At 37.0% G+C, this 556108-nt stretch overlaps 22 protein-coding genes across 40 annotated transcripts; 11 read left to right on the forward strand and 11 right to left on the reverse strand.

Annotated features, from left to right (window-relative positions):
• The first annotated feature begins 16257 nt into the window (after positions 1-16257).
• On the forward strand, positions 16258-77294 carry LOC102233715 (FERM, ARHGEF and pleckstrin domain-containing protein 1-like). 2 transcript variants are annotated; one of them, XM_023337186.1, is made up of 27 exons: positions 16258-16508; positions 19168-19374; positions 53183-53287; positions 53382-53424; positions 53546-53624; positions 55902-55999; positions 56369-56483; positions 58060-58207; positions 58323-58418; positions 58492-58655; positions 58763-58831; positions 58920-59013; positions 60707-60923; positions 65117-65295; positions 66066-66155; positions 67633-67766; positions 69504-69585; positions 69669-69906; positions 69993-70123; positions 70212-70280; positions 70525-70614; positions 70832-70914; positions 72117-72229; positions 72462-72625; positions 75709-75816; positions 76326-76477; positions 76564-77294. In XM_023337186.1, exons 2-27 carry the CDS (start codon positions 19195-19197, stop codon positions 76643-76645), a joined length of 3123 nt encoding a protein of 1040 aa, XP_023192954.1. In that variant the 5' UTR covers positions 16258-16508; positions 19168-19194; the 3' UTR covers positions 76646-77294. The 2 variants fall into 2 exon arrangements, with proteins under 2 accessions (XP_023192954.1, XP_023192955.1); XM_023337187.1 differs by lacking the exon at positions 72462-72625 and adding an exon at positions 74445-74566.
• A 1345-nt stretch (positions 77295-78639) lies between these two features.
• Positions 78640-82165, reverse strand: LOC102233456 (retinol dehydrogenase 7-like). Its single transcript, XM_005815534.2, has 6 exons — positions 82074-82165; positions 80747-80782; positions 80316-80646; positions 79693-79951; positions 78979-79142; positions 78640-78895 (listed from the first exon to the last, which is right to left on the reverse strand). The coding sequence occupies exons 1-6, from the start codon at positions 82074-82076 to the stop codon at positions 78669-78671; spliced, it is 1020 nt and encodes a 339-aa protein (XP_005815591.1). The 5' UTR covers positions 82077-82165; the 3' UTR covers positions 78640-78668.
• LOC102233970 (retinol dehydrogenase 7-like) lies at positions 81452-90016 on the reverse strand. The gene is made up of 5 exons (XM_023337189.1): positions 89909-90016; positions 84627-84950; positions 83726-83984; positions 83476-83639; positions 81452-82766 (listed from the first exon to the last, which is right to left on the reverse strand). The coding sequence occupies exons 2-5, from the start codon at positions 84937-84939 to the stop codon at positions 82543-82545; spliced, it is 960 nt and encodes a 319-aa protein (XP_023192957.1). The 5' UTR covers positions 84940-84950; positions 89909-90016; the 3' UTR covers positions 81452-82542.
• Positions 90017-91891: 1875 nt separating this feature from the next.
• Positions 91892-104051, forward strand: abcb11 (ATP binding cassette subfamily B member 11). Its single transcript, XM_023337185.1, has 28 exons — positions 91892-91958; positions 92261-92369; positions 92459-92474; positions 92590-92638; positions 93969-94210; positions 94279-94363; positions 94466-94599; positions 94691-94862; positions 94947-95071; positions 95308-95482; positions 96193-96306; positions 96392-96502; positions 96582-96707; positions 96789-96992; positions 97094-97264; positions 97343-97532; positions 99604-99685; positions 99755-99869; positions 99944-100108; positions 100245-100349; positions 100931-101092; positions 101186-101389; positions 101489-101730; positions 101815-101971; positions 102052-102249; positions 102338-102544; positions 103295-103441; positions 103595-104051. Exons 2-28 carry the CDS (start codon positions 92297-92299, stop codon positions 103793-103795), a joined length of 3972 nt encoding a protein of 1323 aa, XP_023192953.1. The 5' UTR covers positions 91892-91958; positions 92261-92296; the 3' UTR covers positions 103796-104051.
• A 1047-nt stretch (positions 104052-105098) lies between these two features.
• Positions 105099-107379, reverse strand: g6pc2 (glucose-6-phosphatase catalytic subunit 2). The gene is made up of 5 exons (XM_023337188.1): positions 107134-107379; positions 106947-107056; positions 106766-106877; positions 106565-106686; positions 105099-106474 (listed from the first exon to the last, which is right to left on the reverse strand). Exons 1-5 carry the CDS (start codon positions 107349-107351, stop codon positions 105963-105965), a joined length of 1074 nt encoding a protein of 357 aa, XP_023192956.1. The 5' UTR covers positions 107352-107379; the 3' UTR covers positions 105099-105962.
• A 1577-nt stretch (positions 107380-108956) lies between these two features.
• Positions 108957-113872, forward strand: spc25 (SPC25, NDC80 kinetochore complex component). 2 transcript variants are annotated; one of them, XM_014471129.2, is made up of 7 exons: positions 108957-109044; positions 110128-110303; positions 110756-110821; positions 111033-111179; positions 111278-111403; positions 113027-113125; positions 113231-113872. In XM_014471129.2, exons 2-7 carry the CDS (start codon positions 110153-110155, stop codon positions 113353-113355), a joined length of 714 nt encoding a protein of 237 aa, XP_014326615.1. In that variant the 5' UTR covers positions 108957-109044; positions 110128-110152; the 3' UTR covers positions 113356-113872. The 2 variants fall into 2 exon arrangements, with proteins under 2 accessions (XP_014326615.1, XP_023193410.1); XM_023337642.1 differs by lacking the exon at positions 108957-109044 and adding an exon at positions 109057-109151.
• On the reverse strand, positions 113865-121390 carry nostrin (nitric oxide synthase trafficking). Of its 2 annotated transcripts, none has more exons than XM_023337641.1 (16): positions 121279-121390; positions 121049-121134; positions 120865-120948; positions 120578-120640; positions 120405-120486; positions 120248-120310; positions 118166-118264; positions 117926-118051; positions 116595-116693; positions 116377-116502; positions 115670-115778; positions 115493-115581; positions 115262-115387; positions 114309-114561; positions 114127-114219; positions 113865-114053 (listed from the first exon to the last, which is right to left on the reverse strand). In XM_023337641.1, the coding sequence occupies exons 1-16, from the start codon at positions 121372-121374 to the stop codon at positions 113917-113919; spliced, it is 1731 nt and encodes a 576-aa protein (XP_023193409.1). In that variant the 5' UTR covers positions 121375-121390; the 3' UTR covers positions 113865-113916. The 2 variants fall into 2 exon arrangements, with proteins under 2 accessions (XP_023193409.1, XP_023193408.1); XM_023337640.1 differs by having other exon boundaries at positions 117926-118054.
• A 492-nt stretch (positions 121391-121882) lies between these two features.
• cers6 (ceramide synthase 6) lies at positions 121883-141578 on the reverse strand. Its single transcript, XM_005805329.2, has 11 exons — positions 140845-141578; positions 138806-138911; positions 138566-138696; positions 133281-133338; positions 131171-131221; positions 130986-131078; positions 127201-127329; positions 126263-126369; positions 124143-124299; positions 123812-123835; positions 121883-122852 (listed from the first exon to the last, which is right to left on the reverse strand). The coding sequence occupies exons 1-11, from the start codon at positions 141012-141014 to the stop codon at positions 122697-122699; spliced, it is 1182 nt and encodes a 393-aa protein (XP_005805386.1). The 5' UTR covers positions 141015-141578; the 3' UTR covers positions 121883-122696.
• Positions 141579-141764: 186 nt separating this feature from the next.
• stk39 (serine/threonine kinase 39) lies at positions 141765-173874 on the forward strand. The gene is made up of 18 exons (XM_023337175.1): positions 141765-144004; positions 146469-146581; positions 146780-146888; positions 147923-148064; positions 148449-148504; positions 149797-149906; positions 150473-150574; positions 150930-151063; positions 151361-151409; positions 152592-152657; positions 158851-158973; positions 159543-159572; positions 159912-159968; positions 160639-160700; positions 166753-166805; positions 167003-167071; positions 168245-168309; positions 172472-173874. Exons 1-18 carry the CDS (start codon positions 143905-143907, stop codon positions 172544-172546), a joined length of 1515 nt encoding a protein of 504 aa, XP_023192943.1. The 5' UTR covers positions 141765-143904; the 3' UTR covers positions 172547-173874.
• Positions 173875-176749: 2875 nt separating this feature from the next.
• On the reverse strand, positions 176750-226164 carry b3galt1 (beta-1,3-galactosyltransferase 1). The gene is made up of 2 exons (XM_023337235.1): positions 226086-226164; positions 176750-179440 (listed from the first exon to the last, which is right to left on the reverse strand). Exon 2 carries the CDS (start codon positions 179205-179207, stop codon positions 178218-178220), a length of 990 nt encoding a protein of 329 aa, XP_023193003.1. The 5' UTR covers positions 179208-179440; positions 226086-226164; the 3' UTR covers positions 176750-178217.
• On the forward strand, positions 192275-193608 carry LOC102231301 (histone H2A.V-like). Its single transcript, XM_023337236.1, has one exon. It carries the CDS (start codon positions 192623-192625, stop codon positions 193226-193228), a length of 606 nt encoding a protein of 201 aa, XP_023193004.1. The 5' UTR covers positions 192275-192622; the 3' UTR covers positions 193229-193608.
• LOC111609331 (histone H2A.V-like) lies at positions 195384-196757 on the forward strand. The gene has a single exon (XM_023337237.1). The coding sequence runs from the start codon at positions 195732-195734 to the stop codon at positions 196335-196337; it is 606 nt and encodes a 201-aa protein (XP_023193005.1). The 5' UTR covers positions 195384-195731; the 3' UTR covers positions 196338-196757.
• LOC111609330 lies at positions 205849-208321 on the reverse strand. The gene is made up of 7 exons (XM_023337233.1): positions 208160-208321; positions 207804-207888; positions 207476-207620; positions 207162-207355; positions 206819-206963; positions 206593-206720; positions 205849-206244 (listed from the first exon to the last, which is right to left on the reverse strand). Exons 1-7 carry the CDS (start codon positions 208204-208206, stop codon positions 205939-205941), a joined length of 1050 nt encoding a protein of 349 aa, XP_023193001.1. The 5' UTR covers positions 208207-208321; the 3' UTR covers positions 205849-205938.
• Positions 226165-229058: 2894 nt separating the features above from the next.
• Positions 229059-245966, reverse strand: xirp2 (xin actin binding repeat containing 2). The gene is made up of 9 exons (XM_014471125.2): positions 245753-245966; positions 243811-243973; positions 243245-243373; positions 242371-242457; positions 242037-242094; positions 241846-241934; positions 232152-241425; positions 230070-230200; positions 229059-229865 (listed from the first exon to the last, which is right to left on the reverse strand). The coding sequence occupies exons 2-8, from the start codon at positions 243859-243861 to the stop codon at positions 230109-230111; spliced, it is 9780 nt and encodes a 3259-aa protein (XP_014326611.1). The 5' UTR covers positions 243862-243973; positions 245753-245966; the 3' UTR covers positions 229059-229865; positions 230070-230108.
• An 18850-nt stretch (positions 245967-264816) lies between these two features.
• Positions 264817-293001, forward strand: csrnp3 (cysteine and serine rich nuclear protein 3). Of its 5 annotated transcripts, XM_023336467.1 has the most exons (8): positions 264817-265053; positions 266535-266575; positions 273820-273899; positions 279842-280259; positions 283263-283431; positions 286272-286531; positions 288480-288776; positions 289573-293001. In XM_023336467.1, exons 5-8 carry the CDS (start codon positions 283269-283271, stop codon positions 290722-290724), a joined length of 1872 nt encoding a protein of 623 aa, XP_023192235.1. In that variant the 5' UTR covers positions 264817-265053; positions 266535-266575; positions 273820-273899; positions 279842-280259; positions 283263-283268; the 3' UTR covers positions 290725-293001. The 5 variants fall into 5 exon arrangements, with proteins under 5 accessions (XP_023192235.1, XP_023192238.1, XP_023192236.1 ...); XM_023336470.1 differs by lacking the exon at positions 279842-280259 and having other exon boundaries at positions 283236-283431; XM_023336468.1 differs by lacking the exon at positions 279842-280259.
• Positions 293002-293106: 105 nt separating this feature from the next.
• galnt3 (polypeptide N-acetylgalactosaminyltransferase 3) lies at positions 293107-301957 on the reverse strand. Its single transcript, XM_005805348.2, has 12 exons — positions 301781-301957; positions 301397-301677; positions 299698-300235; positions 299085-299257; positions 297724-297873; positions 297337-297571; positions 297135-297252; positions 296789-296989; positions 294966-295097; positions 294622-294723; positions 294346-294498; positions 293107-294251 (listed from the first exon to the last, which is right to left on the reverse strand). Exons 3-12 carry the CDS (start codon positions 300192-300194, stop codon positions 294138-294140), a joined length of 1875 nt encoding a protein of 624 aa, XP_005805405.1. The 5' UTR covers positions 300195-300235; positions 301397-301677; positions 301781-301957; the 3' UTR covers positions 293107-294137.
• Positions 301958-302061: 104 nt separating this feature from the next.
• On the reverse strand, positions 302062-316683 carry ttc21b (tetratricopeptide repeat domain 21B). Its single transcript, XM_005805327.3, has 29 exons — positions 316319-316683; positions 315848-315974; positions 315668-315778; positions 314679-314845; positions 314457-314579; positions 313888-314045; positions 313347-313431; positions 313120-313218; positions 312528-312723; positions 312329-312426; positions 311896-312096; positions 311669-311798; positions 310520-310677; positions 310186-310410; positions 309841-310079; positions 309471-309543; positions 308657-308767; positions 308441-308579; positions 307831-307937; positions 307328-307516; positions 306985-307095; positions 306819-306900; positions 306592-306742; positions 306359-306520; positions 304919-305114; positions 304458-304682; positions 304219-304339; positions 304061-304128; positions 302062-303976 (listed from the first exon to the last, which is right to left on the reverse strand). Exons 1-29 carry the CDS (start codon positions 316340-316342, stop codon positions 303899-303901), a joined length of 3954 nt encoding a protein of 1317 aa, XP_005805384.1. The 5' UTR covers positions 316343-316683; the 3' UTR covers positions 302062-303898.
• A 4110-nt stretch (positions 316684-320793) lies between these two features.
• On the reverse strand, positions 320794-358899 carry LOC102216851 (sodium channel protein type 2 subunit alpha-like). The gene is made up of 27 exons (XM_023337192.1): positions 358692-358899; positions 354004-354317; positions 352856-352974; positions 351694-351783; positions 351466-351594; positions 351037-351128; positions 348828-349022; positions 348220-348283; positions 347923-348064; positions 347050-347256; positions 346105-346368; positions 344808-345182; positions 343823-343946; positions 342830-343068; positions 342556-342729; positions 341713-342069; positions 341076-341528; positions 336962-337100; positions 336730-336884; positions 336439-336612; positions 336108-336230; positions 332935-333210; positions 332793-332849; positions 329929-330066; positions 329748-329852; positions 323493-323763; positions 320794-323390 (listed from the first exon to the last, which is right to left on the reverse strand). Exons 2-27 carry the CDS (start codon positions 354262-354264, stop codon positions 322207-322209), a joined length of 5907 nt encoding a protein of 1968 aa, XP_023192960.1. The 5' UTR covers positions 354265-354317; positions 358692-358899; the 3' UTR covers positions 320794-322206.
• Positions 358900-360096: 1197 nt separating this feature from the next.
• slc38a11 (solute carrier family 38 member 11) lies at positions 360097-365640 on the forward strand. 3 transcript variants are annotated; one of them, XM_023336546.1, is made up of 12 exons: positions 360097-360353; positions 360436-360550; positions 362362-362436; positions 362547-362681; positions 362844-362909; positions 363037-363143; positions 363220-363299; positions 363414-363484; positions 363902-364063; positions 364167-364279; positions 364469-364600; positions 364704-365640. In XM_023336546.1, the coding sequence occupies exons 1-12, from the start codon at positions 360342-360344 to the stop codon at positions 364941-364943; spliced, it is 1308 nt and encodes a 435-aa protein (XP_023192314.1). In that variant the 5' UTR covers positions 360097-360341; the 3' UTR covers positions 364944-365640. The 3 variants fall into 3 exon arrangements, with proteins under 3 accessions (XP_023192314.1, XP_023192315.1, XP_023192316.1); XM_023336547.1 differs by having other exon boundaries at positions 364034-364063; XM_023336548.1 differs by lacking the exon at positions 360097-360353 and having other exon boundaries at positions 360489-360569.
• An 837-nt stretch (positions 365641-366477) lies between these two features.
• On the forward strand, positions 366478-391726 carry cobll1 (cordon-bleu WH2 repeat protein like 1). 5 transcript variants are annotated; one of them, XM_023337203.1, is made up of 14 exons: positions 366478-366742; positions 366942-367015; positions 382755-382943; positions 384922-385126; positions 385338-385563; positions 385719-385763; positions 385856-385950; positions 386149-386382; positions 386468-386597; positions 387469-387685; positions 387797-387879; positions 388529-389991; positions 391110-391191; positions 391297-391726. In XM_023337203.1, exons 1-13 carry the CDS (start codon positions 366740-366742, stop codon positions 391149-391151), a joined length of 3006 nt encoding a protein of 1001 aa, XP_023192971.1. In that variant the 5' UTR covers positions 366478-366739; the 3' UTR covers positions 391152-391191; positions 391297-391726. The 5 variants fall into 5 exon arrangements, with proteins under 5 accessions (XP_023192971.1, XP_023192970.1, XP_014326602.1 ...); XM_023337202.1 differs by having other exon boundaries at positions 366479-366742; positions 391107-391191; XM_014471116.2 differs by lacking the exon at positions 366478-366742 and having other exon boundaries at positions 366888-367015; positions 391107-391191.
• A 132-nt stretch (positions 391727-391858) lies between these two features.
• Positions 391859-428387, forward strand: grb14 (growth factor receptor bound protein 14). Of its 5 annotated transcripts, XM_023337280.1 has the most exons (15): positions 391859-391929; positions 394831-395045; positions 397563-397692; positions 416714-416870; positions 417985-418106; positions 418529-418603; positions 418682-418819; positions 420192-420302; positions 420433-420528; positions 420883-420945; positions 423010-423126; positions 424312-424381; positions 424461-424548; positions 425002-425095; positions 426563-427548. In XM_023337280.1, exons 2-15 carry the CDS (start codon positions 394867-394869, stop codon positions 426707-426709), a joined length of 1587 nt encoding a protein of 528 aa, XP_023193048.1. In that variant the 5' UTR covers positions 391859-391929; positions 394831-394866; the 3' UTR covers positions 426710-427548. The 5 variants fall into 5 exon arrangements, with proteins under 5 accessions (XP_023193048.1, XP_023193049.1, XP_014326617.1 ...); XM_023337281.1 differs by lacking the exon at positions 391859-391929 and having other exon boundaries at positions 394652-395045; positions 427455-428387; XM_014471131.2 differs by lacking the exon at positions 391859-391929 and having other exon boundaries at positions 394652-395045.
• Positions 428388-471578: 43191 nt separating this feature from the next.
• On the forward strand, positions 471579-510482 carry fign (fidgetin, microtubule severing factor). Of its 2 annotated transcripts, XM_023336240.1 has the most exons (3): positions 471579-471846; positions 472677-472711; positions 502348-510482. In XM_023336240.1, the coding sequence occupies exons 2-3, from the start codon at positions 472687-472689 to the stop codon at positions 504579-504581; spliced, it is 2259 nt and encodes a 752-aa protein (XP_023192008.1). In that variant the 5' UTR covers positions 471579-471846; positions 472677-472686; the 3' UTR covers positions 504582-510482. The 2 variants fall into 2 exon arrangements, with proteins under 2 accessions (XP_023192008.1, XP_023192009.1); XM_023336241.1 differs by lacking the exon at positions 472677-472711.
• The last annotated feature ends 45626 nt before the right edge of the window (positions 510483-556108 follow it).

Here is a 556108-nt window from a genome sequence, read left to right on the forward strand (position 1 = left end):
GATCCTTTCCACGGCGTCACGAGGGAGGTTTCTGAAACCAGGAAAACTGCCAGGATCTAATCAGCGGGTCCAGAGTGTCAAAGGGATCACCTGAAGGAAACAGAGAAACACAAAGAGAATCACTGGAAGGCTCAAGGCAACAAGGAACACAGAGACAGGGCTCAAGGGGGCTCAGAGGTACTGTGACTGGCAAACACTCAGGCGACGCTGGACTGGCGGTCAACTCTTAAGGTATGCTTCGCTGATGAGGGTAATCGATGACAGCTGAGGATGATGATGACACCACCGCACTCCAACCGGAACATGTCTCCATCTGGTGGTAAGAGGTGGAAAAGGCGCACAGGAAAACCCGACCAAGAGAACCAGAGAACACCGGAACATAACATTCGTGAAAATGTGTGGTGATTGAAAAAAACCTAAACCAGGCATCAGGCATCTTCAGCAGGATTGTTCCTATCTGCATGTCTTCATTAAAAAAATCCTAAACTAGGAAGGAGAGGTTACCAGCACATCACTTCCATCAGGCATCTTCAGCATGCCTGTCCCTATCTGTATCCTTGTAAATGTCCATGATCAGTATCTCTGGCTTTGATCTACTGATCACTGCCAAGAAGATAAAATCCCTTCGCCAAATGTGTGGTCATTGAAAAAATCCTAAACCAGGCATCAGGCATCTTCAGCAGGATTGTCCCTATCTGCATGTCTTCATTAAAAAAAAATCTAAACTAGGAAGGAGAGGTTACCAGCACATCACTTCCATCAGGCATCTTCAGCATGCCTGTCCCTATCTGTATCCTTGTAAATGTCAATGATCAGTATCTCAAACTTTGATCTACTGATCACTGCCAGGAAGATAAAATCCCTTCGCCAAATGTGTGGTCATTGAAGAAATCCTAAACCAGGCATCAGGCATCTTCAGCATGATATTCCCTATCTGCATGTCTTCATTAAAAAAAATCCTAAACTAGGAAGGAGAGGTTACCAGCACATCACTTCCATCAGGCATCTTCAGCATGCCTGTCCCTATCTGTATCCATGTAAATGTCCATGATCAGTATCTCAAACTTTGATCTACTGATCATTGCCAGGAAGATAAAAGCCCTTTGTCAAATGTGTGGTCATTGAAAAAATCCTAAACCAGGCAGCAGGCATCTTCAGCAGGATAGTCCCTATCTGAAGGTCTTCATTAAGAAAATCTTAAACTAGGAAGGAGAGGTTACCAGCACATCACTTCCATCAGGCATCTTCAGCATGCCTGTCCCTATCTGTATCCTTGTAAATGTCCATGATCAGTATCTCTGGCTTTGATCTACTGATCACTGCCAAGAAGATAAAATCCCTTCGCCAAATGTGTGGTCATTGAAAAAATCCTAAACCAGGCATCAGGCATCTTCAGCAGGATTGTCCCTATCTGCATGTCTTCATTAAAAAAATCTAAACTAGGAAGGAGAGGTTACCAGCACATCACTTCCATCAGGCATCTTCAGCATGCCTGTCCCTATCTGTATCCTTGTAAATGTCCATGATCAGTATCTCAAACTTTGATCTACTGATCACTGCCAGGAAGATAAAATCCCTTCGCCAAATGTGTGGTCATTGAAGAAATCCTAAACCAGGCATCAGGCATCTTCAGCATGATATTCCCTATCTGCATGTCTTCATTAAAAAAAATCCTAAACTAGGAAGGAGAGGTTACCAGCACATCACTTCCATCAGGCATCTTCAGCATGCCTGTCCCTATCTGTATCCATGTAAATGTCCATGATCAGTATCTCAAACTTTGATCTACTGATCATTGCCAGGAAGATAAAATCCCTTCGCCAAATGTGTGGTCATTGAAAAAATCCTAAACCAGGCATCAGGCATCTTCAGCAGGATTGTTCCTATCTGCATGTCTTCATTAAAAAAATCTAAACTAGGAAGGAGAGGTTACCAGCACATCACTTCCATCAGGCATCTTCAGCATGCCTGTCCCTATCTGTATCCTTGTAAATGTCCATGATCAGTATCTCAAACTTTGATCTACTGATCATTGCCAGGAAGATAAAAGCCCTTTGTCAAATGTGTGGTCATTGAAAAAATCCTAAACCAGGCAGCAGGCATCTTCAGCAGGATAGTCCCTATCTGAAGGTCTTCATTAAGAAAATCTTAAACTAGGAAGGAGAGGTTACCAGCACATCACTTCCATCAGGCATCTTCAGCATGCCTGTCCCTATCTGTATCCTTGTAAATGTCCATGATCAGTATCTCAAACTTTGATCTACTGATCATTGCCAGGAAGATAAAATCCCTTCGCCAAATGTGTGGTCATTGAAAAAATCCTAAACCAGGCATCAGGGATCTTCAGCATGATTGTCCCTATCTGCACGTCTTCATTGAAAAAAATCTAAACTAGGAAGGAGAGGTTTCCAGCACATCACTTCCATCAGGCATCTTCAGCATGCCTGTCCCTATCTGTATCCTTGTAAATGTCCATGATCAGTATCTCTGGCTTTGATCTACTGATCACTGCCAAGAAGATAAAATCCCTTCGCCAAATGTGTGGTCATTGAAAAAATCCTAAACCAGGCATCAGGCATCTTCAGCAGGATTGTCCCTATCTGCATGTCTTCATTAAAAAAATCTAAACTAGGAAGGAGAGGTTACCAGCACATCACTTCCATCAGGCATCTTCAGCATGCCTGTCCCTATCTGTATCCTTGTAAATGTCCATGATCAGTATCTCAAACTTTGATCTACTGATCACTGCCAGGAAGATAAAATCCCTTCGCCAAATGTGTGGTCATTGAAGAAATCCTAAACCAGGCATCAGGCATCTTCAGCAGGATTGTTCCTATCTGCATGTCTTCATTTAAAAAATCCTAAACTGGGAAGGAGAGGTTACCAGCACATCACTTCCATCAGGCATCTTCAGCATGCCTGTCCCTATCTGTATCCATGTAAATGTCCATGATCAGTATCTCAAACTTTGATCTACTGATCATTGCCAGGAAGATAAAATCCCTTCGCCAAATGTGTGGTCATTGAAAAAATCCTAAACCAGGCATCAGGCATCTTCAGCATGATTGTCCCTATCTGCACGTCTTCATTGAAAAAAAATCTAAACTAGGAAGGAGAGGTTTCCAGCACATCACTTCCATCAGGCATCTTCAGCATGCCTGTCCCTATCTGTATCCTTGTAAATGTCCATGATCAGTATCTCTGGCTTTGATCTACTGATCACTGCCAAGAAGATAAAATCCCTTCGCCAAATGTGTGGTCATTGAAAAAATCCTAAACCAGGCATCAGGCATCTTCAGCAGGATTGTCCCTATCTGCATGTCTTCATTAAAAAAATCTAAACTAGGAAGGAGAGGTTACCAGCACATCACTTCCATCAGGCATCTTCAGCATGCCTGTCCCTATCTGTATCCTTGTAAATGTCCATGATCAGTATCTCAAACTTTGATCTACTGATCACTGCCAGGAAGATAAAATCCCTTCGCCAAATGTGTGGTCATTGAAGAAATCCTAAACCAGGCATCAGGCATCTTCAGCAGGATTGTTCCTATCTGCATGTCTTCATTTAAAAAATCCTAAACTGGGAAGGAGAGGTTACCAGCACATCACTTCCATCAGGCATCTTCAGCATGCCTGTCCCTATCTGTATCCATGTAAATGTCCATGATCAGTATCTCAAACTTTGATCTACTGATCATTGCCAGGAAGATAAAATCCCTTCGCCAAATGTGTGGTCATTGAAAAAATCCTAAACCAGGCATCAGGCATCTTCAGCATGATTGTCCCTATCTGCACGTCTTCATTGAAAAAAAATCTAAACTAGGAAGGAGAGGTTTCCAGCACATCACTTCCATCAGGCATCTTCAGCATGCCTGTCCCTATCTGTATCCTTGTAAATGTCCATGATCAGTATCTCTGGCTTTGATCTACTGATCACTGCCAAGAAGATAAAATCCCTTCGCCAAATGTGTGGTCATTGAAAAAATCCTAAACCAGGCATCAGGCATCTTCAGCAGGATTGTCCCTATCTGCATGTCTTCATTAAAAAAATCTAAACTAGGAAGGAGAGGTTACCAGCACATCACTTCCATCAGGCATCTTCAGCATGCCTGTCCCTATCTGTATCCTTGTAAATGTCCATGATCAGTATCTCAAACTTTGATCTACTGATCATTGCCAGGAAGATAAAAGCCCTTTGTCAAATGTGTGGTCATTGAAAAAATCCTAAACCAGGCAGCAGGCATCTTCAGCAGGATAGTCCCTATCTGAAGGTCTTCATTAAGAAAATCTTAAACTAGGAAGGAGAGGTTACCAGCACATCACTTCCATCAGGCATCTTCAGCATGCCTGTCCCTATCTGTATCCTTGTAAATGTCCATGATCAGTATCTCAAACTTTGATCTACTGATCATTGCCAGGAAGATAAAATCCCTTCGCCAAATGTGTGGTCATTGAAAAAATCCTAAACCAGGCATCAGGCATCTTCAGCATGATTGTCCCTATCTGCACGTCTTCATTGAAAAAAAATCTAAACTAGGAAGGAGAGGTTTCCAGCACATCACTTCCATCAGGCATCTTCAGCATGCCTGTCCCTATCTGTATCCTTGTAAATGTCCATGATCAGTATCTCTGGCTTTGATCTACTGATCACTGCCAAGAAGATAAAATCCCTTCGCCAAATGTGTGGTCATTGAAAAAATCCTAAACCAGGCATCAGGCATCTTCAGCAGGATTGTCCCTATCTGCATGTCTTCATTAAAAAAATCTAAACTAGGAAGGAGAGGTTACCAGCACATCACTTCCATCAGGCATCTTCAGCATGCCTGTCCCTATCTGTATCCTTGTAAATGTCCATGATCAGTATCTCAAACTTTGATCTACTGATCACTGCCAGGAAGATAAAATCCCTTCGCCAAATGTGTGGTCATTGAAGAAATCCTAAACCAGGCATCAGGCATCTTCAGCAGGATTGTTCCTATCTGCATGTCTTCATTTAAAAAATCCTAAACTGGGAAGGAGAGGTTACCAGCACATCACTTCCATCAGGCATCTTCAGCATGCCTGTCCCTATCTGTATCCATGTAAATGTCCATGATCAGTATCTCAAACTTTGATCTACTGATCATTGCCAGGAAGATAAAATCCCTTCGCCAAATGTGTGGTCATTGAAAAAATCCTAAACCAGGCATCAGGCATCTTCAGCATGATTGTCCCTATCTGCACGTCTTCATTGAAAAAAAATCTAAACTAGGAAGGAGAGGTTTCCAGCACATCACTTCCATCAGGCATCTTCAGCATGCCTGTCCCTATCTGTATCCTTGTAAATGTCCATGATCAGTATCTCTGGCTTTGATCTACTGATCACTGCCAAGAAGATAAAATCCCTTCGCCAAATGTGTGGTCATTGAAAAAATCCTAAACCAGGCATCAGGCATCTTCAGCAGGATTGTCCCTATCTGCATGTCTTCATTAAAAAAATCTAAACTAGGAAGGAGAGGTTACCAGCACATCACTTCCATCAGGCATCTTCAGCATGCCTGTCCCTATCTGTATCCTTGTAAATGTCCATGATCAGTATCTCAAACTTTGATCTACTGATCATTGCCAGGAAGATAAAAGCCCTTTGTCAAATGTGTGGTCATTGAAAAAATCCTAAACCAGGCAGCAGGCATCTTCAGCAGGATAGTCCCTATCTGAAGGTCTTCATTAAGAAAATCTTAAACTAGGAAGGAGAGGTTACCAGCACATCACTTCCATCAGGCATCTTCAGCATGCCTGTCCCTATCTGTATCCTTGTAAATGTCCATGATCAGTATCTCAAACTTTGATCTACTGATCATTGCCAGGAAGATAAAATCCCTTCGCCAAATGTGTGGTCATTGAAAAAATCCTAAACCAGGCATCAGGCATCTTCAGCATGATTGTCCCTATCTGCACGTCTTCATTGAAAAAAAATCTAAACTAGGAAGGAGAGGTTTCCAGCACATCACTTCCATCAGGCATCTTCAGCATGCCTGTCCCTATCTGTATCCTTGTAAATGTCCATGATCAGTATCTCTGGCTTTGATCTACTGATCACTGCCAAGAAGATAAAATCCCTTCGCCAAATGTGTGGTCATTGAAGAAATCCTAAACCAGGCATCAGGCATCTTCAGCATGATATTCCCTATCTGCATGTCTTCATTAAAAAAAATCCTAAACTAGGAAGGAGAGGTTACCAGCACATCACTTCCATCAGGCATCTTCAGCATGCCTGTCCCTATCTGTATCCATGTAAATGTCCATGATCAGTATCTCAAACTTTGATCTACTGATCATTGCCAGGAAGATAAAATCCCTTCGCCAAATGTGTGGTCATTGAAAAAATCCTAAACCAGGCATCAGGCATCTTCAGCAGGATTGTTCCTATCTGCATGTCTTCATTAAAAAAATCTAAACTAGGAAGGAGAGGTTACCAGCACATCACTTCCATCAGGCATCTTCAGCATGCCTGTCCCTATCTGTATCCATGTAAATGTCCATGATCAGTATCTCAAACTTTGATCTACTGATCATTGCCAGGAAGATAAAAGCCCTTTGTCAAATGTGTGGTCATTGAAAAAATCCTAAACCAGGCAGCAGGCATCTTCAGCAGGATAGTCCCTATCTGAAGGTCTTCATTAAGAAAATCTTAAACTAGGAAGGAGAGGTTACCAGCACATCACTTCCATCAGGCATCTTCAGCATGCCTTTCCCTATCTGTATCCTTGTAAATGTCCATGATCAGTATCTCAAACTTTGATCTACTGATCATTGCCAGGAAGATAAAATCCCTTCGCCAAATGTGTGGTCATTGAAAAAATCCTAAACCAGGCATCAGGCATCTTCAGCATGATTGTCCCTATCTGCACGTCTTCATTGAAAAAAAATCTAAACTAGGAAGGAGAGGTTTCCAGCACATCACTTCCATCAGGCATCTTCAGCATGCCTGTCCCTATCTGTATCCTTGTAAATGTCCATGATCAGTATCTCAAACTTTGATCTACTGATCACTGCCAGGAAGATAAAATCCCTTTGCCAAATGTGTAGTCATTGAAAAAATCCTAAACCAGGCAGCAGGCATCTTCAGCATGATATTCCCTATCTGCATGTCTTCATTAAAAAAATCTAAACTAGGAAGGAGAGGTTACCAGCACATCACTTCCATCAGGCATCTTCAGCATGCCTGTCCCTATCTGTATCCTTGTAAATGTCCATGATCAGTATCTCAAACTTTGATCTACTGATCACTGCCAGGAAGATAAAATCCCTTCGCCAAATGTGTGGTCATTGAAGAAATCCTAAACCAGGCATCAGGCATCTTCAGCATGATATTCCCTATCTGCATGTCTTCATTAAAAAAAATCCTAAACTAGGAAGGAGAGGTTACCAGCACATCACTTCCATCAGGCATCTTCAGCATGCCTGTCCCTATCTGTATCCATGTAAATGTCCATGATCAGTATCTCAAACTTTGATCTACTGATCATTGCCAGGAAGATAAAATCCCTTCGCCAAATGTGTGGTCATTGAAAAAATCCTAAACCAGGCATCAGGCATCTTCAGCAGGATTGTTCCTATCTGCATGTCTTCATTAAAAAAATCTAAACTAGGAAGGAGAGGTTACCAGCACATCACTTCCATCAGGCATCTTCAGCATGCCTGTCCCTATCTGTATCCTTGTAAATGTCCATGATCAGTATCTCAAACTTTGATCTACTGATCATTGCCAGGAAGATAAAAGCCCTTTGTCAAATGTGTGGTCATTGAAAAAATCCTAAACCAGGCAGCAGGCATCTTCAGCAGGATAGTCCCTATCTGAAGGTCTTCATTAAGAAAATCTTAAACTAGGAAGGAGAGGTTACCAGCACATCACTTCCATCAGGCATCTTCAGCATGCCTGTCCCTATCTGTATCCTTGTAAATGTCCATGATCAGTATCTCAAACTTTGATCTACTGATCATTGCCAGGAAGGTAAAATCCCTTCGCCAAATGTGTGGTCATTGAAAAAATCCTAAACCAGGCATCAGGCATCTTCAGCATGATTGTCCCTATCTGCACGTCTTCATTGAAAAAAAATCTAAACTAGGAAGGAGAGGTTTCCAGCACATCACTTCCATCAGGCATCTTCAGCATGCCTGTCCCTATCTGTATCCATGTAAATGTCCATGATCAGTATCTCAAACTTTGATCTACTGATCATTGCCAGGAAGTTAAAATCCCTTCGTCAAATGTGTGGTCATTGAAGAAATCCTAAACCAGGCATCAGGCATCTTCAGCAGGATTGTCCCTATCTGCATGTCTTCATTAAAAAAATCCTAAACTAGGAAGGAGAGGTTACCAGCACATCACTTCCATCAGGCATCTTCAGCATGCCTGTCCCTATCTGTATCCTTGTAAATGTCCATGATCAGTATCTCAAACTTTGATCTACTGATCATGGCCAGGAAGATAAAATCCCTTCGCCAAATGTGTGGTCATTGAAAAAATCCTAAATCAGGCATCAGGCATCTTCAGCATGATATTCCCTATCTGCATGTCTTCATTAAAAAAATCCTAAACTAGGAAGGAGAGGTTACCAGCACATCACTTCCATCAGGCATGTTCAGCATGCCTGTCCCTATCTGTATCCTTGTAAATGTCCATGATCAGTATCTCAAACTTTGATCTACTGATCATTGCCAGGAAGATAAAATCCCTTCGCCAAATGTGTGGTCATTGAAAAAATCCTAAACCAGGTATCAGGCATCTTCAGCATAATATTCCCTATCTGCATGTCTTCATTAAAAAAATCCTAAACTAGGAAGGAGAGGTTACTAGCACATCACTTCCATCAGGCATCTTCAGCATGCCTGTCCCTATCTGTATCCTTGTAATTGTCCATCATCAGTTCCTCAAACTTTGATCTAATGATTGTTGCCTGCAAGATGATAGATAGATAGATAGATAGATAGATAGATAGATAGATAGATAGATAGATAGATAGATAGATAGATAGATAGATAGATAGATAGATAGATAGAAACTATGTATATACATCTATACTGTTATAGATGTAAATATATAGATCAGATATATAAATGTATATATAGATACATGTGTAGATTGTGACAATTTGTGTTCAAATAACAAAACTCACTTTTTAAAGTAAACTGTAGGTAAGTGTTTATTTCTCATTAAGGTTTGGTTAAAAAAATACAAATTTTTGTGCGCGTGCGTGTTCTTTATGTGTAAAGGGGGATCCCGGAGCACCCGGAGAAAACCCACGAATTTGTAGAATGAAATTTTAACCAACTACAATGTCCATGATTTTGCAGGTGCTGTTTTGAACTAGATAAATTTGGAATGGTTGCAGTTAAGTTCTTATGTACTATGTCCATTAATTCCATAATGTTCTGGATTTGGTAGAGTTCTTCAGACTCAAGAGGTGCGTTTTGACACAGGATACCACATTGTCATGATAAAGACTTGGTTCTCTGTCTAAGTACAAATAGTCCAACAGATTGCACGAGCGTCTTTTGAACATTTTACAGAGGTCTTTATAAATAGCTGTATCACAGTTTTCAATTCTTTCTGGGTCAATGTCAGAAAGTTTTCCTTGAACTTCTGACCAAATTTTTTTAAACAGCTGCTCTTCAATCAAGTTGGAAACATTTCGCCTGCACATGTATCCTGATTTATTTATGGTGTGAGAAATTATTTTTCGAATGAGCACTTTCACAGCCATTTTAGATTTTTCTGCCTTTTTGTCTCCAACTGGACACTCAAAAGATACCGTCGGTATCTTCTGAGGCAGCAATGCCTCTGGGACAAACTGTCTTGGAAATGTGTCTACTGATGACCTAGCAGGTGAAACCCTTGATGTTCTTTTACCGAACATTTCAGGCAAAGAAGTCATTTGCCACATTGTTTTTGATGGAAATACCTCTTCGCCCATAAAGATGTCAAGAATATCTGTGTCCTCAGAATCTTCATCTTCATCTGTGGTGACATTCAGGTTACTTCTTGAGTAAATGTAACGAAGAAAGGATTCAGAAAATAAACCTTCATGCTCTTCCTCTTCATAGTCTTCTTTGTATTCATCCTGGGAATCAATCTCTTCAGTGAAATGAGGTTTCCATGGTTCCTCAGACTGCACATAAGGAGGAGCGTATTCTGCTGATTTGATCTTGGTGTCTAATACTTCTGGGACATCTGATGTAGATAGTGGAACTTTTCCACAAGTTAAACCAAAATTCTTTTGAAAGTACTTCTTTAGTTTTGCACACTTTGATGGAGGTCCTGCATGAATCATTTCTTTCTCCATTGCCTCGTCCTCCTGAAAGCTGTAGATGCTTGCGATCTCAATGTCTCCTTCTTTGGTGACAATCACGCGACTTCTGTGATGATGGACATCTCTACAGGTGTCCTCTTCAGTTTCCTGTTGGGAATCCAATTCTTTACAAGAACTAGTTTCTTCTTCCTCAGAAGACTTCATGCCAAGGGGGATGAATATTTCTGACCATTTCCTATGCTCATGTATTTCTTGGACAACCACTGGTTCTGGTTGTGCCACTCCAAAACACCGTGCTAGAAACCCCCTAATTCTTTCAGCAAAGCCCTTTTCCTTTACCTTTTCAGCAATTTGTGGATTTGTGGCCATAGAATGTAGTATATTTTTGGATACCTCATCGTACATAAACTGGTTGACAACATCAGGGCTTACTGGTGTCCGGCTGTCTTTCTGTGCCAATTTTTTTAAAATGTGGTCAATTACAGGTGTAACATATCCTTGCACCAACTCCATAATTCTGTGTTTTGTTTGCTCATGGAGACTCCCTGAACTCAAACACACCATCTCATCATTGGTTAGCTCTTGAAGAAAATTAAGCATGCTGGCTCTAAACTCCTCGCGGTTAAAAACTTCATTTTCAAGGTAAAATTCTCTATTTTCTGCCATGGTGACTCTGAAAGTTTTTTTTCCAATGAACTCTGGTCAGAAAACTTCACTTTACTCTCTTAAAATCGCTGCAAGTTTTTTTTTCCAATGAACTCTGGTCAGAAAACTTCACTTTTCTCTCTTAAAATCACTGCACTTCTCTCCACTCACTAAACTCACCTCCAACTAGATGTTCACTTAGTGGAATTTTGCACATACAGAGAAGCTATTGCATCATCACCATCAAAGGCACAGAATGGACACAAAGAACTGATGTGTTCTGCTGCCAGTGATGCGCGTGCTACCTAGCAACCAAAAAGAGAAAAAGCTAAAAAACTGTTCTTGTGCAAATCCTTAAATACACATTTCTCCACAGAAGAGTTTTTTTTTCTTTCATTCAACTTTGCTAACAGTGGAGAACAGCAGACATTCAAGAGTAGACCTGAAAACTTGACCTATTTGCAAGATTTATTTAGTTATTTAGTTTTAAGAAAGACTGTAGGGCCTATATAATTAACTAGACATACAAATAGAAGCAGGGCCGGCCCAAGGCTTAAGCAAACTAAGCCGCCGCTTAGGGGCCCAGGGTTGATACATATATATATATATATATATATATATATATATATATATACAGTACAGACCAAAAGTTTGGACACACCTTTTAATTCAATGAGTTTCCTTTATTTTCATGTCTATTGACATTGCAGATCCACACTGAAGGCATCAAAACTATGAATAACACATGTGGAAATATGCACTAAACAAAAAAGTGTAAAACAACTGAAAATACCCCTTTTGTTCTAGTTTCTTCAAAGTAGCAACCTTTTGCTGTGATTACTGCTTTGCACACACTCTGCATTTTCTTGATGGGCTTCAAGAGGTCGTCACCTGAAATGGTTTTCACTTCATAGGTGTTGCCCTGTCAGGTTAATAAGTGGGATTTCTTGCCTTATAAATAGTCATGAAAATAAAGAAAACCCATTGAATTAGAAGGTGTGTCCAAACTTGTGGTCTGTACTGTACATATATATATATATATATATATATATATATATATATATATATATATATATATATATATATATATATATATATATATATATATATATAACCAGAATCAGTATATATCCAAGAATATACTACATTCTATAGCCACAAATTGCTGAAAAAGTAAAGGAAAAGGGCTTTGCTGAAAGAATTAGGGGGTTTCTAGCACGGTGTTTTGGAGTGGCACAACCAGAATCAGTGGTTGTCCAGTGGTTGTCCAGTTCAGACCAAATGTTTGGACACACCTTCTCATTGAATTTAATGAGAAAGTGTGTCCAAACTTTTGGTCTGTATTGCGTACAGACCAAAAGTTTGGACACACAGTTGTGTCCAAACTTTTGGTCTGTACTGTATATACATATATGTGTAATAATTTCTATGTCATTATAATATCAAAAACACACAATTTCACTATGAAGTGATTTGTTTTTACAATAATATTATATAATATTTTATAATGTATGTAGAAATCATTACTTTATGGATAAAAAGAAAAACAAAATAAGCTCTTGGGGGCCTCTGGTGGCCGCGGTGGGTACCGCACGCTTCGCCGGTAACATGAGCTGCAGTGCAATGTGCAGTGCGCATCCAAACGTCCAATGCTCCGGTCAGAAGTTAAGTAAGCAAAACAATGTCTCAAGAAAGGACTTATACTAAAGGGAGGGAGAAAATAAAGAGTTAGAATAGAGGTACTTTTGGCTTCAAAACGCCGTGTTTGATAACGTTAGATGACAATAATTAAAACTTCTCAATGTTTGACATTGTCTAACAAAAATGTTTTTACATCAGGCTACATAGCTGCTACATTGATGAGCTACTTTATGCTGTGGTTAGGGATATGTTGTTTGCTGCTGAGCATAATCACTTTGTGGCTAAAACAAACATTATTTTTACATCAACTTCTAAGTTATGTTAAACTTCTGTTAAAATAATTTGAATCAGTCCAGTACCAATCCACATTCTCAAGGGAGGAAGACTCCCTTGAGAATTTTTAGCTATTGGAGTAACGCCAAAGAGAAATTAATTTAATCAAAGAATGTCATGAATATGTGTGTAGGGCTGCACCGATTGCAGTTTTCTGGCCGATCCCTGGTTACCAATCTTTAAAAAGCTTGACCTGCCGATTTTGATTTTGGCTGATATGAATTTGTTTTTGTCTGCAATGTTGCTAAATATAGCAAGAAAGTCACTGAGTTGGTAACAGTGGGGTGAATATTCTTAACTGTAAACGTACAGACCTGACCTGGTGGGGCAGAAGAGGACAGAGACTGATTTTTAAACCTTTGCTGACAAAGATAAGATCAGGGGATAATATCAGCTTCATATAAGTATCGGCCAATCACGGTCCCCCAAAATTAAGGAAATCGACGCCCAGAAATCAACTGGTCGATAAATCAGTTGGCCAATAAATGTATCCTATATTATACATGTATATAATGTAAACAGAACTGCCAACAGAGATGCAATAAGTTTATAGTAGGTGTGTGAATGATCTAATGATCGGACTGCTGATTGCAACCAGTCCACATTGTTAGTAGAACTAGAGGGCCCCAAAACTAAATTTCGCTTAGGGCCCCATGGAGGCTTGGGCCACTCCTGAATAGAAATGACTTATTTTTGAAACAGCTGGCCCTACTGTTTGCTAGTCATGACTTCAGACAGGTGCCCTTCCTTGTTTTAATAAATGAGACCACAATGGCATACTTGTTAGCTACTTCATGTAAAATTATAACAGCAAAAATGCCCCCTTCAAACATCCACTGGAAGTGCAAGACCTTTGGCTGTTTATGTCAAATGCAAGACATTTATGGTGGTACTAGTTTAGAAATGTAATATATTCAGACCATTTACAGTACAGCGTGTTGAGATAGGGACAGCTTCATTAAAAAAAAAAAAAAAAAAAAATATATATATATATATATATATATATATATATATATATATATATATATATATATATATATATATATATATATATATATATATATATTTAACCTTAACATGTTAAATATGTTGACCCAGACATTCATCTACACAATGACACCTTTCAGTTGTCGCCATAGAATGTAGTATTCTACATTTTATGACCAGAATACTACATTCTGCTGTGTGGCCTGAGATTTTGGTAACCTCAAAATATCAGGTCACAGATTTTGAGGTATCTCAATGCATTTCCAGGCTGCATGGGTAGTCCGTCTAGCGACTCTTGGATCTTCCCCAGTGTCTCCTCCTGGTGGGACTCACCTAGAATATCTGTGAGGAGAGGCATCCAGAAAGCATCTTGAGGAGGTGGCTGAACCACATCCACTGATCTCTTCGATGACAAGAAACAGCAGCTCTATTTTGAGGTCCCCCACAGATGGAGCCCCTCACATCTAAAACTGAGACTGGCCACCCTGTGGAGGAAGCTGAGTTCAGCCAATTGTAATCATGATCTTCTTTTGGTCATGGTTCATATTACATGACAATAGTGGTGGGTCAAACACAGGTAAATTAGGTCAACTAAGAGCCTTGATTTTTGTCTGAGCACTTTCTTCACCACAACAGACAATAGCAACTAGTGAAGACACCAAGATGCTTAAACTTCTCAAAAAATTGAAGCGGTGTTAATACTTCTGGAAATCATTTTAATACAGTCCTGTGGGGAATTTTCACAGAAATTCATCATGGCAACCACAGAAAACAAATGTTCTCCAAGTAAATACTTGTTCCTTTCCTTCTTGATCAGTGGTTTATGAAATAGATTTTTTTTTACTATATAAGTGTCAAAAAAACACTTATTTCTGACACTTGGTAAAAAATTAGCAATACCAAAATACCAATACCTTGTTCGCGAGGTTACCCCGTTTGTAAACATCTGCCTGGTATTGTACACTGAGTGACTTGTGTTTTAGTTCCAGCTGCACAATTGGTGCCTGTTCTGTGTTTTTGTTTGGACCTGAGTTAGGCACTCAGATTGAACACGCAAAACTGATGACCAGTTGATTCATGATACTGGGGCCATGTTCTCACTGATCATGGCCAGATCTCACTGGCCATGATCAGTGAACATGGCCCCAGATCTTGACTGCTTACATAAGTAATCCAAGCCAGCATCATCTCTGTTTTCCTCACCCCATTCATTTTCACACTTTTATGTTCATCATTGCTTCACTTCCAAGAAAGAACCTCCAGAGGGCCTGTGAAGCTGCCAAGACACCAACTGAGATTTCTCCTCCTTCTGTCCCACACAACTGAATGTGTAGGTGACACTTTTTCTGCCAGTGAGAAGGCGGGTGACGAACATAAAAAAAAAACAGAGTTTACCATTCCTTGTCCCTGAGCACAGTTATGAAATATGAGCCACAAAGACCTCCCACTCTCCATAAAAAATGAAAGCAGCGGTAAACACTGAGCAATAATTACATAATACAGTCACAGGCACTATGAAATCAGTATCACCCCACTTACTGGCTTACTATCAGAATCAGAGAGAAGTTGCGGTAATGGGTGGATCTAGTCACGGAAGACTTTTAAAAATCCTCCTATGACACCATTGGCTGCAAGCCTGGGACAACAGGACCTGACCCACTGATTGAAATGTTGATAAAGAAAAGTAAACTACAGCAAAACGAGGCACTGTAATTACAAAAACAGGAAAAACGAGAGATTCTGCAAGAAGATGCAAAACAAGGAACAACTGAAAATCTCCTCAAACAAAAAATAACAAAAGACACAAACTTCCTTAGAGATTATTTAAAAAAAAAAACATCAGACAGGAAAACAAGCTCTAAAAGAGCAGCCAACAAAAAGGTAGGACCTGCACAAAGTTATGCAAATGGTCCCTTGATGTTTTGCCCTTACATGTCTGTGTTTCTACTTTCTCAAAAAGCAAGATCCATGGGTGCAGGGTTTACACTGGGATACATTTACATGGACACTGACAAGTTTATTTAGTGTTCAATTTCTACAACATCTAATTCTCACAATTTGTAGCTCACCATTCTAAAAGTGACATTTACCATTTCTTTCTTTATTTCTCATGAAAAATATGTATGTTTAATTTATTTCGCTTACACTACATTACTTTTATATTAACTCCACATTTTGTGCCCCATCTTATTCATGTATATAGTGTAAAAATGAACGCATTTTAACATGAGCACCAAACACGTTTGCAAAAGGTGTGTTGCTGCTGCACAGGCCACTAGATGGTGCTGTTGTTCCTCCCCAGAGTTCCTGGTTCGTGTCAGAAGGTGGAGGTGCAGCACCTCCTTCATTGTCTGAGTAAGAACCAACGGGAGAAGATCCTGCTCGCCACTCGGTTTGGTGAAATCCCGTCTCTCTCCGCGGCTCACTCGCTCAGACGGCCGTCATGGCGACCGCAGAGAGCCTCTGCTGCGGGGCAAACCGCATTTAAAAACTCCCTTGGGATTCACATTTTCTCTCCGTGCGCCCGGACGTGGATGTAATATCTTCATTTCAGCTGCGGGAAATAGTTTGGCTTGGTCAAGCCCGCATTACCAGAAAAGAGAAGAAGGGGTAAGAATCGTGCAGCGCAAGTCCTTCAGTGTTGCTCTGTTTTAGGGAAGTGATTGAACTTGTTTGATGAGATTCGGGTTAAGTCTTGGGAGTATCTTTCCCGTGTCTTTTCGTGATCCAGTGGATTTTGGGTCCTGTCCTCTCTGTCTTGCAGTGTGGATTGCATTGCACGAATTTTCCTCATCAGACGCAGCAGCAATCGGTCAGGTTTCCTCTCCGTAATTTGATTCGTGGATCACCGTGACATTTAAATGATCAATACCTCACCAGGAAGTGTGCAAATGTGATCTGCCAGCTTAGTTTCCACAGTGCGTGTCCAGGTGAGTCCGGGCAGTGTATTAATGTCACATGTTCTGTAGCTGCTGGTGATAATGCCATGAGGATTACTGCAGCCTCTGCTCTGTTAACCCACATTACTGTCAGGGTGTCAAGACTGTGAGAGATGAGTCAGGAGAGGCAGTCGTTTTCACAAGAAGTGCATCATGCATGTTTCCAGTCGGCTTTCAATCCTTCCACTTAATCACCATACACTACCCCCTAACATTTGAAACTTCGGCAAATCCAGCCACACCCACATATTAGGATCTGTTGCAGAGCACAAGAGGAAATTGACCCTTTTTTGGTTGTTTTGTTATGCAGCTTCTTTCAGGTGGACAACTGGCTGTATCAGGCTGCAGCCTCTGGCCATTCAGCTGTCACTAAAGGTTTCCAGCTGTGCACTGGAGGGGCCCCTTGCACACAGAGGAGCCACTGTTATAAAACCCAGCTCCACATTGCACATATGTGGGGAATTTCAAGCAAACTTGTTCAAAGGCAGCGAGGTCACCCCGTCTGTAAACGTCCGCCTGGTATTGTACACTGAGTGACTTGTGTTTTAGTGCCAGCTGCACAACTGGTGCCTGTTCTGTGTTTTTGTTTGGACTTGAGTTAGGCACTCAGATTGAACACGCAGAACTCCTGACCAGTTGATTCATAATACTGTCTGCGAGGGAGGGCATGTGTTGGCTGAAATAATCACTGTCTACTCTTTTCCTCGCCTCTGTTTCACTACTGCTTTGTGTGAAGGGTCTCTGGTTTCAAGCCATGTGCAGGTCACACAAGTCGGAAATTTAGAGGCAAAATTCAAGTCAATTGCCAGAAATCAAGGCAAGAGCTGTAGAGTGATGGTCGGTTAAGGGTCAGACATAATAAATTAGCAGATTTGAATTAAAGTTTCTTTTCACAAATTACATCCACATTGATAGTGTTAGATATAGCTCCCTGCAGAGTGTAGATGGAGTATGTTGTCTGTAAGACAACACATCATGGTCAGGGATATGTTTGTTTATTCTAGATAAGATCTACCCATCCATTAAGAATGCACTGCTTTGGCGACAACACATAAGACATACAATGAGAACATATGAAAACATTTTGTTTTTGTCTTTTTTTTCTATCTTTGGTTTAAATTGAGTCCCTCTTTCAAAGTTTCTTTTTTTTTTACCTTCATATGTGTCTCAAAAGAGAAGAAGTTATGGTCTGCTTGACAGCAAATCCGCTATACATTATAGTGAAGCTATCCATACCTGGACAGAATTTATTATCTATCCAACAATATTCTCAAGGCTTGATTTGTCCACATACTCTTATTACATAATCTTCTCCATTTGAAATGCCTGATTCAGCTTTTAGTCGTTACTTGGCAGCGGTCACTCACCTCTGTGGTGCCTGAACAGCTGCCCACTATCTGTGGCGCTTCATTATTTCCACTTGGTAAGGTCTCAGAATGATCTCAGTTTATTGGAATGCCAGATCTTTGAATGGTTATGGGCCTTGTGTGGATCTGCCTGTGGCTATACAGTTGGATAGTTTGATGTCATGTGTCAACCCATTTCCAAAGTCAATTCATAATCATTTGGTGATGAGGCTAATGTCCTTCTCACTTGAAATTGGAAGAGAAGCCATTTGCTTAATCCCATTTTATGTGGCGGACATTCGCAGAAAACCTCGAAAAGCTATTTTTAAACATTTTATCTTCTCTGGAATTGGTCTATATATTGATATATTTTAATAATTTAAAAACTGTTTTATTCTATTTCTAAACAAGAGAATATTTGTTCATTTTGCATGGTTGCCTTTGAATTTTCTCAAGCAGGGTGTTTCTCATTCACAGTTTCGTTCTCTGCTCTCAGATTACTCTTCATTCACCACACTCTCAGTTCGCATCACCAGCTGCATATTTACATCTGACATGTTGCCCTTGAGACCTGATAAAACTCATGTGACTGTTTTTTGCCGTGCCTTGCTTGTATGATTTTTCTGAATATCTATTCAGAAAATCAAATCGATATTCGATCACAAAGTCATGGTAAAATCACTGACTCTGTGATTTTACCCTCTAGCTCTGTGGTTCATTTGTCAGATTAAATTACGAGTGATCTATTCCTTGAAATTAAGAACATCCTAGAATCTTTTTTTTTTTTCTCATGCTGTAGATGAGACTCCCACAGGCAACAATTATGAGCCATTAGTGCTGAGTGCAAATATAGCATATACCAGGACGCCTTTTCTCAGGACGGTAATGATTCCTTATTTTAATTAGAACCCACACTATCAATGCTGTGAACAACACATGGTTTAAATGCCAGCTGATTGCCTCTGTATCTTTGCTTTGATGCAGTTTTTGCAGTGAACATCCCAGAGCACCATGGCAGAGCCAGACCCAGAGAACCTGTCTTCTGGAGCAGGTCAGCGTCTTGGAGCCCCTGAGACTCTTGGCATCAGTACATTGGACCCAGGCCACAAGCCCCCGGCCATGCCCCCTGGACGACATGTCACTGTCACGGTCCGTATGTTGGATGACACGGAAGAGGTTTTTGACGTCTCGGTGAGTCGCTGTTCTACTAATTTGGCCAGTTTTTTTATTTTTATTTTTTTGTATTTTTTTATGGCAGCATTAATACAGGAATCAGACTTTCCATTACTGCAATGTTTCCATTTTCATCTTGGCTGCAGCAGACTGGTAACAGGTTGGCATGGCAACTGAAAGTTGCATGGATGAAGGGATCCTTTTAGAGTAATGTCAGTTTTCCTGTCCGTTTGGTGCTTTCTAATCTTCCTGTCGGTCTTGATTTTGAGCTGTGTTGTCCTGGCACTCTTTGGGAAACTTTAAATAGCACGATGACTTAGTTTTTACTACGCAGTTGTGTGAGACATCAACTATAAAATGTTTTGTTTTCTTAGGCATCAGATGAAAAGAGACAGGTGCAGAAGAGAAAAAGATTGTTTATTTTATAGTTAGAAGAAGCAAATATTTTCATTCACTGTTTCAGGACTTAAAGGGATTTACCGTCTTCTCACTGTGATCCAAATTTAGACACAATGGTTTAAGCTAGTTGCATGGATTAAGGAAAGTCAAATCCAAATTAGATTCTAAATGCAAATGAGTACTTTCTTTAGACTGGTAATACTTTAAATGAAAAAAAAAAAGTAAATTATTTTACCTGAATGGATAAACATAAAACAAGCAGGGTGGATAATTTGCTTCTGCTTTGAGATAAATTGTTGCATTGCAATTTATTTTAAGTAGTTGTCCTGATTACTCCGACCAACAAAGTAATCCACTGCTGAAAATAGCTCCTGATAAATGTATTTTTACTTCTCTTTGTGTAACATTTTCTTAATGCTACGGCTTGTAGTGCAGAGATGTTCGATTTTTTTTTCTGAAAGGTCACATTAACAGCCATAATTGTTGTTAAAGACAGAATCATTAGTTCATCTCATCTATTCTAAAAATGTTTTTGAGATTAAAATCAACATAATTTTCTTAGCTGCTGGCTACAGTAATGATTATAACTGACTAATGAAACATAGTGGCATCTAAAATGATCATGCTGTAAATGGAAGTGACGTCTAGGAATAAAATTATAAAAGTTAAAATAGTGCTGGTTCTTCTTTTACATTTCATGCTAAGTCTGATAATCTTAATTCAAGATGTAATCAGTTAGAACATAATAATAAATAAAAACAATTAATACATTAGCTATATCATGCTCAGAAATTGAATTGTATTAGTATTACTTTTAATACTAAACTTGACGCTGGTATTTAGCATCAAGGGGACTACTATATGTGTCAGGTGTGGCTATTTACTGCAGTGAGCCTTGATCCATCTGTCTGAATATCTTCAGCATGCAGTGTCTGGTTTCATAACATGAACCAACAAGTGTTAAACCACTGCAGTAGCTTTCAAAAATAAAAGCATCACACATAGATTTGTGTGCAAAGTTAAAATTATACTTTATGCATGTGTAATTTTGGATTTTCTATTGACAACAGTGGGACATGTAAAGGGTGGGTTGGGACTTAAAAAGGCAAATTTTTGTATGCTAGAAACTACAGAGATTTTTACTGTAAAAATGAAGTAATCCGATAACACAATTTGGCTGCTTTTTAAAGATTTGTGTATTCAGTTATTCAAAAAAAGCTTGGAATGGAGGTTTTGGTGTCTGGATTTGATGGTGAAGTGAGAAAAAACACATATGTGCACCAGTCTCATCCCTGGAAATGATTAACAGGTGGCTCAGTTTCACCCAACATTCCTGTGGTGAATATGGAAGGGTGCTCTCAGATCGTAATGAGAAAACTGTTCTGTGTCCAGCAGTGCTGCTGATCAGGTCTCAGGAGCTTGACTATGAAGCTGGCAATCTATACTACTGGGACTGTTAAGAATGAACAAGTCCTTCTAAGCCATTTGCAGCATAGCTGGGTGCAGAAAGGTACTTCTCCTTGTCCATGGTGAATGGTCTTTCCCGTGGTATGCTGTTAAATCCCATTTAAAGGTTGCCATTTGCAATATATAATGTAGTTTGGATCAGAACACTAATATGTTTTTGTTCTTGTTCGGAAACATATTTGTAATCTTTCAACCCTCCGGACTTCAAACAGGTTCTGTCACATCTCCTTTTATAAGCAGTTCACTGACACCAGGCTTTGAAAGTACCATGTCATTCTGCAATGAGGCAAATCAGGTTTATGAAACATTTAAGTCCACCTTCAAGAACCTGCTGTCAAAATGTTTTCTTGTTCACTTTTAAAGGTTGAAAGGTTGAAATCAGTTTAGTTGATTATGTTGAGAAAAGATTAAATTTCTATTGAGAAAAAATCCATGTTTACTTTTGTCACGGTAGGACAAAAGTAAACATGGTTTATAAGCTGCTACTATTTAATGTTCACTAAATTATGAGAACTTGGTGAACTCTTGATGCAATCCCCTGCAGCAGTTCTTTAACAGAGCTTAGAAGATTTCTGACCTCTTTTACATCATGCTCACTGTGAGTGATGGCAAGATAGACACAGGTCCACCAAGAGTCACTGAAGGAAACGACACAAAAACCTCTAAAGAAGACACTGAGCACAACTTCCTTCTTCACAAAATGTAAACAAAAATGGAGTAGCATCAGGCTTGGATTTCTCTTTGGTCTTTGACCAATTTCTCCCGCTCAGGCATTTGTTTTGGTTGTATTTACCCAGAATGCCTTGGGCTATAGCTTGCTTCCTGTTTTTGAACTGGTCTCCTTTCCACTTACATTCACATAAATATTCAAACTGCACCAGAGTTCACTTCAACCAAACCGAGACCTGGGCTATTAGGCGGTTTATTTATTTATTTTGTTTTTGTTTTGGTCTGCATCAGAGTTTGGTGGTGCATTTGCAACTCTCTAAAAGAACTGGACTTTCAAGGCAAACAACCTAGAGTTTAATGACAGCAGACCAAACAGGGCTGGTGTGAATACATTATAAATCAGTCAAAAAAGTGAGTTATTTACTAAGCAACTGCTTGAAGTTAATTTATTTTACATGGATGCATTCCTATAACTGTGCCAAAATTTGTTTAGTAAAAAACTGTTATTTCTTAGCAAGTTGCATTTTTCTACCACTGAACTGAGATTATGTGACTGCAACAAGCAATTTATTTTAAGGCCTTTTACAGAGGATTCTTTACTATGGATGTGACTAAGTGTGGCTGATACCATGTAATGCAGAACAAACAATCTCTTCCAAAAGAAGATAGATTTTTATGCAGCCCCAAAATTAGTTTAACTGTGAAATGTTTTCATGTGAATCAGTGCCAATAATTCAGAGCAAGAGCAAGGCATGCATATTTTTACTCTTCCAGTAAGTCGGCTTTAAAAGGACACAGAGGGGCTGTTATGATGCAGATGAGTTATGGTGATGGTGAATTTAAAAACTCAGGGAGGTTGGATCGAAACAAGCTGAATGTGTTGCCCAGGAGAGGGTCGCAAAAGAACACTGCTAACAGAATGCTTTATTCATGCTCAATTTAACACACATTATGCCCTCTATCTCAAGATGACAATCTCAGTGGGGTTTTCCACAGGAGGAGTCAGTGGAGCATATTTTCTACAGACCCTAGTTTGATTCAAGGTAGAAAGATTTAAAACAGTTGTTTTCTAAGGAGTTTTCTTACACTCAAACAAAAAATCTTAATAGAATTCAATGTAACAGGTTTACTTGTCATACATACCTGCTGTAAAATGTCAACACCATCTCAAAAGAGTTTTGTTTGAACTTATTACTTAAGTTTTTAAAGATACAAAAGACATAAGATTAGTTCCTTATTTTAATCTCTTCTGCTGTGGTTAGCAAAAATTGCTGCATGGTTCACAAAACAGGCAATTATCAAGTCTGACATATTATATTCTATATGTTTTTTTGTATCGGATGCATCTTTTCTTGAAGCAAACAAAAAGCTCCACCTTGTTACTGATACCACAGGCTTTAGTTCTCTCCGTTTGAGTCGGGTAGGTTTCCACCTCAGTGGGCTGAGTATCAGATGGTTGGGGAACAAAAATGGGCCATTGAACCATCTTGTGGGTCACATACCATGCTGTGGCCTACTTAGCACTCTGGCTGTGAACATGAATTTGTTTTGATGCTGACTTCTGGCACAAAATAGCTGGTCTTTAAGTTTAAAGAAGTCTGATTTCTAAATAAACAGTAGTAAACCAGATTTCATTTGAGTTATGTTAGGTTTTTAAGGGAATGTAATTTACTCAAAATGGGTTTTCCTGCTTTTTTGCTGATGCAGAGTTTGGTATATTAGACCTCAGTTCACGTTCTGTTCCTGAGGCTAATATACCCCAATTCCATCTGGGCTGATGTTAAGATACTCACACTTGATGATGGCTGTTGAAAGAAGTTGTCTGTGAAATATTGGAGAAATGATTTTGGGGTTAGGATGTGGGGGATGGGTTGATGAAGGCTGAGTGGAGAAAACATACTCCTTTTTATGAATAAAAGGGACATACTCTATGTTGGCCAAACCTTTCTGCTAAAGTGAATTTAATTTTTTTCAGTTTATTTATACATATTCACAACAAATACAGCTTAGTTCAAATCAATCCAATTTAATCTAATACAATCATATCATGCATGGCACACAGTCTAGCTAATTGCATGGAGTGGCATGTGGCGACCATGAAAAAAAAAAACTCCCTTTAAAAAAATAAATAAAGAAAGAAAGTGACCTTCAGCAAAAGTATTCTGTAGGAAGAGGCACATGAACTTTGCATAGAAAGGAAAATAAGGTACACATACTGTAGTTGCTTCCTAAAGACTGTGAAACAGAAGTACTGGGCAAGGAGTATCTTCTATGGAAAGAAGTACTAAGCAGAATATTAATGACAACAATGCCTTGGTCAGTGACTTCATTCAGAAAGTAGCAGAGCTACCCACAAACAGAAAGTATAGGTGGTCAAGGTTTGCAATAGTTATATCAGTGGGTTAATTTAAGAAAGACGAACAGATAAACATATAATTATTCGGCTAAGAGTAACTTTTATTAAGAGAGAAATAAAGAGTATATAGAGAATGACAGCTACAGCTCTTTAGTGCTTATGTCCAAGAAAAAGACATTGCTCATCACATAATCACTAGACAAGGACAATTTTTTTTTCATTGACAGAAACACAGAGAACAGAAAGCTAATGGCACCAAAAGCTCTGTTAATGGCTTCATCCAGAAAAAAAACAAAAAAACCTCTGCTGAACACAAAATCACTGGGAGTACTTTTCATGGAAAGAAAAAAGTACACAAAGTTAATCACACCATGAGCTCTTTTGTTAGTTTCCATTAAAGACAGAAGTAGTGTTACTGGGGTTGGAGTACTTTCTACAGAAAAAGAGTGCATACATTAATGGCATAAATTACTGTCAGTGACTTCATCCAGGAAAGATTAACAGCTGGACAGAATCATTGGGCAAGAGATACTTTCCATGGAAATAAAAACAGAGTACACTAAGCGATTGGCAGCAATATGTTGTCAATAATTAAATCTGGGACAGCCAAACACCAAAGCATCTGGCAAAGGATACCTTCTATCGAAAGAGATGAGCAAGAAAACACATAGTGGTAATCATTATAATACATTACACTTGCTTGTAATACTGTAATGAAAAACCGATTTTAGCAATATAGTCTTTAGCCGTTATAGATTCAGGCAGTGTTCCCTCTGATGTTACTCTGCTACTGCTGCTGGTTTTCTCTAATGAGCTACTAAAGATAGAGTCCACTACAATCACACTCCTGACAACTTCTTGCCACCCATCGCTTTACTCATTACACTAACTGTGCTTCACTCTTATAAGACTATTATGCTGAAAAATATCTGACTTAATGGCAAAATTATCTCCGGGCATTTTTCTGTGCCTTCCATATTATGGAAATTCTACCAGACATACTCCTATTATGCTACAAAATAATAGTTTCGCTTTCTAAATCATTGAGACTGTAAAGCCAGGAACACATTTATATGTTGGCTTAAATAAACATGCTGAAGTAACTATTACTATTACTACTATTACTAATTTAATGGAAATTAAAATCACATCACATATCACACTTTCGTCAACCATTAATAATATCCAGATGAGGAATTCTAAAAGAGTGAAAAAGGTGAAGTGCATACAGTAGGGTGGTAGCAGGTTTTGCAGTGTTGTGTTCATTTGTGGTAAAACATGAAGTCAAGAGCTAAAGATGGAGAAATCTCTAAAGAGAACAGTTCACAACTGACAGAAAAAAGTTTAAAATGTCTCAAGGTATAATGTGTGAATTTGTCAGTCATTTTCTGACCTTTTATCAACAAGGTAATGTTGAGGAGAAGAGAACAGGATTATGCATAAACAAAAATAAATAAATAAAAAAGACATAAATAAATGTTAACTTAATAAATAAAGGAAAATAAAGAAACACAACAAATACAAATAAACATATTGTCAAAATTTGCTAAAACATATGTTTAGGAAAGAAAATAAAAATCCTAAGTGACAAGCATGCATTATTTTGAAAAGAAAAAAAATCAATTCAAATTAGCATTGAATTAAAAATAAATGCCAATTTAAGTTGACTAAGAGCATAAAATAGCGTGGTAACAAAATTGCAGAAAAACATTTAAATGAAGAGAGATGCCTTCAATTTCTAAACCCTCCTTGGATAAACTTCAGGAAATTACTTCTGAAAGAGAGAAACTTGGGTTTTTTGTGGGCGTGTGTGTGTATGTGTTACTGGAGGCTTGAATTTGAAACTAGATTTACCTCAAAGCTTCAAACTTTTATGCTTTATCATCAACAGTGATATAATTGAGGCAACTGTTTTCTTTATGCACAAAACGTAGCAGATTGTCCCCTTGGAGACCTAAGCTAGGGATCGCTCCCAGGATCAGCTTTTGATTAGTCTGTACAGATCAGTGGATTAATGTAAACATGTCATTGTTTGCTCACTTCTGATCTTAATAAACACTATGAACATATGGAGTTTAACTTTTTGCAAGAGGTTTAAAAGGGAATACCTTTCTGATGCCTCCTTTCTACCTAATCTATTCCAGTTCTTATTTTCTTAGAAACAGTTATTTCTGTTTTGACTTCTGAAACCTTGGTTTTGATCAGGAAAGGAACTGGTTGCTAGGTAATGGTTAAGAAACTCCTCCCTGCTGTAGATCTTACAGTGAAATTTTAGGGTTTTTTTTAAACTATTTTTTTAATCTTGTTGTTAGATTTTAATGTTAACATGTTTGAATGGCCAGATTTGACATACACAGTCAGTTGTTTTAAATGGGAATAAGATTATCTTAATTATCGACCAAAAACTGTATCTTTTAAAAATGTATATTGAATTAAAGTTAAAAGATCTTGTCTTTAGTTTTGATTGTTTTGCTATTTTTGTTAATACAGCATGCACATATACTGTGTTCATCAGGATCCTTTTATGTACCATATTTTCCGCACTATAAGGCGCACCTGAAAACCTTCAATTTTCTCAAAAGCCGAGAGTGCGCCTTATAATGCGGTGCGCCTTATATATGAAAAAAGTTTTAAAATAGGCCATTCATTGAAGGTGCGCCTTATAGTGCGGAAAATACGGTAATCCATCCGATCCAAAAGAGAATAACTAATAAACTCGACCTCAATGTGATGTGAACCCAAAGCAGCAGTGGAAGAACACAAGGTCTTTTCTCTACAAGTTATACATGTTAATATTCCCAATTGGGTTTGTAAACACGGGCCAAAGAAGATATGAATTTTAATGACAAGCGTTTCCAATTGGGGGAGAAGCTTTAACATCCCATCTCTAATATTAACATGGTGCCTTGACTTACTCTATGGTTCATTGCCACTATTTCCAGTGTTTATCACAGCTGAGCAAACTGGTTTTAATAGGTTTGGAGATTAAATCACAAATAATGTGGGACTGATTATAGAGTTTCTCTCCTTTTTTGGCAATATGACAAGCCATATTTAAACCAATTTGGAGATCCAGACAAGACATCTGATTCTTCAGCGGATTTTTCTTCCTATAGATTTCCATAAATCTCGAGGGTTTACATTCTGAAACCGCATAGAGAAACCAGGGAAGTAGCCACCACTAAGCCAAAAACTAGCCACAAAAGAAAATAGCTGGGCTCACTCCAGTTAAGAAGGCTCATCATCACCCCATCACTCCCAACTCTTGTCCCCCATATTCTGTCACCATTCACTGAAATAAGAAGCAATTAGAGCACATCTAGAGGGTCTCATTGTCAGCTGAATGACAGTGAGGTCTGGACTGGATGAGCAAAAAAGGGCTTATTTCAGCACTATCTTCAGCAGCTTCTCTATAGTTGTTGGACCACTTATTGATCAACGTAGGTATGACAAGATTCAGGTATTGCAGGTGATTAAAAAACATTTTGTTTTTACTGCTGTTTACTACTGTTATCAGACTATTTGGTAAATTCAAAAGTAAATAAATAACCCCCCCTGGGTTGTACATATTTGCTTGGAAGCTTGTGTTTCAAGGACAAATTATTAACCCTGTCATAAAGTGCATAACTACCTACTGGCAGCACCACAGTCAGTATAACACTTAAAATCAAATCTCCTTTTATGTGGAAAAATCCTGAATTTCACCCTTTACTGTCGTGGGTCTGCAGGGTAAAGCAGCTTTGCATTGATGAAATTCAGCATGTTTTTTATTTGTGCACATCACATACCACTGAGGGGTTCTCAAGAGCTCATGTTTCGCCAGTGTATATATTCTATATCCGCATGAAAGGAAGACAGGACAGAGTAGGAGGAAGACGGTCTGGTCTCGAAGCAGTCTGTTAAATCCCGTTTAACTCGGAGCTGTGGCATGGACATGCTTCAGCTTCTCTCACATTGCTTCCGAGAGGAAACAGACAGAGGTGGTAGATGAATGGTTTTGTAATTTCTTTTTCTTCGGGAACTGTTATTAAAGGTGTTGAATACAAATTGGATTTTATAGCTGTGTAGCAAATTTAGATGAATAAGCAAGGTCCTCCTACCTTTTTTACACCGTGTCAATGAGTTTCTAAACCCATTACCATCACTCGCCTTGCAGAAATGAGTCATGCATGAGTAATAGTTGCTTTAGTTAAGATTAACTGTATTTTGACTTCAGCCCTATGCTTTTATGCTTGGTGCTTTTGGGTGTAAGAAATGCACCATTGCATTTGTAAGATGAAGGAAAGTGGTGAAAATCTGTAGAGTTATAAAGGACCTCCTTTTTCACACGAACTCTTTTTGTTTCTGTTCTATACTACTCTACATTTGAGTTCTGCTTTCAACACTACTGGCAACGACATCTCTTAGAAATACTTGAACGTGGTGTTGGTACAGAGGACCTGTTTAAACTAGTTGATGTGATATTTATATAATAGATTTTATTTTGTAGATGTATGGTGTTTCACAGATTTCTAGAGTTGGACCTGTTCTGTTCAGTGATTCATAAATGTCTTGGCAAATGTTTTTGTAAATCCTGATATGCAGTTTTCTTGTTATGCTGAATGTATTTTTCTCTATACAACTAAAAAAATAAATGTGCTGCTACAATTACAGCCTTATCTTGATGACATTAATCTTGAATATCCATTGAAAAGGACGTTTTTAATCCTGGTAAAATATTTGTTAAATAAATAAATAAGCCAGGGACTCATTAATGTTACTTTTGCACTTTTACTTTGAATTACTTTTGCCCCTAATAGCTGATGTAAGAAGCATTGATATTCTTTTAGGAGGATCTTACAAGTCTTGTATTTTTAAAGGTTCAAGTACAAGTCTTTCTTAGGGAACCTTATCAGAATCGGAAAAACATTCTTTCCCAGATTTATGCAATTGTTGTTTTTTTGCAACACCCATTTTTCTAGGCTGTGCAATTCTAACTAGATGTCAAAATAATTGCATAAAATGACCACTTAGTCTAAAATACTGAAGCCAAGTTTTTGAAAGGCAACTTCTGGAAAGTTCCCATGACACCAGCAGCAGTCCTTCATCAGTCATTTCTGATGTGTAAACTCTCTGATGCACTTTGTGTGGTTAAAAAGTACTTTTGTGCATGGATAGTGATATTCATGTTATTCTTTCATTTGTATGAGGGGTGAAAGTTACTTCTTGTACCAAAGAACCTATAGCACTGTTAAACATTATAATCTAGAATACAGATGTCAAACTCCAGTCCTCAAGGGCCGCTGTCCTGCAGTGTTTAGATGTGCCACAGGTACAAAACACTGGAATGAAATGGCTTAGTTACCTCCTCCTTGTGTAGATCAGTTCTCCAGCAATAATTCAGTTTTTCACACCTGAATTATTCTATTCAGGTGTGGTGCAGCAGAGGCACATCTAAAATCTGCAGGACACCAGCCCTTGAGGACTGGAGTTTGACACCCCTGCTCTAGAACAAAAATTTAAAATTGTGGGTCAAATCTAAAAAAAAACTTGAAATCAGCCTCAGGCAGAAAAAGCATGATGTTTACGTTGCTTGTTTTGAACTGCAGTTATGAATCTTTTCCATATTATACCTATTGTTTCTTGTTGTAAATTTATATAGCAGGTTGTGTTGTTGTATGTTTGTGTTTTTATTAATAATTGCCTGCATTGCTTGTTTTTGTCTCGTAAAGGACTTTAAAATGCGTAAAAGCTTTAAAGGGGCTGTATAAATAAAACTTAGTTGAATTAAAGTAATGCAGTTATATGGTGAACATTATTATGTCACTTTTATTCCAAATTTCCAAGTTGTAAGGAACTGTAAGAGATACTCTGGAGTCTAAATGGTATATCTATGATTTTTATCACCAGAGCAAACCTTTGCTACCTGGTGGGAGAGACAATGAGGGAGAAGCCTCGATCCATTGAGGAGACCAGGAATTACCAGCATCCAGACAACTGATATTTGTCACTGCTGTCGCTTCTGCTATCTTTTTACATTTGTTCACTTTTGGGAGCCTGAAAATAGAAACCTTTCTTCTATCTCCTCCTAAATTCTGCTGTTCCCCACGGGGTTGTCTCCGCCGACTTTAATCTGTTGTTATTCAGTCTGAGGAAGCGCGTGCAGCTGCCTTTTGTGGCCTACAGCCATGGTGAGGAATTATTTGTCGTTTATCATCCCCCTTTTTGCTGCCTTGCTGCCACTGGTACTATGACCCCTGAGCCGCAGGACGGAACCCTCCGAGGTCACGGTTTGGATTATGTTTCTGTGAACATGCATCAGTAGGAGTTTCATCTCTATATGCGCTTCTGTTTGAAAGGGCACATAAAACGCATGCTTGGTGAGATGTGGGGGGTTGTCGTGCTGCAGACTTCTGTCTTCTGCTGATATCTGCCGATGAAGAGTGCAGGGGGGAGGAGGTGTTCAGGAGATTATTCATGTGAGGGTGCTGCACCGGCTTGGGGTTTACACTGCAGCACGTCCCTTATAACAAACATATTTTTTAGGTGGCACACCTCTCTTTGCAGTAAAAGTTTGTTTTTTGTGGTTCACTCCCCCGATGCGTAGCATAGCAATAACTTTACAGCTTGTTATTGTTTCACCTAGTTTCACCTGATTGACCTAGTTTCTCTACAAGATGCCATTGTGACTGCTGTGCAGGAATTTAGGGTGCAAGTCAGGAGAGTGTCAAAGTATCAACGCCTTGATAAACATAAAGTGGGAATATGTCTGTGCTACTGTGAAGGTAGTGATGTGCAGTAAAAATTAAACCCGCTACTGGATTTTATCTTGGTGCATGAGACGGTAAAAGACCAGACAGTTTACATATCTTCAAACATTCCCGTGCTCCTCTGTCCTCTTCTTAAAATTTTCTCAAACGTTCCTCACATGAACTCTGAACTCTCAGTGGGTTGTCTCTCAAGAGATGAAATTGAAATTCCACAGTGGGATGTGGTGTGGATGAGGGGCTTATTTTCCCATGTACATCCCATCTTTCCTTTAAAACCCCTAAAATCTTACAGAACCATGCAGAATCAGTCCTTTTAAAGAAAAGCTAATAATGTATCAAACTGTAAAATATTTAATTTCACAAAGTTGGGCATAAATTCTATACTTTTAATCTGTTCAGTTTAAAGGCTATTTAGGTTAGCTCTTTTTGCAGAAAACTCTGACCACAAAACAGAGGCAAATAGAAATTCTGTAAAAACCAGTTGTTGTTTTTTTAAACTTTATTAATTTATATTAGTAGGAGATAAATCAGCAAATTGAAAATCATAGATGTATCAGATCTTCTAAAATCTTTTCTTAGCTCTACGTTTTGCACATTCAGGCAAGGTGAATGGAATTGAATATAATTATAGGAGGATGGTAAAGTTCTGGCTTTTCACCTTTCAGAAAAAGATTTGTTTTACCAGCAGCACACTTATAGTTATTAGCTCAACTTTCACAATAAGTTACATATATATGAACCTTTTCTTTGCCATTTTGTTCTTTTAATTTTGAACTATTTACTAGGCTTTTATACTCCAAGCTCAAGCTTACTTTCATAGACTTGTGCTGCATGTAAAGCCTGCAGCTGATTAAGTTTTTACTGGCCAGGATGCTAAAGTCCCCAGAGGGCCGTGGGAAGATGGAAAAGAATGAGACCAGTGAGGTGAATTAATTAATCACAACCAATTTCATTATTACTATGTTCAGCTACAATATCATAATCAGTTTTTAGTTTACCTAAAATTATACAGTCTTAGTAATTTTTATAATTTTTTGTGAATATCTGTTGCCAATTTAATGTCTAGACAAATGTAAACTGTTTAGTTTATGTTAATTGCTCCCAAAATTAACAAAAAGTAGTAAAAAACACTGATATACAGTATTTCTCCTTTAAAAGTGTCTTATCAAAGGATCTTAAGCCATTCATCTGTATTATTCCAATGTGTTAGGAATATTTTCTTCTTCCCTCATGCCAGTGACTGTTGCAGGTAAAATAGCCATTTAATGATACATCTGGACACAGTGATGTCATATTTGTCTACATACAAGAAATCAGTAATAATGATCGATATCCCTTCTGAGGGAATATTTGCTTTTTAGCCCTGTGAAGGCGTTATCTGCGATGTTATTTTTAGGGTTTTTCCATCAAAGCAGTTTCAGTGCTTAATCAGGGTTGGTACTCGTTTGGGTCTCAACTCGTTTGGTCTCACCCATTTTGTTGACCATCACTATAAATATGTCTAGAGTAAATGTTTGACCTCTCGTAATAATCTGAATTCCTTAAGAGCCATTGCGCTGCCACTTTTAAATGCATCTTTTGTCCGACACACCTGCATCTAATGGCTAAATTACATCCCACAGCGGAGCCAGGTTTTAGAGTCCTGCTAATGACCTAATTATTTCATTCAGGTGTGTTGAAGCAGAAACCTATCAGGGACACCAGACTGGCGTTTGAGACCCCTGCTGTAAAGGGAGACAGTTAACCAAAGAAATCGTGTTATTTGTCTCCATATCACTGCAAACAGATATCCTGATATGGGAAGCCAATTTATCAATGTTTTTTTTAAACAGCAATATGTCTTTATTGATGCTCATGCAGTTCAGACCAGCTGCTCTAAGAGCAGTATTTACCATTAGGGCTTTAAATGGGAATTACAGTGTTTCAAATGGGATGTAATAGTTTTGACTCTAAATTATTTCCTTCCTTTCCTCCCTATTTTCCCTTTCTACTTTCATTTCCTTTTTCCTATGTTGCCTTTGTCTTTTAATTTTTCCAAGTAGGGGTGGAAAAAAGTAGGAATATGGTGATTGGAGCAATTTTTAGTTTTTATTAAAATTTTCTCCATATTTTTACTCATTGTTTTTATGACCCCACTTCCTGTGTCTGATGAAAGCATTTATTGTCCTCTGGTAACACTTAAGAGCTGCTGGTGAGATTGAACCGGTCTTTATTGGCCGGAGCGAAAGCATGCGGTGTTGGTGCTAAGGAAGCAGTCTCACCAGTTTAGCACTGGAAAATCTGCTGTATGCTTTTTTTAAAGTATGCATGTCGTCATTCCTTTACATTGCTGTAGTTTCATTGGCTTCACCACAGCCATCTCTCAGAGTAGCATCTTGATTATAGATTTTTGTCTATATACCGCTTATAGTCATCTTCATTGTAATGGCAGATTTACATCAGATACCAAAGCTTCACTTTCTTCTTAGCAGAACCAGACAGACAGCTGCTGTAACACAGCTATGTTGTTATAATTCATTTCCCCCTGCATTATTTACTATATGTCAAGGCTGAACCAGCACAAGGAAGCTGTCGTCCTATGTCTGGCATTATATGCTGTCCTGCCTTCTATACTGCGCACAGGTGCTTTGGGAAAACTGGTGCCTCTATAATAAGTGTTGTTTCTATGGTAACCAAGATGAATGTGTTTTTTTGTGGCGAACATACATGTTTGTTTGGTTCAGATGTGGATGCACACAATTACCTGCTGAATCGCCACGTACTATCTCATTTTACAAAAGAGGGGAAAGACAAATTTCTGCTGTCTTTTTTTGTAATCTGGTGACAGACTGATGAAGTCCATCCACAGACACCTTTTGGCCTGTAATGACATCTTTTTGATCCTTGAATTAAGCTCTTGACTTGGTAATTGAGCCTCAGACATCGCTGCACATTAAAGGCGAAGCCTGCACGTTTTCTCTGATCTTCTGGTTGCATATGAATGGTGAAACCTTCTTTGGAGTATGTTTGCCTCAGCTGCTTCGCTGCAGCGCTTCTGCTCTTCAATGAATTATGAATTTCTCATTCAGATTCAGGGGGCTAATTAACATGTCAGGGCCGACCTGCGGTGTGGTATCTTGGGATTATCCTTATCCTGCAGTGGCTCATTTTATTGCATTGCTCTGGGTTCACCTTTGCTGCTCTCCTCTCCTGAAGAGTCCTGATGAGTTAAGGACTTATTTCCTGCCACGTTTGAGGGGTAATTAAAAGGAGAAATCGGTGCCTCTTATTGTGCCTGTATCTCTTCTTTGCTTTAACTCTACCTGTAGACAGAACTCAGTCCCATGGTGCATTATCTCAACGTGTTGAATTCCTTTCAGCTGCACTTGTGCAGCCTGCCTCTCTCTGGCTGTAATTGAATCTGGGACTCTGTGGGCATATAATAGGCAAATGTGTGAAACAAACTTTGTGTGAATGAAGCAAAGATTGAGGAAAGGATATAGCAGTGTGCAGAAGAGGACAGGAGATAGAAAAATGGATCCAATTTTCAAAATAAACCTGCATATTCACATTATCTTGCAAACATACAACAACAAAAAAACACATCACTGACATTGCTTCCCTGCTTCAGGTAAACACCCCCAGTCCTGTGCTGCATCTCTATTACTGCTGTGTTGTATAATAAGGAATGATGCTGGTATTTAAATTTTACTTTAATGGGTTCCAAAGATGTTTTATTTTCAAGCCCAGCCAAACATTCCTCTACGTCTCCATATACTGTGCTTAGTATAACACAATCTTTTCAACGTTTTAAAATGAAATGTGTTTTATCTTGCTGGACATGTGTGGCACATTGGAATTGTTGGTGACCACACTCAGTCACCAACAAACATTTTTAACACCGACAGACCAATATGACAACCCCCCCCCCCAAAAAAAAACAAACAAGTGATCTCGTGATGAAAGAGGTCCACTATCGTCTGCTTCTGCTTTTAGACGCTAAAAACTAATTCTGCATGTATGGGGGGTTTGTCCAACCAGAATGTCTGTTCATAACAGGACCGGCTCAGTGAGATTAAAGGACAAGTTAGTAGTAAAATTACCTCAAACTACAACATTTATACCCTAAATGTGCCCTGTAGTTTCCCTTAAGGTTGCACTCCCAGTTTTCTAAATTCAACACACCACATACATTTTTGTCTTAAAGACATAATAAAAAGTTTTATTTCCTTTTCACATCACAATTACAGCACAATTACATCACAATTGTGTGAAACTCCACTAAATTGCATCAAACTTTGTGGTTGTAATAAGTCAAAAAGGTTCAGGAGGAATGAATTCTTGATCATGGGTGATTTTATTTGCAGGACGTTGTTAGTCTGGAAACTATTGCATGTCTAACATATCTAACCATCCAAGGAGAAGATTCCATCTGCTAATCCACATGTCTTTACTTAAGTTAAATTTTTTCTTTCATTCCATTAAGAGTAATGCAATTGTTTCTTTGACCTCCAGTGCTTGAATCCCATGACTCTACTTTTCTTTAGGTCCATGTTGAAAGAATCCTAGCTTTGTTAGTTGTGGGCAATGAGAAAATGCCTTCTTATTCAGTCGGTACCAAATTAATAGTACATGAGAATGCTTGCTCTTATACGACCATACGTATGTGTCGATTGTCATTTGTATTGTAGCTCTTAACTTTAAAGAAGTGTTAGGTGTACACACAATTGTTACTTCTTTCAGGTTTTTTCTCACTCTTCCTGTTTATGTCCTTGTCAGGAGCAGACGATGAATAAAGGGGGTCGGTGATGTTCAGTGCTGACACAGTCTGGATTTATTCACACTAAGCAGTTCATCTCAGCTTAAGAGATCAAATGACCTCACTTGATTCAAGCACACAGGGCAGTTGTAGATTTGTGCTTTTAACAAAAGAGCACACTCTATCCTGGAGAAATGTGAACGATATAGGATGATCTATATGATGTAGGTCTCATGGTTTTAATAGTACTACTTCATTATTTAATTTCATGGTTTTACTCAGGGGGCTGCACAGTGTTGTTAGCACTGTTGCAGTTGGTAGCACTGTTGCCTTGCAGCAAGAAGGTCCTGGGTTCGATTCCCGGCCCGGGGTCTTTCTGCATGGAGTTTGCATGTTCTCCCTGTGCATGCGTGGGTTCTCTCCGGGTACTCCGGCTTCCTCCCACAGTCCAAAAACATGACCGTTAGGTTAATTGGTCTATCTAAATTCTCCTAGAGGTGAGTGTGTGTGTGTGAATGGTTGTTTGTCCTGTATGTCTTTGTGTTGCCCTGCGACAGACTGGCGACCTGTCCAGGGTGTACCCCACCTCTCGCCCGGAACGTAGCTGGAGATAGGCACCAGCAACCCTCCCGACCCCATTAGGGACAAGGGTGAACAGAAAATGGATGGATGGGTTTTACTTGGTAATCTAGTCTGGATTCTCACAGTGTGGTTCCATTTAGCTAAATGTAGATATACTGTATGTAGTGAGGGAAAAAAAACTCTTTATGGCTGCGTATGAGTGCATGATCACACTGTACAGTTAAATGTGAAACATGGGGTTTAAATTAGACACTAATGGATGGTGTTAAGGAGAAAAGTTATTATGTTAGCTTAAATTTTGGAAAAAGCATGGCTCTCCTTTTCCTCCTGTTAGCCGGGTCGCGAGCGGATGTCATCACGGCTGCAAAAGTACGGCGAAACAGAATGACGTCACAGATCACAGAGTTTAATTCATACCGAGCAATCGACAACAAAGCTGCAGAGATACAGAGATATGCATTTTCTCATGAAAATAAAAACACACAAGGGAAGACAAACGAACACAGAGACAGACAAAGGCGCCCACGTGGAGAAAAGATGAAAAAACTCTCAACTCTCCGGTGCTGACCTGAAACTATAAACCAAAAGGGTGTTTCCCTATTTAATATATGCAAAGAAGGCGTTCCGTTCTTTGACCAATTAGAGACCTTGTTCGGCCCCCCAAAGAACCCCGGAAACTCCCCTGATTACAACTCCGATGTCTGGTTTTTATCTAAGTAAAGGCGGACCACTTCGTGCCCATCTCCATCCGACCCGGGCCGAGAGGCGCCAAGAAGTCTCTGACCCCTTTCGGACTGTAAATTTTATTGCTCTGTGTGTCAGCGGGGGAGGAAAAGGGCCCTGCTTTGTTTGAATGTCTGCTATTGTGAGCTCCCCCATGCTCCACAGAAAACTGTTCCAAATAAAGTGTTGGCTATCCCTTTACACATGTCGTAAGATTAAGTGTATTTTTAGCATTAAATAATCATTTTCCTTAGCAATGGCAATTTCAATTTAAAGGATTATACATAGAGAATCTTCCATCTTCTCTATGGAAGATGAAGATACACCAAAAAGAAAAAAGATTTTTTTCTTTTTGGTGTAGTACCAGAAGACTTGTCATGGTCCTAAAATTTCTTTCACAATAATTTATATTAACGGGGTGGTATTTTGTAGTTTCCTGGAACATAGTGCTGTTGTGTAGCACATTCAAGTAACTAATGCTACCTTCAGATATTATAAAACGCTGCATATATCAAACATGACTTAAAAGAAATTTGTCTGAATCCTTGAAATTGGGCCTCTGTTCTTTTAAGAAACTCTTTCCGACAGTCCAGCTTCAGCCCGTCATCACAACATCTCTTCTGATTAATGCCACTGTCACCCATTCTGTGGAGCATTGAACTGAGAAGTAGTTTGTATGATAAGTTCAACAGACACACAGATCCTCCAGGTGTTTGCCAAGCTTTAGGTTGGTATTTGTGTAGCATTGCCTGAAAAGTTGAAGTGGTTAAGAACCTCCCAGTACTGATCATCTTTCTCCAGTGTCAGCAGATTATTATTTTGGGGTTGGTTGCATTTTTTTATTTATGAGCTGAAGAATTTGAGAGGTAGTAGTGTTTTCTGAGGTCTATTATTTATTAGGAAAATTCTCACAGACTGTTCTCTGTGCTGCTCTCCAAACTTAAGGCTCATCGGGAATTTAGTAAATGGCAAAATTGATATTGGAGAAAATGTATTTATATTAATATATTTTAATAAACTTTTCTTTAAAGTGAAAGTTAAAAATGGTTACAAAATAGATATGTTTTCCTTTCTTTAACTTTTTTTTTTTGCTTTCTGTACAAAAACTGTTTTGACTCTCTGAGTTGTCTGTAACCCAAAGTGTGGACTCATGAAGCACACAGGCATATGGAGGATTAACTGCTAGTATCAATTTGTAAAACATCAGTTCTTGGGGAAAAAGCTGTCTTCCTGCATGCCTGATGTCTGTTTCCCTAGAAGAATAAATAAGGTGGTTGCTGATGGATTCATACTTGGCAGCTTCAGAGTAGAGCAGCCATGCTGCATATAGGAGGTTGCCATGGAGATCTTTCCTAGTTAAAAAAAAAAATCCATCACGCTCACTCAGCCAGCACTGCGAGACTCTAAGCCCTGTTTGCACCCACAGTAGGCTTCCCCAAGCTTTCAACCCCACACACCTAACACACCTCTTACTCTCTGAAACCTGTATGTTGGTCTCCTTCACTGCTTATGAATTGTTAAATCAGTCAGAGTGGGTGATTTCAGTCTCTGAGACCACTTAAACTCCAGCACTCTGACCCAGTATGTGTATTTCCAGGTTAAATGTGCATTTAGCCAAAGCACTGGTCTTTTTACTAACCAAAGAGCTAGGGTATGCTTTAGAAACGGATTCAGGGTGTGGCGTTTTGTGCAATTTAGCTTCCAAGCATGCTGGTATTGGTTTGACTAATTCTAAGATTGTTACATGAAAAATCAAACTTAGCTGCACCTCTGAAATTTAAGCACATGTTAAACCAGGGATTAGTTGAAATAAGCTATTATATGAAGATAATTGCATAATAAAATCTTAACTGGTTGCTTCCTTTTAGTTCAGGTTCTTGTATTCTTCCCAATCATGACAGATACTGGTCAGGCTTGACTTCCAGTAGAAGGGAACAGGTCCAGTGACTAAAATTCTTGTTTAACTCGGTTTGTTTGCAGGCTCTTGGCTTGTTCCCAAGATTCTCTACCGTCAAGCTTAAATGCGAGATTTCAGCTCAGGACAGCGAACACTGTTGTCACGCTCTGGAGGTGGCGGGGGGGAATTCAGTGGCCTGGAGGTTTAATATGTGAAACGCAGAAGGGAATGGCAGTGGTCAAAAATATTCCAGCTGTTGTGCTGCAGAAGGTGTGTGAATGGAGTTTTGGAACGCAAATGTTGCACATATTCTTATTACTGTTTCAACCACTCAGTGTGTAACTAACACAAAGTTGCTGTGTTACTTATATAAGGTGGAAAAAAAGTAATATGAACGTTCTGCCCACAGGAAATTAGGCATAATGCCATGTCCTTCTATTCATTCTGCATGAAATGAAACAGATTAGATTTTTCACTCCTGATTGTTTCATAACACAGTGCATTTGACTTTTCCACAAATACTTAAGAAAATGTTCACACCAGATTTCTTGGAGATTGTTTTTGATATTGTTCTATCCTCGTTTTGCACTAAAGTTCATGCCCTTTCAAAATAATTTGTACATATGGCATCCTTGATGTTTCTGTAAACGAGCCATCAAGAGATAGTGGATTGCGTTTACACAAAATTTGAATGTTTCTGTGGGCCATTATTTAATGACTAAAGAAGTTTAAAGAAGCTGATGGGCCTACTAAACTATCACCTCAAGGAGTAAACGGATCTTTTTTTTTTTTAAAGATGCATTTTACAGTAATATAGTCAGCCTTCCTGTTGCCTGCTGAAAGTCTCACTCTCTCCTTATTTAGCAGCCTGAAAAAATCTCCGACATGCTGTATGCATGTATTTGTCTTGTGTCTGTGAAATTCAAATCACAGAGGAAAATCCTATAGTTTGCAATTGCATTTTGTTCCAGTCATTCATAAATACAAAATGTTGACACCTCTACAAATACAAGTACACAAGTTGTATTCTCTGAGTCACACTTAAAAAAATCTTAAATTTAACAGTTTTACCCCAATTGATGTAAAACAAATCCACATAACTGTATGAAAAATAATAACTTTTTTACTGTTACACCTCCACAAATTCTCAGTGCAGGTACACAAATTCACCTGTCACAAAACATAAAATTTCTACTGTAATATTTTTGTTCCACTCAGCCCAGTGCATTTGAAGTGAAAACTATTTAAAACATTTGTATTAACATCTTTTTTATATATATTTTTCCCCCAGAAGATAGACTGAAAAAAAAAAAACTATAGGATTTTCTCTCTGATTTCATCTTCAGTTACAAGGCACATGTTTACAGTAAACATACCTCCATATTCTCTCTGTAACAGAGTCTCATGAAAAATCTCATCATGGCAAACTGTTTGCTTGTTATTATGGTTGATTCAGCATTCTGAAAAAAATGAGCCATTTTTTATTCCCAGCCTGCCGATCCCAGAATGAGGTCCAGTTTGGAAGCAACTTGTCTGTTTCCCATCAGTTTCAGTGCATCTCTAAATAACATATTGATTGGTAGTTATAAAAGGCAATGTGTATGGTTTTTCCCTTACTTTAATAGTTTTGCTCAGGCTGTGTATGACTTTGTACTTAACAGTTTTTAAATTTAGTAGTTTCCAAATGTTTAACATAACATCTAGCTATTTAAAAGACAACTGAAGTACAATAAACTGATTTTTGCTGGGTAATTAATCAGGTAGGAATCTTCTATCTTACTGTATGTTGCGTCTCTTTCAGTTCAATAAAAGCTGTATAAACCCACAGGAGTGGTAGGGTGGGGCATTTTAGCGCATTGGAAACAGTAACTTTTTATTACCCTGGTATACCTTGATACATATGCCTACTTTTTACAAAACAGACAGATTGATTAATTTAAGGATCACAGTGAAGGGGCTCATCTTTGTCATGATACTTAGCTGAAAAGGAGCTGTAAAAGTTTTCATGTTTGATTCAGGACCCTTTTCAAAGCTCAAAACAATGCAATGCTGCATCACCTTTGTTCAGGCAGTTCCAACTACAAAAAGGGAACATCAGTCGTACAATGAGGATGTTTTTCTTGGTCAGTATAGCACAACCACAGTAATGCCTTGGATCAAATTTCAGATGTATCTAAACACCATGCCAACATGCGTGAACACATTTTACTTTTAAGAATAGGTCTTAAAATGTATTCTTAAAGAAAAAATAAAATGTTTTGTAATTCTTTCAAAATCTAAATTCTCCTACTTGCTTAGAAACAGAAGTCCCTCTTGTCTTTATATTAAGTAGAGAACTTGTTGAACACTCAGCGGCTACAACAGAAGTGCTTATTTAAAGTGAGGGTGATTCTCTGGAAGCTGACCTTAATCTTCCTTTCCTTGAAGTGACGGATTGGTTCGAAGGCTTTTGTCTTTACACCTGTATGTTCTTAGCTCAGGTATATTCTGACAAGGAAATCCCAGTTGACTGACCAATTGCAAATGTAAAAATATACATACAGTATAGTTTCTGTCCTATATGTTCTTTGTTTTTTTGAATAGATGCACAGAAATTGTAAGTTGATAGATAATAGTTTGTTTTTTGTATGTGCGGTTTACTTATTTTTTATTGCAATGAATGCAGGAGTTTATTTAGCTACTTCCAGCATTGAGTGAAATGCATAGATTCATTGCAAATTCACAAATCTTGCTGATAAAGTTTTGCAAGGTATTTTTTTCTCTTTGAAGCAGTTTACCTTGTTTACATAGTTTTGTATGTTCCCTCCCAGCAACCATCCTTTATGCACTTTCCTGACATCACAGGACTACGGGCCTCTGGATTTACTACTCTGTGGGATAAGTAGTTTAAGGCTAATCTCACGAAGCCCAATTGATTGGCCTCACCAGCAGAGCAGCATGCACAGCTGTCATTATTTATTACTGAAGGAGATTATAGCTAAAGGAACGAACAGCACCAACAAATCCCCCCCCCCCCCCCCGAGACCTGCCTGCTCTTAAACACCACACAAGCTCCAAGCTCTTATCTTTCTTTGCAGCTAGTATCTCTCCAGAAATAACTGTGGTGGTCTGCAATGAGGTGGCTTTATAGTGTTGATGGAACACCCCAGGACAAGGTAGTGTCCTGGGCTTGTCAGCATGGTGAAATCTGGTACTGTAGCAGACTTGTACAACAGGTGTTGTTAAATATCAGCAATTCTATTAAATCTTAATCAGCTTTGATTGGACAAATCATTATGGGTGCACCAGTTGCAGTTTTCTGGCCAATCGCCAGTTACCGATCTTTAAAAAGCCTGACCTACCGATTCCGATTTTGGTTGATACCATTTTTAAATTTATTTATTTTTGTCTGAAATGTCATCAAATATAGTAAAAAAGTTGCTGAGTTGGCAACAGTGGGGTCAAAGTTACAGGTGCCCACATTCCTGCTAAATTTTTCCACATTTCCTCTGAAATTTTGACCTAGGTAAATATTTCACACTTGGTGCATATGCAATTAATCCATGGGTGTACTTATGCCATCTCTTGGTTAAAGAAGCATAAAACTGGAAAATAGTGCAGCATTGTCCTACATAAGAGAATGTCGGAACTAGTTTTTTGCAGTTGCTTATTATGCAGAGACCTGTGAGGGTTTATTGCCATTAAAAATTATTTCAGTTCGTCTCTTGATCTGTTCGAAATTAACTCACATAATGTATAAGGTTTGGTTGAGTTTATTCCCCTTGGAACACTACTTATTTTTCTGAAGCAGGCCGTAGTCTTGCACAATACTTCAGAATAACTGCTCTGATCTGATTATACATTTCAGATACTTGATTAAAATGACATATCATAGAAACAAGTGTAAATTCCAGGATAATCCTGACGCACAGCTTTAACAAAAAATAAAAGTTTAAGTGATAAGTCAACTTAGATTAAGAGTAAACCGTTCCAAGGTTCATCAATATTCTAACAGTGTTTCCCAACCCTGGTCCTCAAGGCACACTGTCCTACATGTTTTAGAGGTTTCCCTGCTTTTATATGCCTGATTCAACTGATTGCAGTTCAACAAATGCCTGTTAATCAGTCATCAATTGAAATCAGCTGGATTAAAGAAAGGAAATACCTACAACATGCAGGGCAGTGTGCCTTGAGGACCAGGGTTGGGAAACACTGCTCTAAAGCACAAGACCATGACATGAGAAGTAATTCATGACTTTTCCAAATCAGAGAGAGTTCATATTTGGCATGTTTATTTAAATGAGACTAACTATGAAAGTCTCTTTCCTGGCCTCACCTTGTGGGAGCTGTGTGTCACAGCTACACCTAATTAAACTCCTAATTAAACTATCGATTGTCTGCACACACAGAGCTTTGTAAGATTCACTGCTATGAGAGAAAGAGGTCTGTCACTGGATCCTATTTCATGAGGCGATTATAACGTTTGAACAAAGAGGCACACCGATGATAACAGGAGTTAGTTGAAGTAAGTCCTTCATACTTAAAACTGATCTGTTACTCAGATCAGCTTAGGCACAGATAATTATAACATTGTATGTTGATGCCACACTTAGCTTAACTCAACAATAGAAAATAATCACACCTTTTCTCTGAACTTGCACCAAACACTCAACTTGTGCAACCTGAATACCTACTGAAATGTGTTCAGAATATAATTTTAAAGAGACAAATATTCACAAATGCATCACATGTTAACTTTCACAGCTCATTTTGGTTTGGTTAAAGTATGAAAGTGCCCATTCAGACATATTAATTGGGTTCCAAAAATGGATTTCTATTAAACCAATGGCTGAGAGAGGGAAAAAAAACACATTTACAATTAATATATTAATACTTTCCCCCTTTTCCACATGCTCAGTTGAATTTGTGCTAGTAAAAAAAAGAAAGAAAGAAAGCTGTCTCGTTTATGCTTTCTCTGACTGGTCAAAGCTCTACTTTTGGCCTGCAAACCTGTTATCGTCTTCTGCTTTATGGTCCTTCGTCTAACAGTTGGTGGTCTTTCAACAAATGTGCTCAGCTTTGTGCTGTTGCATATTCAGCAGCACAACAGGACACCTAATTATCCTTTATGCAAAATCAATATGTTTCCAGCAGTCCAGAGTCTTGGGAACGTAAGGAAGGCAGACTAATGTGGGGTGAGCAAAGAGAGGAAGAACAGGAGGCGAAGACGGGGGCTTTTGTGAATCTTAGAAGATATAATTTTCATGGTTGTCCTCTCAGGCCCTATAGGGTGGCTTACTGTGACCGAATGACTCTGACAGCTGTGGCAACCCAATCATTACTTTTCTTTTCGGTTCTGTTGAGGTTTTTCCTTTTGAACATCAGAGTTTAGACCATTTAAAAACACACACACACACATTTCCATTTATTTCTCACACAAACCACATAAAAACATAGACATTTCTTAACTTTCAGGGTTTTTTTTTTAATAAAAGTCTTTATGAGTCACAAACACACTGCTTTGCACACTGGCATTGCATCTGTATGTCAGGTTCACAGGGTTATCCGGAGGATTGTCTCCCTCCGCCCATCTCTCTGTCAGCTTCACGCAGCAGCAGAGTCACCCTGGGAACCTCTGCAGTGCATGGCCTGAATCTCAATGAGCTTTAGCTGCAGCTGACCTCCCTGCCCTGTCCTTCCCTTACAGTACACATACCTGCGCTTATACAAACATCACGTGGAAACATTTTCACAGGACTTTCATGAATAGATGTTTGCTCCGAACTCAGTTGGGTCCTTGCATATGTTTTTCATAAGAGTTAAAGGATGATGCAGTGTGGGAATATTACAGGCGACTACTGTAAACAGCTCTGTAATCTCAGCCCTTCCCTCAGCGGTGGTATCAGGAAAGCCATGGTTCACTTAAAACTCCAAGATTGTTCCTGGGGTTTTCCGCTGCCACGTCACTGTAATGAGAGCTGAACGTTTGACCTCTTTACTCATGTTTTAGTCCTCAAGAGGGAATCAGTAAAGAATACCAGGAGATTTTATAATATTCCAAGTCTGGATAAATATAAATAATGGAAATTTTAAGTGTAGAAAATGTAGATTTTTTCCATAGTCTAAAAGATAACTAAGAGAGTTCTGAGAAACAAATAGCTTTTTACATGGATTTAAGAATATGGAGACAACATCCTTTACCTTTGTTTTGCCACATCAGAACTGATATTTTAATTCGACTCATTGGTTGTTATTATTTTTGTTTGTTTCTGAGTCACTGACAGAACCCAAAGAAAAATACACACTCTTTTTAAAATCACAAGTGACCATTTTTAACAGTTTGGACTTCTGGAACCCCGTAGATAAGTATTTTAAACTGAAATGGGAATAAACTATTTTGAAAAATTTTAGATTCTTTTCCTGGACAAAGATTGGCCCATTAAAAATACAAAAATATTCTAACTTTTTTGCTTATGAATGGACTATACTAGAATACTACTGGGCTACGGGTTGACAGCGATGCTCTTCTTTTTTTTTGTGGTGTTACAGAACAAAGACGACTAAAAACGTTTTAGTCTCGTTGAGGAGTTTAAACATGAAGTCATTTGAAGTACAAAACCTGTAAAAGAGGTTCATAACATATTGTGGTTCTATTGGATGTTGAGAGTGCAAGAGAGAGAAAACCTTTTGTCAGCTAACAAAAAGAGTGAACAAATAGTCGCTCTTTTAAACCTTTAAGTTGTCAATCTCTTGTATGCACTATAGTGAATTCAGAAATCTTGGCAGCTTTGTGGAAATATCAGTGAAGATAAGAATCCACATTATCCAGGAAATCAACACAGAGACTTAGCTAGCACTAGCCACACTTGGAAAACACTGGAAAAAATTATGTAATTTTATTGTATTTCTTAAAGAAAAAATCACTAGCTAAATGTCTTATGCTGAAATGTTCATAATTTTACATCATCTGCTATGAAAATCTTTGAGTATGGAAATGTATCGAAGTTTGAAGTCTGTTTCTGATTAGATTTTTACTCATCATTTTTATTTGACTCTAAATATCTTGAGTGTCAACTTTAACAAAGGTTTTTTTCCCTCTGTTCTCCTCTTTATTCCTTCCTTTGACTCAAACCGTCTGATCTAAAGCGCAGCTGAAAGCCGCCTGCTGGGATGTGACAAATTCTTGATCTTTTACACTATAACTGCACCAGCGGGTGTTACAGGGGCAGCATAGCTAGAATATTGGAAAAGAACAATCAGTCTGTAAAAGTGAGTTATTTGATTTAGGTTTTTTCTGCCTTTCCATGACAAAATACGTCCATCCATATGTCTCACCATTCATCCATCTAATTATATATTCATTCATTAGTTATGTGATTTTCCATCCGTTCAACGTTCTTTTTTTCATGTTCCATCTTTAATGCTTGACCACCACATCTGCCATAAAAAGACTTGTTGAACTTGGTTTTATTTTTGCTTTAAAAATGGAGGTTAGGAAGAATGAGAACTCTGGGAGTCTGAGTTATAAAATTGAAAATTGGGTTGGTACTCTGAATGAACCCCACCCCCCATTTGCTCTCACTGTCAACTTCAGCTGGTCCACTGCACCACAACCAAAATATTAAAGGGGACTTAACTCCCTTTGTTCTTTCATTTTATCTGAAGCCTAAAGGCATTGGCAGTCTCTTTGCCACCCATGGTACCTTCCCCCAACCCAAAATGCAAAACCTGCAGTTGAAGTTTTGGATAGAACTGCCAGTTGTTGGGTTATTCTGGGTGAAGTGGAGCATGCTAACAATTCCTGGAGGGCAGCAGTTTAGGGAGAGCACAGCTACTTTACACCTGACCTTTATAGTCACATTTTTGTCTTGACTGGAGCTTACTAACAAGCATTGGGATGTAGAGGGGGAGATCTTTTTGGGGGGGCAGGGGTTTACCCCGAAGTAGAAAGCAGGCGTGCGCAGACATTGCTGTCATCTTTATTTAGCCATCTTCTGTCAGCCTGAGCATGCAGAGGTCAGTGTAGCGATGCAGACACATGTAAACAGTAGTACAGTCTGGGTTCAAACATAATTGGGCCAGACAGACGCTTCCCTCATGCCTGCTGACTCGAACTGCGTCATCTGTCCTGGATCTTACTGATTCAATGAAAGCATGTGACTATTATGCTTTTACAGATAACAGTAATAAAAATGGAGATTGCTGACATTTTGCTGCCATTCCAGAGACGGTATGAAATGTCAGCTGCAGGGCACAGTGTTTTCTTAAAAATGTAACCTTTCTGCTGAAACGAAGGCTCCAAGACATGCATGCTTTTGGTCACAAATCTTTTTCATGTTGATTGAACTACTGTATATCCCTACGGTTCCAGTTGGCAATACATTCATCTCAAACATTACATTAATTTTGGGCTATTGAAATTGCATTTGAACTGGATGTTTTCCAGGGTAAAATTATTAAATTTAAACAACAAAAAACTTGAATTTGTTGTGGATTTCATCTAATCCTGATAGATTAAAAGTTTACATATACGTTTAAATACATCACCATTGTTAAATGGTTATGTGGACTTTTGAAAAGTGCCGAGTTTGGCATTATTTTCTTGTTGTAACACCAATTGTCATCTGAACCACACTGAAATTAGTTTGGATGATAAAAAAGCCACTCAGAAACCACAAAGTCAGTGTTACGGACAAAAGATTTGTATTACTGTGTCTACATTTTTTTTCAGATTGGGGCAGAAAAAAAAAACAAATGAGAAGAACCAATTTCCCCATAAAATTAACAGTAATATTTTGTAATTTCCTGTGTATGTAGACAGTAATGTAAAGAACTGTAACAGGAATAAAATTGCGATAATTTCACAAAAAATGTATTGGTTTTAGAACTTATATAGTGACAAAGAAAAGATAAGAACTATTAATACATTTTTAAAAGTAACTTCCTTTGACAATTTTTCCATAGCTGTCAGCAAAAGAGATTTTGTTTAGTGAGTTTCCAATGATGAACAACTGCAAACTTTTAATCTTCTGTGTTATCATTATTTGAGCTGTTTCTGAGTCTAAATTCTTTCATTTATTGGATTAGTTTGTTTCATAATTTACATAGAGACTTCTACTGGTGGAGAGTTTAAAATAACTAAACATGAATGGTTCTAGTCAGATTAAATTAAATTACCTTTGTTTTTTTCTTTTGTATCTCCAGTGACCTAAATTAACTGGAATTGCTGCTCAGCTGTACAAGCGCCAGGCCTCCTGGGGATGCCAGCAGTGCTCAGTCCAAAAACAGAATGCCCCTTTAATTTAAAATATGTGGAAATGCCAAAGCAGAGGAGTGAAAACTACATTTTCACACTGAAGGTTAAGTACTAAATGAACCAAAGTAAAACTGAAGCCATGCTTAGTAATTAAACTTTCTACTATAAAACTTTATCATAAAAAGAAATGTGAGCAAATTATCTTTAAAAGCCATCTAATCATTTATTGTCAAACTGGTGAAGAATAAAAGCTGGAAGACATTAACCCTTTGCAGATGTTACATCTGAAATGTAACATCACAGGTACATTTATGAAAATGTACCTGTTTTCATAAAACAGGTACATACATACAGATACATCTGAAAAAAATTGACGTTGTGAGAAAGTTCAATATTTTTGTCACTAATTTCAGAAAGTGAAACTCGTACATAGATTCATTGCACATAGTGAAATATGTCAAGCCTTTTTCTATATTTGATGATTATGACCTGCAGATAATAAATACCCAAAATTCAGAGTACTGTGAAAAAGTTAAGTATCGGAAACTCATGGTGTCACACCCTAATCAGCAAAGCAACTCAAAAGCCTGCAGAGGTTTCCTGAGCATCTAAATGGTCATATTCTGGGTCAGGAGGCTACATAATCATGGGGAAGGCTGCTGACTTGACAGATGCCCAGAGGACAATTATTGACATCATGGGTAAAATTATAGAGCACTTCATGTTTCCCTCTGCTGACAATGTACAGTCATGGCCAAATGTTTTGAGAATGATTCAAATGTTAATATTTACAAAGTCTATTGCTTCAGTTTTTATAACGGCAATTTGCATATACTCCAGAATGTTATAAAGAGTGATCAGCGTAACAGCAATTAATTGCAAAGTCAATATTTGCAATTAATTGCAAGAAAATGAACTTTGTCCCCAAAACACATTTCAACTTCATTGCAGCCCTGCCTTAAAAGGACCAGCTAACATCATTTCAGTGATTGCTCCATTAACACAGGTGTGGGTGGTGATGAGGACAGGGTTGGAGATCAATCTGTCATGATTAAGTAAGAATGACACCACTGGACACTTTAAAAAGAGGCTGGTGCTTGGCATCATTGTTTCTCTTCTGTGAACCATGGTTATCTCGAAAGAAACACATGTAGTCATCATTGCACTGCAAAAAATGGCCCAACAGGTAAGAGAATCGCAGCTAGAAAGATTGCACCTCAGTCAACAATCTATCGCATCATCAAGAACTTCAAGGAGAGAGGTTCCATTGTTGCCAAAAAGGCTCCAGGGCGCCCAAGAAAGACCAGCAAGTGCCAGGACCGTCTCTTAATCTTTAGGTTCTTGATATATGAGGTTGAAGAGTCACTGAGTTGAATTTATGTATAGCATTTATTAAGACTAAAATGCAGTGCTGGTCAATTTTTCTTGCTATCCTTATGGGGTAACAGCAAAATGGCACCTAACAATAGTTTCTAATTCCTTTTGTTGGCCTCTATCTAACTAAGCAACGCTCTAAAGAGGGCGTTCCCTAGTGTGCCAATTCCTTAAACTTTAGCTTTGCATGCATATGCTCTGTGTGTGCGTGTGCCTTCCCAACTTAGCTCCTTGAGAATAGTAGCAATTAGCAACACCTGGTGGAACAACGCAGCTGTTGATCTTAAGATATGAACTACTATTCAGCGCTCCTAAGTACGGTTGTAAATGGCATCGTGGAGCAGCTGTGAAGATGTTGTGAAGATGTGCCTAAGAGTGAGTGTTGGAAAGAGCAGGAGCTTCTTAAAGAGACAGAGTCCAATTTAAAGGCAAAGTCAAATCTCTTTTAAGTTATGTTTGATATATACAGCAGCTTCATGACAACTGAAGGTAACAGAGTTGCTGAATTGAGCCATAAAACGGCACTACGTAGCTGGAAAATATGCAACACCGCCCCCTTAAGATGTATTGACAGTGCGTTTATTCTTGCTGGATAAGTAACAACGCACACATCACTCTTATGGACTGGTGTGTCATTAACAATGTTTTTGTGTTGCCCTTTGCGGTGACACGACTCCTGCATGCAAAAGCTGCATTTAATCAAGTGCTGGTCAGCTTTAATCAGCCTCTGCCCAACCTGTCTCTGCATAGAGTGTGGCCTCTTTACCAACAATGGCACAATTACATGGCTGGACACAAGAGCCTCAATGAGAGGCTGATAGCTTGTCTACGTTTGGTTTAACTGCATGGAATGAAAGAAACATTGAATTTATTCTGGCTATGTTTTGCCTTTTACACACAGCATTCTCTCAGTACATTACATAATGTGTGTATCTATGTATGTTTGGACTGGTGACCTTTTTCTCTGCAGTCACCCTCACTGGTTCTGTCGCCATATGCAAACAGCTGGCTCTCAGTAATAGAAAACTCTCTGTGCAAGCTAGGAAAAAGTGGTAGATCGTCTTGTTTGGGGGGGAAGGTTTTCCATTTACATGAGGATGTGTAATCACTTTGACTAAGCTGACAGAGCTTAAGTTTTTATTCTTTAAGCATTTAGAGGAACACAGGCAAGGTCATTTAAATTTAAAATTTGACAACTCCCTTTAGTTGCACCAGAGAAATTCGTGTCCTAGCATGCACCTCAGCATGTCCCTGTCCTTTCATGTAAGAACTTCTTTCTTGAAACGTATTAAGGCACCGCTCTGAATCGGTATCAAGCCAGGAGGGATTCCTACTGCAAACACTCACATTCTGAAGCTGAGATATGCTGTGCGCTGGTGCAGACCAGTCACAAGGAAGCAGCCAGGCAGACGTGTTCCTGTTGTGTGTGTGCCTGTGAGTCAAACTGTGTCTGAGTGTCTGTAACAGAAATATGTTGGGAAAAATCCCTGACACCAATGTGACCCCATGTGGGAATGTTTCTCAGTTTGATTGAGGTAGATTTTTTGAGGTTTGTGTTTCTCGCAGTGCCCAAAAGTGTGCAGTTAAGTTCGTGTGGTGCTTGAGGGAAGACTGAGGTGGTCAGGGGAACTTTTTATCCCACCCTGATATGATTTCCACCTCAAAGGCTGCTGGGACTGTCAGCAGCAGCAGCGACACTGAAAATCCAGATCAAAGACGAGGTTCAACCCACCCCCTTTGGCTGCAACATGCATGATGGAAACTTATTCTTGGCAGGCTCTTTGAACACTAGCATGGAAGCAGAAAGGCCAAAAGAGACATTTGTGACACAGAAAGTGATACATTATTAACATTAAATTGGTTTATAATGTATAACTAGTAGGGCATTTTAAGTTTTTCACACCCATTTTGTGTTTCTAAATTGGCGTCTTACAGCCACAAACATTTTAAGGATTTTATGTAGTAGAACAAGGATAGACAAGATTATGCATAAAAGGTACTGAAATTATAAGTGGTTCTGAAAAGTTTATTGTGCATTCTTCTTCAACACAACTGCATTGAAAACCATTTGTCAATGCAGTTTATTCTGCAGCTCTTTTGCAGCATGTTTCTACCAGCTTCACACTTTTAGACTATACTATTTCTGCCCATTCAAAAAAAGTGAGACTCATTAAGTCTCACCACATATTCTGTGTTGGATTTAAATCTGAGATTTTACTAGGCCAGTTTAACACATTATGCTGATTTAATCTAAATCATACCATCATGTCTCTAGCTGGACTTTGACTAGAAGATGAGCTTCAACCCCAGTCTCAAGTCTTTAGCAACCTTCATCTAGCCAACTATCATTCCGACCAGTCCCCCCCCGCCCCCCGCCCCGAAGAGAAGCATGCCCACAGCATGGTACTGCACCCACCATGTTTCACAAAGCTTTTCCACCGATGCGGTTTGGAGCCCATTCCAGTTCCCGAGCATGATTTTGAACCAGTGTCATGTGTTTGCTCTAGACGAACGAGATTCTCCAGTGCCCTGTTTGCTTCTAGTTGGTCATTATGGAATACCTGGTATTTCAGTGCAAACCTGAGACATCACATTGTGCGCCAGTCAAACTGCACACAAAGAAATAACAAGCACAGCAGCAAATACAAAGAAACTTTTTCTGCTTCAGCTGGAGTGTTTGAATTCTCTTTTGCTGCACATAAAGGAACCTCTGTAAACAGGGAAATAATGCATCTATGGCATCAAGGTCTGTTTTGCTATTAAGCTCTTCTACTTTTCTTCGGAGTTGTCTGACGCCACCTGTTGATTATGCATGTTTGGTTACCAAAACATATGGAAAAGGCAGTTGGTTCTCACGGGAACTAAACAAAAATCAGCTTTCAGAGGGATATGAACTGAACCAGTCGTAGAACAAGAGTTCTTTCTGTGAAAACCCACTAAATGGTAATGAGGATACATTGTGCAATTCTGCCATCACATATAGCATTTTGCAAGTAGACCAACTTTTTCAGTTTTGTTTTCATTTGGTCTGAACGCCTTACTATATACAGTATATATACCTTAAATGGCTTATGTTGAAGTGCCAACAGGGCTTCTTATGGAGTTATTAAAAAAAATTAAAGTAATTTTTTCTTGTCATTCTTCCATAAAGGCTACATTTGTAGAGTGCATACCTAAAATTCTCCTGTACTGTGAATCTCTGTAGCTTCTCCAGATTTACCGTTGGCCTTTTGGCTGCTGCTCATGGCTGTCCTTGCTTGCCCTGTCAGCTTAGGGGTACAACCATGTCTTAATGGATGTGTTGTTATTTTGCAATGTGTTTTGCTTCAAATATTGGGTTAAACACTGCTTGGAATATTGTTTCATAACACAATAACTGCTTTAGCTTTTTCAAATGTTTGTACCTTATCTTCTGTAGTTTTTCTTGGTCTTCCTGATGCTACTAATGTCCTCTAACAAAACTTTGTGGCTGTTTAGCATCAAGGCATATTGACTTTTTCTGTCGTCAAGAAATAATATGATGTATTTAAGCTCATAAAATGCTTTAAATGTGTTTAGGTGGAATACTGAAAGTGGAAAAAAATTCTTGCCTTTTCTGCTTTGTGTTAAGTGTCGTCCTACATGATTTTGTTCACAGCAAAAAGCGTCGGGCAAGGTGCTATTTGACCTGGTGTGCTCCCACATGAATCTGATTGAGGGTGACTACTTTGGCCTGGAGTTTCAAAACCACAAAAGCATGATGGTAAATAAACAACAAATAAAACCTCATCTCAAAATTGCTCACATTATTTGTTCAAAAACTCATACTTGAACAAGCCTCTTCTGTTCTTTCACAGGTTTGGTTGGACCACATCAAACCGATTATTAAGCAGCTTCGACGTAAGTATTTCAGTATGCTGTTTAGTCTTGTTCTTCCTGGAGCTTATAAGAGAGTAACTGCTCTGTATAATCTCCTTTTAAAATGCAAATGTTCTTTTATTAATGAACCTGTTCCACACAGGACCGAAAAACACAACCCTGAGGTTCAGTGTGAAGTTTTTCCCTCCTGACCATGCGCAGCTGCTGGAGGAGCTGACGAGGTGAGCAGATCCTCTTTACTCCCGTTATCTGGGGGATGCGTTTGTCTTCTTCTTGGCACAGAGGCATATGTTTGTATACATGTCAGTGTGAAAAGTCTCTGCTGTAACTGAGGCACACATGAAACATGGTCCCTGACTCCATGATGATTTATTCCCCTTCAGGTTATGGGATTCAAATGTCATGGTTGCCATTTCACTGGTTTAGCCCTATGGAGATTAGCAATGTAGAGCTAATGATTTTCTGGTTTCTGTTCTGTAGGTATTTATGTGCTGCATGTTTTTAGGAGAGCCCAGAGAAAAAAATTGGCATTCAACTGATGAAGCTTAGACAATTGCTTGACTGTTCATATAAGAAAGATATTAGAAAGCTGTTTCTATTTACAATTTTTTTCATTAATATATACAATATGTTACTGTTATTTAGAGCATTTAGTGTCTTGTTTGTTTCAAACATAAACATTCAGTAGTTTTAATCTTAGACTTTTTTTGTTGCTTGATTTGTTATGCTGTTTCAGAATTAACTGAGTATTGCAGTTCAATAATCTTATCTTAAAAATTGTTTTAACCCTTTGTGATATTAAAACAACATATTTCAACACATCCAACGAACAGCTAAAATCTGCAAATACTTGAGACCCCCACTAAAAATGCTTGTAATGGCCTATTTTAGTTGTACTATTAGTTGTTTTGCAAACACTTGCCAATAACATGTCAAGTAGCATTGTGCCTAGATATTTTAGCTTTCTAAATTTAATTTAATTTTTAATATTTTAGTCATGCTCTACAAAAAAATCCACAAATAGTCTAATTTTTAGTAAATCATTTGGAGTGAAGTTTCACAGAAAAATTTGTAATGAGGCCAATCTGCTAATTCTATACAGCGACTAGGCAGGAGTCCACTGTGTTTCCAGAGTAAACCTGCTCATTTCCATGAATATTGCCTCCTTTGCTACTTCAATAAGATCTCAATATTTGGGATCTTATTGAGATTAAATCCATTTTCAAAAGATCAGTGGTGAACATGCTGATTAGTTTGTCAAGTTTTAACTACCTTGGTTGCTAGCCTGCTTTTTATTTTCTGACAGAAATGGTAACAATGAGGTTTTTGCTGATGTTTGTTTCAATACATTGCTACTTTAAACCATTATCTGTGGTTCCCCTTCCCAGTCATTAATCTTGAAAGCCCTCTTGTTGCACCAACAAATTAGCCACAACTGTATTAATCCTTTAATCTTGTGGCTTCCGCTTTTATAAGATTGGGCGGGAAGGATACCAAAGACATCCCTCTTCCCAGCAGAACTTTTACCAGAACTGAAATCTAGTCTCTCCAGAAAATTCTGCTTGTGTTCAAGTACATTTTTTTTCTGTCATAAGTCATGTCTCATGACCACAGAAGATCAATGGAAGACCGACCAGTAAGCAAGAGTTTTAGTTTTTCACCTAGCAAACAGATTTTGAGCACAATACAGTTGTCAGTTTAAAATATCCAGTTGCCTTTACAGTACTGTAATAATGGACCAGAATTGATTGTGCAGAAACTTGTGTTATAGCTCAGTTTCAGAGCCCTATTTAACGTCAGCATCAATAAAATAGATTGTAAATTTTGTTACTATGATTAATAGTGTTTATTTGCATTATATCTCTAAAAATATTTATTATATATGCTCTTTTCAGATGTCAATGTCTACTTAATTTAGCATCTACATGATGGCAAAAACAGTTATTTTTTTAATTTTTAATTTTACTTTAAGAAGTGACAGACGAACTCAGGCGACAAGGGGTTAAAATGTATCCAGTACAGTTCATATGAGGTATTTTTAATTATTAGTTCATTTGTAATCCCATTAGAAGACATGGAGCAGACATTTATATATGTTAAGCCAGTATTTGGCGATTCTTTTTTTTATTTACTGATTATTATATAGTCTGTGGTTGTTTTTAGTTTTACTACTTTTACATTTGTGCATCAATTCAAAACTACAACCCAACAAACAACTGAATTTACTTAGACATCACAAACAGAATTCACCTTTGTATGTTTTTGTAACAATGAAAAAGTTTCAGTACATTTTTTTCTTTGCCTATAATACAAAGCAACAAATGAGTGGGAGTGCAACTCGATGATCCATGTGACCTGAGAAAACTCTTTGTCTCTTTAAACAGTTTTTTTCTACTGATAAATTCATAAAGTCCCAAATTCAATCTTGTGTTCATGTTGACCCTCAATCACTTTGCAGGCTTGTTAAAGTGATATCTATTTTTGTGTTTTGTGCCTAGGTACCTGTTTGCCCTCCAGGTCAAGCAGGATCTCTCCAGTGGACGTATGATGTGCAACGACACCAGCGCGGCTCTGATGGTCTCCCACATCATCCAGTGTGAGGCTCGCAGGGCAGTTTTATGCGCTTGGCTCAAGCCACCAAAGCAGTGATAGATCTGACAACTGTCTTTTATACATACACTGCTGCTCTTTTCATGCGCAGCTTATCAGCAAACATTGTCATGCAGCACACGGCGCAGCATTTCAAATTGATTAACTTTGTGTTGCTATGGAGACCTCGGTCTAATGTCTGAATGTAATCTTGCAGAGCTGCAGCAGAGCAACGACTCATTTCCATTGCTGGTCATATCTGGACCTCTTTCTTTATCCTGTTGCGATTGAAGCGTGTTTGCGCTTTTCTCCCCGTGCAGCATCAACTCTAAAGCTGACTTCTTTATTTTTTATCCTTTTTTTTCTTCGGTTTCAGCTGAGATTGGGGACTTTGATGAGAGCCACTGCCGCTCACACCTGCTAAACAACAACTACATTCCAGATCAGATGCCCCTGATCGACAAAATCATGGAGTTTCACTCAAAGCATATGTGAGTGTGTGATTTTTACACCACAGTTAAAATAATAACACAAGGTCAGTGGGTGAACAGACATTATTCTCCTCAGCCGTGAACAGGAAATGTTGTTACAGACTTTGTTATTGTCCCACTGGGCTGTTTTATTACTCAAGTGACACATTCAGGAAAGCAGCCCACTGAATGAATGGGTTATTTCTCAGCATGCTACACACAGCACTTTAACATACAGTATATAATCTTGCATTGGCCAGGTTTTTATAACTTGTTTTACAGCTTAATGTAAGTCTTTGGGGCTTTATGTCTTCCAGCTTTGCACATCTAGAGACTTTGTTGGCCTTTTTCTGTGCAAAACAGCTCAGGCGCAGTCAGATTTGAGCATATGTGAATGATTTTCAAGTTTTGTCTCTAATGCATGGATATACAGTACCTTGATCTATACCAGCTCATTGCAGATTTGGCAGTCTTTAAACTACAGAAGATTTTATCAGGTTTTCCTCTTCACAACTTTAACCAGCTTCTCTTTCCCTGATGAAGAAAAACATGAAGCAAAAGGCTACGGTGTCCCAAAAGGAGATTATAAGCTTCTTTTAGATCACCAAGTGACACGCATGCACACACACACGCACACGCCCACACACAGACAGCTGTCTTTAGTTGGGTTAGTGGGATGAAACCCAGTTTTTTACTCTATTTAGAGATGACTGATGCAAAAGTTTGAGAGAAGTGAATTTGAACTTGGCTTTTTTTGTCCGACTACTTTTTCATTCTATCTAGTTTAATGCCATTGGGAGTATATTACTGGAATGGAACCCTTCCAGATCTCCTCGCACTATCCAGCCACTCCATCAAGTATTTCTCATAACTTATTTAAGAAGAAGCTTTGCCAACACTTCAGTGGCCTCTGCGTCACAGTGGGCCATGAGCACTCAGTGGTCTGCCGCTGCAGCTTCAGACAAGCTTCACTGCTGGTGAAGCTGGTTTTTACCACAGCTGATAACGATATCTGTGGCTCCTCTGGCCGGGTGCCATGTTGAGTTGAATCCTTTGTTAAGTGGCACACAGGAAACAGGAAGGCTTATCTACGAGTGAGAATTAGGAAAGTTAGTTAAGGTTTGCTGCTCCTTCCCCCAGCCACTATTTGTTCTTCAAAAACTCAACCCTTGTATGACCTGTATGAAATATAAAGTGTAATGTACACACACTTTTAAACCTAAAGTTAGTCACACCCCTGATAGAGTGGCATTTAAAATTCTTTTTTATTTAACTAAGACAATTTTTCCTTTATGGAAAAGTTTAAATGATTTTTTTTTTATTCGATAACAAAACAATGTAGAAGGAGTATTACTTAAAAAAGTAATTTATTTACAAAAAACTTTATTGGCATTACAGCAACCAAACCGGTCTTATTGATGGAGTCCTAAATTATCTGATTCTGGTCACCTGCCTGTTTCTGTTTGCATCTTCATCTACAGTGTTTTTCAATACCTTTGTGATTGAAGAATCATGCTTTTGAATGTACTCACCCTCCTTAGAAATACAGATGAAACATTGGCAGCTGTAAATATTTACATTTATCTGTGTGTTGTAGAGGTCAGTCACCAGCAGAGTCAGACTTTCAGTTGTTGGAGGTTGCTCGCAAGCTGGATTTTTACGGGACTCGGCTGCACCCTGCCAAGGATCGGGAAGGTTCGAAGTTAAGTCTGGCTGTGGCGCACACGGGTGTTTTGGTCTTCCAGGTAGCTTCACACAGACATTAATGTGAACATCAATTTGCTTGTTGCGTTTCTTAGTCATTCTCACTTTGTCAAAAAAAAAAGGCTTTAAAAGGTGTTCAATTTTTCTCCATCTTAGACACACACAAGGATCAACGCCTTCAACTGGTCCAAAATACGCAAGTTGAGCTTCAAGCGAAAACGTTTTCTCATCAAGCTAAGGCCAGATCTAAACGTATGTTGTTTTATTATACTTGGAGAACACAAATTGCTTCAGGGTTGTAAATTATTTCTCCATGTTATTTCAGAGCTCCTGTCAGGACACTCTGGAGTTTTTGATGGCCAGCAGGGATTGCTGTAAAGTCTTCTGGAAGATCTGTGTGGAATATCACGCCTTCTTCCGCCTCTTTGAAGAACCTAAACCCAAACCCAAGCCTATGCTCTTCACCCGAGGATCTTCCTTCAGATTTAGGTGGAGTTTCTTTCTTCAACAGGACTGCAAGCACTTAACTTTCCCAGTAGTCTACTACCGCCCTTGTAGAAACACTCATTATTATTTCTCTTGTGCTAATGCTGCAGCGGTCGCACACAGAAGCAGGTGATTGATTATGTGAGGGAATCAGAGTTCAAGAAGATCCCGTTTGAAAGGTAGAGTCTAGACACATGCTGGGCATTCTGAGTTCAAGTAAAGACTTTCACGATGTAAAACACTGACCTACATCATCCCATCTGCCAGGAAACACAGCCGGATCAGATACAGCAGTAGAGTTCAACACAACAGTCGCCTGTCGCCGCTGCCTTCTCCTCGCCACCATGAAGTGCCATCAGAAGTTAGTCTTTCTATGCATAATAAATCTACCCAATAGATTATTTGTTGCTTTATATATATGTTTGTGTTATTTCTATTTAGTTATTCATGAACGTTGTCTATAAATTTATAAACTTACCTTTTTGCTTGTTTTGAAGTAAATATTAACCCCAAAATCCCCAGTGATCCATAGTTGGGTTGGATGAAATCATTGTTCTCTGCCTGACAGCCTGTTGTTTAATATAAATAAATGGAAGTGGAAACTGCCGAAGACTATTTTGCAACACTTTTCACACACTTTTTGACATTTTGTCACGTCACAACCAAAAACTTTTGTAAATTTTAAAGGGGCTTTATGTGATGGTTCAACACAAAGCAGTGCGTAACTGTGAAGCAGAATGAAATGGTGCATAATTTTGGGAATATTAAATGAATAAAAAGGGAGGCTTCCCTATTTTCCTCTAATATGCCTAAATCAAATCTAGTTGAACCCTGAATCCACCGATACATAATCTAAAGTTATTATGAAATAAATAAGAGAATAAAATAAGCAGTTATTTTTTTCCTCCTTGGAGTGATTTCTATGAAATGTTTATCTTGTAATTATCAAACTGGTTGATTGCCGTGAGTTTTTTTTTCCCCAAATATTTGTCGGGGTCAGGCAGGGTAGACAGAATCAGGACCCTGTCTGTTTTGTTTTATCTCGACGCATACAATTGTTAGCTTGTTAAATTAACATTGTTTATTAACATCAAAATGTGGAAGATGTTTTACTTTTTTTCCCAAATATGAAGCTTAACCTTACACATTTATCCAGCCCCTCAGTACAGTTCTACTGAATAGAAAAGCAATGGTGCAATTAGTACTTTAATAATGTAGCATAACATGTGCTCTCCACCATGTTCAAACTTTTGCAGTTGTGGGAGTAGAAGTGTTATTGACATTTTTAAATGCCACATAAACATCTGAGTGTTCAGGTGGGCTTTGTGGACACCTGCCTGTTGCACAGCTTACATACCGACTTATCGATATCCTTTCCTGTTCATCTGTTGCACAAGAAAAATACCTCCTTACAATAACTTTACTTTCATCTTTTTAACAAAAAAGGTTGCTAAGGCTCTTATGGGTGCACTCACTATATCAAGGTAGTTTTACTTTGACTCTGAAGGGAACAGAGAATTGAGCATCTGTGAGTCTGTTTTGGAAAATTGTGCTTGTGTTTGGGGAAATGAGAACAACTCAGTAAATGTCAACAAACTAATTACTATCATAAATATTGCTTTTTGTATAAAGGTCCAGTTGACAATCTGCCAAGACTCAAAAAAGTGACAGTTTGCACCACGTTGTGCTGGTCTATCACATTAAACCGTAATAAAATACATTAAGATTTGGGGTAGATGTCATTGCACCAGTCTGCTTGTTACCATAAATGTTTACTGGTCTTTTTGCCATTTATGTTTATTTTTGCTTCTTTATTTCTTCTCAATATCACAAAATATCATTGTGACTAATGCTAAATTAGCAACATCAATTTTATTTTGGTGTTTGGTGTTTCAGTCCTGTACATTTGATCACTTAAACGTACCTGCAATGTATTTAGTCAAGCACAAGGAACTAACAGAATATTTTCAGGCGAGGAGGAATTGACTAAAAATCCTCAGTTGTTATTAATTACATAATTTCTGAAACTCTTTTCCTTTTTCCAACTCTGTCAGAGTGGTGTTCCTGAGGACTTCTCCTCTTCTTCTCCTCCTCGGCGTCACTGGAAGGAGTCGGTGCTTGTCAGTGCCGAAGACCCAGCAGCTTCACGAACTTCAAAGATGAGCCCAAATCATCAAAGAAACGGCCACGAAGACAGAAAGGAGTCAGTTTCCAAGCCTGAGGAATCAAGAGGGTCAACACGACAGATGTCCCCAGAACATCCGAGCAAAGGTCCAGCATCTTGGTTTGCCAAAGGCAGCAGCTCAGCCATCAGTTGTGTAGGTAGTGAGTTGAATATGGGAAGGGAGCAGGTCAGCAGAACAAATCAGAGTTATGGTGAGGACTTCAATTTGCATCGGGGTTCAGGTTCCCAGCAGGAGCATTTACTGGGTAAGATGCAGTGCAGAGAATCTCCTTTGCTCAACATGAACCATGAGCCATATCGGTCTCTCACGCAGTCACGTCCAAAGTTTGACCTTAGTCCTGGTTACAGCACAGTGGGGAAAATCAGAGGCCATAACAGAGAGAGGCAGAGCAGCAGCCCCCTCCCAAGTCAACATACGTTTGGCTCAAGGAGTGTTGTCTCCAATCCTGCCAATAAACCCACCCACCGAGCACCTTCTCTCACTCACACTGAGCAGAATGGCTATACGCCGCCCCTGTTTAATGACACAAGATGCTCCCCCCACCCGAGCCGATCGCTTGGCTTACACAGTCTCCAAAAAGTACATCACACCTCATGTGCAGACCCACATCAGGGTGCATCCCCTCCAGGGCCAGATTCACGCCCGGTTATGTCTCGGGCCGAGCGCATGGCAGCTCTCGAGCGCCGCATGACGGCCAACGGCCTCACGGCACCGGGGAGGTTCCGGGCCGGAAAGAAACGGTTAGGACAGGTTGGAGTCAAACACTTGGAGGCCGTGCAAATGTGTGAGGGCTCCACCACCAGTGGGTCAGAGTCAAGCGAGTCTGAGGGAGAGGACAGAGAAAACTGCAGCAACAGTACGGTGGAGGCTAGCTCTCCTATACCAAGAAACAAATTCTCCTTTGGGAGCCTCCAGCTGGACGAGGAGGCAGAGGATGAGGATGGATGCCATAATTTTAGTGATGAGGAAGGTGAACAGATTTTCAGCTGTTGACACATTAACAAACCTGAGAAGGGAGTCTGAAGCTTGTATCCGGGAATCCTTGTTGTGTAGGAAAGTTTTCTTTTGTATTACATAGATTCACTTGTTTCTGAATTATTTTTTGATATCAAAACAGACACTCACAGCTGCCTTGTTAGGTTGCCACACTGAATAGTTACCTATTGAGCACCGCAGAAAATGTGGTACTGATTATATCAAAATGAAAGGCATAAATGGCGAAAATGTTGACTTTTAAGAAAGTTGCAAAAAACTGCCTTTTTCGTGCCTTTTAACCTCTGTCAGTAAGATATGTGTCTATAATCACATGTAATGTCTCCTTACGGTTTTCTATCTAGTACTGGCTACCATGACTTTTTTTAGTGCCTTGCAAAAGGACTCATAACCGGTGAACTTTTCACATTAATGTCAAAATCGTCTGAGATTTCATGCTGTAAACCATCATGACGTAGTGCAAAACTGTGAAGCGGAAGTCAAACAATGCAGAGTTCTCAATATTTTTTCACAGATACTATCTGAAAAAAAGTGTGCATGCATTTGTATTCAGCCCCCTGTCCTCTGATACAATCTATTCTAACTGCTTGTCAAAGTCACTAAATGATAAATTAATTGGTTCAATAAGAAGAAAAGTGAAAAGTACGGCAGATGTCTGTTTTCAAATTTGATGCAAACTCACGTATTCCTTCACAAGTCAACTAAATTCTAAATATTCCTGATATATTTGTAAAAATATTGGGAACCAGATGTCCTTTTCCTTCCACTTCTAAATTATGTGCAGCTTTTTGTTGGTCCATCATCTAAAATTTAAATAAAATTAAGTTTGTGGTTTTGTCATTACAAAATATACAGATTTAATAGGTTTAAACACTTTCGCAAGGCACTGTATTGTTCTGTTTTTAGGACTTAAAATTTCCTCTGATATGTTATCAGTTAAGACTGAATTGGGATTTATCTGTAGCTATCTAACAGGTTATCTTTCTGATTAGGGTGCAGAATCCAATGACATCCTGCTAAAAATATCTACGACTGATTTGTATTTAGCATTTGTTTACAGAGTCAGTTGTTCTTTACTAATCTGGAGCAAACTTTAAATAGTTTGAGTCCTGTCTTGTATTGACACGTCAGCAATATGCTAAACATACCTCATAGCAACAAGTAAAATAGATGTAATGTGCAAGTGACGAGCAGCTTCTTGATCAGGTTTTGGTGAATGTAAATGTGTGCTATAAGATAATTTCTCATTGTCTTGCATGTTTTTTTTTTGTTTTGTTTTTTTTTGCAATAGTCACTACGCAGAGTTTGCAAAAATGGCACTGCACTTTTTTGCACTTGTGTCTTTTTTCTCGTGGTTTAATTTGCAATAATCTCCATGTTACTCATGTGTTGTTTTCCTTTTTTGTGTCCAATGTTCACTGTCTGCATGAAGCTAGTTTTTTTCCTCATCCGCGCATTTCTGTGCTGTGTGGAGGGGGAAGCATGGTTTTCATTCTGTGGGTTCCCTTTTCTGCAGTGATCTGATCACCTGACTCACCATTAGATTATTTCAAAGCAAGGAAACAAGAGCTTGGCAGCACCTATGTTTGTGTGAAAGACACTTTAAGGGCAACATTACCTCAAAGTATAAAGCCTCTGGGTTCATCCATCATAACAGGCTGCTTTTTGTGGTGCTCCTTGATATTTTTAGCTCTGGCATAGGCACAGATGGTGATTTTATGAGATACACAAGTATGCAAAGTAGTGCGTAATGAAATGGAAGGAAAAGGGATACACGGTTTTACATTTTCTTACAAAGAAAATCAAGAATCAGTTGCATACATTTGTACTTCTCTTACTCTGGTACCCTCAAACGAATACTGTCATTTTTCTTCCACTTCACAACTATGCACACAATCAGTTGACTACGTATTGGTCTGTTACATAAAATCTATTGATATATGTTAAGGTTTGTGGTTTTAACTTGACAAAATCTGGGAAATGTCAAGGAATATTAAAACCTTTGCAAAGCACTGCAGGCTTGATTCAATTAGCTTCCTGCTTTTATACCCGTTACTGATGCAGCATGAGTAAACAACCAGATCACTGCAGAACCGGGAACCTTATGAGGAGCACTAACCCATGTAACATTCATCTTTGCATGTCCCAGCTTTATGGGGAAGACTCTGTTTGTGTGTAGGCGTGTGCAGGGGTGTGTGGGGGGTGTGTATGTATGTGTTTTCAACCACTGGTGTCCTTCAGGGTGTGTTCAAAGTCCAGGACGGTGGCTTGATGCACATAATCCTGTTCTGTCCTACCTGCATGTCCTCTGCTGTATGTACTGTAATATACATGTTGCTCTATCTTTCACTCTGCTGTAATTTATCTGTTCATTTTCTGTGTGCGCAGCGTGTGATCGGAGGATGTGGCTGTAAATCTAGGCTATTTGAAAGCAACCTAATAAAAAATATATAAAACATTTTTATAGCTCTCTGTCACATGGTGAAATTAGTCTTTAGACTGATTTGCATCCCCTTATACAAACAAGATCAGTTTGTATTTTTTTATGATGTTTTTTTCATTTTTTTTTTTGTGCTTGATTGCCGTTGGTATATATAGTCTGGTGTCAATAGTACATATTAGATCCTTTTCATCCTCTAGTTTCTGTGAAATTGTTATTTCACACTCGTTTGTAGCATCGGTGCAGATGTTTATGTGACTCATATTATCAAGGTGGTAGTTCTTAAACTAGTTTGCATTCTGTTTTATTCCTGCTGATGACACAGAGAGGGAGATGGGCGTGTTGCAGCCACAACATAGTAAGTAAGCTGAGTGAACGTTGTCGGAGCTGATGACAGTAGTTAAGTGGTTCTTCTCGATCAGCCTGCTGTATGTGTCAGCTTGTCCCTTTATTGACGTGGTGTAAAACGGCTGCTGTGAATTCAAAGTGAGTCATGACTGATTTTTTTTTTCATTTCTTTGCTCTCTCTAAACAAAACCCCCCTAACCAGTTCCACCTCACTGCATTTATGATTTAGCATTAGTGGATTGTTAAATAGCTTGGATCTCATTAGCACTCCGTCATCTGGTTTGGTTTAAATGTTATCCTCAAATGGTAAAAATACATTAAAATGTCAAATTCAGTTATCTTCCTACAATGTGGCAAATTGCACCCGTCTGGGCTAAAATTATTTAAATTGAGAATCTTTTCCTCAGCTCAATTATATCCCTGTATTTCTAGTTTAACACAAACTGATACTTTTCTTCCTCCCTGTGGATTTTATTTCTTCTGTGGCTTCACGTCAGGTGTGGCTCCCCACAGCCCTCCGCCATCCGGACACCCCCATGGGATGGTGAACGGTCAGAAGTCCCTGGAGTTGTGCAGCAACAGTCTCGACGGCCGTCAGCCTTCGCCTCTGACCAGCCCGCTACTCAACGACGCCTGCAGCATTCGCACTGATGATGAAGATGAGGTCCGGAGAAAGGTTTGTAAACTAAGCTCTCAAACCTTTAAAGCCTCAAAAAACTTTATACCAGGATTGCTCTGTATTTTTGCTCTGTCCATCTTCCCATGTACTTTAAAACAGTATCCCTAAAAAAAGCATTCCCACCACCTGACGCTTTGCCATTGGGATGGTGTTTTCAGGGTATTTGGCAGTGTGACCGGTTTTGGCTTTCATTTTGCCAGTCTTCCAAAATTTTGCACTCCTCGACCTATAGTGGCCCTGTCAATAGTCTTCCACCTAAATTGTGCAGCTCCTCCAGAGTCACTGTGAGCCTCTGGGCTCCTCCTCTAATGAATGGTATTAAAACCCTTGTCTTGTTAGGTTTGCGACTCTGGGTGTACTCTTGCCACTTTGGTTGAACAGTTCTTCATGAAATGTTCAAAACTAAAGAATATATTTCACAGGCTACCACTGTTTACAACTTCTTTGCATATTTAACTCTGACCTTCACAGTTATATATTGGACTTGGAGGTATCAAAGTAAAAAAGACTGAATTTAAAATGTATTTATCTTTTTTAGATTTTTATTTAAAACAAATATAAGACCCAGGCATTATTTCTTCTCATGTCATAATCGGGCTCTAGGTTGCGTTGGTCAATTGCATAAAATCTGAATTTAGCACATGTTAGTTTATGTTTATAACACAAACCACAAGGTACTTTATATGTCTACTTACATGTCGTGATGAATGTAACTAAAAACAGGTGCTGCTACCTTTTCAGTATCTTATCTGATGTTTACTATCCAGAGATTTCCCACTGATCGAGCCTATTTCATCGCCAAAGAGCTGCTGACCACAGAGAGGACATATCTGAAGGACCTGGAGGTGGTGACTGTGGTAAGATGAGCAAACATCAGCATGCCTCTCTGCTGTTTGGTCTCTCCCATATGCTCGTCTGCTTGGGGAGAAGCACTCTCATTGTTCTGGTTTAGCAGCTTCGTTGCAACACGACCGCCAAATCACATAGATGGGCAGTGACACACAAACACTCTGGCAGAAGCGATTTCATTTTTTATTCATTCCCCACTCCCGAGCTCTGAAATGTATTTATCCATGTCACACGAGGTGGTGAATACTAAACCGTGTTTGTGTTTAAAGAGGAGGTTGGATTTAGCAGTGCGTTCCCTCTGTGTGCTTATTTATTCAATTCTCTCGGATTTTATTGGCTGGATGCAAGCGTGCACACCCAGCTTCGTTTGATACCGTCTCAAAGTAAACCTGGCAGATAAACAGGATATTAAACGTGTGTATTGCTTCTTCAACTGTAATTGAGGACGGTCTTTTGTTGCCTGATTTATCACATGAGGAAAATGGTAGCTTTTGTCATTTTGGAGGTTTTACTCACATTTAGCTTGAATTCTTTTAATCATTTAACTGTATATGTTCGTGTGTTTGTTCATGTGTTATCTCCTTCCCACATGCTGATTGGTGTTGCTTCGGTGTTGAGGGTGAAGTCATCTGAATAACAGCTGAAGCTTTGTTTTTAACCCTTATAAAGAGACACTTACTTTTCCAACAGCCCATTTCCCTTCCCCATTAGAGCTTCTGAATGAAGCTGCTCTCAGTCCGTTCTGCTACACAAAACATGCTTCTTTTGCCACCAACCTGTTTTAATGAAACAAGTGAGTAAGAATGACTATTGATTCTTCTTTTCAACCTCAGTCAAGTGAAGGATTTAGAAGTTGCCACAAAGCTAAAGTTCGTCAACAGGAACACAGATAAAGTGATTCTGGAAGCAAGTTTCTGTAATCTAACTTTATTTATAGAGCATTTGTTGTTCAGTCAAGTGTAACACGAAGGTCTTTGCAGAAGTGAAAATCGGGAGGATGGACAAAAAAGCACTACAGAAATATATTAAATAAATTATTAGCTGAAGTAATTAAACAGAATAAACAAATGATTATATTGGTGAAAACATTATCATTAAAACTGAGAGAATTATAGAGAATGAGGCTGTGTGGAAACTTAATCAGATTAGTGAAGAAAGACTAGAGATATACATGTATGTTTTTATTCGTAGAAAAAGTTTGACTTGCTACCCTGCTTGAGCTTAAAGAGCATAACACTAGAATGCTGACGGTAAAGTAAACATATTAAAATCAACGTTAGTATGCTAATACATGAACGTTGGTATTAACAATTTGCAGAGGCCCAACTAGAGTCCTCACTTGAATCTGATAGAGAAACTTTGAAGAGAGTCAACCTTTGTTATGAAATACCTGAGACTTAATTATTCAAGATACACTTAATCTAATAATGAGACTGTAAAGTCTATTCCCATGTGTTAATCTGCTTTGCAATATGTGTTTTCCAGTCTTTCCAGAGTGTTGTGGAACAAGACGAGGCGACCCCTGACTCCCTGAAGAACACCATTCTCTCCACCTTTGAGCCGCTCCACAAGTTTCACACTGGTTTCCTCAGGGAGGTGGAGCAGAGGCTGGCCATGTGGTGAGCCCCATTTCACTTTTAAACTACACCCAAGATCTTATTTGAAGGCTTCAGAATGCAGTTTGGATTTGGTCCAATTTATCTGAATTTTTAATTTTTATTTCTTTTTTGAAAAGGTAGCAACCCAAGCAGCTACCATCTCCGTTGCTCCAAAAATACTGGCCTGTGCTTTCCTGTGGGTTTGTGCTGTCTGATGTGCTTTAATGATGCTGTGCTTTATTGGGCACACAAACAGCCCCACATGGAGACTGTGATGCATAAACACAGTCAAGCTGTTACAATTTGCAGGCGTTTACTGGCGATTGTCAGATGCTAGAACTTCACACGAAAGCTTAAAGTGATAGCGCACTATACTCCACTGATAAGAACTACAGTCAGATGTGAATGCAAATCTCCTTGGCCTACATATGTCTTTTGCTTTTGGCTTTGCATATTCAAATGTAAAGGTGAAACTGTTGTGAACATCATTGGAAATCTATCTGGTATAGATGAATCAGGATGACTTTTAAACACAATTGTATTTATTAAAATAATGAATAACCTTACTAAGTACAGTATTTAGATCACCAATAGCCCACAATCCTGTGTGGGTGATTTCATGCTCAAGGGAGACACCTGCTGGTGGAACACCAAATTTTATTGGTTTTCTCTTTTATAGCTATTCTGGGAATCTTTTTTGAATAAATTAAGTTGAGTTAAAATCTGAATTATTTTGATGTGAAGAGTAAATGGCAGATGGTTTTACTTATTACTATTATTATTATTATTATTATTATTATTATTATTATTATTATTTCTTTTACATATAAAATCAGTAACATGTGGAGTTTTTTTTCATTCATCCTCATTTTATTCTGACAACTGTAAAGCAAATCCACATCAACCAATTCAGAAGTGTCCTGTGAAAGGTTCAGAAGTTTTGTAGACGGCATCAGTAAAGACCAAGAAACACAAAAGGCAGGTTAGAAGGGTCAGGTTAAAGAGTCAACTTTGTTGTCAATCATTTAAGAAACAGAAAACACAGAGAAGAATATATTTTGGTCAGATGAGATTAAAATCGATCTTTTACGTTTGCATGCAAAATGCTACATGTGCTAATATCTAAACCAGCACATTACTCTGAACATGCCATCTCTGTACTGAAACATGGTGACGGCAGAATCATCCTCTGGGAATGCTTTTGTTAATCAGTAACATGGCAGCTAGTCAGAGTTGATAGGAAGGCAGAGAATCCTTGAAGAGACAAAACACTTAAGATTGTGTTTGAGGTCTACCTTCCAGCAGGACCTTTAACATACATTCAATGGAGAAATTTAGACCAAGGTTTGCTCGTGTTTACTTTATGCCATTAAAGTTCAGACCTAAGTTAATTTGTAAATATTGCTGAATGTGAAAAACTGGTGGATAATATCCAAAAAAGGTTTAGTTTTAAATTAGGTAAATGGTAGCTCTATGAGCATAGACTCAGGGGAGTTGGATAGAAATGCATGTCACACTTGTCAGACTTTTATTTGTTAAATTTGAAAACCATACATCATTTTTCCCCCATTTTGAAATTTGTGGTTGCAACATGGCAAAAATGTGAAAATGTTCAATCTCTACATCAAAGGAAAAGTTAGTCACAAAAAACAAACAAAAAAAATAATAATAATGAAATATTTGTTTTTTTAGCTTTAAATCTTGCATGACGTTCTTGTGTATTTGTAAAACTGCAATACTATTTTTTTCCTTGTGTAGGGAAGGACGTTCCAATGCACACATTAAAGGAGACTACCAGCGCATTGGAGATGTGATGCTGAACAACCTTCAAGCTTTGAAGGTGACTCCTGACCTAATGTTAACATCGATGCTTTTGAAAACCAGCAGTGTATCATCCTCATGTATTACACTTCATGCTTGCAGCCTCTGACCACAAACATGCACAAGCACTCTGACATCCTCCTTGAGCTGGAGAAGGCGTGCAAAGCGTCCCGTAGGATGGAAAATTTATGCAGAGACTTTGAGCTGCAAAAAGTGTGCTACATCCCCCTGAATGTCTTCGTCCTGCGACCTCTCCACCGCCTCATTCACTACAAGCAGATCCTGGAGCGCCTGTGCAAACACTACCCAGCCACTCATGAGGACTTCAGGGACTGCAGAGGTGACCAGAGCTTTTAGAAACTCAATCAGCATTTTTTCCTGGTTTAATCTAGCAGTAGTTATGTGATATGCGTTGTTGTTCTCCAGCTGCTCTGGCAGATGTTTCTGAGGTGGTGGACCAGCTCCAGGGGAGTCTACTCAAGATGGAGAACCTCCAGAAGCTCCTGGAGCTACAGAAGGATTTGCTCGGTGTTGACAATCTTGTGGTTTCTGGTCGTGTGAGTCTGAATTATAACAGGAAAAATATTTGCCCAGCTTTTAAGACATGCACACACCAAGTATTTCATTACTTTTTTGCCTTTTCAGGAGTTCATCAGGTTAGGCTGCCTTAGCAAACTGTCCGGAAAAGGCCTTCAGCAGCGAATGTTTTTTCTGGTAACGTTCATCTTTCTTCAGCTCCTAACACTAATCCAATTATTTAGTTGAGTGATCTCAGCAGAATGAAATGATGCTCTCATCTGTTCCTGCTTTGCGTTATCCAGGTGGTGTTGGCAGCTTCAGTGCTTCAAGCATGCAACACATTTCTAGTTTAACGCCTTAAAAACATACGCAGATTATTTATTTGATACTATAATGGTTTTTATTTCTCTGTCCCGCTCTCTTGTTTCCTTGGCGACAGTTTAATGACGTCATTTTGTACACGAGTCGAGGGATGACACCGACCAATCAGTTCAAAGTGCACGGGCAGCTGCCTCTCCGTGACATGACAGTAAGTGCTGACTGGCTGTCACCAGTTTGTCATTACTGCAAAACGAGCTGCGCCCATTTCCCTCTGAAAATACACACACTGTCAGGACAACCAGAACGTACATTTTCTTTTTATCCTCTCTCCTTCCTCCTCTCCCACTCTGTCTATTTTTGTTGCCTGCTGTCCCAGATTTTTGGAGCTCTTTAATGTCTTGTTCTGCTTCTTTGTGTTCTTCCAGATCAGAGAGAGCGAGGAAGAGTGGGGTGTGCCTCACGCCTTCACCCTGGTTGGACAGGGACAGTCGGTGGTGGTAGCAGCAAGGTAAATAAGAAAATAGCTACCCCGTTGTTTAATTTACTAGTTTTGCAAGTAATAGGAATAGTAAAACAATAGTGACAGGGGAATGTGGAAAATTGGTGTGGTGTGTTGAGCTGATTCAAAAAAGCAGATCTTTCACATATTCATGAGAAAAAGACCAAAAAGCAAAGATCCTGGATGCAAGCAGCTAAAAGTGAGCTTCTTCCATAGAGGTGCTTAGCTCACCCATCAAGGGTGAGGAGCTCAGTGAACTGGAGTTTGGAGTACAGACACAGCCACTTTGTACCAAAAGGAGTGCAGATAAGGGAGCACTGGCATGTAATCAGGATGCCTCCCCAATGCCTTCTCTTGGACATGTTCCACTGGGAATGTAGTCCTGAACATCCCTAGAACTTCCTGGAAGGATTATTTATCCTTTCTGGATTTGTAACAAATTACGATCCCAAAGGAATGAGCAGTGAGGTGCTACCAGGGAGAAGGATATTTGTATTTGCTTCCTTCATAAATCCTGCATTTACTAAGGGTTTACAAATTGTTTCATAATTGATTATTGCGTTATGCTTTTATTATGTGAAGCACTTTGAACTGCCTTGTTGCTGAAATGTGTTCTTAAAATAAACTTTAACATAACTTTCCATGTATTTGTTTTGTGTGTTTCTTCAGCTTCTCCGAAGCCAGATTTATATTTCTGTTATAAATCTGTGCTGTGATTACACATATTTCACGCAGATCAAACATTTAGTTTCAGTGTCCATGTAGTCTTTTTGATCAGAAGATAAATCCAAGTGTAAATCCAGCTGCATTTATACATCCCTACTATGCAGTAGTTTTGAACCAGTTTGACTGTGTGTCCACTTCTCTTTCAAGTTATTTATTTTAACAGTTAATTTCTTTGCCATCTTACAGTAGTTTGAGCTTCTCAACCCCTCCTTCAGCAGCTATCTTGTCTAATCTGCTGACTGGTGAAAGGTAGTCTGAAAGGTACATATCAATTTATTTAAAATCATTTTTACTTCAATTAATTAATTGGATCTGTCCAGTTTCCATCCTGTGCTGATGACACAATGGGGTAGTTTAAAGTGAATATTTTCCAGAAAGGCTGAATGAAGAACACACATCGTCCCTGTGCTGTTGTTGGTAGCAGAACTGTTTATAACTTCGAGGCAGAGTGACATGTTCCTGCTTTCCCTCCATTTGTTACCTAGTTCGCTGACAGAGATGGAGAAGTGGATGCAGGACATCAAGATGGCGATAGAGGTGGCAAAAACCAGCAATGGTCCCACATCGGATGCGCTGACCTGCACGCTGACTGATAACAGTAAGTTAGAGGATAAACAAAGAAAAAGTATTGAACTATTACAAAATTTGTGCTCGGACATCAATATTTGTGAATGTTTACTGTGAGAAAGAAACAGTAAGTGAACACAGCGGAGACCCCGGATCCATGTTGATTTCAGGATGATCTGACGCTGTCTGTGTTTAAGCTCCTCTCTCCCCTCACCAACCCTCCCGCTCCTTGTCTAGCTCTAACCACCTCCCGACTTTCCCAGAATGCCCGGAGGACTCCACGGCGGAGGCAGAGTCCGAGGATGACACAACAGCTTTGCATACGTCGCTGGAGAAGCCCACACCTCACCGTGGCAACACCATGGTGCACGTGTGCTGGCACAGGAACACCAGTGTGTCCATGGTGGACTTTAGCGTAGCTGTGGAGGTATCGGCCAAACCTCAGACTTGCCCTTTCTCCTCCTCCTCTTCCTGCTGTCCTGCTGTTTTCTTCCTCTGTTTCCCAGTCTGTGCTGTATCTGGATTGACTTTGGTCTCTCACTTGGAACAGTGTCCTTCTGTGCTCCCCTGGAATTAACCTACTTCCTTGGATTAAACAATTAGCTATCAAGAACAGGAAGTTTCACTTCAGTAATTTTTTGAAAACAAAAAATTCTTTTGTAGAAAAAAAGGTGGGAAATTCAACGTAGAATGTCAGCAGCTACAAATAAACTTTAAAAACACACAAACAAATGTATTTATTTTTTTTCTAAAATATGACACACTGTACCTTACAGAGCAAACATTTTCATATTTGGTTACAATCAAAAACCCAACTGCCTTGTTTTGTGATTTTAATTTATACACCAACACAAAGTGCAGCATAGTTTTGAGATGGAAAGGAAATGGATCTTTGTTTTCAATTTTAAGATACTGGTGTCTTTTTTTCGATTTACTTTCAATTTACTTTTACAGAAACACTCTATCCAATTTCACTGACATACTTTTATCAGTCAGATTGGATAAAGAGCTTCTGTAAAAGTGTCTTTCAAGTCTTACCAAAGATTCCCAAATGGATTTGGGTTCTAGGTCTGAACTTCTCCATTGCAGCTCTGGTTGTTCACCTTTCACCACTGCTGAAAGGTGAACATCTACATCAGTTTGAATTTTTTGCAGGCCTGCAGGCTTTAGCAGGTTTTCTTTCGTTATTTCCCAGTATTTAGATTTCCTCTCCCAGATTAAGAAATCACCCCCCACAGCATTCTTTTGCCTCCACCATGTTTTGCCATGGGAGTGCTGTGCTCAATGTGATCTGCTGGATTAGTTTTTGATCACACAAAACCTTTTGGATGGAGGTCAAAAAGTTCAAGTGGACAGACATGCCTTAGTACCTTTTCAGGTATGCCACAGTATTTCTATTTTTGGATAAAGGATAGCACTCGGTTTTATTTAGGAGTATCAGAGTGGTGGGTTTTGAATTTAAATGCACCCCACACTTTCCAGATTTTTTTTTTGTAAAAATATAAAAATAAAAAAAATACCAACAATTTTGCCTTTTCCTTCCCTTCACTTTTATCCTCTTTGTGTTGGTGCATCACATAAGTGACAAAAGTCAGAGGCATACATACTCCCATACAAGAACCATTTAAAAATATATATTTTAAGGAAAACAATCATTTTCACTTTATGGATTCTAAACATTTGCTATTTGTGTACCCAAACAACTGCAGATGCCAAGTTTTCCACTTTTTTTTGTTTACAACCCAGTTATCTGAAATATTTTCTCTGGTGAAAAATTTGCATTTAGAAGCACACACTAAGCTATTTTTAAATGACTTTAATGTTGATCTTCATGTACAGTCAGCAAGGTTGCTGTTTCAACTTTTCCGTCATGTGGCCGAGAGCGCTCAGTGTGATGTCCGGATCGAAACTCGGAGCTGCTGCTCTACTTGCTTCCTTGCTCCTTCTTGAACATAATATCTCTGACTATCTCTAACTAAAAACATTGTGTTGGTTTGTTGAATGTTCTTGTCCTACATTAACAGAAAGGATCTTGATTTGTGAGGTAGCGTCCTGCACCAGTTCTGCTGTCCCTCTGTTGTCGTAACAATGTCCTCTTCACAGCTTTGCCTGGATACACTGTCTGCCTTGGTGTTAACCCCTGCCACTGCATGCTTGTGTGTAACCTACTCAGTTTCTGTGTTTCTGTTCCTCCCGCCCTTTCTGTCTGTTTCTCTCTCTCACATCTGTGCATTCCTCCGTGATAGAGGAGCCTAGTCCAGTCAGGGACAAAAAGGCCCCGAATGGCCAGGGACCAGTGCCTCTGTCTGTTATCTGCTGGTACCGAGTTCAGAGCCTCTCCTTTAGTGAATCCTGCAGGAGTCTAGAGGTAAAAGAGCCAGGCAGACAGGAAAGGCACCTGTTTGTGTGCTTGAGGTGCCGGCAAAATGTTTTTCAAGTTTTACACATTTGCTTTTTTTTCAGAATCATCACACAGTTGAGTCAATCTTTTTTTTTCCAACCCTAAAATAACAGATCAGGCTTTGAAGTGTGACATGGGGTGTAATAGATTTAAAAGTGAAAAATATTAAATTTCAGGACTAATATGGGAAGTGTTCGCCTGAATTCAGAGGAATACATTAGATAACCATTGCCAGGAAAAGGTTTTTACCTTACACTTAAAAGATTCAAATAATTTCAGATTCATTTCTAATGATTATTTTATTTATTAAGGAAAACAGCTGTCTACAATATGAAAAATAAATAGCTTGTTTGACTAATGAATTAACTGATTAAAAAAATTGAAGTTAGCTAAAATATCTCAAGATGCAACATATCCTGCCCCAGTTTAAAGAAAACACTCACTCAATAGACTAGTGGAGAAAACGTCTTTTTTTTTTTTTTTTCAACTTCAGTTCTTGTTTTCTACCAGCCATGTTATGTCTAATAAAATATATTAGAGTTCCAGTTTATTACAGGACATGCAGTTCTTGGGCTCTTTTAAATATGAAGTATTTCACAAAAAGACTGCTATTTCTGTGCCTCAATTATTATTTTTTTAAAACAAACAATGTAAAATGTTTTTATTCCTTTCGAGAAAAGTAGGAGTTTAACTAAACAAGTAGGTTACCTATGTAGTAAATAAGGTAAAATCTGAAAAGAGTGATTTACAGAACCATGACATTTTTATCTAGGTGATTTACAGTGTATCTTTAAAGTAACCAGAGCTTCCATTTTTTTCTACATTTTGTTGTGTTACAGCCTTATTATTAAAATAGTTCAGTTATTTAAATTAAGACCAAATACACTGTAAAAATCTGCTCTGGCAAAAACAAAAAGTAAGAAGCTACCTTATGTGTTAGGACTGTTTTGATTTTTATTTGGTTTTGGCAGAAATGATTGAGAAAGGATTAAATAGAATATCAGGAAGCAGCACTATTTAACCAACAGTAGGTTTATTGTTTGTAGACATGTTTCAAATTAGCTTATGTCACTTCCTAATTAAATGTGTTCCTGTCCTGTTTTGACCAGAATCAGCTATCGGGAAACCTGCTGAGAAAATTCAAGAATAGCAACGGGTGGCAGAAGCTCTGGGTGGTCTTCACCAACTTCAGTCTGTTTTTCTACAAATCTCACCAGGTGACTAACAAACACAGATCATACTGTTTGCACTGTGAACCCTTCTACCTCTCTCTCGTGCTGTTTTCCCCTCCTCCAGCATCACATCTTGGTGTAGAATATCAGATAGAAGTGCCATGTTAGCTGTGAACACATGCTCCTGTGCAGGCTTTTCATTCTTCTTCCTACCACAAAAAGTGTTTGGGAACAACATTTTACCTGAGTTTAGTCAGGGTCACTTTGCAGACCAGAAAACTACAGAGAACGTGAAATTTAATTTAATTTCCAGGTCTGAAAAAGGTATTGGTATTTCCAAAATGTATTCCCTTTTTTATCCACCTTACAGTCTCTACGTTTTTCAGCCTCCATATAATCTGGCCACTGTAGAAGTATTTGCAATGGGTTTATTGCAAACGTATTTATATTTTTAAAACAAAGGGTTTTTTTTGTTTGTTTGTTTTGTTTTAGGTTGGTTTTTAATCAACCTGAAAAGTACATTTTTAAATTCTTTCTACCAAATCTTCCCACAGGATGATTATCCTTTGGCCAGCCTCCCTCTGCTGGGATACTCAGTCACTGTTCCCACTGAAAATGAAAACATTCACAAGGACTACGTCTTCAAGCTACATTTTAAGTCTCATGTGTACTACTTCAGATCGGAAAGTGAATACACTTTTGAGAGGTAACCTGTACTCTTTGTTATTTTTTTTTATAAATTCATCTATAGTGTTTGATTCATTTCTCTAATAAGTCCTAATTCACTGGCAGGTGGATGGAGGTCATTCGCAGCGCTACAGTCTCCTCCAGCCAGGCCCGCCTCCTGAACAGCAAATATCCCCACCCTCACTGATTCAATCGGAGTTGTTTTTCCCCGTATCACATATGGGTGGCATCTGCCCGTCTCGTCCTGCCCTGCCCCTCAGCGACACATTGCTTTCCTTCTCTACACATCTGGGACATTTATACATGTGTACATGCACACTTTGTGCTCTTTATTTTTGAATGCTTTAAATGGTGACACGTCCGCTGGTTTAGACTGCATCAGAGACTGCGTTTTTATTCTCCAACTCTAAAACCTCTTTTTATGGATGTCGTTTTATACAGCTTTTCTAACAGTCTGAATCACTTTCCAGACTCTGGTTTTACATTTTGTCATTTTTGCAGCAGGAACACATGATGTAGACTCTTTCTTAGGCGGTAAAACTTCTTTAAGCGTTGTGTCAGTTTTGTTTTGAGCTTGAAAGTTTTGAGCTGCATTGTCGGTGCCAAATTGGTTTATAGCAAAGTCAGGGACTTTTTAAGGAGTAGGATGGTCCCCCTGTCTGCTCATAAGAAACAGACCACCCTTTAACTGTGTAAGCTCTGCTCCCAGCTGGCCCAGCAAAACATTGTTGCTGAAGAAACAGATGAAAGCATAAAATTATTTTACTACCAGTGGTAGCTGCCATCATCACAAATGCTGTCTTAAATAAAGTAATTCTTCTACTTGCTGATCTTCATTCTATGGAAACTGAGTATTTTTTAAACCCTGAAATTATTCAACTGGATGGGACATAACGATATCTGTTCATAATTGCTACATTTTGAGGGAATGTGGAACTGAAGGCTTTAAGGATTGTGTGGGGGTGTGCGTGTAGGCGTGTGCGTATGCGTGTGAAAGAGAAACAAATTAAAAACTTTCAGATCAAAACCATTCGTCATCCTGACTCCTACATACAGGTCTTTTTATGGTCCTGAATGAGTGCAGATATGCAACTAAGTGTTATGAAATGGAAAAATTATGATTCTGCTTGGAAGTTTCTTTTTTTGTTTTTTTGTGTATGCTTTTGGTTTTTGAGACGAGAAGGTTTTTGGAAATTAAAGCAATAAAAACTTAACCATTTTTTTTTTTTTACTTTTATTTTGGAAGCAGGCAGAAGGGTTTATCTGGACAGTACAGTGACAAATTTTGACGATATTTTAAATATGACCTGCAGATGGCGATATTTATCAAAAATGATGCTTCACTGCAGTCAAAACTACAGGAATACACTCTGAGGATTAAAATGGTACAAAATGTGTTTTATTTGCAGCTTTCTTGCAAAACTATGAGCTTTCTTCTTTAAATATTTGCATTAAGTTTAAGGTAACAGCTCCATATTGATAATAACTAATCGTAACATGACATTTACACAATTCAATTGAAAAACAAATATCTGTCCAGAGGAAATTTGATTTAGAATTTGAATGAAATTGGCTCAATATTGTTACTATCCACAGATCTAAAACCCTGCAGGTCAAATGTAGACACCAGTCCATTGTCTCAGGTCATAAGAATATCAGTAGTGTGGTTTTATTGCACTGAACCAGGCGAAATTTTTTTTTTACAAAATCCCAAGTTATGCAGTCAAGACTTGCGTTTGAGTTTATTAAAGTTATGCATCTGGTAATTTTTTTTCAATGTTGTTGTTCCTACAACTGTCCAGGAGAGGGCAGTATTCGTCTCAACGATCTTGATTAGATGTTAAGGAGCCCGGGTTTTTGAGATACTACTATATTAAGGATTTCTTCGTTGGGAAGCATAAAATGACATGGACAGTCATTTCTTTGTCATTGCTTAAAATTGAGAAGAAGAGCAGATTCAGATGCAGCTTGTAGTCAAATGGCTGTGAGAAAATAGCTCTGCTAAACTTGCCTTTATCTACAAAGAAATAATGAAAAAGGTTTAAATCCAAGACTATAACTCAGGTGGGAAAATCCTCCAAAATCCACAAAATTGCAGTGCATTGCTCATAATTAAAAAAAATAATCATTTCCAGGATATTTTCATCCTTCCAAGGAATGCCAATAAACAGTGAGGGCATGTTTTTACACTGTGTATAACCATCTTTTATTCAACTGCTTGTTTTGTCTTTAGGTGAGGGGAGGAGCATATGTACAATAAAGTCAGAGACAAATGAAGGTAGATAGGACAGAGGGATCCAGAAAAACTTAGCATCCCAGCCAGCTCCATAACGTGTCCGTGGATGCTGGGCAGTGAGAGCATGTTCCATGCACCAGGTAACCTTGGAGATATCTGGGGAGCACAGGATGTTCATAGAGAAGCCCTGCATTCTCATATCTGTAAAAAAAAAAAAAAAAGATTTGGTTAATTAAAAGTTATTTACTTCTTTGAGAATTTAAACAAGCTGCTTTTCTACCCACAGTCATCTAAGTATGTGGCACCATATGAGTCCTTAACGTCTTGAGGAAGGTATGCCCACAGCCTTTTCAAGTCAGCATTGATGAGATCTACACTGGTCACACCGGTCTTGAAGAAACCTGGCTCAATGATGCTCACTTTTATACCGAAGTGCTGCATGTCCCTCCTGAGAAGAAAAAGACAACATCTTTAGTCCCATGTGGACTATTGTCTCAAATTCATCTCAAACCACCACAAGATCAATGACATCCTCAATGGTATGAGTATATAATTAGTTGACTAAAATACTTATACTCACAATAGATTTTTTCCCTCATAAAATACCCAAAATATCAGCCAGAAGCATCAAGGGGATGGAACTGGGGGAGCTGTCAATGCCAGTATTATCTGCTCATCTAACTACTTCATGTTTTTAGAAGCATGAGAAATGATCATCACCTCTTGGTTGAAACACATTAAACAAGACTCCTTTTCTACATGTCAGTTTTACTTTTTCCACCCTTAGAGACAGTTTGTGACACACGTTTCCTTTTCTTCAAGTATTTTGTTTACAGCAGACATTTACTCTCTTCTAACCTTAGTGGAATCATTTTTAAAACAATAACTGCGTCTTTCAATCTGTGGAAAAATCTGGCAATACTATTCAAGTTAGTGAGGCACATCTCTCACCTCTAATTTAAAAACCTCAAATGCAGGAAATGTTTTCATTTCTCTACCTGAGACTGTCAGAGAAAGCTTCCACACCCCATTTGGACAGACAGTATCCTCCACCGGTGAGAGACAGCCTCCCCAAAATGCTGGCCACGTTCACCACTCTGCCCTTGGCTTTCTTCAGGAGAGGCAGAAACTGCAGGGTTACATCAATAACCCCGATCAGATTTACATCCAACACCTTTGTAAAGTCCTCCAGATGCATCCATTCTGGTGGTCCGATGGGAACCGACCTGCCAGCGTTATTCACCAGCCCCCAGAGGCCTGCGGGGGAAAACAGAGGACAATCAGCTAATAGCACTAAGAACCCAGAAAACAAAGCTCTCCTGCAAAAGATGGCCTTAAAATTTTCTTCGATTCCTTACAGTTTGACACTGTTTCAACCTTTAGCTACTTTTCTTCCAGTATTACGCTGTATTTAGCTTTTCATGTATTTTACCATCACCTACTTCCATGCTCATGCTGAGAAAAAGCATTCCCACAGCATGATACTGCTACCACCTCTTTTCACACTTAGCATAGCATTTACTCTATTTTTGGTGATCAATGTGCATACACAAAGTTCTCTGTCACTTTCACTAGTAGTTTACTACAACTGAAACCCCTACAGTGATCCATCCCCGCTCACCTCGCTCTCCCACCTCTCTCTTCACAAACTCCACGGCACTCCGGATGCTCGCGCTGTCTGTAACATCCACAAGGAGGGTCTTCAGTCTGGGGCTTGTCGCTGCTGCTAAATCTGCAGCACCTTTCTCCGTGAGGCATCCAGCTGTGACCCTGAAGCCTTTCTGGTCCAGCTGTCTGGCCAGGAGGTTCCCAAAGCCACTGTCACAGCCGGTGATGAACACATGCTTCTGACTGAAACCACCAATCCTGTAGGAATCTCTGATGTACCAGTGGACAGCAGCGTACCAGGCCAGAAGTAACACACAGGTTAAAACCAAATTTGACAGAAGAACCTGAAAGGCAAAAAAATATTGAGATGCCAGTTAATATACATATATCAGAGAAGGAGCAAAGAGAAGATGTAGTGTGAGGATAAAATAAAAATAAACCTACCTCAACAAAACCGCTCACTGCTTCATCAACTTGCACCTAAGAGGATGAAACTTTAAATGACTCAGTCATTGAATCAATTCAGTTTTATCTTACAGCGTGACAATTTTGTCATGTTGGTCAAAATCATGTCAAAAATACTTACTAAATTATAATAATAAAAAAAATCATAATCCAATTTAAGGAATGCAATATTTTTGTAGCTCAAGAATAAGCTAAACATGCAATATTTTTCATTAAAGGGGCAGTATTATGTGTTTTCCAGGCACATGGTGCCATTTTACCTTCAGCTTTTAAACAGTTTTCTCAAGCTCCATTCCTTGAGGACCAGAATCCTGCATATTTTAGATTTGTCCCTTATACCAGTGGTCCCCAAACCCCGGGGGCCCGGAAACAAGAACCGATCCGTGGGCCAATTGGTACCGGGCCGCGCAAGAAATAACTAAATATTTCTGTTTTATGTATTATTTGAGTCTGGAGGATCTTTTATTTTGAAAATCCTTTAACCGGTTACACCTTGCGCGCCAACATTGAGCCCACAAGCAGCAAAATGAGTAAGAAACAGATCAGATGTCTTTGGAAAGTTTCTTTGCGAAGGGGAAAAGACCCAGACCCACTAAGAAGAGTTTATCAAAATACTGAACTGGGTCTATATGAGACATGATAAGCATGTATTTAATAATTAGTGGACACCTGGTGACAAAAAAGTGGAATTTTATAGATTTTTATTATTACATCATAGCAAAGCAGTCATATTTTGACATTTAGAAACACAGAATTAGTCTATATTCCTTTTTATGCAATACATAGAAAATCATCTTTTTCTTTATTACGACAAAGCCAAAAAGAAACTGAAGAAGCTAAATGTGCTTTCATTGAATTTTTTTCAACTTCTATGCATGAAAAGTCAAACTGTAAAATACAATTATTCAGAATAAACTGATTGGAGGTGTCACAAATTATACTCGAGCTACAGATCGAGTATAATTTGGTTTTACACAGAGGTGTAATACTTATTAATCTGTGCTTTATCAGCATGTAGAAAACAGTCAGCCTGGTCCAAGTGTAAAAGAAACAAAGGGAATAACGTAAAAAATATTCTTGTTTGTGCACCACCACACCATCATTCTCTTGTAAAGCCAAAACCAAGAATCCTCGATGCAATTGCTTTCATCTTCCACCAGTGGGCAGTAAATTTCAGTAAAAATATATTTCTTTAAAAGTAAAAATTCCTACATTTACCTCTGAACGAGTTTTTGATGATCATCACAATTGATCATTTCCAGCACTAGCACCAACACATATAAAAATAAGAATAATGTAAACATACCATGATTACAGCTCTCCACAAGTAGCCGCTTCTCACCTTCAACTGTACAAATTAACCGAGAAAAGCTTAAACTTGCCGGTGAAGTTTTACGCTTTATCTGTAGAGTCAAGGTCCATAGCGAATATAAGAGAAGGAGTAAATGGTTGACCAGCATGGACTTGTGAAAGAGACCAAACAAGATTACATAACTTTCAGTTTTGATAAACATGTTCCCTTTACCTTCAAAACAACTGGCTTTGTCCAAGAGCAAAGGTTACACAGCACATTATTGTTTCTGTTTACTCTTTGTAACTAACACAGAAACTGTTATTCAAAATACATATGTCATATAGAAAACTTCATTTTCAAGTAAGGGGTTAGTTACGTACAGATTATTACAGAACTTGAGACGTAAAGGATGTTGACAAAGTTTGGCAGACGTGTAAAGCTAACATTTACTGTTGTGAAAATAACACGCACAGGATGCTTCTCAAATCATAGATACTTTGGGTTTGGGACTGTATCGAAGGAAAAATCGATCTGAAATCCAAGTTGGCATGTATGATATGGGTAACCAGAGGAACTTAGCATCCCATCCTGGGGAGTAGCGGTAGCGAGGGTAGATGGAGGCGATGGCGTGCTCCATACAGTGGACTACCTTCATCAGGTCGCTGTCTCGAAGCTGATTGAATCTTTCATCCAGCTGTTCGAGACCTGAAAGAGAGTCAATGTTCTGCAGTGGGTGATCTGGACATGATTTAACTTGTAACTTAGGAAAAAAAAAAATAATCATAAAACTGTGTGAATGACTGACTGAATGCAAAGCACTTTGGCTGATGCATGAAATGGCTGATGCATAAAAAAAAGGTTTAAAATGCAAGACCCTGCTCTACTTGGTCAAGGCAGTGTAGTGAAGTTTCAAAGATTCCTTTTTCACAAGCATTTGGGAATCTAAACAAAACTGGTTTCTGTTCAGTGAAATATGTACTGAAGATGTGCATTTATCTACTTACTTTCTGTCTCTGAACCTTCATCTAATCTAAAGTTAAATGCCTATAAGCAGGGAAGATAAATGTATTTTTGCTTATTGCACAAACTGTAAGAGGTCAAGAAGTCCAAGCTAGTTTCACGTTCAGCCTTCTGTTAGTTCATGAAAAAAAAACACCTTACATATGCTCTACCATTAATCTTATCTATCTGCTAAAGACGTGATTTAAAATAAATATTTGCAAACGCTTATGAAGCCTTTTTTTGAAGATATCCTGTGCAACATTGTTTAAAACTAAATCTATATCTATATCTATGGATACAAAGGACATTTTAATCACATGCCATTGGGAGTGTGGGCATTTGGGCCTGGTTGTTTCTATAATGAAAAAATAAGAAAAAAAGGGTAAAGATAAGAGGCAATACTAAAACTCACTTGTCTCCAAGAAAGTTTGCCCGTAGTCATCCTTCATATCCTGAGGTAATCTGTCCCAAAGGCCCTTAAATTGGTTTTTCAGCATCACAGTGTCAGTCACGCTTGTTTTGAAGAAGCCTGGCTCAATGCACAAAACTTTGACTCCAAACGGCGCCATGTTTAAACTAAAACACAGAAATACACATTAAAAAAGGAGACAATCTCAATCAAGAACAAGAAAAAAACAAAACAAAACTCTGGTCCTTCTTACCGCAGGCTGTCATTAAAGGACTCCACTCCATACTTGGACACACAGTAAGGCCCCCCAAATGGACTGATTCGCCCGAACACACTGGCTACATTTACTACTCTGCCCCTGGCCTTCTTGATGAGAGGGAGCACGCTCAGAGTGACGTCGATCACTCCATTGAGGTTGACGGCTAGCATGGATTTGTAATCGTCAATGGTGAGCCAGTCTACGGGACCGGACGGCGTGGCAACTCCAGCATTGTTTACAACAGCCCACAGACCTGAAACAACATAAGTGCAAGATGAACCCTGGGATGGGACTGATAAAACCCACATCAGCGAGTTACATCAAAATAACCAGACTATCTCTGCTAACTATTTCTTCCTAACTTAACCCTCCTGTTATGTTGCGGGTCAAATTGATCCGTTTTAAAGTTTAAAATGTTTTTTTAAATACTTGGAAGTATTTTTTCTGCATGAAACCTTTTCTATTTGTCTTAATAGGTACACTATTACAAACATATAATAGTGCATATAAATTGAAAATGTACATATAAATTGAAAATTTTACACATTCATAGATACATAGATTCTATGTATCTGAACACAGTATCTATGTTCTACATATTACATAGATACTGTTGTCCAAAAGAGTAAATGAGTAAGTTGTCGTCATTGATCCTTTATTAGGGAGAAATAAAAAAAAACATCATTGCACAAATATTGATTGAAATGGTTAGTATTGGAGTTAATAATCAGATACAAAAATGTTTTGGAGGATTTTTTTGATTTCTGACACTATTGCCTGATTAATTGATCCATGGGTAAAATTGACCCAGCAACATTATTGCTGCACCTCAGAAACAAACATAACAAGAGGGTTAATCAACTGATAAAATAAAACGGGGGAGGAAACCACTCACCTTTCTCTCCAACAAGAGTCTTAATGAAAGCCGCCACCTTTTTCACACTTTCAGACTTGGCGACGTCCAGGGAAATGGCCGTGAGCCTTTCGGAGGAGACCTTCTTCAGCTCAGTTTCACCCTTCTCTGTGTAACAGCCAGCAATCACACAAAAGCCCAGCTTGTCCAGATGTTTGGCCAGGTTGTTCCCAAACCCAGAGTCACAACCAGTGATGTACACATATTTGCTCCCCTTGTTGGGAACTCTTTTGCTTTCTTTGTACCAGCGATATAGGTACCAAACAGTCACCAGCCCGAGGATGTACAAGAACATTGTTTTTATTTCTGGAAACAAAGGAAACAAAAATAAAATCATAATTGTGTTTCAATGAACAAATGTTGTCATTAGCTCTGCACTGTGCATCTCAAAACTTTGAGACAAAACATTTATAATATCATCAAAAAGGCAATTAACTTCAGAAATTTAATTCAAACAGTAAACTCATAGATTTATTAACTATTTATTTTACATGTTCTGCATTAATCTGAATAATGTCAGCTGATATGTATATATATATATATATATATATATATATATATATATATATATATATATAAATTTTTTTTCAGAAATTTTAAGTATTGATGTTAATGGAAAGTTCAGTGGAAGAAAAACATGAAATAATGTCCATTCAGAAATTCTGGTGAGGGTCCACAGTCATCTGGCAGAAAGTTTTAGAGAACTTTATGATTTCCTCTGGTGACAAGCTTTGTGAAGAAGATGTTTTCATTTTCCAGCAGGAGGTAGAGTCTGCCTACACTGCCCAAAGTAGAAATACTAAAGCCTCAGTAAGGTTGATTATCTTGGAAACTGGCCTGACCTACATCCCACAGAAAGTCTGTGGAGAATTGTTAAAAGAATAATGGCAGACACCAGAACCAACAATTCAGATGATTTAATGCTGGGCTTCCCAAACACCTCAACAGAGTGAAGCCATGATCACCTCCATGCCAAACTGCACAGATGCAGTGGGAGTGTAGCGCAGCGGGTCTGCAGGGAGTGATGGCAGCATGAATGATATCCTGGCAAATAATTAGGCAGTACGCAGGGAAACCATGAGCTACATGACATGTTTTTGTTGTTGATTCTGTTTTTCACATTGTCTGTGGTTAAAGTGCGTCTGCTGGAGATTATGTGTCTTAAGTCAGTAGTCCCCAGCCCCCGGCCGCGGACCGGTACCAGTCCGTATCGGCCGCGCAAGAAATAATTAAATATTCGTAGTTAACATTTTTAACTGAATAAACATAACCACATATAATAAACATATATAAAAATGACCTTTACATATAGTAATAAACATTTCCACATATCACCTCCGATGTCCACTGGACTCTCAGTTGCGCCATGTCAACTGTTTGGGATTCCCCTCCGTTCTTACGTCACCGCGCTTTCTGATTGGCTACCTGTCACATTCAACAGGCTGCGTTCTCGCTCCCAGTCAGGGAACATCCCACAGGCTACGACAATGTCCCCCCCCTCTCTCCTCAAAAGGTTGGGGACCACTGTCTTATGTGATTATTTCTTCTTTTGTGTACAAGTTGAGGTAAATATCCAGTATCACAAGCAAAATGGCAAAGTGGCCCTGTTGGGGCAATCACATTTCTATTCTATTTATAAAAAAATAACCAGAGGCAAGTATTGAATGCATATTGCATTGTAAAGATACACGTTTCCCTTCTGCTCAATTTTCCAACAATATGCTTTGAAGCAGTACTCAAAACTCACTACGAGGTTAACATTTCTGTACCAAAAATAATGTCTTGTTGGTCTTGTTGAATATTATTAAAAACGGAAGCTTGGATTTTTATTAGCACTAAGAAATAATATTCAAAATGAATGTAAATAAAGAATTAAAATATATCAATGTGTTAGGAATTGATACATAATTTTTACATTTTCATAAAAATTGAAAAGAAGAGCAGGATAAATAATTCTTGTGCTTAAATATAACTCTAGTCTTGCAAAAGAGAAATCTGAAGCATGTTTCCTGCTTGTGTGCATCACTAAAGACCTGTCAGAACAGAGGAAACCATGTCAGAGGGAAGTCTGGCTGTAGGTAGAGTTTGTGCAACAGGACAAAAAATGTTGTGCAATAGAAATAACAAAGGCAAATGAGAAGACAGAGTACCTTGTAAGCCACCACTCTGTGTAATTATAAATAGTAAGTTTAGTTTTTGTGTGTTTAAAAGCAATGTAAACATATGCTTGAACTAGGTAACATTTTTTAAAGTGAAGGTCAAACGTATTTTCTTACAATGAAAATGTTCTGCACCTTTTTCATTAGCATGGGTGTGTTGAAAAAGATTCTCTGCTCGAACAGGCCTGCAGGGCAGGCCTTACATCCAGCAACATTTGGGACATTATGGGGAAAAAAGCAAGTCAAAGGAAGGTCCCAACTTCCACTAATATCATGTATAGTAAAACAGATTTAATTTAAGAATTCAGGGCAAATTGTTTTCTTGGTTAAAAAAAAAGTGTTGCTAAGAGAAGTTGCAAGAGCGTAGCAATTACAGAACTGGTAAAACATTTCAGAACATGTTGGTGCTAGTATCAAACTCTAAGTGCAACTATGTTTAGTCAGATCTACACATCCAGTGGTTTGCAGGTTACTATGTCCTATTTGTATGCAACTGTCACAACTTTTATCTTTAAACTAAAAACTGTTGAATAACTAATTAATTACATTAAATGTCTGAAGTTACGGCAGTGTTTCCTCCAACTGAATTAGTATAGGTTATTTTTTGCCTTTAAAAAAGTCAAATCAACAATTTAAATGTAAATATATTAAAGTGAGAAATTTTTTCCACCTATATCACCTAAAAGTGAAGCGTTATCGTACTGTGAAGAGATTTGTGGCTGATTTAGAGCAAAGATGGGTTTGTACAGATAAAGGCATAATGAGGAAGGTTTCTGTTAGACAAATTCATCAGATTAAGAGAGCAGCTGTTAAAATGCCCTTACAAAGCAGTAAACAGTTATTTGAAGCTGCTGGTGCCAACCATTGATGACTGCAAGATAAATTTAAGATTTTTCATTTGAATGAAAACCTGTTTGAACACTTTGGCCTCACCAGTCATTAAGAAAACTAGCAGGGGTAGAATATTGTAAAAGGGCATCTGCAATATGACAGGAATTTTGACTATTCCTGTAATCAGCAGTGACCAGTGTGACAATACTCTTTCCCTGTGGTCATTAACAAAGCAGAGATGAATCAAGCCTCACAAGCTGTGGGTAAAGCACAAAAGATTACAATCCGAGCTTTCCACATGTGCAACTTGAAACCAGGTAATATAAAGGCAAATTAACATTTATGTGAAACTTTTGATTTTTGTATTGTGTTTCATAAAAAGCAATAGAACAAATCTGAACTCTGCAATAAAATGTGTGATAAACATTAAGGGCAAAGATTTCTGGAGCAGAAAGATCAGGTTTCCGCATCATGAAGAGAGACTTTGTTAACAGGGTACTGTGTTCGGTTCTTGACATTCCGTAACAGCCAAAAATTCAGCACCAAGATCTTTAAAGTGTTGATAGTGAGATCTTAATTTGGATATAAAAATCAAGCCCCCACTGTATGATCATGTTTCTATTGTGTCTTTTTATCCACATTACAATGGGTGAAACACGTCAGTGTTTTTGCTACCCAGTTCACTTTAAAACATGAGATTCCTGCAGTAAGATGACACCAAGGAAGAAACGTTGATGTAACGCAGCATTAAACAGCCTATAAAAATAAAAAAAACAAGATATAACTTTTATTAAAAACAGTATTTATTCTTACAGCACTTAAAATACCATTTGTTGTAATAATAATGTAAGTAAAATGATGATGATTTATCAACTTATGGAATAAACTGTCACTAACTTTAGTAGCATTCTTTCAATCAGAAGCAGATAATCTGGTAGTACAGCAACAGGTCAGGGAGGGGCCTTCTGTGTTATCTTTGCTCCATACAGCTGAAGAGACCCCTGGCAACTCTGGCCCTTTGTATTAAAAGGCCTATAAACTGTAAGAATGACATGTGTATCATTGTTTGCTGTTTTGAAAGTATAACTATGTAAAACCTTGATATAGTACAGCGGTGTAACCAAAACTGTGAAATGTGTTCCAAAACAGCAGCTATATTAATAAATAATATATAAACACAGAAAACAGACCTGATAGATTTGAAGATAGAAAATTATAAAAGTTAAGCACTGAAGCTGAGTTAAACATTAATCCTGTAATCCTAAGACTTCTTACATGAGCTGTGCTTGTCGGAACTTGTGAAGCAGCACTTCATCAACTCCACCTTCATATATTTCATAAAGGCTTATATAGATAGATAGATAGATAGATAGATAGATAGATAGATAGATAGATAGATAGATAGATAGATAGATAGATAGATAGATAGATAGATAGATAGATAGATAGATAGATAGATAGATAGATAGATAGATAGATAGATAGATAGATATCAAAATAAAAATTATCAGAACCAATATGTCATTAAAACAAAATAAAGATAAGAAAAAAAAAATATGGTCCTGCAGTTTGTGGGAAAACCCCCCAGCAGTCCTAATGCTTCCTGTACGCTGCAGAGCTATCGGGCTGGGTAACTGGCTGAACAAGACTCGGGAGTCACGCAAAAGGGACAGGATGAAAGGAGGCTCATCCAGCATGTTTCCCGTCAGATTTGATGAGAGACGGCTGCGTTTGTTATGCGGTATGATAGTTTCTGCCCAACGGATACATGTGCAGCGCAAGCTGGATAAACAGGTTGTGCGTCACTCTTTCGTAATAATGCGTGAGGGAACGAACACATACTGTAGTAAAAGTAACATTTACTTTAGCAATGCACAAATAGTCAGCAGTCAGGGTTTAGACAGGTTAACGCAAGCAAATTTGATTATTAACAGTGTAACTAACATCTCATCCCAGTATTAAATGTTTGTTTGATTTAGCCATATTATGACAGAGGCGAATTAAATTTTACTGACCATAAAAAATATTATGCCTCAAAAAAAGTAAAACTTAGACACAAGTAGCCTTCATTTATTTTTAGATTTTTATGCACGTTGTGTGCTTTTTTTATTTTTATTTTTTTAAATAAAGATTTTCAGAAACACACATCAGAACTGTACAAAAACCCTATTTCTAACTGTATTCAGACTAACGTCCTCAACGATATTTCTTCCTCTGGTCTTCTAGCCGAAAACGTCTAATTTACAGAATCATAAAAAATATCTTTGTACTTACCAACGTTTTCTACTGCATGAATTGGAGCTGCAGTCCCAAGAGGAACAGGGAATAAACTGGAAATTGCCACAAAGTTTGTTTTCACCCGACTTGATTTGGTGGTTTTCCACCCTAACTTCCGGCGATGTCAGCAGGTTTAGTAGACGAGCCCCACCTACTGGTTGAGATTGTCATTACAGTCTTCAAGTGCCCTGTGGCTTTAATTTCTCCTCCCATTGAACATTTCGCACTTAATGTTGGTAAAATATTTGTATGTGAAATGTAGCACTATACAGGGAAGCAAATTAATGATCAGCGCTCCTGGACAAAAAAGATAAAATAAGCACGAATGTTTAATCTTTTTATTAATCTAGCAGCGCAATAAGCACATTACTACGTTTATGTGCTCTCTACATAAATGTAGTAGCTACCTATGTGTTTACGGAAAAACGTATGTGCACATAAACGTGCTTACTACTTTTATGTTTCACTTTTGTAATGCATCCGCATTTAGCTAGAGATTACAGTTCTCGTTTGGCAAGTCATTTTAAACTGACAAACAATGCTTTTTTTTTTCTTGTTGAAAAGATATAAAAGGATATCATTAACAGTGATAGCTAATGTACTACATTGAAAATCTTCAAATTGAACATCATTGCATTATTTGTGTCCTTGACAATTTATCAAATGATAAAATGCTGCTTATGTGAGTGTATTTGGAAAAACAGCTTAAACCCTTCATCTTATACAAACATTGTTGCTATATTTGAAACAGATTATATTAAATCATATATTTTATCAAATCTAAATGTTTTTATTTTATGTCATGTATGAAGATCATAGCTCAGATGCAGTCATATCTGATTTGTTGGTGAGATCAAGCTCTTAGCTCTGTGATATAAATCCTTTTTTTTATCAAGACATGACTACAGGCCCCACCTTCTCTCTAAATTATCAAACACCAGCATTGTCAATAATAGTTGGCTGTAAGGAAGAAGCAAACTCCAAAAGCTCTGCACTGCTTGTACTAGTGGGCATTTATCTCCTATGCAACAACATAGTGATTTTTTTTTTTTAATTCCCACATAATGCAAAATTACAACAACTCAGTGATCATTTAATTTTTTTATTGTAAAAGAACTATTAAAATTCTCATGTGACCATATTTTTGGATTTCGAAATGAAGCATCATTTGTTGGTAAAACCTGGAGATAAATAAAAGCAACTTGGGGTGACTGCAGTACTTAACATGCAATAGAGTTAGTGTTTTGTTTTTTTTAAAGCAACATACAAATTAAGGAGAACTGAAGCTGCAGAACGTGAGGAGAGTTTGTTGTAAGCCCCAAACTTTGAATCTGTTGAAATGTTTGAATGTGAGAAGCACAACCATGGGCGAGATTTAACAAAAGGATTTCAGTAAGAGGAGACATATGGATTTGTTGTGTAACATTACAACAATTCAGACAGATGACAGCATCAATATTTATTTTACTGATCTAAATTAACTGGAAAGGCACATTTGTTTTTGCAGCACTATCCATTATGCAAATACATTTTAACAGTATAAATGGGGATGGTTATAATTGTTGTTAATAAGCCTTAAATTACTTTCCTCTTTAAAACAGTTCGCCAATAAAAGTCTCAAGAAGGCATTCTATACTCCGGAAGGAGCCAAAATGTCACCACAATGTACTAATGTACTATTAGAAATTCACTCATGATCATAATCAATGGCCTCCCGGTCAATACTCCCATTTTACAGTCCTCATTGATAAGGAGGAACATATGGTTATCGAGAAGATATTTTTTGTTATCAAAACAGGTTAGCAAAAATGTATGCTTTGATCAAACTTTAGTCAAATAAATTGCAAATGTATTAGACTAAACCTTGTGTTTTTGACCAATTTTTGCTTTACATTTCAGCCTGGTTGATATAATTGTTAACATGACCTTTATCAGTCTAATTGAAGTGAAGATAATGGGAAAATGGAGGCATAGGTCAACCTGGCAATACGATACAAATTCTTTGCAAGAGCCTCATTGTTGCTGGTGGATTGAGGAAGACGTCCAGGTAAGGTACATTTTTACTTTTCAACTGCATAATCATCTCATTTGCTTTGCTTATTAAGGAAAAAAATATTAAATTGGTTTTCTTTTAATAGAGATAACAAATAATAGTGCTGTTAAACCACATAGAATAGTGACTTACTAAAGTACAAAATCTGTACAATGTTTCATCCATCCAACTGAAATAAGTGAAACACTATTTTTCCAGTAAAAACATTAACAATCTGAGTTTTATCTCTACATTCCTTTTTAAATGAATAAATCATGTTTCTCCGTTGATTTTTTATGTTTTTATTACTATTTCAGGTTAATACTGTCCTGAATAAGACTGTGTTGGCTAAAATGAAGAAATCTAAGCAACATGAATTATTTGATGCTGATAACACAGGCAAGAGTGCTACATGGGACAAAGATGGTAACTTCAAACTAGATTTTAATTTCCTAATTTTACCTTTCTTTTAAATCTGATAACTTTTTTTTAACTTAACACTGTCTCCTTTTCAGCAGGTACTCAGATCAGGTAAGTTTACGATAAGACACTTTTGTCATCTTTAAGATAACAAGTTTAAAGTAAATACTTATATTATTTCAAGATTTAAGTAGATTGAGAAAGACATTTGTGTTTTATTTTTCAGAGATGACAAGGAAAAGGAAAAAACACCAAGCATTGGATACTTTCAGCTGGTAGTTATTTGCTTTTGTTAAATAATTTCCTATATCTCCTGGCTTTTGATATCAGTTTCTTTGTCATAAAATTAAATAATTAAGTGTTTTAAGACACTGTAACTGTTTTTTTTCTTTTGTGTCTTGCGGTCATTGGATCCCTCTGGATACTCCGGCTTCCACTTACAGTCCAAAAATGTGACTTTTAGGTTAATTGATTACTCTAAATTGCCATTGTGTGTGAGTGTGTGCATGCATGGTTGTTTACCCTGTGTGTTTCTGTCTTACCTTGCGATGAACTGGTGACCTGTCCAGGGTGTACCCTGCCCTGAACCTAATCATTGCTTAAGATAGGTACCCGCCTCCTACACTTCTGCAAGGACTGTCAGGCATAGATAATGGACAGGGAATGTCTTTATCCCTAAACCTGGTATTAGTGTATAGTCTGTTAAATGCTTTGTCATCCTGAGCTAGGTTGGATTATGGTTCAGCGCTTTGATCAAATTGATTAGTAACAGTGCACCAGTCCCATCATGCCCCAGTTTGTCCTAGCAAAGCTTCATGAGCTTTGGTGGATTCTGGATTGTTCCTGAACTCTGTAATCACATTTGTTTCATCTGAGGGGAACAGTGTGGGTCAGATGGTTGAGGTTTTTACAGCTGGGGGTTCCAGCAGGACAATGCTCCTTAACACATAAAAGCTTGTGCACCCAATACTTGTTTGTAAAATGATTGAAATATTTTTTATAGAATTATTTCAACAAAAGGGTTGTTTAATGGCATAATTAAAATGCCAGATTGATACATATATTTGCATAATGAGTGTATGGAATGACTTGACCCCAAATCTCTTTGTCTTGCTTAACACACTACAAAAACTCTCCTAACTCAGGATGACAAAGCATTTAATGGATGCTGCTTTTATTTTGAAACATAACATCAATATGATGACACTGTGAAATGTCTGCTTAAACATATATCAGTGTATGGTACAGAATGTGCACTCAGTACTAGTCTGGGGTCTGTTTAAGTTTTCAGGTCCTGAAAGAACCCAGGTTGCTTTCAGCTCATCTACATTGTTGGCTCTGATGTCCTTCATCTTTGCTTTAAAATTTTAATTGACTATATTTGAGGTTCAGGTCAGTTTTCTGGCCAGTCAAGCACAATGGTCATTTAACCTGATATTGGTAGTTTTTGCCATGGGAAGGTGCCAAGTTATACTGGAAAGTAATATTAGCATGTCCATTAAATATATGTTTTATTCCCATTATTGTATAAAGAAAGGCACTTGTATATATATTTCTTAAAGACAACCATTTATGACAGAAACTCAGCATTTTCTCTACTTAAAGTTCCGATTTGCCACCTGGAGAGACACGCTGATGATGGTGGTGGGCAGCCTGTGTGCCTTGATCCATGGGTCAGCTTCGCCTCTCATGCTCCTGGTGTACAGCATGATGACCAACACTTTTGTGACTTATGAGCTGGAGGTCCAAGAGCTCAAAGATCCAAACAAGGAGTGCATAAACAACACCATTCATTGGACCAATGGCTCCATTTATGAAACAACTGATAATACCACGGTTTCTTGTGGGTAAGTCAGGAGTGTACTGCTGAGGTGATTAATTGTTGATTGTTGCTTTCACTTCTTTGTCTTCACAGGGTGGATATTGAAGCACAGATGACCATGTTTGCATATTATTACATTGGCATCGGGTTAGGTGTTCTGATTGTTAGCTATTTTCAGGTTTGTTTAAACATTTGCCTTTAATTTGAAATTCTTCTGAGCAGAAATGCATTATAGATGAAAAAATAAAAATAAATAAACAACTTTGTCTTTGTGCTTTAGATTGTCTTCTGGGTGTCAGCAGCTGCAAGACAAACTCAGAAAATCAGAAAAACTTATTTCAGGAAAGTTATGCAAATGGAAATTGGATGGTTTGACTGCAACTCTGTTGGGGAACTGAACACAAGGATTTCTGAGTAAGTCTTCAGGTAAAAAAAACTGTCACTGTTGCAAAAAGAATTACATCTGATACATTGCTTTTTCTTCTATCCTCTCTCCCCCTCATAGTGATATCAACAAGATCAACAATGCTATTGCCGATCAGGTGTCCATTTTCATCGAAAGGATCTCAACGTTTGTGTTTGGCTTCATGGTTGGATTCATTGGCGGGTGGAAGCTGACTTTGGTTGTCATAGCAGTCAGCCCTCTGATTGGCATAGCTGCTGGACTCATGGCCATGGTAGTAAAATGACTATGCTTTACAACCAGGAAGTAGATGACAGTTTTTAATTTTTCTGAGAGTTTGTGTCCTCTACAACTTAAGGCTGTGGCCAGACTAACCGGAAGAGAGCTGACAGCCTACGCAAAGGCAGGAGCAGTGGCAGACGAGGTCCTGTCATCCATCAGGACAGTTGCAGCTTTTGGAGGGGAGGAAAGGGAAGCTGAAAGGTAATTTTGTTAAACTGTATGAATGATAAAACATATTTTTTCCTACTGCATTTAGATACGTATTTTGTTCATCTATACTTGTACTTTAATGATTTGTTGTATTTAACAAAAATAATACATTTATCCTTTTTTGTAGGTGTCATTGGGTAAACGGTTGATTTTAATCTGTGAAGCACTTTTTTGTTGATGTTAGTGCAACATAAATGCAGTTTGATTGATTAATTGATGTGTGACAGGTATGACAGAAACCTAATTGAAGCTCAGAACTGGGGTGTAAAAAAAGGCTCAATTATAGGAGTGTTTCAAGGATACCTGTGGTGCATCATCTTTCTGTGTTATGCCTTGGCCTTTTGGTACGGGTCTAAACTAGTCATTGACACCAAGGAACTGACTCCAGGGAGCCTAATTCAGGTAAACGAAGCTAAGCACGACATATATTTTATGTTGAGTAGTTTTTTTATGTACAAAAATATTACATTTAAAATCTAATATTAAGGTTTTGTCATAAATGAGACACTGTGCATCTTTAAAAGCATTTAGGATGCTGATGTTCACATAATATTTAATCTATAAATAGAATGTACAACTACAATGAATAATAGGTGTTTTTGAAAAAACAGTACAATTTCTGGTAAAGTCACTAATTAATTCACTCATTGTTTTTTAATTGATTATTAATGTGTTTATTTTCTTATTTCACATGAAACAGCAAGTTAAATTGAACTCTTAATAAAAATTACTATAGCCACATTGCTTTTGGTTCTCCTGTTTATTTCCTTTTTATTATGAAATTAGAAACATAAAGACTGAATATATATAATTTAAAAAAGTAATTCACACAGATTGGTTTTCAAATAATTAATTTATTACACATGTCTATGCATAAATTTAATAAAACATATTTTTACATTTTCTAATGAAACACCTGGAACAATATGAAGTATTCTTGAGAGATAGAATTAGCATATTCTTTAAAAAATAATTGATTGATCTTTCACAAATATCAGAGTGAAATATGAGCTACACTAAAACATGAATGTGTCTGACAAGAACACATATTTCAGCTTCTTGTTTACCACTGTACTTCTGCTTCAATGTTTGGTTGCCCTGTTAAACGTCAGGTTTTCTTTGGAGTGCTGATGGCAGCTATGAACCTTGGCCAGGCCTCACCATGTCTGGAGGCCTTTGCTTCTGGTCGGGCAGCAGCAAAAACTATTTTTGAAACAATTGATCGGGTAATGTAACATGTTCTCAGAGGAAATAAAGTTTGGGCAGAGCTGAAACACAATGGCATAAAAGAATATGTTTCCACTTTCACAGGAACCAGAAATTAATTGTTTCTCAGATGATGGACATAAATTAGATAAAGTCAAGGGAGACTTGGAGTTCCACAACATCACCTTCTTTTATCCATCTCGACCTGACGTTAAGGTAACTCAACTCACCCGATATCTATCTTGCTCTCGCTTTGGTCTTAGCAAAACTTGTGAAATTCCAACTGCTTACTCAGATTTTAGACAACCTGAATATGCAGATCAAGGCGGGAGAAACGACTGCTTTTGTTGGTCCGAGTGGATCTGGAAAAAGCACCACAATTCAACTCATTCAAAGATTTTATGATGCAGAGGAAGGAACGGTAACAATCTACCTGCATAGCTAAAACACATATAAAACTAAAGGCTTCATAATGATCTTTTACTGTAACTCCCATTTCCAGGTGTATTTGGATGGCCATGATATTCGCACATTAAACATCCAGTGGCTTCGTTCTCTCATTGGTATTGTGGAGCAGGAGCCAGTGCTGTTTGCCACAACTATTGCTGAAAATATACGATATGGCCGGCCTGGAGTAACCACGGAAGAAATCATCCAAGCAGCAAAAGAGGCCAATGCTTATAACTTTGTTATGACTCTCCCACAGGTACAGCTCTGGGTAACAATGGAGTGTACGTGCTGGTTCTGGATTTTGCATAATTAAAAAAAACAAAACAACTAAAATGCAATTTTGGATTGATTACACAGGAGTTTGACACACTAGTGGGTGAAGGTGGAGGCCAGATGAGTGGAGGACAGAAGCAGAGGATTGCAATAGCTCGAGCTCTCATCAGAAACCCTAAGATCCTGCTGCTGGACATGGCCACATCAGCCCTAGATAATGAGAGTGAAGCTGTAGTCCAAGAAGCTCTGGATAATGTTAGTTCGCTCACAAGTACACACAAAATTCCAACATTTCAACTAGCTCTGGGGTATTACAAACACATTTTCCTGCAGGTACGTGCAGGAAGGACAACCATCTCCATAGCCCACCGTCTCTCCACAATCAGAAATGCAGATGTGATTGTCGGATTTGAACATGGACGTGCTGTGGAGAGAGGAACGCACAGCGAGTTACTAGAAAAGCAAGGTGTCTACTTCACTCTTGTGACCCTGCAGAACCAAGGTTCATCCAACACACCAAATGGTAAGACATTTGAGGGATATGACTGCAAATAAGATTAGAAAGTATCTATTTGTAAAAGTTTGTGAGGTTGTTGATCATTAAAAAGCCCCAAATTAGTATTAAAGTCTAGAACAGATTAAAAGTTTTATATAAAAAGTGCAGGTTTAAAGATTTGTTAAATTAAGGATTAGCATACTTTGGTTCATTTAAATGATTTTGTTACTATTTAATAATCCAATAAATAAATAAATATATAATAAAATATATGTAATAAAATATGATGTTTCACTTTGGCAGAGGTCTAAGACAATAATTACTGACTTGCTGTGTGTTGGGAAAAGCTGTTGAGTCTTTCAACTATTACTTAAAAAAGACTGGAATAATATAATAACAAACCATTTGAGAGTTGACACAGATGGATGCGTGTTTTGTATTTGTGTCATATTTTGTTGTGTTTTGTTTTGTTTTCAAATGCAGTAGCTGAAGGATACTGCATTTGAAAACTGTACATTAATTAATGTACAGTTAAATAATGTCATGATAGAATCTATTCAAGAACACAATTATTAAGTAATTTTTTTATGCCAACCCTAATCTAGGTTGCCTTTATGTCTAGTGTTAGCAAAACTGCAGATAACGAGAAAATATGAGAAAAATATTGTCTAATGTCTGTGAGAAAAAGGTCCAGTGAAGCTCCAGGATGGATGGACTGATGGACTGTTGGACACCAATGTTGTGAACCACAATGAACAACTGGATAATTCATTATGAAAACAGGGAGTGGGCAGGTTGCGAAAACCAAACGCAGAAAAGCAACTCTTTGGAGGTCAGGACATACAAATATGATTAAAAAAGAAGGATTGCTACAAAGTCTGTGGGTCAAAGCAGTTTTACCTTTAATTAGCACTATAATTAGTACACTGGACTGTATGTAATTGGATCTGTCTGCATGATTTGGATTGTATTGAAATACATTTGACTGATGTGAACTGATTTGAGACCAAAGAATTGAACATGAATTCAACCTCATTGTCTGTTCAGTGCCTTGAGATGACAGTAAATGTATGTAATTAGAGCTACACTAGGAAATTTGAACTGAACTGAACTGAATTTATTTCAGTTGAATAAATGGTACTATGCATACACATTGGGAGTAAATGGCAGCAGGTACAGGGCAGTGTAATGATGATAAATCCTTTCAGTGTAGGCAAGAAGTGAAACCAGCAAAACAAAACAATCAAAGCTGAAACAAAACAGACAAAGATTGCCATTGTGAATCAGCAGACTGCATAATGACTGAGCAGCAGGACTTGTCTTATCACCTTCATCATACATGTTGTCTTCCTTTTCTTTTGATGAGCCCATAAATAACCACTGATCCAGTTTTAAAGCGGGATGTAAAATATGCATTTTTGCATAGACAATGGTGAAAACATTACTCAAAAATTTTCTTTATTGCATTGTGTCCACTGTAAATGGAATTGTAAAATGCAAACACAGCATTACACACACTCATGATAAAACAAGCAGCTCTTATAGCAGACAAAGAAGCCGAAACACACCCCAGAGCCCTACCTTATGCTGAGCAGGCTGTTGGTTTTTCTGTCTTAACTTTCCCAACCTAAAACCTTCAGAGAACTGTGGATGGACCCAGACGTAGGTACACATGTGAGAGCCAAAGAATCTCACAGAACTAGATGCGCTCTTCATAAAGAGTAAACAAACCACAATGGAAAAACTCAGCTGGCACGACAGACTGTGTTGACTAATGGGAGTTGTTACATTACTTTTGTTTTAAGATCATTTTCTTTGTTTGCTTTGTGAACATGTATAGCAGGAAGTTACAAATCATGTCATCGGTAGCTATGAAAAAGAGGTAATCCGATACTCTGGGAGACTAGATATTTTGAACAGCAACTCAGGATAGTTAGCTTCCACAAACGTTATCACTGTGCTCCATCATTTTTTCAACACAAGATTAGGGGTAACAGGCAAAAATCTTCCATTAAGTACACATGCCATTCTTGTTTTTGGTTTAGGTGGCTGGAAACTTTCATAGTTGTTACAAAACTTCTTTGATTATTTGCTGCAGAAGTCATCACTGAGCCAAATGAGGATGAATTTGATCTAAAAGTGGAGAGTTTTAGACATGGAAGTTGTAGATCTACCAAAAGGTAAAACAGATTGTACACTTGAGATTAGCACTAGATTATCAACAAATAATTGATCTTCTCAATCTCAAGCAGCAGGAGCTCTGTACGTCTGCGATCTCAAAGCCAACTGTCAAATGACTTTGTCCCAGATGCATTGTCCGGAAGCTTCATGATCCCTTCAGATCTCCAGATAACACCTAAAAATGTAACCCATCCATTTGTGATTAAGAACTTGCTAAATCTATAGCTAGACTCGGTTTCATACAGATCTGTCAACAGGTGACTGAGGAAGGCCCTGAAGAGCATGAAGAGCCAGCTCCAGTTGCACGCATCCTGAAGTACAACCGACCAGAGTGGCCGTACATGCTGTTGGGATCACTGGGAGCTGCAGTCAATGGCTCTGTCAACCCCATCTATGCAGTCCTGTTCAGCCAGATTCTCGGGGTAAGAACTCCTTCCGTGATGACTGTACAATCATGGTCTTTGTTACAAGTTGAGCTGTTTGGATTGGTTATTGTAAACAGATTGTTTAGTAAAGCAGTTGTTTTATAGATTTTCTAATTCTGTGGTTGTTTTTCAGACTTTTGCCGTTCAGGATTTAAATCAGCAACGGGAAGAGATCAACGGGATCTGCATTCTGTTTTGCATTGTGGCTGTGATCAGTTTCTTTTCACAATTTCTCCAGGTTATTTCTCTTTTTCTTAAAAATTATGCAAATTGTCATAATGTGTTTAGAAAAATGTGCACACATATAGACTCTGAGCTGATGCTAGTTGTTAGAAAATTAAAATTTTGTGGATTTAATAAATTTAAATTTATAGAGTTGCAAACTCTATAAATTTAAATACAAACCCAAAAAACATAATGAAAGAGCACATGTATGCTCATTGTACAACAAATATTGCCAATAATGTTTAGGTTGGAAAATTTGAAAGTAAAAATGTGAGAAGAAATAAAATTATTCATTTTAATATTTAAGGCTCATCTAATTGCATAAAATTGGCCTTTTAATAGATACATGTTCCCTTTTGAGAGAAACTGTCCTCAAAGCAATCCATCCATCGATCCATCGATCCATCGATCCATCCATCCATCCATCCATCCATCCATCCATCCATCCATCCATCCATCCATCCAGCCATTAAACAATCTACATATATCACAAGATAAAGACATTCTTGAAACAATTCCTTAAAGTCTGCATTGAAACAGAGTAGATACAAAAAACATCAGCTTTCAAACACTGGCTCACATTTGTTTATTTAGGGTTATGCTTTTGCTAAATCTGGAGAGCTGCTGACCCGCCGCCTGAGAAAAGTGGGCTTCCAGGCCATGCTGAGACAGGAAATTGGCTGGTTTGATGATCCCAGGAACAGTCCTGGGGCTTTGACTACCAGACTGGCCACAGATGCATCCATGGTGCAAGGAGTAAGTTTTTATTTTCAGGGTTGTATTTATCTTACTTATTGGTGTGTTCTTTTGGGATGGTGATTATAGTCATTACTAAAATTATTTCTGCAGGCAACAGGTTCCCAGATTGGCATGATCGTGAACTCACTGACCAACATTGGAGCCTCTTTCATCATTGCCTTCTACTTCAGTTGGAAGTTAACATTAGTTATCATGTGCTTCCTGCCTCTTATTGGACTGTCTGGTGTGTTCCAAGCCAAAATGCTGACAGGATTTGCAAACGAAGATAAAAAATCTATGGAAGCAGCAGGTCAGGTAAGCTGCTGTTCCTTCCCAGTACCAAACCAGATCATTCATTACTGAGCTGATATTTTGCTGTGAGATTGAGAGCTACAAATAGTGTCTGTCCTACAGGTATCCAGTGAGGCTCTTGGCAACATCAGAACTATTGCAGGTTTAGCCAAAGAGCGCTCATTTGTGGAATCGTATGAGCAAAAACTGGAGCTGCCTTTTAAATCTGCCAAGAAGAGAGCCAACATCTATGGCCTATGTTTCGGTTTTGCACAGTGTGTCATCTTTATGGCATATGCTGCTTCTTTTAGATATGGAGGTTACCTGGTCAGAGTTGAAGGATTACCCTACATGCTGGTGTTTAGGTTGGTTAGACCCACGGTAATTAAAAAATATATATTTTAATATCATCCTTATGTTGATTCTGCACTCTTGCAATGTGTCCCTAGAGTGATTTCAGCCATTGTGATCAGTGGAATGGCACTGGGCAGAGCGTCCTCCTTCACTCCAGATTACGCCAAAGCCAAAATTGCTGCTGCTCAATTCTTTCAACTGTTGGACAGGGTTCCTAAAATCAGCATCAACCACACAGATGGACAGAAATGGGTCAGTGGGTTTCAAATTTGTAAATACAATTTTTGCATTTTGTGAGTGTGTATTTTAAGAAGAATCTTACCCATTTATAGGAGATATTCAAAGGAGAAATTGAGTTTCTTAATTGCAAGTTTACATATCCGACAAGACCAGACATTCAAGTGCTGAGTGGCCTGGTTGTTTCGGTGAAGCCTGGGCAGACTTTGGCTTTTGTTGGGAGCAGTGGCTGTGGGAAAAGCACCAGCGTCCAGTTACTGGAACGGTTTTATGACCCAGATGAGGGACAAGTGGTGCGTGTTGGTCAATTCACATGTAAACAGCACAAAGTACTTAAAAAAAATCTTCTGTTTGGTTAAACTGTGCTATTATTACTTACAGTTAATTGATGGTCACCCATGCCATACCGTCAATGTTCCCTTCCTGAGGTCTCAGATTGGCATAGTGTCACAGGAACCAGTTTTATTTGACTGCAGCATAGCAGAGAACATACAATACGGAGATAACACTCGAACTGTTGCCATGGAGGAGGTTGTGGAAGCTGCCAAGAAGGCCCATCTTCATGACTTTGTGATGGGTCTACCAAATGTGAGTGGAAGTGCCTCATTTTAATAATGACATTTTAAAATAACTACTGTAGTTATCATATTATTATGTTCATTTAGTGAATAAACTGAACAAAAAACTTTAGTCATGTCCTGGTTAGTTTGGTATGATGAAGACTGTAATGGTAAATCTTAATTTGAAGGTTAAAATGTTTTTTGTTTTTTTTGTCTTTTTAAGTCAGTCAGCAACTGGAAAGAGTAGTCATCTGTCAGGTGGAAAGTTAAGGGTTTGTTGACTCCAGCTTTTTGCCCTTCCACATGTTGATGTGATCCTAGGCTAAACATTTAACCCCAACTTGCCCATCAATCTGTTTATGAGGGCATGCATGTGTGCATCTTCATTAGTGAAACTTGGTGATTGGGTGTCTAGTACCAAGCAGTATGATTAGAAACATTCTGCATAAATTCATCCCATAATATTCTAATAAACTTTTTATTTGATTTAGACCTACACAATGCTTTTGGTTATATGAAAACAAATAATCCTTTCTTAAAAAAGCGAGTTGCCTATAAATTTGATTATATCATGCATAATGTTTTCTTAGGTGGCTTTATCATCTTTATTGTGATACAACATTCCTTTTAGCTTAACTTTATACTATTTTGCCTGGAGCTAAAATGTCACAAAATGTAAGAGAGTTGAAAGGGTATTTGTACCTAATGATGCATTATGGAGAACAAACGATAATCATGTTCATGTTTCATTCTCTTTACCACTTGAACACACTGGTAGAAATATGAGACTCAGGTTGGTGCCCAGGGCTCACAGCTGTCAAGGGGACAGAAGCAACGCATTGCTATCGCTAGAGCCATTGTCCGAAACCCCAAGATCCTGCTGCTAGATGAGGCGACTTCTGCTCTGGACACAGAGAGTGAACAGGTGAAATAAATAATAATAATAAACAAAACAGACATAACTACATTAACAAAAGAGATTCAACTGAACAAAGTACATTTTCTTACGTGCATTAAAAATACCTTTGCATGAAACCCCAACAGTGTTTTGTCTTGATAGAGCTTTGTTTATCTGCAGACTGTTCAGTCTGCACTGGATGAAGCAAGAAAAGGACGGACCTGCATTGTCATTGCTCACCGGCTCTCCACCATCCAGAATGCAGACATTATAGCAGTAATGTCCCAAGGAGTAGTCATCGAACAAGGCACACATGGTAAACTCATGGCTAAGAAGGGAGCATATTACAAACTGGTCACAACAGGAGCTCCGATCAGCTAATCACTTGGAGCAACAAACAGTATTAAGAATCTTTGATAAAATAAATCAGTACATCACTATGAATTCAATGATGCTGTGGTGAGTGCATATTTAAAATCAGAAGGTAATAATTTGAAATTGAGTTTTTCTGTGTGTCTAAAAAATGTGTCTAAAAAATTAATTTTTATACACTTTCATATCATTGAAAGATACAAAATAACAGCAATGCAGGACGATGTTTAGCAGGTCTAAACATACTTGCAACAAATGCTTCCGATGTGCTCCCTGCTCCAATTTCAGATATGGTGTTATTTGTCTCCTAGAGCGAAAAGCTAGTTGCAGTTTCTGTTAAAACAAAGTTAATAATTATATTGATCATTTTAGCTTTTTGAGATTAAGACTCTATTGCATACAATATTTATATGTTTATTGTTATACTATATATACATTGAGGGATTAAAAAACTACATCTCGCTATGTGTGTCTTGTTTAGCTGTAGTTGAGGTTTTAAAATAGTCTTTATATAGTAAAATCTAAACTAAAGAAAATAACACATTTAATTTTGAACTTTGAAAATCTGCAAACCACATAATAATCCAAACTTGGAAGATGTGCCTTTTTAAAAATGTTTTTTATTCCTTCTCTTTTCTTTTTCTTTAATTTAATTCCTACATACCTTTCATTACCTTTTGACCAAATCATCTTTTGGTTGTAATGCCTATACATCAATGTTTACTTCATTTTCATCAATACTATTTTAACTTTCATTGTAGTTAAGCTGTGACCACAGCTGACCTCATCTTTGTGACTGTTTTGGGCCCCCTGCTAGCCTGGATACCCTGAGACAACTTTAATTAGCACAGAGTTACAAATCACATAAAATCATTGCTATGAAGCTCAACCTTGAGCTTCATAGCAATGAAGCAGTGTTAGCAAAGTCATTCCTTAATAAGAGCTTCATGGCATCTTGTCTGGAGTTTGCCAAAAAAGAACGTGAAGAACTCTCAGACAATGAGAAACAAAATTCTCTGGTCTCATGACCCAAAAGTTTAACACTTTGGTGTGAAAGTCAGGCTCACCTTTTCACCAGGCCAATAGCATACATACAGTGAAGCATAGTGGTGACAGCGTCATGCTAGGGGAATGTTTTGCTGCAGCAGAAACTGGCAAACTAGTCAGGGTAGAGGGTAGATGAATGCAGCAATGTACACTACAGTGACATCCTGGATCCAGAAAGCTGAAGTTTTGTTTAAGCTTTGGCAAAGAGCCTTCTCTCTCAAAGTAGTTACATCATTCAGCAGTGGGCCTCAGGGGCATCCGATGCTAAGCAACCAGAGACTGTGAGAAAAGATGAAATGGGTCTCTACTCAGGAGTTTAATTAATCCATATAATCTGGTTACATCAGAGACTCTGTTCTGCATCATTACTTTTAAATTCATTAATATCTGAATTTTCCCAGAGAAACTGCTAAGAGACAAACAAGAGATTATGTAATGCACCCTGAGCAGGATGTGCACATTGACAACACAAACAGAGAGAATCATGTGAGGGATTCTGTAAATTTAACAAAGTCAAGGACTTAAAGAAGCATAAATGTTTGGTAATATGTTAAAAAGAAAAACTTTATAGTGTATTCACTTTTTAAAATTGTATTTGTATTTTTATAACCCACAGAACAAAATATTATGCTAATTATCACCAATCTGCATCTCATGTAAGAAGTGTTCATAAGAAATTTTGATTAATGAAGAGAAGGTTTTTCTTTTCATAGTTAGAAAGTTGTTTTTCAACAATTAACCAATTATTTATTTGATTCATGTTTCGAGCTAAACACAGAGACTCATAAATTGACAAACTCTCTGCTTCAAAAGTGTTTAAGTCATCATGTTGTAAGGTTGTACATACATCATTTTAATTATTGTAAATTAGATTAGCCTTCCTTTCCAAATACTGTAGATATAATACCAAGAACAAAGACATAACATAAACTTGAGAAATCTTCTCATTGTGACTGGGATCAAATGATACAAATGTATTATTTAAACTAAAAAATATAACTTTTTTTCCACATAAATTGCAGTTTCAGTGCTTCTATGTGTGCAATAACAATCAATCATCATTTTCTACAAATTATAACAAAATGCACTGAGGACAAATGTTGCAAAAAGAAAACAGTCCTTTTATTTTCTAACAGAGTTTTCTCTCATCGTCTCTGATTAACAAACAAACACAATAAGGTATTACAGCAACAACGCCAAATGGAACTGAAGCACTTTTGCAAAATGACAGTAAGTAAAACAGAGCCTCACTGTGATTTGGCATCTTGAAGAGGTCATACAGCTGCAGGATGGTGAGATTTGCAGTCATGCATAAGAGTTTAAATGCAGCATTGCAGCTGTTTTTTCCCTTACAGCTCTGAATGAACATCTCAGAGTTCACCGCAAGTCCTAGACCAAACAAGGCTCCCAGGTTCCTGCATAGTCCGGCAAAGGGTGTGGTGTCCAGATGAATCCAGTCTGGGTTTGCACACCACATTTTGGCTTTGGCGACCGACCATAAAGGATCAAAGTCCAGAAGCTTTAGGAGCAAGTAAAAACAAATAGCAAACGAGAGAAGAAAAATATTGACCAGGAGGTACCGTTTCAAGCTTGCATTATAGATCCAGGTAATGTAGTCAAAGGCTTCAGCAACAAGCATACCTAAACATTATAGAGATTAGAAAAAGATTGTCATCTCAAATGTAAAGCACATCTGATACTGTTAACATGTGACAACTGAGCAGAACGTACCAATGACGAGACCGAGAACAACTTGATGAGGGAAGTGAGTTGCAATGAAAACTCTGGAAATGCAAACACTTATCTGAATGACCCAGAAAGCTGTCCACAGAATGGACTTCAAGAGATGAAACCTGCAGAAACAAAATAATGTTAGACATTCTGATATAAAACCTGCTTCTGACTTTGTGAAAGCATCACGTAAATGTCCACCTTTGAAAGATCCAGACAGAGGAGATGCAAGAGGACCTGGTGAAGGCTAGAGCAGAAGTGACCATCACATACCACACACATGATGAGCCCATAGCGTGACCAGATGGACTGCCTGTAAAAACATAAATCATTGAAAGTGTTTTTTGAACAACATTCTGAAACTCAATACAAACCTACTTACCAGGTCCTGTTTCACATGTAATGTGAAACTGATCCAGATGTGGCTTTGAGCTGTTCTGGAACAAGTGGGTTTCGTGAACCCACCAATAAGGTCTCTGTCCATACAGAATCCTGAGTAAGAAGATGTTTGATTTTAATTTCTAAGATCACACTTTAAAGATAAAATGCCATTATCTGGGAAGACTTACCACTTGAAAATAAGATTGAACCAGTCTCCAACAACAGCCACCCATATCATCTTGGTGCCAACATTATGGCTGAGATGAAACCAGAGAGGGAAATAGACATAGAAAATATTACGAGGGTCACCCACTATTGACATGAAGCTGAGGAAGCTGTTGTATTCTCGGTAGTTGTTCTGCAGATGCTGTATTATTAGGACACCTGATGTATGAATAAAATCCATGTTTCCTTTCTTAGAGCAGCTGGTTTCTTTCCAGCACCAGTCAAAGCAGCATCATGATGCCCTACCTCTCTTTGCAACTCTTTTATATTGCAAACTGGGCATCACAAATCATTCATCAAAGCCATGGAAACAAGAAGTAAGTACAAATTGTCTGAGCTCATATGGAATATAATAATGTGTTCCCAAGTCATGAGAGGTCAGCATTTTAAGACATGTTTAAAAGACTGTGTACAAGAAGACAGTGTCATTAGGATATTTCCCAGAACATAGCTTGTACAGACGTTAAATATTAGCCACTGCAAACACCAGGAGAGAGAGAGCGCACTTCCCGTTACCTTCTGCACCACTTCAGCCTGATTAATACAGTCATTTTCAGTGACCATAGCAACAAAATGGGCTTCCCTTTAAAAACAGAGCCCATCTGGCCTCCTCTGCTGAGGTTACTGCATGGGTACAATGATTCTCAGAGGGTTTCTGCACATCAGATTATAAAGTTAGATTTTTTTAAAATCCCAGTTAAATTTGGCACTGAGTTGGAAACTTAGTATCATAAGTCAACTATATTGTAAGGACATATTTTTTCCCAATCTATTAGCCCCATGTATTGGACCTCTCAAAAAGCAATAGAATATCCATTGTTACCCCACAACCCCCTCCGTCTCCACCCCAAAATGCTTGTGTTGCCCCCAGATAAAATGACATCCTGGGTCATGAGCCATGATAAAAATAATAAAAACGCCTCACTGCTCATAGAGACAGAAAATAACTGATTTTAGTTTCTTAGAACTCCCTTCTAGACCTCAAGCAGCTTCGATAATGGCGCTCGTTACTCCTCATGGGATCTTGATGTCCACAACGAAATTCTAAATTTACTTTAATTTCAAAGAGTACTTTGAGACTCTGCCGCTTTATCCTGGAACTCTATTAATCAAACTCTCTCCAACCGACATATTCAATACATATTAAATACTTTTAAAAGATACTTGGAAATGATGGATGCTGTTAACATTATTACAAACATGTTCTCCCTGAAAACTATAGTTTTTCCTCCCACACAGCTAATTATATCAGGACACATGACTAAATCTGAACAGCTAACTTCTCCAGCAGTGACTTTTTGTGGATTATGCTCCTTGAAATAGGTGTCAAAGATGATCTGCTGGGCAACCGCCTGCCAGTTCTTCACTATCATTGGTTAGGCTGTGACACTTCAAATTTTTGCAGTAAAAATGCTTTTTTCCTTGTTGGTGCTACGTAATATTCTAATGTTATGAGAAACTGAATTTTGGGCTTTAATAGCCGGCTTTTATAATTAACAGATGTAAGTCCTTGAAATACACTCCGAGTGTAATGAATCTGGGTGAAGGTTCTCATCTCCACCACCAGGAGGAGTATGAGATCGTTGGGTTGCATGGCTTCACACTGATTTTCAACAAAAAAATTCGATAAAAATAATAATAGTTTGAATAATAGTTTGGTAAGTAAAAACATGAATGAAGCACATCACCTTGTGAAATTTCAGACGTTATGAACCTGAGTTAAACGTAATTTTTAAAAGGGCGTCAAATTGAAAATGCGTCATTTCCGGCGTACAGCAACCGCCCTCTGTGTACGAACCGCGGATTTTTGAACGTTACCATTGTTATTGCGATAATTAGTCAGACGGACAGTCTTTTGTTACACTCTTAAACAGGTGAGTAATAAATCCATGTCCAGACAAACTGACACCGTTTGAACAAATAGCCGAATTTGTGCCACGGTGATGCTGAATGGAGTTAAACTACGTTATGGCCAAAAAAGGTGATGATTTTACCCAGTTAGCATAGCTGCTAACATGCTAACATTGCCAAGTAAACGGCTTTGAAAGAAGTCACTATGGAACTACAGGTGTTGGCTATTACTGTTGCTGTTTAAATAAAATGCATTATGAGAAACCGTAAGATGTTACGTAGATATGTTAAAAATTCAAACTGCTGTTTGTGTTTTCATAACTAGCTGCAATCTAATTTCACATGCTAACATATTGTACTAAGCTCATGAGACGAAACAGGTTTTCACGAATAAAATAACGTTTATTGTCTGTTTTCGTGTCCGGAAGATTAACCCTCCAGTTATCTTTTTATTTACTTCCAATAAATCGGTCTTTCTGTTTTCAAATGGTTAAATATTTTTGAGGCATTTTCTTTTAATCAATGACTTTTTATTTGTCTACCATATTATCTGAGACTTGTCCTTCATTACGATGGGTGCATTTCCCCCGATCTCTTGCATCTTCCTCGTTTACCATGAGCAAAATGATTGTGTTTACAACAAAGCAAAAACGGGCCATTTTGTTGCTAGAGATTTTTTTTATTACAGAAGAGATTTGATCGAGCATCTAGTTATTCTGATTTTGTTACATAGAAGTGAGCCCTGATGTATTGAGACTTTTACCTAACCTGTTCAATGTGACGAATATTAGGGCTGCACAGTATTATAAAAGAATGCAACAAGCAATAAAATTGCTCAAATTTGCAATCAAAATATGACTTGGTCATTCCCAATGTGCATATTGCAAAAACAATAAGTTTGGGCTATGTTATGCAGCTCTAACAAACATTTTCTGATTTAGTTTGTATTTTTCCCCCTCTCTTTCAGCCTTAATCGTATAAATGTCTGGTAAATTAACCCTCATTACCATAATATCCAACTGGTTAAAACATGCAGGGTTTGTAGTTCATAAATCCATGTTGATTCTGGTTTTGCAATGATTAATATGCTGCTTTTTGTTTTTCAGAAATTACAGATTGTGTCAGAACATCATGACGTCTATTACAGACCCAAGCATGAGGGACAGGTTCACCAGTTCATTGGAGGAGATCCGCAATAATCACCTTAAAGCATATGCAGAGATAATTGACACAATTTCAGAGTTATCTCACAATCACAGACAGTTTGTAAACTCTGCTGTTGGTAAGTTTCAGTGTATTAATCATGTTTTTGTGGAATAAGCAATTACAATATCTCAAATGCCCAATTTAATCAAACATATAACTAATAAAATATGATAAAAATATAAATAAATTGATCAAAGCAAAAAGTTTTTATAATAATGCATCAAAATTTTAAAGCGCTTTTTTTGGACACTCAAAGATGGTTTTGTTAAGGTACATAAATTATATTTGAGCTTCCCAGATATAGTACACTCCTGTGACTTGTGTTTCATAAAGTTGCTTCTGTTCCTTCAAACTACATATTTTCCAGGATTAAGAAATGGACAGCTCTCTGTAAATCTAAGAGAGAAACTGTGGAAATCAATAGAATTGACAAAGACTAATCTTGGTGTTCCCTAGTTAGTTACTGAAATGAATCTTAATTTAACTGTTAATTTTTCCCCTATTTCTAAAAAATTTTTCTCGGCACAGACACACATTTGAAGAAATGCAAGGACGACAAGAAGCTGTTTGAGACGATACAGGAATTTAAAACGGGTAAGTTTGTCTCCCAAGCGGCTGTCACTCGTGGATTAAAATGGTCCTGCAAATGCATCTAACATCACACAGATGTTGTGCAATTCTAGAGTGAGCATTCCCCCCTGATTTCGTGTTCCAGCAGTTTAAGGGAAAAGGACAGTATTTGAAGTGCATCCTCAAAACATTCAGTTTGCTTGCATCTTGTTGTTTTGACACACTGTCTCTGCAGACCTGGAGAAAAAAAAAATAGCACTGAAGGAGAAACGGCGCGCCATATCAGAGGTGATGTCTGAGATTGAGGAAAAAGAGATGCAGAAAGAGGACATCATCCTAAAAATTCAGAAACATAAAGAAGAGCAAATGAAGAGAAAAGACTGTAAGATGTGACTTTTTTCATTTACGGAAATAATAATAATTATAATTAATAAGTTAACATGTAGCTTACAATGATCTTACTTATATTCCCTATTTTAGTAATCGAGTCTCAGAATAGAGCAAACAAAGACAGACTGAGAAACCTCCAGAAAGCCAGGCTTGTTTTCCAGGATCATTTGGGGCTGGAGATTCGAACGATTATCGACAAGACGCAGATGGTCAAAGGTAAGCCAAGCAGACTAAAAACAGCACTTTCTAATACTGTTCCACAGAGTTGGAGAAAACTGTTGTCCCCCTCTATTTTCTCTGGTGACTTATTTAAAGGACTTTACACCAAAGGAACAGTATGATGAAAAATTTGAGTGCTTTTTAAGCCATAACCATGCCAACCCTCGCATTGATTTCTACAGTTGAATAGGCAGGACATCTACATACCTACAATGTCAGCAAGTTGCACAGTGTGACAAGCCAGCCTCATGTGATCGTGCAAAGAATTCATATTTCTCCTTTTTTATGTGCTGGTACTATTTCAGGGGTGTTCAAACATTGTGTGGCCCGGCGGCCATTAGCTGTCCTCAGAACAATTTTTATGCATCCCTACCACACCCCCACAAGTGGTTTTAACTTGACATTATTGGACACTGTTGTCCATAGACTGCTCTAACGCGTCTATGAGACATTGCCGGTGTCTGATCTTCGCTTTTGACTGTCAGCCACGTTCAAAGAAATTGCAGTCATGTATGAAGTCTTGGTGAAAAAACTGCATTATGTCAATTCTGTTTTAATTTATTTATGATCTGTATGTTATCTGGTTCAAGATTTTCTTGTTTAACTTTAACAAAGCCACACAGCACAGGTTCAGCTGTCAGTATTTATTGAACCAAGTTGGAAGACTATTTTGGCAAGCTTGTAAAAAAAAACAACAACTTTGCACCCTAAATACCGAGTGGTCAGACCTCAAACATTTGGGATGGGGGAGTCTATTCACATAAATATATTTGTATAACTTTGATCAAAAAATGCCAATTTAACTTAAGTTAATTTTTTAAAACCTGAAAATCAGCTGAAATTGTCTGGTTAGTGGCATCAAGGTCTACCAAGATGTTAAAATAGTCGCATCTTCAAAATTGATAGAAATTTTCATTATACTGTTCCTGCTTTTAAAATTAAGATACTGAAGGACGTGATGAAAGGACTGAGGTTGTCTGTGGCTGTATGGAGCATAGAGTAAAGTGGTGCTCCCTCCCCTCCTGTTGCTACACAACGCTAATGGCTACTAAACGTTTTACTTATGCACCTAGTAGCACTTTGTTGTACTTCGAGAAGTTTCATTTCTGCACAGTAACCATTTGAAAACTACTAATAATTGTAACATATTTTTGCTCAAGTTTTAAGTCAAACTCAAATAGCAAAAAAATAAATGTAATATGATATTATCAGTGGGTTCCAAATATACATCTCGTCAGCTTGATTTCATTTTCTGTGAAATCGCACAATCACTTTGCAGCACATGAGCTTAAACACTTTCTTCGCTTTTCTTCTTTCCGCTCTTTGTTATTGAAGAAAGCCTAATGAAGGATGAAAGGTTATGCAAGACCTGATCATGCTGCATAAAATCTATTGAATTAAAACAAAGGCCATGGCTCTGTATTTGCGTGTTGCCATGGTGATGTGATAAATTAGTTGAGTTAATTGCCTCTTTTCTCCCACCTCCTCTAACACACAATCAAGACTGAATCTCTTCATACAATTCTTGGATTACTTTATTAGGCGAACTTTCTGATCCACAACTTTCTAAAATAAATATTACATAAGTTGTTTAGTTTTGGTGTTTGCTTTTTTTAATAGGTGAAAAGTTGCAGTTTATTTTCCGAAACATCAGTCTCTCTGACCAGGACAGTGCTTATGTCATTACAATGGGGATTAAAGAAAATGGATCTTACCAGAGTAAGTCGCACAAATTTTCTGTGAAGTTTTGCTAATTTTATATATATAAAAAAACACATAATTGATTCTTCTAATATCTAATAACAAAGTATTGAATATTTACAGTTGTGTCCAGCGATCCAGCGCTCGAGTGCTTGCCAATCTTGGAAAGCCGACTCCAGGAGACCAATAATTTACCAGCATTCCTGGCTAATGTCAGAAAGGAGTTCATCTCTAAGGCTCGCTCCTGAGATTTTCAGTTTCTACTGCAATACAGACTGAAGGAAAGGATGGTTACATGGAATATCATCAAAGGGGGGCACCTGATCTGTAACTAAATTGTCAACTTTGTTAAGATGATGAATCTGCTTTTAAATTTCTGTGATGTTTTTTTTACTCAAGTTCTTCCTCACAAAATGTACATATTAGATCTTCAACATGCCATGTCAAATAACTAATCATTTAAACGCAAGCAGTTTTAATTTATTTTTGTTTTAAAATCAGTGCTCATTTTACAAACATCAGGATCATCAATGTTTTTCCCCTTGTGTATATTATTTTCTATCTGTTGTAATAAACTACATGTTTTTAAAAGGATTCTCACTCTAAGTTTTGTCTGCACATGTAAAAACATTTTGTCATAAAAGTCCATGAACAGCATTAATGCTAAACATACAAAGAAATCATAAATGAAGATGGTCAGAAGATCAATTTCAAAGTATAATTTTTTTTTCAATGTAAAAGACTTGAATAAAATATCACACAGGCTTTAAATGTTAAGGGGCTTTTTTTTCCATTTACAGTCCAGTCATTCAGGCATCAGATGATTTGCTGGTGTTCATTATAGGTAGCTCCTCAACATAGGTTGATGGGAAATGACCTTTTTGTTCATGAAGCGCTCCAATCCACCAACCATTTTCTTCCTTTTTATAAATGTCCAGAACATCACCTGAGAAACATGGGTTTTTTTTTCAGTTAAGAGTTCAGTTCTTTACATGATCAACTTTAAGGGAACAGCTTACCTTCTTTGAAAGTCAGTTCGTCTTTGTGTTCAGGTGTGAAATTATACAGGGCTTTGCATTTTCCAATGCTGCACAGCATGGCTGCTGTTTGATCTGTTAAATATATATTTTATACATTTAACTTGACATGTAATCTGACAAATTAAATTGAAAACTGTTCTGTGATGTGCTGAATGAACGACCTTCTGCTTTGTTATCATCTCCGGTAGGCTGAGCTTCATTTCCAGTGCTTTCACTGCATTCTGCTGTCTCCTGAGTTGGTGTTGTGGAAGTGATCTGGTCAGCAGTGTTTGGTTCTGGCTTTACGGCTGGTTCTGTTGGAACCTGAATTGGTCCTTTATAAATGATGGAAGCCCTTAGTGATTGTTGGCTCCTTAACGGCGTCTTTCGGAGTTTTACTGGACGGGTCAACTGAACAATGCTATGCTCACAGTCCTTAGAGAAAAAAAAAAGGGCATGCCTCCATTATTTAACTTTTTAAAAGGAAGGCCAAAGAAATGTGGACTAACTGTATGCTAATGATCTCAAATAGTGATGCTGGCCTTAAGAAGTAATTGATACTCTGGTCTGTAACCGAAAATCAATCAGCTAGAATTTTGTGTAAAAGTTTCAAGACATTTTTTTACTTGCTACCAACATTCCAGACTTTCTTCTATCTTTTTTATTTTAATTCTTTTGAGTTCTCAAAATTACTGGAAATAATACAGAATTTTAGGGATGTTATTTGTGTTCTCAATCTTATTCTTCAAGCGTTGATAGTTTACTCCACTATCTAGTAGTTAGTGGTGGTGGCTAACATTTTGCTGATCAGGTGAAAATGTCAAAATGAGATACATTTTTAAATGGAGAAACAATTTGTCAGTTAATTTAATTTTCACCAGATTTAATTTAACTCGGTATTATATAATGGGAAGCAAGGTTGCCTGAGTATTGTTAAAAAAGGGGTGCGGTTTAAAGTAGTTTTTGTATATGTTTTGCATTTATTGTTTACAGTTTTCTTAACATCAAACCTTCTCTGTATAGCAAGGATGTGGGTCAATCCTTTTTTGAACATGTTTACTTTATCTAGCCGGCTTTAACAAAGTCAAATTTGTTTGTATTTCATACAAATGCTTTTATTTTACAACAATCTTACCTTATCTTTCCATTTAGAAATGCTGCTACCAAATCGTTCAGATGTCTTGGGTGTCGCTTCAAATTCAGAGAGGCATAAGGAGAGTTTGTAATGAGTGGCCTCCAGGAGGTCCAGTTTGAGAGTATTCTGCAGGAAACAAATGGCATTAGTGAGTACTTGAGAGTCTATTTTTTCCCCCCCGCATAAAGCACATGTCTTTGGGAGCATTTTTGCACACTTTCCCTCAATTACCTCATCACGGAGCTCCTCAGTTTCCTCAAGGTTCTTCTGATTTGAAAAAGATGAACCTTCAGTGTAGGTCTTGATCAGTTTTTCAATTCCTGTATAATAATATTCAGGCATTAGAATGATACCACATAACCACTTTATGAGTCATCTATAAATTATTACATATAGTTATTGAGTAACCTTCACATTCTTTCTTGGTCTTAGTAATGTTTTCTTCGAGACGCTGGAGTTTCAGTTTGATCGCATCTCTTCTTCTGTCTCTGGTCATCAGTGATTTGCTCTCCTCCTCCTGAACAAACAGGGAAATTAATATATAATTTCACAAGTTATAAGCTTTAGGTGGCAATTACTGTTTCACATAGTTGATTTAGATTTGTTTCCCCCATCATTAAACACTATAGCAATTTAAAAACTGCATCTTATATGTGTTGATATATCTTTGTCTGATAACATGCTCGATTTAAAATATTGAAGTGTGGAAAAACAGAAGAAACTCTTTGTAAATAACCAAAAATTAAGCTCCTTACTTGTATCATCTTTTTAGCGCTTATTGCCTTTACTTCATTTTATTTGTAAAATTTATGGTAAACTTCCGGATTTTGATTTGATGCTTTTATTTTATTCCGCTGTACATATAGAACAGCGGAAGAACGGCAGCTTAACAACAACAAAGAACGGAACAAGTTGCAACAGTATTGATAAAATGTTTTTTGTTATTACTATTGAAAATAAAATGTTCAAAGTGTGTAGAGGATTGTCATTTTGATTGTACTGACTGTATTTTTTGGGGAAGTTATGAAAATCAGATGGAAATTATTATTTTCTATCTATTAAGGTACTTTTCATTCAAACAAGCAATAAATACAAAACAAAACAAAAATACTTACAAAATAATCAGCCATCAAAAACTCTATTTTGTTGTCTTCATTTGTGTTGCCACTTTCTTCCATCAGGGTTTGTATGTCTTTATCCACGTCCACCCTTTGGGCAGTCTGGTCTATCTGCTTTTGACCCTGGAGTGAGCAGTAGTAGCTGCAGGTTAACGCCTGTTCTTTCAGAGATTGTTTTTGTATTTGTGATCAGAATGCATTGAAGAGTTTCTTACATGCTTAAGTGTTTGACTGAAAGTAGAAATGTGGAGGTTATATTTGCTCAAAAGGTTGCACAGAACTTCAATTCGATTTTTCTCCAGCTCTTGTGTGACCTAAGCAAAGTAGAAAGAAATGATACATTCATTAACAAGCTCATTATTAGCATCGCTCTTGGATAAAACCACCCCTTGCACAAAGCTGTGACAGAACTGCAGAACACATCTGAATGTGTTCTTAATGCAAGGCAGCATTAAGACTTTGATTTTCTCCTGTACTGATAATCCTTACAGCATACAGGTCAACCATCAGACTACATTCAATGAGTTGACTGTTTGAATTCAATGTTCAAACATTTGAGATTTTATTGGCGTTTGATCATCTACGACGGCTTCGAGGCGATTCTGGTCCACCATCCGGCATCTCAGGAGGGAGAAGCAGTGCAGCACCAACACTGTTTATAGTGAAGATGGTGTGCTGCTGACCTCGACTCGGGATGTTGTGGGCCGGTGGGCAGAAGACCTCCTCAATCCCACCAACATGCCTTCCATTGAGGAAGCTGAGTCTGGGGACTCTGGGTTGGGTTCTCCAATCTCTGGGGACGAGGTCGCTGAGGTGGTTAAAAAGCTCCTCGGTGGCAGGGTCCCGGGGGTGGATGAGATCCGCCCGGAGTTCCTTAAAGCTCTGGATGTTGTAGGGTTGTGTTGGCTGACGCGGCTCTGCAATATTGCATGGACATCGGGGGCAGTTCCCCTGGATTGGCAGACTGGGGTGGTGGTTCCCCTGTTCAAAAAGGGGGACCAGAAGGTATGCTCCAATTATAGGGGGGTCACACTCTTAAGCCTCCCTGGCAAGGTCTATTCAGGGGTCCTGGAGAGGAGGGTCCGTCGGATAGTCGAACCTCAGATTCAGAAAGAGCAGTGTGGTTTTCGTCCTGGTCGTGGAACACTGGACCAGCTCTACACCCTCTGCAGGGTCCTGGAGGGTGCATGGGAGTTCACCCAACCGGTCTACATGTGTTTTGTGGACTTGGAGAAGGCGTTCGACCATGTCTCTCGGGGAGCCCTGTGGGGGGTCTTCCGGGAGTATGGGGTACCGGGCCCTTTGATACGGGCTGTCAGGTCCCTGTATGACCGGTGTCGAAGTCTGGTCCGCATTGTCGGCAGTAAGTCGGGCTCGTTTCCGGTGACAGTTGGACTCCACCAGGGCTGCCCTTTGTCACCGATTCTGTTCATTATTTTTATGGACAGAATTTCTAGGTGCAGCCAAGGTGTTGAGGTGCTGATTCAAGTAATTCTACACAAATTAGGACCTAGATAAAATACAACATTTAGTAGTGTTTTCCCACCTGACAGCAGTTTTTCAGAGTGTTTTGCAACTTCAGTCTCATCTGATGACCCTCCATGTTAACGCTATAGTAATGTTCATCCACTATGGACTGCTGCTCTGCTGACTTAGTTAGTCTGTTACACATCTGCTGAGAAAACACATGCAATTTCAATTTTCAACATTGATAGCTTTTCAAATTTTTTTTATTTTTTTTAGATCCTAGGTGATATAAAAGCAGTTTACAAACAGTATTCTGTACCTTCTGTTTTTCTTTCTCTGTGCTGATGTGCTTGTTGTTTTCTAGATAGTTGAAGAGTGCTTCGTGTTCTTTTGTCAGCCCATGCAATCTTTTTTTCAGCTGTTTTAGTGCATAGGAAACCAGGAGAAACATAACATTTGATCAGTTAGACTTATTGTTAGCAGAGCATTGAGGATCTGTTGTTAAATTATTGGAAGAAACGTGACCGACAAAAGATGAGTACTTTTTTAAAGCATCTGTAAGCTGCTCCAAAAGAGAGAATGGCATAAAAAAAATCCAACAGGGGGAGCAAAATGTCTGTTTACTTAATAAGCACTTCTTAAATCAAATAAAACTTTAATTATTGTAACTAGACAAAGGTTATGTATTATTACATTTGTAAAGAGTGCTGTATGAATAATTGTAGGGGTTATGGTTATAGCAGCGCATGTTGCATTCTTTCAGTTTCTAAGGAATGTGACAATGTGTTTTTTGTGTCTTTTTAATGCTGACATCTGTGATGAATCCACCATTTTTTCCTGAAAGGTAACATGGGACTGTCAGCATGAAGACTGAGGTTATAAAGATTGTACAAATGGCCACACCTGAGACAAGTCATAGGTAAACAAAGGAGGGATTAATCTTTGAACTGTGCTGTTATTCTTTTCCAAGGTTACTTTCCATTGAAACAGAACATGATGCATTACCAAAGATTGCTGTTTGTTTTTAGTTGAAGCTCACAAAATGACTTAAGTAGTAGTTTCAACTTTAAATTACTTTTCTCAAGTTTAAAAAGTTTACATACACTACTTCAGTATTTGAAATTCTTCTTAAGCTACATGACTTCTGTCAAACATTTAGAATTCCTTCCACAAACTTCTCACTATAGTGAGAATTTGCTGGAGCTTTGGCCCATTTCTCCTGGCAAAACTGATGATTCACAGTTAGGTATGTTGGTCGTGTTGCTCCCACACACCCTTTCAGCTTTGCCAACAGTTGTATAAGGTATCAAGGCTCATGAAGGACACCCCAAAACATTATCTTTAATTTCTATGTACATCCTTGCAGTTAGGTGCTGTCGGTAAGATGCATTTTATTTATTTGTCATCAGCAGATTTGATCACCTGTACAAAATTATTGGTTTTAAATAATTTGCTGGTCTGTAATGCTAATTATCAAGTAATTAGCATTACTAATTACTTGATAATTAGTAATGCTAATTATCAAGCATTACTTTACAAGTTAAATCTTACGTTTCATGACTGGACAATGAAGAAAAAACCTTTTGGAAGGACTGCAGGGAGAAAGAATTTTCTGGAAAAACTGGTCATTGGACATTGAAATCAAAGTAGAGCTATGTCGAGCTAATGTGCTCAGTGCACTGTTTGGTAATAAAAACCAACACAAACTAAAACAAGTATCTCACAACCTGACTGGTAAACAAGATAAGATAAGATAAGAGATAAGACTTATTTGTCATTGTCATCAACAGATTACAACGAGATTGAGATTTCTCGATGGTGAAGATATCAAAGATGGTGGAGATGTGATGATTTGATTTTGTTTTGCAGCCATACAAGGCCTGGTCAAACATTGCAGGCAATGAGTCTATTCTAAAGCTAAATGTGTCACTATCTGTCTGACAAATGAAGCTTGGGCCAAATTGGTTCATGAAACAGACAATTATCCCAAACACACTACAAGATCTAAAGCATATGACAGTACAAGGAAAGAAGGCGTTGCAACAGCCCAGTCAAACTTCAGACCTCAACTAGATGAAAAGACATCTGGATAAAGATTGGACTAATTGTCCTCAAATTTTAAAAATTAGTTTGTACAGAAAATGAAAACATCAAGTAATTGATGCTGACCTTGGTTGTGAGATACTGTATAATGGGGTGTGCTTAGTTCTTCACATAACTCTGTTGGCAGTCATAGAAACTTTCTTCACTGCCATTGCCTCTGAGATTTCTAAAAAAGTAACACATAAGGTGTGGTTTTATGGCTTTAATTATCTACATTTACAGCACAGACTATATTATCTCTGCAAGGACATTTACCTCTTCATTGATCCTTGTTTTCAATAAGAAAAAATATTCCTACCTTGAGTTGCTCATTCCAGTTTGCTGTAAAAAGTTTTCCAGTCCTTTCAATGGCAGTGTCAAGCTATCAAAACACAGGGAGGCTCTGATGAATATTAGAATTAACTGGAAGTAACGATTAAACATTTTAGCACAGAGAGAAACAATAGATTACACACAGGCCTTTTTCTTTTGGCGTGTTCATCTAAGACTTGACGAATTTCCTCAGTGGCCTCTTGTTGAAATGCATTTCCTAATGTTCTGAAAATAAAACATCAGACAGTATATACCAGCAAAATCTATTCAGAATGGGTCAGCCCATGTTACAAGGTTAATCCAGGGTCAAATCTACCTGTGTGCGTCTGCTCTCGAGTACATCTCGTTTGACACTTGACACCAGGCGGTGTAGGTGGAACTGAGAGGGGAGCCAGCATGAAAAGGTTAGTGCTGTGGGCTAATTAAACTGACACCTGCTCATGTTTTGATCACATCTACATGCAGGGTGCAAGCTATTTCTCATGATCCTATTATTACTGTACACCATGTTGCAGCCTGTCTCCTGGGAGTGGACATGTTTGACACCAAGCAGAGAAAAAGGCAGAGCTAACTGAAAACTGACAACAACACAATGTCTCTTACTTTTTTGGCATTCCCTGGCATGCTTTGATCAGTTTCCCTCCCAGCTTTGCAAGTCCCTTGGAGTACGTAAGTTCCAGCTCAGCTCTAAAAGCGGGAAACGTTGCAACAAAGGACAATAATTGTCAAACATAAGTGCAGTACCTATTTAAATGTGCTTTAGCTGCAAAATATTTATTAAGCCTACCTCTGCTGAAAAACCGTTTGAAGTTCTTTCAAATAGTTGTCTCCATTTTTTGAATACTGCTTCAGATTTTGGTACAGGTGGTTATACTGAAAGAAGACATGTTCTATGAGTTTAAGTCCAGGGGAGAAAAACCGTGTGATCTGTCTAACTTTAGTTTGCATTTCCAACCCTTTGCCTCAGTGAATCCTAAAACCAAACATTACCCTTATTTCTAAGTTAGAAATACTTACAGAGCATGAGTCGATAGGGTCCTTCATCTTAGGACCTCGGCAGTTTATTAACTTTGAACCTGGAACTTTGACCATTCTCCTCACAAAGCTACTCATGCGGAAATGCCCTGAGCTCTTGCTGGCGCGCAATAAACAGGAAAATTCCAGGAGGAGGGCCAAAGGACCTATAATGGTAAACTAAAGCTAGATGGCTAGTTAGTTTACTATAGATACAGTGGGAGGGAACAAAATCATGAAAACCATTTTTCTTTTGTAGTACATTAATTAAGTTTATTGATGTTTTATGATGTTTCTTTGGTATGATATTTGAAGTATTAGCTTGTATAAAATTGTGGGTTATTTGAAATAGATATATAAAAGGAAAAACTTTATTATTTATTATAACAACTGTTGTATATTTTTGTTATTGACAAGATCATTACTAGAAAAAAGCCATTTAGCCCTTGAAGATTTAGAGTACGAAGTTTTCCACAGTAATTACACTACAGTTAATGCTTGTTAAAAAAAAAGTCTGGTTTTTAAATTTCTTTAATAAAAATGCTATTAATATCTTGCTTCCTCTTGCATATACACACCAAGACACATTTGATATAATTGCATTTTTTTTATTATTGAATTATTCAAACAACTCATATGTACCTCATGAGAGGACAAATTGCCTTTAATTTAATGATAACCAGAAATGTACGAGAATATCTAACAAAATGATTGGGTAAAGAATACAGCATCTAGCCATACCTGATGCACACACAGATACTACCGTTATTGACATCTCATATACATATTGAGTGAAGAATGTATTTCCAAATGTGCATAAACTTCACATTATCATTCATTTGTAAGTGATAAAAAAAACTCACGGTTTTGGCAAGTCTTTGGGGGTGTAGCAATAAAACTGAATCCGGCTAATACTCTGATGTTTAGGTGAAAAACACAGCTGTTTCTGTTTTAAGATTATGTCAACACTGACATCATAAAGAGAAGAAGAAAATATGTCTGACTAAAAACTTGTAAACATGTTCATCCAAATCAAATAACAAAAAAGACAAACTTAAGGGGAAAAACACCCCGTGCAGTGTGTCAAACTGCTGTAAATTAATGTAGCATGCTTCGACCATAAAGTGAAATGCTGTCATTCATTGGCTAAATGAGTGTGTTGTACCGATTCCCTAAATTTGCCAGTGACTGTAGTTTGATGCAAATATATAGCTGAAGAGAAATAAATTGCACAACAAAATTAATAAAGAACCAATGACAAAACAGCATTCACATAAATCTATCAATAACTTACAAAGATGAGATGCTCATGTCTCCACCATATGTCTAAAGTCACTCTCCCACACACGCATACATATGCTGACACACAGATAAGTGGGTAGTGTCTGTAGCATGGCTCCATTCGCATGATATCGGCTCAGTTAGTGTTCGTCTGGGTACGGGACTCCTGTCAGGTAGCCATTGGTCCCGTTTTTGTTGGTCCCATTGGTGGTGCTGCTGTGGTGCTTCTGACTGGGAGGAGGGCTGTCATCCTCATCAGAGCTGGACTCGATGTCACTGCGGTCATCTTTAGAAACCTGCAAAAATGAAATGATCATTTATAGCTTTAATTTATCTACACTTTTTATTTGATCCTTTAAATGTGGTTGACATATTATGTGACTGTTAAAAAATATTTTTTGACAGATTAAAACAGGTGCTGGTTGAAATGATCTCACTCACTCTATTGTGTTTATTGGAATAAGAACTTGACGACTTGAGCCCTACTGGTGTTTCACTGCACTCATAATAACATTCTGATTATGTATAAATAAAAACAGGCATTTTGCACTTAAAAACCTAAATCTGAAAACATTGTTGAACTCGAAATCACAACATTTTAACTGTGCCATTTCATTTTATCTGAAAGAAACAGACAAAGGCTTTTGTTTACTTTTTTATCATGACGATTAGTATTATATTAGTATTAAATGTCCAACATAGAACAACAGTTTACTGTTGTAGCATGTTTGCTGGTAATTTATAAGTGAGATCTGGTTTAAAACTCATTTTTACTTTTTAATACCTTTGTTGCACGTTATTATTGTTAGGAAAACCTTTCTTAACCATTAGCCTTAGTTAGTATGTGTTAGCATTGATAAAGTAAATGTTAGCATGCTAATGTCACTGTTAGCACAATAATTTGAGCTTTTGTGGGCTAATATAAGATTCGCAATCATATGTGTGAATACTACAAATGGGGTGCCAGCATGCAAAAATGAGTGTTAGCATGCTATTGTAAGTGTTATTAGAATATGTATGTTGATTTTAGCGTTGCTAATGCTTGAACTCATAATATGAAATAATTATATTTAGAGAACTTTCAAACAAATTCCATACACAGCAATTTAAAGACATGGAGCAATAGCATATAACTAATCAAAAGAATCTGATGGTTAAATACAGTACAAGTCTGAAATAGATATTAAGTATAAATAAAAATACTGAATGTACTGAGCCATGGTAGCTATGCATTTAGTTGTGTGGAACTACTTACATGTAAAGGATTCCACTTTCCCACCTTGAAGATTGCAAAGTAGTATGAACATAGAATAGATATATTATTTGATAGGAAAAAGTACAACAGTTCTTCTCTTTATTTATTAGATACAATAAAACAACACATTCAGATGCTAAACATTATGAATGTAATAATGTAATTGTTGGGGTGACATTTTTTGCATTTTTTTAAAATAGAAAGTTATTCTGTGAAAAACAGGAAAAACAGCACAAGAATACTAACCTTAATAGAAAACTTTTTTACAGCATGATAAAACAAGAAGCATAAATCTAGGAATGATGCAGAGGAGAAGAATCTGGTGACTCACCTTTCCTTTGGAGATGGCTCTGCATGCTGTCTTCACTATGAGGTAGGACCAGAATGAGTGAAGAAGCTGCAGTAAGACCAGAAGGAGGTTGAAGACCCACCAGGATGGGTACGGGCCTACAATCTCCCAACTCTCAAACATAGTGGTGTTTAAAATCCTTCAGCAGCAGGGAGAGAATGACATGTTAAAGTTTTACGTTTTGAAAGGAAAATTTAAAAAGGTCAATTCTTTTTCTTACATAAAAAAACATAAGATGTTGGATACAAAGAATTCAGACAATAATCCTGTCATCAACTTGGATTCTCTTAATTTCTATTCTTCCTTCTAATCTCTGGGGCTTTCATTTCTCATTCAAATGCAAATTCCTTAAGTTGAAAATAGGACTGAGCAACTCTTTAGTCATTTTTTTATTACAGAAAACATGCCTTTGACATTGACTCAATTTCAGGAGAGTCTATATGTGGTGACTTTTGAAACTGATGTCACAATCTCCCCCAAACTATTGCATATGCTTGGCGTCACAATTGTTTTGATGCTTTATCTCTTTTGCGTGGTCATGCCTTTTCCTTCTAGTCAACTTTCCAGAAAATATGGCTGAATATAGCATGCTGATTGGACAGTTTCTTTTGGAATAATCTTTTGTGGTCTAACCTTTCTCTGGAGTGTTTTAGTGACTGTCTGCTGGGCAGCTGTCAAGGCAGGAAGTTTTTTCAAGATTGTGTACACTACAGTGCAACCTTGAAATCAGTATAAAAAAATGATTTTGTAATTTTATTTAAAAAAAAGAAGAATTTGGGGGTCTCATTAGCTGTAAGACATAATCATAAAAATATAAGATATACATGTTTGAAATGTATATATCTAACATGTAAATTTCTGATTTTGAAAGGAATTATTGATTTAGTTCTATATATTTTGTTTATTAGTGCATTTTAATATAATGAGATTTACAAGCAACACAAAATTAATCAAAACAACTAATGAATACAAAGAGATCATCTGCAGTCTCTATTTACAGCAACTAAATGTTATGTTGAGGATCTGAGTTCAATTCATCCCTGGTTTGTTCCTTGCAAACAGCAGCCTGTGAGCCGTCCTCCAGATACTGAAGTCATGGCAACAACTTTAAAAATGGTGCAATGGAGGAACTGACTAAAATATAGTGCAGAATCATTACATGACAGTTTGAAATCAAAAACAGGTAACTAAGTGATTCAGACAGGTTTAAATAGCTTAAAACTGATTTACATGCCACAAAGGCTTTCTTATATAAAATAAGTCATTCAAATGCTGTCTTTAGATTGAATTTTAAACATGCATCAAAATAGCATAAATAGCATTTGGAGAAAGATTAAGAGATTCTATTAGAAGCAAAAGTGGAAAAAATTTAGTTGCCTGACCCAGAATGTAAATCATGCCTACATTCATTTAATGAAGTCCTGATCGCACAGCTGCTGCTGCTGACTGAAAGATGACTTTTGTGTATTCAAGGGCTGAAATTAGATTTCTGATCTCCTAATATCTTGAGCCAGTTTTAATCAGCATTTTCAGGGGAATGCAATTAGACAATTGTTTGGGTGGAAATAAAAAAAAAATTAATTAAAATTGCTTTTTTCTCCAAAACAAAAATGAAGTTGGATTAGCCACATGTTAGACTATATTAAAAAAATCCCCAGACATAGAAATAAGTTTCCATAAATAAATACTTATTTGATGTTTCGATAATCACATAAATTCATTGGTTCTGTCTCCAGTGGTAGAGTAGAACCACAATGATTTGCTTTTCATGAGCTGGTTTGTCTTTCTTTGAAAGGTTAAAGCTGTAGTATCCATAGTAACTATTACTTAGCAACAACATTCACACAAATCTGTCCAAATCACAAACCATTGTGGAGAACGGAGTTTAAAAAAAAGGACTGAGATCTTGATGGCTCTGATGTGCATTTTTGAATATGAGCTACTAAAACATGTTGAGTTGAGGCTGCTCGGGATTTGAAGCTCTGGCTGCCTGTAAGATTACTGAACTGTGTGCAAATGCAGGCACCTAACACCGCTGTACTTAAGTCTCTCATCAACGGAGATGCCAGTTTTGGATCACAGAGAAAATAAATAATTCTTACCAGATGGGGTAAACTCCCAGCCTGGAAGTTATGAAAAGAATTGCAAACATTGCAAACAGGAGGTTGCACAGTATCTGACATTTGGCATAGTTGGCCATCTTGGCAGCCTGCAATAGAATAAAAACAAAAACCAGAAAGACAAAAACCACAAATATTACCGACAATGCAACAGATAGAAGGTTCTTTTCCTAAAGCATGAGTCAAAAATAAATCTCATTCCGTATAGATACATAAAACAAAACAGCTAGAAAAAAAATAAACCCCCAAAAATATTGAAGTTAGCTAAACAGATAAAGCTGAAGATGAATGTGGAACATGGATACAGCTTGTGTGTATCACTCACCCACATTGTTTGAACTTCTTTCTCTGACTGTGAATATGGTCAAGTTTATACATTTGTTTTTGTAGCTATGTCCTGTTGTAGGACGATCAGCACACATTTGCCTTACTTGAAGGGCAGGTCCTCCTGTCTTTCAAATTACTAACAGTTATAAGAAACTGATCTTTGCAGGAAGAAACAAAGTCATGAATAACTAATTCCTCCTAGAAACTCCAATTAGCATAAACAATCAAGTGTGAATAACATAATGCTTCACTTACATGCATTTTTAAGAAATGCTGTTAAAGATACAAACAATATATCTGCAATCATCCTATTGCTTCCTAGAGCAATACAACCAGTACATATTAATCTGGAAGCACTAAGCTAGATCACATAATTGACATAAAAGGAGATCCACCTTGTTTGACAGATGAAGGGACATGCTTAGTGTTGTACGTTTTGCCTTTTAACTGCGAGCCACAAAGCAGGGTCAGGATTTACACATGGATTGCAGTCTATTGTAATGAACATATCTCTGAACACCCTGCTGTTGACATAAGCTCATTTCTCAGATGCTCATCCATCTACAACATTTAATCTTCTGGCAGGGTCTCACCTCTATCAGCACGTCGGCTGCATCGTGTAGACACATAACCAGAGTTCCCACTCGTGCCATGTTGTTCACATAAGAAAATACGATGAGAGAGATCGCTGCCACGTGATGCAGGAACATGATCAGAAAATCCTGCAGAGACAGTTGCCAAGGAAATATCAGGCATCTACAGAAAGTATTTTTAAACATCACTGCATATGGCCTTTAAATAGAACTAGCTAATGCACTTTTGATATCTTCAGATTTATGAACATTTTGTGCTGCAAGTTGTTGTACTTGAGTTTGGCAGAGCATGCAAATTTATTCACAGTCCTTGAAGTTTGCTAAATCCACAAACATATGTATTTTATTGGATCTGAAGTATACACAGGCAGGACATAATTGTGAAGTGTGTATAAGAAAATGGCATGTGCTTTATAAAATGTTTAATAAAGCAACCTGAAAATTGGTGTGCATTAGTATTTAGCTTAGTTTTTTTTTTATGTTGTCCTTTCTTCTTTGCAAAATAGCCAAACAATGTTAGGTTAGTGCAATTATAGAAAATATCTTCTCCTTCTTTGTTTGTAAAAAACAAAAATGTATTTACTTTGCGTCTTCTAGCTGTAGCCACATTAATGTGAGGCTCATTGTGTTTTCACCCTAATGGAACTTAGGAAGGGTTTAGATAAGAATGGAAAGCTCCTGCATTTTCAAGGTTTCAAAGATCTTTGTTAACGTCCTAATGATGAGCCAGAAATGTCAGTTCCCAGACTCCTTGTGAGAAACTCTGTGATAACCCACGTATCAGTAGGTAGTGACTCAAAGTCTAGATAGAACAGACCAGTCTTAACAGACACTGGACATGCTTGCTGTTCTCATTCTTGCAAGAATTAATAAAGTACTGTTTAAGTGAAAATCACCGATCTCTGCTTGGTAACTACGTAAGTGTGACAGTTCGTCAGGGGAAACTCCTCTTTCTTCATTTATATTTTTTTACGTTTAGAGTTTGACTAGACCATTTTAGCTTTTAGTCATTGTAGCTTTGAGTCTGACTATATGTTTGTGGTCATGAGCCCACTGGAAGGTGAGTCTCCATCTTAAACTTCACCATTTTTATTCTGGGATTGCCTGTTTTAGCTCCATCTATCTTGTCACCAGCCTTGACCAGCTTCCCTGTCCCCGCTGAAGAGATGAACCCCCACAGCATCATGCTGCTACCACGTTTTTTTTGACATGATGTATGTTGGGTGATGTGCATCATTAGCCACATGTAGCATTTTGCTAGTAGCCCAGATGGTTAAAGTTAAAGTGTTGTCATGTTTAAAGCTTTAAACAGCTTCACAACTTCATTGGTGGCCTGTCTGTTGTGTTCCCTGCTCTTCATAATGCTGGTTGTCCACCAGTGTTGTCAACAAACCTCTGATGCCTTCACAGAAGGTTAAATCACGCACAAACTGTTCTGTTTACCAATTATTGTAGGTAATTTCTGAAGGTAAATGGAAAGATTATTTCCATTTACTATTTATTTAGAATACAACTCAGTAAAAGGGGCCATGAAACAAAAACCTATCACATTTTTCTTCACACATTTGACATGTTTTTTTTTCACAATAAAATTTGCAGCTTTATGTTCATCTGTTACAATAAATTCCAATAAGTGACATCAAAGTTGCATTTGCAACGTGACTAGTTTCAATGACGTTTTGCAATGTTTATGACTTCACACTCAAGATTATTTGTAACATTACTACCACAAAATACCCTAAAATAAAAAAAATAAATAAATAAATAAAATGAAATTAGAAACCAAATAGGACTTGAGCTGAACATTACTGTAACATAATAATAAAATCAGCCTGTAGTACCACCTTAGTATCACCCCTTAAATTTGGGATAGCTTTAAATGGAGCTCCATGTGAATGAAAATGCACGTAGAGACATGGGCATATGTGCCCTTGCAATTCTTTAGCTACCGGAAGGTTTTAGCTGTAAGCAATTAGAACCAGTATAGAAGGTTAAGTAAATTAGGAGGGAGGATGAAAAGGAACAGGATGGACACAAGATGCAGACTGAAAACGAAGGCAAGAGTGTGCAGGGAGAAACATACTGGAACTGGCAGGAGATGCAGAGGACCCTCCTCAGTCTAGTGCTGTGCATGAAATAAACTGAAAGGAGAAACAAAAACAGAAACACATGCCAACAGTCAACAGAGAGATGACAGAGTGGAGGCAAACAGCATGGCATCATGGAGTCTGCTCTGAGCGCAGAGAGTTTGATGGAAGAGCTGAGGGCAGAGCTGTGGATGAACCAGAGGAGGGAGTAACAATCATGACTGTGATACATGCAAACAACAAATGAACCAAAAGTGTTGCCAGTTTCACAAAAAATACAATAAAATAATAATTTTTAAAAAATGGATGTGAGAGGCTATGAGTTGGTGAACTGACCAAGTTGAACTTAAAAAAAATAACAAACTACAATATTGTCTAGCTACCAGAGTGGCAGAACACATTGCAAATATTGCATCATCACAGTTTAATTTGTAAAATCTCAATGAATGGTTTGTAAATTTACAAGCCAATAAAATATTGTGCGTCTTTGATGATGCCTGTAGAAACCCAAACATGAGCCAGCTTGTGATGAAAATACTAGCTGGCAAAGTCAGAAGCACCGTAATAGCATATGAGAAAGAGAGGAGTCAGAAAATGTTTTATTTATCACAAATGATCACATTGTTTTGTGATATATATTAATTCAAGCCCTGATATCTAACAAAGTAAAACTTTAGGTGATATTATTAATGATAAAAGTTAATTACTTCAATTAAAAATGGGGTAATATAAACTTACAGCATGCTACTGTGCACCTTTTTGGGTATTATTTCTTAACAATAAATAATTTTCTTAATTTTAGTAGAGATCAGTTGATTCTCAACTTCATTGGCCCTAAATTAGAAATCCTATTTTTCCCCATACAGTCAATGCACCATATTTAGCGCTAAGAGGTCCTGTGAACAACAACACTATCCAGTATAGGAAGAAGTACTAAGTGAAGTTATTTTGAGTATAAGCAGGATGTTCAAACACGATGCCTGAGAAACCACAGCAATGTAACTAGGTTTTTCTATTTGGTTTCGGCTGCTAGGACATACTAACAATACTGTAATCATTCTGTCTGTTCCAAAATATTATAGAAGCCTAAGTTATTTTTTTTCTTTTCATGAGTACTCCATCACACTGTGTAACATCGCCTTGCCTCTGGTTCTTTCATAAATAATCCATTATAGGACATGGCAAAAAGGCAAAAGTTAATGAAGGCAGTACAAGACCATTCACGTTTATGAACCAAAACCTTTGTGCCTAATTTTGATCATATTTTTAATGACTCAAAACAAAATTACACCTAAAAACAGGTGGTTTGTTCACGTATTTCTAGACTTGAAAAGTGTGGAACTCTTACAGTTGTAAAGGATTTTATAAAAAATGGAAGGATGCTAAATATATATTAGGCAAACAGCTGCAAAATAAAAACGATGTCAGTGGTATCAGTTAGGAAATGCTTGCAGAACCTTTTGGGCATCACAAGATTTTTGGATTTTTGATATTTTGCTGTTTCCCACATGAGTAAGGCAGGAAACCAACTTCAGGCCAGACAGGCTATATATAATTGTTTCTATGTAAGAACAGTGAGTCAGAAGAGGTTGGTATTTATGACGACAATGGTATTTTCTATAGTGATTCATTTTAAAGTGAATTATAGGTGTGATTTTAGAAGGAATGTTTTCTGAGTGATGCTGTAGTCATCCTTACCTTCCTCCTGATGTCTGTGAAGCGGGAAAAGAGTAAAGACAGGTAGAAGGACAGCTCCAGTATGTAGTAATAATGGATGTCCACAGTCAGAGGCTGCATACATATAAGGAGAATGTCTCAGAACATTTTAACCAGAAGGAGATACGTTTTTGTAAAGTTGTTGGAAGGTTTTTCTTAACTTTTACCTGGTAAGGGTAGTTGTACCAGCACTCTTTAGTGTTCCACAACCATGGAGTCTGAAGGAAAGAATCAAATAAAAAATTTTGACCTTAATTAAAATGTCCCTATTACTAGAGGTAAGAGTGGCTGTAATCCAGGACTAAAAAATAAAACTACAGTGAATGAGACAAAGAGATTACACTGCATGTTCTAATGGGAAAAAAAGCTGAACTAAAGAGCCATTGGAGTCTACACTTAAATTCTGAGTAAATGTGTTACAAGCAAACTGTGGCCCATCACTGTGTTTGAGTTTAGTTCTCCTGCACTGCTTTCCAGACCTGCTCTATTAATAAATCCCACGGAGGTTGGAGGCTGGCGCCTGCAGCACCAACTGCCGGGGAGTGAGCTATTTTTCACAAAGTGCTTCGTCATGCAACTTGTGTCTCAGAGACTTTTTTTCCAACTCTCTCTTAGCTCCTGTCGTGATTGCTATTATGTATGCACTTTCATGAATATATGCATGAAATATGTGAAACCTCCTGAGCTCTATTTTTCAGTAATAATCAGTCAGCTGACTCATTCTCAGATTTATCTCCCGTGGCTTTTTGTTCTTAGCGTTCAGCAGAATCAGTACCTGGCAGATTTTTAACTAGGAGTACTGGGAGGCTCTGATAAATATTGTTGCAGCTTTTTAAAGGTGAGAATGCACCTATTTAAAGAAGACGCTTTGGTGCAACAATGCAACAAGAAAGAACAAGGAATTGTCAGCCCAAATACTAAACATAAAGAACTTTTAAAAAGCTAAAGTTTGTAGCAAAAATCAACATTTTAAATGACCAAATGTGAGTAATAATGCTTTTAAAATATTTAATGCAGTCAGAGAAGTTGAACTGGCAACAGAACATTACTGGAAGAATCATTTATTATCATTGCTATTTTACTGAACAAAATAAAAATTGTTAGAAAATTTTAACTTTTGCACAACACCGTTTAATAGGCATTATGCATTATTGAGGACATTTTTAGAAGCCTATCACACTTAAAACTTCAGATACAAAGACTCTTTGTATCAATTGTCATATAAAAAGTCACAATATATTTACTTATTACAGCTGCAAGCTGTTTGGGGTATGTTTCTAACAGACTTGCACATTCAGCTTTTGCAAAATATCTCAAACTTAATCAGATTGGCTGTAGAAGTTCTGTAAATAGTATCTGGTAATTTATGTTTATCCACAGATTCTCAATTTGACTTAGCTGTGACAGGGTCACTCTAAAGCTTAAATAATATTTGATCTAAACCAGTTTTTTGTAGCTCTAGCTGTATGCTTATTGTCGTTGTCCTGCAGGAAGATTAATCTCTAACATTTTTTGTCTGAGGTCTTCTGGAGCCTCTAACAAATTGTCTAACATCACTGTTCTGTGTTTAGCTCCAACCATCTTTCCATCAAGTCACACCAGCTTCCATGTCCTTGCTGAAGTAAAATTTTCCCACAGCAAGGTGCTGTATGCTGAAAGAAGGTCCTGGATTCGATTCCTGGCCCGGGGTCTTTCTGCATAGAGTTTTCATGTTCTCCTTGTGCATGCGTGGGTTCTCTCCAGGTACTCCGGCTTCCTCCCAGAGTCCAAAAACATGACTGTCAAGTTAATTGATCTCTCTAAATTCTCCCTAGGTGTGAAGGGGTGTGTGCATGGTTGTATGTCCTGTCTGTCTCTGTGTTGCCCTGCGACAGACTGGCGACTTTCCCAATGCGTACTCCGCCTCTCACCTGAAACGTTCGCTGGAGATAGGGACCAGCACCCCTCATGACCCCACTAGGGACAAGGGTGTACAGAAAATGGATGGATCAATGAATGTTTTATAACCTAACCCTATTTTATACTTTTCCCTGACCTGTCTGCTGCAGTCTTTGGTCTTCATAGTTCTGCTTGTTCACTAATGTTCACTAGCAAAACTCTGAGGGCCTTAAAAACATGTATATAGAGATTAAATGACACACTGGTTACATTGAATTTTAAGGAATGATCCCCAAAATTATGAAAATGTTCAAGGGGTGGGATTACTTTTGCAAGACACTGTATGTACTTCTAGCTGTGCCATTTACATTAAAAGACTGGGGGTTAAAAGAAGCTTACCTTTTTAAGAAACCTCACTCCGTAGGTGAAAATATACAGATAGAATGTAAATCTCCACCTGGAGTAAATAAGAAGAAAACATATTCAGTGTTATACATTTTTTTCTTCACTTGTTGTCAATTAATCACTCAATCTCCCAGTAAATTGTAGCTACATTATGATTAGACTGTCAAGACCATCATAACCGTGACACTACAATAATTGTAACAAGTTCTTTTGAGCCTTTGAATGTTTACCTGCAAATCCATGTTAGTTGCAGGTGAAATATTTCACTTCTCTTAGCTTCTTTTTTAATTAGAAATTTACAAAGGGATATTTTCAATCTTTTTGTTGAGAAATCTATGTTGAATCAAAAAGAAGGTTCATTTTCACAAGTAAAGACTAAAAATGTGGAAATATTAAGATTTCAAGGAATCTTGTACCATAAGTTGTGCTGTGCAACATTAATTTATTTCTATCACAAGATAATTGTCCTGTGCAGACAATCGGTGACGTGTTCCTCTTAGGTCTGCTTCCAACCCTCCCCGCTCTGTGCTTTAAATAATCCTGCATATACTTTAGTTTCTGCACAGTGATGTGATTAGGAGTCCTGCCTCTGAGGTTTACAAAGAAGATATTGCTGGAGCTGACACGGCTGTGATCAAAGACTTGCTGACAAGGAAGACGTGCCTACTTTATGAAAACGGCTCTTAACAGTCAGCAAGGGAGAATGAGAATTTAAAACTATCCAACAAGCAAAGGCAAATCTTCAGCTAAAACCATGCAGGCTATATTCAAATCAATCAAATTCAGTTGAAAAATATTTTATTAATCCCGCTGGGAAACGAGGACACAGGATTTTCTGCCAAAAAACAAAACAAAACAAAACAAAACAAAAAAAAAAAAAAAAAAAAAAAAAAAAAAAAATATATATATATATATATATATATATATATATATATATATATATATATATATATATATATATATATATAGGTGGATGAGAGAGTAGAAACATAGCTTTCCTTTTTATTTTTTCAAACACAGATGCTCCAGCTGACTTCAGTTAGACCTGAAACCCTCAATAACTCAATGAAGAGGAGCATGAATCTATATTATTATCAGAATGTATCCATATCAGCAAAATCTAGTCCTTTTCTGTGGTTGTTTGAAATATCCAGTATATCCAGTTGTAACAAACAGCAGAAAAATAATTACAAAGACAACATACATCCTATGGGAAAGCATCATTAGTTGCTTGATGTACATGATCAAAAGTATTGTAAAAACAAATTAACGAGCATACCTGGCACATAGTAAAAGACTGTTGCATGGCAACTGGTTGATCGAGCCTGCGAGAGTCTTAAGTGTGGCTGAAATGCTGCCATGCACAAAAAAATATCCCAATGACTCACAACAACATTCTTTGAATATAGTTTCTGAAGTCAAACACAGATGTTTTTGGGTTTTTTTGTCGAAATTGCTGACACTTTTTCAGACAGCACAACCTGCTGTTGAGATAAATGATGATTTATCAATTAATTATCAAGCATTAGCACCCAACAGAGGGATGCTTGTTAAGTGTAAACAGTGACAATTTTGTGCTATGATGAACTCCCCTTATGGTATAAATAAATTGCAAAATATTGTTTAAATACCGTTTTATTAACAGAAAATAAACAAGGCCTATTGAAATGCTATGAGACAAATACTGTCCCTTCAAAATAACCACATATCCAAACAATAAATTGTTCCTGGTAGTAGGCCGAACTGTTTTATTCCAAGAGCTAAAACAGGGGCAAAGACAATTACACACTTATTCTGGTTAATGATAGGAACAAAATAATAAAAGTTGATGCTGCTTCATTTACTTTACCTTCTCCACGAAGGATTTAAGAGTATTGATTGGCAGTTAATGGTTTGTTTTCACATGACTCAGCTTTTTATCTTTTGTTTAATTTATTAGGGAATTGATTTGCACAAGTAAAAAAATGGTAATGGCCTTTTATTCTAAACAGCAGACAGTGTCTTTGGTTTCACAAATATGTCTCAAACTATTTCAAAGAATCTATAAATCTTGAAAAACTTACTACAGCTTCGACCAATCAATATCTTGTAGTTGTTTTGTTTTTGTCTCAACTGAAAGGGGTCTAGGGCAAAAAACAAGAAAACTTCAATTGCTCCTTAATTGTACTTTCATAAATAGAAACAGTTTTGGAAAATTCAAACTGTGCTTTAAAGAATTTCTGTTTAGTGCCGAATAATCCAGTTCCGATTTGGCCAGTCTAAGGATTAAAAAAAAAATCTCATACTATTTTTTAAAAATTTTATGTCAAGAACTATTAAGTGGTTCTTTAAGTTTACCCAGTCAGAAATAATGATTTTAGATATTAACTGTTTTTATTTTGTTTACATTGTTTACAACACAGGGGCGCCAAATCCCCCTTAAGTGGATATTTAAATATGCAACAGAAAACACACAACAAAACCCCCCCACTGCCTATATTGATTAAAGCCCATGTTGAGGTGATGACATTTCTTTACTCCTTGTAAAAGCAAAGATGATAGTGATAGAGAAAGAGAAGTTCAGCAACTGGAGCCGGTGAGGACACCCAGCCTACACTCATCTTGTCGTAATAAAGAAAATCTGAAGAGAAGATGAACTGTAAAACCTCACTATAAAAACGTCACTTTCATCATCTAATTTTATTTATTTTAATTCAGCTGAAATTTTTATTCTAGGAGTTATCCCACTATAGGTTTCTTTCTAAAAATAGAAGTGTGATCTTAGTTACTCTTTTTGCTGTATATTTGGGGTAAGAAAAGACAAAAGCTTCCAAACAAAAGCTCTATGCAGTCATCATTATTTCTCAGTAAACATGCTTTCTACACACTGTGTGTTTGCATAATGAAAAGAATACAAAACAGATCAGCGGTCCACACAACGGAGAGACAAAGAATCCTATCAGTCTGGGACAGCTGGGCACGAGAGCTTAATTACAGCACAACTGCTGCAGAAGGGACTGAAGCCAGCCTCGTCTGGAGACCCGCAACAACCGAGGCAGACAACCTGGACAAACTATTGCAAAGCCCAGAGGTCTGCAACGCTAATTACGCTGCAGATAACAGCGTCCGCGCAGTTGTTTCTTTAACCGCCAGAAAGCATGGTTGAAAAGCTGAGAGGGGCAAAATTCCAGTTTCTTCTTGAGCAAGAGAACGCATGTTTTTGTCTTCTGAGAATCCTCTGTGATGTTGTAACACGAGTCCAGTGGTCTAATCAGTCAAATGTGTTCTCCGGAGAGAACAGCAGCCTCAGGCGGATCAGGGGATGCGAGGCTCCCTGTGTCTCAGACTGTCAGATTTGCTCCGATGGTGTCAGACATGACTCGGCTCTGACAACAAAACTGGCTCTTTGGCCTTCAACATCACGCTGCTAAGTAACTACAATCTCCCTGATGGCAAACGCATTACTGCAGATTAGCCAGCTCTTTGTTCGCATCTTGAGTGGGTTTCTTATCAAATGGCTTTAACTATTAACCCACAGCATGAAAGTGGTTAACTGGAACTGAAGCATCATTTGATTCTCACTTAAAAGGCCAAAGTAGCATTTCAACTTCTGTTTGCCAAAAGGGAAAAAAAAAAGAGATTATTAGATATCCACTGGATATGTTCTGAAGAGCAATCAAATAAAATCTAAAGATTATTAAACATGAAAAAATTTAAATTGTATTTTTAGTTCTAAAATTTTTGAAAACTTTCCAGTTTTTTGGTGCCTTTGCTTATTTTTCTCATTATGGTGCTAGTGGCAAAGTGCAAAATAGAATTAGAGTTTTCTATTTACAAAGTTTACGGATGCATCCCTTGAGTTAAGTTAATGATTTTAGAAGTTGCAAAGAGTTTTCTGTTTGCTTATTCTATGTTATTTTATTGTTTTAAATGGGACTGCCTTTCCCTAACCATTTCTTAAAAACTGTATTTTGCCTGTAAACAATACAGAGGGACACAGTGGCATAGTTGTTAGCACTGTTACCTTGCAGCATGATTGTCCTGGATTCAAATCCTAATCAGGAACTTTCTACGTGGTTTCCATGTTCTTTCCATGCATGCTACGGTTCAACTTTTGTTGAAGTGTAATCTATTTTGGGTAATTTGGCTGCTCTAAACTGTCCACAGGTTTCAATGTGTATGTGTGTATACATGGTTGTCTTTCCTTTGTGACAACCAGTCTATCAATGGCTTTTTGGTAGAACAGAGACCAGTTCATTGAGCACTGCAGATAGGCACCAACTGACCTCTGACCCTATACTGAATAAACCTCGTGGAGCATGGATGAAAAAACAAGGTTTTACTTCTTTCTGAATTGCTGCATTGTCTTGTTTTGTGGGTCATGTAATGGTACCAAGGCAAACCATAGGCTCCAGGTCAGTTTCACCCTTTACCAACTTATCCCTCCATGATGACATTTCACCCCATTTTACTTCCACTATCTACCAGTAAACAATCAGTTTCTTACTCATGGACTAAACTCACTGCATGTCTGTTTATTTCCATTAATAGTAAAGTATTTTTAGGATATTATGGGAATTCAATAAACCAATAAATACATACAAACAGCTTATGACGGATTGTGGTTCTGATCATGCCAGTCAACTCATGAAAATGACAAATGAACCAGCAATTAGTCCCATGACTAAATTTTCCTGCAGAAAAGTAATTTAAATCCTTGCTAGTCAAATCAGGTGTGAAAGAGAGACAGCTCTATTTTTACACCTGAAAAATATAAACTGTACCCAACATTCTTGGATGTTGCCTGATATTGTACTTTGCAGACAAACTGCAAGGATGTAGACTTCACTCTAAAATTTCCAAAACTCAAACTGACATTTTAAGCTCTCCCCATTACCATCTCTAATTTGTCTAAGTGATTCATTTTTCTTGTTTCCTTTCAGGCAGACACAAAACTGAGCTCTACCTGCACAAGGCATGAGAGGGAACTTTAGTAAGCATGAAAACCTGCTCTGATAAGGTTATCAATCGTCCCTGCTTTTACTACTGTCACTGCCTTTCTTATTGATGCATGGCAAAGCAGCACAGCCTATTCAAATCAGCCCTCACTTATACATCAGCTTTGTCAGTGAGCCAAGGCGAAGCACTGATGCAGCAATCGACATTAGGCAGATACACAGGCCACTGTGATAAGATTTCTTTGGCAGGTTACGAATCTGTCATTTGTTTTTAGTCAAACTTGGGTGTTGTTCAATGCAATATAGTTGACATGTGGCTAATTTAGGAGTGATATGTCTTACATGCTTTCACAAAATCTGGCGAGGGTGCTCGGCTTCTCCTGGTTGCGCCGTTGTCGAAACCAGCGCTGGATGGTGCGCACATCCCAGTCAAGCTGCTTGGACAGGCCCTCCAGCCTCTTCTCATCGGGATGCTAGCAAAAAAAAAAAAATTAAAGCACCCCATGTGTTGGGTCAATATTTTTGATGTAGAACAAATGTATTAAACATATTACAATCAAACATAAAAGCACATATCCTCACCTTGGTTATAGCAGTGAAAACCTTCTCTAAGATAGCATTGGGCTGTGCCTTTTGTGGCCCATTGGCCTGGATCTTCAGGCCCATTGCACATGGTCTTGCAATAAACCTGCAAGAAAACACAGATCATAAGAGTTCAAAACAATGCTTCATGTATGAAAGAGCAACAAAGACTGAAGGTACTTTAAACCATTTAATAGTCTTTTATCCAAAGGCTATTAATCCTATATAAACTTCAGCATCATTTAGAGTGCCAGAGCCACCCACAGACAGAATGGTACCCTTGGCAGAACGCCATAACTCCCACATTAAAATTCTCTGCTGTGTTTGGTTAAAATATACAATATACCTATGTATTTGTTAAACTGAAACACAGAAATGAGCAAATGTGTTATCTTAACTAATATTTATTCTTTTACACAGTTTACAGAGTTTATTTCTATGACCACTATCACTACAAAAATATCTAAATAGGTTATATATATATATATATCCACAATTTATTTACCCTATTTATTTTACTGTGGAAAGAGCTGAAATATGTATGATTTTGAAGAAAAATATATAGAATATTCTAAAATAATTAAGAAAACAGTGGAAATGACTTCTAATTCTACTACATCCGCCATGTTATTTTTTTTTAACAGAAGTTACGCTTTGCACAACACAAGGAAAGCACACTACACATTAACTGGACATGGTGATAAGCAACAGAAAACGTAATCTTGGTTCACTTGACAGAAAATAAAATATTTTTTGTTTTTAATGTGCTAATACCCTGACAGCTGAGCCATATACCCCATATCAAATATAACATACCTTTTGATTATAACATACACAAGCATTTAGTAAAATAAAAAAGAAAGTAAGTAATAAAGTAAGTAATAATTAATCATTAATAAATAATTGACAACTGTCTGTGGTTGCTTGTATGCACAGCTCATGCTGGCCGTGACCTTCCTGAGAGTGTTTTTGCTGGAAAATCTGCAAAAATACAGTATATGAATCCATAGTTTTTTCCTCTTCTAATTATTTCATGATTAATGTAGACTACATATTGAGCTTGTCTTTGCAAGAGATGTATGGAAAACAAATCCCAGACTGGGCTGTCCATAATAGTCCCACTAACTACCTATATGAGGTTAAAATTTGGACCCTTATGGGTCTTGATGCACTGTATAACTTAAAAGAATTTTCTTAATATCCATTTGAATTTTAGCTGATTTGGTCAACCGCCATAACAACTGCCTCTTATCTAATGACTGCTGGAGAAAGATACCAGCCCCCTGTGACACTGCAAGGAGTAGGAATAAAAAATGGATGGATGAATGAATAGATGGATGGATTTATGGATACAACCCAATTGGGATGTATAGACAGTATTTTATGCGCTATGACTTACTACCCATTTGAGTGGGACACATTTTAGCTGCCCATTAAGCAACATAACAATATTATATGTCAAACAGTGTTAGTGATTCTGTGATGGGTGTGGATAATGGGCTTAACTGGAAGAGGGGCACCTGACAAAATTCTGCTTTGGGCCCCGTGTAATCTTGGTTCGGCTCTGCGTTTTACTGAGATCTGTGAGGCCTCGGTGACTTTCAATGATTGTAACTGCTGTGATCGTCACAATATGAGACATTCTTATTATTCTACAATAAAACTCAAACACAGGCAAAATTCATTTAAAGTACAACTCGACTGAAATAAGAAGAAACACACGTCAATAGTTAGGAGCCTATTTCTTGTTTCGTGGAAAAAACAGGTTTGGTGTGCAGGGACAGGTTAGGTCCGGTCAGTCGGCTCTGACAGAGGCATCAAAGGCAAACAACGCTGCAGGCCTGCAGAAGAAGGATGATGAACCGTGGTGATTTGTGAGCTAGCCAGATAAGATGGCATTGTTTAGGGGGTTGGGGGGGGGGGGGGGGGGGGGGGGGGGGGGGAACAGACAGCGGACAGCGGCGCGACGTCTCATCGACACAACAAAAGCGCATCCCCATCACCACCTGCTTCATTCGCCCCGTCAGCTCAGAACCCACCTCTCAAAAACCAGCCGTATCATAAAGATGCAGAAAGCCAGAGGACAAGCCAGATAGAGATCCTCGGCTTGCGGGAACGTCGCCTCATCTGTGTTTTTTAAGTCAGCCCAGGTCACATTATGGGGGAGCCAGAAGCGCTCGTTCCAGAACCACGCTAGAATCCCGGCCATCTCCCTGCAGCAAGACGCGATGGAGGAACGGAGGGCTCGCTGCGTCTCGGAGGTCTCTGTCGGGGAGATCCGACTCGCCTGATGAAGAGATATCCGTGTGCGACCGCCGTCCGTCCGCTTCCCTTCAACTATCCCAGTGTAGGGAAGTAGACTCAATCAGCTCCTCAGCAACTGATTGGTGCGTTCAAATGTCATGTAATAGTCCTGTCAGTGAGCGTAATAAAAATATCATACTACGGGTCTATCAATCTAAACCAATTGAGAAATAGAAAATGTCACAATGACACTCAGTATGGGTTATTGTGTAGATGATGCGTACATTACTTCTTTTATAATGCTTATTTCATGTGTAAGTCTACAATCTGCGATCACGTGCCTTTTGGGTCAAGACCTTAATGCAAAACATTCTCACAGACAAACTCAACTGATTCTTCATCAAATTAAGCTAAATGCTGGATATGCGACCACAAAATGCAACACCATTGTTTAAATACAAAGAGTAACTTGTCAAACTCTGACATCTTCTGACCAATTTGAGGTAATACCGCGGATATGTGTCAATTTTTAAAATATTTGACATCAAGCTCTTCTGCTTGGCTCTTTCTGCTTGTTTCTTTTTGCTGTACTACTACTACTACTACTACTACTACTACTACTACTACTACTACTACTAATAATAATAATAATAATAATAATAATAGTAATAATAATAATAATCTTTCAATCATGTTATAACAGACTGATAATTTTTGCTCAGTTAAAGTTTGTAATTTTTGTAATTTCTTAAAAGTCACAATAATGTGAAATGCATATTTTGGTACTGATCCAATACTAAGTAAATACAGGGCAAGTATCACTGATATTGACACTGATACCAATCCCAATACCAATCCCTATACCAATATCAACGTCAATACCTATACCTATACCTATGCTTATTATTTAAGTATGATATATCACCAAACTGAAAATACTAATTTTGTGGAGTTATGTGCTGAGGAGTATCTCTGATTGATAACATTATTGGCACATAATATTGGCATATTGGCACATAATAATCTGTGCCCAATGATTGATTGCGTTGATGGGTTAAGAAAACAAGCAGAAGAAGATCTAATTAAATTCTTTATTAGCAAAGCCGTGGTTATGGATAAATGTGTAAGTGCTTTTTTTTATTTTTTCATATTTTTATATTTTGCTACAGGTTTCAGCTGGCAATTAGTAAATCGTGATGTCCCTTTTTTAACATAGTTAAAAACTTGTTTGAAAACATTGTATTTGGATTGAAGAATCAATTCCTTAAAAGAGTTTTATTGTCAAAAGAATAGTAATATAAATATTTAATACTAGATTTTGTACAAGAAAATGCAACTGCAAATAAAGGAAAGATGTGAAGGAAAAAAAAAACTAGTGCTTTTTATACTTTGTATTAAAATTGACAAAACTTTACCCTTTTGTACTTGAGGCTAATATGAGGTACCAGACAGTTGTCCATTGCAGAATGTAAAAATGATCTGTCAAGTCTTTGGGACGATCGCGCCATCTTCTGGCCAACATTAGAATCAGGGATGGGAATTTCGGCACTGTGCCGGGATCCGCACCATTTATCTCCATTCACTGACCAAGTCTGTTCTAAATAAATAAAAAGAAGTCTTAAATAATATAAAGCATAAAATAATCATGAGCAATTAAAACTGTAGACACTTGGCACACAAACAGTCTAAAACGATTTGTCGTTGATTTTTTCTTCCTACACCCTGTTGCATTCTTTCTGTTTTAATCAAATTAAAAGTTTGACTAAACTTTCAACTTAGCACTCAGGCATTTAGGTAAATGTTTTTAAAAACTAATTGTAACATCAACATTTAACTGAAATAAAAGTGAACACAAAAACACAGCAAACCAGCAACTTACAGTATATAGAGTATACAATTTGAACATCATATTGATGACTCTATAACTCATATTTACTCTTCTATCATACGTTTATTTGTTTTTAATGATGATGTCAAAACTCTCATTTTGAAAGTCCAAATTTTAAATCTCATAATTATAATTTTGAATCGCTTTGATTGATTTTAAATATCACAATTATGACTTTAAAAACCAATAACGGAAATGTCAAAAAATAGAATTATGACTTTGTATCTCATATCTCACCTCGAAAGTCAAAACTGGACTTTATATTTTACAATTATGTATTTGAATGCCACAATTAAGATTTTAGCTAATCATCATGACCTTAACTGTGACATTTCTGTCTCTCAAATGACTGAAAACCTCAATCATAGAACAGACAATCATTGTCAAATAAAAAAATAATTAACAAAATGAAACTAGACTGGTGTCTGATCTCTTCGTTCAGTCCGCTAAATGAACCGGCACACTGAGTCGGATCAGTCGCACCGGACGCATTTCCACCCAATGTGACTATATTAACTCGTCACACATACGTGTCAGTGTCACTAATTCTGAAAGCTGCCAAGCCACTTTACGTGATAATTATAAAATCTAATTAGGGATCATTTGTTTTTAATATATTACTTAATAACAATTGAGTTCGTATTTATCAAAACTTAACTCGTCCAAACAGATCATGGTTTCGTATATTGTCTTCCTCTCTAGTGGCACATCGTGTTGTGAACTGACAGTGCGCGCGCGTGCTTGTGCGGTTTGTGCCAGTGAGCGCGCGCGTGTCCCTCTGTGTGTGTGTGTGTGTGTGTGTTCCGTTATTTTCCGGGTTGTGCTCAGTCAGTCAGGCAGGGTCTGTGGCGGTTGTAGCGCGACAGCTGCCAGCTGACACTTCCACCGAGGAGAAGCTGAGGTCAAACTTGGCTGTCTCTGTTTCTCTGTCTGTGACCGAGGCTGCATCATCACCACCATCATCATCATGGCGGATCAAGGCGAATCTCCGGTTCCCGTCCACCATCCACAACCTACCATCAGCTGGCCAATTACCAGGGAGTCCTACGAGCTGCAGGAAGTCATAGGTTAGTACCCGGAGAAGCGGTGTTGTTGTGGTGGGGAGGCAGCCCGTGGTGGGTTATGTCTTATGTGTCGTGAGCGAAGGAGAGGGGCCTACCGGCTTTTTTTTTTTTTTTTTAAATATATGCAGCAGCCTCATCTGCTTTGCAATGCGGATGTTAACAGAGGCTGTCGGAGTCTACCGGTCTACAGTAGATCTGCGCAGAAAAGGCGGAATCAGTGTTTCTGCATGGGGGTGTAAATGTCACATTGAATAAGTCCTCTTTCAGCGCTCACGGATTAGACGCTAAACTCTCCAGCGACAAACTACAAGTTTATTAGTTATTGCTGAAATCACGGCTGCTGTGCCCTTCCTGAGCTGGCACGCGAGTGGAAATATAAAACAGATTGAAACCATCCCAAAATCAGTAATGCTCACGATGTACATTTCAAAATGAACAACTTAGTCAGAATTATCCAAAATTAATAGGGACTTTCTTACTCTTAATTAAAAAAAGGGAAAAACATTTGAATTTGCTCTGCAACTACCTGTTTCTTACCGTCAGTCTTTTTAAGGAAACTCAAGTCATCTTTTGAAGAACAGAAAATCCCAAAATATACAATTTTATATTTGAACATTTGCAAATATTCAAAGCAATATGTAAACTGCAGTAAGTTTTTTATATCACTAGAATAATTGGTAAAAGTACTACATCTGCCCCCCCCCCCCACCCACGCAAAAAGTTTGGCTAAAATGTACAGCAGTGCAAATGAAATAGCTCATTCCATGTTTTTAAAGTTCAGGTCATTTAGTTCTCAGTGTTTCATTATATCTTGTGTTACAACTCTTTTGTTTATACATTCATCGCAACAACCATTATTTGTGTGACAAGTCATCTGCTCTATTATGTAATTCCCGAAGCATGTCATAACATAATTATGCTATTGAACTTGCTATTTAGATACACACACAGCTCCCTTTTCCCACTACAACTCTTCACTATTTTACAATCAGACTAAATGTTTCATGTTTTAGGTCAATGACGATTACACAGTGTATGCATACCTGTATAAATATTTTCTTTTGACTTTTGCGGGAGATGAAAGGTAGAATTGTTGTTTATACAGTATGACTTGAGGAAACATTTTGGTTTCTGTTTACTTTTGCAGCTAATTCAGGAATATGTTTACATCATTGTCCATTTGAAAGACCCACTTGCACACAACCTTTAACATTTTGGTCGCTTTCTGGAGACATGCAGAGCTTCACACTTCTGTGCCAGATGTCAGTGTATATCCGTTGACGTAAGACAAGGAAACAGTGTATTTGATGTATTGCCTTAAAATAGATCCACAGGTGTACCTATAGTTAACTCAAATGCTGCCAATGAACCATAAGAAGTTTACAAAGCCACGACCACATAATCTGTATAGAAGTTACAGAAATGGGAGAAAGCAAAATAATTCTCCATATTTTTTTCCTCATTGTTCTGGTATACAGTATAGCAAATTGAAATAATTTTGGAAATCCTACTTTACAGGAAAAGATTATCAGTTGAGATAAAGTCACAGTTTCTTCTCTCTTTTGTTTTCACATTTTTATTCTCATAGCTGTGACCTTTAATGTCTTGACCCTATTTTATGTGTCATATGTCAATGTCAAAACTCTAGTATAAAGGGACTCCATCTGACAGGTCAAAGTATTTATGGACATTAAACGTTAGAATTTCTGACATTTGCAATGTGTCAATACATTCCAAACAGTCCTTTGCTATATCTATACTTCACACTCTGATATTGCTGTGACCATATCTTCAGGTGGATGTTTTTTTTGTGTGTTTCTTGAGCTTCACCTACCTTCTCCAACAAACCTCTGAGGCCTTTACTGAACAACTAGATTTATACTGAAATTAGATTACACATATGTGAACTACAGTAGCTATTTATTTGTTGACTTCTGAAAGGAACTGATTGGATCAGATTTATTTGGAGTATTGCATTAAAATGGGATGAATTCATATTTATGCTACACTGTTCAGATTTATTTTAAGAAAAGAAATTGAAAAATGTGTATCCTGTACACAATTCTGCACTACTTTTCATTGGTTTATTTTGTGAAATCCAGATAAAATATATGAAAGTCTGTGGTAATATCTGTTAAAATGTGGGGGGTTGTTTAAGAGTTAGTTGTTCTCACAATCAGCAGTCCCATCTCTCATGACATAAAGCATGCCTTATCTCCCAGTAACAGTTGGCAGTGTGCCGTACGTCCCAGCAATTTGATGTCGTTGTGTGATGGTGTTTGAAAAGAGTGATGCACTCTGCTTGCATTTGCTCCAGTTGTCACAGACGAAGCACGAAAGCTGTTACCTAAACACAAAGGCCTCAGAGGGACGTTGAAATGTAAAGTCCTCCAGCTGTGCATGTGACGCTAGTCCCTCTTGGCTCATATCCCCCTGTGCTGATGCTGATGTGTGGCTGTGATTCCAGGCAGCGGGGCCACAGCTGTGGTGCAGGCAGCCCTCTGTACCCCCAGACAGGAACGCGTGGCCATAAAGAGGATCAACCTGGAAAAATGCCAGACCAGCATGGATGAGCTGTTGGTGAGCACATTTAATATGGGCTATTTTCTCAGCCTTGTGCTTTTACACCACTCTCTAATGATTTGCTGCTACATTACCTCTGATAGCTACACCTTTAAAGTTACACACATTTCTACGGTTAACATGAATCCTTAGGGATAAAATGTTTTGATTTTCTTTTTAAATGTAAAGTGTCATGCAAATGTTCTTTACCTACAGAAAGAAATTCAAGCCATGAGTCAGTGCAACCACCCAAACATTGTCACCTACTACACTTCCTTTGTTGTGAAGGATGAACTTTGGTTGGTGATGAAGCTCCTGAGTGGAGGTGAGTTTATTATGATGCAAAGTTAATAGTACTAGAGATGCAATGAAAAGCTGATATTCAGCTTTTCATTGTATGTCATTAATATTTGTATCTTCTTTCTTTGCTTTTCTCATATCAGTGATCGGCAGGTAGAATACTAAAAAATAAATCCGATTTTTTTTCTCTCCTGTTCATTAAATATATCACAATAAGGGTCTTCATTACAGACCCATTTTTGGCATTTTGTTGATTGTAACTTACTGAAAAAAAATCCAAAGTGAAATTTCTAATAAAATGTAAATATTACATGAGACAAATAAAAAAGTAAATGATTAATACTGAATTCTTATGTATGTTATGTATGGCTATGTTCATGTACAATCATGAGGAAGAGTTAGAGTTAAGATTATAAAGTGGCTTCACCTTTCCATTTTTCAGGAGTCTGGAGCATAAGACACAAAGGGATATTGCTAAAGAAGTTAGTTGTTCACAAAGTGCTTTGTTCAAATATATTAAAGGAAAGTGTAGTGGAAGGAAAAACTATGGTAGTTAATGGTGTAGGAGCAGTAGGGATAATGCAACCTTAAGAGGGCTGTGAAGCAGAGTCTATTGAAGAGCTTGGGTAATATTCACCAGACTTCAGTTCTTCAGAATCCACTATGCTTACGGTTACACATCTGTCTAAAGACATAACATAACATTTCTATATCAAAAAACCCTAGTTTCAAATTTTCTGAGAAGGTGTTTTGGATTTTCATTGTTTGTATGCCATAATCATCAATATCAACAGTAATACATGCTTTATATGTATAACCTTGTCTATAAGTAATTTATATAACATGAGTTTCACTTTTGTGAAATTAAACCTTTGTAGGAAATTCTGATTTGTTGAGATGCACCAGAATTTGCTATAATACCACAGGCTCATCAGGCTCAATTGTAAATTAATTCCAGCAAGTTCTACTGTAATATACTGTACTGTTGTTCTTTTGTCTGTTTAATATATATGTTTGAAAATCAGAGGAATACCTTTTCTTGTGCCTGATGTTATTTAGGCTCCATGCTGGATATAATTAAACATGCGAGCAAAGAAGAAGATAAAAATCTTCGAGTGTTAGATGAGCCAATTATTGCCACAATATTAAAAGAAGTTCTAGAGGGCCTGGACTATCTCCACAGAAACGGACAGATTCACAGGTAACACTTTTGGTTTCTGTCTATTATTTCTAAAATGAAGATATTTTATTGTGAAAAACTATCATTAAAAAAATATGTTAGTGAAACAAGTACTTGTTTTGCGAGAGCACACATTCCCATGTGAAACCCTGAAATAATGACTTGGGATGAAGCAAATGAACAAGCGAAAAAGTAAAATCCTAAAGTGAAATACAAAGTTCTTTGTGTTCTGTACACGTCCTTGATTTCAAGGTCAGTGAGAATATGGGGCGTAAACCTCTACGAGCCCCTCGGGCACAGTTCTAGATAGTGATAGTCAGTGGGATCTGTTAACATGAATGGAAGAATCGATGTTGTCCCACGTGACTTTGATGTTTTACTCCATTATTGTTTTGCTGACCTCAGGGATGTGAAAGCTGGGAACATCCTACTGGGAGAAGATGGATCTGTTCTGATTGCAGGTTTGTTACATTATCATACTCTCTTCTGCTTTTTTTTCTTTTTAAAGAACCAATGTTGTCCTAATTTACAGGTTACAGCATTACTTTCTGGGCTCTACTGTAACACATTGGCCTGGCAGGGACATATTTTTGTAATGTTCTTTTACATTTTCTATTTGCATAACCTTGACTGAATTCATGTAAAGAAAAAAAATTGTCCAAATTGTGTATTATTGGGTAAGTTTTAGTGATTTATTTATTTATTTATTTGTCTTTTATTGAAAATACCTGAGGCTGACTGATTGGAAGATTTGTTTGAACCATACAGAAACAAAGAAAGTCTGTTGGAAGTATTTAAGACTGATGCGTTTTAATTACTGGTACTATTTTAAGCAAAAATATTTTAAGTGCGGAGAAATTTTTGAATGTGACCCTCAAATTTGCATTTAAAAATTATCCCAAATTGTGGATACTAAAGAACTAGCTAAAATTACAATATTTTGATAATAATATAACTATTGGATATACCTAAAGAGCATTTGATAGTCCTTGAAAAACTAAAAATTATTTTAAAAAGAGTAATATTCTTTGCAGAAGTATAATTATGTAGATGACATTTAGAAAACAAAATGTAAGAGCATAAAGCTAAAACAAATAAAATTCAGCATATCCCCTGTACGAGGTCAGTTTTAGGTTTAGGTTTAAATACAAACATTATGCTTTTTCACTATTTGGGACATCACATCCTGGACCTGTCACCATCAGTAATGTAGGATCAGTTTCAAAATCTAAGTGGAAAAATTTTGACCCAGTTGAAGTGGAATTGCAGTGATTCATCCTGAAGGTGGGAAAAGTGAAGGCAGGTTTTTCAGCATTTCTTTGGAACAGGATGTTCCTGTTTCGGGTAATATTCCATACATGAAGGAACAATGTTCTCTGTACTTGGTTTGTGAAAAACAATTCCAGGGTCTCTCAGTGTAGCACTGAAGGCTAAACAAGTGTCACAAAGAGCAAATTTGGATCGACAGTGAACAATTAACACCTAATTGACTATGTGACAGTCTAAAACAATCAAAAATTGGGATTTTCTTTGTCTTCATGCAGTTCTCTTTTAACGGAAGATGTTTGAACTTAGACAAATTTTACTGAGATGAATATATAAGTCCATTGAGAGTATTTAGGACTACTTCCTTTGCTAGAATGTACACCTTAACACTGTCAAAGTCCAGCAAACATGCAAAGTAAAGACATTATTCTGAACAGTCTCACATTTTTATGATGGTAACCACTATGATTATGTTTTGTTACTACAGATTTTGGTGTAAGCGCATTTTTAGCTGCGGGTGGCGACATGACGAGGCACAAAGTTCGAAAGACTTTTGTTGGGACGCCGTGCTGGATGGCTCCAGAGGTGATGGAACAAGTAAGTCTTTTGTACTTTTCAATTATTCCTCTGTTTGCAGATACAGATTTATACAAGCATCATCCTTATTATAGCCATTTTCTAACTTGTTAAACATACATTTAGAGATCTCAGAGACCATAGACATACGTATTAAGTCAATGTTTAAGTTTTTCTGTGAAATAAAAGTAAATTTAATAAAAAAGTATTAGTTATTACTGAAAATACAAATGAAAAAAAAGTGAAAATCTAAATAATTAAATAGCAGATGCGAAGTGTGTGATCAGCATAAAAATGTTTTTATAAATGAAAATGTTTTAGTTACATTTATGTTTTAATAGAAATTGTTACTGGTTCAGATGAACATGCTGATGTAGTTAAGAATCTTTTTAGTGTAAGATTATGCAACAATATTCACTTAAAGCCATTTTACATCATTTTACTTGGGATCCCAGTGAATATAGAGAATGTTGTAAGCTCCAGATGTTTTCATTGTGTTCCATATTAGTTGTGCTTATCACTAAACATAAATCCTCTGAGCCTTGCATAAATAAGTCTTATTGTCTTTTATAACTCCATGTCTGCAGGTTCGAGGCTATGATTTCAAAGCAGATATATGGAGTTTTGGAATTACAGCGATAGAGTTAGCAAGAGGTTCTGCACCCTATCACCGATACCCTCCAATGAAGGTAAGTGTTAAGGACAAAAGAAATTAATTAAATAAATTATTTGTTAGATAGAAATGCCATCACAAGGAACTTTGCAATACCTTTTGGTCTAATTTACGTCTAAATCAGTCCAATGACACCCAGTCCCATGCTCACATTTATATTCAGTAACATATAATCCAAGTCAATCCTAGTTGTATTGAGAAAGCTCAGGCAATTGAAATAAGTCACTGACATTGCAACAAGCCATTTTCCTTTTTAAAATCCAAACTTCTAAAAAGACATAATGTGTTTGCCTCCTTTACATTCTCCCCTTTTCCTCCATCCCCATTGTGCTGCTTGGATGTTGTTTGACTGTTTTTGTTTGTGCTTTCAGGTTTTAATGCTTACCCTACAGAATGATCCACCCACTCTGGAGACAGGTGTTGAGGACAAGGAAATGCTCAAAAAATATGGAAAATCATTTCGAAAGCTTATAACTACGTGCCTTCAGAAAGACCCTGCAAAAAGGTTGGTACCACAACATATGGATGAGTATAGAGCTGAAGCAGTTTGTACTAAATAACGAGCACTTGATCTTATTTAACTTTTAGACAGTACTCCAGTTTTGGACAGGCATAATCATGACTCTTGTTTTTCCCCTTTGTTAACCTATCAGAGTTTCTTAAGTTTTTGCTTAATGTGTGTGTTTTTTACTGTAGCATTTGTATCCCATATCTAGAGAACCTTTTCTGCACATGTTTGATTATTTGAGCTTGACTCTTGTTATATTTTTCCAATGGCATTTTCACTTTGTTTTGTCTGCAGGCCTACAGCATCTGAGCTTTTGAAGTGTAAATTCATCCAAAAGGCAAAGGTATTTCTTTAATCTCAAATATTTGCTGCACTGTTTTTGTTTGGTTTTAATAACATTTGATGGTTTGAAGCCACATTAGATTCTATAGGTTATTTTCATACACACACAACACACTATTAAGATTTATGAGTCATAAACTCAGACATTGAGGTGTAGCTGACTTTTCATAGATTCAATCATGTCACTGATTGTGCTTTGGCAAATAATAAAAAAGGAGAGGTAATACAAGTGCATCTCAACAAAAGTAGAAAATCATCAGAATTTATTTCAATTCCAAATCTGAAATTTGTATAGATTATTTGCTCACAGGGTTTTGTATTTTAATAAATCATTTGTCATATTTTTTTTTAATGATTACAGCATACAGGAAATGAAAGCCCCAAATTCTGTATCTCAGAAAATTCCAAGATTGAAAATTCAAATATTACTATGTGGGTAATAAATCTGTTTAATATAAGAGTTTCAGTTTTTTGTACTGAACTAACAAAATACGTGCACTTTGGGTAGATATAACATTTTTTGGGGATTCTCCTGTTTTTAAATTACTATCTTATGTTTTTAATTAAGCATTTTTTAATTGACAACATTTGTATGCAAACTAAACTTGTGCAAAACCAATAAATAAGACACATGATTTTAAGGATGCTTGCCACCACTCAAAGGCCTGCCATTGTTAAGTTTCATTTACATTTTTTAAACTGTGAGCTACATCCCATGCCATCTTTGAAGAGTCGTGTGGCCAGCTCTGTTCCACAGAAGCTGATTAATATCAGCACTGTAGATAATTTGCAGAGTTGGCAGCATGATAGGGCAGTGATTATCAGCGTTGTCTCACAGATAGAATCTCGGCAGGATCTTTCTTTTCCTTTTGCTGCAGCCGTTTGGGTATTTTTCAGTTCTACAGCATGAAAAATGTGTTTCTAGTCATTGCTAAATATTTTCCTCTTTGGCACCTACAGTACTTTTCAGATTGATTGAATTAGGCTTTTAAAAATATGCTTTCAAAGTATTTGTCTTTAAGTCTTGCTGATTTACTTGTCATGTATACTTTTTCATGGCTCCTCCAATGTTTGTGAGTATGGGAAGGACCCTGTTTAAATTACAGGCCATTTGTGGTTTGCATAGCATTATTCAACTTTGATGGTTTAAATTTTTCTTTACTTTGTTCATTTTCTCCTGCAGAACAGAGAATATCTTGTTGAAAGGCTTTTGAGTCGTGCACCAAAGATATCTCAAAGAGCAAAGAAGGTATGTTTATGTAATTTTTTGCCCTCTGCAATAACAGTTATTTGAATGGATGGACTGCTTTCAATCCAGGATGTTGAATTTACAGTCAACAACACTACGTATGCACTCTGTCTTCCTTTAGTACCTCCAACAACTTTTACCCCTATGTATAGACTATATAAAAAAGTGGGCCACAGTTGCATAAGAGTTATGCTGTGCAGATCCACTGACCCATGTGTTAGTATGACTTTAAGAGCAGCTTCCTGTGTATGTCAAGACAAACCTGGATAAATGGATTGTTAACACAAGTTAGCAAAACTGTTATGGAGAACAGGGAGGAAGTGCAGTTTTTCAGGCACAGCTGATGTTAGCTTTACATAATAATCCTCTGATGCCCAGGTCTGAGGCAGGATCAGAGGGAAGGGTGGCTGAGTGGAGGGGTGGAAATTCACTGACATGGTTCAGTCTAAATAGAGGGCATAGTAGACAGGACAAGCATTAATGTTGATGACGTTATAATTACGCACAAACTGTGCAGCCTGTACACTTTCCCAATAACAGAGGGAAAGGGTACAGGCTGCTCTTTCATTCAGGAGTTCTTTAACAAACCCAGACAACATGCTTTACTAATTTGCTGTCTTGCAGTTATGTAAAATCAGAAGTAAAACGAGCTTCAGCATTGTGAATGTGGAGAGCATTACTGTACTACAACATTATAGCAAAAATGCTTTTTTCAGAATAGATAATTGGGAAAACTAAAAACTTATTTTAGCAAGTCCCTTAATGTCTACATTACTTTTCAGATGTCTTAAAGGAATAATTCTGGAATTTCGGACTGAGGCTCTATTAAAAGGGGTCGGAATATTATTAACACTAAAGATCTTTCTTTATGCAACATACAGGAAGATATAACTAAAGTGAAAACTAAACATTGAAAGTTTTTGATGGTAGTAGTAGCTGTCTGATAGAAAAATATATCTGTGTAAAAATCTAGAAAGTAGAGTTCACTTTAACACCTATAAATAAAGGAAGATTCCAAGTTGCACCACACCATCTCCTATCTCCATTTCCTGGTAACCAATTATTGGCTTACCACTGACAAGTGGTAAACCACTCAATTCTAAAGTAACAAAGACATGTAAAACAGCACTTGCATAAATCTCTATAAGGTTTTTGCGACTGGACTTGGTTTAGGATTGAAAGTCTTCTTTGGTCCGTCTTGAACTAGGTATAAAATTCAGCCCCTGGGGCCAACTAATTTGGATTTATTCTAAATGAAGATAAAATTAGAACCATTTATTGTATGTAAAATATTGGCTCTTCATGACTTTTTAGCACAATTGTACTTCTGAAACATTTTAAACTATCCCTTTACTATTGATAATATGGGTTTCTTAAGGCCTTTTTAAGTTTTCTTTTGGATTTGGCAGCTTTGGTTTCACATTTTTTGACCTATCCATAATATGTTTGTCATACGAGTCATTTCAGTCCGGTCTATGAATAATATAAGCATAAAATATTTTGAACTCATGTGATAAACTGCTGGTTTGTCTAAATGTAAAACACAACATTGCAAAACCAAATTTTAAATTAGCTCTTTAAGCCAGGCATGTCCAAAGTCCGGCCCGGGGGCCAATCACGGCCCGCGGTCATATTTCATATGGCCCGCAGCTTCGGTTTTATAATGTATTATTTATGGCCCGCCTCCACTGTGAAACAGAATAAATAAATCATAAAACTTGAAACTGTAATTCCTCCTTTCACCAAATGGTGGCAGCACCACTTTAATACTATCAGTCTTCCTCCGTGCAGCGAACCGCTCTCCACTCATTTCTGCCATGGCCACTGCAAAGAAAACAAGTTGACAGTGAGGGCCGCCGCTTTCAAGAGAGATGGGAATTATAATACTTCTTTTCTGAAAATCAGGGCAATTGTGCTTGTCTAATTTGTGAGACGGTTGCCTTGTTTAAGGATTTCAACGTATAGAGACACTACCAGACTAAACATGCTAACACATACAACAAGCTAACAGGAAGTGACCGTGCTGAAAAACTGAAGCAGCTCCAAGCTGGACTGGCATCACAACAGCGATTCTTCACGCGGGCCTGTGAGTCAAAAGAAAATACCACCAAAGCAAGCTACGAAGTGGCCATGTTAATAGCTAAACATGGCAAACCTTTTACTGAAGGTACATTTATCAAAGACTGTGTTATGAAAATGGTGGAGAACATTTTGCCCTGAGAAGAAGCAAGAATTTGAGAAAAATGTTTGCCTGGCAGTAACAGTGTGGCACTGAGAGTTGAGGACATGAAACTGAGTGTTTTGAACGGCAACGTCTGTCACTATCAGCAGTGAAGAGCCAAAAGAACATTTATGCACCTGGATTTATGGCACTTATTTTTATTAAACTCTTGAGTAAGATTTGGCTATGAACCTGTAGATATTGTAAATGACGAGCAAAATTCACTTGTTTTAAGATTTAATAATAGCAGACAACTTTGCATTACTTATAATGTAAAAAACTTATAATGTTTAAATTTTATATTTGGAGGCCTTGAGTCCTCGACGCGGCCGTCGCGGGTTCGATTCCTGGACCCGATGACATTTGCCGCATGTCTTCCCCCCTCTCCTTCCCTGTTTCCTGTCAGCCTGCTGTCACATAAGGGACACTAGAGCCCACAAAAGACCCCCTGGAGGGGTAAAAAAAAAAATCAAAAAATGTCCGAACAAACTATTGGCCCCCGGGCATCTTCACTTGATCAAATCTGGCCCTCTTTGCAAAAAGTTTGGACACCCCTGCTTTAAGCACTTTCTTTTTCGCAACTTGTTGAAAACTCAGGCTTAGTTCCCCTTTCTTAAGTTGAGTATGAAACCTGCCAAAGATGCAGTACACATTTAGCTTGGATCTTTGGTGTCAATATGTGGCTCTCAGGACCCACTTTCCTGCGTGTTTTAGATGTGCCCTCTCTCCAGCTAACTTGACTGAAACGACTGCATTACTTCTTCTGAATTCAATCAAGTTCTGCAGGAACAAGGTTAAGGACCTCTGCACTAGACTGATAAACTGAAGCATGATGCATGTCCTGTGTCAGGCTTTCTGTGAAACATGTTCCTATTTTCTAAAAACATGACTTTAATTTACTGTTCATCTGCTGTGAATTTTATTTTCGGCCTGCTACTTCTTCTTTTGTTTTTGAGTTGTTCTCATTGTTTAAGTATACACTGCATGATAATACACACAATCAGTTCCATGGACTGGATAAATTGTGAGTAAAAAGAGAAAGATGTTAAGACCCAGAACAGTCCGGAGAATAATTGTTAAATACTATGGTGAAGATTTACAAAAAATGACTTATAAAAAATTAGGTTAAAAAGGATGTAATTTAAAACCTTTCCTCAATGTTGTAAAATGAAATACACAGTTGAAGTAAGGTCTGACTCAATGATTACTTTGGCTGTAGAAAATTTGCAGCAGAGCTGATGCCCTTGCTATTTTGCACGGATTTGACCTACAGAGTCTACTACATTATAAACTCAGCAACATTATCCAAAGCCTGCAGACACAAGCAGTACTGCAGAAACACAACCACCTCAGGTTATTGTGACCTTAGCTGCTCCCAAACCTCACTGTTCAGCTCCTCAAGAGCCTCCTTAAGTCTCTTGACCTTCTTGATCTGCAGCATTTTCCCACTGACCTATTGCAACCCTTGTTGCTTGGCATTCAGTTTTTCTTTTCTTTTTTTTATGCTTTGTGTGAAATGTGGTAGTCATGGTAAAAATATTGACATATCTAAGAAACAAATATGATAGAGTTTAAAATAAAAGGGCTGAAAATGCATATCAGGTACACCTTTTCATTTTACAAGGGAATGAGACGGAGATGGCAGATTCTTTCATCAGGAAAGTAATCACAGATGGTATCTAACAGATGGAATGAAAAGTATAAAAATAAAAAAACTTACATTTGTGGAAATATTGGATAATGTAGCAACAAAGCAAGCATTTGTTGAATATTAAATTTGATTGTTAATAAAAGAAAGATTATGTTCACTAAGGTAGGTAGTTTTGAGTTGAAGAACCAGTATTACCAGCAGATGGCGCTCTAATACACACATGAAATACTTCAAAATGCCTTAGTGGCTCTGTTGTCAATGTATTGCAACCAATGTGGGTTTGAATTATTGATTTAGCACATGCAAAAAAAAAAGCTGAACAAACAGAAAACAGATTTATATTGAGTTTAATTTTATGGTCCAGTGGACACATGATGATCAAAAAGTTATTAAACTCTGTAATGATGTTTTCTAAATGGTAATTTTCAGAAGAGCTATTAGTAAAGAACGTGGAGAAGTTGTGGCCTCTGAAAACATCCAAATCTGCCTGTTGCTTTAGCGGGTTTGGCTTCTAGTTGAATCAATCTGTCTGTTTTGCTAAAGGACCCTGCGCAGAACTGGGAAAGCCTTTGTTCTCAGTCAGATTTAGAAGGTAAACCTGACACCAGCTGGAAGGGTAGTGCTGCTTTAACTCTGACCTCGACTAAAGCCGAGGGGAATTTATGGTGCTGGCTGCTCACAGATCTGTGTCAGATCTGTGTCGTTTCCTCTGTAATACCTTGGAGCTGAGCTCATCTCAGACTTACAAACCGTCCCAATTTGGGGGGCATTTAGTGTGGCTCTGAATAGCTAATTGTCATGTGAAGCTCTGTAATGTTTGATTAAACAGCTTTACATAGAGTGACTTTGCAAAGCTATTCATACCCCATGAACATTTTTGTTAAAGTCAAAAACAGCAACCTATTTAATTCCAAGATTTTTTTTGTCATAGATCAATAATAATAATAATAAACATAAACTTTATAAGTAAATTGCTATAAATAGTGTGTGGTTTTCAAATCTGAACAGAATGGTGGGCATTTTTTTCTAACCTGCTTTAAAAGGTTACTCCTAGAAAAATTCAGTGCAACCAACTTCCTGCAGAACTTATCTAATAAGGTGATAACGGTACTCCTGACTACCATTTCAACTCAGTTAAAATTCAGCATTTCCATTCAGGGCTCAGGGGCTTGTTAGAGAACAGTAGTGAACAAACAGCTTCATGAAACCCGAGCAACACATCAGATAGGTCAGAAATGGTTGTGAAAGCCTTTAAAGTAATGTTAGTCATTTTTACAGAAATTTTACAGAGCTCAACTGTTATCCAAAATTAGAAAAATATGGTGCAACTGCAAACCTACTAATACAATAAATTAAACTAACAGACCGGGCTAGTGAGCATTATTATATTTCTGGAACAGCTGCAGAGATCCACAGCTCAGGCAGGAAAAACTGTTGATAGGACAAACTATCACTTGTGCACTCCACAAATCTGACCTTTATGGAAGAGTGGTACAAAAACAACAACAAAGTGACACCTAAATTATTTTTTAGACTTCCATGCAAAATGCTATGTAATGGTAGTGAATGCTGTGTACTATTATGAATGATAAACATACAGATTTTGAACAAAGCATATTCATTCATGTGTTACACTGGTCTATTCAAAGTTGATGCCTAAATCCAGTTAAAATTTCTGACTTAAAAAATGATGTTCATATGCATGTTATCTATTTTAGAAAGTAGAATTGACGTAAATGTTCAATCACTAATTGTGCAAAGCTGATACAGATATACAGTTAATCTGGAAAGTATTCACAGCTATTCACTTGTTCTACATTTGTTAAATTGCAAAGTCATTTAAAAACCGTATTAAATTAATCCTTATATGTGTAATTTATGTGTATTTACACATAAATACCTCATTAAGACAATGTAAAAAAGTTTTAGAGTTTTACAAATTTATTAAAAACAGAAAACCAAGAACAAAATTGAGAAAAAAGTGAAGTTCTATGAATACTTTCCAGATGTGCTGTTACCCAAAGGCTTGCAGCTGTAAACAAGGAGAAATGTGTTTAATTCTTTTTATTTGTAAATCATTCACCACTCTCAATCTGCTTCACATGCTCTTCTTGTTAATTTAACATATAAAATCCCCGTAACATATACGTTTGTGATAAAGGTTAACGAGGCATAAATACTTTCGCAGACATACAAGTTTAAGTAAAATACATTATAAATAAATAAATAAATCAAAGTGTGCTTGTGGACTCAAATAAAAAACAAAACAAAACAAAAAAAATACGACACATGTAACATTAATGTTTGTCATCCTGGTGAAGGTGAGGAGAGTCCCAGGCTCCAGTGGCCACCTGCACAAGACAGTAGACGGGGACTGGGAGTGGAGCGACGACGAACTGGATGAGGGCAGTGAGGAGGGTAAAGCAGCGGTGAATCAGGGCAGGGTAAGTGAGGCATTACAAATACATTGTATTTTTTCATAAACAAGACGGATTTACTGCTTTAACACAGCTGTTTTAAAATATTCAGGGTTACTCAGGTGTTTTATGTGAAGCATAAACCAGCATGAATCCTCCCCCTCTGCTTTTGACAGTGCTCATTCCTCCCCTCCTTGATCAGTTTGTTTTGCAGACATTACAGGGTTGTATAAAGTTCATTGTAGTGAGCTGGAAGATCATTGTAAGAAGTGGAGGAAGGAGAAAGCGAAGTGTATTGATCAAAGAACTCTTTAATAAATATGATATGGTAAAGAGATATTATGTATTATACAATAAATAACACTTGCAGGGATTTAAAAAATAAATTACTGCTGATAGAATATCATTTAAGTTTTCTTTTAGTTGTCTCTGGTAGATTGCTTTTAAAGAGTTGAGAAGCAGATTTGAACATGTGAATGAAATGTAAAAATATATTAAAAAATGAATGAAGTGTCTGAAATTGATTATTTTATCACTCTGTTAAGATTGTAATTATTAGTTACACAGATGAATGTGTAAATATGTTTTTTTTCCAGTCACGAAGGGTCAAATATGAGGCCAAAGACGTAAGTTAGATTCTCATCTTATTTATTATTTAAGGAAGAGTATTAACATTTATAATATTTATACACTTTTTTGATAAAGAAGCAATTCGGTAAATAATTTAATGTACAGGTTTGGCTGCATAATTAGAAAATCAGATAAAATACAATTATTTCAAAATGTTTTGTAAAAATCACAAGTTTAGCACTATTTTACACAAATTTAGTGCATATTATATTTTTTGTGACAATGTATTAAAGTCAGCCAATGTTTTTTTTTATCCGCTCTTTTCTGTTTTTCTTCCAAGATGATTTTAAAATTCATAATTTGCGCAATCATGCCTCTCAATTTCTTCCTCCTAGAATGAGGAAGATGCCAACAATGTCCCTATTGAAGGCTTGTCTGTACAGCATCCCCAGGTGAGGGATTCTGCAGAAGCAGCACTAATTTGTCATGATTCAATGACCTTGATGCTGCAATGATTGTCTGTGTGTGCATAATGTACATGTGCAGCTGGCGCTATATGTGTGTGTGTGGGTGTACGTGTAAATGTGAGAGTGTCTGTCTCCAGGATGGATGCTCTCAGCAGTAATAACTCACAGTAAATGGCTGCCTGCCTGACAGTGTCTTCTCAGTGGATAGGTGTATCTTCTCTCAAGATTTACTGCTATTGTAACTCATTTTCAAAAATCTATTGTCATTGTGAAAGTGAACCAGAGCATTTTTGGGGTTGTCTTATGTCCCACTTAGAAATTATCTGAATAGACATTTTTTACTCAAATTATCCATTCTTTCTCACATAAAAGACCTATAATATAGCAATATAATAATTGTAATTATATAGACAAATAATATATAACACCTTTATTTATTGTTCCTTTGCTTTTCCTCTTGCTTTCCCAACTTTCCCTACAGATTAGATAAAGGGATTCAATCATGCGTTGCATTATAGATTCAGCTCTGGACACACTTTGGATTTATTCTGATTACATGCTCCTTTTTCACTGCAGGGCATGATTTTTTTTTTGTCTGTGTTGAAACTGCATGAAATAGGGTAAACTGACTCATTCCCAGGTATTTTCGATGCAGGTGGAACCATATGAGAATACACCATTCATTCAAGGTGCTGTGAACATGGTACTGCGGCTACGGTAAGGCTGGACATAGTTTCCTACATTACTCACATAGCAAACAACATTCAGTATCTTCCAAAAGTATTCACTCCTCTTATCTTTTTTAAATTTTGTAATTTTTACATAAAAGCTTTAATATATTTTATAGGGGATTTAAGTGATTGGCTAACCCAAAGTGGTGTTAAATTATGAAGTGGAAGGAAAATAATTGCTTTTGAATTGCAAAATATGAAGAGTTTTGGGATGTAATTTTTCAAGGTGATTTAGATAAAGTCACTATTATTTCTTTATTTCAACTGGAGCAAGAAGGCTACAGATAAATCTGTTATTCTTTGCTTGAAGGAATCTGTACAGATCACTTGGTTTTACCTGCAGAGGTGATGGTGATGTCTTCTGCTACAATCTTTTTTCAAAGACTTTATTGTTAAGAAACACAGTGACATGAAGAAATGAAGTCTTGTTGTTCAGCTACAAATATCAATCTAGATACTCGACTATTGTCAAATGACAAAATTTATTAGCTGAATTTGAAAGAGAGAGCAATGAAAGTCAAAATGAGATTGAGCTTTTCATCATATTAGTGTGCTTTCTATTACTCTGTTGATGATTCGAAAATGTTAGAGATATAAAATAGAACTGGACTTAAGATGTGCAGAAATGGATAACCATTTATAGGTTTTTTGATAATTCAGAGTTTGTGGCTCCCCAGTGAGGTGGTTGCCGAGTGCTGATTTGCTCATGCAGACATCTGAAAGCCCCCCTCAGGCGTCAAGAACAAAACATAGGTCCAAAAACAACAGGTGGTAGTTAATTGTTTACTGCAGAGTAGTCAGCACTTCAAAAAGAAGGGCTTTGATGTGTTTGGCTCTCTGTCCTTTACCTCTGTAACGTACAGAGATTTTGCCCTATAGTACTCATATATACATATAGATAATCAACACAACAGAAAGAATCAATGCGAAATGCGTTTAATCTCTTCAGAGTATTTGTCGAGCTATATTAATTTAATATAGCTAGTGTCTGCTATAAATATTTCTGTAATGTGTGCGCAACCACTTATACTGCAAATGGAAATGGGAAAGTCTAATAATATAACATAATTTCCATTATGTGATTGGCAACCTTTTAGGATAATATTCTTCTGTTTTACATTAATAACACCAGAGAAATACACATTTGTCTAGATCAGGGGTGGGCAACTCTAGGCCTCGAGGGCTGGTCTCCTGCAACTTTTAGATGTGTCTCTACTTCAACACACCTGAGTCAATAATGAGGTCATTAGCAGGACTCTGGAGAACTTGATTGCACTTAGGAGGCGATTCAGCTGTTGGATTCAAGTGTGTTGGACCAGGGAGACATCTAAGAGTTGCAGGACACCGGCCCTCGAGGACCTGGATTGCCCACCCCTGGTCTAGACTGTGGAGCAAGTATAATCCTTTCTGTGACTGGATCCCACAGGGCTTCCCCATGACAGAAAAAAGGTGGTGATTCATAATTTTGATAAAGTCTGATAATAAAAATTTTATTTGAAGAACATATATTTTCAAAAACTGGATCCCAAACGGTTTTTAAAAAATATCTTGAGGATTTTATAAAAGGATTAAACGCATTAAATGACCGAATTCATGAGATAAGAATAAACATCAAATTGGTTCTCATTCTCAGGCAAGAAAACTTGAAAGCTGATTAGCATGGGGTTATAGTAATGAGATTCCCTCTGAAGCAAATAGTTAGCAATTGGACCAGTTTGATTATTTTTAGTCATGATTTTTAGAAAAAGTATGGAGAAATCTAGAAAATAGAACTACTAGCAGTTTAGAGTCTGAATGAATGTATGCTCATGCATATGTCGAAATGCGCATATTAATAAATATTAATAAAAGTAAACTGAAGTCTACTTATAATATTCAAAACACGACAGGAGCAACTGAGATAGAGGTGACATCTCCATGTTTCTTTATAAGCCTCTTACAGGAAATCCAGAATCGCATAAATGTCAGCTGTTCTGAAACATGGTGCTAATATTGAATTTTGGAGAAACGTTGATATTTAGTCTCAGTGAGTTTGTCTGCTGTTGTTTCTGTAAAAATTATATTCATAAACTTTAATCTTCTGCACAACCATCCCAAGCTGCACACAAATCGACAAGAAATTAATTGCTTTCCAGTTATTTACTTAAAGGATAATTTTATGAGCTCCATTTACCCTTTTACCAGGATAAAGTTGAATCGATAAGATGGAGGAAGAAATCTAAAAAATTAATTTGGGGCTCTGTAAAACTGGGGCAAGACTATTTACAATTTTATGAGAGATGTAGATATTAAATAATAAATCTGTTGATTGTAACTTTAAGAGTGATGAATTGTAGGTAGTTCCTTCAAATATTTAAAACATTGGACTGTCTTAAAGATTTGATTAGCTGAACTACTTACTTTTTCTGCTCGTCTTGGGTTTGTCTGTGTGTGTTGCCCTCTTCTCATCGTGCTCAATCTTGTTTGTATAATTAGAACATAAAAATTGCTAGTTTATTGAACAGAATCTCAAAGATCTGATATTTTTCTGGTCAGATAATGCAGTATACCTAGGCACAAGTAGGCGCCCACTAAAATGCAACTCCTCAATTTAAATGAAGAAAACTCAAAGCTAAATGACTTTCACCGCTGTTCAAACATGAACTCAGAGGGGAGAAAAGAAAGTGGAAATTGCATGTTTATGGAGACTGTTAGCTGTTCGTGTTGCGTTCAGTTTCTCTTCGAAATCAGAAATCCGATCTGGAAATGACATCATTACCTATTTCAGTATGTTTTAACAGCAACTTGGAATATCAGCGGCATGTACTCAATTTTGTGTAACAAACTATAAGTTGCAATTTCAAACCAGTAATGTATTTTTCTCTATTTGATGCTTTCAAACACTTAAGCAACATGCTCATAAATGGAAATTATACACTTGTACATGTTCTACCGGTCTAAAGAAATATAAACTTGTGTTAAGAATAATGTAATTCCTATATTACTTGTATTACATTTTGCAGTGAGTGAAGCCTCTACAGATAATGGAAAGACTCACATTATTATATTAAAGTTGCTCTGATTTATCCATTCGTGCTGCTTTTCTTGGAAAACACATAGTTTGGAAATGTTGGCAGCTGTTTGGAAACTATAGTCTCCAAAGGTCTGCATTGTCTACCTACAGTGTCACACAGACTGAGAAAAATCAGCCACAAAACTCTAATCAGTGAATCTCTATCAGTTGGTTCATCTGTTTGCATGTGACAGGAAACAGTGCTGGCCTATACAGATTAACTCTGGGTTCATTCTAAGTGGGTTTTTTATTGAAGACAAAGAGGTTTTTTATATTAATGTCATGTCAATTTTCATTCAGAGGTTATATGCACTTCCTACACACCAGACTAAAATAAAATAGTGTTGGTGGATGAACTGTTGTTTTCCTTTGACTTGTGCAGAATCTATTTTATTTTTTACATCGCTTCTAAATATTTTAAATGTAGGCTGCAGAGTTTCTGAACATTTATTGTAGCAGCTTTGATCACCATGACATGCTGCCTCATCAGCCAGCATTGGACAGTTTCCTGAAAATGAAAGTAGCCACGTTCAGTCATAATAAATTGAAAGTAAATCAGAGCTAAGACTGTTTCTAAAGTCCTGTGTGTAATAAACTCATTAGAGATTTGTCTTCATTTGTGTGTGTCTTGAGTTATGGTTTAAAGTTCCTCACAAATGTGACATATGGGTTTGTAGAGTGATTTACATAACTGGACTGGAAACCAAATTAATCTTTGGTTTTCAACGATGATTTCAACAAATTTTTGGTTTTCCTGCCTGCCCCATAAAACAGAGGCTCCCAGAACATAAAAACATTTTCTCAGATTCGTACAGCAGTATTACTTGAACTGCACAGAGAAAAGTATAAAATATTTTAGTTTGTTCTTCTATTGGAATATAGTATAAAGGCTTGACATTCTTTTGCAACATCAGACCACACATGCATCAATGACACATGGTTAATGGAGATAATAGGCAATTAGACAGCTGCTACTTTAGTATTTGTATCACTATGTCGAAATTAAATTAATGAGATATGTCCCCTGCTTTACACAGTTTGCTTGTTGACAACAACATCCCATTTTTCCTCTGAAGTTGTGCCTTTATGGTAAATTTAATTATTTCTCTAATGAAGCTTGTTTATAATCATTGTGCCAGATAGTCTTCCTTTTGCACCTACATTCATTACACCTTTCAGTGTGAAAATTGTCATCAAAAGGTCAGATTGTGATGTTATTGGTAATGACAAAACTTCACAGAATTATCACTCATCTTTATTGTCATCCTCCCAACGGAGTGTTTGAACACCTGTGTGATGTTTTGATTTCAGAGCCCTCCTCTTTGTTATAAATAAGAGAGAAAACTTGTCTCTCTTTTGGAGAGAGATGTTGTTTTCTCTCCCAACGTTGAGAGAAAACAAGATTAGCAACTGGAATGTGAATATTGTGGTACACTGAGTAATGACAGAGACATAAAGTCCTCCAAAGGTTTGGAGGCCGAATCAACATAAAAAAGAAAGTTACTGCATTTTTTTAGGATATCACAAACAATATTTTAACACCGACAAGTATAAGACTGGATAAAAATATATTTACCTACACAACAATGAACTTAAGATGCAACATTGTTGTTCAGATATCAACAAGGATGAAATTAGTCTGAGATGCATTTTTGTGGTAATCGCTTTCATTACTGCAACAGTGTCTTCAAGGTACAAACTCTTGATTACCTTAATTGGATGGTTTATAGATGCAGTAATGAGGCAGAAATAACCTCTGACATTTTGCTGACAGTTTTGAGCATCTTTTATCTTTTGTTGGTGTTCAAAGGGATGCATGAGTAAACAAGGGGACCATTCAGATTTACAGGACATTTTACTATATTAGTTTGGTCTACAAAACAACAAAAATGATTAAAATAACAAATAACAATAAGGAGTTTCTCAAGTATTCATACAGGACGCCAATATTTCCAGATCCTGTATAGTCCATAGATTTTGAAAACCAAATACATCAACATAAAATAACTTTCTGTTTTCTTATTAGCTTCACTGATGGTTGTTGCTACAATGTTACATTCGCCACAGTTTTTAATCACTGAAACAATCCAGCATGACTTTTACTGCTCTGAATGTTTGCACAAGACACATAAACATCTATTTTGTTTCTTACTCTTCTCAACTAAAATGTATCTCAAGCACAGTGCACAGCAAAATATTATCTGTACCAGAAAGCAATCTCACAAATCAATAAAATAAATCTACTGATATATCTTCTGCATAAGTTTCTATGCACTGTATAAACTTACTTTGTATATTGTATTAATTAAATGTTCAACAAGTCAGCCGAAAAGTCAGCTGCAGGAGCAGAGGACGATGGGATTTAGATTAATATGGTCAGGTCAATATCTGACCAAAGAATAATGTAACTAGTTTGACTACTTACCTAATGTGGGTAGAAATATACCAGATCATCTCTGAAGGTGGGAAAAGTGTCTTCAACAATGCTTTCACACCTGTATTTAGCACTATTAGAACATGATCATCTTGCTCAGGATGAGTTTTAGTGCCAAGTGTGATGGGGTCAGAGAAAACCATCTAACACTTTCTTCTGCTGTCTTATTAAAGAAGGTGGCAAACTGTAGGAACATAGTAATGAACAATAGAAGCAGTTTAGAAATTGTAACCTTGTAAAAGCTTGATATATGTTAATACTGAAAACCAGCCTGTGTTGACTTACTCTGAAGCCTGATTAGTAGGTAAAAGAAGATTTGCCAGACCAATCTGGTTACATTTTTCTGTCTCTGCTCTGAACATAATATGACTGAATCATCTGATTCAAGAATGTGGCTTTGTGTTTCCAAACCCTTTTCTCCTGTAGTTTATAATCCTATTATCTGTGCACCCAGACATGATCTCCTGTTTGTTCCCTAACCTTCAGCTGCCCAGTCATGTTTCATTCCAGGTGGAACCCAGTGGCTCATACTCCCCCTGTCTTCCCTTTCAGGAACTCCAAAAAGGAGCTAAATGACATTCGGTTTGAGTTCACCCCTGGGCGAGGTAAGAGCTCAGTCTAAATTAATTTTTCTAAATTGCACGTTTCTTTGTAATAATATTCTCTCTCTCTCCTTATCGATACATGTATGTAATAGGCAATATCATTGTGCTGTGGGCAGCATCTAATTTTGTGTGTAACACAATTACCTGCTATGTGGAATGATGCAAGCCAAATATTTGTCATGTTATTCCCTCACAAGACACTGCTGATGGCGTCTCCCAGGAGCTTTACTCAGCCGGTCTGGTCAATGGGCTCGATGTCTTAATTGGTAATGTCACACCTCTTTGTCTTCATTGAATTGTGTTTTCTGCAGTTCGTGAAGCCAGTCCACTGTGAAACATCTGTAAAAACTATTTCTGTTTTTACAGATGTTATTAACATAGCATTATTAACAAAGAGACTAAAACAATTAAAGGGAGTAATATTTTAAAAATTTCCTTTCCACAGTTTGCTTTTTTCCACATACGTTCATGTAGCTTCACCATGATAAAGTATCGATTTAAACGTTATCTTGAGCATACAGTCTGTCACAGCACTGAAACCCTGTAAGTTAGACTTCACTTCTCTCATACCAGCAAGATGTTTTCCTCAAAAAAAAAATTCAAGGTAATACTACACATATCAAGATTGGGAAGGAAGTTAAAATGCTCAGATGAAATTTGTAGTTAAATTTGTAGTTAAATCTCCCTTTTATTTTCCTCAGACAGTGAAAAAACAAGATGCTAAAAGAAAATATTTTCTTACCTGTTTAACTTGCTCATAAACAACTAACTATACTAATAAACAATAATTGTGATCACCTTGATAATCTGGTAGTTGACTCTGCTTGAGCTATTGATATTAGTTGTGAGAAAAACGGTGTTGTCTTTCTCCGTTAGCTTTGGATTATTGCTCTTTCTCAAATTTGAGTTTCCAAATGTGTCCAATGGAGGGGCTGCTTTTGATTGGCGAGGAGAAATATGTCCTCCTCAACTGCAGTTACTTTCACAAACTCTCCCACATTTCTTGCACAGACAGTGCAAGAAATGCACTATGTCTTTGCAAGCACTTTTTTACAATCTTTGTAAAAAAGTGCTTTTCCATTAAACATATTTCAGTTAAAATGTCTTCGTAATATCTATTCATATATATTAAAATAATTTAATATGGATACTTTTAGATATATTATGGACATATTGTGTCTTGCTGTTGTAGAGGGTATGACTCAAATGGCTCCATTTACTTCTGAAAAGTGCATAAAATACTCTACTAAAAACCAACAGAATGGCAGATTATGTTTTATTTAGCCTTTATGCTTTTAAAGTTTTTAGGTCTTCTGTTTCAAAATGTGATATTTGCCCTTTAAACTTCTGAGAATCAGAAAGGATTGGTGATTATATTAACATTTGACTCTCCATGTGTTTTCATTTGGACAGTGATATTCTCTCTTTCCCTGTTACAGTTGCTGCTAACCTTCAAAAGATTGTAGATGACCCAATTACCTATAAAGTGTTGACCTTTAAGCTGGTGAGTTTCCAGATGACTGATGGCTGATGACAGCCTTAGTGGGTGTTGTCATGCCTGACAGTGTCCTCCTGTTAACAGCCTGTTGATGCATGGTGTGATGACGGATTCAATTGCTGGAGTTACTGCTGTCTAGCAAAACAAATGACTTCAGGGTGAACCAGCATCTGTTGCTTGGGGTTTTTCTGTTCACGACACAGAGGAAAATATTTTATTTGTCAAAATCTTTCAAAAATGTTTTACTTCTCCTGTATGCACTGCTTTATGTTGCTCTGTCACATAAAATCAAATAATTGAAGTTTGTGATTGTAAAGTGACAACATTTGAAAAAAGTTTAACTTTTGCAGCTATTTAAACCTGTTTATTAACCAGTGAAGCCAAGATTATAGCATATATTGGAACATCATCCTCACAAATGCAACTAATGTGTAGATAGATTCATAATTAACAGTAACTTGGTTTACTATGTCTGCGCTCATAAACCTGTCACTGTGCTGTGGTAAAGACCCTAGCATAAATTGCTATCTTTTGTTTTGTCAACAAACACAATGCTGAACCAGCTCAAGTCACATAATCCAATTCAATATTGATTTTTTTTCCTGATACAGTGTAGTACTTGACTCATAAATCTCTCACAGTAAACAACATTATCTACACTTCTTTGCACAATGAGAATAAACCTGTCCTTTGTTGCATTTTGAACAACCCAAAACATAACATTGTGTGCTGTTGAATGAAGTTGTGTGCTTTCCTCAAAAAAGATATCCAAGTGAATTTACTGCAGGAGAAACGCAAGATCTAGGGAATACCAGTGATATTTTATTTCGCTGTGTTTCTTCTGGTTAAACCTTTGTGGACACTAGTAGGAGGTCTGTGTTTGAGATTTTCACAGACTGACTAGATTGTTTCATGCTTTTGTTAAAGTAAGAACCTTTTATGAAGAAAACTGATTTAACGAGTAATACTTTTTTTTTGATTAGACTATTTATGTTACAGGTCAAAGCATATTACAGTCTAAATTTTTAACCATGTTTTCTAAGTTTCCCCTATTATATTTTCCAGAGCATATTTTATTTACTAAGGCTGCATCACTGTGGATACTGATAAATCCCTGCTCAACTCTTCTATTGTAAGCTAAGAGTTACGAGGGCAATACCATAAAAGCCAGGGAGTGACAATAATTACACACCCAAGGGAAACAGTTCATAACACTTTATGTACATAATTTATAGAGTGGGTGTCTCTGTGACAGCTTTATGGTTGAAGTGACCAAGAGATCCAGTGGTCTCTAAGCTCAAAACTGACCTCTTCTGACATCACTGCCCCAATGTTGCCTAGACAATCAGAGGTCTCAGACCCCTGCGGTGGTCAGGTGAATCTCTCTGAAATGTGACTGGTTGAAACAATTATATAGTCTCAACTTTTCTTTAGGGAACCTAAATGAAAACCAACTTTTCATTTTGATTTACAGAGAAATCAAAATGAGGATTAAATGGGCTATTGGCAGTAGACACATATAAATGGTAATGACACCAATGCAAATGGCTAATGGAAAGAAAAAAAAAAAAGTTAGTGTCTACCTGGAATGAGCTGTGTTGTTTAAGGAGGAAGCTCATTTTGGCAGCTTCAATCTGGAATTTAGTTTTTTTTGGTCATGATCCATATGCCATGATTAATGGTGAAGGTTATGGTGTAACATTCACCACCATAACCTTCACCATCCTTAAGGGGATGAGATAAAGTGTCTTGTTCTTCAGTGATGGTAGGATGGGCTGGGAAATGGATACTTGGACACATCGGCCAATATCTGCAGTAATAAAGGCGATCTTGTGGTCTGTAGGGGTGAAGAACAAGCTGAACCAAAAAAGTGAAGCTCTTCATTTTACCATTTTATCCACTCTTATAGATGCCCTTCATAAATTCTACTAGATACACATTAGCATATTTTACCATTTTTATAAAGGACTACAAAGTCTCAGTAAAGAACCACAAAAGTTGAATGTTGAAAGTCTTGGGGCCTAGTATACATGAAATCTACTGGCCTCTAGTCATTAGATCTCTTTTAAATGAGCTAACTGATGAGGAAATAATCCAGTTTGAGCATGGACAAATTATAGTTTTCTTTTCTAGTTGGAGAGCTTCTTGGACTCCAGAAGATATTCTGTCTGGCAGATAGTTAATTGCTTTTCAAAATTAATTATTGCAGCTTGCATAGAGGTGTAATTTTTGTGAGGGTGGCACTCTCAAGAGAAAACAAATTAATAGGCACATTTTACACCCTGTATTTCCCTGCTTCAAATGATAAACACATCATTTCAAACTATGTCATATTAATTGTTTTATACCACCATAAAGAACGCTCTTTTATTATTAGACAGTTACATGCCTTTAATGCATCATGTTGACTTTGATATATGCTTTCAAATAACTTGTTAGCTGTGCAGAGTCAGAGGAATGACAAAAGCTTTGTTGTTTTGTAGCATGTTTGACATTTCTGGTTCTTACAACTACAATGATATTGTAGAGGATTGACCTTTGCTTACAGCTCTGGGTTTAACATCTTCACCTCACACAGTTTGACTCTGTAGTTTAAAAAAAACACAGATAGACAAGAAAGACATTATCACTAAAAGTAAGCAGTGCAAAAATGGTTAGTTGCTTAACTCCTGTAAGTTGTCAAGGTTTCCAGACAAAATACTTCCACTGTAAACCAACATTGCTGTGTCTAATGTCTGGTTTTAGTATATATAGTATGTCACTCTTGTCTTGAAGTCTTGTTTTGGCTTTACCCAGAGTGCTATAATGCTAGAAATCAAAACACATTGCGAACAGTTTCGCCACACATTCATTTATTGTTTTCGGGTTGCAGAGGTTCTGGGTACACAAGGGAAATCCACACATCTTTCTTCCCAGCATCTGTAATATCATTCTGGTTGATCCCAAGGAATTCTCAGAACACAATAGCTGTATAGTCAGCTTGGCTAGTTCTGGGTCTTTTCCTTGGTCTTCTTTTAGATGGACATGCTTAGAAAAGCTCCAAGAAGAGGCACCTAAGAGGCAGACCAGTCCCAAACCCCTCACTTGATTTTTTTATAAACCAGAGAAAGAAGCTATTCCTCCTGGACAATGGAGCTCCTGCACTCAATTTCTAAGGATTAGTCCAGCCTCCCAAAGGTGGAAGCTCATTTTATCTGCTTCTATCCGGGATCTTGTTCTTGTAGTAGACCGGTAAATTGAGAACTTTTTCTTCATGTATTCCTGTGGACAAGATCCTAGTGTGTGTATGCATTTATTCATCCGTCCAACAATCACTCACGGCAAAGACCGATGCATGACCTAGAGGATAAAGCCCAGCCTTTACTATTTGAGAAGTATGCCCTCAGACCTAGAGAAGCTAAAGGTCAAGGTGTAAAGATGCCCGTAGAACCACATCATCTGCACAATGAAGGGACCCTGAGGCTTCCAAACAGGACATCCCCGTCTTCATGACCAAGCTTTCAGATTCCATCCAGGAACACCATCAATAGGATTGTGAAAAGGGACAGAATCTAATCTGTGAACACAGCTCTTGCTTTGGTCATGCAAAGACCAAATGAACTTTAATAGCAACTCTGGCTCTAAGCTCTGACGAGTCTTACCACAAAGTCCGTCAAGAGACACGGCTATGTAAGCCTTCTCCAGATAACCAGTTGTTTCCAAGAGAAATATAAAAAATTGTAGACAGCAGTTCTCTTTTTTCTTGTCCTGGTACTTGACAGGAAAATGCTTTCATTCCTGGCACTTCACACAAAGATTGAAACAGCCTCAGGGCATGCTGAAGGCCATTGCTTGAAGATGCACACATAACCAGAACTTTAGGTGTCCAAAACAGACCCTTCTGTCTACGACTACGCCTTGAGATCCCACTGACACTGACACTCCAAATTCCCACAAAAGGCTTGAGGACCAGATAGTTTCAAGCAAAATAAAGAAAATTATGCTACAGTTACTCTTGAAAGTGCTCACATGCCTCTTAAGTGTTTACATTTACGCAACTAGGTCACTGTAGCTGTGTATGGTAATATATCTTTATACAAGCAATCGGTCTAATTTTTAAAATGATTTTAAGTTGTATTATTTGCTTGTTGATGCTTCACATATTTTTCTTTTTGTCCTCTCTTTCCAGGCTTCAGGATGTGATGACACAGAGATCCCAGATGAGGTGAAGTTGATCGGCTTTGCTCAGTTAAGTGTTAGCTGATGTTCTCTTCATCGTTGAAGCAGATGAGGCAGGGAAGACAGTTCAGGGCAGACAGACTGAGGAACACACCCCAACCACCACCACTTTCTGCTATATCTTTCTCAACTCCCTCCCAGAAAAGCCCTTCTTCGTCTTCCGTCCTTCACTCTTTTTGACTTTCCCAAAGCTCCGTCGTCGCTTTACCACCGCCTCTGTAGCGTCGACTTCCCTGCTCGCTGTCCGTCGACATTCCAGCACCCAGCGCACAGTACAGTACTAGGATATAGCCCAGGAACCAAAAGATGTACTCAGGTGGTGAAAGAAGGTGATAAATATGTAGCTTTGAATGTTTTATTTATTTTCTCACCTCCTTTCTTTAATTTACACTGCATTACTGTTATTTACAGCAAAAATCAAATTATTTATTGAAATAAGAAGATATTTTAAATTTTATTTTTCTGTCACATTGTTTTGTTCCCACTGTGAAAATAAATGTCCTCCCACACTTAATGATTTATGAAAACTCTTTGGGGTTCGTGTCAGAATGTAAGAATTATGTAAACATGTAGATATAAGCACATTTTTATAATAACATGATGAATGTTTTAAAATAAAACGCCCTGAATGAATTGTTTTATGTGTTCAGACCTGTCTAACTAAAAATGGAAGCGTTTGGTTGAGTGCGCCAAAATAAATGAGACCTGGATGTTACTGTGTACACTTTGCTGCTCTCAACTGTGTTAACGCTTCAGAAAATGCTTGAGGTGCCTTGTTCATTTTTCCGTGCCTAAGAAAGTTGTCGGTGAGTGAGACGACACTGAGAGCAGAACGTGCTGATTGTCACTTCATTAACGCATTCCCTGCAATGGATCAGTTCACATGTGCAGTCTTAGCCCAAAGAGGGAAAATGAAATGCACTTTTGAGTTGGGATGCACAGCCAACAAACTGACTCTTAATTTATGTGCTTTCAGACAAATAAAACCCGGTGGAACCTGCAGTTGTGTACTCTTGCTCCTATTGGTGTCTATCAGATGCCACAATTCAACACTGGGTTTTTTTGTTTTTGTTTTTGTTTCAATAAGTAAAGTAGCTACCTAATTGTACTGTATGACATCAAAAAATGGAACCAAACAGCGTATAAAGAGCCATTTGTTTGTCCAAGCAAATCCAGTAGCACTAAATCATTTTAGGTATAATAACTCCTCAAAAAGCTTTTACTTTTTGAAGTAAATTGTTGTTTTTTTATGTACACTGTGCATCATTTCAGCATATTATCCATTTCCCTTCTCTGTAATCAGCTAATGATGACTACAGATGTCAAATGTCAAATTTCTGATGAGAAGCAACAAATAAAGAATATTTAAGAAATGTGTGATTTCTTGATTTCATTGCTACAAATTTGCCATCATCAAAGGAAACTTTGATTGTTATATTGGTAATGCTATCAATCTCTAACATCCAGGATTACAGGTAAGTTTTTAAATTAGGTTACTGAGTTTTGGCCATAATTTACTGCTTTACCAATATTCTAAACATTAAAATCACACAGTTGGTATTTACATGGCATAATGATGACTGGACACGCAAATCTTGTTTTGGATCGGTAACATGGATCGTTTATAACATCCTTCATTAATTCCTGACTTTAACCATGCTGATTTTTTTTTTTGAAAATGAGATCTACCAAATCTGCAAAGAATAGAGGTCAAATAATCACTATTTGTTATGCCAGCAGCTTCACTGGGCTTTCTTTACAATTCTTTCGATGCTGCAGACTTCTCTGATGGCTGTGCAGTTTTTTTCTGCTACACTTTTTCCTTTCACTTAGTTTACTATTCAAGGTTACATCAGTCTATGAACAACATTTTTTCTTTAGCAGCTGCCTTTGTAACTCTCCTAGTGTAGGGCGTCTGCGAGAGATTGTTGGACAACTATCAAGTCAGCCTTTCTTTAGTATTGCATAGCTCTAACATTAAGGCATGCAATACGATTGGTATATTGTAATACTGCAATTTTTTCAAAGATACCACATTTTTATTTTTCATTAGCTAGACAAGCCATTATCCTTAAAATTAACAGAAATTAACTTGAAATGTATCATTGTGTGACGATATATGAGTTTTGCTTTTTGGATTTAATTACAGAAATAAATTAACATTTTGATCATGTTGTAATTTATTGAAATTTACCTATTAAATAAAAGTCACTGAATAATTTTATTATTGTATCAAATAGTTATCTATGACTTCTTGTTTTACTGGGGTACAAATATAACAAGATACAGAGACTATTTTCTCTTTGGCATGCTTCAAAATGGGAAAGAAATGACCACAAGCAGAAATGTGTTTTTCCTCAAAATTGCTCCAAGAATTTATCAACTTACTCAATATATTTTCAAAGCAGTAATGAAAAAGTCTAATAATACTGGAAGTGGGAATAGACAAGCTGGACGAGAAACAACAATGTGTTGTACAGGCACTACAATGAGTAGAAGGGTAAAGACTGGAGGGGAAAAAACCTCAAAAACTCACTGATAGGGAAACAAAGCAGACATTTTAGTGAGATATTATATGGAAGAATATGGGCACATTTTGAAGCTGTTTACATATCTTGTGTTGCAAATAAATGTAGAGGGCACTATAAAAGTAGGGCTTTATTAGACACTGAGTTTCTAGTTGGAAGTGTATAAAATCCATCATTATACAATTAAACTGTTGCTTAAGCAGCTGATGAGAAAAACACATTTAATACAGTCCTGGACTACGAGGAACATTGCTACAGAAGAAGCTAAAGGAAGAAGTGAAAAAATATGGAAGATAGAGATCAAATTAAAGCCTATCACAGTGAAAATAGGCAGTACAACACAGTCACAGGGTTTGTATTAAATATGCAAAATATTTTAAATAAGTTATGTTTGGCAACAACTTAAGAATAAAAAAACACAATCCTTGGGAGCCTGTGGCCCCTGTATATCCGTGTAACAGAGAAACTGGAAGAAGACAAGCAAGTGAAAGTACTGATTTAATTGTAATTATTCAAGTATTTCTTTTTTTGTATAAAAACATACAATATATAACAACAGTCCCCTTATGGGATAAAAGCTTTCACAGTAAATGTCACATTAGCTTATAAGACTACAAAACCTCAGTGAAAATAAAAAGGAAAAGAATAATTGGCCACCGGAGCCACATTTTCTCTGAGAGAGCTAGATTTTCCCATGTTGTTTATACAGTGACAGTGATTCTGCAGCCACTGATATGCCAGATACATATTACAATACATCCAGTCTGTAATGATCCCAGCTCGACATAACAAGAGTCTTGCACGGCACGATGCAGTGCTTTTCTTGGTGGGCGTAGCAGCTGATGAGCTGAAACAGCTGCTGATATACAACACACATAACCAAGAGCAGCAGCTACAGTAATGAGAGGCTGGTAGCCGAGACACATAATTACTCTTACTCTGGCATTGAAATGCCAAAGTAAGAAAACAAGAAAATGTGTCTACTATCCAAAACATACACGCTGCTTATTTTGGAAGAAAAAAGGCAATGTGATGATGATTGTATGTAAACAAAAACATCAGGCGTATTCATCATGAAAAAGTTGCAACTTTTCCACACTCTTAATATAAACTCTGTTGTGTTAGACTATCATTTCACCCTACTTGAATTTTGACACTAATAATAGACTGTATTTTTATATTTAACCTCATTAAAAAGATGGAGAAAGGGAGTAAAGAGCATGAGAGCACATGTCAGAAGCATGGTCATCAGGGTTGCACTTGCAATCTCATGCTTCCGAAGGTCTCCTAAACTATAATTTTTTAGAGATCATTATTTAGACCTCTAATATACAAGTAATGCAATATTTATTTATTTTCTTCACATTCTTTTGGATTGCACTCTAGGAGGGTCAGCAGCTGGGGAGCCAGGAGAGATTGTTGCTCAAGGACACTTGCAGTAAAGGGGAGAATAGGTTTAAAATGCATGGGAAATGTCTGAATATCTGCACTGTCTCTACAGGGCAAGCCACAGCAGTTAGTGCTTTCTTCAGATTGGCATATGCCTTACAAAGTAGCAAAAACCTACTAGTAACAACCCAGCATTTAAAGAGCTATTTTAGGACTTCTGAAGTGGGGCTCTGTCAAAACATTATACACAGTTAATGTGAGGACATAAAAAAATAAAATAAAACAATATATATATATATATATATATATATAAAGCAATTTTTTTTAATGTAACTAAATCTACTAAATCTTATATTTGTTAAGTACATGTAAGAAAAGGTTAAAAGAAAAAAGAAATGGTGCCACTTAAACTATGCCAAAAGGCACTAGATATGTTTAAAAAATAAACCTCAATACAATAAAAAAAGATCCTTGTCTAATTTTAAAGGTAACTTTAAAATTGCAAAGTTTGGGAGCTACCACTTTACAAACCCAGATTTCCGTAGGATACGGCAAAACAGCACTTTGAGCAAGCTAGTGGTGTGAAAAAGGCTGTGGTTGACCTCAACCTAAAGTGCACTGTAGTAACCAAGGTGAGTTGTAACTTGTGTATTACTCTCTCTAGTTGTTGTCTTTATAGCTTTTGCTGTCATATCTATTTATAAACGTCTTTTCTGCAAAGTGAGGCTTATCTGTTTATTAATTTTCCAAAACCATAATTATGCCCAATTTATTAGCAATATGTTCATAAATACTGATATGGCAGAATATAACACCCTATGTTTTACTTTCATTGTACGTTGGAAAATTCCAAGCTTACAATGACTTGATGCCAAACGGAGTAAGTACAGACAAGAAAAGAAAAGAGGAAAAGACAGAATCCAAGGAACTCCACATAAAAGAGGTGCTGGAGCAGACAGAAACTTATTGATATTAAGATCAGCAATTTCTTTTTTTATGCCAGTCCTAGGCTGTAACTGAAATGCTCCAGACACCAGATACAAACTGTGGAATCAACAGTATCAATTGTTCCCATTAAACTTTATAGTACAAAGATTACAAAGCTTCCATCATCTGCTAAAATTATATATTTAACAGTGCTATTTAGATGCTTAAAACTAGTCTGGAAATCCTCCAAGATTGTGCAATTGTTCAAAAATGGCACCATGTTCAAAAATCTTTAGGTCTCTCTAGAGTAGGGGTCTTTAACTACAGTCCTCGAGGGACCATTTTTAGACATGTCTGCTTCAACACATCTGAGTCTAATAAATGAGGTCATTAGCAAGACTCTGGAGAACTTGGCTGCATACTGTAGAGGTAAGTCAGCAATTTCAGGTGTGTTAGACAATTGTGATATTGTTTTCACTGGAGTGGTATAAGACATTCTGCTTTTATCCTGCTTTAGAATATAGGTTTCAGCCTCTGGAAGAAACCAAACTAGATTTATACTTAATGAACATGCTTAAGAGTTGTATTCTCCAGGAAAGATATTAAACGCTTTAACAGAACCCAACTTTAAAACTCCTTAACAACTGCTTTAAGAGTGAGTGACTATACAAACTGGTAATGCTAATGCTAATTAATCCATGTGTCATAAAACATGGACTTGCAGAAGCAACTGCAGGTTCTTACATGATTAAATGTGACAATTTGTAATAAGATATAAAGGCCAAAGTAAATGAGGTTGGTAAGGGGTCAGCTGGATAAATTGGAGTTGTTCTTTGTTGATCCTCATGTCTCCTAACATCTGAGGTGCTTCTTGCTGGACATATCATTCCAGATGCGATGCATCTCCTCCGGGGGGATCTGATGGACTGTGATGACACGCCTGTACCTGCAAAGACTGTAAGCCATTTTCCAGTGGTTGAACCCACTGTTCTGATAAGGGTGGATGCCTAGTTTACGCAAACACATCCCCACATACACGTCCTCCAGGTGCAACAGTCTGGTGTGCAGCGAAGTCTTGTAGATTAGCTCGGCTACATCTGCGGAGAACACGTAGCCAGTGCCTGAGCAAAACGGCGGGTATTTGTTTTCAGGGTATAGGTCTCTGGGCATGTACCACTTGCTGCGCATATCTCTGATAGGACCACCGTTTATCACATAGCCTGTGAAGTATCTCCTTCTGGGCTTGGTACTGGGCTTTAGAAGCTTGTAAATAAGATTGTCCATGTTGACAAAGATGTCACTGTCTGTCTTCATGACATATTGAGCCTTTGGGCAGAATGTCGCTACCCAGCGCATGCCCATTAGAGTCTTGAGGGTGAGATTGTGATATGAATCAATAAAGTTCTCCACTACAATATCATGAAAGATCTGACTCTCCTGCTCCACCATCTGGTTGAGCACGTCGTCTGTGTTCCTCCCCAGAAGAAAGATGGTGAGAATGTGGATGTCGCTATAAGTGCCCTCATCGCCCCAGGTCTCTCGGATGGCCTGCCGTGCGTCAAACTCCTTGTGTGTGGTGCTGATGAGAATAACCAGGAAGGGCGTGATGCTTTCACACTTTTTCGGCTCATTTATTACAAATTCGAAGGCATGTGGGTTGAGGGGGCGCGTGCGGATGTTGGTGAATGTGATGTTTTTGGGAGGAGGTTTCACAATCCTACGTTTAGGCATAGCCATGTGACCAACATATGTGGACGTCGGCCGCGAAATGCTCAAGTACCACAATGCGCTGGCCCAGCAAACCACTGTCAGGATGTATAAACATGATACTTTCGAAGGCATTATGCTAGTCTTAGGTGTATTTTGATGAGCTGGCTCTTATAAGGTTTTCCTTCCATTAGTGAGGTTTCACCCAGTGAGGCAGCATTAAGCTGCTCAAGCATGTGTTTTGACATCAATTGTCAATAATGGATTGCTTTAGAGAGAAGAGATGCTTTTTGCAATTCAATGTGAAGCACTTTAAAACTGAATGAATGTCCAGATTCTTGGCGAAAGCATGGCATCTCCATTTACATCTGAAAAAGAAAGAGACAGAAACATCAGTATAAAATATATATGTGTGGTTTTAAAAATGTACATATATATTAATTATTCATAAGCTTTTATTTTAAATGCATTAATCTTTGTAGAGGATGTTCATCAACGATGTAGGGAAGCAATCACTGAGTGCTACATAAAAAAAATCCCAATAAATTAGCCCAAGAAGTCAAAATGATCTACATAAATCATGTTTAAAATTATTATTTTTTAATCTTTGGAATACGTTTAGCCAGGGAATGAAAGAAAAAGTTTCAAAGGAAATCAACATATAAGCACAGTAGGTCAAAGTTTTGGATAAAACTACACATCACATACTGACATGTACATATGAAGGATTCATGTTGAAAATCTAAAAGGTATATAAACATGTAGGTCATATCCTCAGGCTTTGATGTTTTCTGTGGATTTTTTGTCTTTTACCTAGAGGAGATCACATGCACTTCTCAGGGGAATAGCTATAAATTTCAATGCATTTTTCTTCAAAGACTGGAGGAATACAGAGACCAATCTGACCAGACACATAAAGGCATAATGTGATCATTTGAATTACATTTACCTGCAGTATGTTGTCATACACAAACCTATCAGACTGAGAAAAAAAAACAATGAAAAAAAACAACAAAAAACACTAATGTAATTAGTTACATTAGGGTGAGAATGTGGATGTCGCTATAAGTGCCCTCATCGCCCCAGGTCTCTCGGATGGCCTGCCGTGCATCAAACTCCTTGTGTGTGGTGATGAGGATAGCACCACACACATTATTGCGGTGCTATTATTACATTAATATAAAGTATGAATTAGCATATTTTGTATTTTGTCTCTATAATGACAGATGTTTGTATTATGTCTGTACCACACAGGTAGTTGCTCAGGATGGCATTATAAAAGAGGGTCAGGGTTTAGTCATTTGCAAACTATGGACAAGCAAATGCTGAGAATGGAAAGACTTGGAATGAAAAGAGAATGGGTTACCTACTTTGTGTGGAAGTGCATTACATTTAACTTCACCCCAGAATATCAAATGAATTCCAGCATTGTGACTAATTGGGGTTGGCAAAATAAAGGGCCTGCCCAGGTCTCATGCAAAAATCAACAGCAGCCTTAACATTTTGAAGTGGTGCTGTTGAATGGTAGGTCTAGTTCCTTCTTAGTTTTTCTTATGACTGTTTCAGCAAACACTGAAACAGTTGTTTGTTGTTGGTATTATTTCTCTCATAATATGAGCTTCTGTGAGATCTCACAAGATTGAAAGGAGCAAACAACTGCTTCCAACTCATAACTGTTTATTCAAGAACAAGAAGTGCAAACATATCAGAGTTTTCTTTTACTGCAGTGTCAAAAAGGTTTTAGTTATCTTTTATTTATTTATACACTATTTTTGTGGAGACAGACTTTTGTAATCTTTTATATTAGTCTTATTTAATCTTTTCTTCTGGCTTTTTGAAGCTTGAACTGATTACTTGGAAACTCGATGCTTTTTTCATTCATTTCAGAGTTTAAATGAGATTTAAGGCAGTCGGATTTGGTTTTCAGAATAGCATAGTAGACTTATACAATACATACTGTACATATGCAGTACTTTCAGATGACAAAACTATAGATCCAAAAGATTTATACATTTTTTTACAGTTTCATTCAACTTGTAAGAGTCAGAATGAGAGAACTAGATAAGCAGATTATTTTGTGAAGATAACAAATTAATAGAATATTAATGCAAATGGTGGAAAGTTTGCTCATGAGTTTGCCCTATAGTGTCCAAATATGCAGTGCTACCTCTCTGAAAACTTATTAAATAGAAATCATATGAAAACATATTCTGTCAATTGGGTCTTAAGTATACAGTCAATTAAATTTGGCCTGGCAGGAATTCTTGCTGGTCTGTAGCTACTGTTCAATAATCCTTCAACAGGTGAGAAAGTAAATAAAGGTTTACTGCCATTTTTGGTGATTTTTAGCATGAACACTAGTGGTTTAAATAAAAGAATAGCCCTTGAAAAAGCACAGATAATATAAAAATAGTAGAATAGGCCTCTTTGCCATGTCAGGAGGTAAAGTGTCTCACTTTTAAAGCTTGCTTAGATGTAGAGAAAGCCTAAAGTGGATTCTGCTAAGAGACGCTCCAGCTGAAAAGAGTCTAAACTTAAATTCAACGAAGCTAAGAATAATTACATGCTTTCTGCTCTGCTGCACCTCCACTGAAAAATGCTTTCTAAATCAATATTTGACTTTGGGCATGAAAGGTCGTAATTAGAATCAACACAAAAGCTGCCATTCACTGTAACTGTGAACTTAATAAAGAAATCACTATTAGGTGAAATATGCTTGAAATGCACAGCAAACAGAAAAATATGTTGTGAAGGAATTAAGAAAATCACTTCAATTAAACTGTCAGTCGTGCCTCTAATAATAAGCAGTAACTGTTCTGTTACAGACTTTTGCCAAGAAATTTTAAAATCAGACATAACATAACAAGAGTAAATACAAAAAGGCAGTTAAAAATACTTTTAATTAATAAGAGTAAATCAATCCAGACCAACATGGCTTAATCAGTTTTTTGAAATAGTAATCATTCCTTTGGTTAAATTAGTAATTAACCAATTAACTAAGACATTGTGCTCAAGCTCAGTTTAATTTCACCTAGCGTACTAAGTCCTGGTGAATGCCAGACTTGCAGAATCAAGTTATCCCTTAAATACAACCACCCACAACATGCTGTAGCCTAAACAAAAAGTATCTTGTGTTTCCATGATCTGAGATGTGAAACCTTGACATTTGTGAGTCTGGAAAGGTTTACAAAGTCATTTATAAAGTTTTTCTACTTCAGTGAACCACAGTTATCCACAAATTAGTAAAATATAGTAAAGTGCTGAACCTTCTTAGGAATGTCTGACCAACCACAATTACTCTAAAAGTACATTGACGGCTCTCCCAAGAGGTTAAAACATAAACATCTCGAGTCAAACTCATCCAGATCTCATATTTCGTTTCAAGTGATGATGTCAAAGTAACAACAAGAACACTGAGTTTCAACCCGACTGCGCCTTTACCTCCCCTTCCCTCTTGTCCTCTCACTTAAGGCAAGAAAAAAATGGACATCTGCATTGGTAAAATGCTGTAAAACTTTGCCAGAGTCACACCTTGCCATAAAGTCTGTAGTGGATATGTCAAAGGCATAAAGTATAGTCACTGTGATTGAATAATCCTTTGTAGTTCCGTTGTTGTAAATCACACCTTTTATTTTGGAGACCAGTCCCACTGCCACACTCATTTGCTGAGTGAGATGCTGGCCAACCCTGCTACAGTGGGAGGAGTGACCCATTCAGCCCTCTGAACTCCAGAGTGGAAACACTTCCAAAAAAGATAAATGAAAGTTCAGGGGAAAAAAAGAGGTTCCTCATTTATTGAACTACATCCTAAAGCACTGAATGCTTGTCTAAAATAAGTAAATTTTTAATGATTCAACAATAAAAATTAGACTGGTAATAAATTTAGTGGAGAGTTTGAAGACAAAAACCATTTGCTTGATAACATATTTATGATCCCAAAGACTAAGGGAAATATTCTGTGGATTAGATGCACAAAAGTGAACATTTTTGTGCATGCTCCATGATATTCTGTGTTAAATGAATACAGAAGTTCGAAAAAGAACATCACGCTGATAATAAAACATGGTGGTGGTAGTGTGATGGTCTGGAGCTGCTCAGATGTAACCGTAAATTCTGTTTATTGCCAAATAGTTTTCAAGGAAAACATCAGATTATCAGTTTGTGACTTTGAACTTGAGCTTAATACTGTGCTTATGACAGTATTAAAATAGTCATAAGCACAAGATTTGAAAGAAATGTGTAGCAGTCTAGTCAAAGTCCATACATAAATCAGAATAAGATGCTGTGGCATGACCTTAAATACACTATTCATGCTTAAAGACCTTCCACTATGACTGAATTAACACAATTCTATGAAGTAGATTGGCCCAAAATTCTTCCACAGAGATGGAAAATTATGATTGCCAGTTATCAAAAAATCTTGATGGCATCTGTTACTGCCAAGACCAAAAAGGAAAATAAAAAATAAAAAAAATGATGAAATATGTAAGACCTGATTTTTTTTTCTCTTTTACATAGAACAGTAGCTGAGTCTATTCATCACCATTATGAATTATGATTAAGTTGGACTCCCTTCTTCTTCCTCCTTTTCCTCACTGTCTCAATAATTCACTGTATCTATTGGATGCTGGACAAAGAGAGTTTAAGGTGAAGCACATTCAGGAACACTGAATATTTAGGCTATGATTCTTCATAAGAATTACAATTTTGAAGCCTTGCTTTTAAATCACTACAGAACTGAACAGGGCCTATATGCAGTCACCTTCATAACATGTTTAACATTATCATTTTTGCATATTATAATATCTCACATTTATCGTCGGGCATAAAATCTCCCACTCCCTGTGAGAACAGCGGCATAGAATTTGTCAGGAAAAATGTTTAGCTATTAAACAGCCTGTAAAGGGTGGGACAGGTGTGCATGTTACACTTAGTGACTAAACCCGCGGGACATGAAAGTCAATAGAGAACCGCGTCAGAGAGGCGAATAAAAGTGGGGAATAATTAGCCTATACTTCCAACAGAGACCTAATTTATCATGATTTATTATATGGCAAGAGGTAAACTTGTGTTGGGAGTAGGACACAAAGACAGCCATTCATCAACACTTGACGTTTCTTTCTCTGCACTCCTGCGCTGAATTTTTGGTGGACTTTTTTTTTTTTTTTGCTCTTTAGAAAAGGTCTATTATGTACTCCTCTATACACAAACATAAATGTTGTGATTCATGACTCCAAGTCTGTATGCAGACAGGTTTCTAAAGTGTTTTCCAATAACATTGTATCAGAGCTAATAGATTGCCTGCCTGAATTATATAGAGATTGGGTATTAGGTAGGACTTCTGCCAAAAACATCTAAATTGATTATCTTGCTTTTATTTCACACAACCTCTTCTGCATATTGCTGACTACACTTTTAATGATGACTCACTACAGTGGCAAAGCTTCAAAGATGGTACTATAATTTTAACAATAATTACCTTCACAAAAATTACACACTTAAAATTAATATTGTAAAACCTCACTGATGAGGCAACATTGGTAAGATTTACTTTTGTCAGTGGGAAAATTTCCTAAAACATTTAGAAGTGTTAATGCATTTAGTTCTCCATGGATAAATCATTTTCAATTCTTGCTTAAGAATATAAATAAGTCACTTCTCAATTGCTTGGTGCAAAAACAAAACAATGCTTGTGTCACTTTGTTGTAGGATTGATTTAAGTGTTGTTGCTTGTTTATAAAGTCAGTCTCTTTTACTCCATGCTTCATCTGAAACCCAAGGCAATTTAACAAGATGTTGATTTATCTTTACTGTACATTTAATCTTAAATTAGAAATAATTGCTGTTCTAAATTGTTGAAGAATTAACCAAATAGTTGCTCGAAGTTTGGAAAACTTATGTAAGGAGGACTAAAATTAAATCTCCAAATATTGATAGGGTGAAACAATTCATCAAAACATTCCAGGGAGCCAATTCTTTGCTCTAAAACTTAAATTATTTGTGTTTAGTGTTTTTCTCAACAAATGCCAAAGTGACTGCCTTAGCCAGCTACTAAAATATTGCTGAAGAACCAAAAACAACTCTACTGTCTGGTTGTTTATTAGTGGTTATGCAAGATGAAGCCTTTTTTTCTTTTGGTTTATGAAGAAATGCTTGAAGACTTTATGGAAGTAAATGATCTGCAACCATGCCAGTGTGAATCTGACCCGACAGCTCCAGCTCCAGAATTGAGAGAAAACTTTTCAGATCAGGATTCTGATAATCAGGACCGTCATGGCCAATAAGATGACATGCATAATGACTGACTTGGGAACGTGGAATGCTGAAAACTACAGTTTGTAATGTACAATTTATGGATTTAGTGCATTAATAGGCATTTCTATTCTGGTAATTATGTGCAGCACACAGGTCAACCTGTATGACACAAGAGCTTTCTCACTCTTTGTTGATTTATTTATATGTAATGTATAATTTTTAAAGGTATTTCCTTGCATCTGTACAACAACTGGATGAACTTGTTAAATAATGTAGCCCTACATATAAACCTGTCTTGACTTGCTTTATCCTTCTGATTTCATCCTTTTTTTGCTACTGCTGTCTCCTTAATATATTGTTTCATTGCTGAACTTCACTTTGGGGTAACTTGTGTCTATTTGTGAACTGCTTTACGAGTGAAATTGACAGTGACATTGACAAATCTCCTTAATCAGCACTGAGTTGCTGGAAGCCATATTTCTGCAATTTCACAACACTGCACCAACCTTGGGGATGAAAAATGAGTGAACCAGCACTTATTGCTGGAATGTTAAATGATTTTTTCCCTCCAGTACATTGTTATACAACATAGATCAAACTAGAGCAAAACTGATATATATTTTTTTTAAATTAAAAGTAAACTCTATGTATAATCCTACCTCCACCAGTCATCTTATATAGAAAATACAAATTTGTTATGTTGAGAATATTTCATCACATTTTAACAAACCCTCCCAAAAAACATCAAAACTTTTCAATACTAAACTGGAAGAGCGACTCTAGCTTAAAGCTGAAAATGTTATTATTTTGTGACCAAAAAAAGACATTTCTTACAGGAATAATGGTATGCTGAAGGGATACAATTGGGCACTCAGAAAAGAGTAAGCTGTTTACTTTTCTCAAACATCTACGCAAAAAGAGGTTTTCTTCACCAAGCAAAAACGAAGATATCCTTTCACCAGATTTAGTCAGCTGTTTTTACCAATCTTTGGCATATCATTTTAGAAATATGTCATATGTGAAATTTCTATTACATGATATTCTGCTGCCACAGCAAACCAAATCTATAGGTAAATCTATCTAGGCACATAAGAATTTGGTTTCATGACCCAAATACTGTGTAAAAAAATAAACCAGAGCTAAGTTTATTTTACCACTACATTTGCTCAGCTGCCATCGTAAGTGCATGTAAAACAGTTTTACTCTGAGACAAGACTGTTATTTCTTGATGTCTTATAAGAAAACCTTCATAAGAATATGGCAACTTCACGAGCCAGCAGAGTAAAAATCAGAATGTGTTTTGTGAGTTTCACAAACTCCTGTAAGACTGTGTTGTTACCTCCCACACACTGTGTTAAACTCATGGGCATTGAAAAAAGCATGCACAATATTTGAGGTTAGAGCTTTTTCTTGCAATGCACCTCAGTCGCAGTAAAACAGAAAGCATCACTTTTTGATGAAGGATGAAATGTTCATCAAACAAATGTTTGTTAAAGTACATTTAGTTTCAGGGAAAGACTCAACATTGGTGCAGTTTAAGTGTTGTTCACGTTTTAATTTTGTGAGTGTAAAAGCATGTGGTACTTTGCAAGTCTGGAAAATGATCTAAAAATTGTTTCTAAAAGAAAAAAAAGATTTCAGGAATGTAAGGTTCTATTTGTTTTTTCTACAACCACATATCCTTTAAAATGGTAGGGCAAGCAGCGGGACAAGTAAATGGGCTTTTTTATTTAAGATCAATTCATCATCTGGTGGTGTTTTTAATGAATGAGTCACAGATAAAAAGAAAAAGAAAGTAAGTATATTTTTGCAACACTGATTAACCGAGATTAGTTGCAATTTTTGGAGAAATTTCCTTAATGTAACAATCTGTTTGACTACATACAATATGTACTCACTATTTATCAATATATATATAAATTGTATTTAAATGATTTTGATTTGGATAAAGCACAACCGGTAGTATACCTTTGAAGAGTGTTCATATAAGTAGTAATAGCATCTAAACATATTAGAGTGAATCTAAGCAGAGGAAGCTGTGTACTTAATTTTAAAAGTTGGAGAATAAAAATGCAATTGATGTTCAGAGACATAAAAATATTAACTGAAGTGAGGGTGTTCAGATGTTAATATGCAGGAGATTAACTGGACAAAATTCCAGCTGTACAAGAAGCAGTCCTCCTATGCCAACCAAACACAGCTCTGGGTAGTGTGTTAAGTGTTGCAAAGATTTCCCTTAAATGTTGGCATCCGTACACAGAATAAATTGGGCCAGGGCTGTCCAGGCATTGGCTCTGGCACACAAAATCTCACACATAATCAGGCCCAGATTAAACCTGATGTATATCCTCATCAGCACCAAAACATTTCACTCCTTTTTCTCTTCTGTAGAAACGCAGCCATATTCATGTGGTAGTCGTTAAAAAATGTGTTATACATGTGATATTTCCCTGCTTCAGCAGTCACTACAAGTCCACCTGCCTGCTGTCAACACACTTGGTGCTCTAGAGGCTGCTGCAACCCTGGGTAACTGTAAACTTCTCATTTAATTTCGCAATCAGTCTATCCCAGTTATTTTTATTGAAGCAAATAGAATAAAAACTAAGTCTTAAAATATTTACAGTGCTCTATTCCATTGTAATATAGAAGTAAGTGAAATAGAAATTACAAGTTATTTGTTCAAACAAATAACTCTTCAATAGAAGAGTGTTTCTAAATATAGTACAATACAGTCTACACTAGACCACCACTAAATCCTCCTCAGTGTTTTCCAAGAAGATAAATTTTAAAATACTCTGTTATCAAAAGTTAAGATCTTTGTTTGTCTCAGGGGGAAGATTGCTCCTGGGATGTGCCGTGCTCTTGTCTTATTTACTCAAATGCAGTTTGTTCTCTCCTTCTTTCCCAGACATCATATCCTGCACACAAAATTCTGCTTGAAAAGGAATTCACAAGTATTGAGTGTTATTTCTGGGTGAAAAATCTCTCATTTTTGAGATACAACAATAGTCAAAGTGCTACACAAGAGAAGATTGATGTGATAAATAATAACATAACATATAAACATAAATAAACCAGGAGAAGAGCATTATCACATAAAATAAACATTCAATAATCCCGGAGGAACCCAACATTTCAAACAAACAAAAGCAGATACAAGAAAATAAGGCAAAAATAAGCTCAATACATCCCACCTATGAACTAAAGCACCAGGTTAATTTGCTTAAATAATGAAACGTGGTGTGTTTTATTACTTAATCACAAGGTTAATTAGACAAAAATTAACCGTCTTTAGTTTTCATGCTATTCCAATGCAAATTTCTTTAGAAGCTTCAGCTTCAGTCTGAATGAAAATGCAGGTTTCTTTATATCTGTGAGGATTTATGTTTTTCTGCGTATTTATTTTAGGTTTCTGTGTTTCTTGAGTCTCTGTGTTGTCCTGTCTTCCCCTTGATTGGACCCAGGTGTGTCTCGTTCCCTGATTACCCTCTGTGTATTTAATCCCACCTGTGTTCCTTGTTCCTCATCGGGTCCTTGTCTTATCTGTCGCGCTGGTCTGTCTAGCTTTCCATTCGTTTACCAGATGCTACCAGTGTTGAGCCTTAGCCTTCCGCTCAGCTGTGCTGCCTGGTTTTTTGGATTTTGCATTTTGGACTTCATTAAAAACATCATTTTTCCTCACACCAACCTGGGTTCTCAGCGTCTGCCTCACCACCTCATACCGCACTTCATGACAATATCCACTTCACAAAACTCCACTTGAGGTATTTCACTCTTTTCTTTGCAATAAGCTCAACAACTTACACTTCTTCAGCTTTTGACCAAATCTTTGAAAAGCAGAAATGTTTGAAAAGGCCTTAGAATGTAAAGATTATCCAGGGTCTTTGAGTTTAACAAAAAAGAAAAAATTACTCAGCCACAGAACAGATATTTAATACTCTGTTAGAGTGAATCAATGCTCCCTACCAAAAATATTTACAGTCAATATTTTCAGTCAGATGCCTTTTGAGTATTTTACAGAACCAAAATAATAACTCAAATCCTTTTTTACTCTAATTTTTTTATTCTCTGATGAAGCAAGACATGTGAAAGAGCCACAGCTGCATTTATCTCTTTTAAAAAGAGAAAAGCATCATGAGGTGTCATCAACAGCACAGAGATAGGCAGAAAGTAGAGATTTAATGAGTGAATGTTTGCAGTGGAACCTCTCCAGCCAACCGTGCCACATCACAGAGCACCAGGTAGTCATTAGAGGGACAGATGGTGCTATGGCTGATTGGACTCTCTGCTAGCCTATTTCACAGTGTTTCTTCTTATATTGCCCTCTGCAGAGGTAGACAGCAGTGTCTGAAATATTACAGGTAAATCAAAACTAAAAGAAAAACAATAATACAGTAAATAAAGGTCATTTTATAAGAAATCCAAGCATTACTGATTATTCTTGGACCAAACGCAAAAAAAATAAATAGGATTTTATGTGGGCGTTAGCTCACAGGAAAAAAAAAAAAAAGGTTGAAAATATCTGCTTCACAACTTGATTTCACCACATGAAATAAAATATCAAGCCTCCTGTATGTTGACAGACATGGAAAGACATACAGCAGAGTCATGTTTTACAGCATCTATTTAGTTTTATTTTAAAACATCTTCAAAACATACCAAATGAGACGGAACGGACGTCGCAGGAACTATGTGAGCTTGATGGGGGAAAGATGACTTATAGGAGGTTGTCACTGCACATTTGGAAGCAAAACAGAGGGAAATATAATGTAGCCCAATTATACCGCTCTAACGTGGGTAAGGGCCCCTGAGTTCCTTAAACTCATTAAGTTACAAATAATAACTATTACACTCTCGTGTTTAAACCTATGTTGAGTTTCACTCACCTTAGAGTAATGATATACTAGTACTTTTCTTTCCTTCTCACCAAATAATATAGATTTGAATAGGAATAATACACTCAAAATACAGTTCTGAATAGATCAAACACACACCTGTATGAGAGTTGAACATATATTAAACACAATAACAAATGCACAAAATGCAAAATGTTTCACTCTTTTGATTTTAGAACCTATATTAATCAATGTGGGCCCACACTTTAATGTTCAGCTAAGCCGGCAATAACTAAGTAAAATATAGTCCCAAAAAAAAAAACCCTTGCAGGCCTGATGTGTCGACGAAACGTGGAACTCCACTCCAAGTGAAGACCCGAACCCTCTCGGCACCTCACCCGTCCTCAGGTCCCCAACCAGTCCGGTAGTCCTGAGGATCCAGGAACACCAGAGAAGTCCAACGCAGATCCAGTTCTCCAGCCCCGCCACAAACTCAGCATAAGCGCAGCTCGCTGGTCCAAGCTCAACTCGTAAAGCTTCCACGACGGAAACCTTAGTTGAATTGTCTGTTAGCTGAGTTAGCTACAATACTCAAAGTCCATTCATTGTGTTAATGAACGTCAATGCGTCAGCGAGCGGTACACCTACGGTACAGTGAGCTCCGGTCTGGAACCGTCACAGCAGTGGCAAAACAGTGTGCAGTGTTGACACACATCAACAAAACTGTCGAGTTGAAAGTCAAATTATGTGCAAAACACTCGTTCTCTAAAACTCTGCCACGTTTCTATTCTTTTGGCGCGGTTCATCCCTCTCCTTTCTGTCTCTTTTTTTTCCCCCTCTCCTCTCCTTCCTGACCCTCAGCCAACCACGGACCAGTCAAGTTCCTTTGCTCTACCCCACTTCCTCTTACAAACATGAGCCCTTTCAAAATAAAATATGGTTAACACTTAATAACAATTTTAACATATTTAAGCAAACATGCTTGATACATTCTAAATTATCACTCCTTCTATGAACTGAACTCATTACAAACACCTTTAGTTTGGACTGGGTTACACCCTCCCCCTTCTAATTGTAGTGTCCTCAACAGACTTGGTTAACACCTGACTAACTGAACAATGGGAAGGGCAGTTTAAACTACATTTTAGCTCTGTATTTTAATGACAACACCCCTGTGAACAATAGTGAGGGGTTGATCACTAGATTTGCCAGGTTCATCATAAGTAAGTCTCACTACTGGTTTAATGGTACGTTTTGGTCTGGAATGTGCATGACTCATCCATCTGTTAGAACTACTTGGACATGGCCTGTCATCTTCACTAGAGACGGGTTCAGGTTCCGACTCAGATGCTGCATCATCACAGGTTAACCTCTCTACAATATGGTCGGCTTTTTGTGAGGGTTCCTCGTCCATTGCAATATGAACCTTAGGCCCTTTTGGTTCACATCTATTGTTGTGTTTTTGGAGTATTCCCTCCAGATAAGTCCGGTATGGTCGGTGTGGTAACTCCCACTCAAAGTCAGATGACTCAGTTGACTCCCCAGATGCCACCTGTACTGAATGATCATTGTTCTATCTCTTAGACTTAGTTCCTCTTTGTGCTCTTGTTGGTAACTTTGGGTGAACGTCTGGAAGATTATCCACTATGGGCATATGCACATAGTCTCCTATAGGCAAAAGGTTGTCTCTGTGCATAGTTTTGATCTTCCCTTTTCCATTCCGTGGCTTCACTTTATACACAGGCAGATTTGGCATCTCCTCCACAACAACACAGGGAATATCACACCAGCGGTTCTCAAGCTTATGTTTCCCTTTAAATCCAAGATTCTTCATCAGAACTTTGTCACCAGGTTCCAGATGATGAAACCCAAGTCTCCTGTCATATGCTTTTTTGTTACGCAGATGTAGTTTGTTGGCTGCTTCAGTTGCCATCTCATAAGCCAGGGGTGTCAAACTCCAGTCCTCGAGGGCCACTGTCCTGCAACTTTTAGATGTGCCTCTGCCGCACCACACCTGAATAGAATAATTAGGTCGTTAGCAAGGCTGGGAGAACTGATCTACACAAGGAGGAGGTAATTAAGACATTTCATTTCAGTGTTTTGTAGCTGTGGCACATCTAAAAACTGCAGGACTGCGGCCCTCGAGGCCTGGAGTTTGACACCTGTGTCATAAGCCCTTTGCAGGTTATCTTTTAACTTTGCAACATAAGAGGAATGCTGATGGTCCCCATCTTCATCCAGAGATGTCCCAAAGCACACATCCACTGGGAGTTTTGCTTCTCGCCCGAACATTAGAAAATATGGAGAAAATCCAGTAGCATCACATTTGGTGCTATTATAAGCGTGCACCAAGTGAACAACATGCTGGCTCCATTGTCTTTTCTTTTCTTGATTCAACGTTCCCAGCATGGATAGCAAAGTCCTATTAAATAGCCCAACGCCGGCGGCACTCTGAGCGCCATGTCGAGCCAAGGAGGAAAGAAAAAGACAACCAAGACGTCCCGGTCCACCAAGGCCGGCGTCATCTTCCCTGTGGGGTGCATGCTGCGCTACTTCAAGAGGGGGCTGCCGAAATATCGCATTGGCGTGGGAGCGCCGGTCTACCTGGCTGCCGTCCTCGAGTACCTGACCGCTGAGATCTTGGAGCTGGCTGGCAATGCAACGAGAGACAGCAAAAAGGGCCGAGTGACGCCGCGACACATCCTGCTGGCCATCGCCAACGACAAGGACAAAGACGGGAACCTGAAAGGCGATGGCCTCTGCTGCTACCTTAAGAAAGAGTCGGTGGCTCTGGCTGTGCGTCTGATTGATGAGTCAGAGGTCAGAGGTTATAAACTCCCTGTGGAAGCAGCTCGCTTTGAGCTAAAGGGTCAGTATGACGCCAGCAAGAAGAAGAAGAAAAGCAAAGATTACAAAAAGAAGATGCACCAGCAACAGAAACAGCTGGACTGGAGGCCCGAGAAGCAAGGAGAACTCAGGAAGAGGCATGAAAAAGTTGTCATCATCAGAAACATGTTTCATTCCAGCGGTGCCTCCATTTTATGTAGCCCAATTATACCGCTCTAACGTGGGTAAGGGCCCCTGAGTTCCTTAAACTCATTAAGTTACAAATAATAACTATTACACTCTCGTGTTTAAACCTATGTTGAGTTTCACTCACCTTAGAGTAATGATATACTAGTACTTTTCTTTCCTTCTCACCAAATAATATAGATTTGAATAGGAATAATACACTCAAAATACAGTTCTGAATAGATCAAACACACACCTGTATGAGAGTTGAACATATATTAAACACAATAACAAATGCACAAAATGCAAAATGTTTCACTCTTTTGATTTTAGAACCTATATTAATCAATGTGGGCCCACACTTTAATGTTCAGCTAAGCCGGCAATAACTAAGTAAAATATAGTCCCAAAAAAAAAAACCCTTGCAGGCCTGATGTGTCGACGAAACGTGGAACTCCACTCCAAGTGAAGACCCGAACCCTCTCGGCACCTCACCCGTCCTCAGGTCCCCAACCAGTCCGGTAGTCCTGAGGATCCAGGAACACCAGAGAAGTCCAACGCAGATCCAGTTCTCCAGCCCCGCCACAAACTCAGCATAAGCGCAGCTCGCTGGTCCAAGCTCAACTCGTAAAGCTTCCACGACGGAAACCTTAGTTGAATTGTCTGTTAGCTGAGTTAGCTACAATACTCAAAGTCCATTCATTGTGTTAATGAACGTCAATGCGTCAGCGAGCGGTACACCTACGGTACAGTGAGCTCCGGTCTGGAACCGTCACAGCAGTGGCAAAACAGTGTGCAGTGTTGACACACATCAACAAAACTGTCGAGTTGAAAGTCAAATTATGTGCAAAACACTCGTTCTCTAAAACTCTGCCACGTTTCTATTCTTTTGGCGCGGTTCATCCCTCTCCTTTCTGTCTCTTTTTTTTCCCCCTCTCCTCTCCTTCCTGACCCTCAGCCAACCACGGACCAGTCAAGTTCCTTTGCTCTACCCCACTTCCTCTTACAAACATGAGCCCTTTCAAAATAAAATATGGTTAACACTTAATAACAATTTTAACATATTTAAGCAAACATGCTTGATACATTCTAAATTATCACTCCTTCTATGAACTGAACTCATTACAAACACCTTTAGTTTGGACTGGGTTACACCCTCCCCCTTCTAATTGTAGTGTCCTCAACAGACTTGGTTAACACCTGACTAACTGAACAATGGGAAGGGCAGTTTAAACTACATTTTAGCTCTGTATTTTAATGACAACACCCCTGTGAACAATAGTGAGGGGTTGATCACTAGATTTGCCAGGTTCATCATAAGTAAGTCTCACTACTGGTTTAATGGTACGTTTTGGTCTGGAATGTGCATGACTCATCCATCTGTTAGAACTACTTGGACATGGCCTGTCATCTTCACTAGAGACGGGTTCAGGTTCCGACTCAGATGCTGCATCATCACAGGTTAACCTCTCTACAATATGGTCGGCTTTTTGTGAGGGTTCCTCGTCCATTGCAATATGAACCTTAGGCCCTTTTGGTTCACATCTATTGTTGTGTTTTTGGAGTATTCCCTCCAGATAAGTCCGGTATGGTCGGTGTGGTAACTCCCACTCAAAGTCAGATGACTCAGTTGACTCCCCAGATGCCACCTGTACTGAATGATCATTGTTCTATCTCTTAGACTTAGTTCCTCTTTGTGCTCTTGTTGGTAACTTTGGGTGAACGTCTGGAAGATTATCCACTATGGGCATATGCACATAGTCTCCTATAGGCAAAAGGTTGTCTCTGTGCATAGTTTTGATCTTCCCTTTTCCATTCCGTGGCTTCACTTTATACACAGGCAGATTTGGCATCTCCTCCACAACAACACAGGGAATATCACACCAGCGGTTCTCAAGCTTATGTTTCCCTTTAAATCCAAGATTCTTCATCAGAACTTTGTCACCAGGTTCCAGATGATGAAACCCAAGTCTCCTGTCATATGCTTTTTTGTTACGCAGATGTAGTTTGTTGGCTGCTTCAGTTGCCATCTCATAAGCCAGGGGTGTCAAACTCCAGTCCTCGAGGGCCACTGTCCTGCAACTTTTAGATGTGCCTCTGCCGCACCACACCTGAATAGAATAATTAGGTCGTTAGCAAGGCTGGGAGAACTGATCTACACAAGGAGGAGGTAATTAAGACATTTCATTTCAGTGTTTTGTAGCTGTGGCACATCTAAAAACTGCAGGACTGCGGCCCTCGAGGCCTGGAGTTTGACACCTGTGTCATAAGCCCTTTGCAGGTTATCTTTTAACTTTGCAACATAAGAGGAATGCTGATGGTCCCCATCTTCATCCAGAGATGTCCCAAAGCACACATCCACTGGGAGTTTTGCTTCTCGCCCGAACATTAGAAAATATGGAGAAAATCCAGTAGCATCACATTTGGTGCTATTATAAGCGTGCACCAAGTGAACAACATGCTGGCTCCATTGTCTTTTCTTTTCTTGATTCAACGTTCCCAGCATGGATAGCAAAGTCCTATTAAATAGCCCAACGCCGGCGGCACTCTGAGCGCCATGTCGAGCCAAGGAGGAAAGAAAAAGACAACCAAGACGTCCCGGTCCACCAAGGCCGGCGTCATCTTCCCTGTGGGGTGCATGCTGCGCTACTTCAAGAGGGGGCTGCCGAAATATCGCATTGGCGTGGGAGCGCCGGTCTACCTGGCTGCCGTCCTCGAGTACCTGACCGCTGAGATCTTGGAGCTGGCTGGCAATGCAACGAGAGACAGCAAAAAGGGCCGAGTGACGCCGCGACACATCCTGCTGGCCATCGCCAACGACAAGGACAAAGACGGGAACCTGAAAGGCGATGGCCTCTGCTGCTACCTTAAGAAAGAGTCGGTGGCTCTGGCTGTGCGTCTGATTGATGAGTCAGAGGTCAGAGGTTATAAACTCCCTGTGGAAGCAGCTCGCTTTGAGCTAAAGGGTCAGTATGACGCCAGCAAGAAGAAGAAGAAAAGCAAAGATTACAAAAAGAAGATGCACCAGCAACAGAAACAGCTGGACTGGAGGCCCGAGAAGCAAGGAGAACTCAGGAAGAGGCATGAAAAAGTTGTCATCATCAGAAACATGTTTCATTCCAGCGGTGCCTCCATTTTATGTAGCCCAATTATACCGCTCTAACGTGGGTAAGGGCCCCTGAGTTCCTTAAACTCATTAAGTTACAAATAATAACTATTACACTCTCGTGTTTAAACCTATGTTGAGTTTCACTCACCTTAGAGTAATGATATACTAGTACTTTTCTTTCCTTCTCACCAAATAATATAGATTTGAATAGGAATAATACACTCAAAATACAGTTCTGAATAGATCAAACACACACCTGTATGAGAGTTGAACATATATTAAACACAATAACAAATGCACAAAATGCAAAATGTTTCACTCTTTTGATTTTAGAACCTATATTAATCAATGTGGGCCCACACTTTAATGTTCAGCTAAGCCGGCAATAACTAAGTAAAATATAGTCCCAAAAAAAAAAAACCCTTGCAGGCCTGATGTGTTGACGAAACGTGGAACTCCACTCCAAGTGAAGACCCGAACCCTCTCGGCACCACCAACTGAACTCATTACAAACACCTTTAGTTTGGACTGGGTTACAATAATAATAATAAAAAGTCTTTCTATCCAAGGCATGGCCTTCCAAGTTACTGCATCTTAATCGAGCCATCTTCTTATTAAAGCTAAAAAAACAAAACAACTTCCTGGACTTTAACACAAGCAGAGTGAAATGAATCTATATATCCGAGCTAATTTCTAAGGACCTCTCTGAGTGTTTTAAAAGAAATTTGCGAGAATGTGAGGCAAATAAAGCAGGACATTTCCTCATCTTTTTGTGTTTCCTTGTTATGAATCAACTTTTCAATAATGTAGTAAGCAGAGTGAGTCATTCATGCCAGACGCTCCATGTTTTTGAGAATCTTATGATGATTCACAGCAGGTTGTTTTTATGGGTGAAACAGCAGTGAATCTTTATGGTGGGCTTCCTGCTGCCAGTATTTAGTGATGCCCTTTCTGTAATATTAGCTGCTGGCCCATCAGCCCTTGAAGCACAGCAAAATTTTCCTGCTAGCAGTTTGTGACTCACACAGTTTGACACAAGTGAAGGGCTACTGGCTGTAAAAGTTCGATGTTCACTTTATCCACAATCTCAAAGGTCTGTAATATTACTGTCTGTTCTGTTCTGCAGAGGCCAACCTCTCTCTGTTTTCTTCTCCATCATGTTTTCTGCTACTCCTACCATACAGACATCGTTTGATTAATTAATCCTTACAACAGAAATGTCTTTTCTCCTTTTAATTAGCACAGAATTTTAATCCATTTACGGGATTAATTTGTACTGTAGATACAAATAATACTAAAAATGTTTTTATTACCTTGACTTATTCCTTTTTTCTTTCATCAAGAAATTGATATGCATGCCATCACTTACGCACGATAAACTTCAAAGTTCTCTGACTTTTAGGCAAGCAAAAAACTTCTAAATCCATTCTTTGAACATCTACATTGGTTGCAATTACTGTTGCAAGACACTGAGCTGTTTGTCCATTCTCCCTTACAAGATAGAGCAGGCTCATTCTTATTGAACACAAATGTCAATTTTTAACTCTTGGCAATGATTCTTAATTGCATTTAGGACTGAATAGCTAACCTGTAGAGACGTGACAAAGTCCTGCTGAAACTGAATCTTCACCCTGTATTATAGCTTTTGCAACCTCCTAACAGGTTTTCCTTCAGGATTCACTCACAATTTAGTTAAACAAATTATTACTGTCTAAACAACCTTAAACATTTTTTTTTCTTGCTATAATCCATATTATAAATTCTGCACATAGTCACAAGACAACAGTAGCCTGTCATCTTACTAGTAACTTAAGCTAATCTGAATATTTACAAGCCACCTGTTGATAGACCAACATGAGTTCCCTACTGTCTTTCAACCACTTTGAAAGGCTTTTTTATTCCTATTACATCTTTGTCCTTCTCCCTCTTCCGTTTTGTGCCCCTGAGAGCTTTCTTTTCTGCCTCCCCATATTTAGCTCCTTGTCATCAGATGACAACATGATTCGAATGAAAAATAATACTAATAAAAAAACAGGCCCAGCACGTCCTCGAAGGGGCATGCACTGGAGCAACTTTAATGTGTGTGTGGGAGAGTGATAGGAGTGGAGGTAAAGGAGCGGAGGGCTGCCTAATCAGTGGTGTGCCTCTTTGTTATTGATCACATTATGTAGAGACATAAACAGACATGTTTGTGTGTGTTATTTCTAGATGACAGGAAATGTCATCTAGAAATAAGTTTTCCACCATCGCTTTAGCGCCCACTTTAGTGCTAAGCCCTTATGCATCGCACAAAGCGCATACCACTTTTAACATGACAGTGTTAGTTTTCAGCCTCACATAGGGTCTTGAATGAATGCCAGAAGGCTTAGTTAGGGTCTCATTGGACCAAAGCACTGCCTTTCACACGTTTGCTGAGCTCCCTGTATTAACTGTGGCTAAATGCTAATAGGACTTTGGAGTTTTGCTGTGTTTAAGCAAAACCTTGGGATATTGTCAGAGAGCTTGAAGCCGAACTGTCCACATTGGTGCCATGGCAAAACTGCAGATCATGGAGATCTGGCATGCCCAGCTCATGTGAAACCCCTTGTGATTTTTATCTGGGAAAGGTGCTATATTCATACTATTTATTTACTTATTTAGTTACTACATCAGGCAGGCAGCATAATAGTGATTGTCTAACTGCTCTTTCTGACTGAAGAAGCTGCTAGTTGCGCCCTTGCTCTGGTTGATGGCAAAACAATCTTAGAAGGCAGCTGGAAAAAAAAAATCCTTGACCTCCACATCAGTGAATACAGAATTATCACAGAATCAACAGGCTTATTTGCTGTGCTTCCAGTGAAATAAGTGTGTGTATTTCTTTCAAATGGTCTGGTAGAGGCAGAAACCATAAAGCAGTTTTTATCTGGAGTGAAAGGGGATTTAACTGAATAATGTGAGGAGGTCAGAGAATTTTTTTTCACCTCTCATTTACTGATAGAATGACATCGTTTCAGGTCTACCACATCAAGAGTCCTACTTTCCTACAGAGACATATAGCAGAATAGTTTACAGTTAATGAAATATGTTGCTAGAACTGCAGAATTTATCGTGCTGTCTGTTCCCACAAATTTAAAAAAAAATAGTAGACTGTGTGCTTGTCTCAAATTAAACATGTTATTGTTGCAGAAAATATTAGAACGTAAGGACACATTTGATGCAAACACTATCTTGACCAAGCAACTTGGCTCAATAATAACAACTACCAAGATTATGTACCAGGGGAAGTAAATGTATATTTTAGTTGGAGGTGGCGTAGGAAGTGTCAAAGTGCAGCTTGAACCTCTGGAGTGCTCAGAATAAATAAATATCAAATAAGCTTATTTGGACTATCTTGTTGTATATGGGTTGAGGTCACATATCATTACATGAAATATGGAGCTGCTGGGTCTCCCTGAACTACCACTGCCAAGTTCACTACAGCTACAGGTAATAAGAGCAAAAAATATGACCAAACTAAAGAAGTGACAAGAATGTTTAAGTAAAACTTTGCTTCAGAAAACCACTGAACAGCCATTTCTGCATTTCACATATACCTGAATAAAACTATGAACATGAACTGTGGTGCTGTACTGCAGTTGTGTCAATAAATGTGCAAACCATAACAATGTCTCTAGTATTTTGGCAGTCTTTCAGAAAATATTACTGACAGTAGCAAAGCTTTCTTTGTCTTTCATGGTTTGTGGTTGGGTGAATTGGTTTGTTATCAATCACTTCTATTTGCTCTTTTTCAATCTTAATGACAACATAAACTATTTGAATAAAACTAATAAAAAAATTTACATAATCTACCTGATATTGCGCTTGCGTAGAATGGCAATAATAAATCTTCGTACAAAAAGCCAGAGACTTTCTGAGCCCCTGGCAGACTCTGTCTGTTTCATTCAGTGTTGTACTGACATCGCTGAATTTTGAGCCATGAGAAAAGCAAAAATAATTGGTGAAGAATCTGCAGGAGAAGGTAGTTTAACTTTATAAACATAAAGCATTTACTAGTTTGTTTTTTGAAGCACACAAAAGGGTCTAATAACCTCACAGCACAGTAACAAAGCAGCAGCACAATTGCAGAATTTAAATGTGTAGTTACTTTTTAATGTGAATGTACTTTATCCTTATGCTAAACACACATTTGAATGTGCAATTGCAATTAGATTTTAGCAAAAAATTCATGTGTTTGGTGTCAAAGTTGTAACTGAATCCCTATTGCACACGAGGTGCCTCGAGCTGTTCCCTTAAAAACATCTAGAGAAACTGGCTTTCCTCATCACATTGTTATGACCTGATCATTAAGACGCTGCTGCATGCAAGCCTTAAATGGCTCAGCGCTGTGTGCCAGACGTCATGAATGAACAACTAATTGTAACAGCAGCAGACTGTTTTACAGAGGACAAATTGGCTTGTCATAGCAACACCACACAAATTGCTCTGTGTGCTGGTTGAGTAGATACGTGATAAAAAATGACAAAATCTGCCTCAAAAGCAGTCGACTGTATGCATGACTTCTTTCAACAGAAGTGTGGCATTAAATCTGAAGTTTGTTCTGGCTTTTAAGAAAAGGTCAAGCGATTTTAGCTTTCTGAAGCTGAAGGCTGAATGCACAATGCTGCATTCACACAAATACTCCCACACAGAATTGCTTTCAAAGTTCGTGGGTCAATCGTCCAGATGGGCACTGAACTGGAAATGACCTGGATCATTTTAAGTCCAGCAGCAAAATGAACCACAAGCTTCCCAGCTCGATACGAAATGGTAGCCAAGCCACAGCAGCTGCCTTATTGGCCAATCATTAACAGATGAGTTCTCTAAAAAATAGCGTCCTACAAAAAAGCACTTTTATGAAGCACATGTTTTTGCTATGAATTTACTGATTTAAATAAAAATTTCACTCAGTAAGAAGGGAAGACAATGTGACAAACTAAATGTAATCTTGTTGGCACCAAGGGAAAGTCTGCTTCATCCAGTCAAAATTCAGAGCAGTTGTCCAGAGACAATTTTAGAGCACCTGAACTTCACTTATAACATTTCATTTTCCACTCAGACTTCCCAATTTCCTATAATGTCTTAAATACTAATATCTGGTAGAATAACTTTTGTGTCACTGTACTAGAGTGACCTGAAATCCAATGGAATCTATGGCATTGTGAGTTTATAGTCCATGGATAATTATCACAATGCCAACACTTTTGCCGTAAACATTTTATTTATTGGTCTTTTGTTAAATTTCATTTATCAAGTAACTAAATTGTGGGTTCTCCATATAAAAATAAACAAAATAATATACTTTCAGAGTTTGTGGGTCAAAATAATTATTACAAATCTCACTTTGTAATAAATGTATAAAACATGAGTTTAAAATATGAGTTTGAATTCTGGTAATAAAATGAGTTGTCAATCAAATTCTAATACACTGAGATGTTCCCACATAGAGAAATTACTTAACTGTGCAAATTGGCAAACAAAATCTGTTTTTCTTAACCTTAACAGATACCTTTCAATATAACCCTAATATAGCCAGATACCAAGAAGCTTTAGGATATATGTACACATTTGACACAGGAAGTAATTATGCTTCCATTATATACAGTTGCTCATTTTTGCTCATCACTAATGCACTCCAAAGATTTGTCTGCTTCAGAAACATATGGTCACAGTTAATGTAAATAGCCCAAGCATGGCCCTGCTCCCCCTACAGTCTTCACCCCCAAAGCAAAATCAGCATTAATGAGGAATCATTATGCAGAAGAGTCTTGCACTTGTCTCATTATCTAACAGGCAGCAGCAGCCCTGTCGACCCCAAAGACACCTACATCCCAGTCTTAATATAATCTTCCACTTCTTCAGACATGAACCTACAAGCCTTTAAGTAGGCCACTTCAGTCTCATGTGTCCTGTTGACCACAGTTACATCTGTGACATCCTGCACTCCAAGTACACAACTGCATAAAGAGAGGCACTGTGCATACAGATCGTGATGTCCTTCTGCACACCTGCACAAACACACACTGACCACCCTGCAATGTTTTTGTTCTTTTTTTCCATATGCACCCACTCGCTACACAGAACACCACGGACACAAGTTTCTTTGGCGGTAGCACTTTTGCTGCTCTAAAAGCACAGGTTCTCTTCGATTTACTGACCTCTTTCCTCTTCCTTCCAACAGTCTGTCATGAAATATACATTTGCATTCAATAAGTTGGGGCTCTGAGTCAACACAAAGAGTAGAAGGAACAGTCTGCCTCTGCTGCCATTTCCAGATGTCAAAACTGGCTTGATCTTGCTTCGAGCCTTTCTACAGCCTTTGTATATCAAGCAAATTTAGGTAGTAGGGTGGGGATGAAATACTCCCCCAGTTTTACTGGTTCACACATATATATATATCTATATCTATATATATATATATATATAGATATAGATATATATATGTAGATGCGCTAACTGCTAAAACTAGATGCTAGTTTGTCAATAATCTTTTAAAAGAGTAAAATTCTATTTTGCAGTGACTCATCTCTTCCTTACGCAATATGAAAAAGCAATAAATACTCAATGTAGGACAGATAACATAAGATACTTTCCGTGCTGTCTTCTTAGATTGTAGCTGATGAATAGAAATTAGCATTAGATAAAATATGTATCAGAATTAAATAATTAAAAAAATGGCTGCAAAACTCTGATTGGTGTGTGTGTATCAACAGCAGCCATGATTTCCACAGTTTTCAATCACACAAAAGTTGATATTTTGCAAAAAGACTAATTGCTAACTAGTTGTTTTCAGATTGATGTGAAGCAGACACAACTATAATGTAATGGCAACACCCAATAGCAGTCAACACTAGTTTGTTAATTTCTGCAACTTTCTACTCAAGCCTGGATCTGTAAACCTTTTCAATGAAATGATTTACAAAAATCAGCTGAGGTTTTCAGTGCAAAATCAAAATTAGTCACCCAAAACTTGTGGCCTGAGCCAGCCCTTAACTTGAAGTAACAATAATACTGAAGAAAACAGTTAGCCTATTAACGTTAAACAGTTGAACACGTTTAGCAGCACTTGATATACAGTTGGTCCATCCATAATTTCTTTTTATATAGGCAATCCCTTTCACTTTCAGTTTTTACTTCTGTGAATATAACCTCTTCTTTCATTGACATAACTGACACCAAAAAGAAATGCATTACATTTTTATATATGAGAGGTTCAAAAAAATTGTTTAACTAACTCTGACTCAACAAAGTAAATTTAGAGTACATCCATCATATGATTGGATTACTGCCAAGAGGGATAACATAGAGAAGCTAACTACTTCCCATTAATCGGATGCCAGTACTTCAAGTTAAGAGAAATGTGGATTTATGTTGGGAATGAAAAATGATGCTGCTGGCTTGTGTGCCTAAGACAAAGCACAGATCCACCTCAGGACTCGTGTGCTGCAGAAATAAATACTTGCAATCCAAATTAAAATACAATTACATGAGACAATGTGCATATGTATTTACATTGCAGTTTTCATACACATTACTTTCTTCTATCCATGGCTTTATGTTGTTTTGGGAAAGGAAAACTAAACATTCTTTTTACCTGAAGAAACGGGCAGATATTTCTTTTAATATGCCAATTTAGAAGAGCATCCCATCAGAAATAGCTAACTAATTTATCTGTACAGATGAATTAGAATTTCATTAGTTTCTTAAAGCTGCATTAAACTATTCAACACTGCTTTGTGCTCTTTCATTTCCATCCACATTTTAGTTTGATTAAAACTAATTTAAGATACCTAACTTTTAATATTGAAAGTTTTAATGTTGCTAAAAAACTCAATAAGATAAAACATGAAAAACCAAATGTAGTTGAAACAGAATAATTATAGCATACTTGAACTGTTCAAAAAACATTTATGTGTGAAGTAGTTAAAATACAAAAGCACCATCCCCAAAGAATAACAAGCCCACACAAGATATTTATATGTAGTTAAATAAAGAAAGGTAAAGTGCATTCAGGCAGTGAATAATAATGAAGTAAGATGTAAAAAGCAAATCTTAAATCTTTTCTGAAATATTGCAAACCTGAAGGTAAATATGATGTTTCTGTAGAATATGTCAGAATGATAAATGGTGTTTCTTTTCATGCTATCTCAACAGAAATGATGTAGAGTGTTATTATCCAAATTGAAACTACTTAAGGACAAGAAGCAAAATGTGCTTCTGAAGTCATATGGGATTTTCTCTCATTTTAAGTTCATAATTAAATGTGCTAGTGAAATTAATTATTCAAAACTATTAACCCTAGGTACATCTCTAAAAAAGAGAAAACTGGATTGTTTGGTGCAAAATATTTTTGAATGTTCCATTAACCACAAAAAGGCTTTAATAAGGTAAAAAGTGTAATATGCAATAGAAGAACCTTTTAACAATCTTGCTTTAACCAGTCAATCTATAAACATTTTTGTTATAAAGTGTCCTAATAGCATTGCATCATGTCAGATGCTTGACCTGTCACATTTCAGTGGATGTAACATCCATTATTTCTAAAAACAGTGCACTTCAATCACTTTCCCTTATATGATACAGCCAACAACATCAATCCTAGCTGTTCAGGTCAGGAAACAGACCATCAGTCGAAAGATAGATCAATGCATGTCGTGTCTCTGTTTGTACCAGTAGCCAAAAAAAAAAAAAAAAAAAAAAAAAACAGTCCTCCAGAAAAGAGTTTAGGACTCAGAAACGTTTAGGACTCTTTTCTGGAGGAAATTTTGACAAGATAGATTTACAAACAAAGGGTCAGTGTATTGGGGAGAAAGTCACAATGCCTCCAGCTACCCTGCCCCTCTCATGTCTCGCTGAAGCAGCAGCAACCTCCCAGCATCTCTTGCACAGAGTAAAGTGTTTGCTGACATTTTCAGAAATGAGGAGGTCAGTAAAAGTTCATTTTCAGGTACTTCTTTTTTTACATTGGTGAATTATTAAACAGTTATTCTGGCTTTTCCCCTGTCTCTTAACCTCTTTTGGTACTAACAACAAAGCAAGTCTCATCTAACACCACTGGAAGTGGAATCTCCTACACAGTAAAAACTGCTGGGTTGAAAATAACCCAATACGTAACCCAGCGCTGGGTCATATATGGACCGACCCAACGCTGGGTTGTTTTAACTCAACTGGGTTGGGTTGAGGGTTTGACCCAGCACATTGGGTCATAGCTGCAACCTAAAGCTTGGGTTAAATTGACCACTGCCCAAAGTTAAAATGACTCAATATTGGGTTGAAATTTATTACCCATTAAAAGGGTCATTTTACCACCATATTTTTATTTTTAATTTTTTTTTCCTTTTCTACTTTAAAATTCACTATAAAAATTTAACTAAAAACATTCAGATTAGCTCAAAATAACTTTTATTTGCAAATGTTATACATTCCAACATACATGAAATTTTTAATACAGACATGTAAAAGTTACATATAAACAATTGATTAAATCTGCACCCTTTTTTAACTTTATTGGTGTACACAACGAAATATTTTCATCAAAAGAGTTTGAAGGAAATGTAAAAAAAAATAGTAACATAGTAACAAAGAAGGTTTTTCAATCAGAACATTTAAAACTTATTTAAGGGTTATTGAAGAATTGCATTTATTCTTCCATGGCCTCCAACTGTGCCCTCATTAATTTTATCGGGGGTGACTCGTTTCCTGGGATTTCATATATCACAGTTTGGAGAAAATCCCAAATCTGGATACACGACTTCGGATAACTCACATCAAAAACAAAGAATGATTTGAAACAGCCATCAACGGCCCCCAAAAGAGATGGATATTCCAAAGCAGTTCCATTTATGACGACAAATGCTTGGGAACAACAATACCTGTCCCCAAGCATGAGAACACGTGGATGCTCTGTTGCTGTACTTCCAAGATATTCCACCATATTTGTCCCAATCTGGTGTGTGGAAAAAGCAGAAAGGAAGCCATTAGTCATTTAAAGGTAAGGAGGAACATTCCCCACTAATACTTTTTGACTAATTCTTATATGATTTTTGTTTGATACATTATCAAAAGACCCTTGCATTTGAAGTTTACATATACTATACTATATAAAAAGACATATTTTTGGTCAACGCTGTCTCGTGTTATATGACATTAAAATTCTTATTTCACGTCAATTAGGACTTGGTAAATTCCAGATTAATGACAGGGAGAACAGTGAGGGAAAAAAAGCATATTTGTTTTAAACTTCTGGTTTCAACTACATTTAAACAGCAAAGAACTCATTCTGACATGAACTTACTGGCTGGACATCAATGAAGGCTTGCTGGACTTCAAGGTTGCTGGGTCTGACCACCTTTCGCCCAACTCTGTAGGGAACAGCAGGGAGGAGTTTTGGCAGCAGCTGCAGTGCCACGTCACCTTGTTTGTCTGTCAAAGCAAAACTCAGATTAAAATGCTACACAATCAAAAAAGAGCCACAGGAGAAAAAAATTAGTTCAGAAAATGTTCCTTTTGAGCTTCAATACCTTGTGGAAGCAACTCAATCTCAGGCAGAAGACCGCTCTCCTCCTTCTTCCCCATGCGAATGACCTTTGATGAGAACAAGGTGTTCCAGTTCTCTGTCAGTTTTCCACAAGACTGTGGATATAAAACGGCAAAGTCCTGCAAAATCTAACAATCAGAAAAGACAAAAATACAAATCAAATGTAAAAGTGAAATGAACTATTACATTCAACCTTTCATGGATGCTACAAATGTATGTTCTGGGTAGTTTGACATTTTGAGTTTGATTGTAATTGTACATTTTCACATGGTATTGCAGTTTATTGTTTAACATTTAACTGATCTCAATATGAGGTATAACCTCACCATCCCTGGTGTGTCCAACAAACGTGGGAACTCTGCAAAAATCTGCTGCATTGGGATTGTCCCACTTGAGCGGATCCATCCTGCGCGATATACTGCAGTTTCCCGCATGTATTGGACAACCTGGTCTGCGGGCCAGAAGTTATTTTTTAGCCATTCTGTCATCTGGATGGCACGCTCAGCACTGATGGTTGGTTCTGTGGGGAAAAAAATATTACAGGAATTAAAAGAAAAAAAAAGTGAGGTAATTCACAGCAATAAGAGCTTAGATTGCTGCTCAAAACAATAGGGCTTGGAAAAAGTCTATGTGCTAGTACCAGGCAAACTTGATCTTTTTGGTGGAGCTTCTGGGGCTGAAAGCATCTTCTTCCTTGGTTGATGCCTTTTCCTTACATTACGGAGACGCTCCTCCAGAAAGCCAGTTGCTGGCCTGTGTTGTCTTCCGCAGGTAAACCAGGCGTCCTGAACATTTTTAACAAAAGAAATATAAAAGTTAAATGTTAGCCTTTCTGTTTTAATGTCCAAATTTTTTATTAAACCTACAACTCAAAGCTCAAACACCAAGTTACAATGATATTTAATGCTAACCATTGTGCAAGTTGTTGAAGTACTTGTGTGCTAGTTCTCTGAAGTGTGAAAACTTACATATCCTGTGCCATGGCTGTCTCTTAAACATGGAAACTGGTCCACAATCGAAGATGCCAGAATTGCTTTAGTGTCTGAAGATGGGCTGGAAACAAAAAAAATTACACTCAGTAAGACAGGCAAGTAAAATATTTTATTTTAATTAGTTATTGTAAGATTAAAACATAGAGCAGAAACCTTAAAACACAAACAATTTCCAAAAAATCCAGTTTTTATTAGCCCAACACATACTTTAAGACTTCTTACTGGAGAAATTTTACTTAGGTGAGCACTGCACAATGCCGTTAATGTTCTGACCAAGAGCAAAATGTTACAAAAACAACCTAATTGATCCAGTTTTTACAAGAAATACTCACTTTTCTCCATATTGATCCATCAGGTGTGACACAAGTGTTCTGACCATGCACCGTCTTTCACGAATGGATATATGCTGATTTCCATCAAGACTGATAACCACAGGTCTACCTTCAGGGGAGGCACTGAGGATCTCACGGATGTTCTACAGATAAATAGTGAAAAATAAAATCGCTATCTCTCCCTCCCACACCCTCACCTTTTTTTTAAACCAAATTGGATAAATTATCTTTGAATTAAATGAATTATTTCAAAAACATTACCCTATCAACGAAGATGATAGGTTAAATCAAATAATTAAATTAAAGTTACATAAATTTAATTTAAAAAATCTGTAGTATATGAAGAATACAATAACCCTATAAACTTTAAAAAATATTATGCCATGATATTGTAACTTACCATGTTTTATTTGAATTGAGAAATCCAGTGTTGTCTGATCAGGTCACAGTCCAGTTGAAAATGGAGGTTTGTGAAGAGGGCAATGGAGTTTTACCCAATTGGTTGGGTCAAACTGTTTTTGACCCAACCAATTGGGTAAAGTGTTGAGTCAACTGAACCTGAAACCTAACAGAATCAGTTAAGTGGAGTTCATTAAAACAAAAAAAAAAAAGTCAACCCAACCGCTGGGTCACTACTTTTGAACCAATATTGGGTCAAAGTAACCCAACATATGACCCAGCATCTCTTACCCAGAAGTTGGGTTATGAAAATAACCCAGCATTTTTTACTGTGTATTTGTCTCTGTTTTTATTTTTGTTTTTTAGTAGCTGCTTTAAGCTAACTTATTGGTAATTCACCAACTTTAAGTGGATTCCTCCAACATGCAGCTTAGCACTGTCGAAACAAAGTCACATCGTGCAGATATAAGCTTGAAGTGACAGGCAGTGATGAGTGAAATTGAACTGCAGAATAATTACTGTAGTAGATCCATCTTACTTACTGTCTATAATTTCGTCTTGTCAGTTTTACTGATGACGAACATTCAAAAAATGAGGGACGGTAGAGAAAATATTCAAGAGGCAGCAGAAATGCAGCAAAAACATACCTAGTCAGATCTAAAGGCACTGAAGTGTTACTGACATTATGAAACATATCTGTGTACAGACTGTGGCAAATAGGAAATAGAGGGTGGGTGCAGCAATGTGTAAATCAAAGATTAAATAAAGCTTTTCAAGCAACTTTTTTTTTATCTCAGTCAGAATGATTGGTGACACATTTGCCTAAAGTTTCTTTACTTGTGTTTAGTCTTTGCCCAGAAAACAAAATAAATGTCATCCAGAATCAGTTAAGCTATTAAAATTTTATTATTTATTATTATTTTAAAAATGTCTCTTGATACATTGTTGCATTTCACACAAATATTGTTTTTGCACACTTTGGTATAATGCTATCTTGTAGCAAATGCATCTTGTCTACCCTATTATTTCTCTCCATGTTGCGATTAAGGCATGTAATCTAAAAAAAAAAATCATCACCTGTGTCAAAGTGACTTTAAAAATACTAATGTTCCCTTTAATATTGTTATTATAAATGCATGATATTCCTAGCGCTGTGATGAAAGCAAGCCACAACTCTGTAAAGGATGCATTTGACTAACAATACTGACCACACATATGTATTTCAAATTGAACACCAGAATAAATGACGTCCAGTTGTTTTTGAACAAATTAAATTTAATCTACCTCTGACATCTTATTCTCCAAGCCAATGCCATTAAAAAAATAAAAATACTTAAGGAACCTAAAGTACTCTGCGCTCTGATCATTCAGAAAATGTATATTGATTCCCCATTTACTTCACATTGTGCCCAGCGCTATTTTGAAATTCATATCATACATTGTATTGTGCTTTCTGTTGAGACCTGAATGAGTCTACATTTTTCTAATGGGATAAATATTATGGATCATCTATTTTCATAATTATTTACAGAAACTTAATGCATGTTTAATTAAATGTTCTGAATGTCTTTGAGGATAACACGATTTATATTCACCTACTGCAACAGTGTTATAGAAAGATTAGATGGCATCTGGTAAGAGAACACTAATTTCAGGATTTAGAAATTTTATAATTGATTTGAAAAAAAAAAAAAAGACTTGTGAGCAACTTTAATATATCTGTATAAGAAATGATAATGTTCTTAACACTCAAAAGGCATAAACACTGTGGTCATAACAAACACAACAACAACACACCCTTTATCCATGTAACCTGAAACATAACCTGTCAACAAAGCAATTAAGAAGGTACTCTTCTTGAAAACCAATTACTGCACAGACCGAAGGATTATAATCTTTGGGCACATGGACGCAGAGTAATTAACCTTTATCTTTCAACCTGTCCCAGCTGTCAGACATCATTGTTGATGTGACACTCAAAGAAAATGATGACCTGAAGCAAATGGGAACATGTAAAAGCACTTAGTCAGCTTTGCCTTACATTTACCCTTAAAAGAAACCAACATTGATTCCAGGTCAGCACATGCACTGTTATCCACTCTATTTCATACTCAGACATTGTTTACACAGCTTGTTGAAAATAAATCTTTTTCAATGAGAGATTCAACTTCCTCCTCTGAAAGCTTGTGTGTTCAGTAAGCTCATAGATTTTTGTGTCCTCAGGTCTATTGCACAGTGTTACCATATAACCTGAGAGAGAAAAAAAGAAACATGGCTAATGAGAAAGCTGTGGAAGGTGAACACCATTCACTTCCTACCCTAAAGTCCTGTGGATGCACTTATTATAGATAAGCAGAGCCTTTATAAGTAGCTGCTTGAAATCACCCACCAAAAGAGGGGTTGTTGTGCTATGGCTATCATTGTAACACACTAAAAACACTGCAGTGCAGCCTTATATTAATTTATCTTCTGTCCAATTATTTTTGCACCTTATAAGAAAGTGCCAGATTTCTTTTCTCAAGCAAGAAATGTCCTTTTTACCTAAAATCGAATTTCAATTAGTCTTTTCTCTATTCTTAAAAAAGACACAAGGGATAGAGTGTGTAAATAGAAAGCATGGATGCGTCTTTTTTGATAGGCTTTTGTGTATATCATGCATGTTAGACTTGTTCTCTACATGATTTTTTAATATTTCATGATAATTTAAGTGCACTGTTTTATTGGCTAATCTCTTTAATTACGGAGGTTCCCAACTAGATGAAATGACCAACAATACATATCGGCTGGCATAAAAGACATTAATATTCTCTAAAAGAACAATCAGTGCTCCTACTTATCAGTACTTATAGAACAGGAAATCCTAGATCACCCTTAACGATCTTTAATCACAATATTATTATTCAACTTTTATGATAGCACTAAAAAGATACACATAAAAAGATACAAGGTCTTGCAAGTTACATTTTACACTTAAAAATTCATTTATTTCATACTAATAACTTCATAGTAAAACGAAAGGACAGCCCATCTAGATTCTTGTATTTTTTTGTATGTGTGAAAGGTTTTGGAGTTTACTTTCTGTAGAGTTTAATTTCATGCTTGTGTAATAAATAATAACATGGTTGAGTGTACTGTTTATAGTGTTTTACGAGTGAAATCTAAATAACCTCAATCTGGTACAAACTAGATTATTTTAAAACTTTAAAACTGAGTTTACTCTCTCAATGTAAAAAGACTGCATGAGTTTATTAACTAAATTAGATTTCTGTTAAATATTTTTCATTTGTTGTCATTTGAGTGTAGCAGAGTCACATAATATTTCAGTATAAGTCTCGTGGCAACAAAATAAACTTTTCCTCTTTCCTCACATTTTTCTTCACTTATTAATTATTGGAAGGATATTAGAATGTCTTTGGCATGAACAACAGTGACAGGGTCCTTTGTGTATTCTTGAAAATGATTTATGTGAGAAAATAACATCAACCTGTACCACAGACAGATTTTATCTGTTTGCCCTTTCAAGGGGATTAAATGTAGCATCCTCAAGTTTTCTCAAATATATGAATGTTTTTACATGCTAATGTCCTCAGTATGTAAATGAACAATTCTTTGATCTGTCAAAGCTGTTTTTTTTCCTGCCGCCTGCAGTAAGTAACTTGGCTGCAGAAATTACTTTTTGCTTCTCCTCAGGCTGGTCAGGCAATTTTGCACCACAACAGATGTAAAGCTATATTTATTTTCAAAAAATATTCTTTTTACAAAAAGCTTGTTTTTGCCGGGAGTAAAAAACAGTCCTATTTTTCCTCTGTACCAACCTCTTTTGTTTGCTTTAACCTTAAAATAGCTCACTTCCCTTTAAGCATTCCATCTCAGAGGAGGCAATGAATACGGTTTTACTATTATTCTTATTATAGGAGAAGAGATGACGTCACACATTTGTCTGAGATAGAAGTTATTGTAAAATGGGGTAACAGTATTTTAAAACAAAGATAAAAAATTTAACAGTTTTAGCATTCAGCGCGTCTAGTGTTGCTAGCATTGCTAAAATAGCAGTAAAGTACAGGGGGTTGTCTATAGCAGTGGTTCTCAAACTTTTTTCAGTGATGTACCCCCTTAAAAATATATTTTTAGTCAAGTACCCCCTGACACGGGCAAAACATTTTTGGAATAAAAAAGAGGTACAGTGCTGTAAAATCACTGTCTGATTTATTAAAGCCAAACAACTTATATCAGTGAACCTGACAAATACATCCATATTGCAAACATTGCATGGTTAAACAAAAAAGAAAAACAGAAGACGGTGACCACCAGGAAGGTATAAAACCAGTCAAAACTGAAATATGCAAAACGCTGCTAATTTATATTGGTCTCTTTAATGGTACAAAATTAAATATATACATAAATAACTAAAATGTGTTCACAGAAATAAATCTGTAATTTAATTATAAATAAATTATATTTTGTTTACAAAATAAATTAACTTAATAAATAAAGATTTGCTCACAAAAAAATAAACATTACCTCTTTTAGGATAAAAAAAAGAAGATTGCACTTTAATCACTTTACATTGAACATTTGATTTGATTTGAACCCAAGACTTATTATGAGGTGCCTGCTGATTTTTTAAAGATATTTTGAAAAGCTTCACGTACCCCCTGCAGTACCTCCACGTACCCCCAGGGGTACGCGTACCCCCATTTGAGAACCACTGGTCTATAGTATAACCATCGCGTGTACACAAAACCTTGAAACTGCTCTTTACTGGGACCAATCTCCATATATGTGGCACCCGGCAGTCTGCAATCTCAGCACATTGCACATATGACCCAAATCATATGACCTTCATAATAATTCGAAGATAAGTCCAATTCTTGATCAGGGAGCACCAATGTCAGGAGCCTCACAAAAGAAAGACAGAACACAAACTCGCTGAACAAATTGAACTCATGGTGGTCTAATACCAGAATGTAAGTATCATAAAACATTATTTACGTAAATGAAATCTTCTGGGATATATTGCTAAAACCAAGAAATACACTCAGATCTGATGTGCAGTCAGATACCACAAGAGTCTCCATGCTTATGGGTCTCTAAGACCAGACCTCAAGAGTCCATGTCCTGCAACTTTTGGATACATCTCTGCTCCAGCATGACTAAATCAAATGTCTCAATTACCTCCCAATGTCTACCAGTTCTACAGAGGCCAGGTAATGAGTTGTTTTATTTTGATGCAGGTGTGATTGTGCAGGGATTCATTGATAAACTGCAGGATGCCAGCTCTTCAGGACTGTAGCTGGAGATTCCTGATCTAGACAATGCAAAGAAAAATAGATTTTCTTTTTAAGTAGTTTCATAACATCTCTTTCATCTATCTCTGCTGCGTCTGACTTCATTTCAGTTCTACTGAAAACGACTAATTTTGAGTGTCCAGTCAGTGCCAGCATTTACACCGAAGAGTTTTTTTTAGTGAAATCTGGTAGGGCCTCCCTAATAGAAAGTAAAAATAAGAGATGTTTGAGTTTTTGAGTGGTCGATCATCGGTCTGGGCTTCGGACTAAAATTGCAGTGAAAAGCTCTTTTGGATGTGCATTTATAATGGTTTCCATGTTCACATCTCATCATTTTTGGAGATGTGACCTTTTGCATGTATGCATGATGACTACAGGAAGAGCAGGTTGTGAGGTTAATCTTTAATGTTTTTTATACACTAGTCTTTCATGAGCTGCATATGGGTCTGTCCTGTTAAATATGTGGAAATATGAGTTCACTTTAAAATAGTGGTGTGATTAACAGATTTTCTTGTATAAAGGCATACATATTTGCAAAAGTCTGAGACATGCATAGCCTCTTTCTGCATGTGATTTTAATATTTTTTTCAAGACAGAAAACATTATTCCCAATTTTACTTTTTTGCAGCTCTACAAATTTGATATGTTACTGTTTGCTTGCAACAGTCTTAATCTATAGATCATAAATATCTTTTTCATTTGTTATCTCTGCTATTTCTAATTGTGACATCTCTCATAACTCCATCATTATCATATGATGTATTTTTGACAAGTGCTGGTTTGATCAAATAAAATTGCTGTGAGAAGAATAATTACTGGAGCTATGCAAAAGCAAGTGTTCCTTGACTCACTTGCAGAAATATTTCTCTTTAAGTCAAAGTGCAGTAGGGTTTTTTCAGTTATTAAAGACACAGATCATTAATGCGTACAATAGTTATGCTACAATAAGGAATAGATATTTTAAACCAAGAAGGAATTGGTGTGCTTTGCAGAACTATTCCGACTGCGACACCTTTCCACATAACGAACATAAACCTGAATGTATTTTATTGGAATTTTAACTGATGGCCAGCACCACGTAGTACATAACTGTGAAGTGGAAGGCAAATGATGAATTGTTTTTAAATATTTTTACAAATAAAAATTGGAGTGCTTGATTTGCATTCATATTCAGCCCTTTTATCCGTACTTTGTGGAACCACATTTTGCTGGATCTGCAGCTGTTAGCCTTTCAATGTATGTTTTGCACATCTACATAAAGACTTCATTTTCTTTCTACTTTCCCAGTAGTGTGTGCTGCGGCTTTGTGTTGGACTATCTCTTAAAACTGAGTAAAATAAATTGAAGTGTGTAACTGTGGTGTGAAAAAAATAATGTGAACATTTTTCATAGGCATAGATAATTTTGCAATGCATATTAACAGGTGCAACATAAGAGGTTGGATAAAGATTTACCTTTGACGGGTGATACTAATTGGTTGTGATTATAATCAACACGACGCATCATATTGTTTTGAGATAATGATCTAGGTTAATTTTATCAGTCTCTTTCACATAAAAAATATAGAAATAAATAAATACATTTTATTAAAAAAGAGGATCATTTAATGCTAGCTTTGGACAAAACGTTTGGCTCTTTTCCTCTTTAATCTTGCCCGGGATCGGTGAGTGACGTTCTCCGTGAGCGACCTGCAGCGACCGCGTGCTGCTAAAACGAAACAACAACAAAGCGTGTTGACGTCACAGATCACAGAGTTTAATCTCATACAAAACAATCAACAACAAAGCTGCAGAGGAACAGAGACATGCATTTTTCTCATCAAAATAAAGACACACAAGGGGAAGACAGACGAACACAGAGACAGACAAAGGCGCCCACGTGGAGAAAAGATGAAAAAACTCTGCCACTCTCCGGTGCTGACCTGAAATTTTAACCAAAGAGGCGTTTCCCCATTTAATATATGCAAAGAAGGCATTCCGTTGTCCGACCAATCAGAGCCCTGTCTCGGCCCCCCAGAGAACCCCGGAAACTCCCCTTCCCACAGCTCAGCTTCCAAGGTGATCTGCTTTTTGTCCAAGCGAAAGGGGGGGCCACTCCGTGTCCCTCTCCGCCTGATACGGGAGAGGCGCCAAGAAGTCTCCAACCCCTTTCGGACTGTAAATTTTATTGCTGTGTCTGTCAAAAGGGGGAGGAAAACAGGCCCTGCTTTGTCTGCTTTCCGCATCTCAGACGAGACCTGTTCCAAATAGAAGTATTGTATATAACTGTTACACATGTCGTATATTGGCTATATTAAACACCAAAAAATAATCATTTTTCTTAACAATTTCTTCGCTGTCTACATAAGCCGTATAGATAAGCCCCAATAAAGCATGTGGCCTGTTAATAAAAAATGAGAAATTTGTCTGAATGGCTAAATTGCATCTCTTAATGAACTGACTAATGAAGCCATTGATGTCTCAACCTCATATGTAACAATTACTTGAGACTGTTTTAGGGTGATTTTAAATAAGAGAACATATGTTCTTATGAACTTATGAGCCTGCGTAGGCTCATAAGTGTGTAGCCTGTGTAGGCTACCGGTAGCAACATAATGGTCATTTCCTCCACGAGAAAACACTGATTTCTTCTCATGATCATTTTTTTTCAAAAGAAGTCTTTTGTAAACATGTGCAGACAATTAGATTCATTATTTCATACCATCCATTCTTCCATCAACACAAAATGATTTGTGATTAACTCAGACACATTCATAACTGCATATTACAATATCTCTCTCTCATGCACATTAATTAAAACTCAAATTTAATGGTGCGGAAACTAAAAGGTTCATTGGCATCAAGTGTATTCATGTTGGAAAAGCTTTCAAGTAATAGCATGCCAAAAAAATGGTGAGGTAATGCAGAGAATGCTGTGACAGAGGAATGCACATACATATAAATAAACTCAACCTTGATATATTGCTAGGCATCAAATTGCTTCCCACCTGTGCACAAAAGATGCTTTACCGGGGAACAGAAACTGAAGAAAGGTATTTCAGAATACATCTTAAAAGTCAGCTTGATCCCTTTAAGGCCACTTTGTACAGCTACAATACCACTAGATGTATTTTTTAAAATGTTCTTTACTACCAGAAAACAATTTCTTAACTCACAACACAAAAAAAAAAACATCCAGAATTGTTGAAATGTTAATGAATGTCTCAGCTTTGTCCGTAGTCCAAATACTGTTAAAAGATTATGAATTTCCACTGGGACAACCCAAGTCTGCCGTTGATGTTGAAAGATTCTAGATACAATAAACCACATAGTGAATAAGAGAATGCCAGCTTAGGTTGCATTTCTTTTCATTTGGAATGGAGATAAAGCTCATAAAATAAAATTGAGATTTAATGTGAATGTTTGGGGGTACTCCTCCCTATTTTTGTTTATTTATTTCAATAACACCCAGGGCAAAATGGTTTGAATTTTGAAAAAAATATAGCTGTTTGCGTTACACAAATTGTGTGGGGAACATACCATCTGCTGAAAACTGGAGGCACTTTTGGTGCAAAGAAAGAAAAATGAAAAAAGCAAGGTCCTCAGGGATGTCTCAGAAGCCAGAATTAAAAATGAATAATAAAATGAACTCAATAGTTATTAAAATCCTGCTGTCGCTTTTTGAAAAAGCAGTACACAAATCTTACCACAGTAAACATTACAACAGATATTGCTTCACATACAGACGTTAATAAACAGAATTCTGATTCATTTACCGGTGTCCCATTTGGGTTTTGTGGTAACGGTGAGACAAAAAGACTTTGAGGAGTTTGTTTGAGTAGGGAGAGGGAAGGGGTGAGTGACTATTGCTAAGGAAAATGATTATTTAATGCTAAAATACACTTAATCTTACGACATGTGTAAAGGGATAGCCAACACTTTATTTGGAACAGTTTTCTGTGGAGCATGGGGGAAGCAGTGCCTTTTCTTCCCCATTGACACAACAGAGCAATAAATTTGCATTCCAATGGGAGTGGGGGCTACGCAGGTGTCTGTGAAATCTCATCTTAGGACGTTTGGCGCCAGGGATCTTCCGTATCAGGCAGAGATGACCACGGGGTAGTCCGCCCTCTGCTTAGATAAAAAACAGACACGTTTGCTATAAATCAGGAAGTCCCAACTTTCTTTGGGGGCCTGAGGGAGTTCTAATTGGTCGAAGAGCAGAACGCCTTCTTTGCATATATTAAATAGGGAAACACCCTTTTGGTTTATAGTTTCAGGTCATCACCGGAGAGGGAAGAGTTTTTTTTTCATCTTTTCTCCACGTGGGCGCCTTTGTCTGTCTTATGTGTTTTCGTGTTGTCTGTTTCATGTTGTCTGTATAAAATGTATATCTCTGTACCTCTGCAGCTCTGTTAACGGATTCATGCGGTGCTTAGTATGAATTAAACTATGTGATCTGTGACGTCATTGTGCCTGCCGTTTCCTTGCCAGCTGTGACGAGATCCGCTCGCGACCCGGCTAACAGGAGGAAGGAGAGCCATGCTTTTTCCAAAAATTTAAGCTAACTTAATAACTTTCCTTCTTAACACTATACAGCTCAAAATAAAAACCCTTTTTTGGTTAAATTAGTTTAGTTTTTCTTTTCTTCTTTTTTTCTAATGTAATTACAAGTTAATCAACGAAACATATGTGTATCACTACACATTTTATAATCTGACAGAATGAATGAATCAGTTAAATAGATGACTTTACTATTTGTGACAATCGGAAGTATCACCTACTGATTTAAAAAACACCTCTACTGGAAATATCCATCTATCATCCAACGAGCAAGATGGAGGGACAAGAGAGTATCTCCAGCAGCCCATTAGACAGATCCACTCTACAACTCCAGCATCCAAACAACCATTAACCACCCTCTCAGTGTATTATTACAACTTTAGCACAAATAATATAAAACACTGTATTTCATATTTGTTAAATCTAAATATAAATGGAACTAGTTTACAATTTCAACAAGGTATAAAAGAAAGCAAAAAAGTGACAGGAACAAAATAGGTGTTGTGTTGTAACTTCTCTTTTTCTTAACTTGAAGGTCACATCCTATATAGAATTTGTCCACAGTGATTTTTTTTCCACAGCAATAAAATATACTTTTGCTGGAGAGTCACTGGGGAAATCAAGTCACACTGCAAAAGGACCCTGTTCACAATCATTCTTCAAGTAAGGCACCTTTAAACCACTCATGGAATGGACTTGTTACTAAATACTTTACTGCAAAACACAGCTTCACTATTTGTCACAGAGAAACAGATAAAACTGTAGGAAATTGTAAAATGTATTCATTTAATCCTGCATAAATGTCATAATTGTTGGTTACATGCTCATTTTACTTGGAGTGTCAATTTCAATCTCATGATTCTCATGTAAAAGCTGGAGGATTGTGCTGTTTGTGGCAAGACTACAACAAATAATAGAAAAAATATATATAAAAAAGGCCAATAAGGAGTATATTTAATCCAAACAAATATAAATCAAATATCAACAACGATAAAAGGAAACTCTTTGTGTGCTTAAGAGTTCACCTAAAAGATGCAGACCAAAGTAAAAAGCAATTACAGTAGCAGTGTAAGAGCATCTGAATTATTAAAGAGAGGAATGCAGACATTAAGACACAATAACAAATCAATGAAAAACAGGAGAATGCCATGGTGATTATGGGTTAAATATGGAAAGAATCACTTAGCGGACAGAGTTAAACACTGATAGTTTGGCAACAAAATACAGATCTAAATGTATAAATAAAAGAAGCAGCCAGTTCCATAAATATGGAATATAAGTGGGTGCTCAGAGCAGGAGGTAAGCTGGATACCATAAACACTTGGCATCCTCAAATCAGAGGAAAAGTAAAGTCATCCCCCATAATTTTAGGTGAACGACATGTAAAAGCCTTTTTCACTACCTCTGGGAATAATTATGACATAAAACTCACATTAACAAGGTTTCACCTGGTTTTCATATAAAAACAGAAAACAATAACAAGGTTTGTAGAATAGACAGACTGCACTTTAGCATGTTTTTAATTTTCTTCTTTTTTAGATCACATTTTGTTTTCAATGCAAGTGCTGGAAGGCAGTGGACTGGACAACAGAAATGGAACCTAAACCCTCCTAAAGTAAAGGTAAGATGTTTCTGATAGGTCAGAGGCCTTCTTTCTTTTAATTGTGAATAGCTCTATTCTAATATTTATGAAAATTCCCCACCACCCTTTTACTCCTCTGATTTCTCTACCATGTTTTTGTTGTTCTGTCCAAATCTCAGGTGCCAAGTTTTATTGCACAAGGCAGAAATGGGGATTATTATGTTTTCTTTATCCCTAAAAAATCTATTAGGATAAGAATTTTCCATCATTACTTGATGTCTGCAAGCTCCAAAAATTATATAAGAACTGGATTAATTAGTTTTTCATTTCAAACTATTTTCCATCTGCTGGGCACGCTTGAGCTGATTCAATTCTACTTTGTTTCAGGATGTATTATAAAGCAGTTACCATGTTCAGGTTTAGCTGCTCCTTCAACTGATGTTTTAAAGTTGCCAAGTAGATACAGGCTGAGTTAAAAATATTGATATAAAAATTTTATTTCCATGTCAAGCATCCCTAGCAAAAGATATCATTCAGTCAATATTTATATACAGGGTAATCATTTATTAAGTTAATAAAATGTGATGTATTTCATACCTGCTAACAACACTTTCATTGAGTAGTGTTTTCTATCAAATCTACCTAGAGAAAATTAATTAAAATCTTCTTCAAGTAGTTGTAATGGCAGATTCTAATCAAAGAAAATAGAAAACAATCACAAGGTTAAGCTAGAATCACAGCAAATAAAAGGAATATCTCCAGGTTGTACCTTATACACTGTAGTAGCCCTTAAACTCAATAAACCTTCTTTTATGACCTATGACTCTTGCAGTTTTGTACCTTCCAATACTTCCAATACAATAATGTGAAAACCGACATATGTAACGAAGGTGTGCTCATAATTAGACTAAAGTCTTTAATGACCCCAATCTATGCTGGATACACTGGGACGTATCCAGTCAAGCCTTTCAAACAAGAACTCAATCAGCTTAATCATGTTTAATCCAGATGTAACCTACACAATAATCTGCAACCAAACAGTCAGAAAGAAAGCTATTTTCCAACAAAATAAATTTACTAACAAAAAACTGAAAAATAAATCACAACCAATAGAATATCAAGTTGATCAAGAGATCGGTTTAGTGCAAACAGCCTATTTCTACTGTGACCTCTGAGTCTCTAATAATGCATTGCTTGACTTTGTCTCAATCTTATTAGCCAGCAGCTTGCTATCTGATAATCAATAAAATAAGTACAAAACATGCCTCTGATAACCAATCATGCTGCCCTAACACTTAGTGCTGCTATAACAAATAAAAAAATGTATAGAAATTTGTGATAAAAGTCTACATAACATAGCACAATGCATATAAAACATCAATTACAGAGATATGTTGTTGTTTAATTGGGGTTCTTGTAATATAACCGGCTGCCTCTGCTATTTATGTGTTGCATCTTAAAAGGCTAATATTTTGAAAAGATACTTTCTTATTACAAAAGACAAAACAAAACACATTCATATTAAATTCAATAAAATATATCAGTCCTCAAACCTCTACATTAAAATTCAACATTTCATGATTTCAACAACTTATATATTTTTGGACTCTTAAGCTCCACATGTGGACAAAATAATGATGCCTGATTGAACAGTAGCAGGGCCTTACATGAAGTTATGAACTTTTTCTCAATATGAACATGAGAACATGATATGGAAGAACTGAGGCTAGAAATATCTTGGAGCTAAATCCAGAGTGAATTTGATGATATTCCACCTTACCTGTAAAAGACTTAGGCAGTGTAGAGTAGACCGGTTTAAATACAATCCAGAGATATTTCTGTTTCTATTTTACACAAACCTGTTCAACATAATGGGGGAAACTGCGTTATATAATAAATATCTCACCAAGTATCACAAAATAAATATCAAACCCCTAAAGCTGTCAAAAGCAGTTATTCAGAATTTATATATATGACTCATATCATTCTCATGAGCAGCCCATATGAGGACTTGAGTCAGTTTCATTTGTATTCTCAGAGGGAATTACAGGGTGCAGGAGTATTACAAAAAGCCTAGTTATGTCATGTCCAATGTGAATTGCTCTGCAATTTCTGCATGCACCTCACAATTGTTTAAAAAGTATCTCAGATTGAGATTTTACTGACAACATAATAGTTTTCTTCTTTACTATCAAATACTGAAAGTATTATATAAATTGTGATATGATTGAGAAGTTCATTTGTTTCTTTAACTCTCTGTTAATGATTAGAAAGGTCTCCCAAAAAGGAAACTTTTTTGTTACCTGTTAAAGAAGTCCATGACGTCTTATGCTGAACATGCTCATAGGTTTATTTTCCTCTTATGCATAGCAAATGTTTCTGTAACCAAAGTGCTGCTGTTGTTGGCTATACCTTTTAAATTAAAATGGATATTTTTTTTAGTGTACTCCAATCCTAAATATATCAGTCTTATAAATCTGTTTAGCTGACAAAAGGGAAAAATCCTTCTAGTAGGGAAATTGCGATAATATTGGGACTTTTATTTTACAGTAAAAGAAGATGCGACAAAATGTTTTAGAATATAAAGCCCACCTGTTCTTGAAAGGTAGAGATACTGACTGCTAGTATGATGGTATCTGCTGACTTATGTTTTATTTTCCATTTACGGGTTTAATATTGCTGTTGTTTTCAATAACTTAATGTTTTTCTTCCATTTTTTTTTCCAACAGCTGGAATCAAAAGCCTGGGGGGTTTAGGATTGTTTATATCCCCTTTCTTTCCTCTGATCCCCTAGATATGTGTGGATGATTGCTGTGCTTAATCAATCTGGCCCTGTTGTGATTTCTTCAGTTTAAAAGGGAGTTTATTATCTTCACTGTGTATGACTTCCCTTCTCCCCTCGCAAATGTTAATTTCCCAAATGTTCAAATCTAATTGGCAAATTTGTAATTCAAATTTAATTTTCTGAGTTTGGTTAGATTGCATTTGGACTCAATTGATCTGTATTGGTTTAAAACAAATTAGACTAGATTGAACAAATGTTCTGTTTTATTCTATTTATCTTTCTTGCAAATGGGCCTTAGGGAATTTGTTTCTGTCAAAACTGCCACAGTATCAATAAACAAAATGTACCTATTTTAAGGATTTTCATTTGAGGGAGGCACTGAAATCTAAAATTCACAATAAGGATGTGAATTTTATTTGAACTGGAAGCTTAATAAACTACAAAGACGTAATACAGTCCTAGAGTCAAATGGGGAACAATAGGTTACTAGAAATGTGTAACTTACTATCAGTAAAAACTGTTTTATCAAATGCTGGGAACAGGAGCTGCTTGCACAGTTATACTTATTGTGAAATATGCTGCAAACCTTCACATTGTGTGCGTGCAAGGGTTTTCTCTGAATAAATTCTAATGTGTGTTATTTGCCTTTATTGCAATTATACAGCTGCTGACTTGAACCTTGCAAAAGAGGTATCTGATCTTAGTGGGACTAATCTGGTTAAATAAAGCTTTATTTTAGGGAGAGTTGACTTTTTTACAGCATTTATTGAGGATTTGTTCTAGCTAATACCCACCACAATGTTGATAAACTGCTGCAATGCCAACCAAAAACTTAAAACACCCACAGTTTTACCAGCAGCTGTACGAACAAATTAGCATCACACTAAAACAAAGATCTTTAGTTGTCCTTACCTTTAATTACATACACCTGAAAACAAATATTTGTATGCACTTAATTTAAAATGCATGACTTTTTGCTCACTGTCTGGCAATAAATCAGATCACACCTTTTCGTATTTTATGTTTTTAAGAGTATGTATACATTGGTGGAATTGCCTGTTATACAGCATGGCTTTATTTTAATGTTGTGGGTGTCCTTCCACAAGCTTTACACAATAATCTGCATCAATTTTGGACCATTGCTCCTGATAGGATGGCTGTATCTGAGTTAGGTTTAGTAGGCAGATCTGACAAACAAATTTTCCAACAGACTGAGATCAGAGCTTTATTAGCAAAAATCCAAAACATCAACTTTGTTGTCCATAAACAACATGGTTACTAATATGGCAGGATAACTAAGTCAGTGTGCATTTGGAGGACCTGTCTTTGCTTAAGCTTTAACTTTCTGACTGAAGTCTAAAGATGTTGCTTCAATATTTCCATATGCTGCCACCCACATTCCTCACAGTTTGGCTGATATTCCAAGCTTGAAAGAGTCTCCCTTTTTAACAAATATTTCCAAAAATTAAGGTCTTTGTTCCTGAGTGTGTTTGAAAAGTGTAATCTGGGTTTTTATGTTACGTTTGGATTAATAACCTCTTTAATAACCTCTTTATTAATAACCCCGGTCGGACAGGACTCTCTTCCCTGTAGATTTTCACAAGGTCCTTTGCTGTTAATCAAGAGCCATTGTGCACAAAACACGGTAATATCTGTCCCAAGTATTAAAGTAGAATGCAATTGGACTTATTTTGTTTCTTGAAACATTTCATCTCCCCTTCAAAAAGCATTGTCATTTTTGAATGTGGTTGGAAACAAAAATCAGCCAAGGATCCCACAGCAAATAGAAAGGTAATAGATATTTCCTTTATTTTTTAAACGCCATCACCAACTATGCATGTCTGCTATTAAAAGGCATGCAGTCAAATCCCATCTGCTTTTGTCTGTCATTCATTTATGTATATTATTATCTAAAATAGCATATGCTAAGAGGTAGCATTAGGCATTTCAAAATTAAACAAACAATGATCATTAATTTATCCTTTCAGATTAGGGTACTAAAGTCCAAGTGATCTCTTCTCCTCGCCAGTTGCCTCATAAATATTCCAACAATATTTATTCGGAATGAATTTCAATACACTGACATAAATTGCAGACTGTAAGCCCAGTGCAACAAGGCAGACAACACTGACTAAGCAAAGATGTAGTACTTTAAATCGGGGATTAAGGCTTTACACACAGTAGACGTGGAGAAAAGTGATTAGTGAGAGCACACACAAGAAGCACACAGTAACACACATAATCACTGTGTCATGGTGTGAACAAGGGGTTTAGCAACAAAAATACACCCTCACCTGTGGTCAGCATGTAAAGAAAAGTTCCCACACAGCTAAGTGTTAAACATACTTTTTTCTTCTTGTAGTTGTCTTACTGTTTTGAATAGTATTTATTTCACAAATGATAGCCTACATTTTCCCATTAAAATAGTAGTGATAGTCCCACATTGGGATGACAGAACAAAGCTTTTCTGAAAGTATAGAAAAATACTTTCAAGACTTTCTGTTTTGATGAAGAAAGTCTAAAATAATTTCTACAGGTCATTGCATAGGTAAGACAGGTGCAAATCTAAATTTAGTCAAATATTCCGAAACATCTTTTAGATATTCAAAGTTAGAGCATTACATATTTTTTTTAAATCACAGATTTTTTAAAATCAAGAGGTGTTTTCCACTGCCTAAAATAATTTAAAATTAAAGAAATATGTTGCCCTTATCTCTACAGTATTACTTTAAACTTAGCAGAGGCTGTCCACTAACACACTCAACTACACTGATTACATTCAGTGGGAGCAATGACAAGCTTAAATAAAATGAGAAAGTTTTAAGTTTGTATGTTTTAGAGATCAAGCGGAATAAAAAAAAAAAAAACATCTAGATGTCCTGACTGTTCTGGGATGTTTTTCAAAGTTTGACATTAAACACCATGCAGCTCCTGTTCCTCATCGCCCAGCTGGACAACCTCCGCAGTTCTAACGCGGAGCGCAGAGGTGGCAGCCCTGCCAAATAGGACAGAGATCAGTGTGTGCTCACAGGGGATTGAGTCTAAGTAGCTGCGTCGCTAAATACCCAAATGGGTATGACCCTAACGCACATAAGCAGAGATCAAAAGCGCCACATAGGAGGAGACGCCCGAAATACCTCGGCTGAGCGCACAGAGACCAGGAAGGACACATAAGTAGAGGATAGATGGATCCCCCACACTGCAGGATTCTTTGAAAAAGTAGGAACATCCCGACTCACTGCGTTTCACAACCGTACAGAAAAAGCTCAACCTGCGCATGCACGCGCCATAGCAGATGGGAAATAAAAATAGCCATCCTTGCTGCCCCTACCTCATTCTGCGTCCTCATCCTACTCTCACTCGTGGTGCCGCCGATACGCTTCTGTTCTGCCTCAGCATCCCAGAGCTCGAGGAGGTGGGGGGGGGGGGGGGGGGGGGGGCAGAATCATGACGGTGATGCAATGAGGCTGACGCGCCGCTCAACGAGGAGGAGCCGACCAATCAGAGTGTAATCCGATAAATTCCTCACCAATCCACTCAATTGGAGAAAGTGAAGGCTGTGCTTGACCGCAGTCGGTAGTAGCAAGGTAGATTGAGGCTGTGGGAGAATTTTTTAGTCAGCCGCCCGTGCGACTGTTTTCATTCCCCACGTCTGCGCTGCAGATGTTACAGCTCCAGTAAAACAACATATTGTGTGACCTGAGGTATTTGATTATAGTCATAGCTGATAAAGAGTAACGATACTAAATAACATCAGCAACAATAATAATAATAAATCAGTAAAATGAAATTAGTGGTGATAAGCAAATAAATAAATACATAAATCCATCCATTTTCTAACACCCTTGTCCCTAGTGGGGTCGGGAGGGGTCCAGGTGCCTCCAGCTAAGGTTCCGGGCGAGAGGCGGGGTACATCCTGGACATCCTGGACAGTCTGTCGCATGAATACATAGATAAATAGGTTAATTTGATTTTACTTTTATCAACAAGCCCAAGGGAATAATCATCTAACATCTTTGGTACATGCAGGACAACAGTTACCAAAGAAGTTGAACTACATCTAAGCTTACTTTATATGTCTAGCATTGAGGGTAGCCTACTTACTGCTGTATTTTTGCAACGAGATTCTATCTCTATTTTGTTGAATACAACACTGACTATCTCAGTCTGGCTGTTTCTGTAGTCCTTTCTTTTCAGTCAACTGATCTGGACTTGCATCAAAAATATGCCAAACTCTTGTGTGTTGACATAATCAGACACTGCTGAATGGAAGCATGTATCTTTCACTATTTTGCTGCGCTCATTTTTTTTATTTACTCTTTTTGGGCTATTTTGTGTGTTTGGGTTTTTTGGATTTATGTGGTACATTTAAAACAATTATCCCCACCTGCTACATCTCTCTTCTGTAGCCACGTAGTTTATTACGTCTCCCATTCAAATTCCAATCAAAGAGCATTTGATATGCTCTTCATTCAGTCTTGTGACATTTTGCCTTCTGCACTTTGGTTTTGTTCCAGTGGAGAAAAATTATTGTGTCAATTCGGTTTAGTGCCTCTGGTCAGTAAGCTCGCATATGCATCATTCTTTACATCTCCACAGAACGACACAGAGGCATGACGATTTTTCATGCAGAACTGCCTGGGGCCTCAAAGATCTCCTTCATCCAGCAGGGATATCTTGTCTAGACCTTTATCCATTGATATTTTACTTTCCTCCAGAAATATATTTACAGTATTATGCACTGTACATATTGAAAGATTCAAGTCTTAACAAACTTTTAAAGAAACAAGTTTTACTAAAAGAGAAATAAATAACAAGGGCTTTACCTGTATTTTTGCTTAAGTCTAAGGTTTAAAATCAAACTGACAAAAAACAATCTTATAGATTGCATGATAACAAAGGTAATAGTCCATTCATCCATTCCATCTGTCCATCCATCTGTCCATCCACTACTATTCCCACCGGAGTGGAGGTGTGGGGTTAGATTAGATTACTAGTTTGCATAAAACACACTTCAGTGGCTTTACCATCATAGCTGATGCAACACAACACATTTTGGGATTCTTTCTATATGCATATAATTTGGGGCAAAAACTATGCAAATAAATAATGATTAAACATATCACTCAACAAATCTATAAGTACAAATTACACTTATGTGACTGGATTAAACATTATGACTTGTACTTGATCTGTAAAGAGACAAAGGAAGCAATAGGATTTAAGTTTTTATTGCCCTTTGATCAACAGTATTTCAGATGAAGCAGCCTGACAGCAGGACATAATCAGAAATGTTCTTGTACAAAGGAAAGTACAGTAAACTGTTTATTCTAAAAAATACACTTTTTTCAATGTAAAATATATTCTGTTCAAAGTAGGATACAAATGTCTCTATTAACTCCTTTATATTATATACTTTCTATATTATAAATAAAACAATTTTAAGAAGATCGTATCAGTCTGCACACCAGGTGCGAAGAATAATGCTTAAAAATGTTTGGTTCAAAGGTGGACCTGCCGAAATAATACAAAAGTAGAGAAAACAGAATGAAGCTGTTCAGAGTCTGTTAGTAAAAAAAAAAAAAAAAAAAAAATAGAATAAAATTTAAAAGGACTGAGTTGAATTATATTTTATCATAACTTTGTAATGATCTAAAGGTATAGATTTGCACATGATTCAAATCAACTAGATCAGGGGATTTTAAAGTGTGTGTTGTGTCTCCTCTAGTGGTGCCATGACATGAGGAAAAAACAAATAAACAAGAAAAAACAACTGCGAGCATTTAACAAATCTCACTAGGCCTATGCCAGAGACATATGGATTTTTAGTACCTGAAGATGTGATGGGTAAAGCGAGGTTTATAGTTGATGCCATGCTAATAGCACTGTCCTTCCCTGTGCATTGGCTTTATGCACGGTTGTGGTGCCAGACTGTGCCAGATCATGTGCACAACTTTTCACTCAAAATGAACAATTTGGAGGGTGCCCTGGCAGAACAGGTTCACCTGTGCCAGCATTTATATAATCCCTCGCTGAAGGCTCATTCTCAGATAATATTGCACCAATGTTTGCATCAAATATAAAAGGGAAAGTTGCTTATTTGCTCTCTTATGGGGGACTAACTCTTCCACACTTTCAAAACCCCTGAATTAAATTATGTAATTTAATTACAATTAATGTAAGTTTATATATATATATATATATATATATATATATATATATATGTATATATATATATATATATATATATATATATATATATAGAATTGATTAAAAACAACAGAAAATTGCTATGAGCATGGGATCAAATACTGAATGGTTTATTAAACTGGACTACTGCTTATCAGGAAAAACCAACCATACACTGCAATGAACATTAAAATGACACAGATTAATTTCCATGTCTGCCCAAATGTACTGTATCAGACGTATATCCACTTTCTATACTTTTATCTGCACTTTTATCTACCTTTTCTTCACTTACAATTACACCCTGCTTTTTCTCACAATTTACAAATATATATACAGTTTCTTCTCCATTCCTGCCAGTTACCCTCATCTTTTTACATTACTTAACTGTATGACCTTCATTTAAACACTTTCCTAACTGTACCAACAGCAGTCTTCCGTTACCCTTAAGTCTTTTGTTCTCTTTTATTGATCGTACTTGACTAAACTCAGAATGTGGGAGATTACATTTCAAAGGACGCTTCTGGGAACAGCCTTTCTGTGTTGGAGTTTGGGGGACATGGGAGAGCTTTCCGGAGGGGGCCAGTGAGGTTTTGTTAGATGAATGTCTTCCTCTATTTTAAAGGTTTTCTTTGGTGGATCACCCTGAGGGGGCCAGACTACGGTTATCTTGTTGCAGTGTGGCTTGCTTTCTTTAAATGTTTTTGTCATTTCGTGTTCACCTCTGTGGGGTTTATCTATTGAATTCGCACTGTTCATGGAATATCTCCAATCTATTTGATCATCTAAGGGATTTGGCCCATTGCTTCCCACAAGAGGATTTTGTCGAAGGCTGTCTTCGTATATTCCTTTGGATTTAAGAAGTTGTTTGTAATGAGGTTGGCAGTAAAAATGTCCATGAAGAGAGACATAATTTCCCAAACTGCAAAGACAAAGAGGAAAAAAAACAATCATTTTTGTGTGTGTTTTTTTAACAATTCTGTTTTTGTAAACTAGTATTTATTCATTTTTATTTGTAGGAGACAATTACAATCCATTCCAATCAAATGTTATACATTTATATAATTTAAAGTTTAGTAAATAAGACAAAAGCAGAGAGAGAACATTGAACTAATGTCACATTTACCTTAATTTATTTCTGCAATGCTCACAGCAGAAACAGGATTTATGGTACTTTTTTTTGTCCACTATCAGAGTATCCATCGGATAAGCCCTCCTCCGACATACTGTGCAGAGCTCCGACTTCGGAACACGAATCTGCTTTCCAAATAGATCAAAATGCAAATAGTGAGGTTTTGAGCATATTCAGCTTTTCAAACACTTTACTGAAGTTGAAAATAGAAATTATATATATATATATATATATATATATATATATATATATATATATATATATATATATATATATATATATATATATTACTATTCTATATTTAGAAAGATATTTTTATTTCAAATGACATGTTATAGCAGTTATGTAAATACTGAGCATTAGCAGAATATTGTATTTTACTCACATTCATACTCAAACCACATCTCTGTAGTTGTAATATCTGAAAACTCTTTTAGATTAAAGGTACATAATGTACAATAAATCATATTTGCCAAGGTAGATATGCACCTTACGTTAATGCACTGTGGTTTTATCAAACAGACTGAAATTAGTGTTAACTAGGAATGTCAAAAATTCATCACATACAGTGGTGTGAAAATGTGCTTGCCCCCTTTCAGGTGTTTTTCCCCTCCCAATAATGAACACTGTCATCTAAAAACTGCATTTTGTGTTTACTTGTGTTGCCTTTGACTAATATTTAGATTCTTTTGATGTTCTGAGACACTTATGTGTAGAAAAACTTTCAAAGACAATCGGAAATCAGGAAGGGGAAAACACTTTTTCACACCACAGTATAATACACATAACTCATCTGAAGAGTGCAATTAAGCTTTTTTAATTTAAATATGTTAAATTATTAAAAAACAAAGCAAGGCCTTTACTCTATTGATTTCGTAGTTTTTCTGTGTTGATGCTTCTGAGCCAAACGTTTTGAACTAAACCTGGACCTAAACCTATATACTGTACGAGGAACTGGATCCCTGCAACAGCAAATAATGGTGTCTTGGTTTCACAAAGAATCCAGATTATATACAAATCTATGCGGCTAATTTGGGACCTCAGTTTAACAGTTCATATTAATTTTTTGTACCTTTTCCTCTTGTAAGTACTTTAAATATCATATTTCAGATTTTAATATTAATCAAAAAAATATTTTGTTTATCTGTGATACTGATTACTGTCTCAGTTTTAGAGATATCCAGTTAAAGCTTTCAAAAGTAATTTTGCTCCTGCTGAAGTTGTTTTTGTTTCGAGAAGTTTGTTGAACTGCTAAGGTAACAGTAGCATGTCTACTATTTATCGCAATATGATTTGTCAATATCTTAGTTTGTAACATATTACAATGCCATGTTGAAAATAGTTATAAAAAAGTTGCTCTCTTCCCTCACAATTGTATTATTTTGCTTTGAGTATCATATACATTTCAGGAATAATGTCTTAGGACACGTCATTTTATCAGTAAAGAAAAACACATGAGGATACTAAAAAAACAAAAATAAAGCAACGTTGAAAAAAGCAGAGAACAAGTTGAACAATCTTAATATTTTAGTTTCATTCATCACAAAGCAGATTTTTATCATAATTGTATCTGAATAAAACTACAATGCCAGTAATACCAACAATCCTACCAGATTGCTCCATATATTTGTAATATAACCCAACAATCCTACCAGATTGCTCCATATATTTGTAATATAACCCAACAATCCTACCAGATTGCTCCATATATTTTGCCCCAAGTAACAGCAACATGCAGCCATGCACTGAGCAACACCAATGTGTGCTGAACACACATCGGTTTCAGCCCTAAAGAAATGGCACACATGCATCAATCAATGCAGGTAATAACCCAGAATGGCTCATGAACCACATGTAAGAACTTTAATTTGCCTAATTTATTTTACTCAAGATAATTTCTAACTTAGATATTTTAAAGTTAGCATATTAGCAAATCAGTGACATTTGTTTGTCAACCCCCCTCTTAGCACTCCTACAGACTTCCATTCCATTTCAGACACTTTTCATTAAAGAGACTATGAAAACAATCTTTTAACAGCACATAGGCCATGCTGTTTCATGCCATGCACTTTTTACCCGATGAAACAGTCTTTGTCTGATGTAGCACAGCTTGTGACGATGTCTCTTCGGAAACAGTGTACCCAAGATTTTTGAAAACTGTTTCACTCTCTGTCCATGTTTTATGGAAATTCCTTAGCAGATTTTCTGTAGTGTCCTCATCGTAAGTTTCTGTTCGCCTGGCAGCTTTCTTTTTGACAGCATCGGCATAAGAAAAAGGGACTGGCTGGGATGAGACACTTTCGGAGTGCTGAGTGACAGCAGTGATTGTGCCAGTTACTTTGCTACCAAATTCATCAACATTCGAGAAACGTTCTGTGATTGTTTTGGTTTCTGAGAGGGCAGATGGTTGTGCCAATATTGTTTCTGCATCATTTTTTAGAAAAGGGAGGGGGGTGCTCTGCCTTGAGCCTCCTTTTGTCTCATGAGATCTTTCCAGCTTTGAAGAGTCTACTCTTGTTTTGCCGAGACTTGATACAAGCTCTTCCTGATCCTTTCTCTCCTCTGTAGCTGAGAAACATTGCTCACCCAGTTCAAAAACATTTCTAATTGCCTGGATGTTAAACCTTGGTATTTCCTGTTGTAGTATGTCTGCTTTTTCTTTATTATAGTCTGAGCTTTTGTTGTCATTGTGAAGGCACTGTAGAGGTGGAGTGGGCTCTTTTCTGCTATATTGCTTTTCTTCTGGGGATTCAAATTTGTTTATAAAGCTTGACAAGTCTGCCTTTAGAGGCTCATCTTTTTCTCTGTTATTGTTTTCAGCCTCACACTCCTCCATCTCAGGACCCAGCCGTTCACTGATGGTGATGGGCTCCTTGCGCACAAAGATCTTATTAAGCTCAGCTTTTTGTGCCCCTTCAAAGAACTCCCGCTTTTCTTTGACAGATGCAGATATCATGTCAGAATCATCCGAATCTTCTGCAGAATTTTGCTCCTTTTGGAGTAGTAGCACATCATTCTCAGAGCTACTTTGTGTAATGCTTGTTTTTGAGTTGGATGATTCAGTCAATGTCCCTGAAGTCTCTGTAACTTGAGCATCAGTTTTGATTTGCTGGTGAAATGTTGACGGCAGTTCCACAACCTCTGATTTTTTCTCAATAACTTGATGGGTGAGTAGTGGTGGGGGTGTGACAACCCGAGAAAGTTTTGCTGTTGTTTCTTTGAGTCGGACCAAATTTTCTGCCTTATCAAATGTCGGTGAAGGTGTGATTCTGGTGATGCGTGATGTTGGGGTGTCACACCTGCGTGGTGGAGGTGTAGGAGGGGTGGGTGGCCTGTGGAGTAGGGTGGGTGATGGAGTCACTCTCTGTGGTGAGTCTGTTTTTCGTGTGGACTCGATGGTGATAAATGTTGGAGAGGGAGGACGCATTCTGAGTGAGGGTGATGGGGCTCGAAGGTCGATTGACTTGCACAAACTCACTTCTTCTTTTCTGCTTTCATGTGAGGTGTTTTTAAGAGTTTGGTGTTCAATTTTGGCAGAACCAATACTGATTTTCGATATTCTTTGTGCCACCAAGGCAGAACTTGCTTTCTCTGCTACCGGCTCACATTCATGCTTCTCCAATGTTTCGTCTGTAAGTTCCATTAGTTTGGATTCTGCAAGTTTCTTAAGATTCAAAATAATTTTTTCATTGGTCTGAGCATCGCTTTCAGCAGCACTTTGTTCCAATTCGTGTTTCCTTTCCGGAGTTATGATCCAATTTGGCACTAAGTTTAAAAGACTTTTTACAGATTTGGAATGTGTTTTCTCTGAAATGCTTTGTGTCTCTGTGATTTGAGAGATTAACACTTGGACGTCTTGCCTCTGAGATCCCTTTGTTCTCTCTGTCGTGGATTTTACAAGTTCATTTTGTTCTGACTTGCCTGTCACCGTAATTGGGACATCCCGGTTTTCTTTTGGTTGTTCCTTTGCGCTCTGTTGAGAAACTGTCACTTCTTTCTTTTGAGATCCATTCCCTTGTGTTTGAAGTGCTTTTTGTTGCACAGACTTCTGATCATCTTTTCTGTCAGCAGTAATAACCTCTCTCTTGATTTGAACGTGCTCTTCTTTGATACTTTTCTGAACTTTGTCGACTGCAATTGTTTCCTCTTCTTGTTGAGTCATTTCAGATGTTACTCTCTTTACTTCTATGTTTGATTCAGTGACATTTTCTTTACCCTGGCCTTGCTGTGCATTCACTTTAGACTTTTTGGATTTCTTCTTCTTCTTTACTGGAGCAGGAGTTTCTGGTTGATTGGCAGTATTGCTTACAGATGTTGCAGCCACAGCAGGGGAAGTAATATCATTCTTTATCTCTTGTTTTATATCTGTGGCTTCTGCTTTCAAATCTTGTGAAACGCTCTGCTTCTCATTGTCACTGGATTTGTTCATCTCTACTGGCTTTTCTTGTTTGTTGTAGTTCTTTTTGGATTTTTGGCTTTGTTTGCCTGTTTTTCCATTTGCAATGAGAGATGTATTTTCTGTTGGAAGATCTGAGACATTTTCTTGGCTCCTGTTTGAAGACACATTTATTCTGTTTGTTTCATCTGTAGAAACATTATTACATACATGTTTTGCCTCATTATCAGATTTGTTTTGATCTTCTGATTTGTTGGAAGTAGTGTTGTACGTTTTAGTGTCTGTTTTGGCATGGTCACTTACATCAGCGATAGAGATCAATACTTTCTCAGTTTGGCCAGACTGATTAGAAGAGACTGATACAGTTTTCTGAGTAGTTGTTTGCAGGTGCTGTCTAACAGTTGAGACGGAGGAGAGCTTTTGACTGGAGACCAACTTAGTATTTTCACTTGATACAATTTGCTGTTTTGCAGACAATGTAACTGTGGAATCCATAGTGGTGTTGCCATGGTGGGACCTGGGATTGCTTTGGGTTACATCTGATACCAAAACCGTCATGGAGGAGTCTGAATGAGCACCCATTTCTGTATTTGTGCTTCCCTTCTGAGTGGTTCCTGAGATACTGTAATTTCCCTGATCCCTATTGGACAGCATTTCAAGAGCAGCACTCACAGAGTCATGTGCAAAAGTGGGAGAAGGAGAAGTTGGGGGTGTGTTTTCCTCCCTCAGTTTCCGGTATTTCTCCTCTGATTTTATCAGTGCTGTGTTAAATTTACTAGCTTTCCCTCTCATGAATGGTGGAGGGGAAGGTGGAGGAGTGAATTTCACTGGAGCAATGTAAACTTTCCTTAGTGGTAGTGGCGATTCTGCTGGTAGAGGTGGAGATGGTGGTGGAGTAAATTTCACAGGAGCAATGTTGACTTTCTTGAGCAGCTTAGGGGATTCTGGGTATGGAGGAGGGATGTCACGGGAGACCGTTTTTGAAATGTGCATGGTTGCTTCTGTTTCATTTTGGATTGCCTGCACTTCAGTTTTCACCGATGGTGCCTGTACCTGTTGCATTTTACTGAATTCAACTTTAGACTCCAACTTTGGAACTGGCTGCAAAGCAGGAACTTTCACTTTTTTGACTATCATTCTTTTTGCTGTTGATGGAGAAGCAGGAACTGCTTGCGTTGGGGTACTCTCCAGTTCTCGTTGAGGTGGAGGAGGTGGGAGGAAGTCTTGCTCACCAGTGAGTGGTGGTGGTGGGGGAGGAAGGTGGTCAGTGTCAGTATCAGCAGTTGGCGGAAGAGGACTAGGAGGAGGAGGAAGAAGAAGGTCTGTTTCTGCAACAGGTGGAGGTGGTGGTGGTAGAGGCAGATCATGCTCTGGTACTTGTGACTTTAAAGTGTAATTGTCAGTTTTTACTTTGGTTTTAGACAGTTTTCCCATCCCCTTTTGGTTTGATTTAAGATTACGAAACTCTGTTTTTACCGTTTTTATGCCATGGTTTTGAGTAATAGTTTTGTGCTCCACCACCGTTGAAGTCTTTATTCTAACTGTCTCTGACTGATTAGTAATGGAGTGATTTTCCTTAGATGTTTCAACCTGCTTTGCTGTTTTTATCTTTTGTATGTTCCTCTGGGCATCTGGATTTAGGTTTTTCACAGCAGGGCTCTGTTTGACTTTAACCCTTCTGTATACTCCATGCCTGACTTTGGGAGTTTCCCGCTGTGCTGTTTCCATAAGTGATTTGATCGTGCCTTTAACATCACCCTTTATCACTTCTTCTTTTTCCTGTTGGATTTGCTCCTGTGTCTCATATAAGGACTTGATTGACATTTTGACATCACCCTTGATATCATCTTCAAAGGCAAACTTCTGTTGGGTCTTTGGGGATAGTGGAGGCTCCATGAACATCTGAATTGTCCCTTTGACATCTCCTTGAACATCTATTTCCTGCTGACATATTTTTCTCTCACTTGAGGCATCTTGCAGACTTTGCATTGCCATATGAATATCACCTCGCACAATTTCTTCCTTTTCAACTCCCTTCACTGCTTGCTTTGCCATTTCCAGAGATTTTAGGGTAGCCTTCACATCTCCAGGAACTAAATTCTCAACAGCAAAACTTCCAACTCTGGAGGTGGATGATTTCTCAAGAGATCTTAGAGCGCCCCGGATATTTCCGGGAATAATATCTGGCTTTTCCACCTCTTTGTTGCGTCTCTGAGCCCTCTCCAGACACCGCAGTGCTTTTGGAATATTGCCTTTTACCACCTCCTCTTTTTCCACAACCACTGTCTGTTTAGCTGATTCTGACAATGAGCTCAAAGCAGCTTTTAAATCTCCTTTGACTATCTCCTCCCTCTGGATTCTTTCCAGTGAGACAGTTGGCTCTGCCATGAAAACTTTTAATGCATTGTGAACATCTCCTGGTATAACATCCTCTACTGAGCGTTCAATTTGCATTTGATGTTGGCCGAGGATAGATTTGGTGCTCTTGATGTCGCCCCCAATGATCTTCTCTTTGTTAGTTGTGTCATCCAGAGTTTCATCAGGGCCCAACTGGAGCTGTTTGAGATAATCAAGAGCTCCAGATTCAATGCATGTGGAGTAAAAATTGACATTCCCCCTTTCAGTGTCATCTATCTTTATCTTCACGGCCTGATCTGACTTTTCTGAGCTGGACAACCTTTCAAGAGCACTCTTTATGTCCCCTTTTACAACGTCTTCCTTTTCAACATTAACACCCTGGTTTTTATGTAAAAGGGAATATAATGTCATCCGTACATCTCCTTTTTCATCCTCCTGAATGAGTATGCCCTGTTTTGCTGATCCAGTCTTACTGAAGAGGTTGTTGATTGTTTCCTGAATGTCACCATGCAGTATTTCCTCCTTTTCAACATTACTTTCTTTTTCTTGGCTGAATAGTTGCTCCACTGTTGAGCTGATGTTTCCCTTCTCTTCTGAGTCTATGACAATTTGCTGCTCCCTTTCTTCCTTTCTGTTGAGAAGGTTCATCATAATAGTTTGTAGATCTCCCCTGATGATTTCCTCTCTCTGAATCTCTGGAGTCTGCTTATTCATTAGATGGTATTTTGCCATTCTTACATCACCAATCTCGTCAGCCTCTATTAGTATTCCCGTTGAATTCACCATTTTCTGACTGTAAAGTTCCTCAAGAGTTCCCTTGATGCTTTTCCCCAATATTTCAGTCTTTTCTACCTTAGCCTCACTGAAGCCATCAAACGGTGTTGTTTCAAAGAGCCATGTTGTTGTTTTTACATCTGCTTTGGGAATTTCCTCCTGAGCGACAGATATGTTCTCACCCTCATCTACTTCTTTAATGTGATCGAGAGGATTTTTCTCAAAAAGCCAGACTGAATGTTTAACATCTCCCTTTGCAACCTCCTCCTTTTTAACAGTTTCAATTAGATTTTCAGAGCTCATGCTTCTTATTTTGTCAATGGACTGAGTTTCAAACCTCCACTTTGCAGACCTGACATCACCTCTCTGTATTTCACTCACATTAACAGTTCTAACAGATCCCTCTGAGAAGGTGTCAGTTTCAAAACGCTGTTTATTCACTCTCACGTTGCCTCCTTGAATGTCTTCCACAGTTTTTATAAAAGGCTTACTGTCTTCAGCAATCCTGTCAAGAGGCTGGGTCTCAAATTTCCATTTGGCAGATGTTACATCTCCTTTTTGTACATCCTCTTGTGTTACAGATTTAATGATATAGACCTCATCTGTGTCTTTAATTGCATCAAGAGGTTTTGTTTCAAACAACCACCGGGTCCCGACAACATCTCCCTTTTTCACCTCCTCACTTGTAACAGTGGTGACCTCATGGTAGTGACCCTCTTTGTCCTGTATGGCATATAGGGGCTGTGTTTCAAACATCATTGTGTAATTTCTCACATCACCTTTCTCTTCCTCATCGCAAATAATTTTGGATGTTTTTATGCTTTCTGTTTCAGAGGAAACCTCTTGGATTTTATCTAGGGAATAGGTCTCAAAAATAAACCGACCCTTGTTGACATCACCCCGTTGCACATCGCTGACTGTGTGACTGTTCATATATTCCTCTTTGCTGTCATGTATTTGGTCAATGGACTGGTTTTCAAAGAGCCATTTGCAGTTCACAACATTTCCTCTTTGTATGTCCTCGGTCTGAACTCTCTTGAGCTTTCGCATTACTTCATCAGAGGAAGATGTCATGATGTCTACTGTTTGGTTTTCGAAAATATATTTTTTTCTTGAGACATCTCCAGATGCAATGTCTATCTCTGTGACATGTTTATAAGATCCTATCTCCTCCCCAGTGAGGTTCTCCAGGTTTTCTGTCTCAAAAAGAAAGCAAGCCATTTTTACATATTTTCCTTTAATGTCTTCTTGGTTTAAACTGCGTGTCTTCAATACTGTTTCAGTTTTGTCATGAATCGAATCAAGTGTTTGTGTCTCAAACAGCCATGTGCAGGTTTTGACATCTCCCTTGCGTATTTCTTCTGATTCATCCTCTCCTTTTAGTTCCACTCTTTCATACAAGATGTCCATTGGCTTTGTTTCAAACAACCACTTGCATGTTTTCACATCCCCCTTCACAATATCCAGAGCTTTATTTGTCTCCACAGTTTCTTCATCTTCAAGATTGCTGAAGTACTTGATTGCATCAAGAGGCTGTGTTTCAAATAGCCACTTTGCAGTCTTCACATCGCCAGATTCAACTTCCTGTTTAGATATTCCTTTAATAATTTGATATTTTTCAACACCGTCATCAAACTGATCAATGGGGCGTGTTTCAAACATCCACTTGTAGGTTGTTACGTCTCCTTTAACTACCTCCTCACGGCGCACTGTTTTCACCTCATGAAAGTGGCCTAAACTGTCTTGCATGGCATACAATGCTGATGACTCAAATAAGTTCTTATTTGATTTTACAGAGCCAGATGTCACACCCTCTATTGCAATCATTTGCAATTCCTTACTTGTGTTAAACTCTGTGCTCTCAAAAATGTGCTTGTAGTTTGACACATCCACTTTATCAATTTCTTCGAGGTCAATTGTTCGAATTACTTCTCTCTTTTCCTCTCTAATTTCCTCCAGTGGTTGACTTTCAAATAACCATTTCTGATGTCTTACATCGCCCTTCTCCTCATTAAGTGGTATGGTCTTTTTCAGTTTGCCTACCTCGGCCAACTCCTTCAAGTCTTCACTTGGAATCGTTTCAAAATATTCTCTGGCTGATCTCACATTACCAGCAATAATTTCTTCTTTTGTCAAGGAATAAGTATTTGAATCATCATTTAATGTATCCATTGGCCGCGTCTCAAAGACCCAACAGTTCCTACGAACATCTGCCCTGCAGCTTGATCCATCCTCTTGCGTGAGATCATCCTCAACATTTACAGTACGAATGACTTCTTTTTTCTCTTCTCTTATTTGTTCTAGAGGCTGACTCTCAAACCGCCACTTCTGGTGTCTCACATCCCCTTTCATTTCTTCATCTACTATTGCCTTTTTAAGTTTTCCAACCTCAGGGCAGTTCTTCCTGGCTACTTGTGGACTGGTTTCAAAAAAATCCCTTGCAGATCTAACATTTCCTCCTATAATCTCTTCAATCGACTCAGATGTCATGGCCATTGGAGAGTCTTTTGGTTGTGTTTCAAAGACTAACCGGTGCTTGCGCACATCAGCTCCAATAATATCTTTCTTCTCTGTTTGCAAACTTTGCCACTCATGGAGAGAATTTAATGTTTTTATCTCAAACAACCATCTGCCCCAATCTCCCTTGCTGCTATCCTCCATAGACAGACTGCACACAAGTTTTAAAGGAGCAAATTCTTTATTTGTCAGATCCAGAGGTTGGGTATCAAAAAGCCAGCGTGAAGCAAGAGAGTTCTCCAGTTCAGTTTCTATTTTGCGCACAGACGTTATCTCCAGCATTTGGCTTGATTGTCCTATGATAACACATTTAAACTGAGTGTCAAACGTGCTTGTTATGACTTTAACTTCTCCACTGATTTCTTCCAACACTGAACGTAAGCTCAGGAGGTGGCTCTCATCAATAGTCTCTGTGTGCCCCAAGCCTTCTGTTAACTTACTATCAATCATGTAAATAGAAGCATTTCCATCATCTTCAGTAAACACAATTTCCTTTGTCAAATCCTCCTCCTTGTGCATTTTGTTTAGAGTGTCCATATTTTGAGTTTCAAACAACCATGCTGCGGCACGAACATCCCCTTTGTCAAATTTGTTAAATTTGTTTTTATATTCCGTTGAATTGATGTTCAGTGAGCCCAGCTCATCTATTGGCTTGGTCTCGAACATCCATGCCGTACGTCTCACATCTTTACCCACAATTATTTCCTGTTGAGTAATTTTCTTGTTGTCTTCTTCCTCATCGGGAGTTTCATCTTTAATAGCATCCAATGGTTTATTTTCAAACATCCAGCGCATGGCTTGCACCTCCCCAGGGAGAACCTCTTCCCACTCCTCATACTCCTCATCATAGACATCATCGGGACTACCATCATCATCATCCTCATATGTGTACACTTGGCTCTCTACCTGGTTGTTCTCTGTTTCACTGTATTCACTGTAGTACTCTTTTTCAATATTCTTACGAACCTCAGGATGAATGTGCTTGTATAGACGTTTCAGCTCAGACATACCCTTCTGCTTGAAAAAAGCTTCTCGATTGAGTTGTTGTTTGTTTACTGGCTCCAGAGGCTCATGTGAGGGATGGCTCACTGGAATATTTTCACTGTCTGATGGCATTTGTAATAAGTGTGGAGGAGGAGGAGGAAGATATTCAGAATCCTCAGCTGGAGGGGGTGGAAAGTCCTCATAATCCATCACTGTAGCTGGGGTTGACTCTGTAGCAAATTCCTTACACACTTCACTAGTCAGCTTGTTGCTCTGATTCACGTTTGAAGACCACTTTGATCGATTGATGTCACGTCCAATCTTTGTTGGGAATAAAAATGATAATTTTTTAGTAAATTAGCTATTAAAAAACATGAGTATATATTTGAACACATTGAAGTCTCAAAATCTGGTTGTTGATGGGGTCTATACAGAATGGTAATCCATCCATAGTTAAATAAACTTCTAAATTGCTTTCTTCTCATTCACTTCCAAACGACAAAGAAATAAATTGCTGATATAACGCAAAACAAATCTGTCAAGGTTTTGAGTGAGCAGCACAGGTGTTGAAGTCCAGTGACACAATTTACCTCACCTACGTATTATGAATTTGCACAGGTGTATAGCTTCTGCAGAGAGTGTGTTCTACTGTGCAATTGTTTAAGAGAGTTAAAAGAACTAATCTTTACATTTTGAGAGTGATCTCAGAAAAAGATATGCTTGTATTTCAAAAGTTATTACCTTAATTGGTTTTTGTGCAGCAGCCTCTTCTATTGTTCTTTCAAAGTGATCTCTCAGCTCTTTGGTTGTGAACCTGGGAAACTCTTCGTCTAATTGTTAGCACAGGAGTTACAACAGAGAGGAGATTTATATTAGCAAAGCAGAGATAGGCAACACAGAATGACGATTAACAGAGTTTCATGAGCTCCTACCTGTATCATTCTGATGGTTTTCATAACTGGATGCCAGGTTGCTGTCATTGTAGGTCACCTGTGTGTGTTTTAAATAAAAAATTATGAGAGGGAATTCGTGTAACTGACACATACATAATTATAATTACTCGTCTTGCAGTTATGTATGTGATGATTATGTATTATTTTATCTAATGAGTAGTGAGTAGCTACTGGGATAAATTGTAATACATTTCATCCTTGATTTTAGTCCTATTGCAGTCCTATTGCACAGATTCTGCTGAAAGCTGAGAAATAGGCAAAGATCTTCTTGTATTTCTTTTAGAATCATAATGACAGAAATTGTTATGCATACCATAGTTTCTTGGAAATTTAGCTGCTGACTGCCTGGGACGACCGACCTGCTGCCACTTGACACTGTAACCTCAGAGGTTGACATCTCCTGTTAGGGCAAAAGAGGCATTTGTCAAAGATGGTAGATGACATACAACCTCATAACACAAATTTCTTAGTGCCTCATATCACAACCAACTCTTTTTATGGCCAATAATCAGACTCAACTCCAATTTACTAAGTCTGTTAAAGCATAATAGTACACAAGTAAACACCATCAACCCCTTACGGTTCTTGAGCGCTGAAAAAAAATAATCACAGGAGTAAAGATAATAAAGCCAAGTTCTTCTTTCACACTGTGCAAAATAACCAATGAATATTTCATTTATATTCCTTATTTAATGATCTGTCTACATAAATGGACTACAGCATTTACAAACATACCTGCCTAGAGGCTTTAATAAAAGCTGATAAAATATCAAGCAATGCAAGCAACAAGGGTCCATATGTTCAATTGCAGGGAAAGCAACATGGTGCCATGCAAATGTATTTATAACCTGATCTTTTATGAAATTGTTCACATTAAAACCTCAACCTTCAATATATTTAATTAGGATTTTTTGTAAAAGACCAGCACAATTAGTACATTTTTGCTTGGTTGATTCATGTCAAAATCTTAAAACATCCAAACTAGATTAGTAATCTTGTAATCTGATAAACTCACACAGAGTTGAGTTTATCAGTTTGTACTTGCAGAACTCCCATTCGAATGATTAGAATGTCAAGCGTCATGATGCAGCAGCAACCAGTTCAGGTCGTTACAAAGCATCGTCATGATTTGCACACTCATCTCCCCCAAGCACTTTGCATCAACCTAATGGAGCTGATCTGTGTACCTGCTCAGTTTTGTGATGAAAATGAAACTGAGTTACACTGTGTGATGTTGAAGCTTCCTGGGTATGAATTTGTTTCCTTATGCTTGTAAGTCCCCCAGGCAGGGAACAGACCTCTGACTCCTCCATGACCTAATGAAGCAGGAAACATTGTTAGCTGCTTCCACTTCTGGAATTAAACAGCTGCTCAGTATGGCTTTTCATATTGGGATGCATACACCTGTCAGGGGTTGTGACAGCTCATGTAGTTTGTGCAGTGTTTTCCAAATTTCCCAACAGTTGCTTAAATCTAGTAAGTGATTTTATGTTTTGCATGAATGCAAAAACTGACCCATGGTCACAGGAAAGAATTGTCAACTTTATCAAGACTTTATCACAACAGAAACAACAATTTACCTCAATTACCTCCATTGTTGTTTCCATGATCCATGATCATTTTTGCAATGATCATGGATATCACTCTCTAATATCATATACTAAGGAAGAATACATTTTCTTTTCACTGCAACTTGCAGGGAAACTATGAAAGCAGCTATCTGGATACATAGTCCATGCACATGCTGGAATACCCCGCTGGTGATGGTGTTGTCTGCTCGCTTGGAGACAGCTGCCTGGGACATAGCCTCACAGTTGGCCTGTGGGATGACGACTGAGTTCGCAGAGTGAATCCCGATTCCTCTGGTTTTAAACTTTTAGGATGTCCAGCCCTGGTTGAACCTGCACTGCCAGCAGCTGAGGCATACAAAGGCAACAGTTGGAGAACACTTTTACCATCTGTGGGTTTTTTTATCCAATAATTTGAAACCAAATAACATGATAGTGCTATTATAAATATATTTAGATAAAATTGGGTAAGTAATATATTTTTGTTAAAATCTGATAGATTGTGTCTTGAGTGCCACTCATAAAGTGCTGCTGCAGAGCAGGTAGTGCAAATTCAGTGATGCTCCTCTGGTCCAGGACTTAAATAATTTGCACAGCTATCTTCTGGCATCCAGCTGCTCACAGGATGTGCAAGATTTAGTAAAAAGGTGGTAAGCAACTATCAAATGTTGGAAACGTTAATGTGATTTGTGGGGATTTAACATTATACCTCATTTAAATTTGCTCTCAAATGATATGAATGTACTATTTAATGTATCTCGGCACTCATTATCCTCTTAGATTAATGAGTACTTCTGTAGTTTCATAACCCTGTGAAATTGTGGCTCATATCATTTAGAGTTTTAAGAGGGTCAAGATTCACATTAAGGTTACTGTATTTCAAACTGTTGCATAATGAACCCCTGCTTGTAAATCATGTTTCTGGTATAATTGGAATAAGCGTATATGACAAGAGAATAACCTAAATGGTTTTATGATGATAAATGTCACTTCCCTTGTTTTTTGTTAGCTTCTCTTGTGCTTTTATTTCTAATTGATAATAAAAAGTTTATGTGTAACTGCTAAACCTCAAAGACTGTCCGGAGCTTGGAATGTTACCTTGTTTGTCTCTCAGTTCTTGTTCATTTAAAATGTGCTCAAAACAATAAGAGAATAAACTCTAAACTCAGTTTTACCTAAACAGCCTCGGCCTTTTTGATGGCACAACAGTGAATAAATCAAACATTCTATACTTATTAAATTATGGAAAATAAACCTGAAACAACTAATATGTGCTTAGTTTATTTATTTTGCTAAAAATAAGTGAAACATATAATATATATATTTTTTTATGTTTTTGATTTATAAATTACTTTATATTTTGAAAAAGAAAAAAAGATTGAATAAGTGTTGTGCCAGCAAAATGAAATGTAATCACTTTTTATGCTGGTAGGCTATTTTAAATGTTTCAGTACAACTTATAAAAGATCAACAAATTTGGTCAAAAAAATTCAGTCTAGTGAAATGATTTTGATACCAACCAAAAAAATTCAAATCTGCCTTCAGGTCCAGCCTATTACATGGCAGACTAGGTTGGGACAAGAGCTCAAATATCAAGAAAGTGAAGTTATCTTGGCGCCATGTACATGCAAAAATAAATCCAGCCTATTTTAGACTTAACCATCATGGGTCATGTTTCTCAGTGAAATACAGTGGAAAGCTGGGAGGTCAAAGTTCCCCTTTCCAAAAGTATGAAAAAACTTGCACTCATGACCTTGCATTTAAGAATGCATTTTCAGTTTCTCTTCAAAACTCCTTGTTTCATTACCTGGCTCTGAGGTTGTAAACTATCTAACAGCCAGAAGATCTGGCCTTCCTACAAACGAACAAACAAACCGCTAAGCTACTGGAATAACTTCATAGAATTTTTTTTCTAATCTGTTCTTAGGCTAAAGGTAATTTTAACTTCTTATTTTATTCACAGTTTGGTTTATATTTTGCTCTCAAATTCTGTACTATGGGAGGATGTTTGCTCAGCACCAGTGATTCAGTAATAGCCTTTAGCTATTTTGTTACATCTGACAACATTAAGGCAAACAAAGTAAACTTGAAAGCTAGAAACAGGCAAAATAGTTAAACAGCACCTACCAGGAAAGGATGGTGTTGAATTATAAAATATCTGATCTCAGTAAATAGAATCCCACAATAAGGCCACTGCACCCCTGCCTGCAGGGTCTTTCCAAGCAAAAAGAAAAATCCGGGTCAGTGATGGAGACCAGCTCCAAGGCAATGTGTTCATCTCTGTCCAACAAGCAGACAGTGACAGCTGATTTTATTTTAGACCCTCCGCCCCCTTGCAGAAGATGGTCCCGCGGTGTTTTTTCCCCCGCTTTTTTAAGGTTCTAAGGCTCCATGCCTCCTGCGCCGAGTCCCAAGAAAACCCATACAGAAATACATACTGTGACTTATTTGCAGGCCCTTGTATACAGCTAAATCAGGTCACAGAGGTTTCATCATCATGTCTATCACCAGAGTAGATTCCATAGTTCAACAGCTGCTACCGTCTATCATCATACAACAAAATATGCACATAGAAACCCACAACAAGATACTCTGAGAATTTAATCAGCATTCACTTTTTCTGAGACCAAAGCAGAAGAAAGTGGGCATCAAGCAGATATAAATTCCTCACAACAAAAAATGGTGTTTATATGTGCGAGTCTGATTTGGGATCAGTGATGTAATGCTACATGCGGAGGAGTACAGAGTTTCTGGGGCTGTAAATACAAGCGACACCTCTAAGTGTGGAGGAGCTGGCCGGCTCGTCTTGTTTAGCAAAGCTGCAAACTGTGGCGCCAGCCTGGCTGTGGTATCTCATGGAAGCTAGCTCAGTGTGTCTGCCAGGCATCGGCTCGTCCACTGCATGTATAACTCACACCTGTATTTCTACAGACCACCTGCTTGGCGAAGAGTTTTCATGTTTTCTTTTTTCCTTTCATCCAATCTTATTTATTTTCCTTAAAACTAACTTTGCTTAAATATTTGCATGCATCTAGCATGTAACTGGCTCAACAGTTTTGTTTATCCTCTATTTTATCTATTAAAAAAACAACATTCAAATTTGATTATTTGTTTTAAAGCAATGTGATGTAAAATCTAAGATTTAGCCTTTTTAAGAAAAAATAATGAACTTTTTAATCCTTCGTGAAGAACTTCACATGAGGTGGAAAACCAACACCCCAAACACAATATGCTTGCCAGTTAGAATGGTAGAAGAAGCTGGTAGGAGTTGAAGGGGAACATAAACGAAAGTTTAGGGAAATTCTTGAACAAATCCTACAAAAGACGTAAGACTGGGGTGGAGATTCATCTTCCAGCAGTACAATGACCCCCAACATACAGCCAGAACAATGATGGAATGGCGTAGATTGAGGCATATTCACGTGTTAGGATGAGCACAGTCAGTCCAACCCTAAATATATTTGAGACTCTTCTCCAGCAAGACTTCAACGTTGATGTTCACACATGCTCTCCAGCCAACCAACTACACTTGACCCATTTTGCAAAGAAAAATGTGCAGAATTCTCAGTCTTTGGATGTGAAAAGTTGATAGAGACAAAAGACTCCCAGAACAATAAAATAGGAATATTAATACTTCTGCAAGGCACTGTATGGTGTAAAGTATCCAAATTATTTTCAGAAATACTTTTTATAGTAAATTAGATTTTTGTTTAGATACACTGGTCATTCAAGCAATGAAGATGAAAAAGTATGTAAAGGCAATAAACTCAGATTTACATAACCAAATAACGGCCAGCAATGGCAATAACAGTTGATTTCATTTGGCTACAATTCAATGTTATGTGTTTGTCCTTTGATTGCAATCAAATTTTAATTACAGCATGTGAGCTATAATTCTCAACTGTTTGTGCATTTCCTTATTTATGCAATTAGCCTTCATGCTGTCCACCAAGCAAACAAGCAAACAACAAAGTACACATGTTTCATGCACAATAGTAATGCACTAGAAACACAAAAACACATTACATCATGAGTTCTTAACCAAATCAGGCTCTGCTCACATTAATACAGAAATTTTACAAAACACACCTGGTTATAAATTTTATAATGAAATGAAAACAAAATATCCAGAACAGTGTAGGTGGGACCATAGATAGAGAGATAGATAGATAGATAGATAGATAGATAGATAGATAGATAGATAGATAGATAGATAGATAGATAGATAGATAGATAGATAGATAGATAGATAGATAGATAGATAGATAGATAGATAGATAGATAGATAGATAGATAGATAGATAGATAGATAGATAGATAGATAGATAGATAGATAGATAGATAGATAGATAGATAGATAGATAGATAGATAGATAGATAGATAGATAGAAAGAAAGAAACTGAAGCTGGTCATTAATTCCCCCTCTGCTTCCTCCACAGAAATAGCATTTTACTGACCAACCCAAGTGTTTAGGAAAGAGTTAAAGAGTGAATTTGTAAATATTTGTGCCCCTTTAAGTACTCAGCCCACTGGTGCTTGCTGTAAATATCTTTGAGCTCTTTATCTCAAGGGCTGAATAAATAAGATAAATCCCCAAAGCAGAAGGTAGATCTTTCTAAACCCCTTATTTTTCCTACAAAATAAAGAAAATGCATCATTCAATAATGCTTCAAGACATGTCACTGTAAAGAGAATAATGACAAACAACAAATACTGCTATTATGATGGAGAGATGAAATGAAGATAATAAATAACTGATAGCATAGCCTAAGAATACAATTTGAAGTGAAGCGTCTTCTGTATCCACATATATGCTCTGTTTTCCATATTCATAAATTTGATAACATAGCTGGCCAACATTTGACTGCTTGTAAATTCAGAAGGAGTGTTTCCAGCGGTTTTCATTTCGACCCCTCTGTCTGGTAGAGACTTTGGTGTTGCTCACATCAGTGAGCACTGCATGAGGACCAAAGGCAGATAGAGCCATGGGGTGCATGACAATGAGCTACCAGATGCCACTAGAAGTGAGCCTGTAAATCACAAGAATTCACACAGAAAGAAAAGCTTTTTATTGTGACGCAGATGAGTTTTTCTTTCTTCTTTCTGCTCTTTTTTTTTCAGTTTTAGCTGGATTTGCATTTAGGAAGAATTGCTTCCCCCAGAACCATGTTGTTAGAGCTTATTATCTTCTGAACAAAAAGTGAACAATTTTTATCCCTTACAATTTATTTGGAGTGAGGGACTCCTTTTCACTAATGCATTTTCATTTGTGCTTTCGATTACCTCAAGTGGAGGTATGTAGGGCATGTTTATGTATGAGACAAGATTAAAGATGTAGACCTTCATTAAAGACCAGCAAGCTTAAGTTATGATGTCAGATATGAGAGGCCAGTGATAGGCTGAATTTAATAGTTGACATACACTCCAAAGCGCCTGAACAATTATGGCTTCATGCAGAGTTACAGCAGTTTTGCAAATCGTCTTGTAGTCAGAGCTCCACGTGTGCTGATCTGTGCTGTACAAAGGGTAAAGCACTGTATCTTTTGACTACAAACCACCCACCAGCATTGACAGCAGACACCAAAGCGGAAAAATAAATAGGTAAGTCTGGAAATAGGCTGTGAAAATGAAAAAAATAAATTTAATGAAACAAGTGCAGTAAGATGGTGTGAAAAAAGTGAGACACATTTCACTGATTGCTACAGATAATGTGGCTAGACATGAACAAATTCAAAGGGGAGCTCTTTGCCCATCATCAACAGGTCATTATCTTTAACAAGCTCTGCTGTTCTCCTGAATTTATAGTAGGTTCTCTGCACACAATTGTCTCTGTTTCCAAATTTAGATTCTACAAGGAGAACACGTGAACAAAAAATAATGCATTTACTTCTGAAGCTAAAAGCTGTTTTAGCTCCACAGTGTGGCCGTTTCCAATTAAAACCCAATAAAATACCCTGAGGTTAGTAGTTGATGACAAAATGTGAAAATTTCTGAGGGGTATGAGAAATTTTGTGAGACTCCATAAATGCAATTAATCACCTTTTCAATCAATTTTCCCTCTATGCAATCTGTTGGAGCACTGGTGAGGCAGTACAATCATTTGTATGACTGTAGAAATAATTGTGATGACAATGCTCACAATGCTGACATGCAGAGGATAATGTTTGCACTCTTTCCCAGCTTAGCTATGCAGGTCAGTGTGCCAACACTTGCTTAAACGCATATACTGTGGCAGAGATTGCTGAGAATACCTTAAAGTATTTAACTGTCTATCATAAGGGGGTGAACAAGCAGTAGAGATGGATGAATGAAAATGTTTTCTGTGCTGATATTGAAGCTAATGCCACAAATTAGTGGATAAAAGGGGATGAATAAAGTTACTGCTGTGCAGACAAAAAGAAAGGTAAAGACCTTACAGAAATAACAAGAGTGTTTACTTTAAAACACAATGGTTTTTAATCTGAATTTCTCTATCTTTAATATTTTCAAAAGTTAAATTTTATATTCTGTTTGAAACCAAGGTACTGATGTAATGAATCATTTAACACTTGCAAAATATTAATAAATGATGGGTGAAGTTTACTGTTTTGTCTGATATGTGTCTTCTGTTTAATAATCAGTTATTTGTCAACTTTAAAAATGGAGCATCCCTGAAAATGTTATGATGTGAAACTCGATTCATTCAAATATCTTAAAAACATTGATTACCATCTCCATTATGAGAGGATCGTCATAACTAAACACAGGCAGTTATTTTTCAGGGCGTCACTATTGATAATACACAGCTCAGATACTAATCGCCACTACTGGGTTAAGAAATATTCCTCTGTTGGTTTTGGTTGTTTGCAGATCAAATGAGACCTTGAACATGATCCCCCTGCTGCTTATTTATAAAATGATGTGGTCTGAAGCAGCAGCAGTGCCATAAACCTAACACAAAATCTCAGGTTCTAAATCAAAATATTACATTCTCAAATTTTGTTTTTGTTAGCGAAACGAGAAAAAAAAGAACAAGAACAAGAAAGCCATGATCCTCGGGAGGCCTCATTTACAGATGAAAACAAGTGTTTCTAAAATGTATTCAGTGTAGCTAATACAAAGCTAAAACTGTGACTACTGATTCTCCTTATGCTGAATATTATAGGTGTTATACTTCCTGCATAAATACAAAATATCTCTGCTAAGATTTAAGTCAACATGCCTTGTTTCTAGCATTGCAGGACTGCTGCTGCTGTGCTGCTTAGATGTTCATTTCAGACCTAGAGCAGTTTCCAGTATTCAGAAGGCAGTTTAAGCTAACCAGACTCTATGTTTGTCCCTGATATATTTAGTTTGGTGTTGGGTCTCTGACTGGTGGAGAAAGGTACTTTCCAAGAGGATCAGTAAATTATTGAAAATAAACCAGTCAACAAAGTTTGAAGTATCAAGATTAGGTAGGGTGCTGGGAAAGATCAATAATTTACACAAGAGTGTATTTGCACATTTCATTCAAGAGACATTCATCATTTCTTTAAAAGAAAAAAACAAGTGCATCACCAAGGTGATACATCATACACCCCCCCCCCCACCCTTCATGCACACTCAAAAACACCCCTCCACTTAAGTCAGTTGCTGACCTTTTTACACTGCATCCTGTCCCTACACAGAAAACCTGAACTACTTAAACCAAGAAATCATTCAAAACTCACAGCAAGACACATCAAAGATTTTACTGAAGCCCAAACAACTCTCCAGATACAAGTATGATGTTTCAAATGGCATCTGTATGAGGCAAACTGAGAGACTCCACAATACCCATCCATGGGTTTGAGAAATATATCGATAACGCATATAGCTGAAATTCATGAGTATCATCTGCATTTTCAAAGTAGGTCAGAGGGCATAATTAAAACAACAGGATAACGTTTCAGAAGTGAAGCAGTTATTAACATAGCTTCAAAGAATGAATCTTTTTGCTTCTTCATTTTGTGTAAATCTAGAGCTTTTGGTCAGAGAGACTGAAGCTAATAATTATAGTGCAAAAAAAGCAAAGACCAAAGCAGATTTCTGCTGTCGTAAAACAATTCCAGTTTGAAAGATGTTGCAGAACAATGAAAAAAGTGCAGCAACATGTTTTTGCTCTTTAAAAATCTGATCACCCTTTGTTGTGTGAAAAATCTATAGTCTCAGTTAAATTATGTTATGCTTTTATGAAAGTAATAAGAGAGACATGTTATTGCGTAAGTGTAGTCAGACACCTTTCACCTTTGAGTTAGTTCAGTCCTATTTGTGCCCTAAACTCCTGTCTGATTTTGAAATAGTCCCTTCATCTTAACATGATTTGCCCAGTCTGGCAGACATGAAGTAAAAAGTAGAGACAGCAGAAAATAGAATTACTCTATTTGGATGGGGAGCTGATCAAACTAAGAGTGTAGATTTTAACACATGCTTGGATCAGGCAGTCCGAAATTTTCATTCATAAAGACAGCATCCCAGTGCCTGCTTTCTAGCCACTTTAAACTCTTTCAACAAGCTCATTAGATCAGGATCCCTAAGGACAGCAAAAATGGGCACAACAGAAAAGGTTAGCATTTTCCACACCAGAATGAAGCTTTTCAAACAATAAAAGCCATTAATATATGGGTAACACCATTCAAATCCTTTTACAGCATCTCTGACATTTATCTACAATAATGTGTATACAGTATTACATCACTAATCTTTATCTTTGGACTCCTCCCATTGGTCAATTCTTCTTTGGTAAATGAACAAGAGTACTTTTTAATCAGACGTGTGTGTGCGTGGGGTGTGTGTGTGTGTGTGTGTGTGTGTGTGTGTGTGTGTGTGTGTGTGTGTGTGTGTGTGTGTGTGTGTGTGTGTGTGTGTGTGTGTGAATTCTCTTCCTTTTTTTGCAAACTTGCACCAGGTTGATAACAACACTAGGAAGTTACGGGCTCCAGGTTGCACCAGGTTGTTGGCTCGTTCTTTGTTCTGAATCTTTTTGATTAAAGTTCTAGTTCCTATTTATGGCCAACTGTAAAAATCTCTCTGGGGGTTCAGGTAGAAGCAATTCATTTGTAATATATTTTATACCCCTCTCTATGATCCATAACATTCCCTTAGTTTTACCTTGAATGGCTTATCTTCAGAAATATTACTTCAATAAAACAGTGTGGCTGCTGCAATTCAGTGGTGCAATTAATTCATTCCTCTACAAGAAAAAAGGATATAAATATGTACTATTTATTTAGCATATAAATATATGCTTTTTATTTGGTTGTAAAAATGTTGATTAAAATACATAAGAAAGCTTTTAAATTGTGTTAACCAGACTGTCATCCATATTACAAATAAGCAGAGACCCTCGCACAGTCAATAAACAACACTAAAGTCACAGGAAGGTGGATAAAATGAACAGTCATTTTGTATTGGACTGCAGTCTTTGGCCCAGTGAGGCAAATGTCTCTCCTCCTGCCAGCTGTCAGAGCTCCCACCACTCAGAACAAAAGCATTTTTCTAGACTGTCAGTAGGGTGTAGCCACTTTCTGAGCACAGTGTATTTGGTGTGAGGGTGTACACACTCTCTTGGTGTTTGTTTTGAGTTTTAACATCCATTTAATGTTTATGAGGAATTATCTTTCTTCATGATGGGGATGACGAATGTGGCATATAAAGCTCTGAGTTAATTTCAGAAAAGGGTAAAGAAAACATTTGAGAGACTGCTGTGATTTTGAAACTGTTCATAATCCTCAGTGGGAATTCTCACCCTGGTAGAGATCATTGTGGGGTATTGTGAGTGACAACAAATCAATAGAACATTTTCCATGGTGGGATTATGAATCAAATGAGTGACACTTCTAGAAGAGTTCACAGAGAAACAACAGTGAGAGCACCAACCTTAGAAAAGAAAAATGATGATTGCATTCCAGTAATTTAATGACGTGAAAACAATATTTCACAGTTTGGTTCGTTTTAAGCAGCTTTGTCCACTTCCTGTTTGTGATACAGTCACACATACAACCTTTTCATGTCATGTTTACTAAAATCAATTTTTAATTTTGCTGCAATAATAATACACTAGGAAGTGTCATTACAGTTTGTGAAACTTTTATCATATAATTCAACTAACACGTGGTCTAGTAAAACCAACCAAACTCACACAAGCTTGTAATCTGGGCTAGAAAAGCATTAGACAGAATGTTAACATGACATTTGACAACATCAAAGAGAATGTAAAGGTAGTGAACAGCACATACACAAGTATGATTGACAGCGCTAAGCCCCTCCTCCTGGCTCTGATTAGTTGTTTCTGACTGAACTGTGAATTTCTGTAGTCAACCCTGTCTTGTTCTATACTGTCTTAACATAGTGACAGTTTTAACAAATGTATTACATACATCAGCTTTAATACTAATGTATGTAACACATACAGATGTATGTGTATGTAACACAGTGTATTATGTGTTAATACTGTACAATGTTATTGTGACATGAGACAATATGACAAAGTTTTAGGGGTATTACTACTTTAGGAAGGCATTGTCTAAAGTCAGTCATTGTTTTACTTTCTAGGATTAAAACTAAAGCACAGATATTTTCTGCTTCACACCATTGCAGTTTTGACAGTCTGACCTTTGAGAAGAAAAACTGTTAAGCCAAATATGACAACCAATTTTTTTTAAAATTAAGACCCAGAAGGAAATGGGAGGTTATTAAAATGGCACAGCAGATGTATCTTCTTCAATGTGTGTTTGCGGCAGCTGTACATAACTTTTGTATCCTTCCTACCCCTACTGTCCGTCAGTTGCAGATAGAAGTACTTTTTGCAAAATACTCTGTATTAAGTAGGAAACTGATCTAGCCACAACCAGAAAAATAGCTGAAATATCATCACATGTACATCTAAGAAATCCAGTCATATAACGGTGTTGCTTCATGCAAACAGCTGCATCTGCAGATACTTAGATGCTATTCCTGGACAATGTGCATGAAACTATAGCTGCTGAAATAATGACACAATCAGTTTACAACAACAACAAAAGAAAAAGAAAAAGAAAAAAAAAAACATCATCAACATTCATAGCAACAAGGCATAAATTTAGCCCCTGCTCATCCTATGACATCTTCATGCCTGACACCCAATCTTGGCACCAACAGCCATGACGGAAATTCAAAAAGCACCTAAATATAACTGTCTCAAGTGACAAAAGACGAGGCACCATGACTCACACAAGAATGACCTAGATTACCATCAATGAAATGCAAAGTGTGTTCAACTTAACCCAAACCATAAATTTGGAAAACAACAAACTGGTCACTCATGTGGCGTACGGCGGGAAAAATCTCAGAGTGAAGGCGTAGCAAAATGCTTTTTCCTCTCCACACATCATAAAAGACACACATTAGAAAAGACATTAAAAAAATCCAGCTGCACTGTAAGATTTAGAAAAGATGGGAAGATGAGGAAAAAAAATACACTAAGGTATACTTGTTTCAGCAATATCACCAGCATCACACTTAGTTGTTCAAAAGATTGGATTAAATTATTAATTTATTAAATAATTAAGATAAATGTAATAAAAACATCAGTTTTCTTTTTATCTTTCTTTAGATTTATCAGAGAGTCTATTTAATTCATATCATCATGTTTCTTCAGCATATAAATATGCTGTCACATAACGTCCCATTACTCTTGAACACATGTGTAATGGGAGTCAGAGCAAAAATGAAAAGGTTTAGTTAAAGTTTGCTTTATCTCATTTCCAGAATCTTAATGTTGATTATAAGGATTCACAAAATGCAATTGAGTTCTTCTAGTTTTGACCCATTTATTTAAAAACTCTTCTGACTTTCTCTAACATAAGTTGATAAACAAATAGTGAGACAAAATTTTAGAATAATTTCTTCTATCTATCCTCTCACTACCCATCTCATTCATTTTTGCTAGATTGTGTAGAGATTCGTGCCAATCATGCTTGTACATACTAAGGACTAAGATCAAGTTAGAGATCAATTAACCTAAAAGTCATCCTTTGGATTGTGGGAAAAGACCAGAGTAGCCAGACAGAACATACATATGCAGAGGGGGATCATACAAACTCTATGCAGAGACCAAACACTGGGATTTGAACCCAGGACCTTACCAACTGTGCAGCCCATAATCCCTTTCATTGCTTTCTAATTAACTTTAGAGAGCTTATTTGGCTGTGTAAGCTCCAAAATGACTACTGATTTGTGGCTTATTTTTGTAAGTTGAACCACTCTGAGGCCATTTGTACTGATTTGAACCGTCCAGTAATAGTAGTACAAAACAAATTTCCACAGTTTGATTTGTGCCCCTTCTACCTGTTAACAACATTGCCTAAACTATCAGACTGTTTGAGAAGGGTGCAAGTTTAGTCGGCTCAAAAGCAATCAAGGAAAATTGACTATTACTTGGAGAGATATTTTTAGGAAGAAAAAACAACAATCAATCAATGACAATTACTGTCATTTATACATTTACTGAAACTTTTAAATGAAATAGTATTCTTATTCTAAATAAACAAGACCTATTGTCTATGTTAAATTCAAACATTTATAGGCGACCCCTCCTGGTTTGAGGGCCCAAAGTCTTAGTCTGTCTATGCTAAGAGTCTCTGACTTCAGTTCTCAAGAGATATTGCCCAACAAATTTTACATGTACCCATAGTTCAACACACCTGACTCAAACTGTTAAGTTACTTCCTTAAAATATTACCAAGTTCTGCAGAGAAATAGTAACGAACCATTTATTTGATTCAGGTGTGTTGGAACAGTGATGCATTTAAGAACTATATTATATTCTTGAGTTGGAAGCCCCTGGTCTATGCCTTTTTAAAGGGGCCATTATGAAACCACTTCACTAAGACCAAACATTTGTGTTTGATCTCAGAAATATAGTCAAAGTGCTTTATGAAACATTGGAGCTGCATCATTTAACTGTATATTACAAGTGTCCTAAAGAGATTTGGAAGCTGCATCTCACTGAAAGTGGAAACTTTACTATTGAACTGCAGCAGACCCAGTCAGATTTATCTTCCTACATCTCCCTACATCAATTTTCTGACTCTGTGATTTATGCTAACTGAAATTGTTTGCTAAACACAAGTGCCCATTATGCAAAAAGCATCACCATTAATTAATCTTTGCCACAGTAAGAGAGTCTTCTGGTGGAAAAACACATTGGCTTGAACTAGAGAAGCCTTTACGAGAGATTAATAAGTGAGTCAGAAAATTTGAGTTGTAATAAATATTTTATTAATTTTATTTTTGAAGTACTTGGATTTAATAGAATTCATTTTATTAATTCATCTTGTTGTGGGGCTTGGGGATGAATTTGTGAGAGCATGGTTCTCTGCAGGGAGTATGTAATTGATTTTCTGTATTTAAAAAATATGCTCAATAATGATCAAAACAGATCATCTAGTTTAAAGCAATAATGGTTATTTCAGTAAAGTATTGATGCTGAGCAAAAATATTTTAGTCTTTTAGTGTGTGCTCTGCAAAATTTCCCAGCCATTTAGTTGCATTACACAGTTTCTGCAGCACTACTTACTGCAAGTAGATATTTTTTCCTTGTATAATTTGTCCTAAATGCAGTCAGACAGCTGCATAAACAGGCTCTGATAGACTAGAAGAAACATTACAGATTTCATCTGTTCTGGCTTTTGTTGTTATACTGAAATGTTTTAGATAAAAAAATGATATCAAATGAAGATAATGTAAGTATTTAAAAAAGAGCTTTTAAATTAAGGTTTGTTTTACAAAAGGAGAAAGCTATCCAAAATCAACCTGCTTATATGAGAATAGGGAATTGTCCCCCAAACCTATAATTGACAGTCAGCTTTTTAGATCACCTTGGAGGAAATCTGGCAGATTCCCCCTTGTAGGATTGTAATTATGCAGGTACACTGGAGGGTTTCCGGGCATGAAAAACCTGTTTAAGATGATACAAAAGCATCTCAATCAGATTTAGGTCCAGACTGCAAGGTACCCTTGCAGATCATTCAAATCCCAACGCATCAGAAAAGGGTTTGTAACCTTTTTAAGTCTGATAGATGTCAGTGTGTGATCTTAAACTCCTTTTGACTGAGATATAACATATCACTTTCTTTTAGCCCAAGATTTAACCTTAAACTTCCTAACTAAATATCAGAAAGGTTCTATCAATGTGATGTCTTGATTTTTTAGATTAGACCTTGGCATTGGTAGTGAAATCCTTCCAAAAACGTGATTAATCACATTTAATTGATTATTGAACAAGAGGGAATTTAAATAGATTTTCAAACATACTATTTATCACAGGTGCTTGGTATTAGCATTTGTTAAATGACAAACATACGTGAGACAAGCAAAAAATAGAAAAAATCTGCAGGGGGCAAAAATGTTTTCATGGCACTCCATTTTAATATATTTCTATATGTATGTTGACATATTTCAGAAATGTTACTGTTTTTCTTGCTGATTTAAGTTGTTGATCAGTGGGCCAAAAAGTTAAATCTTGTAACCATATTAAAGGTTAATAAACAGCACATGCCACATTGGTTTTTAAAATAAAAACAAGAACATTTTCTATTAAGAATTTAGAAGTCTGCTCAGACAGTAAATCCTTTTGTCTCTGTTATTTGCCATCTGAATGCAAATGCACTCTATGCATAAAGGTGTCAACCAATGAAAAACAATTCTTCGCCCTCATACACCACACAGCAGTGTTCATCTGGTTTAATTTCTCTGGTTTTATTATAGAGATGTACAGGCTCCATGCTGTCAGAGTAACTGAGCCATCTGAAATATGTCAATCCAGATCACTAATAGTCTGCACAGTCAATTTCACATACATTTCTTTCAGTACGTTCTTTTAAACCAAATGAGGATTTAGTGATGTGCACAATCTCATTTGTAATCGTAGTCATGGATACCCTGCCATTCAACCTCAATAGCATCTCCACACTTCACACATTGTCTTCATCTATTAAAATCATCCATATTGAACTGATTGTGCTCACTGTTCACCTTGCTGTGTAAAATTACCCTGAACAACTGTATGCAATAACAAGCTACTCAAGTTCATGTTGACATGAGAAAATTTGTCAAAGTCTTAATTTGCTTATTACTAAAACATGAAAACTATTAAAAACTCCTTAACTGCTAGGCGGGCTGCTGTGTTACAGAGTTGGATTTCAGAAGGATCCACTTAAGATTCGCTACCTGATCCTGCAGTTCAATTTCTGTTTGGCTTCCTTCCCTTAATCATTCTCAGCTGCCATGTTTGCATTCAGAGTCCTTTCTCTAAGGACCTTCAGGTGGCAGGCAGTTATCAATCAATGCTGATTTTTCCCACTGTCTCAACACAAAATACCATAGTGGGTAAAAGGAAATGATGTCATGTCATTAAGTTACTGATTCAAAACATGTCAGTGTAAATTGAGTTATATTTGCTCCTACATTCTTAATCATCAATTGAGGGTATTGATTAAGTGTTCCTAAGCAATTTGAAAGGTTTTGAATCATGTGTTGCATCCTTGCAAAGTTGCCTCCAATGAACCTTTGAGTTCAATGTTTGTGATGTGATTAAAAGCAATTTGGAATACTAGTGTCTAGTCAAAAGTAAATGAAGTAACAAACAAGGTATAATTAATTTTTAAAAGTTGTCGCACTACTCTCACTATTTTGCCAAATAGTCTTTATAAAAAGTACTATTCAATGGATTAAAATATGTAGACAAAGTTGGCTTCAGTCAGCCTATATCAGTGTAAATGTAAGCAGTAATCTTGTCCCATTGCAATAGAAATCTCAAAGCAACATGTTTCATTTTAGTTTAGATACCTAAGAGATAGCTAAAAATTGTGTAAAGATAACTAAAATGAAGCTGCATAACAACCAACCTTTGATACATTTATCAACTCATTTTGCATACAAAACCAGCCAGAACACTGACTGTACTTACAGAGAGAGAGTGTTCCTCCAAACTGTCCTGTAGCTCCTCTAATCCAGATGTGTTTAAAGTTTCCCTTTTGATCGATTATCAGCCAACCTGTAGAAGGACAGGAGTGCTGCTTCTACTCACCATGCTCCATCTCCTGATTGAATTTCCATTGTGGTGCAATTGTATCGCCAAGGACTACAGGAGGGAATGGACACAGGTCACCACACTCGGTAGGGTTCTACTTTCATTGCAGCCTATGGGGCCTCTATCAGCAGCTCTACAAAGGCAGAAAATTGGCAGGTGGTTCACAAAAGCCCTCTAGAGCTCCTCTAAACAGAGTCGCAGTGTGTGATTCTGCTGTCAGCAATCACACATATACACCCCAATAAGCATAGCTTTTTGTGCACTTTTAAATGCAAAGGCAAAAATAATAATTTATGCCTGAGCTTATTATTTAAAGCATAGAAAGAAATCATCCAGCAGCTGTCAGAGAAAATTAGATGATAGAATGTTCATAATAGATCTGACTACAGTGACATGTTGAATGAAGGAAACTGGATATCCACTGGAGAGGAATGCATAATTCAGAAAAGGCTAGAGCAGAATGTCCCATGTAACCTGGTCCCTGGTCCACACTCAGCCCTCAGATTACACTCATGCTTTCAACTGACAGCTGATCACTTTCCTTCACAGCAAACCTGAACTTTTCAATGACATCTGATTTTCACTGCAATACACCCAGAGGGAAAGTGAATGACATTTTATTTTACTCCCAAACTTAACTGAATTCATGTGAGACGTAATTTTAAAATCTACCTTTGCCATGTTTTTAAAACCATCCACAGTCGCGAGACAAAGCTTTTGGCCCCTTTCAAAATTTTTCTGCTTTTATTTTATTTTATTTCATTTCATTTTATCACATTTAAATGCTTGAGACCACCAGCATAAGTATATCAAACAAGGATAACCTGAGATAGAACAGGTTATCTGTTGTATCTCAGGTTATGAGATAGAACAATAATGATTTCAATATATGAAATATGATTTCATATATTAAGGAAAAAAGCTATTCAAAGCAACCTGGTCGTGTGAATATTGACGTACCCCTTTAATCCAATGATTGGTTGTGTAAGTTACATCATAATACCTCAAATAGATTAAAGTTTGAACAGATTGTGTTTTAGATGCTGATCTAGGTTATTTTGCCTTTTTTCTGGTTCTGTTTAAAAATGCTTGCATTAGTAATAGTAATATACTTTTTCTTTAATTTAGCACTAGCAGCCTTTATTCAACAGTAATTTGTCGGGAAGGAGGCTGAGAGAAGTGGGAAAAAAATGCAACAAAAGAACCAAGCACATGGCTCGAATTCTGGACGGCTGCATTAAAGTTTGTAGCCTCTGCATACAACGTGGCTGATCTAACCACTGCGCCAAGCAAAGCAATAATTATGATAGGCACATTTACTGTTTGATCAATCTGTGTTTGTCTCATATATATTGTCAACCAGACGAAAAAAGGACAGGTTCTTGGCCAAAGCACGATAAAATTATTTAAACATTGCTAAATAGAACAGCCAGAGAAACACATTGAAAAAGTGATCCAGGTGACTTTTTTTTAAAGGAGTACGATTATATATTTTCCAGGCACATTGTGCCATTTCATACCGCAGTCAAGTAACTATGTTGCTTTCAGATGTAATGAAAATGCTATATATATCAAAAATAACTTAAGAGAGATTTGACTTTACATCACAGTCCTGTTTGAAGCAATAAAATTGGCCTTTGTCTTTTTTTAAGAAGCTCCTACCATTTCTGACACTTCCCCTTCAGCACATCCTCACAACAATGCTCCTCCAGGATGCCATTTCCAACCGTTTGAAGTAGTTAGTATGATAAGTTCACCATATTCACAGTACCACATGTTTGCTAACTGCTGGGTGGAGAAAGCATTTGTGAGGCTGGAGCCTGACTGGGAACTGCAGCTCCACGGGGGTCCTTTGGGTAAATAGGTGGTGCTTTTTGGGAGCAAGTGTTAAAGTACCTATGAATGGTTGCCACGAAAGTTTCAAAGATTTCTCAAACATGGATGAAAGAATCAAAGCAACACTCCAGACGTGTTTTTGATGAGGGAATAATATTATAATAGAACATAAAACTCAAAAACGTTGATTTTACATAATAGCGCAAATGTAAATTCGGAATTCACCATTGGTAAAGTCAAATACTGGAGCTAAATGTGACTGATCTCTACTAAAGAGGAAGCCAAATTCAAAAAAGCTCAATATTAATCAATAAAAATCTGCTGCAGTGAAGACCTGCTGGAACATCACAGGGAAGGAAGTCCATTCTTACGTGATTAGATTGGTTAATTAAGGACTACTTGAGCAAATGAGGATCATTATGGTCTTGTGCATCATTTCAGACACTACTGTCTGAAAGAGTCAAACATCAACAAGATAACTGTGGTTACATGATGTTGTCTGGTCATATTAAATCCCCTGAAGAGAAAAAACTACAAATACTACATACTACATATGTAATTTAACATATGTAGTTAAATTACATATTTACATATGTAAAACATATGTATTTACATGTAATTGTAATATTTACAATTACATATGTAATTTAACTACATATGTTGATTTAAATATGTCAATGTGTTAATATTGTCAAAATGAAATATAAAACACTGGATTTTAATGAGCTGCTTCCATTGTACAGAGCTGAAAGAGGCCCTTGTCTCTGTTAACCCCAAGTGTGTTTGCAGTCCTCCTCAATTTTAAGTCCATAGCTGCTTGTCAGCTCCAACACATTAGCATCACCTACTGTTCATTGTGTGAAGGACAGAAACAGTACAGAGAGTACTGCTAAATAATTTAGATAGATGTGGAACTGGGGGAGTGAAAGAGATACTAGGCTGACAGGAAAGTTGAGAAGTGAGTCTAGTTAGTCCGTATTAGAGATAGTTGTGACAATACACCATTTTTCACCATTAGCTCTCTGACTTGTGACAGTGAAAAATAGCATGTGTACTGTTCATAGTTAAAATTAATGATGGTTGAATTTCATTTAGCTGCTGTACTTTTGGTTTCTTGTGCACTTAATATTGGCTTATTTATCATACTCTTGTGCGTTCAACAAGATCTTTTTACATATGATTCTCATGTTTTTTTCAGCTAAGTCAAGCCTGTCTACTTTTCTTTCCAGAAGGCTTCTAAACTCCCACTCACAGAACTGTTAGTATTTGTTTTAAAAGTAAAATTTAGTTTAAGACTTAAAGTTTGATGGCATGTCCACAAGTACATCTGAAATATAAAAGAATAATCTGCATAACCCAACCATTCTCAGGCAAGAGTTCAGATAATTCATCAAATCAATTTTTAAAGTCAGTTATATTATCAGAAAGTTACAAAAGTTGAGGTTTACAGTGGGTGACCTAAAGGACTCAAAACAACCACAGAAACTCACAGACATTCAAAAACTGGAAGAAAAAAAACACACACACGAAAGCAGTATATCAGTAAATTACAGAAATCCATGAAGGAAGATTATACATATTATGTTAGACAAAGATTGTGGTCACTTTTATTTGTAGGGCAAATTTACAAAGCTGAAAATGTGTGTAAGTTAATAAATAAACAACAAAATTCCCAAATATATAGGCACCACATCCCCCCTCCAAACCCTTATAAGTGTGCTAGGTAATGGATGCATGGATGGATGGATGTATATTAAAGCTTCCAGTGTATATGCAGTAATTGTGGACACAGGTAGATGAAGTAACGAGAAATTTCCACCAGATGGCACCACATCCGTGTTAGGCCACTGCAGGATCAGGGGTAGTAACATTTAATGAAAGAAAACAAAAGAAGAAATAAGCAATTAACACCAACATACGTGACTAACTAAGAGATACCTAGGCTTAGACACTTATTTTGAAAGAGAATATTAGAATGACTATCCTGTAAGACTGACACAGTGCTGTTTCACAACATATTCATTTTAAACAAACAAACAAAAAAATGGTTCAAATGTTGTCTTAGAGAACATTCGAGATTGAACTGCATTATTTAGTTTTGGAATATTATCTGGTACGACATTTTCAAATAAGTTCCCCCGCAGGGTCACAAAATACCACAATTTGAAAAACCTACTGAGCAAGATTTTTGTGAGTCACTGTACTGCGCCAACTGAATCAAATGATCTTATTTGTCAGGTTACAAAAACATGTTCTAAATTTTTGGGGGGTGATCATTATTGTGTGGAATGCGTATTGTTTGTGCAATGTTAATGATAAATGACTTTAAATTATATTTGATGTATAAAACACTACAAAATAAATAATAATAATAATAATAATAATAATAATAATAATAATAATAATAATAATAATAATAATAATAATAATAATAATAATAATAAGAATAATAATAATAATAAGAATAATAATAATAAAACTCTGAAAAGACCTTATTTTCATCTCCAGTACTTCAACAAATCCTACAAGTTTGAACTTGTCTTTGTTAGTGTTTTTCTATGCACGGGGCTTCCAAGGTTAAGGATATTTGTAGTTTTACTTTTGACCACAAGATGACAGTGTGTTTGTCTATACATTTTTTTTTTTTATTTTCATTTTTCCTGGACAAAAAAACAAACAAAAAAAAACGTCTTCTGATCTTTAAAATAGAAAATATATTGCATTATTATTATTATTATTATTATTATTATTATTATTATTATTATTATTATTGGTAGTAGTAGTACTAGAAGTAGGGTTTTTTTTAAAGCCAACTCTTCCTTAGAGTAGCTTCAGAGCACGTTTCTCACCTTCGTCAGTTTTGGAAAACAGGACATCAGTTTATCAGGAAGTAATTTTTTTTTTCTTATTTCTGTGATAATGATACTACCAGCTACTGATAAGACATTATGACTTGATTTGAACTCATTTATGTTATTAGTATTTAGACATCACATCTTAGTGGGGGAAAAGAAAATGTAGCTGTAAAGCACATAAATTACACAAACATGTTGCAGTCTCAAAATAATTGTTCCGTTTTTTGTATTTATTTCAATTTAAAATTGCCAGCAGACCCTGCGTTACCAAGGAGTGCTACCTGATTACGGTCATGTTGCGTGTGATTGTTGGGGGGGGGTTTGCGCGGAGGCTCCAGTGTTCTTCTCTGTTGCGGCTGGTTCCTGGTTTAAAGCCCCTGATTGGTCAAACGGAGTCACGTTGTCCGTGAAACTGTCGGTCTGATTCTGCACCATTGTTCCCCGAGCAGCCGGAAGAAGTGCCTGTATAAGCACTACTGTATGCGACAGCTGCGCCGGTCAGCCCAGTATACTGTGCTGGAAACTGGCTCTAGGTTCACTGCTTTCTGCTTAATAAAGGATTCTGCAAGGTAAAACTGGATCATGGTGGAGGAAAAAAAATTATGAACTCTCAGAGCTTCATGGGGCGTCAGGCAGGAGGATACTGATAATAATAACGAAATGAATGGTGAGTATGAACGATTACAGGTGACAGGCCTGCATTTAAACATATTGATATGAGGTAAATTAGATTTTTCATAATTTCTTTCTTTTACATCTTTTATTTGTGGCTTCAAGTATTTTATGTGTTTTTTTATGCTGGTTTGTTACTTTTTAATGCTGCAGGGAACACTTCCTAAGTGGTTCATTTGTCACGCTATACCAGGCACCACACCTCAGCTGTCACTTTGTGGTCATTATTGCTTCTTATATTTTTGACTCAACAGACAGACCGTGATATAGTGAGACCAACATGGATTCATTTTAAAGCTTCCTGTCTTTTAGAAAACAATTTTAGAGCACACATCTGTAAATTAGGTACTAAAAATAAGATGTGTTGGCAATCCAGGCAAACCTGTTTAATAGACAAATGAAATATTTTTCAATATTATGTTTAATTGAAAATCTCATGTTGATTCAAATTTTTAACTAAATAAATTATGGCACAAATTTAACCAATAACAAATTAACTTATTTAAGATTAAATTAACTCAAAAAGTTATTTTTTTTGTTAGTTGTGTCTTGCATTTTATTAGGATGGACAGATTTTGCCATTATTTTAAATAATCTTCAAAATGGGAAAGACAAGAAAACAGACTCTTTCCCAAGTTTTCATAACAACCATCTGATGTTATCTCAATGTCAACTTCTTGTTTGTTAGGCATCCCTAAAAAAATACCCTTTTTGTCTTAATGTTACAAGAAAGGCAGTTGGCTAAACAGGTGAGAATAGTATTCAACTTTAGAGAAATCAAAAACTCTAGATAAGGTAAATCAAAAGACAAGCATGTTGAAGAAAGGCTGCATGGCTGCTGTTAAGTATGATAATATGAACAACTGACTATTTGCCAAAAGTTATACTGCATTGTATCTGGAATTAAATCATCAAAATTTTATAACATACAAAAAAAAAAAAACATCAGGGCTTCTTCCACAAAACTGAACAGGCCTTTTTTTTTCTTTTTACATATCTTTACCTGGGATGCCAAGAAACACAGTCAGCAGTGTATAGCCAGCTGCTCTTTTCTTTTTTATCCAGATTAGAGTAGAAAAAGGGTCTTGTTTGCAGAGTGCTGTGTGGAAGAGGATGGGGACACTCTGGAGACACCCCTGCTTCTCTTCCACCTCCATCTCACAAACAGGAATAAAAAGAAGGCTGGTTCTCATACAGTTAAGAAGATGCTCTGACAATCATTTGCATGTCAATGCAGAAAAGGCAAAGTTTTCCTAACAAAGCCTCCTTACTGTCATTTGTGATAACAGAGAGCGTTACAGCATAATTACTCCGAGTGTCTCTCTACAGCACTTCACATCAGATGCAACAACAAACAGCATAAACTATATTTCCCAGGGCCACAATGTGCATAATCTCTTTATCAACTGCATAGTTTAAGACGTGCTAGAGGTATTAACAAACATTGTGTGTGTGTCTCTTCTCTATTCTCCACAGAATAGAAGTGGGACGTCGCATTATAACACATTTAGCTAAAGGTAAGATCAGATCTTGTTTTTGCTGTTTGAAAATTATATTGTCGACGTTCAAAACCCATTAACATACTGAATTTATCCCCACGAGATGGATGGTATTCAAAGCTCACACAACTGTTGTTGAGATGCCACGAAAGACTGGTTGATAACAGCGACAGGGTGTGATGTTGGAGCAGACAAGTGTTTAGTGAATAAAGACAGCTGTTTCACTGACACAAGAGATGCATCTTTTTCTCAACTGTGTTGTGCCAAATATGTTTTATTTTTTTGTAATATAGGAATTGAATTTTAACTGATATCTACTTGGACATTCATATGAATTTCAGGTTTTCCTCTTTTGAATTACATTTTTCAGACATAATATTAAAACTGTTATCACACAGATCCTTATCTTGCCATGTATGACAGCAGAGACATGTTTTATGTGAGTACATCTGTGATGAAATGAAGCACAAGAAGTATGAGTACTGTTTATGATGTGTTCCTGTTTTTTTATGATGTATTTGTGTTGAGATTAAGGGTTTAAAATTGTGTTTTATGTGGGAAAGAGCAGAGTAAGTTGCTTTTACCACGATGACATAATCACCTGATCACTTAGGGTTTAAAGTTCAGTTCTCCATATAGCCTTTGAGTACATCCAAGTACAGTTCTAGAAGTTAATTACATCACTGAGACAATATTTCTAACTTCAAGCATCCAGCATGGTGAGGTGAGATAATCTTCTTCAATGCAGGCAGAGCATCTCTCTTGCGAAGCATGAGATTAAGTAGCATATTTTCAGGGCAACATTTGAGTAGCACTTGTATCTATTTCATATCTTTGTTGCATTTATAAATTGTGTTGCTATTGCTGGAATATTTTTCAACATGCATAAAAAGAAGCCATGGCAGCTAGACCAAATCTTTGTTTTCCACAACATAAAAACTTTTGAAATGAATATTTACTGTACATAGATGTTAGAAGAGTGCAAAGTAGTGATAATATCTACTGTTTACTATCACAAATGGCACAACAGGCTCATCTCATCTTGGTAACAAACCAAAAGTCTCACCAGACATATCTGTTTGCTGTTTGGTTAAAATGTGTTTGTTCTTCGTTTAGAATAATAACTTCACATGGGTAGAGTAGCCAGAAATTTTAATCAAGTAAAATTAGCATTTCTTCAAAAATTATATCAGTTAAGCAGAAGTAAAAAGTATGGTGCATTACAAATACTTCTAAAGGTATATTTTTTTCATTAAGTTACTCGAGTAAATTTAAGTTGGTACTAACCACCTCTGTATATACATAAGTTAACTAACATTAATCCAATTCAAAACAAGCTACCCAGAATCCCTACATCTGACAAAACATTGAATGAAGCTACAGAAGAGAAGCAGACTGCAATACAGTTCATGCCACTTGGAGAAAAATTATATATCAGGCAACTTAATTTCCTTTTACAAAGTGTGAAGTAATGAGAAACTATGTGATGTAAAAAATGGATTAAAAATGACTGTCAGAGAAGCAGCAATACTAAACTCCTTTCAGTATTTATAGTAGACTGATAAGTCATGACTGATTAATATCTACTTTTTGTTAGTTTGACAGCAAGTACAATTTTATTGCTTATTCGTTAAACCATTGAGAGGCCATTCTGTATAAATGATGAAAACCTTTGTTTGTTCTTTGTTTCAGAAATGTTCAAGAAATTCTGAACAACAGCTATTCACACTGTCCAAAATGTTGCTAAAATTTGTTTTGTTTGAAGAGTCCAAATCCAGGTCTTATTATAATTACAAATACATGCAAAATATTCAAATGTAAATTATTACACACAATTATGTTTGACATATATATATTTATAAATCGACCATACACATTTAAACCCCCTAGCGTCATAGCTCGCATTGTGTACAGCACTCAAAATCACACCGAAGTTTTCTTAGAAAAAAATCAGTTGAAGCTGTCAGACGAGTGGATATGCTGAAACTTCGGAGCAAGCCTAAATAATGACTTAAAATAAATTACCTACTGCAAAAGCTAGATATTATTCTGTAATGTGATAAACCATCTCATAAGAATTTTTTGAAATAACCAATTAATAAGGTGTGCTTATATTCCTTGTTAATGGATGCAAAGTAACTTTAGAACCATATTCTTGAAAGTGTCTTTTATTTTCATCATTAACTCTCTACACCTTAGTTCCTTCCATGAAAAAAAGACACTTCTCTTAAAAAGCATACAATAAATTGGATCATAAAATTCTGTTTTTTTGTGTGATTTGGTTAATATTTAGCATATATTTTTGTTTTATTAGTCTGTTTTTGAAGATATTTAAGTTAAATCCCTCTAATAAATAAATTTCATTCGCCATATTAATAACTAATGCATTAACAAATACTTTAATGTAAAATAGCACTGTAACTAAGTGATAAATTTGAGAAATTATAATATTTGAGACACAATATTCACAGTTCAGGACTTGGAAGTTATATTTTGGCTTTTGACAATGTTGGATGACTTTTGGAATTTTAAACTTAACATGTGCCTTGAAAGACAAAAATTTGTTCCCTTGTCTGGTAAGACGATGCTGCAGTATTTTTTCTAATACTGCGTACATTTGTACGCTGCAGAAACACAGCCCCGACACGCCATATTGTGCCAGGGGTATTGTGTTTGGTTATCTGCCAGCTGCTGCTGTCAGAAATTATGCAGTGCTGCAATTGTATTGCAACAGGAGGTTAAAAAAATCCTAAAACCCTTTTCATACCTGTTGTGTGTGATTTTGGCAAGTAAGTTTTCTCCTTTTCTAATACTGAGATTTCCTCTCTCCATCCATTTTTCTCCTCAGTCAGTTTGCACCCAGCCACCTCCTTAGAGCAGAATTTAATTAGTACATGTGGCACAGAGTTAAAGGAAACTGAAACATTAAGTAGATGTATTTCCGCATGAAAAAGCTGGTCAATTAAGACAGTGTCTTATCTGAAGAAGTGATTCAGTTGTGCCAGTATTGCAAACCTCAGCACAGATGGCTTAAGCTTGATACCAGTAAATGTTTCCATTAAAAATTCACAGAGAAGGTGTCATGGCTTAACAGCACTAAGCAGAATCTCACATCAGGAGGCTAATTTGGCTGAGTTGTCTGCACACAAAGCTTCACACACATGGGTGAATCCATTCAGCTTCCTTTGATTAGGGAAATAAGAATCAAGGGGTCTCACCTTCACAGAACGATTTTGAAGAAGGGTTATAGATCAGACTTCAGGTATTTGTGTTGAAAAGTTGTTTTATGTTTTTGGAAATTAGTGGAGCTGTAAAAATTAGAATTTATTGTGTGCTTTTCAACCTGGAGTTTTGATATTTTAGTTAATAAATGCCATAGGTCATGTTAAAATGCAGAACATTCCTTTATATTTTCCTTTAATCAGTACTAGAAGAAAAAATCCCAACACAATAGAAGTGGATTAATTTCTTTTAATTATTTCTGTCGGCTTCCAATATTTAAATAGTTAACCAGTGGAAAAATATAAGAAAATATTTGATATGCATATTATGTATAAACATCAAGGAATTTTATGACTGCTTGACTGTACTATAGCTAAACCAGTTGCTGGTTTAGCTTTATTGTTGCTGTTTGATGAAACATAAAATGTTATCCACATTGAGATTTATTTGACTCGCTATTAAGTAGGTAGATTTGGACCCCCTAATGACAAGGGGAGGTATTTTGCATCACTTTATATAGTCATTAGTGACATAAGAGGAAAAAAAAATTGCCTCAGTAATTCATTTCCCATTCAGTGTGCTTTCTATGTTCGTCACAGCACATTTTTATGTACTTTTTTTGTTAGAAACCCCAAATGTATGCAACTGCATCGATGAAGTACATTTTCATCAAAGGTTGAGTGTGAACTAATATCAACCTTTCAGATTGCAGAGCAGCTTTGCGAGTCTCCGCAGGGTTCATGTTTCCAATTTAGGAGCTTTTGATGTGACTCTTTTTGTGTGTTTGGCTCCTTCCTGGCTAAGCGGTGCTGAGTTTTCACGGTTCAAGATCGCTCTTTCCTGAGATGTTGCCATGACACCTGTTTAGAAAGACTGGTCTGTTGCCAGCAAATCCTAAAGGGTGCATATATTTTTGCCTTTGTCAGCTCACTGTTAACCATCACTCACATCCTATTGGTTATTTACACTGCTGGTATTTTACGATTAATGTGATACAAAATAATGATCAGTTAAGTGGACAGAGAAATGAGCTAATTTAGCAACAATGTACTGCAAATATGTATTAAAGATGCTAAATAACAAAGGCTGAATAGCACATTAAAAAAATCCAGTTCAGTTTTTACCACTGTATATGCTTTAAATTGTGCTTTATAAGCTGGCTCTAGATCAGCTTGTCTTGATCTAGAGCCACAAGAGCAACAGAAAAATAAAGGGTTTGTTGGCTTATACTTTGTGCATATAATTATCTAGTTGAGGTGTGAACAGTCAACATGTGTAAGATTTTGAACTACGGAAGAGCAAAAGTTGATTAGACATTATCAACTGTAGTGTACAGCAATATCTTATTATACTGCTTATATTGTAAATAACAAATGAGGAGCAACCATTACCATGTACTGAACACACAAATAGGCAGTCCATTACATGGCAGCACAACAACACAGGACAACTATGCACACACTAATACCTAAGAGCAATTTAGAGATGCATATTAACTTGATGTGTCTGTTTTTTGTACTGTGAGAGAAAGCCAGAGGACCCAGAGAAAACCCACGCAAATGCCTTGCAGAAAGAGTTTCGAATCCAACATTCTTTTTTGCTTGCAAGGCATCAGGGTTAATAATTGATGTGCCATGCAGCCCTATTATCATTAGTCCTATGAAATTATCATCATTGGTTGTTTTATCTGTTATGCCTCATGGCAAACCCTGGGTTTTGCCACTCTGGGTAGACAACCATATCATAAAGCAACACTGTGTGAGCTACATTTGGTGGATAAAAAGTGCTGTGTAAATAAACATCTTAATTACAAACTCTGGTTTCCATTATCATTTATTTTAAAAAGTGCATTATTCCAATTATTATAAATTATTGAAATGGCAGACAATTTCACAATCTCAAAATGAAGATTTCGGCTGTGTTTTCTTTTCAAGAATCAAAACATTCATTCATAATTGTAGAATTTAAGATACTAACCCTCAACACTTTTCACATCATTAAGTAGTTCCTGTCGCTTGTGGTTTTTAATCTGACTCTAATTCATGATACATTTTAATAGCAGTGAGAGCTGCCCTACTTCCCAATTTCTCTCAGATAACTGTGGATATTTTGCATATAAAAAATTATTCAAGATCTCTCCATGATACTGGCTATATATAAATGATAAGGCTTGTCTGCGGAATGTGAACTCCACATCCCACAGCTTTCCTCAGCCTGTGTGAAAGATAAAAGCAGCCCTGTGTCTCTGTGAAAGGCTTTGGCAGCTCTGTTTCTACCAGTGAGCTGACTTTTGCTAACTTTCAGGCGGCATGGGAAAATATAGTCATAAATAAATGATAGACTTATGAATAATTTAGGCATGCATTGTGATTGACATGAGGGTGAGAGTACCTGATTATGCCTCGACAGCGTGAGACTTAAATTACAGCAAATCAAAACTTCTGGCTGAGTGCGAAGCATCTGCTATGCTGCCTGTTGGCTGTTTTTTGTATTTTGATCACTGATTGTAACAACAAAAGGCAGCTGAGACAAAGCAGTGCTTTAGTTTAGGCATGTTGCATTAAAGAAAAATTGCTAATGTAGTTTGGTGTGAAAGATTGATCTAAAACCCACAATCTTGTCAGGAATCAGAAAGTTTGTGAGCTCAAAACTATCAACAAGTTCTTCACAGAATATCAGTTATTTAGCCGAATGCAAATATATATTGGCCTTCCAAGAGCCTGTCCGCCATCTCCAGCTCTTGATTTAATAAGATATTACAGTGAAAATAGTGCATGTGTATAGTCATGTGGCTAATCAACAGCCATGTTTCCTTTATTGTTTCTAAGAGGAGGAAGAACAGATCAATGAGAGCTGAAGCTGCAGAGGAGAGTCTGCAGCAGGCGTCACCAGGCTGCAGCTCTGATTCGTGCTGAGTGCTGAACAGGGGGTGGGAGGGGGGACTCACTTCTCTCCACCAACAGCCCCCCACTTCCCTCCACAACCTATACCCCTTCCCCTCCCCTTCTTTCATGTGTGCAGAGCAGATCTGTCTGCAGCCTCAGGCACAGTGCACGTTAACAATTGTACAGAGCGCATGTGAAAATCTCATTTGCATAAATCTGTAGATGTTGCAATGTTTCCTTCAATGGATTCCTTTGTGTTTAATTGGAGATTGCTTTTATTATTATTTTTAGCTTGCATATACTTGTGCAGTTCTTCCAAAGCCAAATGAGAAAAGAGGCTTCGGCATTCGCTAATTATTTATTTGCATAATTTGTACATCCGACAGGACATACGCAAACACAGATGATCTACAAATTTATCAATCACGCTTCAGTGAAATTGTTGAAGTTCACTACCCTACTATTGATTATTATACTGATTTTAGCTGTTTGTATTATCGATCAAATGCATCCATTCGTATTTGATGCATAGATCCAAAAACCTGCATAAATCCTGCATAGATCCACGCATAACATTCCACAAAATGAATATTTGATAAATATTTTTGTATATTGTCAGTGCCTGTGATCCTCCACTGACATCATCAGTAGCAGCATAATCATCCAGGCCACAGCCTTTCCTCAGGGGAGTCCAGCTGAGACCTGAGTTTTGCTTTCTCTCTCCTCCTCTCTGTGCCATTTCGTTTTACCATTTATGAAATGAAATGAAATTTGTGGTGGAGTATGGTGGATGAGACCAACACATGGCCTAAGAATGGCTGTGAGGATGAGGAGTTGTAAGATTTTTCTTTGTGCTGACATAGTTGTAACTGCATATTATACTATATTGACTATTCTCAGGTAAGAAAAGACCTTATAAGAACTTCAAAGCAACCTGGGATGTATAATTGTGCTCCGCATCACTGTGGAAGCACTTTGTGTCCGGCCATATTTGATGACATGGTCACTTGGCAGAAGCACATTGAATAAAGATGTAATGATAAAGGATACCAGATAATATACAGCACTAAGTTAAAGAAAACAATAAAATACAATTGTTTTGCAATACTTTTGAAAATATTAAGAATCTCCAATATTTGTTTTCACAACTTACAGGTTTCACAAATCAGAAACCTTTTCTACGTCAGAGGTGTTCCTGTACATATGGACACACAGACTACATACTACCACATACAGTAAGTCCATCCAGTAATTTTGAAAGCCTTTTGTACAATTCTGCCTATTTTTAGCATTGTGGGATGCTTGTTAGTAGCATTGCTTCAGATTTAATTATATTTGAGGTGATAAAATTTATTTTGCTTAATATGGCCAATTTGACACTGATTTGAAATATTGGGTTCTATAATATTGGATAACATTAGTTTGCAACAGATTGTATTTTATATTGTACGATTCTTTAAACAAGTCGCTCTTAAAAAATGAGACGTTGTGTCTCAGTGATTCAGGATGATCCATCAGCCTGCAGCTCCAACAATAGATGGATTACGTCTGCAGGTTTCATTATTCAGAAATACATGCGTCTGCGAAATTGTTGCTCACATGAAACAGTTTCTGGTGGTCCAATAAGGGTCACATAGCCCCATTCCTAGCAAATTTGAAATGGTAAAATGAAAATGGTGAGCAACATCTCAAACTCTACAGGCTACTGTTAACATGCCAAATATGAATTTTTTTGACAGTATCATTCTAAAAAACCTAAAGTTGCCTCCAATTATAATTAGGTTTAAATTGGAATGGGTGCAGTTTAAAACCCCTTATCGTCATAAGAACATCAGTGTGAATTTGTTATATTAACTTAATTTTATTTGTATATTTTAATATTCAAGTATCACGTTAGGTTTATTTTATCATGATGCATAAATATTTTTGCTGTGTGTTTTTCTTTTATCATGACTGCAATACAGTATATTAAATAATCTGACATCTGGACTTTGTGGTATTTGAACATAATGTGGCATTACTGTGTTAGAGAAGGACAGTAATGACGGTGATAAACAAGCCAGGTGGAATGATTCAGCCTTGTTTTACACCCTTTCTCTTCTGTGCTGTTAAAGTAGGTTTTAAACGTTGCATTTTTATTGAATGCAGACCCAGACTGCATGATGCTGATTATGTCTGAATGATTGGGGCAACACTCCTGCCCCTTTTTGCTCCATTAAATAATAGATTTTGTTAGAATATTTTATATTATACATTTTATTGTCTATTTGCCACACAAATTACCTCAATTGCAGTATGGCTCTACGTATATAATTAGATAATCTCTAAACCTTTCTTTGTTTGTTTTTTTGCCTGCTGTCTTCAATTTTCTTCTGTCAGTTGATGGAGCATCTCGAAGTGAGAGCAAATATAGGTCACCGTCGCTGGTGCAATGGTCCAGCTCATGTTTAACATTTTTATGTAATAGGGCAGCATATGTTTGAGGAAATACAGATGAGATGGTTTACTAAAACTTGTCAGTAGAGATTCTGGAGTAAAAAATTACAGTAACAAACAAAACATATTTTACATTCAGAACAAATTTATTGGTATAATTAAGATGTGCTAAATACCTTAGGACAAACTTCTTTTATTGTGGTGTCTCTTACAAAAATCTTTTGATAGTCCAAACCTTTAATACCCTTTTGCTAACTGGACACTAATTTTATTTTATGTTTTTAATTACATCTCTTGCTATAACATTTCACAAGGTTTACACTTCCAGGCTAAAGGTCTTTCTGTATGGAGTTTGCATGTTTTCCCTATGCATGTGTGGGTTTGATCGGCATCTAGCTTACTCCCACAGCTATACTAAATTACTACAGAGAATTACAGAAAGCAGCATATCTTAACATTTATCTTTGCACAATAGATGCCCATAGTCTTGTGTCCGCTCTCGTCGCATTAGTCTTCTGTTGTAATATGAACTAATATGTCCTATGTTGAGTTTTCTGGCAAAAGAGTAAAATGTTTTTATATAAAATCTCAAAGTATTTCAAAGCACACATGATGCCATCTTTGGAAGAAAAGGAACCCCGCAGCATCGCAGTACCTCCACTGTACCATAAGATGCTTTTGCTCATTCTCATTCTGTTTTATAGCCTATCCCCCTGGAGTGTTTAGTAAAGAAAAGGTTGATGTTAAACTCACTTCAATAATGGACAGTATCTATTAAAGTTTCAGGACAGTTAAGAAAACGCCACATACATAGGTTTGCAAAAGCAGGATGATTTTTTTTCAAGCATGATTTACAAAGAATCGATTGAGATTTAGATGGTGTCGAGTAGATGAAGACGTTCTGACACAGAGATGCTTTGCAGCAGTAGGATTTTGAAATTATTTTATGTCTTGTTTTCTGTTTTCTGTGTGTTGTATGCATAAGAATTGCAAGAGAATAATGACCTGCAAATCAATTCAAAAATTTAAGTCTTTATACAGCTTTGAAATGTCTGTTATAAACTACCTGGTATACATTTATGTCAGTCCAAGCTAACTATACAATTATCAAAAAAATGTATTTAATTTAATTTAAAACTGACATAATAATTTCAAAATAAAATTTACTTTAAGTTACACAGTCTTCCCTGTTACTAGACAACAGAAATCCAGTAGGAATGAATCACTTTGGCTCATGTTCCTGTGTATTAGCATGACTAAGTCAGTGGCATTGATTTTTTTAAAGAGGAGAGAGAGGTACACGCAATAACTGCAAAATGATCATTTAGGAAAGCGTGATGTTGATAAGGACAGCAGCTTTCCATTAGCCTGAGTAGCTCGTGCCATTTAGTGTCCATGTAATTTACAGTATAGTGTTTTTATAGTTTTCAGAATAAAAATGTATTGCTATGTTTATGTCAGAAATGTATAAGGCAAACTCTTTATGGCTTTGTGTCTCTTAAGGTGTGTGTGTTTGTAGACTTAGTGCATCCTCTTTACTGCTGTGTTGTTGAAATGCTTCTGTGGTCATTCTGATTCGGCAGTAATAGCCAGCTGTGCGTTTAGAGAGCTCAGCAAGCTCTGTCAGTGTACAGTCTGTACTCCTCCGCTTGCTTCCTGCGTGCAAACCACATATTTAAAAAAAGACCACTGTAATGTGAAATGTCAGATATAAACAGCTAACCAGACCAGCAACTGCTAATAAATAGGATGATTTAAAGTTTTATATGTATATAAATATGTATCAAAAGGATTCAAATATTTATAAAAATTGTGGCAATCAGATGTAATGTAATTCAATTATGTTAAAAGATTTCAAAGCACTTGAGTGATAATCATCGCATAGAAAAGAAACAAGGGGATTTTGGTGTAATTCTCAGGAGGAGAAGATTATTTTCAAATCATTTAAAGACAATTTATCAACGTTTTGACTAAATATTAAACTACATATTATAAGAAAAAGAGAAGCAAGAGTTCATTGTTGTTGGAATCAAGAATTGTTTTTGTATGTATTTTTAAACAAAAACAAAGAATTAAACCCAAAATCAGTTATTATTGCATTAATTGTACTATAAAATCTACCACTAGGGGAAGGTTTACAGCCAGCAATAGAAGGCTTAAATTGTTTTATTTATCTCAGAAGTCAAAAGCAAGGAATTTTTCAGCCAAACACTGAGTCTAATTTCTACTCAGAGAGGTTAAAGTTAAAGAGAGCTGCCCAAACTTTGGGAATAGCTTTGATCAATCAGTTTTCAGCATCAGAATTGGCACAATAAGCTAGAAAGAAAGTGTCCAGCGGGGTCAGATGGGCTGCTTCCTTTCACAGAACCAAGATGCATTTCTGCTATAACAACATGCCTCCTTTCTGGTTTAGGGTGTAGATGTCTAGATTCTCACTTTTAATTGCTTTAGGAACCAAGTAGGCAAAATAAAGAAAAAAAATATTCACAAGCTCCTATGCACTTTTACTTTGGTTTTGTCTGAGTTCTGTTTTTCTTTACTGCATTCTCACATTTTTTTTGTCAGTCATTTTCCCTACGCTCTTTGACTCATGCTCCTATCACAGCTATAACACATTTTATCATTGAGAATCACCTTCTCTTTGTTCCAAATATTGCTCATCTTTTTGCTTATTCTTCCCATTATGATTGACTTCATCTTGGCTTCTGTGATTGCTCTCCATGCCCCTGCGTTGTTTGTCCCCGTTATGTGATATTTATGGAAGTTCAGTCTGTTAGTGTGATTTTGCCTTCCTCCTGTTGGCATTTGGGACCATCAGAACAACTGAATGTGACATGTACTCAAAGAATGTTACTGGACGACATGGAGCACATGTCCAAATGTGCCAACAAAAGTTATCTTGTAGGAACATCAAGCTTCTTGGAGTTTCACAAGGCCAAATTAGGACAGTTTCTATAAGGCCTGCATTAGCGCACGTGGTAATTCACTCTTTGTCATCAAAGAGTGACTGCTAGACTATACCTTTAGTCTAGCAAGGACATTTTGAAAATAGCTGCAGAAAAACAGTCAAAAGAGATTAAAGGTCAAATTTGAGACATCTGTAGTGCCTTTTGAAAGCAAAACATGCTATTTCTAATATGACACCACAACCTGATGTAATTGACAGCATTACAGGACAGAAGTGATGTATTGATTGGGCAAAAAGGCATTAAAGTAAAGTCGAGACTTAGCAAGGTTAATAGAGATGATGTAGAGCATGAGAAAATAGAAACTGTATAGTTAAGCTGTTTTAAAGAGTCACAATGTAACACCAGTAAGTACTATTTAGAACTTTTGATAGGATTACATATTTCTTTTTTTTATAACCTTTTTTCTGGCATATGCAGTAAATACTGAAGAAAAACTGATATTTGCCAGCCTAGTAAAAACAAGTCCCTTGATCTATGCTTTACATTGTACAGAGGGTCTGGACCCTAGGCTATTAAGAAATAATTGTCTCCTAGAAACATGGACTATGTTGAAGTTTTAAATAAATGGATCTCATTTTATCCAATCGCTAATGTTTGGCTATGACATGTGTAATCCGCCACCTTGATGAAGCTTACTGAAAATTGCAAACTCTGTAAATAACTCTACGAGGAGTAGGGCAATTAAATGTTTTATCTCATACATTCTTATTGTTTTGACATTAATTGCTAGATATTTTTTTTATTCACTTCCTCTGTTGCTATTGCCAAACTACTGCCAAAAGAAATCGACAGGATCATTCACGACACCTCCTTCTGTTTGCCGATTGGCTCCGCTGAAATTCAGCCAGAGAAATCCAGCTTAATGTGAGAAATCCCTGACAGAGTACAGCAGATGAGAATTGAGTTGAATTGAGTAGGAAGGCAATGGCCAGACAGGGTCTTTGCCATCTTACGCTTTAAGGGGTGGTGTAATTGTGGCTTGGAATTGCCATGTGTCTGTAATGACTGTAATTCAGGACTCTCTATAAGAGGGTGAAAAATGTCTAAGCTTAATTCTATCCTGAAAGAGGACGTGCTGGACATTTTATGTTGACATACGATCCAGCTGAGTGGAAGAAAGGAATTGTGGCTCTTTGACTGCAACAACTGGGGGCCCCACTAACTCTTCAGGAGAACTTCCTGGCATAGGAAGCATCAGGAGCACATGCACTCTGGTGCAGACAAATCCTATTTCCTGTGGATGAAGCGGTTTACACTGACATTTGCTTGTCAATCTCTTCAAGCTAGACGGTGTTTGTGCAGAAAACATTTTTATAGAAGGCTGTTTACATTTGAACCAGTGTGTGTTTTGTTGACTGATTTGATTTAGGCTGGGATCAAAAGAGATTGGAAGGGTTCTTGTTTTTTGGAGACCCCACCCTCTCTTCTTTTCTCAAAGATGTTTTTGGCATCAGATGTTTTTTTTTCTTTTTGTCTATCCAACCACACTTCCTATTACTACCTCCTTACCTTTACTGTTTCCAACTAAATCCCCTCATCTGTGCATTTCCTATTTAAACTCCTTGCCCCATTTTCATACACACCTCCTCTCATCAGTTTCTTTAACATTTTGCTCCTTCTACCCCACACACCAATAACTCTCCTTCCTTGGTCTCCTCCTAGTCCTCCTCCCTCCCTGTGTTGGTAAAAATATCTGCAGACAGCAGTAGCAGAAGCACGCCTGACTCTGCCTCTCTCTCTCTCTCAAACATCCCACCCATGTGATCTCACAGGCTGCCTCTGCTCCCTGCTCCACTCTCTGCTCCAGTCAGGCTCCTGTCTTTCAGCCCGGCTGCAGCTAATGAGCCTTTGTGCGGCCAAAGATAGAAAGCGAAGAGAGAGTGCAACACAGTGACAGAAGAGGCAGTTGAAGTGAGAAAGACTGTCGTCTCGCAACAATAAAGCATATGTTACCGACAACGCAGGCAGAGCTGGAAAATTACTCGTCTCCCTCAACCTCCTGCACTCTCTGCTCTCCCTTTTTCTCATGCCCGGGAAGCTCAGGGGTCGCTGCAAGTCAGTGGGCTGAGACAAAATGAGAATCTTTCCATTCATCATGTTTCACCTTCTCTGAGTGGCCACATTTGTGACTGGGTGGTTGTAGCGCTGTGAGAAGAGGTGAGAGGAGTCACACTCGGCCAGTGGATCCAGGTCAGTTGTTCCTGTGAGGGCTCACACACACACACACACACACGCACACACACACGCACCCACGCACCTAGACACACACATAGAAGTGGTCACAGTAGGATTGATGTGTCATGACTTGCTCCAGATCCCTTAGGCTTGTTGGCATCACTCTGGATGAGCGTTGTGAGCCTTTCTCTGTCAACTTTGTGAATGATGAAGAGAAACAAAATACATTTGTGATGAAAGTGTGCTGGAGAACTGGGAGCACTGTTGATTAAGGATGGGAGTTGATGTCCGGCTTAATATGTGTTCAAATAGAAGCAAACACAGGGAGGGGCTTTTCCAAGCATGTTTTTTTTTTTTTTTGCTGCATTAATTTCTTTGGGATTGAGAAGAGTGTGTGCTTGCCCAGCTGTGATCAGTGGTAATGCGGTGGAGACAAAGAAAAGGCTGTTGGAGAAGTGCAACAATCTCTGGTTTTTATTTAGCCATGATTGAAGAGGTTCACCTTGGATCACCCACAGCTCTGTGGTTTATGATGTCATCCCCACTGAAGTTTTCATACTGGCACAATAGAATGCAGATGAAACCAGGAGGGGTTGGACGTATGGACTGCTCTTTATTACTAAGAGTCCCTCACACAGGGTATGTAGCACAGAAAGCAGGGCCATATGGGCAGGCACTATTTGCGAGAGAGTACATTAGAATCTCCATGGAAACCACTTTTGATATCAAAGCCTGAGCGCAGCATTAGCTGAGGGCTAAGCACACAGACACGTTTTCAACAATGGTATCTAATTAAGACCCTGAGTACAAAATGGGCTAGAATTTGCACAGGTCATCTCTGTTGGAAATTTCCACTCCTGCTTGCCAAGGTGTGAAGGTGTGAAGTGGCTAGTGAAAGCAATTCATTTTTCATGTGAGATCAGAAGCTTTTATAAATCAGATTTTTTTGAGAATTATGTAATGAGCTATTTAATCTGTCATTAATTTGCCCTGTGTTTCTCATTCAGAAGCAAGAGGCTCATTTTCTTTTCAGCTGTATCCATGGGCTGAGAATAAACCGCATCTAGTTCAGGATAACGCTGTCTGTTTCTTATCCAAATTATTATAAATTCTTCATGAAGAGAGATTTACTCAGTGAGGTTACCCTGACTGACTTTCTTGCCTCGCATTCCTTGGTTGTAGGTAAAGCTGTTGACTCTGGAGGTTCTCCAAATGCTGGCCATGCCATGCCACAGCAGTCTCCAGGGAACAATGACCCTCTGGCTGGCAGAGCTAGTCCTCCCTCTCCTGGTTGCACCTCTATCTCTTTTTTCTCTCAGGCAGCATGTCTTACCGACCGAATTTGCATCTGTAATGACTTGATAGCAGAGCCCAGATGAAACAGCGAGGCTGTCTGTGAATGGAACTCCCCCACAAGCTGCTCTGGCAGATAGACAGAGCGGAGACTGGCTGAAGATGCACGTTGTCTCTACTGATTCCAGGTTCTGAGAGAGAAGGCGAGAGAGAAAGCAACCAGGGAGAAGCTGCCAGTCATTGCGAGCCTCGCTGTACCTCAGCAGCACAGTTCTGTGATTTAAAAATGTAATCATTACTGTTAAAACAGTGAAAACAAAGCCTAAATATTTATTATATTTAATGACTAAATTTATACAATTGTATGTATATTGCAAGCTGTGTAAGGACTGAGCATTCTGTCTGAATGCTTTGAGAAAAAAAAAAACAAAATTGAAAATGATGCAGTGTTTGATGTCTGCCATGCAGTAGTGTTAGAGGCAGATTAAATGTGACAGTAATTAGTTTTAGTGTATTTGACTGATGAGCCTATTCTTGTTTATTTGTCTAATTGCATCATCAGTCAGGGGAGTTAATGGACTCTTGGTCGACATTGACATAGTCTGCTACAAAATCCTTTGCATGACGTGCCAATGACAAACATTTGAATTGATAAAAGCAGTTTTTTTACCCCAGAGTGTGTGCGTGGCAAATATGGTATGAAAATATTGCTGGCACTCCAGCTGCTGTAATTTTCCTATAATGGGGTATACACATGGACAGTAATAAGCTTCTCCTGGTGTCATAAGCTTGGGTAAAAATACCAAAGAATCTTGGCTTCATTGTATTTACATAAAAGTTAAAAACAAAAGTGCACAACATGACAGTGTAGAAGTAAAATTTTTCTTTCACCAGCAACTGTGGATGGAAATTTTTACCAAACAGTTGAGAAACCAGTATTTGTTTCAAACACTTTTTAGTGTAAATTGTCCTGATTATTAAAAAGAAATGCTATTTGTAATTCTTTTACATAAGGGACGCAACAACATACATTGCAGATGTACACAAATTGATGCTATTTGTGCTACACTAGTCGTAGAATTTTTTTAAATCATATAAATGAATGAAAATAATTACAAAGAAATTAGTCACATCTAACTGTATTGTGTTTTGAAGATTTTGATTTGCAATGGTATGGGAAACAAACACGAGCACACATCTGCCAATCAATTCAGAATTGACACTGATAATGACATGTGTCCATGTACTTAGAAATTTCTTTTTAGTTAAAATGAAATATAAACAATATATTCATATTATGTAGTATTTCTAAGATTTGAACCTAACATTGTGTTTTAAACTTAATTATGATGGTCAGCAGTGGAAGGTGAATAGATCCAGTCTCTCTCTTTTCTCCCCTGAACCTCTCAATCAAAAAGGAGAATTAACTTCCTGTGAGGAAGATGTAGTTTGTAATTAGCAGCTTCACTATTTCCCCTCTGCTCCTTCGTGCCAAGGTGATCAATGACCCAGGGATTGCCTGGAAGCTGGGATATCAACAAGCAAGACTGGATGTGTGTGTGCGTGTCGGGGCGTGTGCACGCGTGCCGGGGTGGGTGGGTGAAGGTAGGAGCTGGGGGTGGGGCAGTCTGGATTGGTGGCTAATTGAGTGAGTTGAGGATTATGAAGGTCCTAGACCGGGTATTAAATAACATGCAGCCCCCTTTTGCTGTCTCTCGCGTTCAGGTGCAGATGCGGCAGGCCATGAGTGGAATACTGAAGAGAAAATTTGAGGAGGTGGAAGCCTCCTCCTCCCCATGCTCCTCTGTGCGGGAGTCTGATGATGAGGTCTCCTGCAGTGAGAGTGGGGATAGCAGCGACAGCGTTAACCCCTCAACTTCAGGTCCTTTCACCCGTGAGTCTGTTTCTTTTAAATATATCCTTCGATTTTTGTTGTTCTACTGACAGCAAAATGATCTTTTCCTATTAGGAAAAAAAATCTTTTTTTTTTTATTAAAAATGGTGTGATTCTCACAACCTGTGTAGTAGCTCACAGGTATTACAAGATGCAGGTTAAACATCAATCTACGCATCTTTGAATGAGCTAACATTTGTGGCTGTGCTGTGAGGAGACTGGTGCTGATGATGAAGAGGAAGCATGCACAGCCAGACTCGCTCATTAGGAGCAGCATCAGCTTACAGGCCTAAGCAGATGAATGAGCTGATCTCGAGTTGTGTGTGCCCATGCTTTACACAGACTTTATAATACTAAGAAAAATGTTGGTGAAGAGGTACACTAAAAGCATATCTTTAAATGAAGTAGTACTATTTTGAACCAATTTAGAGACAAATTATGTAGAAATGTCATAGTGAGGACTACAAATAAATTCTATGGTGGTATTTACTAAGAAAAGGTCCTTGAATCAATTAGGTTCTTGGCCATGCTAAATAAAACAAGTTTGAACTGTTCAAAGGTCACTAGAGATAATGGGATGGACAAGAAAAAACCTGACCTGGTTGGTCAGGTGTCAGTAAAGAAGAATTAATTAATGATATTAACAAACCTCAAAAAATGATGGTACAGTTTGGAGTGCTTCTTTTGCACTCTACACTAAGCAAAAGTACAGTATTTGTTCCATGACATAAATTAATTCTGTGTATGTTTCCAAACTTGACTGAATGCAAGCAGTTCACTTGGCTGATTAATCAAAGGTGCATTGCAAATAAACACTTGAACGTAATATTCCATAGACTGTCACCATTGCATGCTTTGCTAATGTGTGAAGAATAGAAATAGGAAGGTTTTGCTAATTAGTTTGATGGAATTTACAACGGTTGCCATTACTGTAATACCTTAATATTACTATTGCTGAAAAAAATATAACTGCAAAGATCAATAGACTATCTCTTTGACAACTCTCTTTTTTGATGTCAGATTTTTAAGAACTATACTCCTAATATGCTGATAGATGTTTCATCTTAATTCAGAGGAGGAAACAAAATTACTTTGCAGTAATTGAAAACAGAGGCAAGCAGTCTCAAACCACCTTAGTTGAAAAATGTTTCTTAACTTCTTCAGAAATCAAATCATGTATTTTCACATCCTGTGCATGTCTTCCTTTGTCACAAAATCTCACGTATTGCTCTAAAGTCAAATTGAATTTCTCTGTTCTGGCTCATAAATCATGTGCTTGTTAGCTGGACAACTGAAAATCAAATAAGTAATTTATAATCATATAGCCGTTCTTGGAGTAAACCTTTGCATTGGTAGTATGTTTCTCTTAATTCACTGCTGCATTAAAACACCTGTCAGCAACATGTTTGACATTAAGAACTTCTATAAGTCATGCTTATTCAACAATGAAATATCAGAAAAAAATTATTTTGAGAATGAATAATGAATAAAAGCAGAATTAAATTCCTTTTGTTTTAAACAGTAGTTACTTTTGTCTAATTTATTTTAAAAAGTCATAATAATTTTCTGTAAGTCCACACAAATCAATTGTGGTTTAGAAGACAACATTTTGACTTTGATTATTTTTCAGAATGCCGTAACAATCCGCAGATGTTGTTCCTTCAGCTTATTAAAAATAAAGGCAATCGCAGCTGGGATGCGAAGAAGCTTTGTACAATTTAAATGTCTCAAAAACAGACCTACTGATGATACACTGCTGTGATTCTTGGATTGAATTGACTTTGATTTAAAATATAAAACCAGTCTCTCTTTAAGTTATATTAGTTTCAAAGCCTGTAAAGAAAGTCAATTCTAATAAGAGACAGTGTCCATGTGATGAGATGAGATGATTTTCACTAAATAATTGATCCTTTGTAGAAAATGGGATTTTTTTTAACAAAACATCCAAATTAATCAAAGCAGTATTTGTCTTAATGTGTCAAAAATGAGTTGGAATGTAGAGATTCATTAATCAAGAGATTTGTGGCCAATTTAAGATTTCTCTTGAACCACTATATAATCAGATGATATAAAACATTCCATATGTTTTTTTTGTTTGTTAGAAAAAACATATGGAATGTGTTAATTAATTAAATTAAGTTAATTATTTACACCTAAGATATAATTAGGCTTTCAGAGAAATAGCTTAGAATCTCCAACACGACAATGTTCAAAAAAGGTTCATTCTACCTAATTTTGTTGTGACCAAGTTGTGTTTCTCCTTTGGAAGGTATGACAGCTTACATCTGTAATGAAAATCATTGTCCTTCTTGTAGGAGACGGAGAGCTGCAGGAACCAGATGGTTTCCATTTGTCCTTTCTCTCTGAAGGAGGGGGTTGGTGGTTGAACATTGGGAATGCTGCTTCTGAGTGAACGAGCTCTGCTCTGCTCTTCGGGCCATGCGGAGAATAATTTATGCTCCTAAATCACCCTCCTTCTTGCACCTCCCCCTTGTAGAACTCTATAAAAAGACTCACCGGAAATGCCCGTCATGTGGAGGAGTCCAAAGTAGCGTTAAAAAGGAAGAAAAAGGCCGTACAAAATTTAAGAATTCCTGCAATATCAACTCCATGTGACAGTTTATACTGACACATTTATCACAGCTATTGCAGTGTTCTTATGATATAGCTTATAAATAATCAAAACAAGGTAGTGCTTAGGAATGTTTGACACTGTGTGTTTAGCTTTAGTATCAATAATTCTTCTGCCAAAAATTGCCATACTGCGTGCTCTACATATAATTTACGATTTATTTGGATTTCATAGTTTTTATTTTACTACCACTGTTTTCCCTTTTTAGCTGACTCGATCTTGAAGCGGGAGAAGCGCCTGCGGGCAAGAAGGGTGCATTTTGAGAATGTGACCGTGTACTACTTCAGCCGGCGGCAGGGCTTCACCAGTGTGCCCAGCCAGGGTGGCAGCACTCTGGGCATGTCCAACAGGCACAGCTGTGTCAGACAATACTCCCTGGGAGAGTTTGCTTTGGAGCAGGAGAGGATCCACAGAGATATGCTCAAAGATCACTTGAAGGAAGAGAAACTCAACTCAATAAAGCTAAAGGTAAAAGCTTTTTATGGGTCAATTAAAAATAAAACAATTCAGTCTATAAATGCCTGTAATATATTGTTCAGCAGACAGAAGTCATTGGTCTGAGGATTTAAGGCAATTTGTTGCTGTATTTAGTTTTGTGATCGCAATCTAATTCTTTTTTTTTTTTTTTTTTTTTTTTTTTTTTTATTAGAGCCAAAACATACATAAACATCTCTCTATGGATACATATTGATCAATACACTCAGTACATTTACACAAAAATAGAAATTCCAAAATTACAATCCAGCAGTTTCAGCCTTTTTTTTTTTTTCCAACAGAAAAGAAAATTAAACAAAAAAAAAAAAAAAAAAAAAAAAAAAAACCCGACCCCCCCCCCCCCCTTCCCATCTCAGCTCAAAGTCAACCTGATGGAAAATAAAATAAAAAATATACTCATCAGATATGACTACCCATACTTATAACCAACACAAAATTCAGCAGCAGGCACCTTCAATTGGGCAAAACTTCCAAGTTTGAAAAATAGGAAAGAAAGCATTGCCATTTTTGGTAAAACTTCTGTGTAGACCCTCGAAGGGTATGTTTGATTTTCTCAAACTTCAAAAAGAACATCATATCTTTAACCCAGAGGGATATTGAGGGACATTTATCAGACTTCCAGTGTAACAGTAAAGTACGTCTAGCCAATAAAGATGTGAAAGCAACAATCTCCATTTGAGCAGAACTTAGCACTAAGGTAGGGTTGAGGATACCAAATATGGCAACAAATGGACAAGGTTGCAAATTTACTTTCAGAACAGAAGACATAATTGTGAAGTAATTAGACCAAAAATTATATAATTTGGGACAAAGAAAGAACATGTGGCCAAGATTGCATGGAGAGCCTTTGCATTTATCACATATATCCACTACATCCGGGTAAATCTGAGAAAGCCTAGATTTAGAGAAATGAATCCTGTGTACAACTTTAAATTGAATCAAACTAAGACGAGCACAAGATGAGGAAGATCGAATTCTGTCAATGGCGTCATCCCAAATATCTTGGGTCAGCTGGATTCCCAACTCTTTATCCCATGCATTTCTAATTTTGACAAAAGAATCAACCCTTAGATTTAAAATAAAACGATAAATCTTTGAAATCATACCTTTCTGAAGTGGATTATATGCAATAATCTGTTCCCAGGGCTGTTCAGGGGGTATAGAAGGAAAATTTGGGAAACATTTAGAGGCAAAATTCCGAATTTGTAAATAACGAAATAAATGCGTACCAGGTAAATTGTATCTGGAAGATAAATTTGTAAAGCTATCAAATACTCCTGATGTATATAGGTCTCTTATTTGTTTTAAACCCCTATCATACCAAACTGAAAATGATGGGTCAGAAAGAGATGGAGGAAACAAATGGTTGTTAGTCAAGGGGCATAAAGATGAGGCACCAACAAACTTAAAACGCTTTCTAAATTGAAACCAGATTTTCAGTGTATTAAGAACAACTTGATTATTAGTGAATAAAGAGGGTTTTATAGGTAATGAAGAAAAAATTAGACCAGACAATGAAGACCCAGCACACGAAGATAGTTCCAATTTGCACCAAGGAGAACTGGAGGATTTTAACCAATAACTAATTTTTTGTATGTGCGCAGACCAATAATATGATTGAAAATCAGGCAATGAAAGTCCACCACTGAGTTTACATTTTTGCAATAATGTTTTACGAACTCGAGGAGGTTTCCCATTCCAAATAAACCCACCAATCAACCTATCGCAATCTAATTCTAACATATTTCTTAAAAATATAAAGTGCTGACTTAGTTTATAACATCCTAATTGTTTGCAGAGTTGCCAATCCAAAAATTACATTTGGGGCTTTTAACAAAACTAAATCTTCAAAGGAAATGGAGACGTTAGGTAAACAGTTGATACTTTAAGTGCCTGGACGTGTTCCAATCTTGTTTTTCAGCTGACTAAGAATGGCACAATGGAGTCAGAAGAGGCCAACACACTCACAGCAGAAGACATCTCAGATGACGACATTGATCTTGACAACACAGAGGTAGATGAGTACTTCTTTCTGCAGCCTCTTACTACTAAAAAGCGGCGGGGACTGCTACGCTCGTCAGGCGTGAAGAAGATTGATGTGGAGGAGAAGCATGAACTTAGAGCCATTCGCATGTCCAGAGAAGACTGTGGCTGCGACTGCAGGCTTTTCTGTGACCCTGAGACGTGTGCTTGCAGCATTGCAGGGATCAAGTGTCAGGTAAATTCCACAAAATACATATTTTATACAGAATCTTTGCACATTTCTTGACAGAACCTGTAAGCATGTAAAAAATCTTAAAATTATTGAGTCTTTTATTGCAGTAGCATACTCTCACAGTGAAAGATTTATAAAAGTTTAACTTTTTAATTTGATAAAATGCATTTAGTAGGGTGAAAAATAAACCTTAAGACATTTAAGGTAGCGTTTACCAAACTCTCCCATGTCACAGTTAAGATGAAATTCAGTTATTTTAAAGCTGATATGAGGGTTAAAAAACTTTCACTAGTTATTCATTACTTTATTTTACTTTATTGATCTTTCAACTGGATAATGATTCTAAGTATATGACCAAACAAACGGAAAGATTGTTTACCAGGTACAAAATCAATTATCTGCCCAAAACCTCCCTTTGGGAAAGGCTTAAGAGAAGAGTCAAAACCCAGGATTCTGGACAAATGAGAGATAATGCAAAAGATTGACCAAAGTGTAGATTTGGTCCTGTCCAGTTAAAAAAGAGGGATAAAGGCAACTGTGGTTTTGAAAACAGGTGCTACATAATAAATGTCAACCTTTCCACTGAATTACTTTAAATTTAAGGTCGAGTTTTTCCAAATCTTTCAGTGAGAAATTATGTTAGTGCACTAAAAGACAATATAATATACACTTTCTTGCCCATATTTGTGAATTGTGCTGTCTATTTAGAGAAAAATGCATTGACTGATGACAAAACAATAGAGGACAGAAAAATCATTTAAGAGAAAGCATGCATCACAGAGTGTTGTATTTTTCCCAGGTGGATCGGATGTCATTTCCATGCGGCTGCACAAAAGAAGGTTGCAGCAATTCAACTGGAAGAGTAGAGTTTAATCCTATCCGTGTTCGAACCCATTTCCTGCACACCATCATGAAGCTGGAGCTGGAGAAGAGCCGCGAACAGCAGCAAACCTCCCAGACCAACGGTTACTGCGGGGAAACCAACGACATGGGGAACGGGAACCTGTTCACGCAGTCGCAGCACAGGTTGGAGTACTCTCTGTCTGATGCTGTCCCACAGACGGCTGCAATGCACCTGCACTCTGCAGATGAGATGGAGGAGCCTCTGGATGATGAAGATGAGGAGGATGAGGAAGAAGAGGAAGAAGAAGAGGAGGAGGAGGACGAGGAGGAGAACGAAGATGATGAGGAAGACGAGGAGGACAGCAGCAGCGTATGTAGTGGGTTGTCTGATTCCAGCACACAAAGCTTTGCAAATAGCGACTCAGAGGACGAGGAGGAACCTGCAGGGAAGTCTGAGAATTATGAGGCTGACATGACGCCTCTAGCAGTTTCTCACACTGAGGTGGTGCCAATGTCCTCGGTGATGTGCTACACTGATAGCTCCGTGGGTCATGATAACCATATAAATGGAAACCCTTACATAATGAACTCTTCCTCTGCTGACTACTATCAGCTGGGGAGCACCAGTGCCGACTCGAATGTCCATGCCAGTCAGCCCAGTGAGTCCTACAGGGAGGCGTTAGCATTCCCAGAACCAGTCAGCGCAACCAATGGCAATTTGGCCCAAGGACCGTTCAGCATGACGTCTGGGGAATTCACGGGCTACTCTAATCATACGGAGGAGGAGTACACAACCAGTCACCACCGTAATCTGAATGGAGGCGGTCCAGCTGCCACTTTGTGCTGCTACCCACCTGACCAAAACACCAAGGTACTGTCCAAGGCCATGTTGGTGGAGCAGCGTGAGAACCAGAACCAGACAGAGTTTCAAAACTACCTTAACAACAACAGCCAGGAGTCCTACAGCAGTAACAGCATCATCAGTATGGCAGCAGAGCAGCCACCCCAAGAATCAAGTGCTAATGAACATCCTGATGTAACCTTACTATCAAACAATCCTAAGAAACTCCCTTTACCAGACCATTGCCCTGAGGTCACAGCCAATTAAAAGCCCTCAAGCTTGTAATTATTACATCCTCGCTTGAACTCGACTATGGTATACTTTTATGGAACATCTTCATTACCTTTTTTGAAAACTACTTTCAGAGCAATTTACAAAATAATACCACACTTTTCATCTATAACTCTTAAGCCATAGGTTTGTGATGGAAACACTTTTGTGGTACTGTTGACAAATGCAGGTTTCTCCATGACAGTGTTCATGCTCAACTCCAAAACACAAGAGACAATATAAAACATACAAATACAACTAATGTCATACTGTGCAATGTAGCTTGTATTTGCAGAACTCAAGTACTAGTTTCAAACAAATATTGTACTGTAGATTGAACTTCTGTCTGCTGTATGTGCAAAAAATTGTCAGTTTTATTTATTGTGACTGAATTATAAGTGTGTCCTTATATATATATTGTAAATGTTTTCATAAAAATATGCATGCCATTTGGAACTCATTGAAAAATTGCCTCCATTTACAAAACAAGTTGTATTAATGATGTACAGTTATCTTCTTTTATGTCTTCAAAATCATAAGATTTCAGAATTCATTTAAATCCAAGTGACCAGTGATTTCATTTTGATGATTTTTGCACTTAGTCTATTTGGGGTCCAGTGGCACGTCTTTGGTTATTAATGACCAAATCTTATGTTTAAAACAATTCTATACTAAAATTGCATACACAAATAGCAGCTGCAGCAGGTATATTTTTGGTTTATTTTTAAATAATCCAGAAAACTTTTGATTCCTTGAAGATAAAGTTTTTTAAATGGCATATACCATTTTGTACCTTTGGTTCTAGCTTGTAGATTACAATAGTAAACATTGTTCATGTGAAAAAATCAAGGGAGCACAAGCAGGCAAAAATGCCGCCAAAAGGTGCAGAAGAGCAACAATATTACGTATGGAATGCAGAAAACACATCCTCTCCTCTGAGAAGCACCTTATTGACTAAGGTGCTCAACAACTGAGTCACCTTAGTCTGGCTGTTGATTCATTTCTTGAGCTAGAGGTCATTATCATGGCAAAATATTTTTATGGTTGTTCCTTTCCTTAAAAAAAATATTCCTGTTTCAAGGTCTGGGGGATCCCATTTCCAGAAGAGAGACTTTTTGGCAGGTGTAGACTATTCTGTTCCATGGAGCTCACCCACATTTTCTACATCAATGATCTTTCAAAATAAAATAAAAAAGTGTACATTCTATCCTTTTCCCTCTGCCTCAATCGAGTGTCCATACATCCATTTAGTACATTCAAAAGATTTTTTTTAGTTGAGAAACAATTCCTTTTCTGTCTACAAATGCTACAGTCATTAGTGAAAGTCTTCCTGTTTCAGTGTTTATCTGCTTTAAATACCAAAGGAAAGGCTGATTTAAAATGATTAAATTACACCTTACAGTCTAAAGAGGAAGTTGTTTTTTATGTTGCTGCAATAACAATAACTAAAGGAGGTTCAATAGGCATGATTGGGCTTTTCTTTTTAAGATAAGTTCTTAAAACAGCATAGAATAACGTTTTCATTTACAGTTGCTTTGCAGAACTCAGATTTGTTCTTCAGGTAAATAATGACACAGAGTTGACAATCAAAGTCTAATTTTAAATAGGATTGATCTTTTGTGCATAATAAGTTGAACTATTGAATCATTTTAGTCATAAAGCCTATTCATTTAAAATGTATAAATAGTGACATTTCTAAACATTGACAGAATGAAACTGAAGTGCTCAACATTCAGTAGAATTCAAAGACATTCAAAGCTCAAATGAAGCCCATTAAGTCCTTGCTCATGCATAAATACAAGAATGTGCTCCATTTTATAAATATACATTCAAATTTACTGAGTTTAGCATTCAATCTTCACCATTTGTTCATTAGATGGGATCTCCCAGAAAGTACCCGAATAACTTTGAAGTTATCAGTTTCATCAACACAAGCCTATAATACATAGAAATTGTGCCAAAGTGTACAGTGTGGGAAGGTACTTAAAAGCATTGCACCCACTTAGGATTACTGTTTTAATTTTCAGTATTTATTATGAATGGTTAAATGAAATGTGTATTTATTGTGGTTTACTAAAAGTCCGTATTAAGTAACTTGATATGTTAAAATAGTCTTTTCTTTCATGCAAGTTTACATGAATTGTAACGCTTCGTGTGCCTGGTCTCTTTAATTCTGTTTCATATTTGGTGAAATGCATAGGATTTGCACAAAATGGTTCATTTTGTTTTTCCGAGTTATGTTTTTAACTGTACATAAAGCCTACATAACTTTCAGTTCTTGTATTTTGACATGTTTTCAATTTCATTTTATAAAACATGATGTTATGAAACATTTTCAATGCACATTGTCTGTACCGTAGAAGCTTGCCATTTGTAGGTGCAAAAGTGCCCTCTGCTGACCACAGAAGGGAATCGTGAGTGAAGCTGGCTTTACCCCAAACAATTTATTTATCTCATAATCACATCTTCAGACTTTAGTACACTGAACACAAAACATTTGCCATTTGTCAGTAAAGTCAGACAAGTCACCACATTCAATCTGAAGCCCCAACGCAACATTCACAGCCCTCAAAACACTAGTGCCTGCACCAGAAATTCATAGATTCACTCCTGCAGAAGCATTTAATTATTAAGTGGAGTTTCTTATGCTAAACTGAGAGTTCCCCTTCATAAACACCAAAGCATAAACCCTCAAATAATTTACATATTTATCACTCATGATGCTTTACTACTCATGTTTACATTGCAGTTTGCAGTTACTGTAAATTTTGTCTTTTGATATTTAAACATCTTCACACACACTCTGTTAACAAATCAAGTGGTCCTTTTACAATCTCTTGCATTATAAAAATAGCTCTTAAAAAAGGAAAGTTTGTATAACTTGATTTAACTACTTGAACCCCAGATGGTTTTCAGAAAAAAAATTACCCAACCACTACCAATTTCATATAAAGACTAATAAAAAAAAAGTGCGATCTGGGGCACTTCATAGTTTTAAAGGGAAATTTCCTATTTGTACTGTCCATCACTTTATTAGGACTTTTTTTTATCACCACTTTTACTGTTTAGACTGAAATGCACATCCTTAGTGTATCTTGTTGCAGTACATGGCAGCTTTAACTGATTATTAGGTGTATGCTTTGGTTGTAAAGTGATCTAAAACATAAAAGGCACTTGTCTAATGTGCAACTGAATGAATTCTTGTAGCAGAGGCACATGATGTATTCTTCCAAAGTCCAGAATTTTCAACAGCAGCAACAGCAAAGTTTAGTCCTTTTATGTATAAAAAATAAATTAAAATTCAATGTAGTTTGTAATCTAAAAAAAAGTTGCATACATTATGAGATACTTGTGTCCTTGTATGCTTCATGCATACAAAGCCGACATTTGCAAAGTAGTGGTTTGCAGACTCAGACGAAGGACCAGTGTTGATATTTGTCTGAGGGGTTGCATGGAGCCAAATATGGATTCTCATGATGGGCAGTTAGACACATGTTCAATCCTGGCAAGTAGAGTAACTGGTTCTAAAGAAAGAGGGGATAACATTACTACTCGACTATACACATAAAGGGTAACCAGAGAATCTGAAATGAAACAGATGGAAAAGAGCAAACTCACATCCTTCAGCTCCCATTTTTGTTGGGTTCCTACAAATGTATTCATGCCTTTGTACTGGCAGTCTTCCAGCGTCACAGCCAACCCTGCCCCATGCAAACACAGCTCCTTCTGAATGTTGTGTCTAATTTCGTGACGTGTGGAATACTCAAAGTACTGGGGGTGCAGGAAATGTTGGAAAATTAAATCACCATCAAAAAAAGGTGGTGAAATCCCACCATGGTTTTGACAAGACAGATAGAAAGTGCTTTAATTTATTTATTTTTTTTTTTTACTGACCTGGTTTCCACCTAGTCCATGACATGGGTACATAATCAGCGGTTTCCCACCCTCGTTGTTCTCTCCAGCATCCAGACATGTGTCTTTCCCCACATTTTTTACCTATAGAAGGAAAAAAAAGGAGTGAAAAAATTGGAAAGTGCAAGTGAGCAAGAGGAAACAAAATGAAAAACTAACATCCAACACAAGCTGTTCAAACAACTTCAGCCTCTGAAGTGCTTTTAGTGGTGTTAAATTGGAACTGACTTGTACCCAACAGAAATCCCAAGAGAAAACTCACAGTGGCTAGACAGAGCTATGGGGTCTGAAATGAGGAGAACTGGTGGTAGAGAGTGTGATCTTACCGAGCCAAAGAAGACTGGGTTTAGATCAGGCATAAAAACTTCTGGATAAATGTTGTTCAAATACCACGAGAAGCTTTTGCACTGCAGTCGCTCCCGGAGGTCCACACGTTTGGAAATATCTCCAAAATTTCTCTATCATAAAGATAAAATACAAAAGTAGTTAGAGGGTAGCTAAAGATTTCAGCATTTAAAGACACTCTCCTGGCCATATGTCTCATCAGTACACACAGAGATTTAAAATAATTGGAAAACTAAATAAATGTTTTTATATAGATTACTAAAAATTGGGAATCCACCAATCAGCCATTTCCTGAAAGACATTGGTCTTCTGTTTCCTCTGAGATCTAACTTGCTGTTCCAGATTTATTAGGAAAATTACAAAAGTACTATAACTACATTGTATTAAACATAGCTTGATAAAAGTAGAATTCAAAACAAAAGTGGAACTGATTTTATGCAACAAAGAATGTGTCCCTAATCTTTCAGATTCTTTTCACAAAAAAGAAAATGCATCAGATTACATGCTGTTGTTGATGCATTTTAAGATTAAAAAATGGTTTAAGTTCATATGCACTGAAGAAATACAAAAAAGACTTTAATATTAGACCTGTCATATACAAGGAAAAAAATATTAGTATCTGACCTACCTCAACTAAAAACTGTGACATGTTCACTTTAAAGTGATTAAAAGGCATTTAAGATTTTTAAATCTGCAACCTCTTAATTTTGCAATAACATTTGCACAGCTGTGCTGTGGTGAGGGGGAGAGAAAAAAGAGTCACTCTCTTGGCAAGGAATAAATTAGTTGCACCCTAGTAAACAATGACACCCTAGTACCAAACTATAAGCTTTGTTTTCAAAGACATATAAAAACATGTATTTCTCAAAATTGTAAGAGTGAGAAATGCTAAACAAAATTATAATGGGTGCATATGGGCATACTTCACTACATTCATTTGGACATTTGGAAACTGAAACTTGCCTTGTTTTAAGGAATGATTTTCAACTTGATGGAAGCCACATGTGGCACAATAGTAATAAAAACAATTTGGATGCCTTCTGAGTGATCATCAATCTTTTTAAAACTTGATGGTAATAGCACTTACAGATAAAAATAAAATCTAAAAATATGTGGCATGAAATTGTATTCAAACTTAAATACATAGTGCTGGTCCATTACAAAACAACTACCTGTATTGTAGTTCTGTTTAAAAACTAAATGAATGGAAAAGGGGTGAAAGGGTAAAAATGACAAGAGCTCTTTATTAATACAGTGAAGAGAGTTTAGCACACTGGACCCTAGGAAGTTGTGGACAACAGCATGTCTGTTTGAAATCTGTAGGACTGGATTGACCTCTGTGTGTGAAGTAAAGCCCTTAGAGAAATGTTTATGACCCCTTCAAGAGCATGTTACACAGCACCACGAGTATGTCATGAAGTAGTATTGATGTTCTTTTGATAGCATCAGTACTAGATGCAATAGAAAGCATCTGTGGGATGTGTGTGTGTGTGTGTTAAAATCATTTGTATAGAAAATTAAACTCCTAAACTTTTCTCCTGGAGAGAACATGCTTTGCCCTGTGAGAGTATCTGAAGTAACTTATAATCAGAGCTAAGGCTTGTAAGCATTTCAAGAACAGGAGCTGGGATTTGCTCAAGCTTGTCTAAAGAGGGTGATAATAAGTGGTCTTGAAAACATGCATACGCAGCCATAAGTGGTGGAAACACAAGACAGCCCCAGGACCAATTTGCTACTCCTTAAAGATAAGTACATTTAATTGACATAATTTCAGAAGTGTATCAATAGCAAAACTGGCACTTACATTCTTGGCCATTTGTGCAGCTTGCTGGTTACGACGGTAAAAGATCTCCTTGTATTCGTCCATCCAGACCTCAGCTAGTCGTACCTGATTCCGAGCAATCACTTGCGTGCCCTTGGGGAATGTATGTGGACTTTTGGTCCGGAAAACATGACCAACAACGGAACATGGGATAATCTCCAGCTGTCCACCACACTGCCACACCTGCAAGTCAATGGAAGCCAGCAGAAACAGATGCAAAGTTAGACACACCCGTGACACCTTCTGGAAACTGGAAAAACTCCTAGGCTGAAAGGCAGTTATAAATAAGAAAGCTGATGCTGAAAATGACACCAAAGTGACATCTTACCCTAAATGACATCTCAATATTTTCAGCACCCCAGATTTCCATTTTTTCATCATAGCTTCCAATATGGTAAAAATATTCTTTAGAGATTGAAAAGAGTCCACCAGCAAACGTGGGAGTCCTATAAAGTACAAGGATTTTAATACAGGAGATTAAATCTTCACACTATGGTCACACTCTCTATTGAGTCAGACACTGTATTTACTTTATGGGATACGTTTCATCCTTTCTCCTCTGCTTCTCATGATCGGGTAGAGTCTCCCAGCCAAAAGAGAGACCCCAGTCAAAGTTCCCCCGATTGTGGTGCTGACCATATGGGGAAGGTTTCATGAACTCAAATGTGTTGAGGTCAATAGTTGTTATGTCAGGACTCACAACGGCGGTGTAGTTCTCAGCAATCCTTGCCAGCAGAGGTTCCAGCCATCCATGGAAACACTCACCTGTTAGTACATGTATAGAGAAGACAGCCTGTCACAGCTCTATTACTATTCATCGCTACAATCACAAACATTTTCAAGTACAATACAGTGCATAATTAAGGGCGTGTGTAAAATAGTTTAAGTGTTTGGTGACGTGAGTGGTGTTGACTAACAATGGGCGTCGAGAAAGGTGAGGGTGTCACCGGTGGCCACAGAGGCACCCAGCAGGCGAGCGGTTATGAGTCCTTTCCTTTCTCGCTGCCGGACTACTTGGACAATGTTCAGCTGCTTCAGATACTCATCCAGGTCATCCTTCAATACATCTGAAAATGTAAGATTGTAATTAAAAGAGTCTGTTGAAAACTGGGATGCAAAAAACAGATGCGGATAATGAGAAATTAATTGTTTCTGTGAAGTTCAAAATAACTACCAGAATTAGAAATGAACTGTAAAATGGTCTGGTGACTGGATCAGAGGAGTGTTTAGCTTCACCAAAACTCAAAAATCTTCTTCCATGATCGTTTTACAAGCCGTCAATACACCATATCTAAGCACTACCACGTCACAGTAACTACAGCAGTCTTCAATGTGATGGTTGCTACTGCAGGAACAACAATTATAGCTATGTATTTTCCATTATTAGTGTTCAAAGTCGGACTGTGGTTGGTGTTCATCATTTTGATCCCAGCCATTTTTTTTACTTCTGCTACATTAAATCAATTTATACCTGGACTGGAACATTTTGTCAAAGGAGCACAGGATTGAATTGAGAAAAAGCTGACTACAAGATAGAGAATGATGGCAAGACTTACGGTTTATACCAGGAAGGATAAACATATCACAGCTAGGTTGCTCTGAGGTTGTAAGCTCAAACACTTTGAGCTTACAACCTCTGTCAGTTGTGAAGCATGCTGGATTTGTAAATATTAGCATATTGGAAATGTCACCATTAAGATAATAGTTTACATTTCCTGGAAAACAAAGAGACTGCTGTCTAAAGTTAGCAATGCCAACCCAATTACCAATTAAATTGTGAAAGGAACAAATATGTAAACCACTCATCGCAAGAAGCCAAGGCAAAATATTTCAAATGCTCTGAACGTTTTTGAAGAGAAATCAAAATTGGCTAAAATTGACATAGACAGTACAGTCCTTTACAGAAAATTGAGATTGGAAATAAACAATACATTTCTAAGCAGTAGCGCTCTAAAAAGATGCAAACATAGAGTACCTCATATATTGACTTTAAATGGCGTAACAGAGGTAAATGTATGTCCTGCTTGGATAAGACTTCCCAGTATGCTAGTTTCTTAATACATCTGACCAATATTGTTGTGTTATCTCTTCTGAGGCTAGACACTGCTAAATCCTTAGAAAGTATTCACCAACAGCCTCTTGAGTTTCTTTATTAGACATCAAAAGCCACAGAAGGAGTATAGTTCTCCCCTATTAGCTGCCCACCCAGCATGCTGCCTGTAATGAACCCAAACGCTAAGCAGAGTGGTCTTTACAAGGGTCCCATTTAAATTTTTACCATCCACACTGGCGTCATCCACCAGGATGATCTCCTTGAGGAGAATTGCAGGGGAAGTGTGGAGGACACTGTAAACCGTCCTCAGCAGAGTGCTCCACGCCTCGTTGTGAAACACAATAATCACACTGGTGGTCGGCAAGGGGGGACAGCGCTTAAAGGTTTGCTCGATGCATCTGCAAGAAGGAGAACAATGGGAAAAAAAAGATGTGACTATCCTGAAAGTCTTAAGAGACTGTGGTTACTACATCGGTGGGACGTTGCCAGTGGGGAGTCTCCTTTAGCTGCATATGTCAACCTTTAAGCTGGAATAGGGGAGATGTTGCTTAGTAGTTCAAATACATGCAACCCGTTTAGCAATTCAGATGGATGACCTTTCTGCCTGCGATATGTGGTGACTACAATCAAGTACTTAGATTTCAACTTTCATCTGAACTCAGCCACAAAGATCAAGACGGCATGCAAAAATAATATCTTAGTCAATACAATCATCTCAGCGGTTTTGGCCAGACATTTTCCTCTGCTACTAAGAGTAAATAGAAGTAATTTACTTAGATTTGACAGTAGGGTTGGATTACTGTGTCTACATAAAAAGTTTATAAAGATGTGCACATACTCTGGAGGTCTTGTGTCTGCGCCCAGGTCTCGGCTCAAGGAGACGCGATCGCTTGCATAAACGTTGAAGCAGTGCTTCTCTTCACCCCTCTCCTTCTCCTTCTGTTCTTCGGGACTGAGCGAATCCGTGTGGAAAGGTTTCCCAGCAGCTCCAGGAGAGAGAGGGTTCTGGGGTGGCCTCTCTAGAGCCGGCCTGAGCTCAGCAGCAGTGTAGTGACCCGGCAGGCAGGAGGCTCCCCCTGGTTTATCCTGCTGCCGTACGGGGGCTTTGATCTGCATCTTTGGCATTGCATGCTTGAAGTTATTGACAGCCCCCATGACCATTCCCAGCATGCTGTCACGCTTCACCGCCATCTCCTTCAGCCAGGGATCCTCCTGTTGGCTTTGTGCCCCCACTTCCCATTGTATTAAAAACAGAAATGTGACAAACACTAAGGTCACTATGACCAATTTAAGTGGGTGCAGTGGTCTTCGGAGAACTCTTCGAAAAACAGTCATTCTTTTTTCTTGGCTGTGGCTGGTTGTGGATGAAGATCCAGCTGTAATAAACACACATGCTCATACATTAACAAACTAAATGCAGTGTTTAATATAAGACAGAAAAATCCTGCAGCAGTAACCATTAGATGAAAATTACACATTATTTACTATGTGTTGGTGCGATACTGCAGTGTTATTTCAAAGTTTGTTTGTATTCTGAGATTGTACTGAATTTTGCCATTTTGGACATTCCTACAATGAAGAGTTATAGTCAAAGTGTTTTTTAAAAATTATTCATACATAATAACATAACATAAAATAAAAGGGGGATTATTTTAATACTTTTTGGGATTAAGAACATCATAGAAAGCACACACATTTCATTATATTTTAGCTCTATTTGGGTAGGAGAGGTTGTATTCTCACATCATGATTTAGATACATCATCATCACATCTTTACAATCAAACCCAAAATTGATCATACCACCACGCTTGGGGGTATGATTTATTTATTTTTTTTAAAGTTAATATCATTTTTAGTCATAAGTAATGTGTTGAATATACTAAATGATTACTTTAAACCCAAATCCAGAGGCATAAATAATTTTGGTCTCAACTGTACAAGCCATTTACTTTTAAAGATATAATTTAAAGATGACTTCATAGCCCAATCACAATAATTTAACGACAATACAAAGGTCAAAATGAATGGCACATGCTGTGCCAGGAAATCCCTTGGTGGGATTGAATGTTAAACATATTAGCCTACGATTCAATTATATTTTATGTTTTAAGAAAAAAAAAACACTCCCTTTGCTCTTCCCTGTCGTTTTAGCCTGAAGGTGACACCTTCAATTGTTTGGAATTTATCCAATTTCTTATACTATATATTAGTTGGAATTTAACTTAGTTTGAGCTCTAAAATTATATGTAATTTATAGCAGAAGAAACGTCCATCCATAGATAATGTATGCAAATTGCTAAACCAATTTTACTGATTTAATTCTAAGGTTTTCTTAACAGCGTAAAATGAGTATCAGTTCAACATGAACTTTAATATTAAAAAAAAACAGTAAACATAACTTAATTACCACCAAAACATTAACCACACATGGTTCAAATGGAACAAGTATCTGTAAATTCTTAATCGAAATTGTCTTAAATATGTGTATCAAAATGACAAGTGATTTCGCATTCCTTCAAACAAAACAACACGTACCACAAGTCGCTGAACTGAAGCTTACGCTTGGCAGTTCATTAACGAAGTTTTAAAAATCCACGGGTATGGCATTCTGCTCTAAGTGGCGGTCATCTGTTTGCTGCTTTAATCCCACAGAAAAAGGAGAATTTTCAAAAAGACACTAGTTTTCTCTCTGACTTCAACAAACTTCCGTCTCGTTGGTTCCAGGTGTGCTCCTCTCAGGTAGAAGGCGGTGGCACAGCGGTGCGCGTGCGCACACCAGACCTCTGCGTGTCAAAAAGAATGGTCAGAATCCATATCTGGAACACAAAGAGAACTCTTATCCAAACAAGAGCATTCTTCTTTTACATTTTTGAAGCTAATTGTTGATTTCAGTCAAATACGTAGACGACAGGAACAAACCTGTGGCTGAGCCAAAGCGAAACCAGTGTTTCCATCGGAGCTGCTGAGAGTCTGGAGCGGTGTCATTAATAGGATTTGTTCAACTGGCCCATTCACTGGGGCAGTTGCTGGGTTACAAATAACGGAGGAACGCCACATACCCCACCGCGTCCAATCACGCTACTGGGAAGCACCGCATCCTGCTCGTAGAGCTTAAAACTTCAGAGTCGATTAAGAAACTAATAAACAGAAAATTATCCGAAACGAATCATTGAAGTTACGAATAATCATCCAGCACGTGAGCGGCTTTAGTTTTTTATTTCTCTTTTTCTGATAGAAGTGATGAAAGCTGACACTCACCGCTTGTCTAATCTCTGAAATGTCCCAAGGATAAAGCTCAAAACGATTTGGATGATTGAGGGAGCAGAGAAACGGGCTCCAGCCGAGCTGAGCCTCCCCTGGTGCCCAATTTGGAGTCTGTCTCTCAGTGACTCCATCTGTGTGGACTGTGCCCCCCCATCGCTTCCCGTGGCAGGAAGCCAATATATTATGTCCATTAAAATGCTGACTGTGTCCTGCGGGTCACGTCTGTAGGTGCCGTATGTTCATCATCGTTTAGGAGGTTCATAAAATAGAAAGAATGCTGTAGCAAAAAACTACAACTATGTTTCAAAAGGATTCTTCTGAAACATACTTCCACCCATAAAACAATTAAAAGTTCAGTTATCAATCACCATGCCTGCCTTCAGAAAGTTTTGTGAAGGATGCCCAGATTGGGGATCAATACTCTCGGAGTGGTACATAAAAAGAAAAACAAACAACAACAAAAACATAACAGATTATCAGTATTATGAAAAAACTTGAAAGTGCTCTGACAAAGAATATCCCCTTGGCAGATTTCGTTCTTTGAATTACTTTTTTTTCCCCCACACATAAATGTTTCAGATCATCAAACCAATTTCAACATAATACAAAAAGGACACAATGCAGTTTTGCAAGGATGATTACATTATTTAGTAAAACACACAATCCTGACCTGCTGTGAAAAAGTAATTGCTCCATAAAACACCCTTAATTGCTACAACTGGTGTCAAGAGTTTATAACTGATAATGCCTGCATCATAGTGGAGAAATTTTGGGTCACTCTTTAGCTGAATTATTTATTTTCAGTAACATTGTGGGGTTTTTTCAGTATGGATAGCATATTAAGGACATGCCACAGATACTAATACATTAGGGTGTATGTCAGTCTGACTAGATTACTTTCACGTGTTTAAGGAATACAGAGATTGACTTGCTGGTGTTTGTCGGATAATTGCTTTGTTGCACAATCAAAGTGTGCTTAAGCTTCAGGCTGCAAACTGACGGCTGGACATCGTCCTTCAGGAGCACAGGCCATGACTCCAACAATCACAGCAAGTTTTTCAGATCCTGAAGCAGCAACGCATCCCAGACCATCTCAATAACAGAACTGTTTTTGAAGGTAGGTATTGCACTACATCAGTATTTCCCAACCCTGGCCCTCAAGGCATACTGCCCTACATGTTTAAGATGTTTCCCTGCTTTACAACGCCTGACTCAGCTGATTGCAGTTCAGAATACACCTATCAATTGAAATTGCCTGGGCTGAAGCAAGAAAACGCTTCACAAATTCATAAAAAGCAGAATTAGCTTTTTTAATTTAGTAATGCATTTTTAAAAACAAAACTTTTTTTGAGTAAAATCCTACAGTGAAAATGTATGCCTTATTAATCAGATGTTCTTACTGTCAGTTTACATTTGTTTATAGAACAAAAACATATCACTGGATAGTCTCTTTCACAAATACCTCTGGAAAGCAGAGGGTCAGTATGGACTAGTAAAATGTAAATGTTTCTAAGATTTACATTTCAATCTGCAAAAACATTTATATAGTCGTTTCATTGCTAGAAGCTTTCAGCTGTGCATATTCCCCAAAGTCTCTCCTCTGTTTTCTCTTTAAACTGTCAGAAACCAACTTTTCATTTGCTCAGAAAAATCTATAAAACCATGTGTTTGAGGGTCTGCTCAAAGGCCTGAGAAAAATAACTACATTTTCATTTTAACACAATAAGCAACTTTTTCAATCTTTCTCAGGCACACACGCAAAAACATGCAACTCTATGATCTCAAGGCAGCACGAGCTTTGTCCAGGATTTCCTTCCTCATTTTTGGATAATCTGGATGAGCAGCGAGAACCTGTAGACAGAAATGGAGTTGTGTTAAAGCATAAAACCACATCAAAGACAACAAACTGTGATCATTTATTTTCAGATGCCTCACCTTATGACACACATCTATGGCCTCAACGTACCTCTTTGCTTTCAAGTAGTTAAAAGCAAGCTTATATCCTAAATGAAACGCAGACATTTGATGTTATAAATGTAACTTTCCCTTAACTCATGTGAGTAGAACTTGACATCTGATTTTGCTTGACATACCAATAGCTGGATTTTTCTGATTTCCATATTTCCAAGCCATTTCATAGTTGAGACCTGCATCGCGGAACGCCTGGTCTTTTTCCATTATGTAGCCCTGATACTCATAAGCTTTGCAGCATGACTGGACAAACAAACATTTTTAGATTAAAAGTTGTGTCAGACAAAACACAAACGTCCATGTGTGTGGAGAATGCTGAACTAATGCCTTATTTAAAGAGTAACAACATGTTCAAGCTCACCTTGTTATGATTGAGACATCTTTTTAGAAGATCTGCGGCCATGTCATACTTCCCCGAGTGGATGTATATATCAGCCAGGAGCAGCCAGCTCTTCTCAAACTCGTCAGCGTCAGCAATGTTCCAGTTCATCTTGGCTATTCGTTTGAGCTGGTTCCTGGCTCGAGGAGTTTGTTTCAGCATCATGTATGCTGTTGCCATGGCCAGCAAAGCTGGAACGTGGTCTTTCTGAATCCGACAATAGAAAGCAGGAGAGGCAGGATGAGTCCCTAGCCATCAGTTTATAGCACAAAAATTACCTCTAAACTGGTTAATAATAAGACACGGAAAAACTAAGGTCGATAACAAAATGTCAATTAACAATATAAGGAGATGGCCTGAAAAAATGCAAAGCTACCAGCCACTAGTATGGGTATATTTACACAAGAAGGAATAATGTTGTGCACCATCTGGAGTTTAGTTACCTCATTGTTTGCAATCTCTGTGAAAACACAGAGGGCCTTCTCTACATTGGCCTTCTGTTTAGTAGACAGCAAGCAGTAGTTCTCCAGGATGCGGAGCTGTACGTGTCCGCCCGGCGTCTGAGGCTTTATCTCCTTGAGAAGCTTCTCTGCTGTTCTCACAGCAAGCTGCTCAGACTCTTGCTTTTCTGTGGAGTTGCTAAGGAGACAAAATTGAATTGTAACAAAGTCTGTAATATTTAAAACTGAGGCACACACTCTGTACCAAAGGCACTGTCAGGATCCTGAAAAACAGGAGGCTTATCCCAGACCAGACAGCTTTACATGTCCACATAATAATGGCAATTTTAAAATAGTTTTACATTGAAACGACATCAGCATGTTTTACCACGAGGCCTTTTGCTTTGAGTAAAAATATTGCAGTGAAGGAATGGAAACAAAGAAAGACAAAATAAAACTGACAAGGGAAAACTGATAAAATAATGAAATATTTAAAAAACTTTTGTTTTATTTGAAACTCAAGAAAAAATAATTTTTAACAATATGGTGGACATAGGACTAGACTTTGAGATATTCTAACACATTAATACCTTTTAATCTAAACCATTTCGCTGTATCCCATTGTGCAGTTCAGTTTTAAAAGCACTCTTACACTTGGCAGTCAAGACATCTGGCTCTAGTGCCATTAGATAGAACGAAACTGTGCTTTCCCTTCCTTGGTCAGGAGATCTGGTGCCTTTTACTTCTTTGTGTCTCTTTGTTCTGTTTCTCCTGTGCTTCGCAGTGGAGACATTTCTGGGTTGGATGCTTGATTCATTCAGGAGCAGAAGCTACCTCCCATTTGTTGTGCCTGGGTGCTGAGTTCTGTGAGGTTTCAACCCTTCTCACAATAACTTCACACCTTCAGGAGTTAAACTCACACATCCCTCCATCTAAGCACCCTTACAAATAATCAAAACAGCCCAAGGTCATGCAAATACAGGTTCCCTTTCAGTAATTCCGCCTACTTTGATATCAGATGGAGTCTTGATACAGTTAGTTAATAGTATTGTTACTGTAGAATAAATCTGCCTTGGAACCTGGCTTCCCATGGTGTGCCTAAAAGACTTTTATGTGACAAAAAAGATGTGTTTTTTTATATAATATGAAGTAAAGATCTGAAACTTGGTTTTTTTCACATTTTATATAAATTTAGGCCCAGAATGTTTGGGTATAATAATGCCTGCAGATGCTTCATGATAAATTACAATATTGTTTCAATAACTCAATTCACAACCTCTTAGTACTTGTTCTGAAAATTCTTTTTTCTGGGTTCCCATTAACTGTGAGCCACAAATATTCAAATGATCAGAAATAAAACCTTGAAATATATTTTGACTTTTTAAATTGAGTTACTAATTGTATTGGCTTGTATTGTCATTACTCAGCTTGTGTGAAACTCACCCAATTTCACCATCTAAATTCTCAAACACTTCTCCTCCAATTGTGTCGTTGTCTGGGTTGAGCAAGATTTCAATCATGTTATATACAGCATTCTGACCCCAGTCGTTATCTTTCCGAGCCTTATTGAAATGTAGCAGAGCATCGATAGGTTCTCCTGTGTACCTATGCAAAAGGCATGAAGTTTAGACCCAAAACTTGAAAGAACAAGATTGGCTAAAATTGACCAAACTTACCAAAGATAAAGCCCCTTGCAATAGTTGAAGCCTGGGTCCAATTTAATTCTGGAACAATGTTTTTCTGCCTTATCAAGGAAACTGGGGATGTTCTCCAACTTGCCGGCTCTTCTCAACAAGTCAATGAGATGCGATAGAGTTGGGTAGTTGTCTGGGAAAAAACCAGCTGGCTTTCAGTTTGGGAAATGATCACTTATTATTTATATTTGCCAAAGAAAAGGAGTTACCTGGTTTGTATGTCAGGAGTTGCTCAAAATTACTAAGTGCCCGATCATAATCCTGCTTTCTAAAATTAATGTCCGCCATCATCTAAGAATAAACATGCATTAGAAATTATTTCGTTGATTTAGTTGAAAGAATAGCTTCTAACATCTGTGAAGGGGCAACACAAACCAGAGTTGCGTCTTCGTTGAAATTGTCATTCTTCAAAATCTCGCTGCATTGGTGCTGGCATAAATCCACCTCGTCCAGAGTGAGATACAACCGTGCCAATTCCAGCATGACCTAAGTATGAAAGGGCGCACATTCATCTGAATAGATTTTGTGTCAAAGCATTCTGAATATGGCAACACTGAGAAGATACATCAGATCTTCAGCGTAAAGAAAAGCTTCAGCAATTGAAATCACAGATCATTTGAGAAACATGTAACGAGACTTTAAAAAAAGCAAACGCTTGCTAAGCACAGCCCGCAGCTGCAGTAAGTACACAGAACCGTTCTGATTCAGCTGCACTGACCTTGCGATCGGTCTCACAATACACAAGAGCTTCTTTGTAGAATTTGACCGCTCTCTCATAGCCCCTCTGACTTGTATAGTGTTTGGCGATCTCAGCACAGATCTCTGCAGCACGTTGCTTCTGCGCCGGGACAGCATCGGGCTGCTCCATCTGCACGCGCTTCAGGACTTTGGCTTGTACATCTCGGGCCTATGAACAACAAATAAGTCAACATCACTAAGGGAAATTTAAAACAAAAAAATAAACCAGCTAAAAATTAAGGTATTGTTGTGAGAAAATGTATAAATGTCTGTTCTGAATCTGAGTGTATTGCAGTAATTTCGATTGAAAACAAGTCCAATTTAGATTCCATGTATTGAACCTAGATCAGATCTGTTTTTCTCATAAATATATGAATGTGTGTTATATAAATAACCTGAATTGAATGAAATTAAACAAAATTATTACATTTGTCAAGAGAAATATTCAAGCAAGATATTTTATGAGTGAATGGAATCACTTACTTTCTGTAGTGAAAGTAAAGCTTCTTCATTTTTTTCCCCTTTAATTTGAACCTTAGCTAGCAGCACTAGATAATGACAGGTATCTGAGAGAGCAGGCAGCTCATTCACTGGAAGAAAAAACAAAAAAAGTCAGGAAAACAACATCACAGTGTGTGAGTAAATCGGCAATGTATGGGTCAAATTGTTCAGCAGGGTATAAGCAACAAAAATGTTTGTGCACTAGGAGTAGGGTGAATTTTGGAGCCCCTCCTATTGATCTAGTCCAGTGTTTTCCAACCGTTGTCCTCAAGCACACTGTCCTGCATGTTTCATGATTTCAGTTGATGGGTGATTACCAGGGTTTTGCTAAACTGGAATAATCTGAATTAGGTGTGATAAAGCTGGGAAACATCTAAAATATGCAGGGTTGGAAAATATTGGTTGAAGTTTAAATTAAAGAAGATCCAGACACTTTGTTTGCTGCTGATAAACTAAACAGTTTTTAAAAATCTTTAAACTGCCCATTCACAGCTTTCCAACTCAGTTTTTGGAAGTCTGTTTTTTGGCAAGTATCTTTGTATGTTATCTACATACTTATGCAATGCCATAAATATTGGGATTTTAGAAGCACCTGGATCATGAGCCAAAGCGTCATTGAGAACTCTCTCACAGCGATCATGCTGCCTCATCTTCATCAGAAGCTCAGCCAAGTCGTAGCGTAGGAAGTTCTGTTGCTCAGTCTTTAGCGCTGCCTCATAATAAGTAATTGCCTGGAATGATTACAACAACCATGCGTCAGCACAACTTTATCTGTGTATAAAACATGTGGGTGTATAACCTAATCTACCTTGATGTAGTTGTGAGTCTTCACCAACGCTTTCCCAATTTTGCTTGCTAAAGCACCATCTTTGGGGTTTTTCTTCAGAGCTTGCTCATAAACTTCAATGGCTTTCTCTGGCTGAAGATAAACACAGATGACTTTAAGTAGCATCATAGTTTACTGCTGGTTTTAGGTTTTTTGTAAATATTATCATTAGCTTGGGACAAGTAGTAAGAATGTAATGGACTGTATAATGCTTTAAAGAGCAATCTATTGGAAAGTTTAGCTAAAATTAGTTGCTGTTGGTGAAAAGGCAAAAAAAAATCTACTCGACCCAAGTTTTATCTTGTGTCACAACCAAAGAATGTGTAAACATTATTAGGCAAGGTTAACACCCATAAAGTCATGAAGGTAATACACCCTGTTCCCTGATTTGTCTGAAATCTGCTCCATGGGAGCCTGTTTCTTAGCTCCAGGCCTGCTGTGTGTTTTTTCCACTCTCAGCAGTTACTATTGATTCTTACTTTTCTTTGTTATACCACCTGAACTGAACTGTGAGGATATTTCATTTTCTTGTTAGCCAAGCTTCAGAAGTTTTCTGTACTCTTTATGCACACCAGCTGAAATAAGATATTGTTAAAGGATTCAAAAAAACACTTTTAAACACATAGTCAGATATTTGTTACATGGTTAGCAAGCCAACAGAACTTAACAGCAGAACAATAACAGGACTGTTGGGATGAATTCCAGAAACTGAAATCCTTCAGTATTTTAAAGTTCACAAAATCCTTATAACGTCAGATAACATTAGATAATAAAATAAAACATGTATTTTGCAAACCTCCTGAATGTTCATATATGCATCACCGAGTAGGAGATATGTGTGAGGACTAGGAAGCTTCTCCACCATTTCTCTGTGGAAAATATCACATATAATGTATGTCATTACGTTTACAGCTCTTTGTATTGTATGTGATTTACTAATACATTAGTAAGTCCAAGCAGCCAAAAAAAACGTCATATGCTTTCTGCTACACAGAGAGCTCACATTTACTTAATTTAGCTTCAGGTTTTCAGAAGCTGAAGCTGATCAATATTCCTTTACTATTTCAGATTTTACTGTTCACTCTTCCCTTCAGATAATTTATGTTAGTTTACATTTCAGACAGATTTTTTTTTTTTGTTATTGTTTGAATCAAAACGTAACTCACCTATAGCAGCTTGCATAAAGTCGTTTTTCTCTTCTGTGTTTCAAATATATATCTGCCATTTTCTCTTTGGCTGAAATATAGTAGGGCTGCTCAGGTGTAATGTTTCTTAGCATACTCAGAGCCAGCTCTGTGTCACCACGCAGCAGCGCCAGGTCCGCGTTAGCAATAGTGACACGCAGCTCCTCTGGAGTTCCAGAAAACTCATTGATGGCATCCTGCATGACCTTTGCTGCTTCATGCTGTAACATGAAAATAAGTTCATCGTCTAATAACTCTTTCCGTAAAGGTCAGAAATTGTGAAAATTAAAATTAAATTGTGTCGAGGATAAAAACTCCACATCATACCTGCTCTCCATTGAGCCACAGGGCCTCAGCTAGCTCCAAGAAGAGAGACACACAGTCAGCAGAGTTCAGCTCTGTCCTCTTGTGCTTGGAGTTGGATGAGGAACCAGCTCTACGGACGCCTGGAAGACTCATGGCCATCTGCAATGTCTGAATAGCCTCCCCAAGCTCCCCTGTCTTCTTCTTAGCCTGAGCTTTGATGAGGTGGTACAAAGGGTGATCTCGTATCTAGAATGCACAACAGTTCATAAACCTTTTGGATAAAAGTTATCTGTATCAATAACATAATAATCTAAGTAATTTTATTTGAAGAAAACTAGAGTACTTGTGTTTTTACCTCAAAATTATGGCTGAGGCAGAGTTCAAGTGACTGATTGCAAAGCATCATGTTACCCTGCAAAAGATGAATCTGGGCCAATAGTAGATGAGCATCTGCGTGAGAGGGGCACTGCTCCAGGCAGTGGTTAAGACTGCTCTGAGCACCATCTATGTCACCTGAAGGGGTACAGAAAGAGTGTGATTTGAAACATTACAAAAACAAAAATATATCAATAATTAAAACACAAAAGGATCTCAATAATTTGTTATTTTGTGAAAGCTTGATTCATTTCAGTTATTCATTGTATAAAATATATATATATATATATTGATTCATTAAATGCAGGATGTTCCATTTCAAGAGTTTTTTTGTAGTTATATTTGTTTACTATACTTTATAACTAATGAAAAGCAAAAACATTTAAAAAAAATGTGAAAACTGATTGCTCACGGAGCGCTACATCCTTGCATATTTTTCAAAAGTAGAATGGAAGGACAAATAAACAAAGCCCACAAAAGACTGGGACTTATATGGGCGTGGAGTCAGAAGAATCTTTAACAAAACACAGGATAGATTTTTATCAAGTACAAAATAAGATCAGCTAGAGACCCCTATTAAAGCAACCTAAGCTTCCTGAACACCTCAGTAGTGCCACAGGTTGATCGCCTCCATGCTGCACTGATGCAGTTATTCATGCAAAAGGAGCCCTGATCTATTATTAACTACATAATGTAAAATACATGTAAAAGTCGGTCTGTATGAATTTTTTTATATAGCCCCTTATAAACAGCATAGGTTGATCAGAGTGCTTTACTATTCAATCAAGTTTAATAGTATAAATAATAATTAAAAAGGCAAAGGACAAATAAAGTTGATAAAATACCAAATATCACCAAGAACGCTCAAACCTATTTCTCTGGGTCTCATAGCCATAGATTTAAGATGGACATTCTTTCAGTTTTCTGATATTTTTGTAAAAAAGTTTTAGGTTTCACTGTAAGTCACAATTATCAAAATTAAATCAAATATGTATTCCTAAACTATATCACTCTCTGTCTAGTAAAACTAAGCTTCTCTTAGTTTTAAGTGAATTACTGAAACAAATCAACTTTCAATGCTCTTCTAATTTACTGAGAAGCACATGTACATTTTATTTGTATTACTCACCAGACTGGTATCTGACTTTGGCAAGCAAGAAGACGGCATGAAGGAGACCTGGCACAATTTTAACCACAGTATCCAACAACGTGGCACAGTGCTGCAGCTGAGGAGCAGGAGGCTGGCCAGCAGCAGGAGGCTAAAACAACAAAGTGTTCCAAATTAGCTTGGAATATACCGAAGCCCCAAAACTTCTTTAGTAACTTATGGGCCGACAAAAAACATATCAATTTCACCTTTGAAGGACAAAGAGCAAGATACTCTTTGACAATCTCCAACAGGAAGTCTGGGTTCATCTTCTCCAGATACTCGACTCCCAGAGGCAGGCCCTGCAGCGAGGAGAAGTGTGTGTCCACTGCATCATTCAGAAGGTTGATCACCTCTGCCTGGGGCTGATGCTTTTTTCCTGCCAGTACAGCCTGTAGATACAAAAGCTCCTAATACAACAAAAAACATTAAAAAGAAAGAATTGGTTAAACAAATAATTTAGTAAAAAAAAACAAACAAAAAACAGCAAATGTGAGTGGAGATTTCAATATAGGCTAATTAAAGGAATCTATGAACTACAACATGAGAACAAAGAACTATTTAGCTTAGTAAATCCTATTTGCTTCCGAACTACAAGTACTGGTTTTAGGATTCTCTCATAAGAACACAACAAAACATTACCCCAGATTTTCCAATAGATTGTTGAATCTCTGAGAGAAATTCCAGTTGCTGTTCTGCATCGTCAAGTAGTCCCTCGATTACCTGACAGCGAGCTATACCTGCATAGTGAAAAAAATGAAGAACATTTGCTTTGCTTTATTTGGATCCAAAGTGTCACGACTATTACTGAAAAAAAAATAAAACATTTCAAAAACATTACCAGTCAAAGCTGAAACACTAGTTTTCTCCTTGTTAGTGATGGCGATCTTGTACCACTTCATGGCCTCTTTGATTCTGCCTTGAAGCACCATCTGGTAGCCCAACTCCGTGGCTAAATCTGGATCCCTCGACGACATGGAATAAGCCCTCTCCACCATTCGGAATGTCTGCTCAATAACTTTGTCACTGCGTCCACACTGGACAGCAACAAAGTCGCAGCATAGATTTTTTAAAAAGCAGCAATAGTAACGGAAAAGTCCTATGAAAAGCTCAGAAAGGTTTTGAAGTTGAAGTCAAAAACAAGACGACATAACACATAGAAACAGTTCTTAAATCATTGTAAATCCTACAACTCTTCTTTAAATAATTTTTAAATATTTAAAATTTATTTAGCTGAGGCTTAATTAGATTCACATAGAAGAGATGGTATGTGGAAATGTGGAAAGTCAAATTATTCAAAATAATTTATGGACCACATGTCATGACAAGAACTGAGATGGTAATACAACTTAGGCAAAGATTTAGAGAAAAACATATTTGCTTCTAAAATCACAGCTTTGAGATACAATAACAATATTAACATCAAAGCTTACAACACGGGTGAAGGCGACAGACATTCTGTAGCAAAGCTCTGCGTTGTTTGGTTCCAGTATGTCTAAACCGTTGATGAGGTTAGAAAGTTGTAAAACTGCCTGTCAAGGGGAAAAAACAAGATTCTATGAGATAATGAATGCTGCTATGGTTTTTGTCTAACAACTAAATGAATCATGCTACTTTCCAAATATTTTGTAAGGCAAAGGTGAAAATCTGTTGAATGTACCTCTGCAATATCTCCATCTCTACATAAAGAGTGAAGTGCCAGCATCCGCAGAGCCTCCAGGTTATTTTTATCTTTCTGTAAAAGCCTGAAACATGACCCAAGGTGGTGTTAATAAAAGTCAATCTCCAACGCATTTCTTCCATTGACAGTAATAGAATATTTGATACTCCTGCACTACTAGGTTAAACTGCCAGACAAACACCATTAAAACTGAAAGGAACTGAGAAGGCCAAAGGAGAGTCTAAAGATTAGAGTGAGGGCACCTTTTTAAAAAAATATCTGTATTATCTGGCTTCGGCAATGATATAAAGAGGTACAAACAATGAAAAACCTGTATCCAGTGGTTAGAGTTTTTTTAATTTATTTTCAAATTTACTTTTTTCCTTATATCCCAAATGCAGAATGCAAGTGTTTCTACCACTTCTGATTGCACCTGTAATATTAATCTACTTTCTGAAACCCTGAGATGCAGTCTCAACTGAGATGTACAAACTGTTGGTGTATTATTTGGAAAATACAACTGATGATTCTTATTATTTACCTGTGAGCAGCGTCTATGGTTTGATCCCAGTCTTGAAGACTTAGTAGCAGTTTCATTTTCTTAATGAGAGCTGGAATGAACCCGGAGAAACTCACTATGACTTGGTTAACCATCTCTAGTGCTCCAGAGTAGTTCTGACGACATTCATAATACTGTGCCTAAACGAAAAAGGAAAGGGTTATTTTAATATAACACGCACAGAGTTATTATAATACATGTTTGAAGATTTTTAAATAGCTTATCACAGACAGACCAATGTGTGAAACAATATGGTAGAATAATTAAAATGTCTTGCAGTCTGAAGAAACTATAAGATATACATGCATTTGAAAACATTCTGCTTGTCTGAAATACATATAAATATAAATATTCAACAATAACTATGCCGATCATTTTAGAGTTAAAATATCTATACCTTCAGAACTACTACAAAGTGTACATAGTTGGAGTTCTCAAAATTCAACATGGTGAGTTAATTAAACATTTGAAAGATATTGTAAAATGTGGAATGGTAATGGATTATAAGATCATAACATTTGCAGTTTGGAATAATCAAAATAAATCATTACCTTTCCCATTAGGGCAAAAACATCTGCTCTTTCTTTCAGGGCCTCATCAAAGTATTTCCCAGCCTTCCTGATGTAGGTGTCTTTCCCTGACGTAACATCTATCCAGGCTTTTAGGATTATGCCCTTTAAAACAAAAAAGAACATCACAAATGTCATAATCACCCCCATAAGATAGGTTTATTGATTCTGCGTAAATTTTCTGCGAAAATAATAAACTCTCACCTCTCTTGAGCCATTGGAGAGCTTGATCATTCGCTCAGTGTACTCTCTTGCTTTGTCATTTCGGCCTAACAGCCAGAGAAAGGTCCCAGCGTGGTAAAGACTCTTGGGTGGTGCACTTTTACGATCCTCCTTGACCTTAGCATCAAGTTCTTGAATAATGTCTCTGTCTGTGCATACAGAGAAACTTCCTAGTTTTGCCAGTGTACAAAAGCATCAAAGCTATTGAACTTCTCAAAAGGTAGTCCTAAACAGAATTAATTGAGGGAGGGACTGAACTCATATGCACCTTGAACTTTTCGTTTTCGTATTCTGTGTTAGCTTCTTATTTTGATTAGGTTAGTTTTGTTTCTGTTTTTCTTTTGCTTAGTTCTTTCTTAGTGGTTCTAGGTTAGTTTTGTGTCTATTATTACTTAATGTTAGATTTATTTCCTGGTCCTCTCTGTGCTTTCCTTCCCCCTCTGTGTCACTCCCTCACCCTCTCCTCAGTCTGCCTTCCCCTCACACCTGCAACCCATTAACTCATCAACCTAGAATTCAACCTCCACCTATTTAAGCACCTTATCCTTAGTCACTCCTCACTGGTTCCTCTAGTCTCCTCTTGTCATGGTCCTGTTTTACCCTCTGTGATCCTTGTGTCTCCTTGCCAGTTGCTTTCCTGTGGATTTTTGGTTTTTGTTCTGGTTCCCTGTTCTCCCATGGATTTTTGTAAGTGTTTGTTCTCATATTTTCAGTAAAACCGTCATTCTCAACTCAATGCCTCTGTCTCTCTGCATTTGGGCCCTTCTAGAAACCACTAAACAGGACAGTTTAGTTGTGAAAAAATCTGAAAACTATAAATCATTTTATCGCATGTTACAATTGTGCCAGAAAACTATATTTTTTTAGTTGGTCTATCACTTAAAGTGAAATTCAGGGGATGTCAATGTTTTTGCAAGATTTTTGATAGAATATGTTTTACGTAGATAATGCATTACAAAACTTTGTATTACCCGGGTTTGGCTTTTTCTTCTCAGCATAGACAAGAGCCATCAATGTGCAGAGAGATAGATCTCGATCATCTCTGATTGTGTCCAGTTCTGCCGTGGCTTCCTGAATTTCACCTGATGAAACATAAAAACATTTGGCAAAGGCTCTCGTCCAATCATATTAGTAATCCTTTAAAATCATACCTTGCATAAGACTTGCATATGCGTGGAAGAAAATGTAGATGGGGCTACTGTATTTCCTTTGAGCAGCTGAGGCAGAACTGATTGCATGATTGAAGTACTTTTCATAGCAGTAGTACTTGATCAAAGCCTGGAGCAAAACATTTCGAGAAAAAAGGAGAGTCAGTTAAAACAGTTTGAGCACCAGCCTGTCCAAATAGTTTGATTACCTAAATAAAGGAAAATTAAAACTGCAAATATTATGCTATGACAAAAACGAGTTAAAGAACGGCATTGCTGTTAAATAACATTCGTCGTCATGGTATATTACCTTAATTGCTTGTTGATGTGATCTTTCTCTTACAGACCACTATCTCTAGTTTGTAAATAAAGTATATTAATAGTTAATGACTTCCCGATTGTACTGTTTTTGTTTCTTTCATAATTTGTTTTTTAATGTAGCATCGAATGCTATTATTAGCGAGCTTTGCTTACCAGGATTGTGTCTTCTTCCTCCATCTTTAACGCTTTAGATGGATTACTGACTGCGGAAGGGAAAACGCAATGTTTCACGCTAATAAAATTGCTTATAACGATACAGCTTTACTGATGAAACTGTCTTATTTTCGCCATCTTGCACTCAGTCCTTCAGCGTTGCCTGGTAGCTAAGAAACGGTTTGTGTTACGAGATTGAAAAAGAAAACCCTCATTTTTGACTTCCAGGCTTGGGACGCCGCGTAAAGTTTCGTCACTTTGCATGGCTGGCTGGTTGTAAAACTGACCATGACGCACACAGATGTAAATTTTACTTAAATATTCGTCTAAAAATCTCGTTGATGAGCCTAACCCTATTTAAGGCTTATACGCAAGGATTATCGCTACTGTCCATGCCTGGCAGACTAAACTAGGGACTTATAGGATGCATATCGCATGTAAATCTTCCTTTCAACGTAAGGGGGCGCAATTATCCAACGTTTCAATTTACATCCTTAGCTGTTGGGTTCCTGTCAAATCTGTACTGGAAAAATACTTTTTTATAAGAGTCAACAAGTTTATCTGTTTGAATTTTCTTTTAGGTATAATTCTCTCTTTTTCTCTTCTCATTAGTCATCAAGACTCTGTCTCTAACTCTGATATATATCCTCCTAATTTTACAAAAAGCACCCATAAAAATAACAACAAAAAAACTAATTGGATACAGTGCAAAATCCCCCTATTATGAGTGGACGTTTGCTTTCTCCAACTGAAATATTTTCTGATTTGCAATGAAATCAAACAACTGAAGTAAAAATTGTGGTTTAAATCATAATGTGTGATACAAACATTTGTGACAGATGTCATTCAGTGTCATTACATACCCCAAAATGGAATTATTTCTAATAGAAACATTGAAGCTACTAATATATCTAACAATGTCATTTATAAATATAATTGTGGATTGTATTGACTGGCTACTTTGAGAATCAGGAAAATGTTGCATCACAAAAGTACAGTACCATCAGTCTACACTGGAGAGGCAGTATTGATGATTATTTTTGTTTCTCTGGAATATAGATAATTTAGAATTATCTTTATAATTTTGCATAAGTAGGCCTTTTAAAAAAAAAAAAATTTAAAACCTAGCCAATATATTTTAAAGATATACCGAAGGTCAAGGTAAGCACATTGTCAGGTAATTTATTTGTCAGTTAATCAGAAATACACTTTCAGAAGATAGCCTTGACGGAAGCCATTTCATTTAAGCTATTTGCATGTTTTTTCTGTTAATCTTGAGAAGAAGGCTTGGAAATGTTGTTATTCCCTGACACTAACTTTGCAGTGCATACTGGAAACATATTCCTGGAAACTAGAAGGCTAGTGTTATGTAACACCACAAACTAACTTCAGTCCGATGTCCATAGCGTTGAGTTTATCATGCAACTGTTCCAACAGAGGCACTTCCATGCTCTGTCAGATACTATGTAGTACTAACTCTGACATATAATCATTGTCCTCTGAAGATCAATCGGAGAGTAAATCAGGTTGATATTGAGCTTCATGTGCAACAGCAGCCAATTACTGTACCACACAAGTTTAGTCAGTGTTCCAACACTTAGCTCCAACGCTGCAGCTAAGAAACTTTGTTATAAATACACATTTTACAGATCACTGTATTTATAAACACCTGTTATTATGTGACACAAAATTGAAACAAAAAGTTTTGTCTTATACAGTACACTCAAAATACAGCTTAAGCATAGTAGACAACTAAGGTGTTGTACTTAGAAAACAATACATATTGCATGCGTTGTTGGACTTTTAAAGAAAGCAGGGTGAAAACCTATTAGAACAGGACAATGTAGTCATATCCTCTGGGGTATATTGTGCTAGCACTCTAATGGCTATATCCATTGTGGTTTGTACAGACTGTTATTGATCACAGCACCATGCCCAATTATACAAGCAACTCAGTTGCTAATGAACTCTTATTTTACCTTTTCATTTGTGTTGCCAGAAACTAAAATCCTGAAATATGATCGATTTGGACTTAACTGAGGAGAGATGCTAGTTTACCCAAAAGGTTTCTGTTTTTCCTGCACATTTGCAGTGCAGGTGTAAGAAGAATTTGTTTCCATTTGAAAAGTCTGTCCTGCTTTCATTTTATGTTTTGAGATGTGGGAAAAACAGGAAATAAGATCATGTAAATAATGTTTTCAATAATGTTCATGATTAGGAGACAGAGATAAAACATATATTTATATATATATATATATATATATATATGTATTCCTGTGCATCTAATCTGTGTGTGTTAGCACATTTAACGGGTATTGAGATAACTCTCCTCTGTCTAGTATAATAGGATTTTCTGCCCATCTATCTGGAGCAAATAAAATTACAGAGCTGTTATGGGTAGCAGTCTCAAATTTCTCTTTGAAATGTTTTTTTTTTTTTTTTTTTTTTTTTTTACTACAGTCCTTTTGCATACCAGTGGCCACATAGAAGCCAAATAGACATCTTTTTCCATAAACATGCCCACATATTACTGCCAAGCATGGTAGACTCCTGGGGATGGGGATGGCAGACCAACATCCGACCTTCAACCCTAATGTAGTCGAACAAAGGAGTGTTCTGTCATGTTGCCTGGCAACCGGGGAGGAGAGTCTGCAGAATCATTCTTGATTTAACAGCCATTAAAATAGGCAATGTGTAACAGCACTTGTTGCCATTAGCGAGCTGTGTGTTCATTAAGATGCATCTTGTAACTGAGGGATGTTGAATTTCTTACATCACTACGAAGATAAAATTAAGGGAAGCAGTCATTATAAGAATAAGAGAGTTGAGATTCAACATCCTGCTTCCTCTGATACAATCGTTGTGAAGTGCATACTGGAAAACATTTACACAGAAATGTCTGTACAGAAAACAACATCTGAGAAGTGTTTGTGGGTGCGGCAAAAAACTGATAAATACGAGCGTCATAATTTGACAAGATGACTGGGATAATGAGCACTTTGCAATCAACCTCCGTTTACTGCCCACTGTTGTTGTACAACCACAGTTTGCAAAAGCAGTGATGGACAATAACAGATATTTAGACAGTTTTTAATAATTAATAACATGTTCCATTCACTTAAGATGCTAATAGCTTCCGGCATATTGTGACAGCCTCCTCAGAAAGTAGATCCTGGCCTCCTGCACCAAAGAGTGCACTTACTGGAGCTCACTTTAATTTCAGAAATTTGTGTCTTGACAAAAATTGGATCTAATGTTTTGAAGCAATATCTGCATATTTTGTCATTCAAAAGCATTTGTTGATAATAAAGTTTTAAGTACTTTCCATTTCGCTGGAAATTCAAGACAGTAATGTACTGTAAGTTGATCCATTTAGAGTTTGAGTGGTCATTAATATCTTGCAAATGAAAATGGATGCTGAAAAGGTCAACATTTTACAGTTTCTGAGATCCCTCTAATGTTGATTGTAGTTGCTTTACTGAAAGCATTCCATTTTCCATATTACGACTGTAAAACCTGCGGAATAAAATCATTGAATCATTTCTGTGGCGTAGCTACAAGTTTCTGAAATTAAACAAAACAAACGTCCCTCATCAGCTTTATTACTTCTATTCCATGACTCCTTAATGTTAACAATTTGTATTTAGTGGAAATATTTGCAAGCCTTTCAGTTGAATTTTATACAACTTGATATAAACAAGAAATATGTCAATATACAGTATGCTGCATACCATATAATTGCATAGAGAAACTATGCCAGGAAAACTCGGTTACCCATTTTCAGCATCAAATAAATTTTTTTTAAAAAAGACGAAATTAAGCACTGATGGTGTAAGATGCTATTTTAAAAGATAACATATTTTCTGAGGAAGCAAGTTGAACGCTAATTTAAAATGCTATAACAGAAAGTAAAAACTTCAGCAGGTGCTAGTAGTTTCACTTCTTTGCCATTTCATACTTGTGAAGCGTTGGTCAGCTACAAAAAGTATCTGTGTGCCACAGGATGTCAATGCTTACTCAGCCTGTGGATGTCTTATCAAATTATTTACGGTGAGGGATTTCTAATAAATAAAGTCATTTATTCATCTTTATATGGCTCTGAAAACGTAATATATTTTCTAGAAGATTTATTCATGGAATAAATATCTTTATTCCATGACACAATTAGTGTTCTTTGCACAATGATGGCAACACATAATCTAGATTTACTGAACCCATTGGGAGAGTATTCTGTAAGATGCATTTCTTTGGTGGTATTATATTGCAAATTCTACCAATGATTTCAGTAAATACCATGGCTGCTTTTTATGATCTGTGGCCTTAATTCTTTGTTTGTTGGACTAGAACCAAAAATTTGTCCCAGAACAAAATGAAAAACAGAAGAGCAAACCTCCTCTTCCCCAACATTCACATCAGGACCAAATAACATTAAATCATTGGCAGGCATACTTGATATACTTATATTCTTTATTTAAACCATTACCCTTTTAAATAAAATGTGCTATAGCATTGTCTTGCATGCAGGTATCTTTATGCATTTCAAATAGGATGGATGTATACAATCAGCAGAAGTTTATATAACAAAAACACTCTTTCATTGAGTATAAAGTGTAAAACACCATGCAAAAAAGCAATTACATCAGTGGAACCTTACTGTCTTTCCCACCAGATCAGGTAACAACTTATGGTGGCAGTCATGAGAAGCAACAATATAAAATGTAAACAGAGGCAGGAAATAGCAATGATCACATGACGTGTGTGATGCAATTTCCTTGAGATTCTTCATAACAACCTGAGCCATCAAATCCATCTTTGATATTTTCTATGATAAAGATTGAAAGGTATACTGGAAAACACAGTGTATCCCCAATTCTACCAGAAATCTTTCACAGAGTCTTATTATGAATAGTTCATACCCAGATATCTTATTACATAGATGCTATTTAGCATTATTTAGCATCTTATTACACACAGCAAACACAGTATATTTAGTTCCTTGTTTAAAATGGAATTTCATAATATCAAACAATGTTATGATTATTTAAATTAGAATGTTAATTTACATCATCAAGAGACAGAGAATGAAGAAGCCTGTATTTTAGACCAGTCAAAACACAGTGAAATTTTCCAAAAACATTAGTTTCCCTGCAACAGTCAAGAAATCTGTGTTTAGGTAAATACTAAGGCAAACAAGATTATCATTTTTTTAATTTAAAAATTAATTAAATGCTTTATCTTTAGAACAAGTTTGCTTATAAAGATGAGCATGATTAATTTTTTTGTTATATATGTGTGCAATCCAGAAGACATAATCGTCTTCAATAATTAGAAAAAGTGCCATTTTTTTAAGGGTTACTGTCCTGATACTGAAAAACACACAAACTCAGCAGTCTTGACGTTTTTCAGCCATAGTTTTGCAGCATAAAGCCTGGAATTGAACTCATGGTGAAATTGCACTCTTTGGCATGCATAGCCATGAAGAGAAACATTCATGCAGAATTACAGCGGCTTTAGCAGACATTCTTAGCACAGTAATTAAGGCGGGTCTGAACCAGAATATCATTTCTAAATGAAACTTTAAAGAACCACCCTAAAAGTAAAAATGGTTGTATAAAAAGGCAACTGACTGACAAATTAAATGCATATAGCATGAAACCATTCTCTGTTTGAAAATAAATAGGTCACTTAATAAAAACTAGAACTGCACAATGGGCTGTATCGCTGGAGTAGCTGCAATAGTCATAAAAGCAATAATTAGTTTGTCTTTAAAAATACTTTAAATAATTATACCAATTTCTGCAAAATAGTCCAAAGGGAAGAATTTCATTTCAAAAGCTGTAAACATTTTCTTTTTTATTTCTAAAGTCTGTTTTGCTCTTCCATTTTTTTTATTTGTCTTGTTCTGTGATGTCTTTGCTCTCAACTTCCTTTTCACTTCTGTCCTTTTCATGTTTGCTGTTCACATTTGGCTTTACACTCGTACTTGAAGGCTCAGAGTCCTTCAAACCTGAGACTTCAGCTTTACGGGTGGTAGAGAGCTCCATAGGTTTTTCTGTAAAAGAAACTTCTTTGTCAGTCAGCTGTTCATTCTTTTCAACATCAACACGAACTGCATCAAAAATCTTGGTCCGAGTATAATGTCTGAAAGCTCTCTGAATAACAGCAGCTGACACGTCTTCCTGTTTTTGGCGGAAAGTGGTTGTGATGGGTTCATACGACACCTTCGATGGATTTGCAGCCATGAAACGCTCCTCCATCTGGCCCCTGAGTATGTCCATCTCCCCACTCTCACCCAAAACACGTTTTGTAAAGGCAAACAGGATATCCAGGCAGTGAATCCGGCCACCACTCACAACTGGTAGGTCCATAGAGATGAGCTCCAATTTGTTGGGCTTAGGAATGCGTAATGGTGCAGCTAAAGAATCTGCAAAGTCTGAAAGCATGCTGTACTTCACAAACTGTGTTGCAAGAGGGTCAAACTTCTCCCAGACCTCATAAAATATTTCAAAGTCATCCTCGCTTAATGGCTCAGCGCTCTCCTCTGTAGCCACGCCAAAATTCTCCAGGATGACTGCAATGTACATGTTCACAACAATAAGGAAGCAAATAATGATATAACTCACAAAGAAAGCGATTCCCACTGCTGGATTTCCACAATTTCCTCTAGCATTATTACTACCAGGATGCTCCATTTCAGGATCACAATCATCCTTGTTCTTGTTGAGGATGGGAGCTAGAAGGAGATCCCAGCCTGCCGATGTGGTAATTTGAAACAAACAGATTATGCTGTTGCCAAAGGTCTCAAAATTAAAAAGGTCATCGATGCCTTTTTCCTTCTTGACATAGGCAAAGTTTGACATGCCAAAGATGGCATAGATAAACATCACCAAGAATAGCAAGAGGCCAATGTTGAACAAGGCAGGAAGTGACATCATCAAGGCAAACAAGAGTGTGCGGATCCCTTTGGCACTTTTAATAAGGCGGAGGATGCGGCCAATCCTAGCCAGTCGAATCACTCTGAACAGGGTTGGTGAGACAAAATACTTCTCTATCACATTTGAAAGAAAAATGCCTGTGGAAATAAAGAAGAATTTATTAAAGTTAACAAATAAGCAAACATGTACAAAGTTTAATTGTTTATTTGCACAAAACAGTAGCCAAAGAAAAGTCTTACCAACAACTGAGAGGATCACCACAATGAAATCAAATATATTCCAGCCATTGATGAAAAAGTAATGGCGAAGTGCAATCATCTTTAGCAAACATTCTCCAGAGAAGATAACAATAAACACTATGTTAATGCACTTGAGGTTTCGTTCCCATTCATCACTTTGTCCTTCTTGTTCCACCATCATAGTTACCATATTTAACCATATCAGAACCATTATTAAAATATCAAATATTTGTTGAGTGACAAAATCAAAAACATATCCTTGAAGCTTGTTCTGAAACAGAAAAATACATACAAAAAAATAAACAATAGGTAAATGTGTATTACCAAAAGAGATTAGATTCAGTTGTTGCTCAGATTAGAGGTCAATCAATGCAGTTTCCTCTATTACTGAGTTCATTGTTATGGTTTACATTGTCCATTCTCAAGCACATTTGCTGGTTGGCAAAAGAACTTGTGGTTCCTCTTTGTAGGAATTTGCTATTGCTTCTGAACTAACTTGTTCACTTCAGTGAAAAAATTAGTATGTAGAGGGATTATTTATTTGTAAACACAGCGGATGCACACACAACTCCACTGCAGCAAGAGCTGACCGGAATTTAAACTGTCACTGGTTGCTATGGTTACCCACATTTGTCTAGCTGTTTTAACATTAGCCAGCATGTTGTCAGCGTACTACAACCATTTATCACAGCATGATAATATAAGTTATGCTACCAAACTGACATTAGTGAATGAGATATGTATTAATGACAAAAACGCATTAGATGCAGGTGTGTGGATAAATGACAAGAGAAAATGGCCCAATCTTCAGTGGCCGGACATCACTTATATTAGAACAATTTTGTTCATGGTAAGATTATCAGCTCTCAATGAGATATGTCAAGTCTCTCTAAATAAGACAAACATTTCTATGGTGAGCAAGGGCAAAGAGAGGTGATCTCCGCTGGTGGCGAGTTGTAAATAATTTTATTGGCATAATTGTAAATATTTAAAAAAGTTATAATAATGTATTCTTGCCTGCTTTTTGCAGGTGACATGGCTGCTGACGCAACACGAGATTGACTGATAGTCCTTCTATAGACCTTGACGCAACCATCCCAAGTTTGATTCCAGTTGCTTACGGATTCTTTTGCCGCATGTCTTTCCCCTCTTCTCTCTTACCTTTTCCTGTTAGATTACGATCAAATAAAGATAATTTGTGCCCAAAAATCCCTTTAAAAAATGGTATTATCTAGATCAAGGGTCTCAAACTCAATTTACCCGGGGGCCGCTGGAGGTAGAGTCTGGGTGAGGCTGGGCCGCATCGGGTTTTCCACAAGAAAAGCTCTTACAAAAACATTCCAATGTTATCAAATGTCTTTATTTTCATTTTTTAACACAAAATAAGATGAAAAAATAAATAAACAATTCAAAGAAAAAAAGCGAATCAGTAATAAATACATAAAATAATAATAATAACACAGCAGATATAGAAGAATTATAATAATGTAATTATTATAATTCAGATTCAAATGGCCGTATTAACAGTTCTTTAACCTTTAACTTTCGGAACATGAATGGAGCATTGAACATAAACTGTTATGAACATGGCTTCTTCTGTCTACTTCTTACTGCTAGAGGTCCGGCAGCGCTTCCTCTCGCATAGCCGAGCCACATTTGGCTTAAGGGAGGAGGCAGTTGAGACCCTAAGTAGGGCTTGAAGATGCTCGTCAGTAAGTCTGGACCTGTACTTGGATTTATTGAAGTTCAAGGTAGAGAAGAGCTTTTCGCACAAGTATGTGCTCCCAAAAAGACACATGGTCCGCTTGAACATTCGGGAAAGCTCAGGGAAGCTGGGTGGCAATTCTCTCAAAAATTGCCCAACCTTGTCTGCTTTTCCACTCACCTCCCTGAACTTGGCTTTGAGTTCAGAGTTGCACTGCAGGTCAATGAGCTCCATTTGAAGCACAGGAAGGGCATCTTGCACATCAAAGGAGAAGGGGTCCACAAAAATTTTAAATGTGGCTCTGTGAGTCTTGAAGTCTGCAAATCTGTGATCAAATTCCTCCTGTAGCTTCAAAATGACATCCGCATACTTCTTACCACTGAATGGTGTGCTTGCATCCATGAGTGCCTTGCATGCTGGGAAATGGCAAAGGTTTGTCTGAGAAAGCTGGGCTTTCCATAACATAAGTTTTGCAGAGAATGCTCTCACGTTGTCATAGGCAGCATTGACAAGTTGCCCCTGGCCTTGTAACTTCTTATTCAGTAGATTAAACTCATGTGTAATATCAACAAGAAAAGCTAAGTCCATGAGCCATTTGGGATCACTTAGCTCGGGAACAGCAACCCATCTTTCTCCATGAAGGCTTTCACTTCCACCCTCAACTCAAAAAATCTCTTCAATATGTTTCCTCTGCTGAGCCAACGTACCTCGGTGAAGTAGAGCACATCCCCATATTCTGACTCCATTTCCTCTAAAAAAGCACAAAACCTTCTGTGCTTTAAGTTCCTGGATCTGATTTGGTTGATGCATTTCACAACGACAGACATTGTCAAACTTCAGGCATTTGCTGCAAAGGGCCTGCTGATGGATAATGCAGTGCAGAGCAATGGCCTCCTCCACACTCTCCTCTTCCAGTTTTTTTTTTAACAAGTGCCACCAGTCCATTTTTCCTCCCTGTCACTGATGGCACTTCATCGGTTGTTATTCCAACAAACCTCTTCTACGGCAAACCGGCATTCTCAATGGCATCACACAGCAGGTGAAATATCTCCTGAGCGGTGGTCTGGCCATGCAATGGAATTACTGTGAGCAACTCCTCTGTGACTTCAAAATTGTCATCAACACCACAGACATAGATTGCGAGCTGGGCAGTGTCGATGATGTCTGTGGTCTCATCAAGAGCAACTGAGTATACACTGAAACACTTTGCTTTCTCAAACAGTTGATTATAAACGTCACTTGACAGGTCAGAAATGCGCTCTGCCATGGTGTTGGCAGAAAGGCTGATGTTGCTAAACTGACCTTTCTTTTCTGGACAGACAATACTTGCAGCCTGTAATATGCACTTTTTAACAAATTCGCCTTCTGTGAAAGCCTTTCCTGCTTTAGCAATCATGTCACTAACCACGTAGCTAGCTTCGACTGCTGCATCACTCTCTTTGGTTGCTTTCTTAAAAAAATCTTGTTGCCTCAGTAGACATGTTTTAAGATTATCAACCCGGTTGGCTCTCTCATCTCCCTGGTAATTTTCATAGTCCTCGGCATGTCTAGTTGTGTAATGACGTTTTAAATTGTATTCTTTGTGCACTGCAACTTTCTCTGTGCAAATAAGACATGTCGGGATGCCCCTGTGCTCAATAAAGAAATATTGCACTCCCCACTTTTTCTGAAATTGACTGTGCTCATCTCCAACCTTTCTCTTCACTGCAGGCTTTGAAAAAGACATGTTTGGGGCTGTAGTTGAAGTTTCAGTTTCAGTGTTCAGCCGATGCGTCTTTTCCGCTTCTTTTTCTGTCCAGCTGATGTAACCTGCACAAAATAATCAACACGTATTTTGTTTTGGCGGGTAAAACTGACGGCACACTTTAAGTTCCAGGTCAGAGGTGAACTCGGATCTCCTCCATTGCTGTTGCTGCTTTCGCTGTGGCTAGCTGCTTATGTTGGCGTTGTACTAAATCGCTGAAGAACATTGTTGAATCGACCCAAATTAACATAGACGATGGATTATATTGGGTGTTTTCTGGTAACCACTCGTCGGTGAGTTGTTTATTTTACGTCCTTTGTTTTTTTTATATAATAGAAATGCGATGGTGACACGCCACTTAAAATCTATGTATTGGCGTCTTAAAATGGTCTTGTAGACTAAAAGATCATTCTCTTTTTGTTAATTTTGTGGCCGAATTGAAGATATGTCCTCAAAGTATTAAATAAGCCCCTTGATTTGTGTAAATTTGTTCTTTAAGGATACTTTTAGTTGCTTTTCGTTGATTTTGTGAACGGCCAATAAAACTCTGTAATTGGTTAATTTCTTTGGAGTTGCGCAACAAAACAAGAAACCAATTCAATATTTCTGGAAACAGTATTTAAGTCAATTAAGTTTCATTGACTTTAAATGTAAATTAAACTTGGATAGAACTTAAAAGTGCACTTTACTTCATCTCTAACTTTACTTGGATCTGTAACATTAATGTGATTAACTTGAAATTCATTTGAATAATTCCTGAGAAATACTATATGGAATATAGCTATTTTTTTATGATTGTTTAGATGTTTAAGATAGCAGTTTAACCCTGTTTAAATGCTATTTTTTGTTTTTATTTATGACATTGTTTGGGTCAGGGTTTTTTTCCACCCCATTTCAACCCATGATGGCGAGCTACCGGATCACTGCAGCTTCGCGGTAGGACTTAAGTGAACCAAACTACTTCATTTTTTCGGATTCTATTGCCCTGGATCGATCATGGACTAAAAACGGTCAGATTATTGATTGATGAAACATTAATCACTCTGCATAAAAAAGAACGGACTTGAAGAAGAGAACAACAACTCTTGGGTGTTATCAGGGTTTATTTATTTATTTGTTATTGTTGTCTTCCTGTTATGTTTATTGTTTATACTTATAGGAAAATATAAATATTATTATTATTATTGAGTACCTTCCTAAATATATGCAAAAATGTAGATTTGAATACAATAACTTAAACTTACTACCTGTCTGTTGGTGTTTTATTCACACACACGGTCTCCTCAGCCGAACCTTTCTGATTGCCTATTACCATATTTGGCCGTAGTCAGGCGCTGTAACAGCCGTAATTGTGTAGTGTCTCTTTAAAATACTCTAGTATTGCTAATGATGTCAGAAGTATGCGCCACGGCTTCTCTGTAGAGAACGTGGGAGAAACGTGCTAGACGGACATGTTGGCTCCCTAGCTTTTCAGTAATGTTACGGGTTGTTTGGACGCTGCTCAATTTTCATGTCTGATAATATAGCAGCCGTTCAACCGGGCTTTGTAAGGTTGGTGAAGAGCATATTTATTAAAGGACAACACTGTGGAATTCCCGGTACCAGTGTGGTTGTGAGTTTTTGACCGTCCTGACGAATCTGCCGCCTCCTCTCCTCCCTTAAACACAACCCAAGCGTTACAGCGCCTAACCTTAATTACGTTACACTGATCAGCAACTTCCGGGTCTAGACTGGATGCTGAAACACGTGAAGCGGGAGCGGCCGCGGAAATTGCGCATGTACCGCATGCAAATAATGATGAATAGAAAATGCAAATAGGCCCGGCCGATGTCCCGCCCCCGAGAACAATATACTCCACCGTGATTGGTAAGTTCGTTCAGCTCTGCACACAACACTGAAAAGTGCCAGTTATATCAAACTCGCGCACTAACATTAAACTTTCATATTAAGGCGGGGGCCACAAACTATGGTCCCAAGGGCCGCAGTTGGCCCGCGAGTTTGAGACCCCTGATCTAGATGGTAAATACCTGGCCATGATGCAGTAGACCTTGGTATAGAAACACTATTTAGAATCTTAGGAGCATCAAAACTGATACATTTCCTGGTAGATTAATTCAGCTGCCAAACTCAATAATGGTAACTGATGATGAAACTATGCATATGTAGGGACCTTGGGTCTACTAAGGGGGTAAAGTTGGGAACCGGATTGTTGCTGTAAAGGTTGACTTTTGTTAATGATAAATCTTGCCTGACTTTGATCAGCTGAAAGTAAAAAAAAAAAAAACTAGACTGAAATATTCTGAACTAAATACACTAACACACTGTGCACAACTTGCATAAGCAGTCTATGAATTTAATCTTTTACATAGATCATATAATAAGGGTTTGATAGAAAACATTGCTTTTCAAAAAATACATATTCCCTCCACATTTAAACAGCATAAGTGTAGTCATGAATGATAGTCATTCAAACACAGCTCAACTATCTCAAACACAGCAAAAAAGTAATTCAATCAACAAATAAGTTGGTAATATAAGCTTCCTGTTGGGCAAAAATGTTACTGTGATCAGGTCTTTGAGCTTTTTTTTGAAACTGCATCCTTCCTGTTGTGTCAAAATAATTCTTAAAAACGAAGGTGATAAAATGTTCAAACAAGCAGAATCTACTTTAGCACATCCCTCTCTGTGCATCACAATGGACATCAATGGTTTACACATCCTCAAAACTGACTGCAATAATTTAAAATGGCTGATTAACTAGATAAACTGATAAAAGTCAAACTCCAACTAAGTTAGATTTACTTACTTCTGGCCTTGGGATTGGTTTCTGTGGCTTCTTTGATCCCAGCTTTTTCATAGCATTATAGTATTTTTTTTGCTCATCAGTCATGAAAATGTCTTGACCTCCTAAGTAAAAAGGCACAACAAACAATGTTAAACTACAGCAAAACATAAGAAGTTGTTTAAAGAGAACATGTGACACTTATCTTTCTCTTTTGTTGATTGAAATTGTCTATAATGACACCAATGAAGAGATTGAGGGTAAAAAAGGCCCCAAAGATGATGAAAACAACAAAATATAGGTACATCTTCAAGTTGATTTCATATTCTGGCTGTTCTAATACCTGTAATAGAGACCACAAAACACACAAATTAAAAAGTAAATGTAGAACTAAGAGGACTGCGCAGTAGTGCAGTAGATAGCACCACTTCTTGCCTTGCAGCAAGAAGGTAGATCCTGGCCTGTGGTCTTTCTGCATGGAGTTTGCATGTTCTCCCTGTGCATGCGGGGAGAACATCTCCGGGTACTCCGTCTTCCTCCCACAGTCCAAAAACATGACTGTCAGCTAACTGCCATGTTTACTGGGTTCTCTAAATTCTCCTTAGTGCGTGTGCATGGTTGTTTGTCCTGTCTGTCTCTGTGCTGCCCTGTGACAGACTGGCGACCTGTCCAGGGTGTACCCCACGTCTCGCCTGAAAACTTCGCTGGAGATAGGCACCACCCCTCCTGACCCCACTAGAGACAAGAGTGTACAGAAAATTGATGGCTGTAGATCTAAGAGCTCCTTCAGGGTTCCCCCAGTGTATTATAAGCCTGACAGCCTGGCAAGACTTTACTTACCCCTCTCCACCCTCCACAAGGCTAAGCATTGCTTGTTTTTAGAAAAAATAATTTAAAAAAGAGTTAATTTTATTTTTTATATATATATAAGTCGGACTACAAGCATCTGTTGCACTGAGCATTTCACAGGTGGAACAGAATTCCACCTATATTCCATTATAGATGGAATTATAGTTGATGCATTTAAGAGGTCACAAAGCCGGGAGAGTGGACATCGCTAGCGCCTCTATGTGTTGCCTCGAGCATTGGTGCTTGATGTCTGAAGTTAGCTGTGGTGCGGATTGCGAGCACCTCCTTTGACTCAAACTGGACACAAGCTGACCAGTATGGATATATACATCACCCCCAGTGAGGACTCATGTTTCTTTGCAGAATTTTTTATCAAGGTAGGAGTCAAGTTTAAAACCCACTGCATTAGCTCGGCTTGTGCAGCTCTGAAAGCAACCTGTAGTCTTGCTTTCAGAGGTGCACATTGAGCGAGTGGAGAAAATGATTTATCTTTGTAAACAAAGGATTATGTGCCGGCGTGTGCGTTTACATCTACACACTGCCCAGCGGTGTTTTAGATAGATTAGATTAGATAGAAACTTTATTCATCTTAGTTCTACTTTATTTATTTTTAATACAAAAACAGAGTGGACCGCCGGTGGATCACCTTAGTTCCCCGACCACTGGGCTTAGCAAGTTTTCTGGGGGAAACACTGTCCTTATTTTTCAGATAAATTCCTTGATATATATTTCCTAGATACATAAACTCGAAATTCATCTATTTCTATAAGAGCAGAGGTGACAGGTCAGAAGTGTGATACACTACGAATAGGTTGCCTGTCTATCCTACAGTAATATCTGGGTTTCAAATCCTGCAACAAGGCAATAGTGTTAACTTTTAATTAAAGTAAAACACCACCCTCTTCTGACAATGCACAGAATTTTTTTTTTTATCTAAACGCTTTCTATGACTGTCATTTCTAAAATTAGAACTTAATAGACATCTTTTCTAAAAGACATCTTTTTCATTATTTAATCGGAGAAACCGATTAAATAATGGAGAAAATAAAACTCCACCCCAATCACTCCTGGGGTTTAAAATACACAAAACGTAAACTCAGAACCCCTGTATATCAGGGGTGCTCAAGTCCAGTACTCAAGAGCTACGCTCCTGCAACTTTTATATGCATCCTTACTCCTACAGACTGGGATCAAATGGCTGAATTCCCTCACCAGCAGTCATTCAGCTCTGAAGGGGCCTGGTAACGAGCCATTTATTTAATTCAGGTGTGTTGGAGTAGAAATGCATCTGAAGGTTGCACGATGGCAGCTCTCGAGGACTGGACTTGAGCAACCCTGCTGTATATACTACCTAACACTACTATGCTACCTGACACAGTTAAGGCATTTCTTGTAGCTGGTGGAGGTTGCTGCTGAGATGAATATTGAATAGATAACAGGTTTTGGTGGTGACAGTGTGATAGTGTGGGGACATGGCCTTCCACTCGTAAAATTTGCCTTGTAAATATTGGAGCCAATCTCAAACCAGTCAATATTTGAGATAGGATTATGGAACTTGTTGGAATCAGATAAACCCTGCACCAAACCACAGTCTTGTTTGAGGGAGCAAAATGATGTATCAGAGACTACACCCAGAAGAGAGAGAGAGGAGATAAGCTGTATGTGCCAGAGTGATTACCACACCCACATAGATCTACTGAAAAGCACGGTGTGCACAATACTACAGCTGTGCATGACCAATCTGGTGAGCAGTATCAGGAGAAGGTTCCAGGTTGTAGTTGATGTGCAGGGTTCTTCCATGAACTACTGAAGCCCCTGTTTCTGAAATGAATAATTTGTTAAACTGGCACAATGTCTTGTTTAGTTTTGTTTGGGAGGGAACAAAAAGGCGTTTTAACAACATGAGATATGTTGCCAGGAAGTTTATTTACAATTATTTACAACCGAACACAAATTTTCTTACTTTTCTGTTTATTCTATATCCCTCTCCACATGACGAAATGCATTCTTTGTATTGAACTACATAATGCACTCTAGTATTTTATCCTCAAACTGAGTAATTTTAAGAACTTTTAAAAAATATTTTATTACTTTTACACTCAACTAATGTTAAAAGTTTAAATATGAAATATTCCATGATATTTGTTATACCTTGCATTAATTAATTTTACATTTTAAAATAGTTAGGAATACCGCGATAAACAAGAGATAATATATTACTTTGCTTGGAGAATCCACAGCAGCATACATGATATCCATCCATCCTTTGAATGTAGCCTGTCAAGAAAGATACTTTAAATAAGATATTAACATGTTTGGAAATATGAAAAAGTTATAAGCAGAAAAATATCAAGTTACTCACAACTTGCAGGAGAGCAAGGTAGCCCATTGCAACATTGTCAAAGTTGACTTTGAGATTCTTCCAGCTGGCATTCTCACTCCCTAAATTCAGACATTCTGTTATGTTTTTCACTTCTTTTGGGAGGAAAGGCTTTTCTGCAGTTTTATTTTCACAGCTATAGAACTTCCCTGCAAATAGGTTTACTCCCATGATGCTGAAGATGAGCCAGAAAATGAGGCATACCAGCAGAACATTAAAGATGGAAGGAATGGCTCCCATCAGGGCATTGACTACCACCTACAAAACAGAAAAACACCACAAAAGTAACACATATCTACTACCTGTAGCCAGAACGTCTATTAAAAAGAATGCACAACACTATATCCATGAAATGGTATGAAAAGGAACACACAAGAGTGACGAGACCTGTGTAAACAAACAGCAGGACATAACATGGCTGCAAAGATATTGGAAGTGGATGGAAAACAGGGAAAAAATAGGAAAATAAGGCAGGAAATTGATTAAAGTGTACTAATCGTAAAAAAAACACACAAAAAACCAAAGTCGGTTGTTACTTAGTTTTAAATAAGCATTGATAGAGAACTTCTTGAAGAGGACCAAGGATGCCAAAAGTTTCATTACTGTAAACAGAAACATAAAATAACACATAAATCAATCATGTTAGATAACACTGCAAACAATATTAAAAGCAGAAAGACGCATGTGAGAAGATGATCATGCAAATAAAGGAATCTCACAGGCAACTGTGGGAGGAAAGAGACTATAAAGACAATACCACCACCGCATGAAAAGAAGTACATGTACACGCTTCATTGATTTTTTGTTACACAGTTACATACATTTAATGTCTGTATGTAGTGAGCATGTGAAACCACAGTAAAATTCCTTGTTTAATGACCTTGTTTGGTCATTAAAACTGATTCAGATAAGTTATCAGTCTCAGTTTGGACTGTGAGTAGATACAAAAAAAAAGACTTAAATAATTTCAGTATTGAGAGAAACTCCTGCTTGAGTTTCTGCAGAGTAAGCAAATTATGGATGCAGTGTGAAACTGTCCTTTGGTAGACGGGCCATTTCCTTCCTGTGCAATTCCACTCAAAAATAATTCTCACTTCAACCACAGTCTTAGATTTCTCCCTTTGATTTGGATTGTTTCTGGTCGATTTTTGACCAGGCTAATCAGCGAAGGAGAAGTTGTGAACAATGATGTAAATTTTCTGTGCTGTTTTAGAATTTTATTCTACCTGTAGTTTGTTAAGGAAAAATGATTATTTTTAGTGCTTAATACAGTTAATCTTACGACATGTGTAAAAGTTATATTCAATACTCTTATTTGGAACAGGTTTTGTCTGAGATGCGGGATGGGGCCGAATAGCAGGCATTCAGACAAGCAGGGACCTCCCGCTGTCACACAGAGCCATAAAATTAGCATTCCGATGGGGCAGAAGTACGGGAGTTTGGGGGAAGAGACTTCAGAGGTATCTGCGAAATCTCATCTCAGGACCTTTCGGCGCCAGGGATCCGCCCGTACCAGACAGGGATTAGCACTAAGTGGTCCGCCCTTTTACTTAGACAAAAACCAGACGGCCCTCCAACCTTTGCCGTAAATCAGGGAGGTTCTTAAGTTTCTCTGAGTCCCTACGGGAGTTTCTAATTGGTCGAAGAACGGAACGCCTTAATTGAATATATTAAATTGAAGAAACACCCACTCAGTATAAAATTTCGTGTCAGCGCTAAAAATCCAGAGAGCGGCCACTATTTTTGCCTTTTTGTTGTCTTTGTTTTGTGTTTGTCTGTCTTCCCCTTGTCTGTCTTTATTTTTATGAGAAAAATGCATGTCTCTGTTCCTCTGCAGCTTTGTTGTTGATTGCTTTGTATGAGATTAAACTCTGTGATCTGTGACGTCAACACACTTTGTTGTTGTTTCACTTTAGCAGCACGCTGCCACTCGCTGAGGATCCCGGGAAAATTAAAGAGGAAAGAGCCAAACGTTTTGTCCAAAGTTAACATTAAATTATCCTCTTTTTTAATAAATTGTAGCAATGGCAATGGAGGAAGTGAACAAAGTCGCACAGTCAATCTTGGTCATGCTTTCAAATATTGAATTAACATTAACAGCTGCCTGGTTTGGATCGGTACATCTATCTTCGCAGTGGAGGATGGTTGCTTACAGCGCAGGCAATTTTCAGTAAGCATCTTAGCTTTGAGCATTACATACGTCATGGGCAAACATTAGTAATTGGGTAAAACCTCAACAGAGTCCACACCTCCAGGAAGCAATAATTTCTCAACAGCCCGGACCCAGACCCTCTGTACTACACTAAGGAAGTAAAGTGTAGTACAAAGGCTATTTTTTAACAAGGGTAGTCCTTCTATAACAAACTAAAAATATGAAACAGAGTTACAGTGGGAGAAAATGGCTGGAAAAAAGAGGTAAAAAGAGGAATACGTTGATTGCATGCAACAACTTAGAAGATTTTAAATAAAGTATGTGCATGTGTGTTTGGAGAGCGTGTGGATGGGCTGTTAAGCAGAGCAACACAAGTTTTGTTTTGGCTAGTCAATTCCATAAGTAAACAAAGGCTATAAATGTGAACCCAATTATCTGTTCTCTTATATAAGACTAATTTTCCATCATAAATTACAAAAGCCTGGTAAATTTTTTTATGGCTCTGGATCAGAAATGTAATTAGTGCCTCACATAGGTAGCCAAAAAAAAAAAAAAAAGCATTTTAGAATAACATAGCAGCAAACTATTACTAATTCCAGTAAGATGTCTTGAAACACTTTTTTTTGTCCAGAGGTCATTTAAACCACAATAAGTACTATGCATTATTATTTCCATGAAAATATCTTTGGTGCTTAAAAATATTTATAGCATTTTCACAAAAGTTAGCATAGGTTTCTTTTTCTGAAGAAGATTTTGAGCCTTGAAAAGTGAAACTCAAATGTATAAATCCCTTGAATCCATACAAAACTTTTAAATCCAAAGATGATTACATGCATAGTTCTCTGGTGCAGTGATTTGTTTTTGACAATTATTACCAGCAGCAATATGCTAAAGGTTAGGTTTTAGAAGAACTGTGCTTTAAGCTTAAATGAAAATCTTGAACTCAGTGTCAGCATTATGGTTTTGCTTACAGTTTTGCGAAAGAGTTTGTAACTGCACTTACCCTCATGCCCTCAAATCGTGACAGAGCTCTTAGGGGCCTCAGAGCTCGCAGCGTTCTCAGAGATTTGATTGGACCAAGGTCTGAGTATTCTAAAGCATTAGCCACTAGACTGACCAGAGAGACCTGGAAAATACACACACAGACACTGTAAACAGAGAAGACTGAGAATGTATAGTAAAACACATGTTTATCAAAATATAGAAAATCATTGTTTTAATGTTTTTCAATGTAATTGCTTCTACATCAATTAGAGTTACCTCATTGTAACTGACAACTTAAGACTGAGCAAATCTTTTTCTTTGTTTTTGCATAAGCTAATGTTTCAACTCACATCAACAATGAGGAAATCCAACCAGCACCATGCATTTGTGAAATACTTGGCAAATCCATATGCCATCCATTTTAGAAGCATTTCCAGAATGAAGATAAAGGTAAAAATTTTGTCTGCAAATTCCAAGATCACTTTAATTGTCTTCCTCTGCTCAGAGTATATATCTTCAAAAGCCTAGTGAGAAAACATAGTGGGTCATCACACTACTCGTGATTATATATTGTAGTCAAATGTCAAGAAAGCATTGAAATAAGCTTTACTTTGCAGAGAAAAAAAATCTCTGAGACTTACAAGTGCTCCACTGCTGAGCAAAATCATAAATATGATGAAGCTCTCAAACCAGTTGTGCTCCACTATCCGATAACAGGTTGTTCTTAGAGTCCACCATACTTTCCACCAGCCCACATTCACATTTACTTGGCAACACTTAAATTTCTGGATGCATCCTGAAAAGAAAAAAAAGTGTGTTATTTGTCTATTATGTGATTAGAAGCAACTGTTAGATGAATGTTGGAGAATTTACCAGGAGTAAAGCAATCATGTGGTTCCTTAATTACTTCTACATCAGGTACAAGCTCAGCAGGCTCTCCGTTTGACAGACCATCCACTGTACTCCCCTCAGAGGCACTGCATTGCCCATCATCATCATCACCATCGACAACCTGTGGATGCAATCAAGATTGTGTCTCAAAAAGCAAAAGGTTTTTTGACAAAATCTATAATGCTAATTTTTGGTTCACGTTAAGTGTGATTAACTCTCAGAGGTCGACGCCCGCCCTGTGGCGGGCATGACGTCATGCATTTAAAAGACTTCTGTATAAAAACAAGACGCCATGAGAAGTGTGCACTTCATTTCTGTTGGACAGTAGAGACTTCAAACTTTGTAAAAGTAGTGTTTTTATATTGATTTTGTTTTATATTTACTTCCAAATAAAACCAGGAATATGATCGATCATTTTAGCCATAGCGTAGTGCGCATTTTACGCATGTTGAGTGCAATCAGTAGTTGTTTTATGACCAAAAAGTGAACGAATGCAACATGAAAGCCATTTTTCCGAGTTCCTCCAAGTGCACCACATTTCCGAAGCAACCAATCAGAAAGCATTTTCGGGCATTTTGACTTGAGATCGGAACAGCAGCGCGGGGAGAGAGTTTTGTGGCGGAAGAGAACGGTGCGCTGTTGAGATTTCGGATTTTACTAGTAGTGTTTTGTATTAGATTTTTTGGAAGTAGTGTTTTGTATTAGATTTTTAGATCATACGTGTGTTAGTTAGTGTGCATTAGTGTTTGTAGACGGTTTTTAGTGTTTAGTGTGTGTCAAAATGAGTCGCTACATGACTGCGCAGCAAGCCCTGAAGTACATGTACGAATGTGAAGAGGACGAAGGCGCGCTGCCAGAAGGTTCGGACTCGGAGTTTGAGCTTGACGATGAGTTTTTTTTTTTTTTTTTTTTTCTTGTTTCATTTCTTTGTTTGGCATGGGATATGTACAGTAAATTATTATAATCGGAGTAGATGCACACTGAAACACATTATATGCTAATTTCCATCTCCAGCTTGGTGATCCCTCCATTCTATTCAGGGAGGAGGAGGAGGAGGAGGAACATTTATTGGCGTACAATAAATATATGGGTGGGGTTGACCTGTCTGATCAACTCATCCAGTATTACTCTGCACAACGGAAAACTTATCGTTGGTACAAGACTGTGCTTATGCATTTGGTTGACATTGCCACAGCAAATGCCTACATCCTACACCAAGAGTTGTGCAAAGCCAAAGGAGTGAAGCCCATGACACACAAAGACTTCAATGTGGAGATGGCCAGTCAGCTTTGTAGTGTGGACATGGCAGGTGTTCCAAGGAGAAAGGCAGCTGAACACATTCCTGTGCCCATTAGTGCTTAGCAAAATGCCAGAAACGGCAGACTGCTGTGCAGACACTGCCTCCGGGTGAACAAAGTCAGGAAGGACACGCAATGGAAATGTGAGGGCTGTGATGTGCCATTGTGCCTTCTGATTGACAGAAACTGCTTTGCACAATGGCACAAGTAATTTGTTTTGTCTTGTGGCACCCATTTTGCAAATATTGTAAATAGTTGTAAAAAAAACGCCTGGGAAATTACCCACAATATGGTGAAAATATGACTAGTAATTTGTTTTTTACTAAGTTTGTACAAAAGTTCTTAAAATTTACCCAAAAACTTTTCATGTTAGGCTGTAAAAATGGTTTGTTCAACATTTTTGTGAATATTATAGTAAAAATATCAATATTTTTTCTACTCGGATTTTGTTTCTGTGTGTGTTTTTTGCTCCAATGTGATAATAAATTTTGTCAAAATGAAACAAACACTGTAAAATCACAAAGTTTAGGATGTTCTGAAAAGAATGATACCAAACAAGGTAAGGTAAATAGTTTTTATGGTGAAAATATAAGGGTAAATTCAAAATTAGACCAAAACGGCCATTTAGACCCAAGACTCCAAAGGGTTAATCCATTTTCCTTACTTGTATTATTCTTTTATTTTTAAATCAAGATATTTCTACCACTTTCCATAAGCTTCAACAAATCAGGAGCTAAACTCTGTATTGGTTTTGAACTCAGAGCAGAGTGAGTCCATCTACTGGCCAAATGTCTTTCTTACAAGCAGAATCAATGCACTTTAAATATAAAGATTTACCAACTATTGCACTGAATCAGTCCTTTGCAATGGAAATATTGTACATGCTGATACTGCTGTAATTGGGATGAGAACTGGAATTCAACGTATTGTGCTGCTCTAGCAGCAACAAGTGAGTTACATGAGCTCCGGTATTCAGGAAGTCCTCTTCACCATGTACAGATACCTAAATGTAGTGAGTTGCTGCAATGTGACTGTCTAATTAGCTATTTGAGCTATTAGCAATTGGACGGGTGTACCAAATAAAGCAGACTGGGTGTACATGCAGATAATTTGCATTGCTTCTATTTATCTGAAAAATAAAAAAAAACGTAAACTTCTTCCTTAGAAACTTGGAGGTATTTGTAGCTATTTTTTGCTGTTTTTTTTTTTTTTTACCCCTCCAGTGGGTCTTTTGTGGGCTCTAGTGTCCCTTATATGATAGTAGGCTGACAGGAAATGGGGAAGGAGAGGGGGGAAGACATGCGGCAAATGTTGTCAGGTTCGGGAGTTGAACCCCTCGACGGCCACGTCGAGAACTCAAGGCCTCCAAATACGGGTCGCGCTAACCCCTACGCCACCACGGCACGCCCTATTTTTTACTGTTTTTGGTGAAGCATTTTGATTTGTCATTTAGTTTATTGTTGTAAGGGCTTCCGCAGGGTGTGTCTTCTAAAAGCTGGCATGAGCTAGAATGTCTTCCTGCAGAGTGCAGACTACCATGGGACCAGCTGTTGAAGTGATGGCAGTGATGTAAGCATGTTATTGCAATATTGTGGATGTACTAATGTTAATGTAATAATGGTTCATTTCTCCACCCTTTCATTCTGTTTCTGTGAGAGAAACCTGATGCTATGCAAAATCAATCGTCGTTCTCAAATGATTTGTATTTGCAGTATTTGGAGTTCCTAAGTTAGCTAGTCTTTCATTTTTAAGTACTGAAAGAAGAGGAGCATGAAAGTTTTAGCTTAAATTTGAAAATGTAATTCCTTTTTGTTGTTTTAAGAATATTAGCATTATTACATTAGAGTGACAGTAGGTTTTTGTTTTAAATTATCTGATAGTTTGTGGCTAACATTAGCAAATATGAGTCTACGGAGTGATTTGTATAATACCATTAAATCAGATTTAATAATCAGTTTGGGTAATGTGCCAAAAATATGAAAAAACGGTGACTCATGTATGAATTAAGGAACATTTCTTCTTTTTATCAGTAATTTAAGTATTAATTTTACCATTAAGTTTTCTTTATAGAAGTAATGCTAAAGTTTTGAAGTGACATTAGCCAGACACCCCACTTGAATGTAATCGACAAAAAGCTTGTCAGCAATAACAAGAAGGGTTTGAGTGATCTGTTAATGAGGTCTTTCCATTGATTACTTAGAAAAGTATGATTGTGAAAAAAAAATGTTATTAAGATCGATCCTCTTTAAACATTGTTTTAATAAAATTGGACGATGTCTATCTTATTGCAGATCAGAAAGAAAATTCTCAATTCGATGAAAATTATTTTAGATCTAAATTTGCTAAGGGTGTGAAAAATCTGAATCCTAACCCTGTCAACAAGGTTATTTCTCAGAGCGGAGAATTCTCAGAGAGTTGTTACAACAATTGTTGTGTTTCTGTCTCTTTTCACCCAGTAATCCCTACTGCATGCAATCAGACCTTTAGAGGAAAATTCAGCTCCACAGCACTCACAAATAAATGGCATATAATCGAATCTGAGCACTAAGATTTTCTTGTCTAGACCAGTATTGGTGGTCTTTTTCCTAGGGGAAACATTATGACACTAGCATGACTTTTTGACTGTAGAAAGCGAATATTTTACATGCCATTACCTGGCAGCAGATTTCCCCAGTATAAAAGAATCCTAAGTAATAACATCCTTCATAAATATTAAGACAGTGGATGACACTATCTTTTAAAGCAGGAACCCATTTTTATCAAAGATAATTTAGAATAAGGCAAAACAAAATTCCTACCATGTGACATTCCGGTACGTTGGATGAAAAACTGCTGAAGTCCTCAGTGTTAAGCATTTCAAAGTCTGACTCTTCCGCAGCAATGGGAACAGTCACAGTCAGACTTGGGTTATTTATGAAAGACATGATGGAATCATCACTCTTGCTGTTGACTATGTACTTGTTTCCACTTTTGTCCACTCCAGTCACTTCACCATTGCTGTTCTTAGTTAAGTCTTTAATGGTATGATTGGGGACACCATTTTGTCCAAATGTTTTGTCCTCACTTGTTTTTTTATCTCCGATGCACAAACTGTTGCAACAACTTCGAAACTTCATTTTAATGAAGGCGATGGCTCTGTGTATGCGATCAAATGCAATCTGCAAATTGTTGAGCTCATTGTCATCCTCTCCAGACATCAGATTATCTGCACTGAATGAACTCAGCAGCAGGGCCAGGAACAAGTTCAGCACCTGTAAGAGGATAACATTGTTTTAACCAGGATTGATCTTGAGTTTGTTGCTCTCAGATAATAAAGAAAAAAAAACATTCAATGCTATGAAACTGCATTCAGTTCAATTACTCATTACAGAAATAAGTTCCATTGAAAACATTTGAATGATGTGGAATGAAATGACCAAAAAAGATGCAATGTACCACAAGATTTCCAATAACCATGACCGTCATGTAGAGAATGAGACATGGGGCTTTCCCAGCCACCTCCATACAGTCCCACATGGTCTCTATCCATTCTCCACAAAGCACTCGGAACACAATGAGGAATGAATGGAAGAAGTCATTCATGTGCCACCGAGGAAGAGTGCAGTCTTCAGAGATTTTACACACACAATCCTTATAGTGTTTTCCAAACAGCTGCATGCCCACAACAGCAAAGATGAAAACAATGATGGCTAGCACCAGGGTCAGGTTGCCCAAGGCTCCCACTGAATTACCAATTATTTTGATGAGCTTATTAAGAGTGGGCCAGGACTTGGCCAACTTGAACACTCTCAGCTGTTAGAAGAGAAGAAAAAAAGAAAAAACTTTAGAAACACTTTTGTGTAAGCTCATTTGAATGACAAACATTCAGTTAGAACCAATACACCTCAAATGACAGGTAATCTCAGATGTATTCAAACAAAAACTTATAATTTCTGTAAGTTTAAAATTATTTTCATCCCACCAAACAAATCTAAGCAAAGAAACAACCAACAAGGAAATCCCACAGGCATTTCTCAAACAAAAACTGAACAACGTAAAATGAGTATCAAATTAAAAACAAAAATAAACAACCTCTTCCTCTTTGTATTTACATTTTAATAAAAACATCATGCTGAAAATTGTTGAGCTCTTTTTCAATAGTCAATGGATCAAGCTTCTTTGGCATTACAGCAAACAAACTCTCCGAGTAGCTTTTGAAGGTTTGTATGTGGTGAGAAGAGTCAAGTCTTCTCACCACCAAAATAATTCCATAAAGGAGCAGCTCTAACAGATACTTACCAATCTAAATGACCTCAGAATGGACATGCCTTTTACGTCAGCCAGAGAGAGCTCTATCAAGCTTAAGCAAACTATGACTCCATCAAAAATGTTCCATCCCACTTGGAAGTAATGGTAGGGGTCCAGTGCAATGACCTTGAGGACCATTTCTGCTGTAAAGATGGCTGTGAACACCTTGCCAAAAGTAATTACAAGGGAGAATAATAAAACAGGATTTTGAAACCACAGTAAATATGTGAAAGATTTATCTGCAGAAGTCTAGAAGCAGACTTACCAGGTTTCCTACATACAGCATGTCGGAGAACCACTTATCCATTGGATAAAACTCCATGGCCATGAAAAGTGTGTTGAGTATAATACACAGGGTGATGGCTAGGTCTGTGAATGGGTCCATCACAATTATTTTGACTATTTCTTTGATTTTCATCCATACTGGACAACACTCCCAGATGAGGAATTTGTCGGCAAATTTGTACCAGTAAGGAGGACACTTCTGTCTTGATTCTTCAAGTTCTATTGTCAAAACATCACAAGATATTTCAGTTGAACTGATAGTTTATTCCTTTTAACCCAAAATATACAAAGGTGTTTTAATATGGTCTTCAAAGCTGCAGTAGGTAACGTTTTTTTTTAAAAAAAAGGTTTTCTTTTCACATATTTGTTAAAACTCATTATGTATTGACAGACAGATATTCTGAAAAAAAGAATCAAGTTCATCTGCCTCCTCTCTTTGGTTTTGCTGTCATCTGTAGAAACATCCAATCAGAGCCAAGCAGAAGGTCTAAGTGCTGTCAATCATGCTCATGTATGTGCTTCTTGAACCCTCCCTCGCACAGCACATAGAAGCTTCATTTAGTCGATTTGCTGCATCTGTGGCAGATTAACAACTTACCATTACAGGAAAGCTGTTTATCAGCCGTCATTGTTGGCCATGCTTACTAGCCTGTGCATTCACGGTAAGAGCCGCTGTAGGGATGGAGCTTATTGATTGTTTCTGACTGGGACCAGTGTGCGGTGACGGTAGAACCACAGGGCAGAGGCAGAGAAGCTTGATTTTTCACAGATTATGTGTCTCATTTTAAACTGTGAGGACTAATAGTGACAGTTTTAACAAATATCTAAAATAACTTGTTGGTCCATGAAGTACACAACCTTAAAACACAAACCTATTATAATTACATTATAATAGGTTTGTGGCTATTATATCATAAAATGTCAAAGGTTCCAGTGACAAAACACTGTATATCATAGGGTTAAAATTACATACCCTCCATGGTGGTTGTGATGACACTGGCTATACTTAATGCTCTCTGTCTCATCTCGGGTAACTCCAAACTGTTGAGGTAGTTTTCCCCACTGGTCGGTTTGCCTTCAGTGTCTGTGGTGTCAGCCTTCACATAGAAAGGATTATTAATGCCACAGTGGTGAAGATAGTAGGTAGTAAGAATAAAAAATAGTTAGCTTTAGCATCTTATTTATCTGTATAGTTCATTTTATACTAAAGCTTTTAGTGAGGATTTTGCAGTTTTCCAGCTTTCTGGTAAGACAAAATCAATAGTTCAGTTTTAAAATCATACTTAATTATGATAAAGATTAATAAATAGGCAAAAACATGTTTTTGCCTATTGAAATTTAATGTGTCATGCAGCTGACTAATTAGCAGCTAATTAACCTGCAATTAACCTGTACAAAAGACGTTAACTTCAAACTGCTAATAAATTGAGAATATATTCGTAGTTTGGAATGCATTCTAACATGCATAAATGAAGGTTTTTATACATGTATGTATAAAAAAAACACACTTAGGTAGCATTTTTAGGACATCAGTTATCAATATCTTACATTATTTCAGCAGTAGTAAGTATAATTGTTGTATTTTTTCACCTATCAAACAGAAATCCCAAATGATTCACAGACAGTAATAAGAATCAGAATTATTTACTACAGAACAAAAGTAATTTGGTAAGCCTGCTATATCTGCTGCAAGGTGACAGTGCTAACATCTAACTATGTAAACTATGGAAGCTGGTCATCTGCATACATATGTGTGCATGGAGCATGGCAATAATGTAAAAAAACAAAACAAAAAACAAAAAAGAACCTGATTTGAGAGATGAACCTGATTTGAGAGATGGTCAACAGTAATGTTGAGTATAAGCATTGCAGGCAAGACAATGAAATGTAATAAACATAACAGGAGATGTCATAAGCAAATAAAATTAGGTAATCTAGGCTATTAAGATATTTCTTACATTGTTTCCGGAGGAGGCCGTATCTATTCTCTGATTAGGTAGAAGAAGCCCTGTAGGTAGTGATGTTGGAAATGAATTCCTGTCCAACAGAGAAACAACCCCATTGCAGTCTATAGAGCTGTGCCTGATCCCAAAGGGTTGAAACCGGAGATGTTGTAAGAAGCTGCACTGGCTCACACTGCTGCTGTGTCTATCACATCTTGAGGCATTCAATGGGGATCCCCTCCAACTCAGTTTGCCTTCAAAAATGCTGTTCTCGTCATCTGCAAACTCATTTTCTGAAGCGACATCTTGTGTTTGGCTTTGGAGACTGAAAAGGCTGATTTTGCTGTTTCTTCTGGATGAGAGCAGTGGTCCACGGAAACTTAGAAAGGACTAGGAGAAAAAGATATTCTCCAATGGATTGATAATAAATGTTGATGTGTAGAAGAAAAACGTCTGACAGTAAAGTTTAGCGCTACACAATACCATATTTCCTGATGGAAAATGGAATGGACAATGGACAAAACAAAAAAACAAACAATAAAAACATAAAATCTATATAGTGGTAATTGGTGGGGAATTCAAAGAATGTGATCACAATGTAAGTTGTGCTGATGATGAAGAGAAGAAGATGAAAATCTCAAGTAATGCGAAATATGATGGATAATGACAAGAAAATGAGATGAGGAAGAAGAACAAAATGAAGGTGATAAAAATGACGACGAAGATGATGACGACAGTAAGAACATCAATGATGATGATGTTGATGATGATGAAGATGATTATCAAGATATTCAAGAAATGCCAAAATCTGTTTTGATTTTAGTAAGAAAAATAAAATCTGGTGCCTAACAGTTGAAGAAATGTTGCCATTTAAGGATTTTAATGTAAATGGTTAACTGACCTATCTTCTTTTTTTATTGTAGTAATTTTATTGACAGATTTTTTTAAATAAATAAATTTATATTTCAATTAAAATGATCCCAAACAGGTGTTCTGATTTATTTATTTATTTATATTTCATATTTTAGATGTGAATTTGATGGCTACTGTTTGATAAATTATATTATTTGCAAAACAGGCATAAATGGCAACACCATTTGTTATACCATAAAAAACACAAGCATTAAGCTTTAAAAAAATCTACTACTACAAAAGTTTCAGCTCTCCTGAATAGTTGAAACATACGTCTGGTGATTCAAATACAGTGACAAAACAAATGATTCAAAGACTAAAGGCTGAAAAGCATAAAATGCAGACTTTAAAATGTAAAACCAGTAATGAACTCTTCAGCTAATGATACATGGTACTGCACCTGGTGCGTAGATGAACATTTCATGTCATTGTTGAGCGGATATTCATCCACAGAGAAGCGGAAACGATTTGCCGGTAAGCTGTCCAGTGAATCTGAATGAGATATCTTCCTGGCTCCTTTTTCCTCCTCTTTTCTCTTTTTTCTCCTGTTGCGACGCTCTTTGGCACTTTTGGAGCTCAGCTTAGATACTTCTGAGGAACTCTCTGTTCCACCACCTTTGTTCAAAGCATCTCCATTGGTTGCTGCAGCTGCTTTTACCATTGCCTTGATGAGAATAGGCAGCATGGTGAAATGAACAGATGATAAAAATTGCATTAGTTGTGTCAACATGGCTGGTTTACATTGGAAGATGTGATTCAAGTTGAACAATGATTAAAGTGTGCAATGAAAATGTGCTACAAATAAGAATAATATCTTTAACAAGTAAAATAAGATGCACTAATACATCTAATTAAGAGTTAGCTACTGCTCAGTGTACCAAACCAGGAGACATAGATATTGTAAAGATCAGAAAAAGATTAGAAAGCAAGGAGTGCATTGACAAATACATAGATAGCAATTTACATAGACTCATCACTGGCATGAATGTTGTTTTATTTTCAGATTTTCTGATGTATTTTAAAGCCTGTTCATACAGTGTAGAATGAATATATAACAAACAACTTTAACCACTGTTAAAGACTATTATTATTTTTCTGTCTAGATGTTGTTTTAAGGTGAAGTTGAAGTACTGGAAAACTGTGCTTTTTATTACATTCACTATGTGCAATGCACCTCTGGTACCACTTGGAGAAAAAAAACTCATTAAATAGTAGACAAGAAGTACCGCAAATGTGATTGCATTCATGTCAATCACAACATGTTAACTTCAGAATGAACCTGTACATTTAAGGTAAACCTTTATTAAAACAATTTTATAAGAGAAGGAATATCCATTTAGTGTACCTGAGCATCCTCTTGTTGACGTTTTAGCTGCTCAATGGCAACATTATATTCATACTCCTTCTCCTGAGCTTTCTTTAGGTTGACCTGGCACTGCTCCTCATAGGCCATAGCAACTACAGCCAAAATTAAGTTTATCAAGTAGAAGGAACCAAGAAATATAACCAGGACGAAAAAGATCATGTAGGGTTTCCCAGCTGCTCGCAATGTCTGTAAATACAAAAGAAAAAGTTTATTTGCTTTTGATACAAATGCCTCATAACAAATATATTAAGTATTTTGTAAATAATCTATTCATTATTTCACATTTTCAATTTAACTTAGGTACATTTTTCAAATAGTACTGAAAAGACAATGCTAAACTCAGAAACAGAAAGCAAATACAGAAGTCATAGGAGGCTATGTTAATGACATTTAGTAAAACAGAATTGTACAATTTGCCACAGTAGTTCCAGTAAGTTGAAATTTTCAATATTAATTGACCTTCTTTAAGCAGAGTCTCAAATCAGAATATTACCCCATTCACTCTGAAAATGGAAATAACATAACCATTTGAGGAGATTAACAATGCTACCAGTTTTTTTCAAGGTTGCCTTTAAAGGTTGAGTTGACAGAATACAATTTTAAATCCTGCTTAATCCTAAAAAGGACAAACAAAGCAAGCAAAAAATCAAATAAAAAAACAACAGAAAACTCAACAACAAAATAAAAAATATATTATGTTGAGAAATATGCAATAAAATTGTAAATCTGGAAAAATTGAAAACTGTACAACAGTCATATAATATATATAAAATATATAATAATATATATTTTTTAAAAACTCGAATATTTACAGTATGAATTTTATATTCTTTTAGTTTTTGCATAAGTTACCTGCTGATAAAGATATTCCCAGTAATCCTGTGTCATCAGTCTAAACAGAGAAAGGAAGGCCCAACCAAAGTTGTCAAAACTTGTGTAACCATAGTCTGGGTTTTTTCCAGCTTTTAAACATATATACCCCTCTGGACACTGCCTGTAATACAGAAGGAGTGTGTTAAGCACAAAAAAGTTTCACCAACTAATAATTTTCCACTGTATTATAACAGTAATAGTTTTGGCGCAGTATCACACCAGGGTAGAATTTTTCTATGAAAAAGCCAGTATTCTGTTAGCTGGAGTCTGACTTACCCAGCAGAGCTGCTGTTTCCACAAAGCAATGCATCTCGTTTCCCTGGGGGGAAATATTGATTATCTGAAAGGAAAATTAGTGAAAAGTTAAAGATTAGGGTTGGTTGAGAATATGAAATGAAATGATATAATATCAGATTTAAATTGCTCTTTATCAGGACATTCAAAAACGCTTTACATAAAATCATTTTCATTCACACGTTGAGTAATTTTTCACACTAGGTTGTCACCACAAATTAAATAAGTACAACCCCCTGTATTTACCAGGGGGTAGAATAATGCAGAGTATTGCTCTAATAAAAGGTGGTAAGGCCACACTTATTATACAAACACCTTTATTTCACATTACATCTGATTCACATATGAAAGTATACTTTTACTTCATAATGTGGAAATGTATGCAATATATACAGTGGCAGCTAGTGGTGATATTTGAAGGGTGGGCTAATATATATATTAGCATCTTATTGTATATATATATATATATAGAGAGAGAGAGAGAGATAACAGCTTTTGTATTTGTCCTCTATTCAAGAACTTTTCAGAAGGTCTTTGTGAAAATGTTTTTGTTTTTAAAGAACAACAGAAATAGAAAATAGAAAACTCACTTTTGTTATTTATGTAGGTGTCATTGGTTGTTAAATTTTTATCTTCTGGTTCTATTATGCACTTATTCCTCAGGTTTCCCATAAACAGCTGTAATCCTACAAGTGCGAAGACACTCAAGCAGAAAACGGTCAGGATCATAACATCAGCAAGCTTCTTCACTGACTGGAATAATGCACCGACAATTGTCTTTAGACCTGCAAAACAAAGCAGGAAAATTATATTGGAATTCTCAATATTACCTATAGTATATTTTCAGTATATTGTGTCTACTTACACAATCTGATATTGTCTGCTTTTAGTTGATTTTAACATTAATGCAAATGTATTGCTTAAAGTAACTGCATCAGAAAAATATTATATTACCCAATGTGTCTGTGTTCATAATTCAAGAAATATACAGAGCAAAACTATCAAGTTCCAAGGCAAAAACTACTGCTGACCAAAACGTTTCTCAGACATTTAACAAACATTTTGTATTCACTCTGGTTATCTTTAATTCCAAATTTTTCTTGCAAAATAAGTGCATACATTTCAATCCTTGGACCTCCCCAACACATAATATTTATGAATTATTACATTTTATGTTGGTTATGTTAGCGAAAATGTAGGTTTTATACTCGGCAACAATTGTTGCCGGTGGGAAACTGCATAGTCTACATCAGTGGTTCTCAAACTTTTTTCAGTGATGTACCCCCTTAAAAATATATTTTTAGTCAAGTACCCCCTGACACGGGCAAAACATTTTTGGAATTAAAAAGAGGTACAGTGCTGTAAAATCACTGTCTGATTTATTAAAGCCAAACAACTTATATCAGTGAACCTGACAAATACATCCATATTGCAAACATTGCATGGTTAAACAAAAAATAAAAACAGAAGACGGTGACCACCAGGAAGGTATAAAACCAGTCAAACCGTTTTATTTTAAAGGATATTGAAACTAAATACTGAATATAAAATTCAGTGCATGAACACACATTTATATTTTATCGAACTTTTTACAAAATAATTTTTCCCAAGGCTTATTATGAGGAGCCTACTGATTTTTTAAAGATATTTTGAAAAGCTTCACGTACCCCCTGCAGTACCTCCACGTACCCCCAGGGGTACACGTACCCCCATTTGAGAACCACTGGTCTACATGACACAAATGTGGCTCATTTATACGTATAAAAAAATAAGAAAAATATGACATGCATAACCTACTATAACAAAGAATGGCTACAAGAGTGTTCGGAAGGATTTTAGACACATAGAGATTCAATGCCACATCCTGCAGATGTCATTGTTTCTATGTGCAGAGTGACCTTTGACCTCATTTGGTCATTTCATCTATGAGGCAAAATCAGGTGAAAATGTTAGTATGAACAAATGTGCAACCAGGAGGAAATTCTCCCTGTTCCCCTAGACCAAGCAGTACACCTTGGCCCTGCCCTAAACTCGTTCCAGGCGTGGAGTCATCTTGTAGTCATCATACAGTGCACAGGCCACACTTTGTGTAAAGGATTGCCTTTTGGGGGCTTAGGGTAGGGAGGGGTTCAACTGTGGGAATGACAGTGATGTAGAAAACATTTTTTTGAAGTTCCTTCAGGTTTAGAAGATCTAAAATATCTGATAGTTTTAAGCTGTGTGGGAACAGTAAGGCATATAGAATAAACACAAAGCTATGGGCACATAGCATAGTGCTGTCTATGTATTATGCTAGCGGCAACAATTGTTGCCATGCTTACATTCACTCTTCTTATGATCAAAAGATGAATGAAGGGATACAATTGTCTTTATATATCAGTAGAAGACATGTGAAAGAACATATGTTCAAAATATTTTTAGATTTGCTTCTTAAAGTATTTTACTGACTTCCTCTTGTACAGGTTTGTGACAGACATTTACCTCCAGGACGTAAAGAGGTGTGGTCATGTGACCTTTCACACTAGATGCATGAAATTGATATTGCTTGGAGTAGATACACTATTATTTTATTTTAAAACTTCAATTAGCTGCCAAAAGTCAAAACAATTCTTTTAGAGCTTCTGGAAGTTAGAAAAAATGTCTGGCAACAATTGTTACTGGTGGGATTAAATGGGTTAAAAGTAATTCAATGATCAAAAAGGATAGGTGTGACAGGAAAGAAAAAAACTTGGATAAGTTTTTAAAAAGGGCAGGAAAAAAAGGGAGAATGACCACCACGCACTTTCTCCTGCTGCTTACCTGGTATTACTGAAATCGCTTTTAATGTTCTGAGCACCCTGAATGTACGAAGAACTGAAAGATTTCCAATGTCGGCAAACTCAGTTACATACCTGAAAAAAAGTATTTTTTAGTGGAAGTTAGTAATTGTTTGATCAAAAAAAAAACCACATTAGCATTAGGGGAACAAACAGTAACAAGGTGAGAAACTAGTATACAGTAAAATCTTTCTGTAATATGTTACCTGTTAGACAATTATAAGTCCCATCTTATTTACTTCTACATAGATTCTAACTGAGCTAGAATGGATCAAGCACTAAAAAAATATTGATAGCAAAAATCTGAGTTTTATTGAAAAGACAAACAATTATCTTTTGAAACAAAGATCTTGGTAAAACAAATACAACTGTAATTTTAGGTTACTTGAATTTCCTGAAGTTTTTTACTTACGCCAGAACAATGACACAGAAGTCCAGCCAGTTCCAAGGATCTCTTAAGAAGGTGAACTTCCCTATGCAGAACCCTCTTGCTAAAACCTTAACAATGAATTCAAAGGAGTAGATTGCAGTAAATGTGTACCTGTTGGAAAGAGGATGCTTTCATTGGCACATCGTTTCAACTGGAAACATCCACAACCAACCATATATGAATGATTAGATGAATGAATCGAAAACTCACTCTACTGGCTTTGTCCAATCTGGTTGATTGCTGAGGGTCATGAATCCACAGTTGATGAGGATAGTACACATGATCAGCATGTTGAACAACTTACAGGCAGATGTTAAGAAAGCTCGTAGCTGTTTTAGTAGTAGCATGTTTTCTTAATGTTACATTTACTCGATTTCTCAAGCAAAGTTGTAACTTTGAACATTTTGCTTTGAAAGCTTAATAGAGGCCCCAAGAAAGCATTATAGACACACTGATATTTTATTCTTGTCTTGCACTATACCAGTGATTTATGAATATGAAATAAACATTGACGGTATTATAGCTGATTAAAGGATAACTTTTATGAATGTGTTCTGTACTTTTTCTGAAGTTTTGAGAAATCATTACAGAGACTTAATTAACCAATCAGATGTGGATTTTAGGCAATGTGTGCAAACATTGAGTTAGGCAGCCAATACAAAAAAGAGATTACTATTAAAGAACAATTATTTTCACATCTTTTCTGAATTTCTAAAATCTACAATAAGATCATAAGATACTTTGACACCAATTCACAGGCTTTGAGTCAAGGGGTCTTCTGAATATAACACTTTAGGATTTATCTTAAGATTCAGAATGGGTAAGAGTTTCATTTATGATAGCTATTAACAGCCAATTTTAAAGAAACATACTTCAAATTGCTAATATTAAAAACTATCAAGTGAACTACCTAAACAGGTACCTATATAAATGGTTGTTACTTTTCTAAATTCCTGTATCAATTCACTGTGCTGCAGTGCTAATCAGCTTATTCTCAAACAGAAGAATAAGCTTCTGTTTATTTTTCTGTGTACAGAAGAATAAACACATTCAGCTTGTTGTGCTGAGAGTATATTTGTCCCTTCTATTATTGCTAGAAACATTTTATTATCTGATGAAAAAATATGCTATTCTTTGCTGCTGCTTAGTTACAGTTGATGTAATCTCTGAAGTGTGTTAGGGCTTCAGAAACATCTTCAAAACAAAAATTAAGAGAATAAAACATTTCTACATACAGCAAAACCAGAAAAAAATGCTTTTTGGCTCATTTTTATTGCAAAGTAAACATATCATCCCTTATCCGGCGCTCTTTGGAAATTAGGTTATGGGTTTTATTACTCACAGCATGTTTCACACGTTACTGAAAGGATATGAATGCACCAGAATTTTGAATGACAGCTTTCTAATGGGATTGAAGGGAGACAGGAGGTACAAGGCAGGTGCAGCGTTGAATCGGTAAATGAGCTTCTTGTTGTTTACTACTATAAAAGTCTGTAAAACAAAAAAGAGAGAAAGGAAAATCATATATTATGAAATAACAGACTTGAAAACCCCTACTACCTTTTTGAAATTTAATTGAGTAATTATTTTTTGGGGAAAAATACCGTTAGGAAGAGTTTTACAGGAGTGTACTTTTAATCTTTTCTTGCGCAATATCATTAAGAATTATCATCACAAAACTTTCTGGATATTCCACGTGTGAAGGACAAGCTTGTTTTAATCAAAATTACATTAAACACAGATATGTTATGCAATTTATGTTAAAGTGAGACTGCTTGTTTCTACACAAGCTTCTTATCCTAATGCTTTCTGTTGAGCCACTTGTGCCATTTGGAGGTCAAATAAAGACTCAATAAATATCTTCTTTTTTTTTGCTGTCACTTCAAATACTTCACCACATTCTAATTCATACATATTTCATACTGTAAATATGGCTTTACTATTTAACAAGCAAATATTTTGAAAAGTGTTTATTTTGCCAGAATTGGCTATCGGTATTTTATAACTGTTACTTAAATTTGTGTCTTTAAAATGTCAGAATTTGCACCTAACTTAATATTTTTGTCAGTATGAAGACAATGTTTTTAAATAATATAACAGATAATCTGATTGGTTACTCAGTACCTAAGAGTCATTTTTACAAAATATCTTTTTTTTTCTCTTACTTGAGTAAATTCGTCATGGCAACTTTTTACTTTTACTTGAAATATGTTAAAAATATGTTAAAATTGTGCTTTTACTTGACCATCTATGCCCCTCTAGGAACATCCTAACAATCTAAATGTGTATTTTTCTCCTGAAGCATATCACATTATTGTTGGTACCTCTACTTTCTTTGTTGCTTTCTACTGTTTTGCAGTAAAAAGCCAGGCCTAAATATATATTGTTCAAAGTCAATATCAAGAAAGACATTTATTCATTTAAAGATAAAATGCAGAGGATTCTTTGAAAACAAAGCTTAAAGAAAAGTTTATATTTTTTTACTCTAGATCTTCTTAAGTCAAAGCTAACCAAACCTACTTTCTGTCTTGAGTAGTAGGGATCCAGGTCTTCCAGCGCTTTTGACATCAGGCCTGCAGGAATGTCATACAAAAATGGGAGAGGCTTGCCTGCCTCCAGATCACGGCTTGGTTTGAGCTCATCCTCATACTGGCATTTGTTCTCTTCATCGTTGGACTTATTGGCTTTTTTCTCAGCGATTCGTTTCTCAATGACTTTGAGCGACTCGCGGGTGAGGGGACGAAAGCTGTCAGGACCTGCTGGTACAAGGAGTTCTGCCATCTTTTCATCCTGCACCTTCAAGAAGAACAGCTGGCCTCTGATATGGGAAAAGTCTGATGAGTAAAATACAGAATCACAGATTTGTTACAGATATGTCACCTTTTTATCTTTATTTTACACAAAAGCATTCATATATTTTAAATTTGTCATATTGCCATAATCACAAACTTATAAATTATTTATGTTCTAAAAATATATTGGATATACATTGTTTAGGAGTTTTTTTGTGACTGACACGTAGCACATGGTTTTGAAAGTAAAACCATGAGCAGGCACCACTGTGGCATGCATTTGTACTTTTTAATCCAACAACTCCATTGTGCTTCTGGGAAAAAGTTTAGGGTTCTCGTCTTTCAAGTGCAACATTTAATAAGCTTTTTTCCACAGTTGGTGGTATTTAGCTTTGTTCATCTTTTCATCAACTGAAACTTGCAAATCTGATAAAGATTTTCACAGCGTCAATTCAGGTACATGGTCATGTGTTGCATACTTGTTCAATTTTTGGATGATAGATCAAACAATACTAAATGGGATACTCTGTCATTTGACCTGTCCTGTTTGGTCACTTTTATTCTCTAACAAATCTTTCAGGCCTTCACAGAACAGCTGTATTTATCCACCTAACATGTCAGAAAAGCTATAATGAGGCTGAAAATTGCTGCAATGCACAGAAATTTCTTCCAGCTGTGATAAAATTAGATCTAATTATCTTCTCATCTGGAAGTGAAATTAAAATTTGACATGACAATGATCAATTCCAGGTGAAACTCCTGTACCCCACCACCATCACTCAAAATGGAATGAGACTCTTTTTTTTTTTTAGGTCTGCGTCTGACAAAGAGCAAAGAGGGGAAAAGATCCATCCTACAAATAGGCATGACTGGTAGGATGTGTTAGGAAGAGTTATGCAGTATTAAATATGAATGCATCACATCTTTTACTGCAGATCCTAGACCCAGAGAGTTTTTGTCTGATCTACAGCATCATCATGACCAAGCATCTGTTCCACATGTATGAATTAATCAACTATTATCAGTTAGTACAGCACGTCTTCACAAACCAGTGTTTGAACATCAGCACATGTTCAATTAACGGTAGAATGTGTAAACATTGTAGATAACTTCCTTCTTTATTACAAAACTACAGGGCGGATATTACCTATTAAATATATATCAGTTTAAGACCTTCACCAATTGTGGAGCTGCTGAAATTAGTCAGATGTCAAACACAAAATGTTTTGTGTTTGTGGGATTCATGATATGTAAAGGTATCAGTTTTCTAGCATTAACATTTCTAGCACTGAACAGTACAAAACCCACCATCAAGTGTGTAAAATGTAATAGTTGCCATGGGCAACTCCTCCTAAATGAGACATTGGAAACGTAAGTGTTTTCATCTTCAGGAAAAAGTAAGAGAACTACACAGGTTGGTCACAATCTCAAGTACAGAGTTGTTTGTGATATTTGGTAATTGTATCTTCAAAAGTAGTCTTTCACTCCATGCTTATACTCATATCTTTACGCTATACTATATACATATATTTTGCTATGTATAAGCAAGTTACATTCTCTTACATCTAATTTTTGTAAAATCTTTAGACATAATAACTTTAGAATGGATTCAAATTTGATTTTCAATAATTAGCATTTTAAAACATGGGCAACACCATCTTCCTCACCAATATGAAATAATTGTAGGTCACATATTAAACTTCTACAATTCTACATATCTTAGATTTGATTTTTTACAACATGAATTGGGATGTACTGGTGAAGTAAAAAAATATATTTCTACTTTCAGATCTTTGCAAGTGAAACATGATGAAAATCTGAACAAGCAATATTTTTGCTGAAAAGCCAAAAAAAAAAAAGAAAACGATCTACTTCCCATATATCGCGTTAGCAAATACTTTTTAGACTTCTATTCTTCCAAACAGAAAAAGAATTAGACCTGAGGATACTTACTTATACTTATCTACCAACCCTGAATAGGAGTATCTACTTTATTTACTTTGGATCAACATTATTAGCTTTTTCTTCTTTTGGTCTTTCCTTTGGTTTGCTATTTTGTTTGTATTTCCTTTTAATTCCTGTAAAGCACTTTGTATTTCCTTGTTGCTGAAAATGTGCTATAGAAATAAAGTTACCTTTACATTTTAAACAGCAACAGGTTTTCGGAGTATGATAACAGAGGCGACATTATCATCTGTTTGGGTGTGCTTCCATAGGTGATTATGTGTGAAAAAAGTGTTTGAAAATTATTTGTCTGATTTGAGAACAATGAAAAGGCTGAATATGACTTATTTATGTTTCATACTTTTGAAGTGTTTTGTTTGTCAAGACCTGAAATTATGCCCTTAAATCCACCCCTTCAAGAGGAATAATGTGAAACTGTGTGAACTGAGCATTATTGGTAAAATATATTTAAAAGTTTCATTATCAATTTGCTAAGACACTAAATAAAGCCATGAGAGATGAGACATTTGGGTATTTTTCTATATAATTACCAGGAAAAATAAATTAAAATGCAGAAGCAACAACACGCACTTTCCTAATTTCAACAGTCATTCCTATGAAGTCAATATACGGCATTCAACATCAAAGAAGGCATGCATCATTCTGTCTGTCTGTTACAACTCATTATCCGCTGCTTGAGATATAAACTGGCACTTTGAAGCCTCAAATAGGTCCACTTCACTTTATCTCCAACCTGTCTGCATCATGACCTTGTGCTCACAAACCTGACAAAAACACATCTGTTCTCACCTACTCATTGTTGGAACAGAACGGAGACTAAATCACTGTGATATTTGTTATGCGTCATAAATTTAACAGCATCCTGATGTGCTTTAGTGATGATGGACACTGACCTCAAGTCAGGAGGTCAAATGGAGGCAGAAAATTAGCTTAAATATTTAATGCAGATCAATCATTGTAAACTTAGGTTATTGTCTTTTTTTTTTTACCTCAGGGTGCTTCTTGTGGCTTCAGTGTGTAAAAGATAGTTTATAACTGGTTGTAGACAAATTAGATCTGTGCTTTTTAAAAAGTGTGGGACAGCAGCCTACAGTGGAGTATACAGTGCAGCATATTTTGGAAGACATGAAAGTTGCAGATCTGTGCACAGTGGAGCAGTATGTACTTGTAGGATAGACCCATAATGATGCGAAAGCATTTTCTAGAGATGCACGATATATACTTTGTTCAAGATTTTAGGTGTACATTAAAATATTAGGCCAGATATTAGGCTCCTCTTGCCCAAGATATCCACAACAGGTAAAGTTTTTACTGACTTAGATGCCAAAGCTGACATTGTGATCAAGCGAAGAGGGAACAGAGATGGAAAGCTGGCTCAACAACTCAGATTTATCAGAGTTATTATTTCTTAAAGCAAACTCTAAAGACTATAAGCTCGCATGAATGTTACATTCTAATTGTTTACTGTGACTTGTGGGAGAAGGACGGATATTTCACCACATCGCTTAATCCTGTCAAAATCAGAATAATTAACTGGTAGAATAACTGTGACTCATTACAAAACTGAATAAGGTGATTTCAACTTCAACATATTTGCATGTAAAGTGATAACCAGCCAATATTTGTGGTGTCTCAAGAGAGCAACAGTCTCAAAGCCCTTAAGTAGCTCTGGCTTGTTGGCCCCAGACAACTCCAGAAGCCATCTCTTTCAGTCAGGGCGTTGGCGTAAGAGCTGCTGATGGGTGGTCAACCAAATGCTTCTCCGAAATCATTTTATATTTTTATGAACAAGCTGCTAAGATACACTGTTTGCCCATTCTGCACAGTGTAGAAACAGGACAGTCTAATCTCTAATTGACAGCAATCTAATAATACTGTTGACAGTCAGGCAAGCAGGAAGTCATCTAAGATGGAGTGTGGGCTAGTAATTGCTGCCATGCCCCATTACATTCCATAATGTAGTGAGGGGAGAATTTAGCAGTTTGGGCTTTAAACCTTTGTCAAAACATCAATCACATCTTTTTTTCAACACTCTTGTACTATGGAGTAATATTAGGTGTTATGGCAAACAGAGAATACATCAATACAATATTAATAACAGTAATAAAGAAGATTAAAAAGCAGCATATAAATGTACAAGCACCATAGATGAGATAGAAAAACATCTGAACAAATTACTACATATTAGAAACATAGTTAGATAGATAGATAGATAGATAGATAGATAGATAGATAGATAGATAGATAGATAGATAGATAGATAGATAGATAGATAGATAGATAGATAGATAGATAGATAGATAGATAGATAGATAGATAGATAGATAGATAGATAGATAGATAGATAGAAACACTTATGTAAATTAACTTATATAAACAAGTTAAATAAATTATTACTCAACTTTCGAATTGACTTCACAGCTAAAACTCAGCATACTGATTTCTACTCACCGTCACTTTTCCATCCTCCACAGGTGAACAGCTGACAGAATGTGTTATTTTGGGGGAGAGAAGGGAATCAAAGTTTAAAATCCTTCAAAGTGTCTGAAACTTGTCCCGGTACAGATTTGCTCCTTTCAGTGCCTTCATCAGCAAAAGCCAGTGAGTCAAGAATTGAGTCCACCACTCCCAGCGACTGAAGCGCTTCTGCTGCTGCGCTTCCTGTTCCAGGGACCAAGTGAGGGCAGTTTTCAGAATGGCTCTTTAAACAGTGCTGCGTTGAGCTCACCAGGCGTTCCTGTCGGAAACACGATGCTTGTCACTGGCACTTAAAAGCTGAGACCACTGCTATACATTTTACTTTCCAAGTAATCTCCTGTTTGTTTGGGTTGAAAACGAGATTCTGGTGTCATTGGAGTTCGTTTATCAAAGAGTCTATTTAAATCTCTGTTAAACTCGCTTTAGTGAGATAAAGCAGCAAACCAAGCTGCAGAACTAGTGTCACATATTACCTTGTTTCTTTAGCAGATCTTTGTTTCATACTCAGCAAGGAGGAACCAAATCTGTAGGTTTTAAAGTTTGGGATTAGGATAGCGTGATTGTGAATTGGAACTGTTCCAATGCTGCACCCTGGTGGACAAATGTTACTCTACATGGAAAAAGCTGCTTTGAGTGCGAGAGTTGATTCCCCCCGAATAGAATGACGCAGAACTGCTTGTGGTGGTTAGAATCAGTCGAATTTCATGCAAATCGGTCATTTGTGTATATTTACTATTACCCGCATTCTTCTTTTCCTTCGTAGTAGAAGTATTAGATATTTATTATTAGTGTTGGTGGTGTGCACTTGCATATGAAGTTGCTGACGCAGCCAAATCAAGAAAAAAAATTGTTACAGATAAAACCATAGCTTAAAAGGTATTATTATTTACATTATATTAATATAAATGAAAAGACACACTAATGTGTCCATTTTATATTCAATAAATAGTTTACTGTGTGTTTTAAACATATTTATTGTATTTTCTTGAGACATTTCAAACAAATATGATTTAATTATGGGATAATTGCACTTCATCAACGCAGTTTCATCTTTTTTATTAGAAATACAAGAAATAACAACAGCAACAACAACAACAACAACAATAATAATAATAATAACAATAATAATAATAATAATAATAATAATAATAATAATAATAATAATAATAATAATAATAATAATAATAATAATAATAAAAAGCCAGCACCACCTCTTTACACTTGGTTTCGTGCGCAAATAATGACCAAGACATTCCCGTTTTTTCTTGAACAATGGACACATTGTTATAGTAAGCTCAAGGGGAATAAACCTCTATCAAATGCATTAACCCAATTTGCAAGTTCCAAGTTCATAGGCTACTCTGGGATTCAATCTTGAACTTATTTCCCAAAATGAGTATAACATACTAATTTTGATTCAACATCTAAGAATTCTCGCAATAATCCAGTGAGATGTTTTAGTCAAGATGCGGGCGCGGCCGAGCGAGGGCGCTGCTGTTCCTGTGGATTGTTTCAGAAGTGGAAATAAAGCCTGAAAGTGACGGAACGTTTCTCAAACATTGATAATGTGAGAAATCCGCCCGAGGAGAGTCAAGGGACAAAGGATCCGCACGGTGCTCCAGAATGGCTCAGCAGGTAGGACGAGAGAGGATTTCTAAATATTATAAACAGTGTTTTGAAATTCTTTTATTTCTACTGGTGTTATTCTTTCTTCTAGCAAAGCAACGAAGAAGGGACAGCATTAATACATATGCACAAACCTGAATGGAGATGTTCAATGATCTCTGCTTCTTTTAATTTCATCAACTCCATTATAGGATCTGGAATAATAGGTGAATATACGGCCTAATGGTATGGTCATGTTCATAACTAACAGACTATAGACTTCTCATCTAAAATTGTGATTTCTGAGATGGCAAAACTGCCGTTGCTTATTTTTCCACAATAACCGATGCTTTAATCCAATCCCTGCAGCAATATCATATGACTAGCGCCTGCTGAGCCCCCTCTGTTTTATTTATTCATTCATTAGATCATGAAAAAAACAAAAACAAAGACTTTGCAAATACAGTTGTGAGCTCTAATCTGACAACTTTTCCAACAATTTTGGATTGTAGCACCTTTTTGGCTAATGAAATTAAAGCCCCCAGGAATACTTGGTCATCATTTCTTGAACTTGAATAACGTGACAAAAATACTGTTTTTTGTAGGCTTCTAGCGCCAGATGATCCTTTTGTTTAGCCAACAAAAAGAACATAGTTACACTCTTTAAGTGCAAAAGTTTTCATAATCTTTAAAATACAAGCCACAAACTTCAATAATACATTTTATCCTGAATTCATGTGAAAGACCAACCCAATATAGATTGAGATGCAGAAGGAAAAGGAATTACATTTAATTTTACAAGTAAATATCTGAAAATGTGGGGTGCATATAACATTTCTGGATTCTATACTTTGGAGAACAGCCTGCTGCTGCCATAGCAACAGACTTTTGGGATCTCTATCAGCTTAAGGTATTTTGCCTGTTGTCCTTTGCAACATAGTTCCAGCTCAATTAGATTGAATGGAGTGTGTACAGGAGCACTTATTGTGAATTATTGACATAGTTTGCAAATTAGATTTAGGTCTGGATTTTGAATAGACTACGCTAACAGAGGCCTGTATTTGGGTTCAGTGAACTTTCCATCAATGTTTCACCAATGGGATGATGTGTTCAGGCTACTACTGTCTTACAGGACAATTGAATGTTCGCAAAAGGATTCACCTTTGGTCAGATCTGGCGAGAACACATTCTTTCTTATTCTTTCGAGCTAACATGAACTGAATGGCTTCATTTACTTTTGCTGCCACAATAGCTACAGTGTAGAATTCTTCAAAATTCCAATTTATTTTCTTTGTATATAACTTTGTTTATTCTTTTATTACGTTATGCTCAATAAATTCAAAATCAAACAAAAAATAAAAACGCACAGAAAATCAACATCATCGTTCACTACTTCTGTTCGCTGACTGTCCAGGATGAAATTCATTCAGAGAAATTAAGCTCAAAAGAGAAAACCCTGCAAAACTGAGAATCGAGCACAATTAGGTAAGAAGGCAATGGCAAGGCTAGTGTCCCCTTAATCACCTGTGACAACAGGCTTACTGAGGTTATATTAAAACACAGGTACACTCTGTTTTCTAATCAGGTTACTTCAGGCATTTGTTTGAACTAACTTTTTTATTCAGAGGTATCACAGTGAACAGGACCCAAAACAAATGCTTAAAAACGTTTTCAGATTTTTTTTTAGTTGGCAAATTTCAAATTACAGCTTGTAACTCCAATAAATATATATATATATATATATATATATATATATATATATATATATATATATATATATATATATATATATATATATATATATATATATATATATATATATATATATATATATATATATATAACAAAACAAAACAAAGAAACAATCCAAGGTGTAATAGTGTTTTTGTTGTATAATCAACAATTAACAAGTCTAGTTTTGTTCATAAAGCTTCAACTGATGATTTGAATATATTTTATAGATTTAAACAATTTTTTTCCAGCTTTGAAAAAGTTTCATATTTCATTTTGAACTGGAACTGTGCTTTCCCAAAACTAGGTTTGCCATACGCATTGAACCAGGCTGGGCTTCCATTCGGCCTGCTCCTTTTGATGTTGGTTGGATTCATAACAGGTGAGCGATAACACTGAAAATGGATCGTATCATAAAAGGGTGGAAAACAAGGATAACTTTGAAAAATGGAAATTTAATTAATTGTTTTTGCTTGTTTTGTTTTATGACAGACTACTCAATTGTTCTACTAATTAAAGGAGGAAATCTCTCAGGATCAAACAGTTATCAGTCGCTGGTACAAAACACATTTGGTTTTCCTGGATTTTTGATTTTATCTGCTCTACAGTTTCTGTATCCTTTCATAGGTATGTTTTTAAAACACCACAAGGAGAAATGATTATTTATTTATGCTGCCCTGTGTCTTGTTTATCTTTCTTTTTATCTTCTGTTGTGATCATTGCATAGTAGAAACATTACAACAGACAATCTTAACAATAAAGCACTGAATTATCTTCTGTCTTCTTCAGCCATGATCAGCTATAACATCACAACTGGTGACACACTGACCAAAGTATTTCAGAGAATCCCAGGAGGTTGGTAACTACCTTTTGACATAGATGGATAAAATACGTTTATGGACTTTATTTTATTCATGACGAACAAAATAATAATCTAAATCATGTACAGAAATTTCATTAATCTTTTATCCAATGTTTGTAGTTGGTCCAGACCACATTCTTGCAGAGCGCCACTTTGTGATCTTGTTGTCTACTTTTCTGTTCACCCTGCCGCTCTCACTTTATCGAAACATCGAGAGACTTGGGAAGGTACGGTTATACCTAAATAACAATGTCCTGTGTACTGCTTAGATTATCTTGCTGCTGAAATCTTGTGTGTTACCAGGTATCCTTCCTGTCAATGGTGCTAACACTCACCATCCTCATCATCGTCATGATCCGAGCAGCTACTCTTGGGCCGCAGATGTAGGAATAAGTCTATCTTGAAAAACTGACAAAACATTTAGTGAACAATCACTTCTGTAAAGAAATGTCTGTATCTTTGTTTTACTTGACATTAATGTTAGTGTCCCTTTCTAGTGTTCCTACAGAGAATGCATGGGCATTTGCAAAGTGGAATTCCATTCAGGCTGTTGGCGTGATGTCTTTTGGTGAGTTTAATGATGCAGATACTGATGACAGAGAATTGGTGTTTCCAAGTCATTCCAGACAATACTCTTATCCAGTGAAACAGTCAAACAGATCAGTAAAATCAGATTTTATTTAAACACATCTCTCATAAATAATGCCTGCTTTTAGTTACTCCATCGTTCACTTAAAATTCTACATCAGGCCACAATAGCAAACACTTTTCATTTCAGTTTGCTTTCTCTCTTATTGTTGTCTAATCACTAAAGACATCCCGACATTTCAGTAATATAGGAACATATACATAGAAATAAATTACTACACGTACTTTTTACTAAATGTCATAGACTTAGTTTAAAATTAGGCAAGCACCTCAGTTTATTGATGTAAATCTTTAACGAATTAATTTTTCATTAACATGCCTGTTTACGTTTCTTTAGCCTTTATTTGTCACCACAACAGCTTTCTGATATACAACTCGCTAGAGCATCCCACTTTATCCAACTGGTCTCGGGTCACCCACATCTCTGTGGGCTCTGCACTGATAATCAGTGCTGCATTTGCTGTTGCAGGCTACACAACATTCACTGGCTACACACAAGGTATGAGTCTAAACTGTATAGCAATACAGCCCCTTACTGTGTTAAATTCATTTATCTTTTCATCTTCAATAATGATTAATTTTTTCATTTGGGTTATATTCAGGAGACATTTTTGAGAACTACTGCAGAAATGATAACCTGGCAACATTCGGTCGGTTCTGCTTCGGCCTCAGCATAATTACCACATTTCCACTCGAGTGTTTTGTTACCCGAGAGGTAAGTCATATTGGAAAGGCCAACCTAAAAATGTAGCTGCTGAAGTTTACATAAATGGGTTAACACAGTGTTCTGAAGACCAAGTTCTGCCCAGCTGCTCAGCCAGAATTGATTGATTAGTGTTCAATGTAATCATTTCCTCAATGTTTGCAAAAGATTAGGTTTTCTTCCTATTGTCTGTTTCCTCAGGTGCTTTCCAATGTCATATGCAGCCGTCCTCTTTCCAAAGCTGAACATGTCTCGATAACTCTACTCATAGTTGCTGTCTGCACAGCATTATCCCTGGCTTATGACTGCCTGGGAGTAGTTTTAGAGCTAAATGTAAGTTGTACATGTTCAAACAGGCTCCACCTGCTTACCTAACATCATTTAGCTATATGCAAATTCTCAGAATGAACTTATTGCTTTTTCTTCTGCCATCAAGGGAGCTCTGAGTGCCACACCTCTGATCTTTATCATCCCGTCTGCGTGCTACCTCAAGCTCTGCCCAGGCCACTGGTTCCATGGTGAAAAGCTGATTCCCATCATGCTGATAATAATTGGCTTGTTTGTTATGATCACTGGCCTGATACTGATTGGTGTCTTCCCTCAAGATTGCTCACATGGTGTTGAGATGTTCTACTGTGCCGACGCCAACGTCTCTGGCACTGTACCCCCTGAATGACAGAAACCTGTCCCACATATGTATTTTCCCTAGAGATACACTGACACACATATAAACAAAGGACAACAATATCTTTATGTGGATCAAGTATCCTTATTCTTACCTCAGGAGAGTATGCCAAAATGAGCTGTTTGGATACTGCATCCTTTATTTTTCTTATAATTTAGTTTATAGCTGTAGTAGTGTCTCATGTATAATGAGATAGTTGTGTTTTAATTAACTGTCTATAATTCTGAGGTGCTGAATAAAGAGGATTCTAACTTTCTATCTTCATATTTTGACTAATAGCATGTTTTGATATAACATTATGGATTCAACAAAGAGTTCTCCTTATTAACAACAGTGTTGAAATAACTATTGTATGTAGAAGTATCTATTTTGACAAATTACTAAAGGCTAAAAATTCCCTGAATGTGATTATACCAAAATAATATGATGCTGCACCTTTAGATGGACTCATTGCCTTTATATTGCTGTTTCAATTTCACTGTGATCTGTTCTCCGCTTGATTTTGAGAACACATAATATATTTATCTAAATTTGAATGCATTGTATCCCTCAAGGACAAATTCTATTGTCAAAGTCATCTTTTTAGAAGAAGTAATAAAGTGTTATATTCCAACCATATGGGCAATGGTGTATTTAAGTGTGCATTATGGAGAGGTGAGGTCCAAAAAGCTTCAATAAAACGTCTCTTCATTCAGATATTGTCTTCTGTTTATTTTGTGTTATTTTTTTCTTTTTGTTGAAGTTCTATACAATTTGAACTAGAGAACCAATTACACAAAGTAAGAATTTTAAAAGTGGAGTTATTCAAGATTTGAAAAAAACATAGTCATTTAACTTGTTTAACAATTTTCACCATTCAGGTTGTTTTTCAAACCAGTTCCAACCCATTTTCAAAAGGATGTGTTATTCAGCACAAAACATGCTTATTGTACCCATAAATTCTAATAAAAAACATTCAACCAATGTAAGTAAATTATGAGTCACTCAGACTTCATTTATAATGTGTGCTTAAAAAAATATGAGTGTAATTTTTATATCTGTATCAATATGATATGTTTTATTTAGACTTTTTATTTTTTATTGTTAAGATTTAAACTTTTTAGTTTTTTCTTTGACATTTTTGAAGAAACATCTATGTTTTACCATTATTTTTTATAAACTTTTATTTCATTTTTGCAGGTTGTGGGACTTGTGCAAATTTTAATCAGCAACAAGATTTTGTGAAGAAAACAAGTATATCTACATTCTATATAAATAGTAACACAATGATTACAATTCTTCACATGAAAAGTGGGCTCCACAAAGCGCCACATGGTGTCGCTTTAGACAATAAATTCAGAAAAGAAATTATAAACAGCCACGCTGGTATGTTTTCACAAGCTACAGGTTATTTTAATGTTGACGAATTGACTTTGTGGTACTAATTCTAAAGTGCATATCGAGTTGTTTCTATTTGCATTTAAATCTGAGCTATACAACTGAACACAAAGTAAGGACCCTTTTGGGAAGTGTGACGAACCGAGAACCGCCCCGCTTTTACAGCTCTGTGTCTGTGATGTAGCTCCAGATGAAAGTTGGCACAGTCCTGTTGGCTAAAGTGTCAGGAGATAAATAACGCATAACTAAGGAGCTTAAATGAACGGAGGGGCATAACGTCCGCTTTTCAAGAAGCCCTCATTAAGGAGCGACATTATGTTTTCACCCAAAATCTGTTTTGAGGAGTGCTGACTTCTTCCTCCTAAAGGACTAATGGAAGTTGACATCTGCTTTGAAAACCATCTGAATTCATGGTAAGTCACAATCAGAAACAGTTTGTTTCTTTTCATTGCAGAAACAGTTAACAAGACTCAAGCTGGTGACCTCATGCGGGGGATTCGCCCACCTTTTGGGATCGGTGTCGCATGAAAACACCAGCGAAGAGTGCGTTTGGTATGACGGCTCTCACTAAAGATGAACTGCGCTTTCTGTTTGTGTTTGAATTGTCCCAAGGATTTCGTAAGGCCGATGAGTTTAGTCATGGATGATCGTGGATCCCAGCCCCGTCCGCGGAGCACGTCCTTGAGGTAAGTACTGCAAAAACAGTCATCGAGAGGGGCTGCTGTAAAAACGTTCAAAAAAAATAATTAAAGCAGTTTATTTGTTACAAGAAATGTTATTCTTCTTAAGCTTAGAATATCTTTATGTATTTGGAGAATTTCTTCCCGTTTTTGTGCAAAAATAACATTCGAAACTTTCACCTGTGCACACAACCAGCTGTATTCCCAGCTGTTTGACGCATGAGCACAATGCCACCTTTGTCACTAAATTTACCGAATTTTTAACTTACATTCCTTAAACTCAGTACATTTCAGAGGAGTCAGGGTTGCTTCAGACGTTTCAGCCTCTGAACCCTCCTCATTTCCTGCTTACAGTGTTGTTATTATTATTTTTCCTTCTTCTGAGAAATACCCCCGACCACATGCAGAGGTCATGGGAACTATTTTGGAGGCTAAACATACAGCCTCTGTCACTGTGCTGTACGTGATGATTGTTGTGGAGGTCACGCATCCACTGGGGTTACAAAGGATATTGTATCATAAACACATCCCCTTCCCTCCTTCCAAGAAAAAAAAATGGTGCTGGTGAAGTGCTTGGTGTGACTTGATGGAATTTCCCATCAATTTTGGTCCATATAGAGTCATAGGTGATGTCAGCTGCTTCTATTACTGTGGTTGGAATCATTAAAAAGTGGAAAGTGAGTTTCCAGAGCCTTTTCGACGTCTCGTTTCACTGTTTTAGCAATTTGTTGCCAATTGGCTGAGATTTTGAGATGAAATTTAAGGTGACAGTCAAGACCAACTGCTCAAACTTTCCAACCCTGGCTTATTTTTACTATCTTGCATTTGTGAAAAAAAAGCTCGCATGAAAAAGTTCCCCTCTTATTTTGACTTGCAAAGAATTACACTTTTCTTATTTTATTTCAAGTTATAGCTATAAACCTCAGTGTATGCCATTTGGATTTTGTGCAGCACAAAGCCATCAGCTTGTATATTCAGGCTCTTTGTGTGAATGGAGTGTCAACTCCCAGCTTAGTCTTGGGTCTTATGCTTCTAACAGGATTTCTGACAGGAATGGCCCTGTATAGTTCTATCCATCTTCCCATTAACTCTACCGAGCATTGATTGTGTGCTTACCGCAGAGAAGCACTCTCACAGCAAGATGCTGCCACCAACATGTTTTGCTTTGGGGGTGGTGTCTTCAGAGTTAGTTGCAATGTTAATATTCCACCACATAAAGCCAAATTTGCCGAAAGTAATTGGTTGATAGTTATTTAGCAATTATAGAACGTTGACTGGAATAACTAAAATCTATAATAGAGAAGAAGCTACACAAAATGAAATACATTTTGAAACAGCATCAACATCCCTGCTAATTTAGGTGGAAGGACATGTCTTAGTAGGTCTGCAGTTACGTCATGCTTTTTTCAGTTTGAGATGATTAATTCAAGAGTGGCTCTTTATTTAAACTTCTGCAAAACTGTATCCTTTACCTGCCTGGTGTGTTCCTTGGTCTTCATGATGCTTTGTTAATTGTTCATTAAAAAACCTGTGAGGCCTTCAAACAACATACTGACAATAAATTGACTCGATTTATAATTGTGTAAGATCTGAGGACAGTTAGTTGCAATGGCCCTTACTTAGGGTTGTCAGTATAAAGGTTGCTGAACGGAAGCAAGTTTCTATTTGTATAACTTGTTTTCATCCATTTCAATTATGTACTAGGTTAGTCTGTCTTTCCAAATTACTCCCAAATCTCATTAAAGTTTGTGACTTTACTGTGACAAAGTGTGAAAAAGTTCAGGGAGTGCACATGCTTCTGCATGGTACTGCATGTTCATATTTTATAAAGTAGTTTGTAAGTCAATTTCTTGGTGGGTTAACCACTTTTCCATCCTCAGCTGGGGTGTGGTGGAGATAGTTAAAGACATATGTTCTCCATTTATTTGCTTTTATTTGGGGAGACTAACCTGCTGCTTCTCTCCTTTTCAAGCGCAGCCATACGGGAACATTTTCAGTGTCCCCCGAAGCTTTGCTTCATTTGTTGTCCAAATACTGACCCTGCCAGAATCAGTTGGCTGGCTGATTTAATACAGAAATGTTTGCTGGCACTAATGCAAGTATTATTTACCTAGAAGTAGTGCTAGCAGTATTGCAAAGTGGTGTTGTTGAAGTGTTTTTGGGACCTATCTTTTTAATGTCAAGAAAAATACTGTGCTTGCATGACACTTTTACAATAACATTCTTTGTTGCCAAAGAGAAGCATATTGGTTCAGTCCTCTGACAGTGCACAGCTCTGAGCTGGCCCTGGTAATTGGACACACCTAAAAGCATGATCTCACATGGCTGGCTCTCCTTAAGGGCAGAATGTGGAACTGGTTAAGGTATTGTGAATCCCCACAGCTGTTTCCTGACATGCAGGCAGTCCCAGGGCACAGCTGCTCACATGAGTTAACAAATGGATAATATGGCAAGACTTGATGGTATGAAATGAGTTATTTAAAGAATTTGGGCAAGCACAGTTGAAACGCCAGAGTTAAGACACAAAAATCACAAGACGCAGACAAGACTAAGGCGTATCACATTTTTCTTTTTTTTTTTTCCATTGTAGTTATCCCCAGAGACAACAAGGCCGTCTTCATTTAGAATCATGCATAATTTGATAGTGAGCATACTGCCTGCAGATTGCCCACTCACAACCAGTGGGCTCAGAAACCAATATAAAGAGTGTCATTGAAAAATATCCACCCACTAGATGAAATAAAGAGGGGAAAAAAGCCGTACACTTCCAGCAGAGTTTAACGAGTGAGTGTTTGAATGCTGGAAAGTTTTATCTCATTGATGCTTTCTCAGAAGCCAACTTTCAGCAAATGTTGAATAATAGCTGGCCTTTTTTGCTACTCTGGGCTCATTAATAACACATTAACTGTTAACACCAGAAGATGACCTCTTTTAACAGTAAAGAATTTCATTAAGCATGGTTCTTATAATAAACCATTTTTTATTTACTTATCTCTACTGCTTGGTGTTTCTGTTGGCTGCAGCAACAGATTTGTTGCACAGTTTCAGGTTTGTGCATTAGTTCAATAGACTGGAAGACATGGCCCCACGTTCTTTCTGTTGTGCACTTTTCCAGGCCATAACAGTTGGATGCTTCCCACTCTTAGCCTGACTAACACTCACAATGATCTCACATGAATGAGTCCTTTGTATGCTCACAATGACAAATTTTGCATATCTCCAATAATATTCAAACTTTTCATGCAGCAACGGGGCAAATTGCCTCAATTTGCTTGACCTTCATTATCAATGTTTGTCCAGTTTAGATGAGATATTAGCAGTGAAAGGCGTGCCAGTCCTGACTTGCATTCCTGTTTCTTTTAGTCCAATTCTACATTTCAATCTGGAGAGACTCAGACGGAGATAAGAAGACAATTAGAAGAGTTTACTGACAACCAGAATTTAAAGTCTTTGGCGCTCGGGCCCCGGCTGGGGATAACGGTTATCGCAGCGTTAGCGATAGGCTTCAGATGAGCATTCCCGATGCTGTAAGGAACGTCATCCCCCAGGGCCCGGCACTGGTGGTGGAGGTTGAAGAAGGGTGCGGGCCTCAGGACCGGGTGAATGGAGGAGAAGGGGTGGTGGTGGGTTGAGCTCGGCTGGAGAGCGAAGGACACCATGAATGAAGGTCCTTATCAGCTGGGACTTGGTCGATGATTGGACATGACGTGGCTTGGTCCGGCGTTGATAGGTCGACGGTTGTGGGCAGGTCACTTCAATTAACAGGTCCTGGTGGGGATAAAAGAGTCTTCCAGTTTGAATTTGCACCTAGGCTTCATTTTGTCATATTACAATGTCAAAATTAAGATTTATTTTGTTAGGATTTTACGTGCTACATTGTCAAAAATTGCAGTAATTGCAAAGTGGAAGACAAAAGTGGTGTTTTAATTTGTATTTACTATGTAAAATCTGAAGTGTGTGGATTTATATTCAGCCCACTGATTCTGTACTTTCAATAATCAGAGTTTGATGCAAGTAAAATCCTTTAGCTGTAAGTTTTTATGGTTTGTATTTACCAGCTTTCCAACAATGGAGAGAGATTTTATTCTTATTTTTGCAAAATGGCTCAAGCTCCGTTGCATACAGAGCATCGGTGAACAATAATGTCTATGTCTCAATTTTATTTATGGCTGGACTTTGACTGGACCATTCTAACACATGAATAAGCTTTGTTCTAAATCCAGGATATCCCACTCCAGTCCTTACCAGTCAATGCCCTGCATTTTTGAATGTATCCAGGCTGAATTAATGACTGAATAACTTACTCCCAGTGTACCAATGAGCTATTCTTTTGATTCTGATGTGATGAAAAGGAGGTAACTATAAGCAGGACATCAGCACTTAAGAACTGGGGATCTAAAACTAGGGCTGCAAGATATTTGAAAATCCTGCATTAGTGATAAAATTGGTAAATATTGCGATAGTAATATTAGTTGCAATATTGGTCTGTTTTCTTTGCTTCTTATTGTTCTCATCTCTGAAATTTTGGATAATGTCATTTGTGCCTGATGTGAGCGTCTGTTGCTGTGAAACTCTGTCCAACTGGCTAAATTTTACTCTGTCAGGAGAAATGCATGTTCATTACATATGAAATATTTGCCACAATTATTGTTGACCAAGCAGTCAACAATAATTGTTAATAATTATAAGAATAATTTTCCAAGTGAAGGTTTTCATAGAAGGTTTCCTAAAAATATGTTTTTGATATTTTATATTTTTATCTGTAAAAAACAATTATAAACAATATACATTTTTCCTCCTTCTCAATTATTTGCTCCTTTGTGTTGATCTGCTAGATAAAATTGAAATAAAAGAACTTGCAGTTTGTTGAAATGTGAAAAAGTTCAAGGGGTGTGAAAACTTTTGCATGACACTGCACTTTTGCAGGGCACGGAAAAAGTTTCGACATTTTTTCTGGTTGCCAAAACAAATTTGTGGCAACCGGAGAAATCCCTGTCACAGCCATCTATTATGGAAGTATAATGTGGAAAATGTGTGTATTCTATGATGTGGTTTTCTAGATGGCACTGTCACTGTGCATGTGTTTGGGAAGTGGTCTCCATGTGGCCACTTGTGTGGCTTGCAGTTTTCATATTATCACACTGCTAAAGCACAGATAGAGTGGACCTTATCATTTCCCAACAAGAACGTATCAACCGGCGAACCACAGCATGACACTAACAGGAAACCAGGGCCACGGTTTCAATGAGGAGTCTAGATCTGACAGCAAACATTAGTAAGTAAAAGGAGGAGAGCTACTTTGTATTCAAGATCCACACAATCTGTGTGTCCAGCTGTATTTTCCACTGCACCTTGCCTCTGAGGTAATGCTTTTCTGGCTATAAACATGTCGCTCTCTTTATTATGATTTTAGAAGACATTAAGTGGACATATAAGGATATTTGTCTGGTGCCTCACTTTAGATTGTATGCTTGTAATGACGTTAAGTTTTTGGGTTGTATCATTTCAGCACTTAGCCTTCTCTTCACATTTAGTTTTTTAAAAATAAATATGTCTGTTCTAGTTTAAAACCACTGTGCCTGTCCACTTTGGAAATCTCAGTTCATGTGATGAGCAAAACATGGAGCCTATGCTTTTGTGCCATTGATAGATGCTCTTTTGTAGACAATGCTGCATTGTTTCAGATGAAGGGACATGGATTTCACGGTTATAATTATGGCTGTCTTCATCTCAACTAAAATGTTTCATCTAAATGTTTGTCGCACTTTGAAATGCACAAACTTGGTTAAATCATCAGAGACCAGAGTGAATTACTGCACCTTATCATTTCTGTGTATTGTGTAACTTGAAAGGACCTCCTGATCACCCAACCAACTGCTTCTAAGTGCATTCTCTTGAGATGTGTGTAAAAATGTGCAGCAACTGACACAAACATGCATTGTGTTCACTCTGAATTCTCCTCCTCCCCCTTTGTACGTTCATTGCTTTGATATGGTGCAATGTTTAGAGGAAAAATATTTGAGCTGCGTGGAGATAAGGACAGGGTAATGTACCATAGCAGATCCCAGTTCAGTGTCTCAAAGGAGATTTGGAAACTAGAATGAATGATTTTAAATCTAAGTAAAAAATCTCTTTCCCTCCCTGTTGACTTTTAGCTCTTTTGATCTTTCAGTGCTATAATAAAGTGTGCAGGACTGATGTTAAATGAAGCTGGGCCAGATTATGACAAGTGGACATAATGACAGCTAAAATGAGTACTCCACATAATGATGTAAGGGGACACCCTGAGACGTTGAGTTTTTCCAGGCTTATGCAAGAAACTGCTGCAGAGAGAAAAAAAAAATGTTGTTCCTAAAGTATAAACGATACACTTAGGAGGTGGGAAATTCTCATAAGGTCCCAGAGCTCCTTTTTCTAACAAATCTCCTCCCATCCCTCACTGCTCATGAACTAAAGGCCTTTCCAGACCCTCTAAAATGCTTGTGTTTACTGTGAGTGACCTCTTACCAGATTAACAGCTGTGTCTCTGGCACTGTGTTTTGTCTTTCCTCTGGAACCTCTTCACCACTTGAGACTAGCAGTTTGTTTTATGCAGTGAAACACAAGGTGCAGACATAACTTTACTTACATTCAGCTTAAGGATGACTCAGGATAATAACAGCTGGTTTCACATGAAAGTTTGAATGTGGTTGTTTGACGAAAATAAGGCAGAGAAGGGGTTTTAATATGTTAGGTAAGGGGGTGGGGGAGGTTAGGAGGTGACTGCCAAATACCTGCAAAGTCTGAGTATGCCAAGACTTTTGTGGGAGGAAATATTTGTTTAGTTCTTTTATCAAATTGGCTGGAGGTCTAGTGTGGGCCTCCCAACTCCCAAAGCCTTCCAGGAGGGTGTTGGCTCTCATCAGAGCCCTAAGAGGAGTCTGATTTTAGTTGCTGATTAGCTGATCATGCAAAAACAGTGTTTCCTTGAGCTCCTTTCCTTGTAAATGAAATAATGTAATGGTATTTGACTGATAGCTCAACAGCAAAGGAAGCACATTTATCAAAATACACTTAGATTTGTGAGAAAACCTATCAAAGAGAATAGGTTATGGAAGGCTAGAGCTCTATAAGTTGTTTGGAAAGGTGGAATTTCAGAGAAAGTTTGTAAGAATTTATGTCCATTCAGCATCATATAGTGTTGAAAAAACAGGGAGTAGAGTTGCACCCATCAAGGTTTGGAGCCAGACTATCGGTTTTGATAAGCTTTAAGCTTTTCTACTTTACGTGAAAATGCAACTATCTTCACAATAAAAAGTAAATATGGTGTTGTGAAAGTAGTTTCCCTTTACAGAGTTTTTTTTTTATTGCTACATGTGTCATTTACTGTCACATACCAGAATTTGATATTTTCAGTTATTTGGTTCTTCAGCATTTTCCAGTTCTCCTGAGGTGAAAGTTTGCAGAGCACGTCATGACATTTTGTTGCCACATTTTCGAGAATCTGCAAAAACAAACAACTATTTTTAGAAAGTCGCCAACTTTGTGATGTTACTCAATTCTTCATGGATAGCTTCCTTTGTTCCCACTCATTTGTCTTCCTGCAGAATATTATTACTTTGGATTTGACTGAATTTGTTTTCTGGATAGAAACTTTAAGAGGTTCTATCATAATGCATAGCCACAATGAAACTGCAAGCACCTTAATCTGCACTACAGAGATTTGTTATTATTTTACAGTACAGCTATGTAGCACTTGTATTCTTGTACATTATAACATACCTGGACTGTAACTGTGACTTGGATTTTCACTTTTATTAAAAAAAATACTTCATTTTCTGAGGCTTTATAGCTCCAGCTTGTTCACATCTCCACTCACCACCTACCCTCTTATCATTTGACAGTATTTAGTGGTGATGTTTGCAGAATGGGTTGCACATTCTTCAGTGAAAGCGCAAAACTACTGATAAAGTACTGCCCTGATTTCACAATGGAAAAACGTATTGCTTTCATACCAGATAGTGTAAAGTTTCCAGCACAAAGTAGCCATTATTACAGTGAATTAGGCATTCAGCACATTTAGAGTATGACTCATTGCAGAAAGTGTACATCAACAGAAACGTTACTGTTTAAACATTGATTACAGTAAAAGGCTTACAGGAATAAAGTTAAGGGTTGTAAAAAAAGATTTCTGATTTTGATGGTAAAAGAAACAAAGTAAATTTTATAATTTAATATTGTAGTGATGCTCACAGAGTACATCTTTCAAACTTGTTGCTGCAAACCATGCAGGGACAATCAGTGATTTTATTTGTCAGCTGTATCTTGGACAGAAGTACCAATTGTAAATGCAGGAAACAGATGCAATGTTTTGAGCAAGATAAAAACATGAAATCCTCTAATTAGTCATTTTCTGGTGGACTATTTTGGATAAAAGTGTGATAAGTACACTGATTGGATTTAGATAAGATGTTTTGAAAGTTGAATAAAGCTATGCAAAAAAGATCTGTTGCATTGTTTTATTAGTCTTACCCTACCACATCCCACAGCACTTTATTTAATATGGAAGAATCAAGATTTTTGAAGCATTTGCATCCAAGACGCAAGTCCTGCACTGACTAATTTAGAGTGAGTAACATCCAGTGGTTTAGATGAGTAAGTTTGAGCAAAATCACAGTTCTATTCTAAACAATGACATACTGATAAAATGGAATGTTTTGAGTTCATATCTGTAGAGTTTTTATTTTACAGAAGTCATTGTTTCTTTTATTTCAAAGGAAACATTTGTGTGACTTTTATCTATTACTACGATACTTCTAGGCAAGTTCAGTTTGACTTTAAAAGTGTCAGAAAAAAACATTAAATTTGTCCCAAGTAAACTGGGTTATTTTTTCTGTTGGACTCTTGAACTTTAATATGTAAACCACAATTTAGATAATCTTTTTAGTTACAGGCTTAGGACTTCTTGAAAATTTTACTTTCTTTATGACTGCATGTAAAGAAATGCCCTTTACTTCCCAAGGCATAAAAAATAAATAAGCTTATCAGAATGGAGATAATATTTCTTATACAATTTTCACAACAATTAGGATGCTCATTAGATCTTACAGTCAAACAATTGAAAAGTGTAGGGTCACAAGCAAACAGTTTAAGGCGTCAAGGGTCATTTCCTTTTAACTTTTACCACTCGAAATTCGATTTGCACCTTTACAACTCCTTGTAGAATTTTGTGCTACTCCCACCGATCACAATATTAGGTGTTCTTGTTAAATTGCACATTAAGTCATTCAACAAATCAGCAATCACATGGCAGGACATTAATGCATTTAGGCATAGATGTGGTGAAGTCAACTTGTTAAGTTCAAGTTGAGTATCAAAGTGGCACATAAAACAATCTGCTCATATATTTGGGAGGATTTCTTGGGTTTACAAAGAATGGCATGAAAGAGAAAAACAATCCAGTTAGTGGCATCAAACATCAAACCTTGAAGCACATGGGGTTCAATTGCAGAAGTTGCACTTCATAACAAAAAATTGTGGCTGCAATTTAAATAGGCTCGCCAAAATTGGACAATATTAGATTGTAAGCATATTGCTGGTGTGCCTCACTTTTAGCATTAAGAGTCAGAATGTTTTAGAAACAACAAGAAAGCATAAATTCACCCCGTTGTTAGGTTGTTAAGGACATGGTACTGTAAGAATGCAGCCACAGCCTGCCTGCATATTGTTGTGGAGCATTTCTGTCTCTTTATGACCAAACTTTATCCAACTTATGATGACTACAACAAGCAGGAATATATTGTGTGACATGGTGTTCCTCAAAACTGGTTTCTTAAACATAATAAGTTCATCGTACTCCAAAGTACAGTAAATCTTTTTTACTGTACTTTGTCACTTTACTGTAAAAGATGTCAAAACAACAGAGCTGTGTTGGGTTTTGGTTACACAAAGATTTGCATCATGGGTATGCAGTCTACAAATATGCAGGAACCACATCGTGGTATAATGCCAATGTGGACCAAAATCTTTGTTGAAAATTTTCAGACACCTAGTTGAATATATGCCATAAAGGCACTTCTCATAGCAAAAGGGAGTATAACATTTCACAAACAAAGTGTACCTAATAAAGTGGCCAGTTGTAGGTTATGTTTTCAGTTATTTGTGTGCATTTAATAAGTGAGGGAGACAATTTTTAATGATCATCCATCATGTTCAGACATAGTCAATCATCACAGTTGGGAAATACATGTTCTTTGTTCGCCTTGACTCACTATCATTATGTTTTTGCACAACCGACGGTCCTTTAACGTGGTTTGGGAGTGAGTCAGTTCTTCACAAGTAAGGTGTGGTTTTAAACTGTTGGCATTGTTTGTTTTTTTTTTTTCATAAGGAAAATAAAACAGAGGAGTACAACCTGATTTAAATTAATGAGACCCAGTGAGAAACAAAATCACTATCAGGAGTCCCTACTTAACTTTCTTTTAGTTTGTAAATTGCTTCACTTCTCAGCAAAAAAGAAATAAGTAAATAAATTTGATCATTCAGCAGATCCAAAGTCCTGTGAGCCCATGCTTCTCTTTGTGCCTGCTAGCTTGGACCCTGAGGTTCATGTCTGCAAAGGTGAGGTAAAGCTGCTTACCTCTCTGCTCAGGACCAAAGAGAGAGAGAGCGCTGCCAATTCAGCTTTTGTAGAATTGCAGCTAGAGGGCTGGTGGAATTTTAGGCAGAGGGAGACAAATTTCTGATGTCACAGATTAGGGCGTGGCATTAAGGTGGGCCTTTTAAGGCTGTACTGGCAGAGATCAGTCTGTTTGACTTCTCATGGGAGAACATGGCTGAAAGGGGAATTATGTGAGTGGGAACCAGCGTGCGCAGAAAGGTAAGAGCGGTAAATGAAATGCTGGCAGCTTCACTGGAAAAGCAGGTCTGTCACCTGCTCTCAAACATTTCTGCTCCTCCTCAGTGTTTTGTTTGTTGGGTTATGTGCTGTGGAAGTATGAAGCAAATGATTTCTGGCCAAGTTTTCTTTCATTCAGGGAAGTTTCAATGCATGTGTTGTGACTTGAAAGCCAGGGTGTGTTGGGCCTGCTGCACTGTGGCATGTTTAAGCCTGTATATTTGATTGTATAGCTGTGCTACAGCTGCTGGAGTTGTTTTGGTCAGTGGAGCATTGAGCTGTGGATTTCGTTTCTTAAAATAATCTGACGGTATGATTGAAGAGGAAAGACTTCTATTAAAAAAGAAAAAAACAAACAATAAAAACAAATTGTTTATATCTTGTACATGAACCCACCATTTCCAAGGGGCCATCACACTACCCAGCAACTGTTAACATAGCACATAAGGCAGTTTTGCTAATCCTTCATATTCTTTTCTGCAACTCAAAGAGAGAGTAATATTTCTTGACAGCTTTTTTTTTTTTTGTAGTTTTGTTAGTATTTAATAAAAATAAAGTTCATAAAAATGCTGAATGTTTCTTTTTCTTGTTGAAGTAATTCCAGATGGAATGAAGGGTCTGACTTTAATTCTGTTGGACTGTTTTAGTGCTTTTCTGTTTTATTTTTTGTTTTTCTACCTTTCTCCTCTACTGCCTGTGCTTGTCATTTTCTTTTTCCCACCTAATCAAAGAAGTATTTGAGGTATTTATATTTTTTTTTACAAAAGTAGACACATCTGGACATAATTTTTCTTTTTTTTAATAAGAAAAACTGACTGACCTTTTTATTTTTAACAGATTTGTTTTTACCTTCTTTCTTTCTTCTAATATCTTTGCATACATATGTTGCAGGCTTCTTTTTTCCATGCATTCAAATCTCAGATCATCTTGTGGCTGCATTTCACAGAATTCAGTTTCCTGAAGCAGAAAGTATTTATTATCTTTCAGAAAGTTTATTTATAGAATATCAGCATGTTGTCCCTCTGGGCAATGTCCTATCACCATTGCTCTTTGCAAGTAATACTAATAATTTAAGGGTACATTCTGAGTTATGATGTTTAAAAATGTGAGTGGCATGACCTCAGTGGCTGTACTTGACATTGTAACATTCAGTTCCATTGTTGGTGCAGGAATATATATATATATATATATATATATATATATATATATAAAACTTTGACCATTGTAAAGTAGGATGGTTAGTGTAATTATAAAGAATGTATGAGGAGTAATGCTAAGATAATTATAAATAATGCTTATTAACTGATGAGATGGTTGTAATTTTTATTATTGCCTTCAAGGAGACAAACGCAATAAAAACGATGGGTGGTTCTGCTGGAGTTCCCAACTTGGAACCCTCATTTTCTTTTGATTAAGTCTCTCCAGACCTCCCTATAAAAAAACTAACTTATTGATTGTTCGTTTTTATCTTGTTTTGTGTGTACGTATTTAAATGTGCATTATTTTAAATGAGATCGGTGGGAAGGAGGATTTAACATACAAGCTGAATGGGTTTTATGCAAAGCTGAACGATTTCCTCTTGCATGGGCAAAAAAGTTTTCATAATCGTGTCTTATGACAAAGTGTAAGAGGGGACATGGTGACGATCAGGCTGGTAATTACTGCGGATGTAGGATCGTGTCTGTCAGCTATTCTCTGTGACTTTCAATGGGCTTGCTTGTGATTATTGGAGCTCCCAGACTCTACCTGTAAATGAAACATCAGCACAGTCAAGCCGCAACACGTCTCCTCCCATTCAGCAACACATCAGCACAGGCCTGGATGGAAAACACACGCCACCCTCTATGTTTGTCACCTGCCTGAGGTATCTCAATTTTAAAAACACTTCCGTGTTGACAGGGCTGTGTAAACTGGGATGAGCCGGAGGTGCGACAGCTGTATGTTATTCCATGCTAATTTGTTAAATGCTTCCATATGAGGCATTTACGGGCAAATACATTGTAGCCCAGTGGTTTTAAAAAATGTTTTTATTGTTAAGCAATACTTCAGACAACAAACAAATGCATCACCAACTTTAAAATATTGACATGAAAATGACACACCATCTAACTGTTTGCCGCACTTACTGCATCAAAGTGTAAAATTATGCAGACCCTATAGGTTTAGGTTTTACTTGAAGATTAATGTGATCACCGCGGTAATTTTCAGCATTGTTCAGCTGGAATATATCTCAGACTTGCATCGATCACTGACCTCATTCTTTTCAGATTCCTCCATGAGGCCCAATTCTCTCGAATCCAAACTTTGTGAGCTCATTTGTTGAGCCTGCGCCAGAACGTCTTACACATTAATTCTTTCTCGCTCATGTTTCCAGCATCTGTATAGTATCAAAACTAAGTCCGGTTTAGATCCCAATACTGTTCATCTACAGTACATCAACAAATTTTTTTACATTGAATGGTGATTATAACTTGCCCCGATGAATCAATAGGTCTATGATAAATATTATTATGCATTTTTTTTATAATCTAAATGCACCATGTCAGGAAATCTATTTTGTAGGTTAATATTCACCTTATTTGTTTGCACTTCATTTCCTCTTTGGGTTTTAACCCAAGGTTCTTAACATGTGAATAACTATAAAACCCAGAAAATCCATTTATGCTACAAATATTTCTATCTCAATAAAATTCCAATGTTCAGGCGTGGGTAGGTGGTGCTATGTTGATCACATTTTACTTAATATAAAAATTCATGCAACAGTTTGAAAAAATAGCCATGCAAAAGCAAGTTTTAGGTTTCATTTAAACCTTTCAATAAATAAATGCCCCATTTGAAATTGTAGTGGAATATTTTGAATTATGTCAAAGAGGAGTTATCTCTTCTTTAATATTCTTTCTTTACATTTTAAAATTAAATAATTGTTCTCTATACAGCCACGTTTTATTCTGTCCTTTGAGTTTTGCAGGTTTACTAACTACATGACTAGTTTGACATTATAAATGTTTTAAAAGACTTCTTAGAAAAACTGTTGGAATATCTTAAGGCTTTAGAAATAATAACAATCCAACATGATCTGATTAAACACAACTCACTCTTTACTTCTAGGTGTTTACTCCTTTTTGTTTGTTTTTAATCTACTATAACTTGTAAACCCATTAATAATTTAGGTTTGCTGGGTACAGGTTTAATTTCTTTGGTTTGCTGTTGGTTTTGACTCAAAGATCAACAAGTCTCACCAAAATAACTGCTTTTCACAAAATGTGACAAAACCTCCTCCACTAACACCAAACTCTAGTCAACCCTGGAAGACCCAAAGGTAGAAAAACAAAAGGTTTAACCTTTTTATATGATTTGGTAGAACTACTTTGGAGATAAAAATATATGTTTTTCATATTTTGATGCAAGTTTTTATGAAATGTAATATTGAATAAAATCATTTAGAATTTTGCATAAGTGCTGCACAAAAATGAACATGCTGTAGAAGCTGTAACGATCGTCCCCCAAACAATTTATAAGACATTTTATGCACTTTTTTTTTTTGATAATCCTGATGCCATGAATCAGAGGTGTTGCTCAGTGAACGTCTTTACAGGTTGTGGTATTTTGTGATACTCTGGAGGAAACTTGTCTGCAAAATTCTCATCAGAAGGCATTGTAAAGAATCTAGCGATTCTTTTTCTGTGTCGTTGGAGTCTTTTATGGCTACAACATTCTTGTAAGGCTGAGTACACTATTGATTGATGCTTGCCAGTCGCCACTGGCGAAGCTTGCTACTCCAACACCTGTCTGGCCACTGGGAGAAGAGGTGGGGAGGGATCGCTGTGCTTTTATACCCGAAGTGACAAAGTTGTAACAACCTGTTCTGGTGCAACCAATAGGAAAATTCAACAGCCTAAGAACCATTTGACCAAAGATTCCAGTGGTGAGATGGTTTTAGGCTAAAAGAATTGCACAGACATGTCAAAATTTGCACAGAAACATAAAGATAGAGCCCTAAATAATCTATTTGACAGTTAATCAGCAAAAAAAAAAAAAGTTGCTTTGGGGGTGAGTTTCATGGCTATCAGTCCCTACAGCAATACTAATATATCACCAGTAGACATGATCAAGTGGTGCTTTTGACCTTGCATTGCTTGAATTCCTCTTTTTGAATGAGCAGTGTCCCTGTGTGAGAGGTTAAAAGTTGCCCCTCTGGAGTGCTGACTCTGCAAAAACAAGAAACCTCTTTCTATCTGTGCATAGGTCGACTAAAAGAAATGATACATGAATGTTTTCAGTGTTTCCTTTGCCCGGATTTACTGACCGGTTTACAGTTTGGTTTTTTTGTGTAACATGCTGTTTTTCATGTCAGAGTAGTCTGTAAACATGCATAATTCCTGCTGTCTGCACCTTTATTGATTTTGTTTGCAGAAATGCAAAGCTTTGACAAGCACTTGATAACCTAACTATATTTACAAAACACATGAACCTCTCTACATGAATATTCCACAGTGAGTCACATTTAGGGTTTAATTTTTTTTTTTTTTTTCTAATATCAGTATCTCTCACATGTCTTTCCATTCTCAGCCTGTTCTTCAGGCTCAGTGAGCAAATCTGTCCTCTTAGTTGTCTTGTGACTTGTGTACAAAGTGGACTCTTAAATGTTACAGCCTCAGTTCTTTGTAAAGCCTCTAGAAGAAAAAGTTGCTATTGTTGTCTGGGAGGAAACATTTTAGTGTTTTCATTTCTATAGTTTATTTTTATTTTTTTATGCAGCGCCACAATCAAAAACACTTTAATTTGTTTGCATAAAGAAATGCAGTGTTTGAAAGTGCAAACAAATGCAGCTGCAAATCTGAGACTGGCCATCTTCTTATCTAACTGCAGGGTGTCGACCAAAACCAAAGCCCCGTCCCCACCAGGACTGAAGACAGCCGATTGCTCAGGTTTCTCCCAGTGGCACCCAGGAAGCCCTCGTTTAACCATGGACCAGAAGGAAAACCTGATGGATAAAGAGCTCTCTCTTATTGTGGTTTTGCCTGGTGGAGTAGAAAAGAACACCCAAGTTGAAGGAAGGTAAGATGCATGCAGATTAACTTGTATAACTTCTGTAAAAGCCGGTTTATTAAAAACAGTTGGCGTAAATTTCTTTCTCACACTGAACATCCAACGTTTAAGCCCGACATCATGAGACTGATGACGGATTAAGTCATCACATGACGTCCTGCTTCTAACAGACTGAGTCAGATGGGTGGAGTCACTGAATGCTGTGGTCCCAGTTAACATGGATACTTGGACAGTATTAATTGCATTGTTTTTCTTTTTTTTTTTTTCCATTTTGCTCCATCACAAACATTGACAAACTTATTCCCTTAGCGTATTTTTACTGGTAGCTGTGTTGTCACGACCCAATAAAAAGGTTAAAGTAGAACTGTACCACCTAATCAGATCAACATGTCTGCATACCTCCATGCCAGAGTTTCAGATCAAGGTCTGTGTGTCTGTCTTTATCTCACAGCTCATCAAGAAAGTTTACTCAAGATATCACCATCTGTCATTTGCTCAAGGCACACCACACAAACAGTCACAGTGGGATCATATGCACCTTGGACTCTCGAGAATGAATTAAGATTGTTCTTGTTTGATTAGACTAAATGTATCTTAATCAAATTAACCAAATTGCTCAAACAGCAGCTGAAATTAGTTGCAGCTAAATAAGTGTGAGTTTTTTGTTTTGTTTTGTTCGCCAAACTCCAGTACCTCTTGCATCAGAAAAAAAACAAAACGTAAAAACGTTTTATTTGCATGCCTAGCTATCCGCAAACCAGATCATCAAGACAAATTAGATTTGATTTCATGATGGTTTTCTTTTCATTTTCAAGTACAGACTTGAAATGTGTTTTCGGTTACTGTAGACTTGCTGCTGTTTTTGCAATTTATGGTTTTACCTTGGATTTTGTGAAACCAAAATGGAAACAAATATTCCGTAACTATTTTATTGTTTGACATGGAGTATAGGAGACTTGAAATATCACCCTATTCTATAATCAGTTATTTTGTAAAAAAATAATATATTTTTTTTTATCTTTCCACAAATGTATTACATTTTATACATTACAAAGCCTGTTTTTAAGAAATGTTATCAGTGTGCAATATTCAATGATTGTTGGATATGTGTTTGTGCTTGTCTCATTCTAAGGTGGCTTTTTAAGGCGGATTGCTATTTTAAGTGTTTGAAATTTAAGAAAACTTTATATGAACAAAAACAAACTGCTTTTAAAGAAAATCTCTCTTACCTACTTCAGATTTTACCTGCTTATATGTAGTGACACACAACATAATTGTAGCCTAAATTCTTTCTATTTCCTTTTACAATTATGCAGATGCTAACTTGGCATCAATAACACTGATTGCTCTGACATTAGATTAGCTCTTAAGAAATTAAATGCCATGTTTTGAAAGCACACAACCTAAATTATGCTAAGGTTTATAATTTGTTTCCAAAGTAATCGGACTTCATGCGTACAGTTTCAACCTTAAATAAACTCGTGTCTCCCTCCTGCCGACATGTTTATAGTGGAGCAATTTGCTGAAATGCTAGGTTAAGATTAGCATGTTTACTTTCTGTTTTGGTGGAACTCATTTGGAGCTTAACAGATTTCATTACAGCACCAATGTGGTCAAACCTTACTGTGCTTCCGAAAGTTCTTCGCTTTGAGTGTTGTAAAATTCAAGCCGTCATAATCAGTACCATTGTGAAGAGTTAAGACACTGAAACGGGATTACAAAGATTTGTTGACAAAGTGAATGACATGTAATGCAGTTTTACAAGCCATGTTTTTTTTTTCTTTTTTTAAGAATTTGCTACTCATCATATTTACTCCATGTTTCTTTTCTTGTTCTTAAAAAACATGTTGTGACCTGAGGTTCAATTATGAAAATCCCAGAGTTGAGTTTCATCAAGGACTCTAAGACCACTATTTAAAGGAGCAGTCCTATTCATGTTCTAATTATGTAAGCTTATTTTTAATTTCTTTTTATTCCTGTCTCTCAGCAAACCCCTGATGGATCTGTTGGTCACACTGTGTGCGAAGTATCACCTAAATCCATCAAGCCACACTTTAGAACTGGTCACTGCCAACAGGAACAACATCAAACTCAAGCCCAATGCCCTTATAGGAACCTTAGATGCAGAAAAGGTCATATTGAAACCGAAGGGAGAGGACAAAAATAAGAAGGCTGGTCCACAGATGCCAGAGGTAAGTTATCAAAACTAATAAATTCAAGAATCCTCTTTGGAAATTCGGTGACTGACCTTCATTTTTGTAAAAACTCTCGCCTGCTGATGCCAATTCAGATTTCATATATAATAAAAACATTAAAAACAGAATTTTCTTTTCAAACCTTTTTGGCGTAAGAGACCCAATTGTCCTCAGTTATCCAATTAGTGACTCATTGTTTGTTCTCCAGACTACTGTTCGGATGGTGATAAACTACAAAAAGACGCAAAAGACGGTGTTAAGAGTAAATCCTAGAGTTCCCCTCCGTGAACTGTTGCCAGCGATATGTGAGAAATGTGAATTTGACACAGAGACCACAGTTCTGCTGAGAGACATCACATCATCAGCCCCCTTAGACTTGTCGGGGTCTCTTAATGATTATGCAATAAGGGAAGTTTATGCAAAAGACACACAAGGTAAGTTTTCTTTTAGTCAAATCATGCTGCTAATTGTACATTTAAGAATTTGCTACTTATCATATTTACTCCATGTTTCTTTTCTATTTCTGTTAAGAATAATTGGAAGTGTTTTTTTTAAGTAGTAAATCTTTAAGCTTGTTGTCTGTGTGCAGGACAAGTTGTTTCTCCTGTGTGCCTAAGCTCACCAGTCCCTGCAGGTATTTAGTAACTGCAAACTGGATTATGACTTTAAAAGACCAATCATATTATAGTTTGAACACTAATTCTGATTTGTTTCTTTGTGTTTTAGGACTGGTAACTCCAGGGAAAGATAAAATTCAGAAAGAAAAAGAAAATAAAGGCCTCTTCAGCAAATTTAGAAAAAGCAAAAAGAAATCAGACCAGGTGACTGTTGGGAAGCAAAACTTTTATCTATGTGCACTAATGTGTCTTTTCGGTAATGATTCAAACCTTTAACTCTCTTGAAGCATATTTGTGAGGTAAAAGGGATGTTTTTTTGCTTTAGCTTGCCAATGGTCAATGTTCACTGTGTTTGGAAACAGGCCTCTTATCACATTCTGATTGGATGTTTACTCTTTAAAGCCAACGACTGTCAGTGCCCCAGCTTCTCCTGTGCTTGTCAGCAAGCCTCGACCGCTCAGCATGGCCTTACCCTGCTCAAATTCAACTCCTATCGACTCTTCAACGTTCTCCGAAGTGCCAAAGAAGAGACGTGCGCCCCAACCGCCGATTCTCACGTCTCAGAGCGGTCGCTCAGACTTCGCCACCCGCCAGAGAATCAACTCTGAACCCAGCACCCAACTTGATGGGATTCAGGTGAGTGTAAGCTTGAGATCTAAGGTCTGATGCTAGCAGAATTCTGAACACTTGGATACAATAGTTAGATTTGATTTTCATACAGAGGAGTCCTTTAAGTCGCGGATTCTCGGCAGAATCTTCACTGAGGAGGACTAAACGCAAGGCTCCTGCACCTCCAACATCTACAAGAACTAACGTTGAAAAAGCTTCGTCAGAAGAGGAACATGCTCAAGGTTTGACTTTTATTTGGCCATTTTGGTTTTAAGAGAAGTTTTTTTTTTTTCATTTTTGTAATAGTACATTTATAAAATAACCTTTAAATATATTTGATTGGAATTTCTGTTGGAACTTTTAAAATGAACATCTGGCTTTTGACTTCTTTGACTCTTGCGCCTCCTAGTGGTTGTTACTTTGTGGTGCAGATGTTGGAAAACAATATGGTCCTGGGACTATACTGTGAGATTTAGGGTAATTAATAATCCAACTGGGCTAAATTTTATTTTTGTAGACTTTTTTCCCTTTTGCAAATGGAGAAACTTGTCTTTTTTCTGGTTTTGTGCTGTCCAAGTTCTTATGTTTTTCCCTTTTGGATAATATAAAGTTACCTGGTTCTAAACATACTTTCCTGTGATTGTGTGTGCCCCATTGTCCAGTTGGAGGAAACGCCACCCGTCCTGCATGCACAGAAATCAAAAGCTGAAAATATTTTAAAAATATTTTGTACCAGAGGTATTTAATGAAAGACAGCTTTTTTTTTTCTTCTCGTGTTTGTGTGCATATGCGAGATAGAGAAGAGATAAATTTGACAAAATTTACTGTGAGTAATGACCTCCTGATGTTCTTATTTATGTTTTTATCAAATTTTTTAAAAGTGCGGGACTTGCTGGATAATGCATATCCTGTGGAAGGAAACAGATTGTTTAATTTTCAGCAACTCTGTTTTTCAGTCATATTATTTTTGTCTGATTTACTTGTTTTGTTTAAGTTGAAACTTTACCTGTTCTCCTTTTCAGTTTTCAGTTGGTTAAAATAACCTACACATGACTGGATGAGAATTTCAAATAACAATGAGTTATTTTTTTCTAATTTTTTATTTTTTTACAGCAACTACAGTTTCTCCCATGCTGCAGGAGATTAGAGAACAGGAGGAGGCTGCTGGATCTGCAAGCTCTTCCGCTGCTCCCAAAACCCAGGGAGAGAATGGCGTCCTCAACGTGTCCCCTGAATCCTCGCTCCACTCACCTTCTCCAGATGCAGAAAGTGGGAGTACAGTGGAGGCGGGTGGGGAAGATCAGTGTCTTGATCTATCCTCAGATGGCAAGTACGAACTCTAGTGACTCTACATAAGGCTGTGCTATGTTTTCATCATTATGATTTACAACAGTTTTTTTTCTTATTTTAACTTTTTTCTTCTTTTTTTTTTTTTTTCCAGACGAGTGGACGGCACTGTAAATGATTCTGCAGCTCTGGGTGTTAAAAGTAATGACACAAACTCATTTGAACCCACTACCACTGGTAAGCACTTTCTCCAACAGAATTAATCACTTTAAAAAAAAAAAATATTTATTTATTTTAAAGAATGCTGGGCACATTTAATGGAAATCAGATAAAGATGTTAAGGTATAAAATTTACTTTTTATTAGCATAGCATCAAAAAATAAGAATCCAACTTTTAAGGACAGTTATTCAGCATAGGTAAAACTGTTTGTATATAAAACGAATTTACTGTGGCGAAGTTCTTGGTACTCTTAATGATTCCTTTTTCAATGAATGTGCCTGATGCATTTTTGCTTTTACCTTTAGACTAACTCAATATTTTTTTTTGTTTTTTTACTGACTTTTTCAGTGGTAGTTCACTATAACTATAGCTACAAAGGCCCATTTCTTTCAGCCAATGACTGCTAACCTACTCAGGGGCTCATATGCTGCCCATGCGACAGATGAAGCAATATAGCAAACGCAATGAGAAGTTGTTTTTTTTTTTTTCAAACATTTCTTAACATAAAATTTTTTTGTCCATGTGTACATACTTACAGGTCATATTTCATTCAGTGTGAAATTATGCTTCAGCAGTGAAAGATGTAAAATTTTAGCATCTTGTCCTTTTTTAATAAAAAATACATTCATTTTACATAACAGATGTTCTATTTCTTTTCTCCTGCAGATAACGTTGCAGTTCAAGTTGAAGATGTTCACCCACAGCCCATCTGCAAAGAGCCGAAAGCTGATGGCAATGAAAGCGGCCTACTTCCTTCTGTAAAAAAGGATGCAGAAGTTCAGGCGTCCAGTGACGCAAATCCAGAACCCCCTCGAGAGCTGCCTGATGGGTCGGCGAGTTCAGTGACAACCAGCACGCAGTGTCCCGCTGGAGAAGATGCTCTGGTGCAAACGGATTCCACGGGACTTGCTGGGCCTCCACAACAACATGTGGACAAAGTCTCTTTATCAACTGCTCCAGTCACCTTATTGCCAGCAGAGAAAAAAGATATGTCCACTTCAACAGAAGAGCTAGAACCCTCTAAACCCTCTGAAGGCGCATCTCTCCACACTTCATCAACCTCTCCGTGCAAAGAAAAAAAGTCAAGTGTGCCAGCCCCAAAGAAAGCATCGTTTATGCATGCAGCAGACCTTGAGCTAAAGCCAAAGCCTTCGAATGAGCTGACGAGAGATTACATCCCTAAAGTCGGGATGACGACCTACACGATCGTGCCTCAAAAATCTCTTGAGAGACACAGATACTTTGAAGTTGCACTGACACTGGAAGCGTCTCAAGAGTCTCCAGGAGAAGAACTTGATTCCGTTTCTCCTGGTTTGAAAGAGGACCAGGGACAGACTGTAGTTTTAAGAGAGAAAACTGAACTAAACTCTAACTTACCCAGGGATGACTTGCTGTCTAGCACAATTAATACCACTACTACTTTTAGTACTACTACACTGCAACACACTGTAAATGGAAGCATACCTGAACCTCCTCCTCCCTCACCACCCATGACTGTCCAGATCACAGACAAGATCTCCTCTGCTAATGAAGCTTCCCAAGCAGGTTTGCCAACAGAGGTCAAGGACATGAAAATTCCACCCGCAACTAAACCTAAGCCTGCTTCTTTCCGCTTGGCACAGCACAAAAAAACACCTGGATTTTATGTAACTTCAGCTGCTGAGAAAAGCCTTAGTGCCACTCCTGCCTCTGGCCTCAAGGAAACTCAAGGGAGTCCAGATAGAGCTGGCCTGCCCTCTCCACCTTCCCCTCCTCCACCACCGCTTCTTACTCCTTCTTTATCTCCTGTACAGTGTCAAGAGGAGATGGCAGAGGCCACTGGAGTTCAGCTTAGTCCGAAGCAGGATGACAAGAATGTGGCCTCTATGCGAGTGACAAGGCAAAGCAGTCTGCCGTCAAGAGAGCTGAGTGCTAGGTTAAGCTTGGAAAAATTTAGGAGCTTTGCAGCTCCTAGACCTTTTGCTCCTTCGACGCCATCCCGCTTCGCCCAGGCTGTGTCCTCTGCTGTGAAAAGAAGCCAGTCTCTGTCCCACAGTCCAAAATCACCTCCCTCCAAGGTGTCTCCGCCTGTTTCTCCAATTACAAGTCCGTCATTAGTCATCCAGTCAAAGGGTTTATCTGAACTCAAGGTTGGTCCTGAAGCAGAGGGTTGAAATGTAGTACCTTTCAAAAGTATTCACACCCCTTAACTTTATATTTTGTCGCTGTTGCGCCACAAACGTCAGGGCTTTTTAATTTTTTGAATGTTTTAATTATAAACCAACACAACGTTATATTGATTTAACTGTGAAGTATAAGGAAAATTAATCTTGGTATGTAAATATATATATTAGAAATAAAGATCTGAAAATTGTGTTGAGCATTTGTATTTACCCCCCTTTTACTCCAAAACTACTTGTCTTCATTAGTCACATAAATAGAGGAGTTGCCAAGAACGGCTCAAGAATCTGTCATGGAACAGCTGTTTGTTGATGTGCATGCCACAAAATTGATCTTGGTAGAAAAGTGGCAAAAAATCTGTATTTGAAAGAAATCTGTAAGACATGTTAAAGAGTAGCCAGCAAAACATGTGGAAAAAGATTTGTTAAAATTAAACTAAAATGTGACTTTCTTTGTTGTCTGTTATAGAAGCAAAATGCTTTGTGGTAGAAAACTAAGACTTCACATCTTCCTGAACACTTAGTCTCTATATAAAACATAGTGGAGCCCAGAATTAAGAATCAATACTTAAAAATTCTTATCCTGATGTTCTCCATCAGACTCGGACTCAATTTAAAGTGCTCTGCAAGGAAGACAGGGTGGAAAATTTCAATCTCTAGTTGTACAGAGCTGGTAGAGACATTTTGCTGTGACTGCAGTGAAAAGTAGTTCTCCAAAGTATTGGCTCTTTGGGGCTGAGTACAGATGCATTTTACCTTATGTGACAAATGTTGTGACATTCAGGGGGAAGTGAATACTTTTACAAGTTGCTATAGAGATCACTAATATAGGCGATCATTGAAGGGTTCTCTGCACTCATGATAAACTACTGATTCTGGTTTTCTTTTGAAAACTGCAGGAAAAGAGTTTAATAAACTGTGATCCTTCTGTCCATTTCTTTTCCATTTCAAATTTACTGGAGGGCTTCTATTTTTTTTCTCATATTTTATGATTTCTACATATAGTAAATACAGTATGTTTTATTTGACCCACTGACTTTAAGCAGTCTTCCGTTTATCATAAACTCCCTCTTCTCTCCATCCAGCAGGGTGAGGAGGTTACTCGGATGGCAAAAGAGACCGGACTGTAGCTGTGCTGTAACTTCTACAGCTATTTTTTTTTTCTTCACTGTAAGTAAAATCCAGCACCAGACAATATTTTATTATCCATTTCCACAACAAATGCTCAATACTCTTCTTTTAGGAGGGGGTAATCTTGTTTTCATTTTTCTCTAGAAGTCTTCATCCTGTGCTATGAGCGAAGAAGCGGTTTTCCTTTGAAACCTGTTTCCATGGTCTTCGCCAACCTTCATAGACTTTTGGATTTTAATGATTATTTTTGTTATATCATTCTTTTTATTTTAGGCTATTTTTGGCTTCTTTTATGTGACAACTTTTATGCATTTAATGTGAAGAGTTGTGATCAGTGATGGTAAATAATCCTATAAATTATTAGTGATTCCCAGAGCAATAATATTATTGGATTTATTAAGGAAATGTATTATCTAAATAATACGGGATGTGTAAGACGGATCAGGTATGACCTTAAGTAAATGTTTCCATATTTAAGTTTTAATTTCCATTCCAGTGGATTCAGAAGAGCACTGCTGTGTACATTTGTACTTGTTTGGTGATTGCTGTTATGATTAAAGCTTTTACCAAGCCACTTGTCTGTATTGTTTCCCTGCACAAGCTGCTGAAATTAGATCCTTCAGAATAAAAGCGGTCGTTCACAACAGGTAAAACTGGATCCTTGTGTGTGAGCCAAGAGCATGTTGCTGTAGGGTAAACTCAGTCTGTCAGTTTTCACTGCAACAGCAATAAGAAGCATGAGACTTGAACTGAAACCTCAGTTAAAGATGCATAAAGGTAAAGGATTTAAACTATTTTTGCTAAAGTTTATTAAAGTAAAGGGAGAGCTTATTCTAGGTGAAAAGCTCTGCTGGTGACTAAAGAAATGTTGATTTAACTTTAGCTGTCAAGGTCAAATGTATTTATAGCTATAGCATGTTTCCTGCTGCACAATGTGCTTTACAAGGAAGAACCACCAAAACATTAACTGGCATCAAAGAATCAAGAATAAAAAACCAAACATAAGATGGAGAAAACTTCTTAAGACTGTTAAACCATTTGGGTCAATGTATGATAAAAGTCAGTTTAAAGGGAATTGAAAGTGCTCCAGAGTTTGTGCTTACTTAATATTAAGGGGCAGGTTATTCCATAGTTTGGAACCTTCACCTCCACCAGATGTGACTTAAGACTGAGGATAAGAAAGCAATATTGGTGCACTAGACCTCATGGTTTTAATTGGGGCATGAATAGAGAGTAGCTCAGACAAGTAGGACGGAGCAAGACCATGCAATAATTTAAAAACAGAAGGTAAAATTATAAATTACATTCTGAAACAGACAGGGAGCCAGAGAAGAGAAGTCAACTCTCAGCGTATTTTTGCTTTGTACCAGTCAGCAGACGAGCGGCAGCAATTTGGACTAACTAGAGATGATGAATGGAGGATTTGTCCAGGCCAAAACACAAGGAGTTGCAGTAGTTCAACCTGCAGAAGACAGATTAGCTGGAAGATATGGCTTTATCTTGGCCAACTGTCTGAGATTAAATAACCTAGATCGGACCACTTTTAACATTATCTTTGCAAAAAAATACAAATAAAAAATTGACTGTAGGCTCATGAGGATGTTCATAACACAAATAGACCGAATGTGCCATTTTTTTGTAACCCACAATAGTTTTAAAAACAAATTCAGTTTGGACAAAATAGTTTTTCTTTTGTCAAACAATACATTGAATCAATTTGAGAAACTTCAAAATGTCAAACAAAACTGTAAACATTTTGTATGATGCACGTTTTTATCAGACCTGTATATTGACAATACAACCAATTTTTTATTTTTTTTGCAAAACACAATAAAGTTTATAGAGCCCTACTGGAGCAGACACAAAGTTGGATGTAATTTTTGTGTGGACTTATTTCAAAATCTCTTAATGCAATTTAATTTTCAGAGGCAGATTCAATACTGTCATTATCAGACTGTGAGGCTGTTGCATGGTCTCCTGTTTTCAACTTTTATCAGGTGTTAATATTTCTTTTCTTTTAATATCTTTTTATTTGCATCCTACCCTTCTCTGGGGAAAAAGACTTTTTAAAATCTGTATCTGTATGCATGATGCCTATTCTATTACAGTGTCTATAATATAAACATGTATTACTGATTAGGCAAAATTTTAAAAGTTGATGGAGAAAATGCCAATATTTAAATGACACTAAACCTTTCTTGCGTTAGGTGAGGTAACATTAACAAAATCACTTCCAGTTAAATGTCATAACAACAATATACATTTGAAAATAGATTGATATTTTTAATCTTCTTCAAATTTACAGGTTGATATACTTTTCCTTGGGATATGGTAGCATTGCATTTTAAACTGTATGACTTTATTCAGTATATGATTAACAATGACAGCAGCACTGATAACTATATAAGCTAATCAAGGCATTGTGAACAACTGTCAATGCAATCTTCTAACAGACAATCTGCAGATGAACATTACTTGTGGCTGTGTTTGAGCATCTTTTGGATCCTTCTAAAACCAATTATGACTAAAAAAAAGAAAGAAAATATTCAGAAATTAGCCAGAATCAAGTTATTGCTAGGTTTTATAAACTGAATAAAATAGCCATATTGTCTTTGGTCCAACTCAACAACTACAAAAAATTAGAGCTATAAATTCAACGTGATTGTTTAAAATGACATAGCTTTTTTATTGTCAGTATATTGATAGGAAACAGCTGAAACTACTATTTTCGTGATTAGATTTACATTTTAAGACATTAATCAGTTTCTTTAGCATTGAGGCCAAAGCTACTAAGAGCCATAGCTGAGAGTCTAAATAGCCACATGTGGGAGACCTCTGGGCCATGTGTAAAGTACTCAAAGGCAGCCTTTGTTTCACAGATAATTCCAATAAAGTGTTTTCTTTCTTTTTAGAGACAGTGGTTTGTTCCCTTTAATGCTTTGATTTGCTTCATAGCTTTCAGCTTGTTGTGTTTATGAAAGCCCTGTTGGAGGTTATGCGTTGTTTAATGTAAAAAAGTTGTTGCTTTAACTCTTTGCTGCCTCTTGGTCTGAATCTCCCTTTGTCAGGGTCTGTTACACATTACCTTTCAGGACGATGTTATCGTCCTAACCATCCCCCACGTGGAGCCTGTCACTGAGTGACACAGCCCGCAGTGCAACCAATCTGCTGGACGAGCTACTCTTTACAACCGCAGGCCTTCTACAGCGGAGTAATTCTACAGTGTATACCCTGTCCAAAGTCCATAAGAAAGGAACAGTTAGTTTTATAGCCTTCCTGGACTCATTACCAACCCAATTGTTTAAAAGTTCTTTGTGTGCACATGTCCTTACATTTTGTTTGAAAATTTATCTCAATGTAAAATAATCAAGAATAAAAAAAACAAAACAAAAAAACCCAACTCTTTGGTTATTAATCAACTTAATACAGATAAGGCTGTTTTGACGATGATTGTGTCAAAAATATCTTTATTGTGGTGGATCATGTTTGGGTAGGAGGGATCGTTTTGCCCACAGGGCCAGCCCTGTGGGCAGCAGATGAGCCAGAGAAACTTGTGTGTTACTGTGTGCGTGTGTGCATGTGTGCTGCTGAGCTGTAAGCAGAAGAGCCCCGCCAGGCAGCCTGCTGAAACTGGGCACAGTCTCCCGTCCAACAGTTCGTCTCTCTTGTTTCCTTCAGATGATGCCTTGGATTTAGCCAACCCACACAAGTGCTATGAATAAGACACTGGACAAAATACACACTTCTGGAGGACTCGGACAGAAAGCAGAGATTTTTCAGAGTGGCAAGGGTAATGAGAGTGTCTTCCCCAGCTCAGCAATCATCCCACTGGAAGATCCTTCACTCACTCCAAATGCTCAGAGGACTAGGACCAAGTTTTGCAAGGGGAACAGGTATAGCTCACTTTTTCTTACATAAACTGTGAATGGCACAGGTCTGCTCACAACAAGATGCATTATGAAAAATTCATCTACCTAAAAGAAGAACTTTGTGCAACACATTTTACAATGCTTCCAGCCCTGAATTTAAATAGCACAGTGTTTGCATATGTACGAGCCAGTAAAAGAGCTGCAGTGTTGCTTAGCAATACACTAAAGACCAGTTGATTGAGTTTTTAAGTTGAAGTTAACCATTCATTCAAGTCACTAACAAACTTGTTTCCAAATATAATAATGAATTCTTTTGAGAGTTAAAAAACCTTTATTTACAATACTTTCTTTACAACATACACTGCTTACCTCTTCCAAATGTTAAAGCACTGTAAATGTAATACAGTGGAGGAATCAGGGGCTGTTTCTCTCTGCTCTTATCTAGAGCTTGTCGGTGAATGTAATAAGTGAGTCAACAGGTAGTTAAGTGCAGGAGGGGTTAATGCAAAGAGAAGCCTATTTATCAACTCCTCCATACCTATTGTCTGTAAGAGCAGCAGCAGAATCAGTACAAGGGCCCTGCGTGTGCTGACATGTAGGGAAAAAGTTTAGTAACAATCCCCCCACTTCTTCAAGGGTATAGATGCTGTTTGTGAGATAATTTCACTCTCAATTGTGTTTGGGTTTGTGGCCTTTAATAATTGTATTCATTCTGTGTTTTGACATCAAGAAATAGATTTAACCCTCCTGTTATGTTGCGGGTCAAATTGACCTGTTTTCAAATAATTTTTTTTTTTTAAATAGTTGGAAGTATTTTTTTTGCATAAAACTTTTTCTATTTGTCTTAATAGGCGCACTACATTGAACATTTATTCATTTTACACATTTGCAACCCCCCATGCATCTACATTTTACATAGATACTGTTTGGGTCAATTTGACCTGGCAGTGAAGTTGAAGGGTAAAAAAGATTTTAAAAAATGTCCAATTCTATATGTTTCCAGCTATGAACCATATTTCACCCCACACAAACCTACCCCCACACATCACACATACGTGAACACGTGCATGCCCACAAGCCCACTTTCTCACTATTCTCTTTATTTCACTAGGAAACTGTGATAAAGCAGGTGTTCATACAACTTTTGACAGGAACCTTTTCTGTTCTTGTGGGAAAACTCCACCCACACTGAGTGGACAGAAACATAAATACTCTCTGCATGACTCTTTTGTGTTGATTTTAATCAGCGGGTCAATCTGACCCAGAACAGTACATGTGTCTCAAGTCCAATTATAAAGATCACCCCTTGAAAAAAAAAAATCAGAATGTAATATAATTTTTTTTTACAAAAGATCAATTTCAAGGAAATTATTGGGGTTTTTTGTGTCTAGGTGTTTTTCAGTGGACACAAAAAATATAAATTCCATTTTTTTTGTCCGAATTAGTAAATGGGTAAGTTGTCGTTATTGATCTTCTATTTGTGAGAAATAAAAAACATCATTGCACAAATATTGATTGAAATGGTAAGTATTGGAGTTAATAATCAGATACAAAAATGTTTTGGAGGATTGTTTTGGTTTCTGACACTATTGCATGATTACACACTCCACGGGTCAAATTGACCCAGGAACATTATTACTGTACCTCAGAAACAAAACATAACAGGAGGTTTAAAAAGCCACAAAAAAAAAAAAAAAAAAAAAAAAAAGAAGAAAGATGTTGAAAAGAACAGATGAAAGTTGCCAGAGAGTGATGATGTCAAGTCTGGACAGTCTTTTTACCATTTTGGGGGGAAAAAAAGTGCATCTGTGAAGGCTCTAGCTTGAATATCATCTCATAGGATGAAGACTTCACTGGCTGTTTTTCAAGTGAGAGTGAGGAAATCAACATAGATGTTACCAGTGAGGTAGTAGCATTGACATGTTTTGGAAAAATACCATATTACTTTGAAACTACCCAAGGACAAGGCTCTCCAGAGACTGATTAGGTAAGACTTGTGAAAGTCTTACCAGCAAGATAGTTGTTCCATTATTCTCATACAAACCAAACTGAACAGCAAGTGAAGAAACTGTTTTGTTTTCAGGTAGTGTTTTAAAAGAGGTAACACTGTTTTTAGTGGGAAATTAGAGTTAATTATTTTCAATTTGAATCTAGGCCTCTTTTCACACACAACTCTTTTGAGTAAGCGTGGGTGCTCTCTCTATCCTTTGACACATCAATACCCACCTACTTGTTTTTATCAAGAAAACAGCTCATGTCTGTTGTACAACAGTAATCATGGTACACTGATTTTTAGTGCAAAAATCTTTTGCACTAAAAAATTGCATTTACACTAAATGCATGTTTTAAATGCATATATGTACTTTGAAAAGCTATGAAAAGTTCAGTGAGGATTTATACTGTCTATATGTTTTATTCTTAAACATTTATGGGTGTTATGGCTCTAAAATCTGTTTGCCTTTACAACTGATCTATCTGAATTTGTTTAAGTTATAATCACTTCCACTTATATTACTTGTGTCTGTGTTGATGATTCTTTAGGAATGTTAGAGAGGGGGAGGACTCTTTATCTTCCTCTGTTCCAAACCCCTTTCCTGAACTTCTACCTCCAACTGTTTCCGGCTCCATCTCTGAATGTTTATTGCCTTGGACAAAACCTAATGCAACTCAGGTGAGTCTTCCATTTACTGTAAAAAAGCATTTGACAACAACACTTGTGTTGGTAAAAGCAGCACAACTGCTGTTTTCTAACTATCCTCAATCGGAGGACATTCAGGAAAGTTGCATGATGCATGACTAGACTTTGTTTGACTATTGTCTTTTGTCTGAATTCATGACACGTGGATGGTTGAACAGGTTTTACAAGTATGGAAATTAAGGGTGCTGACGAGATAAATGCTGTGTCAGGATGGGCAGACAATCTGCATAGACTGTTTACTTTGGGAAAGGGAGTTTTTCCTTTTTTTCCCTACATTTAGGGCCCACCATACAATATGAAAATGAGTGAACAAAGTAAGGTGTTATGTTGACTGTAGATGTTATATGTTAAACTTAAAAACTTTATGGTTCACCCTGTGAAAATCTGGCCAAGGGTCCACAGCACTGTTGTTTGTTTTAGCACAAAGTGTGGGATTCTCTTACTCTCGAGGCTGGTTTGTATGCTGATGTTTGACAAGCTTTTGTTGCAGTGTAAGTCTATATATTCATTTATGTATGATGAAGATGAAAGAGTAGGAAATGTATTCGATATTAAGAAAAAAGCATTTTTTTGTAATAAGACCTTGGACACATTCTTTTACACAAAATGTCTTGTGCAACTCTGCAACAACTTTAAAAATGAGTATCAATGTGCTTTTTCTTCACTAGTGGAATATTGTGCAGTGAATATACACAGGGGCGGATCTAGAAAAATATCTATGGGGTGGCATGAAGGGGGCAAGGATTTTTCAGGGGTGGCAATACCAAAAACAAATATTTCCGACACAAAAAAGTACGCAAAAACACCAAAACAGAACATTCAGTCTGTTACATTATGTTGTCAGGCTTGATGTCTACATTGTCATTAATAATATATTTTCACTTGAACACAGCGGTGGTTGATTAGCTGATTTAAACACCTGCTTTGCTGATGACTTGGTGTGCTGGTTGTCCTCTTTTAGTGCTAAAGGAACCAAAACACACTGAACTGCGCAGCACATGTTAAGGTTATCAAAGTCAATAGCAGGCTAGCATAACTAACTCACTGCTCACTTTTTCAATATTTTCTCTAAATTATAACTTTTTCTTCACCTGTTAAGTGTGAAATCCTTGAACGTTGTTATCTATGGCTGTCATAGGGTTGAATTAACCGCTAAACATTGCGTCCTTTTTTCAGATTCTATGGGTGATTGTGGTATTTTCCTGACCACCGATATTTCTGACTTAATGGACAGCAATGGCGCGTGTGTGGCGCACGGTAATGTCCAGTCCAGTAATATATATCCATCCGTATATATAAATGTTGCCGCCTCCGGCTCTGTCCTTCTCTAGCACATGCCGCTACTTAGCAGTAGGTTCAGGTTACATTGTGTTGCGTTCAATGTCGTCGGAAAAAAGAGATTCATGCTCTTAATGTCCGATTTGCCATAACTATTTATTGAATTCATTGTCGCCAGCTGGGGTGGCAACAGAGGTGGCAAGGCTCTCAGCATGCCACCCCAGTAGATCCCACCCTAAGTATGCATAAACGTCTGTTTAGTTGAGAGCATTCCTGTTCAGGCTTATCTAATGTTCTCTAAGACTAATTCTTGGCTCTTGGATAATTCTTCTGATTATTTCTTTCACTCCTCTGTGATGGGATGCTTTATACAGACTATTGGTGGTGTCTATGCTAATTTGCCTGGAAAGAGATTAAGTGGGCTCATGTTCATCTACTTAGCTTTTGCAAGGGACTTTTTTTTTTTTTTTAATGTGAGCCCTAACTACTTGGTCAGTTTAATAAAAAAATCCTCTCCAAACTCTGAATCTTCATGGATATATCTTTTATGGCTAATCTTGGTCAGCCATCCCTTGTCTGTTTTTAGCTCAGAAAACTATATGCAAACATTGATCTGTTTATGTTTGGCCATAATTATGTGCAAATACCTGGTCTGTCCATTTTTTCAGCCTGCTTGAGACATCACCTGACGTCTTCCTTTAGACACTTTGTTACTTTTTTTACATTTTCATTCAAACAAAACGCATAGAGTGTCATTGTTTGACCCAAAATACACACATTAACATTATCTCTATTCCTTACTATTCCAAGGACTAAGTGCCTTGTATCTTCAGTCTGATAATAGAAGAGCCTTATGTGACACATTGCAAGTAAGAGAGCCTCAACTGGACACATTTGCAGCTTCATTAAAAGCCAGCCTTAAAGATTATAAAAGTACAGTTGTCTTAGTTCTTAAGATACTGACCACTGTTATTCACACATTGGAGGAATTACATCTCATACTCACACGCTCATGACCTCATTGTTTTGGCAGTGAATCACTCTGCAACAACTTGGACAGATATTGTACAGGAAATCCAAAACTTGAAACAAATATTTGGAAGACATTCAGGATTTTGGAAAGCTAACAATTATGAGTCTGTTTCAGAAGTGCATGGGTTTCAGACTCAAGTTTTCTTTCCTATACATTTTCCAGTGCGGCTGAATTAGTTTGGTTTGCAAACCACAAGATATTTCCTGGATGTGGGTCCCAATACTATAAGCTTGAAATTGTATTTTTTGTGGTGTGTATGTGCTGTGTGGATTTGTGTGTGGATTTGTAGCAGCAGGGGGCAGCTAAAAGCAATGACTCATTGGAAAGCCTGAAATTCCAAAGTTCCACAATTAACAGCAGCTATAAGTGATATTAGAGTTTGGTGCTCATGTTAAGCATAGAAGGAGAACACAATCAGAAGGTCTATACTTGAGTTATAACATGTACAGTTCAGGTCAAAAGGTTATGCTACTTGCACTGTCCCTGTTCAAGGTATATTAGAGATGCAGTATTAAGTATTTTTCAGGCACGTAGTACCATTTTATAGCACAATCGCGTAACTATTATCTTCAGTTGTTATGAAAATGCTGTATATATCAAGCATAACTTAAAAGAGATTTAACCTGACACTTTGATACCTTGAAATTAGGCCTCTGTCTCTTTAAGAAGTTCATACTATATCTGACACTCTTACCTCGGCATATCTTCACAACAACGCATTTCCATTACGCTGCTTGTTAGGAGCGTTGGACTGAGAAGTTATTTGTGCGATAAGCCCAGCAGATGCACAGTTTCTCCAGGACTTTGGTAGTTACTGCTGCTGCTAGTCTGAGGGAGCTGAAGGGGTAACCTACGCATGTGGGAAGGGAGCTCTGTGGGGGGTAAGCTTGGACTGCAGCCCCAAGAAGGAGCTTTGTGGAAATACGTGGCGCATTGTGAGAGCAATCTTTTAGACAACCCCAAATGGGTGCCATTAGAGATTCAAGGAGTTCTCAAATGTGCATGAAAGAATCAACTTTCATCTGAGTATGAGTGTTTGTAGACTTATGATCTCAACTGTATACGATTAACAAAATGTAATCAAATTACTATTTGTTTCTTTTAAGTAAATTATTGTAATATTTGTTATTTGACAAATCAAAGGCTCAAATTAATAAAGAGTAAAGCTCAAATTGTCAGTAAGGTAAATCATCCAATTGACCTTTTTTTCTGAAACAATGACCTGCTTCTTCATAAGGAAGTCCTCAAGTAGTTCCTTATGTATTTTGCTGATGAGGCCTGCCCATCATGGGCTTGGCAACCTCTCACTTATTCTTCTCAGCAGCATTCTTTGGAGAGACAAAGGGACTGTGTTTGTGTGAACAGCTGTTTTAATGTCACAAGTCTTGTGGTGCAGGGTTGTGACCTCCTTTCAGGAGCTCTCAAGAAACCCATGACATCATTGTTCCAAATGTGCTGCGCTCGTCCCCTCACCCACCATCTGATCCTTTCTGCAGTGGGAAATTGCCAACTGGTCCTCCCAGAGCGTCTTTGTGGGTTGTAGTTTCAGTTATAATTATCTTAACCCAAATAAAAATCAACCAAATACAAGGTTTAGAATTTATTCATGTATAACACATGGAATTAATAGAGAAAAGTGATTAGTTGAAATCAACATTAGATAAAATACTGTAGTATAAAATACAACAAAACTTTCTTAACAAAAGCAATGTTTTAACCTAGATTTAGAACTGTAATGGTAAGAGCAGGGAGCACATGGAGAGGGAATTTGGTCCAATATTTGGGCCTTGTCTGACTTCAGAGCTTTTATTAAAAGTCACATGAGAAAAACATATAATTGTGCATAAATTGCAAATTATTACAATAATGATATCAGTTATGATTAACAAAAATATTCCATCTTTTTTTCTTTTAAATTATGTGAATATATTTTTATAAAAGCTACCTACAGTACATCAGCTGTAATGTGAGTCTGAATCTTGACTCACATTAAGTGAGTGGCTTTCCTACTCACTTTTCACTCACACAATCAGTTCTCGTCTCAACCAATGATGGTAAGTTGATGAAACTCTCATGTTACATAATGGTAAAACATATTATGAGACAACAGTGCATCATGATTGATCATATACCCTTAAAAAGTGAGAATATGTATTACATAGTATTGACAATATTGTGTAATACTTGTATCTTGTTAGCAAAATGACAGCATGCAGCGAAGGTGCTCAGGAACGGGAATGTTGACAGTTATAATGATGACAATAAATAATCAGAAATTTGGCTGTTAGTCCTCAAGCTTTGATAAGCAAATTATTACATTTTTTAGTTTTCATGTCATTTTTTATCTAAGTAATTTCCTTTGTATGTAGTGTTTTATAGCAGTGTCACCAAAAAAAGCAAAAATGTATTCATTTATTTTCACAACTGGAACAAACTTGTCAAATGGGAAATTGTCATGGTACTATAACTGCCATATCTCTATTGCCCATAATATGAATAAGCAAAATACAGTGTAAAAACCTTAATCTATGCCTTTTACTTCCAAAGAGGTAGGTTTTCTTTTACATAGTAATTCATCTTGTTTCAGTTTGGGTGTCTGGGTACAGCCTGCTTGTTTTCTCTTTCTTTGTTTATCTTTTCTGGTTATTTGGCTGAGCTTTTCCTCCTGAAAACTGTGTTTAGGAGTGTTGACTCATATGCTTGATAAGAGTCTGGTGAGAAGCAGACTTTTAAGTATCTTCACAGGGGTGAGAAGTTGTTCCAGCTCCAAAGCACATTTTAAGTTTGGGTCTATCTCTCAACCAAAGGAGGAAAGTGAGGGGAGTCTGACTTGATGATCTCCTATTACTCAAAAGATTTAAATCTGACCCTGAGGGTGCAAAGCCACACATCATATGTTATACTGTGTGGTTATTGGATTTTAAAAAAGTGAAGCCAAAACCCCCATAAACTCTTAAAATGCACAACTGATGTGAAGAATTTAAAGGTAGCTTCCTTAGATTTTTCCATAATCTTTGTTCCTCTTATTTTTCTACCAAGTTCAAAAGTCAAGCTTTGGTCTAGTTTTTTGGGGGTATGATCTGAATGCCAGCTCTGGTTATACACTTGAAAAACTTTGGTGGAACAACACTAAGAATCTTCTCTTTAGTTATTAATAATCAGACACAATGTCTCCTACAATAAATGTTTAGTAAAAACACAAACTTTGTAATTTCTCCCTCCTAACTTTAAATATCTTCCGAAAACATCTGCAGTCACATCGGTCACAGAAAGCAATTTGTTTAACAAGCTGTGCAATAAGTTTAATCTTATTGTTTAACCTCAAATAAGATGAATACGGACTTCCGGGAAGATGGCGGAGGGAGAGGTCGCATAGTTGGGTAGCTCTCCGAGGTCGGTTAAAAAACCCACAATAAGAATATTACTCGATAGGTAAAACTAAGGTATGAGTGGGTCGAGCATGAAAAGAAGTCGGAAAAACAATAAAAAGCAAGACGAAAGCGAAGAGTTGCCTGCAACGGGAAAAAGACCCACACGCGAAGCTAACGAACACGAGGAAGACAAAGAGGAGAAAATGGAGGAAAGTGATAGCACGGTGACGCTGCAAAACGGGTTCGCCACCATCAGAACTGATATCAAAAACTTGAAACAAGAGCTGTGTCGGGAGCTAGCTGAGTTCAAGGATGAACTGAAGAAAGAGATGAAGGAAGAAATGGTGAGATTCCGACAAGAAATAGACCGCAGGTGGTCTGAGAATGACCGGGAGATCCAGGCACAGCGAACGGACCTCAGCGAGGCGCAGGCACGGATAGAGGAGGTGGAAGAGTGGAAGACGGATGCTAACGAGGTGCTAATGAAGATGGTGGAACAAACACAAAGAATGCAGGAAAAATTAACCGACCTCGAAGGGAGATCGAGGAGAAACAACATGCGAATCTTCGGCCTGCCAGAAGAGGTAGAGGGGAAATCTACTGCCACATTTTTGGAGCAACTATTCAAAAAGGAACTCGAACTACCGGAGGGGACTAATCTCCAGATTCAACGAGCTCACCGAACACCCGCATCCAAGCCGAATGCAAACGCAGCACCGAGGTCAGTCGTGGTTAATTTTCTGCAGTATGAGACCAAAGAAATGATATTGAAGAAAGCCTGGCAGACAAAGATTCAGGTAAAGGATAAGCGTATCTATTTTGATCACGACTACCCGACTGAGATTGTACAGAAGAGAAAGGCATATAGCGGCATTAAAAAAATATTGAAGGAGAAAGGAATACGTTTCCAGACACCACTCGCCAAAATGCGGATACACTGGGAGAATGGAGCGAAGACATACGAAAATGCTAAGTCAGCAGCGCAGGACATGAAGGAAAGGGGATACAACGTAGCTGAGCCGGGAGGAGGCGACGCGGCAACGGAGGAAAGGAGACGAGGAGCGGCAGGATGGCAGAGAACGAAGGGGACAGACCGGGACCGAGAGGCGGCTCATCGAGTGAGAGAAAAGCTACACAACTTCCAATGGAAACCCTAGAATGTTTCGCTCACAGAAGAAGTCGGTCAAGAAGAAATGAGGTATGGTCACAAAAGAGAATAAAGACTGGGTCAAAGTGCAAGACTTCTTAATTTCACAGAATTCATTACGAACCGACGGAGAGGGGATATAAACTTTTAAGTTGGACATGTCTAGATGGAGTAGTACCCCACGGGATGGGAGTAGTACAGGATCTAGGGAGGGGCCCTCAGCAAAGGTGAGGATTTCCCCTCCACCCACCAACGGGGACTGGGGAAGAGGGATACCCCAAGTACGGGAAGTCAGTTTGATTTTAGGTTTTTGTCTGGTTAGTATTAGTTCATGTTGGTTAAGGTGTGAGTTGCTGGGGAGCTTTTCAACAGGGGTCGAGAAATTATTTCCATGACTGATATCAAGATAATGTCGCTAAATGTGAACGGGTTGAATGTACGGAGTAAAACAGAAAAGGTGATGACTAAATTGAAAAAGGAAAACGCACAAATTATATACTTACAAGAAACACATTTATCCAAATCGGAGCATGAAAAACTTAAAAAATATGGTTGCTGGAATATATATTACAGTTCATATGCAGAAGGACGTAGAAGGGGAGTAGCTATATTAATTTCGAAAAATATACAATTCGACAGCAAAAAGCAAGTAAAAGACAAAGAAGGAAGATACATAATATTAAAAGGAAAGATTGAAAATGAATTAATAACTATGATAAATATATATGCACCCCCGGGGAGTAACAAAGAATTCTTTAAAAGTCTATTTAATTTAATAGCTGTGGAAACAGAAGGGATTCTAATTTGCGGAGGAGATTTAAATGTAGTTTTGAATCATCACTTGGACACAACGAGCCACAAAAAAAATAAAATTCACTTAACAAAATTTATAAACGTATCCCTAGAGGAGATGGGAATGATAGATGTATGGAGAAAAATGCACCCATCAGGGAGAGATTTTACACATTACTCGGCTGTCTATGGGGTACACTCCAGAATAGATTATTTTTTAGTCAAGGAAGATGATAATCACAGGGTGAAGGAGTGCAAGATAGGAGCGGCAGATGTGTCGGATCACAATCCGGTTTATGTAAAGATGTGCCTAGGTAGTAGGAAAAGAAATACTGTATGGAGATTAAATGTGGGAATATTAAACAACGAACAACAAAAAGAAAAGATTAAAGCAGAGATAAAACAATATATTGAGGAAAATAATAATGGAACAGTAGACCCAACAATAGTGTGGGATGCCATGAAGGCAGTTATTAGAGGAAAGTTAATAGCTATAACGGCGCATGAAAAAAGAACCAAATTACAAAAATACAGGTCAAACAATGAGAGACTTAGAGAACTAGAAAAGAAATATCAGATAACAAAAGACCCAAAGATATACCAAGAAATCAAGATGGCCAGGGCCGAAATAAATGATATACTATTGGGAGAAATAGAAAAAAAGAATATATACCTGAAACAGAACTATTATGAGGCAGGGTCAAGGGCAACTAAACTGCTAGCAAAACGTATTCGAAAACAGCAAACAATTAATACAATAAACAAAATCAGGAATCCCAACACAGGAGAATTAACTAATAATCCAGAAGAAATAGAAGGCATTTTCCGAGGATATTATGAGAAGTTATACACACAACCTGCAGGTGCTCAAGAGGGGGAAATGAAAACCTTTTTAAACACATTAGATTTACCAACAATTGGCAGAATACAAAATGAGTCACTGACAGCAACAATTACAATAGAAGAGGTAAAGGAGGCGATAAACTCACTTAAAAACAATAAATCACCAGGCAGTGATGGATACCCGGCAGAGTGGTATAAGATTTTTAAAGAAGAATTAGTCTCAATACTTACAGCATCCTTCAATTGGACACTTAATAATAACAAAATACCTCCTTCATGGAGAGAAGCTATAATTACGGTCATACCTAAACAAGGGAAAGACAATGAACAATGTAGTAGTTATAGACCAATCTCACTATTGAATGTGGACTATAAGATTTATACATCCATTATCTCTGCTAGATTAAATAAATGGGTAACAGAATTGATAGAGGAGGATCAAACAGGATTTATGAAAGGACGACAAACTCACGATAATATTAGAAGAGTATTGCATATAGTGGATCAAGCGCAACAGGAAAAACAAAGCACCATATTAGTAAGTGTCGATGCAGAAAAAGCATTCGATTTGGTGAATTGGACGTTTCTATATAGGGTGCTAGAACGATTTGGATTCAACAATAAATCAATATTGAGTATAAAAGCATTATACCATCAACCTATAGCGAGAATAAAAATAAATGGAAGTCTGACAGAAAAATTTAACATACAAAGATCAACCAGACAAGGATGCTGCCTATCACCTACCTTATTTGCACTCTTTGTGGAACCTTTGGCACAGGCAGTTCGTCAAGATGAAAGAATCAAAGGCGTTACAGTAAATGGTGAAGAACACAAAATAGGACTTTTTGCAGATGATATAATAACCTTCCTTGAACAGCCAAATAGATCGTTGCCAGTTTTGATGGACTTGTTTGGAAAGTATGAATATCTTTCAGGATACAAAATTAATGTAAGCAAAACACAGACACTAACACTCAACTATAACCCATCAAAAGAAATACAGGAAGCATTTCCCATTAAATGGAACACGAAAGAAATAAAATATCTAGGAGTCAATATTACTAAAGAAATATCTACATTGTTTAAAGCGAATTATAGTAAAATAACCCAAGAAATACAAAAAGATATAGATAGATGGAATACTTTACCATTGGATTTGAACTCGAGAGTCGAAATTATCAAAATGAATGTGCAAGCGAAACTTCTATATCTGTTCCAGGCATTACCGATAGAGGTGAGTCAAACTCAATTTGATATCTGGGACAAGATATTATCAAGATTCATCTGGGGGGGCAAAAAACCAAGAGTTAAATATAAAACGTTACAGCTACCGAAAGACGAAGGGGGTTTGGGCCTACCAAGACTGAGAGAGTACTTCTGGGCAGCACAGCTCAGGCATGTGGTGTGTTGGTGCTCGCCGGACTATTCAGCAAGGTGGAAAGACATGGAGAAAGAGTTTGGAGGATGTCCAATTCAGAGTGTTATTGGAGATGAAGATAGATATGAGAAGATCAAGAATTATAAAGATCCGATCACTAATTTTACATTGGAAACATGGTTCAAAACATTGAAAAAACACAAAATAAAGAAAGAAATGAAAGTGCTTAGGTGGATAGCATACGACACGGATTTTAAACCATTAAAATATGATAAAGGATTCAAGCAATGGATAGGGAAAGGGATTACGGGATGGTATACCCTCCAGGAAAATAATGAGCTGTTGAGCTTTCAACAAATGAAGGACAAGTATAATCTAGATAAACATGAGTTCTACAGGTATTTGCAAATGAGAGACTACTATAGGACAGACATCAAACGGGACACTAAGATGGAAAGGAATAGTGTGATTGGAGTGGTACTTAACTCTATTAATGGAACTAAAATGAAAACCATCTCTACACTATATCAAAAACTAATGAATAGGCATTCTACAAAGTATATTAAAGAGAAATGGGAATCAGAGTTTAATATGACAATTACGGATAAAGACTGGATAGATATGTGGAAAACACAACAGACATCTACTAATTCGCGGATATGGAGGGAGTTTGCATGGAAGAACCTTATACGTTTTTTCATCACGCCTAAAATTAAGAATAAATATAGTGATACAAGCGCAGAGTGTTGGAGAAAATGCGGAATGATGAATGCTGATCACTCGCACATATTTTGGAACTGTCCAAAAATTGTTGCATTCTGGAAAAATGTTTATGTATCTGTGAAGAGGATACTGGGGTATGATATCCCTATGAGTAGCATGGTATTCTATCTATGTAATTTTAATAACACCAAGATTAGGGTAAAAGATAGATACCTGATTAAGATTCTGTTAATAGCGGGTAAGAAAGCGATCACGAGGAAGTGGGGGAAAGAGGACCCCCCATGCCAAGAACATTGGACTGAAATTGTGGAAGAAATTTATATTATGGAAAAACTGACACACAGATTGAGACTGCAACAAGCACAAATGGAAAAAAAATGGACAAAATGGACTATATTCAGGACATCAGAGAGCGACAAAAGAGGATAAAGGCCTATGAAAATGGGAGACAATAAGGTAATAATGAGTACAAGCCCCCGAGCAACAGTTTTGGTTTCTTTTTATTTTGGGTAGAGGTGGATGTGTTGTGTTCAAGTTCACTGTATATGTAAATAAATGTAAAAATTTCAATAAAAAGTTAAATGTAAAAAAAAAAAAAATAAGATGAATACATGTATGGATATATATCATGCCTATAAAAGGTATTCACTCATTTGTATGTGCTACGCTCTATTATTTTTTACAAATCAATCATGAGCAACAAAATTGGTTGCTTTTTTTTTAACGAGAACAAAATCAACAAAAAGGTCAACGTGAAAACGGATTGCAGTGTCCAGATATGCGAGCCTTATTCAGACCTATCCATACAGAGCCTGTGCTGTGATTTGAGGCAAAGGTGCATCTACTAAATAAAGTAGAAGGGGGTGAACATACAGTACAGACCAAAAGTTTGGACACACCTTCTAATTCAATGGGTTTTCTTTATTTTCATGACTATTTATAAGGCAAGAAATCCCACTTATTAACCTGACAGGGCACACCTATGAAGTGAAAACCATTTCAGGTGACGACCTCTTGAAGCTCATCAAGAAAATGCAGAGTGTGTGCAAAGCAGTAATCACAACAAAAGGTTGCTACTTTGAAGAAACTAGAATATAAGGGGTATTTTCAGTTGTTTTACACTTTTTTGTTTAGTGCATATTTCCACATGTGCTATTTATAGTTTTGATGCCTTCAGTGTGAATCTACAATGTCAATAGTCATGAAAATAAAGGAAACCCATTGAATTAAAAGGTGTGTCCAAACTTTTGGTCTGTACTGTATATACATATATACAGACACTTATTTTATCTTAAATGTTCAATTGTCTTTATTTTATAGGCAATTCACTTTGATATTAAAGAGTTTTTTTTGTGAATTCTTTTCTCAAAAGGCCAGCTTTTGTTGATTGATTTGTAAAATGAATAACACGGGTAAAACATTCAAGTTGGTGAATACCTTTTATAGACAATGCATGTGTAGGCTGTTATTCTACTGTCAGCAGTCCATGTTTTGGGGCCTGTATGATCTCAGCAGCTGAGATACCAATGTCACATCATTGCGGTCGTTAGGTTCTAGCAGTATCTGTCCACAGCAAAGAGGACATTTGCTTCCAGGTTGTCTGCACAATATCTGCTCTTCTCTGAGAAAACACAATCAAACCGTAACTCTGCACCTTGACTTGTTCATAATAACATCTAGATTTTCATGTTATTTAATAGCTCATAGATCTACTACTGTGTTTCAGATTATTGTGTTGTGAAACAGTACCAGACAGACTGGCATGCTTGATTTTACAGCATCTAGAATATGTTGGTTTACAGAGACATTTACAGTCAGGACCGATCCAAAGTGTTTGTGAACGTCACACCTGCTTAGAAAACATGAATTTACACAGAAAATGTTGGGAAATGCGCATAGTACGGGAGAAACTTATAGTTAGTTAAGTAATATTTAAAGAGTTATCACCTAAAGCCAATTTTATTTCTATTGAAGCCTAAAACATGCTTGAACATAGAACTAAATAAAAGACGGTTCAACATATTAATTTTGATGTTTTACATAGGAAATCTTAACAAAACTATTATATTGTATAGTGATTTTTTTTTTGCTTGATCTGAAATGGATGAAACAGCAAATCTGGATGTGAAATTAGTGATTAAACTAAAGTGTTATTTACTCATAAATAAGATAAAGTGACTGATGGTTAAGCAAAACACATTGAGTTATACTGTCAGTTAAATTAATTGCTACAAAAGGGATGTTAGTGGTATCTCAGTGGGTGGTAGGCTTAACTGTAGATTGGCATCCAAATGAAATTCTGGTTAGGTTTTTAACTGAAAGCAAAAAAAATTAATTGTTCTGCTGCAAATTGCAAATAATTTTCTTAATGTATCAGTTTGTCCTGTATTATTCCTAATGCATACCTGATATTAGCAGCATCTACTTAAATTTCAACAATAAATGCGACCAAAGCAACTGTGAAATTCATTGATGTCTAAAAACTCAAAGTAGTTTTTATTCTGTTTCGAATACCTTCAGATCACAACAGAAGTTGTCTTTGAAAAGAGGTAAAAATAAAAGCAAAGTTGAAGTCCAATTTTATCAAGAAACATGCAGGATGCCCCCCACATCTACTGTGGGGGGCATCATGATAAAACTATCAACCTCATAGTAAGTTTCACTGGTTAAAATGTTTCATGTTAACCCCTTTGTATGTATATCACGCCTCTGTTTGCTATTTTGCTGCTACAGCAGCAGTGAGGAGGGTCTTGACTGAAGCGCCAACGGTCAAGGACAATGTGTCTGGAGGTAACTTTGTTATGGGAGCTGTGGAGACTCTGTTATCGCTTGGGCTCCATTAATTCCAATTCATTTTAGCCGTGTGATAACTAGCAGCGTCTACTTGTCTGTGCTCTCACAAATCAGTGAACTGTGTTTCCAGATAAAGACTGAAGTCTGCTGTGGGAGGCTTCTCTTTCTCCTGTCTGTTCTCATGAATTTAGTGTGAGCACAATTGTGTTCCCTATACTCATCTGTGAAGGCAATCTAGATAGGCATCTTTTAATTAGCAATCATAAATGAAACAGGAAAAGATGTTAGATCTTTATTTTCTCTCACAGTGGAATTGGGTGGGGTTATATCGGCTTTATGTTTGTGTGACAACTGAGGTGTTTCTTACTGAGTGAGGCAAAAATATTTGCAGCCAGACATCATTCCCACCAGTTGGCACAATGTCTGACAAAAGTACTTACATCCCTAACCCTCTTTTTCACAGTTTGTTATGTTCCATAAGTAAAAGTCAATGTATTTTATTGAGATATTTGTCATTGACCAACACAAAGTGCGCTGTAATTTGAAGAAGAAGGAAAATGTTTAACAATGTTTTATTACAAAGGAAGATGTGGCAGTGGAACACCATTGTATAAAATACTGACACCAATATATACAATTCTGTGCAAACAGAATTATATAGATATATTGTGAAGCTGGCTGGTGGCATTTTCATTCCATGGGGATAGCAGGGACAGGGATGTTGGTCAGAGCTGAAAGAAATATTTATGGAGGTACGTAACAGGGCAAAACTGCAAGAAAATCTGTAGATGCTGCAAGACTTGAGACTGTGGATGAGGTTCACTTCCGAGCAGGATAACACCCTGAAACAATTGCAACTGTCACCAAAACTGCAACAGAATCAAAATATATTCATTTGTTCTGAACACTGAGAATAGTTCAGGCAAACCTAAGAACTAAATTTGATTGAGAATACAGGATACCTGAAAACGAATGTTCACATCAAATCCTAAATCCACCCATTTTTCATGATATGAATGAAAAAAAAAATCAGCCTCTAAATATGTGCAAAGCTGGTTGAGACACATCCCACATTCTACTAAAATGTGTTTCTACAAACCCTTGACAAAAGAAAGTAAAGTACAAATCCAGGCCATATTTTTCACATGTTTAATTGAAAAGAAAATTGTAAAGCATGCACTGTTTTCTTTTTCACTTGACAGTTGTGTGTGTGTTCTTCAACATAAAATAATAAGATCCATTGCGGTTTGTTTTTGTAACATGACAAAAACTGAAAAGGTTCAAGGGGTATACATATTTTTGTAAGGAAGTTCAGGTATTCATAGTGTTTATATTTGTGTATTCTGGATTACAGATTGTAATAATCTAAAAATAGCTGTGTGGTGTCTGGAGATATAATGAGCTGAACCATTTGTGAACTCTTTAACACATTTGCGTTTTTCTTTTGTTTATTCACCGTCTACTGTTTCTTTTGAAACAATCACTACTGTCCCTCTAGCCCTGTGCTCTTTATATCAAATCTGATTGACATGAGAACATTTTTTTTAGTATCTTGTTAATATGAGCTCCCTTTTTCTAAAAGGCGAGAAAAGGAAAAAAGATATAACATTTTCAAGGACAAAGGAGGAGTTTGTGTTGTGGGGAGGCAGAACAGTTTAGTTTCTCACACTTGGAGGGAGCTCACTCCAAAAGGGTTTTATAGGATCAAGTATGGTTACTATGTAGAAAACATTCAAATTTGTCATTACCATCGTCACAACTTTAAATTATTTTTGCTTTCAACTACTGAATGGATGGTTTATCTCCTAGTTGTTTAGGCGTGTAAGGCAAGAAGCATGAATTTCCATGCGAGAAGAGTCACCTTGCCTGCCATCACACCTCTATGTCTACAGAAGCGGGTAAGAATTAAGCAGGGATTTCCTGTTTTCTCTGATATTGCCATAACAGTAAAGTTTTTCCCTCTGTTTTCTTCTGAATTGTTGACATTTCTTTATGTTTCAGATTTAGATTTATATTCAAAAAGTGTCACATGAAGTCCATTTTCAGAAAACTTTCATTGGACTATTCATGTTGTCATCTAATAGTTTGCTTACATTCTGTTCAAAACACATTGAGTTATTTTAGCTTCTCGGTTTTCTGTTAGTGTTTTTAAATGTAGTTTTTCCATAAAACATGTTTCTATTCCGCCAGTCAGTCAGTTACACTTTCAGATGTGTCTGAAAGACTTGGAAGTCTCTATCTTGTTAGACTGCTTTAACTGGAACGTGAGCACACCTTGTGCTTTGCTTAAAGGCTCATAATTATCTTTGGGTATTGCAACAAATACTGATTTTAGGATTCCTTTAATAATGTGTAATCTCTTCTTCCTATTTGTTGAATTTGCCTATTTACATCAACATTTTGATGTTAAATAATAAGCCTTAATACAGAATATTATCCTACTATTATACATGAAAATAGCTTTTGTTCAACTCTCAAAACTCATGATTTCTTCCAGAAGTCACTTTGATATGCAAAGCTGCAACTAACCTTAGAGCTTGCTTATCAGTCGTGCTTGATAACATTTATTGTTTTTCTGCAATTTGTCTACTGTTGCACACTGATTATGTCTTTCTAGCTATTGCCTCCCAGTAACTTGAATCAGAGGGCTGGTTTGCCATAAGTAGCTGGTTGTACAACTGTTTGTAGCAGTTAGAAGCAGCACCTGGTCTGGAAGCCCTGCAAAAATCTGAAACCATCAGTTTTTCCAGTGTTATGACATGACTGGGGAGAAGTGGGAGGATAATTCAGTTGGTTGTCTTAGTCCAGGCAGGAAGCCAGCTCCTCACCCTCTCTCCGCTCAGTGACAGAGCCACAGCTGTGGGAGTGCGCTTCAAGGTTCAACCTTAGGAGGCTAATTGGCAAAATGGCACACGCTGTACTGCCCTTGAGATAAGAAGGTCTAATAGAGGAGTTTGTGTTCAATGAGACTATATTTAGTGCTGTATGGTAAGTTTCTGGATATACTCTGCCTTGTCTGGCTGTCTTTACAGCACGTAATGTACCGATGCCTTGCCCCAAGTTTCACCGATCACCTTGGCAAGACACTTTTTCAGATCAGCAGTTTAGACAAACTTATTTTTTTTTCACAATTTTTCTGGGCCTCTATTGTTTTTTTTTTTTGTTTGTTGTTGTTTTAAGACATTTTGAAGTCTCACTCATTTTGTCACAATACAACTTTTTTATAAGGATGCACTGATAAGGCAACACTATAGTGGGAATTTATAAGTTAGAAGGAAATTTATACATCGTTTTTAGGAATACATTTTTTAAAATTTTCTATGTGAATTTGCATGTAGCCCCCTTTTATCAAAGCAGTATGGAAACATGTTTTACAGGTTCAAGACTATGGACGTTTCTTCAAGTTTTGCACGTTTAAAGATATAACTTTTTCCAATTCTTTCTTGCAAAATAACTTTAAACAGCAATTTTGAACTCTTCTCCTCAGATTATTAGCTAGATTTAGGTGTGAACTTTGACTGGGCCATTGATATGGTCTAATCTAAACCATTTCTTTGTACCTCTGGCTGCCGATTGTGGACCAGTTGGAAGTCAAATCTTCACCCCAGTCTCAATTTTTATGTGCCTTTATTAGGTTTTCTTTCCTATTAACTCTGTCTCCCCAGAGAAAAACATCCCCACAGCATGATAATGCCATTACAGTCTTCCACAATATGCAGTGATTTATTTAGGGGGATTTGCAGTGTTTATTTTCTGCCCAGCAACTTTTGTAAAAATAAATAAATCCTGTATGACCTCTATGGGAAAAGCTGCAAAATGAATTTTTTACTGTTTAATTTCTTTCAGCAATGTTTTTCTTTTCAATAAAGACCTGATTTTTTGAGTGCAAAACTAATTGTTTTCCAGTCAACAAATTCTTCCACATGAGCCAAGGATCTCTGAAGCTCCCCCAGAGTTACCATAAGCCTCTTGGCTGCTTGACTTATAAATCCTCTAGTTAGTCGGTAGGTTTATTGTTGTGCCGTAATCTTTTCCATTTTCATATACTAGATAAAACAGAACTCTGCGAGACCTTCAAAGCTTGGGGTATTGCTTCAAATTTCTCAACAACTTTCTCCCTGACCTCTCTGCTGTGTTCCTTGGTCTTCATGATGCAGTTGGTTCTCTATGTTCTCTAACAAACCTCCAAGGTCTTCACAGAACAGCTGGATTTGCAATGAGATTAAATTACACACAGGTGAATGGTCTATCACATAAAATGTCAATACAATACATTGACATTTGTGATTATATTGTGACAATGTGAAGAAGTTTAAGAGGTGTGAATAAATTTGCAGCGCAGAATAATGCATACCTGTTCTTTTCATAAATTGTGGCTTTGAAATTGAACAAAAATGCACAGTATAATATAATTTAGTCTACATTTCATTTTATTGTTGCACATTTGTAATTGTTATTTAAAAGTTTTTTTCAATATATTTCAAAAATGTTGGTATCCATTGAGACCCCTAAGGTCACAGTGCCAATTTAAGCTGTCATATGCTGCTTCTCTTGTCTGCTCCTTATATGTCTGAACATGTGAATCTGTTGTAGTTTTTCTCCACCTGTGTGATTGGTTATGATTGGAACCTTTGTTACTGCATCATGCAATGTAAACTATACTAACACTGAATGGTAGGGTTGTTTATTAAGTGCAGTTGTTTGCTTTACTTGGCATCTATTACTGAACTCTAAATGAACAGATTTAAGACTTAAGACCTTCCATAAAAAGGTCATGTTATTGTTGAAAGCATTGCATCCTTAAATTTTTGGGCTCAGTTTGTTTGCAACTGCTCTTTGAGTTTTTGTGAGCCTTTAAGAAATATTTTACAGGTGCATGAATGTTATTTTAAAGAGATTTAAGCCATAGACCGATAAGGTCTAAGCCACAGACCTCTCTTTTTGGAGGAGAAAGGATCCAGGTGTTTCAGTAGGTGCCCCAGTGATGCATATATCTGGAGCTGGGAAAGCACAGTGCTAACAGGCTGTTTTGTCATGCAGCTTTCTAGTTTTACTGCAGCACAGTGGAAAACACTGAGATGGGGAAAACTCAGTGGGAACCAGCAGAGACTTGCTGTGAAGTTTGATATGTGCTTTTATGTTGCGAACCGAAGGGAAAAACAACTTTTGCAATTCTGTGGACTCAGTTGTATTTTGTGGTTTTAAAGCTTGCCCAGACACAGCAAGATGCCCCACTCCATACAGAGGGGGAGCAGACTGATTAATAATAATAATAATAATAATAATAATAATAATAATAATAATAATAATAATAATAATAATAATAATAATAATAATAATAATAATAACAATAATAATAATAATAACAATAATAATAATAATAAAAATCAAGTTTCTTCATGTTATTGTCCACTCTTCACATCCTCATATGTGTGCAACATACTTTGTGTATTTTGTTATGCGTTATGAAATAAATATCAAGTTGATGAGGCAGAGAATGTATTACTTTTAATGCCAGAACAGTTTTAAAAACACTTCATTTAGATTTCCTTGTGGCCTATTTCTTAAGTGAAGAATGATCTCAGTTGCTGCATGTTTGGAATGGTCCTTGATTAAATGCTATTTTCTTTCAGGTGATAAAAGTGTATGATGAAAACAACACCAGCAAGGCTGTAGAGGTGCCCACTGATGTCACCGCCAGGGACATATGCCAGCTATTTGTCCTGAAGAATCACTGCATTGATGACCACAGCTGGACTCTTATTGACCACCTCACCCAGCTAGGAATAGGTAAGATATTTTTAGCCTCTTTGATTATCTGGCTGGGCATATTCCAATCTGAGAGTACCATAATTTATAAGGAACTGACATGGTCCCTAATATATTTTGATTAATTCTTTTCCTTTTATATCACTGTAGCCCCACTGTTAATTACAGTTAATTGGCAGTAATATAGAATTTAGAGACATAAAATGTTCATTTTAGTTGATTTATTTAATATGCATGTCAGCAATTGCTGTTTTTTTCCAATCAACTTTAAATTGTGTTTATTGTGCACCTTTAGTATTATTATTATTATTATTTTGTAATTTGACACTTCCAGTCCAAAGCAAATTGTATGAAAACATAATGAGAATAAAATTCTGCTTGGCATTATTACTCTTATATTCTGTGACACTGGATGGAGGCGGTAAATACAGCTGAAACCAGATTTTCTAAATTATGAGATACAAATTATTGTAGTTTTTTTTCTAGCACTTTCTTAACAGTCAAAACTTTATTTGCTATTAAATCGATATTAAACGTTGTGATTTGGATCAAACATTGTGAGTATCATTCTTGGGTGTCACCTTTAGTGTACTACATTCCAACAGTAAATGCCCAGACATTGTGGGTAAAGTAACATGAGACACAAAATTAGTAGAGGCTGTCGTTCAGCATTAGCTTGTGCTAAATAATACATCATGTATTGTGTACAAGTCATTGTGTAAATCCAGCAGAACAAACTTAGCTTTGTCTTGCCAGGAAGTGGGTGGAGCTATATTTGGTTTGCCAGGTGAGGGGCTGGGCTTCACTTTGATTCCTAGGTGACAAAATTGTGATGCAACAATTTAGAGGTTTTTGAAACAAGTCGTTTTGCAGACACCAGCAGAACATTTACTTATTTCCAAAAATATTTTATTTTTAATTTTTATTTTTTGCTCTTGGATTGTTTCTAGAAACAGATATCAAAATGAAAGTACAGAAATATGCAAAAAATTACTTTTGCATAATAGTGAACCTTTAAACTTATAATTTAGTTTGGTTTGATAATACACCTGTTTCCCTGTAACTGGTTACACACTTGTTAAAACCTTTCATTTATTACGCTTTCATTCATGTTCTCCCTCTGTGTTTTCTCCAGAAAGGACCATAGAAGATCATGAATATGTTATGGACGTGCTATCAGGCAATGGGATGGAGACTGACAGTCGGCTGTATTTTAGGAAGAATTATGCTAAATATGAATTCTTTAAGAAACCGCTGGTGAGTTTGCCACAAAATTCTACTGAGTATAAAATAATCAGACCAGTGGTGGTTCTTGCATGAATGGTGTCCTGGACAAGTCTATTATCTAAATCATCTAAAATCAGGGATGGGATATCGTGCAGTGGAGTCTCACACAAAGCACATAAAATAGTTTCCCATTTCCCTGCAGCAAGCAGAGAGCACACTCTCCCCATTGAGAGATAAAATCAATAGCAACTTTGTTTAAAGCCTAGTCATGACAAGTAAATTATATTTTTCTGTCTGGTGCTTGTTCCTCCCTGGAAAACGTCCCATATGACCCACATCAAAATCTGCCACTGGATCACACACATCTTGTAACTGTTTAAAAGATGTATTAATAAATACATTTTGTAAATGTAAATGTAAATTTGTTAAACAAATTTTGCTAAATTTTGTAGGACTTTTTCCCAGATCATATGGTTTCAATATCAACAGAAACTAATGGCATTGTGGATCACTCCGAGCTTATTGAGGTATGGAGCTTTTTGATTTTGATAACCAATGGTATGGAAAAAAATATGAATGGTCAACTATTTCTCACCCCCAAACAGACCTTCCTCAAATCCAGCACTTGTCCTGAGATCCATGGCCACCTTCATGTCAAAGAGCAAAGCAAGAAGTCCTGGAAGAAGTTTTATTTTGTTTTACGGAGGTCAGGGCTTTATTTTTCCACCAAGGGAACTTCTAAGGTTAGCAAAATACACATTCAATAAATAATTAAGCAATGTTTTTGAGTATTTTATTGATATAATTTCAGTTTACAATTTTAGAATTATACGTCTACTGTAGTTTCAAAATAATTAATTTTGCATTATCTAAGGTTGATGCAATTTGTCCTCAGAGGGGTCTAAATGCATAAAACCAATTGGAAACCTCTTTTCTCTGTAAAATCAGTTCATGATCAGTTCCTCCTCTGCATGTGCACCAAAGGTGCTTGTGCACTGGAGCAGGTTGAGCTTGGTTTTACTGAGGCCAGCTGCAGTGGAAACCATACTCTGTGCTGTTGACAAGTGAAGCTTATACCTGGTTTGCAGCCATGCCAGCACACCCAGTTTTCAACTGCTTTCGTTTCTTACAACAGTAGGTCTTTTGTTGTTAAAGTACAGGTAGGTTTGGTATGGCGCCCGCTTTTCATCCTGCGTGTTTACAATCCATCTGGTGTCTTGGTCAAACACTTTGCTAGTCAGTCAGCACAGACATTAATGGCTGAAGCATTACTTTAAATAAGGAAGTGGGAACAGTGTGTCACATAAAAGCAGAACAATGAACGTCTTTCAGTTATTTTTACTCAGACAGTTATCTTTGACACAGTATAGCTATTGATATTGTCTCTGTGTCTAAATATGTGCTTATCTCTTTCATTAAATAATTTGATTTTTCAGATAAAAATTCAGTTTCAAATATCATGCTCCACGATTGAGTTCCTACATTTTCTCATTTTCATGCTAATTTAATTGGCAATACTATCTATTTTGATTTCATCGAAATATTTTAAAAGAAACCATGATCATTTTTTAGGAAAATATGCTTTTTCTTTCTCATGTATTTTCTATTAATCATTGTGACATAAAATGAAATAACAACCATTACCATTGGCATGTACATGTATATTGACCAGAAATATGTCTTGGTTCCTCGTACTGTGTCCTATAAAGATTTTTATACCTCCAGAACTTTCCAATAATTTTAAATGTATTTTATTGGGTCTTAATGTGACAGGCCAACACAAAGTAGTGTGTAATTGTTATATGGGTGGATAATGACACATGGTTTTTCAATTCTTTTTTTTAAATAACAACATAAATCTCTGTGTTTACATATGTCATCAGCCACATTCAGTCTGATACATCTAAATAAAATCCACAGCAACCAACTGCAACTTGTGCCTAATTTGAACAATTTTGGCATATAAGGCATGCTTCTCTAAGGCTCTGTATAACTTTAGAGTAACAGTTTTAATGATGAGCAATTTTTTGTTCTACTTTTTTTATATTTCCATTTAAGCTCCTAGCTACAGCAGTCTTTGCTGTATTTTCACAAGAAGCTCTGTTTGATGTACAGGAACCAAGGCATCTCCAGTTCTTTGCTGATTTCGCAGACAGTGACATCTACACTGTTTTATCAGCCAAAAAAGCGCATGGAGCACCAACAGAGTTTGCTTTCTGTGTCAAGGTAGGGAGAGCTTCTTTTACTTCATGATGTTTGAACTTGTTTTAAAAAGAGAAGAGAACTATCAAAGCTTTCAGGTTTCCAACACACATTATATTTCAATATTGTGTCTGCTTGTTACGTCTCACTGCAGGCTACAAAGTGCAGTTCATCTCGTGATTTGAAACTGCTTTGTGCGGATGATGAGCAGACCAAAACCTGCTGGATCACAGCCATGCGCTTGTTAAAGGTTGGCTTGCTGATGAATAACTGTGGCTGATATGTAGGACGAGGAATGCTGAGTCAGTGCTAGAATCAGATTTAGCTTTGGAAAGAGGTCAAGGGAGACTATCGAGTGATGCTGGATTAGCATTCCCGCTCTTGATAGAGGCAACATGTGTTCATTGTCTGGATATCTGATGGAGCAGTTTGAGGCATGAGTTCATCACACTCCTCCATAAAAAAACTGAGTGTAGTATAAAACATGAATTTCAGGGGATGTTTTTTTTTTCTTGTCTTCACAACAAATAAACAAGGTTTAAAAATTAAATGCAATGTAGTATCTGGGCTCAAATGAATCATTTCAACCTTCTTCATCTTTCAGTTTGGGATGCAACTTTACCAAAACTTCATTCAGCCTCATCAGAAGCAAAAAGTCTCACCAATGGTAAGCTGAAGTTGTAAAGTTGTCTGTAATAATGGAAGCTGAAGGTGTTTGTGTAGTGTGTAGTTCAGGTGCTATTTAGGTTATTGTAAATTTGTTTATAAATTTCTATTCCTGAATATCAGCCACAGTTTGTAGATGGGCCATTTTGTACCTGTCATTGCTCAGTGTCTTTCTTGTTGTTGAATTATGAACTGATCTTAACGGAGGCAAATGTGGTCTGCAGTTCTTTAAATGTTGTCCTTGACTGTATCATGACCTCCTGGATGAGTTGTCAATGCATTCTTGGATTACTTTTGGTAGCTAGCCAGTCTTAGGAAGCTTCACCACTTTCCCATGTTTTCTCCACTTGTGAATAACAACTCTTGCTGTAGTTCACTGACTTCCCAAAGCCTTAGAAATGATTGTGCAACCCTTTCCAGAGTGAGAGACTTCAATAACTGTGTTTCTTATCTTCCCCTAAGTTTTTGTTAATAAGTCTATGGTGTGATGTTTTTGGGATGTTTAAATAGGTTTCAATGGATTTTTTTTTTAAAAATCGAACATATCTATCGAACTTAGATGTCCAAAAATCTGATGATTACAGATAATACAGAATATGACAAAGGAGGCAATTATATTTTCTCTTTAGGCCAGACTAGTTTAGATACCTTTTTTATATTGCCTGAGCTACTTTTTGTTTTTACTCTGGTTTTCTTTGTCTAATATGTTTAGACAAAAAAATTGCAAAAACAAAAGGCATTTGTATGGCACTATGGGTTTTTATTTCTTTGTATGTATGGATGTTGTTACCAAAATCTGGTCTGATTTCCATGTCCATAGAGCTATAAAAAATTATATGTTTACTGAGAACATTTTTGATGTCTTCCAACATTTTCTCTGTGCTGTAAAAACTATACCACAGTACTAGGATTTCTTTGTGAGCAAATACTTCGCTTTAAAGAAGTAATGGAACACTATAAAAGTAAACAAGAGTGTAAAGTGGACTAATAAACTTGAACCATGAGACAAAGTTCTATGAATTGCTGAACATTTATATTTACTGAATGATTTTTAATGCAGTACTATAAACTTGTCATATGCCAGTGTTCTACTTTTAGCCTCTGTTAAAATAACTCATTCAGTGAAGCCTTAAAAACAATGTGAAAGCATTAAAAATGCAACAGTGATAAAATTCTGTAGGACAAATAACTCACCTTCAGTGTTTTAATGTGGACTTCATGTCCCAGAATAGCCTCAAACTTTACTGAGGCAGCAAACAGAATCTATTTATGGGTTATGTGCATGCTCGCAAGCTGCCAGCCTTCTGAAAATACATAATGATCAGCTGCTCTCACATTTGACAGCTCATCCCTTCTTCTTCTTTTCCTGCTGTCATGGGGTCGAATGCTCCCTGGCAGACATAGCCAGGAGGATTTGCTAGAAAGATTGGAAAGTATGTGAATCAGCTCGATGCCGAGCTGGGTAATTAAATTTTATGTATAGATAACATGATATGTTTCAGCAGAATTGCTGCCATTTATAAATGATAGTTGAGCTGATGAGTATTTACGGCATGTGATGTGGGTCAGAAAGGATAAACAGCAGTAAAATAAAAAAAAAATGTTTAAGAGCACTCATTTTAATTGCAGAGCTTAGTTGGTGGAACAGCAATAAGTGTTGCAATTTGAAAGCTTTGAGGTAATCCTCATAAGAAGAATTTTCTTGACTGTGTGTGTAGTTTAAAGCCACTCACTCTATGACAGCTTAAAAGAGTAAAATGTGCCCATGTGTCATTCTTTCCAAAGCCACTCTAATCCCTTTTCAATAGGGCTTTCTGTCTGGAATTATCTAGAAATGATGAGGATGGAGTCACATTACACAGACACTAGGTGGCAATGCAATCCCATATTGCAGCAAGTCTTTAAACCTTATAAAGGTTCTTATAAGGTCCTTATAAAAGGGACTCAATTAAAAACAATCTGCATTTTATTTCCATGATTTAGATTTTTACTTGCTGGAACTAATGTGTCTTTTATGGTTTAATTACAGTGCCTAAAACAATATATAATTTCGTTACCATTTCAGAGAAGCATCTCTGAGAACTCACTGGTGGCCATGGACTTTTCTGGTCATAAGACTCGAGTGATCGAGAACCCGTCTGAAGCTCTCTCTGTGGCTGTGGAGGAAGGCCTGTCATGGAGGGTGAGTCAAGGATTTCTCAACAAATGTCTCACTCTATGCAGATAGAGACCAGCTTTATGTTTATTAACAAGGTAGAAATTTGTTAAAAGGAGTACATGAGAGACAAATCTACAAAATGATTTATGTTTTTTACTTTTTATCCAAAATATTTTATAAGTGTGGTATACCTTTCTATATAATGTATGTAAATGTATACTCTGGTACCTCTAAACGGAGTTCAGTGCAACTACCTGCAGAAGTTACCTTATTATTGAATAGAGTCTACCACTGTGTATTTTATTCTCAGTAAAAATCCAACTGTTCTCTGAAGGACTCAGATGTTTGTTAGAGAACATAAGTGAACAAACAACATCAGGAAGATCATGGAAGTCAGCAAAGAGGTCAGGAAAAAAGCTGTGTAAAACAAGAAAAATAAGTTGTGGACAATTTAAAAGCAGGATAGGTTATCTGAAAGTTTCCAAAATTTCAAAGAGCAATTTATAGCTTGAAAATGGATTAAAAAAATGCATCTGTAAGCCTTCCGAGACATAGTTTTACATTTTAACTGACAATATGAACAGAGGCATTAATCTGAGAAGCAACCAAGAGGCCCTAGGTAACTCTGGAGGAGCTGCAGAAATTCACAGATCAATTGTGAGAATCTGTTGACAGGGCAACTATTAATACTGAGCCCTTCATATCTGGGCTCTGTGAAAGAGCGGCAGGTTGAAAGCAAGAGGGAGTCCAGTTTGCAGTTTTCCACTTGTCACATAGGGAAAAGCAAACATGTGAAGGAGCTCAGATACAATAAAACCACAATTTGAATATTTGGCCTGTGTGCAAAACACTGTTGATACTGTCAATACAATTTGACTGAGCTTGACTTAATTTGCAAAAGAGGCAGAGCTTTGATTTGCTTGATGTGCAAAGCTTGTTGAGAAATATTAAAATTCATGCATCGTTTTCTTTTTGCATCAAAATTATGTGCTGCTTTACATGAAGAGCGCTTTGAGTAGTCAAAATGATTGGAAAGTGCTATATAAGTTCAGTCCATTTACCATTTAAAATCTAAAATTTTAATTTTAAAATTTAATTTAAAATCCCAATAAAATAAAATGAAGTTGGTAGCTGTAATGTGATAAAATCGTAAAAAGAGATATAAATATATATAAGTTATATTATGAAGATCACTCATGTCTCCCTCAGAGGAAAAGCTGCCACCGTTTGAGTGGTCATGGGAGCCCCTCCTCCGCACAGAGCTCAATTCCAAACCTAGGTATGTGAGATACTTCTCTATCTGCTTCACATATGTACACATGTAATAAAACAGCTAACTCTCAATCTTTGTGCTGCAGCAATCCACTTGGCTCAGCCGTGGTTCCATGGAAAGCTGTCTAGGGAAGAAGCTCAGCATTTAATTACCCAGCAGGGTCTTATTGATGGGTAAGTTGTTCATTCTCTTTTAGCATATTGTCTTGCTTAAGACAATTGGGATTTTGCAAATCGGGTGACCTCTTGCCTCATATCATTTAGAGAGTTTTTCTGTCTTAGCTGATTTGGAAAAGAGCAAGTACAACAATACATTTATAATTGTTTACACTTAGACCAATCATGTGCAGTTGACAAAATTATTATTTACAAATGATGACCATTAAAATGGCTACATTTATGTGCTACAGTGTCACAGCTTAACACTTTCCTTTGCTTTTATTTGTCAACACGTCAGTGATATCTTTACCAAGACAACTACAACAACAATCTTTAATTGACTATATTATGTTTTACTACTCATCTCAATAATTCATAAAGATTTAAATATTGGTAAGTCTCAGAAGGTGTATTTTAACATACATACTTTGGCTTAAACTACACTAACTGGGTTTCTTCCTGTTCCAGAGTGTTCCTTCTGAGGGACAGTCAAAGCAACCCAAAGACGTTTGTTCTCTCACTCTGCCACATGCAGAAAATCAAACACTTTCAGATTCTACCAGTAAGTACACTTATTTGCATAAATCTAAGCTAAACTGGAAAACATTTTCTTTTGATTAAAAGGTTGGTCAGATGAGGGTGTTTTTACAAATACAGACCAAAATTATTTTATTTATGGTAATAAATAAATTGCTAAAAAGAGAAAGAAGATATAGGTCATGAGATTATTTAACATCTCTATAGTCAGAGCTTAACTCAAAATCAAATCAAATCGCTTTGATTAATGGCACTGGTTGTTTTCCAGACCAAATTTGGAGTCATAGTATAAAACAAAAACAAACAAAAAAATTAAAAACACTACAGGTTATACTTTATTAGGTTTTCTCCAACTTTTCTGAAAGATTGGATTATTTGATGCCTGAACAACACCAATACAAACAGTTTCGCTGGATTCACATACAGAAGTTCCTAGCTGGAACAGATGGAGACTTGTCATGCACCATTTTTGTTTTCTATTTTCAACCAAGCTTCCAAATGTGTTGAGATTCACCTGTGCATTTACTCTAAATAAGATGGATGACATCTACCCTGCTATTTTACCTGCAGTACAGCTTAATATCATTATTATGCACATTGTCTTGTTTTCTGTAGTCATCTTACTATCTTTTGTTGCAATGACACCAGACAAATCTCCTTGACTATTATACAAGTTGTTGTCAGATATATATCTGCCATCTCCATTTAAATTTAGGGAAGTGTAAAAACTAATAGGAGGTGGAAGGACCTGTCTGGGAAAAAAAAAAAAAAAAAAATTATATCTTTAAACCACTTCCATGATTTTGTTATTAACATACAGCTGAAGAAAAAATATAAATAAAAAAGCACTTATAAAGACTTAAATAGTTATACTTTAAGCCTGTTAGCCTTACTTAGCATTACTTCATTGTAACATCCATGATGTTGTGCCTCAGTCATGGGAACACAAGTTAGAAGATGTTGGTTGTAAGGTTACATTTTATCCAACTAAATCACAGTTTCCAACAAAATAGGAAAACATATTGAAAAACAGTGGTGTAGACATATAGCCTTATTAAAAATGGCATTTTACTATTAAAATGCCATAAATCATCTTAAAATATATTGTCATAATTTGTTTTAAATGTCCAGAAACTTGTGATAGAGCGAATTGAGGTTTTTTTATATCTCCCTTTTGTATTTCTTTTCACATAATCCAACTTGACTCTAATTTATGGATTATATCTGGGGCTCCTTGTTCTTTTGGCTCAAAACATGTCCTTGTATGACAGTAGCTATACATTTGAAGTCATTATCATATACTGTCAAATAATCCTAAATAAAGGTTTAGATGTCCATGAAAAACAGATGAGAAATGAGTCAAACATGTAAAAAAAACTCTGCACCAAGGTCAATTTCACTTGTTTTCTATTTGCCACAATTGGCAGTATCTGTATTATATTTGTCTCTGTTTTATGTGCACATGTGAATGTGTGTATTTGGTCCATTTTAGGTGGACGATGAAGGGGAGCTGTTCTATACTTTGGATGACGGTCACACACGATTTACTGATTTGATCCAGTTTGTGGAGTTTTACCAGTTAAACCGTGGGACTCTCCCCTGCAGATTGAAGCATCACTGTATCCGGATCACCCTGTGAAATGGACACTCAAGACTCCCCAATGGGCCCTTCACTCTGGATTTTGTTGGACAATTTTTTGCCTTACAGAAGAACAACGTAGAGACTATGGTTTTCACAATGTGGAACATTCTCCATCTTACTTTTTCTCTTTCAGGAAAGGTCAGCTTTCAGAATGGACTGCATAACCATTATAGATTGCAAATAAGATTATTTTTTAACTCAGTTGTGTCTCTACATGTATTGGGAAATCTATTTTGCAAAGCCTAATCATGATGTTTTGCTCTAAAAAGTGTGAAATTTTGTCACTTCACAATATAAGTGAAACTTTTTTGTAATAGCTGATTTTCTAATGGTGTACACATACAATATTACTGAAACTCCTTTATACTCTACAACCACAAACTTTATTATATTTTATTGGGATTTGTTTTTCTCGGTATGCCAAGATGCATAATGATGAAAGAGAAGTGGTTCTGAAAATGTAAAAAAAAAAAAAATCTGAAATTTCTCCCTTTGCAATTACAGCTCCAAATGCTTTGGAAGATGTATCTAATGACTAACATTTTCACAAAATAGCTTGTCAAGTTTTCAGTGACCTCAACTGACCACAGCATTTTTCTTCCGTTCTTCCACATTTGCTGTGTCTCATATATGTCTTGGGGAAAACTCCAAAAAAACTTCTTAAGATTTTCTCCTTGCCAATTTTCTGTAAAACCCAGATTTGTGGAGCACATAACAAATACTATATCTTCCCTGCCTTCAGATTATCCCACTTGAGCGGTGGATCTCTCCAATTCCTCCAAAGTTACCACAGGACTCCCAGCTGTCTCTTCTGATGAATGCATTTTTGCCTGGCCTACAAGCAAAGGTGGATAACCATGTTGGTTTGTAGTATTACCACACTCTTTTCATGTCTAGATGATGATATGAAAAGATATGATACTTCCAAAGCTTTATACCTGATCAGTCTGCTCTTTCTTGGTCTTTCTGATGTTGTTTGTTAAGAAATGTTTTCTAACAAACCTCTTCAGTTGTTGAATCATAGTAAGCACATGTGAACACTATTTACTAATTGGTTGACTTCTGATCGCGATTGATTGCTCCATTTTTTTATGGGCACTAGATGGCTGCTGAGTAATTACTACATGCCACAATTTTAAAAAATGATGTGCAAAAAAAGGCAAGCCTGCAAGAAAACTTCTAGTTATGTGCATCCCAATAAAAATATATTAAAGTTTGTGATTTTTAAAGTAGAAAAAAAATAGAAAAAAGTTAAGGTGAGTAACTATTTTGGGAGGTATTGTAAACATGATTCATTTCAAATAAAGAAACATATGCTTAATTGGATGCATGCAGTTCTGAAAACATCAGTAAGAACAAGTTTCAGCTGTTCAACATAAATAGGGCTATTTTTTCTTGTTTTTGTACCTCTCAGTGTTCAGGATTTTTTTTTATTTGTTTAGTTGAGAGAAACAGCCTCTCAAGAAATAGTACAGCGTTTTCAGCTGCAAAACAGAAACAAAAGGAAAATGGTGAGAGAGGTTTGTCTTTCTGTAATTACTTCTGAGCTCCCTTAAGAACAAGAGCAACAAGGTGTATCTTACAGCTTTTACCTTTCAGCAATTATGAAGAAATTGTGTATAACCGATTTTGATCATACTGAATTCACCTGTAAAATAAAATGAACCCCTTTGGAGTTTGTTCTTTTTGTTTTCGCACCTGGATTGATTGTAACTTGATGCTATACAACCACTGTAGATCACCACTTAAAGGCAGTGTCAGAAATGTTTTTGTCATAGTTGTTTGTATGCCATTAGCACTGCTGTGTAAAATTAGCATAATTCATTATTATTATTTAAAAAGAAAAAAACAAAACTACATTATTAAAGGAAGATATTTTGAGTCACTTTTAAAATAGATGTCTGCGTTTTATTTTAGCTTCAAAATTTTGCATTCAATTAGTAATACACTAGCAGCTTAACCTTTATGATACATGTACATGGGGAGGTAATTGGCATTTTTTGACCCTTTATTTCCCCGGTATTTTCTTATTTTTAATTATTATTTAATCATCACTTGGTCCAATCAAAACAAATATTACAGATTAACAAACAGAGGTACTGATCTACAAAATAACAAATAACCAACTAAATAAGAAAACAAACAACATCAAAACAAACAAATAAACAAAAATAAAGGAGGTACACATTAAAATGGATACATATAGGACAAAGACAAAACACAGAACATAACCAAATGGCGTTGATTAATCTACAGTTACAGATATTTTGGATAGAAAGGCAAAAAGGACAACAACAAATATTATAAACAAGTAAAATAATAAAAATACATGCCAGGACAAAGAATAAATAAGCAAATACATTGAAAACAACTGAAGAACATGTTTTGTGATTTTCTTTTTAGTAAATTGTCCCATTTTCCCTCCTTTGGCCCGGGTCTTTGTTTCCACAGTGGCACAACTCACCAGCATTGAAATGGCATCTAGAATAATGGAATATATTTGATTGATTCTGATTGATTTTTATTTATTGCTGTTTTTTTGTTCAATTGTTATCTGTGGTGTGAGAAGATCTAGCCATTGTAATGTACCAATTTCTTCTTCTTCTTTTTTTTCCAAATAAGCGGTGTTGTTTTTTTGGCAATAGTCAGTGCCACAACCAGCAATGTGTCCATTGATTTGGAACTAGATCTAGATTTAGAGCTAACATCTAAACCAAAGATTTCTCTTGTGGTATTCTTTCTCCCCATGCTATTTTCACACTATGAAGTGTGGTACACTGACATAGTTTGACAGCAGGGGGGTGCTGTGGATCGGCTGGTTTTCAGATGGAAGATCAGAAGTTTGATTTTCTGCCATATGTCGAAATGTTGGTGGGTAAAATGTTGAACTCTATCTCAAAAAATGGTTCTGGTGTCCTGTGCGTTAAAGCTCTAGATAAACTACCAAATTGGTGATTTAGTATTAATTACTAAAGTAATGAAAGGTAGTTAATGCAGCACTGATTACATAAGGTTTAATTTTACTCCAATTTATGGAAGAGGGAGCAATCTGGCTGAAAAAGTTACAACAATAGAGAATTTAAATGTTACAAGGAAGAACTGTCTTAAAATTGGAACATTTGATGTGAAGATCCAATACTTGAGTTCTGATGCAGGCATTTTAAAAGAGAGATGTGTATTGACTGACTAAACTCAACATGTGTTTTGTTGTTGCTTTGCCTGACTGAATTTGACCTCTACCACACCCCCAGTAAAAAGGCTATAATATTTGCAGTAATTTTTTCAAAGTAATATTTCTTTTAAAACTCACATAGAATAAGATATCTAATACATCTGTTTTATCTTGATGTAATTGCTGATGTTTAAGGAGATACAAAGACTGCAATGGCTGTTTCATCTTTTTGTTTGTCTTTATGAAGTCAAACATTTTACATTTCACGGAAAAAGCCACCTTTACCTTCATCCACTAGATGGTACCAGAGACATTTTCCTTGCTTGATTTTTCTTTTGATTTCCATTTTCTTACACTCTTGTCCCTAGTGGGGTCAGAAGATGCTGGTGGAGATAGCCCGGAATGTTAGCTATCTCCAGCTAACGTTCCGGGCGAGAGGCAGGGTACACCCTCCCTGAACAGGTCGCCAGTCTGTCGCAGAGCAACACAGAGACAGACGGGACAAATAACCATACACACACACACTCACACCTACAGAGAATTTTAGAGAGACCAACTAACCTAACAGTCATGTTTTTGGACCTTGGAAAGAAGCCGGAGTAACCAGGGAGAACCAATGCATGCACAGGGAGAACATGCAAACTCCATACAGAAAGACCCCAGGCTGGGAATTGAACCCAGGACCTTCTTGCTGCAAGGCAACAGTGCCCTTTCTTGAAACCATAATAGATATTTAAACATTAATATTTAATATATTATTTAAAGAATGAATGAATATGGTCTCATTTATCTTACTTTTATAAATTAAAAAAAACATACTTGCCTCATGTATTGTAAACTACTCCATAATTTTATTTATTCATAGCAATTTAAGAATACTCAAATAATCTACTTGTTAAATCTTTTACTGGCATTTCATAGGTCTCTGCGTTACAGCAACCATTTCAGTACAGTAACTTCTACACTAATGATGGTTAAGATAATGTTAGCTGCTTGCACAGTAATGAATTTGTGGTAATCTTGTAAGAATGGTATTTAGGGCTCCACGGATGAAAATAAATGCTCATGGATATACACTCCCCACACAACAAAAAATGGAAAAGGATATCTTGTCAATCTCCTCGGTTGTGATATAAACACATTGCCCCTATACCTGCCCTGCTCCACTTCAAGCACATATTTCGAAACACTTCTCTCATCCAGGGGAGATATGCGCACACAGAGAAGTCTTAAACGCACCCCTGCTTCCGAGGTCTTGTGCTAAATGTTGTTTTGGATGTATTCCTGCCATTGATCGGAGTCTGGCTGCAGGGGGAGAGATGGCAGCTGGGAGAGACTGCGCTTCCTTTAATGAATTCATCCAGCTCAAACGGCCTGTGGATACACAATCTCTCCCAGTAAAGAAATCTTGTCTCCGTTCTATCTTGGCCCTCATGGACAACCAGCAGGGTTTGTAACACCTCACACCAGCATACCATGAAGAATTTACTCCTGCCTGCTCTCGGACTCTTATGACTTCAGGTTCTGTTCTTGAGAGCTGTCAACTTTGCTCTGTTCTTAAATGCCCCTCTTGTTGTATTCCTCTTGAGTGTATTAAATTATCTGCCTTTGCCTTTTCTCAACCAATGTCTGCATATATCCAGTGAAGTGAAGACCTTGCTGTTTGCTGTGATTCACAAAGAGGCATTATTTGGACGTGGGTTAAAGTCTACAAGGAAATGACAATGGTTTTGTTGGGAGATGCACTGCGGTGAAGGTTAGTGGAGTATTTTGCTGGGTTTTAGCAGAAACATTTTCCCATAGGGACTGTGTAAAGCCAGAAGCAAATTTGAGTCATGAGCATGATTAGCCTTGTAACAAATTATAAAGGTTTTATTTTCACATAGTGTGAATGAAACAGTTTGCATAAACTTCCAGTGGGTTTCATGGATCAAACTAGCAAACTCTGTATTGTTTACTGAGCTGTATGGTGCTCTTTTCTTATCCCTATTACTGCTTTTATTGACATTGTCAACCATCATCGCTTCTGTAACCCTAACCAGACATAGTAGAACTGTTGTTTCAACAGAAATCAAAAATCTTTTAAGAAGTGAACTGCAGAAGGTGTTGTGATGGTTTAAGAACTCCCAGCAACTTTCAAAAACATTCATTATTGTGAAGTGGAAGTATATATATATATATATATATATATATATATATATATATATATATATATATATATATATATATATATATATATATATACAGTACAGACCAAATGTTTGGACACACATTTCTAATTCAATGGGTTTTCTTTATTTTCATGACTATTTATAAGGCAAGAAATTCCACTTATTAACCTGACAGGGCAGGTTGACCTATGAAGTGAAAACCATTTCAGGTGACAACCTCTTGAAGCTCATCAAGAAAATGCAGAGATTGTGCAAAGCAGTAATCACAGCAAAAGGTTGCTACTTTGAAGAAATTAGAATATAAGGGGTATTTTCAGTTGTTTTACACTTTTTTGTTTAGTGCATATTTCCACATGTGTTATTCATAGTTTTGATGCCTTCAGTGTGGATCTACAATGTCAATAGTCATGAAAATAAAGGAAACTCATTGAATTAAAAGGTGTGTCCAAACTTTTGGTCTGTACTGTATATATATATTTTTTTTTTTTAAATACAAATCTGCAAAGTGTGGTGTGAATGTTTATTCAGCCCCCTTTACTCTGATTACCCGATATAAAATACAGTGCAATTAGGAAAAGAAAGTTCATCTGTGTGTAATTTAGCCTCACCTTAAATCCCATTAGTTCCCTGGATTTTCTTTAGAGAACACTAGAGAATAAAACAAAAACATAATAAGGACCAAAAATCATAATAGACAGATCAGAGATGAAAGTCATTGAGATACTATGTGCGAGGAAAAAATAACATTGCACAGCATATCTTCTCCACTTTGACACAGGGCGGTGGTAACATTATGTTGTGGGATTTTTTTCTCTTCTGGGACAAGGGGGAGTTGATGGAAAGGGAAATAGAGTTAAACGCAACCCTGGCAGAAAACACATCAAAAGCTGCTTCTCTGACAAGAGTTAATGTTCTCGAACAGTTTTCATCCAAGCCTCACCGAGTTTGAGTTTTTTTGTTTTTGTAAAGAAAAATGGGCAGAAATGTTAGTCTGTACATGTGCAAAGGCGGTGGAGACATATTACAAAAGACCTGAGGTGAAACATGCTTCTACAGGGTATTGACTCAGATGACTGAATACATTTACACAACTAACTAATCAGAATTATTATTTGTAAAAAAAAAATGTTGAAAATCATGTTTTTTTTTTGTTCCACTTCATGGCATGGACTTAAGTTATTTTGTATTGGTCTATCTCATACAATTCATATGAGTATTTTTACAGTATCACATTTATTTGATCAAAACTCTTTTAAAAGAAGATTTTTACTTTCTTTGTGTCAAGCAAAGGAGACTCCAAAATAACTGTTGTTTGCCATGGCACTGCTAGGTAAAGATACTGAAGCAAAAAAAAAAAAACAAAACAAAAATCACATGGATAAACATAAAGCACCACTTGTAGTTTCTGTTTGTCCAGCACTGCACCACGGCTGCCTGCTACTGGAAGCTAGAAAAGTACATTTCTGAGCAGCTACAGCTGTTAATTCAAAAGACCTGTAAAAAATAACAAATTTTTGTTTTTCCATGTGGTTTTCAGTCTTGAGGCTGTGCAGGAACTTAACTTTGGCAATAAATTGACAACATACTGTATAGCTCATAGCTATGGCACAAAGATTCTCTTTCTAACTACTTCACACATTACAATAACTTTTTCCAGACTGCATTTGCAGTGGATTGTTTTGAGCATCAGAGGTAATGCTTTTTTATCTCATATAATTGCCCAGACTGTGTTTGCTCTGTAAAATGTTGTTCTAACCTTGTGATATACTTTTTTGTGAAACACCAATCCATAAGTACCAAGCTTTGTTAATGACAACAGTAACATATATGCTTTTCAGAAAATAGAAATGGTTCCTAAATTCAGGTTTTTATGTTCCATTACTGGCAGTAATTCAATGGGTGGCCACAGTGTTGTTATCAAATCTCATAAGATGAGACATATAACTGTTTTTTTCACAGCTCTGTTGAAAATACATCAAGTAGCTATAGGTTTGCTCTAATTGGACACATTTTCCTGCCCGAACAGAAGCCTGTTTAATAAGCATTTAAAATGATTTCTAGTGACGTATTAAAACACATACTTGTGTATATATTTTGCTCTCATTACAGTTTTTAAATTGTATTTTGTTTTCTAAGACGTTTCTGTGTTTGTGAGGTGAAATTGCTTTCCTGAAATATTTCTCTTTTGCTTTGTTGCTATATTTTGCACCTCAGGGGCACTGTAGTATCTGGCCTGCTTGATCTTTGCGTGCCTGCTTTGCTATTGAATCAGTGTGTCCTGTACAGCGGGGCTCCTGTTATTGTATTTTGAGTCCACCTTCAAAGCAGCAACATTGCAGAGGCTCTTCTTCACCTTGAGAAATTAACATTGGAGAACCGGCTTTTCTCTAGGGGAGCCCTATTGAGGCCAAGTCCCCTCCTAATCCCCTGCTGAAAGGCATGTCTTTACTGCTCCCAGGAAACGGCGACATCGCTGCATATCAGCCAATACCATGACATACGTACAGTTACATATTAAAAAATTTAAATATCAACTAAAAGTTATATTGTTTCAGTAAATCAACTCTTGGAAACCCACGTACATATTTTTACATACTCATGTTTATTTGGGCATTGTTTAAGCTACTAAAAATATTCAGTTAATATTAGAATAATATGTAAGACCAATAAGAAAACATATTTTTAACCCAAAAATATTGCTGCCATCTTGTTCTCTATGCAGTCATGGGAAAGATTGTTGAGTTGATAGTTAAAGGAGAGTAAGCCACAAAAAAAGGGCAACTACCTATGCAGCAATCTACCAATCATTGCTTATGAAGCTAGTCATTCATAGAGGTGTATCCAATAGAAAGTTAAGTGAAAAGAAAACATATGAAAGAAAACAAAGGTTAATTTGACAATTGAAGTCCATGCTTCACATACAGCTATATGTAGGATGTGGGTTACAACTATCACATTCCTTGTGTCAAGCCATTCCTGAAGTGGAGACAGGGTCAGAAGATTCTCATTTTGGCTAAGAAGGAAAAAGACTTGACTGTTGCTCAATGGTCCAAAGTCATCTTTTGACATGAATGTACAATGGCGGTTTCTGATATGGACAACATGGGCAAGCATACCTTGTGCCTCCCTGCCTCAGTAACTGGGTGGACAAAATGACATGCTTATGCAGAAATAAATGCTTCAACTATGTTGCCATATGTGCAGTGAAAATATATAAAGCATGTTCAACTTTTCCAAATACATCTTAATATTTTTTTTTGCACAAATGAGCAAAATGCTCCACTACACATGACTTAGAATTGTCTTTATTGTCCTTTGGTTTTGATGATGTCTGATTGTGACACAGAGATAGTGATGGGTTTTTCTTTGCACAAATGCACAAACAATACATTTAAAAAGTTCAACGCCCCGAGTGGCTGCCCACCAACTGAACAGCATTAAGACACTGCGTGTCAAAACCTGCTGATGTTTTCCACAAACTGAAGTTTGGAAAATAGGTAGATGCTCAGCAGGGAAGGGCTCTCACTTTAAGGCACGCATTAAGTTACAGACAGCAAAAAAACCTAAACCATAGCTTGTGGTGGTGAAGCGATGGTTGAATGTAGAAAACAACAGTGGTGGATTCAGGAGGAGGCCTCAAACAGGAAAATATTTTGGATTAAAGTTAGAAAGAGGTAAGAAACAAACTGAAGTTGAGATATTTGACAGTGCAGCCCAAGAGGTGAACAAAATTCTTGAATTCACTTGTGCTACTTATCATTCATACTTGAACATGGAGTTGTCCAGAGAAACTTCAACTGTGGCCTGCATCATTGATAATTGGAAGAAGTTTGAAATCAGCAGGACGTAGATCTGGCTGGTCATCTAGAGTGTTTGGAAGGAAGAGTCTTAGTCAGGGAGGTGACCATGAATCTGATGGTCACTCTGTTCTCCAGAAACCCAGTGCTTCACTGAGGAGAGAGAAGAACCTTCCAGAAGGGCAACCATCTATGCAGCAATCTACCAATCAAACCTGTATAGTAGAGCACTCAGACAAAGTTACTCAAGGCTGAGAGTCAGATGGCTGATTTTACACACTATTAAAACTACGTCACATAAACGTTTACACTACAGGGCAGTTTCTCCTGTCTGAGTCTGTAAGGACAGGATGAGATGTGGGTTAAAGAAAGAAGAAAAACCAAACATTGCTTCTTTTTATCCATCTAATAGCTTGAGAATGCTTTCTCTCTCCTTCAGAGCTTTCCAGGCCTGATCCTTCTCCTTCTTGGTCGGTGTGCGTTTCTTCTGCCTGGCGGCCATGATGAAACCGGGGTGACAAAAGTCACCCCTTAATAAAAGGCTCATGGCAACCTGTTTGGAGTTTACCTAAAGGCACCTGAAGGACTCTCAGTACATGAGAAACAAAGTTCTCAGGTCTAATGAGAATTTAATTGATTGAATTCTTTGGTGTGAATGTCAGGTGTCATGTTTGGAGGAAACTCATCCTGCCTACAGTGAAGCATGGTGGTGACAGCAACATATGGGGAAGTTTTGCAGCAGCAGGAACTCATAGACCAGTCAGAATAGAAGGAAAGATGAACGCAGCAACTTACAGAGACATCCTAGATGAAAACCTGCTGTACAGAGCTACTGATCTCAATCTGGGGCGACTGTTCATTTTTCAGCAGGACAACGACTCAAAGCACATGACCAAGGTCTCAAATGAGTAATTTCTTTCCAAGGGTGGTTCAACAACAGGCTGCAAAGGCTTTACATTTTTAATTATATGTGATTAATATTTTTTTTATTACTATTTTTAACAAATTTGAAAAATCCTATAAAACCTTTTCCGTATTTTTATAAAGGAGTAATTATGTGCAGAATTTTGATGAAAGAGGCAAATTTAATACATTTTGGAATAAGGTTGTATCATAGCAAAATGTGGAAAAAAGTGAAGCACTGTGTACACTGTATCATGAGCCAATTTATTTCAAGGTTACAGAGCATAACTAAAGTTGATTTGTTTTTCTTGCATTGTTCTGCAAAATAGGTTTAAATGTTCAAAAGTAGCACACAGATTTATGTGCACAAGCACAGCTGCACACTTTTCAGATCAATTTAAATTCGTTCCTACTTCATTTGCATGGTGTGCGAGTGACTCCTGAAGAGGGTAGGAAGCCTTGTGGAAGTATTAGGAAATGGTCCATCTCTGGGAACACAGTGGAATAGAAGCAGAGCGGCATATGTTGGGATTCGAATGGTCAATCGATGAATAACCTAGAGCAGTGTTTTTCCCGTGCAGACTGGCAGGCATTGTGCAGCCGTATCTGTGTGTTTGTCTGTGTGTTTGCAAGAGAACGGCAGAGATGGGGGGGGTAGGCGAGAGAGGGGATTCATCTTTCCCCGAAGTATTATGTGGTGGTCAAAAATATTTGCAATGCCAGGGGGTATTTTGAAAAATATTTGAAAAAATTCAATACCATGATGACCTTTTGCTGGGCATTTGTGAACACATTCTGTCTTCATTGTATCTGGCTCAGAGTCAGAGAGGATCGCTGTTACTGTACCGTGTTGGTGATTCTAAATTATGTTAATCTATTCTGTACTTTTGCTTTCATATCTTTATTGACTTTTTTAGTTTTAGTGTAAATGTACAAGTCAAGGCAATAATAACAAATCATGAAGTTAAAGTTTTATTTCACATACTGTGAAGGACACCTTATAAATTAAATTACCTCTATGAATATACAAGCTATATATTAAAGGATACACATTTTTATATATTTTCCTTTTCTGATTTAGCATAATGCTATTTCATGTAATTATGCCTTGTGTTACATTGATTATGTCTTTATATCTGCATGAAATAATTTACCTATAGATAAAACTAAAATGCTCTTCAAGCTACACAGCTGCACCACAAGAGGGCAGAAAGCATTCAAACAAACTGTCTATTGAAATTCAGCTTCATTTGGTTCAGAACATCTGCTTTCTTAAGATAGTGTCAGTCCAACACATTGTACGAAAACAAAAGCAAACAGAATGCACTTTTTTAATTTCATAAATTGCCATTTTACTAGGAAAAATTAACAGTCAGACTAATACTAGCAACCTGAAATTACAACAACATGCAGTTATATTAAATAATTATTTACATACATTTATGTTAGCAAATAGGAACAAACTAAATATGTGAGATTATAAAAAATAATAGAAAATCTTATGTGTAATTTATTTTATTCATACTGAAGAAGTCAAACAAGAACAGCAATTTTAACTAATTTTGCATAATGTTTAATACAAATATTTATTGACACATTTTAAATAATGGATTTCGTCTTGATTTTTCTTTCTTTCAGGAAATTGAAAGATCTGACTGCTTACTGTAAAAGCAAGTAAGACACTTGCTGAAAGTAACTAACGTAATGAAGACAAAAGGTAATTATTTAGATACAAATGTGAATGTTAAATTTTCAGAGCAAAGAGATTTTTATTATTAGCAAGAAATGATATTTCCAAATAATTTTAAACCTTAAAGCCAATTCAAACTCATCCCACAAGTCTAAATTCAAACCAAAATAATATCTGGTTTCAGTTTAAATCAAGCATCCTCAACTACAGAGCCCTCTATACTTATTAACCTTTCTGGTAATGAATTGTATAAAATTATTTAATAAATGAAATACTAATGAATAAATTAGAATAATGATAATCTTTGATTACAGTAGTGTATTGTTACACTAAACATGAAAAAGTGTCCAGTAATATTCAATTAATAATCCACAGTTGATTGAAATTGATTTTATTTAGCCACTCTTCAATAGGGGAAAGACAATAAACATGAACATGTCATTCACATAAGACAGATGTCTAAATGTGTTTCACCACGGACGCTAAATAGAAGTTTGTAAAATAAGTGAACACTGTTTTGCAAGTGACCCATTTTTGTGCTTTCATTAATTGTGCAGTTTAAATAAGAAAAAAAAAACAAACAAGATACAAAATCTATTTCATACACAAAAAATGATTCAAGGAGGTTCAAAACTAGATTTGACATGTCAACCATCCCCTATAGTTACCGAGGGAAACCTTTTGGACTATAGCAGAAAGTTTCACAGTCTACAAGTGTAAAATCACCGTTATGAACTTTTGAAACTTTTAGTCCATGACTAAAAGTCATGGACTTCCAGGATGAGAAATGCTGGAACTAGACAAATATTTACTTGTGTTTTGAAAGAACCACGATAGCTCTGCAGCATGACATTCAGCAATCTAGCCATGATCTATCAACATTTCTCACTGTATGCTACCTTTAAAGATCCAAACACACAGAGTGTATGACAAGGACAATGATTTTACTCTTATAAAAAGGAAATTATTTGAAAACAAGATGCTGTTGAAATTACGAGCAGTAGCCCCAGTGCTTCCTCTGCCTCTCTGTCACTGCCGCAAGCCTTTCTCTTCCCTCAGATAGAGGCCAGCGAGAGATACAGCTTGTCCTTCAACTCAGAGATTTACAGCACAGCTAACAGACTTATTAAATTCATCAACAAGCCACAATACATAAAACGTTGCAGCATTGATCTAGCTGCCGTATCTTACAATCAAACATCGTTTTATGCTGCCTAAAAATGTGGGCTTTTTTTCCTGACAATTGGACACAGAAAATGTTTTGAGAGCATGCTATTTGTTTACTGAGCGCTTCCTTTCATGCAGAAGCTGAATGCAGGCTAAAGTGAATCGTACCTCTGGACCTCACTTTTTATATGGCTAACTCCCAGTCTTTGCCCCTTATTATAACACAAGTTAATTGAATCTCAGTCCAGAACTGCCTTTGAGTTGCTTCTGTGTGTATAAAAGGTACAAAAGTGATGGAGCAGGTGTAGCAATATTTGCACTTAGAGTATTTCCACCGACTATCAGCCCGCTCTGGTCAAACATTTAAGAGAATAGCTCCAGCTTTGTAAACCCCTTTCATTTACTGCTGGGCAGTTTTCCTATCTTCCTGTTTTCAAAAGATTCCTCTTTGACCCACATATACCAACAACAGTGAAAGACTTCAGTCTAAGCTGCAGCACACGGTTTACTTGGCTTGCTAAAGATACACCGAGAAATGGGATATGGACAAAATGGCCGTGACCCCAGACATGCCTGCACACTAGAAAGGGAGGAAAGCATCTCTGTCCACAACAGGCTGTTGAACACTGGGATCACAACATATTTATGTGTAATGGCTTGCAGAGGTGGTCTGCTTGCATGGTGGTCGGGTAATTGCTGTCGTATTTCTTAAACGACTGAAACCTAACAATAAGAATTTACTGGCTGTAATTTCTGTCAACACATTCCTGTGTGTTTCAGTGGCTAAATGAAGGAGGTGGAATATTGTTCCTGGACCTCGATGCATTGTTAGTGACACCATTTCAACTAAAATGTAAAGAAGAAGGCAGAAGGCAAAATGAAATTTCTTTCTAATTCATGTAAAACACTTTGAATTGCCTTGTTGCTGAAAATGCACTACATAAATAAAATTACCTTGCTTTACCTATATTCTACTGTTTTGGCTTTTTTGTTTTCATCAAAAAGCAATCACATTATTTGTTCTTTTGCGTGCCTTTTGCTATTTACTCCTTGCAATTACTTAGTAAATAGTAAGTAGTCTCTGTATTACAATGAAATTATATTTAAATACATTTAAAGAAATATACTTAATTCCCAACTTTTGCTCTAATCAAACTTTGTCTCTGTAAAATTGGTGACTTTGGCCCAAGCAGCCACTTTACTTTATCTAACCAACCTTATTTGTAGAAGCTTCTACACACAATGTTCAGCAGGGGTGGCTTACTGAGCAGCAGTTGGACACAGGGCTTGAATTAGAAAAAAATCTTGAGCCTAAAACTTTGCGGTGATGATAGGAATGAAATTATGACATATTATTGCATGTTTATTAAAAAATGTCCTTCAATAGTGCAAACAAGTGCCTTTAACAGCACAACAAAAATGAAAACTTCAAGTAACAATGACCTTGATAATGTTCCAATACTTTTGAGCTCAAAAAATCAAAAAGACTCAACACCACATTAAGCAGAGACAATTCAGTTAATTAATTTGAAAGAAATTTAGAATAGTCAAAAAATGCTTTTACGTGATCAGGCCATGACCGTTTTTGGCCATGGTGGTCCACTATGAATATTATACAATAAGAAAAGGCACAGAACATTTCAAAGGATATTAGTGCAAGTTAGGTTGTTTCAAAGTTACAGTAAAGTGCAGCTGCCTACAAGTGACCAGCGCAGGGCTAATTAACATAGTAACATAGGATGCAAAACTTAATTGAATGCAGCATAAATTAGGTTTCATTTCTGGTGTTAAAACTCTTTTAATAACTATTCAGCTATACCATCTAGTGGTGGGACTCAATTAAATGTTTTAATCAAGACATTTACAGGGTCTGTAATTAATTAATCATGTTTTAATATTAATAGAATTTAATAGGCACATCCGGACCACAAAAATATATATCTGTGGTTTTAAACCTATAGGTTACTTCGCCATTAGACTGGTGCAAAGTGCTGTTATACCCATACAGCTCTCACGTGTTTCATGTCCTGCTGATCATTCATGCAACTTCTTTGAAACAAATATTTCAAAGTAATATTTTGAAATGTTTTTTCAAAGAAATATTTTTCTTTAAAAACTAACGTTTAGGTTGAGGACACGTGCTGCTGCATCGAGTTTTGCATTGTGATGATATTTTAGGCTGGAATAGCTTCGGTGATAGGCCAACTGCTTTTTGCAAAAGTTGCAGACAACATTAGTCTTTTCCAGTCTCTCCTCAGATATTTCTTTGAAGCAAAAATGTACCTTTCACTGTTCCAAGAGAAGTGGCTTTCGTCATCCATTGTCGTTCCTTTCGGATGTCACTTCTGTGTCAGAATTACAGGTGTACTAGAAAATGTATGAATTTTCTGCCCCAAACATTTGTATGTCAAAAAAAATATTATTGTGTTAAGATTTTTAACTCATAATGCTGTAACCTAATACTAACCATGAAAAAGATCTTGAATAAACTGCCTTATGCCTAATTCATAAGTACTTGTCACTTTAACTGGCTCTTTTTTTTTTTTTAACTACAAATTTGTTTCAACTTCTGACGATACACTTGCAAAAAGAAATCCTGACTAGTTTGGAAGTGTTGCTGCCTTAAGGGATTTCTGGTGGTATTTTGGCTCTTTTCAGTATCTCTTATGATGCCATGGTGAGCACAGTTTACAGCTTTCAAAAGCCCAGTTAATAAAGACGCTCAATTCCCTGAGGAGTTAAAGAAGAGGCGACAAGGATTTAGTTTAGGAGACAAATTGAGAAGAAGGTTTAAATCATTTCTTCCTGCAATATTGGACAAAGACAAAAATATCAAAGAATGGAGGACTGACAAAGACGCAGCAGGAATGCACTATTATTTGTTTCAAGATCATATGGCAGCAGGAAGATATTTCACACTATGAAATCAAACAGAAAAGCTTGAACATACCAGATGAGGCATTCAGCTCTTTAGTTCCCTCAAAGAGGACAAGAGGTTATTCCTGCCCTGCACACATCATTCCATTATAGGTTGTTTGTTTTTACCGAGTATTTCCCAGTCAAGAGCTTTTTCCATTGATTCCAATCCCAGTCATTTAAAATTAAATATTAGTTGACATCAAGTCTCTGTTTAATTTTTACAGAGAAGATTGGCACACTACAATCTATTAGTGCAAATGCCATGCTTATAACTGATCTCAGTACTTCTACAGAAGCCAAAAAGTCCTTGAAATACAGTATCCAAATCTCTTCCTCTCAGCAGTCACCGTTTCTGTGACACTGCACTATCAGAGTGGTCCCTCATGCAGCAATTCAACCATCTGCTTAACAGCCCATGCCTTCATATTACCCATTGATTTTGTACTTGTTTCTTGCAGTACCTCTTTGTCCCTCTGTTGCTTGCTTTATGCTCTGCAGTAGGATATCCACAAAGCTGAAGAACAGAAGGATTTTGATCAAGGAATCAATCCGAGCTCTGAATGTCTACTCAAAATCAGTTACATTCACATCAAATGACATACCCTGCAGCTGCTAATGGTGAGGTTTTTATCCATGTCCATTAGAAATAATGTTAACTATGCTCAACAAAATAGAATGTAAAAGGGACGAGAACCTATATTTTCCACCACAGTTGATAGGTCATCTGGAGAGGTGAATTTGGTCAGCAGTCCTTTTTGACAAAGTCAAAGTTATTAATGTAAAGAAATGCAATATGTACAGGACATGCACAGGATTGGAATTAAGTTACGTTCAGATGCATGGTGCAATAAGCATCTAAATAAGATGAACGTTAGGTAAACAACCTCTAGGTTTCACCAGACAACTGACTAAGCCTATTGAATTATTGAAACAATTACCTTTCAGCTGCAGGTGTCCAACAAATCTAGTGCACTTCTTTAGGACCAAATGTGTCATACCATTGGCGCTAGGGTTTTTGTTTGAAAACTTTCTTGTGTGCTATTTATGTTTTACAGGTCTAATGATATTCAATTATTTTCTCCATGTTTATTGGTTCTTTGTGTTGCCAGGCTCTGTTAAGTTTCTTAGTTTATTATGTGCTTTACTTCTTGTACATTTGTATTCTATTTCTTAGATTGTTGCTTCTTTATCTTCTTATCTTCCAAACATTACAAACTAACAAAAAACATCTGGCTTACAGTAACAATTAAAAGTCTGAAAGTGTTTAGCGCGCTTTAAGCACCTCAGAAGTGAAGGTTCACTGTCAGTGTTGAGACCAGTTAGATGTACTGCTAAATTCCCAGTATGGTTCTGTATGGTTTGATGTACTTCTAAAACCAGATACTGTACTTTTTACTATAAAAGCTATTACATTTAACTTCAGCAAACTCTACAGCAAGAAACGGAGCCAGTAAAATAAAAATCAGACCAAGCATTAGTGGTAAATACCAGTGGCTCATGCCTATTTCAGATAGAACATCCCAGACGTCCTCTCTCAGCTCTAATGGTCCCCTGATGTATAAGAAATGGAAATACACACTATCAGCATTCAGCACACGAAATGTCTTTGATATAAAATAAGAACCACAGAGGTGACTGAATAATAATATTGGCATCTTTTTCACTGTCTAAAAGTTGATATTCCTCTGTCATTAATTTTGCATTTGGTCCTTAAAACTTTGAAACAACGTGGAAAAAAAAATCTGCTCCTTCGTCTGCATTGGTTCTAAAGCCGGTCCTTTCTGCTTGGGTCATTTTGAGAGGATTACATAAAATACACGCCTCCAATAACAGTGTGTAAATAAATGCAAATCATACGACTGATAAGAGCTCATAAATGCAAACAATGCTTTTGAAATAAAGATGACAGAGCTGCAAGAAAACCCAGAATACTCATTATCTCTATAAGTTGCCAGCGGCTGTCCAGGAAACTGTTGTACTGCTAATCTCTTCACATCTGCTTTTTCCTCTGAAACATACAGTAAAATAATGATATTCTTATCTTCTGTTCCCTCTTTGAGGCCGAACGAAAGATGGAACTTTTCATTTTGATGCCACTCTGCTTTGATTAGGGTATAGGATAACGGCGGTCTTGATCTGCCTGGAAGAGAATAAAGAGCGTCGACTTCACAGGGATTTCCTTCTTGTCTGAGCATACCTTCTAAACAGAAACGTATGATATGAATCTGACTATATGAGTTCAGTTGATTTTATCCAAACTGACATGGGAAACTGATTCAGACATCACTTTTACTTTCTGGAAAAAGGAAATGTCTTTACTCTGTACAAGACAGGTTTTCCATTCAGACTTTAAATCTGTGTAATTGACTTTGAGGAGTGCTTTTCTTTGGAGGATGGTTTTTATCCTGTTTCAAAACCAGAGCTCGAGCTGGGACATCTGTCCTTTAAATCAGCTTTGGGATCTCATAGACCGCATGGATTTTCTTGCCTGCCTTCGTGTGCTTAAGAAATGATCTCCCTCCTTCAGTACTGTGTGGATTAACCACCCCACACTGTTTCACCTTGCTTCACTCGACTTCATCATTCTGCCTCTGTAGTCAGTATAAACAACCTAACCAAAAAAAGAGTGAGTCAGTGGGAGAAAAGATTTACTGGTAATTCACCACATCCAGTGTCTCCTCACTTCTGATGTCGGACGTCTTTTTGTTTTGCAAGTTAAAAAGTAAAACAAGGTCTGTTGGTAATGCTGTTTCCAGAGCCCTCGAACTATTAAATTGTTTCAGTCACGTAGCGCACTGTGAAAACATTCCAAATTTTCATTAGAAATACTTTTTTTCACCTCTTCATATTTGCAAAACCAAAGAAACCTAAATACTGTAAAATAAATACTCAAAAGTTCCGTAGAACGTTGAAAGTCTGCAGAATAACTTAACAAATTTAACATTAAAAGATTAAAAGGAAGTCCTGACTGGGGACACAGAGTAAAGGAATCAGAGGTGGTAAAACTAAAACTGTTTAAACAACATTGGAACTTTTTAAATGAAAGGTGTTAACCTCGTATCCATCATTGCATATTAATTTGATAATTTTATAAGTTAATGCACTTCTCATTACAAACAAGAAAAAATGTGTAGATAAATCATCTAATTTTATGGAAAAATCTTTCAAAAACAAACACCTTCACCAACGCCATGGCTTTTTGTTGAGGTTTTATTTTAAATCAACTGTTTTTATTGTACTTTTACAAATATTCTGTTTGGCATGAAAGAGTTTTCTTTATAATTTTCTTTAGCCCAACTACTGTGAAGTACCGCTGCATTTCCTTTGGTCTGCTTAGCTCTACTCTGTGCCTACACCATATCAGGGGATGAAGCTGTCTGTTCAGGTGATTGACACAAGCCCACATTAAGAGGTGGTTTTGGAAATTAGTCCGTGGAGACCCTTTGGAGCTGAGCTGGAGAAGGAGGCCTGTCTCTGAGAGGAGCTGTGCCTTTTTAACCCCACTCATTTGTATGCCGATGCGCGAGAGGCAAGCTGCTCTCTAAATGGCTGAGGCATTCTGGCTGGTACCCCCTTGACACGTTCCTGCACAGACAGACCCCGTGGAGAGCTGCCAACAATATGCAGCCCAGAATCCTCAAATTACAATGGGCCCAATTAATAATCACATAGTTATTTCATATTTTATACACTCGTACAAAATTCAGAGTAACAAAGTCTCTATTAGAAATCATCAATGTGTGTTTTCTCCTGACCATGGCAAAGCTTTACCTTAGCACCATGAACTTTGCGTTTTCTTTTTCTTGGAATGTTAGAATTTGGAATATTTTTAATGATGTGGTAGTTTGACCATTCTTTCACCCTCTTTTCAATTCACCATTATGGGCAGATGTGTTAAAAATACATAATAATGGGACTGCAGAGGGATAGCCATGAAATTTGAATGAGTGTTGGAGGAATGCAGCATGAAATAAAACATATAGCTGGTATATATAAGGCATTACTTTGAACCATTTAAGGCATTTCATAAAGTTGTAATAGTTTAGTTAGCATCTTAAATTTTGGGATTAGACACTAACGGGTTAGCTTTTTTTTTTTTTTTTGGCATAAACAAACTTTCCAGCTGCACAGAAAAAGTTACCTTTATTTCAATTTACATTTTATAATACACATTCGCCATTGACTAAAAAAAAGAAACATTTAACATTTTTCAAACTTTTCTTCAGTCATATTAAAGCTTGTTGTGCCGACCAGTTATATACATTTTCATGCACCACATCAGATGTAGAAAAAAAATCCTAAATTAACTGAAAGTTGCACATAAATTATATATTTGGACTGAACTCATGGAACTCATGGAAAAAGCAACTCAAAATTTCAATTTAAGACTAAAAAGGGATTCATAAGGTCTCTGTGTGGAGAGCTTTCAATGGCAAATTACAGGGAAGACTATAAATGATTTAAATACCCTTTACACTGAAACTTTTATCTGTATAAATGTAAAAATAAAAAATAACATGTCCCAAATAACATGGTAATCAGCTCATACTGTATTTTAACTGTGCAATAGCCAATCCACTTTATTCTAATCACATTTTGTGTTCAATGTTTTGTTATATTAGATTACACCAAATGACACAGACATATTCAGCATGGTCCACTGCATATCAGTGACGAACGAATTTTAGATTTTGACGTGTTCATTTAAAACTTGTTAATCAGATATAAATATGCAAAATGGCTTCCCATGGGCCTCCATTGAAATGCAAATACAGGGTGCAAGTAAAGGTGGGGTGAATATAGGCTCTGATGCAGCAAAATCACAAAGGTACATTACTGTTCTTATCTCATTAAAATATGAAAGGGATCAGCTATGTTACAGCAACATTTTTTATGGAAATATAAGGTTTGACATTTATAAATTTAAATTCTAATATCAAACAAAAAAGCTTTTCAAGATTGTTTATTTTTTACATGAAAAGATGGTTTTCCACCTCTCCTTTTCTTTGTTTCCCTTATGATCTTTCTGATGCCAAATGTTAAACTGATTTGTGTTTTAACAGACCTTATAAATGTGCTACTGTGAAGCATTTGAAATCAGGTGGGAGTATAGTGGGAGGCCTTCAGTGTAGTGGATTATGAAAGATACAATTGTGAAGTGTGCTTGCAAGTGTAATGCATTAAATCAATCTATAATTGTCTGAATAACCTTCCTATGCAAAGACGTGTATAGGTCAAATTAAGGTAACATAGACCCCGCTATGTGGTTCTCTAAAGCCTAAATATATTTGGCATGGGAATACCTTTTCCCTGAAGCATTTTAAATGTTCGACTCTTTCTGTGGTTGTGTTCACACAGCATTGTAAAAATGCCCACACCACTTAAACTTTTTCACATTTTATTACCATCACAAAACAGTGATTTTTGCTGGGATTTTTTTGTGAGGAAAAACCAACACAAAATATACAATTGTAAAGTGAAAGAAAGTTGATGCAGTTTTCAAATGTAGCTCTATTTAATGTTTACATCTGCCCTGATGTGCTTTCCTGTCTCTCCCATAGTCATCCACAGCCTGATGCTGTCACTACTGTAAAGATGGTGGGTTCTTGGTATACAACTACATGCAATATTACAAGTAGCTAATGCAGTTTATTTTTGCAGAGCTGTCCTGTCTAGTGTATTCTTCCACTTGCATACTGTTGCAGACCTATGGCACTGGCACAGAATAGCTGTATGTAGTCTTAATTTGAATTACACACAGGTGAACTCTATTTCCTATTTCAGCGATTTATGTAGGTATAAGTATAAAGTACTAAAGTAATCAGACTTTTAGCTGTAGCTTTTTATTACAGTAAAACATGTAGAAAACCATGCATCAATTTTTACATAAATTTCACAATTGTGAAATTTGTGTAAAAATTTCTTCCCATTAAACTACACCAAAAGCTGCAAAAAATGAAAAGTTGAAGAGATGTCAATAGTTTTGCAAAACATTGTAAATGAATCTAACTGAGACTTAACAATTCAGTATATGCTAATTTGTTATTATATAGTATCTTTCCATGTAACCTAATGGACCTCAACCAAAACAGCCAACTCCAAATCCCCCTGTGTTGGAAGTACTAGCAACTTAAAAGGGCGGTGTTATGTATTTTTCAGGTACATACTGCTTAACCATGTGACCTTCAGTGATAAATATGCTGTATATGGCAAACATGACTTCCTCCTGGCTCCTGTCTCTTTAAGAAGCTCTTAATTTTTTCTGACAGTCCACCTTCAGTCATTATCCCGTTTACAACCGGGCGTTGGACTGAGAAGTACATGATGAACTCAGCAGACGTGCAGTCCTATCAGGTGTTTGCAAATTATGTTCCTGCCAGTCTGGTGGAGCTGAGTACAAAAGGTGTGGCAGCTTGGGTGCTTTGTGGGGTGGAAGACTCCTCCTTACCCGTTTTTAAACAACATTGCTGTATCAGTGGTAAAATAACAAAAAAAAAAATTTAAAGAAAAGTTTAGGTCAAATGAATTTTCTACATTTTGGCAAAAATCAATATCCAAGAACTATTTCGTCGTTCCAGATAATCTGACCTATATTAAGAAGATCTTTCTTCACAGATATGCATAACCCTCAAGGTTATGAGTATAACTTTTACATCCTCACCACAGTATCAGCGAAAAAAAAATAAAAATGCACACACATCATGGTGTCCTTGGTGATATGCCAAAATCAGTGGTGAATTGCACGTTGAAAATCTTTGCAGCTTAGTTTGTATTATTCATTTAGATATTATTTCTAACATTTTTCCCTTTGAAAGACAGAGTCCATTAACAATGTCAGTCACAAAGATTATGCCTTTGAGGAACTAGTCAACAATTTCTGCAAAATTTTATATCCAGATTTTAGTATATTTGTATATTTGGACTCAAAAAGTCACAAATGTTAACTATCATTTTTTAAATCTTGCCTCATCCTGTATTTCCACAAACATAACGACTCAAAATGCAATACAAAACAAGTCTGGTATATCTCTGTTGTGGTTAATTTAATAAGTGAGTTATTCTTTACAGTTTTACAGGTCAAAAGATAACGCTAAAATCCCATCGGAGACCCTGGAATTCATAATTAGTTTATTGATGCTGAGTGGTCAGCTCCACATTTTTGCTTTACTCAATTAGCCTAAAAGTTGCTATAAAACATCCCAGACCTAGGATAAGAGCATTACATTTCAGAAAAGTTGGTTGCTGTGCACCTTTGAGATCAGAAGAAATTATAAAAGTTATATATACAAGGAAACCCAAAAATACAGGTGATATGGCTCACAACCCAGGGTACCATTACATCAGGAGAGACACAAGCATTTGGGAAGAAATATAAAAATCAAAAGTTCTGGCCTAATCAAGTTTGGTACTGAACCTGGGTGACCTGTACATAGTGAAAGTGCCCCACTGTGTTTCCACTCTCTGCTGGTTTTTGATTTGCAGCTTCTGATTTGGTACTAAGCGAAAAAACAATTTCAGGTTTCGCAATAACATAATTTATTGTTTAAAATTCAAAATCTAAAATAAATAGATTGAATAGAGGTGAAATCCAAACTTCAGCTTGTGCTTTGCACACAATAGCAAGGAACCATTTCCATTGCTTACTAGTGTAGCTTCATAGGACACAATCACTGTACAGTATTTGCTCCATTTTTAGTGCAGACAACATAAACAAAAATGTCATCTTACTTTTGTTCAACAAGGCCATGGATTATTGCTAATTTTTAGCAACTAAAGATGAAATGTGGCATCTTTCCAGAATAAAATATATAACATCTGAAAATGCACTAAAGAAATGCAAGAGATTAATTAAAAGAAATATGGCTGTGGCCTCTAGCTGTACAAGCAAAATACAAAGAGATAAATTACACAATACTTATTTAAAGCATGTGGAAGTGTTACATAAATTATTTTAGAAATGCTTACATTCCTCAGCAATATCTCAGCTCAACCTGCAGTATACAAATAATCTACAACTTATCCTTGTACACAGAAAATGGCTGCCCTGCGCCACACATGCAGGTCTTCAGCACCATCCATTTCAGAAATATACCATTTTATTAAAATACTGACTGCATAGAGTGATCAAAGGTCCTGTTTTCCCCAGAGATGCCCCATTTCCAAGTTTTGTCCAGTTCATCCAGGGGTAAGGTTGTAACCTGTCCTGTAAAAATATGGAATCGTCCTTTGGCAGTAAGTGTTGCCTTCTGTACTGAACTGATGCAGGACACGATTTGTTCTCTATTTTCATAAATATGCAATACATATTTCTATCACACACAGACATCAACGCTAAATGTAACAATAATGAACAAAGTAAAAACAGGAAAAATTAAGGCCACCAAAATTGTCATTGGCAGCATTGCTGTCATGGTTGCCTAGAGACAAATACAACATAACGCGCTGCTTTCAACATCAGATGGACATTTAGTAAATGTTCATCTGATACACCACATTGTACTGGTTCTATTTAAATGCCTGCAGTTTAGGATAACAACTCACCACATATTACTTATTTAGTAGAGTGAAAGAGGAAAGCCAGGGGAAGGTGACTGGAATTAGGGGAGAGTGTAATCTGCGATGCGGTGATGAGGACGTCAAAGATGGATAGGTCGAGGGTGAAGGACCAATGTTGGAGGGTGGGCAGGTTGCAAGGAGGAGGTTAAATTTGAGGATGGTGAGGGCTGCCAGTCCTGATGGACAACTCTGATGGAAATATCAGACCTGATTTGTTGCAATGGAAAGGCAAATGCAAAGGTGGCCAATCATATAAGAACCACCACTGTTTTATGTTTTCCAACAAAGCAATTTTTATGTCCATCCTAGATATGCACCACAAGAGATGGCTAGAAACCTGATAAGGTGTAAAGCATGGTTTTATTTTGGTCAACTTTACAAAATGTTGCCCTTTAAAACAATCTAACTTGTACTATAATTGTTCTCCAAAGCTTTACTAGAGTTTATTTTACACATTATAACTTATAAGACCTTCTTACTAAGTACAGGAGTTGAACATTTTGTACTGGTCAACCAAAATTTTATTGACAATGTGTACATTTTTCTCTTGCATACTTAATCCTATTTCATGAGAAAAAATGGGATACCTGAGTGAGTGAAGTACCATTTTCCCTCTCTGAAGTGGAAAATGTTCTGTTCAACACCTCTTCATTAACTAACCACCAGATGCCAGCCTCAAAAAAGTGCTTATACCAAAGAACATGATAACCACATTCCCATGCTTTTAAATTCATTTGGGGGAGCACTGCACAGATGTTTTAATGCTTTGTAAAAAAGTGCACTGGGAACACTAGAAAAGTCAAGTTTAGTGTAATTATTCATTTCGCCTTCACAAAGACTGGTGAGTGCAGAGTAACCCTGACCAGTCCCTCTAGAGAGGTGTTTCCGTTCCTGTTGTGTACAGCCACTTAACCAGACTTACAGACATTAGGCACCCATGACTTTACTTCCAATTCAAATTTGACTCCCACAGTACTCTTCATTAAAATTTTACAGGTCAAAAATTTAAAAAGGCCGTTAAAGAAATGTTCTTTTTCATTACATGTCACAAAAAATGAGGAGGTCAACCAGTGGCATAATTGGCACAGTCATTAGGGACTTGCGGTTTGATATAATGTGACTCTCAACCAATGTAAGACTAATTAATCAATATTTTAATTATTGGACCTTGTAATGATGATTTTGTTACATTCATCTGGATGGTGTTGCCAGAGTGGCCTCCTCTGTCATCATTAGCAAGAAAATGGAGGCTTCTGCTGTGCTACCTGTGCCTTCATCTGTGTTACCAGCTAACTGCCAGCTCATAAAGAGTTCATATTGTTGGTTTTAGCAATTACTTCATAAAGAATTTTGTCATATTAAATTGTACTTTCTTCAATGTCACTTCCAGTTTTGAACGACTCAAGATTGAGGTTTTTGCCTATTCTTAATGGCAAAATGGCTCTAATTTAGTCATAAAAAATGGAGATCATCTGTGAACATCCATATGCAAGTACTGTCATATATTCTCAGCTAAGTATTAGCACCATGAGTTTTATTTTAAAAATGTTATATTTGTTTATTTATTAGTTTTTTATATATACTGACACATAAATACCACTAAACATCTTCTGCACAGATCATGATGCCATTCTCTGGCTTAAAAAAAATGCATACACATATCTGTGCATGTTTGCAGGCATGACTACCCAAACAAGCTCCATGTAACATTTCCAAAGCATTTTTATTTGGAGGCTAGACACAATGCTTTTATATGCCAAAACTTCTAGTCTTCTTTTTGGTTACTCAGAGGGTTCGAGATTTTTTAAAAGTCGGGAGGTGGAGGGGGGTCGTATTAGCAGATCTATGAAGTGGAAGAACAAGCAAGGTTAATGAGCAAGAGAAGACAGAGCAGCACTGACACAGAAAGGCGAAAGCAAAGCGAGGTGAAAAGGAATGCCTTTGTCTTTTGGTAAAGCAATAAAAAAAAGCCAAAAAACATAATTTTCTCTGTTTCTAATTCTTAAATGTAATGTTACAATTTTGTGCATTTAGACATTCGGGGAGAAAAAAAAACATATGTGCAAGTAATTTTATTTCCCTGTGAGATATGCCTCCTTAAATGGGATTACACAACTCGTCTGAGTGTGGCCTGTGAGTGTCAAGCTACATCTTAACAACAACTGGCGAAACTGTGTGGAGCTCATCTCCACTGAGGCAGAACTAAAATCTGGAAATAATCAGCTAGTGGGGAACATGAGAAATTCTCCAGAAAACACTTTAACGCCACTGGAGCCCACTGCTCCTCAAGATTGGATTCAGGTACCTAATCCCAGGCGGCAGCTGCCCACCCTCCCCCTTGCTTTTCTTTCATACAGTGGAGCGCAGCAACCACGGGGTGTCAAAAGGGGCAGAGAGACTGCTGTGGCTGACACCTGCTGGGCGCTATAAATATAAAAAAAACTGGAGCTGCCATTGTTAGTTTGTACTGTAGTTCTCTCTCCCAGACCACTCTCTCTTGTAGGCTGATGTTTACTTTAATGCTTGCTGAAGGCTTCTGCCATCACCAAAGATAAGCAAGCATCCAAATGACTCAACTGATTCCACACAACAGCAACGATCCCCAGCCTGGATGGCAACAAAAACCTGTCACTGTGTTCCACTCAAAACAAAGGAAAGAGTGCACCCTAAACTTTATATTTCTATTGAACAATAGGTTTCAAATTTAGTACTTTATAACTGTCTGAAGAACATAAATATGTCTTAAAATGGTGCCTAAGACAAACCAAAAGTAGAGCAAAAATCAAAAGATGGAATTGATATCCCTATCAATCCTCTTTTCTTCAATCTTTATAACTGTGATTCTTATTGGTAAGTTACTCTGTTCTTCTAAGCTTGACAAAAGTTCCTATTGTCATATGGGGTATCTGTGTGTAGAAGTTTAAGGAAAGACATTAATTTAATACAATTTGGAATAAGGCTGTAACATAACAAAATGTGAGAAATGTGTAGCACTGTGAATACTTTTGGAATGCACTGAATGACTGAATGTTACAGAACAGATAACCAGTGCATTTGATGTTTTTATAATCCTAACAAGCTGTACTCCATATGAAAAAGGAGTGAAGTCCAAGAAATCTGCAATATCAGTCAGCGATAGAATGACTTCATGATGACTAAGCCTGGTAAGATACCAACATACGTATTTCTTCTGTGGAAAAGAACTATAATTTCGGTGTAAGTCTTTCCATGTAACCTATCTTTCATCTCCCCCTTTTAAAGCTTGGAGAAGTAATGGGATTTGCTGGACATGTTCTGTCAAAATAAATAGTGTACAAAAGTCTGAACTTGTGTTAGAGGGAAAGAAATAAAGAAATAAAGTGAAGATGAACAATAAGTGATCAAAAAATTCTGAAAAGCAGTAAAATGACTTTCAGGTTTTTGTTCTCACAGTTTTATGAGGGAATTCCTTGAAACATATTTTCAACATTTTGTTGAAATCACAACCAAGCATTTATTTGTTTTATACAGAGCTGTTTGCTTTCTGGCTTTTTCTCATCTCCCCTTGCTCTTTGACTCTGTTGTATCCCACGCCATGGGTAGACGTGGTCCTTACAGATGATCTCCTCTGGATTTCCAATTTGCAGAGCTCTGACTGCTACAAGGGAGCAGCAATATGCTTTAGCAGGACAGACAAAGCCAAACTGCTACAGTCTACAGCTGTGACACCTCCATTTCATGATCTTGTCAGTTTGTTGGAGAAAAAGTGGATTAATGTCATTTTCAAGGAGTCTCACAAAGCAAATCCTGACTTCAAACATGAAAGGGATTCTTATTAAGATGGTCATCTTTGTCATCTGTCAGAGGGGAGGAAGACATGTAGCTGTAAAACACACTGACTGCACACAGCAGAAGGATTATCTAAACCAGCCTGTGAGATACTGAGGTTTATTCACACCTAACCAGCTTCAAATAGCGACACCTGAATGTGTTCTGGAAATGTAATGCCTCTGTGTATGTTTTCTGCTGGACCCTCCCCCATGGCCTTCTCCTCCCATTGATTTTCCCGGGGGATACCCCGCTGAGGAAACGACAGGGCTGCTAAAATGTACAAAACCAGCACACAGCAGGCTTTTGCCTCCATTCTCTGCTTATGGATTTAATGCCTAACGTAAGCTAAAAGAGATAAAATAACAAATAAAAATAACAACAAGTTATGATCACTGTCACAAACCATACACTGTGTTTTAATTAAAGGTCTGTAAATGTACACATTTATCTCATTATGTAAATGACCAAATTAGGATCTTTGTAGAAAGTAAACTGCAATGTATGTGTTTACTTAATTAAAACAAATTTTGAAAATGTATTATTTTAGTAGTTGAAATAAAAATGTGAAGCTTACAGATTTTTTGCACCCAGGTTGTTCATTTTTTTAAGAATCCCTATTTATGTTATTATTAAATTATTAAACAAACTGAACTAAATACTTGAGCCTGCACAAATATATATACATACTGTATATATATACTGTATATATATATATATATGTATATACTGTATATATATATATATGTATATATATATATGTATATACTGTATATATATATATGTCTAAACTAAATGAACAGTTTAGACAAACAAATCTACAAAAAAATAAAAGTTGTGCATCAAATTCTTTCTTTTAATTCATAAAAACTGTTCTTTTCCCAAGCAGGTAAAAGAATGATTAAAATATATAATTTACAAAACAAAGTAAATGTGAAATTAAGTTTAATAACATACTGATAACATGTAAACTTCCAACAGTACTGTAAATTAATTATGACCTTTAGCTTTTCACAACAGGATTCCGGTTAAACTATTTTACTAAATACAGCCCAATGATCAAACACAATGTATGAAACCATTTTAAAGTGGTTGCTTTAAAGTTGTGGCAGTTCAAAGTGACCGAGTGCTGTAAGATATTCAGAACGATCCAGAGCAAGGTCAGTGTTTAAGTATATCTCCATGTATCTGCACAGAGGGAGACAAGGATACAACACATTTCATCGAGGACCACTGGAAGGGACAATGCAGAGCCATGACTTGTCTAGACGCCTGCTACTCATCCTTAGTAGAACGGCCTCCTAACAGCCTTGTGCTGAAATAAATCTGTGACCCAGTCTGCTTATTTATCAAAGACTTAGCAGATTCCTTCAGCCCCATCAAAGCAACTGCTTTGTAATGTATGCATTTTACATTACGACACACACCACTTGCCCAGACTCGTCTGACTGACCTGCATTGCAAAGCCAGCCGGCTCCCTGCCTGCCACACCTGGGGCCCGTAGCTGGCGTGTGGCTGTCACTGGCCATCGCCATGCCATGCGATTGATGACAGCTATTCACTGATGAAGCTGTATTCATCATTCTTGTCCAGGGCTGCACTGACCAGATGGACCCTGACCATCCATCCACTGTCAGGGACACATCTGTTCCCGGTGATGCTTAGAGTACTAACAAGTCACCTGCTCCCTGAAAGGCTGGTGTCAGCCATGAAGGCAGAAATGCTGTTACATGCTGCCTGTTAAAGACAGAAAAAAAAAAACTTCAAAAAACAAAGAAAAACAGACCGTTTCTCAATTGTGTTAGATTTTACTCAACATGATGGCACCATCAAGGTGTAAGCTGTATTTTGAGGTATATTATTGTTGCTGAATCATTTCTTCAGCTAGTGTTTGCATTTGGGGACAGTAATTTCCAAAGAAGTGAATTTCTAAATGTCCAGCTATTCACATTGGAGGTAATTTTTTCAGCTCCTTTCCCTCAGGATTTTCTAGTACAGTTCGGAATTCAGGGTGCAATCAGTTAACCAGTCAATCAATGATGACAAATTGAGCTAGTTTTGAAGGAGCAAAGTGGCCTCACACCATTACACTATTAGTAGTTGTGTAATTATGTTTATCGCTATTATGTATTTTCCTTAAATTCTTTGTTAATTTTGTGTAACAGGAGCTTCATCTTCCAAAAAACTTCACTTTTATCAACCCACTGAATATTTTCCCAAAAATCCTGAGTTGCTTTCAAACTAAGTTTTAACAGGTCAGTAAATTATTTCTCACCTCTCTATATTATTACCTTCACTGAAAATAGTGTATGATGAAAGTTAGAGCATTACAATAAGGTGCAGAGGTGCCTGTGGGTAACCCACTCAGCTGATTTATGGATAAAACCTTCTGCATGTTGTTTATTCTGCTCACTTGTCCACTCACAGATAGGGAATTTGGTACCATTACTGGCATCAATGGAACATTTTTAAATGCTTCAAGGAGTCCAAATGTGACAAAGGAAGTCCTGTAAGGTTCGTCATTGTCTTGAGACTCAGTTGTAATCACCTTACTCAGCGTGACTGACAAAAGAGCTCTCCAGCTTGATTGGAAGTATTGATCTTATGGCAGGTGCTTGCAGACAACTTGGAGATGCACACTAACAGCTTACACTTTCAAAAACATCTCTTCATCTGCCCTAATCACCTGATCAATAATTAGCATTAGAACAGCAAAGCCTTCAGCCATGTGTTACGTGCGCCAGGTTTCAGCTGCTTGCTGCCCCTGCTCTGTTTCCCACAGGAGAGAATTCTGCTGAGTAAAGCCGATCTGGGAGACTGGGGCAGGGAGGGCAGGTTGGAAGCCCAGGCAGGAATGACTTTCAGTTTCTAAGCCCCACCCAGCAGACTCCGTCCACCCTCCTTCAATGTCGTGCAAGATCGGCAAGATTTCTGTCACCTTCATATGTGGCAATCTGCCAGCTGCTCTTGGAACCAAAATTCATTCTCACAGCATCCATTCGGAGCAGCATGAACTTGTTAATCTTCTGATAATTGAGGCTTTAAAGGAATATCAAAACTCAGATCTGAGAACCGACAGCAGTCCAGAGTTTTCGTTTCAGTAAACAATATGTCCTACATCTTTTAAAATGAGACACAAACAGATACTTACATGTGAATGAAAAGAAAAGATAAATTAGACAAAAAAAATTTAGCTTTTTTTTTTTTTACAGATACCCTTTATTCTGATGCATGTCTGATTCAAAACTCAATGCAACCAAAAGGGCAGGGATTACGTTGTAGATAGGTTTAAAGCAGGGTTAAATTATAAAACAATATCCCTAGCTTTGAGCATTTTACAAAAGACTGTTTCATCCATCATCTCAAAATGACACAACAAAAAGTAAGAAAAGGAGAGCAATTCAAGAAACAGCCAAGAAGTCTATGGTAATTCTTAAAAAACTGCAGGCAACCATAAACTCTGCAATACAAAGTGAAATGATTATAAGATTCTGCAAAAAAAAAAAAGAAAAGTAATTAATAAAAATTTATGAAGGAAAGGGTCCTTCAACCCCAGGTTGTTTTTGTTTGTGTTGATTACAACCTGATGGTGCTGACAAGTGCAGACTAACTAATCAACTAATTGCTAAGGGTATATTGAAAGGTTACAGAACAATTAAGAGTAATTCAACTTGCAGAAAACGGTGGCTGAATGCATATCTCTCCCTTTTTCCAACACACACATTCACATCAATGCACAAGCTATACATTTGGTTCCTGCAACAACAAATAAAAACTACTGAAAATATTGCAATATTTTAAAGATTTGATAGCAAAACTTGGAATCCAAATTAATATTTTCACTTTGGAAAATTCCTGGAAAAAGAAAATCCATCTAAATGTTGCAATTTTCCCTCAGGCCCTCCTTTTTTATCAATATGTTTCTTTTTTTGAATAGACATAGCGCCTTTGTTACTCTGCCTACCTCGAGGCCACATCTTGCTGGAGACGTGCCAAATGTGTTCCACTTGTTGAGTCCATCACTTCCTCCAAAAGCCAACAGGAGCACACAGATGGACCTGCACGAGTGCACACAGCACTCCCTCACAGGCTTAGATGACTGCATTGCTATTATGTGCAATTCAGGAACAACAGATGACTACTCTGTAGCTCTCAGCAAGATGTGTCTCAGTACCCCTGCTTTGTTGAGAATGGTTCAGTCATCATGCCTTTGACTTCTGGTAAACAGTTATAGCTGCAACTCTACCTGTCTTGGATTGGCAGCTGTTGCACTACACACATCAATACTGTGTAGTATAAAAGAAAAGGTATACATTATGTTATTTTATTATGAATCTCATTCAGAAGTGTATGCTAAATGCAAATGATATCTCTCGAAAAAAAAAACTAAACCAATTATGATGAAAGAATAGTAAAAAATTGTCCCACAGCTCTTGCATGTAAAATAACTTAAAATGTTCTTAAAATCAAAAATAGTCTTCAAATGAAACTAGATTACTAGATTTTTACTTTGTACTAGATTGTAATGTCATTCCCTCATCAAAACGATATCTGATATTGTTGTTATGAAGTATTAAAGGCAGAAAGAGCAGGAGGCTCTTAAAGAGACAGATGTCAAATTGCAAAGTCAGATTTATTTTAAATAATGTAATTTCTTGATTGCTGTATGGAATGGCACTATGCACCTGGAAAATACATAATACGACTCTTTAAACAACCACCTCATCATGCAAGCAGAAAGGAAAGTAAAACATGTTTTATAATATACACAACTTGTATATATATATATATATATATATATATATATATATATATAAATATATATATATATATATATATATCATCACAGTCACTGATTGAATGGAATGGTGGATTACAATGATGGTGGTGAAAAACATATGTGGACTTACAAACGAACGAATAGCAAGCATGATGATGTCACACCCGTTATTTGCTGTTCAGCTAACAACAATGAAAGTAGAGTCTGTGGTCCTATGTAGCGATCCCTCCAAGTTCCTCATATACCTTAAATACCATGAAAACAAATATTAATCTGCGGTTGGTCACCACACAAACAGAACAAGCTGTGTGGTGCACAAAGCAGAACAAAATCATGGCTACAATTTTAACCACAGCAGAGCTTTAGCAGCTGGAGTCGGAGAGATAATTTTGAACCTTTTATAAGGTAGACATGAGATGAAGGGGAAACAGATACTTGACTTTTGGAAAGTGTGGAAAGGGTGTAAGGCTAATAAAATCATCCCACCATCATGTTGTAAGGATGTTATGCCGCAGCAGGAACCAATATACGTCACAAAATCGACATTATCATGGGGAAAGAACATAATGTAGAAATGTTGAAGCAACACCTAAAGACGTCAACCAGGAAGTATAGCTTATGTTCTTCAAAATGGACAATTGCTCTATATTGCCAAATTAATTACTAATTGACTTTATGACTAACTAAGTCGGTTTGGAGTTGTCATCATAAACCCCTAATCTCAGTTTCATAGGAAATGTTGTGTGCAAGAACAAGCGATCCTGACATCAGTTATGTCAGAAGGAATGGTCCAATATGCCAGCAAACTATTTTGATGTTTGTGGTAGAGTACAATTTTTTGTTTTTACCCAAGTCATTAAGTGTAAAAGATAATTCTACCAATTACAAATGAAACATATGTGTGAATTTTTGTAAAATCTGGCCTATATGTATATGACTGAATAAATTAACTGAGTTAAATTCAATATGTAACAATGTATCTGTTATCTGTTGTGGCCAACTGTGTTGGTGCCCATGTGTTAATGCGTGTACATGTGTGAGTGGGTGATTCTGAGCATGAGCTTGAATATATGTCAGTGTGTGTTTGTCCATATCTGTGTGTGTGCACCTGTTGATGTGTTTGTTGATGCCTGGTCTGTGCTCCTCTCCTCATGCGCAGGCACTCAAGAGACGCCTGCGCTAATGGAAGCTGAAGCTGTCGTGGTGGTATTGATTGCTCAGACCTGCAGATTATTGCTCTGAAGAGTGACCAACAACAACCCACTGAGGTTGAAAAAAAAAAAACCTTCTCTAACCAACAGGAGTCCAGCCGCTCAACCCTGAGAAGCAACATGTTTAATTGTTTGTGGTGTTCTCCGGCCCCTACAGCTCAGGGCCCTGAGGGAGAAAGGCAAGTCCAGGGCCTGACCTTTCCCTTCCATTGCCAGCCTCATTCACGTGTAGACTAGGAAATGTATCAGTGCTTCGCACGACAACATTGCTCCAATTACCAGATACAAACAAAATCTGAGCCCTTATCAAATGGAATAGAAACATTGCATCCAGAGGCCAGGTGGCAGGCAATGCACAGTTCGGTAATATTAGTCCAAATATTTTGCATTTTAAAATTTATATTCATGGTTCGTTCACATTTTTGATGGCACAATTGCATACTTTTCTAGACTCAAGTTCCCAAAATTCTCTGACCTTTATAACCAATGCTTACATTTATGTTTAAAACACACAACACTGAATCTAATATTTTTATAGTGGTCAAGCTTTACATGGGGAAATACAGTATGTTGGTGACAAGGACAGATGCATGGATGTTTTAAATAAAACTCCACACTTTTCCAGACAGAACAATGCTCCTCTATGAATGATATAAACTGTCTGTATTTATCCTACGAAAATAGCAATATGCTGTGCAGTATATTAATTTATGCTTCCCAAAAGGGATTTCTGGGCTTTCTAACTAAACGTCAGCTCAAGCTAGAGATCATCCTAAACACCTACATTGATTGCTGAACAAAAATGGTGAGAGGTGCATTAGGAGAGTCAGGTCCATGTTGGCAACACACTCAATCAGCATTCAGCTCAGTTGTTTGCAATTATAATGAATATTAATGACTGTTTTCTCATACATAATATTCTCATAATGACTCCACAAAGTAAATGCGGCCCTCCTAAACAACCATTTATCATAACTACATACCACAGCAATAATACTGTCAACTACTGCAAAAATAGAGCCATCAGTTACGCTCTCTTCAAACTCTAATGTGTAAGCATATATCTGTCAAAACGAACCAGAAAAAAACAACAACAAAAAACTACAACCTTTATAAAATTGCATTAAATATTAAAGCCACTGACTGTAAGATGAGTATCATCTCCTATTATTTTCCTTTACCACTCTATTCTTTATTAATTCTGGCAGCAAATGCATTTTTACACACACAATATATCTTTATATTTCTCTCTAACTGTCATTAACCATGTCCATTACTAAACAAAATGTAATTGATGGTTGCTTATATGCTCAAGATCCCCCCCTGTCCCCCCTTTACTTCCATCAAATACCTTTTCCCGAGGGCCATTAAAACAGAAGAAGCCAGGCTCAATCCACACAGACATTATCTGCGAGCGGCTGAACCCTGTTTGGGAATTGGTAAAGCGTACAGAGAAATAGACTTGGGACAGAACACCCTGGCAAATTCCATTTCACAACTGAAGTGGTCTACTTGTGAAAGATCATTTGGGTTGGAGTGAGTAAACAGAGGGGACTCCATCGCTCTCAATGACTTATGTGTGAAAGCTGGGGATTACAGGCGATCAGGAAGTCTTGGAGCTGTTTGGAGAGGAATTGCCTTGCAAAATGAATCAAACTCCGGGCACTGTGTTTCGCAAAAGCATCTGCTTTTCTCTCTCTTGTTTTGGCTGCATGGGACTTCAGGGAATCAAATGGGTCAAACTGATGAATACTGACAGCATTTTGTTTTAATTCACTAATACTTCTGAAGTAAACTAATATAGAAACCTGATTTTTGTATGTGATTTTTTAACAATTTAAGTCAACGCCTTAAATTGTACAAAATTATTGTTCCTTCACAGCTTTTTCTATTTCAGAAAGATTTAACGTTTTGCCTTAAGCTGAAATAAAACAGCATTTTTTGTTCTTTTTCTTTCTTTAAATATAAAAAAAATCATATGGATTTCTTTTGGATGGTAAAACACATATTGCTTTGTGTTGGACTCAGCAGCTGATCCTTAATTAAGAGTGCGTTTTTCCTTTCTTTTTGTCAAACCCTTGACCTTTGCCTCAGAGTCGTCAAACTCATTCTCTAACTACAACTAATTTGAAGTATCTGACCACTTACAGAAAAATATAATCCTCATTGTTAATCCTCATGGCCGAAGTTTCTGTCAACAAAACCACTCGGTGTGAAAATTTGTATTTTATAGTTTTTCTTTTCAGTGTCATACACCTGTCTATTTCTGTGTTGATGAGAATATGGTAATGAAGAAATTATATACCTACTTGTTACTTATTTTGCATGTGATTATATAATAGCAGAACAAAACTTTATGGGGCTTCTTAATGTCAAAAGACCAGCTTATGTAGCGAGTAATCCTGAATGCAATGATATTGTTGTAAGATTTATTTTAAGCATTGTCAGCCAAATTGAAACTGTGATTTTAGTAACATTTATTAAAGTTTGTACTGGAACTCAACTGTCACTTTGAACGATGCTTTTTAGTCATTTCCCCAAGCCTGAATGTGCCAAGTTTATCGGTTCAAACCAATATATCATATTATTTATCAAAACAGAAAGATAACTTCCCTGCCAAGGTGCAGTACTATGTGATTTCTAGGCACATGCTGCCATTTAATAGCACAATCAAGCAACTATGTAACTTTCAGTCATGATAAAAATGCTATATATGTCGAATATGACTTATCAGACATTTGACTTTGCAATTTAACTCCTTACCTGCCTCTTTGAAAACTCCTGCTGTTTCTGAAACTCCACCTTCAGGAAGTCTTCACAACATCACTCCTCTATTAACCCTATAGCAAAGTTTTTGCCAGCATTGCACTGGTAGCTCATATAATGAGCTCAGTAAATGTGCAGTTCTGCCAGGTGTTTGCTAATTGCTGCTGACTAGTCTGAAGGAGCTGAGTGGCGGCACTCCTGTGTGAGGTGGAAGGTTGGAAGCTTAGAAACTGGAGCTCCAAGGAGGAGCTGTGTATTGAAGGTGGCTCTAGGACTTGCCAGGCATTTTGCACAGCTGAGTAGTTGCCACAGGAGATTAAATGATTTTTCAAACCTGCATTAAACAATCAAAGCAACACTCATAACATTATGTAAAGCTGATTTTCCATAATACTGCCTTAATAAGCATTTGACATGAAGAGGGAAGTGAATCTTTATTGTAGTAGACAATGTCTGCACAGAATAGCATTTGATTAAGGGAAAAAATCATGTAGAAAAAATTTTGTGACAACCTGGCTTAGGTGGAGATCAAATGACTTGCACTGAAGCATCAGAAGGACAGAAAGGCAATATTGTACTCATGTTCATATGAACATAAGTACAGTATTGAATTTATAGGGGATGTAATGCAAGGCAGATTGCATAACCTATGATGGAATTAAAAAAACATGTTTTCCAAATTTAAATTATTACCAGACAACAACCAGAAAAATCAGAAGGGACATTAAATGTATCATTAACATTGGAAACCTGTTAAAGCAAAGAGGGAAAAAAAGAGATAAGCAGAGGAAATGCAATCACAAATTTCTGATAACTACATATAATTTCTTTAATTATTATTATTGTTTTTGTTTTATTATGTTGAATTAGGCATAGTTAATCACTCATTTGTGCTCCCATGTTGCAGCTGCATGCATTCTCATTCAATAAATTGATTTAAAAAATACCATATGCATTGCATAAAAGTAGGAAACAAAAATTAATAGGATTTTTTTAAGACATCAAATTATTTAAATCCATGTTCATCAACTTGTTAAAAAAATTCCACAGTGTGATGGCAGTAAGCTTTTACATAAACACAAAAGCACTTAAGTGTGATGGGCGAAGAGGCACTCAGTTACTGTGGAGCCAGTGAAGCTGATAAAAAGGGAGAGGCATTAATTGAATGACCCTGGCATCACTTGTTTAAATAAGCAGATGTGCTTCAATATCAAAGGCACACAACTGTAGAAAATTGTGTCTTACTGGCTTTTAGTGTCTTCATCTTTGACCATTTTTTAAATGTTGTTTAACTGTTAACTAATCAGCCTCAGTAAAATTATACACATAATGTAAGTGACCTTACAGTGTAGGTCATCTGCAACGCACTGAAGTCTTTAGATTTAAATTAACTCTTGCTGGGGAATTCTTAAGGGTTAAAATCACACTAATTTACTTTTTTATCAGACTGCTAACAAGCTGTTTTGATGTTAATGTGATTTTATGTGTTTCTGAACACATCAGAACTGAAGAGAAATAAGCGAAGACAGACAGAAGGTATACCTGGTAGAAAAATGTTTTAATAGTGGAAAATATCTGAATTCCTGCAGAGGACACGCCATGGCTGCTATGACGGATCCGTCAAAACAGCAGAGTCTGTCTCTCCTGATGTGGACTTGGACTTGGACTCAACCTGCTGCTGACTGCAGCTCTGCACTGTCCACTGGCACTCAGCCAAACTATGCATGCTACTATTGTCCTTCACAATCCAATCTCATGTTTACTACTCAGTTAAAATGCAACTTTGTAATAATGCACGCATCAGGTGCGGGCATTAAATACAAGTGATTTATGTGTTATTTGGACTGAATAATAGTGGCAGCTTCTCAAAGTTATTCACAATCAGAAGACAAAACGGAGTCTTCACAAAAGTGTTTTTGTCATGCTTTCTTGCCGACCATATGACACCATGCTGTACAGTATGCCTTGGAGCAGACTTCTAAACAGTCCCGGCATCATCTGGTGTATCTGTCACATCCACAATTACATTATTGCTGTTTCACTCACTCGAGCCACTGTGTCAGAGCTCTCAAAAACCAAACAGATGGAGCTTGTTGGCAACAGAAGGCATGCAAATCATGGATCATTTGATTGGAGATATTATTTAATTATTCAACCAAGTGGTCGTCTTGGATACAACTCAATACATGCTGCCTACTGTACAATATGTGTACACAACTGTTACAATCTTTGTCTAATATGAAAACTAATTGTGTTTTATGAGGAGCATTGTATCGAGCATATAGCAAACATCTAGCAGAGTAAGAAAAAATAACTGTTGCTTTTAGTGGTGTACATTTTGGATTGACTGCAGTTTACTATCTGCATGCACATATTCACATATTTACAGTCACATTCACAGTACTGGTCTAGCCACATTTAAGTACAATGTTCATTTTATACAAGCTTTATAAAAACCAAGGGGGAAAGCAGGGGGAGAGGCAGCTATGACAATGAACCTAAATTTCAATCATGTCATACAAGGCAAGGATTTCACGCAGTGAAGTAAATTAAATGAAAATTTGGTGTTGGCTGAAATAGTTTGCAGAAAAACAAAATGAGCTGTATTTAACATCCAGGCACAATGTTGAAAAGTGACAATTGCTTATCTCCATGGAGATCAATAATGGCTGCGGGATCATTGTGTAAAGTGTCTGCAGGTTTAATGCAGAAAGGATGTCATTATTATTTTCTTTCTCCTAATGACCATCATTATGCACGGACACTGATTGAATTCCATTTGTTACCTACGTTTGAGCCTGAGTGGAATAATTACCATTTAAGTATCTCCATTAAAATTCATGTTCATACTCAGACTGTCTTTTAAAAATAACTAAAGTATTGAATGAATAGAAAATGCATCAGATATAACACAGGCTTGCGTTCATACTTCAAGTATAATTACATGTATTAAAGCTTGTCTTCTTTTTTCCCAGTTTGTCCACTTTTGATCAAGAAAAGCAGCTGCTATTCGGTTGTTATCAATACAACACACTCTTAATATTTAATTAAAATGGATTGCTGGTAAGTGTGATCAATACTCAACACCCTTTCTAAATTGCTTTTTCAACCTCTTGAGTCACATAGAAAATAAATATGTTCTAATGCTTACATATAAGTCTGTTACAATTCTGCTTTCTTAGATGTGTCACAAGCAAACCAGTGATTGTGTTGCATTCAGACATCAGCAGATCTTTTTCTGCTGTGCCAAACATGGATGACAGCTTTAAACAAGATTTATTCCCAAAGCAACTTTGTCATAGGTCTATAAGCCTATTTCTTTATCCACTGGCGCATGAATTTGGCAACAACAAAACATGTCACTCCTTGTTTCTAGTTTTACTGGTGGTCATCCTTGAGCCTGTAGTCACCCAAGTGGAAGTAACTATGTTTACATTGCAGGTACATAAGCAGCCTCCTTCTCAACACAGTCATCTTTCTGTAAATACACAGCCGGAGCAGAACAGCGAGCCGGTGGAGGAGAACGGAGAAGGGATTTAGCCCCACCTAATCAATCACTGACAGATTACTGCTAAAGCTACTTCCATAAACATTAAAGAGGGACAAATGCAGAATTGCAACTGAACAAGTGCTAGTTTTAAGCCAACAGCAGGACTTCCTGGTGATTTATCAAAGTCACTGCCACTGAGCAGCATGCCTGCGTGATTGTAGTTCACAACGGACAGAACTAAGGCACAGAGCTGAAAGGAGTGTTTATGCCCTCAGCTGTGGCACCGTCAGCCTTGTGGAATTTACTGTAAATCACATTGCCTTTATTGCAAGATTTAGTAGCTTATCCTCTTGTGGGCTCTATTCACTTCAAGATACTCCCTATTAGAATTTCAGCTAGAGTATATGCACACTGACTTAACAACATAGTTAGAATTTATCCCATAATAATGATGTGACAGTTGGCATGCATTTTATTTACACAGATGTCTATTAATGTTTTTGGAACATAATTATTCACTTAAACGTAAATTCACAATGAATTAAATAAAATTAATTATCTTAAAATTATATTGTATGTTGACTTGAGCAATCATTTCATAAAAAAGGATCACAGTATGTATCTAACATTACATATTGCAGAAAAAAATATTTAACATGCATTCAAAATCAGCACAAATCGATCAATAACAAATACTTCAGAGTAATAAGGAGAGAGTTTCACAGAGGTTGCTTTTAGTGCAAACAAGTCTTAAACATGCATACGATTTTCACTAAAAAGGCAGTTGTTGCTACATGTTGTCCAGAGCATGTAGCGACAGGGAACAATTGCCTGCATTAGCTCATTGATTTTGAAGCAATTCCTCATTCTGAGGATGCATGTAGTGGTGGTAGATGGTGGAGAGAAAAACTCACTTTTCCATGCACATCTCATGCAAAGCTGAGATGTGCATGAAGATGGGTTAAGAAATTTAGCTAAAAAATATGAATTTAGCATTAGCACTGCTGCTAAACTAGTCAAGGTAGCTGATATAAACATCTTACATGTGTTCTAACAGAGGTCATGTTTATTGTTTTCTGTAATCACCACCTTTCATTGGCATCACCTACTGAAGAAACTCAGCTTGCAAGCAGGATTGATTCCAGAGTTAGTCTAATATTGTTTAAATTAATCTACTATCCCACATTACATTTACAAAAAGGTAATGAATAACTAATGTTTCACATAAATTTTATTTTACTAGTGCGAGGATTCAAACATTTGAAGAACTATCAGCGGCATCTGGTCTGTAAGTGATTGCATTTTGATTATCTTTTATTCACCATAATATCTGGTACTCTTCAGGCAAATTGTTTTATGGTTGTGACTCGACTAGAGCAAGTGTGCATTTGAGCTCAACAATCTTTATTCCTGATGAGAAATCATTGACTCTGATGGCCCAGAGATGCAGTACAGCACCTCAGCAAATTATATTGTTTACAGCATCACTCCATGAAAAGTCCCCAAATCGAATTTGATTAACTTGTGTAATGATGGAGAATATAAACACAGACCCAAGATGAAAAAGCATTATAGGTTTCAGGGCCAGGCCAAGAACTCAACATGTTTTTATTTGTTATGAAACATGATGCAAGTATAGCTGCTGTGATTACGCTGAGGATCAGTCAATACCTCGACAAACCACTGATCAGGGGAATAAAAACGGTTACGTGAAGATGCATGCTCCGCTGCCTGCTGATGGTTTCTCCGGAGTCAGTGCTTCACTGCCCGGCAACGCTGCTGAAGTGATCCCACGTGAAATAGGATTCAGTAGGCAGAGGGTCAAAAAAAAGAAAAAAGCAAGTCACATGCCTTGTAGGCCCCTAGCTTCGTTCTGGGGGAAATGAACAGTTTTGCTGGGTGAGCAACAGGAAAGCGCATATATTCAATTGTTTTCTTTCTGTCATTCAAGGGCTGAATTTCATTTCTGTTCATTTTATTACCAAAGTCCAAAAGTAAATATGTTGATCTTAAATCATAAAGACAACAGAACAAAAAGTAGAAATATGCCATTTTTTTCCTGAAGGTTTTGGCATGTGTCAAAAATTCCAGAATGTGATGGACATGAACTATGCTCCCTATGGCTGTGTGTGTGTGTGTGAGTTTGCGTGTTGCAATGTGCGTGTGGGGGTGTGTGTGCGGGGGTCTGCATGATGTGTGTATTGACGTGCTGTAGCAAGAGTTCAGGGAGGCAGCTGAGCAAAATAATTTAGAATGTCCTGCCTGCTGACACAAGGACAAAGGCACAGACTGAACATGCCCATATGAGGAAGGAGACAATGGACGTGGCTACACCTGGAAATGCACTGCTGTTGTTTTCACTGTGACCTTCACAGCACACAGAAATTTTCACAGGCTGTTCCTCTGCAAGCTCGGACGCTCACTTCTACTTGAGCCATGTGAGCATATGAATTATCTGATGAATGCTGGCGTCTTCTAATGCCCAGCAGCAGAATAACTGTTCCCTCACTCTCCCTGTCTCTTTGTTGTATAGCTTACTAATATGAAATGCCTGGTACTTTAAAATACAGCTTGAGTGAATGTGTTGAAAGTGTCATTTCCAGGTGAAGTTCAGTGGCTGCTCCCTGTCCTGCCTTATGATTTCTCCAAAGAGTTAGGGCAGATGGAATTAGCATGTTGCAGCCAAGGGAGCGCTGAAGGCTGAATCAATGAATCTTTTCCAGGGCCTTGGGTATGGAGATGAAGGAGCATAATGCAAGTTTTGGGGCCAAACCTCACATAATGTGTCAAACCAGGGTCTCTTTGGTTTCCCTAGTGTAACCAAGGGACCAGCTGTCTCTTTCAAGGTATTCAGTAAAATAAAGAGATCCATCACCATAACGATCATTATTAAGGTATGAGTATAATAAAAATATATATCTCACTCTGTAACTGGGTTTTAATTAACCAACACCAGGTCAAAATCATAATTTTCATGAGTGTGTATATGTTGGTGTTTTGCCTGAACATATAATTTCTTGGATGTCTTGCTTTTCTTTAGGTTTTGTTAACTAATGTTCCTGTATAAATTTACTGTGTATCTAATGCTGCAGCACATGGCTCCCCCACCGTGATCCCCATGGGCTGCTGCTGTCCTGCATGTTTAGGTGTTTCCCTGTTGCTACACACCTGATATACAGTATATGAATGAGTGATTAACAGGCTTTTCTAACACTAGGAGGCATGCAGAGGAGGTAACGCAATCATTTGAATCAGTTGTGCTTGAACAAGGACATGTTTAAACTTTATATAGCGGGCCAGGATTGCAACCCCATTACTTAAGTATTGATCATTTAATCTCTAGTTGCAAGTACGTTTGGCAAGCACTGACTTTTGAGCATGTAAAAAAGCTTTCTGTGACATGAGGGCTGAAAGTTAGAGTCACCATATCTGCTGGATATCAGGCAGATAACAGTGTAAGGATATTAATGAAGATCCCAAAATAGTTTACAGCTCACAAACTTTTGATGGAACCTCACTTTGAATATTCTAAAGTAACCCTTAATCAGGACATGTTATGTTTCTGCTGAGAAGTCAAAAACAAATTGGCAGGAAATTCATTTTGGATTAGTTTTTCCTGTTATCAAAAAAAAAAAAAAAACTAAAGAAGGAAAAACAACACTTTTATTAATACTTTGAATGACAATTGTTTTGCATGTAGGGGACACTGTTTTCTATATGAACCTTGATTCATTGTCCCACTTGCATAATTTTCTTATCACATACAAATTAGTAATTTTGATGAATTTGGACAAAGAGGTCTCTTGTAACATAATAAATCAAATTGTGAGGTCAATGTTGAAAACCCTCCTTTAAAATACGGACGGCCACCGACATTGGCATTGTAGTGCCCTTAAACACATGAAGACATCTGCGATTTTTGGGTTGGTTAAAATGGAGTGCTGTTCCACACAAAGCACATCACCCATTCACCATTTTCTCAGCATTTATCAGTGGGCACAACAGTGGCAAATTCCCATTGACTCCACATGTGTAAAATTACAACACTTGTTCAAAGCATAACTAACAGGTAGGTTATATTTATCTACATGTGTACTGCCTATACAGCCCACATCAAAATCAGCTTTTGGACTGTGAAGTCATGAGGTGAAGCATTTTGTGGTGGGCAATGTATGGAAGATTGTGTTGGATTGTACCGTTGTTCTGTTGCCCTGATTTCTTTACAGTTTGTGAACATTGAAATTTGAAAATAAAATCCAAACAAATTTAAGTTTAAAATCATGCACTTCTATTTTTGACTACAAAAATTTTATCACATTAACATATATGTTTTAAAGATATATATTATCAGAAAAATCTAATAACCCCTTTTTAGTTTTCTGATGCACAAAATTAAATTACGAAAACACGCACGGACTGTTGAATATATTTAACTGCTGCCCATTGGGGGTGACTTTCTTTGAATTTGGCTCTCACCGGACGGAACATGCGCAGTGGCGCGGCGTGCTGCCTTCAGTCAGTGGAGCAGCTGTCCAGGATTTGGAATTCCAACATGGCAGAGGCTGTGGTCAGTCTTTCCCCGACTAACTTGGAATGGTTTCAAATCGAGAGCAGCTTCGCTTGATCGCGGCGAGTCCCGTGTTCGTCCCTGCGTTCCGCGGATTGATGGTCCCGTAAGCTGTGACTGCCCTGTCACCTCACACAGGTGAGTCCCGCTCCGTCTGCCAGTGATGCGAACAAATTATAGAAAGAGAAACTGAGCAGCTCCGTGGAAGCGCTGAGAGACCGTGCCGCGCATCAGAGGGCTGCAGCGCTGTCCGTCTGCGGACGCTCATCCTGCGTGTTTCATTTTTTCTTTTACTATTATTTCCCACACGAAATGGCACGCATTAGAAAAAAAGCGAGGCACATGATTTTGAAGTTAGAACCTACTTTGTTATTGCCGCGGCACTCTGCGCAGTTTGAGGGCTGGATCCAGGCTTTCTTTTACTAAATAACTTTCCTGCATTGGGAAGTTTTTGCATGTCAGCCTGAATAAAAGTGGCCGCTGGAACTGCAGGCGGGAGGTTAATAGAAAGATGGGCTGTCATTGCGCTCTTAGTGGGACAACTGCTGGCAAGTAATCTATTTTAAACGTAAAGGGAGGAGGGGGGCTTCACGCTGCTTTAGCCTCTTCCTCTTAATGGGCGGCTTGAAGAATGTGTGTTTTATGTCATCTACAGTGCCTCACATGCTTCCTATTCTCTAGTTTCAACTCAGCGCAAGAAGTGACAGCCCCTACACTCGCGTCTCTGTCCACGGGATTTAAAAAATATATATATTTTATTTATTTCATTTTTTTCTTTCAGCTTAACCTTAATTATTCGACTAAAATGAGCGCCTAAGGAAAAGAACAACGGAGCCTTTTTTTTTTTTTAAGTTGTGAAATCTGATAGCTTAAGGAAGAAAGTGGCTGTAATGAGAAGCAACCTTTGGAATTCCACCTCGTGAAAATTCCGATTCTGCTGTTTTTTCCCCCTCTCCTTTTGTTTTTAGGCTCGAAGACATGATCACTAGCAGCAGTATTTATGGTAGGCCTATGTTCAATTTGCAATTATCTTCATTGTTATATTTTTTTTGTGATTTGTTATATTTTGGGAGGAGAAAAGCTGTCATTGCAGTATTTATACTGTCTTTTTGTGTGCATGGTTCATCCTAATAAGTTTCTTTAATACAGAGTTGATATCTTAATGATCAGAGATATGAGAGGATGGTGTGTTATTGATTTCAGACAAATAGTGTTTTCAGCTATTTCAATTTGAGTTCACAGAAGAAGCAGTTACCTTCATTTTAATTTTGCTTGTTGTTTCTAGAAGTGCTGTACAACTTTTCAAACCTTCATGCATGCATAAATCTAAAAATATGAATGCATTTGTAGTACCTAATAATTTGCATTAATAAACACATTTTAAATCCAAATTATTTTTTATGATTTTAGTAGCAGATTGCGTTCACATCTTTATGTTATAAATATCATATATTGTTCACCCTAGTTCCTAATATACATTTTACCAGTTTAATGACACAGAAAAGCTCGGGATCTATTTAAATATTTAAGCTCGTTATTTAGAGTGTAGACTTACTGGTACAGTTTCACAGTTATCAATGTGCAATAGTTGCGCTTCAGTTTAATTAGTTATTATACACACAGAAAAATGACAGTAAACCAAAATATGTCTTTATAACAAAGTCCCATTTAAGTTGACTTTTAAACAAGGGGCGACTGTTTTCAGTTGTCTTTCAACACAAGTCGAAATAAAATCAGATCTGCTCACACATTTCGCTTCATATGTCAGGAATAGTTCTCATTCTTTGTTCCAGCGGTAATTATTTGAGACAAGCCAGTAAATGGACACAAAGTCTGGTAGTGGGTGCGTGTGTATGTGGTGTGGGGGGAGAGAGGTACGTAACAAGTTGTGCGAATTCTCTCCCCCTGCAAACACTTTGTCCTGTGTGAACCTTTTCTCCACCTCCCAGTTATGAACAACTCACTTAATTGTGTTCTTGCAGTTCATTTGCATGTTTTGCTCTGAGAGGAAATTAAATATTGCCATCAGTGAGCTGAAGTGTGTTTTCACTCCTCTTCAAAAAAAGAAAAAAAAAACTGCATTCCAGCATCTGTCATTCAGTGGTTAAAAAAACGTACATTACCATCACATTCATTATGTGTAAGTGTTTTGTTGTAATTTGTTTTTGTAAAGTGGATATTAAATTTGGTTGCTTGTATTTTGAATGTATCGTCCCATTTGTGTTTTGCCATGCATGTGTGATGAGTATTTTTATTGAACTGAATTTTGATACTAGCTCCTAAGACAGTAGGAACATATGTGTTCCTGTTTATATTTTAGTTTGTCCTCCTGTACTCTTCAGATTTACTATTTTTGATTTTTAATGGATTAATTAATTAAAATAAAAGTATGGGAACAGATGTATTTCAACTTTCCAGTTTCTCATCAAATCTTGAGACAAGTATTGTTTTCTGGAAAGAAAAAAAAAAACTTTTTAAATATCTCTCCATGTTAAAAAATTATCTGGCATTTCTCACACCCCTCAGTATTTGACCCCTAATAATTAAGAAGTGCCTGAGCATATATTTCAGAGTTCAATCTCCTGAAGTGTTCCACGCCTGAGCTCCTGCAGAGCATTAGGCGATTCTTGCAGATCCTTACTTAACCTCAGACACCTCGGATGTGCACAGAAAGAATGCTGGCAGCGATGTTTATTTCTGGAAAGACAACATCTGCGTTAACAATTCCAGCTTCTGCTTGACATGAACCTTAGAGGGAAAAAAAACGTCGGCAACAGATGCTGAACCCCCCCATGTTTTCGTCACCCTTTTCAATGTTTGTCACATTTTCTTGTAAAGAGTGATGGCTATTATTAGCAAGGTAAAGATATTTGTTTTACTTTTAGGCAGTTGAAGTAACAAAAGAAAATCTTGTTGAAAGAAGATTTTCTGGTTCAGTCTTATATAGTCAAATTGGAAGTAAAATATTAAAGTGAAATTTGACACTTTAAATATTCACTTTTAATCAAGTAAGTGCTTGCTTATTTATCTACCAGGAATGTTATGTTAGTCTTTCCTCTGTCTATTATTTCCAGATGCAACAAAGTACAAACAGAAAACGTCAGCAATGTGCGTCCTAAATAAATCTTTGAATTACTAACTTGACATGCCCTTGCCAAGCAATTTAGCGTCTCTAAGTGTTCTGTCTATATTCTAAAGTGTGCAGCATCTCACATCCCTAAAAATAAAGGGAAAAAATGCATACATTTTCAGCTGGCGTGACACTTCAACAATGACAATTAAAGGCTAACACTGACATCGCTGATTGCAGAAGCTTTGTAAATTGAGGAAATGTTAAATCTTTACACATGGATCTATAGAACCGTAACTACAAAAAAATCTCGTTGTCAGCGACTACATCAAATCTGATCAGAGCAGGATTGTCAGCTTTAAGAAAATATGTTAAGTGGTGTCTTTGCTGTTTTTTTATATATAAAAAGCAAGAGTCCCCATAGGAGTCAGACTAAGAAAAAAAAAAAACTCCAGTATTTCAACACGTTTCCCCTCCCTCCTCTCTCTTTGTCTATGTCTCTCCTTTTCTTGTTTCCACATCTCTGTCGTTTCCCTCATGGCAGCCTGCTATGTTATCTTTGTGCGTTTTCTCTCTACACTGACAATTCTCGCAGTGATTTAAGTTGGACTGCATTAGAAGGTGGAGGCAGCTGTCTGTTGCTATACTGAGGGACGTGTTTGCTCTACTGCAAAGATGAAGGACCATGAATCCTTGACATCCTCCCTTTTCCTTCCCCTCCTCCTCCTACCACCATCTCATTTAGACACAGTGACTGTCTGCTCAGACTTGTTTTTTTTTCCTCTGAGTGACAGCATATGGCATAGACATTTTTAAATGCATGTGCCTACATTTGACTGCTTGTAGCTACCAGCCTGTCGTGTAATTCATTCTTTATAGTAAAAACAAATTACAAATTAATTTTAATTGATTTTACAGGGCAAATAATTGTAGGTTGGATAATAAAGCACTAAAATCTGTTCCGCCTGCTAGAACTTTATAGAGCCCAGCTAAAAAAATGAAAAGTAGGAGAATGCTACAATTTTTTCTGAACTTAGCAACAGTACATGTATGAAAGCCTTTCCGTTCCAGTATCTGCTGAATTCCATTACAAGCACATGTCTTTCTATTTAATGGCATACTGTCTAGGTGGTCACCTGAAACCAGCAGCAATGCTAAAGAAAATGGACAGATTGCCAAAATACATTGAAACTATGACTGAAAATCTCTGCTATTCCACTGAACACTGATTTCTTAACTCTCTCAAAGTGAAAATATATCTTCTGTGTTTTTTAGAAATTCATATGATCTAGTCTCCTTTGCGTTATTTGAGCCTCTGAAAACACTGCACTTTTTTTTGATTTTCATAATTTTTCCCATTTTCTGCAAATAAAAGCCAGAAATTTCTATATTTTTATGTGAAAGTTAAAAAAAGAATGATCTCACTGAAACACATACCTAAAAAAAATCAAATAGGAGAAACCAGAAATTTTAAATAAACACTTTTGTTTATTTTTAGAGTTGTATGTTATTGTATCATATAGTAGAGAAACGGGGTATATGTGAGATTTTTAAGTTAGGATAAGATTGTGTAAATTCCAAAGTATCATAGTAAAAACACAAAAATGTAAAGAAGAAAAGAAGTATAACAGCCTTATTTCATTTGTTTTAAAAAGAAAACTCATAAAGTTGTGAAAATAATATATTGTCTATTTAAATGTATAATTCTGTAATTTGCAAACTATTTGTACTGTTTTCAAACAGGCTTTAACTAAAATGTAGTAATATTTGCTAGATTTACTAGTAGTTTTTAAGTTAGGTATATTTTTAGAAAATAACACAAATGTGACAATCTGAAATTAGCAGATAAACTACTGGGCTATCTGTTTGAGTTGTCTGCCTACAGGCAGCTGCATAACCCAATAGTGTTTGTGGCTAACCAGCTGTAGGTTTGATATAGTGTTACCTTATCCCAAAATATTTCAAAATAGGGCAATCTGCATTAGCATGTTTTCACCCGGCTTATTGGCAGTGCACAGCAGCAGATAATTGAGGGACAGTTCTGTGTGAATGTGGGTGAGAGCAGTTAATGTTAAACAGTTTTTGCAGAGTTGATATTTTAAGCTGTGTTTAAGCATATTATTTTAGCAGTTACCATACTTGGCGGGCAGCAGTTCTCTTGTGTATTCCTGAGAGGAAGTAGACATTTTCCTTAAGGTAGAGATTTCCACGTCGGCCAAACATTTGTCTTTGCAAGTGAGGAAAAAGCATACGAGTCCTTTTCTAAGCCAGCTGACCTGCAGTACACAGGAAAGGGTGTGGAAGGTGACATTCTAATCACTGTGGCTCGTTTTCTGGCATCTCAATAAAAGGCATTGGGAAAGTTTTAACTGTTTTAAACTTCTATAACCTTTTATGTATAATGTCTGACCTGAGCTAGTTCAACTATGGTCACCATTGCTTTCCTTTGCTTAAAAAAATAATCCACACATGTGATCATATATTTCCCATATTTAAAAGAAAACAGCATCCTTTTAGAATACAGGGTTAATTGTGTAACTGATTATAACAACAGTGCCACAAAAGTGTGTTGCATGGGCAGGGCTGCTTTATTCAGGCCATTGGCTGGCATATTATTTACTCAAAGTGCTGCATTTGTTGCCTCAAACGCCTTGTTCCTTCCCCTTTCCAACATGCTGAAACAGAGGCTTTGTTTCATCTCCCTCACATGAGGTGTCTCTGCACTCATAAGAAGACGAGGCAGCTCAGAGCCTGTTGGGGATTGGCTAGAATAGACAACCCCCAGGTGTACCAAACTAGGTTTAGCACTAAGGCTTTTAATCTGGACTTGTAGGAGATTCATGTGCATTCATAGATTCGCCTCTGTAATTATCATATCCCCTGTGGCAGCCAGAGAGACGTTTGCCTAAATCACTGATGTCCTCATTACACTGTTTACATTTTAATTAGTGATGCAAAGTTCTAGATTTTTTTTTCTTGTCAAGTGACCAAAATAAATGGCCATTTATAAGTATTTATTTAGCTTAAAACTGCAGTTCAAGTGTGTATTCAATGTATAATTAAGAATGATTATTTTAGATGTTTCATAATTTGCAACAATGGCAGTCTGTTTTACATCCTATTCAAATAGTTTATAATCCATGGTTGTACATTCTGGCAGACAGCATTGTTTGTATGTTGTTGCATGTGCTTGGACTGAATGCAGGAGCTGTCGACAGCTCCGGATGACAGCATGAGCATTTTATTCACCTGTATGAAATAACTACATGTCCAAATCTGATTCCACACCTACAATTTTCGTCTTTAAACAGATAACGTCTTGTCACTCTCAGGGTGCGAGGACCCAACACTCTGAGAGTATGATTAACAAATTCTACAATTTAGCGACTTTTGAAAATAGCTCCCACTTTGGGCTGTCATTGTCTGCCTGAGTACTGTTGCTTATCACTGAATAACCTTGGTGAGGAGAGGCCGCTGTTCCTGTCCTTCTTTCAAGGTGTTTCTTCATTTTTTTTTTTGTAAAATCTGTTCATATTGTGAAAAGGCAAGCCTTTCATGGGAGGGTTATAGAAAAATTATTTTATCTTCTTTGTCTGATTAATGTGGTAACTGAATATGTCACTGTAGAGAAATAAAAAAAAAAGTGCAATTAGTGAGTTAAAAAAATATTAATTGAAATTTATTTGTTAGCGGCAGAAGATTTTTATGTTATAACATTAGGTAAAAGTACCACAATTTCATGATATCACAGTAAATACAGAAAACATTAAAACCAAAATGTAAAACATAAACTGGCAGCTTTAAACAGAAAAATGCAACATATTACAGTTCTACTATTTTTTATTAAGGAATATTGGATAGCTTGCCAACTATATTTTTAAAACATTATCAACCTAATGAGAGAGATGAGGGGTGTTTTTTTTTTTCACCTGCATGACTACCAATAGTCCGCAGCATCCAAATTTGTTTGCTTTGCATGAGGAAAAAAATATAGAAACCTTCTTTCAGCTTGCTGACCGGCAGTGTGCAGCCACAGTTCAAAGAGGTTGTAAAGGAGATGTGGGAGTTGAAAATGTACATCGATATACAGTAGTGGAAACTTGTAGGGAATTTGACTTGCATAACATGCCCAAGCTTTAATATGGACTCTTTGAACATACTTGTTCTTTTGTGCTAATTTAAATGAATCTATTTCAAAGAATCTCCTTTATTTATGAGGACACTTGAGAGAGCTGTCTTTGATTCCTTTAAAATTTGGACAGGAATAATAACTCACTTTGAATATACTGTTTGCACATTACACTGAATCACTTTGCGGTTCTAGTAATAGTCTGTTATACTCTTATAATTCATGTATTAAAATACATGCTTGGATTAACTTTAACATAGACATTCAAAAGCATGCGTGCGAATATAAAAGCTCATCTTTTGACTCGTTCTCTTCCTCCGATTTATAACCCCCCCTGCTTCCCTCCTCCACTGCTAATTGTCTTAAATATCAATTTGAGACAATTAGCTGAAGCGCTGATCAGATGAGATGTGAGCGATCAGTGCTTTTCTCAAAGTTCTTAGTGATTCATTCATCCTCTATGGTGTTGGGTGGCTGACAGGTTGGCACCGTGCCAGGCTCGAGCAGCGGGAGCCTCGAGTGCCAGCAACGAGAGGACGGGTTGGGGTTTGCCTGATGGTGTAGAGAGGAGGGGGACGAGGATGCCTGGAGGGTGTAAAGGGAGGAATAGAGGGGTGTGTGGCGTGCATGTGTGTGTGTGTGTGTGTGTGTGTGTGTGTGTGTGTGTGTGTGTGTTTCTGTGTGCCATCATGGAGGTTTAAGGTGTCAGGCTATGGCGAGGCAGCTGGTGTCTACAGTGGCATGGTGACATGACCATGCCAGTCTGTGCTGAAGAAAGGCTGGGCGGTAGGGCATGTAGATACAGAAAGGAAAACATATTTGTTATTTGTTAGGTATACCCATATGTGAATAAGTTTCAGAAATCAAAATCACCCACTAAGAATTTTTGATTTTTATTTTTTTGCCGATTTTGGATTTCTTTAAAACTTTGACATGCTAGAACCAATTTAAACCAATTCCAATTTCTCTTTCAGAGCTACAAGGTGAAATACAATTAATGTTAAAAAAAAATTTTCTTGCCTTCTTGCAGTGATGTTATTAAATATTTATGGCCACATCATGTCTCTATAAGACTGGAGTTGCAATAAAACAGGCTTTCACTATTATTTTAAAACAAAAGGAAAAGGGAAGCGAACATTGCTGTAAGTGCAGCCTAACATAGTCAAAAGAGCAGGTTCCCTGTGGATTCCCTAAAGATTGCAGATACTTGCATTAACATCTAGTTAATAGTTTGTTTACACTGTTACAAATCAGTTCATAAGTTTGTTAAACTTAACTTTCTTGGGTGGTTTCAGTTCTTTTTCAGACAGAAAACTCCAAGCAAACCAAAAGCATACAATACAAATCCTATGTGAGATTTCAGTCTGTTTATTGGTCAATGTGACTGGGTCGGGAGTATCAAATGTAAATACAACAAGCTGACGTGATGTTCTAAACCAGTAGAAAATAAAATTGTGTAATTTTTGTGTTTTTCTGTACTGTTGAATGCAGAAATATCTGATATTTATATTGAATTTTTTGAGAAGAAGTCTTGATAATTGTTTGGAACTTTATGAAAAAAAATGCACCAACATTGTTTTTTTATTTTCTTACTTTCCCACATCCCGTAATTAAACACAAACCTGGCTACATAAAGATATTTGACTTAAACTTGCAGCATACACCTAAGAGTTTGTTTAAAAACAAACTAAAAACCTCACTGTGTTATTACTTTTGGTAAGAACTCACTGATATTACCAAAAGTCTGGCAATATCTACAAATCGAGGCTAAGCTTTTAGCTTTACATCATGTTACAATGTTATTCCCTTATCAAAAGCATACCTGGAGTGTTGCCTTGATCCTTTAATGCATGTTTGAGAACTCCTTCAATTTCACTTGTCAGCCATTCAAATGTGCTAAACGCCTGGGTGGAATCAGTGCTGCCTTTGAGACGCAGCTCCTCTTTGGAGCTGTACTTTCCAAGCTTCTGAGCTTCTGCCTCACAGAGCAGCCCTCCCCGCGATTCTCCTGCTCAGTTCCTTCAGACTAGCCAGTCAGCAGCAATTAACACACAGCTGGTGGAGCTGAGCATCAGCTGAGCTCATTATCGGAGCTACTTTTTAGTGCAATGCTGGTAAGAACGTTGTTAAAGGGTTAATAGAGGAGTGCTGTTGTGATGACTTCCTAAAGATGGAATTTCAGAAAGAGCAGGAGTTTTTATAGAATAGAATAGAATAGAATTCAACTTTATTGTGATTGCACTGTCACAAGTACAAGCAACGAGATGTAGTTTGCATCTATCCAGAATAAATATTTATTTACAGATGTACAAGACTATGTATGTATGGACTATAAGGGGTTATAGCAAGAGATATAGATATTGTGTATAAATATAAATATGGGAGCTATATGCACAGATTATACAGAATATACAAGAATGTTAGGGAATGGATTATAGATAAATAATGGCAGATAAAATTTACAGGTTGTATGTGTGTGTGAAGAAAACAGTCCGTGATGTGTGTGTGTGTGTGTGAGGATAGTCCATGTGTTATTGTTGTATGAGAGGATAGGGGAGTACAGCCAAAGGGCCCATTTCAAGGCATTAAAATACAAAGTTAAATTTCTTTTGAGTCATATTATTACAACTGATGTTGACATAGTTACTTGGCTGTGCTATAAAATGCCCCCTTTAAAGTTTTGTTCTCTTGCACATAGCCTAAATAAGTCACAGAGTATCATACAATAGTATTTTTGCTTTAAATAACTTGTTTCACTGTTCATGCTTCCTCTGGCTTCATTTTTAAACACCTCAACAGAACCGAAAAAAAATAAAAAATCTGTGTTGAAACGTCTTCTATCAGTAACAGCATTTAAAGTGAAGAGTGTCGTTTCTGAGGTCTGATTGTGGTTAGATAAATCGTGTTGACTGATCCGAGAAATATTGCGTTTTTCAGGTTACGACTATTGCATCTCCAGTGATATCCTGTAGTTTTTTGTGTATTTGAATAATTTCTGAATATGTCTTTTTGATAATCCCTTTTAGTGTCCACCCCATGTTTAATTAATTTAATTGAGGACAAAAAAGGGGCAAAAATGAGCACTGGAGGGTTTACAGTCATCAGTGGGTTTTGTGAGGGTCGACACTTCTTTTGTGTTCATTATCAGGAAATCACCTCAGGGAGTTGTGCTGGCCCGTCATAGCTGCTACTGAGGACTTCCATTGTAAGGACCTGGGAAGCTGGAGTGGAAATACCAAGTTGTGGCTTTTGCTGAGAAGAGTTAAACATAGCTTAAATTCTCGCTTTCCTGGAGGAAATAAATCCATTTGTCCTCTTGACCGGTCCTGCATGTTGTGTATTCTCCAGCATGTAACATTAAATATGCAGAGTAAGACAGCTATGCAGTGCATCTTGGCCAGTTAAGTCACAGATTTTCATTTTTTTTCACTGTCAAACAATTTAACTATGGTACATTTAGATTGTTTTTTATTTAGTTTTTTCTCTCGCTAATATTCTCTTTTATTAGGGGAAAATGTGTTTATACTAAATCATTCTCAGCACTATTTGCTCTGCACATGGCTTAAAGCAGCCATTCTATAAAGTGCAGAACAATAGTAGACTCATTTACGTGGAGCGTGATATTTTTGCAGCCCAAACCCTGACTGCATCGCCTCTCCCACATCTTTAAATGGATCCCATGAGTCTTCAGCTCTGTTGTTTCCATTATTCATTTCAAAACTTCCACGTAGCACGAAGAGGCTAGAGGGGTGAAAAATAATTTTGTGTCTGAAAAAAATTGATGTAAAGCAAAGTCACTGCTTTATGCAAAGTGTGGTGTGCCTTGGGAGAATGTGAGCAGTTGCGCTGTAGGAGGAGGGAGCGCCATTTGGAGAAAAGGGATGGACTGTGTGCATGTGTGTCTGCGTGTTGCTGTCAGTCTGTCAGTTAGGCCTAATGCGGCTCCCCCGAGGTACCTGGGGGAGACCCATCTAGCACCCAGTAAGCCCTCGCTGGCGGGCGAGTGGTGACAACGGGTTCCCACTGAGAGGGGAAGTGTCATAGTATGTATGTAAACTAGTGACAGATGACTGGAGACATGTGGCCTGTAGACACTGGGCCTGAAAGTAAAACAGTTTTTCCTCTTCGGCTTGCTTTTCCATTTTTCCACTTGAGACTTCAGCAAGTGGGCATCGGGTTCCGACAACTGGGCTGTGTGCAGTGACAAGTCAAAGATGTGAATAAAAAAAAGGATGCAAATCATTTGGCATCAAAAGACATATGCTATGTGCAAAAAAAATGGTTTTGAAACCTTTGTAAGACTGCATAAGAAGGAGTGAGGAGTTTTTAGTGTGCAGTGCTTCAGGCTGCTTTTCTAGGCCACAGGTCATGTAGGTCAGTGTTACACTCCCTGCAGCCTCACTTCAACCCTTGGTCTGGAAATAGAACATGCAACGTCACCCAGCCAGGAGGGAGGTAGATTCCAAACCTCAGCGGCCACAGGCTACACATGTGGAATCTGCTCGTGTAGTTGACCTCGAGTGTTTGAAACTCAGAATGCTCCCGGTAGGATATTGTTTCTTCATGCATACCCAAATGAACGAGGCTGCATGAATTGCCTTGTATAAACTGGACAAGTATCCTTTCAGTTCGCCGTTTGGTTGTTCACAATTCATCAAGGGAGCATGCACTACCCACAGGCAGATTTATTTAACAGTTTATTTAACGGTAAGCACCTAACTCGTAACAAAGGCAAAAACCTAAGAAATAAACAGAGGAATAAATGATTTTTTTTAAATGCCGTTTTTCTGCCAGGAGGCCGTTTGCCCACTTTCCTTTATAAACATTCAGCGTATCACAGGGAAAGCTGCCAAGTGCAAGGCAGACACAAGGCTGTAGTAAGGAAAACATGCAAGTCGTGCAATGAGACACCATGAAGCATTAGGAGTCTGATAATGCATGTTGCTCATGACATGAGATGATTCATGATATTGGGTTAAAGATTCTGAACATTTTTCAGTATTATTTGGAAACTAAAAAATATTATGTGCTTTAAAATCAAAATTGCTTTAAAGACAAAGTTTGTTTTCTTATTAGAAATCAGCATAAAAATAATTGATCAGTTTTTATTTAACCTTTGGCTTTGTACCAATATGGGATTCCAAATGTTATTTGTGCCTCTTTTCAATGATCAGTAAAAATATCTGTTAGTATTACATCAATCAAACCCTTAAAACATGCATGTTTCTACTGGTATCTACCAAAGATTAATATCTTTAGTGGTGAGCTCCCAGTCTGAGGTTAAAAGGTTTTCTTTACATCACGTCAATCCTTAGGATTCACAGATTCAATTTGGCACTGTGGGTCAGCCACTCTCAAGATATTGCTTAAAATCGAAAAAAGACAAATTGGTCAAACAAAACAATTAAACCTAAATCTGCCAAGAGTATTAATGATTTTGGTCTCAATTGTATTTAAAGAGAGTCCAGTCTAGTTTGAATATTTTGTATTGTCTTTTTTATGTTTGTATAATTCTAAGATTTTTAGATTTTTTTTTTCTCAAATGAAAAGTATCTCAAAAAGCTCACTTTGCACTCCATAAACTCTCTGATGTAGAATTAACAAGTTTAGTTTTAATCAATATAAGAATTAAAAAAATAAAAAAAAACTGCTGCTGATCAAATGCACATAAGACTGCAGAATTTACTTTGGCACCAATGGGAAGCATCAAAGCAGATGGTAACTTTGAGAACTGCAGTTACTGATAGCACTATGGTATTTCTACAGTTATAAATTGTTCATATTTTTCCTGTTTCTTTTTTTGCTATTCTGTGTCAAACAAACAATTAAGTGGTTGAGACCTCAGCCCAGCTTATAGCTCTCAACTTATCTGGGGATCATTACAATTGTTTACACTTATTTTTATTACTAAATGTGTGGTTGTGGTAGGAACAAATGTGCTCATTTAGACATTACTTATCTTTATATATATATATATATATATATATATATATATATATATATATATATATACTGCTCAAAAAAATAAAGGGAACACTTTAAGTGTTAAACACCTGTTTAAGTGTTCCCTTTATTTTTTTGAGCAGTGTATATATATATATACATACATAGTTACATAAATATATATTTATATTTTTATTGTCAACGTTTATTAAGAAAAATATTCATAAATATTCCATATGAAAATAAATTGCTCAACATTGTATTAGACATTCAGTAAGATCAGAGGTTCTCAAAATTGCTTTTTTTGTGAGATTGAGCACTGGCATGTGATGGGTTCATCTCTGCTAATATACAAACATCAAATCCAAAATACACAATGCACAGTTAAGTGCACGTTTTTGGCTGAAAACTAATATATCAGGCTAATTTAGTCAGGATTTGAGTGTGTGTGTGTGTGCCTTCTCTTTCTTACACAATAGGATGATTTTCAGGAAGAATTCGCAAGAGTGTTTACCATAACATGACAATCACCAGGGGGAATTAAGATCTTTCCTAGAAGCGGCCACTTGATAGAGATCTGTATGTCGAAGCAACGGCTCAGCTTTCTATCCATGGAAGTAAAATCAATCAGCACTGATGAGTTCATGCTCCAACAAATATATGCATGCCACCCTGTTTATTGTGACTTCCAATAGTGCTATTGTGCTATTCTTTAGTTCACGTGGTGCAAGGACCCAATTCGCATTTAAGCAATGGGTGACCCTTAGTTGTGTATATTGATGACTGGGATTTGTTTCTTAATAGAATTGTGTCTAATTAATTAGCTTTTAATTGGTTGAATTCTGAACATGCAAATGTTGCACATTGTGGAACTGCCATGTTTTTAAAATCACATAAAGAACTGCACATAATGAAAAGCAGAAAATCTGTTCTTTTACTTGTAATTTATTGTGCAAGTCTTTGAGTCTTACCTGAGAAATGGATGGATATTACAAAAAGGCTGTGTTGAACAAAGAAAACAGAGACATATTTGAAATGTGCTCCTCTTGATTTCTGTTAATTATCTCATTTATTTTTCACAATTGCTTTGTGACACAAATTGACCCTTTTTCTTTCCTTCATTTCATAATCTATTAAGGAATGCTGTGGAATAATTTTCTTTGCACATCTCTCATTTGTGTGAAGGCTCTGAACTCTCTGAAGACGCTGGTCTCTTTTCTGGCTGCCTCACAGTGATTTACAGTTTTTATTGTCCTCTTTGTACAGTTTTCTTCAGCTGTACAGTATATATAAATACATTTTGCAACAAAGTTTAAATAATAAGTGCTGCATACATTTTTTGTTTTTCAAAAAATGTTTTTATATTTCCTGAAATTTCCAGAATTGTTATGTTAAATTAAAGGCATTATTATTATTATTTTATTTATTTAGTTTTGTACTGCAGACTCCAACATTTTGGTAAATAATGCTGCAGGTAGACAACAGTTGTGCTAATGAGCTATAGTAATATACCTTTTGCTAATAACTAAATATGCTGCATCCAGCCAGGTCTGCACTGAGGAAAAGTTGAAGTAGCCACTAAAAGCAAAAGTTAAAGGTGAAACTACAGATTTGTTTTTTGTGTAATGATAATCTTAATAAAATGGTAACATAATGTGAACAGAGAGGAGCCTGCACATTTAAACGGTGCAGCATTCATTGCTAACGTTTCATTCCTACCCGGATCTTTGTCGGGTAAATAATTCATATTATCTATCCTTATTCTCTTCCACCTTAAGTTGGTTCAGTCTGAGTCTTCCTATTTACCACAGTTTTCTTTCTAAAGTTTTTTTTTTCATCATAATGCTTGGTCATCGTTCTGAAAGTATTTTACCATGCAGAGAAAACTTAAAGTGATTTAATCTTGTTCAGCTTTTTTAATCATAGCAACACTTACACAGCTCTCCTGAGTCACAATCTTAGGTCTTTACTCATTCTCTGCATTTGTACAACTAATACTTCGTAACATATGTTGACATGTCACCAATATCAATAGAAATGCAATTCTTAGAATTTCACTGAAGTCTGATCCAGAATCGTCCGGCATTCTGGGGGATGTAGGCAGAGGAAAACATTTTTCCTCTCAACCTCTCACAGCTAGAGTTTAGATTATGGCCTGGACTCGAAATTGGGGCTGGGTCAGGCCAAAATGATTTGCTTGATGGTCAAGTCAAGTTTGGGCTTCTGTGGCATGTGTATAAGGCCTACAATACATGCAATACATACAGCCAAATGAGAATGTGTGATTTAAGTTTTGTTCATTTATTTATTATAGACTAAATAAAAACACGTCCCAGAAGATTTGCACTTGACTCGCCCTGCAGTTACAACAATCAACACAATAAAGCTGGAAGATGTTAGACAAAACTTAAAAATGGAAAAAGTTATATTGCTTACTTAAATGATGGTCAAACAAAACAAAGCAGTAAAAGTTTAATTAAAATAATATCTCTGGTTTACTCCCGATATATAGCTAATAGTATAACAAGATAACTATGACTATAACTATTTGATCAATGAGGAATCCAAGATTCCCTCTCAAAAACTTGCTAAGCCCGGTAATTGGGCGCTAGGGAAGTCATTCATCCAGTGGCCCGTTGTGTTTTTGAGTTAAAAAAATGTTTAAAGTTGGTAGGAAATTTTTAAATATCGCTTGATAATTATGTGTTATTAAAAGATTGGAAGATTAGTACCTGAACACCAACTATAAAGTCTTAAAAAATGCAAATATTTTAAAATTACTTTAAAAAATAAGCAATGCTTAGCCTGGTGGGGGCACAGGTAAGGCCTGGTGGCCCGCCAGGCTTAAAATATACTGGGGGAAAATGTGGGAATCTGTCTGATGTGCTGTTAGTTGAGCAGTGACTTCAAGCACACAACCAAACTCAAAGTGTATGTACTAAAATCATTAAAACATCTGGCAGATGATGACAACCATTTTGTATTCCAGCTGTGTTGGCCATGTAGCATTAAGATAACAGACATTAAGCAGCTAAAAAAAAGGTGAAAAAAAATGAAAGGGTAAAATGATGATCTTGTGTTTTGTGAGCAGCAATTGTAGCTTTGAGTTTGCTCTCTGACCTAATTGTGTTTATTCTTGAGGGATTTCTGTTGTATACTTTTGTGTGAATATCTGATGTCACAAGTCCAGTGGTCAATAGAGAAACAATTGCGTTGGAGCCTATGTCAGAAAAAAAAAAAATCTGATTGGCCGGTGAAGAGTCACATGGAGGCAGTGTGCCTAGGCCTCAAGAGTATGTGGTGCAGCTAACAAGAAACCATAGAAAAATGACTTTAGCCAGCTACTCCAATATCAATAATTTAAAAATTGCTCAAGAGCATGAGCAGGTTCTTGGGACTGAATTAGGTCATCCCTAGTTATTATTACATGTCATGTGTGCATTACGCCTGTCATCATGCCAGTTATCTTTCTGCATCACCTTCTAATTCATTTTTCCATATAAGAGAATTATTTGAGATTAATTACACAAAAACTAAAAAGTGTCCTAACTATGCCTCAATTTTGTGTTTGGTGTCAGAGTTTTGATCCAGTTGTTGTTTTTAAAGTAAGCACTACAAATTTTGAAACGTTGTCCTGTGTCAGAATATTTCTATTCACATTGAAATTATTTCTGAAACCATTATCTGCTCATATGGCTGGCAGAAGCGAATGCTGAATGAGTGAAGTGACTAGTCCTTGCATCAGTCACCACAATGACTTATGCAACTTTTGTTCAATGGTTTTCTCTGGATCACAACTTTGAAACCCTCTGTATCCACCATATGGGTTTTCAGAGCTATGGCAATAGATATATTTTTGAGTTTTATTTATTTGTATTATTTTGTTCCATATCAATTTACTAAAGGCATGGCCAATTTTAAGGTTGAACAATTTTTTTTTACTGCACACATGTTTTGTGACATCTTGCTGTAACATTGTGCTTACAACACTATGTAAAGGAATAGGTAATTCAGTTTTCCAGCAATAGTTTTTCAATGATCTTGTGTTTGCAACAAATTGAAAATAAGCAATGGTCATGGTATAATAATTATTCTTAAATGTACTCAAAATATCCACTTTGACCTTTTTCTAGGACTGTTTATTCTTTCATTTTGGTAATAGAAGTTGAGGTAACCTCACATATGTTTGAGAGAGCAGTCTGTAAATTAGAGTTTCAATACACTGCTGACATTTTATACTACCTTTAGCATATTGTTTTAGAAATTAGTGGGACAAAGCAAAGAAGCTTTGCTTCCAGGTAACTACTGATGTCTGCTCAGGGACATGTTGCCCTTTTCCAGGTTTAATAAGACATCCTCAATTGGTAAAAACAAGCCAAACTGCAAACAAACAAAGTGGGTGAAATGACAAGGGTCCATCGACTGAATGAAAACAGCCAACAAATTCCAAATGAAAATCTTGTCTCCTTTAAATAACTCTCCAAAGCATTTCTCGTTCCTCTAACTTCACTTTTCTACACCTCATTAATACTGAAAATAGCTAACTTTAAAATTTTTATATTCAGAAAAGCATTCCAAAACGAACAGTGTCCTCATTGTATGGATGTTGTTGCACCGGGTAACAACATCCATACATTAAAACGATATACGTTTCACATATATCATAATGACGGAAGGGGCAAATTGTCGTGCTTACCCTTTTTAAGCACAATGCTAATTAATTTCCTTTAATTAGAATTTAATCGCTAAAAGTTTGGGGAAATTTCTAAATTCCTGGCTCTTTTTCTAAGTGGGCATGTGCATCATAAAGTGCTTGAGAGCACTTGACTGAGTCTGTTGGGCAACAGAGTTGGAGTGTACAGTTTTTTGTCTCTGTCAAACTGGATCTTTGTAAGCTCGGTCAGTTCCCATTCCTGTTTAGCTTGTGTGTTGGTGTCTGGCAGCATGGTGCCAAAGAGACGTGCAGTACAAGTGGCTGATGAGTAAACAGATATCTAGTATCAGGATTGCACAACCACCATCACCATCTATTAATTTGGATAGATGTTTTTACCAATGGTATTCACTTTTTTCTCTTTGTATCTTTGGAATTCAAATCAAAACTATCAAGCATACAACACTGTTACATCTATTAAATAAAGTCTGAAATCTTAAGTGCCTTTTCTTACAAATATTGTGAGACTCTTTGTCCAAAACACAACCAGGAAGATGAACTTTGAAATAAAAGTATAAACATTATAAATTACAAAAATTCTGTCTGTTCTCAAAACATCCAAAGCAGACTCAGGAAAAGTCACACTAAGCATCACAATGTTAAGTAGGTAAAGATTGTTAATTTTATTTATTTATTTTTAACCTCTTAAACACCACATTAATAAAGTATAAATAATTTATTTACACAGGTTTTAAACCTAAATATTTTGTTAAAAGTGAAAATGCTGCATTCAGTTCCTTGGTGCTGTGTTCGTAATGCCAGCTTAGCTCTTAGAAGGCAGCGTTTGCCAGTAGGCGAACCAATCTTCTCGACAGCTCTTTCCTTGTAAAAGTTCCCCTTTATGGCTTCACTACTTCACTTCAGTAACTTTATTACAGTGTAGCTGAGAGATTTCTATTTCATATTGACCTAAGATTGCTTCAGTTGTCTCATTTCACCTTTTGTCTGGCCTGTGTTGGAAAAGTGACCTTCTTTGAGACTTTGCAGTTGAAACCACAGAAAGCTTCACAACGTCTCTGACAGCAATTGCAGACAAGCAACCTATTTTTGCTCACTCGGGTATTTTCAATTAGGGTTTAGTTTGAATTTAGTTAGAATTTTATATTATGGAACACTGTTACTGAAGCAATAAATAACCTTGATTGCATTTAAATAAAATTAGCTATTGAAGGTCAGATGTGGAATCAATTTAGGAAATCACCTTAAAGGTCCTTCTCTGTGATGAGTTTCTGACATAAGGATAAGAAGCTTAAATTTTCTTTTACTATCAGAAACTTGCTCCTTGTTGGTCATCAATAGATGCAAATACATGACATTGTTTGGAAGTATGGACTTGAAGAGGAAGCTAAACATTTTCCTTTCATTTCCAACAATGCGTCCATTATAGACTCACTAAAAGTCAGAGACTTAAGCAGTAACTTCAAATTATAACTACAAGATAACTACAAGTTGCCCTTTTCCTTAATACATAGGCAAGCTTGTGATTCTCACGGTATCATAGAATTATAAAAATTCTCAAAAATTAGTAGCAATCAAGTTGTTTATATTTAAATCAGAATAGCAAATGTCATTAGTTGGAGAAGGATTATGGTTCATTTTGAGTGGCTCTTTTTCTTGTAAAAAAATGAGTTTCCCAATACTGTGAATTATGACATTTTTTATAATGTCACTGTGTTCTCTTAATCAGGTTATTACAGTTATAAAGTCTAATGGTTGGAATTAATCACAGTTGTAACCTGGTCCAGTGAACAGGATAATTTATGAATGTCCAGCGGGCCTGCTTGTGTGAAAATCACATGACTCTCTGTGCAGCTTTAAAATAAAAGTCAAGGAGTTGGGCTTGCTTTTCAATTCCTTTGGGCAGCTGAACTTTTGGGTTATAAAGAAGTTAGTGAGTAGCTTTTGGTCAATGAACCCTTGTAGTAGGGTTACAATCTGCCTCTCTTCTCTCTTGACGTGTGTAATCCCTCAAAAAGTGAAGTAACTATGCACACTGAGGCTTATAAAATTACAGCTTTTACTATGTTTGTGCTGTAAGGTTAAGCATGTTTTACCCAGTGATTGCATTAAATCGCTGTGTTCTTTTAGCTAACAAGCCATTTCAGTATTCCTAAGTATTATGCACTGCAGTAACACTTTGAAGGCTGTCTCCAGGAGTTGACTTGGATTAAACCAGTGTTTACGTTTCACTGGACTGTGCTGGGTCCATTCTTTCAGTATGTGTGTAGATTTTGCTGTACTTAGAGCAGTAATGGAAGATGTTGCCTTTGGGGCCTTTTGGCCTGAAGAGTCATAGTTTAATGAGCTAAGCTGAGAAAAAGAAATGACAGCTCAACCTCACAATTTACTGAATTAGTGGGGAAAATGAGAAACAGAGCTCTTGGAAAGCCAGTGGAGTTTATTGCAGATTTGTTTTAAAAAAAATCAATGTGACATAAAATGGAGTATCAAAAATTTAACTCTGAATTTATTCAGGGACCCTTTTTAGAAAAATAATAATTTTAATGTCAAGTTTATTGATAACACCATTACACTACTATTTGAAATGTATTATGTTTAGTTTTTTTTTGTTGTTGAAAGTATTCTAGAAATAAATAAAATGATTTTTGTAAATATTCAAGTTTTTACATTTATATTGAAAAATATGAAATACAAAAATATCAAAACAAATGTTTATTTTATTATTATCATTTAAAATCTTTTCTGATTTTTATTCAGTTCAATGCCATCAAAATACAAGCTAATGGTTAATGTGTTCAGAAAACCAAATTATGGAGTTTATACATTTAATGCATTTAATTTTACAGTAATGTCACTGGGAAAAGTTGGCTAGTGTCTTTTTAAATGGTTTCTAAGCTCGAAGATTCAAGATTTTAGCAGCTTTGTAGTTGCAAAATTTGTTTTTCAATTTAATGAAGCAGTAGTTTTATGTACAGATTATATAAAAAAATACATTATCTTTTTCAATGTTTTTGTCTTCATTAACGTAAGTAAACAGCAGTAAAATATCAGCTTGTTTTATTGAATGCCTTATTACTATAAATGAAACACATCTCATAAGATTTGACAAGGTATTTTCAGAGGATAAATTATGTGACAGGCAGCCTTGAGAAATGGCGCTGCAAAGACTTTAGAGTTCTTATGTCCTTACACTCAAAACCACACACACATTGTAAGAAGTAGCAGGTGTCATACAGTAGCAGGAATGATTTAGAATTGTCAAATGCAAAATTCAGTTTCTGGAATCATAAGAAGATAAACAATCCTAATTATGAAGATTTAAGCAGTTGCTATAGGACGTTTTATCCAAATCCCAGAGCCTCTTTAAGATATAGAAGGGACAGTATTATGTATTTTCCAGGCACAGTGCCATTTTATTGCACAATCAAGTAACTATGTTAACTTCAGTTGTTATAAAAATGCTACATGTATCAAATATGACTCAAAAGAAATTTGACTTTGTAATTTAACACCTTGAAATTGGGTATTTGTCTCCTTAAAAACTCCTGCTCTTTCTGAAACTTTGCCGGCAGGAAATTATCACAACGGCGGTCCTCATTTAAAATGTTTTTCACCTGAGTTACTGAGAAGTAGCTCATGCAATGTGCTCAGGTGATGCACAGTTCCACCAGGTGCTTGCTAATTGCAACAGGCTAATCTGTAGGAGCTGTGAGTGGGGGAGTCGCGGGGAAGGGGTGGTTTGTGAGGCGGAAGTACGATAGCTTGGAAACTGCAGCTCAGAGAAGGAGCTGCATCTTGAAAGTGGTGCTAGGTGCACCCCGGCGTTTTGCACAGCTGAGTGGTTACCACAGGAGATTAAAGTATTTCTCAAACATGCATGAAAAAACTGAGGTAACCCTCCAGGTATATATTTTGATGACAGAATAACATTGTGACATGATGTCAAGCTCAAAAAAGTTGATATTACATAATAGTGCCCCTTTAGTATTCTCCAACAAATAACTTGGTTTAGAGTTATTATAGTGTTCTGACAACTTTTCACCTAAAATATGTTTTGCTGTATCATTTCTTCCTAAACATATAACTGATTTGACACCTACAATCTTAAATCAACTCACATCTTGCTTCTGCTAACAATGTTTTCTTGTTGCGCAGTTTGCTTTTGCATGAGGCCAACATTAGCACAATTCCCCGTGTTTTGATATGATTGACTCATAGCACAGTGTTCACCATAATTTAGGGCTGTTCTAGATAATTCTGTACAGAAAAAACAAAACTTTTATCCTTTTATACAGAAAAAGCTTTTCTTTTGCTCCAAGCATTTTGTGTTAGCAAAAGCTTTCGAGGCTTAAATTCTAGGTAAAGGCATGTGGTTTAATACCATTTTGTAAGCCAAGCACAAGAAAATAGGCAGGTAAAATACATAGGCATTGCTAAGAATTGGCTTTGGAAAGTTTTAGTTTCTGGTCCATGAGTGGGGAAAAAGGCTTGGCAGGTTTATGTAATCTGGCTGAATATTCTGATTCAACAACTTCATTCAAACAAATGATAACATTTGAACTAAAATATAATCCATCAATACATGTTTTTGCCTGTCCATTGTTAGTCACAGGCGAACTTGTGCCTATCTCTTGCTAGGAACAACCTGAACAGGACAATAGTGCATCACAGAGCAACAGTATGCAGTAAAAACCAAAATTGTGGTTGGTTAAAAAATTTAGTTTTTTTTTTTTTCTTATGACATAATTTTCTAAAAATGACTAGGCCTACCTTGTTGTGGACTGAAATAGCAAAGAGCTTTAAACTGAAACAGAGATAACTTGGTACCAATGTTACAATAACTGTTAAAATGGGAGCTTGGCTGGTTTCTGTGTTATTCACCTTGTGCAGCCCAGGACCTTTTGACCATAAAGTGTGTCTGACAATACATTAACAACAGTAAAGCTATTATTCACAGGGTAGCAGCAAGTACATAACAGAAAAAAGTAATGTGTCAAATCACTAAAAAGAATTAAATAAGATTATTTTTGAGAAAATATTGATTTTAGATTGTGAGTTTACTTAGAAAGTGAGTTTGCTTCTCATAGAGATAGTTTACTTTAAGAACCAAGACTTTGTCCAAATTGTGATCCAAGCTAGATTGATTTTAGATACTTTAAATTACAACTTTTGATGTGATATTAAACTTTAAACAGGACTGGTGAGTCTGGAAGGGGTTTAATTCTACCATACTGATCATTCTACATTTTGCCCTATAACAAGTGGAAGAATCTGTTGACTTTGTGATTATGTATCTAACATAATCATCTTATGCATCTGTTTGCTTTCATGGGTGCAGCAAGCAGTGACATGGTCCATTGTGCAAGTCACTACAGCAGGCTGTCCTACAGAGTAAACAGAAATCTCGCTGAGGAAAATGACAAGTTTTTTTTGTTTGTTTTATTTTTGTCATCTATGCAGCAGACTATTAAAAAAGTGAAGGTTTTCATCTTTTATTAATTCAAACATCTACAAACAGATGTGGGCAATAATTTAGATTGTGCGTAAGTAAAAAAAAAAGGAATTTGATGCTTGTTTCCACGCTTAGACATTGACCTCATGGCCTGCATTAGTGCCAGCTGTCATTCATTTTTTTAAATCTTCTTTTTAACTAGAGGTTTTTCCATATATTGCAGATGGCTTATTTCAATTAAACTCAGTTTATTTTTGTAATACCAAGTTATAGAACTTATCATCTAAAGATACTTTTCAAAAGAAATGGTCAGTTCAAGCGGGATCCTTCAAATATATTCCAAGTACATAACATGCATTCAAAATATATCAATTATCGAACAATGCAGTCTAGTTGATTTTATTATTCAAACTGGTGAAAATGTTTTCTATCTATCAGAGTGCATAGAGTCTTTTATGCAATAAATATAAAACTCTAAGGAGCAGCACTAGAAATACCTTGAATATAAGTCCATCTGAAAAATAGACTATTTAAAATGCTAAAATGTTTTTGGGAGTGAGTGGTTTCATCGCTGTAAAATACTCATAAATGCCATTATAAATGTGTCATTTACATAATCGTAAAAATGCGTACTTTGTATTCATTCTTCAAATTAACTTTAAACAATCTGGTTTTAATTTTAAACCAGATTGCATAAGGGATTAATATCTTAAATCACTTTTACCTAAACCAGATAAAATAAATATATTGTAAAAGTTCAAGACATTAGAATATCCTACATTGACATCCAGGTTGATCTTGTTATTGAATCCCCTAGAAATATATACAAAAATATAGTATTTGACTCTAGATCGTTCAATAAATTAATAATGCTTTATCAAATTTTAATAATCATTAACTATTAATTATAGGAATTTTCAATCCATTAGTCATTATTTTAAAACACATTTTTGATTTTCACTGAAAATCACTCAAGAAGTTTTTGTTTAATTCCTTTAGAACAGCTGATTTTAATTACTAGCTATAGCTTGTGTGACTCTGTTGCTATAGATTTCAAATCCACCTTCTGCCTTTGTCATTGTGATTGCAAACAAAAGCTCTCGTCACTGAAAGATGTTTGCTCAGCTTAGTACCTAGAATCCCAAAAAGCATTCTTTTACAGTCATTTTCCACCTTTGATGAGAATATCATCTGCTTGGATCAGTGGAGTCTAAAGTCTAAAGAACCCATGGCAGCAGTAATTTGCTGCCATGGGTGGCCGAAATGTGTGGACAGTAGCCCTAGAAAAGACAGTAACAGAGGAAGACGTGTCTTTTCTAAATGAGGGGTTAAATGGCACCCTGCTATCCAAAGAAGAGAATTACTGCCACACGGAGACCTAAATTGAGTTTAAATTGTCTTAACTTGATATGTAAGATGAATGACTGTCCGTAGCTGTGCCGATTACCATTTCACATTGCATTAGTGTTTCGTCCCATCACTACTCTGACTATCTCTAGTGAATGTGAATGTAAGCATGAGAGTGTTTTTATTTATAAACATAATTGCTGGCTGTCAGCTATATTTGTGTGCTTGTCAAGTAAAAAGCTCTGTCTATGCAGAATAAAAGTAAACATCTCCATAATTAAGTTTATATCCAGTGATAAAAATCCTTGAATTGTAATGATCAGTAACGATGAATAATTTTTAGCATCGGCTATTGTTGGTGTGAAGCATTGAGATTGTGTTGCTTAATTATGACATCCTACATGGTTTAGTGCACCAGTCTTCTTCAGCTTTGCAAAAACACTTTCAGTGTGTAATCACGCTCAAGTCTGACTTTAAAGAGCTCATTACAGTGAGTTTTCTAAAGAGCAGCTTATTAAACACAGTTACCTAATAAGCATCTTTGGTGGTGCAAATTGGTAAAAATGGTAATGAGTCTGATTAGGCTGCGTTTCAATTACGACAGCTTTTACTTCCCCCACCACGATCCTCAACCCACCCACTCTACTCTCCCCTCCACCCCCTCCCGAGCAACAGAACGAAAGGAAGGTCCAGCTCTTTATGCTTGGGAACCTCCTGGAAGGCATTTCGTTTCCATTCTGCTTCTCTCTTCCTCACCCGATTGCTCGTACACACAAGCTGTGCACACATGCACAGAAAGGGGAAAAGAAAACCACTCTGCCACCTCTGTGCTTCCTTTCAGCAGCACTGTAATGAATAGAGAATTGTGCAAGCGGTGGGCCAATTTACGCACTAGGAAATTGGATGGACAGAGTGGAGGCCCCAGCCTTGTTTGCTTAAAAACGGCCTATAGGGCTTACCAAATTAATAGTTACCAAAAAGGTCAGCGTCCCTGTTTCATCGACAACGATCACTCAACCAGAAATTAAACAGCACGGCACCAAATGACACCATTACCACTTGCCAGATGCCTTCCATCAATGCTTGCTTTTCTTTTTGTTGAGGAGCGGGACATTTAAGTGCGGTAATTAATACATAACACTTTGGTCATAGAGATGAGTATAACAATGAGATATTAAAGTGTACAATCATTATTTTCAAATCTCCTAAAATTTTCTGTCATTCTCCTCCTACAGTTTAGTCTTTTTATTGAGATATCAGGAAGAGTGGTGGAGAGTTCCGAATTTTCTCTAATCCATTTCTTACAAAAAAGCAAGTTCATCACTTTATAAATATTTCCAGTTGCAAATTACCCCACTGGAAAATATTTTTAAATTATAGTTTTAAAAATGTGGAGGGAGAAGTTCAAAATATTAGGAAACATTCAGTATGTGACAATGATGGCAAATGTTGCCATGATGATAACCCTTCCAATAAATAAGTAAATAATTTAAGATAGAGTTTAAATATCATATTGCTTTGGGTTATTGTGGATCTCAGTTAGTCGGTTATTTACACAATGGAATAAATTAATAAATTCATTCCTTCCAAACCAAACATAGTTTATCAGGAAAGTTCTATCTGCATCAGGCTACAATTACTGTTTTGTCAGTAAAACAACTTTTTTCCATGTCAGCACATCCTCATATTGAATTTATCAGTATTTCTACCCACTAGACATTTTCTGCAGCACTATACAGCAAGCATCACCAACTACTTTGGCACCTACAAAACTTATGCAAGCCTTCTACAAACAGCCTGTGTGTTGAGCAGCTGACTGGATGGTCAACTACCAGAGCAGATAGTCCTACTAATTAACTGGTTTATATCAGTTTGGTAGACTTACAGTGTTTCATTATAAAATGAAGAGTGGAAATATTCCATGTAATAGCCAGGTTTACATTTTTTTTATACTTTACACTTCTTTAAGCATATGTATAAAATAAAAATAGTGAATAACTCGTATAAATAGGTATCAGAACTGTAATAATCAATGTGTCAATATTTTAGAAGAAGCAGGAATAATTGTTTGTTTTCCTTATAATTAAAACGAAGTCTTTTAACACATTTCATTTAAAAGTATTTGTACATATACTGAGATTCCCTGAAGTTGTCTTCAATCTTACTCAGTGTTATCACAGAGTGAGAATCTCATTCCAGCTCATACCAATAATGAGAAGTCTGTATGCCTTTCAGAAATGTGTGGTTCTTAATTAGATTTCACATAAAGTAGAAGACAGTTTATTTGACTTTGGCACATACAAAACATGACCAAAATTGGAAAAAAAACCTTTTGCAAAATAGGCTTCTCAGAATTTAAATACACCCAAGAATTGACTAATTCAAAACAGAAAAACAAAGACCCTTTTTTTGGCGGATCAGTGGAACTTGAGCTCGTGTCCTAAGGCATTGAGAACATTCCTCTGTTTTGTTGAACGGTCTCTAATTATACTATTTGAGAACAACAAAGGAAAATGTAGATGCTTTTCCCTCCTTTTGAGGCACAGGTAGAATGAAGGGCAACATTTTACTCTAGTATCCAAAGCACCAGATTGTTGTGTGTGTCGGTATACTTTTCAGCATATGGAGTATTTATGTGTAATTTTTTGTGGGAAAATTCTTTTAGAGTTTATATCATCTGGTTTGATGGAAAATATGTATAAGGTAATATACAGTTTGTGCTTTCCATGCAGCATATCTTAGAGAATTAATTTTTCCTCAATGTGTAATACTGCAAAGAAATAAAATGTCTGCACTATGAGTGCGTGCAGTGTTTACAAAATGTCAGTAATATTTTGCATTAAGTGGGTTACATTGATTAGTATCTTTTTTAAGCTGACATAAAGTGCAAATCTGTTTTCAGCTGCAAGCTCTATTTTGACTGTCTTGGATTTTCTCCGTTTTATATAAAACACCTGATGTTCAGTGAGCTCAAGTACACTTTGTGAGTAGCTCCTCTTTGATTTGTCCAAAGTGGCAAATTGTTCAGAGAGGATTTGCAGTAATAGAAGAATCTCTCTCGGTGTGAGCTGTGTGCAATTTTGCTATTGACAAAATGGGCCTTGAGTGTTAAGGAACTCAACTGAATGATTTTTACAAAATCCATTATCCCGCTACTCTCGCTGCAGTGTCACCACCGCTTTAGATTCTTGGCAGACAATACGGCACTCATTGCTGTTTCCTCAATTCTGCATTAATTGGAAGATTGTTTTTTTAATGTTTTTTTTATTATTATTTTATAAGAAAAAAACTAATATTAAATTAATCAGATTTACCTTAGACATAGTTCAATTTAAAATAAATATTTCTAAAAGATACTAATTTAAAGGAGAAGTAGAGTTTCACCAATCAATCAACAAGACACTTTACTCTGTTTTATTCGGGATTGGCTCCAACAATAAAAAACTTTTTTTTGGGTTGTTTAGATCAGCCTAAAGTGAAAACTTCTCTTTTTTCCAAGAAAAATCTTAACAAGGTAACTGGTATATAGCAATAAGCATTATTTTGTGCATTCATTTTTTTTCTCTCTTTTGTGTGTTATGTTCTTCAGAATAAAAAATAAGAATCCATCAAAATTGGAATCAGCCGATTATCTCTCCAAGAAAACTAGAAATCAATATCTGCCAGGAAATCCTAATTGGACCCCTCCCGGCCCCTCTAAGAGACAAGGGTGTACAGAAAATGGATGGATGGATGGATGGATGGATGGATGGATGGATGGATGGATGGATGGATGGATGGATGAAATCCTAATTGGTGCATCTCTAACTGTTAGTTTATGTTTAATAAAAATGCATAAATTTGTTACAAATGCATTTATAATATGAATCTTTTTGTTTTACAGATTATGATATTTTCTTAATAATTCCATTCAGTTGCAATCCATTAGGATTTTTTTTTTTTTGTATTTTGATCACCTTATTTTTCCCCACAAGCTTATTGCCTCAGGCTTATTTCCCTTCAGTCATTAGCTTGGATGGTTGACAACCATGTGAGCCACAGCACAGATCTCTTTGACTAAAACCTTGTAAATTAACACAATTAGTGCAGCATCATCCTGCTAATTAGCTGCTGGTGTCTAGTGTGGCTGGTTGGCAAATGGCTGGGAGGAAATCAGAAGGGAATTCACAGACAAACCATGCGTTTGTAATCTGCCTCTGGACACTAGCTGTTTTTTCAGTTCGAATCCTCTGATATCTGCTTAACCCGCTGAAGTATAAAGTATAGCGTCATGGTGTCAACAGAACAAAGAGAGGGACATGTTTGGATCATTCTCTCTCATGTGTCTGCGTATCTCACTCAGCTTAATGCTGATGAAAAATGCACAAGACTCCGTTCACTATTTCAAATTGTTTTGAGAATTAATCTCCCACAAACTATGTTCTGAGAGAATCTTTCCCCATCATCCCAGAATAAAGAAGCACAGCTAGAATGAATTTTTTATTATTATTTGCAGATCGACTTAAGGATTTAACTTCATTACTTCTCTCATTCAATCCCTTTTAGGCCTCATATAGAGGCTGAGTGAAGCTGCGGAGAAAAAGACAAGTGAAGCTTGTTTTTTTTCCCTCTCCACTCTGTCGGGTGGGAAGCAGTAGGCAGACTCGATGTGGATGTAATTCATGCTGGGCTGAGGGCTTTGTGTGATGAAAGCAACAGAGCGCTGCCAAGGAAGATTGCTTTGCTGCTCTCCTCCAAGCAGATTTGAAACTGTCTCAGAATGCCTCAGATGAGAGTTGGATTATAGACTGACCTGCAATGTCTGTGTCATTCTGCTCTGCATTGGATAGATTATTCCATGGTAACCAGGTGTTGGCTCCAATATCCTTATGCTGACCATCCAGTTAGTTGTGTATGTTTGTCTGTAGATTTAAAATTAATGCACTTCATCAGCTCTTAGTGTTTTAATCTCCACACCTTGGGAAAAATAAAATATATTTCTTTTTTTTAAATTATTTTCTTATTGTTAAATAGGCTTGGGAGTAGAACCACGCTCTACCCTCCTAAACATGTTGCTGTGTATTGCGGGTCAAGTTGTGTAAAGAAGGCTACAATTTCCCCTTGCTTACCTAAAACAACTAGTTTGGCTGTTTGCAATAATTGTTGATCTCAAAAAGCAAAAACTATGGCTGGCATGCTAAAAGCAACTACAAACTATAAGAACAATTCTACTGCACATAGGCTACTAATCATCAACTTACTGTTTTTTTTCCTTTTAAATATTAAAACAGTTTAATAAAATTGTTCATTAAGTACAATATAAAACAAATGAGACCATTATCATCAATACACATTTCAATTTTTAATTATACTTATACAACCAAGCAGCATGTTTTGGTTAGGGTATGAAATATACATTTCTCAAAAGATAATAAAACGATGTCAAATGTGTATTGTTTTCTGTATAATTAATTAGCCATTTATTTTGAAAATGACACACTGAGAATTATTCATACTCTTCATAATCAATTGAAAAACCTTTACTTGCATTACAAGTCAGTTATTTATTTATTTTTACCAAATTCAAGATTATTCCTGCTGGGAGTATTAATACTCTGCATCTTTCAACAACACAATAATTGGAAAGATTCAGACATCAGCATTTGGCATAGTTAACCATACACTGGAAAGGAAAGGCCAGCATACAGTTAGAAATCCTGGTTTCAGAAAAAAAAAAAAATTAACAGCAGCCTGTAATTTTTCCCAGGGCTGTATTAGGTAAATTCATCAAAATCAAAGTAACAATTATTAAATATAGATACATGCATCAGTTGGTATAAGAGACAGAATTTTTTTCTGTTTCATGTTAATTAGATGATCTCTGGATTTCCATTTTATAGTTTTGCTTAAATACCAAAATATTATAAATTGTGGTATTTCTGCTCAAAGTTATCATACTGTGAGAATTTCATACCCACTCATGCCCATTGTGAAAAAAAATAATGCTTACTTTGACATATTTCTTCCTTATGCATACTGTCTAGGTCTAAAGATGCAGTGGACCCCGGAGCACACACAATGGGCAGAACAACACTTTGACATCTCATCCACTACCCGCTCCCCAGCACACAAAGTGGAGGCCTATCGGGGGCACTTACAGCGAACATACCAGTATGCGTGGGCAAACGATGACATCTCTGCACTGACTGCCTCCAATCTGCTCAAGAAATATGCAGAGAAGTACTCTGGGATCCTAGAGGGCCCAAATGAAAGAGCCCTGCTGTGTGCCTACTCCGATAGCTCCAGTGGACTCGTGAATGGACGAAAGTCGGAGAATGAGTCCTGGCAGGAGGGGATTTACCCAATGAACTGTGCTCCAGATGTTATATCTGTGAGCAAAGCTGGAATGACAGCTGCCCTCCCCCCTACAGACCTGTCTGCGAGCATAGGAAGCTCCCCAGGGGTGGCAAGCAGCTTGTCTGAGCCTAGCTACTCAAGTAGTAACTGTGGGAGTCATCCAGCCACCACTCTTCACTCGGGCCTCCCCTCTCAGGAATATACTGCCAGTTACAATGGCTCTTACCTGCATTCCAGCTATAGCAGCCAGAGCACCCCCGCCCTCCCTTCCCCTCACCCCTCTCCTCTCCAGAGTGCCGGCCTTCTACAACCCCCACCACCTCCACCTGCTTTAGTGCCAAGCTACAATGCTGGGTCTCCCAACCTTCCCAACTACAGTTATCCTCCAACAGGGTATGCTTCACAGACTGCTGTGGGTCCTAGTTATAGCCCTGGGGGAGCACCACCACCACCTTCTGCTTATCTACCATCTGGCATTGCAGCTCCCACTCCAATACCTCCCTCCACTTTGCCTGGATACACCTACCAGTCTCATAATCACACACCAATCACACCTACACCTTTGAATGGCAGCTCGTCCAACTCATTAAAACGAAAAGCTTTCTACATGAGCGGACATGGAGATGTGGACTCCAGCTATGGTAATTTCAGCTACAACCAACAACGCTCCTCACAGAGCCCTATGTACAGAGTAGCAGACAGCAGTGTCTCAGACTCAAACAGGGGCACTGGCTTTGAAAGAAACACAGAGCCATCATCTTTAGCTTTTAAGCCAACCAAACAGCAACTGGCCTCTGATCAACAAAGAAAATTTAATGTGCACTCTGGCAGAGCGCTAACTCCTCCATCTTACGGATCAACCAAAAACTCTGCAGGAGACCTAAGAACTGGCGAGCCCTACAGCAAGTTTGGGTCTCCAATCATGAGCGAGCAAACTGATGAGCACAGACAGCACCTCTCCCACTCCCTTCCAGGGCCTGATTTAGGAACGGCTACCTCGTCCATCCATGCTGCAGAGGAACAATTAAAGAACAGTGATTCCAACCTGGTGGAAATGGTCAACACGGAAATCCTCCAACAGGGCTCTCCGGTAGACTGGACTGACATTGCAGGTCTGGATATGGCCAAATCAACTATTAAAGAGGAGATACTGTGGCCTATTTTGAGACCTGACATGTTTAGCGGACTTTCCACATTACCTCGGAGTCTGCTATTGTTTGGACCTCAGGGAACTGGTAAATCGCTACTGGCGCGCTGCATGGCCAGCCAGCTGGGGGCCGCTTTTTTGCGGCTGAGTGGTTCAGCACTGGTGACCAAGTGGCTTGGAGAAGGAGGCAAGATTATCCAAGCTTCTTTCCTTGTAGCACGCTGTCGCCAACCAGCAGTAGTCCTAATCAGCGATGTGGATCTGCTGTTGTCTGGCCAGCTTACCGAGGAGAGCCCTGTAAATCACCTCAAGGCTGAGCTCCTCATCCAGCTCGATGGTATTCTGACCTCTGCAGAGGACCATGTCCTTGTGGTCTGCTCCACCAGTAAGCCAGAAGAGATACCCGAGACCTTACGGAGGTACTTTACTAAGCGTTTGCTCATCCCATTGCCTGATGGAACCGCACGCCATCAGATAATCAGCCAACTTCTCTCGCAGCACAACTATTGTCTCAGTGACAAAGAAATTTCATTATTGGTTCAGAGGACAGAGGGTTTTTCTGGACTGGATGTAGTCCAGCTGTGTCAAGAGGCTGTTGTTGGCTCTCTCCATGGCATTCCTGGGGCTGACCTTCCCAGCATCCATCCCAGTCAGATGAGACCAGTCACGTACCAAGACTTTGAAAATGTATTTTGCAAATTCCAGCCTAGCATATCACAAAAAGAGCTTGATGTGTACACTGAGTGGAATAAAATGTTTGGCTGTAGTCAGTGAATGGAGCCAATCAAACACAGTTTCCTTAAAATATGCTAAGTAAAAGCAGTGTTTGGTTCTCTTTAAACAATAAGAAAACAGTGGTGACATCAGCATTTTATCTAGAGTTATGGAAGCAATCTGGACATCACACAGTGTTACGTGCTTATTAAAGTAAATTTAAAAGGATGCCCCACTTTTTTGTATATAAATATACAAATATATATAGATATAATGCTGATTTTGAGATTTTGTTGCTATCAAGTGCCTGAGATGGTGCTGTTTAAGTTTCCTTTTGCCTCACAATCTTCATTGGTGGTGTGCTTATATAAAAGAGCTTTACAATGTGAAACAAACCTTTGTTTTTTACTGCAAAAGTGTTGTTCAGCTTTGTCTGTTTTGTGCTCTCCGTGAACTGTTGTGGTTAATTTCAGCTGAGTTAAATTGATTGGCGGAATTTTCCCTGAGCATCATTACCTTGCACAGGTTTTATGTGTGCATGTAATTTATTTAATAATATCAAAATGGACATGCACATATCTTTAAAATTTTATTTGCATTAAAGACTTAAATTTGGATTCAGTAGCCTTTACTTGGTAGGTTTGAGGATAAATTGTTAAATGTGATTTCAGTTTAAATGAATGCCCTCTAGAACCTTTAGCATTTGTGATAAAGATGTGTTAAAAGCTTTAAAATTAATATTTTTTTTATTGCAGGAGGTTGAAATGACAATGAAATATTTTTGCAGATCCCATCCCATACAATATTTTGAGTACATTTATTTAATAAGAAATAATAGTGTTAAAACACCACTGCTCTTGATGCCCTGTCTTATATCTTATATTACTTTTTTAACCAAATTTTCCAACAGGAGAGCACTATGATTCCTGCTGTTCCATTGTCCTGGGCCGCTCTTCTCTGTAGTACTGTGAAAAATCTGGCAGAGTCAATCAAATGTTCATTTAAGGTGTTTAGTGTTTACCTAAGTTACCCCTAACATGGATCCAAAGCATTGCAGGCTCTCCACCAAACGCCACAGTTGACTTGTGGTGCTTCCCCACATATTCATCCTTTACGCCAGGTCTACCTAAGAGTTTGTTGCTCAGTTTTAGTTTCACCGGGTCTCAGCTTACACTGTCAGTTTAAAGTCCCGGTAGCACATGGGTTCCCTTGCGTCTTCACCCAGCTTTGTTTGTCAAAGATCTGGATTTGTTTCGTCAATAGTCGGGCGGTATATGTAGGCACGATTAGATCTATAGCTTTTTATTGTAGCCATGTTTTTATTTCTGAACTCTTAACTTGTCTTTCACATTTTGAGGATTGGATTAGAAGAATGGGCCCCTTTATCACAACCTATTGATATCCCATAAAAAAAGAAACTCATTCATTTCTAATTAAAGATTCCTAAACACTTTGATTACAACAGCTGCTTATATTTAAGTAATGGTTAGGAATCCCACTCACTATAAGGGTTGGGACTTTATTAAAAACAACAATTTCTTAAAAAGTGACTGACAAAATAAATTTACTCAAATTAACAATTGGATTTTTCTACATTTTGCAATGTCTGATTATGCAATTACATAACAAGATGTATTTATTTTAAGGCTTTTTGCACATCTTCAAGTTTGAAGGTTGTTAGTTGTGACATTCCTAAAAATATTTCTACAGGTATTTACTAAGAGTAATTCACACAGAAAGATTTTACCATATTTTCTGTTTTCTATTTGAAAACTCAGGAATGTGTTAGTAATATGTACTACTCAAGCTTGTATTAAAACACTACATGAGATAAACATTTGCCTCACACTTAAAATTGCATCATTAAAATACAAAAGGTTTTTTGATAGCGCAAGAATCTCAAGACCAGGAGGTTCCTGCAGTGAATGTATGAGGGGATAATTATGGTTTATTTGCAAACCTTAAAAATCTATTTGTTTAGGATTCTCAGCTTTTATTTATTTTTTAAATAGAATTTGGTATTGCAATTACGGGTTTGCCTTTGAAAATAACAGCCCCATTGTGTGGGTGAAATTGCAGCCTTGAGCTAATACATTTTACATTTTTGAATTATTATTTTTTCTTATTTCCTGCCGGCTGCAAGTCAGAAACCTTCATTTACAACAGATACAATGATCCCGTTATTTAAATCCCAGCTTTGAGATTAAAGTGTTCAGCTTGTGCCGAGAGAAATTTAAAAGTGCAGACAAACATCTCGAGGTTGCGCGAGACAGCTGATCCAAGCTATGTTTCCCCCTCCTGTTGCCGTTTTATCGTTCATGGAAACGCAAGGATTATGTACAGTGTAAGTTGCTTTGTACCTTGTTATGTTTATCTCTGAAAGACAAATTCACAGTGACATCAAAATGTCACAACTTGCCCATCTTGTTTCATGATGATACCCAGCTAAACACTAAAAGTATTTTTTGTGTAAAATCTATATGCTTTACATTTTGATAGGTTGTTTTTTTAGTGACACACTTTGCCTTAGGACAATTTGGTTTTATCATCTTACTTTCAGTGCCTGTCGTTGTTGCTGCACATTGAACCCTGAACCTGCAAAGTCAGAAGGAGATGTCACAGAAACCCAAGTGATTCTGTGTTCATACTTTCTGTCTTAAAGTCTTTCAATAAGAAGTTTACACAAGTGATTATACACTTTTCTTTATCTCAAATTCATTAATTTAGTCGCATTCCTTATATTCTAATCTCACATAGTTTTAGTACAAAATACCACTTATTTTTTCTCCCATATTTCAAACTGTTGCTGTATTATTAAACTGTTTGCTGCCAATAATGGCTAAATTTCCATAGTACATTTCCAACAATATATGAGTCAGTCTGAAAGCTTAATTGGCAAGTAAAAGCATTGAATGTATTATAATGTGAGCAAAACACTCACACTGAAACATGCCAGAGGAGAAGAAGAGAGCACTGTCTGGGTATTTGTATAGAAACTGCAGAGACACTGACAGACTTTTTTTCTTGTAAGAAGGTGTCTTAATACAATATTTCTTGATGTTTTACCGTATTTCAATTTTCTATCAAATATTAAGCATTTTCTCATTGAAACATGGCTGGAACCAATAACTTCTCAAGGTCCGGCCTTTTAAAGAATTTCCACGACAATAGCACAGTTTGAAAAAGTTATTCCTTAGTCCAGAGTGATACTTGACTCTACTTTTACATTATGTTGAATGCTTTATCTGTACTCCCAGTTACAATATCTTTGCTGCATTATCTTTAAAACTGCACAAGTTTTAGTCATTTGTAAAATGATTATTATAAGTCTGTATATGAAGAGACAAATGTGTGTGAATTGAATGCTTCTTTGAGGGTGTGGGTCATGTATTTGGGTCCTGATTACTGCTGAGTCGCATTTTTTTAGCTAAGAATCACATTGCAAAATTTTCACAAATAAATACTCTCTTGATTTGTGTCACATGTTAAAATTGTTTCAGAAATCATGTAGACACAGTCATCCTGAAACATTCAGATGGCATTGGTTCCAGTTAGATGATGAACATTAGTTTATCACTTATTGTTTTATTTTTAACCTGGAATGAAAGTAAAATCCTTTATTTTCTTCTGTTTGCCTCCTCATCAGCTTGCACCCTCATTGCCATTTCATCCCATTTTGTACCACTAAAAATACTACTATATTCTGTACCCATGCACTGAAACCATGGTGATGATTTGTTTGTGATTCCATCTTTGTGTTTTCATGAACTATGAAGATAAATCATCATAACACTGAATACACCTGAATCTCGCATAGAATTAAAATTCAATTATGTTTTATCTGAAGATGTTTTATGTTCTATTCACAATCATCACCATTTGAGCAGGTTGACTCTTATTAAACCTGGTGGAATGCAACTCTAGATTAAACCACAATAACTCTTTGAAACCCCCTGTTGGTAAATATTACTTATTGAATTTATATGTTCACTTTTTCTTGCAATAGGCCACACAGATTATATCCATATGATAACTCTACAGTACTGTAGTATGAATGCAAATATTTCTAATTGGTTTTGTTTAAAACAGCTTAACGTTGTAGCTTTTAAACAGCATTACCTAAATAAGATTTGTAGTGGTCACAAATTGACCCGTGATCATTACGAACAGTCCATTAGGAAAAAGGTCAATTTATCCCAAAATTTGCCAGCGCTTGAAAATGTAAAGAAGAAATTTGACCAGAACCTATATGACATTTTTTTAAATAATTTATGAATCAGTGTTCTTGAATTCTCAGTGTTACCTTTGTGTATGTACAAAAAAATGCTAAAATTTTTAGCAATGTCTATCAATAGTGGAAACTTGTGACAGTTATTAAAAACATAATTCTCTATGTCAATCAACAGTTTACAGCTTTGTATTTGAGCACAAACTGAAAAACATGAATGGCACAAAAGTCAGAAAATGTCTGAAATACAAATTTCCAACTATAGTGGGTTAGGTTATTATTTCATTTAAAATTGGGCATTAAAACCGTGAGTTGGATGAACAAGCACACATCTTACTGGTTCAAGAGCTCAGTGGTGAATCAGAGATGTGTGGTAAAATATATCAATCACCGGTGATATCATAGATATTAAAAGATCCGGTCCCATCCAGTAAAAACCAGAAGTTTACATACACTGCATAAAAAATGACAACCTATTTTCACTGTCTGTCATTAAATCAAACTTAACTCCATGTACCCAAAGAAAAGTTATCAAAAATAATTACAAATTTTCTGTCAGAGTAATGAGAGCGAGAAATAAATGTTTTAAAGATATTTTCTTAACTTTTTTTTTAATTTCTAAGATTACATACAGGGGTGTGAAAAAGTGTCTGGCCCCTTCCTGCGTTTCTTTTTTTTTTTGCATGTTTGAACTGTTTCAGAACATCAAACCAAATTAAGTATCAGTCAAGAACAACACAAGTAAACACAAAAGACAGTCTTTAAATGAAGTTCTTTATTATTATGGGAAGAAAATATTTCACACATGGCCATGTAGCTTTAGAAATTGTTTCTCCTTATTAATAAACATCATTCATCATTTAAAAACCTGCATTTGTGTTTACTTGTGTTGACTAATATCTAAATTGGTTTGATGTACTGAAACATGTGAGTGTGACAAGCATGCAAAAAATGGAAATCAGGAAGGGGGAATTCCCCCCACTCATGTACTTCACACCCAGAGTGGCAAACAGTTTATTTCCTCTTTGAATGGTCTTTCAGTCTAGAAAGATATTTTTCTGATATTGTAAAGTTGCACAATTATCTTATAAACCACTTTATTTGAAAAATAAGCTCCCTTCTTTAATATTTTGGCATCTAACAAATAGAAATGTCTGGTGATCCTAAATTATCCAAAAGAGCAAAAGTTTAGTTTGATTAAATGCCAAACAGTGGTTAAAAAGGGTTGTGTGTCTCCCTCTACGGCATCTGGTTTAATTTCCATTAATGTGCTTTGTGTTTTTCTTATACCTAATGTTGCATTTGCATGAAATTAAATATAATAGCAACCTGACAATAGGACTGTGTTTTTGCAAAAAAACATTTCAAAATGTGTGGTATATATTTCACATGTTTTTTATCTTTAAAAATTTAGAAAACTAGGTACATTACATTATGGAGTGCTGTAAAATGAAAGGACCTGTGATCACAGATGGCTCTTGAGCAGGGCCTTTGATAAGCACATCAAGTTTCCAAGCGATACAGACTCGGTGACTTAAATCACTTTCTTTCAGTATTCCTGTAATTAGTTTAATGTTGAGAATTGCTTCTAATGTATTTCCCATCCTAGTTTTATAGTTGTGCATCCTTTAAAACCATTTCTACCTCATTGCTGCATATTGTACTTGTAGTACTTATGTTGTTTCATTTTGAATGTCATGCATTTGTGAATTAAAAACTGTAAAAAAAAAAAACAAAGAAAAGATTGCCCTTGAATCTGAGCAGTCTACCTCAAAAAGACTGTCTTTACACTGTCAAGTACAAGTCACAGAGGGAAAAAAAGAAGAAAAAACTGCACCTTTACGACAAAGATGAACCTTACCTGCACATTCTGACATATACAGTTTATCTATGATGACACTTTCTCATTGAGGTGTTGTTGTCAGTATTTTCTGCGAGTTTTTTCAGCGCAAACTCTGTTCCTAAAAAAAAATAATAATAAAATAAAATTGAGTTGCTTCAATTCTCTGTGGACCGTGTAGTGCCATGTTAATGTGTATGTACGTGCACTGGCAATTCTACATGCAAGTGAGAGGAGTCAAGGTTAACGTGAACATTCTGAATTTTTACTTTTCATACATGTGTACAGAAAATGAACTTGCACATAGCTGTATATATATTGTACATTTGCTACTGATATACAGCATACATACAAAAAAGCACCACGTAACTGTTTATATGTGTGTATGTATTGCCATATTTACAGTACAGTCAACTTAATTGTATTTTAATTTCACAGTACATAAAAGTTACTGAAAAACTGAATAAAGTTGTTTTCTCTCTTTTTTTCTGTGCCAGATCTCTGGTTTGTTTTGTAACTTACTTCACCATTTAATTTCTGATGTTATGATATCTTACTCTTACTTGGTTTCCTTTCTGACCAACCTTATTTATATAAAGACAGAGTTTATCATTATAAAAGCTGGTAAATATACTTTTTTTCAAATATGGAAAAATAAAACTTATGTGTCCATGTAAAATGTGCAAATCAGTAAGTTAAAAACTGAGTTCCGGTACTTTAAAAAGATATTTGACTCCCATTCCTGAAATGGACTGATCATTTTCCACTTTAAGAGCAGCATCACTTCAAAACAAGTCATTAAATAACCAGCAGTGGATTGTTGAATCCAAATCAATGTATTTTTAACTAATCTATTGGCTGGAAAATTAAATTAAAGGAATAAAGACAGCTGGACTGGCGACCTGTCCAGGGTGCACCCCACTTCTCACCCATTGACTACTGGAGATAGGCACCAGCACCCCCCTAGGGATAAGAAGATGGATGGATGGATGGATGGAAGTCTATATGTAAAGAACCACTCATATGTAAAGCATAAGTGACTTCATGTACAAAAAAGGGGGATAAACAGAGAAAGAATCCAGATTAACACCTTGTGAATCTGACCTAAACATTTGAAATGGCGGTTCACAATCCTCTCATGGCCACACTACAACACTTTTTCCTTCCCTCAACTTTCTATTGACGAGCTTTGATACAGCACTGTGCTAAGCAACTATCTAGAGAAGACATTTGCGATGGTGTAAGTCATAAAGTTTTTGGATTATTATTATTTTTTAAAGGTGGTATTGTGTAATATTCTTATACCTAATGTTGCATTTGCAACATTAGGTATAATATTGCAGTTGCACCAGTTACAGTTAGCTGTAACTGGTTTACAGCTAATGTGTTTTATTGATCAAATTAAATAATATATACAATTCTGTGTGTAATAAAGCTTTTAATCCAATACTCCAGTAAAGCTTCGTAGGTAAATTTCATAAAAATATTCTATTTTTCTGCAAATAGTTTTACAATAAAATCTTTTTTTCTGTATTCAAACAATTTTAAAATTGATTCTCAATAAAATTGCCATAATTTAATGTGCCAAGGTGAAACAACCCAAAGTAAAAAACTAAATTGTATAACACATTGTGACCATTTTTTCATTTCCTCTAAAAAATAAACAAGTAAAATAAATACAAACCAATTAAGGAAATAATAATGTGGAGTGTACAGTATATTGCTTTCTTCAAAACTTTGGCATCTAAAGCTAATTTTAGGCACTTTTGCTACATTATGTAATTCATTACACATTTCAGGTTGTTTTTGTCTTTATTCATTATCTTTCATGTTTTTTTTTATGTCTGCAGAGTTTTGATTGTTAGATGTAAAATATTTAACTAGTGAAATTGTGTTTTGTGTTTTTTCTGTTGCCCATCTTGGCCAGGAGTCTCCTGTAAAACAAATCTTTGATCTCAGTTAGTCATTTTGAGATTAAAAAAAAACAACGAGATATAACTAAAACCTCATCTGTTCATTTAGCAAACTTGTCTGTAGCTGATGCATACTAATGACTGATATAAAGATCAACACACATTAAAACAAAACAGATAAAACAACATTTCATCGTGGATATGAGCCACAGCAGAGCATTCTTTCTCCTTTCGGGACTAAAAAATATTGCATAGAAAACGCTTTTGCTTTTTCCGACCAACCTGGTAACAGACATTCAACTACACAGAGAGGGGAAAAGCAACCTGAAGATAAAATCAGGACTGATAAGAGAAAAATAAAGTTGAGTCAAACAAATTACACTTGAGTTATTAGTGGCCTATTTTGTAAATATCAAAGATCCACTTGTCCCAGTGTTCTGGGCTTCATTTGCATTCTGATGAAACTGGAGTGGATGTGTGTGAACTCAGAGGTTATCTGTGGAGCCGCAGCGCTGAGCAGCCGAATCAGACAGCTCCACAAACGCTTGGCTCAAGAGGATGAGCCACAGACCTCTCTCAAATCACTTCCTTCATAACAATTAAAATATGCAAAGTGATAATTTTCCTTAAGTAGCCTTAAATGTGCAATCTATTTAAATGTGAAGGAAATTGCTTAAAGCTAGCAGTGTGTGGATGTGTGGTTAGGCAGGGGTGGTAGTTGGGTAGGGGGATAAATTATGCAAATAACTGAAAGGACTCTTGAAAGCCTAATTTTTCTGCAATAAGCATACTGTTTCATTTAATTTTTTGCCTCTTATTAAAAGTGACAGTTCTTTTGCGCCGTCTGATGGCTATATCTGACACAAGCCCCACAAAACTGACTGCTAGACTAATGGTGAAGCATTTTTTTGTAGCTTTTAGATGATGGTTACATTCACAAAGTAATTATGCACTAGAGCGTCCAGAAATAAGGTTTAATTACACAGTAATCGCTTCTGATGGACACTAGGAAGTGTGAGCACTGCCAGACTGCAATCCATCAATGACAAACCTCTGGCCAGTTTTAATTCCTCCTCATTTGCATCATAACCTCAGCACCAAGTTGCACAAACGCTGTTAAACGTTAATAGGACCTGTCTCTCCACTCAAAATGAACGCTTAAGCCATTTGAATTCTCCCTTTTTCTCTCTCTATCACTTTCTTTCACTACTCTCTTTCTCACCCTTTTACGCACACCCACACACACCCTCTATCTCACACAGTCCATATCTCCTCTCTCTCGCCTCAATTCTCACATCCTTGTGAGTCTTTACATAAATAGAGCCTCTTCAGAAGGGAAGCTGAGCACAGGAGACAGTGCACGGTCACTGCTGTGCTAATTGGGAGCAACATGTAAAGTTTTATCTCCTGAGTGCTAACAAACCATACAGACAAGTATAAATTCTTGTCTTGTGTGTCTGCGTGTGTGCGTGTTGGGGGGGAGGGGGTGCGCATGTGTGTGTGTGAGAGGAAAATTGCGATCAGCTACATATTTGTCTCGCATGGTTTTGGAGCCAAAAGGGAAGGTAAGCCCTTAAGTTATCCCAATCCTGAGAGACTAGGCAAAATGATGCTTTTATTAATTGAAAATTATTATTGGGGTGACAGTCCCTTTTTTCCTCCCCAGTAGACTTTTATAAGATTGATTAGAGCCACGGTGTCTCATTATCAAAGATTGCAAGTCTACCCCTCATTTTATACCTGCAACATTCCAGTATAAATCAGTGCAACAAAAATATACACAGCACCTTGCCAAAGGTAGACATTGGACCTACTGAGCCACTTGTGATTACAAAGTGGGCTGTTTTTATTTGTTGTAGTAAGAAGAAAAACATCACATTTTGCTCTTCAGAGATCCCAGCATCATATACTCTGAGATTATTATGATGTGACCTTGTTATGTCCCCAGGTATTCAAAGCAATTCAATACTGATTTGAAAAAATAATGAGGTGCACATTATATATATATATATATATATATATATATATATATATATATATATATATGACTTGTGGATTCACAAGTCAAACTGTGAGCCGGAAAAAATAATTAGAGTATATATTGTGAGCATATTTTCATTCAAGGCAATGTAAGCTGTCAATTTTTATTTTGAGGAACTACACTCTATCTACTTAATTCCTAAATTAAGAAGTGGGCTTACAAATATTAATACTAAGAAAATTCAAAAAGCATCAGAGACATTCTAGGAAATTTGATTTCAAAGTCTGGCTGAGGTCTTTTTTGTGAATTTGTATGCAAGTGGGGCCTTTTTCCAAATTATTCTAGATTCCATTCACTGTAAAAAAAAAAAAAAAAAAAAAAAAAGAGGTTTAGAGTTTATGGAAAACACTGAATTTCCCTTACACTTACTGTGTTGTTTATCATGTATTTCCTTGTTTTTCCATGTGGAAACCGGCTGTCCTGCCCAATGACTGCTGAAAATAGTCGCTGGCTCTCTGGAAGGACAAAGTGCCAATAGTAAATGATGGATAATGATTTTCATGACATTAACAATAATCAGCCATCAGTTTATTAAACATCAATATACTGATCAAGGACGCCAATATGGGACATGTGATGATAGATACGCATCCGTTTCAGCTTTCAGAAATTTGCTGTTACAGTACTCACGACAAATGAGTAGATATAGTTAAGTACAAAAAATATTCATAACACTGGCAGATTAAATTTAAAGTGATCTTTTAATTATAAATTTTAATGTAAACATTTTGAACAGAATTAGCTTCAGTCCCAACTTGAACCTGATAGAGAAACTGAGAAATGAAGCTGATGGCAAGTAGATTTTCAACCCAGCATATCCGTAAGATTCTTAACAGATTTTTTTTATTATTATTTGTATAATTTATTTTTCTCTTTGTCTTCCTAATCATGTATTGAGATGAATGTAAGCATGTCCATATCTTCATATAAACTGCAAAAGTCCCAATGAAATGCAACATGTGGTGTGTGTATTTTTCACCAAATGCTGATATTTTTGAAACACTGCCACAGCCAAAGCCTTACCAAAGTAGACTTTGGCTGGCCAGATTGGTGAATCTCTTTAGTCTGTCTTAACCCCTGGCAGAGTACAAGAGGACCTAATGGGGAGCAAAGACAGAATAGTAGATGTCCAATAGCCACTCGTTCCCCTGTCAAGGCAATCATGGGAAACACAGAGCGTCACTCTTTCAATTTCATCCTTTTCCACTGTGCAAGTCGCCCTCTAAAACGTCATTATCTCCCACAGATCTGCTGGGCCCTCTGACAGGGCCATGTTATCCAGGCACTGGGGAAATGCAAATTGATTTCATATTAGCCATGGCATTTTTAAAGCCTCCACATGTTACACAGACTGTCATTTGAGGAAAAGATATGAAAATCAGAGGGAAATGTCAAACTGTGGACTGGCTGTGTTATATGAAACGTGTTGTTTACTCTGATCACTGGATCATGAAACAAGATACTCCTTAATACCACATTGTCAGTTTACAATTCAAGAGGTCTCTATTATGCTTTTGATCTCACACCACAATAACAAAAACCAAGCTAAAACAAATGAATGTGATGATTAAACAGCAACAGCAGCTCTAACATTGTAGTATGATATTATAAAATAGCATTTTGAAGTGGGCTCTGAAAGTGATCTATACATCCTGAAGCAGTTATAAATAGATTTTTTCAAGGTATAAAAAATTGCTTACGATGATAAACTAATAACAAATGATGCACCTTAACAATTGATTTTTAATTTGTTTTTATGGTTCATCAGTTCATTGTTTTTGATCTCTATTCTCACAACTTGGTAGCTGTTAGCAAGAGAATATAGCTTGCTCAACCACAAGCATCAAAAAGTTAAATCAGCTACCTTGTTGCTGATTGGTGAACAAACTGATGAGCAGTTACAAGAAAATGTAACTTTGATTCATAAAGGTTAAGCTCTATTGAAAATACAGATTCACTTTAGAAACAAAATGGACAGCGAAAAGCATTTTCATTTTTTATATTTTAAAGTTTTGCCAGTCAGCCAAATGAATAATAAGGTTTGACTTTAAAAATGCTCATGGATCTATGATGCCCTTTGTTTTCCCATCAACTTAATTTTTCAAAACAATGGATACATGTTATGGAGCAGGTATTGTTATACAGACTTATTTGTGAAAATTAAATCCAAACATTAAAGAGACTGAATATCTGCTTAATGAACTTTAAACCCATGATACAAGATTATCCATATTTACAGAACTCATAAATGAGCTACTGTATGAAGGTTAGTGGCCATGTTTTGTTTTTTAATTTTTTACAACTGAGAAGAGACAAACAAGTCAAAGATGACTTTAAGTTTAATGTCCAAACATATCCCTTTGACTATGTAAATTTACTATTGGTTAAAATACTGATGAGACTATATGGAAGAAAGAGAATAAAGCAGATGGCTAAAGATGAGGGTCAAAAGTAATTGAGAAGTTTGTCAAACATTTTATGACATAAGCAATCTGTAAGCTGTTACTGAACCCAAGCTTGAGGTGCAGAGAAACATATTGAAATTACACAAAAATAATAAAAACACTGCAGATACCAGCACACTGCCAGGAATGATTGCCCCGAGTGGTGTACTTTTTTTTTGCTTTGCTTCGCTCTTCCTGTCCCTTAACCCCCCTCCTTCACACGCATGGCTGCCTGCCAGATGTGAAGAAAGGCATATCTGGATTTAATGACATTACAAAGGCCTTTCTTTACACACAGTGATAGCTCTGTTTTGATTGGTGTAACACTGTCAGTGCATTATCTTACAAAGAGAGGTGTCAGTCATCCAGCATTGAGTCATCAGTTTTAGCTGGTGATGAAGCTTGTTTGCCGTACCTAATCATCTGTCTTGTTGGCGAGCCTCAGAGGCTCATAAGATACCACTTGTAAATACTCCACTGCAACAACCATCGCAACACAAGCTTTCAGGGAAAATTGAGTGGGTCTCGTTACAGCCAGCTCTTGTGGCAATATTCGAGGTCTCTTTGTGTACAAAGCAAAGCTTGGAATAAATCATAGTGTACACCCACATTGCTATTGATTAAAGCAGTTCCCATGCCCGCATCTAGTGAGTTATACACAGAATAAAGAGCAGCTTTATATTTTGTCCTGTCAAAATGTTAGGTCATCCTATCAGGGTTAGCCAGTCCCATACATAGCACAGAAAGTCCTCTGTCTGAAAACATTCAAAGGGAAAGAGACTGAATTGTTGTATTTACCGCAAGAGTCAGATTAAAACTTTATTATTTCTCTTCTTTGACTTGAGTTTATTATATCAATGATTATCATATTCAGAAAAATTTATGAGAATAAAGAACTGCTTGACATCTAGAAAAACAATGCCAGATATCTGTGGGTGGACCTTAAGAAAAACAATATCATTGGAAGGCTTGTTTATTTCACTATTTCAAAATTGAAATTGAAACACAAAAGACAAAGATTCATTACATACAAATGATTTATGTCAAATATTTATTTCAGGTGCTTGCAGTAAATAAAAACCAAAAATGTTGTATCTCAGAAAATTTGAATATGACATGCAAATAAAATGATCTTTTTAATACATAAATGCTATGTCTGTTATGTTGTGTATTAGGGGGAATGTCTTTCCCTGAAATGTTACATAATTGGGAGAAAGATTTCCCCCATAACATATTTCTAGCTGACTGTCCATGATGTGTTATATCTAAGAATATTATTAATAAGGTTGAAAGAATTTAAAAAATACAGTAAAATAAAAAAAAGGTAAAAAAAGAGGTATACAAGCAACAGGAAGCAGAGGTCATTGAAGAGAAATTTACAAGCCACGAACGCCATCCAGTGTAAGGAGGTTAGGGGGAGTATTTGTGTTAAATCAATCAGTGAAGGACTAAATGTTGCTCAGTGGTTCAAAGTTATTGTTTCTGATGAAAGCAGATTCTGTATTTTGTTTGGAATTAAAAATCCTAGAATTTAGAGAAAGACTGAAGAGGCACAAAATCAAAGTTGCTGAAGATACAAGAAAACGTGTCTACACTGGATCTGGGGAACGGTGAGATCTGTTAGTGTCTGTTTGTTGCGTTTTTATCAACTCCAAACTTCATACAGAATAATAGGATGTTTTAGTGCATACAAGTTTTAAGGAAATGTTACTGTATTGTATTAGCAGGACATAACATGTCCCTGTACAGCCAAAAGTACCAGCTTTCATCACTATGGTATCACTTTACTGGAATAATCCAAATACTTGCGTGTAGTATTATCCAGATGAAGATGGAACAAAAACAATGGACATGAACTTAAGTTCTCTATTAAAGAATCCTGCGCTTCCTTCACACATCAGCAGAACAAAAGGCTCACTTTCATGCCACTTTCCATTTGGGCAGTAATTCAAGCTTAAGAAACCCAACCAAGAATATAACCTGCACAATCCCTCTACATTTCTGTATTCAAAATCTGTTTTAATAGGTGTTGTTTCATATTGTAATTTTCTGAAAAACTAAATTTTGAGCTTGAGCCATGACTATCGACAACAGTAATTGCAGCATCTATTACATTCTAACAATTTATTAGCTATGTATTGATCTATTAACACTAATAAACACTTCCAATTAACATTCTGTGTAAATGAAAGAATCTACATATTATTCTACTTTAAATTATATTATAGAAATACTGATATAAATCAACTTTTAAATCATGTCTATACTTTTTGACACGTGTGGGACATATGCATTTTAGAAAGTGATTTATGTAGCTTTGATAATTAGTGTCAATCCATAATTGCACATAGAACAACCACACCTTCTATGACAAGCACTTGTGCAGCAAGTCTGTAGAGAAAAATAACTGATGTTTATGGGTATGCTAACAAGCAGTTGTTGGATCAAGTTTTGGCTGCAGAACAACCCTGTTTTTATTTGAAACATCTTCTGCACAGCTCTTTACATCACTGTTTTGCATTTAACTACATTCTACCCAATTAAAGAAAATGACTGATGAAAACTTAAAGAACCTTTGTTAATGTGAGAGAGTGAGAAGGCCTGTAGCCTGCAGACCCTGCTTTCATTCATCTCACTGACATCAGGGAGCTCAAGCACGGCGTCACTCAAAGCTTTTTTCCTTTGATATTCCCCAGGCAGGCCCACAAATTAAGCTCGCTTCTGTTTGACCAAAGATGAGACCGGCCCTGAAGTAAGGCAGCTTTCCCTCCTTTTTTTTTTCCACAAGAGTTTTCAATCTATCCCTCAGAACTCCACAGACCTATAAATCTCTTGAAAATCTCTCTATTCATTGTCAGCCTACTATAACGAAGCATATGGAAAATTCCTTCAGTTCAGGTGTCAGTCTGACTGCAAAGGACAAACAGAGTTTGCTTGTGAATGTCAAGTGTGAAAAGATGAGTTTTATTTCAAAAATATGTTTTCATGGTTTTTAGAAGGAACAAAGTGTAAACATATTTTAATGAATGCTGCTTGTTTGTAGAATATGACAGTACCTAAGGCTACATACTTTTTTGAGAAATGCATTCAAGACTAGCAGCGTAATATAATGGAATTGATAGGCCTTAACGTCCATCACACTCTTTTTGTCTGCTCAGCTATGTCCTGCATGATTTCTCTTAGAAACCTAGGCCTGCCTGGCCATGCATTGTGCTGCTGTCGCTGTGCTGACTGCAATGTGACAGTGACCAGACGGGTCTTGCATGAGCAGTGGTGCGTACAGCACTGACTATCTCCATAAAGTAGCACTCACACCTAAAACAAAATAATTATTTATGCCAGGCTTTCTTGGGGCTGAAAGAAAACAGGTTGCATTTAGGCATGGTTTAATTCCATTGAGGTTTAGGATTCACAGATGTAAAAGGATGAAAACTTCTAACATTTCTAATTAGATATGCCAGACAAAAGCTCACTTTCATTTGCACGCCCTCCCAATCACTTCTGTTGACAGTCAATGCTGGAAGGTTTTATTATTGCAAAGTAATGTAAATGAATAGCCCTGGTTAACAACCCCAGGTAGATTATCAGGTCTGGGTGTAATTTGTTTGAAACCTTAAGGCCTGTTTTCTCATAAATCTTGTTAGCCAAGTGCCAACATTGAAATTACTTTATCTTCTTTTATTTTTCTTTGTTTCTATGCTTTTGGCATCATCAGAAAGCTCAGAATTCCCACTTGCAGAATCTGCCTAACTCAAAATACCCCCAGGGAGAATTGCTTTGTTGTGGCCAGTCACAGATAAGATAAGCCAACTTGTTCATCAATCAGGCAAAAATGTTTGATAAGTACTTTTAAAGACATTTTATGTCTTTATATCTGGTTAGCAGAATTTCTAGTCAAGAATTTGAATATAGGCAAATAAAATTAATGCAAACTATCACACCAGATGTTTTAACATTTTGTTTTTCAGTACAAAAACTTTAGAACAGTAAAGACTTAAACACATGTCCCTAATGTGTATTGCATTGAAGAGAAGGCACTTCAATCCATAAATGTAAATAGCCTACTGTCTCATTTGTAATGATAATGGTTGCTTAGAGAAAACTTGAATTCTATAGGAGAAAAATCAGATTTTATGTAAGCAAGTGGGTAGAAATTATTGATTGCAGATCATGCATCTTGCAAATAAATATTTATTTCAAAGTATAATTTGGATCTAAAAGCAAAGATAGGTTTTCTCACATTCATTTGTCTGCAAGTTAAATATCCCAACTCTGAGAACAACTCATGGCAAGCAATCACTCCTAATAGGATCCTTCTCCTCCAGAAAGATTCACGGGGAAAGATTATCTGAATCTATTCTGGGCACATTCAAAGACAAGGAACCATGCACTCCCCTTGCGAGTTCATTATCATTCTCAGGTTATCCCTAGCCCAGTGAATCTGGAACGCAAATGAATTAGTGAGAATTAAGAAGTCTCTGTGGTCTGAAACCTCTCCAAATCTCCTCCAAGATGAAAGGTACATAGCCATGGCTTATGCACCGTCGCTCTCCTCACTGAGCTCCCACAGCAGTGCTACCCACAGACCCACCACCACACCCACACACACGCACTCCTCCCGTAGGAAAAATGGACATGGTATAGGCAGTTAATGTTGCCTAACATCTCTTGACCGCAGGTTTTGTCGTGAGGGAAAAGTTGAGCAGAGCTGTAAGACTGAGGCTGCCATAGCTGGCGATTAATTACAGGACTGTGGTGCTGGCACTTCAGCATAGTTGATCCCTCTGCAGGTAGGGATTCCTCTCATCTTGTCTCTGTTGCCTTCAAAGGGGCTCTTTGCTGCCTGAAAAAAATGAACCTAGGCCAGGTGAGAAAGGCGCCGCAGTGCCACTGTGACTGTACTTCATGTATTTCAATGGGACTTCAGTTGTGAGTATCACTCTCTTTTGTGTGCAATGAACTATCTAGTTTAGTTTAGTTTAGTATAGTTTCGTTTAATTGAGTTCTTAAAATATACAAAACAGTAAAATAGAAAGATGTGGAGTCTAGGTGTCAATATATACAAAACTTTAAAAAAATCTAAGTCTCAACATTATTAGCTGGTGCAACAATTGTCAAAAAAGGATCAAATTAAATGGGAATTTAAATGTACAAAGGTCTCTACATCTCAATAATAACTTATTGTGGACAACACAATCAAAATAATTACTAAAATATAGGCAAAAACCCCATTTTTAAAATTATTTTATAGATTTTATAAAGACAATGTTGCTATCACTTCAGTAAACAACACATTTATATGCTACTAAATTTAGTTTGGATAGTGTAAGGTCTGAAGAATAAATTCTACCAAAAAGTGCTTTTTTTTTTTTTTTTACAAATAATGCCCTACAATATTTAGAAATATTTTATCCTTTTTTTGTTATAAAAACCACCTTGTCTTAAAGCCTATGTTGTGGTTGCAAACCCACACAAAATGATTTTGTTTGACAATACAGTGATAACTAACAAAAAAGGCAATAAACAATATTTAGTGATAAAATAATTACCTCAGAATCCCAAGCAATTTGCAGTTGTTTAACAGCCAACAGCAATTCTCAAAATCTTGAAGACATTAAAATTGACTGAAATTTCCCTTTAGATAAATATTGAGGACATACTTTTCTTCATTGATAATTTTGCAATTTTATTGAAATGTAATAAAGTTACATTTTTTAGTTCTAAATCATGTGACTAACTCAGAGCAAGTCTACAATGGCATGAGGTGTAATTTGATTTAGGACCCCTGTATTAGTTCACTATATGTAATACGTACAAAGCAGTGCATATGTAATGAAGAGGCAAGGTTGTTTCTCAGACATTCTAACTCAGTGTACAGAGTACAGCCTTTCAATATAGACTCATTAAATTAGGAAAGCCTGTTCCAGTTGTGTTTTGTTTTTTGATAAGTTTGCAATTACAATGTCCAATAAGTATGACTCTAGCACAGATAGAGCAAACAGAAATTAAGTTGGTAATATTGAATTATGACAGTTAACAGTTTTAAAAACTACATTAGTTTAGTCATTTTTTCTAAATGTTGAATACACTTTCAATTTTTAAATTTTACATTTGTTTACATTTTAACTAGCAGAAATTGTGAAACTTTGTAATCTGCATTCGGTGTAAGTGATTCAGTGCTCCTGGAATGGGCTTGTACCTTTGGCCCACTCTGAACATTGTTTTAATTTCACAATCTTGATTAGCAAAATAAAGTTTAAATAACACAAACCAAGACCATTGCCTGTAGAAATCACTGATGCAAAAAATATGTCAGATGTTTCACAAATAATTCATGTAAATAAAAGGAAATGTCTAAGAATTAATTCCTGAGGAACCCATAAATGTAAATAAACATTGTTAGGACAAATTTACTGTGTTGGACACATATATTTAACCAGTAGCTGTGTTTTTATTAATATTGTTGATAATATAATGGCCAACTGTAACCAAAGCTTTCAACAAGTGTACAAGAATACTACAGATCAGTAAATGTGCAGCAGGCTTGTCCTGTAGGTGAATCAGTGTCGTACAACATTTTTGAGAAAATCCTACTGTTCATGAAAATACTAAAAAGTGGTTATGTGTTGCAGTTCCTCCTAAAATCAGCATTTTTGTAAGTTGACATTTATGAATCTGCTCCCCAGATATCCTACTTGGTGATCAGGTTCAAAATGCTCGAAATATAGTAACACTCTCTGTGTGCTCAGTATTTTCCCTCCTTCCCCACCCATCTGAGCAGGCCTTTGTAACAGACTGCAGAGGCTGCCTCTCTCCCTCAGCTCATTCAGCATCACACCCTGCCCGTGTGCTGGACATCAAATGACCAGCTCACCCCCTGAGGAGCTCTCAAGTTTCTTCATTTCAGCAGCCGCCTGGCTCTCCCCTGGTCAGCAGCCGGCCACGCAGGGAGAGGGGACATCTGCCTGTCTGAGGATAAGGGACCGGCTGGCTCACTATCCGTCTGTCAGCCCCTCAAACTGGACCGTGCACGTCACCGCTCCACTCCTTTTTGTTATTCTGGACAGAATGCAGGGATCTGATATGTGGCATTGTTTGTGCCACACTGTTCAGGAAGACCAGACAGTTTGAGCTAATGCACAGAGATATGCAAAGGGATGTATCCTTTTTTTGTTGCATATTCTTCATAGAGAGAAAACAAAACTGTGCACAAAAAAATATTAAATGTGCCAAAAAGGGTAAAATGGCCTGCAGTGATCTATCCCTTAAAGAAGTTGTGTCCAGTAGATAATCTTTTCTATGCTGATGTAAACAAGATCCATTATAGATTATTCCATAATGATTATCTCTATCTAATTACACGCACTTTTCCCCATCAAAGAAGGATGCAGCAATCAATACACACATTTGCATAAAAATCTATTTCACAGAAACCGAGGGATTAAGTCTGAGCTCCCTGGAAGAAGATGACTTTGGCCTTGGCACCCATCTAACCTGCAAACTAATTCATTTCCTTCTTAAACTTAATATTTGTTCTCCTTGTCTGATGCTTTCTAAATGGGGTAATAGTGTGCATAGGCGTATGGTTATAGGAAGTGAGGAGCGCTACTGAAACCAAATGTGAAAATGTTAATTAGCTCTCAAACCGGTAACAGGGGTTTAAATATAATTGGATTATATGGAAACAACTGCAACACATCCATGTAGAAATTGTAAAGCTCTACATTTATTATCAGGTTTTAATCATAGTCTCATCAGCCTTGCTTTAACAAAGAAGAAAATAGCATAATAGTTTGTAGAATCTGACACCCCCGGTGCCCAGAGAGAAGCAGCGTACTGTAAACGATCCTGTATTTTTGACTGCTGGCCCGGAGCCACATCTATGAGCAGAAGAGGACCAAGCTCCAAAGAGCCTCCTGGACTGAGCCGGAGGTGAAGGAGAGAGTATCACACTCTCCTTGTCAGCTGCAAGGGTAATTACTGCTGGCTGAAATTACTCAACATTTGTTTATTAGCTCCCCAGAGCACACTGTAAATAGATTGTCTGTTATAGTCCGATCACATTAAAACCCTGTGCTGTGTGAACCCGCCTCACCCCGCCGCCGCCTCCTGTTTTCTGAGAGCCAGCCTGCTGCTCACTTATTGAACAGCTAGAACCAAGGAGCCATGTTAAATGTGATTGTTTTCCATTAGCTACATCCTGTCTAATACCTCACTTGTGCGTTGCAATTACTGAATTCTGCCATGCAACATAACCTTCATTAGCTGACTGTAGAGTCCTGCAGCTCCAATAGCCCCTTACCATTACTCATTTTCGTACTTTATTTTTTGTATTCATGAGTGGGGAGTGTTTTAATTCAATATTGATTCCTAAGCTGACAATTTGTGCCAGTGTTCCGTATAGCTTGGTTGCTTTGCATTATGTCAACAGTGTTGTGCAAAAGTATTCATACCCAGTGAGCTTTTTCATGTTTTATTACACTACAACCATAAACTTGAACATGTTCTATGATATTGCATATGTATATGTACTTTTCTTTATAGAAACACCTTTTAGTGCAAGTACTGTACATCTGATAGTCTTTTGGGGTATGTCTGTCACAGTGTTGCAGGCATGTTTGCAGAACAAACCTCCAGGTCACCATGAAAACTTTCCATCCAAATGGTAAAACCTGGTGGTGGCAGTATCATGCTGTGTAAATGCTTTTCTTCAGCAGAAACAAGTAAGTTGGTATGAATTGGTGGGAAATGGATACAGCTCAGTGCAGCACAATTTGTTTTTGTTTTTTTTGCTGCCAGTAAAACTGCAAGGCTTCTGGAATACATAGCTACCAACATTATACATGTAGACCATAAATGTTGTCCTTAACTCTTTGCATTTTAGCTCGAGATCTATAAGGTAGGATCAATCAGATTAGTAAACATGAAAGTCTTGCCAGAGATTCTGATTTGGATCTTGAGTGAGCGAACTAAACACCAAATGATTTTTGTTCCTGTCTGCAGGAAGTTGTACCCATCTCAAGATTTTTCAGACTCCATTAGGTTTTCTTCCTGGGATTTCCTGTATTTAGCTCCATTTGTCTACTTATCAACTCTGACCAGTTTCATGATATCTGCTAATGAAAACCATCCTCACAGCACTAATGGGTTGTTTGATCAAGGTGATGTGCAGTGTCATGCAAACCAACTTGAGGTAATTTCTCGACTCTTGTAATTGTGACTAAATATGGTTTCACAAAACGTTGACCAAAGGGATCTGAATACATGTGTAAGCCACACTTTTAGGATATTTTTTGTAAACTGCTTCATCTATTTTCCTAAACTTTACTGTTATGTTGCTTTATGTTTATCGCTCCTTATAAAATCTATCAACATTCTCGTTTGTATTGTGGCACAATGTGTAAAACATTACAAGGGTATAGATACAGGCAAGGAGCGATTAAACAATAGCAAACCGTGTCTGTTCTTGTGTTCATAGTGGCTGTAGTTGGTTCCTGTCAAAAATGACATTCTGAAACATTTGACCCACTAAAAATGAATTCTTGGCGAGAGCCTAGTGACAGTGGAGAGCAATTCATTCCTTGAAAATGTAAGGAGATAAAGAAAGAAAAAAAAAGCAGAGGCATGCAATTGGGCTGTCAAAGGAACAGGGGAGTGAAATAGAGATGTGGGGGAGACAGAAGGGAAGAATTGAGTATATTAATGTGAATGAAAAATATGAATGAAATTTATATTCACAGCTGTCTCCACAGAAATCCTTTCACACTGTTTGAAGCATTACACCAAATAACTCATCCCCAGGCAGCGCTGGAACACTTTGGTGATAATAGCCCAAATGTTGTTCTACAGACAGATACATTTGTAGCAGAGATATTTAGCTGTAAAATGAACTAAAACAGCATGCATTGTGTGCCTGTGACAGGTAGAGCATGGCTCCCTGGGAACTAGAGTAATAAAACGCTATCTTTCTGTTGCATTCTCCCTTTTCCTCTAATGCTACCCTAATAAAAGCTACCGCTGAGGTGACTGTGCGCAAATAAGGGCCTAAAGCTGCTGGACATCTATCCAAGCCCCCTGGAGTCACATTACACACACCTAATGGCCACTCGAAGCTTCATTAGGGTATTAATTCTCCATGTTTGTGAAGTAATTCCATCTGTAATGTGACAGTCTCTGGCTGCTAGCAAGACAACTTGTTGTTATTGTTGTCCTGCCGCCTCCATTCTACTCATTTTATCCTCCACCCCCTTCCTTTGCTAAGCATATTGTTATTCTTACTGTGCCACTGTCTCAGTTTTTCCAAGGGAAGATAAATCTGATAATACTGGGAGTCCTTTGAGATGCAGGCCAATGAAATAGCTCTAAGCACTGCCAAAAGCGTAGTTCCATCTGACCAGGGGAGCAGATGGTCAGACCCACCCCTGGGTTTGGAAAACAAGGAGCCAGACTAAACATTAGATGTCATTTTGCATTTTTAAATACATGTCACCTCTCTTAACCTGCAGGATGTCTGGATGCAAAATTCACAGTCAACAATGATGTGGAACCCATGTGGTGAGGATTTTTAAAAGGGGGCCAGCTAAACTGACCACAACATTTTGTTCAATGTCTATTTCAGTGGACCTTCAAAAACAGGCAAAATTTGAAGATTATTGAATCATGTGTACAGTAAAGATAGTGGAGAAAGAACTAGATACTGTATGTCAGAGTAAGACCAGTTTCTTAAAAAGCATTTTTGTTTTCTTTCAAAAGTGTAATAAACAGAATTTACACTCAAGCTAGAGCAACTTTGCTCAAACTTCCCAAATCTAAATGAAAAAGGAAATATCACGTTTTAGCACCAGAAAAGCTGGTCTAATTCTAATTTAGATCTAATTCTAAAAAGTGCTAAAACATAACAGAATCACAATCTGGCTGTCTTTTATACTCCAGTACACTTACTTTACTATACACTTCTCTGGCACAAAAAGATCCTTAGGAGCTGCGCTTCTCTAAAGCACTAAGTGCACTACTTACTATATGTGGGCAATAATTTCCCAGACGTATCATCATACACATATGGCAGATACTCCCTTTCAAAACCAAGATGTAAATGCAAGAATGGAGTGGGCACCGTCACTTTCCCTGGGGTCTGATATGTGAACTGAAATAGGTGAAAGCGACTGATTTCTCTTCACTCATCAAAATAGCTCTTCTGTTCGGGAGCTCAGGATACTGAAACAATTGCAACTTTGGCTTCAAGAAAAGGAACATCCAAAGTTGATGGATGGGAATCCAACACAGTACATCCAACGGCTACAACAAATAACTCCAGCAAAGTGAGTATTCAGATCATCTTGTAGACCATAAAGGTTTGTGAGGATAAGCTTTGTCAGGTAATAAAATATATTACTTAATCAATGTTTTAACTTTTTGTTGTTGTTGTGTCTTCTTTGGATTGCAAAGTTAAACAGAAAGTATTATGCATTTCAGAAATTGCAAAAAAAAGAAAAGACAAATAATCACTCTCAAACCTTTGCTGTTGATGTCTTAAAAGTACCACATCATAAAAACTTGATTTGAAAGTGTAACAAATACTGAAAAGCTCTCTAAAAAGACAGTGGCAACATAATTTTGGTTTGCAGCATCATTTAAATAGATGGGACATACAGTAAGTACAAGTGTTTAATCATTATGCCTTGCCATATTTAATTTAGGTAAAGTTGAAAAATTTGAAGGTAGTTGCCAATTTTCTTTATCTAACCCTGTTTGTTCAATGCATTAGTACCACTGATTCCAAAAGATGATCCCACATTTACTACAGAGGACTGAGATCCCCTGTAAACTAACTATGATCACTATTGTACATAGTTTTATAGTCAGTAAATACACTCTGTCTTTACTGACTATAAAATGCTTTCCCAGACGGTGATTGGCTTCTTTATATGAACAGTTGAAAAAACTGTTAATCATAGATCATGACGTTTAGCTATGTTTTAGACATAGCTGGTCAAGCCCGTTCCATAGGGCTTAGCAGTGGTAGTTCTTGCATGAATGGTTCCCAGGTCCAACCTTTCCCTCTGCATCCAATCCCCTATTTTTGTTTTGTTTTCACATTTATATCAGCTTAATTAACTGTAGTACTACAGTAAAATTACAAATCAGTGCAGTTTATGTTAAACCAGTCAAGGAATCAAACTCTAAGCTAAAAAGTATTTAGTATTACAAGGCTTTTTTTTCTATCACTGTCTTCACGCCAATTAAACCTAAAACCTCTTCACCACTATGATCCTATCACTTCTGTGCTTACATCGTTTATCTTGAAATAGCACAGCAGTGTGTTGAAGGATATCAAAGTGGGGTGAAATGAATTGGGAATATTTAAAATGCAAAGAAATTCTCTTGTTTCAAAGACAGCAATATCAGAAGGTTTGGGAATGGTGGGAGAGCACTGCTCATCTCTGTCGGTAAAGAATTTCCTTCATCCCCACGAAACTCCTCAAGATATAGCTGAAATGCAGGATTTTGACACTTTTGAAGTAAAATGATAATTGCCTTTAAAGATGAAGTAGGGAAAAGAGACAGGAGATGAAGGATAAAAGGTTGGAAGTAAAGAGAACATCAGGGTGGTGCGTCGGGAAGCAAAGAGACAAGCCGCATAAATAGTCATGAAATTGCAACTTTTTGGCTCATATTGAAGTTGAGAAAGAAACATTCAGCAAGAGGCCAGCAGGCCAGACTAAATAATCCTTGACGAAGCCTCTCATTTAAAATCTGTTCTTAGCAGACAAGATTTTAATGTAAATATGCTATTACTCTATCATTATAGTGATCAGATTGCATGGCTTACAGGTCAGCCCATCTACTGTTAATTTTACATGCAAACGCTTTTTTTTGTCTTTTGAAATGTTAATAACTTCTATTAGTTAATATAGCGTGACTAAAATTCAAATTAGACATAATTTATTTTAATATCTGTGTCTAGCTCGGCTGACCATTTAGAAACGGTCTTCCGCTGAATATATAACTCGAATTGGGATAATTTGCATTGGATAGTTGAGACACGCCTCACTTCACTGCTGTGGTGGCGTGAAGTCGAGGATGATTAATTCTTGCTCCTTCAGGTACAACAATCTACAGTTAGTAAATTTATCCATCACATTTAACACATTAGATTTTTGCACAGCAGCAGCCATTCGCTTGTCAAATTCAATAAGGCCTTCTTGAGGTGTATTTGTTATAATTTAAGATTAATGCACAGATGCACTGAAGAAAATGTTGATTTTTGTGTTGTACATATTTCCAGAGTAAAATAAACCTGCTTACTTACACTGCCTTCTACAAGTTGCTTTAATGTATTATGCACAATTTATGGTTGCTTTATAAGTTTACCCTGCTGAAATAACAGTATTCACCAAATACAGACAGACAGACAGACAGATCTGAAACCAATTTCATATGTAATATTCTGGTAAATTTTTATCAATGTATTCGGTGGGCCATTTCTCTCAGGTGCTTATTCCTGAGACTGTCTTGTATTGACATTTTGCTCAACACTGAATAAATTTCACATTAAAAATTTAAATCAAGCAATTGTTGAGGTATCTTTTTCAATAAGCTGCAACCTGTTAATTCATATGTTGATATGTTTTATTTAAAGTTACACCTCAATGTTTTTTTTTTGTTTATGTTTTTGTCACAGCCAATGAGCCAAGTTGTGACAGGTTTCCTATAATTGTGATATAAATATTATTTTGCTTATTTTTCCTCCAAACTTGGACATGTTTAGTGACTTTCTTTTGTTTGGATTTACAGCGCATCACAATCCAGACATCGCAAAAAAGGCCAACGCCTGAAAAAACAAGTACGACTTGTCATTTCATAATCACTTGAGGGAAAACCAATTTGCTGTTGGCGCACAAAATCAGACTTCCTTAGAGCTCAGCTAGAGATAGAGGTAACTTAGAGCAAATGCATGAGACAGCTTTGAGAAAATAAACTGCTTAAAGTAAGGCACTCCTACAATTTACCTCTCTCTTGGTTATGGTGTGAGAAGATGAACCAGAAATAATTTTTATACTATTAATTCTCCTCACCCAATTATTTGGTTCTCAAATGAATGTTTGTTATGAGAGTCAGAATTTGATGGTGAGCTGGCCCTTTTTTAAACGCCAGTAACCTTGAAATAAAGATCAATTTTTAATTAGCTTAGACAATATTTTGCTTGCTATTTTTCTTCCCCGATTGCTGTAAAAGTAGTTTGTGGAGTAGATTTAGCATTGGTATCTTTTTTTGTTTATTATATTTTATGTTTGTGCATTTAATTGCATCATTAGTAACTAAACAAAATGTGGTAAATCACTGATTAAATTAAACCTTAGTTTGCAGTGTTTTTCTTAAAATCCTTAATTGAAGAATGATAATTTTTGCTTGATGTTGTATACCTGAATATCCAGAAATCCCATTGCTTCTTTACATTTTATTGAACATAGAAGGAAATGATACAAAGTTTAAATAGATTTTGACTAACTTATTTATGTATAGCAATAGTTCATTGCAGCTTTCTTGCCCTACAGATTTTATTCAGTTAATAAATGTACTTTAGTGAAAACATCCCAAATTCTGCACTTCATGTTTGGTTGTTCAAGCTAAAAATTTCTGTTCAATTAATCATATTTTTTTTCTTCACTAACATAGCCAGTGGAAGAGAGTGACAGTCCACTCTCAGCGGCAGAAAGTGGGTGTTGAGGATAGGAGAAGTCCAGCTGATTGGAAACATCTGGGTGATTGTAGGGAGCACTCCCACATCATCCAGCGTTGGCTGAGATTTGACAGTGCCCTCTGAAGTGACAGCTTTGACCTCGGCCAGTGTGCATGCACGCAGCTGCCAGAGACGCGGTCTGCTTGGAAAAAAGAGAGCGGACAGAGCCAGACGCTCTAAGCACTAGATGGTACCGCTGCTCTTGATGGGAGCTCTGCTGACAGCCAACGTTTCAGCGGGGGTAAAATACAACCAGCTTGTTCGTGCATTTGGAACCAAAAAAAGTGACCATGCAACAGCTTTCAGAACACTGAAGGCACATTTTTCTTCCAATGTGTGCCAAAATGTTTCATTTTCCATCTGATCTGTTGCTGTCTGCTTTTTGTTTTGTTAAAGAAAAAGCTAAAAATATATAGTGTGAGAATATTATAGCAACCTACAGCACAATGCTAGTGAAATATAATCCACGTTTTGTTTCTCATAAGAAAATGTCATATAAAGATGTTTAATAAATTAGACCAAACAAGCTTTACATTTAAGCATTTAAGCTTCTTTCAAATGAACTTCTTTATGCTTCTTGAATATCTTTTAACATTTTTCTTTGTACAATGGCTGCTTCGGTTTTTTTGTTGTTTTGCATTTATTGAAATTCATCACCCACTGAAATAATAAATTCGTAGTAAACTGAAGAATTTTTTACATTTTGTGTATGTGCCTGGCTGATGGCAATAAAATATCTAAGAAGGCAGTATACAATAAAGTCTGTTTAGTTTCATGCTTTAAGGAGAGAAACATTAGGAAAGCATAGAGCTGACAGTATTAATGATTCCAGGGGGAAGATTTAGGCCATGCCTACCACATATTTTAGCCAACATCTTTTGGGGGATGGGCTAAGACCGATTATATTGATTTTTGTGCAGATCAGAAAAAAATATGGAGATTAAAGGCTACAGTGTGACGCCAGATTCGCCATGCGACTATGGCCACACCCTTTTGACAGACGTTTCAGAAGACAGTTACATCAACCTATTTTTTGTTACAGGGCAGTTTCATATTGATTAGGTCAACAGGGTCAAATATGGACCTTTCAAAGTAAAACATGACACTTCCTTATCTCAGGGGTTGGGGCTTTAGTGATGTCACCATTCGACCATTATGTTTTCTTAGGGAGTTTATGAGGATTATTGACTACATGTTTTGTGCCACTCACTTTCTTTGCAGGACTTATACGAATTTAATCTTTTTTTTTTCTTTGGCAGTCTGGCCCTAGCAGAAAATGCCTGAATAAACTTCTTCCTCTAAGGGCCTGGACATTGGTGGTGGTGCTCTTCACTTCCACTATTGAGGAAGTGAAGATCCAATGATAGAGAAGGGGTGGAGGTGGGTTGAAGCTTAGCTGAGGAGCAGGAATGCATAAGAGATCTGGCCTTATGATTATTGGACAAGATGAGGAGAAGAACAGTGCTGATGGGCTGGAAAAGAGAGGCATGATGAGGTGATTGGCTGAGCAGGTGAGATGAAGAGAGTGTTGCCATTTGAATTTATGCTAGGCTTCATTTCAAGCAAAAATGGCCAAATTCATTGCAGAGCATGGGAGAAACTTATATGTTGACAGGTTGACTGGATAAGACTATCCAGCCAAGCAGTCAACCCGTTAGTTCTTGCACCTAACAGGTTGAAACTAACGGTAGGGTCAGTGCAACTCTGCCAGGACTGTGCTAAGGGAACTGTGGGAAGTATAATGAGAAACTAGAACATTTCTGAAGAAATTTAAATGGGGCCTGCCAAAGTGTGCTCGTCAGGAACCTAGCCTCCTGATGCTAAAATAACCTACAATGTACTCAATAGCATGTGGAGAACCACAAGCATGTTGAGCAACATGGACTTAGTCCATTCAGTATGTTAAAATTAGTGTGTAAGCTAGAATTAGCCAAAATGCTAATGCTGCAAGTGGCATGTGGAGTATAACCAGCATGTCTTACATTGACTTCCTTCATTCAGTGTGCTAAACATGGCTAAAAAATAAACAAAATAGCTAAAATGCTTATTTTAGGGAAAAGGCAACTGCTAATGTGGGCAGTGCACCGCAGTGCATAAGATTTCCTCTGTTCTTTTGAAATAGTACTTACCTTACAATACTTGATACTTAACAAGAATTGTGCAGTTAGTGAATACATTATAAAACAGACATTCAACACAAAAGTACAAATCTGATTTATACTTCGTGGCAGTTTGTTACTAGAAAAAATGCTAATCTCTTGACACCAATCTGATAAGTACTATTTTTGTTTACAAAACATAAGCTACTTTGAAATAATGCTTATCTGCTTGGACAATAAATTTACAGTTGGCAAATTTTGCAAAAGTAAAAATCATGATGTTTACTTTGTGGCACTTGGTTACCAGAAAACACGCTCATCTCTTAGCAACAGATTAACAACAAATATTGTTATTGTTGAAAAAACATAAGATTTCTTCTGCTCTTTTGAAATACTATTTATCTTACACTACTTACTACTTAAGAAGAATTGTTCAGTTAGTGAATTTTGCAGAAAAGTGACTTTTAATTGTCGTTGCTGGTAAACATACTATGAAACAGACCTTCATTGCAAAAGAAAAAACTGAATACTACTTAGTGGCAGTTCGTTACCAGAAAAAAATGCTTATCTCTGAACACCAAATTAATTCTTGTTTATAAAACATATTTTGAAATACTGTTGATATGCTTAGGCACAAGAAATTTACAGTTGGTAAATTTCGCAAAAATAAAAATCAGATTTTTCTTTGTGGCACTTGGTTACCAGGAAACGTGCTCATCTCTTAACAACACATTAACAACAAATATTGTTAATGTTCAAAAAAACCATACGATTTCTTCTGCTTTTTTGAAATACTACTTATGTTATACATAGATTGCATAGTTCTTAACAAGAACTGTGCAATTGGTGAATTTTTCAGGAAAGGTTTTTTTTGGGTTTTTTTATTGGTGGAGAATATATTCTTAAAAATACATTCGATGCAAAAGTACAAATCTGATCTATGCTTCGTGACAATTCATTACATAATAACAAGTAAAATTATTGTTTAGAAAACATAAACTATTTTGAAACAAAGCTTACCTGCTTAGACAAGAAATTTACAGTTGGTACATTTTGAAAAAGTATAAATCAGATGTTTACTTTGTGGCACTTGGTTACCAGGAAACATGCTCATCTCTTAGCAACAGATTAACAACAAATATTGTTATTGTTCAAAAAACATAAGATTTCTTCTGCTCTTAAGAAATATTCCTTATCTTAAACTACTCAACAAGAACTGTGCAGTTGGTGACTTTTTCAGAAAAGTTAAATTGTGTATATATATTTGTCATTTGGTGGAGAATAGATCATAACAGACATTCAATGCAAAAGTACACATATACTTCGTGGCAGTTCGTTACTAGAAAAAAAACACTCAGTAATAACAAGTAATATTATTGTTTATAAAACAAATAATTCTTATCTGCTTAGACACAAAAGATTTACAATTGGCAAATTTGCTAAAACAAAAATCTGATGTTTACTTTGGTTAAGAGAAATTGTGCTTATCTCTTAGCGACAGATTTACAACAAATATTATTGTTCAAAAAGCATAAGATTTATTCTACTCTTTTGAAATACTACTTATCTTATACTACTTGCTACTTAACAAGAATTATGTAGTTAGTGAATTTTGCAGAAGAGTGAAATTTTTATAATTTTTTGTCATTGGTGGTAAATATATCATAAAACAGAAATTCAACACAAAAGTGAATGTCAAAACAAATCTGAATAATACTTCGTGGCAGTTTGTTACCAGAAAAAAACGCTAATCTCTGAACACCAAATTAATTCTCGTTTATAAAACATAACATATTCTGAAATACTGTTGATATGCTTACTCACAAGAAACTTACAGTTGGTAAATTTTGCAAAATTAAAAATCTGATTTTTACTTCGTGGCACTTGATTTCCAGAAAATGCACTCATCTCTAAGCAACAGATTAACAACAAATATTGTTATTGTTCAGAAAACATAAGATTTCTTCTGCTCTTATGAAATACTACTTTTCTTATACTATTTAACAATAATTGTGATTATTATAAAAGTTGGTGATTTTTGCTGAAAAGTGAAGAAATTTTTTTTTTTTTTTTCTTTTGTCATTGGTGGTAAATATATTATAAGACATGTATACTTTTCCATAGTAAGTTTTCCGCCAAGGTGGCGTCTCTGTAACTGGAAGCTCTGCCCTCCTCTGTACGAACTGAGTGCTCCACCATCTCTGTAGTTCTCTACATCTCTGCCCTCCTCAGTGTTCTGTTGCTATGGTGATTAATCCTCTCTGAAAACTGTCATGTGTGAGTGAGACACAAAGGGGGAGACAAAATTCTGTCTCTTTTCGAGCCTGTCACAAAACAGTGTCAGTTAGAAATTGTTTTGATTTGAATTTGGCTTGTTTTTGGCCGAGATCCAGCTGCATGTTTTGATTGTGGGGGTACATGCAGCGGTGACAGGAAGTGGCAGTTATTTAGAGTAATAGGAAATACAGTAGCTCTCGTATGCATTGTTATGGCAGGCCCCAAAAATCAATAGGCCTTTGCAGTCCTTTCACTGCTCAGGCTACTCACTAAATCGGCACATGATGTGTAAAGGAAAACATTTTAAACTGCTAATGTTTCTTATCATGCCAAGTAAGTGCCAAGTGCCTATCTAAAAATGTGATGGTCAGGTAATGTTTATTAAGTAAGTGTGTTGCATGTGTGTTTCTTAATATTCACACTGAATTTGAGTCTGATTTGATTATCACAGTGACACTGTGAGTCCCTAGTGCCTGAAGTTTGATGTGTGGTGCATTTAAAGGTGATATTCTGCAAACCTTGAGTTTAACAAAATGTTATTTGAGCAACTGTTGCCTTTTGATCATCTTAAAACCGCTTATAAATTCTCCTTGCACTTTTGTCCTCACAATTGCTGTTCACTGGGTTTTTTTCTGTTTTGCAGACTATTCTGAGTGAAAATCCCAGTAAATCATGTAATAAGACCAGCCCCAAACAACCAAGGCACAAAGTAACTTTCTTGAACATTTTGAAATCAGTTTGAACTTCAACAAATTGTCTTCACCATGTCTAAATGATTTGAGTTTCTATTACAATGTGCTTACATCAAATAGGTAAAAAGGCAGTAAAGGGGACAATTTTATTTAAATGAGTACAATGGAGTAATAGAGCTATAAGAGTTAAGTCTGGAGAAATATTTACAAAAAAAGAAAAAAAATATTTACAACAGAGAAAGAATTTCTGATTTGCAAAGAAACGAGGTACATAGTTTGCACAATACTGTAGACGATTAGAACATACATGCATACAGCTCAGCGAAAGACAGCAATTTGCGGGCAATTAATTATAATTAGTGACACATGTCATGTTTTCACAGTTATTGCTGCACGTGTCATTTCCAGATTTGAAACCTTTAGCAATACAGCATTGTTTCCTCGTTATTTTTCAAAATCTGGCATATTGAAACATGTCATTGGATATTTCAGTTCAACCTCGCCACATGATGACATTAATATTAATGCATATGGTAATGAAGTTTCCCCAAGCAGGAACACTTATTCATATTTGATTCATTAATGTAATGAATGCACAGAATGATCAGATAATATGTTCTTGTGTCCTTGATATGCGACATGGAGAATTAGACTGCCTTAAATTTGAGATAGGTGTGCCTAAGCTGTATTAATCTGCCCTAGAATATATAAGCCATAAACTGAGCGAGGAAAAAAAAAATGCAAAAAAAAAAAAAGTACAATGTTTTAGATTAAACAAAACAGTGTGAAATGGAGTTCATTTACTTCACCCTCCTCTTTTCAGAGGCGCTAAACTGCTTACCATTATTCAAAGATATCTTTTAAATAAGGCCCAAATATGCGGGTGAAACCAATTTAACGAGTGGCCACCAAAGTCGTTTGTCAAATGATCTATATTGAGATTTTGACTGTGTAAGCCTCTTATCATAACTGCTATAAAACACACATCATTCTGTTTCTGCACTGAATTTTAGAGATAGGAAAATACAATAAATGTGACATTTTAAAGCTTGGGCTTCCTTGTTAATTAGGAAACCATTTAAATTTGAACTTGGGCGAACTTAGTGTGTTTGTGTTCAGGAATGAGATTCACACATGGAAAGGGAGAAAATCCTAGAAGATGTGCTCCATAAGAGATCAGCGAGTCCTTTGATTAAACTGCTAGAAAAGTTTAATCTCAGGTGTTTTTCTTTTTTTTGGAAAATTACTTTCTTTTTTAAAAGGAAACAGAACAACTTCCCTTTCAGTTTCTATAATTTCTCAGAAACGTATTATGTGTGCATAGAAACATTTTATAACAACACAATCTTCACAAAAAAGACATCAAATTCGTATAAAGCAGAGAGGGCATTGGTCCCTTGAAAGAGCTCAATTACACCATGTTAGATGTGATTGGTTATAGAGCACCAACAGAAAAAAGTGTTTTTGCCGTTCTTTAACCAACACCTGCCTGTAGCCAGATGCAACATGAATCTTCTTTAAATCTTGCAGTGTCTTGCAAAAGTATCCATACGATACTGAAAGGACTGTTAAATTTGTAAACCACATTTTCCATATGTTACGTCCCGCTACCCTCACCCTGGCTCGTTCTCATAAATTTTTTTTAATGCTGATTACGGGGCTGCAACAAAGTGTGTAATAATTTACACAAAAAGGAACAAAGTAAAGAAAACAAAACAGGGCACCTGACGGAACACACACTGTGGCGGGGGCTTTACCTTAGATGTCCGATTCAGTAGATCATATTCCTTGACCAGCTGGCATCCATTGAGAAGGGGCGAGCCCTCGCGATCCCTCATTCACCAGCCGCTCCCTTCAATAGTTTTTTTTTTTTCTTTATTTTTAAATATATGTATAGTTTTTTTTTTTCTTTTCCTAAAAATCGCACCTCTGGTGATTTCGTCGGTGGTTGATCTTGGCAGGCGTGTAACTCCCCGGTGCTAAAATGCTTTAGCGTCCAGCCGGTTTTCCCAAAACAAATCCAAACAAACAAAAACAAACTTCATCCCGGCCAAAAACTTCCGAGGCTCCCCTCTGGGTGGATCCGTCCCGAGGTGATGGTACTCCTTTCCCATCCAGAGCCTTCCCGCACCGTACTTTTAATTAATTTTTCTTCGCCCAAAACTCCGCTGCTGCGGCAGCTTCGTACACGCCACCGTCACTCAACAAAACTCAGGTGCGCCACCAGCCCAAAAACACCTGGGCTGGCTGAGCCCCGCCCCCACCAGTGAACCGTCAAAGGTGCCAACAATAAAAACAAAAATAAACAATCAGGAGGCGGAAGCAAAGTGTTGTGGCCATTTATGTAAAAGTTTTGTAGTTTATAATTTCTACCAATTTCGTTTTGTTCTTTGGGTAGTTGGAATATATTTAAGTTAATTTAGAATCAAAATTTATAATTAAATTTTATATTTGGAATTGTTTAGATTACGTTAATTGTTAGACCCGCCCACCAATTTGAGTAATTAAGAACACGCCGGGTGCTTGGGGCTGGGTGGATTGTTTGGTAAAATGATTTTTTGACCACTTGAACACTTATTTACACTTGTTTACACTTGTTTACACCTTCAAACATTAAATTGAGATTAGTTTTCATTTCAACTAAGTTGCAAGACCTTTATTTCTACTTTTACAATAAATGAATCAAGTCAAAGTACAAATCCCAAACCACCTGTTACCACCCACAGCCCTTATTGGATTTTTTTTTTTTTTTTGTGGCTTTTTTGGAACAAAAGGCTGCAACACAAAGTGTGAGCATGTAACACATATTAGAGGAGTAATTTCTGCTATTAATTTACTGAAAGGGCTCACTTTTAACTGATTTCTTTTACTTTTTACTGATGTATCACAATGCCTACTTAGTGAAGAGTACTGATAAACCTTGAACTGTTACATATTGGCTTATATGGAACTGCAAAACAGAAAGCCTTACAGTTTTCTTTCAACAAGAAAGTCATTTTCCTTTCCACTTTCCCATGAAGGCCGCATTTATAAAGTAGATGAATAATAATTGTTCTGCTGACAGATTCTCACTTGATAAGCGGATCTCTGTAGCTCCTGCAACGTTCCCATGGGCCTCACAGATGCTTGTCTAAATAATGGTCTCCTTGCCCAGCCTGTCAATATACGTGGATGGCCATGTGTTGGAACCCTGCTTTCAACCTTTTTTCAACTGTACCTATTATCCATCTTTTGTGTTCTTTGGGCTTCATGATGCTGTTTGTTCACTAATATTATCTAATAAACCTCTGAGGTGTTCACAGAACAGTTGAGCATAAAGTTTAATTGATACACAAAATTGGATTCGACTTACAAAGCAGCTGACTTTTCAAGACAAACGGCTATTCTGCATTTTATGTGGGGCAGTCACAGTAAATAGGGGAAAAAACATCAAATATATTACTTTTATATTTATTTGTAAAATATTTTTAAACCTGTATATCCTTTTTCTTTAACCTTTTTGCATATGTTGACTTGTCAAATGAATGCCTGATAAAATAAATAGTTTATACTAACATGAGAAAACGTGAGAGATAAGAATATAACTGAAAAACAATTATAATGTGCCAGCATTCTGGCACATTATAATATAAGTTAGCCATTTCAACAATGTAAGTGGACAAGCTGTTGCTAAAGAGCTCCTCTAATATTGGAAAAAATGTGGTAACAGCTACTTTGGGTGATTGAGCAAAAATATTTTTAAGGATAATAACAGGAAAGCAGTTGCTAAAACAAAGAAACAGTTTTCATTAAATTTTGGACTGGAACAAAATACCACTAAACAAATTACAGAAATCCAATATTTGCTGCACTTTGTGTTTCTACACTTCCAGTGCTGCGCAGCTTATTGGACTCTCTGTCTACTTCAGTAAACACTGCACACTCCACACACTGCGTGGTAAAGATGGATGAGCAACACTCCTCGGTTACTACAGCCACATTTATTTAGAAACAGTGGGGAGAGTTTTGGAGGTGAGGAATAATTCTAGCCAGCGGTTGGCGCCCAGTTTGAGAAAGAGGAGGAGGACCACCATGGGGCATCTGACAGTGATGAAGAGCATGGGCACATGCTGGCAGATTCATCTTGAGCCATAGTGAGAAAGAAGAGGGGGTGTTGGGGAGAGATGGAGCTCAGGGGGGAGGGCAGACAATGGCTGAACACAGGTTTAACAATAAAAGCAGCACAGAGTAGTGTTTTCTTTGAGGTTTGCTCTTCGGCAGAGAGTGCTGTAACTCTCTGCAACCTGCTGGAAACGACAAGGCACAGAGAGGAAAGAGCGAGGGGGGGGCAGACGTAGGGAACTCAAGATTTTATGTGACTCACGAATTGACACAACGCTTTCAAAACATTACCTGCTACTTCCCCGGTGTTGGTCAATTACCTGTCACTCTACAATTCTTTTATTCCCCTTCTTCCGCCACTGTGTCCCCAGTGTGGGACCGCGATGGGGTCAATGCTGATCACAGTCTCTCCAGCCGGCTGTCAGACAGGAGCCAAGATGTATGCTGGGAACCCAGGGATGCAAAGGAGTGCATGCCTTTGATGACTTGAGAGATGCACCCCACTGGTTTGTATTCATGCTTTCAAGCTGCCCTCTGCTGTTCACATTCCCAATGACAGGAGACGGAACGGAAGGATTCTACAATGTTTACCGTCGTCAAACAAGTTTGATGAGAGAATTCAAAAACAGTCTTTCACTTTCAATGCTGTTTCTTGCCTTGTAAGCTCCTGTTTGACTTTTGACTGACCATAGTGAGCTTTTCTTTCTTCTCTTTTCCATTTATCTTTGTTAAAGTTCTATTACCATGTGCAAGGATAGCTATAAAGCAATCAAAGGACACATGTGAAGGGTTATTATAGCTTTTTTTTCATAAATGATCGAAAGGATGTCAATGCAAGCTTTAATGGTGGGCGAGAGGCGTGGAGGTGAAGCTAGCATTATATGTGTCTGATTAGGTCCCTGCCTATAAAGCTTTTAGTTACTCTGAACAACTAAAAGCTGAGCGGATCCACTGATTAGCAGCTGCTTTGAGAAAGAACCTATAAAATAGGTGACGGGTTCAATGTGATTTACTTTCTTCTTATTTTAACTATTTTTTATAAATCATTATTCTCTTTGTGGCAAAAAAAAGAGAGAATACATGTGGACTAGACATACGCAGCTTCATTTAAATGAATTTGATTTACAAAAAAGAAAATCAATCTTCCCTCTTTTTAACCAATTTATCTTGACCTCACGGCATGAAAATTAAGCCTTTTCCTCCTGCCTGACAATTAGATTATTACTGTTATTCTCTGAAATGTGCAGGCTGAATGATAATAAGTTTCTGAAATGCAAGTGGCCCATATGCTAACAAGGGCAACGTATTTCCCCTTCCCATTAACATATCATCTGAATTCAGTTACCTGACACAATTGCAGAGATCAACAGTGTTGATGTGTCAGCTCTGCCTATGTGTTGGCTTGTAGAAAAAAAAAATCGCCTGTGCCATGAGTCAAGTGGATGTTAATGCCCCCACAGACCCACGTCAGTCTGATTTCCCCTCATAAAGCAGGAGTGCATTTGTGCAAAAGCTCTCCTTACATCTTTTTAAGAGAAAATTGTGGAGTTTAACCTGCTAATATTATCTTTCCTCCTTCCTTTGTGCAGGGAACACACATATATCCACAAGGAATTTGGCACAGTCCACCCAGTCAAGACGCTGATAATCCAAAGTCTTTGACTGCTGATAAGGCAGCCAATTTAACATAATTATAAACCAGCTGCATGAATAGTAACGATTCATTAATTTACCACATAGTGCTGGACGATAATTCTGATCTAGCATTCACTCCCAATTATCACTCATGATAATGATTTCATTAAATCCTGCTCAGTTTTTTGGCATTATAAACCTAATTGCAGAAAATACAGTTTAACATAATAAAACTGGAGGCTGTAAAATAAACGGTGTCTGCTCCATAAAGGGAGCATTAGAGAGGTGAGGCTGACAAATAGCTCTCAAAACAAATGCTGTTGACCAACAGTATTATTACCTCCACACTTAATTACTTTTTGCTTTTTGATTTAATTGCTTCAATAAAAATAATCTATATAGCTTTTTAAATTACACTTTCCAAGTGACCTATGTAAAGAGAATTTTATTATGTGCACACGGTAATTACCCTGTCACAGTCCAGTTAGGGGCTATTGTCTGGCTATGCTGTCTAGCTGTTCTTGGCGTGACCAGCATGCTCAACTACTACTAATATTTACATAGCTTATAAGTTTTCAATAATTGCTCAAAATGCACATTTGATTGTATTTTGAGAGAGAAATTGTATCAGTTTCAGAAATATTTCAAACATCAGAGGTATTATTTTTTGTTGAAGAATTACTTTACTTTTTGTAAAACCCATGAATCAAAATGGAAATAGGAAACCCTAATTGTAATAAAATTCCTTTAATTAAGTACAGTAGTTGAGGGTGCTGTGTAATGTGTAAGTTTCTAATGAGCTGCTAAAACACACAAAACAGCTCGATGATATTATGCTCCATAATTATTTGGAGTTCTGTTTGGTTGATCCTGCAATTAGAAAGCTGCACATAAGCTGTAAATGATTTCCGACAGCTTGTCACAGCAGTGTGCCTGAATCCGCAACTCAGTGACTGAGGTTTTTTTTATTCCTCTTCATCAGCGACTCGCCAACTGTGACACCTGACATCTCTGATGTATAGACGTTAATTAATAGAGAAAATAATGTGTACATACATAAAATGTGAAAAAATTAAAAGATCATAGTATGATTTGCATTGATATTAAATAAGTGCTTACTTCTGTAGTTTTCCTCATCTATGTATTTCCTCTTCCCCCACTGGTTGACTAGAAGCTGCCCTGTCCTTTGTATAGGTGGCCTTGTCAGTCCTCATCCAGTTCCCAGCAACCATGCCCTCAAGAATTCCCTTGGCTCTAACCGGTGGGTTAACAGAAGCTTTTTTAAAAAATATGTCCTCCAAGAACCAATACAAAGTGTATTAAATTGGCTAGATAAATACATTTCGTAAAGTGTGAAGCTTAATTATACAAGCTAGACTGTAAATCACTGTGACAACAGTAACTGACTGGTCACAAATATACAGGAGATTTTTTTTTTTTTTTCATTTCTGAACAGATTTATTGTAAAATTGAACAACAGCAATGTACAGGCTTATGGGATAAACAAAATTATTACTGTGAATTATGTTGCAGCTTTGTCATACAACTTAGTACATTTATAACAAAAAATATTTCAGTACAAACATCCAGAAAACACCATAGTTTTCCAGTGAAAACCTCTTTATTGCTATATTATTATTTATTGCTCATTGCTATAATGTCCATTGATTTCACAGCAATGAGCTGTTGTGAATACAGGGATTTTACTGCTTGTACTCCAGAATTTGTTTTCTATGAACAATAACACTGTAAAAAGTTTATTGTTAAAAAATAGTAACTCAGTGGCAACGATTATCTAATGCCTCTTGTATTTTAATTTCACAGTAAAATGATGTATAGTAAATTATAGTAAACTTGGTTTTACTGAAGAAATAATAGCTTACAGCCTTACTGTTGATTTAAAAAAACTGCATAAAATTCTATGTACAATGTATAAGCTGCATTCCTACTGTACATCCCTGTGCAAAGCATACAGAAATTTGGGTTTTAGCCCACATAGAAATAAAATATTCAAATTAAGCAAAGAACAGGCATGTATTTTATTCATGTTCCTTAGTTGGTTGGTATTACTGTGATTTCAATCTCAAAATCAAGGATTTTCAGACATGATGCAATTATAATGAGTTATTAGGACTTTTTACTTATCTTTACTACCACAATGTTCATATCCAAAAGTAACACTAGCGCAGTTCATGTTAAAAGCCAACTTTCAAAGATATTCAAAATTTCCAGTTTTACTTCAGGACAGAAAAGCCTCAAAGCAGAGACTATAGAGTCCTCAGAATCTGTGGCTAAGGGTTAGTGGGGAGCAGTGGGACAGCCTTGGGACTGGGGGCCTTCTTCATGCTGGCTTGCCAGAGAGCTGCCCAAAGCATGGACAATTAGAGGGGTCCCTGGTGCCTCTTTGCTCTCTGTGCGCCTGGTGGGCTGCTCTGTGAGGCACCAGGGGCGTGCTCGAGGAGTTGACTGGGTTGGCTCGGCTGGCTGGGCCAGAGGCATAGAGCTGGGGGAGGCCTGATCTCAATAATCCTTTTGCCCCAAGAGGCTGTCACACCACTCACACTGCTGGAAGCTAGAATGGAAATGGACCGAGGGCTTTCTGAAGCTTTTACCTGCTTGAAGAGCTCATCATTGAGAGACAGAGGCATACTGAGAACTCAGTGTGCTTCAAAGACAGAGACAAGTTGTTTTTATGACTGAAACACAAATCGACCACAGATTTGACATCTGTCTTTTTATTATGTGAATTGTGTCATTTTATTTAAAAAAAATAATTGAATCTGGTTTTGCAAATGTCAAGTATTTAATTTTTTAACTCTCCTGCGATCTTAACATTTTGTTTATTCCCCTTGTCCTACAGGTCAAAAATAACCCGCCCTAACAAAAGCCCCAAAATAAAGCAGCTTACTTGAATTTGAAATCCAAAATCTATTTTGCATTATGAAACAATCTGTTATTTAATTCAACTCAATTTAATTCTTTTTTATCATGTAATTTTTTGTTACACAACACAAAAAGACGATCAACAGTATTACACTTTTCTTTTTACGACAAACCAACTGTCTCAAGTTTTCTTTTACACAGTAAAGGTTTATTATTGTAATTATATAAATGTGAAGTAATTACTGCTGAATCAGCTATACTGAAAGGGAAAAAATTCAACAATCTGTAACTTTTTTGTCAACAAATCATTCTTTTATACTGTTTAGGATGTCAATTATGAAAATACTTCTCTCATACAACATAAGAATATCTTCAACATAACATGTTGACCAGAAGATGTTCAAAATCTTATGTTTAGCAATATTGAAAAATCTAATTGGTCTCTATTGAATTGCATCTGAGGCATGAACTCCATCTTTTTTGAGACATAAGCACTGCAGTTAAAATAACAAAATATATATTTTTATATATATTCTAAAAGACAAATCTATATATCTATGTACACAAACAAAACAAATAATTAGGTTTTTCAGCAACATGGTTTTTATGAAGAAAGTTCATAAAAGCAGAAGCATTATTCTTTGTACAAGAATTACAGACAGTTACTCATCTATGTCAAGAGTAGGATTATTCTAAAGATCTTTTTTTAAACTATGAGGTGAAACTTAAACAGGAAAAGAATAAATTATTCTACTTTTCAATGGTCACAAACGCTGTTAGATCTCCACAGATATGCTGTGCTCTAACATCTGTTTCCTTAGTTTAAAGATATATGCAAATACAGAGAGAGAACACAGCTTTTTATTGGCCTTAAAGGTAATTTTACAATAGTTGGTGGCAATCACTTTTGCTCTGGGTTTGGATAGCTAGAAGTTCTTCAGCTTGGACTTTGAACCTGGTTGTTAATCCAAAGAAGAAGGATCAAATAATTACTGAAGGCATAATCACAAGTCTAAGATGTGAAGAAAAGACTGTATTTTTCAGAACTTCATTTTAAAATAAACAACATAAAGCATGTTTTAAATCGTGACACCTGGAGCATTTTTTCCTGAACAGACCCCTGTTTGGGGTAAAATGTTTATCCGCTAATTAGATTAGATTTGCCCTGGTAAATGCAGTGGAAACTCAGGAGGGATATAGTGGCCAACTTTTGTTACTGGAAAGGGAGTTGAAACTCCCTTGGCATAAGACAGGGCTCAGGAACCATTAGAGTCCAAAGAGCCATGTTTACCCACAGTGCAGCTTAAAATATTTGTTAAAAAGCTGCAACTAATACTTAACCTTTGGGGAAAAAGACATATTCTCATTTATGATGAATATTTGCTGTAGGAAATTAGTTCTACTTTAATAAAAAACAAAAACAAACAAAAAAAACTTTTTTTTAGGTTTTAAATTAAATAAAAACATTAAACATTTGCAAGAAGGGATAGATACATTCATCAGGGTGTCGATATATACTGCTCAAAAAAATAAAGGGAACACTTTAAGTGTTAAACACCTGTTTAAGTGTTCCCTTTATTTTTTGAGCAGTGTATATCAAAACAAAGCACATAGTTTCCATGTGTTTTGTTTCCATACAAAGCACATGCATGCTTTGTACGTATTCTATGGAAGATAAATAGTATATTTTAGCAAATACAAAATCCAAATTTTGTTAAATTCTCCATAATTAAAAAAAAAAATTTGTTTATTTTTATCATATTTGCAAAAGTTATAAAAAGCCATTGTGGAATGTTTAAAGAGCCACTTGTGCCTGCAGAGGCACAGGTTTCAGACCATAGCACCTGATGACAAGCAAGTATTAAACACAACTGCAGTCAGCAAATTTTGATCAAGATTTTATGACTGAGTTGGGTGACCTTCTTCTTTAATAGACAAAAGCTTCCTGAAGAGATTAGTACTGTGAGTGTCTTTGAACATCGCACAACTTTCTAGCAGCAGAGGTTTTTGGGAAAGGTGTCATCACTAGGCTCTAATCCAGGGGTGTCAAACTCAATTTCAACAAGGGCCACTTCAGCATATTGGCCACCCTCAACGGGCCACATTGACGGTATAAATCAGGAATGCCCAAGTGCAGTCCTCCAGACTGCAACTTTTACATGCGTCCCTGCTAAAACATACCCCAGACAAAAAGTTGACTTCCCTCATTAGAAGCAACTCAGTTCTGTAGAGGCCTATGAATGAGTCAATGATCCAGGTGTGTTAGAGAAAGAACGCATCTAAAGTTGCAGAGTGAAAGGTCTGGAAAACTAGACTTGGGCAACCCTAGCATAAATGTATGAAAATACAATGTTAAAAATAAATTAAACACCTCATATTGTTAAATAACTGATTTTATGTATTCAAGTTTTAAATATTACATTTGAGTTTGCATGGATGTAAAATTACTGCTCAGTTTAAAAATTACAATATTTTTAAACTGCTCGGCTAAACTTCGCTCTTTAGCTTGTTAGCTTGTCGATGCTTCAGTTTTATTCGCTGGGAAAATTAATAATCAGCTTGAGGTGACTCTGCTGCATTCTAGTGGCGAGAAGCCGTAATGTTGGCTGGTAACAATCGGAAGGCATTATGGGAGATGTAGTTTGTAGTCAATTCGTTCTCAAAACCTATTTTAAGTCAATCAATGGGGCTGTAAAACGGTGGTGGGGGTGAGAGGGTCACATAAAATGACGTAGCGGGCCACATGTGGCCCGCGGGCCTTGAGTTTGACACATGTGCTCTAATCAAACATTCAGCAGTGGATTCTTGTGTAACCACTGCAAAGAGTTGGTGACAGAAGAAATAATATGTACTACACAATTTTGACTTCTTTCATAATATCAGAGACACTTGACTTACTGTGAAGCAGTCACAGTTCTTATGTTTTCTATACAAATATAACTATACATCAACAGCTTGGAAGATTAGAAATCAGATTAGAGTTCAACTGATTTAAATCTTGACGGTCAGCAAATGGACAGAAGAGCAGACATGTTATAAGTAAAAAATATATATAAAATATAGAGGATGCTACAGTTGCAAATGTCCTGTTGACTTTCTGTAAAAAGGAAAACTTTATCTGTTCCACCACAAATAAATTTTTTTTAAAAATCAGCATTTAACAAACTACTATCACCATCTGAGAATTCCTTACTTAAAAATCAGAAAGTAAAAGAGCAATAACCCTGTCACAACTCCTTTCTGCAGCCATTCCCCGCTTTCATTAATGTACAATTTCGTCTTAAAATTCCCCAGACTACGTCATAATCTACTGGCCTGGCAGAGTATATGCGATGTAGAATCATCTTGTTGTACAACTTAAAGTGAGCTGTCCCATATGAATACGACCACAGTCAAAATCATTGGTCTAATTAGGCCGACATGCCTCCGAATGTAAGGGGAAACTTAGTGCAAATGGATAAAGGTCTTTCAGCACTGTGCCACTGGCTGTCTCAGTCCCTTAATGTATTACCACCTGCACCTACAATCAGCACAGGAACATTTAAATGACTGCGATTCAGAGGAGACAGAGCTTCAAACTGCTGGGAAGCGCATGAGAGGTGATTTAAGATATTGGCTGTAATGAAGCTGACCGTTGGCAGGTCTGCTCAGAATGTGATGGGGAAAATTAGGGGCGGGAACGGGTCAAAGACATACATATACCGAGGGCGCTGCAGCAAATGAAATGCAGAGCAGAAGTCTACGGTCCAATATATTGTTTATTTCGTGTCAGGTAAACATCAACTGCAGTGAGCTTCGGGAGTCTGTAAAGATGATAAAATCAATGTTTTGTGTTTGTTTTCCAGCAGCTCGAGTATATTGTGGCGTTTCTCTTTTTATCACCTCTGACTGCTCTCTTCACCAACATCAGCCCTCCCTCTTAGAGGTTGAGGCACAAACAGAAACAAATTCTCTCCCTCATGGATGAAAATGTGCTTTTTCTTGCTGTAGATCCAAACAATTAATCTCACAAAATAAACTGATCAAAAGTGTTGGACATGTGTGTACTGCTGAAGCAGAAAGATGAGGCAGATATGTATGAAAAATGTCAGCATGTGAAGGTGGAGCACGTGGAGATGGAAGACGGGCAACATCTGGGCGCAGCCTCTTAGACTGATGGCTGCTAACTGATCCTTGTGATTGTGATTGACAGACACTGACCACCACTCTTCTGGCCCTGGCTTCTCCACACTGCTGAGCACAGCGTGCAGTGTGAAGGCTAGCTGAGATTCCCAATAAAATGGACATTACAGGGATAAACAACGGCCGGCCTCACAGAGGTGAATGTTGGGCACATAGCACTCTGCGATCATCCGATGTAGCAGGGTTCACTGACTCTGCACTCCTTCTGGATTGAAGAGTATATGGAGCCGCACTCAGCAAACATCTCATTGAGAAGGCAAAAATGGCCGGCGGCTTTCAGAGAAATAGGTTCTTTGTTCGAAAAAGACAACACAAAAACAAAAGAACAAGATGACACACAGTGCTCTCCAAAAGTATTTAAAACTTTTGAACACATTCGTCAAGTTACAAAAACGCAAATGTCCGCATATAGTAGATTGTGTAGATTACATTATTTTCTATTTGTTCCCACAAATAAAAATCTGCAAAGTGGTCTGTGTATTTGTATTTCTGCTTCCATTACGCCAACACAATACCTTACTGTAAGTGTAAATGACATCCAATGCAGCGAAATGCCATCAGAAGTGAGATTAACAAAAGTAGATTCACCTGCATCTTACTTAATCTTAGTATGAATTACAGCTGTTCTGTAAAGGCCCTATACATTTGGTGGAGAACATTAATGAAAAAACAGCAACATAAATACTAAACTGCAAGAGAATCTTATTGCTAATTACAATTAGTCATAACTATTTTGGTCACCGACTCGTCCATGAAGGCCACAACTTTGGCCTTTTTGAAAAAGTGTCAAGAATAACGCCATTATTGGCTTACATGCACAATGCTTTAAGCCAATAATGGCTTAGAGCACTATCCTTACACACTATCCTCAAAATGAAACATGAGGGCACCACCTTGCTTTAGGGGATGCTTTAGTTTTAGCAGGGATGAGGAAGATAGTCAGAGTTGGGGGAAGCTGGATGGAGGTACACACAAGGCAATGCTAGCAGAAAAAACTGTTACAGATTGCAGAGAACGTTTCCCCTTCCAAAAGAACAACCCTAAAGATACAGCCATAGCTACAGAGACTAGATTAGCTCAAATAATATTTATGTGCTACAATGTCCTAAGCAATGTGTAGATATACAAGTAACTGGAAATATTTAACAAGATTTGAATATTTAGGTTAAGTGACACTCTCCAGCCAATTTGACTACATTGTAAGGAATAAAGAGGAAATATTTTAGTCTAGAAGTGCAAAGATGCCAAACCTCAAAAGAGTTGCAACTGTAGTTGCAGTCCTTCTACTAAATATTGACTCAGCCATCTGAATGCAAAGGCTTGCCACAGTTTTCAGATTTTTTTGGTCAAGACATTTTTAAAAACTTGCATCATTTGTCTTCCATCTGGCAATTATTCCTTTCTTTGTGTTAGTCTGTCACATAAAACTTTATAAAATACATTAAAATTTATGGTTGTAAAGTGACAAAATCTGAAAAGGTTTTGTCATACGCTGTAGCTGTATTAAACACAGACATGCAAATGATTTAAATGGACAACAGTTTTGACAAGTGCTACTGTGAAAAATATCCTGAAATATATTTTGTGATGGTCTTTGAAAAAGGCAGCCTATCATTTGAGTAGTTTTCCAAATGAAAGCAAGAGTACAATGTGTAGTTATATAAGTGTCGTTTTTAACAGAGAAATATTCCCACGAGCAATAAAAATAAACGCTCGGAGCCATTTACATCCCTAATTTTCACATCCATTAAATAAATGAATGCTTTGATACTATTGCTGTGTTTATCTGTGTTCTCTTGGGATTCATTAAAGTGAACGCTCCCTTCAAAATATAATCTATTGCTTAATTAAACTTCCCAAATATGAAATCTGAACCCACATATCTGGAGAGAAGTTGCTGCTTTGTTGTTCCCTCATTTGCACAATATTTTAATGAACAAGTCGCGGAGATATGTGCCATTTGCATGTAAATAAAGCGTCTCCTCAAGCACTTAACAGCTTTGATTTGGATTACATGTGTTCTTTTTGGGGGTGTGGGGCTACACAAACCTCCCAAGAATAGGATTTCAAGCCCAGTGAATACTTCCGACTGCTTCACAGCTTCTAGCTCTGAAGCACATCATTACAATGTGTGAAATTTTAATCAGTGATGTTGTGAAGAAACAGAGATCAGGCAGTGAACGTAATTAATGTCCTCTGTCATAGAGATTATAATGGCAAATTTGAATGTGCAAGTGTTTTAAAGAGCAAGGGGAAATGCATTAACCAAATTACATAGCATGACATGAATGAGCCATCATGCTTTTCTGCCAGTTTATGTACGCACAGATATCCCTTATTATATAGGATGCCATTACTTCCCTTTTAATTGAACAGCATTTTGTTTGGCGTAAGCGCACTGAACTTTGCATCAGCCATGCATAAATTTTATGCATGGCTTACTCATACATGTCCCAGTCAAAGCAGATTTCCAAAGAGTAAAATGCAACATATGGCTTGATTCTAAATGAACATACTATAGCTAAGCTACAGTGGATGAAAAACTTAGCATAACATTCTGTAGGTTCAAATTAATTTACTTTTAATATGAAATACTTGTATTTCATATAAAAGTATTTCATATTACTAGTCTCCTAGCATGCATTTTCAACAATATTGAAAATATTGTTTTCTGATGCTTATATTACAATTAAGATGAGTGAAATAGCAAAAAATTTGGATAATCCTGGCATAAAACAGAAAAGTCAGAAAGCAAGACATAAAATGTATCTGAATAGTTTGTGTGACTATATACACACAGCTACATAATTTTATATATATATATATATATATATATATATATATATATATATATATATATATATATATATATATATATATATATATGATTTCACCTCTCTGTATATATATATTTTTAAACTCTGTTCTGATATTTGAAAACCCTCAGCATTTGTAATCTGCTTCCTTTAATTCTGCTTGCAGAATTAAAGGAAGCAAGCAAAAGCCCGTCAAGTACATAATGATATGCGGAAAGATAATGTTTAGTAAGAAATCCCAGTGGTCACATTGTGGGTGTTGTTAATGTTTCGCTAATGTGTGCATGACAGAGACGGGGGGTGAGTGAGAGGAGTGCTGCGAGCAAACGCTGCACACCTGGCACTCTGCCCAGCAGTTGCTGTGGCCGTACTCTTGTTTCTGTCACCAGCGAGTGTTTCACAACCCTTCCAATCAATTGGCACACAGCCTCCTAAAATAGAACTTGGCACCAGACTCAACCCGACTATTGTGGGTGCTGGTCAGTACTCAGAGAATATTGCTTGTCACTTTCCAATTTCCTTTTTTTAATAAGCAGGTAAGACATTAAACAGATTTTACATTATTGTTCTGCCAATTTTTAAAAAAGGGGAATCCTACTCTACGTTAATTCACTCTGGAATTGTTTGCACTCAGTTTTGTGCCAGGTATGTGTCCTTTTGTATTTTCTTGACATGCGATGTTAATAAAATCAGAGTGAATAAAGAGAACCAGTTACGCTGGCTAATGAACACTCTGAGTAAAGGGAACTGAAAAATAGGAGTGAGATCAAGTCATTAGTCCTTTTGATAAAATGTTGGACACTAATTTCTCTCACTGTGAATAGACCGCAGATAAATAATCCCCAACAGAAAACTTAAAGACTGATGGATCATTGCCTCGGCAACATGCCACTGCATCAGCCTCTGCGTGTTGCCAAGTGTTAACCAACTAATCAAGGCCATCCTGCTTCTCACTGTCTCCTTTTCGGCCTGCCAGCAGATTCATCACCGGCTGGGTTAAACAGGAATAAAAACACATTAGTGTCACGTTAGACTGATAGAATGAAGTTCCTCGATGGGCGCTGCACAATGGTAAAAGTCTGAATGCGTATTGATTTGTGCTACATAAATCTTGTTTTCTGTCTGGGCCAGTGAATCAGCAGTGACCCCTGGGGTTAACAAACATTGCTGAGGCGCTCAGCTGGTGTGTGAGCCAAACAACGCCCATGCATTGCAGTAGCTATGCCCTGTCTTGTCATTTCTCAGTCCGCATGGCTTTGCTAATTGCTGGCGATCAAGAGACAATGCGATGGGGCTAAAGAGGTGGTGGGATTCTTGCGGTTTTTGGCTCTAGCAAGAAGGTTTGAGGCTCCTGAAGCCAAAATCTATCAACAGTGGATGTGAAATAGTCAGCAGGAGTCTGTGAGTTACAACCTGGATTAATTGGCATAAGGGGATCCAGTCTTGCTAGTGCCAGATCATATTAAGCTGAGGAGATTTGACTCAGTAAACTTTCACAAAGGCAAACCTTTTGTTTCTACTGGAAGAATGACACTATAACTGAACCTTCTGTATTGTCGCGACCATGACTGAAAATGCTTCCACTGCCAATTACAAAGTTTATGTTTACAGGAGAAAATGTTAAGTCTTATACAGAAGATGACTGTTAACCTATTCTGAACTGAAAGCACAAAGGCAAACAATATGTGGGTCGAGCAATATAAAGACTGTTATACTTTGTAGCTCCCCTATGGCCACCTTTTTCTTTGTTTGTTTTAATAAATCATGGAGGCATCAGGTAGTAAATTGGTTAATCTTTCAATAGTATATGAAGTCCATTTCTTTGTGGGCTTGGAAGATTACCATTGAAAAACATAATTGCATTATTACAGGTGCCATCATCATCATTTATCTCTCTGACATTTAAAGACTTGCTGAATGCCAAACTGCTCCTCAGAGATGCAAGCTTGATTCTACATGATCTTCAAACACTTTTAAATAGAAGATCTTTAAATTCTAATGAGACACATCTGCAAACTTCAAGTTTAAAAGTGGTTTGTGATAATGCATCCACAACAGGTATGACATAGTCATATTAATGTATCCAGTTGTACAGTGTCTTGGAAACGTATTTATATACTTTATTTTATTTTATTCATTTTAATACTTTATACATACGTACTTCAGTGTATTTTACAGGAGAAAGACTAACATAATATAGTCTAAAATTGTGAAATATAATAGAAATAATGGAGCATTTTTTGCAAACAAGAATATGAAATATGTGGCAATGCATATATGGCCCCAAACAGTCACTACGTTGCAGAACCACCCTTCACTGCAATTACAGTAAGACCTTTGGGGGTGTTTGTCAGCTTTTAAAATCTAGAGGCTGAGGTTTTTACTCATTCTTTTTTTCATCAGACATACCACTCTGAGTCAGACTGAAAAGAGACCATCTGTGAAACAACAGTTTTCTAACGTTGCCACAGATGTTCATTTAGATTAAGGTATGGACTTTGACTGGCCCATTGTAGCACAACTCTGCTTTGTAACCTCAATAACCTTCTGGAGTCTTCACTGACTAGCTACATTTATCCAGAGATTAAATTACAGGTTGCTGTTGTTTATCAATTATACGGCTTAGAAATGGTCACGCTGGATTTATTTAGGGATGTCAGAGTAAACCACATCATAATTTTAAATTAGACATCTCTGTTTCAGTTTGTTTCACTTCTCAAATATAGGTTAGTTTTTGCTAAATAAAATGGCCAATGATTGAAAGGAAAAATATATTTAGGTTTATACTTATGGTTAAACAAAAACGTAAAAGTTTCAACTGCGAGGATACACTTACAGGGCACTGTAAGTATTTCAGAGGCCATAAGAGTTCCTGTCTTCTCCTGGCAAAGATTAATCAGTCTGCCTGCTGAGAGGGTGGACTCTTTGCGGCTGTGTTTGTTTTCTGGGTGGGGAGACAGAGTGGAGGAACTTTAAGCAGAGGGGATAACAGAATTAAAGAGTCAGATATAGAAATAAAGGGGGATGGCATGTCTCCGGAGGCCTCCACACCAGTGCTCACCCTGCTGCCAGGCACAGTGCACACACCAGAGACCTTATTTACCCATAGAGCCCAGAAAAGGCCTGGACTCTAGATCCTATTTACTCAGAGCCTGGGCAACCATCAGGTGCTGAGGGGATCTTGCCAGCAGCAAAAGCAAATACTCTAGATCAAAAGCAACCAAGGAAGAAGAAAGAGGTGCGCAGCCAAAGCCTTGGTCAAGTGATAATGTTTACTCTTTGGTTTGAAGGGTTGTGGACAGACTCCATTTGGAAAACTCCAAATTGACACCCCCACCCTTACCCTCCACCCGTTTTAAAGGAAGAAAAAGAATCTGATGGCTACCACTGTCTCATATCCATATGTCTGGAGCACCTGCGGTAATGTGGACTCCTCTTGTCTCTTAAACCAGCACTGCCACCGGTCTTCAGGATCAGACATGGTGTCGGGGGGAAAGAGAGATGAAGACGGAAAAAAAGCCCAGTTAATGACTAGCTCTTATGCATCAGTGCACTTACTAATGAGCTTCCAGGGAGAGGCTGGCAAAGCCAGAGCGAAGGCTGAGTCGGGATGTGAGAGGCCTGGGCCATCACTTCCCTGCTGTGATCCCTGCCTTCCCACTCACAAGGAGCCCCAGCTTCCAGCCACTAATGAGT

Source organism: Xiphophorus maculatus, chromosome 7 (genome assembly GCF_002775205.1).
Source record: "Xiphophorus maculatus strain JP 163 A chromosome 7, X_maculatus-5.0-male, whole genome shotgun sequence".
NCBI lineage: Eukaryota > Metazoa > Chordata > Actinopteri > Cyprinodontiformes > Poeciliidae > Xiphophorus > Xiphophorus maculatus.

Bases quoted from the DNA above. Each gene is read 5' to 3' on its own strand.
- g6pc2 (XM_023337188.1), bottom strand. From the start codon at position 107,351: ATGGATTTTATTCATACATCAGGTGTCCTAATAATACAGCATCTGCAG. The intron at 107,057-107,133 runs GTAAGTCTTCCC...CTTCTTACTCAG, and splicing joins TTCAATCTTATTTTCAAGTG to GATTCTGTATGGACAGAGAC. The intron at 106,878-106,946 runs GTAAGTAGGTTT...ATGTTTTTACAG, and splicing joins TACATGTGAAACAGGACCTG to GCAGTCCATCTGGTCACGCT.
- LOC111609330 (XM_023337233.1), bottom strand. From the start codon at position 208,206: ATGGTCAGAACACTTGTGTCACACCTGATGGATCAATATGGAGAAAA. The intron at 206,964-207,161 runs GTGAGGTTATAC...TCTGATTGTTAG, and splicing joins TGTTGGACACACCAGGGATG to ATTTTGCAGGACTTTGCCGT. The intron at 206,721-206,818 runs GTATTGAAGCTC...TTGCTTTGACAG, and splicing joins GATTGAGTTGCTTCCACAAG to ACAAACAAGGTGACGTGGCA.
- LOC111609331 (XM_023337237.1), top strand. From the start codon at position 195,732: ATGTCGAGCCAAGGAGGAAAGAAAAAGACAACCAAGACGTCCCGGTCC.
- galnt3 (XM_005805348.2), bottom strand. From the start codon at position 300,194: ATGACTGTTTTTCGAAGAGTTCTCCGAAGACCACTGCACCCACTTAAA. The intron at 297,572-297,723 runs GTTAGTCAACAC...ATGTACTAACAG, and splicing joins CACCTTTCTCGACGCCCATT to GTGAGTGTTTCCATGGATGG. The intron at 294,252-294,345 runs GTGAGTTTGCTC...CTCTTTCTTTAG, and splicing joins AAAAATGGGAGCTGAAGGAT to AACCAGTTACTCTACTTGCC.
- cobll1 (XM_014471116.2), top strand. From the start codon at position 366,903: ATGAACTGCGCTTTCTGTTTGTGTTTGAATTGTCCCAAGGATTTCGTA. The intron at 386,383-386,467 runs GTGAGTGTAAGC...ATTTTCATACAG, and splicing joins CCCAACTTGATGGGATTCAG to AGGAGTCCTTTAAGTCGCGG. The intron at 387,880-388,528 runs GTAAGCACTTTC...TTTCTCCTGCAG, and splicing joins ATTTGAACCCACTACCACTG to ATAACGTTGCAGTTCAAGTT.
- csrnp3 (XM_023336467.1), top strand. From the start codon at position 283,269: ATGCGGCAGGCCATGAGTGGAATACTGAAGAGAAAATTTGAGGAGGTG. The intron at 286,532-288,479 runs GTAAAAGCTTTT...CTTGTTTTTCAG, and splicing joins TCAACTCAATAAAGCTAAAG to CTGACTAAGAATGGCACAAT. The intron at 288,777-289,572 runs GTAAATTCCACA...TATTTTTCCCAG, and splicing joins TTGCAGGGATCAAGTGTCAG to GTGGATCGGATGTCATTTCC.
- LOC102216851 (XM_023337192.1), bottom strand. From the start codon at position 354,264: ATGGCAGAACTCCTTGTACCAGCAGGTCCTGACAGCTTTCGTCCCCTC. The intron at 351,595-351,693 runs GTGAGTTTTCGA...TCTTTCCAACAG, and splicing joins GATTGGACAAAGCCAGTAGA to GTACACATTTACTGCAATCT. The intron at 343,947-344,807 runs GTAAGAAATATC...TTCTATGTGAAG, and splicing joins CGGCCTCCTCCGGAAACAAT to GCTGACACCACAGACACTGA.
- ttc21b (XM_005805327.3), bottom strand. From the start codon at position 316,342: ATGGAGGAAGAAGACACAATCCTG. The intron at 314,046-314,456 runs GTAATGATTTAT...TTTTTCGTTTAG, and splicing joins TTTTTGCCCTAATGGGAAAG to GCACAGTATTATGAATGTCG. The intron at 310,678-311,668 runs GTGAGTAATACA...GTACCCCTTCAG, and splicing joins CAAAGTCAGATACCAGTCTG to GTGACATAGATGGTGCTCAG.
- nostrin (XM_023337640.1), bottom strand. From the start codon at position 121,374: ATGAGTAGCTTTGTGAGGAGAATGGTCAAAGTTCCAGGTTCAAAGTTA. The intron at 120,311-120,404 runs GTGTGTAATCTA...GTGTTTTGATAG, and splicing joins ACGCCAAAAGAAAAAGGCCT to CTTGACACTGCCATTGAAAG. The intron at 116,503-116,594 runs GTAAGAAACTCT...TGCTCACTCCAG, and splicing joins TCAGTCAAACACTTAAGCAT to GGTCAAAAGCAGATAGACCA.
- slc38a11 (XM_023336546.1), top strand. The intron at 360,551-362,361 runs GTGAATATACGG...TCCCAAAACTAG, and splicing joins TATAGGATCTGGAATAATAG to GTTTGCCATACGCATTGAAC. The intron at 364,280-364,468 runs GTAAGTCATATT...CTGTTTCCTCAG, and splicing joins AGTGTTTTGTTACCCGAGAG to GTGCTTTCCAATGTCATATG.
- LOC102233456 (XM_005815534.2), bottom strand. The intron at 79,952-80,315 runs GTGAGCGGGGAT...TTTCCCCCGCAG, and splicing joins GAGAGAGGTGGGAGAGCGAG to GCCTCTGGGGGCTGGTGAAT. The intron at 79,143-79,692 runs GTAGAGAAATGA...TTTTCTTCTCAG, and splicing joins GCTTTCTCTGACAGTCTCAG to GAGGGACATGCAGCACTTCG.
- LOC102231301 (XM_023337236.1), top strand. From the start codon at position 192,623: ATGTCGAGCCAAGGAGGAAAGAAAAAGACAACCAAGACGTCCCGGTCC.
- xirp2 (XM_014471125.2), bottom strand. From the start codon at position 243,861: ATGTCCCAGGCAGCTGTCTCCAAGCGAGCAGACAACACCATCACCAGC. The intron at 241,935-242,036 runs GTAGGAGCTCAT...GCTAACAATTAG, and splicing joins AAACCATCAGAATGATACAG to ACGAAGAGTTTCCCAGGTTC. The intron at 241,426-241,845 runs GTAATAACTTTT...TTCCCAACAAAG, and splicing joins CTGCACAAAAACCAATTAAG to ATTGGACGTGACATCAATCG.
- LOC102233970 (XM_023337189.1), bottom strand. From the start codon at position 84,939: ATGTTCTTGTACATCCTCGGGCTGGTGACTGTTTGGTACCTATATCGC. The intron at 83,985-84,626 runs GTGAGTGGTTTC...ATGTTGTTTCAG, and splicing joins GACTCTTGTTGGAGAGAAAG to GTCTGTGGGCTGTTGTAAAC. The intron at 82,767-83,475 runs GTGAGTTTTAGT...ACTCTCTTTCAG, and splicing joins GCAAACTTTCTTGGAGACAA to GTCTCGAACAGCTGGATGAA.
- grb14 (XM_023337280.1), top strand. From the start codon at position 394,867: ATGAATAAGACACTGGACAAAATACACACTTCTGGAGGACTCGGACAG. The intron at 420,303-420,432 runs GTAGGGAGAGCT...GTCTCACTGCAG, and splicing joins AGTTTGCTTTCTGTGTCAAG to GCTACAAAGTGCAGTTCATC. The intron at 424,549-425,001 runs GTAAGTTGTTCA...TTCCTGTTCCAG, and splicing joins CAGCAGGGTCTTATTGATGG to AGTGTTCCTTCTGAGGGACA.
- cers6 (XM_005805329.2), bottom strand. From the start codon at position 141,014: ATGGCCGGGATTCTAGCGTGGTTCTGGAACGAGCGCTTCTGGCTCCCC. The intron at 127,330-130,985 runs GTAAGGATGACT...CTGTCTCTGCAG, and splicing joins TCACAGACATCAGGAGGAAG to GATTTTCTGATCATGTTCCT. The intron at 123,836-124,142 runs GTGAGTCACCAG...GCAATCTTCAAG, and splicing joins GAGCCATCTCCAAAGGAAAG to GTGGGAAAGTGGAATCCTTT.
- fign (XM_023336240.1), top strand. From the start codon at position 472,687: ATGATCACTAGCAGCAGTATTTATG. The intron at 472,712-502,347 runs GTAGGCCTATGT...CATACTGTCTAG, and splicing joins CACTAGCAGCAGTATTTATG to GTCTAAAGATGCAGTGGACC.
- spc25 (XM_023337642.1), top strand. From the start codon at position 109,114: ATGCTGAATGGAGTTAAACTACGTTATGGCCAAAAAAG. The intron at 110,822-111,032 runs GTAAGTTTGTCT...CTGTCTCTGCAG, and splicing joins GATACAGGAATTTAAAACGG to ACCTGGAGAAAAAAAAAATA. The intron at 111,404-113,026 runs GTAAGCCAAGCA...TTTTTTTAATAG, and splicing joins CAAGACGCAGATGGTCAAAG to GTGAAAAGTTGCAGTTTATT.
- stk39 (XM_023337175.1), top strand. From the start codon at position 143,905: ATGGCGGATCAAGGCGAATCTCCGGTTCCCGTCCACCATCCACAACCT. The intron at 146,889-147,922 runs GTGAGTTTATTA...GATGTTATTTAG, and splicing joins GATGAAGCTCCTGAGTGGAG to GCTCCATGCTGGATATAATT. The intron at 159,969-160,638 runs GTGAGGGATTCT...TTTTCGATGCAG, and splicing joins TGTCTGTACAGCATCCCCAG to GTGGAACCATATGAGAATAC.
- abcb11 (XM_023337185.1), top strand. From the start codon at position 92,297: ATGAAGAAATCTAAGCAACATGAATTATTTGATGCTGATAACACAGGC. The intron at 96,307-96,391 runs GTAATGTAACAT...CCACTTTCACAG, and splicing joins TTTTTGAAACAATTGATCGG to GAACCAGAAATTAATTGTTT. The intron at 97,533-99,603 runs GTAAGACATTTG...TATTTGCTGCAG, and splicing joins TTCATCCAACACACCAAATG to AAGTCATCACTGAGCCAAAT.
- LOC102233715 (XM_023337186.1), top strand. From the start codon at position 19,195: ATGGCAGAGCCAGACCCAGAGAACCTGTCTTCTGGAGCAGGTCAGCGT. The intron at 59,014-60,706 runs GTTAGTCTTTCT...CAACTCTGTCAG, and splicing joins ACCATGAAGTGCCATCAGAA to AGTGGTGTTCCTGAGGACTT. The intron at 70,615-70,831 runs GTAAGTGCTGAC...GTGTTCTTCCAG, and splicing joins TGCCTCTCCGTGACATGACA to ATCAGAGAGAGCGAGGAAGA.
- b3galt1 (XM_023337235.1), bottom strand. From the start codon at position 179,207: ATGCCTTCGAAAGTATCATGTTTATACATCCTGACAGTGGTTTGCTGG.